This window comes from Cupressus sempervirens, chromosome 1 (genome assembly GCF_028749045.1).
Source record: "Cupressus sempervirens isolate cs-2001-9-10 chromosome 1, ASM2874904v1, whole genome shotgun sequence".
NCBI lineage: Eukaryota > Viridiplantae > Streptophyta > Pinopsida > Cupressales > Cupressaceae > Cupressus > Cupressus sempervirens.
Window position 1 is genome coordinate 58339604 of NC_143118.1, and position 556412 is coordinate 58896015.

General features: G+C 36.8%; 2 protein-coding genes and 1 long non-coding RNA gene across 4 annotated transcripts; 2 read left to right on the top strand and 1 right to left on the bottom strand.

Moving 5' to 3' along the window:
* Positions 1 to 192205: 192205 nt before the first annotated feature.
* Positions 192206 to 450897, bottom strand: LOC149576143 (Protein kinase superfamily protein). Of its 2 annotated transcripts, XM_089816459.1 has the most exons (13): positions 450599 to 450897; positions 450274 to 450423; positions 446185 to 446361; positions 409639 to 409782; positions 359003 to 359108; positions 358510 to 358658; positions 358165 to 358290; positions 357292 to 357435; positions 325597 to 325684; positions 274434 to 274807; positions 248439 to 248765; positions 194285 to 194515; positions 192206 to 192816 (listed from the first exon to the last, which is right to left on the bottom strand). In XM_089816459.1, the coding sequence occupies exons 1-13, from the start codon at positions 450848 to 450850 to the stop codon at positions 192676 to 192678; spliced, it is 2409 nt and encodes an 802-aa protein (XP_089672585.1). In that variant the 5' UTR covers positions 450851 to 450897; the 3' UTR covers positions 192206 to 192675. The 2 variants fall into 2 exon arrangements, with proteins under 2 accessions (XP_089672585.1, XP_089672592.1); XM_089816466.1 differs by lacking the exon at positions 357292 to 357435.
* Positions 381055 to 381342, top strand: LOC149576144 (uncharacterized). Its single transcript, XR_016356457.1, has 2 exons — positions 381055 to 381118; positions 381202 to 381342. It is a non-coding gene; the product is annotated as an uncharacterized LOC149576144 (long non-coding RNA).
* LOC149576145 (uncharacterized) lies at positions 381847 to 382628 on the top strand. Its single transcript, XM_089814781.1, has 4 exons — positions 381847 to 381987; positions 382124 to 382190; positions 382266 to 382340; positions 382436 to 382628. Exons 1-4 carry the CDS (start codon positions 381847 to 381849, stop codon positions 382579 to 382581), a joined length of 429 nt encoding a protein of 142 aa, XP_089670907.1. The 3' UTR covers positions 382582 to 382628.
* Positions 450898 to 556412: the final 105515 nt, after the last annotated feature.

A 556412-nucleotide genomic window follows, 5' to 3' on the forward strand; every position in this document is an offset into this window, starting at 1 on the left:
ATGCATAGTGCCATAATAGACCATCAGCAATTCAATATTAACAACCATAGAGAATGCATGGAAGGAACTAGACAAATTAGTTAAGCTTAAATGAGACTTGGAGATACATATTTTCATTCTAGAAAATGTATGGGTAGACCAAAAAGAGACTCATTCTATTACAGTCAAATAAAATAATAAGCCTTAAATAAAATAATAACACCTTGGAATTTATAGGTTAGCATAAACCAACTCCAAAATCTTCTCCATTAATGAAATGTTAGTCATGAATTATGAAATCCTTAGCTCATGTTAGAAACCTATAATATATATATATATATATATATATATATATATATATATATATATAAAGAACTATAAGTCAATCCCTCTTTAATTCAAAAGACTTGGTGGATCCTAGTGCACGTACCTTGGATAGTCTAGGATCAAATCATAATAAATTATTTTTTTTAAAAAAAACATATATATATATATATATATATATATATATATATATATATATAAAAGTTCCCTAAAAGGGGCAACCACGCACTAGATGGGAGGTGGGGTGGTGAAAAATTAAATGTGATTGTACTCATTTGGAGGCTTATACACTCCACCTCCTAACTTGGCACTTCACCCACCAATGGAAATCACAACACTGCCATAGGATAGGACCCACTTGCCTCCACACCACCCAACTACCATCAGCCTTCATTTGAATGAAGTGGGATAGTGGGCAGGCAGGAGGGTAGGCACTTAGGATATAGGGAGGCATGTTGTACTTGGGGGATGGGTAGTTGGCACCTAGGAAAGGGAGACAAGGCTTAAGAAATAGTAGTTAGAAAAGTTAGGAAATTTAAGGGGGCTTGGGTATACAGTTAGTTAAGGAGTATGTTTTGTTTTTATTTATTTATTTAAATAGGAGTTAATTAAAATAATACGTTTAGGGAGTATTTCTTTTAATATATATATTGAGGAATTTAAGTAGTCATCTAGGCTTGGAAGTATGCATTTACTAGTATTAACTTTATAGTTTAAATTATGTTTACAGGATTAAATCAAATTCCTATCACTATGTAAATCCAACATAAGGAATCTATGGGGGGGAATGTTTTTGTCAATTTGGAATTATGGATATTTATTAGATAAGTAATTGACTATGTGATAATGGATAGACTTGGGTTAAGGGGTTATGTTGGCATTTAGGCAAGCATAAGTAAAGGTTGATTAGTATTATATTTTGTATAATTAAAGATGTTATGTTTTTGTATTTATTTAAATATAACTAAGCATGTCAAGTTTAGTATCATACAAATTATATTTCGAGTTCAATTGTTTCGATATATTTTGATCTTATAGAATGGGTAAACACAATTATACTATATATAGTCTATATTTTGATTATAGATAATTGGATAATCTAAAAGGGATAATAGATGTACCTTAATTTTAAGATAAATTAAATTATGAATATTTTGGTAGTAATATATATATATATATATATATATTTATATATATATATATATATATATATATATATATATATCATATTGAAAGGGATAGTATAGAGTATGGATGGTAGTTTTATTCAAAAAAAAAAACATTATTAATGATTATGGCAATCCTTAACTTAAATTTTTACTAACAATGTTAGTAGATAAAATAAAAGAAGTATAGTAAGTATGGTAGGCACAAGTGATTATTAAGTAATAATATTGAGAACAATTAAATAATGACCATAATAAACATATTAATAGCAATATATTATGTTATGATGAGATGTGTAAGAGCTAGTCTAGATAGGTAATTTATGCAATGAAGTTTTAAATTCATGTGAAACAAATTATGAGGACTTATAATCATACCACCTCATGGGAAACTTAGGATCCAGTTTCAAGTAAACAAACTCCATACCATTAACAACCTTCATCTCCTTCAAGTTCAAGGATTGAATAAATTCTTCCCTTCAGTTTCAAAAAAAATTAGTTGTGTTTGCCATGAAACAATATGGGCATGACATTATGGTATCAAAGCTTTTGGTTCAACACTGGGAGCATAACCCATTATGTATAACTTATGAAGTGAAACTTTGTGTAGGATGCCTATAGTCACCCACAATGGTTGTCAGAGGGCCAAGGTCCTAGAGAAAACCTTGTAGGCCAAGAAGGGGTAGGACAAGATGTGGGAGGACCCCCACTGGGACAGCCTCCAAATCTTGATCAAGTTTTGAATTCTATTAATAATCTAATTGGAGTAGTACATTAGAGGATACCACCTGTCATTCCATAGCCAAGACAACAAGATATAGAGGGGCATGGAGCCAATATCAGAGAAAGGAGTAGGAGTCCCCCACCTAACTTGTAGAGGATCAAGGGAAGCATCATTACATCAGGTCAAGCCACCCCCTTGCATTAGAGTGAGCACCAGTGAGAGCACCCCAATATATTAGGGATGAGATTAGTAACCTTCTATGACTCAAGCCACCCATATTCATCGGTAACACAGATGGCACAAATGTAGAGGCATGGCTACAAAGCTTATAAAGGTGCTTTGGATTGTGTACCCATTGGAGAAATCTAAAGACATGATTGGCCATATACCTACTATGAGATGTGCCTCCAATTGGTGGTAGTAGGAGGAGACTGTAGGGAGAGTCAACATAGAGACACTCACATGGGAGTCCTTTGTGGACTATTTTAGGGATAGATACTTCTCAGAACACTTTAGACAAAGGCAGGTTGAGGAGTTTCATGATCTTCAACAAAGGGGTCTCATAGTGGCCTAGTATGAGAGTAAGTTCTTAGAGTTACTCCCTTATGTGGAGTACATTAGAGATGAGAAGCTTCACATCCATTAGTTCATTAATGGTCTTAACATATCTCTCCAAGGACCAGTGTGGTTGGCTTTTTCTACCACTTTTAGAGAGGCAGTTGAGATGGCATTGGTTGCCAAAGACATTCATTCTAGACAAGAATCTCAGGATAGGTCCCATAACCAGAACCCCTCCTAGTAGCTAGCTTAGAAGAAACCCTCTTGGAAGGGTAATCAAAGTCATTCAGCAGGGCCCTCAAAGGGGCCACATACATAGTAGAGAGGGTAGTAGGATACTAGGTAGAGGCCATCATAGGGTTACCAGGGCTTGAAGCTCAAATAGTGGCAGTAACAAGGCCTAGATAGGATCAGAGGCCATAGAGCTAGTATACACAGCCAGCTAGGACTCAACATTCCTCTAGGGGAGGATTTAGTAGGTCTAGTAGGACCAGGGGTCCATAGTAGTCTAGGCCATAAGGAGTACAAATTTAGACCCATGGACCATGTTATGCTTGTGGTGGCATGGGTCATATTGTGAGAGAGTGTCTACAAGGTCCCATAGTAGGTAATTAGTGAGGAGCCACCTCAGAGCCTATAGTAAGTGATATAGGTAGGTCCCACAATGTGTTTGTAGTGTTTGATGACCACTAGGATGAGCATCGAGCTACAATGATTGAGGTTGTAGGTATGATTAGAGGTTTTGAGGTTACTATACTATTTGACTCTGGTGCTACAGACTCTTTTATTTCCCCACTTGTAGTGGAGCATTATAGGCTAGTGGTAGCTAGACAAGATGTTGACTGGGAGGTTGAGTTAGCTTTAGGGGCTAGGGCGTCAGTTGATTCCTTGATCCATGAGTGCCCAATTCAAATTGGAGATCTGACCACCACTTTAAACTTGCATATTAATCCATTGGGATCCTATGATGTAGTCCTTGGCATGGATTGGCTTAGCACCCATGGTGCCAAGGTGATTGCAAATGGAAGAGGATTGAGTATGTAGATGATCATGGTACACCTAGGGTGATTTTAGGAGTTTAGAGGCTAGTATCCTTTCATATGATTTCTGCCATGTAGCTTAAGCGGTGCATGCAGAAGGGATGCCGATTGTTTTCCATCACCATCAGTGATAGAGAGGAGGATGTAGGGGAGGAACCTTCCCTTAATGACTATCCAATATTATAGGAGTTTGTAGATGTGTTTCCATTAGAGCTTCCTAGTATGCCACCACCAAGGGTAGTAGATTTCCATATTGATCTCATACCAGGAGCTAAACCCATATCTAGAGCACCCTACAAGATGACTACCGATGAGCTCAATGAGCTTAAGATTTATCTAGACAATCTTTTGGAGAAGGTTCATATCCAACCTAGTGTATCGCCTTGGGGAGCACCAGTGATTTTTGTAAAGAAGGATGGATCACTCAAATTGTGCATTAATTACCGATAGCTGAATAAGGTGACTATCAGGAACTGATATCTATTACCCAAGATTGATGACTTATTTGATTAGTTATAGGGTGCCCAAGTATTCTCCAAAATATACTTGAAGTTAGGGTACCATCAGTTGTGCATCGTGGAAAGTGACATCCACAAGACTACATTTTGCACGAGATATGGTCACTATGAGTTCACAGTGGTACCTTTTGGTCTCACGAATGCCCTAGTTGTATTTATGAGCCTCATGAATGGGGTATTTTGCACCTTCCTAGATGATATGTTGGTCTATTCTCATGATGAGAAGGAACACAAAGAGAACCTATGACAGGTATTGCAGCAGTTGAGGGAGAATCAACTTTATGGTAGCTTGTCAAAGTGTGCCTTTTTCAAATGGGAAGTGCATTATTTGGGTCATGTAATATTGGGGGATGGGATCTCAGTGGACCCATCCAAGATCTGAGCCATCATGGATTGGCCATCACCTACCAACTTCACAGAAGTCATAAGTTTCATGGGATTAGTAGGATACTATAGGTAGTTTGTGGCAAGTTTCTCTAAGATAGCTCACCCTATTACCTCTCTTCAAAGAAAGGGAAAGAAGTTTGAGTGGATAGAAAAGTGTGAGGAGGCCTTCCAAAAGCTCAAGAGGGCACTCACTAGTCCACCCATTTTAGTAGTACTTGACCCCTCAAAGAATTTTGCAGTATGCACAGATGCTTCCTTGGATGGAATTGGGGCTTTTCTTATCTAAGAGGGTCAAGCCATAGCTTACAAGTCCAGGAAACTCAAGGGGCATGAGCTTAATTACCCTACTCATGATCTCTAGATTGTAGCAGTGGTCCCTACATTGGCATGATGGCACCATTTCCTTCTAGGGTGACAATTAGAACTTCATTCAGATCATCAAAGCTTGTAGTATATTTTCACACAGCCAAATCTTAATGCTATGCAAAGGAGATGGATGGAGTTTCTATGCAAGTATGATTTTGAGGTACATTACATTAAGGGTAAGGAGAATGTGGTGGTGGATACCTTGAGTAGATGATGTCATGAGCTCACTTCCATGGTTAATGGCACAGATTTGAGGGAGAGCATTATGCATTACCTACCAGAGGATGAATTCTATGCAAAATTTTGCTAGATAGTCCACTCTCAGAGACCTCTTGAGGGTAAATTTATTAACTATTCATTGGATTTTGAGGGATTACTATGACATTAGGGTCACATCTATGTACCCTCCATAGGTGACTTATAAGAGTTCATCATTTTGGAGGCTCACAGAGCACCCTATGTAGCACATCCAGATGTTAAGAAGCTTCATGTGGATTTGAGGTAGTTATTTCATTAGTTAGGAATGAAAATGCAGATTGCCAACATCATTGCAGAATGCCTAGAGTGTCAGAGAGTTAAGGTAGAACACAGTCATCTAGGTGGACTTTTGTAGCCACATGAGATACTCGAGTGGAAGTGGGACACTATCTCCATGGATTTCATTGTTGGTCTTTCAATTTTTTCTTGTCATCACAATGCCATCATGGTGATAGTTGACACTTTGACCAAATTTTCTCACTTTTCACCAATCTGTACCACTTTCATAGCACCCACAATGGCACAGGTATTCTTGTGATATATTGCTAGACTCCATGGCATTCCTCATAAGATAATATCTGATAGAGACTCCTTATTTACATCATCCTTTAGGAGGGAGTTGTAGACATCACTTGGTACCAAGCTCAACTTTAGCACTGCTTATCATCCTCCAACAGATAGGCAAACAGAGAGAAATAATGAGATCATAGAGGATATGTTACGAATGTATGTGATGGACCACCAATCCAAGTGGGAAGAGTACCTCTATCTTGTAGAATTTTCCTACAACAATGGCATCACACTTCTATAGGTATGCCACCCTATCAAGCCTTATATGGTAGGCCTTGTAGGAAACCCCTAAGTTTGGATGGGATAGAAGACATGGTATCTATAGGGCCACAGTTAGTCAAGGACATGGAGCAATAGGTAGTATTGATCAGACAATGCCTCAGAGATGCCCATGATAGACAAAAGAAATATGTAGATGCAAAGAGGGTGGATAGAGTATACATGGTTGGTGAGAAAGTATTTTTGAGGGTGCGACCACATAAGAGTCCAATCCATTTTAGAAAAGGCTCTATGTTAGCACCTCATTTTGTGGGTCCCTATGAGATTTTGGAGTAGATAGGACTAGTTACTTATCATTTAGCACTACCACCTAGCCTGTCATGCATTCATAATGTATTTCATGTATCTGTATTAAGAAAGTATGTATATGACAAGTCTCACATCATATATTGGGATGCTTTGTAGGTGGAGTTAGATTGAAAGATAGCATTGGAGCCCATTCACATTTTGGCTCGACAGACCCTCACACTTCAAGCTAGAGAACTGGACCAAGTTAAGGTCCAATGGGATTATTATGATGAGGTCATGGCTTAGTGGGAGGATGCAGCTTAGATGAAGGCACAATACCCATATCTTTTTGATGAACTCTAGGAGGAAGTTTATGCCTAGGGGGGAGGATGTGAGGCCTCGCCCCGACCCATTATAGGATGGATATTTTACTTACATTTTGATATTTGAGATCTTGATATTTTGAAATTTATTCAAGACTTAGATGGATAGTGGATTCACTTTATCTATGGATTTTGATAGTTCAATAGTGTTTTACATTGTTATATGCACTAAGAACCTATTATTGTGTAAGAAATGTTCAAACATATATGGATGTAGCTTTATGACATGATATTATTAGATATTGATGCAATGCAAAATGTTAATTTGATTCTCATGAATTCTAATCTATAGATAAATGTTAAATTGATTATGATGCTTTTATAACATGTAGATGAATGGTTAGGATATACAAATAGATGTTAATTTGATAATGATGACTTATGACATGCATATTTTGATATCTTAACATTTTGAATAGAATAATTGAAAAGATTAGGAAAGGAAATCTAATTCAAATTATGCTAATATGGATATTATTTTTATTATATACACTTATGTTGTATATGTTTATTTGACTCCTTGGACTACTAATGCTCGAGTTTGATGTGTAGCAAGAGGAACCATGGAAATTTAATGGGGAAACAAGGTATAGACACATGTTTAAATGACTCTGCCAAGGTGAATCTTTGTAAGATTCATAAACATCATTGTGATGTGCTTATTTTGTAAACATGAGATGTATGTGTGTAGTATGTATTTCATGTGTAGATTTTGAATGTATCATGTGTAATGTATAGTGTATCATGTGTAATGTATAGTGTATTTTGTGTGTGTCACTTGACACTTGTACTCGTTATGTGAAATGAAATGTTCTTTGATGATGGATCATGTGGCTACCTTAGTCCAAGTTAAATGCCTTAATTGAGAAATCTGATTATTGCCCTAAATTAGTAAAGAGAACAAGGTTATCAGCATGGAAAAATTTGAAAATTGAATTACCTAGCATTGGGAAGGCCATAAAGTAACTCTAGGGTGAATTTGTGACAAAAAAACACCCTACCCATGTTAATACTATAAGTTAGGAGGCTAATAATGACCTCTAGGGTGCTTGGATGACCTAGGAGACCCCAAAAAAATTGCATTCTTTATTCAATCCGAAAATGAGAAGGATATATAGAGGCATGGCTAAATTGGAAACTCACTTGGCCACTCTCTATATTTAGAGACAACTAGGGTTTGGAGGAAGAGGATAAGGAGATCTACTACAACTATCCATTACCATTTCTTGGAGTGAGGTTGGTACCTTGATCCATGGTGTTCATCATTTTGTATGTAGAATAGATGTGGTGTTCTTTATTTCGTGATGAATTTTTTGTGTATTGTAGATGTGGTTTGTGGAAAAGATCTTGTTTGAATGTTGCATGTGAAAATTTTTGTGTGAATCCTTCCTTGAATCTTGCTTTCTTTTCATGTTTTGTGTTTTGTGTAATGGGTGTGAAGCATCACTCACCCTTGGGATAGAAGAGATGCTTGGGTAAAGGGGTTAGTTGGGATCACACATGTAGTTAAGGAACTCTCCCATGTGTGGAGATGATTGTATATGTTCAATGGAATTTGTTCATCTTGCTTACTTGCATTTTGGGAGGTATAAGGAGGTGTGTGGAAGGGAAGATATTGTAAGCCCCAAAAGGGCATGCTGATAATGAGAATATGTGTATATTGTTGTTAGGAATAAGGTGTCTCAACCTTGTATAATTCCTATTCTTATTATTATTTTTGTAAAATGTATTTCTTGCAAATAATGTTGATGTGTCGGCATCTTGAATTGTGTATAAGGAGATCATAGCTAAAACGGTTATGACGGATTCTTATGACACATAAGAGCTATGTCAAGAAGATTCAATGATAGGTGAAGACATGTGGCAACTAATAATTTTGAGTACTATACACTCTACCCCAATAGTGGGGTTTTTTAGGGTTCCTATTTTCTTAAAAAATGGTAAAACTGTAATACGGTTACCTTTGGGAGTAGCCCTAAAGTGAAGCGCATGTTATAAGCATTTTTAGGGTTGTGAAGAGGAGGGATGCGAGAAAGTGTATTGTTGGTACTATAAGTTACTACTAGTGTCTTCTATTGTCACTGTTGAACTTGCATTGCAAGTGTATTGTAACCTTGTGTGGTTTAGTGGGGTTGTTTTACCGAAAGGTTTTTCCCCATTGAAAAATCTGTGTTATGTGTTTCTTTCTCTGTCTATTTTCTTTATGCTTGCTTGGTTGAAATATTGTTGTTTACATGATATTGAATCTATAAGTGTAAAAGATTTTAATAGGATTTGCACCATACTTCTCTTAAGAGATTAGTGTAGGAAGCTATTTCGGCACCTAAGTTTCCTTACAAGTGGTATCAGAGCCTGGTCAACTTTTGATCCTAGTTGTTGGGTAGGGTTTTTTGAGCTAATCTCAAGTTGAGTGGGAGTCTTATGCAGAGCTTCCTGAATCTTATTTGTAAATTGAGATGGTGAGTTCATTGTATGGAAAAATGGTGGAGAAATTTAATGGCACTAAATTTGAGTTGTGGAAACTCAAGATGGAAGACATGTGACCTATGGGAAGTGACTTCAAATGCTACAAGACCAGCAACTATAGCTCAAGTAGATTGGCATATCAAAGACCATAAAGCTAAGGGTCTCATAAGACTCTGTTTAACCAATGCAATCCTTCTAAATGTTCTAGATGAGAAAACCACATATAGTTTGTGGGAAAGACTTGACGACATGTATCAAGCCAAATCTTTGGTGAACAAGTTGTTCCTTAGGAAGAAGTTGTATTCTCTGCAAATGGAGGAAGGTGGATCCTTAAAAAATCATTTAAATGCATTTAATCTATTGGCTACACAGTTGACATCAGCTAGTGTCAAGTTAGAGGAGGAGGATCATTGCTACACACTTTTGTGTTCTTTACTAGATTCATGGGACCATCTTGTGATGGCTCTTGGAAGCATGTTAGTCACTTTCAAAATGGATGATGTGGTGTCTTCACTGCTATTAGAGGAGATGTGAAGAAAGGCTTCCATTTTAGAAAAAGAAGCCCTTTCTGTTCATGGGAGATCCACAGAAAGAGGGAAGAAAAATGACAATAAGTCTAACAATAAGGGTAGATCCAAATCCTGTGGGAAGTCAAAGACTTCCAATAAGTCCAAGGCAAAATTTTGGAACTATGATAAACCTAGGCACTTCTGTAAAGATTGCAAAGAGCCGAAGAAGAAGAAGAAAGGTTTAGATTTAGCTTTAGAAAGATCTCAAGAAGATGGTGATGCATTCATCGTAGCTTTGGCAGCCCATGCATCTGATGATGTGTGGTTGATTGACTTGGGTGTATCTTTTTACATGACCTCTCATCATAATTGGTTCTCTAAATATGAAGAGTTCAATGGTGGAAAGGTGTATTTGGGTGATGATTCTCACCTAAAGATAGTTGGACGTGGAAGGGTCACTATCAAATTTCTTGATGGATGAGTAAAGGGAATCAATGGAGTTATGCACATTCCAGGTTTGGCATGAAACCTATTATCTATAAGTATGCTAAATGATGTAGGTGTGCAAGTTGTTTTTTTGAAAGAAGGATGCAAGATGATGAGAGGATCGATAGTGCTTGCAAGGGGTACTAGGAGAGGTACCTTATTTCAGCTAGATGCATGTATTCATCTATGTAATAGTTCTTCATTCTCACCATCTGAATGAGTAGTGAAGAATACTGTGTTTATTGGTTCCAATGGCAATGCAAACACTTTGGAAGGTAAGCTTCAAGTAGAAAAGACAATGTTGTGGTATTTGAGATTTGGTCACATTGGTGAAAAGGGTCTTAGAACCGTAAAAAATAAAAATCTTGTTGAGGGGTTAAATGATTGCAATCTTGAGTTCAACTTCTGTGAACACTGTGTCTATGGTAAACAAAATTGTGTTCAGTTTTACTCTAGTTCTCACAAATCTTCTGATGTTTTGGATCTTATTCATTCTGATGTATTTGGTACTGTAAAAGTTCCTTCAATCTCCAACTCTGTATTTTTTATATCTTTCATAGATGATTACAGTAGAAGGACATGGATTTATTTCCTTAAAAGTAACACACAAGTCTTTAGTTGATTCAAGGAATTAAAAGACCTTGTAGAGAATCAGACTACTAAGAAGATTAAGTGTGTGAGAACTGATAATGGTGGTGAGTTTTTCTTAGTAGAGTTTGAACAACTTTTTAAAGAACAAGGTATCAAGAGGCATAAGAAAACTCCTTATACCCTAGCAAAAAATGGAGTTGCAGAGAGAATGAACAAGACACTAATGGAGAAGGCTAGGAGAATGCTTAGTGGAGTTGGTTTAGAACAAAGGTTTTGGGCCAAAGCTAAGGCCACTGCTTGCTATCTAGTTAATAGATCTCCTACATCAGCCCTTGTTGGTAAGACACCCATGGAGGTATGGTCTATTAAGAAGCTTTCAATTAGACATCTTTGTGTTTTTGGTTCTGAAGCTTATGCACATGTTCCAAAGGAGAAAAGATCTAAGTTGGAAAACAAAGTTGTTAAATGTATTTTCATCGGATACAGTACTGGTGTGAAAGGATACAAGCTTTGGGATGCTATGACTAGTAAGGTGTTGTATAGTAGAAATATTATTTTTAGAGAGCTAACATCTTCTCCTATTGTGCTACAACCAAATGAAAAAGAAAAAGAAAAATATATTGTTTAGTTGCCTCCTACCCTTGAGAAGACTAAACAGAGAGACCATTTTGGGTCTAATGATGAGGAGAGCTCTAGTAGCTCTAATAGTTCAAAAGAAGAGGAAGAACTACCTCAACCATAGCCCTTGAGGAGACCCATGAGAGAAAGAAAGCAACTAGAAAGGTTTGGTTATTCTATGTTAGATTCCAATTGTGCTTTTGCTTTGATTACTAACACTAATGAGCCTAGATCTGTGAAAGAGGCTTTGGGCATGGAAGATGTAGGTTCCTGGATTGAGGCTATGGATGATGAGATGGCTTCATTAGAGAAAAATAAAACATGGGACCTTGTACCTTTTCCTAAAGGGAGAAAATTTGTTGGCTGTAAATCGGTGTTCAAGAAGAAATTCTATGCAGATGGCAATGTTGAAAGGTACAAAGCTAGATTGGTTGCAAAGGGGTATTCACAGGTAGAGGGAATAGATTATGGTGAAATATTCTCTCCTATTGTAAAGTTTACATCCATTAGATTTCTGTTATCTCTTGCTGCATCATATGATTTAGAGATAGAACAGATGGATGTGAAGACAACTTTCCTTCATGGTGATTTGGAGGAAGAGATTTATATGTCACAGCCTGAGAACTACATTGTTAAAGGTAAAGAATCCTTAGTTTGTAGATTGAAGAAATCTCTATATGGTTTGAAGCAATCTCCTAGGATGTGGTACCTTAAGTTTGATGCCTTTGTTTTGTCAATTGGATTTGTAAGATCAAAATCAGATCATTGTGTTTATTTTAGAGTTGAAAATGATCGCCTTCTTATTGTTGCATTATATGTTGATGATATGTTGCTGTTTGGAAAGGGTAAGGGTATGATTTCTGATTTTAAATCTTAGTTGTCAGCATAGTTTGAGATGAAAGATCTTGGGGTAGCTAGGTACATCTTGGGTATGGAAATTAGTAGAGGCAGGTCTAACAGAAAACTTTGGTTGAGTCAAAGTAAGTATGTGAAGTTTGTGTTGGATAGGTTCAGCATGGCAGTTGTAGACCACTATGTGTTCCTATTCCTATGGGAACAAAGTTATCTGTAGATGTTGTTGTTTGGAAAGGGTAAGGGTATGATTTCTGATTTTAAATCTCATTTTTCAACATAGTTTGAGATGAAAGATCTTGGGGTAGCTAGCTACATCTTGGGTATGGAAATTAGTAGAGACAGGTCTAACAGAAAACTTTGGTTGAGTCAAAGTAAGTATGTGAAGTTTGTGTTGGATAGGTTCAGCATGGCAGATTGTAGACCACTATGTGTTCCTATTCCTATGGGAACAAAGTTATCTGTAGCTGATTGTCCAAAATCTCCTAATGAGATGGAGGACATGAGTAGAGTACCTTATGCTAGTGCAGTTGGTAGTCTTATGTATGCTATGGTCTTTACTAGACCAGACATTTCCCAAGTAGTGGGAGTCCTGAGTCAATTTATGGCTAATCTTGGACGGGTGCATTGGGATGCAATTAAGCGAGTATTCAAATATTTGAGGGGTACATCAGATTACTCCCTATGTTATCATGGTAACTCTTCTATGTTAGAATTTGAAAAGATTAATAACCCTAAAAACTAGTACAAAGTGTAAATATCTAAACTATGAATGCAAATGATACAAAATCAAAATAGCATCATAGAGTTAGTCTCCAAGAGAGTAATGCAAATGCTGGAAGAAAAATAGCATTAAGAGGATGCAAAAACAAGAGATGCAAATACAAGCTAGGTAGCATGCTTATATAGGCTAGGAAGAGGGAGGAGGTGGCAACACCAACCAATGAGGAGCAACCATCTATTGGACTAAAGATAGCAAAGTATCTTCCTAAGATAGCTAATGGATGCTCACATGTAGGAAGGTGACACCTCATAACCATTCACCTAATAAGACATGCTTTATTTAACCTAAGCGAGATTATTAAAAGTGTAGGAAAAACCTATCAAAATAGGAAAAATAAAAAACTACACTAACACCCCCCCATAAGAAAAGCTTAGGTGGATGTAGAAATGGGTCCCGGAAAGTCAAGCCTGATGAGGTACCCATGTACATAAAATTCCCCCAAAAGAGAGAGAAAAGAGACTCCCCAAAGAAAATTAGGACTCCAAGTGAGAGGAAGAGCCCCCCCCCAAAATATGAAGCATCTCGCACCTCCAGCAAAGCTTGCAAATTTTGTCCGGTTGATCCACTTACATCGAACAAGTTTTCTTCCCTTAGGAAAAGGGACAAGATCCCAAGTGTGGTTCCTCATCAAGGAACTATACTCTTCTTGCATAGCTGTATCCCACTCAGAAATACCAGAAGTCTCATGAAAGGACTGTGGACTTGAGGCAGTAGCAATGAAGATATGTAGAGCATTCTATTTTTGTTAACGAGTCTGCTTGGTGTCTGATGGATCTCCAACCCAATCACCTGCAAACTGCAAGGTCTGTCTAGCCCAAAATGGACCAAAAGATGGAGAATCTAGAGGAGAATCATCAACCTATGAATGATGACTAGGAGAGGAAGGAGGTGAGTCCTCTGAATCACTCTCTGCATCAAAAGTGGACGTAGAAGACTGCTCAAGTGAATCTGACCCATTAGAAGATCTATCATGTATTCTAAGTGACTCCAATGTCAAAGTAGAAGGCAACCCTGTGACCATGCTCTGCTGGTTAAGTTGATGCAAGTAGTGAAAGTTAAGATGGCCAAATCGCTCATGCCATAATCTGCTCACATCATTAAAGTGAGTGAGCAAAATAGTCAAAGGAGGATTAGGAACAAAGTGAGAAAACATATAGAGTCGTGACTGATGATTTGCTCTCCCAACTGCAACTGTAGAATCATTGTGCAACTCACGTATCTCCACTGAATCAGGAGTGAACTCAACCCACTTGCCTAAACCTGTGTGAGTGATCTGGTGCACCGATAGGAGATTAGTTGACAATGAGGGTACATAAGGAACATCATGGAATGTGCCATCCCCCACATCAACAGACCCTCTCCCACACACCTCAACAAGAGTGTTATCACCAATCAAAATAGAAGGCATAGTACATGGCTCGAAGGATGCAAGTTCTAACTTAGATGAAGTCATGAGGGTTTGTAATGCATTGAAATCAAGACCACAAAGTATTTCTTTCTAGTGGTAGTTGTAAATGCACTAAAATAAAGTGCCAAATCATATTTTTTTGGGGGGTTCTTTGATTGAGTAAAGAGGGGGAGGCATTGTCGTGGCTGGGTTCTCTTCTTTCTAGCATTTCTTCTCTACATTTCTTCATCATAGATCAAAAAAATATGCCCATCCTAACTCCATACAATTACTTTGAGTGGAAATCATGCCTGACAATTCACTTAAGGAAAGCTGGATTAAATTGGATAACTATGGGACTTGAAACTGAACCTGCTAAAGATGAAGATAAGCCTAAGTGGTTTAACAAATGTGATGAGGCATTTGGAACATTGTGTTTGTCTATTTCTCCTGACTTTCTATTTCACATTGAGTCTTTGGATACACTAAATGAAGTATGGACAAAGATAGAAACACTATTTGGCACACAAGATTCAATGAGGGGTCATATGTTGGAAAATGAATTAATTAGTTTGAGTCCAAGCAATTTCAACACAATCCAAGATTTCTTCACCAAATTGAAATCACTAAGGCCGCAGTTAAAACAATGTGGAATTGAAAAGAAAGATGAACAACTGATTCTCAGTATTCTCTCTAAGCTAAGTTCAAAATATTCTGTGTTTGTCTCTACCTTCTATGCTACTAAGGGTGCACTTGGTACTCAATTCACCATGCCATCTCTAGATGATTTTGTTGTCAATCTCACTCAAGAACAGGACAAGCTAATCCAGATGGGCATTCTTAAGTTCTATAAGTCACATGCCTTGGCTGCCAACCAAGGCACAAAAGAACAACAAGGACAAAGTAGTAACAACAATAGTAAGGACAAGAAACAAAAAAATAGCAAGGAGAAGAAGGATCAAATGCTGGTTTCTTCAAAAGAAAATATTGATAAACCATCTTCCAAGGGTGATAAGCCTAAGAAAGAAAAGGTCAAATGTGCCTATTGTAAAAGACCTGGTCATGATGAACATAAATGTTTGCAGAAACAACTTGATCACTTAACATACATTCTTGAGAAGAATAATATCAGTGTTCCTGAGTCTATCAAACAAAGTTCTAATGAAGGGTCTAACAAAGAAAAAGAAAATAGCAAGGGGAAAGGAAAGGGAAAGGCCCTTTTTGTAGTTGCTTCCTCACCATCCACTTGGGTTCTTGATTCAGGTGCTTCACACCACATGGCTTCATCTAAGGAAGAACTTGCATCCTTGGAGCCGTGTACTATGCCTTCTATTTTGATGGGTGATAACACTCTTGTTGAGGTGTGTGGGAGGGGGTCTATTGATGTGGGGGATGGCACATTCCATGATGTTCCTTATGTACCCTCATTGTCAACTAATCTCCTATCGGTACACTAGATCACTCACACAAGTTTAAGCAAGCGGGTTGAGTTCACTTCTGATTCAGTGGAGATACCATGTTAGAATCTGATAAGATTAATAACCCAGAAAACTAGTGCAAAGAGTAAATATCTAAACTATGAATGCAAATGATACAAAATCAAAATAACATCATAGAGTTAGTCTCCAAGACAGTAATGCAAATGCTAGAAGCAAAATAGCATTAAGAGGATGCAAAAACAAGAGATACAAATACAAGCCAAGTAGCATGCTTATATAGGCTAGGAAGAGGGAGGAGGTGGCAACACCAACCAATGAGGAGCAACCATCTATCAGACTAAAGATAGCAAAGTATCTTCCTAAGATAGCTAATGGATGCTCACATGTAGGAAGGTGACACCTCACAACCATTCACCTAATAAGACATGCTTTATTAACCTAAGCAAGATTATTAAAAGTGTAGGAAAAACCTAGCAAAATAAAAAAACTACACTAACACCCCCCCATAAGTGAAGCTTAGGTGGATGCTAACCTAGCAAAGCTATGAAAGCAAGAAAATGGGTCCCAGCAATAAGGCCTGATCAGGTACCCAATACAAGAAAAAGAACTAGATGAAGGAAACTAAGCCTCCAATCTAGGAAATGTCCCAAAGAGAGGAACAAAAAAGAGCATGAAGCATCTCTGAAGCATGAAGCTGCAAACTCTATCAAAATTTTGATCTGTAGAACCTTCGTGGAAATAGAAGGCACGAACCATCAACCAAAGAAGCATAGAACAACAAGTGAACCCCCCATAATGCTGAACAAGGAGAGGGGTGACAGGAACACCAAAATTCAATGCCAAAAACATCTGCAAGAAGAATAATCAGGAATGCCAATAGTGCAATAGAAGTACAAGCACAAGATAAAGGGCGGTGTCACCGACACAAATCATGGGCTAATGTCATGGAAGAAAAATTCACTTGACAAAGGTGGATGAGCACAAAATGGCAAAACATCATGACCCCCCATGACACTTTATAACTGAGTGCGAGTATAAACAAACACAAGGTGTACAAGATCCCAGATATGCAAAAGCAAGCACTTTATCTCAGTGTGTTCATAGAAAAAGGAATGCAACAGAATAGAAGCATACAATGCTTAGAAGTTAGAAAGAAGAGTGAGCTAAAAGAATAGAAGAAGAGATTCCAGGACCTGTAGAATCCAAGTAATCCGCCAGACTGCGAAAGTGCAAAACTTGAAGGAGAAAGAACCTGGAGCAGAATCTGGATAAAAGACCTCTGCAATTGAATAACCCATAGAACCATCTTTCCAACGATATCTGGCAAGCCCAGAAAAGAGTCTGAATGAGCGAGATATGGCTCCCAAAAGGCAAAATAGAACATCTAGCTTTGACTACCAAAATAGGCAACCAGACTATAGTAAAAATCAAAAAAACCTATACCATCATCTCCATCTCAGAACCAGCTTTTCGACGCATTTTTTGGATCAAAAAAATACGTCTGTATGCTCAAGTTACGGAAGAAAAACTGATAGGGCCTCCTCATGAAGAGCATATGCTAAAAGTGAAACTTGAGCAAAATAATCAAGGAAAAAAATAGCACCACTGCGATCTACTTGAAAAATCATGCACTTTCAAAAAAAGAATCACCTCGATACGAGGTCGTATGAGAAAGTTATGATCCTTCGAAGTTTCTAAAACGAGAACTGTGCACAGTCACGACTGAGAATCTGCAATTTCTAAAGAATTCATGCATGAAAATCAAAAAACAACTCCACTAGTGGATAGAGCACAAAAAAATAGCCAAGTTCATAACAAGAATCATCAAAATTGGAGTCCGTATGAGCAAGAACGAGACATTTGAAAACTACATTCAAATCTGCGATTGCCAATGGAGAGGGGTATGGTTGTAGCTTTGCATGCTTGATTCTACAAAATATACAGCTTTCATGCAAAATCTAAAAGATACCCAGATGGTTTTTTGGAACTGCGAACAAAACCCAGAAAGCCTTTTCCTTGTTGATGTACAAAAGATGTTGCTAGTGTAAATCAAACGCCTTTAACAGTAAAAAATGGCTCCAAAAATCAAGAAACGACCCCAAAAACTAAAATATGACATGCAAATGCTGGATCAGCTTCCTAAGTCCATCAATGGCATGCTGGAACCTACAAAATTGATTGAAAACTCCTAATATGCAAGTTGGTTGTTAGATTTGAGATTGAAACCCCAGAGAAAAACTATTTTTGTCAAAACTTTTCTGATTCTCAGGATCATCCAAAGATGCAAGAGAAGAGCATACTTCATTTTTCAAAAAACTACAATAAATTTTATTTCCCCGCCCCCCCCCCCCCCCCCCCCCCGAATCTCTCAAATAAGGAAAATAAATCCTACTCTTGCACATAGAAAAGCTCTAATACCATGTTAGAATCTGAAAAGATTAATAACCCAGAAAACTAGTGCAAAGAGCAAATATCTAAACTATGAATGCAAATGATACAAAATTAAAATAGCATCATAGAGTTAGTCTCCAAGAGAGTAATGCAAATGCTGGAAGCAAAATAGCATTAAGAGCATGCAAAAACAAGAGATGCAAATACAAGCCAGGTAGCATGCTTATATAGGCTAGGAAGAGGGAGTAGGTGGCAACACCAACCAATGAGGAGCAACCATCTATTGGACTAAAGATAGCAAAGTATCTTCCCAAGATAGCTAATGGATGCTCACATGTAGGAAGGTGACACCTCACAACCATTCACCTAATAAGACATGCTTTATTTAACCTAAGCGAGATTATTAAAAGTGTAGGAAAAACCTATCAAAATAGGAAAAATAAAAAACTACACTAAAATTCTATATTTCGGCATTCAGTTTGTATTCATGGGTTTGTGGATTTAGATTGGGTAGGTGATATTGACCGCAGGAGATCCACCAATGCTTATGTGTTCACTATGTTTGGTGGTATCATCAGTTGGATGAGCAAGCAACAACTTGTGGTTGCTTTGTCTACTATAGAAGCTGAGAATGTGGCTATTACTCATGCTTGTAAGGAGGCCATTTGGCTTAAGATATTATGTTCTAATGTTGGTGTTGATGCAGAATAGATTACTATTTGGTGTGATAGTCAAAGCGCTATTTGTCTTGCAAAGAATCCAACTTTCCATGCCAGAACGAAGCACATTGATGTGCAGTTTCACTTTGTGAGAGATGTGGTGGAAGATGGAAAGGTAAATTTGGAGAAGGTATATACTATGAAGAATGTTGTAGATGCATTAACGAAACCAGTGGGCACTAAGAAGTTCAGATGGTGTTTGGAGTCTATGGGCCTTTTGGCCTATAGTGGTTAGTTCCTATTATGTTTCTATTGCTCTTACAAGGTGTTCAACAAGTGGGAGAATATTAGGAATAAGGTGTTTCGACCTTATATAATTCCTATTCTTTTTTTTTTTTTTGTAAAATGTATTTCTTGCAAATAATGTGGATGTGTCAGCATCTTGAATTGTGTATAAGGAGATCATAGCTAAAACAATTATGATGGATTCCTATGACACATAAGAGCTATGTTAGGAAGATTCAATGACAAGTGAAGACATGTGGCAATTGATAATTTTGAGTGCTAAACACTCTACCCCAATAGTGGGGTTTTTTAGGGTTCTTATTTTCTCAAAGAATGGTAAAACCCTAATACGGATACCTTTGGGAGTAGCCCTAAAGTGAAGTGCATGTTATAAGCATTTTAAGGGTTGCGAAGACGAGGGATGTGAGAAAGTGTATTGTTGGTACTGCGAGTTGCTATTGGCGTCTTCTGTTGTCACTGTTGAAATTGCATTGCAAGTGTATTGTAACCTTGTGTTGAAGATAATACATTGTGCAGGTTCTGGAGGGGTGGGGTTGTTTTACCAAAAGGTTTTTCCCTATTGGAAAATCTTTTTGTTATTTTTTTCTTTCTTTGTCTATTTTCTTTATGCTTGCTTGGCTGAAATATTGTTGTTTACATGATATTGAATCTGTAAGTGTAAAAGATTTTAATCGGATTTGTACCATACTTCTCTTAAGAGATTAGTACAAGAAGTTGTTTTTGCACCTGAGTTTCCTTACAATTGTGAATCATAGCTTTGGAAATCCTCCTCATGGTGAGAGCCCACCTTCACCCTGTACTTGATTCAATTGTTGAATCTTTGTGCAAAGCCTTGGGATGGGATGAGTTGTAATGTATTGTGTTAAAAATTTTCATATTGTTGTGAATATGCATGGCATGTGAATGTATAGTATGCAACCATTTATGCCTTATTTCCCTAACCTTGGTGGGTGGCCTCCTTGAGGCCTAGGTTGGGAGGTGAGCCTCCATGGTTCCCCAATTCTTTTTGTATTTTTATTTTGCAAGTTTTCATTTGATGAGCTTGGAAGCTTGAAGTTCATATAGTCCATTCTTGCATAGGAGAAGAGACTCTTTATTATTATATTGGAAATGGAGTAATCAACTCTACTTGTTATGTGAAGTAGTTTGTATTGTAGGATATTTGTTATTGTTCTCATGCATATGTCCATATAGAGAGAGATTTGCAAATCTATGTATCAAATGGTCCTTCCTTTGTGTATAGCTTAATATGGTCATTCCACCACCCTTGTTCATGCTTGATATTATGTTGAAAGTAAATTTTTAAGGAACATGAAGGAGAGGTTTTGTAGTGTTGATGTTGTATTATCTATACTTAAATTTGGAATGTGTTGAAGGAAAGAATTTTTTGTCATGATATACCATTGAGAATGATTTGGACATTATCTCCTTGATATCTTTATCTCCTCAATTACATGAGATCAATTAAGTTGCTTGATGTTTAGTGTTGAAATCAAATTAGTTGTAAGATATGAATTTGATAATAATGAATTTGTAGATAGCTTAAATTATGGAATTGGATGGCATTAAAGTATTTTGAATATTTGATGCAATGTAATTTTAGTTTTTAAAGTTTTCATGAGTTTCATCTTGCAATTAGATTTTGTTATCAATTTGATAGTTGCTTCATACTAAATTGTTTATAAGAATAGAAAATGTTAATGCATAGTGCAATAATAGACCATCACCAATTCAATATTAACAACCATAGAGAATGCATGGAAGGAACTAGACAAATTAGTTAAGCTTAAATGAGACCTATGGATGCATATTTTCATTCTGGAAAATGTATGGGCAAACCAAAAAGAGACTCATTCTATTACAGTCAAATAAAATAATAAGCCTTGAATAAAATAATAACACCTTGGAATTTATAGGTTAGCATAAACCAACTCCAAAATCTTCTCCATTAATGAAATGTTAGTCATGAATGATGAAATCCTTAGCTCATGTTAGAAACCTATATATATATATATAAAGAACTATAAGTGAATCCCTCTTTAATTCAAAAGACTTGGAGGACCCTAGTGCGCATACCTTGGACAATCTAGGATCAAATCATAATAAATTATTATTTATATATATAGACATATATATATTTACATATATACATATATATATATATTTATATACATATATATATATATATATATATACATATATATATACATATATACATACATACATATATATATACATATATACATATATATATACATATATACATACATACATATACATATATACATATATATATATATACATATATGTATATATATATGTATATATATATATATGTATATATGTATATATATAGATATAGATATAGATATATATATATATGTATATATATATGTATATATATATAGATATAGATATATATATATTTATATATGTATATATATATATAGATATAGATATAGATATATATATATATATGTATATATATATATATAGATATGTATGTATATATATATGTATGTGTGTGTGTGTGTGTGTATAAGTTCCCTAAAAGGGGTGACCATGCACTAGATTGGAGGTGGGGCGATGAAAAATTAAATGTAATTATACTCATTTGGAGGCTTATACACTCCACCTCCTAACTTGGCACTTCACCCACCAATGGAAATCACAGCGCTGCCATAGGATAGGCCCCACTTGCCTCCATGCCACCCAACTACCATCAGCCTTCACATGAATGAAGTGGGAGACTGGGTGAGTAGGAGGGTAGGTGATTGAGATATGGAGAGGTGTGTTGTACTTGGTGGATGGGTAGTTGGCACCTAGGAAAGGGAGACAAGGCTTAGGAAATAGTAGTTAGAAAAGTTAGGAAATTTAAGGGGGCTTGGGTATATGGTTAGCTAAGGAGTATGTTTTTTATTTATTTATTTATTTTTTTTTTTAAATAGGAGTTGATTAAAATAATACGTTTAGGGAGTATTTCTTGTAATATATATATTGAGGAATTTAAGTAGTCATCTAGGCTTGAAAGTATGCATTTACTAGTATTAACTTTATAGTTTAAATTATTTTTAGGGAATTAAATCAAATTCTTATCACTATGTAAATCCAACATAAGGAATCTATGGGGGGGATGTTTTTTTTTCAAATTGGAATTATGGATATTTATTAGATAAGTAATTAACTATGTGATAATGGATAGACTTAGGTTAAGGGGTTAAGTTGGTATTAAGACAAGCATAAGTAAGGTTGATTAGTACTATATTTTACATAATTCAAGATGTTATGTTTTTATATTTATTTAAAAATAACTAAGCATGTCAAGTTTAGTATCATAAAAACTATATTTTGAGTTCAGTTGTTTTGATATATTTTGATCTTACGGAATGGGTAAACACAACTATACTATATATATTCTATATTTTGATTATAGATAATTGGATAATCTAAAAGGGGTAATAGATGTACCTTAATTTTAAGATAAATTAAACTATGAATATTTTGGTACTAATATATATATATATATATATATATATATATATATATATATATATATATATATATATATATATATATATATATATATATATATATATATATATATATATCATATCATATTGAAAGGGATAGTATAGAGTGTTAGTAAAAATTTAAGTTAAGGATTGCCATAATTGTTAATAATGTTTTTTTTTTTTAATAAAACTATCATCCATAATGTTAGTAAATAAAATAAAAGAATTATAGTAAGTATGGTAGGCACAAGTGATTATTAAGTAATAATATTGAGAACAATTAAATAATGACCAAAATAAACATATTAATAGCAATATTTTATGTTATGATGAGATGTGCAGGAGCCGGTCTAGGTAGGTAATTTATGCAATGAAGCTTTAATTTCATGTGAAACAAATTATCAGGACTTATAATCATACCACCTCATGGGAAACTTAGGATCCAATTCTGAGTAAGAAAACTCAATGCCATTAGCAACCTTCATCTCCTTCAAGTTCAAGGATTGATTAAGTTCTTCCCTTTAGTTTAAAAAAAAATTAGTTGTGTTTTCCATGAAATAGTATGGGCATGACAGTTGGCCTCATTATTTTAAACACTATCAAACACGCTTAGAAAGATAATTGACTCAAAACTAAAATGAACTTTATCCTAAGTGGCTATTATTGGAGAGCTTATAGAATCACTATTCTATTTATGCCACCACATCACAGGACTTGACTATAAACATCAAAATTTTAAAATACACTAAAACATGACATCAACTTCCTTCATAGTTTTTGCACTTCCTATAGCATCATCTTTGGTATGTCTTCATGTCACACAATTCTAAAGTATTGTTTCATCCTTGTTTGTTCACATAGCATAATTTTTTAAATTTCCTCCTACAACAAGATGGATGTGAAGAAGTAGAAGAAGATCAAGGGAAAGAGTGTACAAGTTGAGGACTTGGAGGATATGTTTCTAAAGAACCAATTTGGGATTTATGTGTTGAATCCCAAAAGATATTCTTCTAACTATTAAGAACATCTTTCAAACCTGGGGTATCTAATGTAGGAGCATTCTTAGTTGGCTAGCAATCCTACATGCTGGTGTGGTTTGACCTTTGAGTTGGAGGACTCAGACAGTGAAGGGGTGGTACTAGTTCGATATTGATTTGTTCATTGTTGTTGTGTTAGGAAAGATACTTGGTTAATGAAGTCATTCAACTATGCTTGAGGCACTCGACATATATTATAAGTTTGGTTTAACTAGGAGCTTGACAGTAGTGCTCCCATTTTTCTCAGTCACTAAAGGGACTTGGTCTATAAAGGAGGAACTTGATGTATATTATGGCTCAATTTGCATTGTGACTCAGCAATTGTGTTTCCTAAGTTGGCTCGATTGATGATGGAGCTTAGTTATGCTTGGTGGAATGATGATGTTTGGTGGTGGTTTATGACACTTAGTTTGGTCTTGGTATTGGGCCCAAGTTGTCTATGATCCAATTTTTGGCATTTAATTTGGGTTGTGGGTAGCTAATGAGTGTTGTAGCCAACTTGTAGCTTATGTAAAAATTGAATGTAAGGATTTATTTTAATTTCTAATGGGCTAGGTTGACTTGCAGCTTAGTTGGGTATAAAGTGTTTTATGGAGTCTTAAATCATATTGATTATCATCCAACTTGGAGAAGAGGATGTGGTAGAAGAATTTTTTTGAGAAGGGCTAGTAGATGAGGCTTTGAAATAAGGAGATTGCTTGATGGGATTGCAAGTGCAAGTTGAGATCTTCCTTGGAGGTCTCTACCAGAGTGTGAATCTAGACTAGCTAGTGTTGGGATTGTGATTTTGAGTTGGATCTTGAGGGACATTGTAGAACTATTTTTGTAAATTCTATTATATTTGGCCCTAACCCAGAAGGCCTTACAATCAAGAACATTAAACATGTAAATAATTATTTTATAAATAAAGAGTTGCATTTGGTATCAGATTGTATATCTTAGTGGTGTGTTTCTACTATATGGTTATTTGCAGGGATCCATATTACCTCCAATAGGGGTACCCTCAAATTCTCTCTACATCACACATAATAATGTATTTTGTAACCTTTTATAGGGTTGGCTCCTAATAGAGCTCACTTTAGAAGAGTGAAAATTTGGTGACATGTTACTAGTGGGTTTTCCCAAATTGGGTTTCCATATTAAATCCTAGTGCTAATCTTGTGTGGATGTTATTTAATGTGTTTTCCTATTAATGTTTTATATTCTACAAATTTGTTACTATTAGGAAAATAGACAAGAATTTTATGTTACTAATTATTTACTATAGAGACTAAGATATTATAAATTTAGATATGAAGTTTTTGAAATATTTAAAAGTTCAATTGGTACATCTGGACCTAGATAAATGATTCAACACCCCCCCCCCGTCAATTATTCTAAATCATTCTAACAAAAAAATTAGGGCTAGAAAATTTACCCTCTTCTCCATCTATTATAAACTAAACCTTGATTGTTAGAAATAGATAATACTAAGGGGGGAGGGGGGGTTAATCAGTATTCTACAAACTTTTTCCCACAACTAAATATTGTTAATTAGTTTATAACTTTCATATGAAAGTAAACCAATAATGTTGAATAGTAAATATAACCATACTCATAGAGAATTCATAACACCATTATTTGTTAACTAAGGAAACCCTGACCAAGGAAAAACCCTGGTGGGGATGATACCCACTAGATTACTCACTAAACAATAGGATTTAATTAAGGATATTGACCCTATAGGAGTCTATGAAGTACATATAGTGTCTTGAGTTCTTGTTAGAGGACTAGGCCTTGTTAGAAGCTTCAACCCTATTAGGATTTTCCACAACTATGTTAGGAGTTAATAGATCAATTACAATGTGTATAAGAAGAGCCCACTACCCTAACATGAAATTATGTAATTAAGTTCCTTCATAGAATAGATATACATACAATACTTGCTTGTTTTTGTAACTCACACTTGTACTGATCTTTACATTAGATTTCACATCACATAAGCCTTGCAAATGGTTCTCACAATAGTTTATATGTCACATCTAACATGCAAATTCCATAGTATCTGTGCATCACATCTATTCATTGTGCAACACACTTACACTCTATTTGTGCAACATAAAATCTTTACTTATACCTTACGCATTCAAAAATTGTTGGTGTAACATAACTTAGTAATTATTTTGAAATCAAAATAATTCCTAAATCCATACAGCTCTACTTTCTACTATGCTCTATTATGTACTATTAAATACTAGTACAATTAAACTTAGTGTAGCTCATGTTGCACTGAATGTACATACATGTACACTAGTAGACATCATCATGATAATGTTAAAATCTTTTTTCAACTATTTATTAAGATAATTTTTTGCACATCATTCGCACTATTAAGGTCTGTACAACGTACTCCTATAAATTGTCTAATACTTAGACAACTTTTCATCTCTAAATGCATAAATGAAATGTTGAGTATATATTTCCACAAATGAAAATCATCAATACATCTAACTAACTATATTTCCAACAATCTCCCTCTTTGGTATTGATGGCCACATTTGGGAAAACTGGCTAAGTCACAAAATGATGTCATACAAAACAAAAGAAAATAAAATAACTACACACAAATTTCCTTTAAAACATAATAATTTTATTCATGTTTTGATGGATCATTACATTCCTTGTCACTCCATTAGATTGATACATACATAAGCTCCCCCTTATAGATATATTTACATTCATACAATTTTCTCTACATAATACTCCCCCTTTGACATCAATAGAAAAGGTGTCAAAAACTGTATCACAAAAACTTGTTTTCTATTGTTAATTAGCTCATCATTCTAGATATGAAATCTATAAAATCAATCTTCAGCCTATCAAAGTCCTTCTTCCAATTTCCTTTGACCATATCTAATATACTGATGAGAGCACAAAGTGCATAGGATTCCACTTCAACTGCACTCAAGTCAGTATAGGAAAATTTATCATAGGAATTCTTTGTTGAAAGAAATTCCTCCAATTTCCTTTACATAAATTATGACCTTAGGTGCTAGATATTCTCTAAGAATAGAGATTATTCTTGTTACCTTCTCATTGTCAAATTCAATGCTTCCAATAGCACTATGGATCTTCTCAATCTTATTCTTAAAATGTTCAATTCGGATCTCAATTTTTTACAATCTTGTAGTAAGTGATTGAAGCTCACTCATATGCCCTTTGATCTCTGCATAAAAATTAGATAAAAAAATTATAGGATATTACATACTATCCATTAACCTCTTACCTTCAATGATACAGTGTCTCAAGTCCTTGATGTTTCCATTAAGTTTCTTCAATCATTGCACACATTGGTGCATACTGTGTTGAATAGTGTTGTGTAATAATTGATATATGCTTGCACTATTGCTATTTCAGCTAAGGTTGTGAATTTCCCATCAAAGGTCTTCACCAACTCTTTTGCCTTATCTTGCAAGTATGGATTAGCTACAATTATAGAAACTATCTTTTGCATACACTGCAAGACTTCAGAAAAAGTCTTCTCCAAAGACTTTACAGATTTGTTTTTCTCAAAAAAAATTCTAAAAGTACCCAATAGCTCTTTCTAGTCTTCTTTAATAGATGGAATAGGTAGTGTTGTTGATGTTCCAGTTGCTGATACTACTAAAGATATAGTAGTCTTTCTCACATGTTCCTGTGCACTCTTCTTTTCCTCAACCTCTTTCTTCTTCTTCTCTTCTTCCTCTCACTTTTTCTTTTCCTCTTCTTCTTTCTGCTTCTTCTCCCATTCTTATTTCCTCTTCTTTTCCTATTCTAATTTTATTTTATTTTCTTAATCTTCATTCCTTTTCTTTTCTTCAAGTTCCTTTCTCTTCTCATCTTATTCTTCTTCCTTCTTCTTCTTCTCTTCCTGTTCATCATTAGAATTGGTATAGGTGGCGATATTGCCAATAATATTTTCCCCATATGCTACAAATGTATTATTCTTTGTGTCCATAGTTATGTGCATACTATCCACTTACATGGATTTAGTACCAATAAAAATGTGAGATGGAGATAGTGCTTGTTGTGTCCCTTTTGCCTCTTCCTCTTCATTGGAAGGTGTGTCTTATTGTATATACACTAGATTGTCAGCCTTTTCTTGCACACTATCCTTAGGTATTGAGTAAATATATTTGATTATAGTCTCCTCTATTTCTTGCCTAACTTCCTCATAATTGCCTCCCATTAGAAGAATTTATCTTCTTTTGTTCCTCGGCAAGGGCTCAATACCCTTCAAATTTGTCTCAAATTCTTCTTTTTATCTAACAACACATAACTTGTTTATGGATGTGATCCTCATATTCAGATCTTCTTCTACTACCCTTCTTTTCCTATTAATCAACCTATTATTCTAAATGCTATCAAATTTTTTATTCCTAAAAATCATATTTCTAATTAAGGCATTCTCTAATTTCCTCCTATCCATACTAGTATACATGCTATAAAATTTATTCAACTAAACAAAATTGTCATCATTTATAATATGCTTGTTTATATTCTCTACCTTTGGTTTCCATGAATTCTTGCCTATGATTGTCTTGGCTTCCTATGCATATTTCTCAATAGGTTTATCTTCATCATCTTCTGAGATCTTAGAACTACTCACTTACATGTTTTTTCTTCTTTTTTTGGGCCTGATTGCTTTGCTTTACTCTTTTCTTATCTTGAGGTATAGATTCTTGCTTAACCTTAACCAGTCTCCCTGACTTCTTCTATGTAATAGGTACTTACACCTCTGACTACCTCATTGATTTCTCATAGATTTCTCTTACAGGTTTCACTTGAGAAACTACTACATATGTTGTAATGGGAGCTTGTGCACATGGTGGTGCCACTATTACTCCTTCTAAAGGTCCTACCATTTCAATAGGTGTTGCTGCCAACACTTCTATCTGTCCACTGGCCTTCATCTATAGTACAATTTCCTTAATATCATTGAATTCCTATCTGGTCATGCCAGATTCCTTAATTATGGAATCTATCTCCTTCTCTACTTTCTTTTTACTCTCCTTGTTATGGAGCACAAACTTTACAATTCTTGACCTTTCATCATATGTCCCTCATCTAGGAAATCTAATGTCCTACTCAGACTTGAGTATGATCTATGCATACCCTTCAATAATTTATGCACTCATCTCATAGCCCATAGGCTCAATGAACTTCACTCTAAGTATCACTACTTATGTGTTATCATTTTCCACCATGAAGCACAAATCATCCTTATACTTCTCTACCATAGAGGGAGGTATCCTATACCTCAATTTTATCTCAGATTGAAAATGCTTCATCGTTCTATCAATATCAATGTCTTTGACATTCTCAAGTTTTGATATGTAGCTTTGATTTACAATCTTCATTGCACACTCATTGCTACCCTAATTAATTACTCCAAGAAACTTATTAGTAACATAAAAGAATAAATGAGTCAATGAGGACTAATCAAATCTAAATACTATGCTCTTATTTTTCTTATCTTCATAATATTATCCAAAAGTTACACTGTGAAAAAATCACACAAATTAACTTTTCTCCTTCCAACAACCTTCGCATATGTTGTATGAATCAATCTAGCTAGTATAGAGTTTACACTTGATCCATGGTTCAACTTGTACACTAATATTTTAATCAACAACTTGACTACTTTATCCTAAATAGGATCAACCCTCATATTTCTTCTGTTGAACTTGGTTTTTAGGTTTGTCTCCAGTAATTTCCTAATGCTTTTCTCATTAACAAGATTACAACCATCATTTATGAATCCTCTGACCTTGTGGATTAGGTCATTCTCAATGACAATCTATGCATCACCTATCTAGAACATATCATCACAAACTCTTCTTAGTATAATTTGGGTCCACTCATGATTGTCAAATTCTATGTAGAACATATACTTCACCAAATTCAAATCTTCAAGGTGCACATACTCAAACTTTAGGGATAAGTCATTATTACACATAACTCCTAAGTCCTTGTGAATCTCCTCATCACCTATACTCTTGATTTTTCAATGTATATAATTCCTTATATCCTCTACATGTAACACATTTTCCAAAACCTACAAAAATGTGCCTACAGGATCATCTAGTAAAGAAATAAATGGGTGTTTCTTGAACTCATACCATGGTCTATCATTAACATCATGTACTATTTGACTAGCCATTCGTCAATAACTATAAATACTTCAAGAAATTGATTTTAATACACTGTAAAATACATCAAATTCATGAATTTAGAGCTTTTACAACTTTTGACTTCACAAAATTTCTTCGCACTTCAATTGTTGTCAAATCACTCTTCAATTTGCTCAAGACACTTCACATTAACAAATGGTACATCAAATAGTTTTGTGATCATTAAATCATTTCAAATTGCACTATGCAATAAATGTGTATCTACCACAAACTCACAATATTGTCTCTGTTTACCAATGACCTTGATCTTACACTTCCAACTTATTGTGATCACATCAAGACTTGTGTACTGAAATATATCTTTCTCTTTATGTATTCTACCTTTTATTAATTGCACAATCTCTAACTCACTCTCTAACATCAGTTTTGACCACTGATGTTTTATTACTTAGTATAATAGCATAATTCAAACAGTTTGATTCACAAACAATCTGTGACTTCAACTTTCCATTAGGTGCATCAAAGAATTTCTCTTCCAATACTATATGTGAACTCTCTAGATTACAAGCCTTCACAAATGCTTCTTTGAATTCCTCAACATGTTCCTTGAATGCTTCTTTATCACTATTGTTGCCTTCATTTTCATTCCTTCTATCATTCTTATTGTTCCTTCTATGATTAGGGTTCTTTATAAAATTCCCTTTGTCCACTCTACAAAATCTTGTTGTGTGTCTAAAGGCATTTCATAACTGACATATAGGTGCATTTCTCCTCCAATTGTTCCCATTCTAACTCTCAAGCTCTCTATAATTCATTGAAATATGTCCAAGATTGTTACATTATAACAAAGAAACTACTTCCTCTCACCATTAGGTTTCTCTCCATCATTAGATCTACTCTATGATATACTTCTTCCATTATCTATAGGGTTATTATTTCTAAACATTATACTATTCTTATTATCATCAACAAACTTAGGTTTCTTACATTCTACTATCTTATGTCTATAACCATGACAATTACAACAATAGAAATTAGTAATGGGTTTAAATGACTTGTATAGTCTCTCTTCATATGTCCAACTTCATTTCCTATGAAACATCTACCTTTGAATTCATATCTTACCTCTTTGGATGAATCATCTTTCTTAGGTTCTTCAACTTAATCTATTGTTCTAATTTCATCAAATTTCTTTGTCAATTCAATTTTCTCAACTTCATTAGACCACTTGAATGTTTCTTTAGGGATTTCTGCTAAAGAATTTTTTTCTATCCTAATCTCATCTTTCTTTTCCAACTTCTCTCCAAAACTATATCCAAAGAATGTCTTGTCATAAGAAGGTCTTTGATGAAATATTTGTTCATCAATTTTCTCAGAACTTGTGTAAAGTTTCTCTAACCATTGTTTTGCTTTTTTCAATTCTCCTTTTATGATGATGTTTTACTTTTCCAACTCTACATGCTTTATATTTATAGAATCTAATTTAGATGTCACTTTACTTAACTAGGATTTGAGGTCTACATTCTTAATTTTAGATTAAGTTCATTCTTATTTCCACCAATCTTAAGACTCAACTTAAGCTCAAAAATTTTCAACTCATGTTTCAAGATCTCATTCTCTTTCTTGATATTTTATGTATCATCATTAACACTGGTATGTGCAAATGACTCCTTTCTAGATTTTAGATCATCAATATCATCTTTCAATTTGCTAATGTAAACTTTTACATCTTTGTATCTATCTTTCAATTTGCCTCTCTCTTTAGTAAGAAGGTCAATCTGTTCAAGAGCTTCTTCAAGATTCTTCTTCAACTATTCCATATTCAGTAGGATCGATCTTAAGATGTTAAGCCACTTCAAAGTAACTAATCTCTGATACCAATTGTTAGAAATAAATAACATTGAGAGGGGGGTGAATCATTATTCTGCAAACTTTTTCCCACAACTGAATATTGTTAATTAATTTATAAATTGCATATGAAAGTAAACCAACAATTTTGAATAGTACATATACCCATACACATAGAGAAATCACAACACCATTGTTTGTTAACTAGGGAAACCTTGTCCAAGGGAAAACTCCAGTGGGAATGATACCCACTAGATGATTCACTAAACAATAGGATCTGGTTAAGGGTATTGACCTTGTTAGGAGTCTATGAAGTACATATAGTGTCTTGAGTCCTTGTTAGAAGCCTCAACCTAGTTAGAAGTTGCTACAACCTTGTTAGGAGTTGGTAGATCAACTATAATGTATGCAAGAAGAGCCCATAACAGATATACATACAATACCTATTTTCTGCTATAACTCACACTTAAATTGATATTTACATTAGATGTTGCATTGTATAAGCCTTTAAAATGGTTCTCACAATAGTTCACATGTCACATCTAATCATGTAACTTCTACAGTATCTATGCATCACATCTATTGACTATGCAACACACTTACACTCTATTTGTGTGACATAAGCTCTTTACTTATATCTTGTGCATTCACAAATTGTTGCTCAGTCAACTTCCATGTCTTCACATGCTTGAAATAATATAAAATAATATCCATATAGTCAGCTTAACATGAATTAGTAATTATTTTGAAATAAAAATATTTTCTAAAGTCATATAGCTTTGTTTTCTACTATTTTGTGTTCTACATTGTTAAATACCAACATAACTAAACTTACTATAATTTGTGTCATACTAACTATACACACATGTGCATTGGTACACATCATCATGACAATGTTACTTTATTTCTTTAACTATGCAATAAGTTAATTGTCTATGCATCATTCATACTATTAAGGTTTGTACACTGTACTACTACAAACTATCTAATACTTAGACAAATTTATGTCTCTGAATGCATAAATGAAATGCTAAGTATATGTTTCCATAAATGACAACCATCAATACATCTAACTAACTATATTACCAACATTGATGTGATGCCTTCCTTTTGATAGGAGTTTGAATTTGTTTCACCATTATGGATTTATTTTATGTCATATTTCCATAGCCTACCCAACTATATATGGCATGCATCCTTTGGAAAAACATCACATAAGATCTTATTCTTATATCCTCCTATAGTAAAATCCACACAAGCTTGTTAATTCACAAGGACATGTGCCCCTTATTAAGCCAAGTAACATTGTATGGGTTAGTATATGGAATTATTTACAATTGTAACTTTCTCACTGCCTCCTCTGAGATTATGTTGTAAGTATAACCTAAGTCTATGACAACCTTACATATATTTTCCATGACCTTGTATTTGATACTGAATAAGGCTCTTCTATGTGTTGGCTCTTCTTTCATAGGTTCCTTTATCAAAATTCTTCTAATCATGACATTTTCTCCAACCTCTAAGTCTAGGTTCACCTCAACTAACTTCACACTTGTAGTGTCCTCATGAACATAATTTACTCTCTTATCCCCTCCTTGGAATGATGAATATTTCTTAGGGAATCAACAAGTTGGGTGTCCAAGTTAGTTAGAAATATAGCATTTTGTGGTGGAAAAGTGGGGTCCTCTCCCTAATCCTCCAGACCTATGTCCTCTGTGACTACTAGATCCCTTCCTCTATTGTAGCCTCCTCTTGATTTGGCCATCTTTACCTTATGTGCCTCACTAACACCTTGACATTGAAAGTGGTTTTTTAGACCCTCTATCCATTCCATTCCGAGGTCTGGTTCCATATTTCCACTAAAGAGTGGTATACCTTCTAATGTTTTCCCTCCTAAATCTTTTATTTCCTTAAGGAAGGGCTCTTCTTGCATATAAGATCTAAACTAGGTACATTATCTTCTACTAGCACCTCTTTATATCTTTCTTTTCCCTCTTTTTAAGTGATTGTAATTGTCACTCACTTGATTTTTTTGTCCACTTCACCAAGTTTAATTTCTAGGTCACTGAGCTTCTTCTTCATGAGTATATTCTCCTCTTCTTGTTCTTCTACCCCCTTAGATAACTTTTCATTAGTGACTATGGTAGATTCACCCACTAAGGCTCTCCAATGAGATACTCTTAGCTCTATTTTAGGCCACTCCTATGACCTCTTAGGGATTTTTCTAATCACAAACTCTTCCTTCTTAGGGGTTATTCAATTTACTTCCATCCAACTCTCCTATATGTCCACCATCAATTCAAAGTGAAATCACTTCTAACTATCTCACAAAGGTAAGCTCCATCACCAACTTCCTATCCCTTTCATATTAACCTTATAGGAGCTTGGAGATTTTAAACTAACCAATTCAATCATCAAACACCTCATCTTATTATCTATTTTCATTATTTTCCTACCAATGCCAATATTCCTTATTTTTAGGTCTTCTAATCCTATAAGGTCTCAATTAGGCCTCCTAATTAGGTTTTTGAGCTTTAGTTTGAAAAAGTGAAAATCAAGTCCCTAATAAAATCACCATTCCTACTACCCATTTTGGATTTCTTTATGAATTTTGAGGTTTTAGGATTCAACCCCTCCACAAAGTGCCCAAACCATAACTATGTTGATTTGCAAGTGAAACAAACTAGTCACTAAAATTTCATAGGGTAAACCATTCAAATGGATTTATCAAATCTTCAACTCTTGACCAATGCTCTATGTCGACCTCCTCCACATCTCCATGTCATTGGATTAAACCATCCAATATGTTCTTGCAAGTTGTAATCTTGCAATCCTCTTTGCTCCTAAATAATCTATGGAAGAGCTTGCCTAGGGAAAGAGCATAAAAATATAAAATTATATTTTCTAACCTCCAATAAAAATAAAACTATTGTACATTGACCCTACTATTGTACCTAAAATGATCGTGGAAATCCCATGGTGAGGTTTCAATGTAAGGACATTTTATTAGAGCAAACCTTGTTCAGTCCAATAAACTAAATTTAGGAATTTGAATTTTTCTTAGCATAAAAAAACTACACAAGATTCAACACCAAATAACTTAAAGAAATAAAATGGGGTAATCTAACTATATACAAGGAAATACTTGAATTTCTCAAGTTACATCCAGACTGTGATATGCTTGATAGAAAATAGTTGCCACTAGAATATTTTTCAACTTAAAAATACCAGCTGAAATATACAAAATTCCATGGAAGGGCTGAAATATTTCCCCCCCATAATGTCTCTATAGTTGGTTTGGACACAAAACTCTTTTTATGCGAAACACATTTTCTTGCAAAATGTTGTCATGCAACATTGCAAAGTTGCAAATGTTTGTCATTTTTACAACTTTTCATTTCCTCATACAACATCATTACCTATGCATGTATAATTATGGTAAATAACACCCTAAACATTTCTACCACCTGTACAAAATATTTTTTGCACTTTTGTGCCATTTTTTTCCCTTATACCCAAATTTGTCTTATAAGGAAACTTTTGGCCATTACATTGACAAAATTTTCCCAACTTTGGAAATGAAATAAAAACACTTTCAAACCTTCATAAACTCAGCTATTGGACTCTTGGATAGACCTTATTATCCAATTTAACCTTTTAGGAACTCACAACCAAAAATTTAGGGTCCACCACATAGAATCCCTAGTTGCTCCTACACCATTAAGCTAGTACCATTCAAACAACAAATAATTAGAACATAGAAAAGGAAAAAATATATGAGGTAGTAATGACATACATATATATATTGAGGAATCTATAAAAAGACAAAAAAAACACCTAAATAGGTTACAAGGAATCATCTCAAGGAACATATAATTGGCAATATAAACAAAGGATTATTAACAAGAAACAAGGTAAGAGAAGAGATATGTTTGATATCAAAGGTTGAACTAAAGGATATATATGAAGCATGTAAATATGAATACTAGATAACAACTACAATAGAAGAACTTGATCAAATAGAGAAGAATAAAACATGGGAATTAGTCCTTAGACTTGAAAATTAAGAATGTTATTGGTACTAAATGGGTTTTTAGGAACACGATGAATGAGCAAGGTGAAGTAGTAACAAAAACCAAAAAAAATGTATGAAAAGGTTTCTTACAACAAGGAATTGATATTGAAGAAATATTTTCTTGTGTTGCAAGATTTGAAGCGATAAAAATATTCCTATCATATGCATCTGACAAAATTTTTAAGGTGTATCAAATGGATGTTAAGTCAGCAATTTTGAATGCCAATCTTGAGGAGAAAGTATACATTGAAAAACTTGATGATTTTCCACTTGTAGAAGAAAAATACATGGTTTATAGGTTGAACAAGGCATTGTATAGAATAAAACAAGCACCAAGAGCATGGTATGTATTCTCTTTCTATTCATCATTTATTTATTTTATTATCAAATTTTGTAATGTGGTTTTGTAATTTATAAGTTCTGTAATTTTGTTTATATTTTTTTAATATAGATGCATCAAGAAATCCAATAAAATGAGGGAGATAAGAAAGATCACCTCCTACACAATCAAACCCTCCACCTATCATGACACAACAACAAAACACTCCACCCATTGTGACACAACCACAAAACCCTCCACCCATAGTGACACAACCAAAAAGTTGTCCACTCAATTTTCCCATTCAATAACCACCACCACCTATAAACCCTCTGTGCATATAATTACATCATTTAACTACTAAACAAGAGGACCTCATAAATTTCCTCTCATAAAATAGTGCTAAAATTATCCAAATGGTCAATAAGTTGTGGTCATCTACACTTTCTCACCACTTAACCATAGCAAATACACTTGAAAAAATGACCCAAAATGCAAATTAGGTGTCTAGGGAGGTTATGAAATGGGGCACATAGAGGGATAGGTGTCATGCATTTTATGCTGATGGGTTATTATATCAAAAACTGAAAGATAAATACATAAAAAAAGGTACTATATGTTCTCTTTTTACCGATCCTATATCTAATAACTCCATATTACACACAACCAAAACTTTTCCTATTCATTGGTGTACTCATGCTAGTATGAGATTATATTTTTGGGATAAGTGGTATATGGTATTTTACCTACCACCATGTAATAATTATGAGGTGCCTCTATATATTTTGAGAAATTTATATTGTGAGTTCATCCTTGGCAAGAAGCCAAATTACTTTGACATCCATCAGTTCCAAGGTAGAGGGAGAGATTCTATGTAGGATAGACCTGGGGCTCATAGGGTGATATCAAAAAATGAGAGGAGATGTACAACATGAAAAACCATACCTCATGTTGTGCTTCCATAAATTGTAAAGGAGTCTAATGATTTATAGACTCTTCATGTGGTTGCATCACTAATAGATGTTATTATTAAGCATGGATCATAGTTAGGTGGAATTCCTTCACCTATGGCACCCTAACCATCATCAAATGCACCTTAAGGGTCATCACAGCGTGTGATAGCTCCATCATCATCACTTGTGGCACCAAGGTCATCACAATATGTGGCAACTCTATCATCATCACCTATGGCACCTTGGTCATCACAGCCTATGATAGCTCCATCACCATCACCATCACCTACACCACTAGTGTCATCTTCACTTGTGTTACTAGCACCAGTAGTGTCATCTCTACATGTGTCACCTACACCACTAGTGTCATCCTCACTTGTACCACCTGTATCATCATCACATGCATCATTGTAGTCTTTAGGGTCCATGAGAGAGAGAGAGAGAGAGAGAGAGAGAGAGAGAGAGAGAGAGAGAGAGAGAGAGAGAGAGAGAGAGATTAGGGGATATGACAAAAAAGAGTTAGAGATAAGGGGATGGGAGAAAGAGAGGGAGGGGATATCTGAGAGAGAGGGGGGTAGGATAGGAAAGAGAGAGAGAGAGAGAGAGATCTAAATTATGGGAGGTTAGGGGATATGATAGAAAGAATGAGAGAGAGATGGAGACAATGGGATATGATAGAAAGAGTGAGAGAGAGTAATGGAGAGAATGAGTGAGAGAGAAGGGGATAAGAGAAAGAGAGAGAGTGGATGTGTGTGTGTGTGTGTGTGTGTGTGTGTGTGTGTGTGTGTGTGTGTGTGTGTGTGTGTGTGTGTGAGAGAGAGAGAGAGAGAGAGATCTCAATTATGGGAGGTTAGGGGATATGATAGAAAGAATGAGTGAGAGAGATGGAGACAATGGGATATGATAGAAAGAGTGAGAGAGAGTAATGGAGAGAATGAGTGAGAGAGAAGGGGATAAGAGAAAGAGAGAGAGTGGATGAGAGAGAGAGAGAGAGAGAGAGAAAGAGAGAGAGAGAGAGAGAGAGAGAGAGAGAGAATGGTGAGAGATAGTAGTGGATATGATACAAAGAGTGAGAGAGGGAAGAGAATAGGAGAAAGAGAGATGAGGTCAGGATAAAGATCAAAAATGAGAGAGAGAGAGAGAGAGAGGATGAGATGGAGACAAGGATTGGGGGATATGATAGACACTTATTTAGTATAATACATAACTTGATCTCTCTCTCTCCCCCCCTCTCAATCTAACCTTGTGAATTAGTAATACAAAACCCGATCGAGTTTTGAATGCACTTTTTATTTTTTATAACCCAATCAGGTTATTTGAATCCACAAAACCCAATCGAATTATGGATTGGTAATAGCCTAGGAAAATGAACCAAAGGCTTTAGAGATTGTTTTCCCTCCATTTTTTCCTTTAGATAGTTTTTCATCTTCTAATATGAATTATCATCTTTGTCTTCATCAAGTACGCTAATGGTGAAGTGGGTATCTCTAAAATCACCACCATAATCTTACATGTCTTCTTAGCTTTCTAACCATATAATTTTTTTCTTTTTTTGAACAAAATTAACATTGTAAACTTTAATTACTTTTACCAATACCTTGACATTCCTCACAAACATATGTCTACCATTTTTTAAATAAATTTTTATATACTTAACCAAATTCAAAATAAATTACATATTACTATTCTACACTTGATTATATACATTTTTTTTATTAAAAAGTTTCTATTTTCAATTATTTTGATGCAAGTTATACTCGGCACATGAATAGGTATAAAACTATTAGGACATAGTCTATTCAATAATTCATAACAAAAATAATACTTATCATAAAATTACAAAAAATTAAACAACTTCTAGATATGACTCTTAACTATCATTCTACCAAAGGGATATGCAAAATACTAAATATAGATGTGTCTTTTGTGTTGCACATGAAAACAACTATGCTATGTTTTCTATAAAAAAATAGGAACTCTTTGTTGTATGTGCAAGGTTTGACCCACCTAATCTAATCCATTTTGTAAAACTATTGTAGTTTAGAAAGTAGATTTAGAGTACTACAATTTATATGTTTTATGCTTGTCATTTTTAGTGGATGACTCTCAAATGTCTCATTCAAGTTTAGGTTTACCTGATTTCAGAAAAAAGGTGTCCACTTATACCCCCCTTTTGTACACCATCTTGGTGCACTCACCCACATATTGATAATAGGTGGACTACACTATGTAACTCTTATAAGGACAGAAATAGAAAATATAGTTAGAATTATTGCAAGATTTCTAGCAGACCCTAAAGAGACACATTTAGCTATAGTAAAAAGGATATTAAAATACTTGAAAGGAATATCAAATTTTGGGTAATTGTATGGCAAATTAAATCATTTTTCTTTATGTACATACAATGATGCTAATTGAGTAGGTGATTTTGATGATAGGAAGAGAACAAGTGGTGGTGCATTCTTTATGGGGGGGAGATTTGATTCTTGGTTAAGCAAGAAAAAATATTGCATTTCACAATCTACAATGGAAGAAGAATATCTGGCAGCTACAAACTATTGTAATGAGATCATATAGATGAAGAAAATGCTAAAGGATATAGGTATTGAGTTTTTAGAGCCTTTTATTATTCATTGTGATAACACAAGTACAATAATAATGTCAAATAATTTAATTTTACACTCAAAGACAAATTACATTGTTGTTAAGTATCATTTTATGAGAGAAAAGGAAATGGAGATTAGATTAGATTATGTCAATAAAAAGGAACAAATAGAAGATATCTTTACTAAACCATCAAATAAGGATACATTTTAGTACCTTAGAGGTAAGCTTGGGATAATTTCCACACCTATTTCAAAGTAATTTATGCAAAACTCTATTACTTCAATGAAATTGGAGAATTATTTATACATTTGTACTAGATGCTTGATGTTACTCCTACAGGGGAGTGGACACTTTAGGAAAATTTAATTCAACAAATCTTGTGAATTTTTTGGTGTAAGAGTTTTTTTCTTTTGCACTAAGTATCATTTTTAGATTAGTTAGATCCAATACAGGTACATTAATGAGAGCACTTCAAATTCTCTATTTGGTATAGTGACACCTTTATCATTGATGTAAGAGATGGGGGAGTAATAGATAAAAAACCTAAGGGGGAGATATCCAATGGAAATATTCAAGAAAGAATGAGAGTGTTGAAAGAAAATTACAAAAAGAAAATTTAATTTAGATGAGAGATTGTATATGCTGAAGATATGTTGTTTAACATTCATAGCTTTTAATCATATATTTCTGTCAATTTCGAAGGGGGGTATTGTTAGGATTATAGAGGTGGTTGGAACTTGGACAAGTTAGGTATGTATTTTATTGATGAAATGTATCTCATTGATGTCAACATATGTATGTACATATTCATGACAGATAGGGATTATGTATATTGCAAGGTTTGGTTTGGTCAATGAAGTTGGAACTCAACAGGTTAAGCTATGAAAGATTATGATCATGTTTAAGAATGTGTTCAGATACTACATCTATGTTAATTTATGGTTTGATTCAACATTTCATAATTTAAAATTCATTTTGTGAAGACTGGTATTAGCCAACGTGTAGGAAAATAGGTTGTAGATATTTGGCTATATCTTATTGTTGAAAAGATATTGTTTGAAGTGTGGAACCTATCATAGAAAAATCATTATTTTTTCAATGATGTCAAACCTACTACTTTCTAGTGAGATAACTGCTTTTTTTTCTGAATGCTATAATTTATTTGATTGATGAAGAGGATTTGAAAAGATAGGATAACAAGAGAACCTAGAGAAATGTTGAGTTATTTGGTGTATAAAAGGGGCACTAATACTAAGTAATATATTGATGATATTATGTATTGTTGATCTACTTAAGGTAAATGGTTTCTTAAGCTAATTCTAGGAGAAGAGTTTTCATAAAAAGTGTTTGCCAAGTCTAGTCAAGAAAATAATATAAGTAGAGTAAACTTAGTTTAGGCCAAGTAGAATTCCGTATGTTTCGAGTGTCAAAAAAATATAGTAAGTGTTGAGCATCAGGTAAATAATAGTAGTGACCAAACAAGAAAGACTTAGCTGATGTCAAGAAATCCATTGTTGGCCGAGCATTAGAAGATTGTTATTGTCAAGTGAACAATGTGGATGCTAAGTGATAGTAAAAAGAGTTTAATCAAAGGTTTGACAAATCTGAGATAACAAAGTTGATTTCTTGAATTGTGTGAAGCATGTGAAAGATTTCTATGATGACCTAGTGACATAGAATTCAAGATAAACCATTTTAAGGAAAATTCAAAGAGGATTGAAGAAGTTTTTAGAAGGGACTAAAATTAAAAGTGGGTAGATTCATTGAATCTTCCCTAACCCTAGAATGGAAAATTGTAGTTAAGTAGAAAAATATCTAAATTCTCTATTTATAGAGATAGAACACTAGAAGCAATAGTTGTCATGTGTGAGAACCTAAACAAGACAAGAAGTCTAGGGTGTTACTTCATATGGCGGCCAAATAAAAGAGTCTGCAATTGGCATACAAAGCAAGAAGGCTTAAGAGGATGAATGTTTGAAGGGTGAACATGTCATCAGAGATGAAGAGTATGAATGCCTAGTAGAATGGAGGACTAAACCAAAGATATGTAATTTTTAAGTGAGTTGTGTTTATTATCAAATCAAATTCTACTATTACTTTTTTAAAATTGTATTAGTCTAGATAAATCCTTTGGATTAAGGTTGACCTAATAGTCATTTGTAAATCCTTTAACTGGGTGACATTCTAATGGAATGTTCTAAAGTCCTCTAACAAGGCTCACACCTAATAAGATGATTGAAATCCTTTAACTAGGTCACATTTAATAGTGTATATTGTAATCTTTAACAAGTTTGGCCTTTAGCATGGCATCACTTTATAAGAATAAAAATTGGTAGCATGTTACTGGTAGTTTTTCCCAAATTGGGTTTCTACATAAAATCCTTTGTGTCAAATTGTTAAATGATTTTGTGGTATTTCATACTTACATTTATGCAAAGTTATTTTGACCTAGGATACTGACCTACTAAGTTTAGGTATTGGATGTTCTAATGGATGCATGCATGATATGAATTTGTTAAGTATTGAAAAGTTTTATTTGTACATTTGGACCTTGGATAATTGATTCACCCCTCTTAGTTATTCTAAACATTCCAAAAATTGGTATCAAAGCTATTGGTGCTTGTAAGGAAATAGTTTGAAGGTACTAAAAGATAAAAGATCAAGATGTACAAAAAGGAGGCACCCAAACTGAACAAGGAAAACTTTTCTGTATGTAAAAATTTGATGAAGCTACATATAGGAGGACTTGGAGATTATGCACAATCTACCATTAACACTAAGCATGTTCATCCTACTGGAGCACCTACTATTGATGATCTAAAAATGAAGAAAGAACACAATCAAGTAATGTTGGAGCTTTTATCTTTCCTAAGCTACTCAGAGTTTGATGACATCAAAGGACATAATTCTACTAAGAAGATGTGGGATGATGTAGAGATGATCTATGGATGAGACAAGAATGTTCTGAGAGCCAAATCTAAAAGACTAAGATGAAAGTTTGATGACATGAGAATGCAAGAAGGTGAGATTATAGTCCAATATTGTACAAGAATAAAAGATGTTGTGAATGCTACCAGAGGAGAAAATGGTGTTATTGAAGAAGAGACTGTGATCAAAAAATTATTGAGAAACCTACTATCTATCTATGCTATTAGAGTTTCTACCTTACAAGAACTAAGATGTGTTCCTAGTAGCAATCTAACCCTTGAAGGACTAATAGGTATACTTTTTTAAAACTTTCTAATTTTGATAATTTCAAAACTAAAAATGTTGAATCTGCTTTCAAAGCTAAATTGACATTGAAAGAACCTAAAGATAAGAAGAAGAAAAAGGTCAAACATGTTTCTAGTGATAGTGACATAGATGAAGATGATGTAGAAGATTTTGAAGCATTGTTTGCAAGGAGATTTCATAGATGCAAACGGAAATACAAAGGTAAGCTGCCTATCATTTTTTTCAATTGTAATGAGGTTGGTTATATTGCTACAAGTTGTCTAGAGAAGAAGAAAAATAGAAGTGAAGATAAATACAGAGGTAAAAGAGATGAGAACAACAAAGACTATAAAGACAAAGGAAAGAAGGCTTGCTACATTCTAAAGAGGAATCAAAAGATGGATCCGATGACCATGATGATGAAGTTGTGTGTGTTTGTATGAAAGATTATTCTAATGAAGATGAGGCAACTACATTAATATATTAAGTGAACAAAAGTGATAGATGGATGATTGGTAGTGGATGTTCACATCACATGACTAGAGACAAAAGTAAATTTATAACCCTTGAGTATTATAATGGAAATAGTGTTAGATTTGGATATGATGCACCCTGTATGATAAAAGGTATAGAATTAATAAAAATGACAAAAAAGATCATTTGTGACAATGCTTATTATGTAGAAGGACTCAACTATAACTTGTTGAGTGTGTCACAATTAAATAGTTCAAGTTGTAAATTTGAATTTGATAACAAGAAATAAAAGACCTATGACATCGATAGAAAGCTAATTGGAAATGGAGATTTGACTAGAGGTAATCTATTTTATCTTGACATGAATGGTGCTACTTGTTGTGGAATTTGATTATGTGTGGATATGGCACAAGAGGTTATATCATGTTAACTTTGATAACTTAGTCAGTATTAGTAACATGAAAAGAGTAAGAGATTTTCCAAAACTGAAGAAACCTGATAATGTGATTTGCAAACAATATTAGTTAGGATAGATGAAAAAATATAGTTTTAAAAGTAAGACACACTCCTCAAAAGAAATTCTAGAATTAGATCATACTAATTTATGTAGACCAATTGATGTGCAAAGATACAAAGGTGAAAAGTACATTATCCTATTTGTTGATGATTATTCTAGGATGATGAAAGTTATATTTTTGAAACAAAAATCTTATGCTTTTCAAATGTTTTTGATTAGATAAATAGGTTTTATAGGGATCCTGAAATCCAATAGTTAAAACATATAAGGCTGATAATAAGCGTGAAGGCCCAGCCAAAAGAGTATAAGTTCAGAGGCTGATAATAAGCATAAAGCCCAACCAAAAAGCAGAGTTCTGAGAAAAGACCAGGACTATGCTTTTCAAAGTTTAAGTGGTATTTGGCAAGAATTGAAAAGGAGAGTGGTAAAAGCTTGAAATATTTGAGATTTGATAGAGGTGGAGAATTTACATCAAATGAGTTTGAGATATTTTGTAATAACAAATGAATTAAAAGAAAAATGTTTGCACCTAAGGCCCCTTCACAAAATGGGATTGTTGAAAGGAGGAATAGATCTATAATGGACTATGCTATAATAGTGATGATGAAGAAGAATGTTGCTTTGAAATGTTGGAGAGAAGCTATAAGAACTAGTGTATATACTTTGAACAGAGTACAAGTCAAGAAAGTTACAAATTCCACACCTTTTGAACTATGGTATGGATACCCACCAAATGTAAAATATCATAAGGTATTTGGGAGAAAGTGTTATGTTCTTAAGGATAATAGAAATGGTAAATTTGATGCTAAAAGTGAAAAAGGTATATTCCTAGGCTATTCCACAAGAAGTAAAGGTTATAAGTGTTTAAATACTAACACTAACAAAGTTGTGGAAAATGCAAATGTAAAATTTGATGGACATATAGAGGTACATGAAGTTGAACCTAAGAAGGAACCTAAAGAGTACAAAACCTTCATGTATTACTATGAATACATGAGTGTTGATGAAGTTATCAACCAAGTTGTAAATCAAAAACAACAAGTATCAGTGATTGTCGAGTCACATACAATGAATTTAGAGTTGCATTTAGGAACCAAGTTGCATTTAGGAGCCAAGTTGTAGTCAAAAGTTAAGGTACATTCTGATATTGAGATCGGTGTACATGAAAAGAATTCTTAAGTTACCTAATAGAGAAGTGAATAGTGACTCTAAAGTTGATAGACAAATTGTAGAAAGAAGAGCCAAACCAGGATTGTCAAAGTATATCAAAAGGCATCACCTTGCTACAAAAATTATTGGAGATAAAGAAGAAAAAACAATGACAAGGAATAAGTTTTAAAATGATATATGTTTGTTAAGCATGCATGAACCTAAGTCATTGAAGGATGCATTAGAGAATGAAGATTGGAGTAAAGCCATGAAAAAAGAGATTAATTTGATTGAGAAGAACAAAACATGGACTCTATTGCCCAAACTAGAGAACAAGAATGTGATTGGAACCAAGCAAGTGTATAGAAACAAATTGGATGAGAATGGTGAAGTCACGAGGAATAAGGCGAGATTAGTCTGCAAGGGATATGCACAAGAAGAGGGAATTGAATATGGAGAGACATTTACCCTATTTGCAAGATTGGAAGGAATAAGAACTCTACTTGCTTTCTTTGCATAAGAAGGTTTCAAAGTTTATCAAATGAATATGAAGTCATCATTTCTAAATGGTCTACTAGAAGGATTTGTTAATCCAAACAAAAGGAACATGGTATGTAGATTTAAAAAAGTTTTATATAGTTTAAAGCAAGCTCCAAAAGCATGGTATTGGCAACTATCTTGTGAAGATTGGTTTTGACAAGATTGATGATAACAATAATTTGTACTTGAAGATAGGAGGTAAAGGGATTTTATTAGCTGAAATATTTGTTGATGATATCATACTTGGAGGACAAAATGAATTATGTAAGACATTTGCAAATGAATTGAAGAAAGAGTTTGAGATGTCTATGTTTGTAGAGATAAAGTTATTTGTTGGTTTGCAAGTCTGTCATATGAAATATGGTATTTACATCACTCAGTCCAAGTATGTGAAAGAAATATTGAAAACTTTTGGTATGGAGGATTTAAAGCCTATTAGTACTCCAATGGTGATAGGAAACAAGCTATCCAAAGATGATGATTATGTTGAAGTAGACCAAATGTTGTATAGGTATATGATTGAAAAATTGCAATATGTAGTTCATAGTAGGCCTGATATTGCATTAGTTGTTGGAATTGTTGCAAGATTTTTACAAATCCTAAGGAGAATCATTTGATGGTAGTTAAAAGGATCATAAGATATTTGAAAGGAATAGAAGACTATGGTCTATACTATAAGAAGAATGATAAGTTTGAATTAAGAGCCTATGAAAATGTTGATTGGGATGGAAACATTGATGAAAGAGAGAACAAGTGGTGGAGCATTTTTCTTAGGAAAGAGGTTGGTCACCTGGACTAGTAGGAAACAAAATTTTATATCATAATCTATTTCTAAAACTAAATATGTGGCTATTGTAGTGAATTACACAAATGTAGTATTGATCAAACAACTACTCAAAGGAATGAAGGAAGAAATTACTGAACTTGTGGTACTTTATTGTGACAATACAAGTTCAATAAATATATAAAAGAACCTTGTAATGCACAGAAAGAAAAAGAACATTACAATCAAGTATCATTACTTGATAGAGTTGGTTCAACAAAAAGAAGTGAGAATAGAATATGTGAATACAAAAGAACAAATAGCTTATATATTCACAAAATCTTTACATAAGGATGCACATGAATATCTTAGAGGTAAAATAGGGGTGATACCCCTATCCAAAGCTAGTTAAGAAGCAAGAGTAGTGCCTTGCATCAACTAAGTTGAATGTCATATTTTAAAATTTGATGTAGTGGATCTTACTTTAGGAGCTACCTAAAGTAATGAAGGAGTTGAATTAGAAGATTTATAGTCACATGTAAGGTAACAAAAAGGGAACCTGAATTGATTATATCTACATAAATAGATGACAAGTATTTTCCATTGTTGTCAAAGAGAGAGATATGAGAAAGAGGGAGATAGTAGAGAAAGTTCAAATAGGGAGATATAGGGTTAAGGGAGATATCAAAGAGATTAGATTAGAGAAGAAAAAAGAAACAGGCACATATATTGATAGAGGGAGAAATTTTAATACAATGTTTTTTTTTTTTTTTTGGTATTGTTGTTGGTATTGGTTTTCCATCAATGACAAAGAGGGAGATTATTGAAAAGAGATTATTTGAAGTGTGGAACCTATCATAGAATAATTATTATTTTTTCAATGATGTCAAACCTAATACTTGTTGGTGAGAAAATTGCTTTTTGATCTAAATGCTATCATTTGTTTCATTGGTGAAGAGGATTTGAAAGGAGGGGATAACAAGAGAACCTAGAGAAAGGTTTGAGTTATTTGGTGTATAAAAGAAGAACTAAGACCAAGTAAGACATTGATGATATTATGTGTTGTTGATCTACTTAAGCTAAGCCTAGAAGAAGAATTTTAATAAAAAGTGTCTTCCAAGCCTAGCCGAGCAATAATGTAAGCCAAGAAAACTTAGTTCAGGTTGAGCATAATTCAACATGTGTTGAGCATTAGAAAAATATAGTAAGTGTCAAGCATCAAGTAAATAATAGTAGTGACCAAGCATGTAAGATTTAGTTGATGTTGAGAAACCTAGTATTGGTTGAGCATTATAAGACTATTATTGTCAAGTGAATATTGTGAATTTTGAGTGATATTAAAAAGAGTTTAATTAAAGATTTGATGAATCTAAGTTGATAAAGTTGATTTCTTGAATTGTGTGAAGCATGTGGAATATTTCTATGATGAGATGGTGACACAAAATTCAAGATAAACCATTTTGAGGAGAATTCAAAGAGGATTGAATAAGAAATTTCTAGAAGGGACTAAAATAAAAAGTGGGTAGATTCATTGAATCTTAACTAACCCTAGAATGGATGATTGTGGTTAGCAGCAAAAGATTTAAATTCTCTATTTATAGAGATAGAAGGTCAGAAGCAATAGTTTTCATGTGCAAGAACCCAAGGAAGATAAGAAGTCTAGGGTGTTGCTTCATATGGTGGCTATAGACACCTAAATCTGATTACATCAATAAGTAATCATATTTAGTCATCTCCTAGGACATTATTGATTAAATATTTACTATTTAATTAATTAATCATCATCCCCTAGTTAATTAATTAATTTAATTAACTATAGTCTAATTGATAAAATCAAATGATCACCCAAAATCAATTTATCAATTAAATCCCTCTTCCCCTATTAAATTGAATAAATCATTAAATCTATTCAATTTAATTCCATACTCCCCATTTTATTAAATAAAACATTTAATAAAATATCTAAAATCCAAAAGTCTTCCTAAACCTTATCCTAACCCCTAATCCAACCCATTCACCCATACTAAACTCACTTAGCCACCTAACTAACCCATCCCATCAAAGCCAAATCACTCACCACCTAACCCCCCTTCTAAGCTAATCCTAAACCTCTTCTAATCATGTGCACAATCATAAACATGGGTTAAGACTTGCTAACCCAAGCTAAAGTCAACAAATATCTTCCCCTCACCCTCCAACATAAATGACCCTCAAATATCTCTTACACTCCTCTTAGTGGCTCTTGCACTCCTCTTAATGGCTCTTACACTTTAATTCATGAGTCTTGCATACTCAACCACCCTCATCAAGCCTTTGACCAATGCTTATCCTATCCTCTCACACTCATCCTCCTTGTGACAAGCGTCACCTCCCCATTGATGCTAAACTAGCACAATCCTTGTGCTCCCTTTTGAGTGCATCCTGACCTTCCCTCACCATCTTGTCATCCTTGCATCTTGGCTCTCCATTCCTCCAACCCTTGGCCTATAAATTGAACCTTCATCCTTCACTAAAATCATCCATCCTCCATGCAAAGTTATAATGCTATTTTGAGAGCTCATAAACTACCAAAATACCATTATAATGTTGGAATCACTCCATGACTCCATTGTTAAAATCTTGCCTCATTCACTCCATCCATCCATCTAAGCTTGAGCATAACTTGTGAGAATACATACTTTAAATCAAGGACAAATATATTGCATCATGATGTTATACCATTAGGATCCTACCATTCTTGGTTTGCTTCCTTTTGTGGTGATAACAATCAGTCCTATCTTAAGTGTTTGCTTATTTAGTATTGTTGATGCTTTCTTTAATAGCTAGTATTAAATTTGCACTACTAAACTAGGGTGATACATTTTGGCATGCTCGGTGGGACCACACATTTGGGTCAATCTAATCAATTTTTAGGTTTTTTGTGTTAACTAACCAAATTAACCTTGTTTGCTTGTGTGTTTTTGTGATAAGTTTGTTGATCTTGTTGCAAGTATGTAGGTCATCCTTTGGAAATCATGCTCTCAATGATCTAACTATTTTTCATTTTTGAGCACCTAAAAATTAGCTTGTTTATCAATCTCACGACCCTAATAATGTGATCTCACAACTACAAGAATGCGGCCACTAGTAGGCGAGAATGTGAAACTGTGACTGCGAGTTCGCAATTCATCACCAAACAGTTTCTACTACGTATCCTAAAATTTGCTCTACATCCCCGTCAAACTTTTCTTCACTAGAATGCTAGAACCGTCGATGGGATCGCTAACATTTATTGCGGGAATGTTACCTTCAACTACTCAAATATTTTAACTCATTCCTATAGTTGACCTCTCAAACCCGTCGATGAATTCCCCTACGGGAATGCTAATAAATTTGCCTGTGGAATTTCTTTCTAGCGGGATCACACTGTGATTTTTAACTTGTGGCCTCATTTCCTACATTTTTTCACCAATCCTGTGTCACGTTCCTGTGACTTTTTCTCATGTTCCTGCACCTGCGGGATTGCTACTTAAACCCACAAATTTTCTATGCTAATTGCTTGGTTCAAATTTTTGACAGTTTTTCATGCAGGTTTTTATTCTGACTTGTTTTCTAAAGATTTTATCATCATATCTTTAAGCTCATAATCATAATCATATCTTTAATTTCATAATAAAAAATATATGGACCATTCTGAGTTGATTTACACATATCAAAAATAACAAAAAAAGTTAATTTTTTTTTACCATAGTTAACCTTTCATTTTGGAAGATTTTGGGTGAATAATCAAATTGTTTTTTTGTAGCATTGCAGGTTGGAGCATCTTATAAACCTAATAATGTTATTTGTAGGTCTTTTCTTAGAATGAACTTGCATGTTTAAACACATATTTCATTGAATGAATTTTGCTCAAATCACTCTCGAAAGCCATGGACTAAAATCAAGCTTTTATTGGAATGCATGATTAAAACAACAAATACAATCTTGAATGCCAAGGATCAAATAATCATTCCAATACCTCACACTTCAAATTTGGGCATAAAATACTTAAACACAATCTTTAATGCCTAACAATCAATGAACATCACATGGTTTTGACACACTTCAATGACGCTCGTATTTCTTGTGTTGATGAACTCTCGATTTCCATTATGTTGACGACGTTGTCAAGTTGGAATGAACATTGTATGTTATAAACACGAGTGTCTTCAATCATAGCTTACAAAATATAAATCATCAATTGGAATGAAAAAGTGTCTTTTAAACCCAAGGTCACTTATGTGGTCTTATTTTACACTTTTTTAGGAGGCCTACTTGGGGATTTCATCACCCCTGGGGATGACCTCAACTCTAGCATTCTGGCAGAGTATAAATATTGGGAGGTGAATCAAAAGACACCTTTCTTGGAAGCATAATCTTGTCACTCTTGGCTAAGCCCCAAAGAACTTTATACCTTTGGGAAGTGAAGGTGGAGATTTGGGTTACCGTCTCCTCCTGGCTAAGTGGCATTATTTTCTTTCATCTATAGATTTGGGCCTCATGTACCTTGCATATATCGAGGACACCCCTTTCTAATCTTGTATATCCTAGAAAACATATTATAGGGCTATTGGTGTTTTTGATGTGCTTGAGTGTTCACAATCCTCCCCATGTTTCAGAAAAAATCAAATCATTTTGCTAAAGAGATCACTTGTCTATCCTTTGAAATGGTTGTTAGCAAGTCCATTTGCAACAACCCAACCATTGGTCAATCATTCAACCCAAATGAAGGGCATACTTAGCGTAGCCACTGCCTCATCCAAGATTCATCCAAGCTTCCAAGCCTTCCTCTAGTATCATCATTCCTGAGGTCTTCCATAGGATCTTCCTTTTTCTCTCCATGTCTTAACTATGCAGCATCCCATCCCTACCCAATTCATCATCCAAATCCAAATCTAAGCTTACCAACTTATCCTAATCTGCATTTTTGTATTCATCCTAAATCCCCAAAATGTCATGTCACAATCCTATTGCGATGAGTTTGGTCATCCCACCTTTTCTCCCACCTCATCCTATTCCAATGATGATGATGATCTTGTCAACTATGACAGGTATATTGAAAGCCTTAGAGATATTACTCCCAACATCCCCCAAAATCCAAACATTCCTCCCAACTACACCATCCCTCCTCCAAACATATCCACTAGTACTCCCTCCCCTACCTTTGATAAGGAAAATCCATTATTATCCTCATCCTTACCTCCTCCTTATATTGTGCCCACATATTCCTCTTATACATCAGCCATATCTCCATCTTCCTCTACCTTCATCTCCCAACCTCCACCATTCTAGAACAATTCTAGTAGCTACATCCCTAGTCCAAATCCACCATCCCAATATCCTTTAAACCCCTTTCCAAATCCTCCAATCAATCCTAGTCATACAACACATCACCTCAATCCCCTTACTCCTCCTAGTCCAACACACCCATCTCCAAGGAATTTTACAAGGAAACCCAAAGCAACTCCCTCTCCCACCCCCATCACTCCTCTTACATCATCCTATCACTACCATCCCTATTGCATCCACTATACTTATCAAACCCCTTCCATCTCCTACCTCCCATCCATCAAATCCCTCTAAATCCCATCCACATTTCCTTCTCCTAGCATTACCCAAATCCCATATAATGAACCTCATGAGTCCCTCCCCCATCAGCTCATCCCCATTGAAGAAACTCCTACCCATCCATTTACCTCACCTAAAAAAACCATCCATACTTCTCCTATCATACCATCCACTCCCACCCATTCCTATCAAAATCTTATCCAAAAGCATGTTGAAATATCCCTCGACTCAATAGAAGATCTCACCATCCCACTTATTCCCCTACATGATCCACTTTTATCATCCCCTCCATATCTGAATCTAGCCATCACACCTACCCCATCTCAAGATCCATTTCCATCAACCCATCCAACTCAAGATCCTATCCTTCCATCCCCTCTGCTTCATGCTCATACAAATCCCATAATCCATGATGATAGATCAATAGAAGAAGAACTAACTATCATATTTGAACTCACCTCTTATGTTCCAAATAATGAATATCACATTGAAACAATAAAAAAAAAGTGTATCTCTAGATGTTGGTATCCCTTCTATCCTTGCATGGTCCGTAGTCCTTCCATCTTCACCCCAAAGTTCCCATCCATCTTCTTCTACATCTATTTTGGGCCCTTATCCTACTCCTTATCTCCAACCCTCCATTTTGGGTCCATATATCCCTTATCTAAATCCCACACCCTTTCCATCCATTTTGGGTCCTTATATACCTAATATGAATCCTTTATCTCCTCCATCTATCTTGGGACATACACCTTCCCCATTTCCATCTATTTTTGGCCCATATCCTTCATTCCCTCCATCCATTTTGGGAAATTGTATTCCTCCATATCATGTGTTCCAATCTATCCTTCCATCCCCTCAAATCCACCAGCTAGATCATCAAAGGCACTCATCCTTGAATCCCTTCCAACCTTCAAACTATATCACTCCAATACTCCCTCCATATCCCCTATGTAGTTGTTCCCATACCATGGCTAATAAAAGAATATTGGATGCCAAAATCAAAAAGCATAAATCCAAAAATCCAAGTCTCGACATGTCCCTTCTAAAAAATATGTTCTAGAAGAGATGCATTTGATCCAAATCAAAGAAAAAGTCAAGAGGCCACAAAGGCCCAAACTGCAAAAATCCAAAATCATGTGGATACCCAAGATGCTCATAAAAACAATGCATCTCCAAGAAAAATCTCAATTGGCATCCATTCATGCTACTCCAAAAGCCTCATCCATTCATCCTTTATCCAAATACCCATATATACATCCTTCATCCCCCCAACCCTCTCTTAGTCCATATGCTTCTTATCCTAAATATCTAATCCTCCATCTTCCAACTTTACTTTTAGTCCTTATCTTTCTCTTCCTCCATTTTCTCCTCAACCTCGCTCAATACCACCTTTCCCACTACTTTATCACCTCTTAAGGTGTGCCAATTATGATCTTTCCATTTTCCTCATCCATTTACCCACAAGCCTTATGTCTTTGCATCCATTATTTGCCAAACTCTCACCCACCATTCCACTTGTTCAATCCAATCCTTTTCCATCCATCCTACCAACATCTATGAGTAAAAATGCATCAAAAAAAGTCAAAAAAGTCAAAAATTAAAAAATTAAAAAAAAAATCATCCAATGGTGAAAACTTGGCAATTCAAGCACCTTGGACAAGTACCATGGTCAAAACTTGGCAAACAAGCATCATGCATAATCCCTCCATCCAAATGCTCTATACACTTGGGGGCACATTCCATCACCCATCATATCCATCTCATCCCACCATACCAACCATATCCTATCCATTTCACCCACCATCCTCCTTTGGATCTTGATAGAAATAAAGTACACCAATAAATCCATGCTTTTGGTCATCCCTTTGACATCCATTTCCCATCAAAATTTGTATCAACCTATCCTTTATCTACCCATTCTTTCATCCATCCAATCCCTCCACTGGCCTCATCCACCCATCCTCCTTATCCTCTACCTCATTACCCTTTCACATCCTAGCTTTCATCTATCTCCCTCATCCTCTTGTTGACCAATATTCAATCCTACCACATCCCTCATAAAAAAATCCTCTTGAATAGCATATTATAACTGGGGGCACTCTATTCCTTGGAGACCATGTCATGTCCATCTTTCCATCAATCCTTATCCTTTTGCATTCCTCTACCCAAATCCCTCATCTACTATTCCCTTTTTCATCTATCCTTGCATCTCCCAGCATTACCTCCATCTTTCCATCACTTGGTACATCCCTTGTCATTGGTATCTAGCCCTCAACTATCCCTCATCTTGAGTTTCCATTCGCTATCCTCTTATCCTAAGCTTTTCATCCACTCTCTTCTCATCTCGAGCCTTCTTACTCCCACTATCTTAAGCTTTTCACAAACCATCTTCTCCTCTTGAGCTTTTCATCCCCTTTATCTTCTTATCCCACACTTTTCCTCTATCTCCCCATCTTGAGCTTTTTATCCACTATCTTCTCATCCCAAACCTTTCATCCACTATCTTCTCATCTTTATCTTTCTCACCACTATCCTACCATGATGAGCTTTTGTATTGTACTCCCCTATAAATCCTTTGATCTGTCAACTATCTATTCCTTGCACACTAGTCCTTATATTGGTCTCATTGTATACCTCTCATCTCTTCACGTCAGTTCCTACTTGATCACAAATTGCAGTTCTCTTGGTTAGGTGCTTTAGTGAATCCTTGTTTGAGATCCCTTATCATCAAAATGTTGTCCTCAAGAGTTCTACTTGCCTAGCTCATCCTAGTCCTCGATATTACTGATAGATCCTTGCAAGATGCATCCTTCCTCTCATTTGATCTTGGTCCATCAATATTCAGTCCTACCAATCTCTTTGACAAAGGTTAACTTTTTTATGGATTTACATTTTCTTTTGATTTATTTTCTTTTCAAGATTTCCAACTTAGTTCTTAAAGTATCTCTTCCAAGTGATTTGGGTTGTTCCCTCCTCACAGTCACCATGATCTTTTATATCATGGTGTGCCATGAATGGGGCAAATCAAGTGCACAGTCTTGGTCAAGTCTTTCATCTTTTATTTTTTCTGCTTGTGGGTTACCCAGTATCATTTCCACTCTAATTCTTCCAAGATTCATGTGTGATGCTAGGGAAATTCTTGTGTGTCTGTTTCACATTAGTCCTATGTAATATTGGTACAAAGGCCTTGATGTTCTTGGTAACCTTGGCATATACCCAATATTCCTATATCAAAATAAATGCTCAACTAACATGGTGGTGCTCCCTTTGGACTACCCCCATGCTCAAGATTTACTAGATTACTTCACACATCCCATCCTATCAAAGCCTCATATCCTATCCAAACAACCCATCCTATTAGTGCATCCCATCCTTATCCAAGAATCCCACCCTATCCAAGAATCATATCCTATCCAAGCGTCCCATCCAATGAATCTTGCCATCATGATCCAACCAATCTCTCAATCCCATCATATCCAATCTTGCATCAACCATAATCATAGCTCTTGCATCAAATCATTATCATAGCTCCTACATCAATCATAATCATAGCTCTTGCATCAAATCATAATCATATCTCCTACATCAATCATAATCATAGCTCTGGCATCAATCATAATCATTTTCATCCCCAATCCTCATCCTAGAATCATAGTCTCCCCAATCTTACCATCTTTTGAATCACTTCCTTGGGTTTGATTTCAATAGCCAATCACCCTCCCCCACTCTCCCTTAACCCCTATCCTTAACCATTTCTTGTCCTTGTGCACTAGGTTTTCCTTTGGATCATTCTCCCATAGTGAGTGTATGAGCTTCCTTCAACCCTTCTCTTGGCTGCTCTTTGTCCTCTCGCTCGCCCTTGATTCTTGTACTTTTCAAGAAGCTGTTGGACCTCACCTTCTCTCCCTGCCACCTTCTTGAGGGGGCATCATGCAGTCCATTCTCTCCTCTTCTACTCAAAACTGGGGCAACTATGTTTCTTTAAAAAGTCTTCTTCGTGTCGTTTATGTTTGAACTTCTTTGAAATAGTGTTGTTTCAACACTATGTCAAAGAGGGGAAAAATGTAGACACCTAAATCTGATTACATCAATAAGTAATCATATTTAGTCATCTCCTAGGACATTATTGATTAAATATTTACTATTTAATTAATTAATCATCATCCCCTAGTTAATTAATTAATTTAATTAACTATAGTCCAATTGATAAAATCAAATGATCACCCAAAATCAATTTATCAATTAAATCCCTCTTCCCCTATTAAATTGAATAAATCATTAAATCTATTCAATTTAATTCCATACTCCCCATTTTATTAAATAAAAAATTTAATAAAATATCTAAAATCCAAAAGCTTCCTAAACCTTATCCTAACCCCTAATCCAACCCATTCACCCATACTAAACTCACATAGCCACCTAACTAACCCATCTCATCAAAGCCAAATCACTCACCACCTAACCCCCCTTCTAAGCTAATCCTAAACCTCTTCTAATCATGTGCACAATCATAAACATGGGTTAAGACTTGCTAACCCAAGCTAAAGTCAACAAATATCTTCCCCTCACCCTCCAACATAAATGACCCTCAAATATCTCTTACACTCCTCTTAATGGCTCTTGCACTCCTCTTAATGGCTCTTACACCTTCATTCATGAGTCTTGCATACTCAAACACCCTCATCAAGCCTTTGACTAACCCTTATCCTATACTCTCACACTCATCCTCCTTGTGACAAGTGTCATCTCCCCATTGGTGCTAAACTAGCACAATCCATGTGCTCCCTTTTGAGTGCATCCTGACCCTCCCTCACCATCTTGCCATCCTTGCATCTTGGCCCTCAATTCCTCCAACCTTTGGCCTATAAATTGAACCTCCCTCTTTCACTAAAATCATCCATCCTCCATGCAAAGTTATAATGCTATTTTGAGAGCTTATAAATTACCAAAATACCATTATAATGTTGGAATCACTCCATAACTCCATTGTTGAAACCTTGCCTCATTCACTCCATCCATCCATCTAAGCTTGAGCATAACTTGTGATCATACATACCTTAAATCATGGAAAAATCCATTGCATCATGATGGTATACCATTAAGAGCCTACCATTCTTGGTTTGCTTCCTTTTGTGGTGATAACAATTAGTCCTATCTTAAGTGTTTGCTTAATTAGTATTGTTGATGCTTTCCTTAATAGCTAGTATTCAATTTGCACTACTAAACTAGGGTGATACAGTGGCCAAATAGAAGAGTATGCAATTGTCATGCAAAGCAAAAAGGCATGAATGCTTGAAGGATGAAAAAGTTGTCAAAGATGAAGAGTATGAATGCTTAGCATAATGAAGGACTAAACCAGAGATGTATAATATGCAAGTGAGTTGTGTGTATTATTAGATCAAGTCCTACTATTACTTTCTAACAATTTCATGAATCTAGATAAATCCTTTGGATTAAGGTTGACCTAATAGTCATTTGTAAATCCTTTAACCGAATGACATTCTAATGGAATGTTCTAAATTACTCTAATAAGGCTCACTCCTAATAGGGTGATTGAAATCCTTTAACTAGGTCACATTTAACAATGTGTACTATAACCATTAACAAAGAATCACTTTAGAAGAGTAAAAATTAGTAGCATGTTACTAGTGGTTTTTTCCAAATTGGGTTTTTGCATAAAATCCTTGTGTCAAATTGTGCGAATGAGTTTGTGGCATTTCATCCTTACATTTCTTTAAAGTTATTTTGACCTAGGATAGTCACTTACTAAGTTAAGGTATTGGATGTTCTAATGGATGCTTACATGATATGGTTTTATGGATATGAATTTGTTAAGTACTAAAAAGTTTTTTTTTTACATTTGGACCTTGTATAATTGATTCACCCCTTCTCAATTATTCTAAACATTCCAACACTTATGAGCTAGATGGAGTTAAGGTCAACGATCTTATCTCATGGTTAAAGACATATACATGATGATATATTCATGTTATCACATCTTGAAGATTATTTTGGGAAGGTCCTTGAAGTGTAATGTGTGATATGTTCATTAGTAATCGAGATTGTATTACTAATTTTTTTAGTAGAGTACATAGGAATATTATTTTCTTGGATAGAAGATACCATCATTATGTATCTTACATATGTGATCAATTAATGTGAACTTAAAGGTAGAATCATCAGAGCAGAACATAGAAGAGATAGAGTCAATTGATGGTATGGAACTTCAAAGGTTATTAGAAATTGAGTTGAATTTTTTCTCAGTTCATTCTTTGGATTTTTTTGTCCTGAAGATCTGATGTATATTATTGAAGAAATTGGATAGTGGGTCAATTTGTCTTCCTTAAAGCTCCAAATAGGACTAGAATCTTCTAATAAGGGCTCAAAGTATCCTAACATGGCTAATGTACTAATTGTATTGAAAATAATCCTAACAGGGTGAAATCCTTTCATGATGAACTTTTATAATAGTACATCATCTTGTGCATACCATCCCCACCAAAGTTTTCCCTTTGATCAAGGGTTTCCCTAGTTAAAAAATTAGTGTGTCACTGTGTAAATTTTATCTTGTAGTATTACTCACTATTTTGGTTATTAAAGTTTGATTTAGTAAGGTGAATTTAAGTTGTAACTGGCACACAATTGACTCGCCCCCCTCCCCCTACCTCACTTGTGTTGGTGTATTTTATTTTCTAACAGTATCTCTAAGCATGCTTTTGGAACATGCATGAAGATACATAGAATATCTTGCTAGTAGTTATCTTATACAAAAGAGTAGAAATATTTTTGTTCTAAGGGGTTCAATAATATAGAAAATAAGATTATTTTTTCAAAAAGGATACCTTTTTTTAATACTACCTTGTAAATATATCTACTCATAATTTATTTTCATGAATATTTATATCATATGGGATGTCAATAATTCTTTATAGAGCCTTTTGATTTTGAATTGATTATGAATATAATGAAATTGTATGTTGTTTGACTAGAAGTTAGCTTTAATAGACTTGTAATTTTGTTTATGAGAATTTCTTAATTTGGATCATATTAATACATTTCTAGTTAAGGATAGTTAAATAAATGGATTTGTAACTTGTCTATTATGGTATTGAAGGAAAATATATGAACATGAGTATTAAAGCATGTATGTATTATCTTGGTGGAATATACATATGCATCTATGAGATGATATGAATGTTATAATACATGTCATGGATATTATTATCTCATTCTCATTTTGATGATTAAAGGACTGTCGAACATTATTCCTTGTTGTGAGATGGTCCTTATATTATAATCTATGTGGTTGAGTTTGGTTTATTGCAAAAGAAATTCAATTTGTCCAATGAAATTTTCTAGTGCATCATTTTAATTTAGTTTTAACTAAAGTTATATTTCTACTTTCCAAGTCCCCTATTCATAAATAGTTGATTTCTCAAGCCTAGAGGTTGTTTAATGGTAGCAATTTGGTCCCAAACTATTTGAACTTCCCATAAGATATAGCTTTCTAGGTTACAAAATTTAGAATGAACCATTCTTATATGCTATGTTTCTCATTGTCTTTCTAAATTTTGAATTTTCATTTTCTCATAGGGGTCTTCTTATAACTTCCTTTTTAAATTTGGTTCCAAAAAGTTATGTATGAATAGGAAGAAGATGAAGAAGAAAGCCCAAGGAAGATTGTCCTCTTTTAAAGAACTACCACTTAGATTAAATATTTAATGTATTTTGATGAATTTTATTCCCCTTACCCAAACACACAATACATGGTAGATAAATTTAAAAAATTTCAAGAACAAAAGTACTTGCTTCTTACTATCTCCAATAAAATGATATTACAACTAGTGTTGTCTCTTGTAACCCTCATTTTCTTCATTATATTGGGAAGTTTAATCATCTTAGAATATTTTGGAAAATGCAGTCCCCCTTTTCATTCATCATTTTTATATTGTGTTTTCCCTATATTAAGATATACCAAGAACATGTCAGAAATGGGTTTTGCCACTATTGGAGTATTTCAATCACCTTTTATTGGTTTTCCTAAAGTAGCACAAAATTTGGAGGCAATATCTTTTAATTTGATTGTTGTGGTTTTAATTATCATATATGATAAAAAAAGATCTTGATTCATTCTTTTAAGCTCAATCTAGTCATTTTGGCTTGATTTGTAACTTCTAAGGCCCTTGAAAATACATTTGAAGTTTTTGTTGAAGAAAATTTCCTAATTTTTTTAATAAATCTTGAATTCTATAAGATATTGTGATACTTCCTTCAACATCAACTCCATTTCACTATTTGGAATTTCTTTGAGATTTTTTGTGCAAAACAAATGACTTGCTAAAAATATTACCCCTACATAAAATAACATTATTAAAAGCTCAAACATATGTTTTTGGGTTGATATAAGATTTCTCTTACACCCTAGTTGTTGTTGCATCAATTATTTGTCAAACTCTTTTAAAGTAGGCATTTTATTTTCATTACAATTGTCCTTGATGTGTTTATTTCTTCTTATATTCAATAAACTATGCCTCCTATCATATAGTGATTATCATATTTTACTTAATATCTTCACCATTAACTCCATTTTACTATTTATAATTTCTTCAAAAAAGTTTGTGCCAAAAAATGACTTACTCAAAATAGTATCCCTACATAAAATAATATTATTAAAAGATAAAAAATATATTTTTGGGTTGATACAAGATTTCTCTTCCATCAATTTCTTGTCAACTCTTTTTTAGTGACTAAGTATTTTTGTCTTCTTGTTACAATTATCTTTGATGTGTTTATTTCTTATTAGATTCAATAAATAATGTCTCCTATCATTTAGTGACTATCATATTTTACCTAATATCTACACACCTTGATATTGTCATGAGCTTTTCCTTGTATCTCTACCATAGGACCTTGAAATATTATGTTAATTATAACCTTAAAAGAAGATTTTTTTCATCTCTTACCATACACTATGGTATTGCTCATTATTCACTAGCCTCCAAACTATCATTTACCCCTTTCAAGACAAAAACATTTTTAGTGTATACATTTTGTCCATACTAAAATAATAGTACTAATGCAATAGATTAAATCTATCTTTAGGCCCAAGGGCCACTATAAGTTTTCTCTACTTATAATCATAATCTTACATAGATCATGCCAAAAGTATATTTTTCATGAAAGGTATATATTTTATTGTATCTTCCATGTCATTTAGTGATCTTGATATAACACAAACCATTTCATTTCTATGCACAAACCTAATATGGTCATTTCTTACTGCCCTCAAATCCTTGTAGAAAAAATCTAAGGGAAACCGCATCAAAGAAAGTGGGAAAAAAATAACCTTTGAATCTGATTAGGCTCCACATTAAAATAATCTTTGACTTAGAGACTGATAAGAGTTCACAAAAATAACCTTTCACTTGGAGAGTGATCATAGCACTAGTAAAAATTGTAAGGAAACTTGGCAACAAAGAATATAACCGTTTCCACATAACCCATAATAGATCTGAAATAAATACGGAATTAAAATCCACATGCAAGAGAATATAAAACATACCCACAAAAACGTGACACAAGATATAGCTTGGGAAACCTTCATTCAGGGAAAAAACCCAGCTTCCAAAAGCATCCATCACCATGTATTATTCAGAAAAAAATACCATTGCAATACAACCATGGAAGCCTTCATGGCCATAGCCACAACCAAGAAAACTATGTGAACAAGCATGAATCCACACATCCCATGTCATGCTTTCAACCTTCACAAATGCTCCCTTGTGAATAATACATGGTGATGGATGCTTTTGGAGGCTGGGTTTTTCCCTCAATGAGGGTTCCCCAGGGTATATCTTGTGTCACAATTTTGTGGATATGTTGTCTATTCTCTTGCATGTGGATTTTAATTCCGTATTTATTTTAGATCTATTATGGGTTATGTGGAAACGGTTATATTCTTTGTTGCTAAGTTTTTTTACAAGTGGTATCAAAGCTATGATTTTATTATTGTTTGTAACCCTAGATTGAATCCATGGGAATGCATGAGAGGATAAAAGAAAGGGCAAGATATATGAATGATTTATTGCAGATCTAACCATCTTCACACACCATGAAGATAACCAGGTGCACCATGCAAATGTCAAAGATGCTTCTACAGCAACAGGATCTAAGACAAACCTCCAACATCTGCAAACACACAATAAATATATCAATGCCAACAACTCCCACTCAAGTATGGTACCAAGTCACCGATGCCATCTTAAAATATATCTCCTACATGAAGATCCAAACCAAATCAAGAACTAATCCTGCACTGTCACCCCATCACTATCACAAGCTCCCACTAAACCATGTATCCAAGCTATCTATGACATCATGATAAAAAAATCCATCCTCAAACCATGAGAATCAACCAAGGCATCAAACCATCAAAGAACTCAAAGTGCACATCATGAGCTCCTAAAAAAAAACCAAATAACCATGATCCTCAACCAAGAAGATATACCACCATAACTGAATTGGAAATCCAAGCTAATGAACATCAAGGATGTACTTGTATAACAATCATGTCATGCCAAAATCCATGGCACCATGATCACATCCATCAATCGAGCATCTGGCTCTCAATATGTCCAACTTGTCAGCATAAAATAGTCAACCACAATCCTCCACCATGACTGTACCTAGTAACAACATCTCATCCCTTCTACATGAAGATAAAATCATAAAATCATGTGACTTAGGGAATAGAAAACCTAAATCCAAGCCACCAATCTAAATATGCATCAATAATAAAAGATCAATAGGCAAAGACAACCCATAACCAAGCCATAAATGAAACCTATAAGTATCGACTGCTTACAACACTGCACAACTTGAAGATCAAACAAGTTATCATACATATCCAAATCAAACACTAATAACCATATCATCATGAGACCAATCTAAAATATGAACTAAGTATACAATGACATCAAATCTTAATTCTCCAATGCCATAAAATCATAATGTTACCATAGTCAAAATATATCTATAAACTATTCAGATCAATATATCACCAAATAAATCATGCCAAACCTACACCAAATCTAAACCAATGTGTAGATCTCTCCAAGAGCTTTCTGTTGACTACTTGAAGTCCAAAATTTGACTCTATATGCCCAAGTTATGCCCTAATTCATGATCAAAATAAATAATATCTTCTTTTAGGGCTCTTAAAACCTAACAAAATATCAAAATCATAGAACCAAACCTATACCATGTTGTAGTGCTCTAAATTAGCTTTCCAATGCCTATAAGAACTCTAAAATTTGATATTCTTGGAGAAAGTTATGGCCGTTTTACTAAGATAGTCTTTTTACCATTTTCACTACATTTTTCATTTTTCATTTTTTTTTGTGACAAAAATTCTGACAGGATTAAATTTGACGGCCATCATGGGCTGAAATCAAAAAACTCTTTCCTTTCCTCTGAACATGGCCAAACTAGGGCATATTATATATCAAAATTTATGGAAACATCAACTCGGATCTAATGGTGAGGTCTATTTTTACCCAGGAGGTCATTTTTGAAAGCTACCCCCCAAAACCCTCATTTAAATGAAACATTCGAAAAAATCCTTTTGTCTAAAAAATTTCACATGCCTAAATCTTTTAACATCCCATCATAACAACAAATCCAAAACCCTTAGATCTGTAATAAATCATTCATATATCTTGCCCTTTCTTTTATCCTCTCATGCATTCTCATGGATTCAATCTAGGGTTACAAACAATAATAAAACCATAGCTCTAATGCCACTTGTAAGAAAACTTGGCAACAAAGAATATAACCATTTCCACATAACCCATAATAGATCTAAAATAAATACGGAATTAAAATCCACATGCAAGAGAATAGACAACATACCCACAAAATTGTGACACAAGATATACCCTGGGAAACCCTCATTGAGGGAAAAACCTAGCCTCCAAAAGCATCCATCACCATGTATTATTTAGCAAAAAATACCATTGCAATACAACCATGGAAGCCTTCATGGCCATAGCCACAACTGAGCAAACTATGTGAACAAGCATGAATCCACACATCCCATGCCATGCTTCTAACCTTCACAAATGCTCCCTTGGCTAACCTATCAAGCCTTGTCCCACTCAACTCTTGTCTTTCTCACTCTTACTCTACAACAACTACCCTTGTGGTTGCTTATATAGTAGCAAGTCCCACAAAAACCACTAAGTGGTATTACATAAACCATGTGCTAAAACCATGTGCTACCTAACCCACTGACCCCACATTTAATATTGAGCATTTAATTCTTTTCCCCAATATTAAATAATTACATAAAATATTATCACAATGTTACAATACAACTCATCAAGAATATTCCATGAGAATATTTACATGTTGCACATCCATCTAGGCACAACATTACATAATAAAATAAAATAATAAAATAAAACAATATCATACAATGTGTGCAACACCCATTATCTCAACAAAAATATAGCTCCAACAGGAATGTAAAACCATTATGGACTCTGCTATTCTATTTTTTTGTTTTTAGTCTAGAGACCAATCAAAGCTAAGGATGAGTTCAAAATTTCCCTTACAACTTCCTTTTTAAACATACATGATGGATTCTCATATGTATGTATGTATATATGTATGTATGTATGTATATGTATCTTTTCTATCTTTAACTATTCATTATTAAAAATGGATCAAATAAAATGGTACCACAATTGTATGTGTTTGATCTTTGAATGTAAAGCACAATTCTTTGCAAGATGAATGAAAATTTAGCTTTCTCTAAATAGATTTTTTTTTCTCTGAGTGTTCCAACTCTTCTATGAAAAATTGAAGGTGTATGATCTCCTTGGTTTACTCTATAGAAAAAATATATTCTACCTCTATAGTGGATAAATCATTCACCTCATATAATCGAGGAATCCAACTCACTCTTGTCCCACCAATACTCAATACACATTCTATAGTGATCGACTTGGTATCTAGACCCACTACCAAATATAAATCAACATAGATTTGTAAATCAGTAGTAGAGCCCCCAAAATGTAAATATTTAATTAATGTACCTCTCAAGTGTCTAAGAATCCATTTGACTACATTCCAATGCTCAATTCTAGGATGACTCATATACCTATTGAAAACTCCCACAACATGTATAAAATGACCTAGTGCATACCTTGGAATACATTAAACTACCTACTAATGAAGCATAAGGTACCTTGAATGTTTTATCCTTCTCTTTCAATTTCATTGGACACATCTCCTTATTCAATTTTTAAAAACTTATAGTTCATCTCCTATAAGTCATCCTGATGGATGCAATCTTTTATGTTCTTTCTTTCTAAGAGATCTTGTTGGGAACCGTGAGTGGTCTACACCCTTGGGGTGATTTTATTATGATGTATTAGATGGTTTTACATAGGTTTGTTCTAGTAGGGACCTATATTTTTATGGTATCACAATGTTGCTCTATGAGTACCCTTAAGATGTGAACAATGGTTGCATTGTGTATTATTTGATCTGCTACAACTAGCTTGGCTCCTGCAATAATATTTAATAATGTGTTTGACCATGTCAACTTACATGCTTATGGTGACATTTATATTGTTGAGCAATTTTTATTAGTTCCATTATTAAATTCTTAAAATAATTAGAAAATAAGTTACCCATAATGGATTTATGGATTATGGTGCTATGAATAATTATGTTGTCTCCTTCAATAAATTATGCAAATGAAATTAGTTAGATGCTTTAATTATATGATTTGCATGCTTCTTGTTTTGGTCATTATATATTGTGCATCTACACTTGATTGTGTGTATTTATTGTGCAAAACTTATATCTCCAACAATGGAAAATAGAGTTAGTGATTTCAACCTTTTAGGCTAAGCCAATATCATCCAAGTATGGGCAATGTATCTTTATATTGATTACTTTAACCCTTCAATAATTGGTAATCTAGATTCATAATGCTTTATGTGATAAGACTAGTGAGTGTGTCTATGCATTTACAATTCCATAGTTTTTGTAGAAATTATTTAAATTAAATGTTGATTTATAGTTGGAGGGATTTTAATTGTTTTAATTTTTTTAATTTTTTTTATCAACCATTTTTTATAGTTGGGTTCCAATTATTTGGAATTGTCTAGTTTAATTTGAGAAAGGGATAGTTAGTTATATTCTAATTTATAAGTCACTTTTATAAAAGTTCTTATTTTAGGAAAAATTGAGTTTCTATTCTCACTTCTCACTTAGTTATCTCATGGCTTTGGAGGAAATTCCTCAAAACCCTCTAGTGAGAATTTGGTATTTTGTTCATTGCAGAAGTTTGGCTTAGTAGATCTTCATGAGATCAGTCTTGTTGGAGTCACATTAGGATTTTTTCACTATGCCTATGGTTTCATCTAATTCGAAAACCTCATTATTTTATAGTGGTGTTTCTCATTTTCCCTTTTGGCTATAAGGTAGGGCTTTCTAGCTTATTTAGTTTGGCTTCATTTGAGTTATTATTTTCAATAACTAAATGTTAGGGAGTGGAGAACTAGTGTCCCCTTTCATTTTTATGTAATTTCATCACCCAACTAGATGGGTGTGAGCTTCTTCTATTTTCAGCATGTGGGTTTGTAAGTATCCTTCTTGTTATGTTGCTAGATTTTTGTATTGTCTAGATCCAAAATTTTAATTGAAAAGTGTGATGTTGGTTGGATTTAGTCCAATGGATTTTATTTTTGTAGATTTATTTGATGTTTTATTTTTGGGTGTTTTTGGTATCATCTCATTTTGTGTGCCACCTAGTTTTCACTTATTTCTCTATTTAGCTTAATTAGAGGTTTGATTTTGTATCCCTTGTCTTAATGATCAGGATCATGGAATCAAAATGGTTAAGTAAATTACAAGGTGTTTTATTTCTCATTCTGAAGGTGTATTTTTATATTGGATTTTTAGACTTATGACTTTTGTCAAATTTTTCAAATTTTAATTCTAAGTCTATTTTGTAAATTTTATTGGACCTTGGTCTTGTGACCACATTATCATGTGGAGTATTCAATTTTGTTTTTATCTAATAAGTTTGAATTTTGGGCATTTTCTTGTGCCTCATTTTGCATGTCATCCATAGTTTATTAGGATTTTGGCAGTATTTAGTTTTATTTTGTAAATGAATTGTATTATATGTTTCCTTTCATGTTATTTTGTTATTTCATGGATATTGGGATTCATGTTGAATCAATACTCTTATATTAAGCATGATTGAGTGAGTTTGTGATACTTGAGGATTTGTTTTCTTATTAGGATTCATGATCAATCCATACTTTTGGTATGATTTTTGGTTGATTCAATTTATTATACTTGTATCTTTTTTAGTATTCTCACATCCAACCCTTGCATTGCCTTTATATGATCACATTCATGAAGTTAGTTGTGCCCACACATGAGCATGTACGCATGTGTATGATGGGATCTTGTGAGACCCAGACTCCCAGATATAGGTTGTTTGAGATATTGTTCATTTGGTGGTTGGTTTGAAAATTCACATTGCCTATGGGAACTCATCATTTGATGAGTATGGGAATGTAGGATAGGTAGTGGAGTAGCATCTATCATGTACCCCAGCTTGGAAGTGGCTAACAAGGTAATGTGAAGAGGTTTTGATAAGGGATAACCAAATTAACTAATGGGTAAATAAACTTAACTATAAGATAAGTAAATACTTCTATGGTTATCAAGTATCTTGATGGAGTCAATACAAGGATGTGGTGTTTGTATGGCTACTATTCATCTATAAAAGTTAGTGCAAGGGCATGATGTAATGACCTCCCAGGGGAATTATTTATGCACCATCTATAGATGGGGCTTCTCAATGCCTAGAAATTCACACTCCACTTGAGTACCTATATAGTTATCTTATAGAGTGTCTAACTTAGACTTGTTGTATTACATTGTCTCGTGATCTTGGTTTTAGTCCCTTTTTCTTCTTGTTGTGAGTGTTAGCATTGGATGAATGCCTTATGTGATTTTTTTTGGCCATTATCTCCATAAACATGATGTAAGGACTAGGTTTGGGGGCACCACATGGTTCGGAGGTATAGTTACCTATACCACTATTGGGGACCAATGTACAAAGATGGTCTACTTCTAGGCTAGGGCTAGAGCTTAATGTTTACTTGGATTCTTTGGCTTTCTAGTGTATGTTTCCTTGTGATTTATGTTGTAGTTTTAATCCATTTGATATGATGTTTTAGGTGATTCTTATTATGTTAATTTATGCATTCCTTTATCATGATGTTGTATTTCATTACTTAGTTGATTTTCCTTACCATTCCTATGGATTAGCAATGTTATTGATAGATTAGCACTTTAGAGTTTTCAAGTTTTATGTGATAGATTATTGGTTGTATATAACTCATAAGGTTATACCAAATATTTGGTTAGCTAAATGAGATATCTTGCTCAAGGTTATGGCTAGGATCCTTGAGGTCTCATCATGCTATTAAGGCTAGGAGAAAAATAGCAGGATTAATTTAATTTGGTTGTATCTTATGCTTGTATTTTTTCCTTCATTGCAAGGTTTCTTATGTACTTATTTAATCAATATGATTAGAGTTATTGATTTGTATTGCTGCTCTTTAGTGAGCACTCATCAAATTAGGTAGTTTGGGTACTTCCCAATGTGGAAGTTCAAACCCTTTTTACCATCTTAGTTAGTCTTTTCATCTTTCTAATTAAACCTATGTGACTTTTGGAAACCATAGGACAAAAATGGTAAAGTATCATCTCTAGTTAGGAGAAATGTCATATGATATTGGTAAAGTATCATACCACTATTATGAGATGTATCATTTGGCTTAAGGAGAAATATTGTATTACATTTATCAATAAATCTTAATGACCATACAATAGATACTTCCACACTTGTTTTGTGAATTTGGGTTGGGGTTTTGGATACCCTTTAGAGGTCTCTTTCTCCTTGTATCTTGACATTTCAACTACCAATTGTGTATATTGGTCTCAAAATGGTTTTGATAATTGAGTGTCAACACACTTAACCAAATTCTTAAGTTGATGTTGAGTATAATGCAGAAGCTGAGCTACAATGTGTGCTGAGCCAAAAATTCAATAGGTGTTGAGTGAACTTCAGGTGCTAAGTGAAGTTCAAGTGATGAGTGATAAGTGATGTTAAGTCACTACAAGTGCCAAGAAAAGTATAGATACTGAGTGAGCTAGAATTATTATAGGAGCTGAGTGAGACAGAATTCCTATATGTGTTGAGCATCAACAACTAGTAAGTGTCGAGTAACACAGAATTAACATATGAGTTTGTATCTTCACAAACTCAGATGTAAACCATTTTTTAGCCGACTTAGGATGAATCTCAAAGGATCTTGAAGATAAGATCAAATCTTTTACATTACCTATGTAATTAGCATGCAACCAATGAGAAAAATGGAGAGGGCATGTAACCAATAGGAAAAATAAAAGAATTGAGTGGGAAATGAAGAGTGAAAATTGATCATAGATTCATACCTAACCCTATGTCTTTGAAGCCTTTAAAAGAAGGATGAAACCCCATTGTGTGTGTATGCATGAGGAAGAGTGTATGGGTAAACTATATGTTACTCGACACTTGATAATACTAATGCTCAGCACTTAGTGTAATTCTGTCTTGCTTAGCACTTGAACTTGCTTGACATCAACTATATGCTTGGCACTTCAATTACTTGGCACCTGAGTGACTTGGCACCTGAGTGACTTGGCACTCATTGCAACTCGGCATCTATAGGCAATTCTTGATTTATAGTTTTCCATGGTCACTGTAGATCTTAGGGTTTACGATCAGGTTCAACATGATTCATTGTATTTGTCCATCTTCTTGATCTTCCTCTAGAAATTTGTTTGGAATTCATCTATTAGGTCTTTACCTAATCCTCAGCTTGAATTTAATGATCCAACTCCTTAATCTTATGTTCAACATGGTTTAAATCTCCCAAGAAATTAACTGAGTTGGCTAGATCTCATAGTTTCCTCAAATTCATTCTCAATAGTGTTACTTGACAATATCAAAATTTTGACACTCAATCATTATTGAATTACTTGGTCATTGTAAATCTCTTGGCTTAGCATCAACAATCTTGCTTGGTCAATACTAACACTCAGTCAATACTAGATTTTCTTGGTACTAATTGTGGCTCAATTTAAACTAGTATTACTTGGCATTTCTTAGCCTTTTATTCTATTGCTTGGCTTGGCTTGACATAAACAATCACTTTGTCTCATCAAAGTCTAACTAATAAAATGTCCATTGTATCTTCCTTTTCATAACTCAAAATTTCCTCTAGATACTATTGTTATGAGAAATTCTCAAATATATCCTCTTCAACAATCAAAAAGATGCCATTTAGATTAGGTAGCTATATGTCTTTTCAATAGATTTGACATTTGTTGTTCTTAGATGGTTTTGACATTTGAGTGTCAATACACTTAACCACTTCCTACATTGAAGCTAAGTACACTATGTATGCTGAGCCACAGTGTGTGTTGAGTCAAATTTTCAATAGGTGTCAAGTGACTTTAGGTGTCGAGTAGTATATAAGTGCCGAGTGATATATAATTTTCGATTCATAGTTAATGCCGAGCAAGATAGAGTGTAATAGGTGTTGAACAAGCTAGGATAGTATATGTGTCGAGCACCAGTAGTCTAGTATGTGCTGAGTAACACAAAATCAACATATGAGTTTGTGCCCTCACAAATTCAGATGTAAACTATTTTTGGAGCTGACATAGAAGGATTTTGAAGGAGAAAAAGGATAAGAATGAATCTTTTCCATTTCCTATTCAATCAACATGCAGCCAATCAGAAAAATGGAGAAGGCATGCAACCAATGAGAAAAATGCAAGGAATGAGTAGGAACTTAAGATTCAATATGGATCGTAGATCCATACCTAACCCTAAGTCTTCACAATCTTTAAAAGGAGGTTGAAAGCCCTATTACAAAGAAGAAGTGAGCAGTGTATGGGTAAATTATAGCAAAATTCAGTGTGAAGGAAGCAAGACTTAGAGGAATAGAGCAACAATTATATATCCAGTTGATCAGAACAACACAAGGGACACAACTAGATATTAGATCTCAAAGGATCAAGATCAAAAGGAGCAGATCTAGTGCCTAAAATCAACAATTGAAGATTGTAAGCAATTAGGTCAAAGATTCCTAATACTTTCTAGCCATTGTATTAGATAAGTGAAAATCCTATGTTGATAGGTTGGGTTAACAGCTACATTGTAGATCCTTTGAAGAGGTGACTAAATCCTTTAATAAGGTAACACTTCATGTAAAGTGTTAGTAAATCCTCTAACCAAGTCACTATTGACATAATGTAAAGTGTTTGACCATCATAAGTGGTCAAACTTTTATTGCTACAGTAATTTTTGTGGGTATCATCCTCACCCCAATTTTACTTGCTTATTCTTGAAGGGTTTTTGGATTACCAAATCTAGTGTTATGTGTTATTGCATGTGTTTACTTTATGTTCATTTATATGTTTACATGCATGCAGTTTACTTTTTAGTTATTTGATTGAAAGGATTAGAAAAGGTTAAAAGTGTGATACTTCTAATTCACCTCCCCTCTCAAAAGTACTCTTCCCATTTTGAACATTCCAACAATTGGTATCAAAGCATAGGTTCTCGCAAGGAGAAGCATAATAGCTTAGAGAAAATATCTAAAGATGGAAGTCTTCAAACTTGGGAAGATCATAAACAATTAGGTGATTGATGTGTACCTTGCTCTACACAAATTGGAAGAAGTCGGAGAAGAATTGAGAAAATCCTTAAAAAGAAGGAAGGATATAGCCATAGCTGAAAATGACATACACTACAAGGAGATTGATACCACACAAGTGTTCTCAAATGGAGATTCCAAGGAATTTGATGTAGCAATAGCAGAATTGATGGAGAAAAATAGAGCACAAGCTAAAGAAATTAGATTACTAAAGCTTGAACAAGAATCACAAGCTATAATGCTTTGTGAAGTGACTGAACAAAAGAAGAGAGCCATTGAAGACAAGGCCATGATAGAAGAAGACAAGATAAATCTTACCAATAGATTGGAAGAGAAGACAATTGAGTTTGAAAGGATCTCAAACACATAGCTGGACACCTTGAGTCAAATGATGAATGCTCATCATGAACTATACATGAAAGACATTGAGACTTCCACCTTGAAAATACAAAATGAGAAACTATAGAATGAATTAAAAAGAGAGAAAGAGATAGCAGAAAGCTTCAACAAACCCAATGAGGATATCAAGTCCTTTGAGCAACTATTGAAATCACCAAGGGCTAGTAATGATACTTCAGGACTTGGCTACACCAACATTGAACAAGGAGAATCATCCAAGACTACAGAAGAAAGGAGTAACAAAGGTAAGAATACTAAACCTACTTGTCATTTCTATGGTAAAAAGGGACATACCTCATGTGTGCTGAAGCAAGAATAGTCATCAACATGATAAGCCTACAAATGCAAGCTTTTTTCACAAGTGCAAAAATTAAGGACATCAAGCACATGAATGTAGAACCAAAACCATGAGAACACCAAGATTTGAAGGTCACTGCTACAACTGCAAAAAATATGGACATAGAGCATTTGAATGCATATCAAAGCCTATGTGGACACCTAATTAGCCTACAAGAGGAAACAACCATGGTCATCACTACAATTGGGATTAAAGGAAACATTTTAAAGGGAGTTACAATAGATGGTTAAATCAAACTACATGTTTTAATTGCTTGAAAACTAGTCATATCAGTAGGAATTTCCCAACAAAGTCAAAATTACCCAACATAGAAGTCAACAAAGGAAAAGAGAAGGTTGATGTTGAAAAAATAAGAGGGCAAATGAACAAGACTTGGAAGAAGAAAGATGAGTGTAGCACATCAAATGGAGAAATCACTTCACCCAAGAGGTCAAGTGATCACACTTCATCCAACTAAGCAAAAGAAAGGTGTATGGTACTGATATAAAAAATTATATCATACATCAGTCCCAAAGAACAAAGGCATACTAGAGGGAAGAAATCAACATGAGAAAAGATGTCAAGTCAAAACTTTGAAGAAGTTGTCGAGTTACCCTTAGATGTTGAGTAAATCTCCAATGGATGTCGAGTTTCTAATAGCGATTGAGTTGATGGTTGAAGCCGAGTGAAGTGGAGAATTAGTGGAAGTTGTGTAAAAAAAATACAATAAGAGTCAAGTCATGATGAAACCTTCAAGTGCCAAGTTGACAGTTGTATGCACTAAGCATTTAATGCTAGGTTTTGATAGGTATAAGGCTAAATTTTGTTCATTTTCATGCCATTTGAGCATAGAGAAAAGTCAAGAAGAGAGAAGAAGTGATCAAACAACAACCAAACAACCATTTGCATGGATTCCAACAACAATTCAACACAAACTCATCGATTTAAAGGTATTTATCAAGTGCTAAGCTATGTAGAAGTTAAAGTTTTAATATGTTTAAACCCTAGTTTGGCATAATGGCTTCTAGCTCAAGAAATCCCAAAGGAAAAGAGATTCATGAGATTCAATTAGTTAGCAACAAGGTCAAGCAGCCCAAATTTAGGACAATCCCTGAAGTTGGCTATAGAAATGACCCAACTGGTGCATTATCCATTATTCCACCTAAAGTAGTCATGGTGCAAGATGTGAGAAAATGTTACAACTGCAAAATTGGTGTCGTAGGTGATTTTGAAATATTCCAAGCTTATGACAAACTATGTGAGAACAAGATTTTGAAAAATGAATTCGAGATGGTTGAGAAAAAGGGTTTGACCAATGCCCTAGTCTACCCTATAGGATTCAAAACTGAATGGATATGGATTTTTTTGAGTAGAATTCATGATGGTTGTCTATGGCTAGAGACAGGACCTATTAAGATTAAAAAGAGGATAGTTTATAGGGTTACGAGATTCCCAACCCTAGATTGGCCAAAGACCTTAAGAAGTGATAGAAAGGAGGTCATTGAGAAAAATATAAGAGCCAAATGGAACAACAGGGGAATGACCATTGATACAATAACTGATCCTCTTCTAGATTTTGCTGTGAGAATAATATCTCACAAATTCTATCAATCTAGTAGATTAAACAGTGTGCCATGTTTAGTAGTTGATGTAGCCTACAAATTGGTGAAGAAAGATCACACATATGATCTGTTAGAACTTATGTTGCAGAAAATTAATAAAAACCTAGGGGCAATAAGGAGATCAAAAGGTGCACAATGAAAATTTGGCTCAATTCTTATGTGTATATTCTTTTATGTTATGGAAGAATTTCCTTCTATAGGAAAGGTAAATTGGAACCCCAACAAAATTGCTATCACACAAATCAATAAGTTCATTGATCAAGTGGGTGACAATTTTGAGGCACAAATGACAAGTTATTTTGAAGACTTTAAGAAATTCACGAAGCAGAGAATGAGAATACCAATTTCATTGGTAGAGAAACATGTCAATGACACATGCTTCTTGGTTGACATTGATTATACCTATATTCAAGCAAAAATACCAAGAGTAAGATGGCTAAGGCTATTGGGATATGAGCTTGACATAGATGAAGCCTTAGTAGCAATCACAACATTGTTTGCAGAAGAAATAGATAAGGAAACTCCTCACTTTGGAACATATGATGTTGTTAAGTCCAAAGTTGAAATCAAATTGAAGACAACCTGTGTTATCAAGAAGAAAGACAAAATAGTTAAAAAGATAAAGAAGCAATTTGGAGCAAGCATTGAAGGTGAAATAGGTGAAGAAGAAGAAGAAGTAGAAGGAGATAGTGAAGAAGAAGAAGAACAAGTGCAAGGTCTAGTAGAGATGACATAAGACTTAGGAGAATACAAGGAGGAAGGTGTTGAGGGAAAAGAAGCTGAGGAAGTACCTACACCTATCAAGAAAAAGAAGAGAAAGGAAAAACCTTAGCCTACAACTCAGCCCAAGCCTAAGAAGGTCACTAAGCCAACTCAAGCTAAGCTAGCTCCAGTAACAAGGGCTACTACAACAACATCCACTCAAAAGGCTAAAGAGACATCAAAAGAGAAGAAGAAAGCCACTGAACAACTTGTTGAATAGCCAAAGAAGAGAAGGAAGTATGTAGCACATCCAGATACTGATGATGAGGAGAGAATAGAGTCGGAGGACCTTAGCCAATTCAGAGTGGTAAGCAATCCTCCCAAATCTATAATTGAAAAACTTTGTGAAAATATTAAAAATGCAAATTTAAATAATTTAAAGACTCTTGATTTCAATAAGCTTAGTAGGGAAGAGAAAAACAAAGTAGAAGAATCTATGTATGCCATGATGACAAATTTTTTTTAAAAACCTCTAGAACTTCACAATACCATGCCTAAGGAACTGTATGCGATAATTGAGAATAAATGGCATTATTGTCTAAAAATGGAAAAATAAATTAGAGAATCTACCTTGGCTCAAGTAAAGCCTGACATGATAAAGGGTCAAATAAAAAAGGAAAATAAGAAACATGGTGGCAAATTTGTACCTAAGTATAGTGCCTTTAGCATCGTGCAAAACAAGATAGAGGATGTAGTAAATAAATCGACACAATTGTGGAAAATAATTTACAAGATAACTGATGACAAGGTAGAGGAAACAAATCAGGCAGAAACCAGTGCCAAGGAGAAGGTAGAGGAAAAGAAAGTAGAAGAGAAGAAAGGAGAAGTAGAGGCAAAGGAAATAGAGAAGAAGGAAGAAGAAAAGAAAGAGGATGAAAAGAAAGGTGAGGAAGAAAGAGGAGAGGAAGAGAATAAGGAGAAAGAAGAAGAGGAATCAGCTAAGGGAGAAGAAATGGCAACAACTAAACAACATCAAGAAGAGGAACAGAGTGTGCAAGACACATAAATGCCACCTCCTAGCCCTCCTCATACAACCATCACACCTGCAGACATAGTAATAATTAAGGATGTTCTTGATAAGTGAGCTCAGAACATCAATCCCCTTATAGAGGATCTCTCCAAGATCCTTCACAAATCTACTTTATAGGCATAATTATGCACAAGCCTTGTATTGGTGAGTGTAGATGAACTACAAAGAGCAGTAGTAGAACCACAAAGAGAAAAGGTGAAGCCAAAGGAACCACCTTTCACATATACAACTACTTGCACTAAGATTTTGATGCTTCCACCACCACCTCCACCAAGAGCAACAAGTGATACTATTCAGATGTCGAATATAGTAGAAGGGAAATCAGATGAGAAGGAGGATACCTCAAAAGAAAAGGAGTAGGCCACCATACAAACATTGGTAGAACTACCAAAGACTAGCACTCCTACAAAGACCATTTAGAAACCGAGCACTGAAGCCATTCCTTTGCAATTTTCAACTCCAAGCTTGAGCTCAACCAGAGTGGCTAGTGTACTTCACTATGAAAACCCTGAATTAGATGAAGATATTATTATACCCTCCTATGATTCCAAGATCATCACAATGGCACAAATGACTGAAATGCAAACTACATTAGACAAAAGAATGAGGCAAGAAATACTAAGGAAAGAGTTCAAACACAAACAAGCACTACATGAGATTAAGGACATCTTTATGGATGCCTTCAGCTTGCAGTCACTAGATGAAGCAAATCCCATAATAGAGCAACTATCTAATATAGTTGACTAGGTGACCAATGAAGACCAAGATACTAATGTTAAACTCATGGAATGGTCAGAAATAAAATTTCAAGGAAAAGTGAATGAAAAGATATCAAGTGGAATATCACTTGAATAGGTAAAGTTGGCCAAGAAAATAGACAAGGTCAAAGTTGTACTTGAGAACATTTTTTCAATGTACAAGAAGCTATGTGATTTTTCTAATTTCACACAAGAAACAACTTAGAGAATAATGATCTTGGAAAGAAATTTGAAAATTTATAGCATGCAACTGCCAAAGGATCCAACTCAAAATGAGAAGCATTTTGCAAAAATGCTTCACAATCAAAGGGAGTTAGTTGTACTAATAGCAGAGGAAGCCAATATAAAGGATAAATTGATTAAAATCCAATCCTCCACCACTCCACATTTAGAAGTCCTCCACAAGGAGCTAGTGTATGCTGAAACAGTTTTAAAGAAAGATCCAAATCTTTCTACACTTGATGGACTTGTACACCTTGCTATAGAGACTGCCATCCAACATAAGTCACTTGACATTGCTTTGGAGGATTAGGATGTAGCTCTAAAAACAATAATGGAGGTAAATAGTAATTTTTTGGCTAAGTATGGTATTTCTCTTTAGAACCCTTTGACATAAGTGTCAAAAAGGGGGAGATAATAAGATAAGGGGGAGAAATAATAGTAAGGAAGATATATCAAAGGGGAAGAATGATATAGTAAATTTTGTTTACATTCATTCATTCATTCTGATATAGTCAAAAGGGGGAGATACAAAATTTTGCCAATCATATGGAAGATAGTTCTATTCCATATAAGATCTGATACAAAATGTAGAAATTCCATAGCTTTGATAGATCAGATACAGAAACATAGGTACAGAATACAGGTACAGGGTAGAAGACAAGGAGTATCAGGCACAAATTAGCTTAGGCAAGAATGTCAAGGCACAAATCAACTCAGGGGGAGTTATAAGGTATTTTGAACAATTTTTGCACAAATTTTGAAAATTTGTGGATAAGGTACTCATAAGGAAAAATTAGAAATGATTAGTTAAGAGGTTTTGACACTCATGTCAAAGGGGGAGATTGTTGTTCTTAGATGGTTTTGACACTTGAGTGTCAATACACTTAACCACTTTCTACATTGAAGTTGAGTACACTATGTATGTCGAACCACAGTGTGTGCCAAGTCAAATTTTCAATAGGTGCTGAGTGACTTCAAGTGCCAAGCAATATATAAGTACTGAGTGATATATAGGTTCTGAGTCACAGTTCATGCCGAGAAATCTAGGATCTTACATATGTCAAGTAAGATAGAGTGTAATAGGTGTTGAGCAAGCCAAGATAGTATATGTGTCGAGCATCAATAGTCCAATATGTGCTAAGTAACATAGAATCAACATATGAGTTTGTGCCCTCACAAACTCAGATGTAAACCATTTTTGGAGCTAACATAAAAGGATTTTGAAGGAGAAAAAGGATAAGGACAAATATTTTACATTTCCTTTGTAATCAGTATGCAGCCAATCTAAAAAATGGATAAGGCATGCAACCAATGAGGAAAATGCAAGAAATGAGTGAGAACTTAAGATTCAATATGGATCATAGATCCATACCTAACCCTAAGTCTTCACAATATTTAAAAGGAGGTTGAAAGCCCTATTACAAAGAAGAAGCAGTGTATTGGTAAACTATAGCGAAATTCAGTGTGAAGGAAGCAAGACTTAGGGGAATAGGGTAGCAACTATATATCTAGTTGATCAGAACAGCACAAGGGACATGGCCAAATATCAGATCTTAGAGGATCAAGATCAAAAGGAGCAGATCTAGTGCCTAATATCAGCAATTGAAGATTGTAAGCAATCAGGTCAAAGATTCCTAATACTTTCTAGCTATTGTATTAGATAAGTAAAAATCCTATGTTGATAGGTTAGCTTAACAACTACATTTTAGATCCTTTGAAGAGGTGACTAAATTCTTTAATAGGGTAACACTTCATATAAAGTGTTTGTAAATCCTCTAACCAAGTCACTATTGACATAGTGTAAAGCCTTTAACAAGATAGGCCTTTCATAGGGTAGACCATCAGAAGTGGTCAAACTTTTATTGTTGTAGTAATTTTTGTGGGTATCATCCCCACCCCAGTTTTACCTACTTATTCCTAGAGGGTTTCTGGGTTACCAAATCTGGTGTTATGTGTTATTGCATGTATTTACTTTATGTTCATTTATATGTTTACATGCATGCAATTTACTTTTTAGTTATTTGATTGAAAGGATTAGAAAAGGTTAGAAGTGTGATACTTCCAATTTACCCCCCCTCTCAGAAGTAATCTTCCCATTTTGAACATTCCAACAACATCAATGACAAAACAATAATTGTTCCAATTGTATGTTTCAAATAGCTAGGACAATTAAATCTTTTTCATTGGCATGCTTCCACCAAGTAGGAATATATTTACACAATAGGAGAGAATAATCAATTGTCAAGTGACCAATAGAGAAGCATCAATGATATCAAAATGATAGGCATTCATAATCTTCTACTTGATTCCATGACCTATCCACTACCATGAAAACCTCATCTTGAGGGAGATGTGAGAGGTATCAATGTCAAATAAAATGCATGCAAAGATAGAGGGATCCATAACTAGCATCTTATCCACCTTTAGGGAATGACATGTAGAATTTCCAATAGTCTCAAAGCAATACTTCTCCCAAAAATGAAAGGAAAATTTTCAGAGATAAACCCAAACTTGATGCACACTTAGTGGTATAGTAAGAGGGTTAAAGGGGACCATCCAAGGTTTGGGTGAGAGATTGTGTGTTCTCTAAAACAACAACTTACTTGTATCAAATCTCTCTCCTAAAGAAGTAAACAAAGAAATAAAAAAAACCCTTTTTGTAAGGAAAATATCCATGTTACCAAGGGAAATGGGTTACTATGAATCCGTCACAAATCAATGATGATATAGAAGAGAATGCTATAAACTTGTAGACATATAAACCAACCTATATTGTTGGTAGATATCCACATTTTCAACCACATCTTAGCTATACACCACCATAAGGAATGTATTCATATAGGAAAGAGGCCAAAATTTCTTCTTTGAAGGAATAAAAAAAATAGATTTTGCAATATATGGTCTTCAATTTGTCCCACATTTTCTTTTCATTGTCACAATATTTTAAGTCATCAAACTCAAAACAACTTAGGGATGAGGCAATCTTCAATATTGTTGGATTGTGTTCTTGCTCCTACTTCAATTGTTTAGCTATTAGAGGAGTAGTTGTTACCTTCACATACTCATTGTCCAAAAAGTTGATAGTGGCATCGCTAATAATAGATATTTGCAACCTCCACAAGGTTTGGCATGCATGAAATTTCTCCTTGTTCAACTTAGGTACACATCTCTTTTGAGTCATGATATTTGGCTTTAAGTACCTTCAAAATTTTCTCTATAAACATTGTGCTATGATACCAATTATTAGAAATGTTTAGAATATCTAAGAGGGGAGAGGTGGTGGGAGGGGGGGGGGGGAGAGGTTTGAATCAATTACTCAAGGTCCTTAAGTGCTATTTGAATAATTAAACATAAACACTCATTTTTCTTCTTATGTTGTTGTTACTTGGTCTCTACTACAAAAATACTATCTTAAACATAACATGAGTTGCTTAGTGGAAACATTATCAAATGTAAAGCATATAAAGCATTCAACACAGATTTGACACTAGCATTTTATGTTGAAACCTAATTTGGAAAAAACTAGCAACAACATGTCATCACTTTTTCACTCCTTTGAAGTGAGCTCTATTAGGAGCCAACCCTGTTAAAGGTTTACAATACACACTATTAAATGTGACTTGGTTAGAGGATTTGATCACCCTATTAGAAGTGACCTTGTTAGAGGAATTTGATCATTCCATTTAGACTTTCACCTTGTGAAATGATTTACATAGATTGTTAAGTCTTTCAAATGACTGTTAGGTCAACCTCTATTAAAAGGATTTCAATACAAATTTTTTATAATGATTAGAAAGAAAATAGTAGTGTTTTAATCTATATGATTACAACTCACTTTGCAAGTTTAGATATATGTTCATTTCATGTGCTGACATACTGATAAGATCACCACTATCATCTATGTTCTTGATTTGCTTTGCAACCCTTCAAGAAATCGGTCTTCCCCCTTCAATAATACTTAAGCCTTCTTGCCCAAATTTCATTTATCAATATCAACAACATTTGCATAAGTAATCTCCTTTACCTTCACATTCACTCTCACATTTGTGCGTCTTTGATCAACCTTCTTCTATATGTGTCTCTTACTTACACTTGCACCCACATTCTTACATTTGTTTAGCTCTATACCTCTTTAAATAGGTAATTCTTGTTTTACCATTTTCCATGATCATCGTAGATCTTAGGGTTTATGATTAGATTTAGCACGATTCATTGTATCTATCCATCTTCTTGATCTTCCTCTAGAAACTTCTCCAGAATATGTCTATTAGGTCTTTACCTAATCCTAACCTTGAATTTAATGATCCAACTCATCAATCTTATCTTCAACATGGTTTACATCTCCCAAGAAATCAACCAAGTCAACTAGATCTCATGATTTACTCAATTTCATTCTCAACAATGTTACTTGGTCATCATTGAATTACTCGATCATTGTAAATATTTTGGCTCAACATCAACAATCTTGCTTGGTCAATACTAACTCTCAATCAATACTAGGTTTTCTTTGCACTAACTGTGGCTTGATTGACACTAGCATCACTCGACATTCCTTAGCCTTTTATTCTATTTCTTGACTTGGTTTGACATAAACAATCACTTTGTCTCATCAAAGTCTTACTAATCAAATGTCAATTATAGCTTCCTTCTCATAACTCAACCTTTCCTCTAGTTTTTATTGTTATGAGAAATTTCTCATCTATATGATTACAACTCACTTTTCAAGTTCAGATATATGTTCATTTCATGTGCTGACATACTGATAAGATCGCCACTATCATCTCTATTCTTGATTTGCTTGGAAACCCTTCAATTAATTAGTCTCCCCCCTTCAAAAATACTTAAGCCTTCTTGCTTATATTTCATTTATCAATATCAACAACATTTGCATAAGTAATCTCCTTTACCTTCACATTCACTCTCACATTTGTCCGTCTTTGATCAACCTTCTTCTATATGTGTCTCTTACTTACAGTTGCACCCACATTCTTACATTTGTTCAGCTCTATACCTCTTTAAATAGGTAATTCTTGCTTTACCATTTTCCATGATCACCGTAGATCTTAGGGTTTACGATTAGGTTTAGCATGATTCATTGTATCTATCCATCTTCTTGATCTTCCTAAAGAAAATTCTCTAGAATATGTCTATTAGGTCTTTACCTAATCCTCACCTTGAATTTAATGATCCAACTCATCAATCTTATCTTCAACATGGTTATGTCTCCCAAGAAATCAACTGAGTCAGCTAGATCTCATGATTTACTCAATTTCATTCTCAACAGTGTTACTTGGTCATCATTGAATTACTCGATCATTGTAAACCTTCTAGCTCAATATTAACAATCTTGCTCTATCAATACTAACACTCAATCAATTCTAGGTTTTCTTGGCACTAACTGTGGCTCGATTGACATTGGCATCACTCAACATTCCTTAGCCTTTTATTCTATTTCTCAACTTGTTTTGACATAAACAATCACTTTTCCTCATCAATGTCTTACTAATCAAATGTCCATTATAGCTTCCTTCTCATAACTCAACCTTTCCTCTAGTTTTTATTTTTATGAAAAATTTCTCAAATTATCTTCATCAATCAAATAGATATGATATTTAGATTAGGTAGAAATATGTCTTATCAATAGAGTTGACATCAATGATAAAACAATAATTGTTCTAATTTTAAGTTTCCAACTATCTCCCTCTTTGACATTGATTACAACATCTCTACATCTCAAAATTATCAATAGATTAGTAAACTTTTTTACCATACAATAAAAAAGATTTCACTCACATGAGTGATCAATATCCCTAGTTTCATTCTGATGCTCTTTGCTGAATTTTTCCCTCTGAAACAATAGATCTCATTCTCTAATTTTTGTATATCTCCCTTTTTTTTATATGTTTCCATCTTTGGTGTATCTCCCTCTTTGTATAATTCTTCTTTTGTATATTCTTTGGCTATATCTCCCCCTTGTTTTTACTATATATCTCCCTCTTTGACAACAATGCCAAGACACTTAGCTTTCATAGCTTCAATCTCTTAACACATCTGATTTATGTAGATTTTGCATGTCTAGTTGATTTCTGTCATTTGTCTATGACTGATCTGTTATGTTGCACTGAACTATCTACCTTAGGCATTTCCCAAAGTAGATTTGTATTGCATCAATATGTAAGATATTTTGATTAGTACATTTTAATGCAATGCATCTTTCCTCCTTAAGTATCTTTTGTTAGGGGAAGCAACCCTAATTTAGCTCTAAGATATTCATGAGAATCTTTAGATAATTCTTTTGTGAATATATTAACAATATGTTCCTTGGTGTTCACATATTGTAGCTTCATTTCCTTATCTTGAACTAGTTCCCTCAAGTAGTGATAATTTATAGAAATATGCTTTGTCTTAGTGTGCATCAATGGATTCTTTGAAATGTTAATAGCACTTGTGTTATCATAATTGATAACTATTGGATCTGTAATTTCTTCTTTCACACCTTTTAGTAATTTCTTGATCCACATAATGTTTGAAAAATTCACTGTAGCTTCCACATACTCAGCTTCAATTGTTAATTAGGAAATACAATTTTGTTTCTTGCTTGTCCATGACACCAATCTCTTTCATAGAAAGAATGCAACTCCACTAGTGCTTTTTCTGTCATCAATATTTCCTACCCAATCTAAGTCAGTGAACACCTTTAGTTCAAATTTATTACTTCTTTTGTAATACAATCCATAGTCTTATGTATGTTTTAGATATCTCATTATCCTTTTCACAACCATCATGTGGTTTTCTTTAGAATTTGCTAAAAATCTAGCAACTATCCCAACTACTAATGCAATATTTGGTCTGATATGAACAACATACTGTAATTTTCCAATCATTGATCTGTATAAGGTTTGGTTCACTTCAACAGAATCATCATTCTTAGATAGCTTGTCCTATTGACATAGGTGTACTCAATAGCCTTAAATATTTCATACCAAAAGTATTTAGCATCTCCTTGATGTATTTGGATTGTGTGACAAAAGTACCAAACTTTCCAAACTTTATTTGACATACTTGTAATCCAACAAAGAATTTGATTTCACCAAACATAGAAATTACAAATTCCTTCTTCATTTCTTCAACAAATGATTTGCATAATGCTTCTCATCCTCCAAATATAATATCATCAATAAAGAATTTAGATAATAGTACTTCATTGTTCTTACATTCTTCAAATATAGATTATTGTTATCATTTATCCTTTCAAAATCAATCTCCACTAAATAATTATGCAAAATTTCATACCATGCTCTTGGGGCTTGTTTCAATCCATAGAGAGATTTATTCAATTTACCATGTTCTTCTTGTCTAGATCTATAAATCCTTTAGACTATTCAATGTATACTTCTTCCTCCAATATACCATTTAAAAATGCATATTTGACATCCATCTGATATACCTTGAAGTTCTTGTTGTAGACACCTAAATTTGATTACATTACTAGGTAATCTTATTTAGTTATCTCCTAGGACATTACTAATTAAAATTTTTATTATTTAATTAATTAATTGTCATCCCTTAGTTAGTTAATTTATTTAATTAACTATAGCCCAATTGATAAAATCAAATGATAACCCAACATTAATTTATCAATTAAATTCCTATTCCTCTATTAAATTAAATAAATCCTCAAATATATTTGATTTAATCTCACATCCCCCTCTTTATTAAATAAATCATTTAATAAATTATCCAAGCCCCTAAAACATCCCTAAACCCTACCTTTACCCCTAATCCAACTCATTCACCCATACTAGCCTCACTTAGCCACCTAACTAACCCATCCCATCAAAACTAAGCCACTTGCTCCCTAATTCCCTTCCTAAGCTAAGTCTAGTCGCTCTCCTAAACATGTGCAAAACTTTAAGCAAGGGTAAAGACTTGCTAACCCAAGCCAAAGTCAACAAGTCTCCCTTATCCTCTTTCATCCCTATCCAAGAGCATTAATGACTATTACATGCCATTAATTCCTCTTACATCCCTCTTTATATCTCTTACATCCCTCTTACACACTCATCCTCCCTCATTACTCCCTTTGACCGACCCTTATCCCATCCCCTCACACTCATACTCCTTGTGACAAGTATTACTCCCCTATTGGCTTTAAACAAGGACAATCCATGTGCTTCCCTTTGAAATCATCTTAGCCCTCCCTCACCATTCTTTTATCCTTGCATCCTGACCCTCCATTTCTCTACCCCTTAGCCTATAAGTAAAGCCCTTTCCTTTCATAATCCATAATCCATTTTTATGAAACCTTATAATGCTCCACTAACTACTCCATCATATCCATTTTACACCATCATAATGTTGAAATCCATCCATATCTCCATTGTTGAAACCCTCATCCATGTACACACTTGGTAAAAACCTCCCACCCTTTAGAAGCTTGAGTACAACATGAGCATACATCCATATCCATCAGGGACATAGCTTCATCATCATAGGTTATGCCCAAGGAGCTTACCATTCTTGGTTTTTCTTTCTTTTGGTGATAACCTCATCCTATCATAAGTGTTTACTTATTTGGTTATTGTGAATTCTTTTGTTAGTATTAGTATTCCTTTTACACTAAATAGATTAGGTGATACATTTTGGCATACCCAATGGGACCTCACATTTGGCTCACCATAATCATGCTCTTTCATTTATTTTGTTAAAATAATCCACCAAATGGTTTGTGTTTACTTGTGAAGATAGGTGGTGTTTTAACATTTATGTAGGCACCAAGGTCTCTTATTAGGAATCACACTCCCAACCGTGAAAGAAAATTCCAATTTAAGCAACATTTCAGGAACCTTTTTTTGCAATCTCATAGCCCCAAAATAGAAAACCCACGACCCCAAGATAGAAACCTAAACCCGTGGGAACACATCTCTGGGAAGGAAAGAACACTTTTTGCTCCAAACCCCATCACCATGTGCAATTAAAAACACCCCCTCAATCATGCCGACCAATCCTTCTGTAGGAATGTGAGTTTTTACTAGTGGGATCACTATAAAACCTATGTGAATGCTTGACCAAAATATCCAAGCCCAAAAAAAAAGTTTTATCCTTTTGCCCTCAATCCCATAGATAAACTTCCTAGTGGGAACATGTTCCATAAACCTGCGGGATCACTGTTTTGTGGGATCGCTCTATTACATTCTTATTATGGCCCATTTTTATGTGGTTTCACCAGTTCCCTACACCACGATTCCATGCTATTTGAGTGCATTTGCAGGATCACTATTTTACCTGTGGATTTCTTTTGACTTGCAGGATCGTTGTTTCAAAAAATAAGAAAAAGAGTATAAATCAAATTTTGAATTTTGGTGGTTATGTAGGATAGGTGTTTTTCTAAGAATTTTTATACCTATAAAAAAGAAAAATAAAATTTAATTTTTTTCCCCATAGTCAAGCTTCCATTTTGGAAATTTTTTGGTGACTAATCAAATTACTTTTTTGTAGATTGGAGCATCTTGAACACCTAACCATTTTTTTTGCAAGTTTTTCTTAGAATGAACTTGAATGTCTAAACAAATTTTTATTGAATGAGTGTTGCTAAATTCAATTTTGAATGCCATGGACTAAAATGAAGTTTGAATTGGAATGCATGATTAAAAGAGCAAACAAAATCTTGAATGCCAAGGATCAAATAATCATTGATATACCTCACACTTCAACTTTGGGGTTTAAAAAGAAATCACTCATTCTTGAATGCCTATATGAGTTGACTCATTTCTTATCAAATTTATCATGTTGATGACCCTCAAATTTATTATGTTGATGAACTCTTTCTCTTTATCATGTTGATGACAATGCCAAGTTGGAAAGAACATTGTATGTCATAAACACGAGTGTCTTCAATCAAAGATTACAAAATCTAAAGCATCAATTGGAATGAACAAGTGTCTTTTAAACATAAGATCACTTATGTGGTCTTTTTTACATTTTTTAGGAGGCCTAATTTGGGATTTCATCACCCCTTGGGATGACCTCAACTCTAGCATTCTGGTGGAGTATAAATATTAGGAGGTGAATCGAAAGACACCTCTCTTGGAAGCATAATCTTGTCACTCTTGGCAAAGAACTTCATACCTTTGGGAAGTGAAGGTGGAGATTTGGGCTACTGTCTCCTCCCAACTGTGTGACATTATTTTCTTTCATCTACAGAATTAGGCCTCACATGCCTTGCATATATCGAGGACATCTCTATCTAAGCTTGTATATCCTAGCAAAAACCTTATAGGGATATCGGTGTGTTTGATGTACTTGAGTGTTCAAAATCCTCCCTATGTTTGAAAAAATGATCAAATCTTTTTCCTAAAGAGATCACTTGTCTATCCTTTTAAATGCTTGTTAGCAAGTCTATTCACAACAACCCAACCATTGGTCAATCATTCAACCCAAATGAAATACATACTTAGCATAGTCACTGCCTCATCCAAGATTCATCCAAGCTTCCTAAGGTCTTTCATAAAGTTTTCCTTTTCTCTCCATGTCTTAATTAATAACATTCCATCCCTACCCAACTCATTCCCAAAACATAATGGTACAATCATATTATGATGAGTTTGGTCATCCCACCTTTTTTTCCACTCCATCCTATTCCAATGATGATGAAAATCTCATCAATTATGATGGGTAAATTTAAAGCCTTAGAGATATTTCTCCCGACATCCTCCAAAATCAAAAAATTCCTCCAAACTAATTCATCATTCCTCCATGCATACCTACTAGTACTCCTTACCATGCCTTTGAAAAGGGAAATCCATTATTATCTGCATCCTTACCTCCTTCCTATATTGTGCCCACATATTCATCTTATACATCAATCATATCTCCATCTTCCTCCACCTTCCTATCCTAGTCTTCACCATCCTAGAACAATTCTAATAGCTACATCCCTAGTCCAAACCAATCCTATTTATACAATGCATCACCCTAATCCTCTTACCCCTCCCAATCCTACACACGCATCTCCAAGGATATTTTTCAAGGAATCCCAAAGAAAATCCATCTACCACACCCATCACTCCTCTTACATCATCTTATCACTATCATCCCTATTTCATCCACCCCACTTATCAAACCCCTTCCATCTCTTACTTCCCATCCATTGAATCCCTCCACATCCCATCTACATCTTGTCCTCCTAGCATTACCCAAATCCCATATAATTAACCTAATGCATCCCTTCCCCCATCAACTCATCTCCAATGGAGAATCTCCCACCCATATATCTACCTCATTTAATAAGACCATTCATACTTCTCCTATCATACCATCCACTCACATCCATTCTTGTCAAGATCTTGTCCAAAAGCATGTTGAAATATCCCATGACACAAAAGAAGATCCCACCATCCCACTTATTCCCCTACATGATCCACTTTTACCATTCACTCCATCCAAAGACCAATCACCATCCCCTCCATATCCAAATCCTACCATCATATCTACTGTATCTCAAGATCCATTTCCATTAACCCATCCAAATCAAGATCCTATCCTGCCATCCCCTCTGCTTCATGATCATACATACCCTATAATCCATGATGATAGATCCATAGAAGAATAACTAACTATCATATCTGAAGCTTCAACTCCTTCAACTAGTAATGGAATCACATTTTGTGTTCCAAATAATGAATATCATATTGAAGAAAGAAGTAAAAGTATATCTCTAGATGTTGGTGTCCCTCCTACCCCTTCATGGTCCCAAGTCCTTCCATCTTCACCCCAAAGTTCCCATCCATATTATTCTACATTTATTTTGGGCCCTTATCCTACTACTTCTTTTCAACCCTCCATTTTGGGTTCATATATCCCTTATCTAAGTTCCCCACCCTTTCCATCCATTTTGGGTCCTTATATACCTAATATGAATCCTTAATCCCCTCCATCTATTTTGGGACCTACTCCTTCCTCGTTCCCATCTATTTTAGACCCATATCCTTCATTCCCTCCATCCATTTTGGGCAATTATATGTATCCTATTCCAATCCATTATTCCATCCCATCAAATTTACAAGCTAGATCATCAAAGGCACTCATCCTTGAATCCCTTCCAACCTTCAACCCCTATCACTTCATCCATAATCCCTCCATATCCCCCATGCTCTTTTTCCCATACCATGGCTAATAAAAGCATATTGGATGCCAAAATAAAAAAGCATAAATCCAAAAATCCACAACAATCCTAGTATTGACATGTCCCTTCTAAAATACATGTTCGCAAAGAGAAGCATTTGATCCAAATCAAAGAAAAAGTCAAGAGGCCACAAAGGCCCAAGATGAAAAAGTAAAAAATCATGTGCATACCCAGGATGCTCATAAAAGAATTTCATCTCAAAGAAAAATCACAATTTTCATCCATTCCTACTACTCAAAAAGCCTCATCAGTTCATACTTTATCCAAATCCCCATATATACATCCTTCACCCCCCTAATCCACCTTTGGTCCCTCTACTTCTTATCCTAAAATTCTAATCCTCCACCTTCTAGCTTTACTTTTAGTCTTATATTTCTCTTCCTCCATTTTCTCCTTAACCTCATTCAAAAAGATCTTTCCTGGTACTTCATCACCTTTCAGGGTGTGTGCCAATGATGATCTTTCCATTTTCCTCATCCAATTTCTCACAAACCTTATGTCTTCCCATCCATTACTTGCCAACTCCCGCCCATCATTCTGCTTATATAATCCAATCCTTTTCACTCCCTCCCTTCCTACCAAAATCTATGAGTAAAAATTCATTGCAAAAGTTTTAAAAATTTTTTTTAAAAAATAAATAAATAAATAAAAATAAAAAATAAGATAAAATAATCATCCACTAGTGAAAACTTGGCAATTCAAGTACCTTGGAAAAGTACCATGATAAAACTTGGCAAACAAGCGTCATGCATAATCCCTCCATCCAAATGCTCTATACACTTGGGGGCACATTCCCCCACCCACCATACCCATCTCCTCCACCACACCAATCACCTCCTATCCATTTCACCCACCATCCTCCTTTAGATCTTAATACAAATAAAGTCCATCACTAGATATATGCTTTTGATCATCCTTTTTGACATCCATTTCCCATCACAATTTCTATCCACATGTCCTTTATCTACCCATTCTTTCATCCATATAATCCCTCCATGAGCCTCATCCACCCATCATGAGTTACCATCTACCTCATTCACCTTTTGCATCCTAGCTTCCATCTATCTCCCTTATCCTTTCGTTGACCAATCTTCCATCCTATCACATCCCTCATAACACCCCCTCTTGAATAACATATGATAATTGGGGGAACTATATTCCTTAGAGATCCTATCATGTCTATCTTTCCACCCCCACATTCTAGCCCTATTTTCATCTACTCATACCCCAAAACCATTCATCTCTCAATCCCTAGCTTTTTTTTCACATTCCTCTATCCAACCTTCTACCCATTGTATCCTTTTCCTCTATCCTTGTGCTTCAAACCATCTCTCCATCTTTCCATGGCCTACTACATCCCTTGTCATTGATATCTAGCTCTAGGCTACCCCCATATACCCTAATGTCATCCATTCATATCCTAATGCTCCTAATAATTCACCATCCACTACACCATCCCATTGCATATCTTTCAACTCATCAAATCACATTCTTAATATTCTACCCTACCTTGTCGCAAGCCTTGGTCACACCCGATCATCATCATTGGGCTACATCATCCCACTATCTCATGTTACTAAGCTTTGTACCCCCACTATCTCCTCATCCTAAGCTTTCATCTGCTATCACCTCATCTTGATATTTTTATTCACTATCTTCCCATCTCAATATTTTCGCCCCTCTCCCTCTATCTCCTCATCCCAAAAATTTTATCTACTAGCTTCTTAGCTTTATCTTTCCTACCACTATCCTATGATGTTGAGATTTTTGTATAATCCCTTGTAAATACTTTAGTCTGTCAGCTACACATTCCTTGTGTGTCAGTCCTTCACTTGGTGCCATTGTATATCTATCATCTCTTCATGTTAGTTCATGCTTGATCACAATTGTAGTTCTCTTGGTTAGGTGCTCTAGCAAATCCTCATATGAGATCCCTTTCCGTCAATATTTTATCCTAAAAAGTTCTAATTTCCTAGCTCATCCTAGTCCTCAATATTATCGATAGATCCTTGTAGGATGCATCTTTCCTCATGTTTGATCTTGGTCCATCAATATCTAGTCCTACCAATCTCTTTGGCAAAAGGTTACTTTTTCATGGATTCAAATTTCCTTTTTAGGATTTCAGGTTTGGTTCTTAAAGTATCTCTTCCAAGTGATTTGGGTTGTTCCCTCCTTAAAGTTGCCACAATCTTTTATATCATGGTGTGTTGAAAATGAGGCAATTCAAGAGAAAGGTTTTGATCAGGTCTTTCATCTCTTCTTTTCTACTTGTGAGTCAGTCAGATATGACCCTTGCATATTAAAAACATGTGATCACTTGTGGTTACATAGTGCACCTATGAAATATTGTTTGCTTGTGGGTTACTTAGTATCATTTCTACTCGGATTCCTCTGGAAATCATGTGTGATGTTGGGGCAATCCTTGCATGTTTTTTTTTGTGTTAGTCCTAGGTAATATTGGTACAAAGGCCTTGATGTTCTCCATAAGCTTGGCATATCCCCAATATTCCTATATCAAAATAAGTGCTCAATTATATGGTGGTTCTTCCCTTTGGAACATCCCCATGCTCAAGCTTCAATGGATTAATTCAACACATCCCATCCTATCCAAGCATCCCATCCTATCAAAGCATCCCATCCTATCCAAGCATCCCATCCAATCCATCCTCCAATCATGATCCAATAGTATTATCCATATCATAATCATCACTCCTACATCAATCATAATCTTAGTCATCACCAACCATAATCCTAGAATCATAATCTCCCCAACCCTACCATCTTCCCAATCACTTCCTTGGGTTCAATTTAAATAGCCAATCACCCATCCCCTACCCCTCTAATTAGTGTTCTTAACCATTGGTAATCCTTGTGCACAAGGTTATCCTTTGTATCATTCTCCCCTAGTGAGAGTATGAGCTTCCTTAAACCCCCTCTCTTAGCCACTCTCAGTCCTCCTGCTCACCTTAGATTCTTGTACTTTTCAAGAAGTTATCAAGTCTCACCTTCTCTCCCTACCACCTTCTTGAGGTGGCATCATGCAATCCATTCTATCCTATTCTATTCAAAATTTGGGCAACCATGCTACTTCAAAAAATCTTCTTCGCGTTGTTTATATTTGAACTTATTTGAAATAATGTTCTTGCAACACAATGTTAAAGAGGGACAAAATGTAGACACCTAAATATGATTACATCTCTAGATAATCTTATTTAGTTATCTCCTAGGAAATTACTAACTAAATATTAATTAATTAATTAATTAATTAATTGTGATCCCCTAGTTAGTTTATTTATTTAATTAACTATAGCCCAATTGATAAAATCAAATGATAACCCAAAATCAATTTATCAATTAAATCCTTATTTCTCTATTAAATTAAAGAAATCCTCAAATCTATTTAATTTAATCCCGCATCCCTCTGTTTATTAAAATTAAATCATTTAATAAATTATCCAAACCCTTAAAATATCCCTATACCCTACCTTTACCCCTAATCCAACCCATTCACCCTTACTAGCCTCACTTAGCCACCTAACTAACCCATCTCATTAAAACTAAGCCACTTGCTCCCTAACCCCCTTCCTAAGCTAAGTCTAATCCCCCTCTAAACATGTGCACAACTTTAAACAAGGGTTAAGACTTTCTAACCCAAGCCAAAGTCAACAAGTCTCCCTTATCCTCTTCCATCCCTATCCAAGAGCATTAATGGCTCTTACATGCCATTAATTCCTGTCACATCCCTCTTTACATATCTTACATCCCTCTTACACACTCATCCTCCCTCATTACTCCCTTTGATCAACCCTTATCCCATCCCCTCACACTAATCCTCCTTGTGACAAGTGTCACTCTCTTATTCACTTTAAACAAGGACAATCCATGTGCTACCCTTTGAAAGCATCTTAGCCCTCCCTCATCATTCTTCCATCTTTGAATCCTGACCCTCCATTTCTCTACCTCTTAGCCTATAAGTAAAGCCCTTTCCTCTAATAATCCATAATCCACTTTTATGAAACCTTATAATGCTCCACTAACTACTCCATCATAGCCATTTTACACCATCATAATGTTGAAATCCATCCATATCTCCATTGTTGAAACCCTCATCCATGTATAGACTTGGTAAAAACCTCCCATGCTTTGGAAGCATAAGCACAATGTGAGCATACATCTACTATCTGTTAGGGACATAGCTTTGTCATCATAGGTTATGCCCAAGGAGCTTACCATTCTTGGTTTTGCTCCCTTTTGGTGATAACCTCATTCTATCATATGTGTTTACTTATTTGGCTATTGTGAATGCTTTTGTTTGTATTAGTATTCCTTTTAAACTAACTAGATTAGGTGATACACTTGTAGGTTGAATATGCAAGAAGAGTTCTAACTCCTTTGAATCATACTATCAATATGTATTTGGTAAACCAAGAACAAAATCCATGTTGACATCCTCCTATAGCTTGTTTGGTATAGGTAATGGCTAATGCAACCTAGTATTTTGCTTCATATCTTTTTCCATCTGACATACTCTCCAACTCTACACAAACTTCTTCACATACTTGTCACAAAACTTTGCACCCTTCTCTAAAGTTTTTACCTAAAGACAACCTTGTGAAAAATAGAAACAACCTCCATGTTGTGGGACTTGAGCTATGAGGTTGAGCCTCTAGAGAAGGCTGGCTTCCTTTTTCTATTAGGATGCACCTAACTATGCTTGAAGAGGAAAAGGAAGAAGGAATACATGAAAGAAAGTCTACCTAATCTAACCTAAGGGGGGCATGCACCAAAATAGAGTGTTTGAGCTTATCTCTACCCATAAATGCATAGTTAATGAATTATAATATCAAATAATACATATTCAAACCTTGCTTAATCTAAAAACCACATGTAGATCAAACAACACAAGAATGTTATAGGAAGAAGTTTCAGTCAATATTATTCAAATGCCAAAATAGATACAATCACATAGTTTTACAATATAGACAAGAAAATTAACCAGAGGTAAAGAAGTCTTTCATAGTGTGTTAATGGATGAAAGAGACACATCAGAGAATTACAATGGCTAAGAGGCATAAGAAATTATAGTAGTATGCATGTGAAAAAATACTAATGAATCAAAGAAAGATCAACCCTTAAACAGATTACAAAATGTTCTTTTATAGCTCAAGCATAACTTAGAGATTGCTTCATAGTTCATTCAAGCATTTAAGATTGCAAGAGGGTGATTGTATACGATTGAGATGATACATCTAATCTGGTACATCTTCAGAGGCAAGGAAATCATCTAAGCCCTGATTAGAGGAAACCTTGAAGATGAAAGAAATAGTGCCATTAATTTCTCTAATGGGTAGATGGATAAATAGGCAGTGATGAAGTGTCCCTTGCATTGTTATTAGCCCTACATTCATTCAGGAGTGGTTGAGATCGATCATGGAGATTAGATCGCACATTAAAAACCTACCTTTTTTCATCTTTGGCTCAAAAAGTCACTAGGAATCAACAGTAAACAAAGTAATTAAACTAGAATGTATCATGTGGAGCAATAGTTTTATTTCCTTTTTCTACCCTATGAAGTCTTCCTGCTTTGACCATCTTATACAATTGCAACTTCACCACCTTTACTTTCAACTAACATTAAATGCCTATGATTGTGTGAATAAACTATTGTCACCACTTCATGGCTTTCCCTTGACATCTCTCACTAACTATCATGACTACAAAAACTAGGATCCTTAATTGCACTCACACCATCACTGGCTAAACTCAAGGTTACTTTTAACTTGAGGTGACTGCATGATACAAAGGAACTATGCCTTTGAAACTCTAACCTAGGTCAATAAAAAAATTCATGTGATCAAGTGATGAAGGCAAGGCATATACCTAGCACACCTGGCAACTAAACATCCATCGCAGCATTATCTGATAATTCTTTTTAACCTTGGTGGCCATATTGAAATAGTTCTCATATGACATGCATTGGATCATTGTATGTCTGCACCCTTAACTCATGGCTCCAATACTAACCCCTTTGAATGAGAAACCATAAGGAAATTGTCTCATTGTTGCGTTAGATATGATTCAAGCCTAACCATCAGTGTACCTGTGAACAAAAGAATTTTCTACTTCACCATCCGAATGTTGGTTAACAATTAACCTGTCATGACTGTGTGACCAAGGGGTGATCACATGGTCAAAACATAAAGCTTGGGGCATGAAATGAAAGTAAGGGTCATGAGACTTAAGATAAAAATATATGGCCAAAGTTAAATCATTTCATGAAAACCTTTCAAATATCTAAAATTTGAAATCTTAGGTGACCATTGAGTGGCTTATCATTGAAATTTAATTATTTGGCAGAGGGGTGGGGGGAAAATTTTTGGCTAACATTTCTATTGACTTAGAGGGGATGAAATACTACTTGGCATATGATCAATGCCCACTAAAAATGCATTGGGCTATGGAGTCTTTGAACTCTAAGAACATATCCATTTCATCACCTTTGTTGCATTCTGAGCCATAAAACATGCCCTTCTACCTCTACAACTCTGCAAAACTTTTCAAAACTTTTGCTCCAAATGAAAAACAACATGTGCACCCTGCACTTCTTGGAAAATAGGAAAGGATAGAAAAAATTCTATTCTAACTATTTACATGGAATAACAATCATTAGAAATATGGCTTAAATTATATTCCATTGACTAGAATAGGCAAGATCTCACCATTAGGCATGCCTAATTGGAAAGTATTGGCCCACTTGCAATTAATTATCACATAGAGATTGCTTCATAATACATGAAACTTTGAATGTCTCCTTGATTTTTCTCTATCTACATCCCATTTCAACACAAGATCACCATCTTTGAAATCCTTGACCTTAGCCTTCTTTTTAAAGGACCTTTTCATCTGCTGTTGATGTGTTTCCAAGGTCTGCATTTCTTGATTTCTCCTCTCTTCCAACTTCATCAACTCTTCTATCCTTACTTTCATAGAATTATCTTCAGCTAACTCAAGTTTATGAGCCAATTCAAGAGAAGGAAATTCCAATAAAATAGGAAGCTTGGCTTCTCTTTCACATACCAACATGAAAGAAGAATTTTCTATGGCTCTCTTAGGTATTATTCTATCAGCCCAAAGGGTTGTTCTCAACTTCTTTGATTATCCTCAATAGCTCTCTTCATTATCCTAATTAGATTCTTATTAGATGATTCAACTAATCTATTACCTTGAGGATAGTAGTTGCAAGATGTGCTAAGGTATATACTATGATCAATTGCCCAAGAGAAAATATGTGTTCCTACAAAAGACTTAACATTATTTGAAATGATAGTGGAAGGAGTGCCAAACCTCATGATGATTCCATCTAAGAACTCAAAAATTGAATTATCAATAGCATCCTTCAATGCAATTTCCTCTATCCACCTAGTAAAATAATTTGTAGTAGCTAGAATCTATTTGTGACTAGAGCTGGAAGGTGGATTGATAGGGCCAATAAAATCTAATCCCAATTGAGTAAAAGGCCAACCCACTTGAATAAGGTGGAGAGGAAGAGCTAAAAGTCTCTATTTACTTGAAAAGAAGGCACATTTTTCAAATTTCCTTACATACCTATGGTAGTCATGGAAAAAGGATGGCCAATAATAACCTTCCCTCATAATCTTCATAGCAGTGGTTCTTGCTAAAAAGTGGCCACCATCAGGACCATCATGTAATTATTTAATCATTCTTTTAGCTTTTTCTAAATCTATACAACTTAACAAAGTTTCATTGAAGTTCCTCCTAAAAAGAATACTATCAACTATGGCATAGGGAATTGACTGCAATTTGAACTATCTTCTTTTAGCTTTGTCTAATCCTTGAGGGTATCCATTTCCTGATATGAATTTCATCATGTCATCTATCCAACTCCTTGGATTATCATGTCTTACTTCTTGTTGTTTTTTCAATACCAAGGCAACTTTTTCATCCAATTCTTGAGATGAGATCATTTGCTTGCAAATCCTTTCCCTCTTACCAACTTAGTGATTTGGATGTCCACATCATATTCCATCACCTTAGTAATCCACCCTACTCTCTTCTCATTGATGTCTCTACTCAAGAGGAAATCCTTGAAACTTGCATGAGGTACCATCAAATAGATCTTATTATGGGATAGAAGATGATCAAACTTCTTCAGAGATCTTATGACTACAAGAGCTTGCATCTCCACACAACTATAGTTATCTTCATATGCTTTAAGCCCTCTACTAAAGAAGGCAATGGGTTGTTCCTTTCTCTTATAATTTAGTTGAGTCAAAGCAATAGAGATTACTTGAATCACCTCCAAAGGTATAAAGGATGAAGTCTTTCTCAAAATTTGGATTGACGAGAGTAGGGGTTGAGGCTATGGCTACTTTGATCTCTTCAAAACTTTCTTTCCCTTCCTTGGTCCATAAAAATACCATGTTCTTTTTCAACATAGTTGTAAGAGGTTTTACCGTGGTAGCTAAGTTAGGAACAAATCTCCTCACAAAACTTATTTTACCAAGAAAACTTTGTAGCCCTTTCTTGTGGCTAGGGAGGGAGAGAGCAAGAATGACCTTAGTTCTTTTAGGATCAATAGTTAGACCATCCCTAGATACAATGTGTCCTAATATATTTCCTTTGTTAGTGGCAAAGACACACTTACTTAGGTTCAAGGATACTCCATATTATCTACATTTGATAAACACCTTTCTTAGATGGCTAAAATGATCCATCACATTCTTTGAGTATACTATAATGTCACCAAGAAAGACCAATACAATTTTTCTATCATATTATTAAAGGCCATATCCATTGGGTTTTGGAAAGTGGCACCTACACTTGTTAGCCAAAATGGCATCTTACAATAAGCATAGGTGCCCCATTTTGTGGTAAATGCAGTCTTGTATCTATCAACTTCCTTGACCACCACTTGATTGTAACATAAAAATCCATCTAGGAATGAGAACCTTTCCAAACCATTGACCCTAGATAGAATTTGTTCCATGGAAGGGGATGATGATCCTTAAGGGAGGCTTGTTTAAGGTCCATAAAGTCTACATATAATCTAATTTCTCCCCTTTTCTTCCTAATAGGGACAAGATTAGCTACCCAAGAAGAGTGTTTTATTGGGAAGACAATATTGGCTTCAATCAACTTGGATAGTTCCTTCCTCATTAATGGTTCAATTCTAGGATTGATTGGCCTTTTCTTCTATCTTACTAGTTTGGCATTCTCTTTTAGGTCTATAGTGTTCTAAAATAGGCTTGGGTCAAAACCCTTTAGGTCATATATCCATGCAAACACGTCACTAAACTTTTTGACATATATGAATGAAATTTTCTTGTTCTACTTCAATACATACCTTTCCCATGTTAAAAGTCCTTCCATCAACAACCATGACTAGTATATGATCATCCTTACTTGCAATAGGGTTCATGACTTTATCTCTTGCTTGATCATCAGGACTGAAAGTACTTTCTAAGGTAATCAAACCCTTAGGAAACTTTTTGGAACTGAGATTAATGATCTAATCCCCATACTGATCTTGTAACCTTGATTTATTTCTATCTAAAAAGTTTGTCTCATTATGCAAGAAACTTATCATTTGTTCATTAGATTCAAAAACTTTCTAATTGTCATCATTATCAAGGATAGTAGGCCTAACCACTACTTTGATTTGCTTCTTTTCATCTTCAAGGTTCCTTGGTACATCATAAGATGCACCCACTGTTGAAAGTCTATCAATGTGTCTATTCTCCTTGCTAGGGATGCTTTTAATATTTAATGCATTGAAACCTTCAAGAAAATCCCATACTCTATGTTTATAAGACTTGAGTGGACTATTCTTGGTGACATTCTGATTCCTCACTTGATCAACAATCAACTCACTATCTCCATATACACTGGTAGAGGACCTTGAATCAATGCCTCATTCTCTACTATATTATTAGTACAACTAAATTAAAGCCTAAAGATGAAGTAATACCTTTCTAATGCAGGAGAAACCAACATCACACTAGCTCCTAATTCATTTTTATTTCTTGATCCATCAAAGTGCATTCCTATATCCCACTCATATCCTCCTTTTTATTCATAAGGTTAGGGACAAGAGTACCCTTTTCAAGTATTTAATAAGTAAATAGGCCTATTTCAAGGGTTTCTAATATAGGATCAAACTGATATGCATTATCCCACCCATCTAAGAGGAAATTAGGTACCTCTGCTAGGGAAGTAGTAGGCTCATTTGCTATGTCTCCTTCCTCTTCTTCATAAATGGCACAACTCATATTTATGGCATTAGGAGTATAGGGCTTAGTATGATGGAGAGCTAAGGGTTCTGCTCTAATTGAATCCTTTTAGTTCCATATCTCATTCTAAAAAAAATGTATGACTAATCAAAGGATATGTAGCCAACTATTTGGACAGTGAAACATTTCTCTTGAAAGATAGATAACAAAGTGTAGCTTAACTTCAACAACTGATATATCCTGAAGTATAATACAATTGGCATATGCATGTAGGGCCATTTTAACATTCCTAAGGATTCCTATAGTATTGAGAGTACTACCATCCAACTGCAATACATCATTAACAATGGGATCATATTTCATTCCTAGGACATCAATAATACACTTAGGCATCATTGAACTACTAGCCCTTGAATCAAATGTGCAATTGTGTACTAGCTTATCTCCTATAATCAGAGAAACATAAAATGGAGGTCTAACCTTTTTACTCATTTCTCCTTCCTTTGATGGTTGCACAAGGCTTGTGGTACTCTCCATGCTAGGTGCTTGATCTCTGGATTCAATACTCTCCAATTATTACTACAACAACTTCTTTTGCATTGGTATAGTAGAAACAACATCCCACATGGAAATATTCAGATTTGTCTTCTTCATCTAATATACCATGTTGAATGGTACATTATATGCCTTGGTAAAAGCCTTTGGAGTTGCATGTGTATGAGGTTGAGATGGAATACCTTGAGAATCATTCACATTTATTTTGCTATTCACATTATGCTTTTGTTGCTTAGGGACATTTGATTGATCATTCACTATTTTTACATGAGATGTTGCATTTGATTTTGAGGCATGATTAGTAGGGGGAGGGATAGTATCTTTAGTAGCACTTCTCTTGCTCCTAGTGTTGTGATCAATGGGAGCCTGATTCACATGACAATGTTCTTCTATTTGATGATCCATGAAAGAATAATCACCTTGTTGTTGCAAATGTGAGGCATTGTTGGGTTGGATTACATTATATGGTTTCCTTGCTATAGGTTCTTGAGTGGCCAAAGATAAATAGGATTTGACCTTTTGACACATACAATATCCATAGGATTAGTTACGAGAAGGACATAAATCTTGATCTTGGGAAAGATTATTCTAAGGGACTAAAGCCCTATTTAGGTTGGTATTCATAGTATGGGTGTTTTCGATAGGTCTATTCTAGTTGTAGGGGAAATGACTCTGGTTTGGAAATCTATTATGTATGGGACCTTGATACTGAAGTTTAAGAGGCTTATTGTTTTGAGCTTGTTGCCTCTTAATATTCACCAACTCATTACTCATTTTTTGCATCATTGTGCTATTGTCCTCCATCTTATTTTCTTGATCCTACAAATTCTTGTCCATATTCTACATTAATTCTTGTATCGTGGCCTCAATCTTATCAACTCCTTTAGGAGATGTGAAAGCTATTGGGACCACAAAAAGAGACTGGCTTGTAGAGGAAGTAGGAATAGGGGCTACAATAGGCTAATGATTGGGAATGTTAGCAAAGAAAGGCATTGGAGGCCTTGGAGCTAACTTTCCTCCTTATATCAATATATTTTATGCTCTTATGGCTATCTCAAAAGCATTTGGTAAAGTGTCTCCTCCCATAGATTACAATGTAGTAGCAATATCATTATTAAAGGCTATGACGTAATGCGCAAATGCATTACTAGGAGAAGGCTTTACTGTAATGGGTATTCTATCCCACATCTTCTGAAATCTATAATTAAAATATGTCATATATTCATGGGGTTCCCTTTTGATAGTTGTTAGCTGCTCTAAAAGTGATAGGCGATCGCTTTTGTCCTCAAAATTCTTAGAAATCCCTACTCCTAAGCCATCCCAATCGGTAATAGAGTTATGAGGCAACCCTCTATACCATTGTAATGCATTTCCTTTTAAATATGAGGATAAGATTAAAATATGGCATATATTCATGGGGTTCCCTTTTGATAGTTGGTAGCTACTCTAAAAGTGATAGGTGATCACTTTTGTCCTCAAAATTCTTACAAAGCCCTACTCCTAAGCCATCCCAATCAGTAATAGAGTTATCAAGAAAGCCTCTGTACCATTGTAATGCTTTTCCTTTTAAAGATGAGGCTAAGAACCTAACTACTGCATCATCATTAGATATACCATGTATATTGCAAACATTTGAAACTTCTTGAACATGTTCTATAAGGGAGATGAAAGTTTCACTAGTAAAATTAGGTATACTCTTAAGAGCTGATATTGGTATGTCATGTCTTTGGGCTAGCAATAGGGGAATGCAACCATTAAAGGTAGAAAAAGCATGAGCTCTAGGTTGTGCCATATGGAACAATGACCTATTGATATGAGTTGATGGCAACCTAGGTTGAGATCTAATAGCAAGAGTGGTAAAGATGGATTTTGCAGGTGTATGTATTTCCTATGTACTCCTAACTAGTGATAGAGACAGTCTAGACTTTCTTCTTCTAGGGTTTGAAAGTGAAAGCTCAGTATGTTGGAAATTACCTCTAGAAGATGCCCTTGTGTGAGCTTTGGGCATGAATCACAACAACTTGGTCTTGGAAATCAAATGTATTTGAATCTTGGAGTTGCCAAGTACTTGAAGAATGAGTCTCTTGAAGGCTTAAACACTAAAGCCAGTACTATCTCTTTAGCCTGATCATGAAATTTTCTTCTTCTTGACACTAGTGAGATTGTATTCTTTTGATATGAATTGTCTCACCAGGCATGCCAAAATCTATTGTCACAAACACTTGCACCCTTGTCTAAAGTTTTGACCTAAAGACAATCTTGTGAAACATGGAAACAACCTCCAAGGATTGGGACTTGAACTATGAGGTTGAGTCCCTAGAGAAGGCTAACTTTCTTTTACTATCAGGATGCACGTAACTATTCTTGGAGAGGAAAAGGGAGAAGAAATACATGAAAAAATGTATAACTAATCTAACCTAAGGGGGAAATGCACCAAAATAGAGTGTTTGATCTTATCTCTACCCATAAATACATAGTTAACTAGCTATAATATCAAAGAATATAGATATATAACTTGCTTAATTTAACAACCACATGTAGATTAGACAACAAAAGAATGCTATAGGAAGAAACTTCACTCAATATAATTCAAATGCCAAAATAGATACAACCATATAGTTGTAGAATATAGACAAAAATATTAACCAGAGGTAAAGAAGTCTTGCATAATGTGTTAATGGCTAAGAGAGACACATCAACAAATTACAATGGCTTAGAGGCATAAGAAATTATAGTAGTATGCATGGGAAACAATACTAAAGAATCAAAGAAAGATCAACCCTTAACCAGATTACAAAATGTGCTTTTATAGCTCAAGCATAACTTAGAGATTTCTTCATAGTTCATTCAAGCATTTAAGACTACCAGAGGGTGATTAGATATGATCTAGATGATAGATTTGATCTAATACACCTTTAAAGGCAAGGAAATCATCAAAGCCTTGATCGAAAGAAAACTTGAAGATGACAAAAATGACACCATTAATTTCTTTGACATAGAGATGGATAACTAGGTGGTGATGGAGTGTCCCTTGCATCATTATTATCCTTGCATTCATTTAGGATTGGTTGAGATCGATCATAGAGATTGGATCAAATAGAAAAACCCTACCTTCTTTCATCTTTGGCCTGAGAAATCATCCAAAATCAATAGTGAACTAAGTCGTTCAACTAGAATAGGTCACATGGACCAATGCATGCGATTGTGTGAACAAACTATTATTTTTTCTTCGTAGCTTGTCCTTGATATCTCTCATTAACTACCATAACCCTGCAAAATTTGGGATCCTTATCTACACTTGCACCATCACTAGCTAAACTCAAGATTACTTTTAACTTGGGGTGGCTACGAGATACAAAGGAATCATACCTTTATAACGCTAGCCTAGGTCAATCAAATAACTCATGCAATTGAGTGATGAAGGCAAGGCACCTAGCCCACCTAACAACTCAACATCATTTGATAATTCTTGTTAACCCTGGTGGCCATACTAAAATAGGTCCCATATGACACATATTGGTCTGTTGCACGTCCGCACCCTTAACTTATGGCTCCAATACTAACCCTTGTGACCAAGCGATCATAAGGAAATCACCTCATTACTACCTTAACCATGATTTGAGCCTAACCATCAGCAAACCTATGAATAAAATAATTTGTTACTTTTCCATCGAAATGCTAGTTAACACTTAACCTACCATGACTGTGTGACCAAGGGGTGATTGCATGATCATAACTTAAAGCTTGGGGCATGATATGAAAATAAGGGCTATAGGACTTAGGATACAAGGATATGGCCAAAGTTAAATCATTTCATGAAAACCTTTCAAATATTTGAAATTTGAAACCCTACGTGACCGTTGAGTGGCTTATCATTTAAATTTGATTTTTTGGTGGGGGGTAGAATTTTGGATAATAGAGCCCTCCAAAGAAAAATGCAAGCATTGGAAGAAAAAATGCATAGAGGTATAAATATTCTTGTAAGAGATGAAAGTGAGGATGAGGATGAAGTAGAAGAAAATTTCAAAGTAGAGTTAGTTCTAAACCCAGAGGAAGAGAGGCTTTTTAGGGCCATCTCCAAGATTGGAAAAAAGACCTAACTTTGATGTTCAACATTTTTGAGAAATCTTAACCCATAGTATCTGATTGATTGGATCAATGAATTGGAAGAGTACTTAAAGTATGAAGATATTGAGGATCCCGATAGGGTCAAGTTTGTGATGACAAAATTGAAGGGGCATGCAAAGATTTGGTGGTAGGAGGTTCAATTGGAATGAAATAAAAAGGGAAAGGACAAAATCACTAGATGGGATTGGATGATAGCTAGAATAAAGTGACAATTCATTCCTGTGGATTATGAGCTTGATTTTTTGAAGAAAATACAAGGATTGAAGCATGCAAGAAAATCTATCGAAGAGTTCCACCAAGCTCTCATTAGAATTGGCCATGTAGAATTTAGTAAGGAGAAAGTGACCCATTATCTTAATAGGTTAAGGCCAAGTATTTAGGATGAGTTAAGTCTAGTTTGAATGAATAATATTGAGGAGGCATACTAGTTTTTCCTAAGAGTTGAGGAGAAACTGAGCAAAAAGATTGACAACAAGATAGTGGAAGAGGTCATGATGGAAGATCTAGTAGATGATCTTATGGAGGCCGTAATGATGATTAGAAGAACAAGGATGAGGTGAGAAGTAGTAGTAAAAACTAGAGGAGAAATAATTTCAATCATTTCCATGATCAAAATAATAAAGATCAAAGAAGCAGAGGTGGAGGACAAGGATCTAGAAGAGGAGGCTTCCATGGGAAATGTTTTCATTATGGAGAAGAAGGGAATATAGCATTTGAATATTCCTATCGCCAAGGAAGGAAATATCAAAGAAAAAAAGGCTAGGCTAGAGTTGCACATGTTGATGAAGATGCTAGATCATCACATTCTAAAGATGTTGAAAGAGAAGTCCTAGTTAATAGAAGATTCCTATTGAGTGGTGAAAATGAACCTAATCAAAGAAGGAGTTTGTTTTAGACAAGGTGTAGATGTGAAGATATGTTTTTTCATGTGATCATTGATGGTGGAAGCACTGACAGTCTAGTTTTAGAAATGATAGTCACCAAGTTGAAGCTAAAGAGATAGAAACACCCACATCCATACCATATTTCTTGGGTACAAGATGACCACAAGGTCATGGTCAATGAGTAGTGCTCAATAAAGTTCAAGATTGGAAGCTACCAAGATGAGGGACTATGTGATATCATACCTATGGAAATATGTCATATTTTTGGGTACACCATGGTAGTTTGATAGGCATGTTGTACATGATGGGTGAGAAAATAGCTATACTCTGACTAAGGATGGAGTAAAGCACAAGTTGAATCCATTGGAGGAGAAAGAAGAAAAGGTATGTAGTACTGTCAGAATATGTTTTGTTGATGGAAAGGAGTTTCTCAAAGGTATGAAGCATGAGCATATGTGTTTCTCTATAATTCCAAAAGATAGTAAAGAAGGAGTAGAGGAGGTGCTTGAAAAAGTTGTAGATATGTTGGGAGAGTTTTTTGATATTGTATCAAATAGTGTACCTGATGGGTTGCCCCTAATGAAGAAGATTAGTCACCAAATAGATTTGGTTCTAGGAGCCAATTTGCCAAACAAGGTAGCATACAGAATTATACCAGCAGAAAGCAAAGAGTTGAACATACATGTTCATGAGTTCTTGTAGAATGAGTTTATTTGAGAGAGTCTGAGTCCATGTGTTGTACTAGCCATATTAGAACCAAATAAGAATGGAGAATGTAGGATGTGCATAGATTCTTGTGCTATCAACAAGATCACAATCAAGTACAAATTTTCTTTGCCAAGGATGGATGATATTATGGACTATTTGAGTGGAGCTGAGTATTTCACAAAGATAGATCTAAAGAGTGGATACCATCAGATATGTATTAGAGAAGGTGATGAATGGAAGACTACTTTCAAGACAAAAGAAGGACTATATGAGTGGTTAGTCATGCCTTTTTGGCTAACCAATGCACTAAGCACTTTCATATGGCTCATGAATGAGATACTGGAGGAGTTTTTGGGTAATTTTGTCATTTTTTACCTAGATGATATATTGATATTTAGCAAGACATTGGAGGAGGATTTGATTCATATTTGAAAGTTGTTTGATAAGTTGAGGGAACAAAATTTGTTGATAAACCTGAAGAAGTGCAGTTTTGTAAAGGAGTTGGTGTATTTGTAATTTGAAGTCTCATCAGAAGGTCTAAAAATGGACCCAAAGAAATTAAAGGCTATCCTTGAATGGCCAACTTCAAGGAGTGCAACAAAGGTGAGATCTTTTCATAGATTGGCTAGTTTTTACAAAAATTTCTTAAGAGGTTTTAGCAGTATTTGTGGACCCCTGACTGAAACAATGAGAGGGGATAGGAAAGTATTTAAGTGGATTGTAGGAGTAGATAATAGTTTTAATCTATTGAAATAAAAAATTATTGAGCAACCTATTTTAGCACTTCTTGATCTTAACAAGGTGTTTCAAGTAGAGTGTGATGCTAGTGGTACTACAATAAGAGCTATTTTGAGCCAAGAAGGTAGACCTGTTGCTTATTTTAGTGAGAAGTTGAATGATACAAAAAAGAAAATATTCTATTTATGATAAAAAAAATTATGTTATAGTTAAAGAATTGAAGAAGTGGAGACACTATCTTCTTCCTAAGGAGTCTGTATTGTATACTAATCATCAAGCTTTACAAGATTTCAATAGTCAAGGAAAATTGAACCAAAGACATTTGAAGTGGGTTGAGTTTTTGTAGAGTTATATTTTTTTTAAAGCATAAGAGTGGGAAGCCTAAAGGAGTTGTAGATGCTCTTAGTAGAAGACAAATTTGGCCAATAGAAATGTAGGTAGAGGTGGTTGGGTTTAACGAACTCAGTACTTTGTATCCAATTGATCCTGATTTGAGTAAAGCATGGAAGGCTTGTAAAAAACCTATTACACTTGATAGGACTAAGTGGTTGGATTTCATGATCTAGGATGGTATGTTGTTCAAAGGAATCTAATTATGCATTCTCAAAAGTTCTATGAGAGAGAATATTATCAAGAAGAAGCATAGTGGAGGATTGGCTAGATATTTTGGTTGCTAAGAATTATTATTGGCCACAATTGTCACAAGATGTTAAGAATTTTGTACAAAGTTGTACAATATGTTAGATGGAAAAAGGAGTGAAGTAGAATATAGGATTGTATCAGCCATTACCTATACTAGAGAAGACGTGGGAGGATGTCAGCATGGATTTTGTCCTTGGATTACTAAAGATGTAGTGTGGACATGATTCTATTTTTGTGGTGGTTGAATTTTTTTCAAAGATGACACATTTTATTCCTTTCAAGAAGACTAGTGATGTTGTTCATGTAGAAGAGTTATTTTTAAGAGAAGTGAGACTACATGGTCTGCCAAATAGTTTAGTTTTAGATTGAGATACCAAATTTGTTGGGTATTTTTGGCATACATTGTGGAAGAAGTTGAAGACAAATTTGAAGTTTATTTCATCACATCATCCACAGACTGATGGAGAAACATAAGTGGTGAATAGGAGTTTGGGAAATTTATTGAGATGTTTGGTTGGAGATAAGCCAAAAGGATGGGATATGATTTTACTATAGGAGAAATTTGCATATGATAATTTTATCAATAGGAGTACTGGTAAATCACCATTCCAGATTGTATATGGAAGTAATCCTAGAAATGGTTTTGAATTGAGGTAGTTGGATAAAGGAGAGATAAGTAGTGTTGAAGCAAAAGAATTTGCTAAACATTTGAAGAACATCCATGAGGAGGTGAGGAAACACACCATAAAGATGAATACATAGTACAAGGATAAGGAAGATGTGAAAATGAGGTATAAAGAATTTTAGATTGGAGTTGAAGTCATGGTTTATTTGAGAAAGGATCATTTTTCAGTGGGTACATATAATAAGTTGAAGATGAAGAAGTTTGGAGCCTGCAAGATAGTGACAAGGCATGATTATAAAAATGCTTATGAAGTGGAGTTGCTTGCTGAATTCAATATTTCACTAGTATTTAACATTTTATATTTGATAGAGTATTATGAAGGAGGTTATGGATATAAAGTTGCAGAAGCACAGTGGAATATTCCAGTAGCTAGTTCAGGTACAAAGGAGATTGAGGAGATACTGGATATTCATGTTGGCAAAAGTAAAAGGGACAAAACTTATGAAGAATACCTAGTCAAATGGAAAGGGAGGCCAATAGAGGATTCATCATGACTAGAAAGGGAGGAGGTTAACTATCTTGGGCATCTTAGATGTAAGAGTAATCTTGCATCACCTAAAAATATTTTCTTTTTAGTCTTTTCTATTTAAATAAGCACTAGTAGATAGGGTGGTTACTATTTCTAGGAGCTTACTATTTTTAGTAAGTTTGTCACACAATCTCAAAATGTTCTCATTTTCTACATGACAGTTCATTTTAGAATTATAAGCCTACAGTAAAAATTTCATTTCTCCAACTTAAGTATCGGTGAAGTTATTGTGGATTTTTGGTGGAAATATTTGTAGACAAATCTCTAGGTTCACTGTTGGAGGCCTTAAAGTTCTTGGAAGAGGTTTGAAAATTTGACAAAAGGATGCTTGCACCATTTTAAGCCTATAGATTAGGAGTTGGTGTTTCTAAAAAGTGGTTATAATAGCTAATCAGAGCAGCACAGTTTAAGAGTTATGGCCTTTCAAAGTTGGGATACCCAAAATTTCTAAAATAATTGTTAAAGATGTATTTGGATGACTCTATATGTATTGTTAGGGTCCGTTGGCCCTAGGTATTAAGTTTCAATGTCTAGAATCTTCTTGGGTGGCATAAAATTGCCTATTTAAGAAAGGCCTAAACATTGTCTAGAACAACTCAAGGTGATAGTTCACAGCTTAGTCTTATTCACAACTTAGTCTTGTAGATTATAGTCCACTTAAATTTTTTCTTATAGTCCACTAAAATAAGAAACAAGTCATTGTAGTACCACTAGCACCATTTTCTACTTGAAACACCTTGCTAAAATTTGGAAATGCTAAAATAGGTTTCATTGTAACTTTCTATTTCAATAGATTAAAACTCTTATCTACTCTTATAGTACACTTAAATTCTTTCCTATCCCCTCTCATTGTTTCAGTCAAAGCCCCATAGATAACATGCCAAATAAAAGCATAAACCACACCTTTTCCAAGAACCCTGTGAATCCTCAAGATGCAACCATCTCCATACACCATGAAGAAAAATATCTCCACATACCATGAAGAACCATCTCCACACACCATGAAGATAACCAAGAACTCCATGAGTCCTCAAGATCTAACCATCTTCACACACCATGAAGATAACAAGTGCACCATGCAAATGTCAAAGATGCTTCTGCAGCAACAGGATCTAAGAAAAACCTCCAACATCTACAAACACTCAATAAATATATCAATGCCAAAAAAATCCCACTCAACCATGGTACCAAGTCACCTATGGCATCATAAAATCCATCCTCTCCAAACCAAGAAGATATAAACCAAACCAGGAACTAATCCTGCACTGTCACCCCATCACTGTCACAAACTCTCACTAAACTACGTATCCAAGCTATCCATGACATATGATGAAAAAATCCATCCTCTAATCATGAGAATCAACCAAGACATCAAACCATAAAAGAACTCAAAGTGCACATCATGATCTCCTCAAAAGAAACCAAAAAACCATGATCCTCAAACCAAGAAGATATACCACCATAACTGAAAAAAAAATCCAAGCTAATGAACATCAAGGATGTACCTATATATCCAATCATGTCATGTCAAAATCCATGACACCATGATCACATCCATGAACCGAGCATCTATCTCTCAAAGTGTCCAACCTGTCAGCATAAAATAGTCAACCACAATCTTCCACCATGACTGTACCTGGTAACAACATCTCATCCCTTCTACATGAAGATAAAATCATAAAATCATGTGACTTAAGGCATAGACAACCCAAATCCAAGCCACCAATCTGAATATGCATCAATAATGAAAGATCAATGGGCAAAGACAACCCATAACCAAGCCTAACTTGTAAGTATAGACCGCTTACAACACTGCAAAACTTGTAGATCCAACAAGTCATCATACATATTCAAACCAAACACTGATAACCATATCATCATGAGACCAATCTAAAATATGAACTGAGTATACAATGACATCAAATCTTAAATCTTCGAATGCCATAAACTCATAATGTTACCATAGTTAAAATATACCTATAAATTGTTCAGATAAATATATCACCAAATAAATCATGCCAAACCTACACCAAATCTGAACCAATGTGTAGAGCTGTCCAAGAGCTTTCTGTTGACTACTCGAAGTCCAAAATTTGACTCTGTATGCCCAAGTTATTCCCTAATTCGTGCTCAAAATAAACAACATCTGACTTTAGGGCTCTTAAAACTTGACAAAATTTCAAAATCATAGAACCAAACCTACACCATGTTGTAGTGTTCTAAATTATCTTTCCAACGCTTGTAAGAACTCTGAAATCCGATATTCTAAGAGAAAGTTATGGCCGTTTTACTAAGATAGTCTTTTTACCAGTTTCACTGCGATTTTTCATTTTTCATTTTTTCAGTGATGAAAATTCCAACGGGATTAAATTTGATGGCCATCATGGGCTGAAACTGAAAAACTCTTTCATTTCCTTTGAACATGGCCAAACTAGGGCATATTATATATCAAAATTTATGGAAATGTCAACCCGAATCCAATGGTGAGGTTTGTTTTTACCCAAGAGGTCATTTTTGCATGCTACCCCCCAAAACCCTCATTTTAAATGAAACATCCAAAAAATCTTTTTTTTGTCCAACAATTTCACATGCCCAAATCTTTTAACATCCCATCATAATAGCAAATCCAAAACCCTCAGATCTGCAATAAATCATTCATATATCTTGCCCTTTCTTTTATCCTCTCATGCATTCCCATGGATTCAATCTAGGGTTACAATAATAAAACCATAGCTCTGATACCACTTGTAAGGAAACTTGGAAACAAAGAATATAACCATTTCTACATAACCCATAATAGATCTGAAATAAATACAAAATTAAAATCCACATGCAAGAGAATAGACGACATACCCACAAAAATTGTGACACAAGATATACCCTGGGAAACCCTCATTGAGGGAAAAACCTAGCCTCTAAAAGCATCCATCATCATGTATTATTCAGCAAAAATACCATTGCAATACAACCATGGAAGCCTTCATGGCCATAGCCACAACTGAGCAAACTATGTGAACAAGCATGAATCCACACATCCCATGCCATGCTTCCAACCTTCACAAATGCTCCCTTGGCTAACCTGTCAAGCCTTGTCCCACTCGACTCTTTCCTTTTGTCTTCTCCTTGTCACTTTACAACAACTACCCTTGTGGTTGCTTATATAGTAGCAAGTCCCACAAAACCACTAAGTGGTATTACATAAACCATGTGCTAAAACCATGTGCTACCTAACCCACTGACCCCACATTTAATATTGGGCATTTAATTCTTTTTTTTTTCAATATTAAATAATTACATGAAATATTTTCATAATGTTACAATACAACTCATCAAGAATATTCTATGGAAATCTTTACATGTTGCACGTCCATCTAGGCACAACATTACATAATAAAATAAAATAATAAAATAACAATATTATGCAATGTGTGCAACACCCATTATCTCAACACACTCTTCAAATATATCTTTGTGAAATGTACAACTCTACTCAAATAGTCCATAATATCATCCATGCTTGTCATGTTGGAAATATTCAAGACTATGTTAGGTTATTGAGAGGGGAGGGGTGAATTAGTAACCTCAAAAACTTTATCAAATTTAGATTTTAATTGCAATAATAAAATAACCATTCAATTCATTAAATTAGATCTAACTGTATGCATGAGAAACTAAAAATGTAAACATTCATGGCACATGAACACTATAATTTGGTGACCCATAAACCTTCCAAATAGAAAGTAAAACTAGGGTGCCCATGATACCCAAAAAACTTCAATATTGTAGCACAAAGTTGGCCTATTAAGGTTTACAATGATCACTTCTAATGATCTGTCCTATTAGGAGAAATTAGGACTACTAGGTCCAACTTGTTAGAGGTTTTACAAACATACAATGAAGTATGCACTCAGTAAAGAGATTTTACAAAATACTATTAAGTCTACTTTATTAGAGAATTTGGACTGCTTCACCAATTAGAATTAAACAATAGATCTTTGACTTACAATTGATTTGATGATAGAGATTCTTTGAAGTACTGATCACATTTATGTGATAGATATGACTCTACTGCTCCTTTGTTGATATGGCCTTACAATACACTTTGCTACTGATTCACATTCACATGCTTCTTACATATTCTTCAATCTCACTTATTTTTCATACATGCATACATACATTCATAAATTTGAATATGATACAATGCATTACATATATATATCAATCCAATTTACAAAATTACAAAGTTGGCCAATGTACAAGTTAACACCAATATTACAAAGTTGGCTCAAATAAAGACACTCGAGTTCTAAAGACTGACTTGGTGAAGTTCTGATACATGGTATCCACTGTCATTACTCAGCTCCATCATGCATTTGGTAGAAGTAGAAGCTTAGTCCATACTAATCATATCAAAGTAGTCTCAAACTTGGTCTACACTGGTGACTTGGTAGATATTGTGTAACTTGGTAGAAACTAAATTACTCATTTACCATGACTGCACTTGGTAAACACTAATTATCACATAGCTTGGTTAATAATAACTTCACTTCACATGAACTACTAGCTCAATTTGAACTGTGAAGCTTGGTAACCACTAAACTACTTAGGTTGAACTGTTGGACTTCACACTACTTGATTCTACTTAGTTTGAACTATTGCACTTCACACTAGCTAAATTCACTTGATAACCACTGGGATGCTCGATAGGAACTATGAAGCTCGGTGACTACTAAATTACATGGCAAACACTATAGACTATTCAATGAGCTTGGTAGTCATACATAATCTAAATAAATGTTGTCACTAATAACAAATCTGACTTAATATCAACAATCTCCCCCTTTAGTATTAGTGACAAAAACACTTATCAACAAAAATGTATATACATTATAGTGTGATACTGGCTTGGTATGGTATACCATTTTTGAGAATTTTTTCAAAATCTGTCTTTATAAATATATATAGTATAATGTATCTACATGATTTTATATTTTCCTTTCTTTGCATGATTCTCCCCCATACAATATACATACTAAGTGTCTCTGCCCATATATACATACTGTTTCTCATATATATACATATTGTTTCTCCTCCTTTTTGACAATAATGCCAAAGATTTATTCAAAACTTATTTACATAAAGACACCAATATAAGAAAGAAACTCAAAATGTACCTTAAGTATGAGTGCTAAAGTCTTATCCCAATTTTTTTGCAAAACTTTGCATGTATGTAGAGCAATTTGGACTTCTATAGAGAGTTTTATCATGTGATCTGCAATTGAGAAGTTGTTGTTATGAATCAATGTTTTTGAGTAAACAATGTGCTTCTACATTGTATCCATGATGGAAGGATCATATTTTGAATATCTATCAATGAAGATCATATCCTTGCTTCTTCTCTCAACAACTCTACCTACACCTTCTTCCAATTGTTTTAGTTTTTCTTGGAAGGTGGGAGGAGGCTTGCTAAACACAACTTCACTACCTTTCTTCCTAGATCTCCTGGTAAACACTACACTGGGTGGCTTGGGTGGCTTGGTGATGATCACCTTTCCTTTTGATAACATTTCACCATTAATGCTTGGTACAAAAGTACATTTGATGACATCATTATACATGACAAGTTGTCATCCACTATTTGTTCAGATCGCTCAGTGAATGCTTCATAACTTGATAACCAAACATGTGTGACTAGATACTCCCGACCTTACTCGGTAGAGAAAGTAACTTGGTGATAACTGATACTAATCTTCTATGATCCCTTTGCATCTTGAATACTGATTTTCTTTTTAGATCTTAGCTCACTCTTATTCTTTCATTGATTTGTCTTTTTGAATTTAGATCATTTCTTAATCTTTCATCGATTTGTCTTTGGCTCATGATTTCTTCATTTGCATTAAAAATTTGATCTATAAGATTTGCATGCTGAAGGGATTGGTTCTAGATCTCATTGTTTCTTCCATCCATTTCTTCTTTCATTTGTTCCTTTGTTCCAAAATTTCACATAGCCTTACTGGCTAAATTTCTTATTCTCTTTTGAGCTTTCTTATTTCTTCTTGCAGGGAACCATTCTTCTCTAAGAGTTCTTTGATTGCATAATTTGCTTCATCTATAATACTTGAAGGGAAAAGGTCTTCAATCTTTTCTTCAATGTACTAATGATCATTCATTTTATTTTCAAGTTCCTTCCTTCTTTTCAGGGATTTGGAAAGTTGCTCCTTAGCTTTCTTGAGTTGTACAATGGCCATTTCTAGATCTAGATTTTCATTTTCAACTACCTTATCAAGTCTGATACCAATTGTTGGAAATTTTCAAGACTATGCTAGGTTACTAAGAGGGAGGGGTGAATCAATAACCTTAATAATTTTATCAAATTCAAATCCTAATTGCAATAATCAAATAACCATTTAATTCATTAAATTAGATCTAACTATATGCATGATAAACTGAAAACATAAACATTCATGGCACATGAACACAATAATTTGGTGACCTAGAAACCTTCCAAATAGAATGTAAAATTGGGATGGGGATGATACCACAAAACTTTAATACTACAGCATAAAGTTGGCCTATTAAGGCTTATAATGATCACTTCTGATGATCTACCATGTTAGGAGCAATTAGGACTACTCGGTCCACCTTGTTAGAGGTTTTACAAACATACAATGAAGTATACACTTGGTAAAGAGATTTGACAAAAGACTGTTAAGTCTACCTTGTTAGAGGATTTGGACTGGTTCACCTATTAGAATGAAATAGTAGATCTCTAACTTACAATTGATTTGTTGATAGATATTCTTTGAAGTATTGATCACCTTTATGTGATAGATATGACTCTACTGCTCCTTTGCTGATATGGCCTTACAATACACTTTTTTGCTGATTCACATTCACATGCTTCTTACATATTCTTCACTATCTCTTATTTTCCATACATGCATATGTACATCCATACATTTGGATGTGATACAATACATTACATATATATATATATATATATATATATATATATATATATATATATATATATATATATATATATATATATATATATATATATATATATATATATATCAATCCAATTTACAAAATTACAAAGTCGACCAAAATACAAGTTAACACCAATATTACAAAGTTGACTCAAATGAACACACTTGGGTTCTGAAGACTGACTTGGTGAAGCTATGATACATGGTGTCCACTGTCATTACTCAACATCATCATCCATTCGATAGATGTAGAAGCTTGATCCATACTAATTATCTCAGAGTAGTCTTAAACTCATTCTGCATTGGTGACTCAGTAGATATTGTGTAACTTGGTCGAAACTAAATTACTCATTTACCATGACTGAACTTGGTAAACACTAACTTCACTTCATATGAACTACTAGCTCGGTTTGAACTGTGAAGCTTGGTAAACACTAAACTGCTCGGGTTGAATAGTTGGACTTCGCACTACCTGATTCTACTCAATTTGAACATTGCACTTCACACTAATTGAATTCACTTGGTAACCACTAGGATGCTCAATAGGAACTGTGAAGCTTGGTGGCTATTGAATTACATGGTAAACACTATAGATTGTTCAATGAGCTCAGTAGCTATACAAAATCTGAATAAGTGTTATCACTAATAAAAAATTTGACTTAATGTCAACATGTCAATGGAAATCTATACTTGATTGATATCTTGTTGATATCTCATGAATCTATGGACATCCTCTATTATCCATTCTTCTTTGGTGCTAATATTATCAGTACAACATATTGACTCAGAATCACTCGAATCAACCCCTTCTTTAGTCATCAAAAGAAGATTGTAGAACTTGAGTGTTAACCAAAATCACTTAGTTAATGAAGAAAATATTCGACATAACTAGTGTTAATTGAGCTCACTTAGTTACTAAAGGAATTTTTTGAATATGAAGTGTTAACCAAGCATGGTCGGCTAATGAAGGATTTTCTTGTTTTGGCATATTGAGTTCAATTGATTTAGTTTGTTGGTTCTACCTAAAAAAGGAGATGATTATTAAGTATTCTAAGTTGTATTCAAGCCAACTTGATAATGTGTAAGATATAAATATAAGGTCAAGTTGAGGATTGAATGAGAAGTGGAACATAATAGAAGATTTGATGATGCTTAAAGGAAGTGAATTAGAAGGATAAGTAAAGTATCCTTGTTGAGATAAAAAGATACATTTGATTAGGAAGGATCAAGTATACAAGCCAAAATTGAGATCTATAGTTAGTAATTCAATTACATCAAAAATTAGCTTGTCTCATTATTACTCTTTAACCATTGTAGTAGTGATCTAAATCTCTTAATAGAGCTAGCTTAACAACTATTTGTAAATCTTTTAACAAGGTGGCATTTCTATTTGAAGTTTCAAGAGACCTCTAACAAGGCCACTCCTAATAGGGTGATTAAATCTACTAATAGGGTCACACCTAATAGTGTGTTTTGTAACCTTTAATAGGGTTGTCATCTAACAAGGCTCACTTTAGAAGAGTGAAAATTAGTAACTAGTTGCAATTGGTGGTTTTTCCCAAATTGAATTTCCACATTAAATCTTTGTGTCACTTGTGTTCATGCTATTTATTTGATATGTTTTCAACTAAGTTAAATAAGGCTAATCATAGAAAACATCTTATTATTTGCATTTTTTTAGTTATTTCTATTATATTCAGTTATTACTGAGTTATAGTATTTGCTAGAGTAAACCAAGTGCATATGTGTTTGTCGAGTTACAGTAGAATATAGTTTAATTAGAGTTTTGATTTGTATTGATATCTAAGTGATATAGGATTTATTTTTGTAGTAACTGATTCACCCCTCTCCTCTTAGTTGCTCCTCTTATATTTTCAACAATTGGTATCAGAGCTTTTGGTGCTTGTAGAAAATGTTTCAAGGACCTAAGATAAAGATTAGGATGTCTTATAGAAGGGAGATCCCAAAGTTGAACAAAGATAACTTCAAGGCATGGTAAGAACTCATGAGGCTACACTTGGCAACCATTGGAGATTTAGGGATAAAGAATCTAGACACCAAATAAAAAGATCCTACTAGAACTATGATTGTTGAAGAAATTACATAGAAGAAGAGTCATAATATCATGATGATTGATATTGCTTCATCTCTCAACTATGTCAAATTTGATGAGGTGAAAGATTGTGGTACTACTTATGAAATGTGTTTCAAGATAAAAGCCATCTATAGAGGAGACAACAATGTACAAAGAGCCAAAGTTGAAAGTCTTAAAGGATGTTTTGATCAAATGAAAATGAGATAAGATGAAAACATTGCAAAATATGTTGAAAGAATCAAAGCCAATTTCAATGCTATCAAAGCCTTTGGAGGAAAAATTGAAGATGTCAAAGTGGTAAGCAAGGTACTTAGAACCCTTCTTCCTATCTATGCAATTAGAGTGTCTACTATTCAAGAGATGAGATGTGATCCAAATAACAATATAACTTTGGATGTTCTAGTTGGAAGTTTGACAACATTTGAACTAGATAACTATGATAATTATGTTCTTAGTTTTATCAATCTTGAGTTTGCATTTGAAGCCAAGGTGTCACTCAAGAAGAAAGCTAAAAGGTCTAAAAGAAAAAAAATATGAAAGTGAGGATGAAGACAATTTTGACATTGATCTTGAAGCCATTGAAGCATTACTTGCAAGAAGGTATCTGAAAGGTGAAGGAAAGTATAAAGGTAAGATTCCTCTAATCTGTTTCTCTTATGAAGAAGTTGGACACATTGCTGCAAGGTGCCCAAATATAGAAGACAAAGATGAAAAGAAACAAAAAAAGTATAAAGGAAATAAGGATCTTAAAAACTTCAAGGACTACAAGGACAAAGGCAAGAAATCTTGTTTTATGGCTAAAGATTTAGATAGTAATGAAGATGATGAAATGGTTTATATCTTTGTAAAAGATGAATTTGATGATGAAGGAGATAAAGTGGCACTTATCTCTCATGTTAACAAAAATGATACATGGATTATTGGTAGTGGTTGCTCACATCATATGAATAGTGAAAAAAATAAAATTTGAACACATGAAACATTATGATGGTGGTAGTGTGAGATTTGGAAACAATGAACCTTGTTATATAAAGGAAAAAGGTTGCATCTCACTAACCAATGAACTTATATGTGATAATGCTCATTGTGTTGAAGGACCAAAGAATAATCTAATGAGTGTGGAAAATTTGAATAACATTGGATTCAAGGTAGAATTCATTAATGGGAAGACCAAACTGCTGGATGGAAAAGGTAATTTGGTTGAGTCTAGAAAATAAACAAAAGGTAACCTATTCTACCTAGATCTTAGTGAAAGTTCATGTTTTATTTCTCAAGTAGAAGAAAGTTGGTTATGGCATAAAAGATTGTGTCATGTGAACTTTGATAATATGGTGAAGATAAGAAAAAAAATAAGAGTAAGAGGTATTCCTAGTCTGAGGAAACTTGATATGGCAAAATTTTTCAAATTGGTAAGATGGGAAAGACAAGTTTCAAAAGCAAAGACTATCATTCAAAAGAAGTCTTGGAGCTAGTACACACAAACTTATGTGGACCTATTAAAATAGAGAGTTACAATGGAGATAATTATTTTATTTGATTCATTGATGATTATTCTGGAATGATGACTACAATGTATCTAAAATAAAAATCTGAAGCTTTTCAAAAGTTCAAGTGGTATCATGCAAGAATAGTGAAAGAAACTAGAAAGAAGCTGAAATGTTTGAGATCAGATAGAGGAGGCGAATTCATTTTCAATGAGTTCAATAAATTTTTCATTGAAAAAGGAATTAAGAGACAAGCATCAACCCCTGATACACCTCATCATAATGGTATAGCTAAAAGAAGGAACATATCTATCATGAATTGTTCAAGAACCTTAATGATATAAAAGAGTGTTGCAATCAAATACTAGAAGGAAGAAATCAGTACTATAGTGCATACCTTGATCATAGTACAATTTTAAAAAGACCCAAATCAAACTACTTATGCAATATGGTATGGCTAAAAACCTAATGTAAGTTACTTGAAAGTATTTGGTAGCAAATGTTATATCTTGAAGGAATCTAGGAAAGGTAAATTTAATGCCAAAAGTGATTAAGGCACATTCCTAGTATACTCTTATAGAAGCAAAGCATACAAGTGTTTGAATCTAACTATTCATAAGATCATAGAAAGTGCACATGTGTGAATTGATGAATTTGTAGAAAAGAGTGAAGAAGAAAGAAGCAAAGAACCTAAGAATTACAAAAAGTTTATTTACTATGAACCTAAAACATTGCCAAATCTACTTGAAAGTTAGGAGTCTTCACCTCCCAAGTCCCCAAAATATCCAAAAGCTATCAAGTTATAACTAGTGTAACCTAAGTCATAGTTTGAAGGACCCAAGTCATGGTCAGTAGCTATCAAGCTAGTTCTTGAACAAACTGAGTTAGATGGACCCGAGTCATAGACAGTGGGACCTGAGCTTTCTTTAGAAGATCATGAAGAGGTTAATGTGACATGTTCTAAATCCAAAGTACTTGTGTTGGCAAGATATATTAGAAGGCACCATGCACCTAATCAGATCATTGGAGACAAGTCAAATGAAACAATGAGAAGAAATAAAATGAAAGGTACATGTTTGCTTGCTAAATTTGAACCTAGAAATGTTAAAGATGATTTGGATAATGAAAGTTGGATTGAAGCTATGAATGAAGAAATAAGACATATAGAGAAGAATAAGACTTGGACTTTTGTTCCTAGACCTAAGGATAAAATTGTAATTGATACAAAGTGGGCATTTAGAAATAAGATAAATGAAGATGGAAAAGTTTCAAGAAACAAAGCAAGGTTAGTTTGTAAAGGTTATTTTCAAGAATAAGGTATTGATTATGGTGAAAATTTTGCTCCTGTTGCAAGATTAGAAGGTATTAGAACTTTACTAGCATATACAACACACAGAGGATTTAAAATTTATCAAATGGATGTAAAATTTGCATACTTGAATGAAATTCTTGATGAAGAAGTCTACATAGAACAACTTGAAGGTTTTGTAGATCTTAGAAAAAGAGATATGTTTTACAAATTACACAAAGCATTGTATGGTCTCAAGCAAGCTCCTAGAGATTGGTATGAAAGACTTATAACTACTTGATAAAGATTGATTTTCAAAGAAGAAATGATAAAAATAGTTTGTATATCAAGGAAGGATTAGACAAGAAGATTGTGTTGGTAGAAATCTTTGTGGATGCCACTTTATTTGAAAGAAATGATGACTTATGCAAGATATTTTCAGAAGAGATGAGTAAAGAATTTTAGATGTCCATGTTTGGAGAGATAAAATTCTTTGTTGTATTGTAGATCCAGTAGAAGAAAGATGGTATCTACATTACTCAATCCAAATATATCAAGGAGATACTAATTTTTTGTGAAATGGAAGATTCAAGACCAGTTGGAACAACTATGTCAATAGGACATAAGTTTTTCAACATGATGATTCCAGAGAGGTAGATCAAACCATATACATATTAATTATTGAAAAATTCTAGTCTGTAGTGCACACAAGGCCTAATATTGCATTAGTAGTTGGTATGGTGGCAAGATTCTTAGAAAATATAAAAGAAAATCACATGATGTCAGTAAAAAGAAACATGAGATATATCTAAAAGGTACTAATGACTATGGGTTATGATAAAAAAATGGAGGCAATTGGGATTTGAAAGCATTCATAGATGCTGATTGGGCAAGAAGTGTTGATGATAGAAAGAGCACAAGTGTTGGAGCATTCTTTCTTGGTAAAAGACTAGTATCTTGGACAAGCAAGAAGTAGAATTGTGTTTCTTAGTCCACAACAAAAGTAGAATATGTGACAGCAATAGTTAATTATTCCAATGTTATTTGGCTCAAGCAACTATTGGTATGTAGGAGGATAGAGATCAAGGATTCAATGGTTATCTTTTGTGATAACACCAATGCAATTAATATATCCAAGAATCCAATGATGCATACCAAAATCAAGCACATTGCTATAAAATATCATTTTTTGAGATAATTAGTAGAAGATAAAGAGGTAATATTGGAATATGTGAATACTAAAGAGAAAATTGCAGGTATATTTACTAAGCCATTACCTAAGTATGCATTTTTGTATCTACGAGGTAGGTTAGGGGTCATTCCCCTATCTGAAGCTCACTAAATACAGTTTAGTGATGCATCAACTAGAGCATGTTGAAGGTCAGATAGTTAATGTAGTGTTGAAAAGAAAAATTGCAAATGAATCAGTAAATGAGGTACATTGATATTTATTGAATATTTTCTTTGGCATGAGATGTCAAAGAGGGAGAAGTTTTCTATCATACTTCATAGAAATTCTATTACTTTAGAGATGTCAAAGAAGGAGAACTTGGTCTAATATCAAAGAGGAAGTTTTCTATCAGAAGAAGATGTTGAAGAAAATTTTTTGCTGAAAAAGGGAGAAACTAAAGGCAGAGGCAGTTCACACTAATAGAGGGAGTTCTCATGGATGAGAATCAGAATGAAACTAAGGATATGTTTCTTACTTTATTCTTACTCTACAAATTCCATTGTATAACATGTTGTGTTGCCATAAATGCCAAAGAGGGAGATAATTGAAAAAAATTATTAATTGCACGTATTATTTTTGATGTTATACAAAATGTCATAGAATTTCTAGTCAGTGTATGTTGAGCTCACTCGAGTAGTGGATAGAATTTCCTATGTCTATCAAGCATTCCAAAGTTTTCCTAGTTCAGAAGATAGTGTCTACCAAGTTCACTTGGTTCTCAAAGGAAGTTTGTAGAAGTTGAGTGTTAACCAAGTTCATTGGGTTAATGAAGAAAATATTGGATGGAACCAGTGTTAATTAAGCTCACTTAGTTACCAAAGGAACTTTGTGAATATGCAGTGTTAACTGAGTTTACTTGGTTAACACATGAAAATCATTTCTAAGTTAGTATCTACCAAGAATGGTTGGCTAATGAAGGATTTTCTTGTTTTTGGCATATTGAGTTTAATTGATTTAGTCTTTTAGTTCTAGCTGACTAAGGAGATGAATATTAAGTATTCTAAGTTGTATTCAAGCCAACTTGACAATGTGTAAAATATAAATATAAGGTCACATCGAGGATTGAATGAGAAGTGGAACATAATAGAAGATTTGATGATGCTTAGAGGAAACAAATTAGAAGGATAAACAGAATATCCTTGTTGAGTAGAAAAGATACATTCAATCAGGAAAGATCAAGTGTATAAGCTAGAATTGAGATTTGTAATCAGCAATCTAGTTGCATCAAAAATTAGGTCATCTCATTGTTATTCTCTAACCATTATAGACGTGATCTAAATCTCTTAATAGAGTTGGCTTAAAAGCTATTTGTAAATTTTTTAACAAGGTGGCATTTCTATTTGAAGTGTCAAAAGACCTCTAACAAGGCCATTCCCAATAGGTGATTAAATCCTTTAAAGGGTCACACCTAATACTATGTTTTGTAACCTTTAATAGGGTTGGCTCCTAATAGGGCTCACTTTAGAAGAGTGAAAATTAGTAACTAGTTATAATTTGTGGTTTTTTCCAAATTGAGTTTCCACATTAAATCTTGGTGTTACTAATGTTAATGATATTTATTTTATGTATTTGTAAATAAGTTAAATAAGGCTAATAATAGAAAACATCTTATGATTTTCATTTTCTAAGTTACTACTATTATATTTAGTTATTATCGAGTTATAGTATTTTCTAGAGTAAACTGAGTGCATGTGTGATTGTCGAATTACAACAGAATATAGTTTAATAAGAGTTTTGATTTATATTGACATATAAGGGATCTAGGATTTATTTTTGTAGTAACTAATTCACCCCTCCCCTCTTAATTAGTCCTCTTATATTTACAACATCTGAAACAACTCATGAACTTGTCTATTCAACTCTTCACTTTCTACTAGTGTCATTCTGTGCACTGCCTTTTTTGGAAAACTAGCTCTTGGAATCAGCTCCACCTTTTGACTAATCTTCCTTAGTGTGAGTAATCCATTAGCTACATTATTTGATAGAATATTAGGAAACCCTCTCAAAAAATTTGCAACTTCTAAAAGTACCTCCTCTACTTCTTTACCATCTTTTGGGATTACAAAAAAACACATATGTTCATGCTTCATACCTTTGAGAAACTCCATTCCATCAAGAAAATATTTTTTGGCAGCACTACATACCTTTTCTTCTTTCTCCTTCAATCGATTCAACTTATGTTTCACTTCATCCTTTGTCAAAGTGTAGGTATTTGGTTGCCCATCATGTATAACATGCCTATCAAATTGTTAGTACCTATCCAACAACATATAACATATGTCCATTGGTATGATATCACAAAGAACCTCATCTTGGTAGCTTCCAATCTTGAATTTCACTAGGTACTACTCATTAACTATGACCTTGTGGTCATCCTGCACCCAAACAATATGGTATGGATGTAGGTGTTTTTGTCTCTTGAGATTTAACTTTGTGACCATATTATCTTACATGAGATTTCCAATGCTTCCTCCATCAATTATCACATTACAATAGTTATCCTCATATTTCCTCCTTGTTTGAAATAAAATTTTCCTTTGATTAGGTTCATTCTAACCACTAAGAAAGATTGTCTTATTAACTAAGACTTCTTATCTTTTAGCATCTTCATCAACATGTGTAACTCTGGTCTAGTATTCTATTCTTCAATTTGTCCTTCCATGGCTATAGGAACATTCAAATACTCTATACCCATCTTATGGAAGAAGGCCATGAAACATGTCCAAAATTTCATATAGGTAAGCATGATCACCTTGCTTTTCTCCCTACTTTGCCAATATATATTTTCTCAATCTTGGGTTTGTCTTCATCAAATCTAAGCTCATTACAGTCACTCACATAACTAGCATATTTTTTCTATGATCCCATGCCGTCATGTACATGTTGTGGATAATGTTGAGCTGGTTCTCTACTTTAAAAGAAAAACTTGGCTATGTGAATAGTTTTGGTTCTTGGCCTACTGGATTTTCTTGCACTGGCAATCTCATTCTCACACCTACAACTTGAAGAAATTATTGGAGAATTGTACTCTAAAATCTTACTTGCAAAATTAATTTGCAACGAGACCTTAATAAAATCATAGCATTTAATGACCCATTAACTTTAGAATCCCATCAAAAATATTCCACACATGTTGGATTGTGGATGTACATTATTTATGTCTTTTCCAATTAAAATTTGAATAATTTTCTTTCCAAGATATCCTAACAACAATTATTTTTTCTTTTCACATGTTTATTTGGCTACCTCCTTCAAAATTGTGATGGTTATTAATGAATTTGAATTCTTTTCAACATTTTGGAGCATGCCTTAGATATCTCCTATGATTTAACAAATTTTTTCCATTTCTCTTAACACCTTAATCATGCTCTTTAATTATGTTGTCACAAAAACTTGCACCCTTGTCCAAATTTTTTACCTAAGGACAACCTTGTAAAACATGGAAATAAACTCCAAGTTGTGGGACTTGAACTATGAGGTTGAGTCTCTAGAGAAGGTTGTCTTCCTCTACTATTAGGATACACTTAAACTACTCTTGAAGAGAAAAGGGAGAAGGAATACATGAAAGTAACTACCTAATCTATTCTAAGGAGGTGATGCACCAAAATAAGGTGTTTAGACCAATGTCTACCCATACAAGCATAGTAAAATTATCATGACAATCCAAAGATATAAAAATTTAGACTTACTTTAATCTATTAGCTACATATAGATTATACAACTAAATGAGTGACACAAGGAAAAAAGGATTCACTTCCAATCATTCATAGGCCAAAAGAGATACAAAATTGTAGACTATAGATATCCATAGTATATTGAAGAGAGGTATAAAAAGCTTGCACAATACATTGGTGGTTGAAGGAGATAAGATAGGATGTCATATAATTTAGAGGCAAAGAGGGAATTTATAGTAGCATGCCAAGGCAATACTAGAGAAACAGAGGAGATCCAACCCTAAGAAAGAGTACAACATCTACTTTTATATTTTAAGCATAACATAGATAGCTTCCACCCTAAGATAAAATTCAACCACTACAACCAAATCTATAGAAAATAATCACTGCAAGAATGGAAAAGATCTAATCACATTGCAAATACATACATGAGAAGATCACTTCCTCACCAAACAATGCTCTGAGAGGTCAGGAACGATAGTCATTAACTTCTAACTGAATGGATGGATTAATAGGCAGTGATGGATCTCTTTGCAATTATCAGGCCTAGGGAATGATGAAAGTGGTTACAAGAGATTTAAAATATTAGATTCATCATCAAGGAGTTACTTCTATTTGTCATCAATTTTCCAAATCTACTATGTTACTTGGTCAACTAGAGTCAACCATCAAGCCTTTCTATGTGACCAAACCTCTCTTACCATTCTACCACTTAGTCAACATTCAACTTTATATCTTATGTTTGACCACCCATGATCCCAGCTTCACCACCACCTTTCTTCAATAACAATTCTTGCTTGTGAAACCATGACCCATTAGTTATTGTTTCTTCACAACCCACCTCTAACATTTTCCATTAACTGTCGTGACCCTACAAAGACTAAGATCCTAACCACATCCACATTGTCACCACCTTGACCCAAGGTTCAACTTCTAACCTTGTGACCAAGCAAAAAAAGAGAAAATGCTTAGTCATAATGCTAACCTTAGCTTCTTGTTAACCTTTTGTGACTACGCACTAGCCATTAGATTTGAAAGATCTAACAGTGCAAAATGTATCCTTAAAACATTGAGGACTTTCCCTTTTTGTATTATTTATGACTTAAACCATAATATGTTAATATAACATTGAAATTAGGCCAAAACAATACAATCATGCCTCCACCATATTCTTGACCTTGGTTAAGCCAACTAATGCTGCAATGATGTGAACACAAAGCAATCACACCTTTTCCATCTTAACCTTGGTTAGCACTTAACCAACTATGACTGTGCAAATCACATAGTCACAACTTGAAATTTTCTAAGGCATGATATGATATAAATAATATAGCCAATGTTAAATTATTTCATAAAAAACCCTAGGTGACTATTGAATGAATTATTATTTGAATTTGATTTTATGGTAGAAGGGCATTTTTGGTTTAAAAAAGCCTCAAAAATCACTAAATTGTGGTCTCCTTACAACATCTCTTGCATGTTCCAAAAATTCTTTATTTCTTAAGCTCTATCATGTTCTCCCTTAGAAGTCATGACTTTGCATCACCCTTAAGAAACCTCTTTTGAAAAAGTGAAAACAACATTTTTGGAGCATGTCCTACCTACTCTTTGTGATTTGGTAAAATTTTTCCATTTTGCACCACCCTTTACACTGTGCTTTGAAAAATTCTAGTTTTCATTATTTTTCTAACCCCTCACACTTTTCTTTTCAGAGAAGGAAAAATCAAATTCTATGAATCTTTGGGGTCAAATTTAGGATAAATTTGAGGGTTCCATTAGGTCACATAAGAAACCAATGGTACTAAGACACATCGATTTCAATTGCATTATAGTGGTTGACATACCACATCAGATAATATGGTAAACCAATGAAAAATGTGGCTCTATTTTCCAAGGCATCCACATTCATGAAGCACAAAAAAGTCAATAACAACTCAAATCAATGAGAAAAAAACCACAATGCGGTCTAGTATGCTTGGATGAGGTTCTCACAAAGGGGTCCAATCCATCCCTAAAAGGTATATAGAAACAAAAGGTTCACTTCCTTCTCCTCACATTACTTAAGTCACATCTACTGGATAAAAAAGTTCATCGCAAGAAGGTGCTCGATCAATAAGATATAATGAGCTTACAAGGAGACACTTGCACTCATAAAACATAATAACAACAATCATATGGGAAGCATATACATAGAGATCCCAATTTTTGAATATGGGCTCTAATACATAGAGATCCCAATTTTTGAATATGGGCTCTAATACTAGAGATCCTTGTAAAAAATGATGAACATAGACTAACATTTTTGTTTTTGTTAAATTTAATCATAAACACAAGCATAACATAATCATAAGATCACAAGGATCAAAACACAAGACTAAATACCAAATCACCAATGATACCCAAACATCTATCACTTACAAATGCATTCATTTCCATCTACATAAATTAATTATAGAAGGATCATTCCCTTGATCATACTAGCATTATATTTGATGTTCATTTTAAATCCCAAATACAAAGTTCCTACATGATTAATCCATACAATTTCATTTACCAATGACAATGACATTATGATGACTCTTTTCTAACATTTAAGCATTACACTATTGGAATTTACAAGTGGGAAGATTTACTTCTGAGGGTGGGGGGGTGGGGGGGAGTGTGAATCATAAGTAACTAAATTTAACCTCTATAACTTTTTAGCTAAAACCATTCACATACATCTAATTCATCTAATAAACATGAAAGTAAAGACATGCATGAAAATAGATAACACAAGAATTTGGTAACTCAAAAACCCTCCAAAATGAGAAGGTAAAATTGGGGTGGGGATGACACCCACAAAGTATCACTATAGAAATATGTAATTATTTAAGGTTATAAATTTTGACCACTTCCAATGGTCTTCCTTGTGAAAGGCCTGTCCTATTAAAGACTTTACACTCTGTTAAAGGATTTAGCACCTTGTCTAAAGGCTTACAGCATGGCTATTAAAACAATATATCATCATAGGATTTTCATTTCTAATACAATTGCTATATAGTATTAGAAAGTCTTGAATTAATGACTTGCAATACTTAATTGGTGATTCCAGATCCTTATTCTATTTTTTTAAATCCTTGCTTGATCTAATGTCTCTTCTCAAAATTTTGATACTCTATTCTTGATCAACTAAATTTTGCAATGTTGCTCGACTCTTTCTAAGTGTTTAAACACCCCCATGAACTTTTCTATAGTTTTCCCATACACTCTTCCTCATGCATACACACACAATAAGGTTTCATCCTCCTTTTAAAGGCTTTAAAGAATTAGGGTTAGGTATGAATCTACGATCAATGTTCACTCTTTATTTCCCACTCAATTCTTTTATTTTTCCTATTGGTTGCATGCCTTCTCCATTTTTTTCATTGGCTACATGCTGTTTACATAGGTAATGTAAAATATTTACTCTTATCTTCAAGATCCTTCAAGATTCATCCTAAGTCAGCTCAAAAATGGTCTACATCTGAGTTTGTGAAGATACAAATTCATATATTGATTTTGTGTTACTCGACAATTAATAGTTGTTGATGCTTGACACATATAGGAATTCTATCTCACTCAGCTCCTATAGTAATTCTAGCTCACTTGACATCTATACTTTTCTTGGCACTTGTAGTGACTCGACATCACTTATCACTCGATACTTGAACTTCACTTGGCACCTAAAGTTCACTCAACACCTATTGAATTTTTGGCTTGGCACCTACTGTAGCTTAGTGAAATGTCCCTTTACTGATTTTATATGATATTTCAAACCTCTAATCATATCTTTAAAATCAAACAACCAATATTTCAAAGATCCGCCAATTTCTCAATAAAACCCAAATCGGGTATGTCCGAAATAGTGCCAAAAAACTTCACAAATTATTAATAAATCTAAAAATGGACTTTTTTTACAAAAATTTCAGCAGCATAACAGCCTAAAAAATGACATTTCCAGATCTGTATATCCTTTACACAACAGCTCACAAATGTAGGACAAAAACTATGCTCATCGGGCTCCAGAAATTAACACAAAAATGCTCGAAAACACCACAAAAATACTAATAATCTATCTCAGAAGTTTAATCACATCCCAATACATATATTCAACTCTATTTTAACATCTTAAAGTCTAAAATATAGCAGCAACCCAAACTGATATGAAATACTCAACTAAAAACACCAAACTCTTACAAAAAACACACCCGAAAACTCACAAATCTGCACTGTTCAGCACAAAGGAAAACTCTGTATGAGAATGCACATGGAATGAATTCAAACTCCCATCCTTAGCCTTCCTAGATACCTACAAAATCCTATTCTTGGGTCTCCTTCTCCATAGGTTTGGCAGCCTCTGAAGAACAACAAAGAAATGAGCAAAAATCAAGTTCCGGAATGAGCCCAAAATGCCTCCAAACCCCCTAAAAGAGGGAATAACCCTAACTCAAGTCCAAGAGAGGTTAATGAAACATATTTTAATAATAATTTTCATTTATTAGTCCAATAGTTTCCAAATATTAACCCCCTTTTTTTGAAACTTCACCTTCTTGGGCCTGCCTGCCTTGACAAAAATTATTATTTTTAATTATTTGAAAAGGGACATGACAACTCCTCCCCTCCCAAATATTGCTTGTCCTCAAGAAATGGCTGAAAAATAAACCAATCAATCCACCTAGATCCCAAATGTAGTCATGAGCTATACAACTATCAATTAACACAGGCTCCTGCAATATCCTTTGCAATATAACCAAGAGGAATCCATAACCAAACTGACAATTATAGCTCAACCAAACTCCAAAATCACCACTACCATAGTCAGAAACCCATGAGACACAAACTCTTAGAACATCAAAACCCAAGTAAAGTGGACAAATAAAACTGCCAACATAGTAAATACCATCAATGCATCCCACTAGCCTATATGGAATGTACAATCCAACTCTGCAACAATGGTGAATGCTCCCGAATGAAATTGTACCAAGTATGGAGAATCCACACATTGTACAAATCCTGCAGTCAACACAACTTTGCAAATCATCGGCCATTGTCTCATAACCATAATTCCCATGCACTACTGATGGTGAAAAGATATTACAAGATAAATAGCAAGAAATAGAACCCAAACCAAATTTTCCATGAACAAGTGATACAGCCCACTATGACTAACCACCAGCTAAGTTAGGAGATGTCATATCCAAAGGATTAGAATCAAAAATAACTGTTGAAGCATCACTCCCAAACTCCTACTCTAAGTCATGTATTATCAAGCTGTCAACTACAGAACATATCACCATGTCATGCCCATCACAACTCTCATCCCAAGGCATCAAACCATCCCGCAAGCACTATGAACCAAAGTACATCTCTGTATCATTGTCTCATCAACATGGTCATCAAAGGTAAATTGATGAGCATACCTCACAGTGTAATACTGATAGAATGAACCAATCTTAGTCAGTGGCTCAGACTGCAATCCAAATGTAACTAACTGCAATCAATCACTAACCAAGTTGGAACTGACTACTACCTCTGAAGACATCACCAAGGGAGTACTATTTCTAGTAGGAACCATGCCAACTGTCTTCTCACCAACATCACACATGATCTTTGATACAACATCTCTAATCTTTGAGCCATCAGTACTAGAGGTCACCACCATGTCAGGCATACCACAATAATCTGCTGCAACACCCAACTCAATTGAAGTTGACTCTAGTGGGGACGAACCCAATATGCTAATGTTAGTATCAAGGATGGATGCATCCCCATCTCCATTGTCTTTGACAATCTCAACCATGGACATCCTTAGATCACTAGACACCAATAGCTTGTGACTGTACAAAATCTGGTAAAGACTGTAGTTTCTCTAACTCCATGGTCACCTTAGCCAAATGAAACTGACTCCTTGAAAGCCAACTGTATACTCTAAAGAATCTCAAAAGTCACCTCAAGCTGCTGAGTAAGCTCACTCACCTCATCTTCCTTGGCCAATAATGCATCGTATGTTGTACTCCCCCACTCCATAAGATAATCTCTGTAGGTTACCAACTGCATATAATCCTGTCTCAGAATCTGGATAGCCTCCCATAAAGAGTTGATCTCTGTCAAGAAAAGATAACTACCTTCCTACTCATCACTAGTAGGAGAACCCCATCCATAAACTGCTAACAACTAACAAGCAACATCAAAATGCTGGCAAGTGATAGCAATGTCTCAGTCACTAACTCTCAACTGATTAGACACATGATGGCACTAGCTTGACTATCTCCTACAAACCTCCTCTGATGCACTGTATAAAAGAGTATCCTCAAAGTTACTAGTCTTTAGAGTATTACCATCCATATCCTATGAATCAACTCTAAAGCTCATATCAACATAAAAAGAATCAAAAATTGTAGCACTTCTGTCCAACTCCTCTGTACCCAAGGAAACTAAGTCTTCAAAACTGCCCACTGCATCCTCCTGGATGTCATCAATGCTAATATGATCCTGGGACTCATGTAATGCCCCGCCAAGGGATCCAAAGAATTAACCTAGAATTTCACTAAGTTTGGTAACATTTTTTTTTTTTTAAATAACATGAAAGTAAATACCACATATAACTTGTACATAATAATGGAAGCAATAGCAATGTCCATCTAAAAGTAAACATAACATACATAACCGATTTCATTCTTTAAGAATCCCTTAATGTTGAGTTACATCTAAATTAACTAACATACATGAATCCATCTAGTACAACATCCGCATGAAATAATAATGATAAGTCCAATGTTCATACATTACATTTCCAAATGCTCAATCATCCACTATACATGTCACAGGGTATGAAGGCTTAAAAGAATATATATATGTGAAATAAGGTACATCATCCTATTCTAATCCATGATACATCAAAGACAATCACATGACACACATGATACATCATCATAAAATACATATATAAGATCAAACATAATTAACTAAGTGCATGGTTCCTCCCAACCATTAATAGCATCATTAGACCATCGTGGGCCCTAGCCATCCCTCCGTTCTTAACATCCCAAATCACCAAAGAGATCATCAGTATTAACATAGTAGGAATGTCACTCCTAACATATACAACATCATATGTAGAAAGTAATCTAACATGCAAATATAAGCATAAGATAACATCATCTAACATATGCTAATCATCAATGAAAGGATACATATCCACCATCACGAAGGATACATCAGCCACGATGTCTTAATGAATCTCAAATGATAAGAGTGGAAAATACACTACCACCTGACCACGTGGTACTTAAGTGGTCCACTCCCACCGTTCTGAGGAGATAATCTCAAGTCCCAAACAGGCTATCCATAACACATAGCACAAATCTCTATAGTCCAGGAATCCTAAAAGTATACTAACTCAAAGGTTCCAATCACGAATCTGACATCTACTTCCCAGAGGCACACAATGACATGTAGGAACATACTATTCAAGCGGGAAAGTGTCATCACATTTATCACGTACAAGTTACCCTGGTAGTTAGCTAAACTCCAAGGGTCCATACTGATCTCATGCGGCCACTAGTATCCTCTCATACTGACAAGGCATACTATGGAATGCAAGGTCGCAACCATGCATTCTCACTACTCCCATCCTAGCCTATACAAGCACTCAAGGCATGGGCGAGAACCAAAACTCTTATCTTTTTAGGTTCATTCAGTTAGTATTAGGTGTGAATGTTATCACTTATTAATCCAACTTACAATGAGTTACCATGGCAGCCTCTTAGGGCCCCGGCCCCCATTGCAAGCCACTTCCCATCACTACATGCAGATATCCTACCCTAATTCTTATGGAATCATAAATCTCAAAATCACAAAAATAATCCATAATAAAATCATCAAATATGCATAAAAGCATCAAATCTCCATGAGAAAACATCCAAAGAAAATCATGACCACAACAACTCTCTATTGGCAACTGAAGCATCACTGATAATCAAAAGTATCCAATGGTTCTCAATAACCAAAATATATCTCAAACACACTTATCGAAGACTCCAAAAATGGTTGAGTCAAACATGTCACAACATGACAACATCAAGAATAAATCCACATTTCAGTCACATCATGGCGACTAGAAAATAACCAAGGATAACTGATTGATGACCAAAAATAATGGTTAAGTCAAGTGTCTCATAAATAAGAATCTCAACTATAACAATCAGTATTTACAACTAATACACAGAGCATTCCATCACATAACCATGGTTGGGTTATAAAGATCGAGATTAAAACATCATCATGGCAACACAATCACATAACCCCCAAGCCTCTGGTAGACGTCCTATACTGGTCAACACTAGTCAACCCAAAACCCAAAACAATAGCATAAAGAATACACAATGTAAACACATGTTTTGGTTTTGCTAAGTTTTCAAATTAAAAGTCTCAGTTTACGTATTCCTAAATTAACATCAAGTGGAGAAATTTCACGTTTTATCTAAACCATGTATTCGTTTGATAGATAAAAGTTTCTCCATCAGACCCAATTTTCTAATTGATTTATATGACATTGTTTGAAAATTGACATTCTCAATGAATCAAAACTTCGATTATATATTCTAATAATTAATCTTAATTAAAAACTAAGTTTAATTAAATTAATATCTCTTCATAATTGACAAGCTTAATAGCAATATTTTAATCATTAAAAGAGTGATCCATTAATTGAGAACTTTATAATAATCATTTATAATTAATAATATATACATATATACTTATATACATATATATATATATACATATATATATATATATACATAAATATATATATATAAATATATATATATATATACATAAATATATATATATATATATAATAACATTTAATAATTAATAACATTGCAACTTATAAAAAAAATGAAATCAAAATTCATATCCAAATCGTATATGAAATAATCGTTGCAAATATAATTTAAAACCACATATAACACAATTTGATTTAAAATCGTGCGGCTATTAAAATGCCGCACTGCAGGTAATCTGCGATCGCAGGTACCCTGTGATCATGCAGGCCTGTGGTGGGTGGGGTACGAAGTACCCGCCCGCCCAACGTTTTATATATATATATATATATTTTTAACAATCGCTTACGTGATTTCCATACAGACTTTGAGATTTGGTTTTAACATTTTCACCCATGGTATGTTATCGGTTTTTTTTAACAAATATATATAAATATATACAAAATTAAAAATATCACAATATATGAACACACACACACACACACATATAATTGCATATATATATATATATACATATATATTTATGTATATATATGTATATATATATATATACATGTATATATATATATATATACATGTATATATATATATATGCATATATATACATGTATATATATACATGTATATATATATATATATATATATATATATAAGCAAATTGACAATTTATGATTACAATTTCAATTTTTCAGAATTCCTCCATAGATCTTTGATCTCCAAAATTTCCAACAATTAATCTAATGGGTTTGGCTATGAATCTCAACCCTAGCCCTATTTTCTCTTTTTTTTTAAATCCATGCATATAAAATTCTCAAATAAATTTAATTGCCCAAATTAAAAATGCATATAATAAAAATATGAAATTCCTTAGAAGACATATGGAAGACACGAAGAAGACAAGAATGCATGATGCGGAAATAGCATAAAAAAAATCACAAGAATCTACCCGAATTTTGATGATAATTCGCTCTTCCTCAAAAAACCTGCAGAGCAAGCTCCCTTCTTCAGAGTTCTTGAGTCCTCCAATGCTCCAATTGCTCTTCACCCTCTCTCTAAGCTTCTATGAATGCCTGAATATAAAGAGCTCTCAAGAAACCTATGGAATGCTTCTTGAAACCGCTGAAAGGTGTAACCAACTAAGCATGGGTCTTTTCCAACCTTTTTGATGAGTCATAGAGTTGTAGACACCATGTGCTTAATTGATGCACTAACCCCCGTGTTGTTGACACATGAGAAATAGAAAAGTGTGTTAATTCCCATGCAAGCTTATAACTCCAATTTACTTTTAAAAATAATTTCTATTTAAATTTTATAACTTTCATTTTAATTTTTATAACTTTTATTATTATTATTTTATTTATTACTTTATTATTATTTTATAATTATTATTAATTTTAATTTCTAGTTTTCTTTTATTTAATTCCTTTTCCCCAATAATTCACATTTAATTAATTACAATCAAAATATCAAAGATCATGATATTTTATTATTTTTTTCAAATAAATAATTTATTAATTAAATCTATTTATTAAGACTTAATTAATAGAAAATTCACCATAGACCTCCAAGATAAAATATGAAAACCCATCATAGAACAAATCATACAAAATAAATCTAAAGGGTTAAAAATCATGAAATATGTCATCCGACACATTCAGTGGGTATTCAACTTTGATACTTGTCCTAACTCACTAGGACAAATGGTTTTTAGGTTTGGGATTTGGACTTGAGAATTTATCTCCCTTCTCTTATCATTGAGATAGTATAATAGGGTATGCTCATCCTGGCAATTCAGGGAAGTCGATACTCGGTACTTGCAACCTACAGAAAAACCATGCATGTACATACAATATATAATGCTAAGCTAAACAGACAATGGCAAGAAGTGGTGCATTGTGTAGATCCTGACTAAGTAGGTGACTACAACTCCCTTCCTTAACCACATCAGAAATGCCATACAATAAGAAAACACACACACCATAAACATGCAAGTATGGAGTAAGTAACCATAATAAAACACATGAGATAATAAACCATCTAACTAATCATCATTAATAACTGAAAACAATGTAATGATCATCATACATGAAATGTAAATTCTAAATGATCTCATCATATATGAACTGAATCCCTATCATAATATCTGATATTGTCAAAACAACACCACTAAACCATCAACATAAAACTAGTCTACATAGTCTAATAATAATAGCAACAATAAGTCTAGAAAAGATGTGAACGAGGGTAGGCACTACAACTCATTTGTACACACTACCAAATATGAAAGATCATCAACACTTTCCAGCAAGTATGGTCGACTGGATATATGAACAAAGCCCGACACTGGCTTATAAAAACTAATACCAACATCTGATAAGCTCCTGGCACAACAAAAGACAACACTGTGCAATCTACTAATCAAATCCATGATAGTACCCAAACAATCACTGCTACCAAAAAGTGTTAAATATTTCCAGTCAACTGAATCCCAAATGCCAATATAACAATCTCGAGTCCATATACGTAAACTATAATCAGCTGGTAACTCAAGCAAACTCCTCACCTGAGTAATATGACCAATACCAACTAATTCCACATACCTGTCTGACATTGTCCCTATATCCTGCATGTGAATGCAAGATGAACTCACAACATTACCAATGACCACATATGATCTACCATTCACAGAAAGCTAAGTATCAGGAGTGCAAGATGAAACTAAACTCAATTCCATGCCATGCTTATCCCCATGTCTCTCCTAGTCTTGTAATGCCAATGGAGTATTCACCAAAGAAGCTCGAGTGTCCTCAAGCTCATGAGAAAGCCTATCAACTTCCTCCTCCTTCCTCCTCAAGGAATCTAAATAGTCTCCAACAAGGCTAAGAAGATGGTCATGATCTGATAAAAGATGTAAATAACTCAACTTCATCATTCTCATTCCTTCCCTAATCGCTTGTAAGTCAACACAAGAAGACTTTGCCTGAACTCCCTTATGTTTACCCTGTAATTGAATCATTCGAATGTGATCCTCTATCATATCCCACATCTTGTCATGATGAGATAATGAAGTCACAATACTATCTTTGTTCACCTTCAGCTAGTTGGACAAATCATGTGAAGTACTACCTGCCTCAACCTCATGTGACAAAGCATCTAACTGTGTCTGGTACTCTTTCTCAACAAAGTCATGAATGCTTAATGTCTGATCATATCTACTAGGTATCTCACCATCATGCACAACAAAATCCTCATAATCATCATCTAAACCCACTACCTCCTATGGCAGAGTAGAATCTGAGACCTCTACCTGGCTATAAACTAGTTTCTCAAACTCCTCATGCAGGTTCTTGGTAATTGTGTCATCTGCCCTGTGAGGAAATTTTCCAAATAGAAATCTAGTCAACTTATCCACCTTAGATGGGTCAGACAACATGTTATTCATCATATGGTGGTGCTCAACCAACTATTCAGACATGCAATGGCTTATTTTCCTAATTTTATCTCGAATGTCTAAATAACCATCCTTCTTACTATTCTGACTCTAGATATCAATTGTCCAAGATCGTGTCCTCTGAGACTCTATACTATACCTGTCCATTCTAGATAAAGTAGAGTGTAACCCCAATAGGTTATAACTAAAAACTAACATGCAAATTATTAGAAGTAGCATGCAACCATAAATTTTGACATGCAAGATTTGGGTAGTTGTCAAAACTGACATGCAAACTTCTACAAACCCTCAGGCTGGCAAGATCATAGCTTTGATACCAATAAAATTTCCCTTTATTGATTGTATATGATATTTCAAACCTCTAATCAGATCTTTAAAATCAAACAACCAATATTTCAAAGATCCACCAATTTCTCAATAAAACCCAAATTGGGTATGTCCGAAATAGTGCCAAAAAACTTCACAACTTCACAAATTATTAATAAATCTGAAAATGGACTTTTTTTATAGAAATTTTAGCAGAATAATAGCCTACAAAATGACATTTCTAGATCTATATAGCCTTTACACAACAGCTCACAAATGTAGGACAAAAACTATGCTCATCGGGCTCCCGAAATTAACAAAAAAAATGCTTGAAAACACCACAAAAACACTAATAATCTATCTCAAAAGTTTAATCACATCCCAATACATATATTCAGCTCTATTTTAACATCTTAAATTTTTAAATACAACATCAACCCAAACTGATATGAAATACTCAACTGAAAACACCAAACTCTTACAAAAAACACACCCGAAAACTCACAAATCTGCACTGTTCAGCACAAAGGAAAACTCTGTATGAGTATGCACATGGAATGGCTTCAAACTCCCATCCTTAGCCTTCTTGTAGACCTGAAAACTCCCATTCTTGGGTCTCCTTCTCCATAGGTTTGGCAGCCTTTGAAGAACAACAAAGAAATGAGCAAAAATCAAGTTCCGAAATGAGCCCAAAATGCCTCCAAACCCCTTAAAAGAGGGCATAACCCTAACTCACGTCCAAGAGAGGTTAATGAAACATATTTTAATAATAATTTTGATTTATTAGTCTAACGATTTCCAAAGATTAACCCCCTTTTTCTGAAACTTCACCTTCTTGGGCCTGCCCGCCTTGACAAAAATTATTATTTATAATTATTTGAAAAGGGACATAACACTTAGCTTCTGTATTATACTCGACATTAGCTTAAGAATTTGGTTAAGTGTGTTGACACTCAATTTTCAAAACCATTCTGAGTCCAACAATCTCCCCCTTTGAAATGACTGACAAAAACACTTAACTAATCATTATGAATCTAATCTCTATGAGTATACTATACACTCTATTCGGTCACATGTACAAAACTCCAAAAAACTTGTTCAAAATTTTGTAGAAGACTATATACCTCAAAATTTTTAACTCCCCCTGAGCTGATGTGCCAATTCTATAACCAAAATCTCTTATGCTAAATTTTTCTCATACTAATGTGTCTGATACTCTTTGCCTTCTCATTCTTTTGCCTCTGTATTTGTGTACCCTATTTCTACTTTGTTTGTACTCATTATTTGCTCCCCCTTTCACATCTTCTTATAGTTTATCCTTTTGGTTTCTCCTCAAAAATTCAAAATTTATATCTCCCCCTTTGGGTATGTCTCCCTTTATTTAAACATCCATTCTTATTATCTCCTATGGGTATATCTCCCCCAAAATGTTATACCTCCCCCAAAATACTATATCTCCCTCTTTTTTGACACTCATGTCAAAGGGTCCTAAGAATGAATGGAATATTTAGCCAAAAATGTTTTATTTACCTCCATTATCATCTTTAGAAAAGCATCCCTATTGTCTAAGGCAATTTCTAGTGATTTGTGCTAGATGGTTGTCTCTGCTACAAGATGTACTAGGCCTTCTAAAGTAGAAATATTTGGGTCTTTCTTGAAAACATTTTCTGCATAGGCCTATTCCTTATGTAGGACTTCTAGATGTGGAGTAATAGAAGATTGAATCTGTATTAATTTGGCCTTAATATTGGCCTCTTCTACTATCAGTATGGATAACTCCTTCTGGGTGTGAAGTGTTGTTGCAAAGTTCTTCTCACTTTGAGTTGGATCTTTATGTAACTGTGTGCTAAATATCTTAAGATTTCATTCGAAGCTTAGTGTTATTTGGCTGGTTTCTTGTGTGAAATATGATGAATCACACAACTTGGAGTACAATGAGATATCATTCTCAAGTACTATTTTCAATTTTTCAATTTTCTTAGCCAATTCCACTTGTGAAAGTGCTATCTCACTAGATGTCTTCTCATTGACTTTTGTTTGAAACTTCTTTTCAAACCACTCTGATAATTTGACATTTGTATCAATGTCTTTGTTTTGTACCTAGTCCACTATGTTGGACAATTACTCCATGATGGGTTTGGTTTCATTTGGTACTAGCAAGATGAATGCATCAAGGAATATGTCTTTGATTTCCACTAATGCTTTCTTTTGTCTATACTCATTTTTTAGTATCTCCTGCTTCTTCCTTCTCTCTAGTGCCTCTTGCACTTTATTTATCTGCACTAGGTTCATTGTCTTAGAGTCATAACTTGGTATGGCTATTTCCTCATCAAGTTTAGGGTCTCCATAGTGAAGTACCCTTGTTACCTTGGTGGAGCTTAAGCCTAGTGCTGAAATTTGCAATGGTACTATGTCAGTGCTCGACTATTTGGTAGGAGTCCTCATAGTAGGAAAGTTCACTAGTGTTTGTATTGCCTCTTGCTCTCTTTCCTTAGGGGTTTTCTCCTCTTCCTTTTTTTCTTCTCTACTACCTTGATCAATGATAATGATTTGAGGAGGTTCACCTTGGTTTTGTGTTATAGGAATATCTTGTCCTATTTGTTCCTTTGCTAGCTCCTTGGTAGTTGTTGTTGCTTTGACTGTAGAATAAACCTTAGTAGTTGTATTCTATGATTCTTGCTCTTTTGGTTGATCTACTATAGCTATGGAAGGTTGTGAAGGTGGTTCTTGTGTGTTCACCTTCTCCCTAGTGATTTCTGCTATAACCTTTTACAACTCTTCCATACTCACCAAAATAGGATTTGTACATAGTTGTGATTGCAATGTGGTTTGGTGAAGGATATATTTGAGATCCTCTATAGTTAATGGATTGATAGTCTGACATGAGGTGTTAGGAACATCCTTGACAATTACTATTTCTATAAGTGTTGTATGTGGAGGACTTGTTGTTGGCAATTGGGTGTCTTGGATACTTTGTTCTGGCTACTGCTCTTTGGCTGTTGCCTCTTCTCCATTGTTTCCTCTTCCTTTTATTTCTCTCCTTCCTCCTCTTTTTCATTCTCCTCTTCTTCCTCATCATTTCTCCCCTCAAATGGGTCTTCCTACCCTATTTTCAACCCATAAATTAATTTCCACATTTGTGTGAAATTTTGCACAACATCTTCAATTTGATTTTGCAAAATTTGGAAGGCTCTATATTTGGGTGCAAATTTTCTCCCATGTTTCTTGTTAGCCTTAGTTATTTGACCTTTAGTAAGGTCTAGCATCACATGAGCCAATGTAGACTCCCTTATTTCCTTTTCCATTTTAAGGTAGTAATGCCATTTATTTTCTACAATAGAGCTTAGCTCCTTAGGCATTGTATTGTCTAGTTCAAGTGGGGTAGTCTTGAACTTAGCCATCATAGTGTAGATGGATTATTCCACTATGCTTTGTTGTTCTCTTGAAAAATTATTAAAATAAATGGTCTTTAAACTAGTTAAATTTGCATTATCTCTAATGTTATTACCAACATTTTTCAATTTAGACTTGGTAGAATGTCATACCAATCTAAATTGATCATTATTAGACTCTGTCTTTTCTTCATCTGACTCTAGAGGTGCAACATATTTTCTTCTCTTCTTTTGCTCTACAGGCTCACCTTGCTCTATGGCTTTTTCTTTCCCCTATCCTTTTTCCACTTGGGCTGTAGCCCTGGTATCTGCCCTTGTAGTTGGCTTGGTTGGGCTTGGCTTTGTTGCTTTCTTCTTCCCCTTGGGCTATACAATTGGTTGTTTTTGTTCTTTTATCTTCTTTGGTTCTAGCTTTGGTGCTTCTTGCTCAATACCTTCCTCTTCTTTAGCATCCTCCCTCATACCTTGGGTTAATGCAAGTATTTCCTATCCTTGTTCTTCTTCATCATCTTTTGCTTCTTCACCTTCTTCTTCTTCTAACATGCCTTCACCAAATTTGGCCTTAAGTTTATTCAAAATTTTGTCCTTCTTCTTTAGTGTGGAGGTAGTCTTCAACTCCATATCCACCTTTGACTTGACGACATCATAGGTTCCAAAATGTGGTGCATTTTTGTCCACTTCTTTAGCTAGTAGTGTAGTTATAGCTATTGATGCCTCATCTATGTTTATTTCATAGCCAAGAGGTCTTAACCATCTTACTCTTGGTGTAGCTACTTATATGTATGTATAATTAATATCTACAAGAAAACATACATCATTTACATTCTTTTCTACCAATGAAAATAGAATTCTTAGCCTTTGCTTCATGGTCTTCTTGAAGTATTCAAAATAGCTAGTCATTAGGGTCTCAAAATTAGCTCTCATTTGTTCAATGTATTCATTAACTTGAGCTATGATAGACCTATTTTTTTCTAGTCAACTTTACCAAAAGAAGGAAACTCATTCTATACATAAAAGAAAATGCAAATCAAAATAGCACCAAACTTGCATTGGGCTCCCTTGGTTCTCCTTATAGCTGCTAAATTCTCATCAATTTGTTGCAGTTGTAGTTTTGTAAGATCATAAGTATGATCCCTTTTCACCATTTTTTAACCCACATCTACTGCAATACAAGGCACACTATTAAGATCTTGAATGGTTTCTATTGTCATCCCTCTCTTATTCCACTTAGCACTAGTATTATTTTTAATTGCTTCCTTGGCATCACTCCTAAGGTTCTTTGGCCGATCTAGGGTTGGATACCCTATCACTCTATGTACAATTATATTTGTGATTTTTACTAGGCCATCCTCCAACCATAAGCTCCCATCATATATTCTACTAAGCACTGTAGGGCCCATTTGTCATTGCACCAAAAGCCATGACTGTTAGTGAACATGGAACACCACATAATTAACCACCTATGGTCAGGGGAATGCATCACATCACCCAAAAATCTCCCCCTTGACATGCATACCAGGTGCTTATGTGGGTCGGGAAGGCACTGGGGAGATTTGAACCCATGACCAGGCCAAAATTAGGCTCTGATACTGATTGTAGGCCCCATTTGTCATTACACCAAAAGCCATGACTGTTAGTGAACATGGAACACCACATAATTAACCACCTATGGGTAGGGGAGCATGTCGCATCACCCAACAAGCACTAGCCTGATCCATTCAATCTTGAAAACTGTAGGGAATTCTAGGGTAAACATCAAACCCTTCTTTTCAACAATCTAATACTCTTCTTTCAACACTCCATTTTCACACAATCTCTCATAGGCTTCCCTAATTTCCATGTCACCTATGGCTCCAATTTTATAGTTGTAGCATCTCATAACATCCTAAAATATGACTACCTTAGGGGGTATGATAGATAGGGCTCCAGCTAGGTCATTTTTGTATGCTACCTCTGGTATTGGCTAGAAATTTGGTTGTTTTACTTCATTTGATACTAGTTGTACCTCAAATGACTCTTTCCTTTGTGTTTTCCTAGAGCTTGAAGCCATTTGTGCTAGCTAGGGTTTGAACACAAAGAAAATGTGAAATTGCGTAACTTGGCACAAATGTAAATACCTTGAATTTGATGAAATTGTGCTGAATTACCATTGAAATCTACTTAAACATTGGATTCTCTACTTTGTAGTAATTCTTCACTCTTTTTTGTATTTTCTCTTCATTTGTGATGAAGAAAAATGATTCAAAATGTGATAATATAACCTATTTTCATTGCATTTAATGCTTAGTGCATTTACAGCTATCCACTCAGCTTCTTAAGAATTTTTGCATTACTCAGCTTCCATTGCTTTTCATGTTTAGTGTGGAGCCTGATCAGTCCCCAAGTGGGAGATTGTTAGATTATGGTGACTAATCAAGAAAATACTATACATACTTCATAAATAGTGGCTGACATGGTAGCTGACATATTATGGCTGACATATGGCCGACATGTTGTAACCCTAAAATGAAAAAAATACTTGTATAAAAGGGTTTAGGGTTAGGTATTTTATTATGTTGTGATGCAAAATTGGTTCTTGCGGTGGTATTGAGCTGTAAGGGATTATGGATTGTAATCAGGTTGTAATTACTAGATTGTAATAAGATCAAACTTGTTGTTTTGGTGGACGTAGCCTAGGGATTGGGTGAACCATGTTAAATCTTGGTGCCTTGTGTTCATTTCTGTGTGATCTATTATTTTTTGTTATTGGTTATATTTGCATGTAGTTTTTATTTTTGTCTATGGTTTATCCTAAAAAGTGGTATTAGAGTGAGGTTGTCTTTCAGTTATTCTCTGTAGGAAAGTCTCACAGTTAAGTGGGAGTCTCACAGTTGAGTGGGAGCGATGGCAGATGAGGGTTGATAGGTTTAATGGGAAGAACTTCCAGTTATGGAAGATGCAAATGGAAGACTATCTATATCAGAAGGATTTATGGAAGCCATTGGAAGGCAAAGCCAAGAATCAGGGAACTATGTTAGAGGCTAAATGGGATCTTTTGGATAGGAAGGCACTCAGAAGAATTCGATTATGCTTGGCACCACTGGTGGCATTTAATATTACAAAAGTAAAGATGATAGAAGATTTGATGAAAACCCTAGCGACACTGTATGAAAAGCCCTCTGCTTCAAACAAGGTATTTCTCATGAAGTGTTTATTTAATATGAAAATGGCAGAAGGTGGATTTTTTGTAGATCATTTAAATGAGTTTAATACTATTACTAGTCAGTCATCTTCTGTGGGTATCAATTTTGATGAAGAAATTAGGGCTCTCTTGATTTTGTGTTCTTTGCCTAAAAGTTGGAATGGCTTGGTAATGGCGGTGAGTAATTCTGTTCCTGGATCTAGTACCCTAAAATATGATGATATGATCGGTGTTGTTTTGAGTGAGGAAACTCGTAGGAAATCCTTAGGTGGATCTACATCAAGAAGTGCTTTGAATGCACAAAGCAGGGGTAGAATGACTGAAAGAGGAAGTAACTCTAGAAATCATGGGAAATCAAGAGGAAAGTCAAAGGGGAGGAGGTCTCAATCAAGAGGACCAAATGATTGCTAGTATTGTGGGAAACCAAGGAACAAAAAGAAAGATTGCTGGAATCAAAAGAAAAATGAAGGAGATAAATCAAATGGAGACAAGGAGGCAAATGTGGTAAGTAACAAATCCGAAGAGGATGCTTTGCTTCTGTCTTTAGAGAGTGTTGATGATTCATGGGTTTTAGATTCTGGTGCTTCATTTCATGCTACACCTCATAGAGGTTATTTCATTGATTATGTCCAAGGGGATTTTGGGCTTGTTTATTTGGGGAATAATGAACCCTGTCAGATTGTTGGAAAGGGAAAAATTAAGATTAAGTTGCAGAATAGGAATCATTGGCTACTACATGAGGTAAAACATGTTCCAAGGCTGAGTAGAAATTTAATTTTAGCTGGGCAACTCGGTGATGAGGGTTGTGTAGTTACTTTTAATGATAAAAATTGGAAGGTTTCAAAAGGTTCCCTTGTAGTAGAAAAAGGTGTGGAAGTAGGCACCTTATATCTTTGTACAGGTCATATTGTTCCTACTACTTTGATTGTTTCAAAGAAAAGTGAATGTTCAGGAACAATTGCTGCAGTTGAGCAGGGAGAACAAATAGATATTATAGGTTCTAATACAATGTTGTGGCACAACAGACTTGGGCACATGAGTGAGAAAGGTATGAAAGTACTTCATTCAAAGAAAGTTTTACCAGGTCTGAAATGTGTTAATATGGATTTCTGTGAAAGTTGTGTGTATGAAAAACAAAAGAGAGTGAGTTTTGTAAAGACTGGAAAGGAAAACAAAAAGGAGAAATTAGAGCTTGTGCATATAGATGTATGGGGACCAGCTCAGGTATCTTCCCTTGGTGGCTCTCATTATTATGTTACATTTATTGATGACACAACTAGAAAAGTATTGGTTTATTTCCTTAGACAAAAATCTAATGTATTTCAAATTTTTAAGAAATGGAAATGCTTGGTTGAAAATGAGACTGGTAAGAAATTAAAATGTCTCATATTTGATAATGGTGGTGAGTATTGCAGTCATGAATTTGAATATTATTGCTCCACTAATGGTATTCATAGATATAAAACTATTCCAAGGACTCCACAAGAAAATGGAGTGGCTAAATGCATGAATAGGACTATAATGGAGCATGCAAGGAGCATGAGGTTGCATGCTGGGTTGCCCTTACACATGTGGGCAGAGGCTATCAATACTATAGTATATTTGATTAATAGAGGTCCCTTTACTCCTTTGGGTTGTGGTATTCCAGAGGAAGCATGGACTGGTAAGAAGGTGAGTTATTCTTTTCTCAAGACCTTCGGTTGTGAAGCTTTTACTCATATAGACTCTAAAAATAGAACCAAGCTAGAAGCTAAATCAAAAAAATGTGTCTTTGTTGGATATGGCATTAATGAATTTGGTTATAGGCTTTGGGATTTTGAAAATCTCAAAATTGTTAGAAGTCGGGATGTCATATTCAATGAGAAAGTGTTGTACAAAGATTTGTTGCAGCAACATGAGAAGAAAGAAGATGATTATGTAGTGTTGGATAATACTCCAAAAGCTTATGTTCCATCCATTCCTCATGATGTGCAACAACTGCAACAATAAATACCACACACACTAGTGAATGTTCGACGGTCAACAAGGCAAATTAGACCTCCACAAAGGTTTTCTCCCTCTTTCTATTCTATTTTACTTATTGATGTTAGTGAACTTGAAAGTTATGATGAAGCTATGCAGGCGGATACTAAGATTCAGTGGGAGTCTGCAATGAAAGATGAAATGGACTCTTTGCTACAGAATAAGACATGGGATCTATGCAAGTTGCCTACAGGTAAAAAGGCTTTACAAAATAAGTGGGTTTATAGGTTGAAAGAAGAGGAAGGAGGTAAGAAAAGATTTAAGGTCAGGTTAGTTGTAAAAGGATTTGCATAAAAAAAGGGAATTGATTTTGATGAGATATTTTCTCCTGTTGTTAAAATGCCTTCTATCCGTATTGTTTTAAGTCTTGTGGCTACTAAAGATTTGTATTTAGAGAAGTTGGATGTTAAAACAACCTTTCTTCATTGTGATTTGGATGAAGAAATATATATGGCCCAGCCATGGGGATTTGAGGTCAAAGGTAAGGAGAACTTAGTGTGCAAATTGAAGAAAAGTTTATATGGCTTGAAGCAAGCAACTCGGCAATGGTATCTAAAATTTGACAGTTTTATGCATGAGCATGGATATAACAGGTGTCATTTAGATTATTGTGTTTATTTTAAGAGGTTGGATGATGATAGCTACATTATTTTATGTTTATATGTGGATGATATGCTTGTAGCTGGGTCTAACATGGATCATATTAAGGGGCTAAAATGCCAGTTAGCACATGCATTTGCTATGAAGGATTTGGGGGCAGCAAAAAAAATCCTTGGTATGAAGATTTGTAGAGATAGGAAGAATAGAACATTGATGCTATCTCAAGCTGATTATGTTGAGAAGGTGTTGCAATGTTTCTCTATGGAGAATGCTAAAACTGTCAACACACATTTACCTAGTCATTTTAAATTGACTAAGAAGATGTATCCCAAGACACAGGAAGAGGAAGATAAGATGTCCAAGGTACCCTATGCTTCACCTGTAGGAAGCTTGATGTATACTATGGTATGCACTAGGCCAGAGATTGCACATGCAGTGGGAGTTGTTAGTAGGTATATGAGTCATCCAGGATTTGAGCATTGGAATGCTATTAAGTGGATTCTTCGATATTTGAGAGGAACATCCAATAAGTGTTTACACTTTAGGGGCTCTACTACTAATTTACAGGGCTATGTTCACTCAGATTTGCCTAGGGATATTGATACCAGGTGGAGTACTACATGTTATGTCTTTACTGTTGGTGGGGTAGCCGTGAGCTAGGTTTCTAGGTTACAGAAGATTAATGCTCTATCCACTACAGAGGCAGAGTATGTTGCTTCTATAGAGGCAGCCAAGGAGATGATATGGCTTTAGTTCTTCTTGGAATAATTGGGACATCCTTAGAAGGATAATTATTTGTTCACTGATAGTCAGAGTGACATTCATCTTGCAAAGAATTTAGCTCTGCATTTTAAGACCAAACACATACAGTTGTGATACCATTTCATTCGGTCAGTTTTGGAGGATGGACAGTTAAAGTTGGAGAAGATACATACCAATGACAATCCAAAAGATATTTTGACAAAGGTTGTAACAAGAAAGAAGCTGAACTCCTCTTTAGCTTCGGTTGGTCTTTTAGACTAAACAGGAATAAAAGAACAGTAGAGTCCAGGGTGGTTTGATCCAGTGGGAGCCCCATGTGGTAGTGGTATTGGTACAGGATCAGTCTCCAAGTGGGAGATTGTTGTTTAGTGTGGAGCCTGATCAATCCCCAAGTGGGAGATTGTTAGATTATGGTGATTGATCAAGAAAGTACTGTACATACTGTACATACTGGTCGACATGGAAGCTGACATATTATGGCCGACATATGGCCGACATGTTGTAACCCTAAAATGAATAAAATACTTGTATAAAAGGGTTCAGGGTTAAGTATTTTATTATGTTGTGATGCAAAATTGGTTCTTGCGACAGTATTGAGCTATAAGGGATTACAGATTGTAATCAGGTTGTAATCACTATATTGTAATAAGATTGGACTTGCTATTTTGGTGGACGTAGCCTAGGGATTGGGTGAACCACATTAAATCTTGGTGCCTTGTGTTCATTTCTATGTGATCTATTATTTTTTGTTATTGGTTATATTTGCATATAGTTTTTATTTCTATCCATGGTTTATCCTAACATTTCATCACTCGACATCCACAGGAGTATCCTTCACTCGACTTCAACTAAATTTTCCTCTTCACTTAGCTTTCACTACCAACTCGACTGCTACTAATCATTCAGCTTCTACTATTTTTGATAATCAACTCAGCATGCACTAGGATTTTACTCGGCATTTGAGGGCAACTTGGCAACACTTACCAAATCTTGAAATTTTCACTTCACATCTCCAATCATGTTGATCTCTTCTTCTTAGTACTTGCTTGTTTTAGGAACTGATGTATGATAAAGCTTTGTAAATTAGTCCCACATGCCTTCTTGTGCTTAGTTTGATGAAGTGTGACCACTTGACCTTTTAGGTGAAGTGATCCCTTCATTTGATGTGCTACTTCCATCTTTTTTCTTCCATGTATTAATCATTTCTCCTTTGATGTTTTCAACATCCACCTTCTCTTTACCTTTGATGTTCTTTGACTTGGCATGTCCTAAAGATGACTTTTTGCTCCCTAATATTGATATAATCATGGACATGATAGCTAGCTATGAGATGTACTCACTTATGAATGGTTTTTTTGGATACAATCAGATAAAAAATTGCACTAGAAGACTAGGAGAAAATGGCTTTCACATGTGCATGGGGAACCTTTTGTTGGAATGTGATGCCATTTCGCTTGAAGAATGTGGGTGCTACATATTAGTGGGTTGTTACTACAATTTTCCATGACATGATGCATAGAACCATGGAGGACTATGTTGACGATACCTTGGTCAAAAGTGCTAAATGTAGTACTCATCTACAAGATTTGGGTCCCATCCTAGATCGTATGGAAAAGTTCAGTCTTTAGCTCAATCCTAAGAAATGCGCGTTTGGTGTCACATTAGGAAAGTTGCTAGGATACATTTTTTCTGCAAAAGGAATTGAAGTAGATCTAGAGAAAGTACAAGCAATAATGGACATGCCACCACCTCAGAACATCAGTCAGATGAGAGGACTATAGGGAATGCTTCAATCTATTCACAGGTTTATTTCACAATTGGCAAATAGATCACAATCCTTCACAAAGACCTTACATAATGGTGTGAAATTCAATTGGAGCTAGGATTGTGAGAAAAGGTTAACACAAATTAAACAATATCTTATCAATCTGCCAATCCTGATGCCTCCTATTCATGGGAAGCCTTTGCTTTTATACATTTCAGCCACCGAAACATCTTTGGGCATCCTATTGGCTCAGGAAGATAACGACAAAAAAGAAAGAGCTATTTACTACTTGAACCAAACATTGGTTTCTTATGAGAAGAACTACAACATTATTGAGAAAGCTTTCTTGGCAGTTGTCTTTGCTTCCCAAAAGTTGAGACACTACATGCTTGCCCACACTACACGGCTTGTGGCTGAAATAGATCCATTAAAGTACTTGCTCAGTAAGGAAGCTCTTATAGGAAGATTAGCTAAATGAGTTATGATACTTAGTGAGTTTGACATCCAATATGTTGAATGCAAGGCTATCAAGGGATAGGCAATTGCAGATCAACTGGCTGATGCACCCATACAGAGTCTTCTACCAATGAACATTGATTTCCTAGATGATTTGATTCTGACACTCATGCACCACACATGGGTTATGTTCTTCGATGGGTCCTTCACACAAAAAGGATCAAGTGCTGGATTACTCTTCATTACACCATAGAGATTCTCATTGCCCAAAGCATACAAGATTTTTTTTCCTTGTACAAACAACATTGTTGAATACAAGGATTTGATCAATAGCATGAAAATTGCAACTGAATGGAGAGTGGATTAGCTAGATATCTTTGGTGACTCTTAGCTTGTTATCAACCAGGTTAATGATGTGTACCAAACAAGGATGAGAAACTAATTCCTTAAAAGCTCATGGTTGATGACTTAAAGAAGTATTTTGCACACATCACTTTTCAGAAAGTTCCTCGAGTAGATAATAAAGTGGCTAATGCCATGGCCACTCTGGCCTCTCTGGTACAAATGCCTAAAAATGATCTCCAACATGAGTTCTTGGTGGAAGCATTACACTACCTAGCCTATGATACCCCTGATTCTAAGATGATCTATTCCATTATAGGACAAGAATCATCTTGCTACCATCACATCTATTCCTACCTTCATAATGAAACCATTCTGGAAGGTCTGACCTGGAATGAAAAATGTTACCTAATTTTTAATGCTTCACATTATGTCATTATTGATGACGATCTGTATAGGAGAGGTCTTGATGGAACACTCCTTAGGTGTTTAGAACTCAAAGAGTCCAAATGTGCACTAATTGACATTCATGAGGGAATTTGCAGATCTCATTCTAATGGCTTAACACTAGCTCACAAACTCCTTCGTACTGGTTACTACTGGCCCAAAATGGAACAAGATGCTATCAAGTATGCTAGGTCTTGCAAGCAGTGTTAACTACATGGGAATTTGATTCACACTCTAGCCAGAGAGTTGATTCATTCTACTACAACATGGCCATTTCAACAATGGGCCTTTGACTTGGTGGGATAGATCCACCCAACCTCCTCTAATGGACATAAGTTCATTATCACAACTACAAATTATTTCACAAAGTGGGTAGAGGCAGTACCTCTCACAGTTGTTGATGGAAAAACTGTAGTACTTTTCATCACAAATTATATTTGCAGATATGGTGTACCATCCTCAATCATTACTAACAATGGAGGACAATTCAAGAACAAAGACCTCAAGGAACTATGTAAGAAATTCAAGATCACACAACATTGGTCTTCCATTTATTACCCCCAGGGTAATGGCCAAGCTGAGGCATCCAATAAGGCAATCCTCAAAATTCTTCATCACACAGTTAGTAAGTCAGGGAGAGACTGGCATCTTCAGATCAACCCAGCCCTGTGGGCATATAGGACAAGTTTTAGAACTCCAATGGACATGACTCCATTTTCTTTGGTGTATGGAGCAGATGTTGTGCTTCTAATAGAGGTCAAGATTCTTACCTTGAGGATCTCTATGAAGGGCCTTATCACTGATGATGACTATAGGATAGCTTTGCTTCAAGAGCTTGTGTTACTAGATGAACGATGACAAGTGGCATGTGATCATCTGTGAGGATGTCAACAAAGAATGGCCAGAAGCTACAATCAAAGGGTCAAGCCACGTGACTTCCAGTTGGGTGATCTCATCTTGAGAGAGAACCCCAAGAATCAACAACAGTGAGTACAAAAGGGAAAGTTTGAACCAAACTGGCTCGGTCCCTACATCATTACTATAGTATATGATCTGGTGCCTATTAGCTTTCCACAACCGAGGGAGAAGTTCTCAAAGAACCTATCAACACTCTCCAGATGAAGCAGTTTTACAGTTGATCTAATATCAGCAAGCTCTTTGTACATATCTATGCATCCTGAAAAAATCTAAAAATCAGAAAAAAAAATCTAGAAAAAAATTGTTGCTTTGGTGAAAACCTAGAATAGGCACCTTGGTAATACCAAAAAAAGGTGAAAAATCAAAAGAATGCAAAAAAAAAATCAAAAAAAGAAAAATACAAAAAAAAATTGAAAAAATAAGAAAAGTGTCATTTGTGAAAACCTGGAAACAAGCATCATGGTAGCAAAAAAAGAAATTTCTACCAAGAAGGTGAAAACCTGGTAAATAGGTGCCTCTTGTTCCCAACGCTCCATCTTGCAGTGCATCTTTTGGCTAATTTATACAGCTGCTTTCATGCTTCTACTTTCCTACTTTGGTTTCTTGCTTTTTGCTCATGTATCCATGGATTGAGTCTTGTTATAGCTCAAGGGAATTCCCCCTTAGTGCCACTCTTTTTGAGATTCTCCTCATAGAATCTCCTTTGTGACAGTCACCAGTGGTCCTCACTGCATCTGCCTACTGTCGCTAGTGTCACTCTTTCTGAGATTCTCCTCATAGAATCTCCTTTGTGACAGTCACCAGTTGTTACAACTGTGTTTGCCTACTATCACTAGTGTCACTCCTTTTGAGATTCTCCTTATAGAATCTCCTTCGTGACAGTCACCAATGATCCTCACTGCATCTACCTGCTATTGCCAGTGTCACTCTTTTCAAGATTCTCCTCATAGAATCTCTTTTGCAATAGTCACTAGTTGTTTCAACTACGTCTGCCTATTGTCGCTAGTGTCACTCCTTTTGAGATTCTCCTTGTAGGATCTCCTTCGCGACAATCACCAATGGTCCTCACTGCATTTGCCTACTATCGCTAGTGTCACTATTTTTGATATTCTCCTTATAGAATCTCTTTTTCAATAGTTATCAATTGTTTTGGCTGTGTCTACCTACTGTTTCTTGGGTCACGTCTCCAAATTCCTTTATGGAAGATTCTCCTTTAACCTCGATCACCAATTGTTTCAACTACATTTGCCTACTATCACTAGTGTCACTCCTTTTGAGATTCTCCTTATATAATCTCCTTCGTGAAAGTCACCAATAATCCTCACTGCATCTGCCTACTATTGCTAGTGTCACTCTTTTCAAGATTCTCCTCATAGAATCTCTTTCGCAACAATCACTAGTTGTTTTAGTTGTGTCTTCCTACTATTTCTTGGTTCATGTTTCTAGATTCCTTTATGGAAGATCTCTCTTATGTCAGTCACCAGTCATCCTAGCTATGTCTATCTACTATTGCTCAATCCTTCTTAGGTTCTTTATCATGAAGATCCCTCTTTGACCTCAGTCACTAGTCATTTTGACTATGTCTGCCTATAGTTGTCACCCTACTGAAGAGATTTTTTTCAAACATGTTTTTGACACTGACACTTGACATCAATCCCAAAATATTGAACTGAAAAATGATATACTTGTTTGGATATACTGAGCATTTGCTTTGTTTTCTTTGTTTTTTTTCTTTCATCATGTCTCCTTGAGCAACTCGATGATGTCATTTCTGACTAGAGAAGTGATGACTGGGGGCATGATCTTTTCTTTTCTTTTTGTCTATGGTTTAGTTCCAACAAGTTGATACATTCCTATAAAAGGGGTGTCCACTATAAGAGCCTCCATCTCATATTGGATGGCTAGGTGTACCTCAACTCCTTTTGTAGGAATATGTCAATAACATTGATTCTTCTCCTTCTTTGTTGGAGTGAACTCTTCATGCTATAGTAAATACTGATACTTGTCCTGCTAAGTGAATGTATGGATCACTACGAGTATATCTAGCACACTTCTATCTTAGGTTACTAATGCAAGGGTCATTGTGGATAGAATAAAATACTGAATACTTAGCATAAGATAGATCTCCCGTGTGTTTGGTGTGTCTGTCATGCAAGCAACATTCTGGTCATCCTAGCATTTATGCTCTGATGCTTATGTTAACTTGCTACATTAAAAGGGACAAATGTTTTGGTCATTCTGGCTTCTTGTACCTTGAATGCTTACATTTAATCTCGACAAACCTATAACATATGTTCTATTCATATTCCCATGATTGTAATGTCAGTGGGAATTGTACAACATAAGAGCTTTGTTCTATATCCAGTGATGATAAATTGTTGAGGCTTGGTAAATAGACCTAGGGTTGCATTTAACATAAGTCTTGCATTACATGCTTCACTTGCATAAGCACACAATTCAGTTGTGATTCTATTTCTCCCCTACTTGATGAAAGATTGGGGGCATCTTCAAACATATCAAGATTCTCCACGATTTCACAAATGATCAATTAATCACCCTTGGCTATTTTGACTATTCTAAATCTATTTTTGGGATCAAATTCGAAATTTGACACACTTAAGTGGCTCAAAAATGCATTTTAAATTTTTTTGTGCAATCCAAATTTTTTTGATACTTTTTGATTCTTGGAATCTTTTCAACTCAAACTTGGTCTTTTGGACCTCGAAATCACTTCAGATCAACTTCCAAATTTCTTTTGATCATTCTGATCTCTTCATCTTTCTTTAGATCATTCTGATCTCTTTATATTTCTTCAAATCATTCTGATCTCTTTATATTTCTTTTGATCATTTTGATATCTTCATATTTCTTCAAATCATTTTGATCTCTTCATATTTCTTCAGATCATTCTAATCTCTCTTTATATTTCTTTTGATCATTCTGATCTCTTCGTATTTCTTCATATCATTCTGATCTCTTCATATTTCTTCAGATCATTCTGATCTCTCTTTATATTTCTTCAGATCATTCTAATATCTTCATATTTCTTTAGACCATTCTAATCTCTTCATATTTCTTGAGATCATTCTGATCTCTCTTTATATTTCTTCTAATCAATCTGATCTCTTTATATTTCTTCTGATAATTCTGATCTCTTCATATTTCTTTTGATTGTTATGATCTCTTCATATTTTATTTTGATCATTCTAATCCTTTCTACACTCTACTACATCTTGGATTTCTTTTGTATCTCTTTATATACTACTTTACATCATATTTCTGGTGTGTCATCTTTCGATTTCGCTCTCTCGGGGGTAGGATGATTACATCATTGAATACTTATTGCTCAGGGCATCTTGTTCCTATCTTATGTCCTTGTCACTTGGGGCATTTCATCACTCAAGACATCTTGCTCCCTTCTATCTGGCATCTTTTCCATCTATCTTATCTTTTCATCAAATTGATCAACCTTATAACAACTCTTCTTAGAGTTTGATGGATAGGTATTGGGATAGTCTAAACCCTGAATCCTGAGGATCAAGCCTTGTTTTGGGGATGATTCTATGACTCATGATTGGACCTTGTTATCTTTTATCAATCTCAGGTATCTAGGTGTTCTATCTAGATCCTTGAAGGTTAAGCTTCGTTCTGGAGATAATCTTCTAAATGCTTATCAATCTCAGGTATCTAGGTGTTCTATCTAGATCCTTGAAGGTTAAGCTCCATTATGGAGATAATCTTCTAAATTCTATCAATCTCAGGTATCTAGGTGTTCTATTTGGATCCTTAAAGGTCAAACTTCATTCTGAAGAAATTTTAAAATGCTTATCAATTTTAGGTATCTAGGTATTCTGCTTGGATTCCTTGGGATTAAGCTCTGTTCTAGAGATAGTCCTTAAAAGCTTATCAATTGGTCTTCGTATCATCAACTTTGAAACCAATCTCATCTTTGCATCATGCTTTCTAATTTTCTTTGAATTGAACATATTGTTCCCACATTCATTCAAAGAGGGCCAAAATGTAATACTCCAAAATTGGCTTATTGCCACGATCACCAATTCTGGTCTATTTTTGATCGATTCTAAAGTCCTATGTCACTAGGAAATTCTTATTTTGCTACTCACTACTTGACTTAATTGTCAAATGCAGAAAACCTAAATCTGCATTCATCATACTCTTTATTTAATTCCTAAAGTATTGATTCATATTAGTCACATTAAACCTATTGATTACAATTTAATTTAATTTAAAGTATTTACACTTTAATTAAATTAAATTATCTCCTAAGGATAATTTATTATGGAATTAAATTTATTTAATTTAATAAATATGCCTATTTTAATTAATTAAACAAAATTAGTTAATTAAATGGAGAAGCTACTTCTAATTAATTAAGCAAAATTATTTAATTAAATGGGAAGCCATTCCTAATTAATTAAATGAAGTTATTTAATTAAATAAGAAAAGTGTCTCTAATTAATTAAATAGAATTATTTAATTAATAAGAAAATATATTTATGAGAGCATATCTCATTTTATTAAATTAAATATCTCTCCAAAATCTCTCTTCAGTTCAAAAAAGGGAAATTCCTAGTTCACTACTAATCAAATTGGAAATGACTCAGATCACTTACTCTGACACTAAAGTCTATCTGAGTTGACTGACTCTTACACTTAGATTTGAGCCAATTAACTCCCTTGGACTTGGGAATCTTCCTTTATGACTAAACTTCATCTTCAATCCTGAACATTGAGTGAAATCGATCTCAACCGTTGGAGGTTTTCAGGTAAGTCTATTTAAGAGACCCTCATTTCTTCATTTTCAGAGGATGAATTAGAATTTGCATCGAATTTCTGCCAAATTGCATACTCATTTAAGCTTATTACATTCCCATAGATTTTCATTGTTAGCTTAATTCTCATCTAGATCTAATATGCATACATCTGTAGCATAGTTTGTTTTATATGTTCTTAGACTAGTTTGCATATCTCATTTTAGATTAATATGCATATTCACATAAAATAGTTGCATCTCATTTTCAAATCCTTCGTTCTTAGAGGGTTTGGTTGCTCACACCTTGATTTTGAAGATATTAATGGGCAAAATCCCTTTAGATAGAAGGAAACAGGTCGACTTGTTGGATGATTTTCGAATGGACAATCCAATGTTCATTTCGGGATGAATCCTCATATAAAGACTATGTTGAAGTGTGTGTGTGAAGTGTAAGGCCACATTCTACATATGCAATATGACCACTCTTCAAGCAACTAAAACATGTGGTTTGACTCAACCATCTATTGTAGTTTCCTCTGAAATGTGTTCTTATGCATTTTTTAGGAATGTGTCCATATTTCTAACAGTAATGATAGCTATACTTGGTGTTGTAGTCCCAATTGTAAAGATGTCCATGGTCATTTCCCCTTGTTGGCTGATTAGGTGTCCACATAGGCTTTGATGTGCACTCAAAAGCTTTATGTTCATACTTCTTGCAATTGTGGTAGTGACCTTCAGATCTTGGTGTTTTGATAGTCCTCTTGCAGTTATGTGCTTGATGTCCTTACTTGTTGCACTTATGACAGCGACTCACGTTCTTAGGTTTTTCATGCTAATGGGCATTCTTGCTCCTACATACATTAGAGGTATGTCTCTTTTAACCATAGAAATGACAAGTAGGTTTAGTGTTCTTACCTTTGTTACTCCTTTCTTTTGTAGTCTTAGATGATTCTCCTTGTTCAGTACTAGTGTATCCTAATCCTAAGGTATCATTGCTAGCCCTTGGTGATTTTAGTAGCTACTCAAAGTAATCAATTCCCTCATCAGGTTTGTTGAAGCTCTCTACAATTTCTTTCTCTCTTTTTAAGTCATTTTGTAGTTGTTCATTTTGCACCTTCAATGTAGAGATCTCAATATCCTTGACATTCAGTTCATGATGTGCATACATCATCTAACTTAGGGTGTCTAGCTACATGTTTGAAATTCTTGCAAGTTCAATTGACTTATCTTATAGTCTGTTGGCAAGATTTCTCTTGTCTTCTTCTAGCATAGCCTTATCTTCAATGGCTCTTTTCTTCTATTCAATCACATCACAAAGCATCATGGCTTGTGATTCTTGTTAAAGCTTGAGTGTTTTGATTTCTTCTGCTTGAGCTCTATTCTTCTCCATTAGGTCTACTATTGCTACATCAAAATCTTTGAAATATCCATTTGCAAACAATTTTGAGGTGTTAATCTCCTTGTATTGTGTATCATTCTTAGTTATGGCAATGTCTCTTCTTCTCTTTAAGAATTTTCTTAGGTCCTCCTTGGCTTCTTCCAAAGTGTGTAGAGCAAGTTGTATATCAATTGCTTGATTTTATATGATCTTCCCAAGTATGTAGACTTTCATTTCTAGATCTTTTCTCCAAGATGTAAGGCTCCTCCTTGTGAGAACATAGCTCTGATCCCAATTGTTGGAACTTACAAGTGGGAAGATTTACTTTTGAGAGAGGGGAGGGGGGGGGGGGGGGTGGGGTGAATTAGAAGTAACTAAATTTAACCTCTAATTTTTTTTAGCTGAAACCATTCACATGCATCTAATTCATCTAATAAACATAAAAGTAAAGACATGCATGGAAATAGATAACACAAGAATTTGGTAACCCAAAAACCCTCCAAAATGAGAAGGTAAAACTGGGGTGGGGATGACACCCACAAAGTATCACTGCAGTAATATGTAACTATTTAAGGTTATAAACTTTGACCACTTCCAATGGTCTGCCTTGTGAAAGGCCTATCTTGTTAAAGACTTTACATCCTATTAAAAGTGACTTGGTTAAAGGATTTACAAACACTCACTTAGAATGTTACCCTATTAAAGGATTTAGCACCTTGTCTAAAGGCTTACAACATGGCTATTAAACCAATATATCATCATAGGATTTTAATTCCTAATACAATTACTAGAGAGTATTAGAAACTCTTGACCTGATAACTTGCAAACCTTAATTGCTAATTCCATATCCTTATTCTACCTTGTCTATTTTGATCCTTGCTTGATCTGATATGTCTCTTATCAAAATTTTGATACTCTATTCTTGATCAACGAAATTCTGCAATGTTGTTCTGCTCTTTCTAAGTCTTTAAACACCCCTCTGAACGTGAATAGATAGCTTGATCCCTACGTCTACCAACTCACCATACACATGGACAAAGACCCCTCCATTTAGACCACTATACCTCCTACCACATGGACACATAGTCAGCTAGGAAAGCCACCTCAACTGCCATGTGGCCACCCTGTACATGCCAGTAGCCTGCAAACGCATACCTACCTAGTCACCCTATTGTATAGTAACACATTTACGTCTACTAGCACATCTGTCAACTCATACTCCCATCCATGTAGAAATACATGTATTGCCTAGTCATAAATGACCATATGGTACAAACCTCCATGTGTCATTTCTATACAATCTGTACGGTCCAGTCAGCCTGCCATGTCAGCAAGCGGGGCTAATTTTTTGCTAACATCATCATTTCATGTGATTAAATTTGATAGCTGTCTGATTGTCATTCCTAGGCATTTTAAAACTACTATGATGGTCATTTGACCATCAAATTTAAGTTCATATTTTTTTTCCTAGACCCCTCTCCAGATGTAGTTTTGATTTGACAGTTTGACTTTGTGAGGCCATAACTTAGTCATTAAGACTCCAAATCAGGTGCAATTTTTTTGATTTTGGATTTTCTTTTTCACTATCATTTCTCCTTTTCCTTCTTTCTAAATTTCTCCCCTGTCATGGCTCATCGACATTCATTATCATTTCTTCTTTTATTTCTTTTCTTTCTTTAAAAGTTTCCTCCCCATCATCGTACATCATATTCTTTTGACTATATTTTTATGTTTCCTCTTCTTTTATAGAGGGCTTTAATAGTGTCAACAAAATACTGTAACTTTTCCTATGCCTATAACACACGTTCATATTGGTGGCTTTGCCTTAATTTTGTGGCTGTTATAAAATTTATAATGTTCTATAGGCAATTCTTGATTTATAGTTTTCCATGGTACAAAGCTAAACAAATGTAAGAATGTGGTTGTGAGTGTATGTAAGAGATGCATATAGAAGAAGGTTGATCAAAGACATGGAAGTGTGAGATTGAATGTGAAGATAAAGGATATTGCTTATGTACATGTTGTTAATATTGATAAGTGAAATTTGAGCAAGAAGGATAAAGTTTTGTTGAAGGGGGAAGGTTGGTTTCTTGAAGGATTTCTAAACAAATCAAGAATAGAGATGAAAGTGGAGATCTTATCAGTGAGTCAGCTCATGAACCAAACAGATATGTAAACTTGAAAAGTGAGTTGTAATCATATAGATCAAAACCCTACTATTTTCTTTCTAGTTTTTATTGAAATCCTTTTAACAGAGGTTGACCTAACAGTCATTTGAAAGACTTAATAGTCTGTGTAAATCCTTTCACAAGGTGACATTCTAAATGGAATGATCAAAGTCCTTTGACAAGGCCACTCCTAACAGGGTGACAAATCCTCTAACTAGTTCACATTTAATAGTGTGTATTGTAAACCTTTTAATAAGGTTGGCTCCTAACGGAGCTCACTTTGAAAGAGTGAAAAAGTGGTGATATTTTGCTAGTGGTTTTTCCCAAATTGGGTTTCCACATAAAATCCTATTGTCAAATATGTGTTGAATGCTTTATATGTTTTACATTTGATAATGTTTTCATTAAGCAAAGAATGTTATGTTTAAGATAGTATTTTTGCAGTAGAGATTAAGCAACAACAAGATTAGAAAAATAATCAGTGTTTATGTTTAATTATTCAAATGGTACTTAAGGACCTTGGGTAACTGATTCAAATCTTTTTGTGCAAACTAAGTCTCATCAGTTCCTTCTCTTGTTTGTGTGACCCCCTTTATTCATGCAAACCATTCTCTTTTGACTACTACTATTGCTCCAATATTTATGTGATGATGTACAACTTTATCAACACTCTACCCCTGGTGCTAACAGTGCTTGGTGGGGATCTTGATGATAGTGTCACTTAGAAAATCATTCGATGGTGTAGGAAAAGTCATTATTCAACTTCTCATTCTTCTCCCCATGTTGTGGGTGATTTTTATACTCACCTTTGAGGTGGACTCTACTAGTGTCTTATTTATGTTTTAAATTGATAACATGTTTATTATTAGTGTATTTTTTACCTCTTTTGACACCATTTATTACAAGTTAGGGTTGATGTTGCACCAAAAGATTGACTCGTCAATGTTTGATACAACCTTATAGAACACAGAAGATGGTTAAGCCATTGAGAAAATTCTAAAGGGGAATGTTGAAAGTTAATCCAACAATTTCCCCTTAGTGCTATCTAAAGAGATTTAAATATGCAGCCAAGCTTCAATACCACTTGTTACACGATAGTCTTATCATTTTACCAAAAGATCAACTTCTCAATGCCTGATATAACCACTAGACTTATAAAACATAGGAGGTAGTTAAGTTGTGTCACAAATTCTAAAGGGGAATTTTGATGGTTAGTCCAACACCTTTGGGTTGTGGTTGTGGTTGTATAAGGATTAGTACTCTTATTGTGTTCCTGATTTTAATCAAAATATAGAGAAAAATGGTGCATGATCTTTTTCTCATTATGTTGACAACATGGTTTTATTTTAAGGTAACGCAAGGCTTGAACAAGAGAGAGGAACAAGCTCTCCTCTTTTATGTATATCAACATATGTAAATAGGGAATGATTATCTATAAGGTTTTTCAATAGCTTCCACACATTGCTACCTCACTATAGATGTCTGTGCAATCTAAAATTCATTATCAAAGCTCTTTGAGGCTTTGAAAATAGAAAATAATAATGATTGTATCCATCACTACCATTCCTCTTTATCAAATTGGAGACAGGCATGAATTTAATAAATCCTTATTGTTATTAATATAAACTTGGGGAAAGAGAGACAAATTTATAGGAAACTATAGAATGCTCACTATTTGTTAGAACTCATACCTTTATTAATTCAATTTCCCTCTTCACATTCAACATGGACTCTTTCTAAAGGTAAAATAATGTAACTTGAAAACATGAAATATGACAAAATACATCATTAAAAATAATCAAATTCTAACCTCAACTTCTTCAAACATTTTTTTCCAATCCTATCACTTGACCATTTATCATGTTGATCACTAAGAGTAGCTATGTTGTTGAAAAATAAGACATAATATTTTTTATAAAGTGATTTATAGGAAATGATAGTTTATTATTTTAATTTATGTTTATTAAAAATAAATATAGGTTTTGAACGGACCTAAAACCCTCAAAGAATTGTTTCTTAAGGGATAGGAAAAGTCAACCAGCGACCAACTATCAATCAACCAACAAACATTGAAATTTGAAAGGCAAGACATGAAAACTATTGTAAACCTTTGGAATCTCTACAACCTCAATATCATATTGAAGAATGTGATCATGCAGGTTACCACCTCCTTAATATCTATTTTTATTGTTATCGTAGAATGGATGTGAGTATATATTTACTTTGTCCCTTCTTGGCCCCTACTTTCCAAAAGAAACAACTTGTTTACCAATAACTTTGTACATGTTTTTTATGAAGTATTTTTTTTGTTTATTAGCATAATTTTTTGGCAAAATGGATAAGACCAAATATATATTTATTAATAAAAATCTAGTTCAAGAGCTCCTTAGGGAAAGAACTAGTAAGAAAACTCTAAATCCTTTCTCAAATACAAGTTTGAAATATCAGGTGCATAAATATTTCCAAATGTACTTTGTGTTGAGCTGGAGATTCCATGATTGGCATTAACTAAGTGAAGCCTGAAGCTCGCAAATTATAGAATGAGATGGAGCACTACCATCCATGTTCATGCAAGAGAAAATTGAATTATATGTTCCCAAGCCATTTCTTCTCTAGAGACGCTAACTCCATGACCCTTGGGTATTGTTGACATAACTCAATTGGATTGAGGGAGAAAACTTATTCTCCATCACACCCCAAATTTGCAAGTAGATCAGTGAGTTTATTCCCTTCCCATAAGGTATGTGACGTTGTACAATTATCAAAAAAATCCATAAGCTTCCATATATGAGCCATAATGTATGATATCCGCCAATATAGCAAAGTCTTATTGAGGAAAACATTGAGTATGATCATTGAGTCAGCCTCAATGTACACATTCGTATACCCACCCTTCTTAGTTAGGACTAACCCAGGAAATAATGTCTGGGCCTCTACTACATTATTAGTTCTGGGAGGAATGGGGCTCGCCTTTATGCCTTTGAATTTTCCTTCATGATCCCTAATGCATACACCAATCTCGTATTTTCCCATGTTTCCACATGAGGATCCATCAAAATTCATTTTATAGAATCCATGAGCAGGGGGGTCATTTAACTAAGATTTTTTCTATAGGTTGTCTGCTCTTAGGATGAGGAATTCCTCTCACTGGGATAGTGATGACTTTCCATTCTCTCATCACTTTTACATCCCAAATTGAGAAGAAACGATTACATCTGCTATTTACTAGATTTGTATTCACTGACTTCGCAATATTGACCTCAAGATGCTCTAACATGTGAGTAAGAGATGAAGTTTCTTGTCTGAAAATTGTTTTATTTCTCTCCCACCAAATTGCCCAAATCACAGTTGTGGGGATACATTTCCAAAGACAATGAAACAATGATTCAAAAAATAGAACTGGCCACGATTGAAAAAAATCCCATACATAATTAGGAAGAGGCATAGGGTAATTTAGTTTGGAGAGAACAAAATGCCAATAATCTAGGGAAAAAGGACACCTCATGAGTAGATGATCAACTATGTCAAATTCATCGTGGCATAGCACACATTTAAAGGGTTGTGCAATATGAAGCATAGTCAATCATTCACTTGTTAGAATCTAATTTCTTAAAGGTAACCAATAAAAAAAACCTACTTTCAATAATATTGTGCTATTCCAGTAGAGGGAAAATGCTCTGCAAATTGGTTTCCTATAGACTCTACTCAGAAGAACGGAGTAACCATTCTTAATAGTGTACTTACTGCTTCTTGTTGGTGCCCATATGAGTGTATCCTCCCTATTAGAAAACAAAACTTCCAGTTCTAAAATAATTTTCTGCAGACACTACATTTGTGCTTCATTTATGGGAAGCTCAAATTGATTTTTCAATATAACTCTTCTTGTGAAGATTTCAATTGCACCAACATAGTTAATTAGCTTGTTTCCCCAAATGTCTATAGAAATATTCATTATGTCCTTAAATATTGGTGTGAGAGCCAATGGCGGTTTTCCATTCCATGAGTCTACCCAAAATAATACTTTAAATCCATTGTGGACTTCCCAAGTAATATAGTCTAAAACTAAATCACGAGATGATATCATAAAATTCCATATTGTAGAACCTTTAGGAGGGTTAAGGGTTGTAAAAATATGTGTAGGATCACCATTGTTCAAATATTTTTGCTGTATTATTTGACACCACTTACTATTTGGCTTTGTATACATTTGCCACACTAAATTACCCCCAAATGCTTTATTCCTTTTACTCAAATCATGGAGCCTTGGTCCCCCGGTAACCTTGGATCTTGCACTATATTGTAAGGATATAAGAGGTATCTTTTTCTCCTCTAAAAGGTTACCTTTCCAAAGAAATTCTCTTATCAATTTCTCAATTTGGTGTATCACCATGGTTGGTGCTTTAAGTATGGGCAACTAATAATTGGGAATAGCTGATAAAATTGTTTTGATCAATAAAAATTTAAGACTTATTTTCCCCCACAAAAAAAAAGGATGCCCAAATATGTTGACGGTAACCAGCCCACTGAAAACCCAAGATATCTACAATTTCGCTAGCAAGAGATACATTTGTGTGAATAAAGTAAATGTTTTATGTTTGAGCATTTACCTTTTGACCTGACATTGAGGTGTACATATCTAACATTGTTTTGACTTGTCTCACTTCTTGAATAGTGGCCTTTCCAAACAACAAGGTGTCATCAACAAATAATGAGTGTGTCACAAAAATACCAGTCCATTCAATTTGAGATCCATGCTACAATGCCCTCTCTTTTTGAAAATTTATTAATCTACTAAGAGCCTCAACCATGATAATAAAAAGAATCAGTGAAAGAGGGCCCCCTTGTCTAATCCGACCTTGTGATGAAGGGAAAAAGTCAGTTGAAACCCCATTAAAAATGACTAAAACCCAAGGCCCTGATATACACGCCTTCACCCATTTACACCACATTTTAGAGAAGCAAAATGTTTCCAAAACTTTATGTAAAAAGTCCCAAATTACTCAATCATATGCCTTCGACATAGCCAACTTTATGAAAAAATGTGTTGACTAGCTACAATGGATATAATGTAGAACCTCACGTGCAACTAACACACTTTCCATTGCTTCTCTCCCACACACAAAGCCCCCATGTTCTAATGAGATGATATTGGGAATGAGATGCTACAATATTAAGTATATAGCCTTTGTAAATATTTTGTAAATTGTATTGCAATGGGAGATTGGATGAAAATCAGAAAAAGTTTTAGGATCCTTGACCTTAGGGATAAATGCTATATTGGTTGTACTAAAGTTCCTCAACATAGGTTTACCTTTCCTGGCTTCTTCAGCTACTAACAATAAATCCCATGAAAGCACATCCCAACATTTTTGGAAGAAAAGAGTTGTAAACCCATTAGGGCTTGGGGCCTTATCAAGAGGGAAAGATAAACAACATGTTTTAGCTCATCTATTGTGAATGGAGCTGATAGCTTTTCATTATCTTGATCAGAGATTAAGTGTGGAATATTATCTAGACGTTCATTAATCTGAGATTGGTCTGGAATAGAAGGTGATGGGAAGTTCAATAGTGCTTTAAAAATTCTAACACCCTCATACTGAATTCCAATCAAATCTAAGATGAGATTACCTGATTCAAATTCATGATTAGAAAAAGTAGAGTTGGTTTCTTGCTTTTTTTTGGAAAAAGCATGAAAGAACTTTGTATCCTTGAGCCATCCTTGAGCCATAATTCCTGAGACTTTTGCCTCCAATACACCTTCTCCCTTTTACAAAGCTCTTCCCATTCATTTTTTAACTCTTTCTAAAACATAAAAGAGTCATTGTCTAATCCATGTTGAATAATACATGCATTGATCTCTTGTAGATTAGTTTTGACCTTATCTTTCTCATGAAATATGTTCTTAAATACTCTTTCATTCTAGACCTTAAATTGAGACTTCACATACTTGAGCTTATTGTAGTGCCTCTCCCATTTGACATCTGTAAGTCATTATGATGGATGCAACCTTGTTGATCTTTTGTTGTGATGGATCATGATTGTGACCATGAGTGGTCTACACCGTTGAGGTGTTTTGGATTTATGTTTCTATATCAGTTGCTTTGATTATTCTTTTGTCTGATCTATGAGATTTTGATTGATGGTTCACTAAGGTTTGTGCTGGTGGTTACTAGGATCGATGTGGTATCATGAGGTTGTTCCATGATTACCCTAAGATGTGTGCAGAGATTGCACTGTGTACTTTTACCATGCTACACTGGACTAGGTTCCTATAGCAGTGGTTAGTCATGTTTATGACTGTGTTTGCTTATGTGTTTTAAGTGTCTTTTTGTTGATTCTTGTGGCCCGGCTATAAAATTTGTTTCAATTTTATGAGCCATGGTTAATATTTAAAACTTGCCTAGTTTTAAGCCTTAAATTGGCCATTCTATCTTTGAATTTTGTGAGTCTTTAAGCCTCCATGTCTCGTGCTCGTTAGCAGCTCCACACAACACTTGAAATCGTTGAAATCTAACTTTTGAGCCTCAAGTTACAAAAGGTTAATGATCGCCACCCAAAATGTGTTTTTCCTAACCTCCCAATAGGTTAATGATAACGTTCAAAAATACATTTTTCTTAACCTCACAAAAGGTTAATGTTAACACCCAAAAACACGTTTTTCCTAACCATTAACCTCTCAACAGTTAATGATAACATCCAAAAACATGTTTTTCCTAACCATTAACCTCTCAAAGGTTAATGATAACATCCAAAAACATGTTTTTCTTAACCTCTCTAAGACAATCATTAACCTTCTTTGTTTAGCTGATTAAGGTTAAGAACTGGAAGTAAGATCATCTAAAAGACAAGTGCGGATATTGCACCTGGTTGATCTTAAGGTGGAGGAAATGGAAAATGATAGCCAGAAAACAGTTGTGTTCACAAATAATTTTGAAATACTTGGAGATTTTGGTGTTGAGAGTGAAAATTTTCAATCTGTTTACCAACACCTATCAAGCATGATAACATCCAACCGTGATGCTCAATCTGTCCCATGATCAGCTAAACTCTTCTGCTTTCTCCAAGTGATGTGTTCTGTGTAGGGCATGGATGGAAAATTTAGCCTCTTTGGTATTTACACGCACTTCTATCTTCTTAAATGAGAAAGGACTCATCACCTCCAGTCATGACGATTTTATGAAGTCTTGGAAAGATTTTATGCTTCGAAAATAGATTTTGGCTCGATTCTGTCAGGCCGCTACAGTTGAATGGTCGCCCTCATTGTTCCTGAAAACGGCCTTCCCTGCCCTGAATGGTAGCCCCCATATTTTGTTGTTGATAATAGAGGTAAGCAAATAAATGCAAAAGTTGGTAGAGTACACCTAAAAGCGACTGATCTATGGCACGTTTATATAAACAATGAAGGACCATTTCTGATTGCTGAAAAACCACTTGAAAGGGGAAGCCTATCCACTAATAGGTGATGACAGTCTTTGCTTCTCAAGGTCATCGTTAACATAGATTATCCTATAAATGCATCCTGCCCAGGTTCAGTAGCAAATATAGTTTTTCAAAGCTTCAAGTTATTTCTACATTTTGGGTGGTAAAAATGGGCATGACGAATAGACTCCATGTTGTAATGTTGGCCTTTCCTGCCGTGGGCCACGTTAACCCCATGATACAGTTTTTGAAAGTTTTATCTACCAGTGGCTTGTACATCACTTTTATTATTATTGAATATATGCATGAGAAAATGTTGAAATCTAGATCAATGCACTCCATGAGTGACATCACATTCGAAAGTATTCCAGATGGGCTGCCTCCTGAGCACAAGTGAACCAGCCAAACGAACAAGCTTTATGAATCCATTGCCACTAATTGCCCCCTCCATTTTGAAAAAGTGGTTGATAAGTTGAAGAGAAAGGAAGATGTCCCTCCTTTGAGTTGCATTATTTATAATGGCCTCAATAAAGAAGGTAAGTTTGGTGAGATAGAATTTTTGGAGAAGATGGTGTCAACAGGTTTTGGTCATTTCTTTTCTACCTTTCATTTATTGATAACTAGTTTGTGTAAAGATGGCAAAGCTGAAGCAGATTATGAGGTGCTTGACACAATGGCAGAGAAATCTTTGACTCCTCGGCTAGTGCAAATTTGCACGATGAGAAAGGGTGTAGACATCCATCAAACTAGACTTTTAGCAGATGTTGCAGTCACAAGTGACGTGGTAGACATGTATACAAAATGCAGAAGCCAACACATAGCACGTGAACTGCTTGACAAAATGCTCTGAGAAAGTAAGAGCATAGTGGAAATAAAAATGTGTCTTCTTCACAACAAGATGCCATTATTGGGCTTCTAGGTATAGGAAATTGATTGGAGCGATGTATAACACGACATCATCTCAAAAAAAGGAACGATCTACACAAATCTGTGATAGCAAGAGGTCTTAACTTACTTAAAACCAACTAAGAAGCTGGTTACAACTGTCACTCCAGCAGAAGATGTTCAAATTATAAACTAGCACCGGTTGTTCCATATTTCTCATCAAGAGGACCTATGGGACTCACTGAAAATATTCTCAAGTCAGACATAAGTGTGCCAGAAGTGAACATACTTTCTTCTTGGACTCCAATGAATTCTTCATCAGATGATGTTCCCATGGGAATGAAGCCACCCTCTTTCAACATAATCTCAGGAACATCCATAACATGTCCTCATGTGGGAAGAGCTGCTGCACTTTTTAAAACAGTTTATCCCTCTTGGAGTCCATGAGTTATTAGATCAACACTCATCACAATAGCTACTAAAATGAACAATGCTACCAGTACAATCAGAGACGATATAAATGCAGTTGGGCACTCCATTTGATTTTGGTGGTGGAGAGATAGATCAAAATGGATCTCTTGATCTGGGTCTTGTGTGTGAAACATCTAATCAAGATTACTTCGACTTCTTATGCAACTATGGACTGAATGCCCATGACATAAAAACAATTTGTTGAGAATGACTACTTCTGTGGTACTTCATAGCCAAACTTGGGATGGAAAATGTGTTCATTCGGACTATGAATCAATGATGATCATCCTAGATGCTTACAGAGCTTTTCGGGATAGATCAATTGTGTTTGGATATATAGAGTTAGTAGTTAGAAGATCAATGATTGAATATGTATACATTCTTAGGAATTCTAGCTAAAAGTTTTGCTTTTGAATGTCTTCCTTGTATAGGTTAATTTTCTTGAGGTTAATTAACCTTTCAAAATTATGTATTTTGGAGGTGGTTATTAACCACGAAGAGGTAGTTATTAACCTCTATGTCTATATAAGGACATCTTTTAGCATTGTAAAGGGGACTTTTTGGGTTTTAAAAATAAGGGAACACTATGCTGAAATTTTGATCTAGGGATAAATTTTGGAAAGTATGTACACTTTTTATCTCTGAATTGAAAAATCTCTATTGTTTTTCTTGGTGCAAGGAAATGAAATGAGATCTACTTTGGGTTTCTTATTTTAAAATCCAAATTGTTATACATTGTAGTAGACATTCTCATGGTGCTATGCGAGTGTTTACGGATGATAATGAATGTGCTTAATAATACAGGTTGGTTTCAAGCGTAGTTCTTGAGCACTTCTGTTATCAATCCTGTTTACCAAAGAAGGTCGTGAGGGCGTGTGGTGTTTTTATCTTGGATGACTTTCTCTTGAACTTTGAAGTTTTAAATCTTTATTTGAAAATCCTTTAAAAAGTACATAATACGAGGGAGTTGCCCCTCTAAACGCAGAGGAAGGTCACATACCAAGGGCCTATCCAACTGTTGTGAACGGTTTGCCACACACTCTATTGGGCAATTCTTCTGTGACAAATCTATTTACCAACAATTCTGTAATCAATCATTATTAAATACTTAAGTAATTAAATGGATTGTTCATGTTGAATTATTTGGTTATGTGTTGTGGACATTTACCTTGTTATATTTCTGATTAGAGAGATATTTGTTACTCATGTGATGCTTTACATTTGAGACGACTTGAGGGTCAGATGTTATACCTTGATTTTAGTATCATAGATATTAGACTACTATGATGTTCAGTTGATCATATTGCATGATGATGCCATTTTGTGATGACAGCATGTTTTATGATGATATCTGGTTATCTGGTTTTTGGACATACCTCTGATTTTGTTATGTGATGGATTTAATGCTATGGTTATTTACTTCATTCCTGTGTTGTTATGCTTTATGCGAACGTGAGTGATGTAAATAGATTATTTTAATATAATTAAATAAATGTTTAAATTAGGTGATTTAATGCATTTATTGCTTTGGCTATGTTATTATATGCAATTGCACTTGATCATATTGTTTAGTGTGCACGATTTATATCCCTGGCAGTGGCACATGGAGTTAGTGATTCAGCCCTTCATATTTTACCAATGTTGTCCTTATATGGTCGACGTATCCTTAATTAAATGTTTAATTTAAAGCTTTCAATGATTATTAAATTCGAACTCATTTGCATTATGTAATTAGACCAGTTAGCGTGTCTATGCATTTAGAGGTTCGCATTGTCGCGAAAGTTATTAAGGAGATTTCAGTGTTTTTGGGTTTTTGGGCTTTTTAATTGTTTTATTTTAATTTCTGGCAGCTTTGCCATATATGAATTCCTATTTATAGGAATAGCCTATTTTCGTTTGGGTCGATTCAGGGTTTAACTAGGTTGGCTGGTTATTTGCCCTAATCAATTATTCACTCGAAAAGTGAATAAGTATCCAAAAAGGAATTTAATTCTTCACTTCTCACTTTTGAATTAGAAAGTTGGAGAGTAAAACCTAAAATCCTCTTCATGAGGATTTATTGTTTTGTTCGTTGTGGGAGCTATGGGTGTGGGATAGTCACGAGGTTGAGCTGATTGGATCCAACTCAAGGAAACCTTGGATTGCCGTGATTTTCAGCCACTTCTGTGGGCATTTTATTTTCTGGTTCAGATTCTCGTTTTGCCTTTTTGGCTATGAGGTAGGGCCTTCCCATTTTATCGTTTATGCTCCGTTTCTGCTTCTCTTTTTGGTAGCCGTTTGTTTGGAGATTGAGAACTAGTGTTACCCTCCGTTTCTGTATGCTAGTTCTACTCGATTGGGCGGGTACGAACATTTTTTTATTTTTCGAAATGAGGGTTTGAAGTTTTGCACCATTATGCTAGCCGTTTTTGCATACGGTGTCTAATTCCTTTTATTTTTGGATTTTTGGGGTTTTTGAACCCAAAGGCCAAATGGGTTTTAATTTTGAAGTTTTCCAAATTTTGGGATTTTTTTACCCTCGTTTTGCATGTTGCCCTGTTTTCTGGAGTTTTCTCGGCACAATGTGGGTCGTGGACTTGGATGATCTATTTGGTTATCAGTCAAACCACTTCTGCACTTTTATGTTGCATTGGGATGCATATTGCATCCATACTCCCGACATTGTGTTTGGTTGAGTGATTTTATACCTGTGTTATTGTTTCTTTTAGACCTTTGTTGTTGTTTCATGAGCGCTAGGATTCGTGTAGAATCCATACTCTCGGATTGAGGTAGGTTGAGTGAGTTCATGATGTTTGGTCTTGTTGCATCATTGGGATTCGTGTAGAATCCATACTCTCGGATTGAGGCCGATTGAGTGATTTTATGATGTATGGTTTTGTTGGCTTTGGGATTCGTGTAGAATCCATCCTTTGTGTTGCTTTCGGTTGGGTGTTCTCTTTACATTGTGTTCTCATCCTGTCCTTGTGTATTGATCTTCGTGATGGTGGTGCGCCACACACGAGTACGTGCGAATACATTTGTCGGGTGACTTGCGAGGCCCGATCTTCCATGGTACTTCTGGAAGTTATGATCATTGGGGTTGGGATGGGAGTATGCATGCCCACGGGCACTTGTCGTAGGATGAGCATGGGTAGGGTAGGGTAGCATATGGAGGGGGCTTCTATCTCGCAGCCCGACAATCATGGCGTCATGGGTTGGCAGAGGAAGCTTTATATAAGTGATAATTAAATAAAATGTGTGAATGATAATAAAATTTAAGATAATAAAAAGGTTTAGGGTGCTAGAGCCTTTCCGTTGAGGGATGTTGAATCTGCACAAGTCTTAGCTTGGGCTTTTTGATGCCAAGTGACTCTCCATAATGTTAGTCTCTACTTAGTAGCCTTTTAAGTGTCTGACCAGGACCTGTACTCCTTGCATTGTCTTAGGTTCTTGGTTGCAACCATCATACTGTCTGGCGTGAGTGTTAGCCATGGATGTTGTTTTTCTGTGGTTATGGTTGGATCTTTATCTCCATCAGCACGGCGAGTGTGGACCTATGGGTTCCACGTGGTTGGGAGGCATAGCTACCTACACCACTGCTAGAGACCGATGTACAGAGATGATCTTTTGTCCTAGTGCGACTATTGCTGGATGTTTTCACTTGGTACTTCGGGTTTCAGAGTATGCTTTCTTGTGATTTATGCTTTCATTGGAATGCTTGGATATCATGTTTAGATGATGTTAGTTTATTTGACGCATTCCCATATTATGATGTTTAGCATATGATTAGATGATGTGAATTGTTGTATTAGCATATTTGTTGCTTATTGTTATTTAGCATGTAATAGGTGATGTTATCTACTTGTAGGATTATCTGATGCTTTACTACTAGCATGTTAGATTTCCTTATGCTTATATTGTAGCATGTTTTAGTAGTGACGTCCCTATTACGATAATACCGACGATCTGGTCGATGGCTTGGGATGTTACGCGCAAGGGATGGCTAGGACCCACGATGGTCTTATGATGCTATTGACGGTTGGGAGGAATCACACACTTATTTGGTTGTTTAGTTTCTTCTAGTATTTCTATTTACTGCGATGTTTATTTCAATATGTTCCTTATTGTTATGGTTTAGATGGATAGATGTTCCTCTTTCCTTTCTATTATTGCTCTCGAGTGTTCATTCCTCGATTTGTGTGGATCCGGTACTCCTCAGTGTGGAGGTTTCCTTGTTTTTAAGCTTTTCGGTTGTGTTTTATTGTCGTGCTAATTTGTTTTCTCGCGTGGAAAGGTAGTTCCTCGCACGAGAATGTATTTTCTCGCACGAGAATGTATTTTCTCGCACGAGAGAATACACTTCTTCACGCAAGAATGTAAATCCTCGTGCGGTGCCAGGGAATCCTCGCGCGAGAGTGAAAGCCCTCGCGCGATGCTCAGTAGGCCTCGCGCGAAGTGCGCACAGCAGTGAAAGATCTCGCGTGAAACTCGAGACCAGTTTTCTTTCTTGCGTGAGAAACAGGGGCTATCTAGGCTTGTCAGGTGGAAGTTCGAAAGTTGGTTTTGGACGCCCTTTTGAGTTTTACACCTTCCTAGTTTAAAATAGATTTCCTAGGGGTTTAAAATATATTGTTTAAGTTGCTTATACTTAAGATATGTTTTAATATATGCGATGAATCTTTTGAGATAGGTTTCAGACCTCTCGGAGAAAAGATAAAAATTCTAAGAAATTACAGGGCTTCAGAAATCCAGCCTTAGCCAATTTTCAAGGCTTCAGGATTTCAGACTTAGCTAGATTTCAGGTTTCTGCATTCTACCCCGACTTGGTGTTCTGTTGATGAGTGGTCATTTCTTGAGCCCTCATCTTGTGCGTTGTCTTTGTTGGCTTTGTTTGTGTGTGTCAGTTTGGTAGTGGCATTTGGAGATTTGTTGGTTGTCGGGATTGTGGTGAAGTCTTCCATTGCGATCTTTGTGATCCCTGTATGATGTTTCCTTGTGCATTCATACTTGTTAAAAAAAAAATCTTGGTTTGTATTTCATCCTTGTTTCCAAGGATCTCTAGGCGGGGCATTACACTTACTAAAGAACTAAAACATTTTGGTTCCCTCTAATCTTGGTGCACTAACCCACCATTGATGAAGAAGGGGTTAAAAATGTGGATGACAAAACCCCATTCGTTCAAATATGAAAGATCGACAACCTTAAAGCAGGAGTCAATGTAATAACAAGAGCTACAAAGAAGTGGTCCAAGTTTGCAAAAGTTAAAATCTCTGACTCAATGTTGACACGTTGAGTTTTTAATGACAAAGATATTAGAAACCGATCAAGCCTCTCTACAATTTGAAGGAAACTCATTCTTTTGTTGGTCCAAGTAAAGGTTCCAGATTTTGGAATAACATCCCATAATGCATTATCATCTACAAATGCTGAAAAATCTTGAGTTGATCTAATTGGAGGGAAAATACCACCTCATCTTTCTATGATATTGAGAATGGCATTAAAATCTCCACCAAGTATGAAATTCAGATCTTGTTGATTTTGGATAATTTGTGTTAAAATATCCCATAATTTCTTCTTATCAAGCATTTGTATTGGGCCATGTACATTAATGAGATAAAAGGACATCTGAAAGCTCTGAATTTTCAATATTTGCCAATTAGCATCTTTCCCCAAGAATTGTGATTGTATTGATTTGAGATTCCAAAGCACCCCCAATCCTCTTGAAGCACCTTGACCTTGCATATGGATAGATTTCCAATTACTCCACTTACCCATTGTTTTTCCATAAGCATCTTGTGACAATTTGGTCTCCTACAATAAAATGATATCCACTTTAGAGGAATCAAGTTGTTTCTTGATCATGTGTCTCTTGTCAGAGGCATCAATACCTCTGACATTCCAAGATATGATCTTTGTGGTTGACAAGGAGAACCTCTTGTTCTCCTTGTTGTTCTTTTCACTGATGAGAACTTCTCATCAAGTGTTGTTTGAATTCCTTCTTCCACTTCTTCCCTAAGTTTGGAAAAAATTAGTTGGTCTTCTTATAGATTTAGAGGTCTTCTTCCCTTTAACTACTTCCAAGGGAGCCTTTGCTAATGATAGCAACTTAGTATAGTAAAAAATGTCCTTACTATCACTCATGACCGTCACTGGTACATCAACTAATCTCATATGTGTTGTGTCTGAATCTACCTCCTTGGCCAATAGATGTTGCAAATCTTGAACCTCCTGGGGATTTCCATACTAAATGGGAGTATTTGCATGATTTGATTCCACTAGAGAGGCATGAGGATCTAGCTCATTGTCTTAACAAGTAGGAAAAATAATCACCTCTCCCTCAAGATTCAAATGTGAACTCATATCAAGCCCTTCTAATTCATCCATCAATGGATGGACCACATCCTCTAAAGTAACACCCTCCTCATCAACAATTTCACAAATCATGTTGGTTGCTAATTCAAACAACATTTCATCTGCCATACTATTTAGTTGCGCCTCTATAGGTTTTGCTAATTTATAGTTGGGTTGCACTCTCAAAAATTTAGCAAGAGACCTATGTAACATAACCTCATGAACTAGTGTATCCATACACTTAAGATCCTTGTGGCTTTTTTGCCGTGCACAAGGCTAGGCAAGTAGCCATAGATTTTTTTTCCTTTGCTCCCCCAAACATTAGAACTCCCGAAACTTTTGAATATGAGAAATAACCTACATATCATCTCCTGCACCATTGACAGAAAATTTTCTCCTTGATACAAATTTACATGGCCATCCCTATTTATTAAACTATCAATGTGTGTCTCATTTTGGAATAGTGAATCCTCATTTTGAGAAACCATTGAGGCTCCCATTTGTTGCCTCCATGGAGAGCATTTGGATGGATCGGTTGATAGGTCTTTACAAACCTGAATCTCACCTTGAATGATACATTGGCATTGTGAGTTAAAGTGACCAAGTACACATACACTTCTGTGAACAATTTCATCCTCCTGAACAATGATGCTCTACTCCCAAGAGCCTAATCTGGAGTGTATCGTAATTTGTTTTGGTAGTTGTTTTGTCTTTCTGACAATGAGACAAACTCTTACCTCATGACTTAGGTTTTCATATATTGTAAAATCATGCCTCACAAATATGCCCAATTTGTTGGCCAATCTTTCTATTATTTCAGGGTCTTGATATTGCAAAGGTATTAATGGGAATGAAATCCACAGAGGCTGAAATGGAAAAAATTTAGGTCTAGGCTTGAAGTTTGGGATCCAAGGTAAAGTTACAAGGCTCAAGTCCTTGCAGAACCACCCCTTAAATTTATGCACTTCATCTCTAAATTTTTTGGACTCAAATAACAAAATGAAGGTATTATGTTTAGAGTCTATGCAAAACCTCTCTTTGAAACCCTTCCAATATGTATTTGCCCAATCCAAATCTTTTGTAACTTTCAAGGAATTGTTAGAAAATTTACTATTAATGTTATCTGTCTGAGTCATTCTAAATGCGGTAAGATTATATGTTCCAATAAATGTATTTGCCCTCCTTAACACACATGACCGTTCTTAGCTTGTTTATCTTTACGCGTGTCTTGATCTTTGCAAGAAACATTTTCTTTCTAGGTTGTCGATCTTAGGGCCCATTTGGCGAGAAGAATACAAGTGGAATAGGCATATGTAAATTCCTAAAATTTTGAATTCCTCATTTGGATGCACCAAAAAAGAATTGGAATACGAAGTAAAATAAGAATACGCATTCTAATTTTGGCCCAAAAATGAAATTTTGCAATTCTACCAAAATAGGTGTTATTGGAATACGTATTCCTATTCCACTTTTATTTATTTTTAAAAACATAAATTTTGGGGTCCGTGAATTTCCATCAAATATTAGCTGAACCAAATAGAGAAAGGAATATGCAGCCCCATTTTCTATTCCAGAATACGTATTCCTATTCCCCTATTCCTATTCCGACAGCCAAACGGACCCTTAAGACTTTATTCCCATCGTCTTTTGGGAGAGAAGTATCAACTAGCTGCATTTTATGAAATTCGTTGCGTTCCCTATCCACGCATGATGGTTTCTTATCAAAGTAACCACTTCCTACATTGTCTCCTGCGTGCATCTTCCTACCTCCATTACCAGGATCAGGAACATTTTTTTGAACAGGGGTGCTCGGTGGAGTACCATAACATATATCTCAAACAACATTTTTTGTGCGAGTCCTTTTATGTTGGAAATGTATTCCCCGACTGCCCTTACGCCTGTAAAAGCCCTGCCTGGCCGTGGTAGGAATGTGCCCCCTATTTTGTCCCATTCGCTTTTCATGTGGAGCCATATACTGTGTATTCATCCTCCTCATCCGCTTTTGAAGGGTATTGTCTGTTAAAACCTTTTTGTCTTTCCCTCCTGGTGCAGTTTGAAAATTATTACTGGTGAAGACCCTTTTGCCCTTCCCTCCTAAAGTAGATTGATCATATTTGTAACATTTCCAGAGTTTACATCCTTCCTAGCCCTAGACGATTGCCCTATCTCATATGGTCTTAAACCTTGACCCGGGGCAGATGGGTAAAAGTCAACTCCCTCCAATCGATTATTAAGGCCAGCTTTGAGACCCATCCCCGACTTGCCTTGTTGCCGATCAATTTCCTGCTCCGCTGGTCTATCTTGATGCGACCATTGCAAAAGAAATATAGGGTTTAAAAATAATGGTTTTGTCGGTTGCATTATTGCCTTTCCTGAAAAAATCTTATGAAAATCTCTCAGGTCCCATCCCTTGTGCATCATTCTTCTTGTCTTAGAGTCCCTGTTCTTCTCTGCAAGCCTATAGCACTGGAAATCTCCATATCAATTCAGTGTGCTTTATTATTAGACTTATTTTGTGAATTATTTTATAAATTTAGAATGTTTAAAATACCATCCACTACTATTTGCAAATTTGTGGCAATGTAAGATACAAATTTCACAATATGATTAATTGTAACAATGAGAACCTTAGTGGTAGTATTTAATTAATGTAAAGTTCAAATTTAATCATGATAATTTTGAATGTTATAAATATTATTATAGATCTAAATATTGTTGTAAAGTTGTCTAAGATTATCATTTGTTTGAGCAACTATGAAGTAACAAACTTTTTTGTAGGATAAATGTGTACTTGTCACCAGCAAAATTGTATTTAGTTTAGGATATGCTATCTAAAATGGATGACTATTATCATGGGATGTACTTTGAGTATATAGATTATAGGACTTTATAATGAACAACAAAAAAGTACCAGATGCATATTACTCATCATGTAATTGCTATGTATGTTAATTCCCATTTATATTGAAGAATAATAAAACATATATACAAAACAAAAATTTAGATGGGTGGTCAAATTGAAGAAGTTAATAAATAAGATTATGGACATATGAACTTATATCGACTCCTGGATGGCACCTTAATGATGTTTATGTAAGTTTACTAATGAAATATATTGATCTAATCATTTTATCAACTAAAATATTTCTACAAGTTCTACATTTCAATTTACATCAACTTACAACTTTCAGAAGAGGATTGAAACTAAAGTGGAATTAATGTCATGTCAATTTTAATACATAGAAAGGAATGAATACAATGATAATCAATACAATTTTTCTATTAACATGTGTTTTATGAGTTGTAAAGTAGGCGATACTAGCATCAATTACTATACAGGTAATATTATGTGATTTTTCTCTTCAAAACTTTTTTAAAAAATCATAAATGACACTTTAAATCAAAGAGAGAGAAACAAATATTCTTATGACATTTTAGCTAAGACGTGGATTAATTAAAAAAACATAAAATTGTATTTTATTAAAGGATTTTAAATAACCAAAGTGTATAGGTGTAATATCACCCGTAATAATTTAAGACATTTGTCTTAGAAATACATGAAGTTTGCTCATTAAGTAATTGAAGACAAACACTACGAATCATAGTTATGTGATATTACTACATAACAAATAAATAAATGTATTCAAAATCAATAACTATATCATTTGTCAAGTGTTTTAAGAGTTGTGATGGAGGTGCTACTAAGGGCATCAAATAGTTTAAAAGGAGAGAAATAGTGTGCCTTTCAAAACAAAGAAATTTAATATAATGGACACTATTTATCAACTAGACACAAAGCAACAGAGAAATAAACGGAAAATTATAATAACTTAACAATGTCAAGAGCAAAGACACTTGCTTTATATTATCTTCAGTTAAATGACATTGCAATATTTAAAAAGGAACATGTTATAGTCAAATGGACACTTTTATTACAATCATCTGCAAAATAGAGCCACAGTCTATATTTCTAGAACTCGGTCTTAAAATTCTCCCTCATTCCTCTAAAAGCAACACATTTAAACACCTTAAAATATTTTTAAAATGTGAAATCTTCCCATATTGGCACTCAACAATTCAATCTCCCACCTCAAGTTTTTTTTTTTCCCTTTTGTATCAGAACTTAAATCTTAAAAGCACAACTTATGAAAGCCATAACTTATGAGCAATTGACCCAACTATCTATTATAACCTAATTTAGGATACCTCTCAAAGTACACTGTAGCTAGGGTGTGACATGTTATCCCTGACAAATTCTAACCCCTTTTGGGGTCTCTAGGTCTTCAAATTTGAGCTCAATTTTTTTGTGCCACTTCGCCAAAATAGAAATTCCAATATCTTTAAAACCAAATGTGACCTTGTCATGAAACTTTACAAGAAAGTTAATATATCCAAAAGATATCCCCACAGAAGTAATTGAAACAATTTATGTTTAAATGAAAATTTATTGAAAATAGTAATCCTACCCAATATTATTTATTGAAAAATTAAACAATGTTTTATTTGGTGATGCAAAATCGCTACCTCTTAGATGACCCCACATTATAATATTTGATGAAATAGTTAAAAAGGAAAAAAAAAAGTTACTATATAATCAATGCTTCTTTTTTTTAAAGTTATATATTTTAAATCATTGAAGACAAACCATCATGAATGAGTGCAATGGCTTGAAAAAAAAACAAGGTATCTATTACTTTGAAATATATAGAGATCATATGAAGAAGAAAATAGATTGGTCGATAGACATTGGAAAAAGAGCATACAAAGTGCCCTAACTCAAAAGTATAAAATGCCTGAAATTGCCCTAATTTATACATTGAAAAGTTTCTTTAGTATGCACATTTTACATGTATTCTTAAATAAATTGTTTTTGAAATAAAAAGCAACCAAAAACAAGGGGGTCGGCCCTTACAACCAAAATGTTGGTAACCAACACATCACCAATAGAGAACAACAGAGAACACTATTGTAGTAAAAACATACTAAAGTTTAACTCAACCACAATAATACGATGCAAGTAACTAACCAGCATGCTACTAAGAACAGAAGTAACTAAACTATAGTAAAAGTCTATAATGTTTTTTATACTACTTAAGTTCATCAAATAAACTGTTGGCACAACCAGGCCAACCTAATTATGAGCAACAACTGGAAACTAGCAAAACAAGTAACAACATATTAACAAAAAACAACTTGGATCCAAGGATCCTCTAAAACTAACAAACTTAATTCTTAGTTTTTTCTTTTCCCTTCCCCGCCAGCAGCACCCGAGCCTAGTCATCAACAAGGAATTTAAAAAGGAGCTTATGATCCTCCATGTCCATTCATGTATCTTCTTTCTCTTATGCCAGCAGTTGGAGGGTGGTGGCAGCAGCGTGGGTGACCTTTAGCGCAAATTTAGAGAAGGTGACAGACCCTTCTTCTAAAGTTTCAACCCTTTTGTCCAATTTGGCATACTCCTCCAATTGCTCCTTAGTGACCTCCTTATTTTCCATTCCTACCTTTTTACATCATCTTCAGCTTTTTCCACCTGGTTATTATCTTGCAAAACTTTGGGTTAGTAAAAACCTTAGATTTTTCCTTGACCAGGGAGGAAATGGCAATGGGGGAGGTGTCCACTTTACTACTATCTTCACAAAAAGTAATGGGTTGTAGGGTGAAGTTGGCCAAAACATGGGTAGTCTCCGTGGTAACAGCATTTCCAGCCAACACCTAAGTATTTTCAGCAGACATCTGGGCATTATCAATAGAATTGTCTGCAAAGTTAACAATTTTTTCAACTTCCTCCTTCCCTTTCTCTCTTTTGGAATCAGAGTTATCCTCCTCCTCCCTCTCTTCTTCATTATTTTTTGAGCTCCCCTCTTTCACCTCCACCTTGAATTTGTTAGATTTTTGCTTGCACCTTGACTAGGATTGGGCAATTCTTCTTGATCTTCTCCTACCCTTTCCACATGCCTCCTCCTTCGATTCCTCCTCTTCCACCTCCATTGGTTTTTCCATTTTAATCTTTTTACTACCCTTTTGTTCCACAGCCACATCAGGTTTCTTCTTTTTCTTATTTTCATGGCTAGGGGAGGGTCGCAGGATGTGAATTTTGGTACTAGTACTGGTACTCGGGGTTAAATTCTACCAATAGGGCTGGTTATTAATTACCACCACCGTAGGAGGGCAAAGGGCAAAGTGGAATTGGTAAAGGTGAAAAATCAGGCTGTGGTGGATAATGGTGAAGTTAAGTCACTTATTCCTCTTCTCCCTAACATCACTAACCATACCCTCAAGAGAGTGTAGTAGAAAAAATGAGATAGAAATGAAATCTCTAATTCTAAAATGATTCAATAAGGGAAAATGATAGTAGTAGTAAACACCGAACCTGCCCTCCAGCGTAAGGTATTTCATGAGAACCAAGCAAACATTGTCCCATGGGGCTGGCAGCTTATCCCTCTTAAAACCTCCTTTGTAGCGCATTGGTTCCTCACCCTCTACAAAAAAGCTGCTCATACTGGCCTCGTTAGCAATTTTAGTGACCTTTCTCCATTTTTTCCCTTTCATTGAAAGACCAATAGCCAATGCGATAACTTCCTCATTCACTTGAAAAGTGGTTATGTTAATGGTCACCTTGCGGTTGTTCCACCCATTGACGAACTAGAGGGCAGAATTCTCATCATACCCCGCCATCGCCTGCATGTAAGGCAAAAGACACCCCTCCTTTAGCAAGAACTAGGTAGCCATCATGTCTTTGAAGTTCTGAATTTTTGTGGGCTCCAGCCTATTCAAATCCCCACCCATATCTTCCTTGCCAATTTCCAGTTCCTCCACCTCAGTGATGCGCATCTGAACCTCCTTGTTTGCGATAACACTATCAATAATATCAACCCTGAGATTTTTAACAATTAGCAAAAAGGTTTTACAAACCTGTGCTCTATAAGCTCCAAAATCCCAAGTAAATTCATTATGTGAATCGTGCTTGTTTAACATCATAATTTTAACACCTCAAAAATCTCTGACAATCTGCATAATGATATGATTCGTACTTTCAAAGGGGAAGTAATTGGAATTTCACAGCACTTCAACTCCCCAAGGAAAGGATTGCCAAATTTGGCCCCAACCTTAAAATTTATAACCATAATTAAATGATACTCCCCCATCTTTCCTTGCGTATCAAGGACTTAATATCCTTGTTTAGATTTTCCATGTTTCTCCAGCACATGACTGCCATTAATTTAAACCCCATGGCAGTCACCGCATCGGCCACCTTATTTCCTTCCTTGTAGATGTGCTACAGGTGGACACTTTCCATCCCTTCTAACATATACCTAATATCCATAATGATACTTTGAATATTCCACCCTGGTTGGGATGTTCCATTAACCAAATCAATAATTAATTTTGAGTCCCTCTGTATGGTTATTTCCTTAAGGTGCATTTCACTAATCATCTGAAGACCCCAAAGCAAAGCCATTGCCTCAACCAAATTATTACTTCCACTTCCCACCTTCCCATCGTAAACTAACAACAGCTCTCCATTCCCATCTCGCAACACTTCGCCGCTCCTATACCTCCTCTAGCAGCACCATCGAAATTTAGTTTGAATTGAGTAAGGGTAGGTGGTTTCCATCTCGTTTGTTGCCTCTAACATTTTTGAGTTATCGAAGGTAAAAATCCTCCTAAATACCCCATTTTCTAGCAATTTGACCTTCTTGCCTACCTAGTTCTTCCTTTGGTATCTTACATTTGGAAACCCTAATATTTTCCTTTAGTAATTTCTCCATTATTCCAAAAACCACCTCCACCGATTTTTCCTCCTCCCGAAATATTCTGTTATTTCTTTCTTTCCATATATGCCAACAAATATATGGTGAAACAATTTTTCACAAAAAGACCAATTTTGGGTGGTAGAAGGGAGGACAACAATTCTCCACAAATTGACATAAGTTGTCTTTCATAACCCAATTCAGACCAAATCTCTCCCACACCATCGCCCATAACGTTAAGGCATACTAGCATTCAAGGAACAGGGGAGAGATACTCTCCTCCTTATCCTTGCAAAGATAGCATCAGTTTGTTATATAAAAGCCCCTTCTTTTCAAATTGTCTATAGTTAAAATTTTGCCATGCTGAACCGTCCACCAGAAGAAATTAATTTTAGGGAGAAGGTTATTAATCCAAACATTACTCCATGATGGTGGATAGAGGTCCTTGCTAAAGAGGTGCCCATAGGCCGATTTGATTGTAAAGTTACCACTCAAAGTTAAGTCCCAAACTCTAAAATCCTCTTGGATCCGAATTGGGGGTATTTGTGCTCTTATCGGCTCTTCCAACTCCTTGAGAAGCTAAATATCCTCCTGGGAGTAAGTATCTTTATATAATTTCTTCCACTTCCTCCCCTGGTTGATATAGTCCTCCACCTTTCTTCCCATGTCTTCCTTAAGTAACTCCATTAGTCTTATAAATTTGCTGAGGACTAGTGGTTTCCCTCCCATCCAATTGTCTTCCCAGAATCTGATGCCATGACCATTCCCCACTATCCACCTTGTTTCTTCCCTCAATAAGCCTCTGCTCTTAACAATATTCATCCATATTTTAGAGACTCCTGGAAGATCATTATTGAAAAGATTCCAATTGAAAAGAGAATTTGACAGGTATTTAGCTTTCATAATATTACCCTAATCAGTATTATCTTCTCCCAATCTCCAGCCAATGTTCGTAAGGAGGGCCTTATTAAGGTCACGAAGTCTTCTTACTCCCAACCTTCATTTCTCCTTTGGCTTGCACAACTCTTCCCAGTTGACCAGGCTCAATTTATTTTTCTCTTTTGTTCTTGACCAGAGGAAATTCCTTTGTATTCTCTCAATCCTATTAGCCATATTTTGGTTGATTTTGAAAAGGGACAGGAAGTAAATAGGAATGCCTTGGAGAGCTACTGAGAGCAATTGTAATTTGCCAACGTTGCTTAAAATTTTCCCTTTCCATCTTGTAAGTTTCTTCTAAATTCTTTCCACTATAGTATTCCAAAATTCTTTAGTCACCTCTTTAGTGGTTAGCGGTAGGCCAAGATAGGTATCTGGGAGGTTAGCAGACTGACAACCCAAAATGTTCCTTATCCTCCTTTGTAATGAGGCATCAATATTAAAGAAATAAATCTTACTCTTGTGGTAATTAACTTGTTGACTTGGACTTTCTTCATAATTGCGAAGAATAGTCTTCCAAGCTTCAGCCTCCATAATCGAAGATTCTCCAAAAAGGAATGTGTCATCTACAAATTGCTACAGAACTTCAGTATCAGCAGTGGTCACAGGCTTAACCCCTTTGACACAACCAGTATTAACTAGTTTAGAGAAAGACCTCCCTAAGACCTTAGCAACCATAATGAAAAGGTAGGGAGAAAGAGGGTCACCCTGTCTTAAACTTTTCTCCACTCTAAAATTACCCCAGGGGGAACCATTTAGAAGAACAGAGTACTAAACCAAGCCAATCATTATCTTAATCAGATTTATAACCTTGTCATTGAACCCCACTCTTTCAAGTACCTCATAGAGAAAATCCCACTTAACCTTATCATAAGCCTTAGATATATCCAATTTGAAAGCCATTCCAGATCTCTCTCCTTTTTCCATTGAATGAATGATCTCATGTGTGGTTATCACTACATCCAAGATTTGTTTCTCTTGGAGTGTATTATAATAAAAATTGTATTATAAAATGTTTATTAATACAAGGATTAATAATTTCTTGGAAATGTTGTGTTTTTTAAATGATTGAAAACAACCATTGTGAATGGGTGTGATAGTTTGAAACCATTAAGATATCTGTAACTTAGAAATAGACAAAGATTGAGGAATAAATTAGATAGACAAATAAGACATTGAAGAAAGAGCATACAGAGTATGTTGACTCGATGTATAAGGTATACCAAAAATTCCTCCATTTAAAATTTTGTATTGAATAGTTGATTTGTTATACAAATTTTAAATGAACACTTACATAAAATGTTTCTCCCTGAAGCCAGGGCCAAGTGTACTAGTTTAAACTAAATAAATGTTGAATCTATTGGTTATTGAAAGATATTTAAAATTATATGAACCTTTGTAATGTTCCCAAATAGAAATAAATGTATTTAATTATTTTTGTGTAACGGGCAAACTTCAATTTAACTCGAACCCAAATTTAATTTTGTCATAGTAGTTTGTGTTGCCATTGGCTTATCTTTATACACCCTCAGAAAGCTTTTCTCGATGGGTATTTAAGCACAGCTCGTAATAGTCAATAGGTATGCTTTTGGATTTTATTTCTCTGTACTGTGGATTCTTGCTAGAGTTCAGGATTGTTCGTCATTTCGGAAGTGAAAGATCTTCCCTATTTGGCTTGCACGGTTTCAGTGGGATTCAACCCTCACCCTATTCCGTCAGTGTTCAACTTGGTTGGTATCTAGCAAAAATCAGAGTGCTCTCATTATTTACAAGTACTTATCAACCTGTGAATGTTCTTTCATTCTGGTACGGCATTGTTTGGTGTTTACATTGTCTTTTGTCATTAATTAATAGTATCAGTTAATGGTTCATGGTGTACAACTCTGTTCCCATTCTCCACCTGCAATTCATACTTTTATATTGCCTTCCCGTACAAAATTCAGTTATCTGCCCTCACCGTACGGCTCCAATCTTCTCCCATCCACATCATTGTACGGTTTCTAATCTCCATTGTATGGTTTACTACCGTATGGCCTTTAGAACAGCCGTATGGCCTTCTAGCATCTTTGTATGGAAAACATCATCATCGTACAACTTGGACAATCCTCCTTCATCGTACAGACTGCTCCTCCATCCGTACAACTTATTACGTATGGCCTATCTCAGACTTCGTACGACATCCTTCATTGTACTACCTCCCATAACCCGTACGACCTCCTAAACATAGAACAATCTTCATTTTGGCCACCATACGGCCTCTGCATCCCATTCTTGCCACCGTACGACACCTCCAAAATTCCAATTCCTCATCCGTACGGATCTCTGGCAAGAGTATATTCGGATCCATTTTGGAACTAAGCAGACTGTAAGTCACTCCTTTGCTAGCCGGAACATTACAGTGGTATTAGAGCTCTCCAATCCTGCCAGCCTGTGGACGATGAATGAGAGTTTATAGCTGGAAGAGGACACATTTTGTTGATCGAATGGCTGACGAACGTGAACCGACCAGTGCCAAACTTGTGGCACTTCTGAGGGAACTTTTCCGAAATCAGGCACAGATCACGGATATGCAGTGACTCATGGAGGAAACTCTCAAGAAGTTGGCGGACAACAAAATATTTGGAGAACAAAATGGTCACAAAGCAGACTCAGTATTGGGTAAACCACTCCCTCAGCCAACACACTCTTGACCTTCCATGCCGACTTTCCCAACACGAATGGAAGCACACCATGGGGAGAGACTTCCAACCTTCGAGGAAATAAGGGAGGATTGGCAAAATGCAAATTTTGAAGAAGACATCTCCTACAAGGATTACGCAGATCTAAGAATGAGATACGCAGGAGGTGGAAACAGAGGATTTTTTAACGATGACCTAAGGAGAAAATTGAGTAAGGTGAACCTGTCTCCATTTGACGGTTCAGGCTCCATTTCAGCGTAGGCATGGGTAATGAAAGTCGACACCTACTTCCAACTAAATCCTATGCCCGAAGAAGAAGAGATCAAATTTGCCGCATTACACTTTGAGGGCGTTGCGCACGAATGGTGGCACCACGACACTATCACTCTTGGGCATGATCAAATAAAGACTTATGTTGAGTTCATGGAGAGACTAATTGAACGATTTGATGGAAAAGACACTGAGCTCAATTTTAAAGATCTGGCACAGCTGAGGCAAACGAGATCAGTAGATTAGTTCATTGCGGAGTTTCAGACACTTTCTGTGTTGGTGACAGACATCTCTGAACGAAGGCAGGTCGTTCTCTTTATGGATGGACTAGCAGAACTACTGAAAGGTTGGGTGAAAGGATTCAACCCATCAACTTTGACGGAAGCAATCAGTAAGGCATGAAGCATGGTATCATCGTCAGCATCATCCTCATCCTCTCGGATTCATTCACATCTGAAACCACCGACATTCCCGAGGGACAAACCTCCGCCCAAGAAGCCATCACTGGATGAAGCATCCCGACAAGAACACTGAAGAAAGAAGTTATGTTTTAATTGCAAGTGGCCTTGGGAACCTGGCCATCGATGTCTCAGGAAAGGGAAAATTCATTACATCGAAGTGATGTTCGATGAAGGAGATGAGCAAGATTGAGAGGAAATGCCAGTTGAAGACATCCAACCTAGCGGTAACATTGACATGGCCAACTTCAACCATACGGAAGGATTGCCGCTTTAATAAAACATGGAGGATCCATTGCCTTGGCTGGCAATCCGAGGTGCACAGCTTTCCATGTGCGAGGTACCCTTCAGCGACAAAGGGTCACAGTGATGCTGGATAGCAGAGCTACATTGAATTTCATAAATTCATCTTCAGTACAACGAAGAAATCTTTTGACGGAAGCACACGTGGGCTTTCAGGTCAAAGTTGCCGAATGGACTTTCCTGCCCTGCACACACCTAGTTCCTCAGCTGAGCATCACGATGGCAAATCACACAGTGACAAAGGACTTTTTCATAGTGGATCTAGCCGACATGGAGGTCATCCTCGGCATACAATGGATGGAGACGCTTGATGAATACACTTAGAGTTTCAAGCGAATGGACCTCACTTTCGTGGCTGACGGGAAGGTCGTCCTCCGAGGGATGGCAAATCAAGGACCAAAGGAAGTGTCTACGCATCGGATGGAGGCAATCCTATGGCATGATGATGTTGCGTGGGCTACACAATGTTTCATCTCGACGTAACCTATTAAGGGGCACCAAACACCTCCACAAGATAAAGAGCTTCAGGATGTTTTAAGTAAGCATGAAAGGGTTTTCATGGATATTCCTCTTGGCATACTGCCACATCGAGGATTTGAACATATAATAGAGTTGGAACTAGGAGCGAAACCTGTTATAACCACACCGTACCGCCACTTGAAGAAGTTCAAAGATGAAATCGAACAGACAATCCAAGAGTTACTTGATAAGGGATGGATCCGTCCCAGTTCTAGCCCGTTCGCATCATCAGTGGTGTTGGTCAAGAAGGACAAATGTTGCGTATGTGTGTGGACTATCGTGCACTGAACAAGAGGACAATAAAGAACAGGTACCCCATTCCGAGGATAGATGAGCTGTTGGATGAACTATATGGTGCGATCTATTTCTCAAAAATAGATCTCTATTCCGAATACCATCAGATCCGAATGAGGGAAGAGGATGTGGAGAAAACGGCCTTTCGTTGCCATTACGAATACTATGAGTTCTTGGACATGCCGTTCGGTCTGACCAAAGCACCTGCTACATTCCAATCATGCATGAACTGCATCTTTAACAAGCAGTTGCATAAGTATTTGTTGGTGTTCTTTGATGATCTTCTCATTTATAGCAGGACGTGGGAGGAGAACCTGAAACATTTGAACGAGGTTCTAAGTATCATGGAAGAACAGTCCCTGTTCACCAAACAATCCAAATGTGAGTTCGAAATGACGGAGATATTGTACTTGGGGCATGTTGTCAGTCAATATGGGGTTCAAGTGCATCAGGAGAAGATCCAGGCTATCCTCGATTGGCCTCCCCCGAAATCACTCACAGATCTGCGAGGGTTCTTTGGATTGTGCAGCTACTACAAGAGATTTGTCAAGGGTTTTTCTCAGCTCAGCGCGCCTTTAACAGATCTAATGAAGAAAGGGGCTTTCCAGTGGAATGAAGAAGCGCAACTCACATTTGATAGGTTAAAGAAGCCATGAGCACTTGTCCGGTGTTGGCATTGCCCGACTTCACCAGACCATTCATTTTAGAATGCGACGCGTCAGAGGAAGGCATTGGAGTAGTTTTGATGCAGGACAGACACCCTATCACCTATGAGAGCAGGAAGCTTACACCAGCCGAGTGCCTGTATTCCATCTATGATAAGGAAATGTTGGCCATTGTTCACGCACTAACCAAGTTTCGACAGTACCCTGGTTGGTGCCAAGTTTGTTGTCCGTACGGATCACAACAGTCTGAAATATTTCTTGGAGCAGCAGGATCTGAACGAACGGCAACAAAAATGGGTAAGCAAGGTTCAATCTTTTGATTTTGATATTGAATATGTAAAGGGGAAAAAAAATGTTGTTGCAAATGCCTTGTCCCGAAGACCCACCATCTGCTCACTAGAGCAGATCTCAGCCGATTGGAAGGCACAATTGTTGGTGGAATATTCCAAGAATACTTCCGACTGAGAGATAATGGATGGTCACATCCACGATGATCATTATAAGGTGGTGAATGATATCATTTATTATAAGGATCGGATCTACCTAGTGACTGAATCAAAGTTGAAGAAAAAGATCCTGAAGCACGTGCACGACTTCCCTCTGGTTGGTCATCCCGGCTTCCTAAAAACTTATAGAAGTATGCGGGAGAGGTTCTCATGGAAGGGATTGAAAAGGGATGTATTGCAGCATGTCAAAGCATGTACTGTTTGCCAACAGAACAAATTCAAACACACTCTTCCTGTTGGACTGCTACAGCCTCTGTCGATTCAAGAACATAAGTGGGAAAGTATATCAATGGATTTCATAATAGGTCTTCCCAAGGTGAATGGAAGGGATTGCATCTTCGTGGTAGTTGACCAATTGACAAAGTACGCTCACTTCTTTGCCATCCCTTCAGACCTTCAAGCTGCACAGATTGCCGATCTGTTTTTCAGATAAGTCTTCTGCCTACACGGGTTACCCCGAAACATTGTCAGCAACCAGGATAGATACTTCATCAGTATCTTCTGGACAGAACTGTTTCAGATGGCAGGAACTGAACTATCACCAAGCACAAGTTACCACCCACAGACAGATGGCCAAACTAAAATTGTGAACAAATGGCTCGAAGGTTATCAACGAAACTACGTCTCGGCACAACAACACGTGTGGGTGAAATGGATCCACCTCGGAGAATATTGCTACAATACCACTTATCACATGTCAATTGGAATGACGTCGTTCAAGGCTCTATACGGGCACGAACCACTCTCCTTCCTCGATACGTGTTGAGTGACATTTGCGCTCCAAAGGCGAAGGATTGGCTTCAGGAAGGACAGGACATTCTGAAGAGTTTGAAAGAAAACCTGCAGCAGGTAGAAAACCGACAAAAGGTATATGCCGACAAACATCGATTAGAGAGGAGTTTTGAAGTGGGGGATTTCGTCTATCTCCGACTACAACCTTACTGACAGTCCTCACTGAAGGGAACAGAGAAGGAGAAACTAAAGCCCCGATTTTATGGTCCCTACCACGTGATCCGTCGCATTGGTGAGGTAGTGTACGAATTGGAGCTTCCCAAAGGTAGTTGCATTCATAATGTCTTCCACGTTTCTTGTCTGAAGAAGGCTATTGGGCAAAACATCTCTGTCACTACAGATCGTCCACCACTCAATGAGGAGGGGAAACTCATCTTGGAACCTGCTGAGATTCTCAAAGTACGCGAAAAAGTCTTGCGTAACCGAACGGTGAGAGAATACCTGGTACGTTGGCGACATCTATCGCTGGACGATGCAACATGGGAAGGTGAACACATCCTTCAGCATCCGGCATTGCATTTGCTTGAGGACAAGCAAATTTCGGGACGGGAGGACTGTAATATTCCCGAACAGAAATAAATGTATTTTATTATTTTTGTGTAACGGGCCGACTATTTAATTTAACTCGAACCCAAATTTAATTTTGTCATAGTAGTTTGTGTCGCCGTTGGCTAATCTTTGTACACCCTCATAAAGCTTTTCCTGATGGGTATTTAAGCACGGCTCGTAATAGTTGATAGGTATGCTTTTGAATTTTATTTCTCTGTACTACGGATTCCTGCTGGAGTTCGGTATTGTTCGTTATTTCGAAAGTGAAAGATCTTCCCTATTTGGCTTGCACGGTTTCGGTGGGATTCAACCCTCACCCTATTCCGTCGGTGTTCAACTTGGTTGGTATCTGGGAAAAATCAAAGTGCTCTCATTATTTACAAGTACTTATCAACCTGTGAATGTTCTTTCATTCTAGTACGGCATTGTTTGGTGTTTACATTGTCTTTTGTCATTAATTAATAATATCAGTTAATGGTTCATGGTGTACGGCTCTGTTCCCATCCTCCACCTGCAATTCATACTATCACATTGCCTTCCCATACAAAATTCAGTTATCTGCCCTCACCATACGGCTCCAATCTTCTCCAATCCACATCATTGTACGGTTTCTAATCTCCATTGTACGGCTTACTACCGTACAGCCTTTAGAACAGCCGTACGGCCTTCTAGCATCTCCGTACGGAAAACAACATCATCGTATGGCTTGGACAGTCCTTCACAGTACGGACTGCTCCTCCATCCCTACAGCTCATTACATATGGCCTGTCTCAGACTTCGTATGGCATCCTTCATTGTACTACCTCCCATAACCCGTACGACCTTCTAAACATAGAACGATCTTCATTTTGGCCACCGTATGGCCTCTGCATCCCATTCTTGCCACCATACGACACCTCCAAAATTCCAATTCCTCATCCGTACGGATCTCTGGCAAGAGTATATTCGGATTCATTTTGGAACTAAGCAGACTGTAAGTCACTCCTTTGCTAGCCGGAACATTACAACCTTTAAAAGATTTGTGATTGAATTCTATAAATCTGATTCGTTATAATACTATTTGCTACATGTATTTCTCTGCATTTCTTCAAAATTTCAAATATAACCCACTGAACATTAGATTAACACTGTAAATTAAATACTTCCCTTCATTTAATTTGCTGAAAAATTCCATTGCACTCTCTCAGTAATCAATTTCATTTCTTTTTCTTTTTCTTGTCCATAGTATTTCATTAACGATAATCATGCAGCCCGAAAAGATTTTTTGGAATGATAAAACATATAGACAATGTTTTTTGCCAGAATGTCACTAGAGATAATATATAGACATTTAGGCGTTGCATTGTATTGGTCAAACAAAACACACATCAGGCGTTGCATACCAGTTGGAACATTTGGATTCACACAACCGAATAATGTTTTTTTTACATAGTGAGGCTAAACTCTCTTAGTACTTCAAATGGAATGGCACTTTACCTAAGTAAGATGTACAGTTTATGAGATATCTGTACTCGGAAAAAAGTTTGAAAGAAGACAACATGCATCATTTATTTCATGAAGATAAATTCAACCAGACTGCTGATCAAGATCCATAGCAGAAAATCCAACATCAAAAGAAGTATAAAGATATTTTTGTAATACATTTTCTTCGTCCCTTAGACTGTTCCATCTGATGGATGTCATTAAGCCCATTCATTCATTCAATGAAGCAATGCTGTATAGTTAACAAATTTATTGTCGGCAAAGAGATAATGCTTGCTTGAGATTCAAGGTTTGAATTTGTTCAAAAATGTTCCGCAAGCTGAAGCAGAAGCAAGAAAATGGAAAATTGTGACTGTACACTTGATGGTGGGAACTGCATGGCAGGCTTCTAATACAAATATAGGACAATCAATGCAAAAACTCTACACATCTAAATTACAAGCTTTCTTTTAGCATGTTAATTATCAACTTATACTTTCTTCAATGCCGATGGGACATGACAGTAAATTTCTTACATTGCAGAGCAATGAGATGAACAAATTATATAATACATAGAAGTTAAAAATATTTTACATTAATGTTACACAAAAGCTTCACGTAAGATGCGAGCCAGTACACGAGAAGAAAGACGGTTCATTATCTCAGGAACTACACGTGTTGCAACACCAGGCATTAACGGAAGCCAATCACGCAAGACATCTAAACTTTCCAGACCCCGACCCTGCAAATATATGCAGCAATGCATGAAAAGTCTAATACATAAACCAGATGTATGTTTTTATAAACATTGATCATAGCAAGCAGTCAGATTCTAAATGAGCATCGAAGAAAGCAGAAATATAAAGTTTTGATTTTAACAGAATTAAAAATTTGGAAAAGCGAAGAGAATTATTGAAAAGTAAAAACATATTAATCCATACAAGAAGGAAACGCCAGCAGATTCTCAAGCTATGCCAAAAAGAATCAGTTGAATAACATAACAAATATGTCTAAAGCTTCCAGGAAGAAAAACTGAGAAAGGGCTTAGTGGCATTGCATGTTTCCTCCTAAAACTTGAAGGAGAAGTTCCATATAGCGCAATATCTATATCAGTAGAGGGAAATAAGAAAACTTTTTTTTCATTGCAATGCCAGCAAGGACATTGGGGCCAAGTAAGCAAATATTTTGGTTGATGCTGCTCTATGCAGTTTATTTATGGAGGGGATGCTTAGTAGTAGTTTATGTGTACTGGCCTTGGAACCAGACGCTTTTGTTAAGTAACTCTTTCCTTCTGAACTCTTGAGAAAGTTGAACTCATTATCACTTTGAACGAGGAGATGAAATGAAAGGCACAAGGCTTGATTGGCATTGGCTAGCTGTTCCATAGGCTAGTTTTGGTCTCATAGATGTTAAATATTATTCTATTATATATTCATTCAACTAAACTATGCACCGGATCTAAAGGCCCCAGTTCTAGGCCAAATGACAGAAACCATGAACAGTGATGTTTGTGGTTAAGAAACATTTTCAGAAATTAACAGAGTACTTTTGGCGATGTGATCCTTACCAACATTATCAAGGGCTTTAGAGCCATCATATGTAAATTTTCCATATCCGGCCACAAAGGTGACGCTCATACCACAAATGTACAAACTAAATCGGTCAACAGGTATCTCACAAGGGAATAAGCTTCTTTGGAGGATAGTGCTAGATATGTTCAAACAGATCTACTTTTGGACCATGTGCTATGTATGTCTTCATACTAAGCTTGGACAGTAATGTATGTGTATTGAGCTACTGTCAGCGCACATCAAACAGACAAGAGAAATGATGGAGAAAACTGATAGTGTATGTCTTGCACAAAGCGAATGGAGCTTTTAGAAATGAGGTAACAAAAAAAAATTGCGGGTTTCACAGGCCAACATTTAAGCCAACCTGCATGAGCCTCTTGAATTGTTTATGGACAAGTTTAAGATTCTAAGCGATTAGTGCATAGAAGGTAGCTATTGTTTTCCAATGTTTCCACATGGCTTTTGAAGAAATTTATGTGCAAAATGATGTCAGACAATCTATAGAAATCACATTGAAACAGAGGCATATCTCTTGAATCCCAAATTTCTGACCTTTTGCTTTTGCAAAATCTTACTCTAATTCAATGCATGAAGAAAGTTTTGAATAATGATCTCTTGATGACACGTTTGCTTGCTTACCTGATTGAAAGAATTTGAAAACGATGATCCAGCAGTGAGGAACTCCGCAATTCTTCTAACATTGTTCAAAACAATTCTATCCTCCTCCGTAACTGTAGGTAGTAAAGCAGCAGGCCTAAAGGATCCAAGAAGAGGAACTGTTCCAAATACTGGAATGAATCTCTCAATTCCTAAAATTGTAGTCAAATTGACTAGCTGCTCACGAGAGATGGCATCAATACCTTTAACTATCTGCACAAGATTTTAAAGCAAATATATCTATTGGGTGAATTTGAAGAGGAAAATGATATAAGAAATGGTGACCACAATTGTATTTAAATTCATCTAGGATATTATCCATACCTTCACACACACAAAACACTGAATGCACAAGATTCTTTTTGCTTCTAGGACAAGTTCCAATATAATCAGAGCACAACATAAATAAACTAAATAGTCTATAAGCCTTTAAAAATCCTGGTCATCTTATAAACCATTCCCAAGTTCAATTGTTTTAGGAAGAATGATATGCTCTAGGTTTCAATCCAGCCATTTTGCAATCTTCTATTTCACCTATAAAGTAATTAGTTAGATGCAAGATATGTAACTGTAACTATTTAGGTTGCTAGTAACTCCTATAAGTTCAAAATTCAAATAGATCAATTCTTTCATCTCGGAAATTTTCCTGCCATAGTTTATTAAGTCCTAGTTACCATCCCTTAGCAATTCGCATGGCCAGCTTTTCATGCAATCTGGTCATGTGTAATAATAACTACCTTTTGGAGCAGCTTTATTGAGAAAAAATATCCTGCTTCAGGAACCACTCAATCTTGTATTCTGCGAACCACATCATCAACCCATTTTCACCCACCAATGGCCCAGGGAGATTATACTAGAGTGATGGTGCTAAACTATCTTTCAAGTTTCTTGTTGAAGTATATCAAGAATATAAAAATATTCGAAGAGTCATTTGCCAACTTCTTTATATGAAAACATAGCCGATTTCACTTTGTTCTTTTGTTCATTTTACAGGCTCTTCAATCAATTCAGTCTGATATTTGCTTAGCTGTCGGAAAGAAAGCAATGCCAAAAGTTTAGTTGGATGGTACTTTCCATTGTAAGTCTTCAAACAGACTATACAAGGCTTGATTATACTGGAAATTACCCTGAGATGCTCAATATTGATCCATAAACATGCAAAGAAATTCAGGTTATACTCAGACAGTGAATGATAACTTTTTGTAACATTAATATCCTCTTACATATAAGCTATGAAAGTCATTAAAAATAGGCATGGGATTGGAAAGTGTTTATACATACTATAACTGCAAATATGCATGAAAAAACTTTAAATAGAGAGATATTTGAAATAGAGTAAAAGATGGATTTCTTAAAAGGGTTCTATTGTGAAGTTTTCACACCATCGCCCCATTGTAAATGGGGACCCCTTTTTTTCGCTGAGTAGGAATATAGTGGTCTAGGATGGTCTTCGTTGGTAGCAATTTTCAAGCCTCCAAGTCTTAGAGATGAGCTTGGGCAACTTTGGCATGCTGGGGTAGTCAAGTCAATCAGGGATATGAGCAAGAGCTGGGCTAAGCTAATCAAGGATATGGAGTGGAAATCAAGAGATTTATGATGAAATGAGTTCAATCCTTGGAAAAACCTTTTTTCCAAATTTAATTTGATCTTATAAAGTCAAGAAAAGTTCTGGGAGATATCACTAACAGAGATGTGCTGATTCCAGAAATTTGGTTAGGTCTGGATTTGTTTAGAAACTCCCAAATTCTAAAATTTTCATTATATCTCCAATGAACCTGCACCCACTGTCAAACATCCTGGCAGTATTTATATAACATAACACTTAAAAAGTGTAAGAAAGGTTATACTTAAATGTTATATTACATATTAAAAAAACCATCCTTCAAGCTGAAAAGATTGAAGTGAGCAAGTTGGGACTTTCAACATGCAAAATTGGGTTGCAAATCCCAAGATCTTCCACCCGAGAAAAATCCCAAATTCTAAATATTTCTACCATGTCTCCTTATGATTCAATGAGGTGAAAATAAAAAATGAACTCCCTTATGACAGTTTTCAAGAAATTTGATTAAAATTTACAAATACAGGTGATGCATGAACTCCAATCCTAGGGTGGAATTTTTCAAAACAAGGGATTTCCAATTGCAACCTTTTTACAAAACCTCTGCCCAAACATGATGACCACTCAATGTGAAAACATCAATTGAAGTAGGTGAAAAAATAAAAAATGCTAAAGTGAAAATAAATCTTATTCAAAAGATTTAAGGCAGCAATCTCACGATAAGGTAGCAATTTTCTTGATTGAGGGGGGATTTTGAGAGGACTTTGGAGGATAAATCTCTGATTTTTAAATCTTGCAAATGAGAAATCGATTCTGGCTAAAATACAAACAAAATCAGAACTTAAGGGCACGCGAAAAGGAGAAATCTGGGAAGAAATGTTTTTAAAAAAATCAGACCTTTGAAATGTAATGTCCCCAATATCAATACCTTGGAATTGAAGGACAAGTACTTAAATTCATTTGAATCCCAATATTTGATGTAGGTATGAACTCGTGTAATTGATAACCTTAAGACATATATATATATTTGTCTGTGTGTGTGTGTTAAATGATCAAAATCACTCCCACTTTGATTGTTGTCTCTGATATCATCCCTTAAATCATGTGATGTGAAATATGCATTGATTTTCTATGGTGATATAGTAATTGTTTCAAATATGGGTGTTTGTAATGTCCCCTCTCCTCATCTAAGGAGTTTAGAACTAATTTTCTTTAAATTTAATTATAAGAAACTTACTTCCATTTATTTCTTACACTCAATTAGATTGGTCTTAGGTTTAGAATGATAGTACTGTTAGAGTAATTATCTGTTTAAACTTATTAATTAGATCACTTTGATTTAATTAATTAAGTTGTCTATTACTCTAGTTTACTTAAGCTATCTCTTAGGTGCATATAATTAATATTTTATATTAATTATTATGCGCAACATAGCTTTTTTTCCTTTTTAGGGTTTCGTTCACCTTTAAGGTTGAACTCTTGTAATTATTGTTTTACATCTCAAAATACATTTTTCTCTCACTCCGCCGAGATTTCCAAGCTTCACATTTTCCTCTTTGGTTTCCTTCCAACAAGAAGTTATTTTTCATGCAGGTGTTCTTTGCGAACTACGAAGTTGGTTTTCTCAACTTCTACATGGTATCAAAGCTACCTTGTTGTTGTCTGGTCTGGAAATTACGAAGCCATGATTTGAAGACGAAAAACCCAACTTTTCGTGGTTGTTTTTCTTCGATCTGGAGGAGGCGCTTTTTTTTGGTGCACTTTGAGCAAAAACGGATGCTACCATTGCGCTTAAAAGGCCTAGTACAGTCAAAATCCATATAAAATTTGCATTTTTTGGCCACAGTGACCCCTAGGATAAAAAATTTTCCCTACCTTAGGCCGTACGGCACACAAATCGAAAAAAAAACAAAACAAAACGCATAAAATCTTTTATTCTCCGGCTTGTAGGCCCTTACCAGCACTGAAAAAGCTTTTTCCAGCGTCATCCTAGCACTAGCAATCGATGTTTGAACTCAGGCATCGACTTTCCTTTTTTTTTCAATCATCGCTCACCTACAGCCATTGCGCCGCCACAGCTCCGCTCTGCCGGCTCCCCAGTGCTTCGCCAACGAACCACCACGAGCTCCCCCTCCGCTCTACCACCCCCATGGCCCGGTCACCTCCGGCACCCCCACCCACATGGCTCTTCCAGCACCTGCCACATGGCACTGGTGCCATGTTAGCACCTGCCACATGTCAAGTGCCACGTCACTTTTTTTGGAGCTCTTTTTTTTGCTATGATGGCCTCCAAGCCATCAAATTTTTTGCAATAAAATACTCACATCAACATGACGTCAGCACTCCTGCATGCCCTTCAAGTCCTTTTTTGACCTACTATTGGTTTTTTGGCCTTAACTTGAACATATGGAGGTCTTTTTTCTATCCGAAAAAAGCGTCGAAAAGCTGGTTTCGAGACAACGACAGTGGTGCAAGATTTTTTTGGTTTTGATGCAGTTTGGTTGCCTATTTTGGCAATCAAATCCGGATGTTCAGTTTTTCACTCTGGAGGGCATATCTTGAGCGCCCCATCTCCATTTTTCGAAAATGTTATATTTTTGGAAAGTTGGTTCTGTCCACTTTTCAGAAATGTTGTAATTTCTTACAGATTCTACTCTGTGCTTTTTCTATCATGTTTTTTGTTGTATTGCACTATGGTGGATATCTTGGGTGTTTCAAGTCCAGGAATCGTTTTCATGGCATGGGATCTCTTCTTTTGGGTTGTACTATCTGTCGTATCAGCTCTTTGCCCTCTCTGATCATTGGTGATATCATTTGTATGCATTCTGGCAAACGCACTGAGATAAAGTGCCATATTGCATCTGTATTTTCGTTTTAGTTGTTTGCCTTGTTTTGCCTTTTGATTCGAATAGTGACATCTAAGGACTCCTACAGATTATTGTATTCTTGGGATTCATTATGTCTTGTGCCCTATTATACATGCACTACTTTGATAAAGTGCCATGGGGGGGTTGATATTTGCCTTTGTTTGCTATCTTCCTTTGTCCAATGAATGTCCCTTTCGTGACATTAGCCTCATGACGTGTCTGAGATTGATCACCTCATTACACACTTATGTACTCTTTTGTGCATCTTGATCGTGGTTCCTTGACATGCAGTTCTTTTGGCCCACTTTTTCAGTTGCCTGTCACCTCACACATGTTTGCATTAGGGGGGGTTCCTATTGTTTCTCATGGTTCCTTGGTTCAATTGATCAGCTCTTCAGGCTTTGGTGTTTCATTTCAGAGGAGGTTCTACAGATCAGCAGTTTCTTTTTGACAAAGTTTGCGGCTTCTTCATGCTTCAATGGTTTTCTCCATGATCACTCTTTGTTCCTATTTTTTGCAACATTCCTCTAGTTGGAGGCTTCTACAGTTCTTCACTAGGTTTTCTTCCATCTCTTCTCGGAGTAGGGTTTTTCCCATTGGGTTTTCTCTATTTCTCCAGTTTACAGAGATTTCCTTGTTTTGGGTCCCTGATCAGGCCTTGTTGCTGGGACCCATTTTCCTACTTTCGTAGCTATGCTAGGTTAGCTTACCTCTTGAACTTCACTTAAGGGGGGGTGTTAGAGTAATTATCTGTTTACACTTATTAGTTAGATCGCTTTGATTTAATTAATTAAGTTATCTATTTCTCTAGTTTACTTAAGCTGTCTCTTAGGTGCATATAATTAATATTTTATATTAATTATAATGTGCAATCTAGCTTTTTTTTCCTTTTTAGGGTTTCGTTCACCTTTAAAGTTGAACTCTTGTAATTATTGTTTTACATCTTGGAATACATTTTTCTCTCACTTCGCTGAGATTTCCAAGCTTCACTTTTTCCTCTTTGGTTTCCTTCTAGCAGCAGGTTATTTTGCATGCAGGTGTTCTTAGCGAAATGTGAAGTTGGTTTTCTCAACTTCTACAAGTATTCCCCAATGGATAAGGTGTTAATGCAAAGGAAGATTTTTCTTCCTATCTGATGGATATATGTCAGCTATGTGGAATAAAATATAGATTGATGTTCCCTGGATAGAATGAGGGAGATCTATGCTATTAAAATGATGTCCAAAATCCACTTTTGATATCGATGGTTTAGTGGCATAACCCAATTAATGTCATGGATAGGAATTGCTTGATACGAAGACTGTATATAGAAGTTTCTAAGGTTCCGATTGAGTAGAATAAATGGTATATATCATGTGTTGATCAATAACATTTGTTGACGCCATAAGATATCAGATTTCTTATTAATGTGCAGGCTTAGTTAGCTATTTCTCTGCTGGAATATGTTTCCAGTTTCTATAATGGTGTTTCCAAATTAATACTATTTTGAATGGGATGGCTTGTGTTATCAATCTCCCTTTCAAATTCTATTGACCTTGAAGTCAATCTGATTATCAAAAATCATTTTCTTATACTCCATTTACTATTCAATGTCTTTCTTTTCCTTTTACTGACTGCATGTATTTCCTATAATGCACATGTTGACGGTATATGCAGGTATTTGTAGTATTGGATATCAATGAAATGATAGATGCCCAATATTAGGATCCCAGATATTTCTTATGTATTTCTTCGATGCTTAAATCTCCCTCTCACAAACCAAACATGAATATGAAGAAAACAAATTCCGGAATGGTTTCTCATTGTCCAGGCTTTAGAGAGTTTGTCGCCCTATGCTATTGGTAGATTATGTAGATTCAATTACTATTATCTTTCAACACCAAGTACCAAGACTCAAGCAGCACTATTGAACATGAGGCTTGGTTCTATAGTAGTCAACAACATGGTGCAAACCCTATATGTAAGAAACTTGCGCATTGGTGAAAATTTATCCCGTTATGCGTATATAGCTATTACCTTGGCTGAGTAGGTATAATCTTCTAGCTGACTGGGTAAATATGTTTGTTATATTCACCAGTTTTCTGCCCATTAATAGTGATTGGTAAAATGATGGTCTGCCTGACGCAATGGTTGATTCTTGTATCTGCCAATCTCCTAATGGTATGTTGATCAAATATTAGTATGGTTGACTGTTTGGATTGCTAACTGTATATTCCTTAATCCTATTTACTCCTGTTATTAGCTGTAAACTCCTTCCATCTAAATCCTCCTTTTTGGATATAGAGTTTTGTTGTCCTCAATTTTGACATCACAAAATTGAGGCAACCCTATGGAATTTTCTCATGGATTCGTAGGTGCATCCTCTTTGTCTTAACGCGTTGATAAGACATCATGAATATGATTCATTATCCCCGAATTGTTCTTTGTGCAATCTTATTTATATGTTCTTATGAAAGTTTTCCATTGAGATTATCCCCAATTGTTTGTTGGTTAGAGTTCCCTTTCTTTAACCACAAACACTCGATTTTTGGTTAACTTTCTCGTCTTTTTTTTGTTTTTCTTTGCATTGTAAATAATTTTTGTTCTTGTTTTTGCCTTGGAATTTCGCTCGATTCAAGCTAAATTAAGTCCAAATCAAAGTTGTCTATCTCAAGTTATAAGGAAAAAGTGGGGTTTTTTAGGTTAACTGCATATTTTTATTAAAAACCTCATAAAAGTGGATTTTTTATTGGCAATTGCATGATATAAAGTTATATTTAATATTTAAAGTGGATTTTGTGGTCCATTTTAAAATTTCAGCTCATTTTGAGTTGATTTAACCATAGTTTTTTTATGTTTTATGAAAATATAGTTATATATTAAATATAATTGCATGAGACAACTTAAGTGCATAAAGTGGGGTTTTTATTACATATTGCATATATCCACATGCAAATGACCATAGTTTGCAATCCCGGACTTGGAGAGTACTCCGCAAGCCCAAAACTTTTAACTAGGCAAAAACCTGGAGAATACTCGACAAAAACTCAGCAACATAAAAAGAAATAAATATTAAAATCTGTTAAAGAAGAATATTTTATTTGTAAAAAATCAATTACAAAATGTATTAAATTAGAAATTGACATCTTGAAAGAGAAAATGCATGATTTTGTAACAAAAACAACTTGTGAATTACACATTCTAACCAGTGTTTTGCCTATGAGGACATTTTTGGCCCTAGATTTTTGTGTCTATAAAAATGTGAGAGTGAAACTTGAGAGTACTCGCCTAACAAAAAAAAGGGAGAGTACTCGGCAACTCGGGGAGTACTCGAAGAGTTTGCAAACTACACAAATGACTATGTGAAAGCCCACTTCTAATAAATTACAAGTCCTAGCATTAATTTAAATGGACTTTTTATATGCTATAACATGTTTTAATGTGTTAAAGTGGGTTTTTAATATATATTTACATAATTTAAACTTATTTAATTAATGTAAGCGGAAATATCTAATTAATGGGCAAATGACTATGTGAAAACCCACTTCCAATAAATTATAAGTCCCAGCATCAATTTAAATAGACTTTTTATATGCAATAACATGATTTAATGTATTAAGTGGGTTTTTAATATGTATTTACATATTTTAAACTGATTTAATTAATGTAGGTGAAAAAATCTAACTCATTTACATATGTTGTTGCATGTATATGTTTATTTTAATTATATTAATGCATTTAAATGGGGTTTTTCTAACCTACCACATATATATCTTTTAAAATTACTACTTAATGGACTTTTTAATTTAAGATACATGTTTTAATAACATGTGAATGCACTAGGTGGCAATTTTGGACCCAATTGCATGTGTATGTAATATTTAAAAACCCATTTCACTTAACCTAAGCCAAAGTGGCATGTTTTTGCCCAACTACACGCATTTTCATGTTTTAAAACTCCACCAAGGCAAAGTGGCGATTTTTTTCCCAATTGCATGTCTTTCAAAAACATGTAAATGGTCTCCAAAAGTGTCTTTTGCACTAAGTTATTCACTAAAAGCTCATGGTGGCAATTTTCCAAGCAATTGCATGAGTTGTAAAATGTGTATTTGCTTTCCAAAAGTGTGTTTAAGTGACTTTTAAAACCTTATAAGGAAAAATGGTGATTTTGGAGCACATTGCATACATTATAATATATGCACTTGCATAAAGAAATTTCGTTTTGAACTTTCAGCCTGCATTTGGATGGTTTCTGGGCACATTTTTTATAATCAAATGCAACCCAAAACTGCGTTTTTACTTCACAATATGAGACTTTTTGATCAAACACCCAAAAATGGTGATTTTTAGCCAAAATTCACATGTTTTTGAATCTCAAAACTTCACTTTTTAAGGCATTTTTATCCAAAAACGGATTTTGCAGCCTTCAAATGCTCGTATCTTGAGCATTTCTTGGTCGTTTTTGACAATCAAAGGGTTTTTTTTACCTAAAATCAGCCAGAGAACACATTGATCTACTCAAAAATGGAGTTTGTTGAGTGTGTTCTTCATTTCTGAAACCATCTAGGGCAAGTTTTTGCTCAAAAACGCCCTAGTTTTGAACAATTTGCACCAAACCAGCAAGTGATTGGATCAAGGTAAGTTTGAAAGCATTTCCTATCCTTTCTAGCTTGCATTCAAGTCTTCTAAATCACTTGATATACTTTGGATGCCATTTTCCAAATTCTTTGCATGTTGCATATTGCTTGGTCCAAACGGTTGCTAAAATGATGCAATTTTTTGCTCTAACTTCCTACACTTGGCAAGCTGCAAATTTCGACTCATCTCTAACAAGGATCGAGTCAAGATTCGAAGTCTATTTAACACTTCATCTTGCAATCTTTTTAAATCCAAGAGATCTCTTTGATTGCATTTTCAAATTTTTCACAAATGCTTAAAACGAAAACTTCTCTTTCTTCTTAAGAAACAAGTTTGATTCCTTGTTATTTTTCCTTAGGGTTTTGTTGTATATATTTGTTGTGTTGTATATGCAAGTCTCATCATTTCCGTTTCCAGATTTGCATTTTTTTTATAAATGTTTCATCTTCTTCTTATGTCTTCTTCGAGTTGCATATGCAAGGTCCCATTTACTTGCATATGCAGTCGGGGATAAAATCCAGTTGTAATATGGAAGTAAGTCCCTCTTTTCCCCTCATGTGAATGCAAGCATAAATCCCACCAATATGCATTCCATGAACCTCCATATGGCTTCGCTATGGATGAAGAAGAATTTCCCACATGCTTGCCACATACATAGTATGAATTACACCTATTAAAGTATGCTATGTTTCCATTTCATTACACTTCACTTCTCATTCACACATCTTAAAGCTCGCTGTCCGCATATGCAATCCACTCCAAAAAACCCGTTTTTGGTTTTTCTACTCATTTTTAAGCCATTATGAGCTTTAACCCATTTGCTGTCCACAATCATCCCAAACACTTTCCCTATTCATACTTTGCCCAAATCCATGTTTTTACACATCAAAAGCGAGAAATGAACCCATCTATGCTTGAAGGAACATACAATGGCTTTTTTGGAAACTTAATAACAACAATAGGCATAACCCCAAACATGCAAAGAAGAAAGAGAAACACGAAGCAAGAGTGATCACATGATGGAGCCTACAAGGAGGAGAAAGAGTAATTACAAGTATAAAGTGTTTTCAAATTGGTCAATGAACACTCAACGAAACAATCAAGGATGTATATTCATATTCCAGTTCGAGATGCTTCCACCAAACATGAGCACAACAATCATAGAATGGTTAGCAGACATATTGTAGCAGCATAAAGACCAATAAAGCTTGATGTAATAGAATTTGTCTTGTAAGACACTTAGAATATTATTTGTAATTGACACATTTCATGTGATGGAAGAACAAGATATAATTGCAAGTGACAGTATCACGTGCAAATTCGTAACATGTAGTCAAGTTGCAGTGCATTAAGCATGCAACTTTGAATAAAGTCAAAGTAGTTAGTTAGAGATAAGTCATGGCGGTTGAGGTTCCACTTTTTCCTCCACCTTTCTCTCTCCTATTTTCTTGTATAAAGGAGGGAGCTCATTGTAAATAATCATCCTTTGGCAAGGAAAGAAAATTCTACCAATTTATATGTACACTCTAAGACTTTACGCTTGGATGTAAAACTAAATTGCTAACAATAAAAGAGGCAACTTGCTTTCAAACATTGTGTTGATTCAAGGTTTTATTTGACGACATTTTCTAAATATTGATTGTGAGTTTTGGAGCTTTGATCAAGATGGATTTGAATGTAAAAGTGCAAACTTTGAGCTGCCTATTGCATTTAGAGACAATTTGAACTTTTGAAGACTTTGTACTGCAGTAGGACAAATTGAAACAGATAGTAGTGGCCGTAATCACTTAGTTTTCAAGACTTTGGACTTCAATTGTAAGTGTTATTATTGAATTTGAGGGTATCTAGTAAGAGACTTTGTGTCTTACTGGTTATTCTGCTTGAATATTCATTTGACACAAGTGCAGGAGACTTTGGTTTCCTCTTTTTGCTTCACAAAAAATAAAAAGTAAACTGCTGCCCTGGTGTTGTTCTTATGTCAATTCCAGGGTCACTGATATTATCATAGCAATAAGGCACTTTTTGTGAAGTTGGAAAGTTATAGTTGTATGCAAATCATTCTTGAAAAAAGAGGAATTGATCAAGAGAACCATCCTTTTTGTAATTTCAGTTAAGTTCTTATTGAAGCCACCTACAGTTAGCAGGGAGTCTCCCTTACTGCTGAGAGGAGAGCAATCTCATGAAATGTTGCCTAAAGTCACAATTTTGTAAGTTGTAGTTAGTGATGTACAAAAATTTTAACCAACAAGTTTATACACTGAATGTATTTCTATGTTTGTCTCTATATTTCACTAAACTTCTATATATTCCCACTATCCTTTGTATCAACATATAATGGATTGTTGTCGTCCTTTCTTTTTTTGTGTTGATTGTTAATGATTTCCGTTAAAATACTCCCGGGTTCAAATATAACTAATATTTAATTGTACGTTGGTTGTCTCTGCAAAATTATTGATTAAAAGATTTTGTGTTTTTTATTTATTAAACAATTAAATGATTTTGTGTTGACGCGCATATATTCTTAAAAGATCTATAAATATCTTCCTTGGTCGTATGTAGCTGCCATTTTAATGTAAAATGTCAGAATGAATATAATGAACAAGAGTTATTAATTGTTTTTGCAGGAATGATGATTTGATAATTTGAGATATGGGGTTTCATCATACTTTGATTGTCATCGATTATTGATAAAAGATTGAGATGTTCTTTGGTAGTAATATGCAGATATATGAGAGATGTAGAGTTATTAAAATGATGCTTCTTTTATTTCTTCATATCCCTCACTTGAATCGTCATGCCCTTTGGCACAGAATAGAACGTCCCTCTATAATCATCATATTATTGGTATTGTAATAATCATCATGCCATTTGTTGTTGGTTCTTTGGAGTTTTGCAAGTGTATCAATTAACATTTGGCATTTATATATATCCCTTGCGTGCAAAGTGTTTGACAAAATTTTCAACTTAGCAATCAGGAAATAAAAATCAGAATTGCACGGGATATTACAATGGTATCAGAGCTTGTTTGCAAAGTGTTTGACTAAATGTCAAACAACTCAACTAGAGAAGAAATTGGTGTTTGACGAAGTTCTAACCGGTTGGGGTTATTACACACTAGGGCCTAGGTTCCCCTTCATTGCTCCATCGGAATTGATTTTGATCCAACCCGACTCTAGGGGCTTCCATTTAGTATCCTTGCGAAGTACAACTGAAATCTTACTAGTGACAACCTTGTGTAAAGTAGGAGCCACCAGCCCTGGAAATGATTTCAGCAAATCCTCATCAGTGTTTTGTGTATATGTTCTTTTTGAGATTCATGTTTCTAGCCGAATTATTAACCAATTCATTAATCGGCACCTCTATTTTCTTGATCAAAGTATCTCTATCCATAGCTTTCTCTTTAAATATACGTCTATTGTGTTCCTTCCACATCTCCCCAATTATAACAGAAGGAATGATCTACTAAATGCACCCAAAAACCTCTTTCCTCTTTCTTTTTGGCCATATGATAAACGAATATAGGAGCTTTAATGGAAAAGGGCATTGCAGATTTACAAACCCCTTTCCTCTTTCTTCTTGGCCATATGATAAACAAGTCTAGGAGCTTTAATGGAAAAGGGCATTGCAGATTTAGCTTGGCTGTAAAATATTTCCAACAATATGTAGCATAAGAGAATAGGAGGGTATGAGCAGCATTCTCCTCATTGCATTTGCATAGAGGCCACCTACCTGGGCTAGGCACTCCCAATTTAATCAATTTGTCATGGGTGAGAATCCTATTGTGGATAGCCAGCCGAGCAAAATCTCTCGCTTTGGGGAGACAAGCTTTTCCCCAAAGAAGCTCAATGGACCATTCTTTATTGTTTAAAATTGCCTCTTTCACCTTGTAACCTAGCTTGACCTTATACTCTCCATCGGTAGAGGCACTCCATAGTCCATATGATTTGATCTTAAACTTCTAGAGAGAGAATATTCTCTTTTGTAGAATCTTTGTGAGGATATCTTTCTACTCCTAGGGGGCATTAATCTCTTAAATGATTTCCATTCCCATCTGGCATAATCTCCAATTCGAATTTTCTTCCTAAAATTAGCAACCTTGTGTCCCCAAACTCCTATGGTTCCCAATCTAATATCTTCCAGTCCTCGAATGTTTTTGAAAGTTGGAAGACCCTCCCAAGAATCCTCCCAGAAGGATGCCTATTTGTTGTTCTTGATCTTCCAAGTGAGGTACTTAGTGATGATATCCCTGTTGTCCAGTAAGAGATTCCAGATGGCAAAACCCCTTGGGGGGTCTTGTGTGGTAAGAATTCTCATGGTATCATTTGAATCCAAATATTTTCTTAAAATTTGCACCCACTTGAATCCCCCCTTATACATACTCCACGCTAATTTAGCTCCCATGACAAAGTTCATGAGATTGAGTTGTCTTACACCCACACTGCCAACATCTTTTGGTTTGCTGACTTTATCCCAGGCAAGAAGAGAATCCTTATGTCATTTGATCCATCCACATAAAGTGCGGATGATGCCATTGAGGGTGTCTCTACAGCAAAAGGAAGCTTTATACAAGACATGGAATAACACTTGAAATTGACTTAATCATAAGAATTTTGCCAATAGATGAAAACCATTTGCCCTTCCAAAAATCCATCTTTTTGGTGCAGCTATGCACCAGCAAATAGGGGTGTCTTGAATAATTTCCCTCGAAAGCAGCAATTCTAAGGCCTACAGTTCGTGTCATATCTCTCTGCAAACTTGGTTAGACATTAAGGAAGAATACCTCTGATTTTCTCCAATTGATACTCTAGCTTGAAGCTAGACTATAATCATCTAATAGTCATCTAATATTTTGCACTTCCCTTCTACAAGCTTTGCCGAACAAAATTGTGTCATCAGCAAATTGTTGATACATCACTGGATTCATATTGGGGGTAATTTATTGACCTATCCAGGCACCTTCTTGTTGAGCCTTTTTTATACTTCTACCCAGTGCTTCAGCCATTATTAAGAAGAGGAAGGGATAAAAGACTTCCCTGTCAAATGCCTCAAGATAAGTTGAAAAACCTTAAGCAGCACCATTGATCAGTGTTGAAAATTTAGGAGACATGATGCAGTTACTAACCCAATTGATCCACTTATTATCAAATCCAAACCTCCTTAACACATCCAACAAGAACTGTCTCTCAGCCAAATCATAAGCTTTCAAGAGATCTAATGTAATAACCCCAATAGGTTATAACTTCTTCAAACACCAAAAATCTTTATATTTCAGTTGTTTGACATTTCGTCAAACACTTTGCAAGCAAGCTCTGATACCACTATAATAACCCTCCTCAAATTTGCTCTCAAAAATGCTGATTGAAGGCTCAAAGAATTTTGTCAAACAATTCACATGCAAGGGACATATGACTGATATAGTATTTCAGCTTGCTTTAAATGACTCTTTCTTTAATTTGCATCAATGAGAATCTTGTGCTAGAAGACTCAGAATGGACTACACAATGACCTAACATGAATGTGCAACTTATTCTGACAATTTTCAATGTATATATATGATCTAAGCATGAGAAATGAACATCTACAGCCAACTGGAATTTTTACAAACAGTTGGTATGCAAACTAACTAGTTGGTAAATAATGATATTAAATTTCTTAAATGACACCAGCAACTATTATCTTCTTAATTGCAATGAAAAATACAATGCTCATGAAATATGGCCAAGACATTGGCATTTACATGGATTTACAAAATGATAATGCTGGTATAATGCACACTTACAGCTGAAAGCTTATAACACCCTAAAAAGCAATACTAACAGAAGAAACCTGGTTGTAGATGGCTGTAATAATTTCCTTCAATGCTGCCCCTTCTGCTTTGCTTTTTTCGAACTGCTTTTTCGGTTCTGCTTTTTCGGACTGCTTTTTTTGTACCCGCTTTTTCAGCCTACTTTTTCGGTTCCGCTTTTTCCGTTTTTCTTTTTCGAACTGCTTTTTCAGATCTGCTTTTTGAGCTGCTTTTACGGACTGCTTTTTCAGCCTGCTTTTTCGGTTTCGCTTCTTCGGACTGCTTTTTCGTATCTGCTTTTTCAGATTGCTACCATGTTGAATCTCAAGACCATATCTTTCAATGGCGTCAAGATTTCCAACTTGAAGGGATTTCGTCCTTCAAACTCTTGAGACATAATCTCCACAAAATTTCTCAATTTCTTTGATATCTCCAACCCTGAATAAATGAGAGCTATCCTCTTTCTTTTAATCCCTTCCTCACTTGCTCCACGCTTCCGTCTTGCCAATGTGGGATAATACATGAGTTTTAATATTACTTCTTTTTTCCTTTTACAAAGTCCATGTATGTACTCAAAAGGGGAACTCTTGATTTTTTTATAAAGTGACTTTATAAAATATTTTATAATTCAAGTCACTTTATTAAATTAATTAAATATAAAGTTACCTTTTAATATTTATTTATTTGATAACTTTATAAATAATTAACTTAATACCACTTATTTATTTAATTAAAATAATTAATTAGTCATCCTCATAAAATATTCATTATTTTGGACAACCTAATTAATTAAATTAATTAAATCAATTTGCCTCCAAAATGGGGACATGACATCTAATTTTATAATCATATTGGGATCCCTTTTCTTCCTAGCAGAATGAATGGCTTCATGAGTGATTATAATACCTTCGACTATTCATCTGCCAAGAGAGAACCCCTCTGCTCTTCTGAGATAACTTTATTGATGATCTTCTCAAGTCTATTGGCAATAATCTTCAAAATAATCTTGTAAACAATGTTACACAAAGCTATAGGTCTGTAATCAAGAATTAATGCCAGATAGGTGTGATTAAGTGTTCCCGAGATAGTAGTTTTCTTCCTAGATTCTTCAATGACCCTCTAAAGATCCTCCCCAATGCTATCCCAAAAAGCCTAATAGAAGTTGACTGTGAATCTGTCTAGAGCCTTATCTAGACCCATTTCATACTACTTTTCAGAGTTCTTCTGATATTATTTCCTCATGAGGTCAGCATTGTCACCATTGTTAATAATTTGTGGTATTCCATCTAAAAATCTATCTCTAAAGGCCATATCCACCATGGAATTCTGATTCAAAATGTCATGAAGCACCTAACTACTTCCCCATTGATCTCTTTTGTTGATTGGGCAACTAAACAAACCACACTAATTTATGTTATCCTCTTCATGCATTTATTAGCAAGTGCAGTTTTGTGGAAATATTTGGTGTTTTTGTCCCCTTCTCTTACCCAAATTTCCTTCGGTTTTTTCCTATAGAAACATTTTTCTATGGCTAGAAGTTTTGTGAGTTCCTCTTTCAAAGTTTTTTCTTTCTCATAGTCAAGTGCATTCATTCCATGTGTAATGATTGATTCATTCAATATTTGTAGCTCCTCTTCCGCCCAGGCCTTTTCTACAAATATGTTCTTAAAATAATTTTTATTCCAATCCTTCAACTTAGTTTTGATGTACCTTCTTTTTTTATGGAAGCAAAATAATTTGGAATGATTCCTAAATATATTTCATTCCACCATGTTTTAATAAGATCAAAAAATGAGGGGTCCCCAAGCCACATGCTTTCAAACTTGAAAGCAGCACCTTCTTTTCTATCATCCTGCATTAAATTCAATCCAACAAGGAAGTGGTATGATCGAGAAAGGGAAAATATTAGCCCTACACATCAGCTATGTCATCACATTCACAATAAAGAAAGAACCTATCCAATCTTTCGACAATGTTGGTCAAAACCTTCCTTTTGTTGGTCCAACTGAATATCCCATTTGTAGTTGGAATATCTCTGAGGTTATTATCATCAGCAAAAGCCCAAAAGTCCCAACGTACTATAGAAAGGCAATTGAGACCCCCTTACCTCTCAAAATTATTGAAGGTCTCATTAGAGTCACCTCCAACTATAAATTGGTCATGAGTCTATAATCTAACACCTCACATCTATCAACCAGTGTATTCCAAAGAAGGCCTATACCCCCTGAGGTGCCATTTTTTTCCACAAAGAAACCATTGCACTATTTCCAAGATCTAAGCCATAAATTGATTGTCCAACTTACTCCACTTGGTCTCCTGCAATAAAATAATGTCACTTTTACCCTAATCTATTTGACGCTTAATTAAGCGACATTTGCTAGGGGCATTGATGCCCCTAGAATTCCAGGTCATTATCCTCATTGCTCCTCGGGAAGAGGCATCTCCTTCCCATTTTTGAGTTTGCATTGCACCTTGGAACTTCCAAAAATAGCCAGCTTTGCTTTATTGGATTTAGGTCCTCTTTGACTCAATTTGGAGTTTTTTGATCTTAGAGTCAGTTTGCTCAATACTTAATTCAGCCAAGACACTAGCTTGGACTTCTACCAAGCTATCTTGCGATTCTGACTCCCAAGCAACATTCTCAAATAGTTTAGACTTGTCATATCTCACATCACAAATATGAGTAGCGATGAGGACCTTAGACTCAAGATAAGAAGGCTGGAGGGTGAGGGACTATTGCAATGGTCTGTATAACCCCATCAGTACTTTTGCACACATTTTCTATTAACAAGTCAACTTCATGTCTACCCTATTCTTCCTTATTCCTTACCACAATTAAGTCTACACTCTCTTTCTCCTATGTGGTCTCCTGTGTCACCAAATTTCAGGGAATCTTAATTAATTTGGGCATCTTCAGTAGTCTCAATAGAAAGGGCATTCACCAATTGGGTTACCATTACACCTACATTAATCTTGTTTGGTAAGGGCATCAGAGCAGAATTTCCACTAAGTTCTTCCATAGTAAGGGCAAGCTTCTCCCCATTAGCCTCAATCACCTTCATGGACAAAGAGCTATGCATGTCAAGGGCAACCTCATCCTCGAATCTGATTTATGTAACCTTACTTTGCACATAGCCATTTGCTCTATTGGTGGCAATCACTTTATTGCAATGAAAACCCTTGTGTCTTAGATTTGAAAACCCTATTGTCTGAGAGAGATCCTTACCCAATAAAGCATCTCCTTGAATGGATGTTTTTCCAACTTAAACTGTAGGTGCCTTGCCCATATCAACTTTTTGGTATGGATGATTAGAGGGGAATGGACTAAACTTACTGCACCAGTTATTGCTTCGATCAGCTCTTGGGAATTTTGCTTTCCTAAACCATCCATTCCAACCTTTTATGAATCTTGAGTTTATTAGAAGCTCGGGCTGCCTTGAGTGCCTGTCTCTCCCCATCCATTCTGGATAGAAATCACGATGATGTGTGTAGGTGTTAGGGATGTGATGCGCCATCCAAGAAGGCCCCCAACAATTTGCTACAATTGAGTTCCTCATTTTTCTATGAAGGGGTGCCCATTCACCTTCCTAACCCAGTTCTGCAGTTCAAGCACATCGATTAAGTGCTCAATACTCCACGGATTTTAAAACTGTTTGATCATTCTGGGGGATTTGTCTTCCCATTTCCCCTTTCCAAAGACTCATTGATAGGTGTGAGAAACCTCATGGCTGGACACAAAGTCGTTTTACTACTTTGCATCTTCAACCTCCCCCTAACGCTTGCCTTCCAAATCCTTTTCCCTACGGATCTCCTCGCCTGATACTTGACACCCCTTGCTGCTCTCTGGCGCTATTTTTTCCACAATAGTTTGAATATTTTGCTCTCATGTTGCATCTTTATTATTATTGTTATTGTTTATTATTTATTATTATTTCATAACTTTGTTATTTTATTAATATTATTATTCTTCTTTTATAACATATATAATATTATATTATGTTAATATTAAATTCTGTTATGATATTTTATTATTATATTCATATTATAATAATAAATCTATTATTATTATTTATTTTATTTAATCAATGTAATCAAAATTATAATTATACATTATTTTTTTTCTTATTATCATTAAATTGCTTCCTAGTAAGGGGACATTACAATGTTTAACCTTGCCACAATAATCGGATGCTTTGTCTAATATTTGTTGCTCTCACTTGTAATCAAGGGTGTTGTTTTACATATGGTGCTATGCACTTGCAACTAGTTTAGCCAAATAGAAAGTTGCTCAATGAGTATATCTCATGGCTAATAATTTCCCAAATCAATGTTGCAGTTTGTTGCCCAAAGTCTTAGCCCAATAAGAAATGGTTTTTAATCACCTATGACCATTCGATCCCACTCCATAGTAGATAGGAATGATTGTCTGAATCATAGTTCAAAATATCTCAAATATGTTTGTGATAATTCTACTTATTGTGATATTTTTTGCCTCCACAAAAGTAAAGTCAACTTATCTCAAATAAGTTATTGTAGCGAAGTTACAAAATGTCACAGAGAACTTGGTAAAATATCAGCGATATTTCTCAATTTTATCACAATAAATAAAAAACTTATTTCCCGCAAACCTGTTAATGGTAGGGATGGCCCAAAAAAATAGATTTGAAGAGGAGAGGAAGGGCAATAGGAGAAAGAAACTTCCATCACCATTGGAAAAATAGATTTTTAAGTTCTTGATATTTTCCCGAGAAGTTTTCAACTTATCTCCAATATTTCCCAATATCTTAATTTGTCCTTGGTGATAAGTGTTTACCGTATGGGTAAATAGATTAATGCACACAGACAATAGACCAGAACATAGAACAACAGTACTCCTTTTATTATTCGCATATATCAAAGGGATTACATAATGCTTCTACTGATGATTTACAATGATCTCCGATAGGGTATATATACTTCTCGCCGAACCTTCCTGAAGGGGTCCGTCGGCTACATGACAATGCTAATCTACCCGTTGGCTACACAATGTTTACCGATGACATCAACTCATCAGCTACACAATATCTACCGACGATATCATCCCCACAAAAGAATATCTCCTGGCGACGATATCTACCGACGATATCTCCTGGCGACTTCAAAACTAACAAAAATAGGAGACCACAAAATACAATATAGAAAGAATATACACTAGAGAGGAGGTTGTGATCCTGAAGAGTGTTGTTGTTGGCACAGTTCATACAATTGATCTGTCTGGATGTGCAAATCCTTCTAAGTCCGTGTATTAACCTCTACGGCTTCCTTTAGAAGAAGCGTTGCGTCCATAGGCTAGGCCTTGGCTAACTGCATTTCCTGCTCAGCCGCTTCCTTATCCTGCAAAAGTGTTGCACGCTTAGCTGCCCACCCTGCTCGTTGGCTAGCCAAGTCTACATTTGTCTTTTCTCTAGCCTCCCTCTTTGTTGTCAGAGATCTCTCAATTGTGACCTTGTCTGCTACCCTGTCCGCCTCCGCACGCCTGTGAGCATAATAGACTTCTTTGTACAATCCCACTATCTCGTGTGCCAGCTTCTCCATTGGAGTGGTGCACGGCCCCAACTCAAGCTCGATGGCCCAATCCGCTAACATCACAAGTGTCTCAACTACTAGCCATCCCCTGTCCTCAAAGCACGAGCGGAACCACTGAGGACAAACCCCCCAGATATAAGCTCGAACCAAATGCAACTCTTTCCGATGAGTCAAAGCCTACAATGCAATGGTGTGTCCCTTCTTTAGTGCAACTCGCATGGATCTAAGGTAGTCCCTGCATCTGTCCTCATCTAACCCATAATCCTCCTTCGCCACATCGTCCATGGTCCATTCCCCATCACTACTCGTCTTTGCCACTCCTGCGGAAACCATATCCACATCTGGTGTCACCTCCTCCTTCTTGGGTGCATCCTCTAACTGTGGAACTGCCACCTCCTATGGCTTCGATACAGCGACTGGTCCTAGGGAGACCCCTCCATGCCTCGGGGACTGAATGGACAAACCAACCTCTGCAGGAATGAGTCGGAACTGCTGCCACAGAAATGCGTTCGCTCTATCCATCACCTCCATCTTCTCAAGTTGCTCTATCTGTGTTGGCTCGGTGCTCTCCTCTTGCTGTGCTAGCTGTACTAACTGTACTAGCTACGCCTCCGCCAACAAGGAAACGCTGGCAATTGTACCAACTCTGGGGCTGGCTCTGTTGGTGCAACGAGGTCTAGCAAACAATCTTGGGAAGGCATGCCCTCGGTCGTGGCCATAGGAGAAACAACATCCACCACGACCATCGAAAAAGCAACATCTGTAGTGGCTGCCAGTGCAACATCTAGCATCCATGGGACACCATCTGCCACTGCCTGTGGGACAACATCTTCCATTGCCGGTGGTGGAGTCATAACAACCAGTGCATGATGCTAGCCAAACGGAGGAAAGTGTGAAGTGGTGGTGGACAAGTGCGCCGAAGTTGGCAACTACGGCAGGTTGAAGAATGTGGACTCGCTAACTACTGGGTCGCTGCCAACTTCCGCAAAAGTACTCTCTTCCTCGGACTTAGCCCTGTTACTCTTTGAAGTGTCCTCCCATCCACTGTCTGTGTCTCCATATGCCTCTAATCCTTGGAACACCTTCTTGTGCCCCATTGTTGTTCCACCCGTGTCCAAATGTCTCCAATAGAATATTGGAGGTTCTCCTGGCACCAACTTTCCCCTCGAAGGAACCTCAAAATCATCAAGTGGTATCTGATTAATGGCTGCCTCCAGAAACAGGCCAATGGCATGGTGTGGCATAAAGAACGTCCGATGCTGAAGTGTCATGAACTCCACCCTGTTCACGAAGACTGTAGCCCAATCGTACATTGTGCCATTCATGAATACAATTTGTGGCAAAGCTAAATCCAACGCTCGACTTTGTAATGTCCCCATTTTAGCAATTGACCAAGTGTGTGTGCATTAGCCTTGTTCTACATGGTCCCGAGGGCTAACAAAGGGTTTAATGGGATTCTGGAGTGTTTTGGCCTAGTCATTTCCAGTTTGGGCCAAAACGAAGTTGATTTACTCATTCAGGCATACTTACTATTTTTAGTAAGTCGGCAGGACACAGTGAAGGTCAATTTTGGTGATTGGATTTGATACTCCTCGGTGAGAGCTTTCCGATGAGCTATCACTCGCATTATTAGAAGTCTGATTGCTAATACATTTTAATGCCTGAAGTTTTATTAAAGTAACGTCTAATTTAATTGTAAAATATTAAAGTGTTACTTTAATATTTATTTTATAGGGATGTGTACCCAAGAGAGACATAAGGGGTATTTTAATATATGTTTTATATATTACACATCTTTTATCCCACATTGCCCATATGAGTTGAGCGAACCCTTGGAAATAGAATAAAAGGAAGCATTTGTGGCTTCATTAAACAGGCTGAATATGAGAAGAAATTGGTGTGTGAGTTGCAGCTCCGTTCTTGGCATTTGAGGACGTTTATCCTCTCTTGTAACATTCTAGACGTCATTCCCTTGGGGTTTGGCCTTTGGAATTCTTTGTTATCGGCTTCATTATCAGGCAGTTTAGTTGCATTTCCAGCTACAGGCAGATTTGGTATTTTGCTCATATCTTCTTCACTATTTGTCCGACGCTTATGCCGCTTTGAGGGAATGATATTACGAAAGTAATGGACTGATTGAAGGACAAAGTACTGTAGCAGCACTATTCATGCGGCACTCTAGCAGCAAGTTCGAAAGCATGGGCTGGAGTATTATGTCAATAATGCTGAAGTAATTAGTGAGTTGATAAATCTGCCATGTATTTGGTTTTATGAATTCTGAAAATAACATTTTATTGGCAACAGTTCATTTCCACTTTGCATATTATTGTAGTTTCTTTCTTGTTTATGTTGTATGATACCAATTCCATGCACAAAACACAACAAACAAATAAACGTTTGATTTTCGGAATTATAAGGGGTTTAAAACATTAAATGTAGAAATAAGAGGTTGAATGCAAACTGTTTGACATAATTCCTTTCAGCAATTTGGTTTAGTTTTTTGGGACATTCAGGGGTGCCCATTACAGTGGTATCAGAGCTATAAGTCCTGCCATCTGTGGAGGTCTTATGGGGAATTTGGAACAGCCGGATAGAGGGAAAAGTGTTTGACGAAATGTCAAAACACTAAAATCAGAAATAAATAAATAAAAACACAGGCTAAGCATTTATGTTTGAGCATGCAACAGGGGCCTTATAATTTCCGTGATACCAGAGCAAGACAAAATAGGATTTCAGACTTGCAAAGCAAAAAGTCTAGTACATCCGTGCACGTGGACATTGAATCCAACCATACAGACACAAAGGAAATATTCTTTGATCAGGACAACAATATGGGTGATCGAGATGATAGGAATACAGGATTAGGCGGAGGCGGGAATGTCGGTCCAGATTAGGGGGAGGTAATGCTCAGACAGTTACTGGATACATTAGAGCAGGGGCAGCGTATGCAGCAGGAGCAGAATAGGCGAACAGACATGATGTTGCAGCACATGGCTAGACAGATGGGTGTCAATATTAATCCAGGTGATGCCAACAACAGAAACAATAACAATGAGGGAAACAATAACAATGGGGGAAACAATAACCATGGAGGCCAAGGCAACAACAATGGTCTTGAGAATAACATTAATGGTAATAATGGACACGGCAACAATGAGAATGAGGCCGATAACTTTAGACGTGTTGCACGCCCAGTGCGGACTGCGAGCTCGAGACCTCTTCTACCCACTTTCCCACCCAGAGATCTGGTTCAACTAGTAAACGAACCACAGATTACCGAGTTTCAGGATCAGTTCAGGAGGGACTAGGAGGCTAGTGGAAGTTCAGGAGGGACTAGGAGGCTAGTGGACCGGAGTTTCAGGCGGATATTTCCCTCAGAGATTATATGGACTTGAGGATGAGACACATGCCTAGAGCAAGAGGGAGGAATCAAAACTTTGACCTGAAAAAGAAAGTTGGAAAACTTTCTTTACCTTATTATGATGCTTCAAGGAAGATGACTGCACGAGCTTGGGTGCAGAAGGTAGATACATACTTGCAGCTAAATCCTATGCCTGAGGAGGAGGCTATCAAGTATGCGGCTATGCACTTGGATGGCGTTGCACATGAATGGTGGCATCATGGCATGGTGACTTTGTTTGGGGTATAATCAAATTACATCCTATGAGGAATTCACCGAAACATTGATTGAGAGATTTGACACTAGGGATCCCGAGTTACATTTCAAGGAGCTAGCACAATTAAAACAGTCAAGTTCTGTGGATGCTTACATTGTCGAGTTTCAGCGCTTGTCTATACTTGTTACTGATATCTCTCCTAGGAGATTGGTGGTGTTATTTTGTGATGGTCTTGCTAATCCATTACGAGGTTGGGTGAAGGGACATGATCCACTCACCTTAGCTGAAGCAACTAAAAAGGCACGAGATTTAGCCCCTTCGATATACAAAGGAAAAAACCATTCAATAGATTCTTCCTACCGCAAGGACAAAGACAAAAAACCGTTTCAGAAAGAGTATAGCAAACCCAAAGAAGGATCAAAAGGACTAGACCATGAAACCTTGAATGAACTTCGAAAGAAGAAGCTGTGCTTCCATTGTAGAGAGCCTTGGGACTTATCTCATAAATGTTCTCTCAAGGCTAAGGCAAATCAAATGGAGTATTTTTCAGCAGAAGAGTCAGAGTCAGAGGGGGAGGATCAGCACTCCGATTCAGATGAGGGTAACACTATAGAGGAGAGCAGCATTCCTAAGGATGATAGATCGTTGGCACGCTTGACAGGGGCCCAAAAGGCAATCACATTTAAGGTCAGGGGTCCTATCCAAGGGCAGAAAGTGATATCTCTTACTGACACTGGGGCTACACATAACTTCATAGATGCACAGTTGGTAGCCAGGCGAGGGTTACAGACAGAGGAGCATGATGAGTTTAGAGTCATGGTGGCTAACGGTGATAAATTATTATGCACTCAAAAGATATCTAATCTTCGCATCAGGTTTGGAGATGGCTACGAGTTGGAGGATGAGTTCTATGTTGTGGACATGGGAGATTATAATGTCATCCTCGGCATGACATGGATGGCTTCACTAGTTGAGTTCACACTCAACCTAGCGAAATTGGAGAAGAGATTCCAGCATGAGGGTAGAACTATGGTACTTAGAGGACTTTCAGATGGAGGTTGCAGAGTGGTGTCCTTGAGGAGAATGCAGAGACTTTTTCGTCATGATGACATAGAGTGGGCGGCAGAGTGCTACATTATGCCAAATTTACCAGAGCCAAAGAAAAGAGTCATCCACCAAATATCCAGAAGATACTTGATATACACACTAAAGTATTTAGCGATATTCCTCATGGGGTTCCTCCTGAGAGAGGGATGGAACATGTTATTGAGCTCGAGGAGGGAGCCAAACTAGTTATGATTACTCCCTATCGTCATCCTAAGAAACACAAGGATGAGATAGAGAAGGCGATTAAGGATTTGTTGGAGATGGGGCATATCAGGCCCAGTAAGAGCCCCTTTCCTTCAATAGTAGTATTGGTAAAGAAGAAGGATGGGATGATGCGCATGTGCATCGATTACAGGGCACTGAATAAGAAAACAATTAAAAACAGGTATCCCATTCCTAAGATTGATGAGCTGATTGATGAGTTGCATGGGGCATGCTTCTTCACCAAAATTGATTTGCGATCCGGGTACCATCAGATCAAGATGAGAGCAAAGGACATTGAGAAAACAGCCTTCCGATGTCACTATGGCCACTTTGAGTTCATGGTTATGCCATTTGGTCTAACCAATGCACCCGCTACATTTCAGAGTTGTATGAACCAGGTATTCAAGAAGCAGCTGAGGAGATTTGTCTTGATTTTCTTTGATGACATCTTGGTCTTCAGTAAGACCTGGGAGGAGCACTTACATCATCTGGAGGTGTTATCTATTCTGGAGAGAGAGTCATTGTATGCCAAGGAATCTAAATATCTCACCAGGAAAGGACCCTTCATGTGGACAGGGGCAGCACAGAGGTGTTTTGAGCATTTCAAGCAGGTAATGTCTTCATGTCCAGTTCTAGCTCTACCGGATTTCACGAAGCCTTTTGAGCTTCATTGTGATGCATCAGGTGATGAGATTGGAGCAGTATTGATGCAGGAGAAGCATCCCATTGCATTTGAGAGTAGGAAGCTCCGAGGAGTTGAGAAGAGTTATTCTGTCTATGATCGGGAGATGTTGGCCATAATGCATGCATTGGCCAAATTTCGATCATATTTGGTAGGTGGACGTTTTGTGATCAAGACTGATCACAACAGTATTAAATACTTCATGAGCCAGCGTGATCTTAATGACCGGCAACAAAAATGGGTGACTAAATTGCAGGCTTATGACTTCGACATAGAATTTGTCAAAGGTAAGAAAAATGTGGTGGCTGATGCCTTATCTCGGAGACCTCACTTATGTGCTCTGGCAGAGATTTCAGGAGATTGGAGAGATCGGATTATAGCAGAGTATGTCGGAGATGCTTGGGCTTCTGGATTGATTTCAGGTACCATACAAGATGATCGCTATGAGGTGATAGATGGATTGATCAGAGTTCAGGACAAGGTTTATTTGATTCCGTCATCACATTTGAGAGAGGCGATACTAAAGGCATTTCATGATGCACCCACAGCTGGACATCCGGGGGTCTTCAAGACCTACAGGCAGATCCGAGAGCAGTTTTCATGGAAAGGGCTCAAGGATGATGTTCAGAGGTATGTCAGGGAGTGTGTGGTTTGTCAACAGAATAAGGGAGAGCACACATTTCTTGCAGGTTTATTACAGCCCTTGCCCATTCCTGATAGGAAATGGGAAAGTATTTCGATGGACTTCATCACTGGTTTACCACGAGTGCAGGGAAGGGATTGCGTCTATGTGGTGGTGGACCGCTTGACGAAGTTTGCTCACTTCTTTGCTATTCCGTCCACTTACACAGCAGCACAAGTAGCAGATCTTTTCTTTAGAGAGATATTCAGGTTACATGGGCTACCCAGATTCATTGTCAGCGACCGGGATAGTAAGTTTATGAGTGTTTTTTTGGCAAGAGTTGTTTAGGTTGTGTGGTACAGATCTTACACCTAGCACTCGTTATCATCCGCAAATAGATGGGCAAACAAAGATTGTGAATAAATGGGTGGAAGGATATTTGAGGAACTATGTAACTGCACAACAAAAGGCTTGGATCAGATGGTTGCATATGGGAGAGTATTGTTATAACACCACTTATCACATGTCCATCAAGATGACTCCTTTCATGGCACTCTATGGTTATGAAGCACCTAGCTTCATGGATTTAGTTTTGGGGGACAGTAGAGTGCCCAAAGCCAAAAACTTATTGCAGGATAGTCAGGGCATCCTGAAAGTGCTCAAAGAGAATATACAATAGGCCCAAAATCAATAGAAATTGTATGTTGATCATCACCGAATAGAGCGTAGCTTCGAGGTAGGGGATATGGTTTACTTGAGGCTACAACCATATAGACAATCATCGCTCAATAAGAGCGGAGCTGAAAAGTTGAAACCTAGATTTTATGGTCCCTACAGGGTGATTTGCAAAGTGGGCAAAGTCGCCTATGAGCTTGAGCTTCCAGAGGGCAATCGAGTGCACAATGTGTTTCATGTGTCTGGGCTTAAGAAAGCCATTGGTCAGAGTGTAGTGCCTCCTGCAGATTTACCCCCTTTGGATGAGGAGGGGAAGCTTGTGTTAGTACCCGAGGCTATTCTAGACACCAGAGAGAGGAAGCTTAGAAATAGGACAGTGAAGGAGTATTTGGTCAGATGGAAACACCTGCCGGAGGAAGATTCTACATGGGACAGTGAGCAGGTTATTCAGCAGGCTGGACTGAGATTGCTTGAGGACAAGCAATTTCAAGGGGCGCGGACTATAATGTCCCCATTTTAGCAGTTGACCAAGTGTGTGCGTTAGCCTTGTTTTACATGGTCCCGAGGGCTAACGAAGGGTTTAATGGGATCCTGGAGTGTTTTGGCCTAGTCATTTCCAGTTTGGGCCAAAACGAAGTTGATTTACTCATTCAGGCATACTTACTATTTTAAGTAAGTCGGCAGGACACAGTGCAGGTCAATTTTGGTGATTGGATTTGATACTCCTTGGTGAGAGCTTTCCGATGAGCTATCACTCGCATTATTCGAAGTCTGATTGCTAATACATTTTAATGCCTAAAGTTTTATTAAAATAACGTCTAATTTAATTGTAAAATATTAAAATGTTACTTTAATATTTATTTTATGGGGATGTGTACCCAAGGGAGACATAAGGGGTATTTTAATATATGTTTTATATATTACACATCTTTTATCCCACATTGCCCATATGAGTTGAGCGGACCCTTGGAAATAGAATAAAAGGAAGCATTTGTGGCTTCATTAGACAGGTTGAATATGAGAAGAAATTGGTGTGTGAATTGCAGCTCCGTTCTTGGCATTTGAGGACATTTATCCTCTCTTGTAACATTCTAGACGTCATTCCCTTGGGGTTTGGCCTTTGGAATTCTTTGTTATCGGCTTCATTATTAGGCAGTTTAGTTGCATTTTCAGCTACAGGCAGATTTGGTATTTTGCTCATATCTTCTTCACTACTTGTCCGACGCTTATGCCGCTTTGAGGGAATGATATTATGAAAGTAGTGGACTGATTGAAGGACAAAGTACTGTAGCAGCACTATTCATGCGGCACTCTAGCAGCAAGTTCAAAAGCATGGGCTAGAGTATTATGTCAATAATGTTGAAGTAATTAGTGAGTTGATAAATCTGCCATGTATTTGGTTTTATGAATTCTGAAAATAACATTTTATTGGCAACAGTTCATTTCCACTTTGCATATTATTGTAGTTTCTTTCTTGTTTATGTTGTATGATACCAATTCCATGCACAAAACACAACAAACAAATAAACGTTTGATTTCAGGAGTTATAAGGGGTTTAAAACATTAAATGGAGAAATAAGAGGTTGAATGCAAACTGTTTGACATAATTCCTTTCCGCAATTTGGTTTAGTTTTTTGGGACATTCAGGGGTGCCCATTACAGACTTGCCCTTGTCAACTTACTTTTGATGACATCCATGATGCATCTCCAATGGCCCTCCCAAATAAAATCTTGCCGAAACCCTCTACATTTGGCACCCTTGACCACTGATTCCATTTCTTCAGGCGTAAGATCGCAGCCTACTAACTTCACCCAATATTCTTTTCGTTCTTGTGACAACTTGTGGTTCTTGATTTCCACCTTCCAACCTCCTTGACCAGGGATGCCAAAAACCCTAGTAAAATCCTTTGGTTTAAAAGAAACCGTCATTCGGTGCTTGTTGTACAAAAATGTGCTAGTTCTACTATGCCTATTATATGCTTCTATCATGGTTTGCAAAACCGATTCAAATAATCAAATGGAGAAAACTAGAAGCTGGATGGCCCAATGCACTTGTGCTCATACCAAAATCTATTTAATTACCTCTGTGTCAGGAGTTTCTTGCCACCATTTCCGATACTCGCTACCATTGAGTCCCTCAAACTGAACCATAAGGTGTGTGAGTTCAGCCCTTACTTTTTGCTTCTTACTGGTGGATGCTGATGGCCCTACAACTCGAATTCCAGAAGCCAAGACTCTGGCATTCTTCTCCATATTTGTCTTCAGTTGGTTCTTCCACTGCTTCCGTTTCCCTGCAGATTCCATAATAATGGCTTCTTGCTTGACTTTTATAACGTAGGGTTCCTCCTCTTTCTAACAATTCCTCTTAGCTGTCCGGAACTTTCCCGAAAATATCCTTTCCTTAATACTTCTTTTTCTCCCATGGCGCAGGAAAAAGAGTCCTCACGAAGCCTAGTCTTCTATTCCACGAAGATTAAAACATGACGAGTTTCAATCATACCAAGCACATCCCATGGAGAGAAACAAAGGCTGCTGAAGTGGAGAACGTAAGCCGTGGGTTGCTAGGTGCTTTCTCGACAGTGTCGACTTCCTCAAGAATCGTGGCTTCAATCCCCTGCTCTGGAAGCGAAGGGAGGGCAAAGAAAGGAACCGCACTTACTCCCTTCATCGCAAAGCACAAGAGGCAGCACAAGTTGAACACCAAGAAAATGTTAATGATTCTCTTCAATTAGAGCCGCGGGTTTCTAGAAGCGTTTGGCAAAATCGACATGTTGCTACAAGTCCAATCTTCAATACATTCTCCTAGAGAATTTGCTCAAATAATAGCAGTGCAAGCTCTACATCACCGTCACAATTCTAGCCTACCCTTCCTACAAGTCATTGCTAAACCAGCCACGAATTGTCTCAACCTGTGGAGGAGGAGCTTAAAAGATGAAGCTGTGGAAGAAAAAGATGAAGCCGCGGGCGAAAAAAGTGAAGCCGCAAACAAAAAAGATGAAGCCGTGGACTTAAGAGGCAACTCGCGGGAGACAGAACTACCCACGGGACAACCCGCAAAACACACTGCTCGTGGGGCAGGTGTCCGCAGGCATGCTCCTTTTTTTTCTCTTCTTTTTTCTTTTTTTTTCCATTTTTTTGGCTAAATAAAAAATCAATTCTCTCTCCGAGTTTCACCATTCTCTGACGACAAGGGGATCACTCTGGCATGGTACATCTTTAGCTTCGAACCATTGACTGCCTCTGGTATTTCTTGTCCATCTAAAGTCCACAACTTTATTGCTCCATTATCACCTACCTCCCAGATCTGGTATGGCCTGACCGATTTGACTTTAAACTTGCTTGGCTTGATTTCATTTCATCCGTCATACTTCAACACCAACTGTCCCGGTTGAAACCTATTCAATTCCAGGTGTTTATTATGCCATGCTTTGCGCTTGTTCTGTGTCACCTTCGTGGCCCATTGTGCCAATAGCCACTTCTCCTCAAGCTTGTTCAGATTATGCAACCTTTCCCTCAAGCTTGCCATGTCGCCCAACTTATTTTCCAGTGCGATCCTCAAGCTCGATATCATGAACTCTACTGGTACCACTGCTTCCTACCCAAACATCAACTGGGACGGTGTGTGTCCCATTGTCACCTTGTACATCATGCGGTATGCCCAAAGAGTAGAGGGCAATTTTTCTTCCCAGTCTTCTCCTTCGACTGCACATGACTTGTAGATGATTGCTACCAAGATCTTGTTCATAGCCTCAGCCTATCTGTTTGCTCTTGGGTAGTACGGGTTCAATAATAATGATAGATCTTAAATTCAGTAGTGAGCAGTCGGAGAACATGGTTAACAAAGTGTCCTCCTGTATCACTTGTCAACTACAATGGAATCCTATACCTGGTAATAATTTGCTCATAAATAAATCTTCTTGTGCTTACTGCCAAGTTGTCCGGTAGTGCACGCGCCTCTACCCACTTGGTCAGATACTCCGTCGCTACGACAATGTATCGACACCTAGTTTTGCTCACCTTGAGAGGTCCGATGAAGTCCAATCCCCATCTTTCAAAGAGTTCCTACGCGTGTGAGGGGTTAAGCAACATGAAGTCTCCTTTTAGCGATTTTCCAGCCCTTTAGCAAGTGTCACAACTGACGACCCATTCGCACGCGTCATTGTACATTGTTAGCCACCACAGTCCTACCAGTAGTATCTTCCTTGCCATGGTGTCGGGTCCCATATGTCCTCCTGCTGGTCCCTCATGCACTTCCTTCAATACTTTTGGTATTTCCTCCTCCAACACACTGTCTCAGGATGTGATCTAGCCCCATTTTGTACAGTAATCCATTAATCAACTAAAATGTATAGCTCCTTAATACCAATTTCCGTCTTTCATTCTCTGGCATCTCCCTCGGTGGTTGTGCCGTGGACAGGTACTCCCCAATACTCGTGTACCATTTTGGCAGTATTACAATTTGAAATAACTATGCATCAAGAAAATCATCATTCATGCCATCGTCTACTGGTTCACCTGTTTTAATTCGCGATAGATGGTCTGCGTTGACATGTTTCTTCCCAGGCCATACAATGATTTTGAAGGTGAATTCCTGTAGCAAAAGTAGCCACCAGCTGATTCTCCCTCAGATGACAAGTTTATTTACCAGGTACAATAGAGCCTGATGGTCTACATAGAATACGAACAGTGTCGCCAACAAGTAATGTCGAAACTTTTGCACTGCGTAGACCATTCCTAATGCCTCCTGTTCAGTTGTACTGTAATTTTTCTCTACCTTAGACAGTAGTCGATTGGCAAAATATACCGGTGATCTAACTCATGGCAGTTGCTCCAATTGCATAGTTGGATGCATCCACGTGAACATGAAATTCCTTGTTCCAATCTGAGTATGCCAATATAGGTGTTGTGGCCAACCGTACCTTCAACCCTTCAAATGACTCATCCTATTCTTTGTCCCATTTGAACGATTCCCTTTTGCATGTTAACCTGTCCAGTGGGTATGATACTTTGGCAAAAATTTTGATGAATCTTCTATAATAGCCTGTGTGTCCGAGGAATGACTTTACCTCCGTTACATTTGTGGATGGCTAGATTTCCATTATGACTTTGACTTTGTGTAGATCTGTTTTCAATCCTTCCTTACAAACTATATGTTCGAGTAATCTTCCCTACGGGATAATGAATCTGCATTTCTTTGGATTCAAGGCGAGATGCGCCCTTCGACATCTTTCCATGCATTCGCCCAACGCCGCCAAACGTTTGTCCTCGGTGCTGAATACAGACCAATCATCCAAGAACGCCTTGAAGTTTTTGACAGACATCTTGTCAAATATGTGCAGTATGATCCGCTGAAATGTAGCCAGCGCATTGCACAAGCCGAATGGCATCCGGTTGTATGTGTACACCCCATCTTCTACCACAAATGTTGTTTTTAGCTTATCCTCTTCTGCTATACAAATTTGATTATACCTCAAGAACCCGCCCATAAATGAATAGATCTTATGTCCAACTACCTCCTCCAATATACTATCTATGAATGGTATCGGGAAGGGGTCCTTGATTATTACTGCATTGAGGCATTTGAAATCGACACATCTTGATTTGGGTGGTATCCTTCTTTAGGGATGACTATGCACACCAATTCACTGGCTTGAACCTTAAAAATAATACTCGCCTTTAGCATCCTGTTAATTTCTTCTATAACCCGCACGGCGTGGTTCTTATTCATCCTATAAGGTCACTTCCGTACAGGTACTACACCTTCAACCAGCAGAATGCGGTGAACACACAGTTCCGGCGAAACTCTCTTCAAATCCTTATATGTCCATGCGAATACATCTTTGTATTCCAAAAATATTTTAAGTGTCGCTACTTTTAGTACTAGATCCCAGTTATCCCCCACCTGTATGTTTTTTGGTTCTACCTCATCTCCCAAATTCATGGCTTGTACCGTGGCTTCCTCATATTTTATCTGCTTCCCTTCACCGAATTCATGTGCAGGTGTTTCATCCAACAGTGCGTCTCCCTCTTTTATTTCCCTGAATTCTTCTAGAATTTCGTCTCCGTTATGTCCTTCCTCTATTGTTAGTATGTTGCAGCTCTGGAATAGCTCATAGTCCTCCATTTGCCGGTGGAAAAGGCCACTCACCGAGTCCAATTAATCCTCCTTCCAACCATAGGACTCCTTCCTAATCTGGTTTCAATCACTACTTCCCTTCATCCTCTTCTTCGAAATCTGAAGACAGAGCTTCTTTGCCCACCATTTGTGTGTGTAAATCAATGATGAATTTCCATCTTTTACTTTCCAGTGATAGCGTATTCTTCTTCCAATCATGTTTAACTTTTTCTTGTATGAGCCATCCTTGGCCCAAAATGGCGTCATATCCTCTCCTTCTCAGTGGGATGACGATGAAGTCAAATAGGAATGGCTATGTTCCAATTGTCACTAGTTGTGCCGTCAAGATGCCGAGAGGTTTAATGCCGTGTTAGTCTACTATTAGCAACTCGAATGTAGGTAGCCACAACGTCGGCTGTCCCAACCCCTTCCAAGTATCCTCCGGTAACATATTCACGCCGGACCCTTTGTCCACAATTGTGTCTGTCACAACCGTTCCCAAAATTCCCATCTCGACGACCGCCGGATGTCGTCCAGATGTAAGGGCTAGCAGAATTGGGTCCTCTATACTTGCTCTACTTTCTTTCTCCTTTTCTTGTTCTCTTGGTAATTTAGCATTTGGAGCGATGTTTGTGAATGCCGATCAGAGCTGAGGCACTGTGAGTAGCAGATCATTTATTTTGACGAGTACCTCAATTTGCAGTATCTGTCATACGATGTTCTGTTCCGCGCAGTTCTTGGTTGAGGTACCTATAGTGTCCCTCAAATGTGCTTTGTCCACTTGTGTCGCTTTCTCAATTTTCATCTGCGTTCCTCCAGTCTCTTCTTTTCTTCCATCAGGTCAGGGTACACTCTTGTTTGCTTCTGTGTGATTGCCAAAACCTCCTATTCGTCCGGCTCGATGGTGATCATATTCACTTCTGACTTTGGGCACTTGGCATCCTCATGATCTCCAGGACCGCACCATCTGCATAACAACTTCGGTGCATTTTCCGTTGTACAGTCTCCAACAAAGTGGCCCCATAAATTGCATGCGCGGCATTGTAACATTGGGCGGTCGTTCGCATCGTACTGAATTTTGCTACAACCCCCATTATTGTTGTTGGTGTTGGTATTGTTATTTTGCCCTCTTCTATTATTTCTGTACCCTCCCGCCATGGCACCCTCATTGCTAGTGTTTCTGCTCCCCCCTACCGCGGAAGCCTCCTGTGTGAGAAGTACTTGCTGAGGTCCTCTTGTTTTCATGTTGAAGGGACATTCTTTTAAGGAATGTCCCATAATTTGGCAGATCTCACAAAACTGGCTCTTCGGACAAGATCCTTTCGTGTGTCCTGTCTTACATTCTGTGCACCACAGCTCGTTTGCCTTTGTCTCTTTCTGCATATTCTTGAACTCTTTCATCATTCTGATCATGTCCTTCTAAAGAGCTTGGAACTTCTTGCTACCTTTTTCTTCATCACTGCTATCCTCTTCGAAAGACGCATCATCTAAGTCGGATGAGCTACTTTTCTTCTTCTTTTTTGTTTTTTGTTCACTCTCTAAGTCCATCGCCTGATTGTTTACTTCTGTGTATGATGATGGCGGCACAATTTTCATTTTTTTCCTCAACTCCGGCCATAGTCCTTCAATAAACCATCTCTTCTTCAGCCCATCTGCTAGCTTACTTTCCATTTTATTTATTAATTCTTTTAGCTTTCTGGCATATACACGAACGGTTTCATTTTTCCCTAGTTTGGTGGTGTAGATTTCTCCTACAATTTTATTATCATCGCATAGCAATTGAAACTCAGTGATAAATTCCTTTTTAATGTTTGCCCATGTACTTAATTTTTGGTGATCCGCGTTGACAAACCAATCAATTGCTACACCCCTTAGTGTTGCTAGAAATTGTCGCACCCATTCATTTGTGTCAATTACACCATTCGCCCTCCAAATTATTTCTCATGTCTTACAGTGTCTGATTGGATCGACTGTTCCATCACCATCAAACTTTGGCAACTTCTCCTTTGGTCTTACCATTATTACTTGATTGTGTATGGGCACTGTTCGGCACTGCAACACCGACGCTATTTTGCACTCCCACACCGGCGCTTTGCACTCCCACATTGACGCTTTGTACTCCCACACCGACGCTTTCTCCAACAATTGTCTTATTTCCAACAGCTGCATTCTTTGGTGAAGAAGGGTATTCGTTAAGCGAAGTTGTTCGTTCCGGAGGTGTATCGTGGACGAAGAGTTCACTCCACGCACGTGCTCCCTCGGCACTCCAAGCTGTGCAAGTTAATTCCCTTTCATCTAGATTCTCTTCCCTCGGCGAATACAAGTTCAAAAATTCTTCCCTTGCTTCTTCCACCAATTCCACCCGCTGTCGAGTCTCCAACAATTCCTTAGTGCTTCGGTATCCATTGGCAATTTTCTAAAACCTCTGTCTGCGTTCAGGTTGTTGTGCCAAAATTAAATTTTCTTGTGTGGTGCGTGTTCCATCTTTTCCCTTTAGCTTATTTCTATTCTTGTTAAGCTGATTTGGCATTAATCTTCATTCCTCTACCTTCATTCTAGGTCCATTAGGCAATGGTGCCAAATGTTTACCATATGGGTAAATAGATTAATGCACACAGACAATAGACCATAACATTAAACAACAATACTCTTTTTATTATTCGCATATACCAAAGGGATTACATAATGCTTCTCCTGATGATTTACAATGATCTTCGATAGGGTATATATATTTCTCGCCAAACCTTCCCAAAGGGGTCCGTCAACTGCATGACAATGCTAATCTACCCGTCGGCTACACAATGTTTACCGACGACATCAACCCGTCGGCTACACAATATCTACCAACAACAATAAGTTGTTGATAATGATATTTTGAACTATGATCTAAATGATAAGAAATATCTTCGTATAATGAGAATATAAGTCAGAGGTCCTTTCATTCTCCTGTATTGTATAACAATGAGTCATTGTTATCCTAAGTTTGAATATGATACAAGCCGCACAAGGTTGCTAGTGTTGATTGTTTTCTTTTAGATCATCCAAGTCATAATCTGATTGTGATCAATCATTCCTGCATAATAGCAATTGTAGACCCCATCTATAGTGTTTGGCATCCAAGTAAAGTAATTCCAAACTTTGAGCAATTATACCATCTAATACAAAGATGACTTTTAATTCTTACATATGCGTTTGTAGGCAACCTTATTATTCCTTGTCCCTTGATGATGAAAGATATATTTGCCTTTTTCTGATCCCCTACATACTTTCTTTAAGTAGAGACTATCGATTATGTCATACAATTTGAGCCATGCCAGAATTTTTGGACAGTGTACAGTCATCAATAGTGTTTCGTTCACTTTCTTCCTTTTCACCAATTCATTCACACCTATTAATAACTTATGCATGTAAAACTGATGTAACATATAAATCTGATCAATCACATGCATGAAAGTAAAACACAACACAATATTTGTTACCCAGAAACCCTCCAAGTTGAAGGTAAAACTAGGGTGGGGATGACACTCACAAATCTTCACTACTGTAGTAATCAAGTTAACCAATTAAGGTTACAATGTTTGACCATAATATATGATCTACTCTATGAAGAGTCTGCCCTATTAAAGGCTTAAGAGACTACTAAGTCTACCTTTGTTAGAGGATTTAACACTTACAATAAAGTAAGGACTTTGTTAGGAGATTTACAAAGGTCTGTTAAGACCACTCTATTAAGATATTTACCCTGATTCAAGTTGGTTAAAACTGATTTAGTACCTGACTCTCGGTTTTCTCTACAAGCTGATTTCGAGTCTTCTCCTTGCTAACTGATCCTCTCCTCTAATCTGATATGCTTGTCTTTCCCTTCCACTTCACTGCAATGACTAGGTCACTTGCTCTGTTAGATGATAACAGAACCCTTCACTGACTTCTGATATGTTCTAAATCCTTCTCTTGCATAACACTTCTAGTTCGCATGCATACACCTCTCTTTCCTTGCTCTTACTTCGCATGCTTCTGATCTAGGTTAAGATCATCACTATTAAAGAATCTAGTAAAGAGTTTTCTAGATGATTCCACAATAGCCTCTTCACCTTGATCATTGAATACACAACATAGGGATCTGTGATCCACATCATATAAATGTTCTGTAACAACCTCAACAAAATTTAAATATTCCTTCCAAGTCGGCCTAATAATCATTTTTCCTCAAACTCTGTTCCATTCCTGGCTTTTATATTAACTCTACATTGCTCGGTCTTTATTGTTTCCTGATGCTCAACATTGTTGTTGCTCGGTCTATATTACCATTCTGATGCTCGGCATGTGTTGTGCTTGGCACACACTATATATATAAGTCGGTACTTGTATACTTGAAATTTGCTCGGTCATTGATGAGCTCAGTTCATATAGAAAATACTCTGTGACCAAAAACTTACTCGGCTCCTATGGAGCTCGGTATATACTCGCTTATGTACATGACTCGGCCTATATAGAGAAGCTCGGTAGCAGTGATAACCGTCTAACTCTGCCTTGTAAATGACTAAGTCGTTGACACTAATAGACAACAATGGTTAGACATACCAACAATCTCCCCCTTTGACATTAGCGGAAAAAACACTGGCATATTCTCATCATTACAATACAATATGATAAAGAGCTCTCCCCCTATGTCTTATGACTTATGCCTTTGAATGAATAATGCAAAAATGAATAACAAATCCATTTGACCTTTATTTGACTTCTCGTTCACATCACATTCTCTTGATCAACTATGTTTCCCCCTTGTCAATTCTATTTCCCCCTTGTTGGTTCTATTTCCCCCTTTTTTCAACACTATATGGCACTTGTTTCAGGGTTGAATTGGTGGAAATAATCCATATTTTTCAATGAATTCCTTGTGAACTCTAGTAATCATGGTCAATGCATGATCCCATGTGGTTCTTGCTGCCTCCAAAATTTGATTTTGCAACTAAATTCTGGCAGCCAAATCAACTAAACTATTAGCCACTGAAAGATTATGATCTTCTATGATAAGATCCTGGGTTGTTTTCAGTTCTCTCTGCATGACCTCCAAATGAGGTATCATCATCACCTGAATAGAGATCAATTTGGATCTAATGTCACTGTCAACTACCTAAATCTCAGCCAATGTAACTTGAGCATTTAGTAGATTATTGTAATGATCAATACTTGATCTTGCTGACTCAGAAATAATGTTGCTAGATCTCTTCATCTCAGCTTGAATTGTATTTATTTGTGCTTGAATGTTATTAGTGAATCTTGGCACATCTAACAAAATTGTGTACAAATGTTACACTTTTTGAATTAATTCAATCGTAAGTTGTACTTTCTCCTGTAATTGTACTTTCTCATCCTCCTTTTCATCTTTTTCTTAAACTCATCAAAGGAAGCATTCATTAGATTTTCAAAATTTTCTCCTAATTGAGTAATATACTCCTTTACCTATCTTGTCATTGGTTTGTCTTGCTCCCATACAACATCACCAATACTAGGAAAATACTTCTGGATGTAAAAGACAATACAAATAATGAGGGATCCAAACTTACACATTGAATTCTTCGCTTTTCTTATTGATAACAGATTTTCTACAAGTTGTAACCTTTGTAGCTCGACAAGATCATACTCATGATCTTTCATCACAATCTTACACGCTTGATCCATAGCCATACAAGGCACACTATTCAATCTGCTCGATTGATATAATTTGTGAGCAATGACTCTAATTGAAAATTCAATTAGTGGATCAGAAATGTTTGTAATGGACAGACCTTGTCCATTCCACTCGGCTCTTGTGAACTTAAGTTTAGAATTTTGCATACCATGTTTGCTTCTACAAATATTTGTAGTATGACCAAGTTTTCCACAATGATATCATGTTGGTGTATCCTTCGCATTCCTCAGTTCTCCATTCTTGGATGATTCTCCTTTTTCAGTGCATGAATGTCCTGACCCATTAGAACAGCTTGATGACTTCATAAGTTCTTCAAAGTACTTCATTGCTTCCTTTGGTTTGTTGAATCTCTCTATGGATTGTTTCTCATTTTTCAGTTCATTCTTCAGTATCTCCTTCTGTGATTTGAGATTTGCAATTTCAACATCCTTGTGATTCAATTCTTGAGTTGAAAGCATTAGTTGATTCATCATGTCCAGTTCAGTGTTTGCAAGCTTTTGCACATTTGATATCCTTTCTTCAAGTCTGGTAGTCATTACCCTTTTGTCTTCTTCAGCCATAATCCTATCTTCTTCAGTTTTCTTCTTTTGTTTAATCACTTCACATAGTCTTATTGATTGAATTTCATGTTCTCTTTTTAGTCCTCTTATTTCTTTATTCAAGAATTTGTTCTTGTCAAGTAGGTCAGCAGACGCTTTGTCATTTGGATTGATTGGTTCAAACAACCCTTTAGTCTCAACTTCTTCATAGGAAAACTATTTTATCTAAATTGCAATTTCCTTTCTCTGTTCGGATTGTATATTGATGAGCTAAAGGATTTCCTTGTGAACTCCTCGCAACTAGGTAATGGATGCTATTTACATCAGGTTTTGATCTCCATTCTCCTTTTTGTAGATGATGTTATTCTCTTGGCCTCCTCTCCTGACAATTTATAGAGACTTCTTGATGGCTTGGCTTCTTTTTGTGATCAACATCAGCTCGTGGTCAATCTGGCTAAGACTCGGATTATGATCTTTAACTGGTTAAAGACCTCTCATCTTCATTTCTTTTTTCAGGGACAAGAGGTTGAGATCACTTTTTCTTATATGTATCTCGGGATTAAGTTTTCAAGACCCTGCTTCAATTTGAGACAGACTATTCAATCCAAGATTAGCAAGGGCATGGGTTCTCTGGCCCGACTCGAAAGACAGTGCTTCAAACATCATTTTCAGGACATTTCATCTAAACTGTCCCTCTTGGACTCCTTGGTTAGACCGACTGTTCTTTATGGCTCGGTGGTTTGGGGACCTTCTCTTCTTGTTGCTGATTGGGCCTCTATTGAGCGCATTTAGATGTTGCTTTTGCAGCGTATTATTAGATGCCACACACTCACCCCCCACATCATTGTCTTAGCTGAGTTTGGAGCTCATCCTTTCAAACTTGCAATTATTTTTTACTTGATCTAGTATCTCCATCAGCTTCGTGGATTTATGGATTTAGATGTTGACTGACATAGATATCCTTATTTGGCATATTGTTCTTTTGTTGAGATTATGAGATCTGGCACTGGCACTAGATCTCGATACTGGTACGCCCAGGCCACCTCTCTATTAGGTTTGATCGGGATTGAGCTTGATCGTCTTCCTCCATACCAGTTTTCTCTTGATGCTCTGACTCACCTCCTCCCCTCACGTCAAGAGTTGAACGAGTATGTAAGACAAGATATCTATAGACAGTACATTGTCACTACATTGAGTAATCCTCCTAGTGGATTACGTCCTAAGATGGCCCTCTATGCAGAGCAATCCTGGTTATCTTTATTGGTGTTGGTGTCACGCCTTGCGTTTCTCTTTAGGCTCCTTTAGAGTTGGTTCTCACCGTCTTCGAGTCCAAATTGACCACCATATCAATTGAGATGATCAAATTTGTAGGTTGTGTACTTTGGTGGAGGTTGAGACCAAGACCCACTTCATATTTCACTATCCTCTATACTATGAGATCGGAGGGAGATTTTACTGTTTATTCAGAGACTTCTTCTCTTTCAACATTCTTTAACTATGTTGATCAGCGATGTCTTGCACTTCATTTATGAGAGGCTACCCAGCGTTGTGAACAGTCCCTACAGTCAGTCACACCTCAGGGCCATACCTCCGACCAGCTCATCACAACCTTTTCCTCCCCTTTGTCTCCTTTACGGGGCGTGAAAAGACCATCCAATATCACTCCCTCCAGATCCGTCAAACATTGTACCAATATCTTCAAGCAACGACACTCCTCTAGTGCTTCTCGACGATGATCTACGACTCTGAATCATCCTCGATTATATCCTTTGTGATTGATTTCTTTGTACCAAGGATCCTTAGTCCTTACCTTGGTTTTCTTGGTTTTCGTCTTGTTTTGTTCTTCCTAGTCACCGTTTGGTGCTCCTGCTTTGGTCGACTCTTTTGTTTGTATGCTCAGTCCCATAAACCCTTTGTGGTTTTCTGTTGGACATTAATATTATTATCTTTATCTCCTTTTTAGGGAATCCTTCAAATCTTGTCTTGCCTTCTCAAGTTTTTTGTAGTGAGTTGGATGCCAATCACTTGATTGTCAATATCCTTATCTAGTTTGAATACCTCCATCTCCAAGATCTAATCTCCAAGTCATTAAGCTTCTCTCAAACAACCAATGCTTTGATACCAATTGTTGATTGATGGAGGAATAAACAAAATATACTAGCTACTCAAGGGGGGGGGGGGGGGGGGCAGGTGAATCAGAATCTATAACACTTTCTTCCTTTTCACAAATACATTCACACCTATCAATAACTTGTGCATATAAAACTATTGTAACATATAAATCTGATCAATCACATGCATGAAAGTAAAACACATAACACAATATTTGTTACCCAACAACCCTCCAAGGTGAAGGTAAAACTGGGGTGGGGATGACACCCACAAATCTTCACTATTGCAGTAATAAAGTTAACCAGTTAAGGTTACAATGTTTGACCATAAAATATGATCTACCCTGTGGGAAGTCTGCCCTGTTAAATGCTCAAGAGGCTGCTAGGTCTTACCTTGTTAGAGGATTTAATACTTACAATAAAGTAAGGACTCTGTTAGGAGATTTACAAAGGTCAGTTAAGACTACTCTGTTAAAAGATTTACCCTAATTCACATTAGTTAAAATTGATTCAATAACTGACTCTTGGTTTGCTCTGCAAGCTGATTGCGAGTCTTCTCCTTGCTAACTGATCCTCTGCTCTGATCTAATATGCTTGTCTTTCCCTTTCACTTCACTACCATGACTACGTCACTTGCTTTGTTAGATGATAACAGAACCCTTCACTGACTTCTGATATGTTCCCAATCCTTCTCTTGCATAACACTTCTAGTTCACATGCATACACCTCTCTTTCCTTGCTCTTATTTCACATGCTTATGATCTAGGTTAAGATCATCGCTATCTGAAGAATTTCGTAAAGAGTTTTCTAGATGATTCCACAATTGCCTCTTCATTCTGATCGTCGAACACACAACATAGGGATATGTGATCCATATCATGTAGTTGTTCTGTAACAACCTCAACAAAATTTAAATATTCCTTCCAAGTCAGCCTGATAATCATTTTGCCTCAAACTCTGTTCCATTCTTGACTTTTATGTAAACTCTGCATTGCTCGGTCTTTACTATTTCCTTAAGCTCAACATTGACCCTTCTGATGCTTGGCATGTGTTGTGCTCGGCACACACCATATAAGTCGGTACTTGTATACTTGAGATTTTCTCGGTCACTGATGAACTCGGCTCATGTAGAAAATACTATGGAGCTCAGTACATACTCGCTTATGTACACAACTTGGCCTATATAGAGTAGTTCAGTTGCAGTGATGACCGTCTGACTCTGCCTTGTAAATGACTAAGTGATTGACACTAATAGACAATAATGGTTAGAGATACCAACAAAGGAGGTAATGAGATGGTCTAGAAATTGTGTCAACCGATACAAAAGTTATAGTGTGATCAAAAGGTCGCATGACCTCTAAGAGATAGAGGGCCAGATATTATTGATCGGTGTATCTGGAAAAAGATAGGGATTTGTACTCTATAAACAAATTGTAGAGCCTCCCTTTGATGTCATAGTAGATACGGTAGTGGATCACAAAATGGGTCTTCGTCTCCACCTCACCCAAAGGGAAAAGGAGGCAAATCCTAACCTCCTTGCCAATCTAGTGGTCGGTCTAAATACTTAACACATGAGAGCCCACTCTAAAGGACCCTAGAGAGATGTGGAGGGCATGAGTGCAACGACAGGTAAGGTACTAAGGGTGCACAATAACCCCAATTTGGATATCCATGTACTGCTCAGCATAGAAGGCCATCCTGAAGCAAACCCCCCACAAAGGGTTGCTCCATGTGATAATATATTTTTTTATAGATGTCGAGTCTGAAATGCATCTTCAGTTCCTACTAAGAAGGAGATGAGCGGGAACATCCAGTTAGAATTGAAGAAAGGGAGGCAGTCCATTGCAATCCCAATCTAACCGAGAAGAGCGGTGACCTAGGCAAACCAACAATGAACCATGCTAGCAAGATCAAAAACTGTCATACTCTTAGAAGACCAATAGGCTAGGTAGGAATATTTGTGTCGGCCCTCAACAAAATTCGCAAAGCTCTGAAGCCGATGAAGAAACCAAATCAGATCAAAGATGATCCAACGCCTTAGAGAATGAGCCCTGAACTCGACCAGGATGATATTGTGGGGAGTGGATTGGTAACACCTAATAATCTGTCACAGAAGGAGAGTTCGAACTCTCTCAACTGAAGCCCAATCAGACTCCAAAAGAGAAGGCCCCCACACAATCAAACTGTAGAGAACAGTTGGCTTGACCAAGGAGTCCAAGAGAGACATCTTGATTGTAGTGTCTTGGAAGTGATGTTTGAAGCATTGTCTCTCGAGCATAGCTAGGGAACCAAGGCCCTTGTTGACCGGGGGTTGTATGGTAGGTTTCGTGCTAAAACTTGGACCAGAGAACTTAACCCCTAAGTAGGTATAAGAGGACATGATGTCGATCTCCTCGCCCCGAAAGTAGAAGTTTCATTTGTGTACGGGAAGTTTCTTTTGCAAATAATGTTGTCATTATTGAACTATTAAATCATGTGTTTCATGATGAGTCTCTTGGAGCAAGATGTTTTCCATGATTTAAGCATATCAACAAGGCATGCTCCTATGATAGAGGGAGAAGCTAAAGGATCTATATCAATTAACATTTAATGATATTGAATCAGAGGGAGTAGACCATAACGAGATGGTTTCTCCAGTATTTAGTTGAGGTACAATATCACTTAAGAACAAAAGACTAATATTCTCCCCAAGCCTCTTCCTAGAGAGAAGGTTGTGTACTTTTGGGATAAGCTTGGTACGTTGGAGATTGAAGCCTAAGCTGAAAAGGAATTTCAGCATCGGTGATCTATTATTTGTAGCCTTACATATTTTTTCCTTTGAGAAAGAAGGTTGAGGTGAAAGCCATTGTTTCCACCTTTGGGATGAGCTATGGTGGATCAACCCTTTGATATGTTTCATCGTGGATCGTACTCATGATTTCATTGGTTCAATGATTAATGGACCTCTGTGAATATTATTGAGAGGTGACGATCTTTCAATGATGTACACTTGTTATTATGGTTACTATTGTAAGGTGACCACTTTTCAATAGTTTAACCTTTGTATCATGATGGATATTATGTGACTTAATATCCGTGGGCATGTCATGATGGTTCATATCTCTTGAGTGATATTAACTGAGTGGTGAGTAACCACAATGACTTATATTAGTGAGATATTTCATGGTGGACATTATGTAATGTAATATCTGTGGATATGCCATGAGCAGATATTCTTTTGGTAAATATCGTGTGACTTGATGCTAGTGCACATACTGAAAAGAATATTGTGAGTATAGTGAATATCATGTGACTGTATATTTGTGGACATGCCATTATTCCTAATGTCATCATGAGGTGACATCATTTATAGTGAATATCATTAGACTTGATATCCATGGACATGCCATAACTCCTGATATCACATTGAGGTGATATCCCTCCCACATGATATATGGATCTATTGTGTTTAAATGAGGATAGTAATCATCCTCCCTAGTTAAGAGGAAGTGTTAATGAATTGTACCTTTGATCAGATTATTCCTACCAATGAAATCAAATACATAAGAGGCCTATCGTCCTTAAGCATTTGATCTTTATCCTTCTTCTATATTCTGATCTAATTATTGGTTATCTTAAGGCATGATTAATAAATAGTAAGATAATATATATATATATTGTACATGCATAATATTAAATGTACATATATACATGATTGAAATTAAACTTGAAATAACTATTATTAATCATGATGTTAATTGACAACCAACACACAAGAATTAACATTAGTTTATGACTGGTAGAAAAACATGTCCCTAGAGGCATGTCTCCAATCATTTATATATATTCAATCCAATATGACTTGGGAGTGTCGTCGGTAGAAATTGTGTATCAGCCGACAAGACCCTTCGGAAAAGTTTTTGTATCAGCCGACGGGTACCTTCGGGAACGTTCTTGTTATGTAGCTGACGGGAAAATAGTTTGTAGCGAACATAATGGATCTGGCCGACAGATACCTTTGGGAAGGTTCCTCGAAAAGTATCTATAACCCTTTCGGGAAGCATTGTAAAGATGATACCAGAACCTAATGTATTGTTTGGCATATGAGAATAATAATAAGAGTTCCGCTGTTCGTGCTCAGGTTCATTAATTCTTAATTAACCTATGCGGTAAACATATGACGCCGTTGCCTGATGGACCTGGTACGCAGGCAAGCGGATATGAATTAAATGCCGAATCAATTGAACAAAGATAAGAGTAAGCTGAAGGAAAAAGATGACATACACGTTGCATAGGAAAATTTAATTCTGGCTCAGCAAATAGAGCGCCGAAGGAGATTCCAGAAGATTGCCGACAAAAATAGGAGTGCGGAAGGATTGTTGAAGGAGACTCGACAACGGCTTGATTTGGTGGAAGAAGCGAGGGAGGAGTTTCTGAACCTGCATACGCTAGGGGAAGAGAATCCTGACGGAAGGAGATCGACTCGCACGGCTCGAAGTGCCGAAGGAGCACAAGCGTGGAGTGACCTCTTCGTCCAAGATATACTTCTGGAACGAACAGCTTCGGTTGATGAACCCTCTTCACCAAACAACACGGAAGTCGAAAACAGCGCGGGTGTTGAAAATAACACAAGTGTTGCAAACAACGCGAGTGTTCCAAACAGTGCGGGTGTTGAAAATAGCACGGAAACCGAAAACAGCGCGGAAGCCAAAAACAAAGTGGGTGTGCAAAACAGCGCAGGTGTGCAGAACAGCGCGGGTGTTCAAAACAGCGCGAGAGCTCTAAACAGCGCGAGTGCTCAAAACAGCGCGGGAGTGCAAAACAGCGCAGGTACACAACAAAACCCTCAACATACAGTGATAATGGCAGGTCCGAAGGAAAAGTTGCCTAAATTTGATGGTGATGAAGTAGCTGATCCCATTTGACATTATAAAACATGTGAAACGATCTGGAGAGCAAATGGCATAACAGATACGAACGAATGGGTCCGACAGTTTCCAGCCACCCTACGGGGTGTTGCGATTGATTGGTTTACTAACACAGATCCGCAGAAGTTAAACAGCTGGGATAACATTAAGGAGTTCATCGCAGAATTTCAACTTCTGCGTGACGATAATGAAATTGTAGCGGAGATATTCAATACCAAGCAAAAGAAGAATGAAACAGTACGGGTCTTCACCAAGAGGTTGAAGGACTTAATCAATAAAATGGAGAATAAGCCGACAGATGGGCTCTAGAAAAGATGGTTCATTGAAGGCCTTCACCTGAAGCTGCGGAAAATGATGAAGATCGTGCCACCATCGACATATTGAAGCATACAATCAGGCATTGAACCTCAAAAGTGAACAGAAGACAAAGAAGAAGAAGACCAGCTCATCCGATTCAGATGACGATGAGCTTTTAGGAGAAGATAGCAGCGAAGATGAAGGCAGCAGCAAGAAAGTCCGTTCTCTTCAGAAGGACATGCTTCGGATGATGAAAGAGTTCAAAAACATGAACAAGGAGACTAAGGGCAATGACCTATGGTGTACAGAGTGCAAGAAAGAAGGCCATACGAAGGGATCTTGCAAAAAAGATCAATTTTGTGAGATTTTCCAAATTCTAGGACAATAAGTAAAGGAATGTCCTTTCAACCTGAAATCAAGAACACCACAGCAAGTGTTCCTCACGCAGGAGGCATCCCTGCCAGGAGGGAACGGGAACACCAGTACGGAAGGTGCCACATCGAGCGGATATAGAAACAACCGGCACGGTCAAAACAACAACAATAGCAGCAACAACAATAATGGCGAAAGGAGTCGAATTCAATATGATGCCAATGGTCGGCCAATTGTTCAATGCCGCGCATGCAATTTGTGGGGTCACTTCGCCCGAGAGTGTACAATGGCGAACACACCGAAGTTGTTATGCAGATGGTGTGGACCTGATGATCATGAAGATGCTAGGTGTCTGAAGTCAGGAGTAAACTTGATCATTGTTGGGACAGACGAAGAAGAGGTTCTGGCCATCATGCGGCAGCAAGCGAAAGTGTACCCCGACCCGGCGAAAGAAAAGAAGAGACTGGAGGAAGCACGGGCAGAGATCCAGAGAGCAACGCACATAGGAACGGCACACCTGAAGGACACGCCGAGTACCTCCACACGGAATTGCACAGAATAGAACATTGTACAACAAATATTGCAAGCCGAGATACCCATCAAGATAAGTGATTTGTTGCTCACTATGCCTCAGCTCCAATTAGCACTCACAAACATTGTTCCCGTTGCTGAAGTACCAAGAGAACATGGAAGGAAGCAGGAAAGTGGATCAAGTACAGTGGACAAAAAGGAGAAGGAAAGTGGCACAAGTGTAGAAGATCCGATGCTGTTAGCTCTTTCATCCGGACGCTATTCGACGGTTGTTGAAATGGGCATTCTCGAGACTGTGCTAACGGACACGATCATGGACGGAGGGTTTGGTGTCAATGTGCTGCCAGAGGATACTTGGAAAAAGTTGGGACAGCCAACATTGTGGCCACCTACCTTCCAATTGTTAACAGCAGATCAACATAGAATCAAGCCATTGGGAATACTCACAGCGCAACCAGTGATGATTGGAACACAACCGTTCCTTTTGGACTTTGTCGTGATCCCACTGAAGCGGAGAGGATATGATGCCATTCTGGGCCAGGGGTGGTTGATACAAGCCAAAGCAAAACACGATTGGAAGAAAAATACTTTATCACTTGAAAGCAAAGGGCGCAAGTATGTCATCGATCTACACACTCAGATGGTTGGAGAAGAAGCTCTATCGTCGGATTCTGAAGGAGAAGATGATGAGAGGAGGAAGAGTATGGAACCTGATGAGGAGGGAGTCCTACGATTGGAAGGAGATGACGATCTGGATTCAGTAAATGGTCTTTACCACTGGCAGATAGAGGATTGCGAGCTCTTTCCAAGTTGTAATATGCTAAGGATCGACAAAGGTAAGAAAGAAGAAGGAAATGAATGTCCAAAGGAACATAGAGAAGCTGAAAGAGAAAATGAATGTCCGAAGGAACACAGAGAAGCCGAAGGAGGAAATGAATGTCCAAAGGAACACAGAGAAGCCGATGGAGGAAATGAATGTCTGAAGCAACATGGAGAAGCCGAAGGAGAAAATGAATGTCCGAAGGAACACAGAGAAGCCGATGGAGAAAATGAATGTCTAAAGGAACATGGAGAAGCCGAAGGAGGAAATGAATGTTCGAAGCAATACAGAGAAGCCGAAGAAAGAAACGCAAGTATGACTGAAGCTGAAGGACAGAACATACAATACGAACCCAAAAGAAGGAAAGATTCTACTGTACGACTGCGCAAGAAGAAAGTATTACGTCGAACCACAGATATAGCAGAAAGGTAGCGGCAGCAAGGAAGGTACATGATACGGTCTGCACAGGCAACAAAGAGAAAGAGTTCAATAAAAGTTGTAGCAGTACAAAATGAATGTGTTATAGACGGACAGAAGGGGCAACTGACGGAGTCCATAGTAGTGAACTTCAGGAAGAAACTAGGCGATATGGAGATGACACAGAACAGGCGTAGCAGGTTTCAACTCGGACAGTGGAATGAGATCAAACCAAGCAAGTTCAAAGTTAAGTGGGTCGAACCGTATCAGATCCGGGAAGTAGGGGACAATGGAGCAATAGAATTATGGACTTTGGATGGACAGGAAGTGCCTCAGGCAGTGAATGGCTCGAAGCTGAAGGTATACCATGGCCGAAAGACTTCTGCATCAGAGAATGGCCTTCGGGCGACCCCTTCGTCGTTGCAGACTAACGATGCCGATGGGCGAAGGGAAAATTAACTTTGCTATTGAAAAAGCTAACAAAAAAAGGAAAAAAAAAACAAACAAAAAAAAAAAAAGTGTGAGAAGTCACCGTACGGATGTCTCAGGTAACAATACGGATTTTCTAATGAAGATGCAATTTACGGATTTTAAAAGGCTACCGTATGGTGTTTAGCAGGTAGGCTATGTACAGGTTTTATGCAGTCGCCGTACGGCTTTTGAGTCCCTGTCAGCGTACGGACTTTTCAAATGCAATGTAGCTGTATGGATTTCCCAGATGCAGTCAAATAGGCACCGTACAGATTTGGAATTTCTTTGCAAGGCTGTGCACGGATCTTGGAGGTTGAGTTACCGTACGGCTTTGTTAAAAAGTTTTCCGTACGGATTTTCCCATATATATGTTATTTGCGGTACGGAATTCGAGTCTCAGTGCGGATTTTTTAAACAACCATCGTACGGATTTTCCAACATAGTCACCGTACGGATTTTCTGAAGCAGTCAATGTACAGATTTTTAGTATAATATGGTGTACGGGTTTTGCATAAATGATAAATATGGCGTACGGATTTGGCGTACGACTTCTACTTGTTATTGCATTCAGACTTTGGAGGACATTACAGGATATTGCATAAAGAGTCAATACGGTGGCAGGATGTATGATGAAGCTGTAGCACAAAAGAGTGATAGGAGGTTTTCTAAAAAATAAAAAAATAAAAAGAAAAAAAAGTCTACAAATCAAGAATGCTCAGAATGAGTAACAAATGATGCCACAGGGTAGAGGAAGAACCAACGATTACTAGAAAGAGTGTAGAATCAGTAGAAAATAACAGAAATGGTGTGTTCCGTGCAGTTTTGTGTGGGTTTCAGAGTGCTCATTTGGTCTTGGCGGCCCGCCCTGTACTGCGATAGGAAGCGCACCCGGGGCACTGCCCCAGGACCCCGCGGGGGCGCTGCCCCTCGACCCCGCCGGGAGTGTTGCCCCCTGGACCCCCAGTCATTGCGGATATCAGTCGTGGGAGTCTAACCAGTGGAGAAGACTTGGAGCTGCTGCAGGCATGGAGTGTCTGTCTACCAGAGGCACTGAGAGTAGGTGTTGGCCGTGAGGCTGTCTTGGTGGATGCGTAGAGAGCTCGGGAGGAGCTGATCATCCAGTTGGAGGCAGTGCAACGAAACTTGGCTCAAGGTACCGAGGAGTTGGAAGCAGAGAAGCAGTACAAGTGGCTATCAAGGTCAGCTTGAGGAGTCAGTATTGTGTTAGCAAAGGCTATAGATGCAACGGGATGAATTTGAAAGTGATATGGCAGATCAATATTGTTGTATTAGTTGTTTGAGTTTTGTTCTGTAGTCGTCAAGAGACAACTTTTCTTTTTGAGGGGGATGATGTCGTCAGTAGAAATTGTGTATCAGCCGACGGGTCCTTTCGGAAAGGAAATTGTGTATCAGCCGACAGGTCCCTTCGGAAAGGTTCTTGTTATGTAGGCGACGGGTCCCTTCAGAAATGAAATTGTGTATCAGCCGACGAGTCCCTTCGGAAAGGTTTTTGTTATGTAGCGACATGTTGTATGTGGCCGACGGACTCTTTCGGGAAAGTTCTTCGGAAAGTATTTATAACCCCTTCAGGAAGCATTGTATTCAGGAGATCTTATGAATGAAACATAATGTAATGTTCTGCATATGCGAATAATAATAAGAAGAGTTCTGCTGTTCTTTTTGGGGGGGATGATGTCGTCAGTAGAAATTGTGTATCAGCCGACAGGACCCTTTGGAAAAGTTTTTGTATCAGCCAACGAGTACCTTCGGGAAAGTTCTTGTTATGTAGCCGACGGAAAAATAGTTTTTAACGGACATAATGGATCTGGCCGACAGATACCTTCGGGAAGGTTTCTCGGAAAGTATTTATAACCCCTTCGGGAAGCATTATAAAGATGATACCAGAACCTAATGTATTGTTTGGGATATGCGAATAATAATAAGAGTTCTGCTGTTCGTGCTCGGGTTCATTATCTGTGTGCAATTCTTAATTAACCTATGCGGTAAACAGGGAGGTCTAGAAATCAATAAGTGCCAAACAAGTCTCAGCAACATATTATATAAAAAAATTTAAAATTACTATCACCTCCTAATCTGATCAGAATTTAACAGTAGTCTCTACTTGGCTGCATTGTTCTGCAGAAACATTGGAGACTGCAGAAGAAAAGCAGGGGGAGATGATAATAAATATAACAGCGTCATTCAAAATATTCACTTGCAAAGAACTTCAAGCATAACCTTGAAAGCAGAGGATTCAGTTCTGTGTCCACATGCTCTCAACCAGACAACACACTTTTGGCAATTAAAAGACTAGAGGGTTCCACACAAGCAAAAAATCAATTGCATATCAAAAATACAACATATCAATTTGGTTAGACTCTGGGAATTCTGTATGTAATGGTCTTTGAGGTCACTTCTGTATGCCTACATGCGCAGCATCTTAAATTCCATCCTCTTCTGTAATCAGAAGCCCAGAAGATGTTGGACTGGAAGACCCATTTTGAGATTGCTCTGGGCAGTAGATGACCTGAAATTTATCTCCATGAGGAATGTAAAGACCACACACATTTATTAAAAGAAAATTCACAGAGATTTTCTGATGGTGAAAAAAATGCCTTTTTTGCATGTTTTCACTCATGGCATGGCCATGTCCACCTGGGTACATCACATATGTATTTGGGTGATCCAGTACCAATATGGAATTTAGGGTTTGTTACTGAATGCTAAAACTGGAAGCTGATGATATGCAAACTATTTTCCGAGGGCTCGACCTCGTTTATATACATATATGGAGACTGAAAATCATCTATGAAATATAAGGCTACCAGTTAGTATGACTGATCTGATGGATAAGACCAATTATATATTGCATCTCCTCCGCTATAGTTATCTTCACAGCTGGTTTTTTTTGGTTGAAAATTTGCGAAATTCTACAACGACAAAGCAACTGTAATATTCAGACTTGTAATAGCCATGTAAAAACATTTACTCATAGTTTGCGAACTCTCCAAGTACTCCTCGAGATTCCAAGTACTCTCTATTTTTTGTGCTAGGCGAATACTCACAAATTTAACTCTTGCATTTTTATAGACACATAAAACCATGGGTAAAAATATCGATGCAGGTAAAGCTCTGGTAATACAATTTTAAATTGAATTTTACAAAACCAAAATGTTTCTATATGAGATTATTTGTTATAATTCTTTCCCAAGTTGCCAAGTTTTTGTTGAGTTCTCATTGAGTTTTCTCCGAGTTTCTGCTGAGTTGAAAACTTTGGGCTTGCCGAGTACTCTTCAAGTCCGAGTCTGCAAGCTATGCATTTAGGATAATAGGTCTGCTTTCCAAGGCAATTTACTCTTTTCTACCCTTGACTGGACTATGTAACTACTTTCTATATTATGTTTCATTTACACTGTTCAGAATATTTATGTGTTTATTCAACTTGTATTGTAATTGTTGTGATTAAATATACCTCATTAAGATATTAGATGACCCCATTAAGTGTTAAATTTGTAGCATCTGTCGGATATGTAATATCAGATTGTTTCTCAGAAAGATTCACATACATGTGTGTGTGTGTATATATACATATATACGTATATATATACACAAATATATTTTTGTATTTTAAAATCTCTTAGTTGACTGTAAAAATGATTCGATCTGGTTGAATCTCCATTATAATGCAGCGATCCTACTGTGATAACATCGCAGTCTATATGAATCCAGGTGATGATTCTGTTCTCACAATTCTCCATTATCGTGAGTCATCATATTGTCACTGTCTCATATTGCAGATTAAGTGTAAATGAAATAGCAAGTGTCGATTATGATCGGGCTCCTCAAATGCATTATCACCGGGTGTAATTAGCAATGGTGAAACATAACTAATGATGATCACATGTTGTGTCTTGTGTAGAGACATGACCCTATGGGTCCAAAGGGCACATAGGGTCACATCTCTACACAAGACACAACCGTCTATATTCATATATAATTAGAATGTCATGATCGCTTGGAATCGCATTCAACAACTCATGTTATTACCTTCGATCTGATATATCTGTATTCACCTGCTACAAAGAATAGCAATCAGTTTTAGTTACTTGAAGTTTCAGAACAATACTATTTGGTTGAAAACTCAGAATAAAAGCCAACTTTGAGATAAGGAAAACATATACATATATATCTCTACATTTGATAATAAAAGAACATTTCATTGCTCTACCACAGATCCAAGTTCCTTTAACATTAAGGAGTGGGTTCTCAGATATTGGACGATGGACACCAGTTGAATGAAAAAACAACTCAGCATAAAAATCAATTATTAGTAAGATATGTATGAATATATGTATAATAAAGGTAAAACTAAAATTTGGCAACTTCAGAACACAAACAAAAGCCTTGAAAATAATAGTGGCAAGTTCCATCAAATCATATGAGTCAAAGCATCATCTATGTATGAAGATATTGGAACTAACATTAGCATAATATCTTATAGAATGGAGTCAACATAATGACAAAATGAGAATTGAATTGCAAATCAAGGTGCAGAGGGTTCCTACCTCATCTAATATGAACTCCCGGAAAAAATCACCTTGCTCTGATAGAAGAAATGCTAAAGCAGCTCTTGACTGAATTTTTTCTTGGCCCTGAACTGTTGCATCTTGCAATGGACTTTGTAAAGAGAGTGCTGAGTTAACTTGGAGTATACCAAGATTCGCCATATTACCTATGATTTCGTCTCCTCCTCCACTTCTGGCTGCTATGGTAAAAGTTTCAAAAGCCTCCATTACATCAATGAATCTCTCTGCATCAAATATACCGGATTTTCCATATATTGTGTACCGTAAAGAATTTCTTAGCCTGGGAGAGTTGTCTGTCAAAAGTCTCTGAAATTGACTCAAAAGGTTCAATTATGTTAGAACTTTACCTACAAATTTAAATAATAAAGAAAACATTAAAAACAACCAAATAAAGCCCAAAACAGAAATTAGATACACATTCTCTTATCTTTTAGAACTCCCTTGAAGAAACATTCTTTTAAACAGGGATGGTAGCCTCATAATGAAAACAATGTAAGTAGCCTACTACCCCTATGTATCTCCACAGCAATACCATCCATCAGTCATCAAATAAGTTACCTCAAACGATAAAAAATCTATGCAAAAAAGTTGATTTTCAAAAATATCAATTAATTCCAGTAGTTTTGTAATAGAGTTAACTTCTTCGAACTGGGAAATTTCCCTCTAAACATGTAGCAAGAAGATACAGATTACCATTCAACTCATCAACTTACTAACATTGGCCTACTAGAAGATTTTGTAGCAAACCTAGGAAGGTGTTTGACTCTTTTATAATCATTGCAATTTATGTGACTCATTGTCATAATGAAATCAGTAGAGGTGCTGCACTCAAGAGAATCATGCATGTTAAAATAAAAGAATGATATTAGTGGCAGTTTGAATTTTGTGACATCTCTCATTAAGGTGACCTTCTTGCCAGGGTTGCAATTTCTTTGCTCCTACTCAAAATCTGAAACAATCGAAAGCTTAAGCTTTTATACCCTCTTCACTTCAGGATCTCGTATCTTCTCAAAATCTCTCCAAAACACACCAAAAATTAAAAACACAAAAAAACTATCAAAACAACTTAAATTTCTTAAAATCTGTTGAAAATGATTAAATTTATTTCAGTTTAGAACTATGAATGTGCTTTAATTTTTAGAATATGATAATTACTAATCTCAGATTCTATTTTGCAGGATTTAATCGGAATTTTATCTTTGTAAATAGTGTATGCAAATGACAATTCAATATTGATAAATACTGAATATTATTTAGTAACTCTGAATCTGATATTCGCAGTCACCAAACTCCAAAGGGCAGAGCATATATTAAATTCGATGTATTTCCTTCAAATCGGATCTTTATATTAATATATAGAGTGTGAGGAGACATACACATGAGCGGCCCGTTCATGGGTATGTCTCATGAAGAGGTGCATCTTAATGCCTGATCTGTAATCGGGTTTCAACCCTTAACAACTGCAAATGATTTCCTTAAACGAGATTGAAAGTGATCTTGCTCAAACATATTAAATGTCAGATCTTGTTCTAATAGCCGATCATGATGCTCGACTGGGATTGGATATGAAAAATCAATTAACTATATCCTGCAATTTAATAGTCTCTAACTGTATGTCTGTATGAATATCAGAATATACAGAGGTTGACATACATACACACATACATATACATCATGAAATCAATCATCATTTCAATATCTGACTGAAGCTACCACTTCTTTGACAAAAACTAAAATTGTGTTTTGATGAGTATCATATTGCAGGAGATTTCTTCAACAATGCTGGTCACATGGCTTTCAGATTTCAGGGAGGATTGCTTAAATTTATTTTTTTTAACTTTTTTGTTTCTGTAAAAATTGCCGTAAAGGAATTGCCATCAAACGTAAGAATCTAGTTGTAGCTTCACATGATTTTCAAATATTATTACCATCTTGCAATTATTATAATTATTAATACAGTTTTAGTTCACTTGGCAGTGTCACATGTTTAAGGATTCATTTCCTTTACTTCGTAAATTGCTTTTGTAATTGCTGAGATCTGGTAATTTAATGAGTTGTCCACCACATTTTCAATCAAATATGGATTAAGGATTTTGAGTAGTTTCCATAATGATCAACTTAGTAGCATTTCAACATAGAACTTAAAACTGAACTTCAATGTTTCTATATGGATATCAAAGCATCTAATTATGTTGGAAAGCATGGGGCAGTCGAATAATTTTTGGTTTTTTCTAAATATAAATATACAAAAAATGCTTATGTATCTTTTGGCTCCTTAGCATATTGTTTAAGACACTTGATATAAAATTAAGTTTCTGTATCACCATCATGAAATGACACCGGAAAAGTAATAAGTTTCTGCTTGTCTAAAGGACTGTACATGTTATATGAGTTCTGGTCAGAGTTCCATGACTCTCTACAAGTCCTGCACGTAGTTTTGAGTCGCCGAATCGCGCAGACCTTACCAAGTTTTTATGACTCAGTCCGGGTCATGCAATATGTGTGTGTGTGTGTAACCACGGGGGTGCAGTAACCAAGGGGAATGTTACGGTTTGCCATAACATCAGCCAGTAAGAAGTAGTTTGAGGAGAAACGACAGAGGCTGAATTGGATCGAGGAAACACAAGAAAATTTCATAAACCTATCTCGCACCCTGCGGATAGAAAAAACCTAAGAGACCCAAAGGGAAGAGGGAGAACAAGCAAGAGAAGTCGAGGACACCAAGACAGCAAAAGTGTTGGAGGGACACTGCACGCTGGTCAGGGCAACCTGCTGAGACCCAACCCTACTACTTTGGGAGCACAACAAACTAGTTCTAGTTCACAACAAACCAAAGGAAAGATGTCTCTGAAATAGAAACTGCCAAAGCTCGCTAGCGACAGGAAGGAGGATCATGTAAGACACTGTCATACATGTGAAACTATATGGATGGCAAATGGATTTTCAGATAAAGACGTGTGGGTCCAACAATTCCGAGTGACCCTTCGAGGAGTTGTGGAGGATTGGTACTCCGATATGGACAAGGCAAAGATAAGTTCATGGGATGATCTAAGGAATTCCAAGCAAAATTCAAATTGCTTTGAGATGACAATGAGGTAGTCGCAGAAATATACAGCTCAAAGCAAGGGAAGAAAGAGACCATAAGAGCCAATAGTCAAAGGCTTGAGGAATTGCTCGAGAGGATGACAACTCAACCGGCTAACAAACTAAAGGAAAGATGGTTCGTTGAAGGATTACATGCTTCCCTTAGGAAGAAGATGAAAATAGTGCCACCTACATCATACACAAACGTGTACGTTAGGGCCATGAATCTCGAAAGCAAAGATAAGATATCAAAGAAGAAGAAGAAGAAAAATAAGTCCACATCCGAAAGTGACAAATCATCGAACAAGAGCAGCAATGAGGACGAATCTAATAAGAAGGTGCAAGCCCTCCAAAAAGACATGGAAAGGATGCTAGAGTTTAAAACAATGAAGGGGAGCACAAGCCAAAGTGATGAAAGCGAGATGTAGTGCAAGGAGAGCGACCACACAAAGGCGTCATGCCCAAAGAAAGCATTTTACGACATCTACCAAGGGATGGATCATTCCACTAAGAAATGCCCATACAACATGAAGACGAGAAGCGGAGTTTAAAACGATGAAGGGGAGCACAAGCCGAAGTGATGAAAGTGAGATGTGGTGCACAAAGTGCAAGGAGAGCAGCCACACAAAGGGGTCATGTCCAAAGAAAGCATTTTACATCTACTAAGTGATGGGTCATTCCACTTAGAAACGCCCATAAAATATGAAGACGAGAAGCCAATAGGTGCTTTTACCCTTAGAATAACTGTCCACCTAAGGGGTAGCCAACCCTAACCAACAAATGAATAATAATGCATCATCTAACGGGTTCAAAATGACCAACGTGGAGTAAGAGGAGGTAATGATAATAGGAGCCAAATAGAGTACGATTCAAACTGCCAGGTAATGATTCAATGTCAAGCGTGCAGCTAGTGGGGCCACTTTGCTCAAGACTGCACAAAGAGCGATACACCACAAAAGTTGTGTCGATGGTGCAGCCCCGTAAACCATGAAGATGCTAAATGCCTGCAGCTTGGCATCAATTTAATCAACATCAAAGAAGAGAAGGTACATGTCGTTACCCAAAACAAGGTGAAACAAGCAATGTACCTTGATCCCTATACAGAGAAGCAGAGGGTCCAGGAGGGAAATGAAGAAATAGAAAAGGCCATGAAAGTAAGGAAGGATACAAATGTGGTAGCAAGTCCTTTGGGCGGACAGAGGCCGACAACAACATACTACAGCAGATGTTACCAATGGAGGTGCTAGTTAAAATACAAGACCTCCATACTATGCCTCAACTGAAGACGATACAATTGAATACCTATACCGCACAACTGAGCAACAGTTCTCAAACGAGCACCAGACATTAGACATGTCCTAGGAGGGTCGGCAATGGACCCCATGTTACTGGTGGTAAACAATACTTAACACCTGGACGTTGTCGAGATGGGCATTCTAGGAACAATTCTCACAAATACCATAGCCGATGGTGGGTCAGGGGTATATGTCCTTCCAGAGGAGACATGGAAGAAGCTCGAGAAGCCTGCCCTATAGCCCCCCATCTTGAACTTACTGGATGTAGACCAGCAGAGAATAAAACCCCTTGGGACACTGATGGCTCAACAAGACACCATCAGATTACAATCATTTGTGCTCGACTTCGTTTCGTTGTGATCCCATTGAAAAAAAAGGGGTATGATGCCATTCTCAATAGGGGATAGGTAGTGAAAGCAAGGGTAAACCATAATTGGAAGAAGAATACCCTCTCTATAGAAAGTGGCAGAAGGAAGTTTATCATCAACCTCCATACACAGATGGACAGTGAGGAGATCGCCTCGTCTTTAGAGTCTGAGTTTGATGGAGAGCGGGGTGGAATGGATAAAGGGAGAAATCAAATGGAACCTAACAAGAAAGGCATAGTAGAACTAGGGCAGTGTTTGGAAGATGATGTAAGTTCCATGAACAACATCTTCCATTGGCAGATGAAAGACTACGAGCTCTTTCATAGTTATGTGTTGGGGGTGGAAAAAATCAAACAAGGGTCGGAGAAGGATGTATTCTCGCCAAAGTATGGGGAATACAAACAAGAGGCCCACGTGAATGAAAGCCCAGCTCACAAATTTGTCACCGACTAACCAATCAAGTATGTGTAATGTTCTTGTCCCTTACGATTTTCCTAAGAACAAACTTCTTCCAACTATAGCTAGCATAATCACCAAAAGAGGTTGTGGCAGAGGCCATAAGGACTATTAGGTAGCAGTACGGAGAGTTAGCAGAGGAGATGGGGGTCGTACGATGCAATGGGATGTCTGTACGGTGTTATGAAGTTAGTCGTACGAGTGCAAAGGTGGTCGTATGGTGTTTAGGGAGGACTGTATGGTGAACATAAATGGTCATACAGTGGTCAAGGGGAGATGGAGAGGTGGCGTACGGGGTGATGACCAAGTAGGCCATACAGTAGGTCGTACGTGAGCGAATGGAGGAAGCAAGGGAGGTACAAAGGTGTGATGGAAGATGTGTTGAAGAATGAAGGCTGTACAGGTAAATGAGGGAGCCGTAGGGGATGTTTAGGTGTTTGAGCCACAACAATGAATGCAAATTCGTTCACACAAAAATACAAGTAGATCAGATACAATAAAACTTGAATATGAATAATCCTTCAATATATGTCGAAAGATGGTGCTCCGATTTGCCAGATCCAAGCGAAGTGTTACAGACGACGAAATAGGGTGGGGGTTAAATCCCACTGAAATTGGAGAAACCAAATAGGGAAGGTCTTTCACTTCCGAATTCATAGTGCAGAGAAAATAATCCAAATTGCATACCTAAAGACTACCTACAAGCCGTGCTTAAATACCCGTCAGGAAAACTTTTTGAGGGTGTATAAAGACAGTCGACAACAACACAAACTACAAAAACAAAGTAAAAATGGGTCCGAGATATATTAAATCAATCAGCCCATTAACAATAGTTTGATAAATGATTTATTTTATAACGGAAACATTACAATCCTCCCGTCCCAAATTTTGCTTGTCCTCAAGCAATTGCAATATCGGATGCTAAAGAATGTGCTCGCCCTCCCAAGTCGCGTTGTCCAACGGCAAGTGTTTGCAATGCACCAAATATTCCTTCACCATACGGTTCCGCAGAGTCTTTGCACTAACTTCAATGATCTCGGCTGGTTCCAGAATGAGCTTTCCTTCTTCATTGAGCAGCGAAAGACTTGTGGCTACCGTGATGTTCTTCCCCACAGCCTCCTTCAGGCATGAAACATGAAAGACGTTATAAATACGGCTTCCCTCCAAAAGTTTCAGCTCGTAAGCAACTTCACCAATGCTACGAACTACACAATAAGGGCCATAAAATCGTGGCTTCAATATTTCTTTTCCCTTTTCCTTCAATGAGGATTGTCGATATGGCTGGAGCCTGAGATAAACTAAGTCCCCTACTTTGAAATTTCTCTCCATTTGGTGTTTGTCGGCATACATCTTTTGTTGATTCTATACCAGTTGTAAATTTTCCTTTAGGTATTGTAGGATGTCCTATCCCTCTCGAAGCCAGTCCCTCGCCCTTGGTGCGCGACTGTCTCCCAACACAGTATCGATGACGGAGAGGGGCTCGTACCCGCAGAGAGCTTTGAATGGTGTCATTCTGATGGACATGTGGTGTGTGTTATTGTAACAATATTCCCCTATGTGTATCCATTTGACCCATGGCCATTGTTGTGCCAAAACGTAGTTCCGAAGGTAACCTTCGAGCCACTTGTTCACAATCTTCGTTTGTTCGTCTGTCTGAGGGTGGTAACTAGTACTCAGTGACAATTTTATCCCTACCAACCGAAACAATTATGTCCAGAAAACACTGATGAATCGCCCATCCTAATCACTGACAATGTTTCAAGGTAACCCATGCAAACGAAAGACTTCTCTAAAAAATAGGTCGGCGACTTGTGCAACCTAAAAAAATGAGGGGATGGAAAAGAAATGTGCGTACTTTGTCAATCTGTCAACCACCACAAAGATACAATCTTTTCCATTCACCTTGGGAAGTCCAGTTATTAAATCCATCGAGATACTTTCCCACTTATGTTCTGGAACTGGCAGAGGTTGCAGTAACCCAGTAGGTAGAGTATGTTCGGATTTTTTCTGCTAGCAGACCACACAGATATTGCAATACATCTCCTTTAAGTCCTTATCATGAAAACCTCTCCCTGAGACTTCTGTAAGTTTTGAGGAAGCCCGGGTGTCCTGCCAAGGATGATTCATGTACCTCCTTCAAGATTTTCTGCTTCAATTTGGATTCTCGCACTAAAAATATCCAACTCTTATAGTAAATGATATCATCCACCACTTCGTGCCGATCATCCTGGGTGTTTCCATCCAATAGCTCACATAAAAATGTGTTTTTTGGAATATTCTACCAACAAATGTGCCTTCCAGTCAGCTGAAATCTGGTTTAGTGAGCAGATGGCAGGTTCCTTAGACAAGGCATCTACAACCATATTGTTCTTTCCTTTCACATATTCAATGTCAAAATCAAAAGCTTGAACCTTGCTTACCCATTTTTGTTGCCTCTCGTTCAAATCCCATTGCTCTAGAAAATATCTCAAACTATTGTCATCCGTATGAACGATATGCTTGGCACCCACCAGATACTGCCGAAACTTGGTTAGTGCATATATGATGGCAAACATTTCTTTGTCGTAGATGGAATATAAGCGTTCTGTTTGCGTAAGCTTCCTGCTCTCATAAGCTATGGGATGTCTATCTTGCATCAGTACTGCACCAATTCCTTCTGCGGATGCGTCGCACTCCAAAATGAGCGGTCCAATGAAATCAGGTAATGCAAGTACGGGACAAGTACTCATTGCCTCTTTTAGCTTATCAAAAGTGAGTTGTTCCTTTTCACTCCACATGGAAGACCCCTTCCTTGTCAGATCCGTTAAGGGTGCACTGAGCTAAGAGAATCTCTTCACGAACCTCCAATAATAACTGCACAGTCCAAAAAAGCTTCGCAAATCCGTGAGTGATTTTGGGGGAGGCCAATCAAGGATAGCCTGAATCTTCTCCTGTTGAACTTGAACTCCACATTTACTAACAACATGCCCAAAGTACAATATTTCTGTCATAACGAATTCACACTTGAATTGCTTGGTAAACAAAGACTACTCCTTTATGATTCTTAGGGCTTCATCCAGATGCTTCAGGTGCTCCTCCCATGTCCTGCTATAAATAAGATCATCAAAAAATACCAATATGTACTTACGCAATTGTTTGTTGAAGATGTGATTCATGCATGATTGGAATGTAGCAGGTGCATTTGTAAATCCGAACGGCATGACCAAGAACTCATAATGCTCATAGTGATAACGAAAGACCGTCTTTTCCACGTCTTCCTCCCTCATGCGGATCTAATGGTATCCGGAATAGAGATCTATTTTTGGAAAGTAGACTGTGCCATGCAATTCATCCAGCAACTCATCTATTCTTGGAATGGGGTATCTATTTTTTATTGATTTTTTTGTTCAACGCACGGTAGTCCACACACATGCGCATCATCCCATCCTTTTTGACCAATACCACTGATGACGCGAAAGGGCTAGAACTGGGACGGATCCATCCTTTCTCTAGCAGTTCTTAAATCATCTATTCAATCTCATCTTTGAATTTCTTGGGATGGCGGTACAATGTCGTTATGACCGGCTTGGCTCCTGCTTCTAACTTGATAGTGTGTTCAAACCCTCAATAACATGGTATGCCAGGAGGAACTTCTATAAAAACTTTATCATGTTTACTCAAAATATTCTGGAGATCATTATCCTGGGGAGGTGTCTGTTGCCCTGTTATAGGTTCTACCGAGACAAAACAATGTGCAGCCCACACAACGTCATTACGCCGAAGAATTGCCTCCATCTGATGCACAGAAACTTCCTTCGAACCTTCAATTTCCATTCTACAGAGAACAACCTTCTTTCCATCAACAACAAAAGTGAAATTCATATGTTTGAAGCTCTGAGTTTATTCATCAAGTGTCTCCATCCATTGTATGCCCAAAATAACCTCCATGTCATCAAGGTCCACAATGAAGAAATCCTCGGTCATTTTGTGATTCGCCATTGCGATACTTAGCTAAGGAACAAGGTGTGTGTAGGGTAGAAGAGTCCCTCTGGCAACCTTGACATGAAATCCTATGTGCATCTCTGTAGGTAGACATCTTTGCTTCACCAGAGATGAGTTTATGAAGTTTAGAGTGGCTCCACTATCGAGCATCACCATACCCCTTTGTCCTTGAAGGGTTCCCCGTACACGAAATACTGTGCACCTCGGGCTACCGACTAGAGCAATAGTTCCTCCACACTGTACCAATGTTGCAATTCTTTCTGTGCAGTTCAAACTAACCATGTTGGTGTTGTCGAGATGTTGGTTGTATTCGGCAAGTATCTCGTCCTATTTGTCCTCATCATCGGACACAACCTCAATGTAGTGGATCTTTACTTTTCTGAGGCATCAGTGTCGAGGCTCCCATGGTCCTTTGCTATTGAAACATAGTTTCTTCCTTTGGAGCTCCTATCTAGTAGCTTTGTCCAACGACGACTTCTTGGGCGGAGGTTTATTATCTGTCTCTCGGAAACACCGACGGTTTGGAATGTAACTTCGCGAAGATGATGTTGATGATGATGCCATACTCTGTGCCTTCTTAATGGCCTCTGACAGGGTAGTAGGATTGAACCCCTTTACCCAACCTTTCAGTGATTCTGTCAGTCCGTCCATGAAGAGCATTATCTGTCTTCTTTCAGAAATGTCCATGACCAAAACAGAGAGTTTCTGAAATTCCGCAATGTATTGGCCGACCGATCCAATTTGTCTCCGCTGTGTCAAATCTTTCAAATTGAGTTCCGGATCTTTACCATCAAATCGCTCTATCAATCTCTCAATGAATTTCGCATAAGTATTTATTTTATCATAACCCAATGTAATGGTGTCGTGATGCCACCATTCATGTGCAACTCCCTCCAAGTGTAACACCGCAAATTTAATTGCTTCTTTTGGCATGGGATTAAGCTGGAAGTAAGTATCGGCCTTCATTACCCACACTTGTGCAAATATGGATCCCAAACCATCAAATGGAGACAAATTTATTTTATTCAACTTCCTTCTGAAATCATCATTAAAATATCCTTTGTTTCCGCCCCCCAAATATCTCATTCTCAATACTACATAATCTTTGTAGAATATATCTTCCTCAAAATTCGCATTTTTCTAATCTTCCCTCAGTTGCTCTTGCATTTCTTCAAAGGTTGGTTGTTTCCCTCCGTGTTGTGGAAAAGATGGCATGGAAGATCGAGAGCGTGCTGGATGAGGGTTTGCTTTACCCGATACCAAATCTACACCGTGTCCATTTTGTTCACCAGATATTTTGTTGTCTGCCAACTTCTTGAGAGTTTCTTCCATGAGTAGTTGAGTATCATTGATCTATGTCTGATTCTTCACAAGCTCCCTCAATAGTGCCACAAGTTTGGCAGCTGTGATGTAATGTCCCCTTTCAGGACATTCAATAATTTCTTCCTGAGTTCTGTAAATTTCATAATATTTCCTATGATATATTCCTCAATGTTTGAAAATATATTTATATCCAGTATTTCAAAGGGTTGTGACTTTTTATTAATATTAATTATATATGATTATATATATTATATCTCAATAGTGCCACAAGTTCGGTAGTTGTGGTGTAATGTCCCCTTTCAGGACATTCGATAATTTCTTCTTGAGTTCTATAAATTTCATAATATTTCCTATGATATATTCCTCAATGTTTGAAAATATATTTATATCCAATATTTCAAAGGGTCATGACTTTTTATTAATATTAATTATATATGATTGTATATTATATATGAATCATTTTAATTATTTATAATTATTTAGTATAGATATAATTGTCATATACTATAGTACATAAAATAGTTGACATATGTGTATATATTAATTATTTATAGTATGACAATTAAATATCTAAGTATATACATAGATAATAATGTTCATATATATATATATAATTAATATTTATAATTACATAATATATAACAATTTATATTTGTAATTTAGTATAATTATAATCTAAATTATCGATTATTAATATTATACTCTTTATGTATAATACTTATTATTAGTTAATTTATATACTGAAATGGGGATATCACATGTGGGTTCCGATTCGGCAACCATTCTATCAACGAAATGTGTTCTTCTCTTCCGACTATAAACTCTCATTCACTATCCACAGGTTGGTAGGATCGAAGCTCTGATACCACTGTAATGTTTCTGTCCCCTATGATTTTCTTGAGAACAAACTTCTTCCGACTATAGCTAGCAAAATCACCAAAAGGGGTTGTGGCAGAAGCGGTATAGACTGCTAGGTAGCAGTACGGACAGTTAGCAAAGGAGATGGGGTTGTATGGTGCAATGGGATGTCTGTGGTTGGCCGTACGGCATTTAGGGAGGATCGTACAGTGAACAAAAATGGTCATACGGTAGTCAAGGGGATATGGAGAGGTGGCATACAGGGTGATGGCCAAGTAGGCCATACAATAAGCCGTATGATGAGCGGATGGAAGAAGCAAGGGAGGTACAGGGGTGTGGTGGAAGATGTGTGGAAGAATGAAGGTCATATAGGGAAATGAGGGAGTCATACGGGGATGTCTGGATGCCACACGGTTAGGTGTTTGAGCCACAACAATGAATGCAAATTCATTCATACAAAAATACAAGTAGATTAGATACAATAATAGAAACTTGAATACAAATAATCCTTCAATATATGCCGAAAGATGGTGTTTCAATTTGCCAGATCCAAGCGAAGTGTTACAAGCGACAGAATAGGGTGAGGGTTAAATCCCACCGAAACCAGATAAACCAAATAGGGAAGGTCTTTCACTTCCGAAATGGCGAACAACAGAGAACTCCAACAAGAATTCACAGTGCAGAGAAAATAATCCAAATTGCATACCTAAAGACTACCTACAAGCCGTGCTTAAATACCCATCAGGAAAACTTTCTGAGGGTGTACAAAGATAGCCAACGGTGACACAAACTACGAAAACAAAATAAAATGGGACAGAGACATATTAAATCAATCAGCCCATTAACAATAATTTGATAAATGATCTATTTTATAATGGGAACATTAAAGTATGAAGAACTGTCCCTACAAATTACCAACCTCGGGGATGAGGAAAACCCGCACAACATACGGAAACTAGGATCCAGTGCTGAAAAACATCAACATTCAAAAATATTCACAAAATATAAAGACATGTTTGCTTGGACTTGCAAGGAGCTTAGGGGTGTAGCATCAGAGTTGTGTGTGCACCGCATTCCTTAGGTACCTGGAGCAATACTTGTACCAAACTAGCCGTACAGAATGAACAAAACTATGTAGTCAAGGTAGATGAAGAAATCCAACACATGCTGGAGGAACGGATCATCTTTAAAGTAAAGACAAGTGAATAGGTATCACCAATAGTAATATCACTAAAGGAGACTAATCAAATCAAAATTTGTGTTGACTTCAAAAGCCTTAACGATATCACTATAAAGGATCCCTTCCCTATTCCATTCACTATCACAATACTAGAGGAAATTGTCGAACATGAGATGTATTCATTTATGGACAAATTCTCTGGATATAACCAAATCTCGATTGCAGAAGAAGACAAGTTGAAAACCACATTCATGGGGGAGGATGGGGTGCATGCATATAACTGAATGCACTTTGGTCTATGCAACACACCCGCAACAGTTTACAGAATAATTCTTCACATTTTTTAGAAAATGTCGACAGGGAACCTCTGGGCATTTCTTAATAATTGGTCTATCTTCAATAGGGAGGACACCCACTTGGCGGCACTACGAGAATGTATGGAAAGATGTCAACGGGCACAATTAGCTCTCAACCCGAAGAAGTGCAAATTCATGGTCTCGTAGGGCAAGCTTTTCGGGCACATTGTGTAAGATGGGATTAAAGGTTTATCCTAAAAAGGTTTGTGTGATAATCGAGATGGAGGCCCCGACTAATGTGATCAGAGTAAAATCCTTCTTGGGGTACAATGGCTATTATAGGCATTTTATAAAGAATTTTGCCCATATATTCTACCCCCTCAACAGGCTGACACAGAAAGGGGAACACTATACTTGGGGTACGGAGCAAGAGAATCCTTTGCCGAATTAAAGACCAAACTGTTGGTAGCACCAATACTGGCGAATCCCAACTAGGATAAGGGATTCCACGTACATGTGAATGCTTCTAACTCTGTAATCAATGCAACTCTGGTGCAAATGGGTTATCACAGCTTGGACTATCCTATCTATTTTGCCAGCAAGCTCTTGTCAAGAGCAGAGAACAACTATAACACGATGTTGTGGGAGGCCCTTGGAATGGTCTACGTTGTGCAAAAGTTCACACTCAATCTTTTGGCAACATCGTTCACATTTTACGTGGACCACTAGGTACTGATGTACCTAGTCAATACACCTATCATACAAGGGAGGGTGAGCAAATGGTTGCTACTACTTCAAGAATTCACCTTCACCATTGTTGTGCAACCTGGTAAGAGCCATGTCATAGCAAACCAACTCTCTCGAATTGAGTCCGGAGAGCCACCCAAGGGAGTTAATGATAACTTTCCAGATGTAGACCTATTTCATATTGTTGTTCTTCTAGAATGGTACAAAACCATTAGAGAATATCTGTCAACCTCTCAGTTTCCAAGATAGATGTCATCAGGCGAGCAACGAAAGCTTGTACTAAGAAGCTGGACAATTGAGATGATCAATGAACTTCTATATAAATGGGGCTAGACCAAGTATTGAGAAGGTGTGTGGAGGAAGAAGTGCAAAGTGTTCTCAAGGAAGCCCATGAAGACCTAATTGGAGGGCATATGGGACCAGACACAACAACACAAAAAGTTCTCCTAGCAGAGCTATAATGGCCCACTCTATAATGCCGCAAGGAAGTGGGTGGTGAGTTGTGATACTTGTCAGTGAGCAAGAAAATCTTTAAACATATATTTTATGCCACCTAATCCTTCACAAGCACAAGAGTTGTTCGAGCATTGGGGTTTAGAATTCGTGGGACCCTGAAGGCAAGCAAGTCTTGAAGATGTCGGTATATTGTGGTAGCAACGGAGTACCTAACAAAGTGGGTGGGCGCATGGGCAATGTCGGATAACTCCGCCATAAGTATGACTAATTTCATTTATGAGCAAATCCTAAGATAGTACAGTATTCTCAACCAGCTGACCAGTGATAGGGGAGGTCACTTTATCAACCATGTTATTCGGCTACTGACAACAAAATTCAAAAAATTTCATTGCTTGTCAAGTTTATATTACCCATGAGCAAATGGCCAAGCAAAGGCAACAAACAAGATCCTGGTGTCAATGATATACAAATCATGTTGGGTAGAGCAAGCAGACTAGGAAGAAAAGTTGCCCTTCATCCTATAGGCTTACAGAACAACCTATAAGATTACTACAAGACACAGCACCTTCCAACTAATTTATGACTAGGAGGCTTTTATACCAATCGAGTTCATGGTCCCGAGTCTTAGGATCACCATCAACAACAGTCTGGGAAACATGGAAAGCCTTAGGGAGAGACTATATAACCTCAACAAACTGGATGAACAATGGCTTACAGCCCAATGAGCAACAAAGGTGGCACAAATTTGTCGTAAAACATGGCATGATAAAGTGAACAAGGTTCTAACGTGCATAGTTACTGCTCAAGTACAATGGGCACAATGAGATTAAACCTGGCAAGTTGAAAGTGAAATGGCTAGGACCGTACAAGGTATGTGAAGTTGGTAATAATGGGGCAATTAAGCTATGGAGTCTCAATGGAAAGGAGGTAGCTCACAACCAATGGTTCAAAACTGAAGATTTATCATGAATGAAATGAGGGTCCCATTAGGTGAAATCATGTAGATTTAGGACCAAAAAAAAATTAAAAATTGAAAAGAAAAATTGGAAAAAGAAATTTAAACAAAGGAGCCAGTCATGCATCGGATATCTCCTTCCCGCAAATATCACTGATGAACAACTTAATGGGCGGTCGAGTGTATGATTGGGCAGAATTATTAGCTAAACGCATACATGAGTTCATGACTTTACACAGAACTAGTGTAATACAAGGATGCGTCCCCCCACCAAAACCAGGCCGCACCCGAGACAGGGGGACATCGTCTCGATGTCTCAAGCAGCACCACCTCTGCCAAAGACGGCAAGATGTCTCTGTGTCCCCTATGGATGCGAGGGGACACGAGTGGGGACACCAGGATGTCTCTTGTGGCAACAAGATGGGGGACATTAAAATATAAACAAATAAGGCATTATTTTAATAATTTTTTGGTTCTATTTTTGTTATAATGGGATGTGGGGCCCATTCCTTCCTCCTTTGTTCAAAAGAAATCTATTCTTTATTGTTATTCACATTTGCATTTCTATATTTGAAGACTGATATATATTATAAATTTAAAATTATATAATTTGACAATTTCATTTGCTGATGTTCGATGTTTATTTTTTGTCATTAGATCATGAATCATGATGTTCCAATTCAAAACTTCAATGCAATGTTCAATGTTTAAGTTTTTTACATCTTTATATCTTATATTGTATAATTGTAGTACATATTTTCATAACTAGCATGTTAAGTACCATATGTATAGTATATACACCCCTGCTCCCCCCGCCACTCTCTGTCCCCTGCCACTGTCCCCCTACCATCCCCAAATCAAGGCCCCTCTGTCCCCCCGTCTTAGAAACTTGTCCCCTCGTCCCGTCGTCCTCCTGTCTCACAAGGCAATGTAACTATGCACAAAACCTTCTATATGTCGCACTACATGATCGGGCTACTTCTGGACATTTTAATTACACAGATTCCTTGGGACATTCTATTGAGGGAGGCCAAACCGGGACCCTTGGCATCAAGCGAGCCCCCCATCATCCAACATATGCCAAGGATAGGTAATAGAGGACAGCATGTTGAGTTGCTAAAAAAGATTAACAAACTTTCCCTACCTCCATATGATGGAAACGGCAAGATGACAATGACGGATTGGGTTCAAAAGTTAGATATGTATTTTCAGCTGAATCCTATGTCGAAAGAGGATGCCATTAAATTTGCAGCCTTACACTTAGAGGGTCTTGCAAACAAATGATGGAACTATGACATGATTACAATGGGGCATATTCAAATTAGTTCATACATTGATTTTACGGAAACATTAATTAAGAGATTTGATAACAAGGACACTGAGCTGCACTTTAAAGAAATAGCACTGTTGAAACAGTGGTCTAGTGTTGACAATTGCATAGCTGAATTTCACAGACTTGCAGCACTAGTTACTGATATAGCACCAAATAGACTCCTAATGATCCTTATGGATGGCCTTTCGGGACCATTGAGAGGATGGATTAAGGGACTTAGTCGAACCACACTGCAGCAGGCCTATGAGAAGGCTAGGGACAAGGAACCATCTACATCAAAGGACAGCTTTTATTCTAGAGGTTTCACTTCAAACAAAGACAAAGATAAGAAGCCTTCCCACAAAGTACAACCTCCAAATGCTAAAACTAAAAAGTTTGACAGCGAACAGCTTAATGAAAATAGGAGGAAAAAGTTATGTTTTCATTGTAGGGAGACATAGGATTTGTCACACGAATGCCCTCTCCAAGCTAAGGCAGCCAACACTGAATATTTCTCAACGAAAGAATCATCATCCAAGAGACACGACAGCAATTCAGAAGGTGGGAACAGCAAGGGATGTGAGTCTACAGATGAAGAGTTGGTTGGGCAAAGAGTTAGAGCATGCTTGTCAGGTGATGAACAAGCTATTACCATTCATGTGAGGAGTACCATTCAAGGGCAGCGAGTGATTACCTTAGTGGATATGGGTGCTACATATAATTTTATATCCGAGACACTTGTTGACAGATTGGAACTCCAAACAAATGTGCATACAGGTTTCATGTCATGTCCCCTTCTCCGCACTAGTGTTATGGCGCCAGGTTAATCTATCTCCACATCTGGATAGATTAATAGCATCACCAATCAGGATGCTTACAAGTCACACCAAAAATTTTATTTTAAGTACATCAGTTATTATATTAAATGTGCTTGGATAAAGTTATTTTATGATTATTAAGTCATTTATTTTATAAAGTGACTTAAGTGACCACAGGACGAAATTGTTGTTTTATCCCACATCTCTTATTCCAACGTCTTCCCCTCACTTCGAGGTTATAAATAAGAGAGCTTGCCTTGGGATTTGCACACAAGATTTTATGAACTCAAATATACTAAAAGTTCTGGTTGATTTGATGTGACTAGCTAAGTCTGAGGACAAAATCCCTTGAGTTGTTTGAGGAAATTGGACGTCACCCCAATCCTTCCTCTTGGGAAATAAATAACACCAGGCAGAAATCGGCAAGGAGAGATAGGAATCCAGCTTAAGTAAGTATAGTCAAGTTGCATGCTAGACTGAGAATTTAATATCTTTATTTGTATTCCAGGCGTCTGAATATATATCTTACCAGTTAAGAGAAGTAGCATTGGGTTTAAGGACGAAATATTCTGAGTGGAGATTCACATAATTTTGGTCCTCCTAAGTACAGATTACTACATTTCAGAGTCATAGTGGCTAGTGGACATCAGCTCCTCAGCTCTTCGATAGTGAAGGATATACCTCTTTGTATGGGAGATTATGATATGATTGGCAGATTTTATGTGGTCCCCATGAGTGATTATGACTGCATTTTGGGCATGACTTGGATGATGACACTACATGAATTCACTTTCAACCTGGATAGGATGGATTTGAAGTTTGAGCATCAAAATAGGAAAGTGTTGATTAGAGCTCTCACGGATAACAGGCTTGAGGTATCTTTGAGACGCATGGAGAGGCTGATCCAACATGATCAGGTACAATGGGCAACAAGAATTCTGTTGATGCCAAAGGAGGGTATGCAGCAAAAGCAAGAGTACCCACCGCAGATTCAGGACCTATTAACCAAACACTCTAAAGTGTTTGGTGATATACCAGCAAGGAGACCACTAGACAGGGGTATGGAGCATTTTATTGAGCTAGAGGAGGGAGCCAAATTGGTTATTATTACACCTTAGAGGCATCCGAAGAGGTACAAGGATTAGATAGAGAAAGCGATCAAGGAGCATCTCGAGATGGGTCACATTAGGCCTAGTTAGCGTCCCTTTGCTTCACTGGTGGTATTAGTTAAGAAGAAGGATGGGACATTTTGGATGTGCATTGACCACAAGGAGCTTAATAAGCACACAATTAAGAACCAGTACCCCATACCCAGGATCGATGAGTTGATAGATGACCTGCATGGAGCATGCTACTTCTTGAAGATTGATTTGAGATCCGGCTACCATCAAATTAAAGTCCGAAATGAAGATGTAGAGAAGCTACTTTCAGGTGTCATTATGGACACTTCAAGTTCTTGGTCGTGCCTTTTGGGTTGACTAATACACCAGCAACCTTTCAATCATGCATGAACAAGAGATTCAGGGATCAATTGAGGAGACTTGTATTGATCTTCTTTGATGATATACTCATTTATAGTAGGACATGGGAAGAGTACTTGCAGCACTTAGACATTGTATTGAGCATCTAAGAGAGAGCGTCATTATATGCCAAAATGTCAAAGTGTGAATTTAGTATGATAAAGTTACTATATCTTGGACACATCATCAATGCAAAGGGGGTCCGAGTTGGTCCAAAGAAGATTCATACTTTTATGGACTAGCCTCCACCCAAGAACCTTTCACACCTCCGAGGGTTGATGGGATTGTATGGATTTTACAGATGCTTTATGAAGGATTATTTACAAGAGGCAGCCCCTCTTACCGACTTGACTCGGAAGGATGCGTTTGAGTGGAGAGATAGGTCTCAGTAGTGCTTTGACAGGTTCAAGCAATTGATAGCTCTTGCCCAATGTTGGTCACTCCAAATTTTACCAAACCCTTCGATTTACACTATGATGCTTCAGGAGAGGGGGTTGGAGCAATGTTAATGCAGGATAGGCATTGGATAGCATACGAGAGTAGGAAGTTGAGATGTGTTGAGCAGAGCTACAATATTTTATGACAAAGAAATGTTAGCCGTCATGTATGCCTTGGCCTAATTTAGACAATACTTGGTGGGCAGGAAGTTCATGGTCAAGATAGATCATAACAGTTTGAAACATTTCCTTAGGCAACAGGAGTTGAATGATCGAAAATAGAAGTGGGTCAGCAAACTACAGGCATATGATTTGAACATAGTGTTTGTAAAGGGGAAGAAAAAAATAGTTACTGATGCACTATCCCACAGACCACATTTGTGCGCCATAGGAGCATTAATCGATGATTGGAGAGAGTTGATTATGATAGAAAATGCTAAAGATGACTAGGCTACAAGCATTATAGATGGTACTACCCAGGACAAGAGATACACAATGATAAATGATCTGATCATGTATAAAAACAAAATATAGTTACTACTCGGATCCTCGATTAAGCATAAGATTCTTAGAGCTTTTCATGACTCAGCCATGATAGGACACCAGGGTTATTTCAAGACTTACACACAGGTGAGAGAGAAGTTCTCTTGGAAGGGGCTCATGAGGGTTGTACTACAACACGTGAGGGAGTGTGCAGTTTGCCAACAGAATAAGCACGAACACTCCTATCCTGGTGGATTATTGCAGCCCTTACCTGTTCCTGAGCGAAAGAGGGACAACATATGAATGGATTTCATTACAAGCTTACCCAGGGTGGAGGGTAGAGATTGCATTTACATAGTGGTGGATCGATTAACCAAGTTTGCACACTTTATGGCTATTTCATCCACACACACAATAGTTCAGGTGGCTGACATATTTTTCAAGGAGATTTTCAGATTACATGGTTTACTACAAACCATTGTTAGAGATCAGGACAGCAAGTTCATATGCTTGTTTTGGCAGGAGTTCTTCAGATTATGTGGCATTGAACTCACCCCGAGCACTAGTTATCATCCTCAAACTGATGACCAAACAGAGATAGTGAATAAGTGGCTCGAGGGCTACTTATGTAATTATGTTACGGGGCAGCAAAAGGGATGTGTGAGATGGTTACACCTTAGTGAATATTGTTATAATACAACGCACCACGTCTATTCAAATGACACCTTTTATGGCCCTCTATGGTTATGATGCGCCAAACTTCCTAGATCTACTATTCAGTGACAACCGGTCACCCAAATCAAAGGAGTGGTCATAGGAGACCTGGGATATCATGAAATCTTTGAAGGACAATATATTTAAGGCCCAAAACCAACAAAAATAGTATGCAGACCAGCACAGGGTGGAGCATTCGTTCGAAGTGGGCGACATGGTGTACCTCATGTTACAGCCCTATAGGCAGTCCTCTCCTAAAAGGAGTGGCAGATAGAAGTTGAAGCCACACTACTATGACCCATTTAAGGTGGTTAGACAAGTTGGGGAGGTGGCTTACAAGTTAGAACTACCTCAGGATAGGAAAGTACACAATATTTTCCATGTGTCATGCCTGCAAAAGGCCCTTGGGCAGAACGTGACTCCTTCAACAGAGTTACCTCCTCTAGATGACGGGAAATTGGTATTGGTTCCCGAAGCTATTATAGATACCAAGGAGCAAGTACTCTATAAGAGAATTATCAGCGAATATTTGGTGTGATGGAAGAACCTACCCAGCAAAGATGCAACGTAGGAAAATGAGACAATATTGCAACATCCAAGGCTGAAACTGCTTGAGGACAAGTGAATTCAGAGGGGGCGAACTATAATGTCCCCATCCGCATGACACACCAGCACGGGAATGTTAGCCTTCAAATGTCATCCTAGAAGGTTGACGAGTTAAAACAACGAATAGAAAAAATGGATAGGAGTGGTAGTAGGTAGGTGGAATAAGACAAACAAGTGTTTTATCTTGTGTGTATGTGTTGTGTCACCGAGCCATGTGGAGATATAATACACGTTGGAACAAGCAGCCGAACAAATGGCATACTACACACTGTCAATTACAATCAAGAAGAATTTGGAATTCAAACCGGCTCAGCAACGGAAGAAGGAACGATTTTTATTGGATGTGGGTGAGAATGGGGGATGATGCAAAGGTTTTGGAAAAAAGTGGGGGTGAATAGATAGAGAATTGGAAGTAAGCAAACTACAGACATTGTAAGAGGGTGTGTGGGACAACAACCCTGCATACTAGCAACCTTGACGCCATGTTTGGAGGGTCTTGAGGTTACATGCGAACAACTTCAGAAGTTACGAATAATAGGGTGAGCAATAGTTGTCATTGGGTTGCTCCACCATAACAAGAAATGATATTGACCTTACAGACTTGATTGGGAGCATACGTGAAAACCAATGGGCTGAGTGGAGGTGTGAAAAAGTGGATTGCTTTGATTCGACATCCCTGGACAAGAGAGAATTGACATTGTTGGTACTCACAATAAGGAAGGCTACAGGTGTCTGGTAATTAGTCTAAACATGAACTTACGCTAGGGCCAAGAGAGTTAGTTGTGCCAAGTAGCAAATTGCTTGTTGTTTGCATTTAGTTTGTAATACCAATCTGTAGAAATTGGAGAACTGTTTTAACAAGCAAATTAAGTTCATAGTGTTAATATTATTGTGCAAGTTCGATTCCCTATTCCTACCAGTTATGTTGCATATGTGAAAGTAACTGTTGTGTATTACAAACATTACAGCAATAATAACTAAATTCAAGGGAATCCTTTGAGTTTACACACATTCCTCCAAGCAACAAGAGAGAAAAATAACTCTCAAATAATTGTCTGAGTGTCCAAGACAACAAACTAAAACACAACAGGTCTGGGCCAATCTATTACAATAGTATTATTAGGAAGAGGTATATACTATGTATAAGGGAGGTGATTATCATTATAAGAAACATGTATGAAGTAGGCAACAACTTACAACACAGTAGTAAGTTGTGAGCCTCTCATCTGGGGGGTCTTGGGTTTGAGTCGACTCAAGTTTAATAAATAATAATAATTAATCTCAACTTCGGCCCATTACCCATAAAAAAAACGCATGAAGTATGATATTGTATTTACGATCTCTTGGAGATATAGCATGGAGTGGCTTCTTCCATAAGAAGTATACCGTGGCATACATTAGACATTTGGGGATATTGGCCCACATAAATTTCTTCTATGATGTAAGATCTATTTTCTGCAATATACTATTTCTATTATAATATATTATATGTGAAGATCTTACCATCGTTATATGTTAATGTGTGAAGAGATCCTCCATGCAACCATTGGGAAACACCTACCAATAATTCCTTCAATTGGTTGCCATTTGAGATCTGATCTATGCCTTTTTAAGGTACTTCAAATTGGTATAACAGAATAAAGTTCCCTTCATGGGTAACCAAGCTTCTAATAATAGTTGACCAATAAAATCTTGTACACAAGTTAGGAACACATCCCCATCATGATACCGATAATTTTCGATGACCTCATTTATAAATAATATAGCCTTATCCATATTCATTACTCACATATCCATATTTAATGACATCCATCTTCCCAAACTGCTACTTGTACCCCAATTACCAGATAACTCTGGTTACTATTAACCAAATCATACAACTATAAAAGTTCTGGAATTTTTTCTTTTCAATTAATCTGGGATCAAGTTGAGTAACTAACACATAAATTGGAAAATTAAAAGAAATAAGATGAGAGGAACTCAAGTAATACTTCAAGACTGTGAAGAGTCTACAATGCCAAACTGTTTTGTTTATGAAGATTCGCACCCTTTGAAGACTATGAAGAGACTTCACCATCAACACATGAAAGGCCAATTGCGTATGTGGATGTTGGGCATTGAAGAGTTTATTTTGAACTGTTATTTGGTAAACAGAGTCGTATCCTTGCGTGTGTGCATGGGCATTGAAGAGACTTTTCTTACGTGGCTTTTGGTAAGCCAAAAGTCTTATGTTTGCATTACTGATGGTCATTGAAGAGCCACCAACATTGTACTTGTTGTGTACATGGCTATTGAGTAAAATATTAGTATATAGCATCAATGTTTTTGGATTTGGACAGTCTTCCTGTAGCATCTGCCTTTTGGTTCTCAACTATATGTGTTCCTTGGCATTTAGCAATTGTGGTTGTTATATTGAGACATCATATATAGTGTTGTTTGGACATTCTGTGTCTACAATGAATGATTCTTAGAGTCTATCATGCATGATTATCAGTAAATATGTAGCTATCGTGCATAGTGCCGAGTCTAGTGTGAGTTTTCTGGTAAGTGATAATTGTGTGATCAGTATTGAGTGAATTCATACATTCTTCTGTGTGCTAAAAATATTGCCATTATATTGTGAGTCAGTATTATTGTAAAGGGAAAGATAGTGTGTCATGTACCCTCTTTAGTCTGACTAGCAGAGTTATGTGAGTTAAGCTATCATGGGGGTCTCCTAGGTTAGTAGTTGTGGATAAAGACTCATACAAGATATTCAATGACTGGGTTTGACTTTACAAGGAATTGGGAGCCAATTGGGTGTAGTTCCTTGATTTTAGGGGGTATCCCTACATTTTAGGAGGATGTGGCAATTTCCAGATGTGAAGCTCCACCGGACCATTCCATGGTTTCAGTTTCAGGATGACAGGATGTGTTCCCTAGTTTCTAGGAGCATCCCTAGATCATAGGGAAGGGTCTGCCAATTGACCTATCTTGTCCGGTATCTGTCACAGACAGGTGACATGGTTAGTTTCACGTTTATTTGGTTGGTTTGGGCTTTCAAAGGCAAAATGGGCAATAGTTTAATATATTTAAATATTTCCTAATTTAGCATTTAAATAATTTATAGTAAGGCTATTTATATAGCTACTTTGAAGTAATAAGGGGAATATGGCTTCGTTTGGTCAGATGTGCCCTTGTGTTATAGCTCGTTGGAAAGGTCTTGCATTATTATAAACTATTTTCACTATCCGCGGGCCTTTTGGCACATTTGAGCTATGACATTTTGATAAAGTAATGTTTTCCCTATAGCCTGGACGGCTTTATTTGGGAAAATGTTATTTTATTATAAAGTGCAAAGTGTAATTCTCATTTAGGGTTCGATTTGCACTTGGGAGGAGTTATACGGAGATGAAGACCTAATTGTGAAGTATCTTTTGACATTTGAAGCTTGTGAAATTGGAAATTGCTCTAGTGGAGCAATTCAGAGACTTGGGACGAGAACCCTAAGTTTGGAGTGTTCGGACGCAAACCTCAACAAGTATTTGGTGATTCGGAATTGGAGTTGGAAGGTACTATTCTCTATGGTAAGGATCGACATTCTTCATAGCACCATTTATCGGAAGGAAACTTCACATTCAGCTAGGCAGCCAGCCTATTCCAGCTTGGACGTTTCTTCCAGAGGCAGCTCGGGCTTGTATTGTGGGCGCCATTCCTTATTAGCAACCACGTTTTGCAGTTTGGAGATCATACAGGGGTTAGTGGAAGCAGGCTCTCTATCTCTAGTGATTGGAAAACCCTCTACAGCTGACGTTAGGTTCATTGTAGATAGCAGCAAATTCATTTGATATATTTATTTCTTTGACTGCAAAAATCTGAATATTGTGCCTGGTATGATTTGAATCATTTCCAGATTATTGTTTTCAATATATGAATGCTACTCATCATTATTAGTTCAAAGTTATTTGTTATTTGTTACTTGCATATATCTTCAAAAACACCTAAAAACTTGAAAACGAGAAAAAACCAAAAAGAAATCAGAATTCTATAAAGTCTATTCAGAGGTACAAAATTTTGGTCAAAGGCTCGAATTTTGAAACAAACATCAATTTCCAAGGTCACCAAGATTGGGGATCTTTCATAGTGTAGCATTCATAAAGGGGTGCGCAATCTAAGGATTCTGACCATTGTATCCAGACATCATTAATTAGTAAATAAAGTGATATTTCTTGGTGTGGCTGGCTTTTTCCCTCAAGGAGATTTTTCCAAGGGGATCTCTAATGTTCTTGTCTTTTAATTTATATGCTCTTTGTTTTATGCTATTATGGTTGAAAATTTAACACCCATCATGATACCAAATATTTTTGGTGACCACATTTACAAATAATATAGCCTTATCCATATTCGTTACTCACATATACTGATTTCATGACATCCATGTTCCCAAACTGATACCTGTACCCCCACATCACTAGGTAACTCTGGTTACAAGCAACCAAATCATATAATAAAATTAAATTTACTATACAATTTTAGGAGGTTTTTTTTTTTTTTTCTCCGATTAAACTGGGATCAAATTGAATAATTAACACGTCAATCAGAAAATTAAAAGAAATAAGATGACATCAGCTCCACAGTAATAGCTTTTTCTTTTCTGTTGTACCTTTAGTTTGGACTTGGCTGCATAAATTTTGAACAATGTTACACTTATCAATTATTTTCTTCTAGATTTGATTGTGTGTCACTTTTTTGCATCAACATTTTGGGTTGCACTCCATGATCCAATTTACATTTCTACATCTCTTGGCACTCTTACATCCTAATGATAGATCACAGAGTGTGATCTGAAATGTTGATGGAAAAGAGAGACACAATCAAATCCAGAAGCAACTAATTGATAAACAAATGGATTGTCAAATTCTGGTAGCATTAATGTTACATTTTCTTTGTGGATACAAACAATCATATTTACCCATAAATCATGCCAACTACAATACATACCAAAACCATGGATGTCCATAAATCACGTTACAAATGAAGCATTGAAGTTTTAAACTACACTTGAGCGCATAATTAGTTGACAATTTGAATTCCAAAAATAGTTACCTGGGCAATATAAGGATAGGCCTCATCCACGATTGCAAAATCAGGATTGCCAACAAGTGCTATACCTTCCAGCACACCAATTGCTCGAATTATTAAAGCAAAATAAGGTGGTATTCTGAAAGGATAATCAAATGTTATTTGTGCCAAATCTGCTGCCAGCTCTTGAAAATTAATGTTCTTTGCCCCTCCTCCTTCAAGTGCTTGATCAAAAACCTTGGCTAAGACAGGCATAATAGGACTTAAATTTACTCCTTCGGGAATGAAATCCAGCTTGACAAAGTCCTTAACAATAGCTTCATAATCCCGATGAATGAGGTGTGAGATTGCTTCAATCATACCATACTTCTGATCATCTGTAATCTTTGTCATAAGGCCTGCAGAAAATGAAAGATGCATTATGTACCCTATTTCAATATCCTGAATCCCTATTTTTGAAGCATCGAGACAAGATCTAGATTCCTGCAGAATCTAAAATGATATGGCAAAATGACAATGGGGTTTCTTGAGACCGTCACAACTTCAAGAAAAACACAATTTGTGATTCTTTATTGCATCATCACTTTAATGGTTTTGATTCTAATTTTCCTAAACATATTGAAACGGAGAAAAACAGCCTGAAATCAATAAACAAATATAAACTTAACATTGAATCCTAGAACCAAACTTAACTAGTAAGGTAGTATGGCTAATGTTTGAAAGGTTGGTTTTGTGAATAAAAAACATAATATGTCCAAAAATCCTTCTAGTTGCTATGGATTCATGATGCTCACTACAATCTTGCATGCTAATTATGTTAATTTTAAAAAATTCCATATATGTTTCTTCCAATTAGATATTTATCCCAAAAGGAAAACAATTAGCATTTCTCCAAACAAAAGGATTAAAGATAATAAAAACCTTCAAAAAGAACCTCTCCAAAATGCAAGGCCACTAGAGCACTTAATTATTACAACTACAATGAGTTAGTATATACAAATAGAGTACTATTTGTTACACTAAATCTCACTTGGATACTTCCCCACACAACACAATATAAGAATACAAGAAAATCAAAACTGTCATGCTAGTGCTCGAATGTAAACTATACAACATTAGTAATCAAAACCCATTTGGTCTATAGTGAACAAAATCAAGCCTAGAGACCATTAATTTTAATTCTTCAACCTACTTATCTCCATCTAGCCTGTAATATATATTTTTTAAGATGTTTATAGAGTAATTTGGACTAATATTTTTCAATTTGTCAACCATATTTTAAAAAGCTTCATCAAGTTGGATCACTCAATAGTATTGAATAAATCAGCAAAATAAATTGACTTGTCCTCAACTCTAGCTAAACTACCTGCTATGTGTTGTCTTAAAATCTAAGTTGTCGGATCGGATTCAGACTTGAAATTCGTTCAAAAAAAATTCTGTTGGCTTTGGAATCGTTTTGGTTCTGGTGGAGCCCAAATTTTTGGCAAAATTTAAGGTCTCCATTTAAACAGTAATGCTGGAGATTTAATGAGGCCTCGTCATTTATTCATGTTAATATGCTGGAGAATTTTTCAAATAATCTATGATCATGTAGAAGCTCACCAACAGATACCAAACAAGTTTCAAATTGACAAAAACTCAGAATCAGCAAGTCTTTTATGCAGATGTGGTTGGATGTGGAAGCCCGGATTGAAATATTCTGAAAAGTGAAGTAGTTATATTTAAAGAATGAAGCCAAATATTGTATTTATAGAAGCAGTTTCAAATTTTCAAGGAGTGTAGATTAGGTGATGATAAATCATAAAACTTTTATATATAGCAGCCTCATGCTCATGAATAAAAGTATATTCAAAACACTGATATATGTTTGACAGTCATCAGATAAATAGAGCTCGTGACAGGTTTTATGAGGTGCAGAAATGTTAAAGCTATACAGAATATATACATAGCCCTGATGCTAGACGTATAGCAGAGCAACTAAACAGAATATTAAATGAATTGCTGTAAGGGTTTCGAATTTACAAGTGAGAATCCTTTGCATCACACGGAGTTCAGATATGTGCTCACTCAATTGGCAAATCATGCATGTCTCAACCAAAAATTTGAGCAAATCCAGTGAGGCAATGTAAGTTGACATTAAGATTGGTGCTCATCAGAAAAAGGTCCACATCTGGAACCCACAGAAGAAGAGATATGGCAACCAAATTCTGAGCAATCACCGATAGCATGTCCAGTCATTGGGAGTTTTGAATGCAGAAGTAATCAATGGATGCATACAGTTTGTATGGTTCAAGTGGCACTTATAAAATCAGATACACTCAGCAAGTGTTAAGTAACTGGAGGTCATCCGCTAAATTTTTGTATTCGATGCAGGCATCCAAACAGTGTCATCTTGATAAGATTTCAAGCTTTACAAAGTTCCTAAGCAGACAATTTCATATTGTTATCCAGTGTCACGGAGATCGAATGACGTCTTCCTTGGTTTTTGCCGCAGGTTTGTATACACTGGTCATTGAGACGGAAACATTGGAACGATGCAGGAGATACCTAGACAATATTTTTGTAGCACCAGAAACGAATAGTTATGAAAAGTCCAAATGTTTGCCTTTTTGAAATAATATATAGCTTGATGTTCATCTCTAAATATGTTATATTAACAATTTTTTTGGGATTATCAAGTAGGTTTAAGGTTTAGGTGCCGGAGTCGTTGTGTTCTTTCACTTGCATCTTTTCATAGTCTACAAATGTATGGTCAATTCATTCTTGAAAAACAATCAATATTAGTCTGTTAGAAGTTGTAATCTTTCCTTGGTGTATTTATAAACCAAGGTTAGACCTCCTTTATTTATTATTATAATATATTAGGATATAAGCCAAGGTATCCTAATATATTTCTTTTTTGTCCCTTTTCCACTACATCTTATTTTGTCATCTAGTGGAATATGTGAGGACAAATATATATTGTAATTTCTAATTTTAGATTATTCCTCCTTAAGAGGAATCTCACACTTGGCCTCACACACATATGAATGGTGGCATTCATAGACATGGGAGTTACATTCCAACTCCTCTCTCTCATCTCTATTTAAGAGATGACCCTCCTCTCTCATTCAACAACAATGAGGTTTCTTCCTCTTCTCAAATATTGTATGAGCCATTGCTCTCTTGCTCTCTCTCTCTTCCTTCTTAGGCTTTCATGCCTCATTCATAATGTCACAAGGGGTTTTCTTTGCTGTCCCCTTTCCAAATATCTTGTCTCATGGTGTTGGAGCTTGAAGCTTTCTCTCTCCTATTTTATGGTAATATCTTTTCATGCATTTACTCACTTAGATTCTTTCCTGGTATTGTTTACTTACAGATTTCTTTTTCCATTTCTAAGATGGTATCAGAGCAGTTTAATCTTTGTTTTGAGTGTTTGCATGAAGGTACGATTCGAAGGAGACTCTTGAGAGAGATTTCACTAATTTCTTCTTTAATCTTCTTAAGATGGAAGAAATTGAATTTTTTTTTTTTTTTTTTTGAGTTTGGCTGGTTTACCGCCAAACCCGATTAACTTCTGTTTGCTCTAATTTGTGCAGGTTACTTCTTATTTTTTTAATCTAACCCCCTTTGGCAGGCTTGCCGCCAAAAGGTTTTCCTATCTTTTTCAAATTCATATCTTAGTCTACTCATATTTTAAAATATTTTTAATCCATTTCATTTCTTGAATTTAATTTTTTTATATATCTATACCTCACTTGAAAATCTGTTGCAAATAAGAGCTATTTCATTGTCTTTAACCAAAGATATCCTCTATGATATCTTGCATGAAATAAGAGAAATTTGTCATAGAGGATATCAAAAAGACTATGCTTTTTCGTCTTTTCATGTCTGCACGTTTTAAGTTTCTAATTTTGTCTCTTGCATGTTTAGAATATTCTCTGTGCAATTATTATTCTCTGTCTTTTTTAAAAAAATAGATCATTGCTCATCTTTTCTTGTCTTTAATTGCAAGATTCTTTTCCTTTTTTAAGCTCGTGACAAAAGCATCATTTACTTTTATTATTGCCTCTTGTCAACCTATTTTTGGCATGAAATCATTCATTGTCAGACAAGTGCCATATTCTGTTTTAAATCTCTCTTACTCATTACAAGCTTTTATTCAAACTTTTTTTAGAAAAGTTTTTTAACTTTTTTTAGTATATTCTTATCTGCCAGATCTGACCTTTATCATTAATTACTAAGTTTTTTTTAATTATATCTTTCTTAATGTTTTATTTCAAAAAAAATTCTTTTTGAATCACTTCCAATCTTGAAGGCATAGTATGAGAAAAATGGGGAGATCTTTTCTTGCCCCATGACTTTATGTTCTTATTACTTTGAGGTTATATTTTGAACCAAGGTAAATATTGTGACTTTCCAAAATATTAAGTATGGAAAGGTGATTATTTTCTTTAACCAATCTATTTTCGTATATTTATTTGAGTATATATGGGTGCACACATATATACCAAGATGAATATACAGGCTATTATAATTTTCATACTCATGTTTACCCTCAATGGAGTTTTATACCTGATATCTATATTTAGTTGATCTTCCTTAAATCATTTTACTTAATTGGATTATGAGTAATCTTACACATTTGCCTTCATTCTGATATTTTGATGTGCCCATAGCTGCACTTTTATGCTTTTATAGCATTGATCTATGCCCATGATGGCACTTTATGGTTTTATACCATTGATATACATGATTTATATGATATTTGTTTTGAGTTGCATAGGGAGCTTAATATTTTTTTCAAGGTTAACTATGTAGGTCCCCTCAGTATAACTGATACATAGTTTCCTTATCTGGCCCATGGAGTATCCCTCCATCCTATACTGGTATGCACTCATTTTTTATGGAGTTTCCCTCCATGTTGTTCCATTTTGTTCCTCAATGAAGAGGATACTATTATTGGAGTTTTCTCTCCAAATTCAGATGATTTGATCAATTTGAAGGCAATATGTTGTTATATCCTCATAATCCATTCTTTTGATTATCTTAACAAATCATGATAATTCTAATTTGATCAGCATGTCTCTCCTTTATGTTATTTTCATATATTAATGTGATAATGATCTGCATACTTTATTGCTTAGATCATGAGTCATGCATGTTATGGAGGGACGCCCCCATTAGCTTGCAGTGGGATGATTCATTAAGTGGACTGTCTATATCCACGTGATTGATGCAAGATTGATGCAAGTATCATTAGTTGGCCTTGTCTGTGGTCATTTGTGCATTAGTATAATATACTTTTCATGAGAGCATTGATCAAGCTTTTTACTCAATTTGTCCTTGTTGGCAATTTTTTGAGCATATACTTTATCTTGATATCAGGTTATCTCCATTGTTTTGTGGTAACATGTTTTACTCATTGTTTCTCTATGAGAGTTTTATTATCCTTATTCAAAAAGATTTCGAATTTGCATATATGATGGCATTCTACTTGTGGATATTTGTCTTGTTGTTTTTTGTTTTTCAGGTGATCCATCAAGGAACCTTCTCAATTTTTCAAATATGAAGATCTGTCTATGCTTCCACTTGATCACATTCAAAGGACTCATGTACTTCTCTTGGATCTACAAATGTACCATATGGCTTGAAGACAATCAAATTACTTCATATTGAAGATTAAGTTGCAGATTTTTGTAAAAATTATGGGTTTAATACCCTTTGATGTAATTACCCCAAGTAAAGATTAAAGGGGGGTGTTAGAAGTTGTAATCTTTCCTTGGTGTATTTATAAACCAAGGTTAGACCTCCTTTATTTATTATTATAATATATTAGGATATAAGCCAAGGTATCCTAATATATTTCCTTTTTTGTCCCTTTTCCACTACATCTTATTTTGTCATCTAGTGGAATATGTGAGGACAAATATATATTGTAATTTCTAATTTTAGATTATTCCTCCTTAAGAGGAATCTCACACTTGGCCTCACACACATATGAATGGTGGCATTCATAGACATGGGAGTTACATTCCAACTCCTCTCTCTCATCTCTATTTAAGAGATGACCCTCCTCTCTCATTCAACAACAATGAGGTTTCTTCCTCTTCTCAAATATTGTATGAGCCATTGCTCTCTTGCTCTCTCTCTCTTCCTTCTTAGGCTTTTCATGCCTCATTCATAATGTCACAAGGGGTTTTCTTTGCTTTCCCCTTTCCAAATATCTTGCCTCATGGTGTTGGAGCTTGAAGCTTTCTCTCTCCTATTTTATGGTAATATCTTTTCATGCATTTACTCACTTAGATTCTTTCCTGGTATTGTTTATTTACAGATTTCTTTTTCCCTTTCTAACATAGTCATATTCATTTTTTTAATTTTTTTAATTTTTACATATACTATATGCACTTGATATATTTTATTTTCTCAATGGTAAATAAATGAAGTTTTGAACTAAGCCTGTGGATTCTAGATTGCCGAGCAAGTTTATTTGTGATTCCGGAATTGAAGCGCCATAGATAGATCATCTGTAAGGAGTGTCTTTATTGCAATTTTATTTCTGGCATAATTATTTATTTTAAATTTTGGAGTTTTAAATGATTATTAAGTTGTGTCCTTTGTAAATGTTTTTTATTAATTTCTATAAATATTTTAATATTCGGATAAGTGGACTAGGTCATTATTGCATTTTAAATTTGATAAACATAAATATTGTGAAATATTTAATTATTTTCGTATTTATGTCTAGTTTGTCTCTGCGAGAGTTAAAGTGCATCCTAGACTAGTTTAAAATTCCATTCATATACTTGATCCGTCGCATCTGAATTATTAAAATTGTTTATAGTTTAAAATATATTGAACTTTATAAAGTTGTACGTTTCAACTAATAATATTGACTCTGATTGCCCATTTAAATAAGCATTGGTCTTTTACTCTTGATTCATAATCCATATGCTAGCAACTATTTCATTTCTTTCCTTTGAGGAATTAATATATTCATTTGTCGCATTCATTCTTTATTTAAAAAATTATCACATTTATACAATCATTTACATTTATTATTCTTAATTCATAATTTGCAATCTTAAAGCTTTCTATAATTCTTGTCGTTTTGAAAAGCTTTTGCTGCATTCACATTCTAATTTATCTGCTATAAGTGTCTTAGATCTAAGTGTTTTGTCCGAAATTAGGTATACCTGCCTTGGTTTTGCAAAGTCAAAAGCGTAGGGGATTTGGATCGCATCGATCAGTCCCGTCAAGTTGGCCTTAACCGGTTGGATATCCCAACATCGAGCAGGCAACGCTCGTAGGATTCCAATCTACGATCTTGGGAACCAACAAGTTCATCCATACAAGAATATATGTTTTTTTTAAACACACACACATATGTGTGTGTAGCAACAAATAAGTTCATACACCACTATGTTAAGATTTAAGCAACATAGCAAAATACACCACTCTAAATGCACAAATGTCATATAACAACCCTTTGGGACTTTTTAGTGGTCACTTTAGGGTTGGAGGGTCAAATAGATCTAATTTGGCAAGAAAAACTTTTTGAAAAAGTCAACAAAAGTTGTTTTTCAACCAAATTCTGCAAAATTTTGTCCAGGCTCCTCCACTAGAAACCAAAGTCGCCCACAATTCCTCTAAATTCTGCCCCAAATCCTCTATGACAATTCCCAGCACTCTTTGTGGCAGACTTTTGAGCAAACCAAACCAAGAATTCCCAGGTCTAGGAATGTATCTGGTAATGCAGCTTAAACTGTATCCTTGTAAACTTGCATGCTCTCCTCGCCCTCACTTTTAGTGGTCCCGATTTTGTGCTCCCTCTGTTGTCTGCTCTCCTAGCCCTCAATTTAGTGGTCCTGATTTTGTGCTCCTGTTGTTGTCTACCTCATTGTTGTAACCCTCCAGTCCCATAGACCTTTTGGTGGTCTTTTGTTGGACATTAATATCATTATCTTATCTTATCTTATCGCATCCCATGCTACTATTTCTTACACTACATCTCCCATGGATACTTTCACACAACACAAAAAAAGAATACATGACAATCAAACAATCAAGCTAGCACTTGCATGTAACCTACACAACATTAGTAATCAAAATCCATTTGGTGTATAATGAACAAAATCAAGTCTAAAGACAAGTCTCCCTTCATGTTCATTCGAAGTCATCATTGTTTTAATTCTCTAATCTACTCGTCTCCATCTAGCCTATAATATATTTTTTTTAAGATTTTTTTAAAAAGTAAATTGGACCAATATTTTTCAATTTGTTGACCATATTTTCAAAAGCTTCATCAAGTTGGATCACTCAACAGCATTAGCTAAATAAGTGAAATAAATTGACTTGATCTCAACTCAAGCTAAACTACTTACACAAGTAGAGTCTTAAAATGTATCCTCATGCATTTGTATGCTCTCCTAGCCCCTCATTTTAGAGCTCATTTTATGCCCCCTGATTTGACTGATCTTGCTCATCACAAGGCATAAATTTGTGTGCATAATGTTCTTCTGGCTCCTGCAACCTCTAATCCAGCCCTCCAGAACTAGACTACAATGCCTAGTGCCCTAGTGCCAATGGACTATGGCACTAAGCACCAATGTCACCCCAAAAAGGACCCCATTTTTAATATGTTAACTGTCAGATTTTGGTGAGCAGGAAAACATTATGCATGTCAGTCTGCTTCAGGTTTTTCACATGTTTCCTTAAGATTAAGTATAAAAGGAGGCCTCGCCATCATTTGATCATCATGCAATTGGTAATTCATCTTCTCTTGAGTAAGAGCTTCAATCATCTCTAAGGCAGAAAAGAAGGACATTCAAGGATTTGAGGAGTTTAATATTGAGAGTGGCATCCACAATCAAGTTCTTATGTTTCCTCCTCGAGTGAGCTCCCTTCCTAGCATCAAGTCACAAGTACATTTCATGAAGGCTTCAAAGCAAAGGAAAATTCATTGGAAAAGATATATCATTGCGATTCAACATTCTTTGCTTCAGATTTGAGGCTATTTTGGACATTATTGTTGTAGGGAAGGTTGATTTCTCAATCAAGCCCCTGCACAACATCAAACACCATTTTTTTTCCCTCTTGTGAGAAAGCTGGCAAATCCAAGGATAAAGTGTTGCAGATCAGGAGAAGGTCAACTAAGATAAGAAGATTCAGTTTCTAAAACAGGGAATAGGATGCTTCCAACTTTCACACATAGTCCACAGTTCATGAACTAGTTCGGCACTTTTTGAGATTTTTTAGAGGATTTACAAAGTGACATTCTTATTCAGAATCCACAGGCAATATTATTTTGGGTCTACAAGGGTGATGACACTTAGCAACTTGGTCCTACCATTTGAACCTGAATTTCAGTGACAAAATCCTCTCTAAATCTTCTTTCCAGATCTGTGTTGCATATTTCTTTATCAGACCTGTAGCTCTCTGTTTGTGCTGGTTGTTAACTCAATTTCATGTCTTTACCTAGTCTTGTTGCACAAACTAAATTCATATCAATAAGCAATAAACGGGAGTGTGTCATTCTAAAACCACTTTCACACAGGGTGTATCAGAGCTGAATCTACTATGATAGATCTCTTTGTCACAGTCACACGATTATTTGTTCAATGATTACAACTTTGTTCACTGGATCACTTTCCTGTATACAAATGTACTTGTCTGATTACATAGTAACATGAGTGAGCCTAATAAACTGTGGATGTATCTGTAGATTTGGCTACACTAGACATTCATTCTAATGTGGCTCCCTTCTGAAACTCCAAGTGCATGTATCAACCTCTTGTCTTCCAAGTTTACTTCGGACAAATGTGTCAGACTCCCTCTTGTTATAGAAAGACACTCATAATTCTGATCATAGAAGATATCTTGCTCCAATAGCCTCACTCTATCTATCATGAACATCAACTGACTAATGAGTCCTAGATCAAAACCTTTTTGGAGCTACTGTCATAAGATTGAGTCCTGCTCAGTATTTGGTATCATGCCTCATGTACCATTTTTCTTTTCCTGCAAGAACCCAAAGACAAAGGAAAAGATCAAGGCAAACAGCTCTTATATTACGTATAGAAACACAAATAAGAGACTAAGTTAGTAGATAAATGTAATACTCAAGGATAATAGATACTAATCTGCATATCAACATCCTTGATACAAATTGGTCTAATGAAGGTTCAAATGCATCAATCAGAAAATGCCTCCATATAAGCATTTGTCAATCAATGGGAATGGAACATTAGTTATTATTCCCCCCACAATGTGAAATTCCCACTTATTCCATTTTATAGAGTTTTCAGTCACTATCAAGTCCGATGAGAGACAATCATGCATGAATGATATCAACCTCTAACTTTGTTAGTCATCAACCTCTGTTGGTATTGAAGATGTTTACCAAGATGTAGAACTTGGAAACCAAGTGAGGAGCCTTCCACATGTTCAATTTGCTGAAGACTTTTGAAAGTTCTATTCATAAGTGATTCAATGCAACTTTTCTCATCTTTGAATGTACACTAGATGATAATTGGTAATGATCTCCAAAAAGAATCAATTATTGTACACAGGGTCGAAGAGCAGCCAACACTTGAGGTTCAAGGCCAGAAAATCAATTTCCGAACTAATCATTTTAAGAATACTAAGATGCATTGTTGTGCCAGCTGGCATCATCCCAACAATGCTTGCCTCTTGAAGCACTTGTAGCTGCTAACGTTGATTATCTCACAAATTTCATTGTTCACCTTCATTAAGTCAGCAAGTCTTTCAAACATGTCATAATGACTCACCAAACCACAAGACATGTATCGTGTATAGCAACAGTCCCAAAGATTTCTCTATCTCAGTATTTTCAGTTGTATTCCTGCTTTCCCTTTTCATTTGTATCTGCAATGGATTCCTTCGAAACAAACTCCAATAATAATAATAATAATATTATATATGTATAACATAAAATAAAAATAATAAAAATATATATTATTATATATTATTAGGTGTTCTAGCATGAAGGAAAATACACCCAAGCATATTTCTGAGTTTGTTAAGGACCGTTTTCCTTTGCATCCATGCTCTTGCATTTTCCCTTGCGGTGAACTCCCTTTCCAAAGTGCCCAAAGTGCTTGCAAATATACCATTTCCTTTGAAATATCCTAGTCGGATGTGTAGTGGACTCAACAATGAAGCACTTGTTTTCAAACATTCTTCCAAACCCAAGCTCAAACTGTGTTTTAAAAATTGTACCTGACTTCATCACTGGGCATGTCCTAAACATTCTAGATTCATGTTTGAATGCAAACCATTAGATCATAAACACTTTCCTTGAGCATAACAAGGAAACTCTTACAATACCATTCCTTGTATACAAGGGCTATCAATACCGTGAGGGGCCTTGAGTATTCTACACTTATAATGTATATGTATCATTAGTAGACAATTGTAATGTCCCCATTTTTGGCCAATCTGTGCAGTTGATTGAGTTAGCTCATCATAGCGACCCTCATGAGCTGACAGGGTGTTTTGGGGGTCTCAGTTGATTACTTACTATTTTTAGTAAGTCTATTATGGGCAGTTGCTATTTTTAGCAGTGCAGTGGATGGCTTGGCAATTGGTCATCACCTGCGGTTGATCAAGTTAATAATTACATGAGCTCTTATTTATTTAATCATTGAATTGCATTATTATAATAATACTTATATTATTATAAATAATGACTTAAAGAGATATTTCTAAAAAGCAAGTTGGAAAGTTTCTAGTGTTGAGTTCTTTTGGGAAACTTTCACGTTTTCTGAAGTGAAATTTTATGGAAACTTTTGCCAACAAAAAGCTTATAAATGAGGGTTCCTTTCATTGATAAAAAGCACGCTTGATTATATATTTGATTTTGTGCTTTTGTGGCTTTTTCCTGGGTTCTTAACTATATGCCCTTGTTGATGTATAAGGGTGGAAATTCTTTGTGCAATTTAGCTGCTGAGGTATAAGCTAAGTTTGCCCAACTTCTCTACTATTCATCACTATGTCTGAGAAGTGTTTTTGTAATGTCCCCATCTTTTCAGCATCTCAGTGGAGTTCTTAGCCTTTACGTTCTCTGAAGGCTAAGTAGAGAAATAAGGAGAAATTGATTAAATTAATTTCCTATAAAGTCATTAAATAAATTAGAATTAAAAGGTGACTTTATATTTAATTAATTTAATTTTCTATAAGCACAACTAATTATTGTATTGGAAAGGGGGAAGCTTCTAGAATGTGCATTTTCTAGAAGTACAACTAATTATTGCCTTGGAAAGGGGGAACCTTCTAGAAAGTGCAATTAAATAGAATTTTATTTCCCTCTAGAAGGGTGAAGGAAAAGAATAAATAGGGAGGGCAGCCTCATTGTTGAGCATCGAATGTGTTGCCATCTACTCTTTCAGATAGCTTGTGGGGCCAAGGGTTTTTGCAGGTGTTATACTGATCATTGGGAATGAACACTCCCATTGATTTGCATAACTGACGTGGTGAAATATCTTTCGAAGGGTTGCGATTGTTGGAGAAGACAAATCAGTCTTTTCATTTTGCCAAATTTGTGGCCTAGGGCCAGCTTTGTGGAGTAAGGAAAAAGTTGGAATTTGCTACAGTGATTTGCTATAGGAAAATTTATGTTTTTGGAGCAATTTTAGGGTTTTATCTACTACATTTTGTAGTGTTTGAGAGTAGATATTTAGGGCATTGGTAGGGTTTGTAAATCTATTGTAATCTGCTTTATATCAGAGTTTTATATTAGAATTTGTTGCCCTAATATCTTATTGATGTAGATGCATATTTTCCTATTTGTAATCAGTTTTATTCAAAAACAATTGCATCTTCATTGTTAGTTATTTGGTGTGTTCTTTGGAAGCATATTTATTAAAGTTTGGCATTTAGAAAGCAATCAGAATTTACATATGCAATATATCTCTTGCTTGCAAAGTGTTTGACAAAATGTCAAACAACTGAATTATAAAAGAATTTGGTGTTTGACGAAGTTATAACCGGTTGGGGTTATTACAATTTTCATTCCACTACTGAAATATAGTGGATTTGATATTTGTTAGATTCTCCTATTGTGTTCACTATGGCTAAGGAGACAAACATCCTGGAGGTTAATTAATTGTTGTTGTTTGGTAATTAAGGAGGGATTGAGTTGGTTATTGTGATAGTTGGAAGTGTCATTCTAGAAATACATGTGGTATTGGGGGGTTAATTTGGACATTACTGAGGTATTGTAGGTGAATGGTGACATTGAAATATGGCTAGCAAGTGGCCAAGTAAATCTTCTGCAATCACGTGGGTAACTTGTGAAGTGACACTAACATCAAACATCTTTTATAATTTTGCTATTGTTGTAATTGGGATCTGAATTCACCTTTCAGATATTGGACGTGAAGTCTGGTTGCATTTGAAATTGGAGGTGGCAGCCGCCAAATATTGAAGCCACGTGAATGCATTCTAGATGTCCTTGCTAATTGGAGGCAATTGCAAACATATTCAGCAAACACGTTCTTGCAAAATATTGTAATTTGATAATAGGTTTGCTCATAAAAACTAGTCTTTCCATTTCAATAAATTTAAATAATTCTGGAGTTGTTTTTATGTTCATTGTGGCAATATGCAATCTGAAGAATTCAAAGAGATATAGTTTAAATAAAATAAAACAGTGGGATTAGTTCGTTGGCTGTCTAAGATTTACAGAGGAAAAACCAAGGGTTTTTACAATGATCCTCATTGTAAAAATAAAAATAAAAATAAATCCCATGCCATGAGTGCATTTTAGACTCCCTATGGGCCTTGGATACTTCAATGATCCTCAAAATAAATTTCTTACCATGCTCAAACTTCACTGATTTATTGGCATTTGTACCTTGACTTAGAGACTTTTCAGCATAACTTATTTTATTAAGCCCAATGAGTGCCCAAAATAAGCTGTGTGGCAAGTTTTTTTTTGTCTTTTATGAAACTAATTTGAATTAAGAATGGTTTATCGCATGAGAGGGCGAGTATTTCAAGCGCATTGCTACAATTCCCTAACTTCACTAGGATTCCGACATAGTGGCAATCGCTGCAAGAGATAGCGCTCACCAAGCTGGTGGTTTAACGTGGGCTATTGAGGGAGGACGAAGAGATGGAAGGATATCTTGAGCGTCATCAGATATTCCTAGAAATATGTTGCCTCCTTCATTTGATGTCAACCAGTTGACACGACTTGTTGCCAAAAAAAAAGAAGTTTGTCCCAAGAAGACATGGTTACTCTTTTAGGGGTGCATTCTATTGGAGTTTCTCATTGTTCATCATTATCCGATCGCACCTTTTTAAATGGTCATGTTCGGGTATTGCTTTCCCAAAATAAGGATAACACTGACCTGTAATAGCCATTCAATTCAATCGCTGGTCATTCCTATTGTATCTGGACAATCTTATTGGTTGTTCAGTCCTACTCTATCTGCTCCATATAACTCCATATTTGTATATTAATGCTGCTTATATAGATGTTACTGCTTACACACAATCTATATATGAATGATCAGAATTTAGAAGTCACTGTAGATATTTAGTTTCACTTCATTTTCCTCTGCCAGCTTTGACGGTAGTATCTCATACCCTTTACCTGTAAGAATTAATATTAATCTTCTACCAATGGGAAATTTCTGATAATGAAGGTCAGAACTGAATTGGTGTCTTCTCTGTAATTGCATTGTTTATGTGTTTCAATTCTGATTAAATAATTTCCACGGACCTCAGATATATCAATAAACTCTTGTAATGTCCCAAAATATCATATTCGATTTCTTCCATTAATCCATGTTTTTTCTCTATTCTTCTGTTCAATCATTGTTGTGATCCTACTCCTGGGTGTTAAAGACGGATCACAAAGACTGGAGGACTATATTCGAAGGATCATTTAATATTAATCATAATAGTCTTTGTCCTTGACACTCGACAACTTCAAATATTATATGAGACTGCAATTTTTCTCATTTTGAAAACTTTGCAGGCTGGTACCAAACCTGCTCGGATACCATGTTAAATATGATTAAGTTTCTTTCAGATTTAATATATGTATGTCTTTACTATTTTCAGAATATGCTTCCTACAATCTCTGTACTTTCTTGCAGATTATAATCAGAATATTTGAACTTAATAAATATAAAGGAGATGCCAAATGAATATTGAGAAATACTGATCATGAATTCACAAGTCTGAAATTTTCCTTAATGGTATTCGATCTACAAGAGCGGAGCATTTATTAATTCCGATGCTCTTCTTAGCCGATCAGTTTGAGTATATATATTTAATGGAGAGTCATGTCCATGAGTGACGTGTCTCCACAAAGTGGAGTCATGTCCATGCATGTCCACTCATGACATGCCTCTTCATTTACAACTATTTGTTTACCAAACAAAACCCGATCACTAATCAGGATTAACATTAGTTTACACATAATCAATGTATATATGTCATATCACCGATTTGAAATGAAGAATAATCAGACTTCGATCTGAGTACTTTTAGTCAGACATTTGATCATTGCTCAATCAGAATATGAAGAACAAAATGATAATCTTCAAAGATAGAATCTACAAGTGCAGATCAATAATATAGTTGGATTCATGAGATGTTACTATCTGATACAAATGATAATCTATCTCAATATGATCAATATTATTCCACATAATATAACATATAACTATATGTATATATATCATGCCATTGAAAATCATTAATCTGACCGAAGCTATTATCTTCAACACTCAGTTTCTTCTCTCGGACCTCAAGAGTTTTGACAGGTTCCAATACTAGTTTCCATTCTTTGTTGAGAGATGGCAGTTCAGCTAATACAGTGATATTTTATCCCACGACTTTCTTTACGTAGGATACGTGGAAGACATTGTGGACGTGGCTTCCATTAGGCAACCCCAGTCGTAGACAACTTTGCATATTCATCAGGCTACACAGGACAGACCATAAAAATGCAACCTCAGCTTTTCTTTGCCTCCTGCCTTCAAGGATGACTGTCTATGCAGTTGGAGTCAGAGATACACCAGATCACCAACCTCAAACATCTCTCAATTTAATGCATATCAATATATCTCTTTTACTAATTCTGTGCCCATTGGAGATTTTCCTTCAAGAACCTCAAAATGTCTTGTCCTTTTGGTAGCCAATCCTTGGCCCTTCCACACGGTTGTCACCCAAAACCATGTCCACAAATGAGGGGTGTTCATATTCTCAAATTGCTTTGAAGGGTGTCATCATAATCGGCATGTGGTCATTAGGAATAGATAGATAGAAAATAACAATTACATGTAAATATATCCAATATCACAAAGGAATAAAGCACACTTATGAGAATAGAAGACACAAATATTTTAATGCGGTTCACCCAATCTCTAGGCTACGTCCACCAAACAGCAAGTCCAATATTACTATCCAGTGACTTCAACCTTATTACAATCTACAATCCCTTGCAACTCAATACTGCTGCAAAAAGCTATTGAATCATCATGCATCATAAAATCGCTAACTCTAAACTATTTTATACAAGACTTGTGTCACTTACAAAATTAGGGCCAGAATATGTTTTCCAATAGGAAATTAACTCCCAACACCTTTTATTATCATAAAGCTATTTTTGGCCCAACAAGGCGCTGCCCCTCGACACCACCGTATATCACAATAGGGAGCTCGTCTCAAGCTCTACCCCAGGACCCCATAAGGGGTGCTACCCACAAACCCCCGTAGAAAAATCTGGGGGGAAACTGTGCCGAATAAAGTGGGGAAAAAAGTAACCTGTGAGTCTAATTAGGCTCCACATTACCACAATGGTAAGTGGTGTTGTAGCAGTACTCCCCTAGATGCAGCCATTTGACCCATACCCTTTGTTGAGTTGAAACATAGTTCTGGAGGTACCCTTCCAACCACTTGTTCACAATTTCTATTTGCTCATCTATCTAGGGTGATAGCTAGTACTTGGTGACAACTCCATCACCACCAACCGAAAAAAGCTTTATTCAGAAGATGTTGAGAAAACAACTATCCCTGCCACTCACCATGTTTTGTCACAACCCATGCAAGGAAAAAACCTCCTTGAAAAATAAGTCTACCACTTGAGCAGCCTGGAACTTAGTGGGGATGTCGAAGAAATGTGTGTACTTCTTCAGCCTATCAACTACCACAATAATGCAATTTTTGTCATTTACCTTCGGAAGTGTAGTGATGAAATCCATGGAAATGCTATCCCACTTTTGTTCAAGTATTGGCAATGGTTGTAACAAGCCTGTTAGTAGTGTGCATTCGGATTTGTTTTGTTGACACACCACACATCCCCATATGTATTGCAAATCATCATTCTTTAGTCCTTTCCATGAGAACCTCTCCCTTATCTATATGTAGGTTTTGAGGAATCCCAGGTGTCCAACCAACAGCGAGGTGTGCATTTCCTTCAAGATATTTTGTTTCATTGAGGATTCAGGTACCAAGTACATCCTGTCCTTGTAGTAGATTATGTCATCAACTACCTTGTATCAGTTATCCTAAATGTCGCACTCCATTAGCTTATATGCAAGTGCTTTTGGATTATTCCACCACCAAGTATGCCTTCCAATCAGCGAGAATTGGGGATAATGAATAGATGGTTGGTTTTCCAAACAAAGCATCTTCCACAACATTATTCTTCCCTTTCACATATTCAATATCAAAGTCAAAGACTTATATCTTACCTACCCATTTCTGTTTTCTCTCATTCAAATCCCTCTGTTCCAAAAAGTATCTCAAACTACTGTAATCAATACGAACAACAAATTTGGCATCCACCACATATTGTCAAAACTTGGTTTGGATCTGCACGATGGCTAGCATTTCTTTATCATAGATGGAGTATAACCATTTGCCCTGAGTGAGCTTCTGACTCTCGAAATCTATCAAGTGTCCATCCCATGTTAATATGACGCCAATGCCTTCCCAAAGGCATCACACTCCAAGATGAAGAGTTGAGTAAAATTTGGTAATGCATGAATCAAACAAGTACTCATTGCCTCCTCCAATTTATTGAAGATGTGTTGCGCCCATTCACTCCGTTAAAAAGAACCGTTCTTTGTCAACTTCATCAAAGGTTCGTTGAGCTGAGAGGAACCTTTTACAAACCTGCTATAATAAATGCACAGTCCAAAGAATCCTTACAACTCTTAATTGTTTTTGGTGGTGGCCAACCAAGAATAGCCTAGATCTTTTTTTGGTGAACCTACAATTTGTATCTACTAACAACATGTCCCAGGTATAATATTTTTGTCATCACAAACTCACACTTGGACCATTTGGCGAACAATGATTGTGCCTCCATAATTCTGAGGACTTCATCCAAATGCCTCAAATGCTCTCCCAATTGTTTATTATAAATAAGAATGTCATCATGCAATTGTTTGTTGCAAATGCAATTCATGCAGGACTAGAATATAGTTGGCACATTCGTTAACCCTAAAGACATGACCAGAAATTCATAATGTATGTAGTGGCACTGAAACGTCATCTTTTCCACATTTTGTTCTCGCATGCGGATTTGATGATATCTGGAACAAAGATCTATTTTAGAAAAATAGACTATGTCATGCAACTCATCGAACAATTCATCAATCCTAGGAATAAGGTATCTATTCTTGATTGTCTTCTTGTTCAATGCCTGGTAATCCACACACATACGTAATGTCCCATCCTCCTTTTTCACTAGGACCACTGATGATGCAAAGGGGCTAGAAGTGCGTTGGATCCATCCCTTGTCAAGCAATTCCTGAATTGTCTTTTCAATCTTATCTTTAAACTTCTTGGGATGGCGGTCCAATGTGGTGATGACCGGCTTGGTGCCAACTTCTAATTAGATGGTATGCTCAAAACCACAATGGGGAGATATACTAGGTCGACTATCCACAAAAACCCTATCATGTTTATCCAAAATGACCTAAAATTCATTATCTTAATAGTACGATCGTTGTCCTTTTATAGGTTCTGTCGAAACAAAGCAATGTGTTGCCTATACAACATCATTGTAAGAATTTTCCTTAGGGCAAAATCACACCAACATCAAGAAGCTCAAGCACTAGCACAATATAGACCAATAAAGTATGATTAGAATAACAATATGAAATTGAATTGATGTACATACACACTAGAAGAGCATGTATATAAAGGCCTCTAAACTGACTAGGAGTTAGCGAAATGATAAGCCTCACAACTAAGCACATGTCCACTAAAAGTGGATTATCCTCCATTGAGCACAGAAGTTAGTGCGATGATGAGAGGATAATCTTACATAGGTGTGTCACGTAAAAAGATGTAAACACCATGTGTTTAATTAGAGTACAAACAACTATGTTGTCTACATGACAACTCAGATACATATGTAAACTCCTGTGTTGTCGACACCATGTGCTAAATTAAAGTTGCTAACTCCTATGTTGTCAACAAGACAACTCATATGAGTATGCATACTTCAAGGTGTCTAACTAGTAAATAATAAAATAATGTATTAACCTAAGTAAACGTAAGTGTAATAATAAATATTTATTTACACTAACACCCCCCCTTAAGTGCAACTTAGGGGAATGCACTTAAACTCATGAAAGCAATAATAAAAATGCATGATGAGTCCCGGCTACTAGGCTATGTTAGGTACCCCTGTACAAATGCAATGCAATCTCTTTGAAAACGGAGAAAGAGGAAAAACCTCATGGGAAAAACCCTCCCCCAAAAAGAGAGATGAAAAAACAAGATGCATGGATGGATGGAGTAATTAAGACCCCCTCATTACACCATACATCAAGTATATACAATAGAGAAGTATGAGAAAGACAAAACCCTCGAAGAGGAAAAAGTGCCCCCCCCCCATAAGAGAGAAGGGCAATGTTTGTCATGTAGTCATCCCCTGAGTCTGGAACCAGAAGACAAGGTGTACCCAACCGTACTGAATTGCATGGACCTATCACTGTAGCAATGTATGCATGTGAAATGTGTTGATGCTGTGACCTTGTCTTGCTTCTATCAATAGGATCCCACATATCTGAACCTGTTGAATCACTATCACTATTGTCACTATCAGTTTCCACAATGTATGAAGTATGGAGAGGATTAGAGGATAAGCTAGGTGAACTTTCCTCCAAGTGAACATTCCTCTCTATTAATATCTCATGAGTCTCAAGATCCATAAGTCTATATGCCTTAACACTTTCGTCATATCCAATGAAAGTACAAGGCCTTGGTGGTGGTGCCTTCCATTCCCTTGAAGATATGTGTGCCCATGCTGGACAACCAAAAACTCTGAAGTGTTTCGCAATTGGTTTTCTTCCGCACCATGCCTCAAAAGGAGTCATTCCATCTAAGACATGTTGATGCGAGTTTTGTGTCACTACATAACATATTAGTAATTGGATGCTTGATACAGAATATCAAATACACAATTCCTCTCTTGAAAAGTTATCTCTCATGGGACATGAGTATAACTCCAATGTTCCTTACACCGTTGGATACTCGCTCAGTTTTATCAATGTGATTTGCTGGTAATCACGTAGGCGGCCTTACGTTTTCTTGTTTGAGAAAAATTTGGATCTTGGTGAGAAAATGGAGATGGTGGTTCGGTGTGAATGCTAGATGATGTTGATGGCGCGATGATGGCAATGTAGGGTGAATGGCGATGGAAGGTGAGAATGCCGATGTTTTGGTTTACTTCTCTAACTAACCTCTTCTAAGCATGAAATTTGGCTACTCAACTACTCCTACTCCTAAGAATGGAAGGTTAGCAGATGGACGGGGATCGAATCTAATGAAGGCTAACCAGCGGCCCTACCTCCATAGATGCAACGCTTCAAAGGAAAGTAAACTAGATCACCACACAAAGCCTCCCAACCAGCCGCTAGGATGCTAGTGGCCTAGTGTTGACCCCTATCAAACATCTACCAAAGCTACCATGCAACTATCCATTTTATTTTACTCTTACTCTAACAACTTGAAATGAAATTGCTTCAACTTGAAAAGAAAATTTAACTATGTGGAAGTAGAAAACATGCAATAACACCCAATGTTCTTAGTCAACATGCAATGAAAAAGAGAGCACTTTGGTATTATTTTCGCAACAATTTCTCCAACCCCCCCCCCTTTACAAATGAGAGCCAATGGCCTTATATAGAGGTCCAAAATACAATGGACGGTAGAGATCAAAACAAGATCGACGATCCAGATTGGATCCAAAAACCCTAATTAGGGTTGCCACCCCATCGGCCAATGAGAAGATGCCACCTCGTCAATGGACCAATGAAAAAAGTGCAAAAGTGGCAACCAATGAGAAGGCACCAAAATGGTGGCCAATCAGAAACAAACACTTGCCCTATTCTAGAAGAAAGAGAAAGTTGCCACTTGGGCTTACATAAGATGATCTTCTAATATAATTCTTCCTTTTTCTTTTGTTCTTTTAGCTAAGGCAATGAACTTAGCTAGCCTTTCGTTAACTTCTTCCATAGGAGGACAAGGTGTGTGCTTCGCTCGGAGTTCTGTTGACTTTGCCACGCTGTTTGCTGCTTGTAGTATCCTTTCGTGATCCTTCTCATATTCCTTATCATCTGTATTTCTTCCCAAATTATGTTCTACTATTTCGTACTCCTGGGCTGCAATCTCATCCGCTGCCTTATTGACTGTTGGTATAGCAATCTGAACCCTTCGGTGACCATCACTGTCGCTTCTGATTACCCTTGCCACCGTATTTGCCATCTGTTTTTGGTTCTCGCTATCATCTTTTTCTATTAGTCCTTGGATATCATCAACTGCGTGAGCCATTACCACCTCGCCTCTCGGCATAAGCATTTGCCTTAACCATAGTGGTGCAGTGCATCTCCCCAAATCCGGATTCGGTTCGACCAACAAAGCATCACCAACGGCCTTAGACGCCTGACTTATCTCAATATCAATCGGCCCATCTTCTTCTCTACTAGTTTCTGCCATATTTCCTTGCTGGTTCTCCGAGAGAGGGGAGTACTCCGTACTTTCACTGTAGCCACTTGATTCCGAATCAGAGCTCACCTCCACTACGGCCCCTTTATCACTCGAATTGAACTCTTGGCTTCTAGCCTTAGTTATACTCTCCCTTGACGGCGCTGCCCGCTGTCTCTTGGCTGGAGGTTCCGAACGTTTTTGGCTTTTCTCTACCTCCAAAGCCCTCTTCTTGCTATTTCTAACTGTCTCCGATTGCCGGCCACTTCCTTCACCCTTCTGTCCGATTGATTCTACTAGACCTTCCTTCGGTTTCATCATCTCATAAGTAAGGAGAACCTTTTGTCTTTGTAGCTTTCTCAACTTGGCATTATACCACGACTCGGTATGCAAATCTACTGTCCTTGTGACTGCCTCCAAGGAAGGATCCTGATGATCGTCCCAATCCACTGGATTCAACTCTGTTCCAACTATTGTCTCATAGTCTTCTCTCAACACACTACGATCATCCTCCAATTGATCGGGAATATCAAGGCCTCTCCATCTGATATCTCTCATCATGTTCACCGACAATCTCGAGAAAGCTAGCTTTCTCACGTGAAAATCATCCTTTGCATTGGTCCAAAAGTCCTCTATAGTGGGAACATGCTTAAATTCGCTTCCATGAGATGCCTTGATAAGACCAACAGGGTCGAATCCTTGCCTTGCTCTGTACCATCCTAGATGATACCACTCCAATTCCTTTTCCGCAGCCTCAAAGGTGGCCCGATTTGGGCAACTATCATTGCCAATTATAATTGAGAAGGAAACGCCTGTTTTCCCCTCATTCCTCATTACTCTATCATAGTGCTCAAGCTGCCTAGCCAATTCCATCAAAACTACCTTGTCGGGCGGGTATCTTGGAAGCCTCTTGGGACAAACTGTACTTCCTGCCACTCTAATGTATGTGAATTGCGGGAATTGGATGAACCAACTCCCAAACTTCTTAATCCTTGCTTCTGCTTCCGATGAAAGTCTCTTAGCAGGCGCCCCTTGTAATACCCTTACTGTCTTCATGGCGAATGCATCGCAAAACATCTTGTAATCCTTGTTATTGTGCAAATGAAGCTGCGGATAGCATTCATGCACCAAATGTTGCCCCGGCCCATTACCAATCTCTCCTAAGGCCCTAAGTCCCGGACTCTCATACAATCTAGCAATTAAGTAAAACAGATAGGATCCCATGTAGAATTGCCTTTGGTTTTGAACTGTTCTAAGTTGCAACTCTAAATTTTCACTTATGATCCAAGCCCAATCAAATTTTCCTTTTCCCTTTTCAATTTCATCAATGAAGAAGTACATCCAGTTTTCGAATTGCATAGCTTGAGCTAGGCCCATGATCTGGCTGAGAAGAACAATGAGATCGCCATATTCCGGCTTGAAATCTGCCACTGTAAGCCTTGTTGATTTGTTAACTCCTTTCCTTCCTTCGTGTATCCAATTCCGCTTTAGATGTGAGAAGTAGGCCTCTTGGTTACCTTGAAATGATTTGGCCGCCTGATCCACCATTACAACTGTCATGCCCTTGCTCTGGGGAATATTAAATGTCTCTTCAATAGCTTGTTCGCCAATGTTGGCCAACACTCTCTTCCCTTCGCCAAAAATGATGGATTTACTGTCTAGATCAAATCTGGATGCACACTCCATAATCAATTCCGGACAAGGCAAAGTAGGAGGAAAAGCTGCTACATGTACAATTCCGCTCTTGTATATCCTCTTTGCCAAGGGGGATTGTCCTTCCTTTAGTCTGTCCCTCGTCCGTATCATGTCCACTGTAGCGATATTAGTATCGGTTATTTTCTTCATTTTCGAGAAGAAGGAAGTTTTGGGCGTCATATCCTCTTTGTCTTTCTTAGCGTTTGCCCGCTTGGGATTCTTACTTGCACTATCATCCTCCATGCTCGTCGCCCTATTACGGGATGGTAGAGTGGTGGACCAAAAGGCAAGAAGAACCAAGTAGTGCAATTCTTAGAAAAGAGCGAAAGAATGGATGTCAGCTTAAGCACTCCTTGCAACTCTAGATGATGACTTTCACCTTAACTAATAACCTTACAGCAACTTTTCGGAACCCGAGATATGACATCAAAGAATTACAAATCCCTTTGCAAATTAGAAAACAAAGCCTCTAAGCTTATCCAACACTTGCCTTCTATGCAAAAATCAAACTTTCATATGTATCTCTTCTCCCAACAAAATTGCCCAAATCTGATATAAAAATTGCAGCCCCTCTAGAAAATCAGAATTTTGCCTTCCACAAATTTCGGCCCCCACAAAATTCGGCTAAGCATGAAAAAAAAATCTGCCCTTCCACAAAATTCGCCCAAGCAAAGAAGGAGCAAAATCTGTAAAATCTGCCACCTAGGGCACAAATCGCAGCCCACAAAGTGGAGCAAAAATCCCCAAAAACGCAAAAAATCTGGCCCTTAGACAAATCGCCCAACAATGGCAATGGAGAAATTGCCCAAAAATCGCCAAAAAACTGCCTTCCACCAATTTCGCCCAAGTCTGGAAATCTGCCCTTGCTTCAAATTCGCCCAAGTCTGGAAATCTGCCCTTGCTTCAAATTCGCCCAAGCATGAGGAGCAAATGAATTGATGAAAATGAAATGGGAGGGGACTCCCTTTATAGCAGCTTTCACCTTCCTCCCAAGCTGGCCGACTTGGTCCTATAGAGGACAAAAAAAACCAAAATTAAAGCTAAGTTAGTGGCCCACTTTAAATACTTTGCCAAAATTTTAATTTTCTAAAATGAAAACTGCACTTTTAATTTGCTAATTAACCACAAATTGCAAAACGAAATTGAATGGTGCCTTGGGGATGCTAAAAATTTCTATTTAATGAGGGTTTGCTAATTAATACATCCTTGAAGTTGAATTTTGGCTAACCAAAAGCCATTTCTTAATATTAATTTACCAATTTCATTAAATACCAAAAGCTTTCAAGGCAAATTTAATCTATTAAAGCCAATTTTTGCAATTTTCCTCTAAATCGATTTTGCTAAATAATTAAAATTTTATGACAAAAAATAAAATTGCCTCTAGAGTAAAAATCGATTTTGCAATTTAACTTCATCTTACAAAATTAAATTCTATTTCACCAAAAAAAATAAGATTTTCCAAGAACCTAAGTCTAACGAAAAATTTCCTTATTTGAAAATCATTCAAATTTACAATTAAATCCAAATTTTCAAAAGAAATCGTCTAAGTACAAAATTCACAATCTTATCCTGCCAAGTTGAAATCAATTTTGAACTTATTCGGCCTAAGGATAGAACTGATAGCTCTGGAAAATCAAGTTGAAACCGGGTGAAAAATACATCTAACCTTCTCCACTGGCCCTAAAGGCGATTAAAAAGGGGGTCCCCAAGATTTTGGGGCGATGTGTGAAAACCTCACAACAAGACATTATGAGGAGACCTTTTTAAAATGTGATTGGCACTACTTATAGCTTCGACTTCAAGTGATGGATCAAGAGACTTAGCTTGAATCATGCAACTTGCCATTGACTTAAGAGTTCTAATCCTCATTCCTGCAACACTTGTCTTTTGTGGACTAAATGCTACTGGATTCTGAAGATCAATACCTCAAGTTCACAAAAGTCTCTAAGTCTTGAGTTCACATATCTACTTTCATTGTCCATACGAAGAACCTTGATAGCTTTTCTTGATTGCTTCTCAACATGACTCTTTAAGGCTAGAAACTTATCAAACATTTCATTCTTGTGATTAAGAAAGTAGACCCATGTGTAGCATGAAAAGTCATCAATGAAAGTGAGGACATAGCTACCCTTGCTAACTAATGTCATTGAAAAAAGGCCTGCTAGAACCGTGTGGACCAACTCAAGAACAACTGATGCTCTACAAGACTTCCCTTTGTCATAATTTTCTTCTAGATGCATATCCATTGAACAAGTTGAACATTCACCTATAGAAAATTTGATTGTAGGTAGACCTTTGACCATATTTTTTGCGCTAAGTTGATGAAGATAACAAAAAAGATGTCCATTCACTCATTGCCATAATTTACTTTGTGATTGAGATTGTGTCAACAAGGCATGTGAAGGAGACTTAGGCACAAAGTGGGAGAAAGAATAAATCCTTGTGTCATGATTGACTTTACCCATTGCAACTAAGAAATCATTCTTAAGATTTCACACCATTACTAAATCGGGAAGGAACTCAACTTTATTGCCACCTCCATAGTGAGTGATTTGGTAAATTGAAAGGAGATTAGTGCTAAGGTTAGGAACATAGAGAACGTATTTGACTCTCCATTTTCCATCTCAACTTGTCCTTTCCTTTCAACTTCCACTTGTGTATCATTCCCTACAAAGATGTGAGGTACCTAAGACTGCTTCAATGAAGAAACGTGCCTTTTTGAAGAACCCATATGATATGAAGCACCTGAGTCAAGAATCCATTCCTCTAAAGAACTAGAACTTGCCATAAATGCTTGCCCTTTTCCCTTTGAAGTGGATGGATTTGAATCCTTGGAAGCATTTGGCACATTGATTTTGTTCTTCCTAAGTAAGTTTTCCAAATCATCTATTCTCTTAGTCTGCAATGATGCTCATCATGATTTGGTTTCTTGCAATATGCACAAAATAGTTTATCCTCCTTGTTGTTGTTTCCCTTCTTGTTGGAAGAATAATTGCCTTGTTGTGAGGAGGAAGATTGTTGTGTCTCTGATTGTGATTTTGGCTTCCACTGCTTTTTCTTGTTGTTGGTAAAATCTTTTCCACCTTGATTTGTTTGGTTCTCACTACTAGCCACCAATGTTGTAGACTTGGATGACTTGAGAATTCCCATATCTATCAACTTGGATTGTTTCAACATCAACATTTTTGCAAATGCATCAAATGAGGGTTTAGTGAAGGAACTTCCCATGGTCAACCTATGAGTATTGTAACTCGAAACAAAAGATGCATACTCAGAAGGTAGCCTCTTCAAGATGTGATGAATCAATCTATCATCCTTCATGGGATTACCACAATCCTTAAGTAGTGCTCTCAATTGATTGGCTTTCTTGACATAGTCCTGAATTGTGTCAAAATTCTTAGGATCCAACAGAAGTAGATCATCCTCAATCTGGAATCCCTTTTCCTCATCTACCTTACCATACAACCCTTCAAGTTTCTCCCAAGCACCCTTGGCATCCTTAAAGCTGGAAATGTGGAAGAAGAGATCTCTATGAACACAACTCCTAATAATTCCTAAAGCCTGGTTGTCTTTAACTTGCCAATCAACTTGTGCATCAGCATCAGTGGGTTTTACAATTGTACCATCAACATATAGATTTAAACCTTTTTCCATTACTCTACTACATACAATATCTTTCCATGTAGTATAATTGTGTGAAGTTAAAAGTGGAATTTTAGGCGAACCCATGATGCAAAAAAAATTTAAAAGCACAAGAGAGAAAGAGAGACACAAAAACACAAGACACACCCCCTATTCACTCAATCAAAGAACCCCCACAAAAGTGATGCTTTTGGCACTTTATATGTAGTGCATGTACAATAGGCCACTTGTCAAAATGGTCAAAAGTGGGCTTCTGATTTTTCTGTTTACAACTTCCTTTTGGAGTTTAGATCTAGTACTTAACAATGTAGCTCAAATATACAACAATTTTGAAGTTTTGTCAAAGCAATACAATGTAAAAAAGGACCTATTTCTGAAAGTGGTATTTCTGTCCACACAAGCCTATAATTTGATTGCAGATCTGGAAAGTAGACAAAAAATTATTCAATTTAAAAAAAAATGGAACCTGAAAATGTGTCCAGATGAGCCCGAACTAAGCCTTTGAAGTTGCAAAAATCGGAATTTGCAATTTGTAGAGAAATTCAAGAATAGAGATATTAAACATCCTGCACCAATATATAAATCACGAAATTCTACCCAAAAACAAAAAAAATTGCTTGGAAAAAAGAGTCCATATGAGGGAGATATCGCTGTTTGAAAATCACCTCTGCAATTATTTTTCCTATATCGCCACCGTCGCACCTCCAAAAATCAATTAACTCTAGAATTCATCTCAAATGTTCGATTTTGATCAAACAAAAGCCAATTTGAGGGTTTTTTGACCTTTTGAATATGATGCCAATGTCTGATTTGCACCAGCAACCTCCAATCTTGTCCTGCAAAAAAATCTCTCCTACTAGCCTAAAAGGCTAATTTTTTTCGCAGAATTTCAAAAATAAAATGCGAATCCAAAAAGAAAAAATACAAAGATGCAAAAAAATTTAGATCTGAAAAATTAATTGCACAGATCTAAAGAGATCATACCAATTTCGAAAATCAAGCCTTCGAGTTCTGGTTTGCAAAAAAATTTTGCCTCAGATTTGACTATGGCCTAGGGTAGGCAAATTTATAGTCAAAATTCACTGAATCAACGCTCTGGATGCAATGGTGAGGTCAGCTTTGACTCTAGATGCTCCCAATGACTGCAAATTCACCGAATCTGAATCATCGTCCTCCGAGAGGTGAAGCAAAAATGGTCTCCAATGGCTATGTGAAGAGAAGCTCCCTCAGCTCTGATACTAGGTAAGAATTTGCCTTAGGGAAAAATCACACTAAGATCAAGAAGCTCAAGCACTAGCACAATATGGACCAATAAAGTATGATTAAAATAACAATATGAAATTGAATTGATGTACATACACACTAGAAGAGCCTGTATATAAAGGCGTCTAGACTGACTAGGAGTTAGCGAAATGATAAGCCTCACAACTAAACACATGTCCACTAAAAGTGGATTATCCTCCATTGAGCACCAAAGTTAGTGCGATGATGAGAGGATAAGCTTACAAAGGAGTGTCATGTAAAAAGATGTTGTAGACATCATGTGCTTAATTAGAGTACAAACAACTGTGTTGTCTACATGACAACTCAGATAAATATGCAAACTCCTATGTTCTAGACACCATGTGCTAAATTAGAGTTGTTAACTCCTGTGTTGTCAACAAGACAACTCATATGATTATGCATACTCCAAGTAAACTTAACCTAAGTAAACTAATAAAATAATGCATTAACCTAACTAATAAAATATGAGTATGTGTCTAACTAATAAATAATAAAATAATGCATTAACCTAAGTAAACTTAAGTATGTTGGAAAATGGTATCCATCCGTTGGGCTGAAGCCTCCTTTGAACCCTCATTTGCCAACCCTCTTCCTGTAAACTGTAAATACTCTGCTAATTCTATGCTTTTGATCAGACTTGTAAACAATCCTTTGTTGGTGAATAATGTGCTTCTTAAACTCTGATGTATGGAGGAATATATTCCTAGAGGAGATACAGAAACAGAGGAGATATTCTGTGATCAGGACAATAATATGGGTGATCGAGATGACAGGAATACAGGATTAGGCGGAGGCAGAAATGCTGGTCCAGATCAGGGGGAGGTACTGTTCAGACAGTTATTGGGTACATTAGAGAAGGGGCAACGTATGCAACAGGAGTAGAATAGGCAAATGGATATGATGTTGCAGCTTATGGCTAGACAAATGGGCATCAACATTGATGATTTGTATGCTGCTCCAGAGCAGAAGGTAGTTGATTCCTTAGGTGGGATCGAGACACGTATAGAGCCAGCCAGTTATGATGTTGGTGATGTGGGTATTTCGACAGAGTCTATAGAGACATGCGTGCAAAGTCAGGAGACCACATATGAAGCCTTGTCAGGGGATGATGATGTAGCAATAGTGGAATTAGGAGAATGCAAGGGAACTGTCATATCAACAACCACTTCTATGTCAGTTGAACCATCCAATGAGGAGTTTGGTAATAAGCATTCGGTTGTAGATGTGTGCTCTGATGATAGTACACTTGTTATTGCTAATGAGGTGAGCAATATAGTGACAGAGTCATATTATACTATCGATCAACAAAGTGTTAATGTTCACTCTTGGGATAATATTATGTTCAACATGGATGCAACATTGTCTTATGACAATCTGATGTTTGAGGCTGATGTTGATCATTCACCTGAGTGGAGTTGGGCTCAGTTTTCACTATCTACAAAGATTCAGTTTTGTGTTGCAGCAGTTGGGAGGAAGAGGTTTCATAGATCTTCTATAGAGCCACCTTCTAGTGACATCCAGACTTATACTTCATCAGCACAAGTTTTGGGAGCTAACTTGCAGGACATGTGGTTGGTCCTAATGATGTTCATTTGTAATTTGTTTAATGTCTATATGGATATCACACATTACTTCAATTGGGATCCAGGTGGAGGTTGGAGTTCATTATGTTACTTAATTGCTTGAGGACAAGCAATTTCAAGGAGGGCGGATTTGTAATGATCCCATCTTTTAGCAGTTGACCAAGTGTGTGTGCGTTAGCCTTGTTCTACATGGTCCCGAGGGCTAACGAAGGGTTTAATGGGATCCTGGAGTGTTTTGGCCTAGTCATTTCCGATTTGGGCCAAAACGAAGTTGATTTACTCAGTTTCAGACATACTTACTATTTTTAGTAAGTCGGCAGGACACAGTACAGGTCAATTTTGGTGATTGGAATTCGATACTCCTCGGTGAGAGCTTTCCGATGAGCTATCACTCGCATTATTCGGAGTCCGATTGCTAATACATTTTAATGCCTGAAGTTTTATTAAAGTAATGTCTAGTTAATTGTAAAATATTAAAGTTGATAAGTAGGAGATGATTTCCACAGCTAGTCAAATTGTGATGTGAATATCAGGATTTAACTGTGTGATTTTGAGTCAAACTCGATGACCCATGTTTCATGAGTAGTGATTCAACATGAATCCATCTCTCATGAGAATAAATGGAACACTTAGCACTCATTGGATCTAGGTGATGCTCACAGGGGTGAAGCACCGGGACTTCCCGGGAGGTCACCCATCCCAGTACTACTCCAGCCTGAGCGCGCTTAACTACGGAGTTTCCTCCACAGTTAAACCCAAAGCTTGCAACCCCATTTGCAAAACCTTCACCAAGTGTTGTGCCTTATGAACCATTCATTAGAAAGCCCCTTAAGCTCATCAATTGATAAGTAGGAGATGATTTCCTCAGCTAGTCAAATTGTGATGTGAATATCAGGATTTAACTGTGTGATTTTGAGTCAAACTCGATGACCCATGTTTCATGAGTAGTGATTCAACATGAATCCATCTCTCATGAGAATAAATGGAACACTTAGCACTCATTGGATCTAGGTGATGCTCACAGGGGTGAAGCACCGGGGCTTCCCGGGAGGTCACCCATCCCAGTACTACTCCAGCCTGAGCGCGCTTAACTACGGAGTTTCCTCCACAGTTAAACCCAAAGCTTGCAACCCCATTTGCAAAACCTTCACCAAGTGTTGTGCCTTATGAACCATTCATTAGAAAGCCCCTTAAGCTCATCAATTGATAAGTAGGAGATGATTTCCACAGCTAGTCAAATTGTGATGTGAATATCAGGATTTAACTGTGTGATTTTGAGTCAAACTCGATGACCCATGTTTCATGAGTAGTGATTCAACATGAATCCATCTCTCATGAGAATAAATGGAACACTTAGCACTCATTGGATCTAGGTGATGCTCACAGGGGTGAAGCACCGAGACTTCCCGAGAGGTCACCCATCCCAGTACTACTCCAGCCTGAGCGCGCTTAACTACGGAGTTTCCTCCACAATTTGACTAGCTGTGGAAATCATCTCCTACTTATCAATTGATGAGCTTAAGGGGCTTTCTAATGAATGGTTCATAAGGCACAACACTTGGTGAAGGTTTTGCAAATGGGGTTGCAAGCTTTGGGTTTAACTGTGGAGGAAACTCCGTAGTTAAGCGCGCTCAGGCTGGAGTAGTACTGGGATGGGTGACCTCCCGGGAAGTCCCGGTGCTTCACCCCTGTGAGCATCACCTAGATCCAATGAGTGCTAAGTGTTCCATTTATTCTCATGAGAGATGGATTCATGTTGAATCACTACTCATGAAACATGGGTCATCGAGTTTGACTCAAAATCACACAGTTAAATCCTGATATTCACATCACAATTTGACTAGCTGTGGAAATCATCTCCTACTTATCAATTGATGAGCTTAAGGGGCTTTCTAATGAATGGTTCATAAGGCACAACACTTGGTGAAGGTTTTGCAAATGGGGTTGCAAGCTTTGGGTTTAACTGTGGAGGAAACTCTGTAGTTAAGCGCGCTCAGGCTGGAGTAGTACTGGGATGGGTGACCTCCCGGGAAGTCCCGGTGCTTCACCCCTGTGAGCATCACCTAGATCCAATGAGTGCTAAGTGTTCCATTTATTCTCATGAGAGATGGATTCATGTTGAATCACTACTCATGAAACATGGGTCATCGAGTTTGACTCAAAATCACACAGTTAAATCCTGATATTCACATCACAAATATTAAAGTGTTACTTTAATATTTATTTTATGGTAGTGTGTACCTAAGGGAAACATAAGGGGTATTTTAATATATGTTTTATATAGTACACATCTTTTATCCCACATTGCCCATATGAGTTGAGCGGACCCTTGGAAATAGAATAAAAGGAAGCATTTGTGGCTTCATTAGGCAGGTTGAATATGAGAAGAAATTGGTGTGCGAGTTGCAGCTTTGTTCTTGGCATTTGAGGACGTCTATCCTCTCTTGTAACATTCTAGACGTCATTCCCTTGGGGTTTGGCCTTTGGAATTCTTTCTTATTGGCTTCATTATCAGGCAGTTTAGTTGCATTTTCGGCTACAGGCAGATTTGATATTTTGCTCATATCTTCTTCACTACTTGTCCGACGCTTATGCCGCTTGGAGGGAATGGTATTATGAAGGTAGTGGACTGATTGGAGGACAAAGTATTGTAGCAGCAAGTTCGTAAGCATGGGCTGGAGTATTATGACAATATTGCTGAAGTAATTAGTGAGTTGATAAATCTGCCATGTATTTGGTTTTATGAATTCTGAAAATAACATTTTATTAGCAGCAGTTCATTTCCACTTTGCTTATTGTTGTAGTTTCTTTCTTGTTTATGTTGTATGATACCAATTCCATGCACGAAACACAACAAACAAATAAACGTTTGATTTTCAGAGTTATAAGGGGTTTTAAGAAGTTGAATGCAAACTGTTTGACAAAATCTCTTTCAGCAAATTGGTTTAGTTTTTTGGGACATCCAGGGGTGCCCATTACATCAACCTTTTTCCTGATCTGAATAGTTGTATCTTTGCAATATATTCACTGGATATTGTTTCTTAAGAGAGCAGACTGAAATGTTATTGTGTGTTCTCCAAACTACAACAATAACCTCCCTAAATATCATCACTAAAGGGCGTGTCCCTCAAAGGGACATGTCCCTTCCTAAGTCAGCTATTATAACCTCTCTAGAAATCGGCGATCTGCAGGATAAATCATATTTAATTATTAACACAATGTGTTAGATTAGTAATGAATATTAAACAACTCCTTAAGAAGTCGCTAGCTCACAAGAGGAGTATATAACTTAATGCCATACATATAATATTTTAAGGTGAAAAGATCAAGTGTGGTCTGCACATTCAGACCTGTAGATTATCTAGTTACATACTTTACACTCCCTCTTAACTTGATAATCATACAGAGAGATTATATCTAGCAACATCAATAAAGATGAATAAGCAAGAATTAATACTCTATATCTGTCTGAATCTTCTTAGTATGTGGTATCATAAAACACATGATACAATGTCATATTACTAAACCTGTGATATGACAAATCCCTGTCACTAATGATAAGATGCAAGATAAATCTGAAGAGTAATTTAATTTCTTCATTTATCCAAGTTGTGACTCATAGGTACTGGTATTTCTATATCACAACATGATCCTGAGTTTAAGATCTACTAGAAAACAAGATAAACCCAAAGAATACTAAAATTTTTCCTTTATCCAAATTGTGACTCATAGACATAGCAATGTCTATATCACAATATGATCTTGAACTCATCTAGATCTTACAGTAGAACTCTACTATTTAGCACATTATCTAAGAGATCGTCATCTCTCATAATGTCATTTATACAAGTGTTCATTATCTTAGAAATCGTCACCTCTTAAATAATGAATACAGAATGGTGGAGCCTATGACAATCAATAGCCTGACAAATAAAATTATTTTATTAATAATTTGAAGAATACAAATGGATTACAATTCAACCATACCAAGTCTTCTCCTGAAGTGGTCTATCTTTACTCTAGATATATTCTCTGATCTGCAATGCAAACGTATTCTAATTTTACAAAATTCCTATCTACCATATCTCTTACATAATGGTAAGGAATTTCAACATGCTTCAACTTATCATGAAAAATTGGATTCGTTGAAAGTTTGATGGAACTCTGATTATCACAATAAATAATCGTAGGATTCATGGCTTGCCCAAATAATCCCACAAGTAACTTCCTTATCCAGACTGCTTCTCGAGCGGCCATTGTGGCTACAACGTATTCGGCTTCTATGGAGCTTTGAGCTACTAAAGACTATTTTCTGCATATCCAAGATATCATTGCTGATCCTAAACTAAAATAGCATCCTGAAATACTTTTCCTGTCTTTAACACTTCCACCACAATCTAAATCAGTGAATCTATGTAAGTCTAAGCCAACCTTCTTGTATTCGAGTCCAAAATTAAGAGTGCCTTGTAAGTATCTCATAATGTGTTTAACTGCAAGTAGGTGAATCTCCTTTGGCTCACACATAAACTGGCTTAAGGCATTAACAACATAGCAAATATCAGGCCTTGTATTTACTAAGTACATAAGGGACCCAATCCTTTATCTGTAGAGAGTAGAATCTATGGAAGGTGATTCTGCAGCTGCTTCTTTAAGTTTATATAGATTAGTCTCCATTGGAGAAGACATAGATTTGCAATTCCACATTCTGAATCTCTTCAAAATGTCTGATGTATACTTTCCTTAATCAAGTATGATACAGTTAGAATTTTATCGTACTTCTAACTCTAGGAAGTAATCAAAGGAGTTCCAAGTCCTTCATCTCGAATTCTTTAATTAGATCTTTCTTGCATTGATCTATAAGATGATCATCACCTGTTATTAATAAATCATCAACATATAATATCAGAATTACCATATCATCTTTATCTCTTTTATAATATAAATTTGGATCAGCTTCATTCTTAGAGAATCCTAAGCCAGTGAGATACTTATCAGTTCTTTCATACCAAGCCCTTGGAGCTTGTTTAAGCCCATAGAGAGCTTTCTTGAGCCTGCAAACAAAAATGTTAGGATCATGAGTTTCAAATCCTTCAGGTTGCTCCAAATATACTTCTTCTGTAATCTTTCCATTTAGGAATGTTGTTTTTACACCCATCTAATGTACTTTCCATCCCTTTGATGCGGCAATTCCTAAGACTGCTCTTACGGAGGTATATCTGGTAACAAGAGCAAAAGTTTCTTCATAATAAATCCATTCTTTCTGAGAGAATCCTCTGGCTACAAACCTAGCTTTATACTTCTCAATGCTACCGTCAGCAGCATGCTTTATTTTAAATATCCACTTGGAAGAAACAACAGATTTTCCTTTAGGTCTTGGAACAATTTCCCAAACATCATTTTTCATAGCAGATTGGTATTCTTTTGTCATAGCTTCTCTCCAAGCTGTATGTTTAATAGCATGAGAAGGATTGGTTGGTTTTGTTTTGGATAAATCACTCATGTTTGTTGTATAACTAGAGAATCTTTTAAGTCTTTTGCTTTCTATGACTGTTCCGGAAGGTGCAACAAAGTCTTGAACTGCCTCGACTATTTTAATGGCCCAAAGTGGTCTTTTCTTTGAATTTTGAGTTTCTTCAAGATTCAGATTTTGAATTTCATCTTCAATTTCTTCTAAGTTCTCCCTCTGGGACCCAGATTCACTATTTCTTTCAAAACAAGATAAAAGAGAAGGTTGTTCAGAACTTAGGGCTCTTTTGAATGCAAGATCTTCAAAAATCACATCCCTACTAAGTTCAATACTTTTCTGTCCAGTTATGAAAATCCTATATGCCTTAGATGTTTCGCTATACCCTACAAAAATACTTTTCTCCCAGAGGGTTCCAACTTGGTTCTTCTTTCTTTTGGAACATGGATATATACAAAGCATCCAAAAATCCTCAAATGACTTATATTGGGTTTAACCTTAGTAAATACATCTTCGGGAGTTTTATCTTTAAGGTAAGAGTGAAGGCTTCTGTTTTGAATATAGACAGCAGTACAAGAGGCTTCTGCCCAAAGATAATATTCTAGATTTTGATCAAAAATCATAACTCTAGCAACTTCTATAATTGTTCTATTCTTTCTTCCTGCTACCCCATTTTGTTTTGGATTATAAGGAATGATGTACTCCCTCGTAGTTCCTAATTCTTTACAAAACCTTTTAAACAAGTCTGAAGTATATTCCCCTCTGTTATCAGTTCTAAGAGTTTTAATTTTATGTCCTGAAAAGTTTTCAATTAATGTTTTGAATTCTTTAAATCTCTTTAGGATTTCTTCTGATTCTTTGCATTTTAAGAAGTAAATCCATGTTTTCCTTGAAAAGTCTTCTATGAACAAAATATAATACTAGAATCCTCCAAGAGAAGGAACAGCATATGCTTGAGTGGTCTTTATTTAGTTTAGGTAACCCAATAACCATCTTCTTCATAGTTGATAAGGTTTTGAAATTTAAATGCCCTAATCTTTTGTGCCATATTTCATTTATGTCTACAGCTTCATGCATTAAGGCTTGAATACGTCAACTAGATTTTGTATTCAATTCATACAAATATCCTTTTCTCTGACCAATCAACTTTGCTTTCTTAATTGAGTTCTCTGCCCAAGTTATTATTTTGTCGTCCACGAATGCAACATTATGCCCATCTTCTAGTGTTGTAATTGAGATTAGATTTCTTTTAATTCCTGGTACATATAGTACACCTTTGAGAAGAAGAGAATTCCCAGATTTTAGTTTCAAGGTGCAATTTCCAATTCCTTCGACAAGATGTGTTGAATTATCGCCAATGTTGACTTCACCATTAACCTTTTTTGATAAAGACTCTAGTTCTTCTTTGTATCCCGTTATGTGTCTAGAAGATCCACTATCAATTACCCATGGTTTACTTGAAATTTCATTTGATAGTGATGAGTACAATACACAATTCTCAGGATCATAGGTATCTTCTTCTCTAGTAACATTTGTACAGTTTGCTTGTTATTTAGAATTTTCAGGACAATTAGATTTGTAGTGTCCAAACTTTTCACATTTGAAACACTTTATTTTGGATAAATCTTTCTTGGGTTTTCCATTCTTTTGATTTCCCTTTTTCTTCTCGAAATGCTTCTTCTTGCCCTTATAGCAATTTGTTTTAAGAACATGAAGTTCTTCATCTCCTGTTTCCAATCTCTCCTTTCTTTAGTTTTTTGGATTCTTCTTGAAGACAATCGTTCTCAAGTCTATTGAAGTCAGGAAGATTATCTTTGGCACTTATTCCTTGTGCAAAAGTCTCCAATCTCTCCTTCCTTTAGTTTTTTGGATTTTTCTTGAAGACGATCGTTCTCAAGTCTATTGAAGTCAGGAAGATTATCTTTGGCACTTATTCCTTGTGCAAAAGTCTCTCATGAATCTGGTAATCCATCTATAGCCATTAGTGTTAATTCTATGTCACTAATAATGGTTCCCATACTTGATAGTTCATCTCTAATGCCGGCAACCCTTAAGAAGTAAGAATTCATTGATTCTCCTTTCTTTATCTGAACGTGATTTAGTTGTCTTTCAGTACGAGAACCCTAGTTGCATTGTTGACCTCATATGCATTTCGTAATGCTTTCATCATATCAAATGCAGTTTGATGTTTTGTAAGCATGGGTACGATATCATTTTTTACTCCATCTAATATGATTTGAATGACTTTTCTATTTCCTCTGCTCCAGATAGATTTATGAGGTTAAATTGGAGATTGTTTGGATGCTCCATCAACAAATTGTTTTACATCATTCTCTTCAAGAATCATCATGAATCTGAATTTGCAGGCATCAAAGTGTGCTTTCCCATCAAACCTATCCTCGGGTCTGATTGTGTATGCCATTGAAGATAGGAGATAGTTGCTAGATATATATGAAGTCTGATTACTAAATTTTGCAGAGCTTAGGTTCAACTACCAGAGCTTTGATACCATGAAATATTATGCTAATTTTGTGCTTTTGATTAGACTTGTAAGCAATCCTTTGTTGGTGAATAATGAACTTCTTAACTCTGATGTATGGAGGAATGATCAACCTTTTTTTTCTGATCTGAAATAGTTGTATCTCTATAATATATTCGTTGGATATTGTTGCTTAAGAGAGCAGACTGAAATGTAATTGTGTGTTCTCCAAACTACAACAATAACCTCCCTAAATATCATCACTAAAGGGCATGTCCCTCAAAGGGACATGTCCCTTCCTAAGTCGGCAATTATAACCTCTCTAGAAATCAGCGATCTGCAAGATAAATCATATTTAATTACTAACACACACAATGTGTTAGATTAGTAATGAATATTAAACAACTCCTTAAGAAGTTGCCGACTCACAAGAGTATATAGCTTAATGCCATACATATAATATTTTAAGGTGAGAAGATCAAGTGTGGTCTGCACATTCAAACCTGTAGATTATCTAGTTACATACTTAACAAAAACTTTGTGAACTCATCTAGAGTGTCCATCCACTGGATGCCCAGAATAGCCTCCATGTCATCTAGATCCACTATAAAGAAGTCCTCTAACACCATGTGGTTGTCCAAGGTAATACTCAATTGGTGAACTAGATGTGTGCATGATATGAGTGTTCCTTTGGCCACCTTGGCTTGGAAACCGGCATGTTTCTCTGTGGGTAAACCCGTTAGCTTTACAAGTGAAGAGTTTCTGAAATTAAGTGTGACTCTGTTGTCCAACATCTATGACCCTCTGTCCTTGGAGGGTTCCTCGTACCCTGAAAACCATGCACTTCAGGCTACCGATAAGAGCGATGGTGCCCCCACGTCATACCAGTGTGGCGATCCTCTATGTACGGTTTAAGCTAACCTTTTTGGGAACCTCCTATCAGTCATCTCCTCCAAGTATTGAATCCTCCTATTCTTTCTCATCGTCTGACATGACCTCAATGTAGTGTATTTTTCCTTTCCCTAAGCATTTGTACCCAGGTTCCCATGGCTCCTTACAATTGAAGCATAATTGTTTCCTCCTGAGTTCCTGTCTAGTAGCTTCATCCAATGTAGGCGTCTTCGGCAGGATTTTGTTGTCTTTTTCCTTTGGAGCCTTACTTCGAAGCCTTCTTGATAGCCTCCTAGAGGATGACAGGATTGGAACCCTTTACCCATCCCTTCAAGGTCTCTGTTAAACCATCCATGAACAAGACGACCCGCAGTCTCTTTGAGATGTTCGTAACCAATACGAAGTCTTTGAAACTCAGTGATGTAATTGTCAATGGATCACGGTTTGCCTCAGTTACACAAATTCTTAAAAGTTGAGTTATGGATCTTTGTCATCAAACCCATCTATAAGTCTTTATGTAACTCGGCATAAGTATTTTTTAGTCATGTCCAAGCGTAACCATACCAAGATGCCACCATTTGTGCACCACTCCCAGGTGGAGTTCAACGAATTTAATTGTTTCCTCTTCTGGCATTGGATTGAATTGGAAGTATGTCTCTTCTTTCATTACCCATGCTTGTGTAGAGATTGATCTAGATCCATATATCCATCGAAAGATAACATGTTAACCTTTCTTAATTTCCCTTCAAGGTCATGATAAAATAACCACGATTACTACCACCTTAGTACCTCATCCTTAATCCAGCATAATCTTTGTAACATATATCATCTTCCATATAAGCATTCCTCCAATCTTTTCGTAACTGTTCTTGCATTTCTTCAAAAGTTGGTTCCCATCCTTAAAGGGGTGCTTCTGTTCGTGGAAGGAAAGCTGACATAGAGGGTTGAGACCATGCGGAATGAGAACTTGACTTCCCTGTAACCATTCCTCTCTATGTCCATTATGTTCTCCAGATATTTTGCCTTTAGCCAACTTTCGCAGCATTTACTCCATGAACCATTGAGTGTCATTGATCTGTGTTTGATTCTTGGTGAGCATTCTCAACAATGACATGACTTCAACAGTGGGATCTTGGGACTCTCCCATTTTACCAACTAAACGGTACCTTCTTCATTTTTTAGTATAAACTTTCATTCACTATCCACAAGTTGGCAGAATCACTAGCTTTGATACCACTGTAATGTTCCCTCCCAGAATTTCATAGTTTTGTGTCCTGCAATTTACACAAACAGGTTGTTTGAAATGGCTTAACCTTATGTACAAGTTGTGTGCCTGAATTGGATGTCTATACGGCATGGATTCGGCATGAAAGTGTCTATATGGTATGGCCTATGTACAGATGGGGGAAAGAGGCAGTTGTACGGAAGTGAAATGTAGCCATACAGTGAAGGTGTGTCAGTAGCATATGTGTGATGGACGAGAATGTCATACGGTGGTGGAAGAGAAGGTCGTATGGTGATGGAAGAGAAGGTCGTACGGTAATGGAACTATACGGTGATGACGTGGGGCTATGCAGTGGTGTTAGATTAAAGGGTCATATGGTGATGTCTATAGGTGGAGGGCAAAGTAGTATGGCAGTGGAAAGAAAGTGCAATGCACGGAGGATTGAGCCAAAACCAAGGTTGTCGTACGGTGCGTTAGATAGCCACACAAATCAAATGCCAAATGTATGGATCAAGTTGGTAAGTGTTCACCAAGCATATGCCTCCTTAGTTAACTTCCTCTAACAAGTAATTGTATTGATTAAATATCAAATGTCATAATACACACTTATATATTGCTAAGTATACACAAAGAAGATAGGTAAATTGTTGTTGTGATTGAAATTATAGTTGCAAATAATGATGGTGCTCGAACTTGCTAGATCTGAGAAAAGTAGTCCACAGCAAAATAGGGTAGGTCTAAAATCCTACCAAAACTGCAGTAGCCAAGTAGGAAAGGTCTTTCACTTTGGGAATGGCGAAGAAGCAAGTCTCCCGATGGAATTCATAGCACAATAAAGAAAAACAAGTCGCATACCTAAACAAACTAACCGGGCAGACATATATACCCCGTCGAGGGAGAAGCTAAGTGTCGATACATGACACAAAAAACACCTACGAAATAAAAATATAAATGGGCCTAAGATATACTATAAATCAATTGGTCCCATATACGAAGTTTTAACATTTATTTTATTTTATGACAAGAACATTACAATAGACTTGTATTTTTTGTTTTGATATTCGATACGAGCATTTAATGTCATGGATTTCATATTCCATGAGTTATGTATACAATTGAAAATATTTATATATCTATGTGGGTCATTTCTTGAAGCTACAATTTGTGTTTATACTTATGTGATTGATGTAAACTTGTGTATGTAATCAAGTTAGCTTCTTTTTAATGATGTTATTGTGTTTGCAAGGTTTCTCTAATAAACAATGCTATCAAACAAGTTTTAAATTTTTTTGAAACTCTAAATTTCTTGGGTTTTTTTCACTTTCTTGAGTTTTGTCGAGTCCCAAGTCAAATCACCCTTACCAAGTTCACACGAGACCAAAGATCAAATTCTTATGATGAATTCTCAAATACTGAGGATAGTGAGGACTTGCACTCAGAGGATATGGAATTTACTACCACAAAGAGTAAGGACAAGGGTTCTACATCCAAAAAACCCATGAAAAAGGTAAAGATGGAGGGCAAGAAGCACAAGAATTCTAACGTGGTTATTTCTTCTAATGAAGACTATGATGAGAGGAATGACGATCTAAAACTGATTGAGGCCCAATAGCCCAAGGAAAAAACAGAGTCGTCCCTCCCCTATTATGAAAAGTAAAAAGAAGAAAAAGGCCCCTTCTCATTCAGCTCGTGAAGTTAGGAAGACTAGTGCAAAAGAGGACCCTTTGTTGCCTTCTCAGGAGTCGGCCTTGAATTCTCCCAATTTCTCTCCTGAGAGGATGACCCCCCATCAAAGTAGGAAAGAGGTTGACTTGAGCCAAGTGAAGCTGGTTGTTTCCAAACCAAAGGTGAATGTTGTTGTCAAGGGTGAGGAGATTGGTGATGAAACACTCATTGTAATGTTCCTGTTATAAAATAAATCATCAATCAAACTATTGTTAATGGGTCAATTGATTTAATATATCTCGGACCCATTTTTCTTTTGTTTCTATAGTTTGTGTCACTGTCGGCTATCTTTGTACACCCTCAGAAAGTTTCCTAATGGGTATTTAAGCACGGCTTGTAAGTAGTCATAAGGTATGTAATTTGGATTATTTCTTTGTACTGGGAATTCTTGTTGGATTTCTCTGTCATTCACCTTTTTGGAAGTGAAAGACCTTCCCTATTTGGTTTTGTCCGATTTCGGTGAGATTCAACCCTCACGCTATTCCATCGCCTGTAACACTTCGCTCAGATCTAACAAGTCGGAGCATCATCATATTGCGAATATTTATTGTGTTTAGTTTGATCTACTCTCTTGTTTTGTGTATTTCCATTTATTGTTTATCTGCATTAAATTTTGCTATTTGTTCACACTATCTTTTGGTCTGCAATAACTCTTCGTGCATCACCCTACAAATTTCGTCCATCCATTTCCATTCAAGCCTCCCATTCTGGCAACACACTTCACACCATCCTATTCAGCACTCCTATACTATACGGCCTTCCCAAGACCACCGTACAGCCACCTAGGTTGACTGTACAGCCTCCTACCACTCCCCACGGCTGTCTATCCTCTGTACGACAGATCCAACGTACGGCCCCTCCAAATATCTCCATCATACAGCCCCTTCTTTCCACCCACCTCCATATAGCTCCCCTCCAATCACAGTTGTACAGCCATCACATCTTCCGTACGGATTCTTCCGTACCACTCCTGCCAACTTTCCACCATACAACCTACTTAGTACACCTTCCGCCACTGTGTGAATCCCACTCTGTGACCTACAAATGACACTTTGCTCCAGTCGGATTGTACGGCTATCACATTATTAGGATGGAACATTACACTCATGCAGTTAATGTTTACCGTACAGGGTAAAGATACTTAACGCATGTAGTATAGCACAATACAACACAAAACAGATACTTTATTCATATATGCAATATGCACTCAATGCTTACAATCCGAATACAATGATTACAACGATGATCCAAAATTCATTCCGGACGGTGTACATATACCTTCCCGAAGGGATGACTCAACCGTCACGCACTCGTTCGGATACTATTCTACCTGTCGGCTACAATATAGATTTTACCAACAATATCATCCCCCCCAAAAGAAATGTCGTCTCCAGACGCCAATTACAAATTATCCGAGACAGATATACTAACTATGACTAACTATAACAAGATAGATCTTTTTCCATCACCACTTTCACAATTGTCCTATGCTTGCACCAAACTGTTCTCCAAAAACACGTTGCATCTGTAGCCTCTGCTAACACAATACTATCACCTTAGCCAATCTGACCTTGATAGCCACCAGTGCTGCATTCTCTGCTTCAACTCCTGGGTACGTTGAGCCAAATGTTGCTCTACTACCTCCAACTAGATGATCAGCTCCTTCCGAGCTCTCTATGCATCCACCAAGACAACCTCACATCCAACACCTACTCCAAGTGCCTCAAAGCGTATCACCCCTCTTGAAAGGCTTGCTCTAATGCTCTCTCTACCTCTGGCACACAGACACTCTATGCTTGCAGCAGCTCCAGGTCTCATCAACTGGTCATGCTTCCCATGACTGATAACTGCAGTGACTGGGGTTCTAGTTTTCATTTGTATGCTGCCAAGACCAAATTAGCACTCTCAAATCTATACAAAACTCCATGAAACACACCTTTTTTGTGATTTTCTTCCAATCCCACACTATTTCTGCCAATCGCTTATGTTTTCTTCATTACCTGTTTATGTCTGTCCCTTCGGTGCCATACGTTACTCATTTTGAACTGTTTTGATTTGTCGTCATTTTTTTTCTTTTTTTTTTAGAACCTCTTGCTTCCTGAAGAGTACAGTTCCTTATTCCTCTTGAATGCTCTGGTACAACCTCCAAAGGGTAGCTTTATTACTGTACCTCTGTCAGTGTGGCTTCTCTGATCCCTTTCATTAAATCACAACTTAACTCTGTACAATATTGTTTTGAAATCCCTCTCCTGCCTTGGCGTTCGTATGGCTCCTGTTCCCCTGTCAAGTACGGTCCTCACTTCCTATGGCTCCTATTGGCTGATATGGTTCGCCCTTTCACCAACTATACTTACTTGTCCGTACGGTTGTACTTTCACATCTTACTACCTCTATGCCTCCAGGCCTAGGAAGTCGTACAATTTCCAGTTTCCTCTTTATGAAGGCCGTACAAACTTCACTTGTTATCACTATCCGTACGGACTTCACCTATTATCAGTGTCGTACGTATTAGTCGTACAGTTACGGCTTTATCTTTTGGCAACTGCACTTTTGTCGTATGCTTTAAGCTTGTTTTTGTTGTTCGTACGGTCTCTAGCATTCAAAATGCCGAATGGTATTCATCTATATATGGTGCCACTTCTCTGTTCGTACGAGTATTGATGCTTTCCCAATGCCGTACTTCCTGCCTTTTATAAGTGCTTTGATGGGCCGTACAATGTTCTAAATGAGTTGTACAGCATTCTCCAAAGTCATCGTGCGGTGCTAATTTCCCTCCTTGGCCGTACATTGTATGGTATTTCCTCAATCTGTACGGTGTATTTTTAACAATTTTTTGTCTATAATTTCCCACCGTACAGTGTTATCTCTTGTCCACATTCTCAGCTGGTCCTACAATACCTCTTCACAATCTTAATTGTTCATACAATGAACTTATATACCTTCTATGCTTCAAAAGTTCTGAAGACTGTACACTCTGAGTCCATATTTCCTCATTATGCATATTAATATTTATCTCTTTTCTTCAGCTTGCTTCTAAAAAATTTAATATTTTATTTTACACTTTATTTTACATACATACACCAATATTTATTATTTTTAGACTGTCTCTCATTTGCTTGTCCACGGAGGTGCATTATTTCTTTCATGATAGACTTCCAACTTCAACTCATTCACTACATCGATTACTTCCTTCCCATCGAGCGTCCATAATTTTATTGCTCTATTATCGCCCACTTAGCGGATTTTATATGACCCAACCCACTTTATTTTAAATTTTCCTGGTCTGATCTCACTGCACCCATTATACTTCAGCACTAGTCCCAATTGAAATTTGTTCAACTTTAAGTGCTTGTCATGCCATGCCTTATGCCTATTTTGTATAACCTTCGTGGCCCATTGTGCCTGCAATCGTTGCTTATCAAGTTTATGTATATTATACCATCCCTCCCTCAGACTTTCCATATCTCAAAACTTGTTTTTGATCGCAATCCTTGAACTTGATACCATGAATTTCGTCAGCTGGCACTCCTTGCCGTCAATAACTGTATTCTTGATTCTAGAACCTTCACGTCGTACAACTGCAATTTTTATTAAGCCCTTCCTCTTTGTTTCCTGTGCACACCGTACGATGTGTTTTCCTTGTTGCTGGCACCTTTCTACTAAATCTGTGGTGCGATGTAACCTTTTCTTTCCGCACATTCCGTTCACCATGTACAGTATGGTGGAATCTTTCATTTTGTTGGGTTCGTACGGTATGTTCTTCTCTTCAGCTTCAACCGTAACCACCTTTCCTTCTACCGCTTCTCTGTATTCCTTCGGACATTCATTTTCCTTTCCTTTCTCACCTTCGTCAACCCTTAACATATTATAGCTTAGAAAGAGCTCGTAATCCTCCATCTGCCAGTGGAATAGGCCGCTCACCGAATCCAGATCGTCATCCTTCAATCCAACTTCCAACTGTAGGACTCCTTCCTCATCCAGTTCCATTTGCTTCTTACCTTTGTCCTCTCCTTCTGAATCGAACGATTTGGCTTCTTCTCCCACCAATTGTGTGTGTAGGTCAATTATGAATCTTCTGCCTCCACATTCCATGGATAGGGTGTTTCATTTCCAATCATGTTTTACTTTCGCTTGTACCAACCAACCCCGTCCAAGGATAGGGTCCTGCCCTCTTCTTTTGAATGGAATGACCACAAAATCTAATAAAAATGGTTGCGTCCCAATCATTACCGGCTGCGCCATCAAAGTTCCCAACAGTTTTATCCCATGCTAATCTGCCAAGAGTAACTGGAAAGTAGGTGGCCACAGTGTGGGTTGTCCTAGCTTTTTCCAAATATCTTCCGATAGCATGTTCGTACCTGATCCTCCGTCTACAATTGTATCTGTCAGTACAGTGCCTAGAATGCCCATCTCAACTACTGTCGGATGCCTTCCTGTCATAAGTGCCAGTAGCATCGAGTCTGCTGCCGTTGTTCCATTACTATCCCTTCCTGTTTCCTTCGTCACTCTCGGGGGTAGTGTCATATTCATAATAGCCGTTCGCAACTGTGGCATCGTGAGGTCATTTAATTTAATAGGAATTTCTGTTTGAATTATCTACCTCATCATGTTTTGTTCTGCTAAGATCCTTTTCAAAGTTTCCGCACTGTCTTTTACTTGTGATTTCCCTATTTTCATCTGCCTTTCCAGCTCTGTTCGTGCTTTTTGTAACCTCTCCTTCTCTTCTTTTGCATCAGGGTATTTTGCTTTCTTCACCTGCTCCCGTGTGACTGTCAGTACCTTTTCATCACATGTTTCAATGCTTAATAGATTTACCCCTTGCTTTGGGCATTTTGAATCTTCATGGTCCCCCAAACCACACCATCTGCATAGTAGTTGTGGCATCTCCTTCATAAAAGTGGCCCCAGAGATTTTATGCATGGCACTGAATCATCGGCCACCCACTCGTGTTGTACTGTATTCTACTCTGGCCTCCATTGTTACTATTGATGTTATTGCCACCCCTTCCACATCTATTATTGTTGCGATATCCTCCCAAAGTTGCATCGTTGCTTGTGTTATTTCCGATGGACACTTCCTGTGTTAGTGACACCTATTGGTGTCCTTTTGATTTCATGTTAAACGAGCACTCCTTTAGGGAATGTCCCGCAACCTGGCAGATGTCACAAAACTATTTCTTCAAGCATGAGCCCTTTGTATGGTCAATTTTCTTTGCACCACAGTTCTCCCTTCACTGTGTCTGGATTCTTTTACAAATTCTTAAATTGTTTCATCGTGCGGAGCATATCTTTCTGTAATGCTCGAACCTTCTTGTCTGATTCCTCGTCACTACTGCTACTTTCAGAGGACGAATCGTCTAAATCCGATGATTTATGCTTTTTCTTCTTACTTGTCTTCTATTTGCTTTCCAGATCCATCGCACGATTATACGCATCGGCATATGACGTGGGTGGTACAATCTTCATCTTTTTTTCAGAGCTAACCGTAGCCCCTCCACAATCCATCGTTTCTTCAACACATCTGCCGGTTGACTTTCCATCTTCCCAACCAGCTCTTTCAGCCATTTGGCATAGGCTTGGATTGTTTCATTCTTTCCTTGCTTGGTGCTATATATCTCCGCTACTATTTCATTGTCCCGTAGCAATCGAAACTCTGCTATGAACTCTTTTCTAACGTCCACCCATGTAGTTAGTTTCTGAGAGTCGTCCGAAAACCAATCAATTGCCACAACCTGTAGGCTTGTTGGGAACTGTCTAACCCAATCATCCTCGTCTGTCACGCCATTTTTTATCCATATAGTTTCGCACGTCTTGCAATGTCTGAAGGGATCTGCCATACCATCACCATTAAACTTCGGTAATTTATCTTTGGGACCTGCCATCGCTAATTTCTTTTTATTCTTAGGTGCTTGCCTACCTGTGCTATTCTAAGCGCCCGCACTGTTTTGAGCAACCGCGCTATTCTGCACAACACCTGCATTTTTCTGCACACCCGCGCTATTCTATACAACCGTGTTGCTTCGGACAACCGTCCTACTTCCAACAACTGCGTTACTTTGTAAGAAAAGATCTTCCTCAAGCGAAGTTGTTCAATTATCTTACTGTATCCTTTCATCGGGTATATTGGGAACGAAGAGTTCACTCCATACTTGTGCTCCCTCGGCACTTCGAGCCGTGCGAGTTGCTTCCCTTCCATTTGGTTGCTCTACCCTCGGCGTATACAGGTTAATGAACTCCTCGCTTGTTTCTTCCACCAAATTCAATCGCTGTCAAGTCTCCTCCAGCAATTCCTCGGTACTCCTCGGCCTACTAGGTGAGTGCACTCCCTCTGTCTGTGCTCCTTCACCCCCTCAGTGTTTGTCGGCAATCTACTGAAGCTTCAGTCTACGCTCTACCTGCTGTGCTAAAATTAAAACTTCTTCTGTTGTACGTATTTCATCCTTCTCTTTTACCTTGTTCCTATCCTTGTTAAGCAAATTCGACATTAATCTTCATAACATTCCTTCATTCTAGGTTCGTCTGGCAACGGCGCCAAATGTTTACCGTACAGGGTAAAGATACTTAACGCATGTAGTATAGCAAGATACAACACAGATTAGATACTTTATTCATATATGCAATATGCACTCAATGCTTACAATCCGAATACAATGATTACAACGATGATCCAAAATCCATTCTGGGCAATGTACATATACCTTCCTAAAGGGGTGAATCAACCATCACGCGCCCGTTCGGATACTATTCTACCCGTCGGCTACAATATAGATTTTACCAACAACAGTTAATTGATCCCTCTATGTTGATTTTGAGTGGTTCTTGCAGAGAGCCCAAGTTGGATATCCTTCTTACTGCTAGAAATAGTATGTTGGACCAATAAATGTCCATGAAAGTTTTTTTCCATGAACTTAAGGAGATGAATATTAGGATGTGTGTTAATAACCAGGAGGAGACTTTAAAAAATAGGGATGTTGGGGCTGGCATGGGGTCGATGGCTAAGCAAAAGAAGGACAATAATGATTATGTGATTGATTTGGCTGCTTTTTATAAGCTGGAGGTTACAATTATGGGTTTGAACAGCAGGGTTTCTAGTATGGAGAAGGCTTTTAAAGGAATCGTTGATCAGAGCTACAAGATTCTTAAAGCTTCCAATGACCACATCAAAATTCTCATTAGTAAACCGGAGGGATCTATTGATAATAGGGCCATTATCCAGATTATGACAGACAAGGAGGCTCTTTCTAATAGCCAAGTGGGGTCTAGCAACAGAACCAAGGCTAATACCAAAAAGAAAGCTTCTCCTGCTACCATGGAGGTCAAAGAATATTAGGAGATGAATATTAGGATGCGTGTTAATAACCAGGAGGAGACTTTAAAAAATAGGGATGTTGGGGCTGGCATGGGGTCGATGGCTAAGTAAAAGAAGGACAATAATGATTATGTGCTTGATTTGGCTGCTTTTTATAAGCTGGAGGTTACAATTATGGGTTTGAACAGCAGGGTTTCTAGTATGGATAAGGCTTTTAAAGGAATCGTTGATCAGAGCTACAAGATTCTTAAAGCTTCCAATGACCACATCAAAATTCTCATTAGTAAGCCGGAGGGATCTATTGATAATAGGGCCATTATCCAGATTATGAAAGACAAGGAGGCTCTTTCTAATAGCCAAGTGGGGTCTAGCAAAAGAACCAAGGCTAATACCAAAAAGAAAGCTTCTCCTGCTACCACGGAGGTCAAAGAAATTAAGAAAGTGGCAGAGAAGATGGACAAATTGGAGCTTGAGGTTGTCGAGCTTCTGAAGTGTCTTTGTTAGCTGTGTGTTGCTGAGCTTTCCTTCTCTTTTGGCTCCAGGGTTGGCTGTCTTTTTTTGGCTTTGGTTGTTCTAGGTTGCTGTCTTTTGTGGCTGGCTTTTTGTTCTTCTGCTAGCCTTTTTCTGTGTCTGCCCTGTTCTACTGGTTGGGCTGTAATGTCTAACATCTTTAGTTTATTTTTGTACCCTTCAAAACCTGTTTTTATGTAATAAAAAACTATGAGAATTGTGCTATATAAATATATTGATTCACTCTAACTTGATTATTCTTAGACCATACGATCGATATCTTAAATGATATATGATATTCAAGTATTATTTGATGCAATGAATATCTTAGATGGTCTGCAATATGTATTCTTATTGATTTGATAAGATGGAGTATCTTTTCTGTCTCTGATATAACTATGAGAATTGTGCAACAGCAATGCAGTACTCCAAACTGTAATTGTGAAGGCTGTGTTCGCTTGATACTATGGAATTAAGCCTACTGTTTCTGATTATTCCTTGGAAGTATGCAATGTTTATGGTGTTGTTCCTGATAGCTAGCTTCACTTGTAATTACTTAACCTCCCTTGGGCATCAAGAAGAGCAAGCTTGCTTTATTCATGCTAGATACAGTCATCCTTTGATGATCAAACTAATTAATCTTTCTTCCAAATCAATAATAATTGATGGATGATTATGATTATCGTTTGACCGTTACCCCTTATCTCCATTATCTTCTCTTTTGTATGATGGGGTCAATACATCATTACTAGGAAAAGTGTTGCAATAATAATCATCTCAGGATGATGAATATTATAGATATTCTAAAGTTGTACGTCAGTGGAGTAAAATCCAGAATGGTTTAAACTAGGATAACATTCATGGATGGGAAAGAATCTCAGAAAGGAAAAGAAACATAAACTACTAGAGTATAGTGAAACTCTTTAAAGAGATCATTATGGGGACTCAGCAATAATGTTATATATATGACCAGGCATTTCAAAGAGTTTCCCTTGAAGGGAAACTAACTTTTACAAGTTTGTAACATCAGACATCTCCCTCACCATTGCTAAATAGTACGAACATCTATACACCACCAACCCTGAATGCTAATGATTCTTTTTAGCAAGAAAAACATTTACCTTACTAAGATATATATTTACCTTACTAAGAAAACATTTACTTTTCAATTCACCGGCTAGAAATACTCATAAAACAGGATCAGATCTATGACAATTTAAATCAACAAAAATGAACAGCAAGAAAGCAATTCACAAATAACTAAACAAGACAGAAAAAAAAATTGATCATCATTTATGATTTCAGCAACCCATGGCAGACATAAGAAAAAACTTCTTCATTTCTGGAAATCCCTAATTACCATTCTTGTCTGTTTTGAACAATTTATTAACTAGACTTGAGAATAAAAGATAAGTAAATACCAAAGTCAAGAATGGCTAATTTTCCATCTGGAGTCCGAATCATATTTCCAGGATGTGGATCAGCATGAAAAAGCCCAGTATCAAGCAGCTGTATCAATTAACAATCACAAGTTACAATCTATGGATTGTATGCTCCATAGAAGTTAAACTCAACATAAACAAGAGAATGGCTGTAACACTTTGAACAAAATAGTGAAGAAAAACAATTGCAAGAGAGAATAACCGACGACAATTTAGAGATATTCTATCAAAAATATTCTTCAGGGTTTGATGCTAAAGATGAACAGGGTATTATACCAAATGTTATCATAATACCTAGAAGCTTGAGGGATGCTATCAAATTTCCTACAATATATTTGTCAGAGAGTTTCTAGAATCTTCCTCACTTTTAGAATTCTCCGATTGTCAGATTGTCATATTTTTGTTCTTATCTTGAAAAAATGAATGCAACTCGCTCCATCGCTTTCCCTTTTTTCGTAAATTTTTCAAACCTGTTCTCTACCAAAAGCTAACAGAACATTCTGTACAGCATGCTTGCTGTGTATTTTGTCAGAATTTAGTGTTTTGATTTACCTCTTGCACCAGATGAAACAATATGCTAGCCCCCAAGCATCCAATTAAATAAACTATGCAATACATTTTGTTGGGGTTGTCATCACTTCTTGCCATAATGTCCCCTTCCTAAGCACATCCACATGGTGAAATATCAGCCAAATCAGCAGGTTCCCATAGGTCAATAAGTTAGGGCTAAGGGACTTGTGATGATAGTTTGATCCAGCAGTTGGCAGTGATAGGTATTCTAATGAGCTCATCTGATTGACACATGCATAACACCCTTTTCTGAAGCAGTTTTGGTTAGTTTTCTCAATCACGACAGCAGCTTTCCACAATCCATGACAGTGTAAATGGTATGATTCTAGAATCAGATTGTGTACAGTTTTTTTGCATCAACACAGTTTTCACATTAATGATAGCAGATTTTTGCAATCCATGCCAGTGTAAATGGTATGTTTCTGGAATCAGATTGTGTACAGCTTTTTTGCATCAACAAAGTTTTCTTGTACTCACTTTTATAGTCAGTCAGCCCAGCAGCCAACTAAGCCGATTGTCAATGTTGCGATTTTTAGTTTTGTTGGTGGATGCAGAAATCTTGATATTTGATTAGTACAGTGCTTGTAATATTACTAGTGATGAGTCATAAAGTTAAATTAATGATTTAACTTTATAGCAATTTTGATTATTTAATTGAGTATATGAGTGCCCCAAATGATAAAGTGCAAATATTCAATAAAAAGGGGGCTTAATTGGGATGAATGCAACTTACAGGGAGACAGAAGGATTTAAAATTAAATTTAAAAAGACTCCTTGGTTAACGGCATGGCTAATTTAAAATGAAGCTTGGGAGCTCATGTTTCCCTTGTTTTGTGTTGTAAATTTTTGTAATGTCCGCATTTTTAGGAGGTCTCTACAAAAGTTAGGTCAGCTCATCATTGTGGCCCTCATAAGTTGGCAGTGAGATTTGAGGGTGTCGGTTGTGGACTTGCTATTTTTAGTAAATCTATTTTGGACAATTGCCATATTTGGCAATGCAGTTGGTGGCACTGGCAATTGGTTATCATCTGCATTTGATGGAATTATTTACTAATGGGTTCATTTTTATTAATTAATTACTGATGCTTTATTATTATACTGGTAGTTTAAGTTATTTAAAGCCCCGCCCAATTTTATGGGCCTGCAAACACTATACTCTATACATAACATGCCTCTGCACTAGCATGCAAGGTGGGTGGGAACCGCTAGGAGGAGGTCTAGACTAGTCTCGAGTGTATACGTCCTAGAAAATGGTAGGGTTCATGACCACTTCCCCCACTACAATTCTATGGGCTCTATTGGTAGGGATAGCCCTAGCCCCTACTAATTCTAAGGGCAACAAAGAATTGTGAAACCACTCTTCAAATCCTCCATATCTAGGATTAAGAGGTACGAGGTCGTGTTTGCAATATCACGTATATAGTCGTGATGCCACCTGAGTAACATTGGTTGGGTCATGACTGTTCATTTTAAAAGCCCTACAATCCATAGTGGGAGATCCGAGATGAACCTATCTTTAACCAAAGTTTGGAATGGAAGCTAACCCCAAACTAGAATTTCCGATACCATCCATTATAAAGTTGTGTTGCTAAGATGAAGCTTCTTAAGTGAAAAGTTTGAAGAAGTTGGGTGCCATATTGTGTTATAAATATGAAGCCCATTTGGAAAGAAAAACATCCAATTGTCTATTTGTTGTTTATTGTGTATTGTGAGGGTTTATGAGTTTGTTGATTTTATTTCCCTTGCTAAGATATAAGGGTTTTGATATGAGGTTTCTGAATATTGAGTTGCAAATTCCAATTCACTACTAAAGTAAAGTGGAATTGGAAATTGCATTATTGAGAACTGTTGCCATCTTTCATTGACTATGATTATTGTGGTTGGAAGGCATCAATTGATTGTTGGAGTTGAGGATATTTGTGTCTATAATTGAGGATTTCATACTGGTCTAATTGACATAGCTTCACCGTTGGAGTTTCTCGATCACAAGTCACCCTTGTTCTCTGCATTTTTCCTAGGCGCCTCTTGATGAGAGCTAAGTACAACCTATTTGATTCCATATTTTAATCCATTTTATGCACTTACCTGCTTACTTCCTTATTCCATTTCCATTATATTCCATCCCATTTTATTGTTTTACGTTGGATATGGCTTAATATTTATAAGTAGTATTTAATATTGTTTTGGGATTAAAATACGGAAAATACATTAATTGAATTCTTTTACTAATCTTTACTATTGCAGCATGTTGATTTGTCATTGTGGATCTTCCTACCATTTAACAAACTTCCTGTCGCCTATCAGTCCGGACTGCAACTTCCTGTTGCCTGCCAGTTGAGACTGTAACTTCCTGTCGCATTTGGACGTGAACTATTATTCTTCCAAAATAAAATGTCTACTACTGCAATCTCATTTGAGAATATATGCTGGTTGGACACGTATTACAATCTATATGGAGTTTAAACTGCTTAATATCTACCTTTGTTTCCATCACACGATGACCTCCAGCCATGCAAGGGAAACAATAGCAAACAACCAAGGCAAAATTTTGTTGCATTTACTCACATAGGAAACTTTATTAGTATTTAGTTTCCTATATTTATGTGCAGTTATAAATGTAATTCATGTGGCAATGTTTTGTTATATCTGCTTGGTCGTAAGCCTGCCACATAGATATATCGTACATATTTTGTTTAGTGTTTCTTTTATAGCAATGGTATATATATATGGTCAAATATAATAGCAGACGGAGGCATGTTTTGAATACACAGATTCTTGTAGAAGGGATTATTGTACATAGACTGTGATTATTATTCTGAAATATAAGTTCCATATTTGCATGATTACAAAGGTGTAAGACTATTATTTTTCTTCACCAAGTAGCTGAGGAGGAAGGGCCCACTTTGAAGTTACTTGATGATTATTTTCTGAGTTATGTTTGGAGTGCATTTAAATTAGTTTTCATTTGTATTTTAATTATCTTAGCATTACATAGTATGGATTTAATCATAGTATATTAGTTTATGTGTTTAATATTTGTATTTGATTGTATAATAACATTTCATATGAATTAGATTACGAAGAGTTGTAGTTATTTTATCATAGAATATTTTTGTTATACTTCAATAAGTTTCTGCTGCTAGAAGTGACAGTTCCTATCACAGAAGCATTTCGATTTGGTGTGAGTTTGTTTTTGTGTATTATCGATGCATTCATAAGTCCTCATCTCACAACTACCATCCCTTGATAGCATCTTGCTCAGACGCCTTTCACAAGCTTACGCTCTCGGATTGACACATATAGACCAAGCTGAATTTCATCATTTAAAGTATTAAATATTTCTTATTATTTGCCCCAGTGTTAGCCTATCATTTTGGCGCCGTTGCCTAGGAAAGGTGTCAAAGGCATGTTAGTTTGATGATTTGAGTTAGGAATAATGCGTTAGGATGAAAGCTTTTGCAATTGCTAGCCTTGCTTAAGTAATTAATCTTAATTTGCGTTGGTTAAATCATATAGATGCATTTCTTTAGAGTTTTGTTTTGGAGTTTGCAAGTAGGCTTAAAAATTAGATTCATAGTTGCTTTAGAAACTAGATTTAATTTTATATTATCATTAGTTGTTGTGAGCTATTGGTAAAGAAAAGACACTTTTGAAGAAAAATATTTAAAATAATACATTCTCAAGGTTGTTCAAGTACATCAATTTTGTGTTGCCCCTTGACCCCATTGGTGGCTGCCGTCACCAAACCCCCACTTTCAAATTTAAAAAAAAATAAAGAAATTGGCAGGGAAATCATGCTAACCAAAGGTGAGATTGTAATACCCTCTCTACCTAATGAATGCATTTTAAAAGATATTGATCTTCCATCACCACAGGTATGCACAAATGGTATCTTTATGTTTGACCAAGAAAATATCATTGACGAATTCATAGGACAATGTGATTTTGATGATGAAAATCTTTGTTGTTCTAATTGCTACAGGAAAGATGACCAATGTATATGCCTGAACAGTCATGAGAACATGGTGAATGAGGTGCAATCTATTTCTGATCCTTACCATAATAAGGGAGGAAGTGACCACATATTCCTTATAATGGATGAACAATCTCAAGAACCAACTCAAGAAGATCATGGTACGCATTATGTTGGTAACATGTATTGTCACTCTATTTCATTACAAAGCCAGCATGTTTCTTCAAAACACATTTCTTTACATAATATGCATGATGAATGGAATCAAGAATACTCACAACAACCCATATATCCCTCTTATATTCTACCATATCCATCCTTACCACCTTCATTTCACCCATCCTTCTTATTTCCATCTACATTATCTCCTTCACACTTCTTACCATATTCATTATCCCATTCACACTGCACTCCACCAAAGGCAGCTATATTGCCTCATACAACACTTCATAATACAGTGGTTGGAAATATATATAATATCAAGCTTTCAAGGATCCCTATACAATCTAATGATTTGCTTGAAATTGATAAATCAACATTGGAATGCATTGATGTATATAAGGGATGTGATTTTGGTTTACTTAAATTAGAAGAACAATATTAATTATTGAATTATAATCAACTTTGTTCTTCTTTTCCACTTAGTGAGTTCCAAATACCCATAAATGAGCCCATACTTCAAATTTCACCAATTTTAATTATTGGACTCATAAGTTTGTGTGTTAATATTAATCATTCACTAAGTAATATTGAACCATATACATTCCATATTTCACAAACATGGTACCATATCCTCCACGATCTATATTCTACTACTTTTGTACTTATACATATTGATATTTGGAGGCCTACAGTTAAAATGAGCATTCCTCACATACTTGTTGATTTGGGATCAATAATTGATTAAGCAGGGATTCTATGCATTAATGACCAAAATGTTAAAACTAGATAATTGTTATTCCTCATTGTTAAATGACCAAATAAACTATGGATGATTTGTTTAAACAAGGATCAAGGTATTAATATCCATATATTCTTCATTCTTGGTCTTGTATCTTACGATGATCATTCATTGATAAAAAGTACTAAATCCATTTCTTGATTTCTTGGATAATTCAAATTCCCTATGCTTTTATGACCTAGAGTTAATTTGGGAGTACATCCATTGAATTATTGAACTATTTTATTTATCTATCATTCAAAAAGGCTCACAAAATTCTAATGATGTGTTACTCCCTCATGGGTTTCCTAATTTCTTTGGTTATCCTAACGATTTCATGATCTTGTAGCATGAAGTTAACTTGGGGGGGAATCCCTCCAATCTTGTGGTTCTTAGATGATTTCCAATCAAGATTCAATGATTGTTTTGTTGGTCTTTTTAGCAAACTTCACCATGTGACATCTCAACAATTCGAGGTATGTATTCTTATGTTGATTGACATTGGTATAATCATTGTAATCACATTTTTTTTTTTTATCAAGTATTTATTTATATTAATGAATCTACCTACCATTTGTATAAATGCATTACTCACTTAATGGTAGGGTTATTAATTGGATAAAATTTCTTTACTATACTTGATATGCTTGGTTTCAAGAATATGGTTACAGATCTATTGTTCTGGTGAGGTACAAAACCAATTAACGATGCTTCTCTACACAAGCATTGCAAAACACACTATGTTAGCTTTGTTAACATTGTGTGGGCTTGTTAGCTATCTGGTGCATGTCTATTGTGCTTCACTATTCAAGATCACATGGAATTTTGGCATAGGGTGTTCATTACCTTGAAATGAGATTCCCTTTCTTTGGTGATTTCTCACATGGAGGAAAATTTGCAACTTGGTCTATGAGATTCATGATCATTTTTTAGCTATACATCAAGAAAAACTCTGAAGATATTGCAAATCATCACATGCCTTCCTTGAGTTGTGTCTCCTCCTCTTTGAAGTTCTATGGACACATTGAAGACTATCATTGGTATTTCACTCTATGACCTTGTCCTTGGTAACAAAGGTGTGTTTACGGATCGATCTCATTCTTTACAAGGATTGGATATGTAGCACAACTTCATGCTAGGTGATCCAGTTTTTTCATTATCAGAGCACTATGTCAGAAGAGTATCATCATCCTTGTGAGTGTTTATTTCATCCAAGTATCCCAGTACGTTCACATGGTTCTCAAATTCAGAGGCATGAGATATGTAGATCAAAGTTGATAGTGCAATGTTTCAGTCTTCCCAACTTTTTGGAGATTATTCCTGGACATCATTTCAAGTTCCTTATGCAATCAAGCTTCAACAGTACCTTCTCTGAGGTCATGAAAAAATAGAACTTTGAATGGTATCATTTTTCATCATCCATGTCAAGATTTCATTTCTTTGGTCATTCTATGCAATTATTAAAATTTTGAAAAAAGAAAAAGAAGAAGAAGAAAGCAATAAAGATCCAACAATGAAAACCTTCTGGCGTTGTTGGCCAGTTAATATTTGAAAACTGATTTCCAGCGGATGTTAGCTGCAAAATAAATTCTTAGTGGTGAAAACTATTTTTACAACACCATTAAGCGGTGAGTGATTGAAAACTGGCTTGCTAGCAGTCACTTGTCGTTATCAAAATTTGAAAAAAAAAAATGAAAAATGAAAAATGCAACAATTGGTGTTCTTGGTTTCTCTGCTAATCATTCTTTTCAGGAACACTCATTGGCTTCAATGGTTCTTTTGCACCTCCTGTCGCTCTATTCCTCTTGCAGCTCCGTGTGGTCCTCAAATCTTTGATAACCCCTCGTATGTGTTGCATGCTTAGTTGAGGTGTTTCACTGGAATTTTCTACCTACTATATGATCTCCAGTTTTTAAATTGATGATGGTGGTCCCTTAGTTTTCCCTCTTTGTCCTAGTTTTATGGTTCCTTCCAGTGGTCTTCTCTTCGATGCTTTCCATCAGATGGTGGTCTTCTATGGTGTTGCAGTTTCGGATGCCTCTCTTTGTTCATTATTGATGATTCATCCATTTTGGTGGTCCTGGTTGATAAGGTGCTCTATGTTCCAACTTTGGTCTCTCTCCACATGTTGGTAAATCAATCAATTTTGTTTTTCCTTATTTTATCTCTTAACTTTATTTATATTGCTTATTATGTTAATCGCTGTGCAATGCCCCTCCCTATCCTCTCCTTGTTTCCCGTGGATGGTCAACCTTTAAGTTGGGGGGAGGCATGTCATCCTATTATCTTCCATCCATCACCCTTAATAATTCCATCATACTATCCATTCTAGCCTTTGTTTTGTCTCTCTATCTCTCCTATTTCACCCATTTTGAACCATGATGCTATTAAAAATGAAAAGCAAAAAAAAAATGAAAAGAAAAGAAGAAAGAAAAGAGAAAAGAGAAATAACTTATGAACAGTTGAAAGAGATATCCCTATTAAAGAATAAAACAATAACAAATCTTGTCATGTGAAGCAAAGAAAGGGATTTGTGTTTATATATAAGTCATCATGGTTCGACGTGGAGACAAACCCAAAATCCATAAACCTAAGAGGCTTCCAGTCAAAACTAAAGACCTCATGATCATAATTATTGCACGAGGACGTGCAATATGTTAAGTTGGGGGGAATGATGAGGAGCCGAGTACAACCTATTTGATGCCATATTTTAATCCATTTTATGCACTTACCTACTCACTTCCTTATTCCATTTCCATTATGTTCCATCCCATTTTATTGTTTTACGTTGCATATGGCTTAATATTTATAAGCAGTATTTAATATTGTTTTGGGATTAAAATATGGAAAATACATTAATTGACTTCTTTTACTAATCTTTACTATTGCAGCTTGTTGATTTGTCGTTGTGGATCTTCCTACCATTTAACAAACTTCCTGTCGCTTGCCAGTTGGGACTGTAACTTCCTGCCGCATTTGGATGTGAACGATTATTCTTCCAGAATAAAATGTCTACTGCTGCACTCTCATTTGAGAATATATGCTAGTTGGACACATGTATTACAATCTATATGGAGTTTAAACTGCTTAATATCTACCTTTGTTTCCATCACACAATGACCTCCAGCCATGCAAGGGAAACAATAGTAAACAACCAAGGCAAAATTTTGTTGCATATACTCACGTGGGAAACTTTATTAGTATTTAGTTTCCTATATTTATGTGCAGTTATAAATGTAATTCATGTGGCATTGTTTTGTTATATCTGCTTGATCGTAAGCCAGCCACATAGATATCTCGTACATATTATGTTTAGTGTTTGTTTTATAGCAATGGTATATATATATTGTCAAATATCATAGCAAAGGGAGGCATGTTTTGAATACACAGATTTCTGTAGAAGGGATTATTGTACACAGACTATTATTATTATTCTGAAATATAAGTTCCATATATGCATGATTACAAAGGTGTAATACTATTATTTTTCTTCACCAAGTAGCTAAGGAGGAAGGGCCCACTCTGAAGTTACCCAGTGATTATTTTTTGTGAGTTATGTTTGGAGTGCATTTAAATTAATTTTCATTTGTATGTTAATTATCTTAGCATTACATAGTATGGATTTAATCATAGTATATTAGTTTATGTGTTTGATATCTGTATTGGATTGCATAATAACATTTCATACGAATTAGATTACGAAGAGTTGTAGTTATTTTATCATAGAATATTTCTGAATTACTTCCATAAGTTTCTGCCGCTGGAAGTGACAGTTCCTGTCACAGAAGCATTTCAATTTGGTGTGAGTTTGTTTTTGTGTGTTATAGATGCATTCATAAATCCTCATCTCACAACTGCCATCCCTTGATAGCATATTACTTAGATGCCTTTCGCAAGCTTACACTCTCAGATTGACACATATAGACCAAGCTAAATTTCATCATTTAAAGTATTAAATATTTCTCATTATCTGCCCCAATGTTGGCCTATCACCTCTAACCTATTTTTTTCAATATCATCGTGGCTGCTATTGGAAGACATTCTCCTTGCAAGTGACACGTGGATTTTTGCCTAAATTGAATACCCACATCCCAGCTCTAGGCATGATTTTCACTAGGGTTTGAAGCACTTGGAAATTCAGATCGCCCTTCTTGTGAACGCCTATTGTACGATTTTATCTTGCATATTAGAATGACATTATTGGCGTGAGTTTTTACTATTGTGGGCATTACCTTCTCAAATTGGGCTTTGGAAAATAATGTTGCTCTTGGTGCTTTAAGGGTCTGTTGTAGCTCACACCGGATTGACATTTGTAGAGCATAATAAAACAATAATTTAATTAGAGATAGTTAGTAGTCGGTTTGGGTAGTTAGGTAGCAAGGGGATGTGTCGATTGGTCTCCCTAAGAACTTAAATAAGAACATTTGAGCATGAATTATGGATTTGTTGGTTTTGGTAATAAATAAAAGAGTTTCATTTCCAATATCACAATTGGTAGCATTGGTTCCACTAGAACAGATGGCCTAGACCATAGTGGTGGATCTTCAAAAACATAAGTAGGCTCCCCATACTGCGAGGCTCAACATGCCTAAGGGAATAGAGGTAGCTCAGCCAATTGCATTGGTAGTAACATCTGCAGAGAAGAAAGGGGTACACAGAAAGCCCAGCAGCAGTGGGAAACAATTGGAAGGGGCTGAAATAGAGAAAAAGGTAATAAAAGTCGAGGACATAATGATAGATGAGGTTGACAGATGATTCGAAAAGTTCGAGATGAGTGCAAAAGATTTACCCCCACCTTCACCTACCCTATTGGAGGTAGAAGAAGTGGACAAGATAGAAGAAAACATGATGGAAGCTCAGAGCGAGCACATGGAACTGATTGGGACAGGTACTAAGATACCTTCATTGGAGGAAAAGGCTGAAAAGTTGCTCAAGGGCTTACAAGAGATAGAACAAACCACAAGGGAAATCATAAAGGAAACCAAGAGGCAGGATATGGATAAAATTGTCAAGGCAGGGAAGTCCCTTGTGAAATTCATGAGAGAAGAATGTAATGAAGACAAGAGCATACTCATGCAAAGTGGAAAAAGGCAAGAAGAGGCAACGGAGATATAGAAGGTGGGAAGTGTCATAGCCACATTCATGGAGCAACCACCTCTCATGCAATTACTTGTTCAAGTGGAGGAGGTGTTTAGGGGAACATTTTTGGAACTTCAGCAAACAAAGGAAAGGACAAGAAAGATGGAAGAAGAGTGGATATTGGAGAAAGAAGTCTAGGCATAAAAGTTGGCTTCAGTTGATAGGATAGGTTAGAAGCCCTGCGACTATTACAAGGAGTCTGAGCGAAGAAGCTAGCAGCAGAACGGGATCTATGGCTCCTGCGGCAACGCACATCCAATTCAGGGACATCTTCCCACCCTACATCTTAAAGGGTAGTTTCTTTTTGCTTGATTGTTGGGTAGCCGTCTAGAAGATGACTTCTTCTTCTTCTTCTTCTTATTCTTTTTCGGGGGGGTGTAATGTAGAGCATAATAAAACAATAATGTAATTACAGATAGTTATTAGTGGGTTTTGGTAGTTAGGTAGCGAGGGGATGTGTCAGTTGATCTCCCTAACCAACTGAGCACTTATTTAGGAACATTTTAGCAGGAATGATGGACTTGTTGGTTTTGGTAATAAATAAATAAATACTAATTCTCTCACATACAATTGGTATGGTTGTCATTAGTAGTAATTGTATATGTTGATACTGGTAATACTAAATTCATGTTCTAGCATACTATACTATAACAATTCTATAGCATTTTAGTTTGAAAGAAATTGATCTAAGCATTCTTTGTTATCTATTGTTCTAGAAATGCTCATTGGAAATCAAGGTCCTTATAAAATATTGTAGTTTTCTCTTTATTAATGTAGCAATAGTTCTGAAACAATAAACTACAAGCAAGAGTATTGAACTAATTTATATATTGCATCTTTCAATCAAATATTTCAAAATCATGGTATTCTCAATTGTAAATTTACAAATCTTAAATTGCAAGTTCAAACATATTGCATAGATGGCATGAGTTATATGTTGCATTTGTGAATTCCATTGTAGCATTGCAATTCATGCTTAGTTGTACGAAACCAAGAAAGATTATCACATTCATCAACATAAATAGAAGAGTCAAAGTTTGCTTGCAAGTGTTTGACGAAATATCAAACAACTTAATTGTGAAGGAATTTGGTGTTTTAACCAACTAGGGTTATTATAGTGGTATTAGAGTGGTTTCCTGTCGTAATGTGGGGTAGGGAATTTATTATTATTTTAAATCTGTTGTTTTGATTGGAGTAATCAATACTCTTGCATTTTCCATATATGGACAGACACCAAAGAACTAGTAGTTATGGGAGCCGATGAAGTAGTGAGAAAAATAGAGAAAAAAATAAATGCTTTGAGGAAGAGTATGGAAAGACTTAAGCTACATCACAAAAGGTTGGAGGCAAGATTGTCAGATCTGGTGAGAGTGCATAGGGCAGCGAGAGACATATTTTTCATTTTTAGCAGATCGGCACTAAAGATGCAAGGTAGAAGGCTTGAGTTTCCCCCGACAAGCATTCATGATGTGGATGAGCCTATGTTCATTTTGGCAGCCACTAGTCCAATACGTAGTCATGATGATGGAGTTTCTACACAAGGACATGTGGATGTGTTGGTGTCATTAGTGGGGATTGCACTGAGCTTCAGCAGGTTGAGGATTCTAGAGTTGTTGCAAATAGTGCAAAGGCTATTGAGGCAGTTGTTAACACTGAACATTCATACTCTTTTAAAGAGGGGATTGTTATTGGAGATTGTGCAGAGCGTGTGAACACTGATGACTATGATAATTGTTGCAATGATGATTCAATAAAAGAGGCAATGGCTTCCTCAGATGGGACTGATGCATGTATGGAGTGACCCAGTTGTGATGTTAGTGATCTAGGTGTTACGATAAAGTAAGTAGAGGTTGTTTAGGCTCTAGCATTTTTCATTCACTGCGTGACACCAAGTCGTCTATGCTGGGTCAAGTGAAAACAGTGGATTAGAATGAACACCCTTGACGATGCATTTGAGGATGCTATGAGTTGTTGTGGGTCTGATATTCCTTGCCAGATGTAATGTTCCTATGTTCAATGTCCACTATGATTGCATTGTTGGCAGGGCCGTATGGACAACTAGAAGGTGGTACAAACTTGAGAAGAGGTGTGTGCAATTGACAAAGGAACGGTCTGTATGTGTGGTGGAGCAGAAGACGTCCGTATAGTAGTATGGGCAGCCCATATGGTGCTTAGTAGTGGTTGTACAGTGGGAAGGTGGGTAGTACGGTCAGTATTGGAAGCCGTACAAATGGTATAGGGACGTGTGAAACAATAAGTCCGTATGATGGCTTGAGGAGTCGTATAATGGTCATACCAGGGAAGGTCGTACGGTGTGCCTGAAGGAGAAATGCCTGAGTGATGGACAGATGAGTGGATGGTGTGAAGGGCGTTACCTAAATGGAAGGCCATACAGTGTATGGAGGGGATTGGAGATGGCTGGTCGAAATTCATAAGTGATGCACAGAGAGTTCTTTTGCAGACTAACAGATAGTGTGAACAAGTAGCAAGATTTAATGCAGATAAACAACAAATGGAAATACACAGGACAAAAGAGTAGATCAAACCAACACAATGAATATTCGCAATATGATGGTGCTCTGATTTGCCAAATCCGAGCAAAGTATTACAGGCATCGGAATAGGGTGAGCGTTGTCTCCCACCGAAACCGAAATAGCCAAGTAGGTAACATCTTTCACTTATGAAATGGCGAACAACAGAGAACTCCAACAAGAATTAGCTAGTATAGAGAAAATAATTCAAATTGCATACCTAAAGAATACCTACAAGCTGTGCTTAAATACCCGTTGGGGAAAACTTTTCAAGAGTGTACAAAGATAGCCGACGGCGACACAAACTACAGAAACAAAATAAAAATGGGTTCAAGATACATTAAATTAATTGGCCCGTTACAATAGTTTGACAAATGATTTATTTTATAACGGGAACATTACAGTCCTCCTGTCCCAAATTTTGCTTGTCCTCAAGCAAACGCAATGCCGGGTGCTGGAGAATGTGCTTGCCCTCCCACATCATGTCGTCCAATGGCAAGTGTTTCCAATGCACCAGATATCCCCTCACTATGCAGTTACGTAGTCTTCTCACGTACTTCGATGATCTCAATTGGTTACAATATGAGCTTTCCTTTTTCATTGAGTGGTGGAAGGTTTGTGGCTATCATGACGTTTTACCCTGCAGCCTTCTTCAGGCATGAAACATGGAAGACATTATGAATACAGCTTCCCTCCGGAAGTTCCAACTCGTACACGACTTCACCAACACGGCGAACTACACGATAGGGGCCATAAAGTCATGGCTTCAATTTTCCTTTTCCCTTTTTGTTCAATGAGGATTGTCGATATGGCTGGAGCCAGAGATAGACCAAATCCCTTACTTTGAAACTCCTCTCCATTCTGTGTCTGTCGACGTATATCTTCTGTTGATTTTTTGCCCGCTATAGGTTTTCCTTCAAGCATCTCAGTATGACTTGTCCCTCCTGAAGCCAGTCCCTCGCACTTGGTGCATGGCTATCACCCAAAATTGTGTTGCTGAAGGAGAGGGGTTCATACTCGTATAGAGCTTTGAATGGTGCCATTCCGATGGACATGTGGTACTTGGTATTGTAGCAATATTCCCCTAGATGTATCCATTTGACCCATGCTCGTTGTTGTGCCGAAAAGTACTTCCGAAGGTAACCTTCGAGCCATTTGTTCACAATCTTTGTTTGTCTGTCTGTTTGCAGGTAGTAACTAATAATTGGTGATAGTTTTGTCCCTGCCATCCGAAACAGTTATGTCCAGAAGATACTGATGAATCGCCCATCCTGATCACTGACAATGTTTCGAGGTAACTCGTGCAGACGAAAGACTTCCTAAAAAACAGATTGGCAACTTGTACAACCTAAAGATCTGAGGGGATGGTGAAGAAATGTGTGTACTTTGTCAATCTGTCAACCACCACAAAAATACAATCCTTTCCGTTCACCTTGGGAAGCCTTGTTATGAAATCCATCGATATACTTTCCCACATGTTCTAGAATTGGCTAAGGTTGCAGTAACCCAACTGGCAGAGTATCTTCGAAATTGTTCTACTAGAAGACCGCACACTCTCTTACATACTGCAACACGTCCCCTTTTAGTCCTTTCCATGAAAACCTCTCCCAGAGACTTCTGTAAGTTTTGTGGAAACTCGAGTGTCCTGCCAAGGGTGAGTCATGTACTTCCTTCAAGATTTTCTGCTTCAATTTGGATTCCGGCCTTAAATATTTATGATTCTTATAGTAGATGACGTCATCCACCACTCTGTACCTATCATCTTGGATGTTGCCATCCATTAGCTCATAGGAAAATGTGCTTCTAGAGTATTCTACCAACAGATGTGTCTTCCAATCAACTGAAATCTGGTTTAGTGAGCAGATGGCAGGTTTCCTGGACAAGGCATCTGCAACCACATTGTTCTTCCCTTTCACATATTCAATGTCAAAATCAAAAGCCTGAACCTTGCTTGCCCATTTTTGTTGCCTCTCATTCAAGTCTTGTTGCTCTAGAAAATATTTCAAACTATTGTGATCCGTACAGACGACAAACTTGGCACCTACCAGAGGTTGCCGGAACTAGGTAAGTGCATTTACAATGGCCACATCTCTTTGTCATAGATGGAATATAAACGTTTTGTCTACGTAAGCTTCTTGCTCTCATAAGCTATGGGGTGTCTATCATGCATTAGTATCGCGCAAATGCCTTCTCCAGACGCGTGGCACTACAAAATGAACCATTGAGAAAAATCAAGTAATGCAAGTATGGGACAAGTGCTCATTGCCTCTTTCAGCTTATCAAAAGTGAGTTGTGCCTTTTCATTCCATTGGAAAGATCCCTTCCTTGTCAAATCCGTTAAGGTGCGCTGAGCTGAGAGAATCCTTTAACGAACCTTCGGTAATAACTGCATAATCTGAAAAATCCTCGCAAATTTGTGAGTGATTTTGGGGGAGGCCAATCAAGGATAACCTAAATCTTCTCCTGATGAACTTGAACTCTGTATTTACTGACAACATGCCCCAGGTACAATATTTCTGTCATACCGAATTCACACTTGGATTGCTTGGCGAACAAAGACTGCTCCTCCATGATCCTCAGGACTTCATCCAGATGCTTCAAGTGCTCCTCCCATGTCCTACTATTAATAAGATGATCAAAAAATGCCAATAAGTACTTATGCAATTGTTTGTTGAAGATGTGATTCATGCATGATTGAAATGTAGCTGGTGCATTTGTCAATTTGAACGGCATGACCAGAAACTCATAATGCTCGTACTGCCAATGAAAGGTCGTCTTTTCTACGTCCTCCTCCCTCATGTAGATCTGATGGTATCTGAAATGAAGATCTATTTTCGAAAAGTAGACTACACCATGTAATTCATCCAGCAACTCATCTATCCTTGGAATGGGATATCTATTTTTTATTTTTTTTTGTTCAACACACGGTAGTCCACACACATGCGCATCATCCCATCCTTTTTGACCAATACCATAGATAACAGGAAAGAGCTAGAACTAGGACAGATCCATCCTTTCTCTAGTAGCTCTTGAATCGTCTTTTCGATCTCATCTTTCAATTTCTTGGGATTTCTTGGGATGGCGGTACGATGTGGTTATGACTGGCTTGGCTCCCACTTCTGACTCAATAGTATGTTCAACCCCTCGATGAGGCGATATGCCAGGAGGAATGTCAATGAAAACTCTATCATATTTACTCAATATATCTTGGAGATCATCGTCCTGTGGAGGGGTTTGTTGCACTTTTATAGGTTCCGTCAAGACAAAACAATGTGCAGCCCACACAATGTCATCACGTTGAAAAATTGCCTCCATCCAATGTGCAAAAACTTCCTTCGGACCCTCATTTTCCATTCCGCAAAGAATGACCTCCTTTCCATCGACAACAAAAGTGAAATCCATCTGTTTGAAGCTCCGAGTATATTCATCAAGTGTCTCCACCCACTGTATGCCCAAAATAACCACTATGAAGAAATCCTCGATCACTATGCGATTTGCCATTGTGATACTTAGCTAAGGAGCAAGGTGTGTGCAGGGCAGAAGAGTGTCTTCGACAACCTTAACCTAAAATCCTACATGTCTCTGTGGGTAGACTTCTTCGCTTCACGAAAGATGAGTTTATGAAATTCAAAGTAGCTCTGCCATCTAACATCACCATAACCCTTTGTCCTTGAAGGGTACCTTGTACACGAAAAACTGTGCATCTTGGGCTACCAGCTAGGGTAATACTTCCTCCGCGCCGTACCAAAGTTGCAATTCTTTCCATACGGTTCAAACTAACCATGTTGGTGTCATCGTAATGTTGGTTGTCTTCGGCAAGCGCTACTTCTTGTTCATCTTCATCATCAGACACGACCTCAATGTAGTGTAATTCTCCTTTTTCGAGGCATTTGTGGCCAGGTTCCCACGGTCCCTTGTAGTTGAAACATAATTTCTTCCTTCGAAATTCTTGTCTGGTAGCTTCGTCCAATGACGGCTTCCTGGGCGGAGGTTTATTATCTTTGTCCCTTGGAAACGCTGACGGTTTGGGGTGTGAGTAACGAGAGGATGATGTCGAAGATGATACCATGCTCCGTGCCTTCTTAATAGCCTACGACAAAGTGGCAGGATTAAAACCTTTGACCCAACCTTTCAGTGGTTCTTTCAGTCCGTCCATGAAGAGCACTATCCATCTTCTTTCATAAATGTTTGTGACCAAAACTAAGAGTTTCTAAAATTCCACAATGTACTAGTCGACCGATCCAGTTTGTCTCAACTGTGCCAAATCTTTGAAATTGAGTTCCGGATCTTTACCATCAAATCACTTTATCACTCTCTCAGTGAATTTCCGTGTTAAGTAGTTATTTGATCATGCCCCAGTGTGATGGTCTCATGATGCCACCATTCATGCGCAACTCCCTCCAAGTGCAGCGCCGCAAATTTGATTACTTCTTCTGGCATAGGATTCAACTGGAAGTATCGGCCTTCATTACCCACGCTTGCGCAAATATGGATCCGAATCGATCAAATGGAGATAGGTTTACTTTACTCAACTTTCTTCTAAAATCATCGTTAAATTACCCTCGGTTTCCACCTCCCGAATATCTCATTCTCCGATCCGCATAATCTTTGTAGGATATATCCTCCTCAAAATTCGCATTCTTCTCGTCTTCTCTCAGTTGTTCTTGCATCTCTTCAAAGGTTGGTTGTTTCGGTCCATGTGGTGCCTAAAAAGATAGCATGGAAGGTTGAGAGCGTGCTGGATGAGTTCACCCGACACCGAGTCTGCGCTGTGACCATCATGTTCTCGGGATATTTTATTGTCTACCAACTTCTTGAGTGTCTCTTCCATGAGCCGCTCAGTATCGGTGATTTGTACCTAATTCTTTGCAAGCTCTCTCAGTAGTGCCACGAATTCGGCAGCTGTTGGTTCTGGTTCGGCAGCCATTCTATCAACAGAATGGGTTCTTTATCTCTTCTGGCTATAAACTCTCATTCACTATTTCACAGGCTAGCAGAATCAAAGTGCTTTGATACCACTGTAATGTTCCCATGTTCAATGTCCACTATGATTGCGTTGTTGGAGGGGTCGTACGAACAATTGGAAGGTCATACGGACTTGAGAAGAGGTGTGTGCAGTTGATGAACGAAGAGATGTATGTTTTGTATGCACGGTGGAGCAAAAGACGTCCGTACGGTAGGATGGGCAGCTCGTATGGTGCTTAGCAGTGGTCGTACAGTGGGCAAGTGGGCCATACGGTCAGTATGGGAAGTCGTACGAATGGTATAGCGAGGTGTGAAACAATAGGTCCGTACAGTGGCTTGAGGAGAGTCATACAATGGTCGTAGTAGGGAAGGCCATACGGTGTGCCTGAAGGAGAAATGCCTAAGTGATGGATGAATGAGTGGATGGTGTGAAGGGCATTGCTTGAATGGGAGGTCGTACAATGTATGGAGGGGATTGGAGATGGATGGTCGAAATTCGTGGGTGATGTACAGAGAGTTTTTTTTGCAAACTATCAAATAGTGTGAACAAATAGCAAGATTTAATGCAGATAAACAACAAATGGAAATACATAGGACAAAAGAGTAGATCAAACCAACACAATGAATATTCGCAATATAATGGTGCTTTAATTTGCCAAATTCGAGCGAAGTATTATAAGCATCGAAATAGGTGAGCATTGAATCCCACCGAAACTAAAAGAGCCAAGTAAGGAAAATCTTTCACTTCCAAAATGGCGAACAACAAAGAACTCCATCAGGAATTCGTAGTACAGAGAAAATAATCCAAATTGCATACCTAAAGACTACCTATAAGCCATACTTAAATACCTGTCAGGGAAAACTTTCCGAGGGTGTACAAAAATAGCTGACGGTGACACAAACTACGGAAACAAAATAAAAATGAGTCTAAGATACATTAAATCAATTGGCTCATTACAATAGTTTGATAAATGATTTATTTTATAACGGGAACATTACACCAGATGTTAGGTGATGACTCCGAGAGGATTTTGGATGGGTCCCAGGATCAATGTTTACAGGGACTTACTATTGAGGGGAAAGTTGAGAATCAAAGTAACGAGAATTGGAATCGGATAGAATCAGCAAGGTCGAATTGAATCATGAATCGGCCATGAATCAGAATCGAATCGGCCACAAATCGGCAAGTTTAAAAAACTCTTGAGATTTAGAGATTTTAACAATTTAAAACTTATTTCATGCACCCTTTATTGAATATAACTTAAATGCACTATAACATCATCAAATAGAAGGTAACATACATAAACAAGAAACATAAATGATAAATCCATCACATAAGTTACTCATAAAATGTAAATTGTAGCTGAAGTAAATAGAAATCATAGGATCATAATGAGTCAAATCATAGAATGTATGTAAAATGAAGATCCATAAGACATCAAATCATAAATGTATGTAAGATGAAGATCCATGAGACGTATGTCTATCAGTATCTGTAAATAAAATGAAAAAACAAGGCTCTAGCTCAAGCCTCATCATCATCCTCAAGGTCAACTGCAACCTCGGCCTTAGCCTCTAAGTACTGCCTTCTACAAAGGCATGTAAGGTAGGTCCTAGAGGACTACTGAGCCATAGCCCCTGCGTGTAAGATGGGCTCACGAAACATTAAACATTAAAAAAAGATGTGTTTTGTTTAAATTTGACTTGACTTTTTATCAAGTCGTGCAGGACGGTTTTTCGCAATTCATGCAGGCGATTTTGATGTTTTGGATGAATTGCTGAATCGGCGATTCATGGAGATGAAATCGTTGATCTGGTTCAACAATTCAAAAAAAATCAAGAAGCCTGAATCGAATTGCCAAGCTAGCGATTCACACAATTTCTAGGCGATTCTCGTTACTATGGTTGAGACACACGAGTGTTGAGATTATGTGTGTTGTACACGTTGCATAATATTGTTTATATTGTATTATTTTATTTTATTATGTAATGTTGCACCTAGGAACACCTAGATGGATGTGCAACATGTAGATATTCCAATGGAATATTCTTGATGAATTGTAATGATAATATTTGATGTAATTATTTAGTATTTGGGGAACAATAATTAAATGCCCAACTTTAAATGTGGGTTAAAGGGGGTTCGGTAGCGCATAGTTTATGTAATACCACTTGATGGTTTTGTGGGAGCTTGCAACTATAAAAGCAACCACAAGGGTAGTTGTAGAAGTAGGACAAAGCGAGACAAGTTAGCCAAGGTAGCATTTGTGGAGTTTGAAAGCATGGCATGGGATATGAAGATTCAAGCTTGTTCACATGGATTGCTTGGTTGTGGCTATGGCTTTGAAGACTTCCATAGTTGTATTTCAATGGTGTTTTGTTGAATAATACATGGTGATGGATGCTTTTGGAGGGTGTGTTTTTCTCTCAATGAGGTTTTTCCAGGGTATATCTTGTCTCACGTTTTGTAGGTATGTTGTCTAATGCCTTGCATGTGGATTCTAAGTGCTTATTTGTTTCAGATCTATTATGAGTTATGTGAAATCAGTAATATGTTTAGTTGCAAGTTTCCTTACAAGTGGTATTAGAGCAATGGTTTTGTTATTCTAACCCTAGATTGATTCCATGGGAATGCATGCAAGAATGAAAGAAAGGGCAAGATATACGGATTTTGTAGGTTGTTTATTGCAAATCTGAGGGTTTGGGTTTGTTGTTATGATGGGTTGTTAGCAGATTTTGGGCATGTGAAATTATTAGTCAAAAGAGTTTTTTGGATATTTCATTTGAGGATTTTAAGGGGGAGTTTGTAGAGATGACCTCCTGGGCAAAAATAGATTTTACCATTCAATTCAGGTTGGTCTTCTCATAAATTTTGATATATAATTTGCTCTAGTTTGGCAATGTTGAGAGAACAAGCAAAAGTTTTTTTTAGTTTCAGGCCATGACAACCATCAAATTTAATCCTATCAGAATTTTGTTCACAAAAAAAATTGTTTTGAAAGTGGTTTATAAGCAAATAAGTTTTCTTAAAACGACCATAACTTTCACTTAGGATGTCGGATTTTGGACTTCTTACAATCGTTGGAGAGATAATGCAGAGCACATACCAATTGGGTACAGGTCCGGTACTATGATTTTGACATTTTGTTAAGTTTTATGAGCCCAAAAGTGAGATGTTATTTTTAGCACAAATTTGGGCATAACTTGGGCATACGGAGTCGAATTTTGGTCTTCGAATAGTCAATGGAAAACTCTTAGAGAGTTGTACACATTGGTTCAGATTTGCTACAAGTTTGGCATGGTTTATTCGCTGATATGTTGATTTGAACAGTTTATAATTTATATTGACTTTGGTGATATGTTGATTCGAACAGTTTATAATTTGTATTGACTAAGGCAATATTGTGAGTTTATGACATGGTACATTTTGGAGAATAGGAATCTAATGTCATTGTATACTCAAGATGTATATTAGATAGGTATCATGATGATATGGTTATCAGTCTTTGATTTGGATATATATGATGACTTGTTGGGTCTACAAGTTGTGCAATTGTGTAAGCAGTCTATACTTATAGGATGCATTTATGACTTGGATATGGGTTGTCTTTACCCATTGATCTTTCATTATTGATGCATATTCAGATTGGTGACTTAAATTTAGGATGTTTATGCCCTTAATCACATGATTTATTGATTTGACTTCATGTAGAGGGGATGAGATGTTACCAAATAAAGTCATGATGGAGGATTGTGGTTGACTATTTTTATGCTGACAGGTTGGACACTTTGAGAGTTAGATGTTCAGTTCATGGATGTAATCATGGTGCCATGAATATTGCCATGACATGATTGGATATACAAGTACTTACAAGTACTTCATTGATGTTCATTAGTTTGGATTCCTAGTTTCGCTATGGCAATCTATCTTATTGGTTGAGGATCATGGTTATTTGGTTACTTTGGAAGAGCTTATGATGTGCACTTTGAGTTTTTTGATTGTTTAATGCCTTGGTTGATTCTCATGGTTAAAGGATTGTTTTTTCATCATGATGTCATCGATAGCTTTGGATACACAGTTCAATGGGAGCTTATGACAGTGATGGGGTGGAGGTATAGGATTGATTCCTGATTTGGTTTGTATCTTCTTGGTTTGGAGATCTTGGTTTTACTTGGTACTGACACTTTGGTTGTGTGTGTAGACCTGGAGGATCTTCATGTCATGTCATGTGTAACTTGGTACCACAGTTGAGTGAGAGTTGTTGGCACTGATATATTTATTGAGTGTTTGTAAATGTTGGAAGATGTCTTAGATCCCATTGTTGCAAAAGTGTCTTTGGCATTTGCATGGTGCACTTGTTAGTACTAGTCAACTTCATGGTGTGTGGATGTGGTTGTATCTTGAGAGCTTATGGGGTTCTTAGTAGAGGTGTGATTTATGCTTTCATTTGACATGTTATTGTTGGTGTTAGGATGGTTTCATTACTCTGTCATGGTATACTCTTGATATTCATTAAGAGTTTTGACATGTTATGATGTGTTCATATGGAGCATGTTATCTCTTTGGTTGAGATGGTTCAGGTCCATACTATCATGTTTATGTTCCTGAGGCCATGGTTGGAGCTTTGACATTGATCTTAGTTTAGTTTCTTGGTATTGAGTGCATTGATCATTTGTTGGTTACTTCTTGATATTGCTATGTTGCATTTGGAGTTGGCATGGATTTACTGGTAACAGGTGCTCATGGATACTTAGAGATAATGGTGATGCTGATCTCTCTTGGATTAGAAATGTAATTGTTGGGACAGTTGATACTTTCAGTAAGAATTCCAAGGGGTATTCACCTTAATGGGCATGAGAGAAGATTGTTCTTAGATGATTCTTAGTTGAAGACTTTGATAGCTTGATAAACATTCTCATTCCCCACTCTTGGTCTACTCAACGGTTTACTACTTGAGAGGTATAGCCCATTGTTTCTCTCAGGTGCATTATGTGTATACTTATCTTTCATTGATATGGATCTTGAGCTATGGTGCATGAGTTAGTTTTGGAGGGTTCATTTATGATTTGAGAGATGGTTTAGCATTAGTTATCTCTTGGTGCATATGTTGTTGTGCTAGTTGAGTTTGGGAGATGGTTTTATTGGCCATATTCCTTAGTTTAGAAATGGTTAATGAGTTTGATCTTCTTATGAGAGACTTACATCCAAGATTAGTTATATGGTATGGCTTGGGTGTTGTTGTGGAGATCGCACTTGGTACAATTCACATCTAGAGGTTCGTGTAGCATATGATACAGGTTATGATTTGCATAGTTTCTCTTTGTTTTTCGTTATCTTCTTGGATGTTCGATTTCACTTACATTGGATTTGGAATTGGTTGGAGGTTGTGATCATTAGTTTGTGCTCATGTATGTCACGTGAGAGATGACATGATTATTCCTTTATCTCTTTTTTTTTGTTGGTTGTGGAGAACTTGGGAGAGTGTTGGAAACTTGTTATGAGAGTTGTTCTTGCAGGTTATTGGTTTATGTGTTGTCGATGTTCTTGATACTACATTTATTCACTTCTATGAGATGTTGGGAGTGGATTGGTTATAAATTTGGCATTATCTTTTTGCAGTGGGATCTTATTGGTGTATATGTGACAAGTATTGCTCTTGAGGCTTGTGATTGCAGGTTACAGATTAGATGTGTTGATGATGTGAGATTCACTTGGTATACCTTTGTAGGTATGGGCAATTGGATGTATCAGTACTTGTTGTGGGTGCTATTGCAGGTATGGATTTTGATAGCTATGAGAACATGTGTTTACCTTTGGATCAGGTATATGAGCTTGCCATTTCAATTGGTACATGATTTTATGATTCTTATATGATAGGTCGAGTGGCCGTCTTTTTGCATGGCTTCTATGCATATCTGGTGGTGGTGGCATAATAGGTGGGACCATTCATGTCTGAGATGCTAGATGCTTTGATTTTGTTGCAGGGACCTAGATGGAGCATATGGTGTACTTTGATCTATGATGGTGGATGTGCTCGGAGGGATTGCTCCCTTATTCATTTGTGGCTACGGATTGACCCTATGTGATGTATACAAGTGGGAGATTGTTGACATTATGTGTGTTGCACGCATTGCATAATATTGTTTATATTGCTTTGTTTAATTTTATCATGTAATGTTGCACCTAGGAGCACCTAGATGGACGTGCACTATGTAGAGATTCTCATGGAACATTTTTGATGAGTTGTAGTGTTGATATTTGATGTAATTATTTAATATTGGGGAAAATAATTAAATGCTCAATATTAAATGTGGGTCAATGCGAGTTTCGTAGCACATGGCTTATATAATACCACTCGGTGGTTTTGTAAGAGCTTGCTACTATAAAAGCAACCACAGGGGTAGTTATAGATGTAAGACAAGGAAAGACAAGTTGGCCAAGGTTGAAAGCATGGCATGGGATGTGTGGACTCACGCTTGTTCACATTGATTGCTTGGTTGTGGCTATGGCTCTAAAGGCTTTCATGATTGTATTTCAATGGTGTTTTACTAAATAATACATGGTGATGGATGCTTTTGGAGGCTAAGTTTTTCCCTCAATTAGGGTGTCCAAGGGTATATCTTGTGTTACATTTTGCAGGTATTTTGTCTATTCTCTAACACGTGGATTCTAAGTGCTTATTTGTTTCAAATCTATTATGGGTTATGTGGAAACAATAATATTTTTAGCTGCAAGCTTCCTTACAACAAGGAGTTTGAGTCTATGGGGGCTTCCACTTCTTCAGATGAGTTGATAGAGGTATTGAGAAGCCGTACCTCGGTTATTGATGTGTATGAGGACAAGAGTGCACATGATGTTAGTGATCATGAGGTGAGCAATTTAGATTCAGTCTCCTATCAAAATGCAGTTAGTGAGGGAGAGAGCTTGCATAGGAGTCGAGGGTTACATAGGCATCATGTAACACATTGGTTGAAGGTGAGTGATAGTGATACCCTTTCAGCTCTAGAGCATTATGATGCTATCCAATAAATGTTAGCCACATCTAGTTGGGGTGCTCCTATGCCAAATGAGCATGGTAATAGTTGTCTTTCCCTAGTCGCATCTGGTTGGGGTGCTCCTATTGCAATTTTGCTAACAATCTCATTAATGTCAAATAGCAATTTAAACTTGGCCTCAAATGCCTTCTTCGACACATCCCAAGAGGCTATGGATGAAGCATCCAATTTTGTGAATCAATCAATGGTTGTACCCTATAGTGTTGTTGGCAAAACTCTCATCCAATAGTCCATGTCCTCTTGATGGCTTGTAATCTAGGTAGTCTCATGCATCTTGCAATGCCTCAAAGGATCTACTAACCCATTCCAAATGAGCTTTGGCAATTTCTACCAATCCACATTCAGACTTGTCAGAGTCACCATCTTTTTGCATACTTGCTACCTTGTGTGTTGGACTTTGGTGGTTTATTCTAACCACTACGTTATGGTGCTTTCCTTACACTCTCATCCACACGTGTATCCTCTAAAAGTCCACATCCAACGTCCCCTACACCTTGGTTATAGCTCTAACTCGCTCTTACACTCCCTTTGTTCAAGGGTCTTTGATTCAAGTCCTCTTTTGGTTTTCCTTAGATGGATTGATTCTCGTAGTAATAGAATATGTTTTTCAATTCAAGATTTCCTTCTTTGTACTCTTGGTCTGTCATTGACAATACAAATGAGTTATCTACTTGATCCACAAGGTTGCTATATATTTCTTCCAAAAGTGGTAAGTTTTTGCAATATCCTCTACTAATTTCATGTATGATTTGTACCTTCCCAAATGGTTTCCTTTCCTCCCAACAACAACTTTGGCTCACATTTCAACTTTCACCTAATTCTTGAGAAGGGCTCCAACTTGGGAATTGTCCGACTAGATTTTCCTCAAATGTTTCTTGTAATCTTCTTCTTTGTTCTCTTTGTTCTACAATCCTTAAAAATTGTTTAATTACTTGGTCTTCACCACCTTGTGGCCTCCTCTCACCTTTATTGGGATCCAAGGGCATGAATCACACAAATCTAACCCAATTTGTTATAAGGCAACATGCCAAAATGTTTACTACTATATCTAATAAATTATATACACAAAACAATGAGAATGATTGCAACACAAACTAGGTACATGAGTAAAATATCTCTTTATTCACTCGTAAATTTATTATAGAGAAGATGACCAATGAAGGTCACTCAAGGGTTCAAGTTCAACAACTATACCATACTACCTTCCTAGATGATACACAACATATTTAAAGGACCTCACGGCTGCCAATTGGTAGTTACAATTACCCGAAAGTGACAACCAGCATAACATAGACAATTAACAGATTGTGGATAATTAATATATCGAACATGCTAGTAGGCATTATATGCTGACTAGGATGCCTTGTTTTACTTTGATAATGTAAAAACCCCTAACTGGCTTCCCACTTGAACATTGATGCACAGCTTATTGTCTTTCGGATAATAATACTTATCTAATTTTTTGGATGTTTTCTATGCAAATATAAAACGACAAATTCAAGAAATTTGAAATGATAACATTAAAATTAGACAATAACTCGACAAATTTCCTTAGCACTTTATTTTGGGAAATTATATGTTAGAATTACATAATATAAAATGGCACCTAAATTGCAAATTCAATTTATCAAACCATGACTCCAAATGCCTCATTATTCACTGCTCCTTATTTGCTTACGGGATTGCTGATTGCAGACTTTTGCAGACTTGTCATTCCTCCTAATATCCCTTTGCCATTGGCACCTTCATTGTGAACTGCTGGTAACCAAGCTAAATCACTTCCTACAGTTGTGACTTCATCCCCCACAACACTCCAATAGCAAGCGTCTCCATTATGCAGTCCACCTCCTTACCCACAGTTGCAATCTGGTCATTCATGTGGCCAACATCAAACGCAGGCCAGGTTATATGTCATGCTAGCTTCACATAGCAGCCACAACTCAGAACGCAGAGCTGAAGTAACGTGTGGGCTCTTTATCGATGTCGTCCCTCCACTTCCATAAATCTGCCACATCTACTAGCATTGTATAATTTGCATGCTGCAATATCAATTTGATTCACCAATATGCAATCTGCTGGCTCCACCAAGAAATTCGATATATTGCAGATTTTATTCTGCTTACCAATCTCCAGTAATAGCAAGAACAATAGGAGATTGTTGCAATTTGTTATACCACAGCAATGTATTGCAATACTTCTCAAAACAATCCTCAGAGAACTTCTCAGAACCCTCAGCCAGAAAATTATAAGAAATATATTTTCCAGACTATTCTCCTTAGCTACAGGAATATAGTGAGAGAATGTTAGCAAATTGTATACTGCAGCGCCATTGCCAAGAACTTCTCAAACGAGACCCTTATACTTCAGCAAGGGCTCACAAGTCAGAAACAGGAAAAAGCCACAAAGGCACAAAAAGCAAATATAAAATTCAAGCGTGCCTTTCCCAATGAAATAAGCTCTCATTTATAAGCTCTCATTGGAAGAAGTTTCCATAAAACTCCACTTTAGGAATCATGGAAGTTTCCCAAAAGAACTCAACACTAGAAACTTTCCAACTTGCTTTTTAGAAATATCACTTAAAGTCATTATGATAATAATATAAACATTATTATAATAATGCAACTCAAAAAATAACTAAATAAGAGCTCAAGCAAATATTAACCCGATCAATTGCAGGTGATGACCAACTGCCAGAGCCACCCACTGCATTGCCAAAAATAGCACCTGTCAAAAATAGACAAGTTCACAACTGGGACCCCCAAAACACCCTGTCAGTGCACGAGGGTCGCTATGATGAGATAACTCCATCAACTGCATAGACTCACCAAAATGGGGACATTACAGTCCTCCCTCCCCGAGATTGCTTGTCCTCAAGCAATCTAACATCATGTAAAAACCTCCACCGGGATCCCACAAGAAGCAAGTGATGTCCATGTCCTCACTAAACCAACTGAATGCCAATACCATCATCAGACCCAATAACATGACCTGCAATATAGCACCAAATACTTGTGTTGGTGACGTAAAAATCGGAACATCACTAACAAAAAAAACCTTAGGAGATCTCAACACACTCTCCTTCATTGTGGCTACCCAATCATTCTATTGACAATCTAGCTTAGGCTCAGACCAACTCTGCATTCGGTGCAAATCCTGAACATGTGAGTCAAATACCAAACTATAAATGCTCATCACAATATAAACTCTATCATCAGTATGATCAGCTCCATCGATATCCTCATGTTGTGATGACTCATCCTCAATCTCATCAGTGTAAACCCACATACCACGATTCGTTGCTCCATTCGGCCTTAACACACAAGTATGACCTTTAGAGAAAGGCTCCTTGCACCAATAGCACAATTGATGCCTCCTCAAATCCTCTCTACGAGTGTCATCAGATCTCTCCACTAACTTACCCTTGTCCTCTACAACTGGTGGGAGCTCATCATCGGCCGAAAGAGCAGAAGATTTCGAAGCAACCTTGCTTCGAGAAGAGGACTCCAAGTCTCGTGCCTTCCTCATCGCTACCTGGAGAGAAGATGGGTCGAAGGACTTTACCCATCCACAAAGTGGCTCAGTCAATCCCTCCATGAATAACATCACTCGTCCGCACTCTGAAATATCATAAACCATGACTGAAAGCCTTTGGAACTCACTGATGTAGCTCTCCAATCCACCAAACTGCTTCGGCTACGCCAACTCATAGAAGTACACCTTTGGATACTTCCTGTCAAATCTCTTGATCAAGCGATCCACGAACTCCTGGTAGGAAGTGATGTGATAATGTTGCAAAGAAACTAACCCATGTGGTACCACCAGTCATGTGCAGCTCCATCTAGATGCAACACTCCAAATTTGATAGCGTCCACTTCAAACATAGGACACAAAGCCAAATATGTATCGAGCTTATGAATCCACATTCGAGTTGTAACTCTCCCAGTGCCATCAAAGTGCTCCAACGTCATCTTACTGGCAACTTGTTGTAACTTAGTCTATCGAGGTCATTGTCTCTCAGGTGTCAACCTCGCTCTAGAATGCTCCCGTTTTTTAGTCAGGAACCTATCAAAATTCAAATGATCTTTAATAGCCTTTGATAAAGCATCCCACTCCTTATAGTGTGCCAGCACGTCATCAACAAAAGGAGCGGCCTCAAACTCAATACTGACCGCATACACCTCAGGTCTTAGAAACATGGGCCTCTGCAGCCTATCATGAAAGCCAGTATGTAAGTTAGCTCTGTCAGCTAATCCACCATGATCCTCAACTCAAATCCGATCTACATCTCTGTACCTATCACCATCTCGAGTTCTATCCTCGACTCGAGATCTATGAGAACCAACAGAAACATCCCGAGCTCTCTCCCTACTCCGTCCTCGAGGAAGTGCTATCTACTGCAAAGTATTAGACAACTGCTGCAGTAAACCTGTCATCTTTTGTTGTCCGGCTGCTAGGTTCCTAAATGTTTGCATAGCCTCTCTGTCAACATCAGCATCTTTAACTCTGGACCCACCTCAACTGCTTGGACTACCAACAGACCCAAACTGTATCTCAGGTTCTTCTCTAGGAGGAGAATTATGTCCTCTTCAGGTATAGTGCATAACCAACACAAACCTCCTATCATTACCCATGATAGAAATATCAAATCAAATACTGACTACACTTCAAACCAAGCACTGACCAAACTGAGCCCAATTCCTGCAAGTTGGCAAGAAACCGCTCTAATACCACTGTAAAAACCCCTAACTGACTTCCCACTTGAATATTGATGCACAACTTATTGTCTTTCCAATAATAATGGTTTTCTAATTTTTTGGATGTTTTCTATGCAAATATAAACCGACAAATTCAAGAGATTTGAAATGATAACATTAAAATTAGACAATAACTTGACAAATTTCCTTAGCACTTTATTTTGGGAAATCATATGTTAGAATTACATAACATAAAATGGCACCTAAACTACAAATTCAATTTATCAAACCGTGACTACAAATGCCTCATTATTCACTGCTCCTTATTTGCTTACGGGATTGCTGATTGCAGACTGTTGCAGACTTTTCATTCCTCCTAATATCCATTTGTCGTTGGCACCTTCATTGTGAACTGCTGGTAACCAAGTTAAATCACTTCCTGCAGTTGTGACTTCGTGCCCCACAACACTCCAACAGCAGGCATCTCCATTATGCAGTCCACGTCCTTAACCACAGCTGCAATCTAGTCATTCATGTGGCCAACATCAAACGCAGGCCAGGTTATATGTCATGCTAGCTTCACATAGCAGCTACAACACGAAACGCAGAGGTGAAGTGACGTGTGGGCTCTTTACTGATGTCATCCCTCCACTTCCAGAAATCTGCCACATCTACCAGCATTGGATAATTCGCATGCTGCAATATCAATTTGACTCACCAATATGCAATCTGCTGGCTCCACCAAGCAATTCAATATATTGCAGATTTTATTCTTCTTACCAATCGCCAGTCACAGCAAGAACAGTAGGAGATTCTTGCAATTCGTTATACCACAGCAACGTATTGCAATACTTCTCACAACAATCCTCAAAGAACTTCTCAAAACCATCAGCCGGAAAATTAATAAGAAATATAATTTCCAGACTATTCTCCTTAGCTACAGGTATAAAGTACGAGAATGTTGGCCAATTGTATACTACAACACAATTTCCAAGAACTTCTCAGATGAGACCCTTATACTTCAGCAAGGGTTCACAAGTCAGAAACAGGAAAAAGCCACAAAGGCACAAAAAGAAAATATAAGATTCAAGCATGCCTTTCCCAATGAAATGAGCTCTCATTTATAAGCTCTCGTTGGCAGAAGTTTCCATAAAACTCCACTTCAGAAATCGTGGAAGTTTCCCAAAAGAACTCAACACTAGAAACTTTCCAACTTGCTTTTTAGAAATATCACTTAAAGTCACTATTATAATTTATAATAATGCAACTCAAAAAATAACTAAATAAGAGCTCAAGCAAATATTAACCCGATCAATTGTAGGTGACAACCAACTGCCAGAGCCACCCACTGCACTGCCAAAAATAGACTTACTAAAAATAGTCGCTATGATGAGCTAACTCCATCAACTGCATAGACTCACCAAAACAGGGACATTACAGATAACTAGTTTGAACTTCAATATGCGTGATGTTGTTTGGGGAAAGGAAAGAGCTGCATAATAGATGTCCACGTTTAAGTAGCCCATGAAATCTACCATAATCTCATGAAGCGTAACATGCAAATATGGGGGGAATTGAGTAAATTTCACTTCTTCATGTATCACAACAAAGAATGGATGCTAACTAACTGTGTGCTATATTTCAGAGAATCGATTCATTCATCCATTTACCCTTCAAGTATATGGGATGGAAAAAGGAAAAGTAAGGATTAGAGCACTAAAACAATAACAGTTGATCTTAAATGAAAAAGAAAATTACCAAAACACATTAAAAATTTTGAATAATTGATGGATTAAGTATGCAAACCTGTTTGAGATAGCATATAACGCCAACATTTACCAGTTGGCCAACATCACCAGCTGTGCTTTGTGACAGTTTTTCCCCTTCAACCCATCCAGTAGTTATAACTTTCCTTGAGGTGTACTGGGAATATGTTTTGGGCACAACCACCTGCAATCTTGAAAATTATTTTGTTTTATTCCAAAAAAAGGAATTTTCCTGTTCAAGATAAAGTGAGATAGGAAGGCAAGAAAGATAGCAAGACAAGAATGATAGTGCTTGTTTTCTATTCAAAACCAAGGTTAAGTCTTTAAATTATACTCAGATTATATGTAAGGTGGCAATCCCTTTATAACAAAGCATGAAAATTTAGCTTAACTTGTGATTTGCATGAAATAAATAAAAACTCTAATACTGTTCCCCCGAATTATAAAATAGTTATCCCTAGATTCACATGTCATACTTGTGATCCTTTATCTGTTAGATTCATTGAAATTTGCCTTCATTTTAAAGTCACAAGCACAGTAAGGAAATATGAATGTTTAATTTTAAAATAATTGTTTAAGTGATCATAATTCATCCCTCGGGTTAATGGAGTCCTGCACCCTAAATTTATTTTGCACAAGACTCCGTAACACACACTGACACTCAAAGTTTTTACTTCATAAAATGATTATGCTTAACATGTCCATATTTTATAAATTAAATGGAGGTAAATTTAAAGCAAACAACAACATCTCTTTTCCTGTTAGCTCTCGTTAAATTATCAAAGAAAGCTTTTTATTTTCTTATCCCTCCCTTCCACATTCCAACGAAAAAGAAAGTCAACATAGTCCGCTATGCACAAACGAGGATCTCTACAAAGGAATTTACAGTAAAGCAATGGTCAATGACATACACCTGAGGAAGGTCTTTCTTCATCATTTCTGCAAACCGAATCCCATTGTCACCCTCATTTATATAGTCAAGCTCTTCAAAAAAACGGGCTGCCCATTCATCTACGAGTCCAACAACATCAATTGAAATCTGTAAAGAAGGTCAATGAAAAGTTAAGCAACCACTTAGTGCAGTACTAAATTTATCAAAATCAAAAGAGTCATTTTTGTTTCCCCTATTAACTTCCAAAAGTAAAGTCAAACAGATAAAAAGCATCAAATTTTAATGCAAGAGCACTCTATGCCTAAAATCATACTGAACCTTTTCCTGCCAAGTGCTTTAAAGCAGACAAAAGTTGAAGTCATTTACTTGTGGAAACTTGCGGAGAGCCAGGCCTAACTTGCGAATAATAAATAAATCAACAGTCACTGTTTCCAGAACAAAAGGTCGTTGTACTTTTACAGCAACCACGTCACCATTTTCCTTCAGTCGGCCTTTGTAGACCTGGCCCAATGATGCTGTATAGGAAACAGTTCCATTAGTAATGATCAGAAGAATCAGAATCCTGTATGAAGCAAGCAGAGTGAAATCTGTGTTACTTCCTCATGGACCAAAGCTATGAATACATAGAAAAACACCACAAAAAACTAAGGGAAATTAAATTCAAGAATCATGAGCCATTACTTATTGCCTATATGATGTATTGCCAGCATTCATATAGAATTAATAGTTGTCAGTGTAACACCACAAATAAACTAAGGCAGTTTAAATTCAAAAATCATGGGTCGTTATTAATTGCATATATGATGGTAATCAATTTTTGATAGTGTAAACTGTAGCCACGGTGTTAATCTGAAATTACCAGCAGCAATTGGAGATGGGGAGAGCTCAGAATATATTTCTGTCCAAGGCCGTCCTAGTTCTGCTTCTATCAGATTCATAGCCATATCATCAGGAAATGATGGTACCTTCAAATTTCCCCAAAAAACAATTGATCAACAAACAACTCAAAGCTATAAATCAGGATCATCAGAGGATGCAATTGATGAGTTCTTATGAACAATAAGCTCAAAACATCTATTCACTTCCATCCTTGTGATCTCAATGAAGTCCAAAAGAAGATCGTTGAGTCACCTAGACCATGTTAAATCCATGTATTACAACTTAGAAAGAACTATAGATTAATATGTAACTTTTGAAATCAAAAAAAAATTACAAATTGAGGATATGCTCACTGCAACTATTGTTTTGATAAAAATTAAATCTTCTGCTGTGATTCAGCTGAAAATCATATATACAGACTCACTGAAATGAACATCTTATAACGTAAAAATATCACAAGCACATGTCTGAGTAAAGCTAAAACTAAAACCCATAAACTCCTAGTAACCTAGCAGTTTATTTGTCTAATTGTCCTGTGTTTAATGTTTTAAAGGGTAATCATAACCACTTTACCTGTTCCCTAAAGGCTGTGATCTTCAGCAAACCACAAAGTAGCTAGTCATGTGTTCCATTTCTAAACCGTGGGTAGAAGTCAGGCCAGTAAAATTGTTTGTACTTGAAACTCTGATCACTTGGTTAGGGTTTCAACTGCTTTGAGTTTGGATCTATCCTTCTACTTATGTTTACATCATTTTAGAGTCCAATGTACCTTTAGTCCAGTTGACATGCTTAAGTCATTTATGAGCATACATTCAGTCTGTCTCCTTTTCTTCCTTCCTTTTTTATTCAAGGGGAACTAGCTAGGTATATTTTTCAATATGAAACTATACATATTTGAATTCCAAATTTTTTTAGAGAAGAGCCCAAGCTGAAACGAAAATAATGAAGCAAAGCCATAAAAGGCAACACTTTTCATTAAAACTGGGACTTTTCAAAATTCTGACTGTTATTTTTCACATGCAGACCTGGCATTAATTTCATGGAAAATAACAATCCAATGGCAAAACTGTTGTTTTTAGTTATTTAGGAAATGGATTCTCAATAAAGTTATACACTATATGAAATTTGAGATTGGCAAATATGTGGCACTAGATAGGTTTGCCAAAAATTGTTGAATATTTTTATAACAACCAGCATGAGGCATTTCATTAGTATGGTATATGGCAGAAAATAGATGTTCCTTAAATCCACGAGTGGATTTTTACGAAGCAATATGACATGCACTTAGTTACTCAGAATACAGAAAAGGAATCTCAGTAAACTGTGAAGCTTCAGGTCATAAAGAAGCAATGTGTAAAAACTGCTATGACGGGAAACAGTTTTATAATTTTACCCCTAAATATTAAGATAATCTATAGAACCTCTTCAAGGGTAACTAGACAAAAGCAAGTGTAGGGCAGAATCGAAATGGCATGTGCCAAGAGGGGAAATGAAATCAAATTTTGATGGAACCTCTACAAGCAATCACAGACTAACAAGAGTAGGTTAAGATCGGGGTTTAAAAGGTGGATTGCATGTAGGCAAGGTGAATGGCTAAGAATGCAAGTTGGGAACAATTGGATGTGTGTAGGATGAGAGTTTTTATGCTTTAAAATGTGAGTTCTTACCAAAATTGGGTTTTGGAGATGCAATTACATGTGGTAAATAACTCATCAATTTACTTTGTGTAAACATGTAATGTGATTACATATTTAGGAGTATGGACAAGGATGAATTTGGATGATGAATTGAACATGGAAGATGAAAGCATGAAGGATACTTGCACTCTTTTGTGGGAAGATCTCAAACTTTTCTCCAAAAAATAGCCCAAAAACAAGTAACAAAGTATATAAAAAACATGAAAAACAAAAAGAACATACCTCTTGCTTTGACTCAAACTTGATAAGTTCTCAAACTTCGCTTTGCATGCAATTACATTTTTGAAATGGGAGATCTTTTGCATTTGCAAGAAAATGAAAGTCTCAAACTCATTCAATAACTCGAAACAAAAAACTAGGGCTGCATTCAAACAAATGGATGATAAAGAGCCAAAGAATGCAATAAGTTAGCAAAATGATCAAGAAATGCAAGCAAAACTGGATTCTCACACTAACTTGGAGAGCAAAGAGCAAAATTAGGAAGAAGAAGAAGTTGAAATGAACTTGTTCTCTTCAAAATCGGGTTTTAGGAGTGTCCTTGCAAGTAAGAATCAAATGCCCTTGAAAGATTCAAACCTTGGCTTCTCGTGGTTTGGAGATGTAAATAACAATTTAAATGCCCTTCAAAGTGCAGCTTGCATTTCTCAAAGTGATTCTTGTGATTGAAAATGCCTTCCCAAGAGAAAATCGTGGTTTAGAACTTGCATTACATGTTCATGTAATGATGCAAAGGCTTAATGCAAATGACTTTCCTTTCAATTTCCTTAGCAAATCGGGGTTTGGAGACCCTGTTGCATTAAACATTTTGCTTCTATATATAGTGTTTTGCATTTAGAAGACACAAATCAGGTTTTAGAAGTCCAAACGCATGTTTTAATGTGCAACTCATATCTTTGCAATAAAATCAGGATTCGCAAGATGTAATGCATGAAACGTTTTTCCTCTCAAGCCAAAATCAGACTTTTTGGGTGAGATTACATGCAAAGGAAATAAGAATCTAATGCCTTTGAAAGATTCAAGCCTTCGCTTCAAATTGTGGTTTGGAGATGCAAATGACGTTTCAAATGTCCTTCAAAGTGCAGCTTGCATTTATCCAAGTGATTCTTGTGTTTGAAAATGCCTTCCCAAGAGCAAATCGTAGTTTAGAACTTGCATTACATGTGCATGTAATGATGCAAATGACTTTCCTTCCAATTTCCTTGGCAAATCAGGGTTTGGAAACCCTATTGCATGCAATGTTTTGCCTCTATATGTAGCATTTTGCCTTTAGAAGACCCAAATAAGGTTTTAGTAGTCCAAACGCATGTTTTAATGTGCAGCTCATATCTTGGCAAGCCAAAATCGGGCTTTGCAAGATGTTACACATGAAATGTTTTGCCTCTCAAGCCAAAATTGGATTATTTGGGTGAGATTACATGCAAAGGAAATACATGAACTTGCACACCTAGGTCTTATTTAACCAAAAAACGTGGTTGAAAAAGCCTTCTCAATGGAGGTTTTTGCTTTTAGACTCTAATTGGGCTTTAGAAAGTGCAATGCATACTTAAAATCTGCATTCCAAAACCAAGTCCAACCCTAAATCGGGTTTCACAATATGCATTACATGGGACTTTTTTTGCTTATAAGCCAAAATCGAGCTTTGACAAGTCAAATGCATATGTTAAATATGCAATGTTGTTTGCATGAAAGTCGCTTGATGACCAAAATCGGGTTTCTTGAGGTGTAATGCATGTGATGTTTTACCTTGGAGACAAGTCATGTGATTTGAAAGCCTTTTACATGCAATGCATATGCATGCACTAGATTAAAATTGGATTTCTAGAGGTGTAATTCATGTTTAAAATGGCAGCACATATGCTTCTAAGCCTTAATTGGGCTTTAGAAGATGCAATGCATGGGACATTTTCCCTTGAAAGCCAAAGTCAGGTTTTGTGAGAGCCATTAAATGTCTCTTGTTTTGAAAATAACATGTAATAGAGTTGCATCACTTTAGTTTTCTATTGGGCACATGTCCAATTGATATTCTTAAGAAAATATCACTTAAAAGGGTTAAATACATATTTATACTAAATATTTTACATATTATGTGTAAATATGTTCAAAAATTGATATTTCACTTAAATGTTTTAAATTAAAACATTAAAGTAAATCTCAACATCAAATTAGACTATAAAGTGATATAGTCACTTAAGTGATAAGTAACTTAAACACATAACATAAAGTCATTTAAAGTTATATTATTCAAAAAGTGCAACTCGACATTAGAATATAAGGCCAACATTTTAAACATGCAATTGAAGTTGCAAATCCCACTTTGCAGGCATTAAATACTTAATATATTTTGACTAACAACTAAGTTTATGTCCCAAGATATCTCGAATCAAAGGGAAAACCGAAAGCAAGGGATTGTAAGGAAACAAAAAGATAAAAACAATCAAAATGAACACTTAAAAAACATAAATAGGACTTTGAAGATCTCAAAAACCAAGTATAGGCTAACAAATTGAAAAAACGAAAAAGACTTGATGAGAACCTTCAGTAAAACATTTCATTATATGTATTGGTGACAATTGTTTGATTAATTTTTGCCGATAAAATAACGAGTTATGTTGGAAAAATGTGAAACTCAATTGGAAAAGTTTCGTACTGTTACCTCCATTTTTTTATGACAAAATGGAGGACAACTTTAAGCATTTTCTAAGATTAATAAAGACAATTTGGTGAGTTCTTTGATAATTGTGTTACATTGCATTATTTTTTGTTACTACCTATTCTCGTATGTATTAAACTTGTTACCCGAAGCGGTAAACATTTAGCATCATTACCTATAAAGGATCTGGGAGGATGGAGTACAATATATGTCGAAGGACACATAATGTGACAACCAATAAACAAAGGTAGTAGCCGAGCAAAGACGACACATTCTGAGAGTTATTTGAAGGGGAACGAGCATTGACATCTCTGCTTTCATCTCACTATTGCAACCATCAATAGAAACTCAAATGTGGAGAGAAGTTGCATAGGAACAAGTCCCTAAGAGCACAATGTGGTATTCTCTTGGAGTAAGTGCTACAATTGATCAGTTGATGAGCAAGCTCCCACATTTATTGGTACAAACATTCTTGGCCCAATAGAACTCCCAAGAGGAAATCAATCGAGAGAATAGACCTTAGCAGATTCTCTGAAGGGTTGAAGAAAACAAGCAAAAGAAGATATGAGAGAGAGAGAGAGAGAGAGAGAGAGAGAGAGAGAGAGAGAGAGAGAGACTAGAAGAAGACAAGGCAACCCTTTGGGGAGGAGTAATAAATGCCAAAACTTTTAAATAAAGATAAAAGGTGGAAGGAGCGTATAAACAAGGATGAGGCCATTCAAAGGGCACTAAGACTAGAGGAACAAGCTGAGCATCCAAGAAGATTGAGAAGACTTGTCAAGGGACGGTCGAAGGAAAGGTAGCCTGAAGGAAACCAAGTACGCACCACATTGAGTGAACAAGTCGGAGGCACAAGGTACAATATGGAAGAAAGGTACCACACTAATGGTGATGAAGTAAACCACAACAAACTACTAGAAGAAACTAGAAACCAATTGGGAAACCTCTCTCACATCAAGGGAGGGGGGAAGCAGGGCCCAAGGGAGAGGAGAAGAGGGGTTGAGGGCAAAGGTGTTGTTGTCAGCAAAAGTGTGTTATGCCATTGGATTAGCTAAGGTGTTAGTTAGTAACCAAAGGATGTTTTGTTATGACGCGACGGTCCAGTCGCACCCCTTTGGGATCTATATGTACATTCTCCATTGGAGAGAGGATTGATTCAGTATTGATCATTGCTATGTATCTTGTGTTCTGGCATACTACGTACTTGAAGCATTGAAGCATTAATGGACTATATATCTGGTTCCTGAAGCATTACATATTTCAGTGTTATATCTTTTATCTTGTCACGGTAGTATGCATTAACTCAGTCTACCCTAACCGGTAAATAGGAGCAAGGGATACTAGTGCAGCTACAAGTGCCAAAGGGACATAGGGTCACAATAGTCAAAGCAACTTATCCGGCTCTAACACATCTAGTTCGAGAACACACACAATATTGGCAATAACCAAAGTTGTCGTGATGCCTCAAATACAAAAGTTGACCAAATTTACACGTGACGGGAAGGAAGACCCCATGCAACACTGCAGAACATACCAAACCATTTGGTCCACCAATAAATGACGGATCAGGAAAAATGGGCCAAACAGTTTCCAAACACGTTGTGCGGAGTGGCAAGAGACTAGTACTCAGATGTTGACAAAACTAAAGTCATCACATGCATGAACTTGAAAAAGGAATTCCAAACCAATTTCCAACTTCTATGAGATGACAATAAAATTGTGGCAGAAATATATAGTACCAAGAAGGCCAAAAATGAGACCATCAGAGCATAAGGTCGACGACTGAAGGAACTGTTGGGTAATATGCATAGTCACCTAGCGGATAGCCTAAAGAAACGATGGTTCATAGAAGGGTTAAAACCATTCCTGAAAGAGAAGATGAAGATTGTTCCCCTGACATCGTACTATTGGCTAAAAATTTTGTAAGTCACAAAGACCACAACTTAAAAAATTGTGCCTTTAGGCAAATGATGTAGTGAGATAAATATCTCCTCCCAACAATAGCGGAGGCTCCCTTCTTAACATAAGTGGCTACAAAGAAACCTACTTGAGATTAACAAATGGGTGATTCTCTGAATCAACTCCTTTTCTTCACGAATGATTGTATGGTAAAAACAACTACTTGCAATTTATCAAAAGGTACGTACTGCTACAGTAATATTGGTGGCTCAATAGTTGACGTAAGAACAACTCCTAAGATAGTTGTTATAATTTGGTTGATTGACAATAAGAACCCAAGGTCTCTTACAATCAATCTATTTTGATGAGAAAAGTGAATTGATAACAAGGCACAAAGTCTCTTGCCAACTATCCAAGTAAAATAATATACTTGAAATTAAAGCACAAGTCTTTAGTTCCAAAGTATTTACAAGCACTATTAAACTATAACAATTTTGTTTTTGGAAGCTCAAAGTCTTCAAGAAATCAAATCGAACACTCAAATGGTTGACATAGAAGAACCCTTTTTCTTCATTTTTCGTTTTCGGCAGATCATGTTCAGACCCTCAAAGCTAGGAGGAAATTGTTTCCTCTCCCCAAAAAGATTTATCTGGACAAGGACCTCACTAAATCACAGGTGGTTGAACTAAAACATTCCTAGGAGCTTGTTGTTGCAGCAAGACACTAGAGCAGGTGGGTTGTTATTAGGAACCTAATGGCAGTGATTAGAGATTCTTTCCCTTCGGGTTGGGATACCCAACCAACACAAGATGCCAAATGAAGGTCGAAGGCATGGTTGGGCATGAAGGAACATGGAGTTGGTTCCTTGCATGTCAAATACTGGAATAGTAATGGATCTTTTTGGTCCGTGCCAACTTTGCTTCTCGATGTAGTTGGTTTGGCTAACTTGTTCCTTGTCATAGAGACACATGAAAGCCCTACATGACCACTCCCTGGGATTACTAGCTTACACTGGCTCTCTACTTGTAGGGAAGCGGTTTGGAGTTATGCAGGGGTGAGGGATGAGGGGGTGTAATGTCCCCATTTTGAAATAATAGTAAATAAAATAATTATAATATAAAGATAGATTATAAAGCAAAATATTGTAACAAATAATACTAATAGAGGAATAACATAACAAATAGATTATAATATATGTTATTTTTATATTGTCTCTAATATTTTTTTTATTTTTTTATTTTTTTAAAAGGGGTAAACGCTTTGACCTGGAGCTATGAACCAGTGAGGCCACAGACGGGGGACCTCATCCGCATTAGATTTGAACCTTGATGGCAAGGATAACAACTCAACAACTTAACCATCACAACATGCCACTATTGGCGATATTGTCTCTAATATAGATAGTAAAATAATAATAATATATATTGCTTTATCACATTTAAATAAATTTCTAAGTCAAATATTAACCATTGCAATAATCAAGACACTCTACATATATCATGAGAATAAATAATAAATGATAAAATAATAATTCTAAATACTTTACTTATTATTAAACTTAATATAAAGAAGAATATAAAATTAATATAGTTATATAAAAACTAAGTATAAATTATTTATGGTAAATATTATTAAAATATTAATATGAATCAGACATACCATATTAGTATACTTTCTCCTATATTAATCATATTATTAAATATAACTTTTGGAGAAGAGACGTAACTCTTGATACTACATAGTATTAAGGGAGTATTGCATCACATAAGCAAGGAAAGGAGTAAATATGGAACAGAGGAGTTAGCGTCTTCTGGAAAATAAGACTCAGCAATCAGAAGTAGAAATAACATGAATATGGCCCACAGTGAAAACCTACTTGCAATCACTTACGCTCAGAATCACAATAGATTTGGAGCAGATCTGGAGAAAACACAATCGAAGAGAAGATGTGTCTCCACCCTCCAATGCCGGATAGTCAATAAGACAGATCAGAGGATGTAAAGGCCATCGAAAGCAAGGAAATAACTATCAAACGAGCATCCATGAGCAAGAGAATAAGAATGGAAGGATGAATTCATAGATCTGTAAATAGGCACGGAGAGTTTACACAGAATATTTAGCAGAAGGAAATACTTCCGCAAGTCAAGTGTCAACGTCATGGGCAGTGACCAGTAAAATAATACAGGAGGAAACAAATCAGAACCCCGCTGGATATATACTAGTATTTCAGTCTCGTAATTATCAGATGTTGGGGATAGTATAAAAATTAATAGATATTTTGATGCTATATATGTATGAAATGATTACATTGGTTTCTTAGCGAGCCAAAAGATGGATGGAATAATATAAACTAATACCACATAAAGATAGCACACCAAACAAGGGGCGCATGCTCCAAAGTTCCTGCCTTCATGTTTTTATGGTTGACTGTAAGTAGCTTTTGCAATGATCTCTATCTTGTCAACGCCTTTGTGTTTTACTGATGAAAACTTATGGCTCAAGATTAGTTTTTTGTGTTTAGTGAAGAACTAATGGAAAATGTTGAAGTGTCTTTTAAAATTGAAACGTTCATAACATTTTTCTGTATATATACAACTAAGCTAGTGTTGATATTAAGGATGCCTATGGCCCATGGGATATAATGTTATACGAAGAGAGAGCTAAAAGAGAAAATGATATGTTATTATAAGGACAAGTAAAGGTAGAATAATAGAGAGAGTTGAAGAGAATTTGAAAATTATTAATAATTTTATTATTTTAAGAAATATATAAATAACAACAAAAATTATATTATATGAATGAACTACTCATTTCTACCAATTCAATTATAAGTTGAAATATTTAATTAAAAAAAAAATTGTTGATTACTTAAATCAAAGTACCAAAATATGTAGTAAGTTTGAGGGGTAGTATTAATGGTATAAAAAAAATGATCAAAATTGTAAAATAGTAGAAGATAATAAATGTGTTTAAAATAAGAAATATATTTAACTCTATATTTGATTAAAATATCTATATTTGAATAACATTTTACACATTACAAAAATAAACATCAATGTAAAACTACTAATAAATATATTTAAAATAAAAAATATAAAATATTGAACTCTATATTTGAACTCGGTAAGGAAAATAGATAGGAATAATTAATATTGATTAGACATATTTGTGAGGTGAAAGATAAAAATGATGTTTTTTTTTTAAGTTTATCCACTTGTCACAAATGTGGAAAAGATAAAGTTGGCATTGAATGCATTCATTAATAGAGGTGTTAGAAAAAATATTTGTATTTTTGTTGAAGAAAATTGAATTTTTTCATTGCCTTTTTCATCATGAGCCAATACAATTTGTTAAAAATTGTATTTTTCAATTCCAAAAAAACATGCAAATTAATATAGCTTTTGCAAACATTAGTATATCTTGAAATTTTTAGATTATGTAACTAATATGGAACCTCATGAGTCCATTAGTTTCCTGCCAAAGGCAAGAACTAATAATCTTTCATGACTGAGTATTGGAAGACACCTTCAAAAAGACAACGTTGAATGCAAGGATTGACAGGTAGAAATATTTATATTGTATTATAGGTGAATGTGAAATGATTGACTAAGGTACTCACATCTTAGTTCAGACGGAGGTTATGGCCATATTGGCATTAAAAACATTGTTCAATTATATTCTTCAGATTGAAGGGAATCACAAATCATAATATATATTTGGTGCGGAGGTTATGAAACAGTTTCACATCAGAATAAGTTCAAAGGAAAGGAAGTGAAAAGCACAATAGTAATTTACCTCTTATGATGACTCATATCAGCAAGTGAGGAGGATAGAAAAATATCGATAAGGAAGAAAAATATACCTTTCTTTAACATCTGAATACTCACTTGAGTAATAAAAGGGATCAACTGACATAGCAATATTATATTCACCAGGTATGAGAAAAGTACAATGATTATGAGAATAATATATACATCAGAAATCAAGATTCACTTATAGGAAATAAGCAGCAGTAAAAGAATTCTATCAGAAAATACAATCAAGCTTCTTATCAACCAAACCGATTTCACCCATCTGCATCTATTTTAAAACAATAAGAAGCGATCATATTAAGAAGACTACAAGAACAACATCTACAAATAAAATACTATATCATGACCTATTTATTGTGGACATTATTATAACAACATTCATACGACCTTGCATACATTTGTTGTGATTAAAGCTGTAATGGAAAAGTTATCTTACATAAGTTGGGTGTAAGTGGAAGTTCCTAATAGAGATAGTTTTAGAAATTCATGTGATTGTCCTAAACTGGGGACAAGGAACATTAAAGGAGGGTGTGGCTTGGTTGGTTAGTAGTCAACTCCAAAGCGCAGCTTTTGCAATTCACTCTAACAACTATGCTAAATATATGTGGGTCTGAGTGCATCAGGTAGCATTGCGTCTCAAGGATATCTTCATTTCTATTTGCTACTTCTCGGTGGCATCATCTCCCTATGCTATTCACAATAGACCTGACGGGGATCCTTTGCAGACTTGTATGACAGTATTACTAGGTCCTTTGCAATGGGGGACATCAATATCACAAGTGACTTCAATGTACGGACCAAGGACAAGCAAATCCCCTATGCAACTAGGTTTCGGATTCAATGTACATGGTCGGATCGGACCCAATCCCACTTGGTCTCCAAAGATCCTTTGATAATTTTGTGGACCCCCTCACAAGGTACGGGCGTCATTTCCTCCAGCCTTGCAAGTCCTCTGACTTGTGATATTGAACAACCTCCTGTGCCTCCCTAGTTCCAGATCCTTCATTTGTTGATCTCATTGTGAGGGTGCAAACATGGCTGAATACACACTCTACCGCTCTTTTGGCATTCCCTCTGTTAGCCGCTTTACCATCACCCACATCCCCATGTGGACCATGCCCTCCTCGGTCTCACTGTGTTGTCCTCCCTTGTTCATCCCACTTAGTATGAAGTATGACATTTTTATATTAAGACATTTAGTATGAAATTATTATTTTCCAACCTTGGCAATGGTTTTCTTATTATATCATGAGCGGCCATATTTCTATATTCTTTCACCCTTATATTTTTTCTGTGGCCATTTTACTAATATTGCCACATATGTTGCCAATGGCTTTTTGGTTGTAACTCTTTGCCACCTTTTATTTTCTTGCTCGTAATCGGGCATGCAACCGAGTAAAGAAAAGATTTTAATTTGAGCAATGGTTCATAATGAGAAGCATTTGAAACATCATAACAGAGACATTGCAATTTCATACTACCTGCATTTCAATTCTTATTATTTTCACAATCTCATTTTGCATGTGACTCTTTCATTCTACCTCACATCTACATTCAATTACTATTTCATTTGCCTTGATTATTGAACCGAGCATTATCATGGTATTATCAATTTAGTGTAAAATCTCTTGCACATATCTTACCATACCATGTCAAGCATTTTGTTGGAGGACACCAGTGCAGAAGTGTCATGAGATGCATTAGAGGTTGTATCAAATATTTCCTTGTTACACATTTACAACCTTGATTTTGCATCTACCAGCAATTACATAGAGTCCAATTGAGCTTTCAAGAAAGCGATATTACAGTCAAGTCATGCAATACTCCTACTTATTTATGTTCTTTGCAATTGATATAATAGACTTGTAAATCTTAGCTTGGAATTAATAAGGCAATGCTATCATAGAAAGAGCCTTGCTCTGAAATGAACTATTTATTTTTATTTTGTCTGAGATTGCAAATATGCTCAAGAATCGAGCAAACTATGACAACCTATAAAAACATCTCCTTTCAGAATTGTTGATTCACTTGGAGTAAGATCCAAACAGTGCAAGCTTATACAGGGGTATCTATTATATACCCTTTGAGATAAGAGATAGCACTCTTATGAAAAGTCGGGAATAAATTACAAGTCTCATGAATCTATTGATAAGCAATAAGCCCAGCTTAGGCAGAATGTAATTAGCTATGATTATACTGTGCTTAGACATTCACCCTAGAAATTCATCAAGGAAGACCAGCAAGGTGAAGGGTGTGTACTAATAACTACTGAAACGCAAATTATCCCTGCATGATAGAGAGAATGAACAATTTGTAACAAATATGCAAGTAATGATAGTGTTTTAAACTGATTCAGGTCATGGTAGTTGATTGTATAGGTCTTGTTGTCAAGTTGAGTGGTGGGTGATCGGGTACATAGTACCCACGCAAATCCCTGGCCAATATAGGTTAGTGGCATGCTTGCTGTTGTGATCACTAGAGGTCAGGGTTGCTAGCAATTGATAGATAGGTGAATGGAAGGTATCCGCAGTCTAGCTAATTGTATAGCCGACACTCTAACACCAGGATGCTCAATGGCTAGACAGTGGTGTCCTAAGCCTAATCCTAGGGTAGGGAGGGCCTTTCTCAGTAGAGATTGTGTGGGGATACTTACGGGTCCATGATTGGGAGGTTAAGCCCTTCGCAATGCTTTTCCTCTCTTCTGGATGCCAAAGCTTGCACAACACAAGGATAAGATCTGCATGCAAGATAACTACTTTTCGGGTATTTTACTTTTATATTTTCACATTCTAAATCTATGAATTGCTAAATGGTTATTATAGTTAAGTTGGTTTTTCTTAGTAGAGATTATGCGGGGATACTTAAGGGTCCATGGTTGGGAGGTTAAGCCCTTGGCAATGCTTCTCCTCTCTTCCAGATGCCAAAGCTTGCACAACACAAAGATAAGATCTACATGCAAGATAACTACTTTTCAGGTATTTTACTTTTATATTTCCGCATTCTAAATCTATGTATTGCTTAGATGGTTATTATAGTTAAATTAGTTTTTCTTTCATTGGATAAAGAATCGGTTATATCTATTGTTCCTATCAATTGAATATATAAATTGAGGATGAAACTGTATTTCATGTGTAAATGATATGATGGCCCTTATAACTGTCCTTCTTGTGTATCTGAGAAGAAATGTTATTTTGTTATTTAAATCAATTAAAATAAAAGTGGAAAATTTAGCATGTTACAACAGACCACATCATTATCCTCTAGGTGACTATCAAGGAAGCACGGCATCGTTCCTCAAAGGTTTATTGCTACTTTATGGATTTTCGTAAGGCGTTTGATTAAGTTCTCAAGATGACACTTTTTCAGAGGCTTCATGACATTGGGATTTTTTAGACTCATTTGACAACCATCATAAGACTGTATTGGACGCATTAGGACTCCCCCAAGGATTGTATGATTTTAGTCGAAGCACCATTGGGGTGAAGCAAGGTTGCCCTCTATCTCCCACTTTGTTTGGACTGTACATTGATGAGTAGAAGGCTTATCTTCAAGCGCACTCCCTTATGGGTGATGGTTGCTCCTTACATTGGAACTTGATCTATATCTTACTTTTTGCAGATGATGTGGTCCTCCTAGCCTCCTCCCCTAAGATACTTCTTGATGGCATCACCTTTTTCTACAACTCATGACAAGAGACAGTTACTTGGGTAAGACCAAGGTGATGGTCTTCAGCTATCTCAAGACCTCACACCTCCACTTCTTCTACTAGGCTGCAAAGACTAAGATCTCGTCTTCCTACACTTGTCTAGGAGGTTAAATTCTTTGGCTTGCGTTTTAGCACAAGACCAGTAATTTGATCTCTTATGAAAAGAGGGTACGGTTCCTTGGCCCTTGTTGAGAGGTAGTGTTTCAAGCATCACTTTCAAGACATGGCATCCAAGTTGACTCTTATGGACACTTTGATCAGACCGATTGTGCTCTATGGTTTTGTAGTTTCAGGACCCTCCTTGTTAAGGTCAAATTGGGCCTATGTTGAGTGGGTAAAGACCCCTTTCTCTTCGGTACATAATCTATTATTGGTAGCATATACACTAATACATCAAGGGTCAATTTGCGACGGCAAGAAAAGGTAATGTGGTTTTGGCTTTTTTTTTTCAATTTTAGCCCAATGTCGTCGCAATTGCGACGGTAGGCATCGCAATTGCGACGCCAGCGAGATATAAGAGAAAAAAAAAAAGCCAAAAACCCTCATTTGAATGAAATCGCGCGACACAGGGTTGAATGAAAGGAAAGGCGCATTGCAGGATAGCCTTTCGCATAACATTGGAAGTGAAGGTACATGGTCATACACAGGAAAGGAATTACCAAAATCTTCCAAGCAGGTTTTTTTAAATAAATATTTAGCTGTGCAAGAACCAGAGGAATCAAATTTGTGTTCAGAGGATGTTCCATTGGATAGGCATTGTGGCCATAGCTTTCTTGCAGAAAATCCGGAAAGTCTTGTAGATAGAAATAAAGAAGTAAAGCACCCCATGGTTCATAAGAAAAGCTCTCCTGCAAATGCAACAAAGTGACTTGCAAAAGAGATTATTGGAGTGGGAAGCCCTCGGACCCCTGATCGATTTTTTCCCACTCCCAGAGTAAAAACAGATTCTGTAAAGAAGGCACATCTTACTCAAGGCAGGCAATCTGTAAGTTCCAAAGTTTTAATATTATCAAAATAAAGGCATTTTGAAAGGCACTAACTCAAGACCACGTACATTATTATATTTTTGTATTTGAAATAGATATTTATATTAGCTAACACCTTACAGGAATCACTAATAACAAGATTTTGTCTGGTTCAACGACACAACTATGGACATTCTATCAAGTTATCTTCGAATCAGGGCTTATTCAGTTCTCCTGAAATCCTTAATATTACTACTAACTATAACCGTCTCCTACATATATGCTTAAATATTTCTAAACGTTTATTGATACCCACAAAAATAGAATTTAACACAACGAATAGACCAAGCAAAGAGTAAGAGAACGACTCATTCTCGGCAAAAACTGAAGAAAGTGATAGAAAACTGATTCACATTCATAGAAAGAGATATTTATTATAGACAACAAATCCTTTCAATAGGCATCAAATTGAATGTAAATCAAGTGAAAAGACAGCATCGTAATAGCATACTCTTCATCATCACCATAATCTCTCTTAACATTTTATCACTTTAAAAATAGCAAGTACCCTAAAAACCTGCTAAGTAAACAAGTACAACTCAGAGGTACTATGAAAAGAAGCGGCAAATGAAACATGAAAAGAAATATTCAAATTCAGAGAAAAGACACGGTGAACATGCTATCAGTATTACAATTCAAAATAATAATATGTACGATACAGGAAAACATCAATGCAAGAGAATGCACATAATTATATTCTACATCTAGGTTCTACATAATTATCTCTCGCTCACATGCATCATACTTGATTATTTTACTTTGGCATATATGGAGCATGGTTCAAACTTCAAACAACTTGGCAAACTGGTGATTACATGCAGAAAAACTCAGTAATAGAAAAAGAAGTGGTTCTGGCATTTTCCTTTAGAGCAGAATCAAACTCAGAAATAGTTGGTTACTTATTTGTACTGTGGCTGCAGTCTCAATCAGCTGAGGAATGAGAAGAGATCAAGTATTTCAAAGATGGTACCCAATACAAAGAGATAAGATCTCATAACATCATTAGATGTATTCCAATGGTGCCTTTGGAGACATGCACAATAGGATTTTACTTTCCATGAGGCAGGGCATTCAACATCATCATATTCGACTTTAGGAGTAGCAGCCCAAGAATTTCCCGCCCACACTTGTCAGTGCAACAAAATATATTAACTATTCGTTGGTAAACATCCTTCTATTTGATGAATTAAAAACAACTTTCTGTTATACATAACAATTTTTCTGCTATCCAAGATTTTACTTGATGTTGTTTCTAGAAGAGATTGTATATGTTTTTTGAATCACAATGTTTCAGATCTCACTCTATGACAATCATATGGGATCTAGTTATGATCCTCTATATTCATATTAGAGGCTTTGATGTTGAAATTGGCTTAGCAAATAATCATGACGATGACCATAGGGTCTCTTGATAATTTGTTTGGTGACTAATCTATTTATGTTAAAGCAGGATGTATCAGCATTGACTGTAGCAGAAAAACAAGTTACACAAATGAAAACTTGCATTGTTGCACTTACAGCTGACATTTGACACTTGGAGTTGATATGCATGTTTCTTTGAGGTGGGTGATAACAAAGAGCTCATCAATTTTCATTGTGTTATCTTCTGGCTACAAGTCTACACCATTCTTCACTGTTTTTTATTTATACCTAATACAATTTTATTTTTCAAAATGTTTATCACTGCCACAGTTTTTGACAGTTGGCTTCTTTCTATTAACGCCTATAAGGAGCCATTGGATATTGGAAGATAAAGGTTATAAATCTCAGGTAGTTTGTCTGCGAGATTTCTTTTGGATTTGGCTGTGTTACATGAAATGTTGAAGTAAGATGCACTGATTTCAACCCATTCTGATTGATTGATTTGTACACATATAACAACAATTTTAAGTGCTTGCAAGGTATATACTTATGAATAAATATTACATCCTGATTTAAATGTATGAAAACAATTTTCATTCCCTTTAAGCTTCATTCATCTCGAGGTGCAATTCACAAACTCAAGAATCGTGGCTTTTGTTCTTCAGGATACCTTTAGGGGAAGAGTATGTGAATGCCCCCTCGTGTCTGGAGTCCAGTTTAGAGGAGATGGCTATTTACACTGCTAAGGTTTGTTGAATCTAATTCTGAATAACATTGCTTGCTATTGTTGAATCTAATCTAATGTATATTTTAACTAGACTTGTAGCTTATATGTTTTCAAATTTTTGTTAGGCCTTGTAGTTTGTATAATTTGATTGCTGGAGAGCTTCTACAGCTAAGCAAGAAGGCCATTGCACGAGTTATAGCCGCGCGCTCGGGTATGAAAATTGTTTTTTTTTAATTCTAATGTATATTTTAACTAGACTTTTAGCTTATATGTTTTGAAATTGCTTTTAATGGCTTAATGTTGTAAGGTCTCTTGAAATAAGACCTTCAAGCGGTTGGTCAAAGTTTTACAAATAATCTTAGGAATAAAGTCAAAGAAAGTATTTTTAAAATATTAAAGTATTTAGCTAGGTCTAAGAAGATTTGTGTACTTTCGACAGTTTTGCTTAGTTTGTGAAAGTTGTAGACCAAAGTTTTCATAACCCGATTTTTGCTTCCTGCAAAGAACGATCATGTCAGATAATATAAGTGAAGAACAAAACAGGGAGACAATCGCTAGATTGTGGTCTAACTTGAAAAGAAAAGGTGATGGAAAATGTTATTGTCCTTGCAATATTTGTAAGGGCTTAATCTGTAGAAGATTGCTAATCAAAACAGTTAAGAGACATTGTAGAGAGAATGGTCACATTGAAGGGGGGCATGACTATCATCCACTGGTAAGTCGTTCATTATATCATTTTAACAATTTATATACATATGAAATCACTTGATGATGAGTTGATGATCATGGTTTATTTATGTTAATCAATTTTATATAGGTTGATCTTCCCAGGGAAGTACATGATATGAACCACAACAATCCGAAGAATATGGTTTTCGAAGTGGAGGAACATGGAGGTGCAAATATCCAAGGTGAAGATAATGATCCCATGGAAGATGACGATCATGCGCTAGAAAACACAATTGAAGAGGATGGTATAAATACATCGATCCATGACACATCTAGTCCAAGCGTATCTGATCATGATGATGATGATAGCCTCGATGTACCTCTACTTCAGAAGGCATACGAGCCCCTATACAAAGACTCCCAAACAACTCTTCTCTCTGCTGTATTGTTGTTGTTGAACTTGAAGGTTATGAATGGTTTATCCAACATAACAATGTCACGTATGTTAAGGTATGTCATATATGTCTTTATAGTTAACAAAGGGTGAATAATGTACCACTAATATTGTTTATATTAACAACTTATATTTTTTGTTGTAGATTGATAAGCGAGTTTCTGTTACCATCATCAAATATTCTACCTTGCTCATATCGAGAATTAACTGCTGTTATGAAAGATATTGGAATGGAGTATGAAGCAATACATGCTTGTCCCAATGATCATATTATATATTATAAAGAACATGAATTTGCAACACAATGCCCTGTATGTCATACGAGTAGATATCGAACAGATCGACTAACAAAAAAGGTGCCTCAAAAGGTTCTTCGTTACATCCCCATTATTCCACGGATGCGACAATTATTCAGGTGTAGTAGCTTGGCTCAATTTATGGATTATCATGCACGCGATAGAAGTCGAGATGACATTATTCGAATCCCTACGGATGGTTCGGCATTTATGCACATAGAGGAAAAGTGGAAACACTTCAAAGAAGAACCTCGTAATCTCAGGCTTTCATTGGCAGCGGACGGTGTCAATCCATTTGGAGAGATGAGATCTGTTTACTCGGTGTGGCCTGTTTTTGTTATCAACAATAACATTCCTCCGTGGATGTCAATAAAGAGGGAGCACATTATGTTGGCAATGATTGTTCCAAGTATCTTATCATTTGATAGTTATTAATTTACACGTACTTACAAATCTTGCAATAAAACGGTCACAATAACTATGTAATGTTACTGTTCATTCAAGTAGGTAAATATCAAGTAAAAGATATGAATGTATATATTGAGCCTCTTATCGACGAGTTGGTGGAGTTATGGAACGGTGTCACTATGTATGACGTGTCTAGACCAATACGACAAAGACAATTTCAATTCCATGCAATACTTGCATGGACAATACATGATGCCCCAAGGCTAACACATTTTTGTGGTATGTTATAGTGAATTCAAGTTGCGCACAATAATTCTAATTATAAAAATCAACATATTTAATAATCCAATTACATCATTATCTTGTAGGTCTTCAAACAAGGGGAAAATTTGCATGTCCAGTTTGTGGTCCAAAGATGAAATCTCGTCATTCAAAAAGTTTAGGAAAGCAGGTGTTTGATGAGTGTAGACACTTCCTCCACAGGAATCATAAGTATCGAAGTACGAAAAAACATCTTTTCAATGGGAAAGAAGAGACTACATCAAAGCCACGAAGAATGACACCTCGCCTATGGAAGTTGGAATATAATAGAATTAATCGTCGAGGTAATGTTGTTCCACCTAATGGTTTATGTTTGTAATTTATATATTTCTATTGTGATTTTTGTTGACTAATTGTGTAATTGATGATCGTGAAGGTCGTCAAGGCAATACTGACAACCTTCCAAAGGGACTAAAAAGCTATCCCAGACAATTTAGTAGGTTGCCCTACTACGAGCACTTACAAATTGTGCATTTGTTTGATACTATGCATATTGGAAAGAATATAACAGAGACATTGTGGAAAATATTGGATGGAAGGCGTGACAAAGAAAAAATTGTCAAAATTTGTAATGACATACATGAATCCAATCATGCATTGAAAAATTTCATTCACTCAAATAGCAACAGAGATCAAATTAATATAAGTGCCCTTCCATGATTATTAACGGAGCAGCAAAGTGATGCCATAAAAGAAGTCATACAAAAAATTTGATTTCCCACAGGATTTGCTGCGAACATAAACAATCTCATATCAAAAAAAAGTGAATTTAGGCCAGGGCTCAAAACGCATGATTGGCATACTTTCGTCAAGGTAAGTTATGTTCTTTTGTATTTACAATATATTCATAAACTACGTGAATTGTTCGTTATGTTATGTTAGAAAACAATGAAATGATTGGTTTATTATTACTGCAGTACATGCTTCCTCTATCTCTCCCAGAGCACTTCAACAATAACATCAAACAAGTGATATACGATCTTAGAAAATATATGAAATAAGCAGTAATATCTGTTCAATTTGTTGTATATATTTATTATATTCGTGATTTGTTTTTCTTGCTATGTAATCTATTGTATATTATTTTGTAAAGTCTCATATCTATATATTTTTTGTGATTTGAATCTCTTAATGTAGGTGGTTGTCATCTAAAGCAATCCATAAAGAAGATATAAACTATTGGAAGAGAAGAATTCCTCATTTACTATGTGAAATGCAAAAGTGTCTACCTCCAACTTTTTTCAATGCACAGGAACACTACCTCATACACCTAGTTGAAGAGATTGAATTGTGTGGACTTGTACACACTAGGTCAATGTGGATGGTTGAGAGGCATTTGAAATCTTTGAAGGCTTTGGTTCGACAAAGAGCACATCCTGAGGGTTCTATGGTAGAGGGATATATGGTATACCAGACTATGGTGTACATTACTGAATATCTTCCTAAGTTTGCATCAAATATCCATGTAGATCGCATTTGGGATCTCGAGCCTTTTAAAAAATTAGAAGGGAAGTACTTGATGGGGAAAGGTACATTGAAGAAAGTGAGAGGTAATAAATTATAAGATGTTATTGTAATAAATTATTTCTTAATATTCAAAGTAAATCGGTTGTAAGTTGTCTATTTTTTTTTTGTACAGGTGCTCGAGAGTGGGATACACTACATTTGTATATTGCAAACAATTCTACGTTTGGCAACCATAAAGCCTATGACTCAACAAATAAAAGATAGGGCATCTGAATTGTTGCACACCTCTGAGTCCTTAAAATTAAGTATTAATGAAATTTTTAATTATAACAAGAGTTCAATAATGGTTTTTATGTTATGCTCTTTTATGGCATTAATTAAAATATGGATGCGTTGTCTTTACAGAGTTTTTTGCTTGATTTCGAGCCCCGTTCCCATGATGAGGGTGCTGCAGGTGGTTCAGGTAGATCGCATGTTCCATTCCCCACTTCTGTTTTCCACTGAATATATATAGGAATGATCATAATCATTGACAATACATGCTCGAACAATCCTTTTTTTTAATGCTCTAACAATCTTGTCCATGCTAGTCCACGCGTTCTATATTTATGCATGCTCTAACAATTTTTTCTTCAACTTCACATCAATTGAATCCTACGATGATGCCACCTCCATCCAAGACAACCACAAATCTCTTTCCAACTGCTGAGTCAGCAACACGCAACTTACATGCATCAACTGTTGCACCATCTGCTGGTACACAAATCCCTCTTTTTCTCTCTTATGACAGCAACAAACAGTTTCTTTTTTACAACTTTATAACATCAATTATCATTTGTTCTTTTATACTTCGATCATGACAAAGACTTATGAAACTTATGAAACTTTTTGCAATAGGACCTGCAACATCATTTCCTGGATGTTCCTATGTTCCTAGTACGGGAACGGTGAAGGATGTCACATTGATCGTCAGCGACGATGAAGGCATTCCATTAAAAGTAGCCAAAGTTCCAGGTACTTTAAAGTTATTATTATTCTATAGTGATATAATAGTAATTTAGTTTTTGATCACTCTTCATCGACTAATGATCCCATGATTGTTTTGTAGGGAATGATCTTTTTTGGAGAAAACTTGGTGATGAGTGTTTGCGAATATTTGGGCCCACCATGCGTACCTAGTGGAACATCATATCCTAACTAAAATCCCAAACCACTATTTTGATTTCATATCATTGCTATAATAGTTTGCCTTTTCGTCCATTTCTTGAACTATATTAAAGGTAGCTTCACTTCATTTATGAGTCTAACATGTTTTTTTTTACTTAAAAGGTGGAATCACCAACGCAAACAATTGAAGGATGATCTTATAGAGAGCATGACCCAACTCTTTGGACCTCGTGCATTCGAGAGAAACAAGCTCCTTGAAAAAGCTGGTTTACGTTTGAAGTATATTAGGGACCAGTACAGAAAAAATTTACGGGATAACCCCAGGTACGAGCGTCTGCCCTATGTTCCTGAGGCTGAGTGGCAGGCTCTGATTTTTGGATGGAAAGTATAAAGCTGACAAGAAAAATAATATTACACCAGTGGAGAGTACAACAAGGTATGTGATACTGTTGAGAATCTAATTATGTACTAATTAACCTCCATATTTATACTATCTAACATATTTCAAACTTTTCATAGATTGCCTGACACATCAAAGGCAACAAAGGCAAGACTAGAAAAGCACGGGACACACAAGCTCGGCTCTGGTGGTTTTTCGAAACTTCAAGCAAGAGTTGTAAGTATTAGTAAATGAAAAATTGTATCAAATTTTTTATATAATGTGAAGGGAAATGCTAGGACTCTCTTATTTAGCTCATCAATTATAAATAGGTCAATAGAATATAATAACAGTAGTGGATTTTCATATTTAATATAAACAATTCAACAATTGAAGTCAAGACTCTGCAATCTAGATTAGTGAAAAAAACTTGTGATTCACTAATATGACATTATTTAAAATCTCACCCTTGACTGAATTTTCCTCCAATAGTTGAGAATAAAGGCAGTGATTGAAAGAATGAGGGAATGCAGCAGCACTTGCAGCCATTTTTATTTCCAAAGAGCTGAACTAACTCTTACCCAACTTAAGAATTTGGAGAAAATATGTTGGTACAAGCAAAGCATACAAACACACAACATTTATATAGTAGATTGCTCCATCAAAACTGCTCGATTTTTCTCCTATTATATTGTGATGGATATAGATGATTTGCTGTTGATATTTTAACTACCCTCCATTGGTTGATGAAACAATGCAAGTAAAATTCACCATACCACGCAAAAATGCAAGGCTCAGAGTTCAAGAGATGCCTCACAGAAGACGATAAGAGAATTGGCTTCCAACAAGGCTATAGAGCCGTGGCTGAACGGCTACGAGCTGAAATTAGTGTGGAAGGTTCTAATACTGATGCATCTGAGCCACAGGTAAATAAGCTAAATGAAATTTATTTCAAATTGAATACTTTACCAATTAGTCTATTTGATGTTAAGTTCCAATATAAAGTAAGTATATCTGTTTTAAGCAAGCAATGATAACAATGAGTAGGATGTTGGAATGTAGCCTGACAATCCTTCTACACAATCTGTGGATGTCGAAGGTTCGCATGATGTGCATCCCAGTGGTGGAGGTATACATTTGCTATTAAATTTTTTATATGTAATTGCAATTGGTGTTTGGATTAACGTAACATTTTGTATAGCAGCTGTAGAGGATCGAGGGGTCGATGTTCATGACCGTGTTGACGTTGAGTCCAGACAAAATGATGTGGTCAGATCAGGTAAAGAGACACAGTTATGTTATTTAAAATAATTAAATACTTGTAACAATTATAATAAATTATTTTTAATTTAACTCTTTTATTTGTTATTGCAGAGGACCCCCCTTTGCAACAGCATAGGAATTTGAGATCATCAAGAACAGAGAACAGAACAACTGATGAGGGGGGAATTGATGATGACACTGATGCTCCTCTTAGAGCTTACATAGAAAAAAGAAATAGAAAGAAAAAAAAGAAATGATTGTCACTACATACCTTAATTGATAATGACTGTATTTTATGTCTCAATGAATTTAATTATGTGCTAATGAATGTTCATGAATTATGTGTTAATGCAGAATATTGATGAATGTTGCATGTTAACGAATCTAATGTGTTAATGAATGTTATCATGTGATATTGATTGAATGTTATCATGTGATATTGATTGAATGTTACATTTTATTAATGGTTGAAAGAATGAATGAATGTTAGATGTTAACGGGGAATGTAGAGTGATGTTAGGGGGAGGGGGGTGGGGCCAAATGAGCTTCCACCTTCACGTGGTTGGCCCTGTTTAGTAGAGAATATTAAACTATTCTCGAAACAAAGTGAAGCTCAATAAGATACTTGTTATTACCTTTTTTTTTAAAAATTGTGTGCTTTAGCATTGATTTTTGAGCATGACATTAACCTTTAAAAAACTCCATGGTTAAGAACATTTGGGTTGGAGTGGTGCTTGGGTGGGTAACATCTCGAGAAAGCCCAACGCTTCACCTCCGTGAGCAAACCTAGATGCAATGAGTATTTAGTGTTCTATTCATTCTAATGAGAAAGAAGTTATTGTGAAACACTACTCATAAACATAGACCAATGAGTTTGACCGAAAACTACACAATTGAATCCTGATAGCAACATCACAACATTAAAAAAACTTATAACTTGTTGATGCACAAGAAAATTTTGTGTCAATAACAATAGTTTTTGGCTAGTTGAAAGTAATACTTATCAAAGTTGTTTGTACTTCCTCATGTAAGACATTTGATATTTACTTTATTGATACTAGAAGAAAATATAATGAACTCCTCCTTAGACCGTTGAAGATAATAATGCAACAAAACCAAATCTATAAAAATTAAGAAGAGTGTTGACATAAGAGAAAACAAGAGGAGAAAAGAAACATAAGATATATACTCAAATAACCACCCTACCCCAAAACACACGAATGTGTGTTAATTCTCCATATAGGTTGTGATACACTCATAAACTCCAACGCTTCATAAGAGATCACCACTCTTATATCAATTCATAGTACAACGTTTGAACTCCAATGGCTATGCAAGGACTTCACAAGTACAAGGGTTACACATATCAAGAAGGGTTAATGTCGTAGTATGTAGAATGAGAGACTAGCCATATTGATAGTTTGATAAGATGGTTTGGCTCTTCCTAATGGGTTTTACAAATACCACATAATCAAATCATCTTGGATTAGCCATATTATCCGTTATTGTTGTAGTATTATATTTTATATCACATACACTCTCTTTCACGAAAATATTTATGCATGCCCTTAATCTCCAATCGATGCATCCCATCTCTTGGTAACATTCCCTTAAGCCAATTTGTCCAACAATTTGGATATACTATCTGTACTCCCATATTATGTTGCGATTCTAGCGTGTGTTGTGCTCCATTGGTCTTCTTTTTTATTTCACACACTACGCACTCTCACTCATTCACACATATCCACACCTTATATTTTTCCAAGATAGAGCCTTTAAAATTTATATTTGAAATCTAAAATTATTTCCATCCCATTGATATTGATATGGGAACCCTAGAGTACTTGTATGAATGGATGTTTTTTTTCATTCCCAACTCCTTGTAAATGCAAAGATGTCAGCAGTTCAGTCAACAATATAATATTGCTTTATCAATCTTATGCAATCCCTTGCAAGCAGATTAGAAGCTCCCCAAAGGACAGTAATTGCTCCCCCTGCATATTCACTACTGCTATGTCAAGGTAACTTTAAGGATTTTATAAATGAGAATTTGTGTCAATGATTAGCAATTTTATCCATTGTGTTGGCACATCATAGCCACGGTCCTCTTAATTGAATGAGGTCTTATTTGTGGCATTTGTCCCACCACACAGCTCCTTTATTTGGTTCACCTAGCAGATGGGTCACCCAAAATAATTAACTTTTCAGTCTCAGTGCCTTATTAGTATCACATTTCATTATACTTCTACCTTTATGAGATATATAATTGTTGTTTTATTCATATAAGTCATTGGATATATAAAAGTCGATATGTCCTCCAGAAATTACGACTTGAGATGAGGAGCTAAGAACAAAATAAATCCAGAATATTTCATTATGTGCCATCCCAATATACAGTTTTGTGGCTGTTATTGTTTTAAGTATGAGGTCGATCATCTGGTACCAGCAATGCTTGAATATTGTCTTTGTCTTCACCAAAATAAAATTCTCCATCAACATAGACAAATTGCAATTATGATCTGTAATCGTAGAGTGCTCTAAGAGGCCCTATGCAGATCATTTCCACTGCATACTCCCACCGCATACTTTAGATCTTAATCTTTTCATTGCCTTTGCAGGTGACATGGTAAGTAGTTTTGGTAACAATACTTGCTTTGCATAGAAGACAGCTACTCACTGAAACTACTATGACATCTTCCTTCATCCTCATAGTTGTATAACACGTTATGTATATCATGATTCACTACGTACACAATGTTCTTCATTCCTTTCTATTGATACATATCAAGTTCTAACCCAGTAATCTTCCATCGTTGGTTCCTATTACAAAGTTGATGCCCCACAAGGTGAGTCAGAGATATAGTTATTCCAGTGGTTTAGAAGTTCTCCATCATTATTTCAGGCATGTGATTCTATTATTCCTGGGAAATGATCTGTTGTGATACTAGATCTCTGATTTGCTGTCTTGATCGCAACACTGCTCTGATACCATGTTAGTGAAATAGGATCAACTATTCTGTAACTTGTAATAGCACTTGTGGATCCTTTATGTGTGTTTCAAGTTACTATATGAATGAATATAACTGTGAAATAAAGAGACATGTCTCTTTAACATATTAACTTATATTAGTTATAGTTATAATACAAGTAATATACCCTCAATATATTATAATTGTTATATAACAATATATATAATAAGATATATATATATATCACTCTTAATATAAGTTAATTATTCCATACATAATATTTGTCATATATTATATTTTCTTTAAAAAATCAAGATATTTTCCCAAAAAAACGTTGATCAGGATTTTCCCAATTTTTTCCAGAATTTTGGCCCACATTTTGTCAATAATTTTTTTCCCCTTAGCATTAGCTAGTAAGGAGGAAAATCAAACTTGTTGACTTCTTGCCTCCAAATCTGACAAGAACTCCACAAGCTCTTCATCTAAAAACACAGTGATTCTTTTCAAACGCAAATACATCACTAGCAATTCATTTTGTTTGGCCCGTCACAATAAGCACAACATTTCTCCTTTCCATGTCACTGTTTGTGATTGCTATTACATCACCATTGCCTATATAAGCTGAGTAGAAATGGATCAATCGAGAGCACTTTATTATGAATTTAGCTTTCAAATTGCACAACACTGGTTCTTCTGAATTGTAAAAGATGGTAAACAAAACTTGTGAAGCCTAATGAGCATTTTGTGCCTCCTTGAGGTACTCAAATATATGAGCAAAATTACCACAAACTGTCAAAAAGCTATGCAAATCTTTCACACACAATTTTCATTTCAAAAATAGAAGTAACATCATTTTTGTAGCTTCCTATGTCATTTGTAGGCAAATCATCTTAGTGAATACTGTAAAAAACAAACAAAAACAAGTTTTTATACCCCTATGCAGAAATCGCAACTACTTAGGGTATAGTCCCATGAAGAGAGGGGAGCCACTTAAACTGTTAAGAAGTTCAAGAGACTCATAAATCAGCTGGTCCCATGGCTTTTATAGGGCAAATTGTACTAAAAACAAATTGGTTGAAATTTTTTGGGACATTAGCAGTCTCATAATTCTATGGCACCAATTAATGCTAAAATAATTAATTGAGAGTCTTTGTAATGGCTGATGTATTTGATGTGGAACAACTGAACCAAATTAGGAGTTAAAACAAAGCTAGACTTTTTCATTAAGAACTACAACCCCCTCATGGATCGTACATCATAGCAGCCAGCCTTACTGGCTCATCTGACAAGTGTTTCTTTGTTGCTTGGCATTTACCTTTTGTAGTTTTTGATTGATTTTGAGGGTTTGACTTAGAAGTTAAATACATTCTAGTTCTGAGCTAATGCAATGTATTTCTTTGCCCTTATGCATAATTTTGAAATACTGCATATCATAAATACATGTTTGATATTTTTTTGTGAAAACACACCCATCCTCCAAAAAAAAAATCATTGTAACACCATCATAACTTTCACACATGACAATTTTTTTCCCATTATCTACAAACATTTCAATGTAGTAAACATATAATTCTTGCACTATATCTTGCACACTTTTCTTGTAGAATATATAACTATTGCAGGTTACATAAAAAGACTTTATCAAGATAAATCTGGTTGAGATCCCGCAACCCTTCTAGAAAAATATTTGAAGTATAGTTCATTAAACCCATCTTTTTATTAGAGTTCACATTTGAAGAAGGGAGCATGATAGATTGGCCTGAAACAATCCTCGCACTAAGACCAAGCGCGGACCCTCGCCCTCTTGGCCCCAACTAGCAAGCACATAGGACATCAAGCAAGAGGCGGCCTACCTAGTGGAGTGTTGGTATCTACCCTCCCTATTCATGCCACATCTAAATTTATTTCACAGCATCCAATCACCATACAATTGGAATCAGGGAGCATGACAGGTTGGCCCAAAGCAATTCTCACACTAAGCCCAAAAGCGGAGACTCGTCCTCTTGGACCCAAGTGGCAGGAAAATTGGATTTCTAGCATGGGGTGCTCTACCTAGTGGAATGCTTCTATCTGCCTCCCTATTCGTGACTCCTTATCCATCCTCTTGTGTTTCTGATTACTCCAACAATCAACCATCATAGAGATTGAAATGACTCCAATAGTGTCCAAGCTAAGCACAAGCACGAATACTCACCCCCTTGCCACCTTTAACCAAAAAAAAAAAAAGACCCATGATGATAATGAAAATGAGTCAAATTTGTGATGTAATAATAATAATTGGACACATTTAAAGATGATCCAAGTTCCATAAGAAAAAAGTGTAAGCCCGGCCCATCCAATATAAAAGGCAGCCTGTAATCTAACCAAAAATGTAGGAAGCAAAAAATGAATAGGTCTCCTATTGCCTCTGTTGATGTTTTAGCCCAGAAATAGAGATAAACAGCAATAAAAAAGCATAAACAATTCACTGAACACTAAAAGCATTTTTATCCTAGGAAAACTCTTCGATAGGAAGGGGAAAACTCAGCCACACCAGCAAAAATATATTTTATTGATCATAAAATATTCATGTACAAAGCTCAATTTTACATATAATGATGTGTGTGTTCTGTTCTTCTGTTTAAGATAGTATGGTCCTGTAATTCATTAACTTCAATGTCTGATTCCTGTTACTATGATTTAATTTGACACTTGGTTATTGATATAGATTAAAGCAAGCTTGTATATATCTCTATTGGCACAACCCATGGAGCTTCATCCTCGTACCAGTGATTCTTTAGCAAGCTACACCTTATGAGAATTACAATGTTATAGTAAAAAGTATAAATTCTAGAAGCATGGGTAGCAAAAAGGCGAGAATATATATTTCATTTAGCCGCGTAATGGAGTTAGAAGATCGAGAGGATGTCGTTACCATCTCCAACACCAGCCGAGGGAGCAACAACAGGGCACCGGCAAACAATATGTGTACAACCAACCTCCACGATAAGAAGAGCAAATGGAATGGAAGTTTCTCGGCGCGCCATCCAATTGCTTGATATGACTCGTAGGCCCATTGATCTGACGCTTTGGGGCTCAGCAGCCGAGCAAGTGGGCAGTGAATTGCAACAAAGCTACTACTTGCAAGACACTACAGTTCTAGTGGTTAAGGGAGGCCGTGTTACTGAGTTCAATGGAAGAGTACTCAACACCACAGGTAATACACAACTGATGATCAATCTCCAAAATTCCAGAGACCGCGGAGTTAAAGTCATGGTTCGATGACAATGTTAAGGACAACGGTGAGCCATCGATTAGCTACACCCCACAACCTCTTGCAGTATTGAGAATGACAATTCATGACATACATGATCAAACTGTGCGTTCTACTTGTGCTATAAAGTGCATCATGAAAGCAACCATTATAGAGGTCAACACAGACAAGCTATCCTACCCGGCTTGCCCCAACCAAGTGGCAGGAAAGCAATGCAAGAAAAAGTTGTCTGAAAATGCAAATGAAGAATGGTACGGTAAAAAATGCGACAAGCAATTTACGGAATGCAATTATAGCTACATGGTCCACTTATAATTCCAAGACCACACTGGGGAGCTATGGGCAACCGCATTTGATGAAGGAGCAATACAACTGCTCGACATGACTGCGAACACATTGCTAGAGCTAGCAGCTGAAGATGATGCTTGTGGCGGCGACGGCAGTTGGCGTCGCCAACACAGTGGCCTCGCCATATTGCTAACCACGAACGTCGCAATTGCGACATCCACACGCGCATTGCGACAAAATAAGCGTCGCGTGCATAGCGCGTCGTCGCAATTGATGATTTTACGTCGCAATTGCAACACATTTGCAAACATTGCGACGGCCAGCAGTGTCGACAACACCGTCGCAAGTTTCCATGGACGTCGCAAGTGCGACACCCACGGAAGAACTGTAAAGGCTCCCGCCTCAGCGAACCCGTGGGCAGATGCCGACGCCACCCCCGTCGCAATGCATGGTGAAGACGTCGGAATTGCGACCGGAACCACATCCATTGCGACGGGAGCAATGATGGGATAGAATGTTGAGCTTGCGACGGATAGGCGTCCAAATTGCGACGTCCAAGAATAGACGTAATTTGCGACTAAAAAACAACGACGTCTACTGCCGTCGCAATGGCAACACATTTGCGTCGCAATTCCGACACTTGGCTGTCGCAAATCGATGCCAAATGTATTAGTGATAGTTCGCAAAGTATTGTCCTAGCTTAGTTTGAGACCCATCCTTTGAGGCTTAGCACCATCTTCAATTGGGTCCAGTTCCTACATCGCCTTCAATGCATCACGGACTCCTCCAAGGGGCGTCACAAATACTCCTACCTTGCCTACTACTCCTCAAAGGATATTACACGCTCGGACCCCATGGGGCGGGCTCATTGTTGGTTCACTCAGGTTTTGGCTCTTCTGGCATCTGTCAGGATTAACATCAATCGCCTTCCTCCTTTCCAGTACTCTTTAGATGCTCACGCTCATCTTTTATTGCCTCGACAAGAATTGAACATCCACATCATAATGGATATCTGTAGATTATACACCCTTGCTACTTGGATTAACCCCGAGAGGGATTGAGCCCGAGAATGGCTTTCTATGTTGAGCACTATTTGGATATTCAAGATGGGATCATTTTTTGTCCCTCTTATTTATTCCACTAATGGTCATATGTGCGCTATATCTTTCTTGGCTCTTTCAGAGTGGGTTCGCATAGGCTCCACCTTCAATCTGACCATCATTTACTAAGAGATGACAAGATTGCCAAATTTGTGACATGGGGTGGCTGAGACAGAGACTCACTTCATTTTTTGTTGTCGCATCTACTATGAGATCAAACGGAGGTCCTACAACGTGTTTAGGGAGACTCAATCTCTCCTCTCCTTTCTCAGATATACAGACTGGAAGTACCTTTCTCTCCATCTTCAAGATACCTTGAGGCTCCAAACCACACTTTATAGCAGTGTTTCCCAACAAGACCGCACTTTGATCAGCTCATCACCTCATTCTTCATGACAATCTTCCCTGCACAGGGCGCCAAGCGGCCTCGTGATCCCCCTTCTGAGCCCCTCAAAGTAGTGCATCCTCGCAGATCCTCCATGCTGCTATAGCCTTCCTCCCCTTCTTCCAGAGGTTTTTGGCGATGCCTTAGAGTCTCTTCCTACCCTGGGCCCTACCCTTTTGTCCTAGATTTCTTCCTAGTTGCTTGAAGCAACTAGTCGAGTGGTTCAGTTTCTTTTTAGTTTGCAAGCTCTTTCTTTTATTATGTTTTCTATCCCCAAACATCGTTTGGTGTTCCTGTTGTAGGCTTTATCTTGGTCGGGTTTTTGCAATTTCTTGGAACCTCTTGTTGATCTTTTGTTGGACATTAACAAATATATCTCATCCTATCCATCGTATTTATGCCCTTTCTCATCATGATATATCTGGTATCATCGGCACTTGGAAAAAAGAATCTACTTTGCAACTACTTTATCTAACTTGAGCTCAAGGGTTTCCTTCAACTCATTATTTGCTTGTTGCCACACGGATTCTTCATATTTAATGTTCATAATTTTGCATCAATGACCTGTTGAAGAAATTCAATATCATCATAGACTTTCCTCATGCCCTAGAAATATATGGCTCCTTTGATCATGATATCTTTCACCCAATCCTCAAGATCTTACCATGTAATTTGTATTTTTTTAAACCTTACTAACAATTTCCTTTCCAACAACTGAATTTGGGTCAAAGCCAACACTTTCCTAACTTATCACTTAAGGGAATGGATCAATGAAGACTTCAAACAATCAGTCAGAACCTTCACCACTTTTTCTAATTCATCTTTATCTTGTTCATCTATTGTTGTCTTTTCTCCGAACTTTGAAGTTGTTACCTGCAAGTTATGCACATCTCCATCTCTCCTAGATGGTTTCAAACTAATCTTTGTAATGTTGAAGCCTCTTGGCATAGCTTGGCTTGGATCTTTTTGTGTAGAGGGGCCACTTATATATACAAGCCCATAGTGTTGTCCTCTTTAGCCTAGGTGTGGTCTTTAATTTCTTGGCCTTTGAGGTCCTCCATAAAATTGTTTAACAACCCTATCAGAAAGACTTACTTGAACCATTTTCCTTTTCTTTGAGAGACGTTACTACTTTTATCATTGATTTTGAGCTAAGGGAAACGAAGTGCAAAGCTTTCTTAAGGGGAAGAGTTCTAGAAGTTTCATTATCAAGAGAAGATGGAGTAGGACTGGAGGGTCCAAAGAAGCATGAGGAGACTCGCCTGCATGGGACTTAGATGTGGTATCATCTACAACTTCTTCTGCATCCACTTCCTCCTCTTTTTCTTTACCCTTTGGAGGGGCATCTTCACAAGTTCTTTCAAAAGTCCTCTTTTTTAAAGGTTCTTCATCATCACCACCTCCACTAGATGAAGCCATCTATTGAGTAGCTAGGATAGATGTGTTTGAAGCCAAGGGGTTTTGAGACTAACCCTTGTCACCATGTCCTACAGTGTCTTGTGATCCTTGTGGTTTACATTTGATGTCTCTATCATTTTCTTTTCCAATTGCTCACAAGATCTTTTCAATACAACAATAATTTTGATCTTAATGCTTTTGGCTTTTTTTAATGCTCTAATCCACTAGCACTATTGGTTGAAACTATACATAGTTGATGAATATTAGTTCCATAAAATTATATCTGTCATCATCCACACCCAGAATATCCTAGGCACCTGAAATATCCCAATTTAGTTCAAAAGTTCCTATTTGCCTTAGAATCACTCTCATCCAGCTTCTTCTCACTTCATATTCATCGGCACAATATGCCCAATCATCCTCTAGATAATGAATATGATGGAAGTTTGGACCTAATTGCAAATTATTCTTTACAAATCCTTTGTTGTCAAATTGAAATCTCATCTCCTAACAATATACCAAAACTATACGTGGTTGGTGAATATAGGATCCACCAAATTAGATTCATCATCATCAACATCTGAAGTATTCCAATTTAGTTTGAAAGATATTATTTGCCTCTAGAAGTTGAATATGATGGAAGTTTGGACCTAATTGCAAATTAATTTACAAATCCTTATTGTGAAATTGATATCTCATCTCATAACACTTCACCATATCTCTCTCAAACATGGATTTACAAGAAAAGTAGCCAAGACCAATGGACAACTATATGCCTACCTTCTTTCTCTCCCAGCATCTCTTGTTTACTTCTGCACTTGTTTGTATACTTCTATGAGGATAAATCTATCCTCAGCAATTCTGGGCAATTTGTATGGAAGTCCATCAAATCCTCCCTTCCTGAGGTAAGTAAACCCCTAATATTGGATGAAATGGCTGCCATTGGTGTTTACCAATTGGATTGCTTCAGAAGATATTCTTAGACCCATATATCCTCGTCTCCTGTACTAATTTCATAGTGAATGTGCCATTCACTCTCCTATCTCTTTTAAGAATTTGTCTCTTATAAATGCATAAAAAAGTAGGAAGACATATAGAAGAATTTGTTCAATAGAAAACTGGTTATCACTTAATGGAATCATTCCCTAAAAAAAATGCCTGGTTCAAGTATTGTTCACCATCAATGATCACCCCGATTAAGTAAACCCATTCTTCAAAATCATGGATAGTCTAATCACTTTTCACTGTTTCAGCCTATGCAAGAGAACTATTGTGTTTGAGATTTTATTTGCAAAATGGAATCTATGGAGGCTTCTCCTTCTGGCATATGAAAGCATGAGCTGGTGTTTTCTCTGTTTCTAGTTATGAGCAAATTATTATCATTTGCCCTTATCTCTCTTGTCTCCGGGTCATAGTGATTAGTGCATTCCATGACCAAGTCTGTGTAATGTACAGCTAAGAGGAAATCAGCTGCTTGTAATAGCCCACTCTCTATCCTCTGTGTCACAAGAGATCTGTCCTCTCTCTTAATTCTCTCCCAAAAAGTCATTAAATTCATATGCTCCAACCTTATGTTAACAATTTAAGGCATAGAACTAGATAGTCCGGACAAATGCATATAACCCAGATACTTTTTCATGGTAGGGAATTACTGAGAGCGGAGGAAGATCCGCATTTGAGAAACAATTTCAACAAAGTTACAGTATGAAAAACATATTCTCTCCCATGGAAATGATTTAAAAGTTCCCTTTTAATTTGTTCACTGCTATAGCCTATATAGTGGGCTGAGAGAGATGAGGATACACCGTGCCTTGGATAAATTGCAGTTCTTATACGTCAAATCCTCCTCTGTGAGTTCCTACAATCTTACCCTTTTATTCTTTGTGAAATCCTCCTTGAATACTTGTCAATATAAATTACTTTTGATGTTATTAATTTTTTCAAGTGCCACCACATCTAGTACCTCAATGCATTAGACAGCATTAACAGAGAGCAATAATAGCAGCATACATGACTTCTACATTTGAGGAATATTCTGCCCATACCTTTTAGAAAAGAGGGCCTGACAAAGCAAGGCGGCTTTTTTATAAGATTCAAAAACCTTGTTGGCTCCAAGAGGGGTGTTGAATCTCTTTTCCTTTCCGAAGACAAATATTGCAAGTCTCTATGGGTTTCCTTCCTAAGAAGATGAGCACTTTCTAAATTGTGCTCTAATTCTACTCCCAACATGTTTATGAAAACCTTATCAGGTTCCAACAATGGTTTCGAAACCATGTCTAAAGACCAACAACAATGATAAAAGGCCCTTTAACATTTTGAATAATGCCCTTTTTAAGTTTTGAAAATCTTGTTGGAGACCAACAAGATTAGGAGGACCTCGTCGGTTCCTGACATAGTTTTGGAAACACTGTCACGATTTGACACAGAAGGGAAAAGATTTTAAATTTTCCTAGAGCAAGGTTTTGTCAGGGCACAAGACAGTTCTAAAAACCTCATTGGAAACCACCGGGTTGTGAGAACCTCATTGGGTCCCGATTATGGTTGTGAAATCGATAAAAGAAGCTGAGGTAAAGGTTCAAACATTAAAATTTCTAGCGTAAAAAGGATTGGTGGGAGTTAAGAGACTTTTCAGAACACAGTTGGGGGCTTACAAATTTTTAGAGACCTTAGGAATCTCCACTTTAACAAGATAATTACCTAAATGAAAGGGATCAAGAAAACCAAGGCAACAAGATGAAAAGGCTATGGAGAATGAGAAAATATATGATATTGGAATTGCTAGTTCCAATTGAAGGGTTGATGTGGCTGAGGAAAAAAAAGATGTTCAAAGGTGAGCCAATGTATCTGTCTAGTTAGCAGAGGCCTCAAACCTCCAAAGTCATAATGGTATCGTCAATATTACAGTTGCATGAGGAGGTTCATGAAGTTTGGTCGATAACAAAATTATGGAAGAATTCTGAAAGATTTGCAAATGGTTATGTGACACGTAATGATCGCCTTCCATAATGGCACATCAGAGCTGAAAAGCAGATACACAATGCCACATCTTCAAAATGGGTTACTGGCATAGGTAGTGAAGAGAATGGAGATGACAAAAGGCCCAATATTCATTGTACCAGTTGGGCCTGTTCCTTTGGTGCCTATGATGGAGGTAAGTTTTAGAAAATGGGATCTCTAACCATGTCTTAGAAAGATGGAAGACATCTCCTATAGGTAGATGCAATTCCCATGGGCATGTATAATTTTTCATGTTTACGGGCCACGGCAATTGTACAATATCTTGTTCTGTAGTGGTTTGTGGTGCTTCTTCCCAAGTTTGCTTTACAGTTTTTCGCATTGGGCTTGGTACTCCTTGGTCTGTTGGGGTGTCCAAGAAAATAGAATTTGTTTTTATTTGATGTTTTCCAATGTTGCTTTAGTATGGTTTGTAATGCCTCTAGTATACAGCGTCTATGTTGTCATTGTTGTATAAGCTAATTTATGGTTTTTTAAACTCTAGGTGGGTTTAGGTCGCATATGTAATGTTTTGTTCTAGAGTTTCCTTATGAAGTCCCGTAGTGTGCTTTATGTAGTCTTGTCGTGTGCTTCAGGTAGTCTGGTTGTATGCTCCAAGTAGTATCCCTCAGTGCTTCGGGTGGCCAATGCTTCAAGTCAGTGCTTCAGGTAGTTCTCCTTTAATGCTTCGGGTGGCTAGTGCTTCAAGTAGTTCTCCATTAGTGCTTCGGGTAGCCAATGCTTCAGGTCAGTGCTTCGAGTCAATCCCTCAAGTCAATGCTTCAAGTCAGTGCTTCAAGTGGCAAGTGCTTCAGGTAGTACGGTATTATCTTGATGGTCGTAGGTAGTGTATGGCCGTACGGTGCAGGCCTAAGGGTGGTACGGTGTTCTCTTGAAGGTCATAAAGTAGTGTAAGTGATCATATAGTGCATGCTTGAAGGTTGTACGGTTCTCCCTTGGAGGCCGTATGGTAGTGTGGTGGCCGTACGGTGGAATGTCATTATGGCTGTATGGGATGGAGGTGCAATAGTTGTCCAGTGTGGGGAGAAGACAAGCTGTATGATATGATAGTAGTAGTACAGTTACGAAGTTGTCCAAGTCGTACAGTTGCAATATGAAAGATGCACTTCATGGTGTGGGGGATGGATGGTGTATGGATAGAGGAGGAATGCTAAGTTATGCAACCATAAATTTATAGATCCAAATTCATCAATAAACCAAACAAGAATGGACATTGAACACGAATATCCTTCAATTAATATTTGCAATAAGATGGTACTCTGATTTGCCAGATCCGAGCGAAGTATTACATGCAACGGAAAAGGGTGAGGGTTGAATCTCACCAAAACCGAATAAGCCAAGTAGGGAAGATCTTTCAATTCCGAAATGGCGAACAATAGAGAATCCCAACGAGAATTTGCAGTACAAAATAAATAATCAGAATGCATACCTACAACTACCTACAAGCCGTGCTTAGATACCCGTCGGGGAAAACCTTTCCGAGGGTGTACAAAGATAGCCGACAACAAAACTTACCAACGGAAACTAGAATAAAAATAGGTCCGAGATATATTAAATCAATTGGAACCACAAATACAAATAATAACTTGGGCCCATATTAATTAATTAACTAATTAAAGGTCATTTTATTATATTATTTAAATTTTGGGACTAGTTAATTAATTAATTTAATTTAATTATTACATTCAAATTTGGGGACATGACACCATATAGATAACCTCGATGTTATTATTAAGAAAGATGTCTTAGAGAAAAGTTCAAAGTTATATCACACCGAAGATTCCATCTCATCTGCTTATATTGAATAATTAAGATCTTAAGCAGTTAATTTGCAATATTTCCTACAGTATCCAAATTTCGAACCCTCTTGAAATTGGGAATGAACTGCTTCTTTAGTAAACTCAAGATGAGTTATTGTCTCTATCAAAGTACCTGATTTTAGTCCGGCCTTTATTAGAGCTTCTGCAGTAGACATGTCGCCCCCTCTCTATCTAGATGAAGTTATGTGCAACCATAGAATTTAAAAGGTGAAATTATAGTACCTAATTTTAAGCAACCTTTATCAAAACTCCTACAGCAGACATCATCTCTATGTTCAATCCTAGATGAAATTATGTACAAAACCTTCTAATTTAAAAGGCACCAGAGGATGAAGAAAACTAGGCATGAAAATAGAAGAGTCAGAGATTGCTATGCGACTAGACCATACTATAGGCAAAAATCAAACACTCAATAGACTGCATAGTCATTTAAAGCTCTAATTGGCCAAGGAAATAGATGAACAATACATGGAGATTGCATTGAGGTAAGTTAAAAACGCTTTTCAAATTCTAGAACATAAATGAATTCAGTTTGATTCTATGTGACACAAAAAGGTGATATTTGATAATAATAATAATATACTGTACACTTGCTTCTCAATCATAGGAAACATGCAAACTTGAAATGTCTTTTACAATATCCATAAACATAATTGTTGATGTTTGGTAGCTTCTGTCGGATAAACCTATATATATATATATATATATATATATATATATATATATATATATATATATATATATATATATATATATGTTTATTTTAATGTGAGAAATTAATATAATATATATAACAATGATTAAATTTTTATTATATTAATTTTCTAACTATTGAAAAGACATAAGACATGTCTCTTCATGGCTTGTTCTCAATTTAAATAAGTGGTTGCTGCCATTTGGAAAACACATACCAAACATAATGGCAATGCTTAGTACATTTGCAGCGATCCCGGAAAATCAACATGGTATCAGAGCCATGCTGCAAAGTGTACAGTATAATCTGGTGAGCCTAAATACTATAGGTCTTATTTTTCAATTTCGGAGCAAATACTATCTTTTGTGGCAAAATTGCAACTGTGAGCGCGCCTTGGAGTACGAGTCTTCTTTCATCCCCGTGGCACATTGGAGCCCAACATCACAGACATGGACAAGATTGGATTGTGCGGTCATTGTGTGACAATATCGATCTAAGAAAATGCACAGTTGGGAGCAAGCTCGATGGTCCATCTATGTGAACAAAACATGTAAACACCAAAAAGGGCATAGAATCTTATAAAAGCAATCTGCAAGAAATATGGGAATGCAGATAGAAAATAAGACCAAACCGCATGATGTTATAATCACCGATGGTGGACCTCGGGTCAATAATCAGGGTTCAATACAGGGGCCTACATATCAACTTATCAAGTTTTCAATTACACCAAAGCAGTAGTAGTAACTTTTTTTAGATGTTTGCAACCAAATTGGAAGAGATGGTTAGATGTTTTAGATAACAAAATGATAAGTCAATGAGACCTTGTGATGTCCTAAAGACGGGCATTTGTTTGGTTGCAATTTTGCAGTGATCAATTTGACAAAACTCTTATGTGTTTGTTGTTTACCGTACTAGGGTAAAGAAATTAATGCATACAGACAATAGATAAGAACAACAGTACTCCTTTTATTATTCACATATGCCAAAGACATTACATTATGCTTCTAAGGATGATTACAATGATCCCGGAAGGTGTATAAATACTTTTCGAAGAACCTTCCCAAAGGAGTCTGTCGGCCACATACAACATATCGGCTACATAACAAGAACCTTCCCGAAGGGGCATATATTGACGACATACATCCTGACACACACCCTGTCAACTACACAATATTTACAGACGACATCATTCCCCCCAAAACTTCTGCTCACTTTCCAGGTTCATTGCTCAATTTTATGCTTCGGTGTATGACGATGGTGGCACAATCTTCATCTTCTTCCGCAACTTCGGGTGCAGGCCTTCAATGAACCATCTTTTTTACAGTTCGTACGTCGGCTTATTTTCCATTTTGTTTATCAAATCTTTTAATTTCCTCGTGTAGACTTGAACCGTTCCATTTTTTCCCTGTTTTGTATTGTATATCTCCGCTACAATTTCGTTGTCATCGTGTAACAGTTGAAATTCTGTAATGAACTCCTTTTTGATGTTGTCCCAATTGTTTAACTTCTAGGGATCTATATCAGCGAACCAATCAATTGCAACACCCCGTAGGGTGGCCGGAAACTACCTAACCCATTCGTTTGTATCTGTTATTCCATTTGCCCTCCAAATCATTTTGCATGTTTTACAATGTCGGATTGGATCGGCTGCTCCATCACCATCAAATTTCGGCAACTTTTCTTTTGGTCCTGCCATTATTACTGGATGTGTAGGGGAGTTGTTTGGTACTACAACACCGACGTTCTGTATTCCGGCACCAACACTTTAAATTTTGTATGACTAACATGCTTTTATCTTTTATTTATTTTGTCATTTGTAATTATTTCGGATAAACTCCCAAACAAATTTATTTTTTGATTCATAAACTTATAAAACCCATCTTATAATGCTAGATTGAATTTTGATGTGTTATCATCTCAGATATATATAAATGTATGAAAGTTTAAATTAGCTGAATCTATTGGGATAAGTGGTATTGTAATGGATAGTTTTAAGATTCATTTGAAGAATATAAAGGGGCATGAGTGATGCAAGTCATTAAACAAAACAACAACAACAATGGCAACAATAATGGCAATAGGAGTCGAATTCAATACGATGCGAACGGCCGACCCATAGTTCAATGTCAAGCATGTAATTTATGGGGCCACTTTGCTCGTGATTGTACAACGGCAAACACCGAAATTATTATGCAGATGGTGTGGACCCAGCGATCATGAAGATGCCAAATGCGCGAAGTCGGGAGTAAATTTGATCACCATCAGGACAGACGAAGAGGAGGTTTTGGCCATCACACGAAAGGAGGCGAAAGTGTACCCCGACCGGACAGAAGAAAAGAAGAGACTGGAGGAAGCGCGGGCAAAAATCCAAAAAGCAACGCAGGTAGAGAAAGCTCACCTGAAGGACACTACTGGTACCTCCACAAGGAACTGCGCAGAACAGAACATCGTACGACAAATATTACAAACTGAGGTACCAGTCAAAATAAACGATCTGTTGCTCACAATGCCTCAACTCTGTACAACACTCACGAACATTGCTCCAACTACTAAGTTACCAGCAGAACAAGGGAGAAAGAAGGTGGCGCAAGTGCAGAAGATCCGATGCTACTAGTCCTCTCATCCGGACAGCATCTGGCAGTTGTCAAAATGGGAATTCTCGGGAATGTTTTGATAGACACGATTGTGGACGAAGGGTCCGATGTCAATATGTTACCGGAGGATACCTGGAAGAGGTTAGGGCAGCCGACATTATGGCCTCCTACATTCCAATTATTAACAGCGGACCACCATGAGATCAAAACGTTGGGAGTCCTCACGGCACAACCAGTGACGATTGGAACACAATCGTTCTTGCTTGACTTCGTCGTGATCTCGCTGAAGAGGAAAGGATACAATGCCATTCTGGGCTGGGGGTGGCTCATTCAAGCCAAAGTTAAACACGACTGGAAGAAAAACACTCTATCACTTGAAAGCAAAGGGCAAAAATACATCATTGATTTACACACCCAAATGGTTGGGGAAGAAGCTCTGTTATCAGATTCCGAAGAAGAGGATGAAGGGAGGCAACATATAGAACCAAATCAAAAGGGAGTCCTACGGAAATACATCATTGATTTACACACCCAAATGGTTGGAAGGAGGATTAATGGACGACGACTTGGACTCGGTGAGCGGTCCCTTCCACTGGCAGATGGAGGACGAGTTGTTTCAGAGCTGCAATGTACTAACAATTGAGGAAGGGCACAGTGGAGATGAATTTCCAAGAGAATTCACCGAGATAAAGGAAGGGGATGTGCCGCTGGATGTAACACCCGCCCATACATTCAGTGAGGGAGAGCCCATCAAATACAACGAAGCCACACTACAAACAATGAACTTTTTGAAAGGTGGGGATTGGATTTCATCGGACCTCTAAAAGTGAGCAAGACTAGAAGGTGTTGATACAATCTTGTCGCAACGGAGTACCTGACCAAGTGTGTGGAGGCACACACACTACCAGATAACTCAGCGGTAAGCACAACAAGATTTATCTATGAGCAAATCATTACTAGGTATTGTTGTAAGGTTCTCACACCATTAGTCCCCCTGGCAATTTTTTTGATTTGATTAAGCGATAAGACACCTTCAGGCCAGATGGGAGAGGCTTAGCTTATTTTCACCCGGTTCCAACTTGATTTTCTAGAATGACCAATTTCATCCTTAGGCTGGAGAAAATTTTCAAAACAACATTTGACAGGATAAAATTGTAAAATTTGTACTTAGACGATTCCTTTTGAAAATTTGGATATAATTGTGTAAATTTGGATCATTTTCAAAAAATGAAATTTTGTTAGATTTGAATTTTTTGGAAAATCTTGAAATTTTTTTTGGTGAAAAAATTAATTTTGTTATAATGAAAGCAAATTGCAAAATCGATTTTAGACTCTAGAGAAATAATTTTATGTGTTAAAAAACTAAAGTTGCTTGGCAAAATCGATTTGAATTGAATTGCAAAACTTTTTTAAATGGATTAAATTTGCCTTTAATGAAATTGGTAACTTAATATTGAAAAATAGCTTTTGGCTAGCCAAAATCCAATTTTAATGACATTAATTACTAAATCTTCATTAAATAGAAATATTTAACACCTCCAAGGCATTATTTATTTCCTTTTGGCAACTTTGGTCCAATTGGCAATTTAAAAAGTTAATTTTCATCATGGCAAAGTTAATTTTGGTTAAGCATTAATTGTTGGACCAGATTTGGAATTAATTATTGTTTTTTCTTCTCTCCTAGGTCCAAGTCGGCCAGCTAGGGAAAGTTTGTGGAATTGGCTATAAGAGGAAGCCCCTTCCTCTTCATTCCTCACTTCTCATCTTCTCCTCCTTGCTTTTGGGCGATTTTTATTTGAGGGCAGATTTCTCCATTTTTGGGCGAATTTCTTCTTGGAGCAGCTCTTTGGTAGGGCGATTTTCTTTGCAAGTGCAGATTTTTCTCCATTTTTGGCGATTTTGTCTTGAGGAAGATTTCTCTTCCATTGGCGATTTCTTCATTGGGCAGATTTGGCCCTTCCTTGCTTGGCAATTTTTATTGGAGGGCAGATTTTTCATGGTGTTGGCGATTTTGTGCAAATTCTGATTTTTGCAAGGGGCTGCGATTTTTGTCCTAGGTTGGGCAACTTTATTTGGAGGTGAATTACATGGTAAAATTCTGATTTGGAAGGGATTTGAAGTTCTTGAGGTCTGATCCTAAATTCCGAAAAGTCGCTGTCCAGTTATTGGTTAAGGTGAATTTTAATCATTTAGAGTTGAAAGGGGTTCTTAAGCTGACATCCTTCTTTTGTTCTAGTCTAAGGATTGCTTCCCTTGGTTCTACTTGCCTTCTGGTCCACCACTCTACCATCCCATAATAGGGCGACAAGTATGGAGGATGTTAGTGCAAGTAAGAATTCCAAGCGGACAAACACTAAGAAAGACAAAGAGGATATGATGCCCAAAACACCTTTCTTCTCGAAAATGAAGCGAATAAACGACACCAATATCGGTACAGTGGACATCATACGAGTGAAGGACAGACTGAAGGAAGGACAATTCCCCTTGGCAAAGAACATACATAATGAGATTGCACGGTACAGCCCAAGCGTCGACACTTCCATTTCGACCATGATGAGCGATGTTGGGATGGCACCTGATTTTGAGAATATCAGAGAGGAAGATATCAATGAGACAGATTTTGGATCGAGGTTGGATGAGTTAGGAAAGGTTGCTATCAAGAAAAAGCATTTGGGCACCTTTCCCTCTCTCAATGCTTTTATTGGATTTGCGAAAGAATATGAGAAGGATCATGAAAAGATACTACAAGCAGCAAGCAGCGTGGTGAAGTCAGTGGAACTCAGGGTGAAGCACACACCTTGTCCTCCTATGAAAGAAGTTAACGAAAGGCTAGCTAAGTTCATTCTCTTAGCTAAGAAAATGCAAGAAAATGAAAGATTTATATTAGAAGATCATTTGATGTAAGCCCAAGTAGTGATTTCTCTTTCTTTTAGAATAGGACAAGTGTCTATTTCTGATTGGCCACCTTTTTGGTGCCTTCTCATTGGTTGCCACTTCTAGACTTTTTTCATTGGTCCATTGACGAGGTGGGGACTTCTCATTGGCCGATGGGGTAGTAACCCTAATTTAGGTTTTGAGGATCCAATCTGGATCATTCATCTTGTTTTGATCTCCACCATCCGTTGTATTTTTGGCCCCTATATAAGGCCATTTGCTCTCATTTGTAAAGGGAGTTATGTTGGAGAATTGTTGCCAAAATACTGTCGAAATTGTTCTCTATTCATTGTTGTGACTTGCATGGTGCATATACATGATCATTTTGGTGTATTGCATGTTTCTCCTCATCTCTCAAATTAAAGTAGGACTTTATTTCATATTGCTAGAGTAGGAGTAGATGGCTAACTGTATGGTGATGTTGCTAAATGTTTGATAGGGATCAATACTAGGCCACTAGCATCCTAGCGGCTTGTTGGGAAGCCTTGGGTGGTAAACTAGTTCATTTTCCTTTGAATCATTGCATCTATGGAGGTGGGGCCACTGGTTAGCCTTCATTTGATTTGATCCCCATCCATTTGCTAACCTTTCCATTCATAGGAGTAGGAGTAGAATAGCGAGTAGTTGGGTAGTTGAATTTCATTCTAAGAAAGTTAGGAAGGTAGAAGTCGTAAGAACCATTCACCCTCCACCACCATCACTTTCCCATCATCACCATCTAGCATTCACACTGAATCGCCATCATCTCCATCATCCCACCAAAGGTCCAAGTTATCTTTGAATGAACAGCATAAGGCCGCCTACGTGATTACCAGCGAATCACATCGATTAAACTGAGTGTGTATCGACAAGTGTAAGAAACATTGGAGTTATTCTCATGTCCCATGAGCAATAACTTTTCAAGAGAGGAATTGTATGTTTGATACTCCGTATCGGATATTCAATTACTAATATGTTATGTAAGTGATACAAAACTCGCATCAACAAGTACGGAATTCCATTGCAGTTAACAAGTGATAGAGGTGGACACTTTGTGAACCATGTTATTCGACTACTAACCACTGAATTCAAGATTTATCATTCATTATCAAGCCCATACTACCTGAGAGCAAACAGACAGGCCGAGGCTACAAAAAAAATCCTAGTATCAATTATCTACAAGTCTTGTGCAACCGAAGGTGAAGACTGGAAGGAAAAATTACCCTCTGCCCTTTGGGCTTACCCCACAGCGTACAAGGTGACAACGGGGCACACACCGTTCCAATTAATGTTTAGACAGGAGGCAGTGGTACCAACGGAATTCATGATACCGAGCCTAAGAATAGCACTGGAAAATAAGTTAGTCGACATAGAAAGCTTAAGGGAGCGGCTGCATAATTTAAACAAGCTCAAGGAGAAGCAATCATTGACGCAGTGGGCCACGGAAGTGACACAGAACAGGCGCAAAGCATGGCACGATAAGCACTTGAAATTGAACAAGTTTCAACCCGAGCAGTGGGTATTGAAGTACGACAGCCAGAATGAGATCAAACCAGGCAAGTTTAAAGTTAAGTGGGTCAGACCATATCAAATTTGGGAAGTAGGCGACAATGGAGCAATCAAGTTATGGACGTTGGATGGACAGGAAGTTTCGAAAACAGTGAACAGGTGTAAGTTAAAAATCTATCACGCGCCAACTAAGTCAGGGAATATCAAGGAGCAGTAGAAGAAGAACACACAAAAGAGAGAGAGAGATAGAAAGAAGTACCGTACAACACCTACACTGTACAATGGTCATATATGCCTGCACCGTACGGTTGTATACCGTACGGCTTGAAGATGGACTAAATATCCACCGTACGGCATGAAGGGTGTGTGTTCCAAAAAATATAATCAGTACGGCCTTTTGCAGGAGAAGAAGCATAAGGAATATAAAGTCCTCCAATTGTCTAAGGCAATGTACAACGCTCACATAGTTCCTGGAGGCGTAGGTTTTGGAGGCATTCATACTTCCTGGAGGTATTTCTAAAGCCCTCCGTACGGCAGATAGCAAACAGGTTAAACTCACCATATGGCTTGAGTGCATCGTCGTACAGCTTGATACCATATGGCCTATGATTAACGGCATAGCATCAACTGTACGGCATTTTATAGCAAGAGAATGCATTCCTTTGACTACATATGGTTACAACTTCTGTTTCAGGTAAATATGTATCAATGAAGGTATCATGTACGATATATCATTGTAGGTAGGCGAGAGCATTTCACCGTATGCAGTTAAATGAGAGCTATTAAGAGCCTCCACCATACGGATAGTATGAGCTATTGAAGGAGTTGTGGAAGAGGATTTGATAAATCGTTGAAGGATGGCGAGGTTTCTGGGCACGGCAGTATGCGGGATGCTCTTTCCTCCAACCAGAATAACAATTAGGTGCTACAATTCAGCCCTCGTTTTACATAAACAGGCTACCTATACCAAGCACGAGCTAAGGGCGATTGGGTGATAATCTCACTGTAATAGGTGTGTAGGCAAAGGGTTTCAAAGAAAGAAAGTAAAGACAAAGGCATCAAGGCAAGTGAAGAATTTGGAGAAGTGATGCCTTCAAGCATCCTTTCATCCTTCAGGAGATGTGGTGCCCGTACGGACAAGAGGCTATACCAAGCAAGGGCAAGCCATTCGCACAGTGTTTCCTGGTGAAGAAGCAGGGAAGTCGTATGGCCGTACGACATAGAGGAGCAAGAATGAGGGGCTACCTCCACTGTATGCCATGAGATGATGCCATTGTACGGCGTTTTTTATGTCACCGTATGATGCTTTCTAATGTCATCATACGGCGTTTTTATGTCATTGTACGACATTCCTTGTAATGCCACCATACGGCAACATCAGGTATGGCATCCAAACCATTGTCATCGTACACAAGATAAAGAAGTCTCAAGGTACTAAAGGAGTTGCGAACTTATGAAGGGGTTCATCAATCATTCAGTCCACTCTATGAGCTGCTGATACAATAAGCATAAGGAAGGAGTCGAGAGGCCGTATGGAAGCAGGAAGACGGTATGGCTATGGCAAAAGCAGTCCATGGTGTAGTTGTACATTGGCAGCGCAAAAGAAGTGACAGGAGGTTTTCTTTATAAAAAAAAAAGGTCGAAAAATAAAAAATGTTCAAAATGCATAACGGATGATGCCAAAGGGAAGGGAAAACATCAACGATTGCCAGAAAGAGAGTGGGATCAGAAGAAAATCACAAAAATAGTGTGTTCCACGCAGTTTTGTGTGGGTTTCGAAGTGCTAATTTGGTGTTAGCGACGGGGGCGTTGCCCCTCAACCCCACCCTGTATCGTGACAGGGAGCGCACCTGGGGTGCTGCTCCAGGACCTCGCGGGAGCGATGCCCCCTAGAACCCCAATTAGTGCGATTATCAGTCGTGGGAAGTGTGACCAATTGATAAGACCTGGAGTTGCTGCAGGCATAGTGTGCCAGAGATGGAGAGACCATAGAGCAAGCCCTTCAAGAGAGGTGATACGCTTGGAGTAGGTGTTGGACATGAGGTTGTCTTGGTGGATGCATAGAGAGCTCGGAAGGAGCTAATCATCCAGTTGAAGGCAGTATAGTGACACTTAGCTCAGGGTACCCAGGAGTTGGAAGCAGAGAAAGCAGCACGGGTGGCTATCAAGGTTAGCTTGGCTAGGGAGATAGTATTGTGCTAGCAGAGGCTACAGATGCAACGTGGGTTGGAGACCAGTTTGGTGTAGGCACGAGACGAATGTGAAAGTGATGAGGCAGATCTATCTTGTTGTAGTCAGTCAGTTAATGTATTTCGTTTGTTAATTTGTCTCAGATATTTTGTAATTGTTTTGAGTTTTGTTGTGTTGTCATCCGAAGACGACTTTTCTTTTTGGAGGGGGGATGATGTCATCGGTAAATATTTGTAGCCGACAGGGTGTGTGTCAGGATGTATCCCGTCGGTATATACTCCTTTAGGAAGGTTCTTGTTATGTAGCCGACATGTATGTAGCCGACGGACCCCTTCGAGAAGGTTCTTCGGAAAGTATTTATACACCCTTTGGGATCATTGTAATCATCATCATAAGCATAATGTAATGTCTTTGGTATATGCAAATAATACAAGTTCTGCTACTCTTATCTATTGCCTGTATGCGTTGATTCTTTTACCCTAGTACAGTAAACATTTGCAGTATGGCTTACATAGACAACTGTAATAGTTTTTCTATAAAAAATGTCTTGAATCATGTTCCATGTTATTGAATATTGGAGAGCACTCGGGCCTTGATTGTGTAACATAGACCTTGACTGTTGAACATCTTCAAACTTAAATTGGACTATTGGTTCAATCTCTTTCTATTGGGACAACACAAAGAAAGATAGTATTAGCAATAAAATGTTCAGCTTCAACACCAAACAATATGAGATTGGAGCATAGTTATATATTCAAAACCAACTAAGAACAATTTTAGTCCATTCATCATTTTTATGGCTTGACATCCTCTATTAAATGGAAATGTCTGACTTCCTCTGTTATTCATGCCACTTGGGGGTGATTAGACCCTGTTTGATTTATTGGTTCACTGGTTTTGGTTCTAATTCTATCATACTTCTGACTATGCTGATCAGCCGTCACTCCCGCTGCCTATTACGGTTGTCTAGTACGATGGTTCTTTCTCCGTTACACCAATGGTTGATCCACACAAGTCTTTCACTTAGGCCGACTATGTTAACTTGTTCCTTATGTCATATTGACTCTATTGACTGTGTTGATTTACTAGTCACACTGTGTACTTCCAAATGATTGAGTCATTGTCTTTTATATACTTGGATGTTGGCAGCTTTAATGAATCTGACCCGCTGACTGTACTGATTATATCCAACTGTCTATTGTCCATTTGTCTGGAGATTAAAAATGGTAGATAGGAGATGCATGCAAACAAAATGTTTTAGAGGAAGAATGGCAAGTATTTGATGGAATTACAATGATTGCATATATGTGTATAATTGATAAATTTCTCCATAGAAATGTGGTCTTAAAGAAGGCACGACATCTCGTTTTGCAAATTGACACTCAAGTTCTCAATGAATACAAAGGTCATAATTCAAGGTTGATTTGAGTGATAGAAATTGATATAGATGCTCAACAAATAGTAATAGACATATTTTGCTACTATTGATAGTCTCAATGGATGTTTGGACCTTTATTTGGAAAGGACAAAACTAGAGCTTAGAAGAAGACTAATACTTAAATAAGAAAGAAGTAGATCGCAAGGATGTTAATGAGCATCTTGAGATACGTATTTATTGTTCTTGAATATTACATTTAGCTACTCAATGTAGTCATTTTCTTATTTGTATTTGTATACATACCTTAAAGAGTTTTTTGCCTTGATTTTTTTTTTTAAATGTTATTGTAGAAAAAGGGAGATTGATTTCAGAATTAGAGGGAGTTTGACACTTCTTCAAAGCTAAAGGAGCTCAGAAGATTGATGCTTAGAGAGAGTCTAACACAGTCGTTTGAAGGAGCAGATAGAGAATATGATTCAGTCAACCTTTCATGATCTCGGTCATATTGATTCAGAGGGAGTAAACCATCTTGAGATGGACTCTCCAGTGATCAACTGTAGCAGTCAAGAGGACTGTGCTTCATGAATATACCTCATGACTACGTGATTTTAATGGGCCTACCCCCTATGTACATCATGAGGAAGAGACGACTTCCAAATGATGTCACTTGTATTTGCAGAAGTTATTGAAAGGTAACGATCTTATAATAACTTGATTTTCTATTATGATGGCTATCTTACGATGTTTATGCAGATCATGATAGATTATGCTTTGCATGGTGGATGTTTATAGGGTAAGCATTATGAGAATGTGTGTGCACATACCTTATAAACATTTTTTGAATACATGATGAATGTTATGCAACTTGATGTTCTAGAGACCATTACTCATAGTACTTGGTGAATATCTTGCATCTTGACATTCTTAAGACCATTAATCAAAGAGTATTTGGTGAATCATATCATACATTGATATTCTGTAGACCAATACTCAAATGTGAATTCAAAAATGGTGAGTATCATATGTTGATATTCTGCAAACAATTACTTACAGTATTCGGTGAATATCATATATTTTAAAAGCCAATACTCATAATATCAAATGTGATATCAAAATGATAGATATCTTCTTATCAAAGTTATCCTTAATCTTGCTGACTTGATATTATTTTGAGGTAATACGTGTGTTTATCCTCCTTAGCTAAGAGGGAGTGTTGATGTTTGGTAGCTTCTATCGGATAAACATATATATAAATTATATATAAGATATAATTTATATATACAAGTTTATTTTTATGTGAGAGAAATTAATTTTATATATATATAACAATGATTAAATTTTTATTATATTAATTATTTAACTCATGAATAGACATGCCCCATGAATGGGACATGTCTCTTCATCACTTGTTCTCAATTTAAATAAGAGCTTGCTACCATTTGGAAAACACATACCAAATATAATGGCAATACTTAGTACATTTGCAGTGATCTCGGAAAATCAACAATAACTACTGGACAATAGCAACCAATAACTTGCTTGACAAAATGATTCCTCTATTATTTTCAAGAATTTAAATTACAATTTTATAGTGTTACAATCTGCAATCATGGATTCAAAACAGATAAATAAACTTCGTAACTGCATCTATTTAGAATGCCCCAAATGTCAATTAAGACAACTTCTTCACTATCCAATCAAATTGAGCAATCCTCTAGAATTAATAAAATAAGTAACTGTTGAATATAACAAGAAAACAAATTTTCAATTCAATTATCATGTCCAAACTATGAACCCATAAAGCATACCTTGTCACAAAGTTTTTGTAGCTCTGTCATCGCGGCTGGAGAAAGTATATCAGGACGAATGCTCAATGCTTGTCCAAGTTTTATGTAAGCTGGTCCTAAGGAAGTCACTATTTCCCGAAGTTCAATAGCTCTGGCAACTTCATTCTGTAATATAAGAGAAATTCATATTAAGGAGGTAATCACAGCCAACAACAAATTTGTGTTATGTGATCATTTATGAAACATCAAAAGCAACATTATCAGCTGTTTTCACAAGTTACTTTTGTTAATAGTTTTTTATAGAAACATACATTTGGCTTTCAAACAAGAAGAGAGATGAACTTACATTATCACGGATCACCTACTCAGCTAATTCATTTAGTAAATTTGGAGCTTTTCCAGATTAGTTAAGAAGCCTTTAAATTTCTTGAAACTGGGCTCAAGTTGGATAATTTCTCCCCATTCACTATATTTTTGGAATTTGTTCTTTTTTTTATTTGATCTATTAAACTTTCTACAGGGAAGCATGTCAGTCTGTTCATAATCATAAGCCTATTCCCAAAGAGTAAATACTTTGATTGAATCCTGATGTCAGAAATTCTATTTGGCACATACCGTACTAAGCAGAGAAGTTAAGACATTAGACCAAAAAAATAGAGGTAAATTAAATGAAAAAACAATCAAATGAAAACTCTAAGCTTATAGTTCAATTGCAGAAATTGTCTCTTATTACAGTTTTGTTGGCAAATTGGTTCAAGTGGATGAAAATAGAAGCACTGTAGGGCATCAGCAATCCTCAGATGAACAGCAGGGTAACTAAGTGAGCATTCGGTGAGATTCAAAACTGAACTTGTTAAGTTGAAGAAAGACCAAAAGAAGAGTCAAGACTTGAAAATAAAATAAACAAAAATTTGTTTCTTGGCACTTGCGATCCACCTTGCACAAAATGCTACAATGTAATAGGGTTACATAAGAGATATATCTATCATTTTAAAGAATCTTACTTCTTTGCAATTCATGATAAATAAATTACCCAAGAAGCATGAAATAAAAATTCGATTTATAAAGCAAATGATGAAGTTGATCTCCAAAGCTTCTTTACAACAGTATATTTACATTCCACGTCTGAAAGGACCCTTATGAAGAAAATAATATTGTTTGAAATGTCATCCTAATTGTATGTCAAGTTTGATGTATGCGGAAATGATAATTTTAGAATTAAGAACAAGTTAATTGTATGAATATATATGATCACATTGTGATGACCCTTATGTATATCCTCTAAATTTCCTAAAAATCTTCCATATTTTCAGAGACTGATGACCCTTATGTATATCCTCTAAATTTCCTAAAAATCTTCCATATTTTCAGAGACTGCATTTTAAATTCTTCTATAGTTACCATGCATGAAGAGATGTGACTCCATTAAAGTCTCTATGTTAATTTTAATTTTATTATTATATTATGATTTACTAATAGTTAAAAGTTCTTAAAACTATTACATTTGTTTAAAGAATTAATTTATATTATATCATTTGCACTATAAAATATTTTTCCTTTATTTTGAATATTTTAAGATTATCCTAATAATAATTAGTATATCACAAAGAATATTTGATGTACTATTATTATATATAATATATATTATATTAATGTATAATGCTACGATATATTGATATATATATATTATTGCTATATTATTATATCATACTATGTATTATGTTTATTTACTACCATATCAATAGTCAATAGTAATATATTTAATAACATGTATTAAGATTATTTAATATCATCTATTTATCTTTGTCCCAGGAAGAGAACATTATAATTAGGGTTTTCAGTAGGGGCCATGACAGTCCTCCCCTCTTGAATTTGTTTGTGCTCAAGCAATCCATAGCTCGGATTCATTCTCTTTCCTACATCTCTATTAAACATTTTCCAAGGTATGTGTGTTAATATATGATAGTCTATGAATACAAGAAGCATATATAGAATAGACACATTAATGCATGAGGACGCAATGAAAACACAAAGTAGACACACAAATACACGAAGACAGGAAGCAAACACATTAATGCATGAAGACATGATGTAGACACTGCGTATACATGATATAAACTCTATCTGATTACTTTTCACAATTTGAAATGAGAAAAGGTTAGAGAAACGTTTTACCAACTTTCACCGTAAATGTTGTTAATGTTGTAGCTTCATTTGGATTGAATTGATCTAGAGTCAATCTCTAATGGTTATTAGTTAAACATTATTGCATTTGATAAATCATAATTTATGTGTGTGTGTGTGTGTGTGTGTGTGTGTGTGTGTGTGTGTGTGTGTGTGTGTTGTTGTTAACATAGATTAACATTGATTATTAACATAGAGGCATGTCTCTTCTACTCCTATATATATATATATATATATATATATATATATATATATATATATATATATATATATATATATATATATATATATATATGCATTTGGATCAACACTTGGAATACACAAAAAAAAAAATGGTAGTATTATTACATTTGCAGAAAACGATCCTATAAAACTTAACAAATGTCGCATTCCTCTCTCCTATCTGGAAATCAAAGTTCTTGAATTTGGGTCTTTTAGCAACTTTCCTTCAGCTAGTACTCCAATAGGGTGTTTAATTCCCTAGTGGATGGTAGATTTATTATTGCTCGAGTTTGGACACGGTCAACTTGGGGCTCCCTCAGATCTTTATCCATATCGGGATTCTCTTGCCCCAACCCAACCGATTTATTGTTCCCCATGTGCACACTTCCTACACACTAGGTACATGTTTAATTTTGTTGTAGATGGTAGATTTACTGCTCCTCGAGTTTGGAAATGGTCAGCTTGGGGCTCCCTCAATTCTTTATCCATATTGGGATTATCTTGACCCAACGCGACCAATTTACTCCTCCCCCTATGCACACTCATCATGAATTTAAACACAACAAAATTCTAGGTAATGTCACCTTTTGAAACCTTAAATATTTTTCTTTATAGTTCCAAAATTTGAATTTAAGGTTGCAACTTATAACCTTTCTTTCCATTTTTTTTCTATTGGATTTACTTGGGATCTTCCTTTAATTTGATCCTAAAAAATACCAATAATTTGATCTAAATATTAAAATCTTAGTACATTTAAACAAAAAAAAAGATTCTCGTAAATTTTGTTTTCAAATTATTATTAAAAAAAAAAATTAGAAGATAAACTTATCTTGGTTGAAGTCTACAATTCGATGCTTTCAATTTTAGGTATCATTTTCCTTGTTTCCCAAAATGATCATTCCCCACAATTCATAAGTTTGGGAAATCTTCTTTAAAACTTCTCTTTATTCGCTAAGATTCATAATAATTAATACTCATGTATGCTAAGTAGTTTGATTTGGCCAAATTTTATGTTCCAATGATATATTTGATAAGATAAATGAGAGAAAAATGTCTCTTCCATGAATGGTAAGTTTTTCTTATTTATTCTTATGATTCTTCTTTCTTATTCTTTCCTCTTTATCAGTTTATTTACCCTGTAAATTTTTATGTTCCTATATATCTTATCTTCATTGCATATAATAATTTATCTTTTCAATCTTGTTATGCCGCATGCTTCCTTGAGTGGATTAATTCTTCATACCTTTTCCTTCCTTTGAATATCACCATTTCTTAATATCCTCCTTGGTTCATAGCGTTGAGATCTGATTGCCTATATATGTCTTATAAGCATGTAAATGATTCACATTGTCCCTAATCACTTATACAATTCAAGAAATCAGGCTTCTTGAACCCGATCACAAGCCTATGAATGAATAGTGCCTGAAAACCCTAAACCCGATCACAAGCCTACGAATGAATAATGCCTGAAAACCCTAAAAGCTCCCTTAGACTCAGCAAACTTCACATAGAATAGGTGGAAAATGGCATGGCATAGATGGAATTATATCCCCGATAAAACTTGGGCTTGCTTTCTTCTCTCCACGGAATAAAATTGGTGCTCTAATTTACTACCAAAACAACTAAAATGAAGGGGCTCTTGAAAGTTTTAAATTGCTAATTCCACAAAGAGAATTATATTCCATTAGATTTAACCACCATGACCACTCTAAAATTGTCTTTGGCAACACAAAGTGTCAAACCGATGAGCCTCTGCATTGCTTTCTCTTCACCTTTGCTTGTTCCCTTTCCGATTTCAATTCCAATTCAATTGATGTTTTATTTGATGATGGCAGAAGCACCTCAACTCTTTCCCCGATATTATTAGACACAATTAGATTTGACACTATAACATACTAAAAATCGGAAATCTAATCAACCAATTAAATAAGGGGGAAAATATCGCAATCTTAACCAAATGAAAGAGATAAAGTTATATCAGTTATTCTATTCTTTCACATGGAGGGAAAATACAAATTAACTATAAATTACATTTCCAATTAACAATAAACTAACAACCATTTCAACTACTAGATTCCCTTGACATTCAATTAATAACTACCATTCCACTTGCATTTCATAAACTAAACTATTTAAGTACATGATAGCAATATACTTATCAAATGAAATACAAGAATCGTAAAATAGACACTAGAGGATAAGCGGATGATGTCCTTGTGTAGTGCAAGCCTTGGCATTTGGAAGAGAGGAGAAACATTGTCATGGGCTTACCCTCCCAATCACAGATGTTAAATATCTACACACATTCTCCATTGAGAAAGGCCCTCCCTACCCTAGGAGTTGGTTTGGGACACCCCCGTCCAGCCATTGAGCATCCTAGTGTTAGAGTGTCGACTAGTCAGCAGAAGAGGTTGTGGACACTTTCCAATTAACCTATCTTACAATTGCTAGCGCTCTGACCTCTGGTGATCATAGCGACAATCATGCCATCAAACTATCTTGGCTAAGGATTTCAGATGAGCAACTTAGATGCCCGATCACCCATTGCTCGACTTGATAACAAGAATTTATACAAAGGATTTTCATGAGCTAACTTGGTTATTGATTTTGAATGTTATTCTTGATTATATTTTCCTTTCAATGCAGGATTATTCCCACTCTCTCCCTTCATCTCAACCATGTCGATCATCATGGATGATTACTAGGGAGTTTTCATACATGATATCTAGTTCATAGAGTACTTATACATTTGTCATCATTCATGCCAGTTCTAGCCTATGGCATCATAAGTGAGTTAAGCCTTCATTTTGATTATTATTTTATCATATGGAGCAACATCCCATCTCAAAGATATATTGACCATATCTATGTATGGGTTAGCATTCCTTGACCGAAAACATGTCTTTCAAATTCAAAATATTATCACACGTAAAGCCATTCGGCAATCACATACTTCCTTACATAAAACCTGTTTTTCTTTGATAGAAGAACACTCTAAATAACTTCTAAATCTGAATTTTCAAGGAAAAAAATATAGAGGCCTGCTCTAAGAGGCAAGCGGCAAGTTCAGATTTCATGCAGTAAGCATGATGAACAGTATACAAAATGATGCATGACCTGATTCAATAGACGTGATTTGACAAGTATGAATGTAGCTAGAGTTAGGTAGATGCCACCTACCTATGCTATCAAGCTTCAATTCCGTCCAAAAAAGAATACTGGAATATCTCAAAAACTTGGCATAATCGGAGACAGTCGCTGAATATATTCACATCTTCTTGGGAATGAGCAAGAAAAAAAATGAACAAAGAAGAATTTGTGTGGTAACAAAAATGTATGAAGAACCGCCCGAGAGGGTGAGAGCAAATATGAATAAAGTGCATCCATTGAGAGCAGCAAGATAAGCAATGGTCACATGCATGCATGCTCAGTTACGCAAAAAAATGTGGTGGCAAAAATAAAACGTTCACACAGCCTTCCACTTTCATAAGAATCAAATATCTCAACAACTTTACCGATAAATTAACTTCATGTGAATTAATTACTTTCAAAAAATTTACTAAACAACTAACTTCAATGAATTTCCAACAACTAGAAGATCATGTTTTTTAAATGTAGCAAAATTTGGGATGTAACATTGCTCCCCCTTATGTTTCATCATCCTTGATGAACTTTGCAACATAATAAAATACTAAACTAAAAACATAGATCCAAAAATATATAATTCAAGGTTCTTTCGTAGCTCAAGTTCTCGGAAAAAGTCAATGGGCCCTTGGTCTACTAGTGAAGTTGAATGGCTCACAAAGAGTCCATCAGGGATGAGGTTGGGATCGTGCCTCGGGTGATTTTGACAATGTGGATGCCCCTCAGTCCTTGGCACTAAGCCGAAGAGGTTTTAGGCACAAGTGGGCCCATATCAAGTCTCTAAAAAGTCTATGTGGTGGCCTTTGTTGTGGTTGGTAGCTCGCAGGCTTCATGCCTCGCAGGTTTGAAACCTCCATCAAAAAAAGAAAAAGTTCTCAGAAAAAGATGAGGAAACTTCTGGAACATTTCTTCCCAATTGGCATTTTCCTCAAAATATTGGTCCCACTAAACCTTGCATTGAGTTATGTCTCGATTCCGCCAGCGAAGCTTATGCACCTTGAGTATTTTGAGTGGTTCTATTTCCACCACCCCTCGGTCTCGCACCTACAAGAGATTCCAATCAATGACATGCTCATTATGGGTTATATATTTCTTAAGGTATGATACGTAAAACACATTATGCATTCTGGCAAGGGTTGGAGGTAGAACAATTATGTAGGCTACCAGGTTTATGACCTCGAACACTTCAAATGGTCCCACATATCTTGGGGCTAGTTTTGAGTTCTTGCCAAACTTGATAGTGCTTTTTTGCGCCTTAACCTTTAGGAGGACCTTTTCTCCTACTAAGAACTCTCTAGGGATCCTCTTTGCATCTGCATAACTCTTTGTTCGGACGCTTGCCTCCTTTAGCCACTAACGGATATAAATTACCTGTTCCTCCATCTCTAGAGAAGCATCTCAAGCCCAACAATGATTCGGTCATCAATCCCATTCCAACTTACAGGGGTTCTACACTTACACCTGTATACAGCCTCGAAGGGCACCATTTTAATTGTAATTTGGTAAGAATTGTTATATGCAAATTGCACTAATGGAATATATGTTTCCCACTAGTTCTACCATCCATACAATATACCCTTAGGAGGTCCTCTAGTACTTGGTTCACCCTTTTTGTCTGACCATCGGTCTCAAGGTGATAAGCAAAGCTGATGTTCAATTTGGTTCCCAAGGCCAAGAATAAGGTTTGCCAAAATCTGGATGTTATGTTGGCATCTCTATCGGATATAATCTTCTTTAGAATTCTGTGGAGTCTAAAAACTTCTCTTACAAACTTGTGAGCAATCTCTGATGCTCCATCTTTTAGGTTACCTGGTATAAAATGAACCACCTTGATCAACCTATCCACAACCACTAGGATGGCATTATGTCAATTCCGGGTCATGGGTAACCCTAGAATAAAATCCATGGTAATTATCTACAATTTCCATTCTTGAACCTTATTTGGATGTAGTAACCCAGGTGGATAACAGTGCTCTGCCTTGACCCTTTGACATCCGAGGCATCTTGCCACATATTTTGTGATTTCTTTCTTAATCCCTTTCCAAAAGTACAAAGGTTTTACATCTGCCAACATTTTGGTCACCCCAAGGTGTCCGAAATAAAGAGCCATATGAATTTCTCCCAAGATCATCCTTTAAATTTTTGGATTCCTTGGTATATACATCTTGTTGGTTCCCAAAACCACAGATTGGAAATCCAAGAGCTTGTCAATTCTCCAACAGGATTCCACAATCAATTTTGGCCAACGAACGAGAATATGTCTTGATTCCCCTGCACTTCAAGCTTCGCTACACCTAAGCGGGTGGACCTTCACTTCGAACCTAATCACCTAATCTGAAGTTTTTCTATAGCGAATTTATGCTTTTGCGAGTTCTCCAGTTGCCAATGTCCTCGAACTCGATCAAAATAAAATTGAATGTTGAGTGCTTAAAATGGTTGAATGTTGAATGAATGTTTTGCATAATATTTGTCAATAATGGATTTGATGCTTATAAGATGTAGATTTTTCGACTTTAAATATAAATCCAATAATACTTCAATGATTCAATGGACCAGTGTTTGTGCTTATTCGGGCAACAGAGTCAACTACAATGAAGATTTTCACATACAACTTTATAAAGTTCTATGCATTTATACTATCAGCAATATAGAAGTTAACATGCGACAGATCAAATATATATTCAATCTTAAATTAGTCTAGATTGAACTTTAACTCCTATGGTGGGGAGACAAACTAGACATAGATACGGAAACAATTCGATATTTCACTATATCTATGATGATCACATTTAAGATGCTAAATGACCGTGTCCACTAATCTGACATTTAAATTGCTTACGGAATTTAAAGATGATTATGAAGGACGAATCAGCTACAGTTTAAATCTCCATGCCTTTTAAATAAACAAAATGACATTTTATTTATTACTGAAATATAATATTTGAATTTATATTACAAAGTCATATTTTAAGCTCCTTATTCCTCCATACAAATATATATATGAATATTTCTTCTTCTTATAAATACTTCTTTGTCGAATATGTCTTGTTGTTCAAATATTTTGCTTTACTCCTTACTTATATTTTACATTTCATGATGAGAGTTACATCTCTTGCCCATAGAAACGTCAATTCATCTCCTTTTATTTAACCATCCAATCATTCTTCTTTTTAATCTTAATACTATAAATATTAGTATTGCCGACTCTTTAGCAAATTATTAATCTTTCAAAGTAATTGATGTATGTGGTGAACCTTTCTTTCGCAAATACTAAAGAGCTGCCTTTTTATAATTGAATTATATCTTTCATGGGGATTTCGATTTCCTTATTTCATTGTCATATATGAACAAAACCTTTGACGGCTTATCTTGCCACTCCTCAATCGCTGTTATTTTCATTCCTTTACAGCATGGTTCAATCAGCTACATGATTTGTCATATCCACAAGTGTGTAGCAATGGTTGTCACAATTTCTTGGTCAACCCAATAACATTTGGATGGGAATTGTAACAATCTCCATTGCTTCTCCACCTCTGATTTATCAGTGATATGAATCCAAACACAACTGAATTGTTAATATTGATTTTTATGAACTACGGCTTGATATCTCCAACATATGAAAGCGGCAGATAATTGAATCACCAAGAGTGTTTTCTGAAAATCTGTCTTTCCTTATTTGCTTGCATATCGATACTTTATTTTATTTATTATATTAGTGAATGATAAAAATAGTAAATGATAAAAACAACATTGTCCTTTACAGAGAATATCGGCGGCACATTCTAATGGCAAACTCGTGTTAGTCTTAGGTTAATCCCTATCATACTCGCTGCTCTTTGTTTGTATTTCTGAACTTTAAGATCTTCGGTTGATACCATATTTTGTTTTTTAAACATATTGTTCAATATTGGACTTGCGCCTTTTCACTTGATATGCCAATATTCCATGTTCTCTATTCCAAACGACTCCCGCAATCTCTGTTGTACTGGTTCCTTCAGATCATTGGCCTGAAGCATAAGTGCACTGATTCCTCTTATCGTTGACTATGACCCTATCACTAAATATATTTTCATCCACATCATACGCTATCCATTATTTTCATCAAGCCATTAACTGAGTATAATATGTAGTCTCTATATATGTTTTGCGTTAGATTTTGTCTTTAATCTCTACATTCAATGTATTGTTCACAATATGGTATACTATGACATCATTTGTTTCATACTATGTCCTGGTGTGAATCTCATACACTTTAGTTTGCTCAGACAATATATTTATTTCTTATGTATTTCAACATATGTATCATAAATGTACAAAGCCATATCTACTAGGCCTGAACTTTTCATAGTTTGCTTGACGTTAATGATTAAGTTCAACAATCTTTTGAATGTCTTTGACCATATTTCATCAAGTTTCCAACAATATTTCACCAATGGAGACCCTAAATTTTGCAAAAAGAATAGGGCGCTATCACATCCTATCCTTGTATCTCAAGAGTCCATCCTCCTCTAAGTGGTATCCTTCATCTCTGGGATCTTGAGGATCCCTCTGAAGTGCTTGACTAATCTCGTTATAGAAGTTGTCACTAGGTAGGCACTATAGTACTTGCTTCTTGAGCCCAATATTTATTGCTACCATAGCTAATACATGCCTTCGTCGACTCAGAGCATCTACTACCTTATTTTCTTTACCCTTGATATAACTGATCTCGAAGTCATAATCTGCTAGAAACTTTAACCATCTTCTTTGTCGAGCATTGAGGTTAGGCTAGGTAAATATGTATTTCAGCCCATGATGATTTGACCAAAGTTCGAACGGCTTCCCAGTCAGATAGTGCCTCCACATTTGTAGAGCGTGAACAATTAGCACTAATTCTAAGTCATGCAGTGCATACATTTGTTCGCAATTTTTCAATATCTTGGATTCATAGGCAATAACTAGGTCTTCTTGCATTAATACACCTCCTAACATTTCCCCTAATGCATCCCTTATAACTACAAACTGACCCTCTAGATCAGGTACTCTGAGTATGGGAGTGGTAGTTAACTTTTCCTTCAAGTAAATCAAAGGTTGCCTGGCATTTTTTAGTCTAAATAAACTTCTTCTCTTTCCTCTAAAGTGAGGTGATGGGATATGCAATTCTGGAGGTCTCTAACAAGCTTCTTGCAAAATCTAGCTAAGCCCATAAAGCTCCTAACTTCTGACATGTTTTTAGGCACTGGCCAATCTCTGATTGCCTTAATCTTGGCGGGATCTACAACTAATCCTTGAGCTGATATAATATAACCCAAAAACTGAATTTCCTTTTGGTTAAAAAAACATTTGGATAGTTTTCCATACACCTTATGTTCTCGTAGCCTTTGAAGGACTATCTCTAGATGCCTCTAGTGTTCCTCCTCATTTCATGAGTAGATGAGAATATCATCAATAAAAACTAACACAAATTTGTCCAAACAATACTAGAATATATTATTCATGAGGTTCATGAAGGTTGTCGAAGCGTTGGTTAGCCCATAAGGTAATGCTATGAACTCATAGTGACCATAACGAGTTCTAAAAGCAGTTTTGTGAATATCCTCCTCCTTGATTTGAAGCTAATGATAGCCCAATCTTAAGTCAATCTTGGAAAACACTGTCGCTCCCCTCATCTGATCTAATAGATTGTCAATCCTAAGAAGTGGATACCTATTTTTGATGTTGACCTTATTGAGCATCCTATAATCTATGCACAGTCTCATAATTCCATCCTTCTTGACAAATAGTATTGGGGCTCCCCAAGGTGAAACACTAGTTCGAATGAGTTTCTTATCCAATAGGTCTTGCAACTACACTAGTAATTCCATCAATTCAGTAGTGGTGATTCGATAGGGCGCTCTTGATATGGGTTCTACCCCGGGCACCAAATCTATAGTGAAATCAAATACTTTGGATGGTAGTTTGAGGACTTCTTTTGGAAATACGTCTGGAAAGATTTTAAGGTATGGATACTTTTCTTCAAAGGATTCCTTCATTTTTTCTCTGATTTCCCTGTCTTCAAAGATATAGTCATCTTGATAAATGGTTTCTATGGGTTTCCTCAAGTCTTCTATCTTTACAGCAAAGATTTCACACCCTTTCCTTCTACATCCTTTAAGCTGCATGGCTAAGATTTGGTGAGGTTTCACCTCATGCATAATCCCTTGAATGCTTATAAAGTCTCCCTAGTCATCCAAACACTCCATTGTCTTGGCAAGACAATCTACTTTAGCCTTGTGCTCACTGAGCCAATTCATTTCCATGATGATATCATAAGACCCTAAAGGTGCTACATACAAATTTACCTTAGTAGAGAAGTTCGGGAAATCTACCTAGGCCTCAAACAGACATTGCACTACCCTAGCCATTGTCTTGTTTGCATACTCAAGAGTCTAAGGTTTTTCCATAAATCCAGTTCGGAAATCTACTCAACAATTTTGGGGAAATAATACATTTTGTTGCTCCTCTATCAATCAATATAGAGATGGGATTATCATAAATCTTACTTGGAGTTTCTATAGGGCCCAATTGATGTTCAGCTTGTCGATTGTCCAACGCTGCATGGATCCTCTGCTGATAAACAGCCTGCTAAGGAGGTAGTGGGTGTTGTGACTACTGGTTGGTGTTGAACTTGTTGGGACATTGATTGTTGCAGTGGTCCCCGCCACATGTAAAACATCCTTTGGGTGGCCCCTTCTTTTCATTCCCTTTATTGCTGCCATTGTTACTAGGGTTACCTTTAACCTCGTTTCCATTGTTTCCCTTGAATTCTAGTTTGGGCTTGAAGATCTTAAACTCCTTTTATGAGTTCCTGAATCTGAATTATCAGAGTTCCAACTAGTCTTCCTCTTATTATCTTGGATGGAGTCATCCCTTTTGATTTTGCGTTCTTGTCGAATGGGTCTCTCAAGAGCTTCATCCATAGTTCGTGGAGCAAGAACATTTATGGCTTCCCTAATTCTATTATTTAAGCCCATAATAAACTTCGTAACTTTCAAATTTTTGTTTTGCTCATAAGGAGGAACATATTTTGATAAACGAGTGAACTTCTCGCAATACTTATGCACTATCGAATCTCCCTGCTTGGGATTCTGGAAATCTAACAGTTTCTAGTCATAGAGGGTTTGGGGAAGCCATTGGTTTTTGAAAAATGAAGACAAACCTATCCCATGTGATCTCAGTGGTCTTAATGTTGAGCTCTATTTTGGTGTTTCTCCACCAAGTAGTTGCTTCTCCGGAGAGATGGTATGTTCCCCATACTACTTTAGATGTTTTAGAAAAGCTCCTAATTTTAAAGTATTGCTCCATCTCAATTCACCATGCCTTGGCATCCTCTCCAAACTCGAAGAATAAGAACCTAGGACGTTTGCTCTTCTTAATATCGGTGGATAGATCACTAATTATTTCCTGTCTCTTTTTTTTTTCATAGGGTGTTAGTAAGCTTGTTTTTCTTTTTCGCTATGGCCAGAGTACTCAAGTTTTGTCCTTGGAGGAAGCAAGGAGTGAGTCTCCTCCTAACCTCACCCAATTTGAGCTGTCATTTCATTCATTCTCTTTTCCATATTTTCTAGTTTTCTTTGTGTATCTTGCAAACTCTGGATCAACATATCTGAGGAGTTTTGGGGATTGGCCCCACTGGTTACCCCGTTCTCTATAGTGTTTCCATTGCTGGCCACATTTTTAAGGTTGAGTTTTCCTAAGTTATAGAATTGTTTCTTTAATCAATATCATACTCGCATTTGTTTACTAGTATATGATTGCTTAAAGAGACTAAATACAACACAAAAGAAAAAAATTCATTTCATTGTTTTAACTAAATTTGATTGTTGCAACTGCAACTCCATTATTTGAAAAAAATTCCTCTTCTTAGGACACATCAAAATGAATAACTTAACAATAAATTGGACACCCTGCTCCTAGGTATTATGTCCATTTTCATCTCTGGGCTTGTCTTGCCCCTTCCATGGTGTATGATAAATCATAAGAGGGTTAGTTTTCCTGGCATTCCATGCCTCAATAAGTTTGATTCTCATTATCGCCTTCCAGGTTAGAGTCCACCTGACTCTCTCTTGATTCATCGCAACGCTTGCACTAAAGTCTTATTATCCTTGGGTATGGAACAGTAGGAATAGTCATGTTTTGGTATGTTCTTAGAAAATATGGGATGTCAAGGTTTCTTGCAAGGTGTCATACAAGTATACATCCTGTTTAACATTCAATTTTCAGTTTCAGTTTTTCTGATTTGTCTAAAACATGCGATGAGCCCAACGTTAGAGTTGAACCTGGTGCTCTGATATCATATGTAACATACTAAAACTCTGAAATCTAATTCACCGATTAAATAAAGGAAAAAAATATCACGGTATTAACCGAATGAAAGAGATACAGTTATATCAGTTATTCTATTCTTTCACATGGAGGGGAAATACAAATTAAATATAAATTACATTTCCAATTAACTAGAAACTATCAACCATTTCAACTACTAGATTCAGTTTACATTCACTTAATAACTACCGTTCCACTTGCATTTCATAAACTAAAATATTTAAGTACATGATAGCAATATACGCATTAAATGAAATATGAGAATCATGAATTAGATACAAGAGGATAAGCAGATGATGTCCCTGCATTGTGCAAGCCTTGGCATCGGGAAGAGAGGAGAAGCATTGCCATGGGCTTAACCTCCCAACTGCAGACCTTAAGTATCCCCACACAATCTTCATTGAGAAAGGCCCTCCCTACCTTGGGAGTTGGCTTGGGACACCCCTGTCCAGTCGCTGAGCATCCTAGTGTTAGAGTGTCAACTAGTCAGTTGACGAAGTTGTGGACAGGGAAAGGCATCATAAAACATCTTATAATCTTTGGTGTTGTGCAAATGAAGCTGTGGATAGCACTCATGCACCAAACATTGCCTTGGCCCATTGCCAATCAATCCTAAGGCCTTAAGTCGAGGATTTTCATATAGTCTCGCAATCAGATAGAAAAGATAGGATCCCATGTAGAATTGTTTTTGAATTTGTAGCGTCCTTAGTTGCAACTCTAAATTTTCACTTATAATTCTAGCTCAATCAAAATTTCTCTTTCCCTTTTCAATTTCATCAATAAAGTAGTACATCGAGTTCTCGAATTGCATACCTTGAGCCATGCCCATGATTCGGCTGAAAAGCACAATTAGATCGCTGTACTCTAGTTTGAAATCTGACTTGGTGAGCTTTGACGACTTGGTGACAGTATCAAACTGGGATGCACATGCCATTACCAATTCCGAACAAGGCAAGGTAGGAGGGAAAGCCGCCATGTGTACAATTTCGCTCTTGTAGATCTTCTTCGCCATGGGGGATTGTGCTTCTTTCAATCTATCCTTCAACTGTACCATATTCATCGTGTCGATATTGGTATTGCTTATTCGCCTCACTTTCGAGAAGAAGGTGGTCTTAGGCATTATGTCTTCCTTGTTTTTTTTGGTATTCATTCCCTTTGGGTTCTTGCTTACACTAGCATCTACAATCCTAAACACTTATTTCTGCCCCTTTGTTCTAAATGATATGGACTACACTTATCAATCTCTAACCTTCTTTCTATCGATGGAATCTTCGCGATGGGGGATTGTCCTTCCTTCAATCGATCCTTCAACTATACCATGTTCACCGTGCCGATATTGGTATCACTTATTCGCCTCACTTTCGAGAAGGTGGTCTTAAGCATCATGTCTTTTTTGGTATTCGTTCCCTTTGGGTTCTTGCTTGCACTAACATCTACCATCCTAAATACTTATTTTTGCCCCTTCATTCTAAATGATATGGATTACACTTATCAATCTCCAACTTTCTTTCTATCGATGGAATCTAGCTTATTCCTACCTCTTCGTTACCTTAGGATGGACTCCACTTATAAATTTCAAAACTCCAATCCTAGGGTGGTTTAGCTTATTTCTGCCTCTCCAAATGTCCTATCATGAAATATACACTTATATCTCCCAACTTTAGCCTATAAATGGAAATGATGAAGTGGTGGATGATGACTGCAAGAAGAAAATAAAGAAAACAAACCAAACAAGAACAAGGAATAGAATCCGCCTTTAAAACCAATCTTCACCTCTAAACATAAATGAGAATTTTATCTTAAATCTACCTTTGCCAACAATAGGGCCCTCTTCATGTTCGGATCTGATCTCTGAAAATGCAATCCCGCTTCAAAATGTGATGCCCTAGCAAAAATTAGAATTCACGAACCTTGCTAAAATCTGCTCATGCCACTGAATTTTGACCACCTTGCCAAAATTGCCCAAAATGAAAGAAATCGCTGCCCTAGGGCAGAAAAATCTGCTCTAAATCAGAATTTCAGTTCTCCAAATTCGCCCAAAATTGCCAAAATTTAGACCTTGAATTGCCTCGCCAATTCACCAAATAAAATCGCCAAAGATGGAAGAAGAAAATCGCAGCCCTTGAAGGAAAAATTAGACTTCAAAATTTGTTGCCAATCTCACAAAAATAAGGCCCCTTGCAAATTCTACCTAGGGCAGAAATCACCCAAGCAAGGAGGAGAAAAAATGCTGCCAAGAAATGTAAAATCCTTTTACTTGAGTTTACTAAGAACTACCCTCTTTACTTGGGAATCCAGAACAAAGGCTTGCGCTTTAATCCATTAAGTGCGGGAAACAAGCATTACCTTGCTTTCCCGTAAACTTACCTTTGCCTTCGATTTTCTTTGGTTAGGGGGCGCAATGCGTGGACTACTCCTTCCATGCCTTGAGTACTTTACCTATTCCTTTTCCGCACAAGTTTGTTTCTCTTGATTTCTTAACTTAGCTCGAAGAAGCCATAAAAAGAATTTCCCATCTTGAGCACGTGATCATTTTATTTCCTTTGTATCGGGCTCACTTTGCCACTGACTTGATCAAAACCATCTTTCTAGCATCTCCAGAAAGGAAACCTTGAATGTTTTCATTAGACGGAAAAGCACCATTGAGACCTTCACTTTCCGAAGAGAGAAGCACTTAGAAACATTTTCCTTTGTATGACCACTTTTCCTTATATATACTCGATATGAATTGCTGGCTATGGATTCATCATTTAGTAATGCATATCAAGGGCCCGGATTAACTTCTTTATAACACCATGCCTGGGTCCCACTAAACACATGGAATCTTTTGAATGGAACACAAATTGTCTTGCTTTATACCCATAGCTTATTCATTAAATCACAACCTTTGATCTGAGATAGCATCAACGATTAAGATATGATCTTAATCTTTGGAAACACGCTAAAATGTGTTCGCTCCCAAAGGTTGAGTAACTGAAAACATGAAGTTTCGTTTCTTTGCACAAAACTAAACTCTAACTTCAGATCTTCGATCTGAGAATTTCTTAGCATCATATTTTGCTTCTCTTAGTTCTTTATACATCGGCGAATGCCATTGTTGCTTGTTCTTTGGGGCCTTACTTAATGAAGTTTGCCAAAGACGGAAAATAAGCAAAAATGGATAGAATCCGGAGAAAACACTTGCTTGTGATGGGACACGAACTGCAGAACCAAAGAAAGACTTTCTTCTCATTGGGAAAACGCTCAACCAACCCTCACAATCCTAGATCACCTAAGACTTCAATGCAGTGGAACAACAAGAATCCCGCATGGAGGTATAAGGGGGAAGTGGAGCAGGGAAAGCCCGGAAAGAACGCAAAAGGGAAACCTTAGGATGTTTGATGAGAAGAGAGCCACCTAGGGGCTATCTAGACAAGAACTTTAACATAATTGCATTCAAAACTTCTCAAGCTAGAAGCTTAAAAGCGATAGACTGAAAGTCTAGCAACCGATTGATGCCAAATCAATTAAACAAAGATATGAATAAAAAGCAACAGACGGATGCCTTAGACACCACACATGATGCTTTCATTTTTGCCAAGCAAGTAGAACATTGACGAAGGTTTGGGCAACTCGCAAAAGGATAGTCAACCGACGGGTTAACTGAAGGAGACCACGGAGGTGGTACCGAAGGTAACCGCGGGGGTGTTACAGGAGAGGCAACAACGGAAGGAGAAGACTACTATTTGCCAGAACCCAGGAGAGTAAGAAGTAGGGAGGAGTCACTTGTGGAAGCAAGGCAAAGGCTAAATTTGATTGAAAAAATACAAGAACAGTTTCTCAACCTGTCCATCACGCCATGGGCGGAGGAAACGAGTAGAAGGGAAGAAGGAACCGGCACGGCTAAAGGTTTCGAGGTGGCACAAGCGCACGGCAACCAAGATACCCTGTTCAATCCTTACCAGGACGCTCATTTCGACTTTGGTATACCGAACATGGGAAGACAGTTTGGTAGTAGAAATTTGGGATTCGTCCCTATTACGCCCCTGAACAATACAGGCAACGTGGGCAGCTAGACACAAACCTCACCAAGGGTACAACAACCATTGATGATGGCCACAAATAAGCAAAATTGCCCAAATTCACGAGCCAGGTGAACAAGGATCCTGTCTGGCATTGTCGGACCTGCAAAAGCATATGGACGACCAATGGAATCACCAACAAGGACAAGTGGATCAAACAGTTCCCTGCCACATTGAGAGGAGCCATTGATTGGTACTCCGATGTAGACAAAACCGCATGACAACATAGGCAGATGTAAAGAAATAATTTCAAACAGAGTTCAAATTATTGAGAGATGATAATGAGATCCTTTCTAAAATCTATAGCACGAAGCAAGCAAAGAGTGAATCTATTAGGACCTATGGGCGACGACTGAAGGAGTTAATCAGAAAGATGGCATCTGCCCCAGCTGATGAACTGAAGAAGCAGTGGTTCGTCAAAGGACAAAAGGCCTCCATCCAGAAGAAGATGAAGATCGTACCTCCAACATCATATGAGAATGTGTATAACCATGCAATGGACCAAGAAAGCAAATGCAAAACCTCCAAGAAGAGTAAGTCCTCAGATGATGACTCCTCCGACGAAAGCAGCGATGAGGATGCCATCAAGAAAGTCCATGCTTTACAAAAAGATCTCCAGAGAATGATAAGGGACTTAAGACATCGAAGGGAGGACCAAGTAAAACCGAGAAGGACAAGGTATGGTGTACGGATTACAAGGGAGTCGAGCACACAAAGGGTTTGTCTCTGAAGAAATCCTTCTGCGACATCTACCAAATTGCAGGACATTCCACGAAAGAATGCCCCCATAATATAAGGGCCAGGAATCAACAAGTGTTGTTCCACATCTAGAATGAGTGGTCAACAAAACAATAACAATACTACATCATCCAACATCTATAGAAATAACTGATAGGGTAGCAGAGGAAACAATAATAACAACCATCCTAGGATCCAGTATGATGCGAAGGGGAGGTCGATGATTCAATGTAGGAACTGCAACAGGTGGGGACACTTTGCCCGTGACTGCCAAAAGGAGGAGATTCCACAGAAGTTGTGTAGGTGGTGCAGACCGGGAGACCATGAGGAGGCCACCTGTCTTAAGCCTGGCTGCAACCTCTGTGATGTGGACAAAGGAGACATGGAGGACATTCTGGCGATTACAAGGGCACAAGCGAAAAAAGCCACCTACTCTGCCCCTCGTACAGAAAAGCAAAGACTACTCGAGGCAAAGGCCGAGATTGAGAAAGAATTACATGCTCGAAAGGACCCAAGAGATACCCCCGGCACTTCCACTCCCATAGCAGAACAAAACATTTTAAGTCAAATACTGCAGTTAGAACTACCCATGAAGGTCAAGGATCTCATGGAAACAATGCCACATTTAAAAGCAGCTTCGTTCAGTAGCCCAATGGCTCCAACAAGTACAATGGAACGAACAGAGGATCCTACCGGCTCCGCAACAGACTTGATGACATAGGCTATAAATAGTGGACAAAATCCTACAATAGTGGAGATGGGTATCCTAGGCACCATCCTCACCAATACAATTATGAATGGTGGGTCAAGGGTGAACGTTCTACCTGAGGACACTTGGAAGAGTCTAGGAAAGCCGAAGTTGTGGCCGTCGACCTCCAACTTACTAGGCGTTGATCAATATGGCATCAAAGCCCTGAGAACCTTGATGGCGCAACAGGTAACCATCGATACACAACCATTCATTTTGGACTTCATGGTGATTCCCCTCAAGTGGAAAGGATATGACACCATCCTAGGAAGAGGGTGGTTGGTGACCGTCGAGGCAAAGCATAACTAGAAAAAGAATACCCTATCATTCAAGAAGGGGGAAGAAAATTTATAATGGATCCCAAAACCTAGATGGTTGGCAAAGAAATAGCATCCTCATCAGATTCCATGGATGGCGTATTCCATTGGCAAATGAATGACTATGAACTATTCCCTCCGTCCTGTAATGTGCTTAAAATCAAAGATCCCAATGAATTCCCTCAGGAATACAAAAAGTACAAGGAAGGTGAAGCATAGGTCGAGGACAGTCCTGCCCACCAATTCCCTAAGGATGAGCGAATCCAATACAAGGAGGCAAAGCTAAAGGAAATAAACCTCAGAGATGAGGAGAACCCAAAGGCCATCCTAATGGGGGATGACTAGGACCCGAGTGTTAAAAACGACAACATTCAAAATCTTTATGAAGTATAAGGACATCACCGCCTCGATGTATAAGGACCTGAAGGGTGTACCTTCGGAGCTATGCATATGCCAAATTGCCCTAGTTCCAAAAGCCCAACCTGTACGGAAAAGGCCCTACAGGATGAATAAGAACTATGTCGCAAGAGTAGAAGCCGAGATTAAACGAATGTTGGACATGGGTATTATCTTTTTGGTGGACACGAGTGAATAGGTCTCACCCATCATGATCTCCCTGAAGAAGGAAGGAAACCAGATCCGCATTTGTGTGGATTTTCGATGTCTTAACAGAGTAACCATTAACGACCCATTTCCCATTTCATTCACAAATAACATATTGGAGGAGGTAGTTGGCCATGAAATTTACTCATTCATGGATGGGTTATCCGGATACAACCAGATATCCACTGCAGAGGAAGACAAACAGAAAACCACCTTGGTAGTTGAAGACAGTGTATACGCTTATAATCGAATGACCTTCGGCCTTTGCAATGCACCAAGGACCTTCCAATGGATTATCCTAAACATCTTTGATAAGATGTTGACAGGGAATTTCAAAGCATTTTTGGACGAGTGGTTTATATTTAGTAGTTAGGACAAGCACATTGCAGCCTTGGGGGAGTGCATGGAAAGGTGTCAACAAGCTCGTCTAGCATTTAACCCCAAGTGTCAGTTTATGATGCCACAAGGGACGCTGCTCGGGCACATGGAGTGCAAGGAAGGATTAAAAACAGATCTTGATAAGGTACAGGTGATAATGGAAATGGAGGCTCCTACAAATGTAACTAGCATCAAATCTTTCCTCGACTGCATCAGATATTACCGACAGTTTATCAAAAACTTTGCAAAGATTTCATAGCCGATGGATAGGCTCACGAGGAAGGGGAACCGTACTCTTGGAAAGGAGAACAAGAGGAAACCTTCAGGGATTTGAAAACAAGGTTGTTAGCAATCGCTATTCTTGCATTTCCAAAATTAGGACAAGGAATATCATGTACATGTCGACGCATCCAATTATGCCATTGGAGCCACCTTGGCTCAAGAAGGGGCACATGGACTCGACCACCCAATATACTTTGCAAGTAGGTTGCTCTCGAATGCCGAGAAGAACTATAGTACCATGGAACAAGAGGCCCTTCGAATGGTTTATTCGGTCCAGATGTTCAAACACGATTTACTAGCAGTGCCATTCACCTTCTATGTGGACCACCAGGCCCTTGTGTACCTGGTTAACAGACCAATTATTCAAGGGAGGGTGAGACGATGGTTGCTCTTACTCCAGGAGTTCACATTCAAGATTGTTGTGCGGCCAGGCCATAGCCATGTTAGTGTAGACCAATTGTCACAGATCAAGTCTGGTGAACCATCAATTGGGGTAAATGACGACTTTCTAGACTCCCATCTGTTTCATATTGTTGTACTTCCTAAATGGTATACAAGTATAGATGAGTACCTAGCCACAGCTAAGTTCCCTTTGGACATGCCTCCAGGCGAGCGAAGGAAGTTGGTCCTCAGGAGCAGGACCTTCCAGCTAATTAATGGAGTGTTGTATAAAATGGGCCTAGACCAAGTCCTAAGGCGATGTGTAATGGAGGAGGAAGTACCGAGTGTGCTTCAAGAAGCGAACAAAGGAACTGCAGAAGAACACATGGGACCAAATATGATAGCAAGAAAAGTGCTCATAGCAAGCCTATGGTGGCTAGCTTTGTACAATGATGCTAGAGAATGGGTGGTCAGATGTGATGCATGCCAACGGCAGGGAAACCCTTCAAATGGATTTTATGCCTCTCAAACCTTCTCACGCTCAGGAGTTATTTGAAAAATGGGGACTCAACTTCGTAGGACCTTTAAAGCCTAGTCGTGCTTGACAATGTTGATAGATTGTAGTCGCTGCAAAATATTTAACGAAATGGGTTGAAGCACGCGAGCTGACGGATAACTAGCACTAAGTACTACGAAGTTCATTTATGGACAGATCATAACAAGATATGGCATCCCAATTCAATTAACAAGCGACAAAGGTGGACATTTCGTAAATCATTTCATTAAGCTATTGACTATAGAACTTTAAAAAATTTATACATTGTCAAGCCCATAATATCCTTGGGCGAACTGTTAGGCAAAGGCGACTAATGAAATCATAGTGGGCGTCATCTATAAGTCTTGTGGGGTTGAAGGTGAAGACTAGGAAGAGAGATTACCTTTGGTGTTGTGGGCCTACCGGAGTTCTTACAAGGTGACCACAAGATAGACACCCTTTTAATTGATGTATGGACAGGAGGCAGTGGTTCCTGCAAAATTCATGGTTCCCAGCCTATGGATAGCCATTGATAACAAGCTTGGCGACATGGATAGTCTGAGGGAGAGACTTTATAACTTGAATAAGCTAGACGAGAAAAGAGTCATCGCGCAATCGGCCACGAATGTGGCACAACAACGGAGGAAAGCGTGGCACGACAAGCACCTCCGTCGAATGCAATTTAGACTTGGGCAGTTAGTGTTGAAATTTAATGGGCGAAATGAAATAAAGCATGGGAAATTTAAAAGAAAAATGGCTAGGTCCATAAAAAGGCAGATAAGTGGCAGCCAATTGATCAGTAAAGTTGTGGACACTTGATGGCAGAAAAATTTTAGACACTGTCAACGGATCATAGCTGAAGGTCTACTACCAGAGGTAAGGAAGCCACCACCCGGAAGGGTAAAGTAGTAGGAAAAAAAAATTAAAAAGTAATCAAAGTCGACTGAACGGTGGCCTTCACCGAACAATGGAGTCACCGAACGATAGTTGTCACTGTCGGTGAAGTCACCGAACAGTGCCTTCTACTGTTGAGGAAGTTGCCAAATGGTGACTTTCACTAAACAGTGATCCACCCGATGATGAAGTCATCGAACGGTGATCCACCCATCGTTGTTTTAAAAGGGAAAACAAAAGAAAAAAATTAAAACAAGCACAAAGTCTGCGGTCAAGGAAGAAATAGCAGCCGTGAGAAGCACGGAAGGAAACATCAGTGTTAGAAGAGGGCTGAGTTGTGTAGTTTGGAAGCAGACTCCATTCCATGGACTTGAAATCATTTGATTTGACAACATAGCAGCCATCATATCTATTCTATCTAGCCGCGAGATCTTGACCAGACGTTGCAACAAATCTTTGAGCGTCAAAGAAACGAGAGACCAAATCCTATGCATATGAGAAAAATTGAGTAATAGTGTACGGAGTTGCTGGAAAGATCCACCGTACGGTGTCTAGGTCTCCACCAAAGGACATCCAAATTCCTTACAGCAAGAATTTTGGCAACAAGTAATTGCAAGGAAGCCCCAACTATTTATTAGATGAACAAAATGACAAGTCTGTTAGACAACGATAAATCCGTTATGAATGACGCAAGGAAAAGGAAGTGGAAGGTGCACTTGGATGAAAATCTGAGAAAAGAAAAGAAAGTCAAGGTTTTTCCCTTTGGAGTTTAGGTAGCAAGAAAAATGGAGGGATCATCAAAAAGCAAGAAAAAGATGAAGGGTAAAGTTGCACAGAAGGAGCGAGTCACATTAAAGACATTTGACGGCCTTAACGGCTTAGAATGTAGGAAATGGTCGCAAGAGACTCCAACCACGGATGAGGTGAAGAAGTTGCTGCTTAAAGCAGGAGCACATTGGGCCATTCAAATACCCTTATTTCCTATTAAGAATTTCAAGCCTATACTGCAGACAATGGCGAAGACATTTGACAAAGTTAGGAGGAGCACATTTCAGTGTCGGAAACATGTAGTGACGGTATCATTTATTGCAGCTGACTTCTGTTGTGAGGTTTTCACACCATCGCCCCAAAAACTTTGGGGATGCCCTTTTTCTAGATTGCCTTGGCAAAATTTCTTGAAGTTGTCCAAAAGTTGCCAATATTAGAAAATTTTGCTTCTTGGACACCTTCGGGTCAAGAGGGAGGAGGTAAAATTTATTTTTCACCCGGTTTTAAGCTTGATTTTCCAAAACGACTAATTTTATCTTTAGGACAAACAAATTTCAAAAACAACATTTTTTTTTATGGTTAAGACGAATATTTGGTAGGATGAAATTGCAAATTTTTGGACTTAGGCAGATTTTGGAAATTGGATGTAATTGTATAGACTTGAACATTTTCAAATGAAAATTTTAGATTTAATTGTTTTGGAAAATCTTGAATTTTTGGTGAAGAGGGAAATTTAGTGATAGTGAAATAAAAATTGGAAAATCGATTTTGGATGCTAGAAAATGATTTATTTTGGGTTAAAAATTAAAATTGCTTTGCAAAATTGGAAGTGGACTTAATTGCAAAATTTGCATTAAATTGGTTGAAATATTGCCTAGAAGATTTTTAAATGTCAAAAGAAACTGGTAAATTAAAATTGAAAATCGATTCTGGCTTGCTAGAGTTGATTTTAATGATATTTTAATTGCTAAAATGCTTTTAAATGATAATGTTGGCATCTCCTAGGCTTTCCTAATTTAATTTTGCAATTTTTTGTCCTAACCGGCAATTAAATGTGCAAATTTCACTATAGGCAAATTAATTTAATGTTGCATTTAAATCTGGGCCATTAATTGAGGGGATTTCGAAATTTTAAAAGGAAGTGAAATTGAAATTAAAATCATATTTTTGGGCTAAGTGTTTGTAATTTGGAAATTTAATTTGGCCCCCTTTGTGTGTTATATTCAATGTATTTTAAGGCCTAAGAGGTGTGAAATCCAAGGTAAATTATTGGGTCCACAATGGGGAAAGTTTAAAGCTATATTAGAGGCCTACATGACTTTTTTTTTAATTTTCAATTTTAGGGCTTATGGTAATTTCGGATTTGGCTAATTTAATCCCCCTTATCTAATTTGATTTCCCTCCAATGCAAGTAGGCCTTATTCAAAGAGGGAAAGTGGTATAAGAGGGCTCCTCCCTCTCCCATTTTCTCATTCCATCACAAGCCTTCTCTTGCTTGGTGATTTTTTGGAGCAGCTTTCTTCTCTAGCTTGGCGACTTTTTTTCTTGGAGGATAATTTCAGACTTAGCGATTTCTATTGGAGCAGATTTCTTGTGGCTTGGCACCATTTTTTTCTTCCAACTAGGGCTGCGTATTTCTAGCCTAGGCAATTTTGAGGCAAATTCAAATTTTTCTTCTTGGGCGAATTTTGTGGAGGCCTGATTACGAACTGAGTAGAGGATTGATTTTCTTTTTTTTTTGCAAAGGGCCTGCGATTTTATATCAGATCTGTTCATGGGCAGCGAGCTAGGGTTTTGAGGCATGTGTTAGCATCCATTTTTGGCGATAGAGAGGACAATTTTGGCACTTCTTCTTCAGCACTCCATTTTGGCGATTTTTGGGCAAGCATCTCGGGTTTTAGCGCCTCCATTGTGGACTGTTCTGGGCAGCATTTGTTTCATTTCCAGAGCTGATCCTTTGGTGTCAATTCCAATCTTCATAAGGCACCAAAATCCATCACATTTGAGCACCTTCATTTTGGGCAATTTGCATGTGCATGTTAGGGTTTTATTGGCGGCAACTTCTAGGGCATTTTGGACAAAAGTTTGATAGTGTTTTGGAGGTCTGATTTATATCATTTATGACAAATTTGAGGGCCTGATTTGACAAGTTTTATTGCAGCACTTCATGCCCTAGCTGGGTCATAACCAAACCCTAGCAATTTTCATTGACATCTTCTACTATTGGCAACTTTTTTGAAGGATATTGAAGGCAGATTTGAGGACATTGTTTTGTGCCCTAGATCAAGTATTTCAATGACAATTTCCAGAATTTGATCAAGTCTGAATTGGACAACATAAGGGCAGATTTTCGCACATTTTGGTGACCTAGACAAGGAGTTTTAATAAGCATTTTCAGTACTTGCATAAGGTGGACAGAATTCCAAGGTCTTATTTCACTTGCCATTATTAAGATAATATCTTATACTTTCTATAATAGTCAACTACTTGTCTGTAGTCCGTCTTTCAGTCTAGATAGGAATGTTTCCTATCCTGTCTCTTTTTTCTTCAGTCCAAATAGGAATGTTTCCTATCCTATCTCAAGTTTTGTTTCTAATTCCGTCTTCAGTCTACGTTGTTTCTTTTAGAAACAACGTCCTTGTAATTCTTTATAAGGAACACATTTGTTCCTCTGTTAATGAATGAATCATCCGGAAATCCGTTAATCTACCAACTCTTCTTGAATCTTGTAACATGGTATCAAAGCTATTACTTAAATTTTTTCGAAAAAATTTATAATTTCTTCGTGAAATTATTTGTTTAAATCTTTTCAAAATTATTTCTGTTGAATTTCTCTAAAACCCGCTTAGGGTTTTCGGCCTAGGGAAATTCCCGAACTCAGGTCTGCCTATGTTTGTTCAGCACACTCTAGCCCCATTCGTCCATGCACATCGATCCTTGAAGAAAAATCTGCCATTTTTTATCAAGAAATCTGAAGTTTTTTCAAGCTTTTTTCAGCTAGGGCCTTTTTTTCCGAAACCCTAATTTTTGGGGTCGAAAAAATATTTTGTTTGCAGATTCTTGGTGGGTTTTTTGAGAGCTCAACTGGGTTGTCGTCTGTTTGTTTTGGGTGCCTCGATTTTTGTGCCTCGATTTTCAAGCCAGCGGATCCAGAAAACGACAGCAGATTCTTTCTAGGTTTTTCGAGCTCTCTTCTGGGTCATTCTCTAATTCTTTTGGGTCTTTCGTATTTTTGCCTCGAAGAACGTGCCTTCACAGATTTTCACAGTTTTTCATTGAAAAATGTGTCATGGCATCTCTGACAAATATTCTGCTCGAACATAATACCAAATTCAATGGTCGCAATTATGGAACCTGGAAGCAGCGCATCATCGCAATCTTTGAATATCGAAACATTGATCAACTTGTTCTGGGTGTTAGGCAGCGTCTGACTTCTCCGGGTCCTGATCAAGATGAAGTTGCATTTTTCACCTTCTGAATTTGTTTCTATTTTTTCTTGGGTTTGTTGATTTTCTCCTCAAAAATCATTTCAAGTTGTCTGTAATACGCAAGGTTGCGTGAGATTCTGGGTTTGTTGATTTTCTCCTCAAAAATCATTTCAAATTGTCTGCAATACGCAAGGTTGCGTGAGATTCTGGGTTTGTTGATTTTCTCCTCAAAAATCATTTCAAGTTGTCTGTAATACGCAAGGTTGTGTGAGATTTTGGGTTTGTTGATTTTCTCCTCAAAAATCATTTCAAGTTGTCTGTAATACGCAAGGTTGCGTGAGATTCTGGGTTTGTTGATTTTCTCCTCAAAAATCATTTCAAGTTGTCTGTAATACGCAAGGTTGCGTGAGATTCTGGGTTTGTTGATTTTCTCCTCAAAATTCATTTCAAGTTGTCTGTAATACGCAAGGTTGCGTGAGATTCTGGGTTTGTTGATTTTCTCCTCAAAAATCATTTCAAGTTGTCTGTAATATGCAAGGTTGTGTGAGATTCTGGGTTTTACCGTTTTTTCCACAAAAACGAAGTTTTGTAATTGCAACTTATTTTGAGTCATAGCACTCTTCTGACAAAGCTTCTTGGTTTCAACATTCTGTAGATCCAGGGAGGGTCTCAGTTATCACAGAATGTTCCGACATCCGTACGTTGACCATTAAGGGAGGGTATTAAGATAATATCTTATACTTTCTATAATAGTCAACTACTTGTCTGTAGTCCGTCTTTCAGTCTAGATAGGAATGTTTCCTATCCCGTCTCTTTTTTCTTCAGTCCAGATAGGAATGTTTCCTATCCTATCTCAAGTTTTGTTTCAAATTCCGTCTTCAGTCTACGTTGTTTCTTTTAGAAACAACGTCCTTGTAATTCTTTATAAGGAACACATTTGTTCCTCTGTTAATGAATGAATCATCCGGAAATCCGTTAATCTGCCAACTCTTCTTGAATCTTGTAACAGCCATGACTTCACATTCTCGCTTGGAGGACTAAATTTTCACATGCATGGGCAATTCTGAGAGCACTAAATTCTGATTTTTCCAACTAGGGCCTCAAGATTTGCAAGGGATTTGAAATTCTTAAGTCTGATCCTAAATTCCAAAAGAAGACCCAGCGATTGGTAAAGGTAACTTCAAATCATTTAGAGTTGAAAGGGGTCCTTAAGCTGATTTTTCTCTTTCGTTCTTGTCTAGATATTATTTCCCTTGGTTCTTCTTGCATTCATCATCCACCACTTCATCATTCCATCATAGGTTGAAGTTTGGAGATTGATAACTGTAGAATCTATGATAGGACATTCGAAGAGGCAGAAATAAGCTAGACCACCCTAGGTATTGGAAAGGGAGATATAAGTATAGTCCATCCTAAGGCAAAGGCGAGGCAGAAATAAGTGATAGTCCCACCCCTAGGAAGAAGATTGGAAATTGATAAGTGTAGTGATAGGGCATTTGGCGAGGCAAAAATAAGTGTAGAATCCATTGATAGAAAGAAGGTTGGAGATCGATAAAAGTAGTCCATATCACTTAGAATGAAGGGGCAGAAATAAGTGCTTAGGATGGTAGATATTAGCGCAAGCAAGAACCCTAAGGGAACAAATACTAAGAAAGACAAAGAGGATATGATGCCCAAAACAACTTTCTTCTCGAAAATGAGGCAAATAACCGATACCAATGGCGGTACAATAAATATGCTACAAGTAAAGGACAGACTAGAGGAAGGACAATTCCCCATGGCAAAGATCTACAAAGGCAGGATTGGCTACACGAAGGCAAGAAAGGAGTCACCAGGTCATCAAGGCTCACCATGGCAGACTTCAAATTAGAGCATGGAGCTCTCATTCCGCTTCTCAGCCAGATCATGAGCCTAGCTCAAGGTATGCAATTTGAAAACTGGATGTACTTCTTTATTGATGAAATTGAAAAGGGAAAAGAAGATTTGATTGGGCTAGGATCATAAGCAAGAACCTAGAATTGCAACTTAGGACCCTACAAAATCAAAAGCAATTATACATGGGGTCCTACCTCTTTTATTTGATTTAGAGGCAGTGAAAATTGAAAAGTGAATCTCAAGGAAGAGTGAATTTCAAAGAGAGCAAATTTGGAGGAAGTGATTTGAAAATATTTGGGGCTAGAGGCCAAAGAAGTTAATTCAAGTGGACAAGACGAGAACATCAATGAGGCAGAATTTGGGTCAAGACTGGATGAGTTGGGGAAGGTTGCCATCAAGAAGAAACATTTGGGCACCCTTGCCTCCCTTAATGCCTTTATCGGATATGCAAAAAAATATGAGAAGGATCATGAGAAGACACTGCAAGCAGCAAGCAACATGATGAATTCATTTGAGCTCAAGATGAAGCACACGCTTTGCCCTCCCATGAAGTAAGTCAACGACAAGCTAGCCAAGTTCATTGCTTCAGCTAAAAAGATGAAAGAAAGGGGTAGAACTATATTATAAGATCATTCGATGTAAGCCCAAGTGGCAATTTCTCTTTCTTCTAGTGTGGGACAAGTGTCTAATTCTGATTGGCTACCATTTTGGTGCCTTCTCATTGGTTGCCACTTTTCTTTTTTTTTCATTGGTCCATTGACGAGGTGGCATCTTCTCATTGGCTGATGGGGTGGCAACCCTAATTAAGGTTTCTAGGATCCAATCTGGATCGTTGATTTTGCTTTTGATCTCTACTATTGGTTGTAATTTTGGCCTCTATATAATGCCATTTTACTCTCATTTGTGAGGGAGTTATGTCGGAGAATTGTTGCCAAAATACTATCGAAATTGTTCTCTATTCATTGTTGTGACTTGCATGGTGGATATACATGATCACTTTGGTGTATTGCATGGTTCTTCTCATCTCTCAAATTAAAGTAGGATTTCATTCTATGTTGTTAGAGTAGAAGTAGATAGATAGTTGCATGGTAACATTAGTAGATGTTTGATAAGGATCTATAACTAGGCCACTAGCATCTTAGTGGCTTGTTGGGAAGCCTTGTTGGTAAACTAGTTCTTTTCCTTTCAATCACTGCATCTATGGAGGTGGAGCCGCTGGTAAACTTTCATTAGATTCGATCCCCATCCATTTGCTAACCTTTCCATTCATAGGAGTAAGAGTAGAATAGCAAGTAGTTGAGTAGTCGAAGTTTAGAAAAGTAAGTTAGGGAAGTATAAGTATCAGAGCACACTTATTCTCCATCATCGCCACCATCAACATCATCCGGCATTCATACCAAATCACCATCACCATCATCTCAAAGTCCAAGTTATCTTCGAACGAATAATGTAAGCCCACCAACGTGATTACCAGCAAATCACATCAATAACTGAGTTAGCATCTACAGGTTTAAGGAACATTGGAGTTATGCTTATGTCTTCATGAGTATTAACTTTTCAAGAGAGGAATTGTGTGTTTGATACTCCGTATCAAGTATTCAATTGCTAATATGTTATGTAGTGGTACAAAAACTCACATCAACAACTTCACTCGACTTTTTGCCATTCCTAGCCAAAACGGACAAAAGGTGGAGGTAAAGAAGACCAAGATGACAACCGAGAAGGAGTTTTCAATATGGAAGATATCCTACAGCCTCACCCCAGCTAAGTTGAATTCTATCATGAAGGCAATGAAAAGAAAAGGCATTAAGAAGGAATTTGTGGCCGAAGTTTCGTGGCGTTGCATATTAGACATCGTGAAGAGCAGGCTTATAGGGGTAAATAGGGCATCCGACATTGCTCTACCCCAGATTGTACACATGAATGGGCTGATGAACGGGGTGGTGTATGATTGGGCAACCATACTATCAGACAAAATGTATGAATTCATGACCCTGCAACACTACACCTTCTACATGCCGCACTACCCCATTGGCTTGTTCCTCGAGCCCATAATGCAACAAATTGCCTTAGACAAGTTGGAATTAATCCCATAGGGCAAGTTGGCAAAAGGCGAGCCCCCAATCTTCTATTAGTGATACTTGGACACAAGAGGGGCGATCGTAAGCCAAAAGCGGCGAAGGCAGGTTGTTGAATCCGTCTGAAAGGAGGCTAAGGATGTCAATAATGGTAGGGAAGATACCTCAAAGCCTTCTAGTAGCAACTCGGAGGTAGAGAAGAGTGATTCAGCCGAGGAGGTGGCTGTAGTACGAGTTGCACCACCTTCCACACATTTGACTCCGACGCAATGAGGGGTGGCTACACCTCCAAGAGCACCTGAGACCAAAGCCGTACCAATGGCTACACCTCCTAGAGAACCTAAGATCGAGGTCGTACCAGTAGCTACACCTCCAGGAGCACTTGAGGACACGAAGGTAGAGGTTGGGCCTTCGATTGTACTTGAGGTAGTAGAGATAGTGGCCAAGTCTGAGGTGGTCGAGGACAAGGATGTGGGTGCAGAGCAGCTGCAACCGCCCCAAGATATTGCACCAGGATAGGCTCGGATGGATGTTGTTGGAGCTAACACCATAGTTACTGTGGACAACACTCTTCTCAAGGATCTAGCACCCCCAGCCTGCCCCTCTAAGCAGACTATGAGTTTCTGGCTACAAAAGAAGTTTGTATTGACACTCACGGAACCAACGGGGGTAGCAATCCTATCTCCTCGACGAAAGGAACCTCAAGAGACAAGGGGTGTAGAGGTCTAAGTGATGAAGGACACACAGGTTGCCAATCTATAGGGTGAAGACACTACAAGGGGCATAGGAGGAGGGCAATGCAGGAGAGTTGGGTGTGACTGATGCTGACGAGTGTTGGACACAATTGATTGATTGTGTATTGTCTTTGATGTTACACAAATGTCATATCATCATCAGTTAGTGTATGTCGAGCTCACTCAGGCAGTGAAGACAATTTTTTGTGTCTACCAAGTGTTCCTGTGGTTGCCTAGTTCAGAAGGCAGTGTCTATCGAGTTCACTCGAGCATCAAAGGAAAGTCTGCAGATGATGAGTGTTAACCGAGCTCACTCAGTTAATGAAGAAAATTTGGATGGAACCAGTGTTAACTGAGCTCACTCGGTTGGCAAAGGATCTTTGCAAGTATGCAATGTTAACCAAGCTTTTGTTGGTTAACACAGAAAATTGTTTCTGAGTTAGTGTCTACCGAGTTGGGTCAACTAAAGAAGGATTTTCTTGTTTTAGCATATTAAGCTTAATTGATTTATTTATTGGTTCTAGCCGACAGAGGTAATGAATATTAATTATTCTAACTTGTATATGAGCCAACTTGACAATATGAAAGATATAAGGTCAAGTTGAGAATTTGAAAGTGTGTGAAGGTGTTATGAATGATATGATATGATATGATAGATTTTAATGACGTCCACAAGACTAAAGTAGTCTATGGGACCCATGCAATCACCCTCCCGAGTCAGGAGCGGAACTAGTCAGTTGCAAAGTTTTGGTTAACTTGTCTCTCCTTCTCTGAAGTTTGATAATCAAATCCGCTGTTCTCTTCACTTGATCTTCCTCGAATAAATAGTTGAAGTCCTTGTTCTGCAGTATTTTTGTATAACCAGACCTGATGTCATTGTAAGTCAGGCACTCCTTGACAAAGTGTTGCTCTGTCTCAACTGTTCCCATATTACAGAATAAACATGTTCTGTCTGCCCACTCTTCCTTTGGAACTTGCCATCTACCAATTTCACATCACAGCTGATGTGAACTAGTTCTAAGTTGTGCCATCAACATTTTTGCTTTCCAGTTAATAGGTGCTCTTATATAGGCCTTTTCATCATGACTAAAAGTGGGATTAAATTCTTTAATGTAATAAGATTTTTTCCGCCCTATGTGTCTTGTCCACAGAATATAGCGAAATTTTTCATTGACAAACTTCTTTATTTCTTTAATGTTATCCGGACAAGTTTGGATGTTGATATCCCATTTTCGCATCCATTTGTCATTTTGCTTCATCCATGTGCTTTTCCGCCTCACAAGTTTTTCCTCTATGACCAACTTGGGCCAACGATCTGTTTCCAGACCTTGGGTTTTCTTTAAATAGCTTAGCATTCGGACCAATGCGACGGCTTCTAATGGAAAGGAACCCACCTCCGCCAAAAGGATCTCATACGGAACTGTGGTCTTGACTTTAAGATTGCATGTGATGAAGTGTTTTTGAATTCTTTCTACTTGAATGTATTGAAGATTTAATGATGAAGAGAGGAAGCAAATTCGAAGGATAAGCAGAATATCCTTGTGGAACAGAAAAGCTATATTCGATCAGGAAGGATCAAGTACAAGCCAGAACAGAGATCTATAATCAGCAAATCAGTTGCATTCAAATCAGATCATCTCATTGTTACTCTCTAACCATTGTAGCAGTGATCTAAATCTCTTAACAGAATTGGCTTAACAGCTATTTGTATATCCTCTAACAAGATCGCAATTCTATTGAATTGTCTTAAGACCTCTAACAAGGCCACTCCTAACAGGGTAATTAAATCCTTTAATAGGGTCACACCTAATAGTGTGTTTTGTAACCTTTAACACCGTTGGCTTCTAATAGGGCTCACTTCAAAAGAGTGAAAACAGTAACTAGTTGCAATTGGTGGTTTTTCCCAAATTGGGTTTCCACGTTAAATCCTGGTGTCAAATGTGTTCATGCTATTTTCTTTTATGTGTTTGCAACTAAGTTAAAGTAAGGGTAATCACAGATAAAATTTAAAGATTTGCATAATCAGTATTTACCAAGTTACTGCATTTTGTTTGTTTACCGAGCATCAGCAGTAATCAGTTTTCAAAATTTATTTTGTACTGACATCTACGGGATCTAGGATTTATTTTTGTAGTAACTAATTCACCCCTCCGCTCTGTTGTTGGTGAATTCTATATTGTAGCCAACGGGTAGAATTGTATCCGAACGGGCGCGTGACAGTTGAGTCACCCCTTCGGGAAGGTATATGTACACCATCCGGAATGAACTTTGGATCATCATAAACATCATCTAAAGAATTGTAATCGTCATCATTGGAGTTATTGTAATAAGCATATTGCGTTTATGAATAAAGTATCTGTTTTGCGTTATATCTCACTATACTACATGTGTTAAGTATCCTTTTACCCTGTATGGTAAACATTTGGCACCATTGCCATTATCCTTTTACCCTGTATCAATTATCAGTCCTGTGAAGTGTGACCAGTTGATGAGATCTGGAGCTGCTGCAGGCATGGAGTGTTTGGATGCCAGAGGTGGAGAGAGCACTGGAGCAAGCCTTTCAAGAAGGGTGCTACGCTTTGAGGCACTTGGAGTAGGCGTTGGACGTGAGGCTGTCTTGGTGGATGTAGAGAGCTCAGAGGAGCTGATCATCCAGTTGGAGGCAATAGAGTGACACTTGGCTCAGTGCACCTAGGTGTTGGAAGCAGAGAAGGCGGCACGGGTGGCTATCAAGGTCCGCTTAGCTAAGGAGCCAGTATTGTGTTAGCAGAGCCTACAGATGCAACGTGTTTTTGGAGACCAATTGGTGCAGGCACGGGAGGAATGTGAATGTGATGTGAAGGAAAAAGATCTATCCTGTTATAGTTAGTCACAGTTAATGTATTCCATTTTGTTAATCTGTCTCGGTAATTTTGTAATTGTCGTCCGGAGACAAATTTACTTTTTGGAGGGGATGATGTTGTCAATAAATTCTATATTTTAGCCGATGGGTAGAATTGTATCCGAACAGGAGCGTGACGGTTGAGTCACCCCTTTGGGAAGGTATATGTACACCGTCCAGAATGGACTTTGGATCATCATAAACATCATCAGAAGAATTGTAATCGTCATCATTGGAGTTATTGTAATGAGCATATTGCGTTTATGATTAAAGTACCTGTTTTGCGTTATATCTTGCTATACTACATGCATTAAGTATCCTTTTACCCTGTACGGTAAACACCCTCTCAGCTACTCCTTATATTTCCAACAATTGGTATCCTGGTAAGGGATGAGGTACACTCAGCAGAGGCAGGGGTACAGCAGAAGAACACAAGGTAGAGGCGTCCTTGACCGAGTTGGTTGTACGAGGATGACACATGGTAGCCATAGCAGAGGCTCGAGCAGTGAGGGGAGTGACAACAGAGTTACAACGCCTTCTAACTTTTGTACAGCAGGAATGCCCAGTCGCCTTTATAGAGTGTTTTGAGAAGGGATCGTGGCCAGCGGAGGAGCACCATAAATGATGAAGGCATGGACTATTCCTAAGCCAGCGACCAATAATAAGGTACAAGGCCTCATTCGCCAGAAAGAAAAGGCTTTTTGGAACGGATACTATGTGTTACGACACTCTGAGTATGTCTCGATTGATAGAGAGATTGCGTTGGTGATTTCAAAGACAACTAGGGAGGAGTTGGCCACCAAGTTGGCAAGAATGGAGCGCAACTTGCCTCAAAGGATATAGGAGATAGAGGCCAAGAAGGCATCCTGACTACCCTTGGAGGAAAAATTGGCAAAAGAGATAGAGCCATTTGGCCAAAGGTTAGCAGCGGTGACCTCCAAGAGACAAAGTGAGGAGGCCAGTTTAAGCCAAGCCTAGAAGGAGGTCAAGGAGAAGGAGAAGGAACTCCAAGAGGCTGCAGTCATGGTTAAGTCTGCACTCGAGCTTCATTTAGTCACAAAGCAAAAGTTGGAGGCAAGGACGACACAAGTGTACGAGCTGCGTGCACAATTAGGATCTTCCTTGGTACAGCCGGCATCCTGCTTTGTCCAATTGACCTCTTCTACAGTGGGTCACCCAGGGATGCTTCCTATGCCCCCTACTTCTTCTACTTATTTTTGTTTTATTGTTGTAGTTATCATTCCCCAAGTATGTTGTCTTCCGAAGATGACTTTCTTTTTTGGGGGGATGATGTTGTCAGGAAAACAGGTAGTTAGACGGTTGGTCCGTCCGAGGAAGTTATATGAATGCGACAATTCACCTCGCATCTACTCGGGCATTATATGAATGCACTTCTCTCTTCGAATGGGACACACTTGTATGTAGCAATGAATTGATGAATACAATATTGTTATGTTATCTTTTTATCCATTGTTGAGTACTTTATTTACGTGTGCAATTAATCTCTGTTAACCCAGTAGGGAAAACGATAATAAGGATTATTTCAGATTGGTTAACATCGTAATTACTCTAGTTCATCTATGCAAAAGCTTTATCGATCATCCTGTAACCTAAAACTATTGGATATTTATAATCTCACATTCAAGTTCTGACTTCTCTTATAAAAAAATTGAAGCATACAATTATAACACCTTTTAACTATCTTTGTCTATGTAATGATTGACAGTGATTTTTTTCGTATATACATATTCTGCAAACAATCTTGATAGTGAAAATAATTGCAGCGGAAAGGGCATATTTGCAAAAATAGATTGTGGACTCTGGAGGACAAACAGTTAAGAATGTAAGACTAAATTTATCTTTAAAGTACCTATATTCTAGTACTTCCACCACTAGCATGTATAAACAGAATTCTAGGGAACTAGAGACAGTTCAAAAGTAAAAACTGTCAAAACTCATTTACAGTTAGGTACCTCTTTGAGTTTATTGGTCACTATATCCCATGCCAAATGAGAAAGAAATCCACCAGCAACTGAAAGTAGCTGAGCCATGCGTGTGAATACTGCCCGAGGACGCTTCCCCCAATAAGAAGATATAGTATCGGGACTATAAACCAAAGGCAATGTTTCCTCATCTCCAGGGACTGAAACCTGTGAGCCCACACTCAATTTACTATGAAAATGCTCAAATTTATCATTATATAAGCAAAACATTTACCAAATGAAATTCTGAAAAAACAGCATTATTATTCTCTTGGTCAAAATGGCTCAAAATGATAAACAAAGACTAGAAAAAGATATGTCCTGCCTAGAATAAAAGAGTTAATTATAACTTGCCATGAAATATTAAACTGATTGAAGTATTATCCCAATAAATTATGGTCCAGAACTAATAAGAGAACATTTCCCCATACCTATAGCAAAACTTAAACCTGAACAGATATGTAAACCCTCTTCAAAAATTTGTTTTATCCTCACTATCATGAGCGAATTTTGTACTGTTTGGTAATGCAGATACTTTTCTTTTTTTTTTGATCGGTAATATGTGTCTATTTTATTAATTCAGAAACACTTAATTACATAGCCTTTGACATCAAGCCACTTCAAATAGCAGATTAAGCATTCCACCCCAAAACCCACTGGAATCAACCAGACTTCCAGACATCATCCCACAAAAAAAAACTCACAGACCACCAATGCTGTGACAACCGATAGAAAGAGCAGACAACAAACCAACCAATAATAGCCCATACTAACAAAAATTGGGCAAGCCAATGAACCAGAGTCAACAGACAAACTTCAACGGTAATGCAGATACTATTATAAAACAAAAGTTTGGCAGAATAAATTACAGACAAATTGACATTCAAGGCTTACTTAAGCTGAATTCAATTACTGGATTTTATTTTGAGCTCCAACTTCCAAAGTTGATTCTTCAAAGTTTCAAGTTCAATTCAAAATATATTTTTCCAAGTCCTACTTTACAAAAATGCCGACACTAAGACAAGATCCTAGTAGGATTCTAATGCATTTGTCACAACATTTTAATATTATATCTTGTTAATTTGGTAAGGTTAGTCATCTGCAATTTCCTGGTTCCTAAAAAGTATAGATTATTAAATATTGAAATTTAATCTGATTGTCACAACATTCTAGTACAGTGGCTTATCCCAGTACAACTCCCATGATATTGTCAAGCCCATTCTGGTGGCTTGAGAAAGTGTCAATTTTTGTTCCATAGTCAACTTCACTCATGGGCCAACCTTGTCATCTATAATTCACCTACATCAAAGGGGTCTTCAACAATGTCATTCAGGAAGAGTTTCTGGTTGATTGGACCACTATTGTGGTTATCCCTCTCTTTAAAAGTGGAGACACAAACAACCCAATTATCGAAAAATTATGGTGAATCCTCTCTTCGGCGAACTTTTCAGGAGCATGGTGGAACGTATAATTAGCAATTGAGCAGAAGGTGAAGGAAAAAGACCAAGAGGGCAAGCGAGTTTTAGGCCCAGACATTCTACCATGATCATTGCATCACTCTTCAACAACTGATAATGAAGATATGGGACAATCAGGAGTGAGAAGGTTATTGTTGTTTTGTGGACTTCGAGAAAGCCTTTGACACAGTCCCTAGAGACAAGTTGTGGAGTAGAATGGAAGAATTAGGCATTCGAGATGTGTATAGAACAGCAGTGCATAGGTTATAGGAAAGAGTTAGAGCCAAAATCAGAACTAAAGAGGGAATGTGTGAATGTTTTGTCTCCCACTTTGCTTGGCTAATACATTGATAAACTAGCATCCTAGTTAGACAAGGTACATGATAAAGGGGTTCATTTGGCAACGTATGTGGTGAAGCTTCTTCTGTATGCACACGATCTTATTCTGATTTCTAAAATTTCCTAGGGTTAAGAGATCATTTAGGGGCTCTGGAGCACTTTTCTCAGAAAGTGGGGATGCAAGTGTACATTACCAAGACGAAAAATTATGTGTTTTTCTTTGAAGAGAAAAGAAAAGCACAATTCCTTTCTTTTTGAAGGCAGTCCATTAGAAATTGCGAAAGAATACAAATACTTGGGGATTGACTTCCATTATAGACTCAGTTGGAAAATTTGTAGAGTGAAAAGCATTCAAGAAAGGTGAAAAGCATTATGCTTCTTCAAAATAGATGCAGAAACAATGAGCTCTAGGACTGTAAAACCAAGAAAACCTTATTTAGTTTGTTGGCCACGCCAGTTGTCCTTTATGGCTGCGAAGTTTGCAGTGTGGTTAGAGACAAGTAGAGAGGATTCAAAAACACTTATCACTAGCAATCTTGAAGTCACAACTTCAGTTTAGCAGAAGCAAGTAGCTTCCCATTGGAAGCGGAAGCATTAACTTGGTTAATAAGTTATTTGAAGAAACTTGAAAACATGGACAAACAAAGATGGCCCAAAATTGCAATGAAAGGGGACTTGGTCTGCAAGAAGAAAACATGGTGAGGCAAAGCAAAAAGTGGTTGAATAAGTGGAACATACAGGAATGTCCTAATACTAATGTGGAAATGAGAAATATTTCGGATTGTCATGTGGACTAATAACATGGGTAGGAAAAAGGCTCATTACATCAAAATGTTCAACCCAACCTACGAACGTGATGATAAGGCTCATCTAGGGGCAGCTATAAAGGGAAAGCTAGACTGTTAGGATGAGTTCTTATCATCTCAGATGTGAGATGAGAAGATGGAAAGGCCCAAAGAAGAGTAGCAAGATAGGATTTGTAGGTTTTGTGAGACGAGTGCGATGAGATTGAATCACACTTTGTCATAGAGTGCACAACATATGTTAACATCTGGGATCAATACAAAATCAGTTCGAGAGTGGACAGCATGCACAACTTATTCAGTGAGGATAAGATCAACCAAACCGCTAGTTTGATCGTCGAAATTCATAGCAAAAGGTTTGACTTGGAAAAGAAGTTGGAGTTAGGTTAAGATTGTGATACCGTAGTACCTTAGACTGTTTAGTCTCGTGGACGTCATTAAAATCCTTCGATTCAATTCATTTGATGTACACGAGTTTTATTCTAATTTGACTTGGGATCAAGTTAGAAATTCTTGAAGGCAAAAGTTAACCAAAAAAGTACAAGAAATCGCATAATTCCATTGCATAGTTCATAATTTTGAGAAGTTCATTTTGCAAAAATTGCTTTAGTTTAATTTGCCTGACACAATAGAACTTAAACGCACCCCTAAGCTTAGCGGTAACATATCATATGAACCATGCAAATTTATCAGATCCGTTATTAACTTATGATTGGCGATAACCTAAAAATGTATTTTTAATAAAATTGTCATGATTTGTGCATGAGAAGAAACTAAAATGCAATATAATTGAAAGTGATAACAATTTATGCTTGGAAGAGGCCCAACCATGATATTTAATGCTTTTAATTAATGCTCAACAAAATATTGCTGATGTGATTTAGGTAAACTTGTTACTGATTAAACCTCAAATACAATTTAATCAGAATTATTGATAGTTTATGCTTAATAAAAGACTAGTCACGCAATCTTACAAAAATTGTTGTTGATGTATGCTTACAGAAACCTAACACTCTTCGGTTGAATAAAAAGAAATGATAACTTAGACTTGACAGTAACCTGACACTGTAATTTAGACAATGTCAGCGATAACATGTGCTTGAGAGAAACTCAATGCAAAGCCACTTCAAATCTAAACGTGATCAGTCTGCAGATGCGGTAAAAGTTCATTTGAATTTTAACTGTTATCAAGATTATTTGATCAGAACCTCTGAAATCACTTGAAAGATTTCAATAGTTAACTAATTTATTTTTTTAATATAAATCCATACGAAAAGATCAAATCCTAGCTATCCTATCAGGCAACTAGACGAAAAAAAACTAGAATACTCTCACTCAAGATGAGGTTTTGCATTTTCCAGTGTAGAGCAAGACACTGGATAATGCGAAGTATAATCAGTTTGTGGATATGTTAAGGCATCTCCTCCTATAATTCCAAGCCAAAAGTACATACAAATAACAAAGAAATATAGCAAACCTACCTCTACGAGACGAAGCTGGACATCATCAGCCGCAAACAGCGAATCGGAGAGGTTCTGTCCACGTAAGCCTCTCATTAGCGACGCCAGCTGCTCATCTTCTTCCATTTGTGCTCTGAGTTTCTTGAACTCGTCCGACATGTCTCCCACTCTCTGCACAATGTCGGCAAGGAAAATTAACAAGTTATAAATAAAGAAAGAAAAATATTATGCAGTCAGAAGCTTCTTATGATCAAGGATTGAACAGAAACACAGACGCTTCACAGTTAAGATGAACAAACCAAAAAGAAGAAAATATCTTAATTCAAGCTTCAAAATCTTGTATCACCGTGGATGGACTTAGCCCGGGGGTCCGTGACTTCGTAATGCCGGAGGCGGATTCAACGTCGGGACGTCGAGGCTCCGTTGCAATGGCGCGGACATAATTCCTACGAGAACGCCGCCGTGGCTTCAATGTGGTTGACGGTAAACTGTGAAAACCTTCAGACGGCCCGCGGAAGCTCAGTGAATTGCCAACTTTAGCGAAAAATGAGGGTCTGCGGCAATCGAACCTGTGAAACGGGGATTTAATTGTGTCCATTTCAGTTCCACGAGGGCGCCGGTTCGATTCTCTCTATGTCCGAGCGCAAAATTTATGTGTCCCGCTTAATCTTATATGGGTGTAGGCTAAATTTTTGTTTGCATGCGTGGACAGGAGACGGTGAGGGAAAGTAGAGCCTCATGTCTAAAGTAGGAGGGAAAGCAGCCACGTTGCCTATACCTCAATCAAGCTCACTAGTGGTTAAGGGACTGAACCCCAAAAAAACGCAGTTTTTGCCCTTTTTTTATCAACGGTCAGGGTATGGTATATTTTTGTATTTTTAGATGAGTATAAAAAATAAAAAGTTTATAAGAGAAATCTGTCCACATTTTTTAAAAAACATAATAAATAGGTGTTGGTTAATCAAAAAAAAATTATTGTGTTTTCGTTTTGAAATTTAGTGTGCAATTGGTAGGAGGATAGTCCGTTCTAATAAAAATCGATAAATCATATGGCATATGCAACTTTACACAAGATTGTATCTTTGTACATAATAATGCATATTCAATTCTACGCAAGAATATTTGTGTGCAATATTTAAATATTATTTAAGATAATATAAATTTTAATGAACAATTGATTTCAATTATAATCCAAGCATAAAAAGAGTAAAATGATTAAGACTCCACTTGAATCATAATTCAAGTATTAAAAGAGTGAAGAAATTAATAAGTCCAATATAACATCATGTTAGTTCCACAAGCGAATGTAAAAATAAATACAAATTTCATGGAATGGACTAAGAACATATGTGAGAATTCAAAATATTTAAGAGAGTAAAGAGATTGACAAGACCAATATCAAATAAAGTCAATTTAAATCAAATCAAGTCAATTGTAAAAAGGGCATGTAAAAATAATTATAGACTCCACGGAGGTGAATAAGCTAGAAAGGACATGTAAAAGAAATTATAGACTCCATGGAGGTGAATAAGACCTAATTAATAATTCTCGGGAAAAAAAAAAAAATCATTAGGAAGAGAACTGAAAATAAATTAGATTGCAAATTGAAGTTTTAAAAAGGAGTCATTATTATTTTATTTTATTTTTTAGGTGTTAATATTAGGTAATTTAATTTGATTTCAATTATGTCATTCTTTTAATATGTATTTATTAAATAAATTTTGAAATGAACTTCGTGTTAATTATCTATGTATTTGATTTAATTATCTATGTATGTATTTTTCTGTCTTTTCCATCTACTTATTTCACATTGAAGATGGTGCATGTTAGTTTTCAACTAGACAAAGAGAAGCACTACTTTTTATGGGATCTATCCTCTAAATAATCCTTTTATTGATAATCCAATGTCAAATTAAATTCAATATTTCTTCTCTCTTGCATCTTTTCCCACATAGTCTTGTATTGCATAGCAACAATAAATGTCTTTATTTATTTGTCATTATTATGGACACACACGCACGCATACATCCATATATTTGTGTATATATAATAAAATTTCATATAATTTCTCCTAATGTAAGTAGATATACTTTATGCAATTTTGTACTGTCTTTTAATAGTAGAAAGTGTCGTAAGTCAATAGGAAATAGTTGATGGGAGAGTTGTAGTAGTTAGATTCTTGTGCAAATGAAAGTATAGAGTTACATGATGGTTTGGTTTCAAATTTTCTTGCCTTCAAGTAATTTTGCCTAATCTCAATCACAAGGTTTATGTGATCTATGGTTTATATCAGTTTTCAATTCATATTCCAAAAAGAATCACTTGTAAATTTATAGCCAAGGAATTGAACTCTGGTTTATTTTAGTTGTCATATATCGTCACTTCTAAGCCACATGAGCAAATCATATTGTAGATAGCATGTATTTATCTATAATTTTCATATGTTTTTCTTTAAGTCATCAATATGTATAAACCACTTAGTTATATTAATTCACTATTGGGTTATATGTATTGATGTTTCATAGTATTGGTTCAATAAAATAACCAAAATTTGTTGGTTTGTTTGTTGGATTTTTAGGAAAGGTAGCATGTTGAGAGGTAAAAATTTAACCTTCAAACAAAATTTGCAATGCCTTTGTTCTTTTCACAACTCGATAAGCATATATCGTCAACCACAATACTCGAAAGTAAAAATAACTTTTTTTATGCTAACTTGCAAGAATCATGAAAACATAAACCATAAAATCATGACACATAACACAAGTATTTGGTCACGCAAAAAACCTTGGTTAGAGGGAAAACTATGGTGGGGATGTACCCACAAATCCATCACCACTACAGTAAGAGTGTGTCGTGTTAAGATTACAATATTGTGTCACTTATGGTGACTTACTCTACTAGGAGTATTACAAAAGGATTTGTAAGGATCTACCTTGTGAAAGGATTTTACAACACTATACAAAGTGTGTACTTGGTTAAAATATTTTCAATTAGATTGTTAAGCCTACAATTCAGAGAAAATCAATATTCCAAAACACTCTTCCAAGATTTCACAAAATGTTGTGGGTAAATAGGCCTAATTTTGCCACGTTAATGAAAAAAGTATTAAAAACCAGATTTATCTCACAAAAATAACAACTGCACTAGTTGGGACATCCAAAAAAGTCCAAATCCCAAGTTTTAGCCTCTAGCTTACTGTTACATGTAAGTTACAAGTGTTTTTATGGTTGTATTCCTTGAAAATAAAGGAAATAACCCATCTAGGGCCTATTGGCATAAACTAGAATCAAATGATACACCAAAATAAATTAAAGAATCCTTATAAATACCCTATAAACTACTTAAATCCAAAAGGCCAATGATTTTTGCTGGTGGAATGAGGAAAAAAGCATACTTCTTTTAAGAACTCTTGATTTACAAGCAATTTTAGACCTCTTGTCAAATATTTTATCATTTCTCACAAATACTGGTATCTCAAGACTTCAAACATGATTAATTTGAAAGATATTTCAACCCCCTAAACATTCATAAAGGTTTCACACCCTTATCCATTCATACACACACATGCCAAAGTTGGAAACAACAAACAAATGTGAAAAATAATACCCAAAATTTCAACCATTGTTCAATAAATTTCAGTTTTCTCCCACATATGAAAGAGTTAGAACCTCCAACTGGATTCTTTAGAAAGATAATTTGAATATCTTTCCAACCATACAGGTTTTAGACCTTAACCAAGCTACACACACAGGTGGGAACCAGATAGCAACAAATTTTCTATATCCAAACTTGTCCAAAAACTTTTTTTTTTTTGTTCATACATTTTCCTTATGATATAATTAGACCAAAATAGCATAGATACATGTGAGTCTTGGATTTTTGAGCTCTTGTGTATTAAAAAGACTCTTAGACTTCTAAAATTGCTAGAATGTCCTAGTTGTAAAAAGTGCAACTTTGTAATATACAAGCAATATTAAACTATCATGCATTTCTATTTGTGTGACCCCTATAAAACACTTAGATTCATATCCTAATATTGAACTAAATGAACTAATTTCATGCTCATAGGCCACCTTAGCAATTTGTTCATGATGACTTATAAAGATGCCAAAAATACCAATGCCTTACAAAATAAGCCTTTATTACAATAATGATGAAAACAAGTGACTCACTAACATATTCTACTATGCATGGACATGACATAATCTATCGCATATGCATGATGTTCTATGTACATATGGAAATGAGCTCTTGTAGAGTGGTACCCTTCTTCTTTATGTCTTCCTCTCACATCCACATAAAATCTACATTGGAATAACCTCTAATTTTTACCAAGTATGATTTGTACTCCTTTCCTCTTATAATCTTCTTCACAACTTTGGTGTTAAGTATCTTCTCTAGCTTTGGTGCCTCCTTCAATTGTAGATCTTTGTTGTCTTCTACATCAGCAATTTGCCTCGTGTCAACTCCTTCATTGACTACTTTGAATGGTGTGAGGTCTGCTATGTTTAAGATGGGAGAGATTCCAATCTCAGGTGACAATTGAATCTCATAAGCATTGGTTCCAAACTTCTTCACTATATGGCCAGGACCTAGTTTTATCAATGTGAGCTTAGTATGTTTACCTTTTGGTAGCCTCTCCTTCTTGATTTTAGCCCACACTAAGTGTCCAACTTCAAATTCCAAGTGTCTTCTTTTTTGATCTACATGTTTCTTATACTTTTTAGAAGTCTGTCGGAGTTGTGCTTTGACTTAATCATGGATCTCTTTGATGGTTGTAGCAAACTCCTCTCCTTGTGCACTAACTTGTTCTTGTGAACTCATGTCTCCCAACTCTAAGATCCCTCTAGGATGAATCCCATACACCACTTGAAATGGTGACTTTCCTGTACTCCTATTGATGGAGTCATTGTATAAAAATTTATCTTGGGGTATGATTGCATCCCACTTTTCTCCATGTTGCCTTGTGAGTGATCTCAACAAATTTCCCAATGTTCTATTAACTACCTCTTTTGGCCCCTCTATTTGAGGGTGATAGGATGATGAGAAGGATAAATTGGTTCCAAGTTTCCTCCACAAAGTCCTCCAAAAGTGTCCAACAAACTTCACATCCCTATCTAAAACTATGCTAAGAGGTAGCACATTAATCCTTATGAATTCTTTGAAAAAAATGCTATATGGGAAGCATCATTGGTTGATTTGCATGGTAAGAAGTGAGCCATCTTGATAAACCTATCCACTATAACAAACACACTAGCATGCCCTCTTGGTGTTCTTGGTAGCCCCATTACAAAATCCATTGTTATGATTTCCCATGGCCTAGATGGTATTGACAAAGATTGATAGAGCCCTATATTTGTAGTCCTCCCTTTGGCTCTTTCACAAATCATACATTTCTCCACAAATTTTCTAAAATTAGTCTAAAGTTTAGACTAATAATACCTCCTAACAAATTCTAACGTTTTACCCAAACCAAAGTGTCCACCTATTGTTCCACTATGCTTCTCTTTTATAATATGTGAACTCATAGTACACCTAGGTACACATAGTTTCCCTCCTTTGAAAAGAAGTACGTCTTATTTCAAAAAATTTAAAAAAAAACTCAACATAATATCTATCATCAAACTCCATATATACCTTGTAGATTTCACCAAAATCCAAATCTGTTACATACATATCCTTTAGTGCTTCAATTCCCACACTTTCTAGTTCAATTTGGAAGATTGTTGTGCTCCTTCTACAAAGTGCATCAACTACCTTGTTGGCTATCCCCTTCTTGTGCTTGATGGTCAAGGTATAGGCATGCAAATGCTCCACCCATCTCATATGCCTATGACTTAGTGTATCTTGACTATTCAAGAAACTAAGTGCTTGGTTGTCTACATACACCACAAATTTCTTTGGTAAAAAGTAGTGTCTCCATTTCTTGATGGCTTGAACTAAAGAATACATCTCCATATCATATGAAGAGTATTTGTCCTTGGATTCATTCAATTTTTCACTTCAGAAAGACACTGGTCTACCTTCTTGACTAAGAACAACCCCTTAGCAACCTTGCTAGCATCACATTCCACTTGGAAAACTTTCTTAAAATCAGGTAAAGAAAGAATTGGTTGCTCACTATCCTTTTTCTTAAGCAATTCAAAAGCTTCATTAGCTTATTAAATCTACACAAACTTACACTTCTTTCCACCTTTAATAGTTTCTAACATAAGAGCACATATATTGTAATGTCCCCATTTTAGCAGTTGACCAAGTGTGTGTGCGTTGGCCTTGTTCTACATGGTCCCGAGGGCTAACAAAGAGTTTAATGGGATCTTGGAGTGTTTTGGCCTAGTGATTTCCACTTTGGGCCAAAACGAAGTTGATTTACTCAGTTTTAGGCATACTTACTATTTTTAGTAAGTCGGCAGGACACAGTGCAGGTCAATTTTGGTGATTGGATTCGATACTCCTCGGTGAGAGCTTTTCAATGAGCTATCACTCGCATTATTCGGAGTCTGATTGCTAATACGTTTTAATGCCTGAAGTTTTATTAAAGTAACATCTAATTTAATTGTAAAATATTAAAGTGTTACTTTAATATTTATTTTATGGTGATGTGTACCCAAGGGAGACATAAGGGGTATTTTAATATATGTTTTATATATTACACATCTTTTATCCCACATTTCCCATATGAGTTGAGCGGACCCTTGGAAATAGAATAAAAGGAAGCATTTGTGGCTTCGTTAGACAGGTTGAATATGAGAAGAAATTGGTGTGTGAGTTGTAGCTCCGTTCTTGGCATTTGAGGACGTCTATCCTCTCTTGTAACATTCTAGACGTCATTCCCTTGGGGTTTGGCCTTTGGAATTCTTTGTTATTGGCTTCATTATTAGGCAATTTAGTTGCATTTCCAGCTACAGGCAGATTTGGTATTTTGCTCATATCTTCTTCACTACTTTTTCGACGCTTATGCCGCTTTGAGGGAATGATATTACGAAGGTAGTGGACTAATTGAAGGATAAAGAACTATAGCAGCAAGTTCGAAAGCATGGGTTGGAGTATTATGTCAATACTGCTGAAGTAATTAGTGAGTTGATAAATCTGCCATGTATTTGGTTTTATGAATTCTGAAAATAACATTTTATTAGCAGCAGTTCATTTCCACTTTGCATATTATTGTAGTTTCTTTCTTGTTTATGTTGTATGATACCAATTCCATGCACAAAACACAACAAACAAATAAACATTTGATTTCCGGAGTTATAAGGGGTTTATTACATTAAACAGAGAAATAAGAGGTTGAATGCAAACTGTTTGACAAAATTCCTTTCAGCAAATTGGTTTAGTTTTTTGGGACATCCAGGGGTGCCCATTACAGTGGTATTAGAGCTTACTTGCAAAGTGTTTGACGAAATGTCAAACAACTGAAGTATAAAGATTTTTGGTGTTTGAAGAAGTTATAACCTGTTGGGGTTATTACATATATGACTGAAATTTCTTATGAATTTCCTATAAAATGTAGCAAGACCATGAAAACTTTTAACATCTCCAACTATTTTAGGAGGTGGCCAAGAGAGTATAGCACTTACCTTGTCTTTATCCATCTTCATGTTTCCTTAGGAGATTACAAAACCAAGATAGGTGAGGTCCTCTTGCATGAATATACACTTTTCCAAGTTTATCACCAACTTCTCCTCATGAAGTCTTCTCAAAACCATGTCAATGTGTTTGAGGTGTTCTTCCTTTGTCTTGCTGAAAATTAATATTTCATTCAATATACTATGATGAGCTTACCATTGAAGTCTATAAAAACTTCATTTATAAGTCTCGTGAAGGTTCTAGGAGCATTACATAATCCAAATGACATTACCTTCCACTCATACAATCCATCATTGGTTTTTAATTCTTTCTTCCACTCATCTCCAGCTCTTATCCTTATTTGATGGTACCCACTCTTCAAGCCAATCTTAGAGAAATGCTTTGCACCTCCCAAGCAATCAAAAAAATTTTCAATTCTTGGCATTGGGAACTTGTACCCAATTGTAATCTTATTAATGGCCCTTGAATCAGTGCACAACCTCCATGTTCTTTCCTTCTTGGGTGCCAAAATAGAAGGTACAATGCAGTGACTTAAACTTTTTGCAATTAAACTAGAATCTAGCAACTCCTTCACTTGTTTGGCAATCTCCTCATTTTGTTGAGGTGTCATATTGTATGCAACCTTATATGGTAAAGTAGCTCCAAAAATGAAATCAATGCAATGACTAAGTTCTCTAATTGGTGGTAAATACTTTGGCATATCTTCTAAAATTAGACCTTCATACTTATCCAAAAGTTCTTTCACTTCACTAGGCATTGCCTTCTTTGTTTCAGCCTTCTCCTTGTCATCTTTAGTTGATCCCTGTATTTTTGGTTTAGGTATCAAAAGAAAACAAGGCTTAGGTTCATCCTTCATGTCTTGTAAGAACTCATTCTTATCAACCATCATGATTTTGGCTCTACTCTCTTTGTTCTCTTCCACTTCTTCAAGATCAACAAATGGAAATAATCTAATCACCTTTCCATCCTTCTTGATGGTGTATACATTAAGCTTTCCATCGTATTTTGTGCGCAAGTCATATTGCCAAGGCCTACCAAACAATAGGTGGCATGCATCCATGTCAACTATATCAAACAAAATTTTGTCCTATACTTTCCAATCTAAAAACCAACCCATTCTTGCTCATTTACAAGATTTTGTTGACCCTTTGTTAGCCATGAAACCTTATAGGGAAAAGGATGAGGTACTCTCCTAAGTTTTAACTTATGAACCATCTCAAGAGAAACTAAATTTTTAGTAGATCCCAAGTCAATAATGGCTTTGCATACCTTACCTCCTAATTTGCAAGCAGTCCTAAAGACAATCTTCCTTTGTGGTGGCTCCATGGTAGTAGGTACCTTCAAAAGTGTTATTTGTTTTCATGCATTTTGTCAACATAAAATGTAGGTAACAATATGAAACTTTTCAACTTAGTTTCACAGTTCTCTAAGTTTAGTTCATTATTTAATTGGTTAGTATTGATCAACCAATCAATTCTAATTTATATAATGAATCCTTTTACTAAAGGTTTTCGTCAAGTCTTCTTAGTTTTTCTATTTGTTGAGACTATGCTTAATTTTTGAAGCCTTCAACACCATTTTTCTTGTTTTTGAGTGTGTGTTTTTTGGTTTTTGGTCTTTTGGTTTTACTCAAGTCATTGCTTTCAATTTTCCCTTCAATTCGATCTATCTTAGGGCTTAATCAGAGTTGGCAAACAAAAGATATGACCATTTTAGTGTCCAAAAAGTGGACTCTCCAGGCGCAAGTACACAAATAAAAATATGATGTTATATTTTAAAGTTGACATTCACTTTTTGAAAAATATAACTTAAAATCACTTTATGTTATGTTTTTAAGTTACTTTATCATTTTAATTTGTCACTTAAGTGACTATATTAACTATATAATTTGATTTAATGTTTGTGTTTTAATTCAAAACATCTTAGTAAATATTACTTTTTGAATTATATTTGCACACTATATATTAATATATATAGTGTAAATATTATTTATGTCCCATTTAAGTAATATTTATTCTAAAAAAATTTAACATGTGCTTAATTCATCACTTAAGTTGTGCATAGCATGTCTTTAAACCCATTTACATGAAAATATGTGATTGCCTCTAAAGACCACAATTTTGAGATAAAAGACAATTATAAAAACACATAAAACATGTAAATACATGTGTTTTAAAATGTGCAAAGTCTCTTCAAGAGTGAGACTTGCATATTCAAGTGTTTTTAAAACATGCAATGACCCCTAAAGATTGTGATTTTGCACTAAAGGCATTTTTAAAACACTTATACATGTAAATGCATGCATTTTAAAATATGAAATCACCCTCCTAGAGTGAGCAATGCATATTTGTGTTTTTATAATATATAATGAGGTTTGGAGAGTGTGTTCTTACACTACTTGCATTATTTTACAAATTTAAAATACGCAAATGCACTCCAAGAGTGCAATTTGCACTTCCAACCAATGGATTTTAAATGTGAAGTCTTGGAGAATTTGATTTTGCATCAAACTCATGTAATCACCCTCCAAAACCTTGTTTTTGTACTCCAAAGCCAAAAATGTCTAAACACATGGCATGTATTACTTTTTTTAAAATATGTAATGTGGTCTTGAGAGTGCAATTTGCACTTCCAACCATCATATGAATACATTTTAAACATGTAAATGCATCCATAGACTCCGATTTGGCATTTCAAAACATGCATATGCATTTGGAGATCATGATTTTGCATCTTGAACCCAAGAATGACTCAAATACATGCATTTTTAGGTCACATTTTTTTTTCTAAAAAATCCAGAAAATTAGGTCTTTCATTCACTTATTTGCATTTTGGAGCCACATTTTTAAATTTGGATACATTTAATAACATTTAGGGAAGATGTTTTTGCATTCCCAAGCCAACAATGACCAATATATATGCATTTTTTGGCCATGCTTTTGCAAAATTGACCCAAATGTTTCACAGATTTTTGTTAAAAAAACTCAAAAATGGCATTTCTAGCCCATATGTTTGGATCAATAGGGATCATTTTTGAGTTTTAATGCGTGCTATTGCCTTTGGAGATCATGTTTTTGCCATTCTCATGCCAAATCCAACCATTGAGTGCTCATTACTTGCAAGTGTGGAAGAAGTCAAATATTTATTTGTAAATTCAGAGTTGGAGGAGAATTGGTCTTCAAGTCTATAATTTTTGCTATTTTGGCTCTTTAATCTCCAAATAAGTGGATAAATTCAACCTTGCTCGTCAATTCATTCTTATCTTGCTATTTCCATGCACATTTTAGCTTGAAGTTATACACTTGTCCACATATGTGCCATGAGAAGTGCATTTTGCTTTCAAATATGATGAAAAATCTCATTTTCAAATTTTTGGATTTTCCCCAAACTCCAATTTTGAATTTGCACTTGAAAACAACTTTCTGGTTGAAATGTTAGAGTTTAAGACCAAAGGTATGAGTTTTCTTTATGCTTGTTTTTTTTTTAAAAAAAAAAAAAAAAAACTTTCTTTCTCCTTTTTCTTCTTTTGGAAGAAATTGCAATTCTTTCCCAAGAATTTGAGCATATTTGACGTCACTTCACCTTCCACCTCTTCATGCAAGTGCATCGTTTCATTCCACCTCCATTATTACATGCCATAGCACATTTCATCTCACTCTCCACATGAGATTACAGATAATCTCACCCTCCATCCACATTTACATGCAATCTCATCATTTGTTCCCATTTACACACATTTCCATCTTCCAAACCTAAATGCATATTCAATTTAAATGTAATTCACTTTACATGTAATGACATCCAAAGAACCCATTTTTGACTTATGGTCACACTTTTACAGTCAAAAGTTATCATTTGCATGCATTTCCACATGCCTACCCTTCATTCCTCAAGGCATCTTTATAAGAACTTGTCCTTTTCCCATACACATTTACATGTTGTCCATCTTCCTAAGTCCCATTTTAGCCCTCTACATGTACTTTCCATATCACATCCAATTTATTGCATATGCTCCATGAGTATCTAATCAATACTCCACATATAATGTTCCTTAGAGATCCATCTTGCCAATATTCTCATGGAGTCAGAACCCATATCTTCCAATGATGGATTCAATTCCATTGAAACTTTCATGTTGCAGCAAGTCAAGATATGCCAGAATTTCTATAAAGAATGAAGACATCTAGTAAAGACGACGTGCTTTGAATAAAAAAACTAGTAATTCATTTAGTCTCCATTTTCCCAATGATTGTTTGAGAACCTAAGTTTGTGTGGGAATGCGACAAGCACTTTGCTTCAAAAAAATAAATTAAAAAGTTTTGGTGGAAAGTTGTTCTAAGTTTACATCCAGACATCATTGAGAAGGTCTTCAAAGTGTCAGTGACTGCATAATGTGTCAATCTACAAAGGAGGATTCATGACAACTCAAACAAGAAAAAGCTTGACCACATCAAGTTTTCAGATGACAAAAAATAGTTCATCAAAGAGAGTCAGAGGCTATCAAAAGATGCAACACCATGGTTATAAAGGTGAATGCAATGGCACATAATACAAGAACTCCCAATCCGATGATCATCCGAGATAACATCACCAAGTACAAGACCCTTCAAAACAATCCCTAGGATTGTTTCATTTCTCTTTTGTATTTCTTCTTCTTCTTCTTTCATGTTTTTAATTGAAGAGGATGTATTACATGAAAATTTGTAATTGCATGTAATACAATTTACATGTGTAATGACATGTAATCCAATAATATCTCTTGTTAGTTAGACTGGGTCAAAGTTGGTTGAGTTGCTCCCACTTTTTCCTCCTTTTTCTCAATTCCTTTGGCTATATAAAGGAGTGCCCCCTCATTATAAAAATCATCTTTTATTGTACGCAAGAAAGATCTACCAAACTTGTGCAAGCATAACTTTGATTATGTAGTACCAATTTGGGAGAAAAGTGAATAAAAGAAGCAATTGGATTCGAAGCTTTGACTAGAAGAAATTGTGATAGAGAAAATTAGAAGCTTCAACTGGAAGAAATTGTGATAGAGAAAATTAGAAGCTTTGGCTGAAATTTGTGCCTATCATCTTTGATTCATGTTATTATTGTGTGTTCAATAATAGAGCATAGTGAGTTAAGAAGCAATCAGAGCCAATGATTTTATCGAGAGTGATTGTGGTGATACATAGAATAGAAGTTTTGACTGTAGCTTGTATTGTCATCTCAAATTCATGAAAGATAGTTAAAGTTTCCCTACTTTTGGAAGTCTTTACGTCCCAATGGTGGAGGTTTTTCTTATAGAATAGAATAGAAATCTTCTACTGCTAGAAGTCTTTGTGCCCCAATGGTAGTGATTTTTCTTATAAATTAAATAAACATGACTTAGAGCCAAACTAATACACTTTTAATCATCCTTTGAGTTGGTGTTGGTTTATCAGTATCACTATTCCTAGCTACAAGATAAAATTGTAGTTAGATACTTCATCTTTCCCATTACTCGCTTCGCGAGTGAGTCCATTCTTTCCTAAAAGTTAAGAGGAAAGAATATTGGCAACACTCCTTACAAAATCTCTCAACTTATTTCTTACCTTGAGTTGATAGAAGGAACGGTGAGAAGGGGGAGCCTTCCCTTTAATGTAGGAGAGACTTGGTCTCATAGGATGTGGTTGGTCTACCTATTTTGTGACTAGATTTTCACAAAACTGTTGGTTGCAAAATATCCACCCAACATTCTTCTCATCGTCGAAATTTCTCCTCTTTCAAGAACACTATCTAATTCAGCTATCTCCTTCTCTTGGTATTCATCATCTTCTACCAAATGTGTTCTTCTTTCACTTTGTGAACTTGTACTAACTCTATTTGGGCACCTAGATGCATAATGTCTCTCCTTGTTGCTATTGAAACAAGTTATTAGGTCTACCCTTATACCACCAAATCTTCCTCTTGAATTGCCTCTTCTACCTATGAAATTACCTCTGCAATTTCTTTCACTTTGACTAGTGTCTTTCTTGATCTCCTTATGCTCTTCATGGTTTTGTCCTCTTCCTTGGAAGTTTCCTCTTCCCCTTTGGCTTCTTCCTCTTCCCATGTTATTTTTCTCTTATCTTTTCTTCAATTTGGCTCCCACCTTCAATACTAATTGATAACATTTATGAATTGTACTAGGACACAACAAATTAAGTTCTTGTTGAATGTTCAACCTCAATCCATTGAGGTATCTAGAAACTTTCACACTTTCACTTTCACTTTGTTTTTCCCTTACACTTAATTTTTGAAATTCTTTAGTATATGCTATAATATCTAGCTCCTTTTTCTTTTGTTAGAATTTGCCTTAGGGAAAAATAACACCAAGATCAAGAAGCTCAAGCACTGGCACAATATGGACCAATAATGGATGATCATAATAACAATAATGAGAATATCATATGTGTACATACACACTATAAGTTCCTATATATAAAGGCATCTAGAATGACTAGGAGTTAGCAAAGTGATAAGTCTCACAACTAAACATATGTCCACCAAGAGTGGATTATCCTCCATTGAGCACAAAAGTTAGTGCGATGATGAGAGGATAAGCTTATATAGGTGTATCTCGTAAAGAGATGTTGTAGAAACCATGTGCTTAATTAGAGTGCAAACAACTATGTTGTCAACATGACAACTCAGATGATTATGCAAACTCCTGTGTTGTCAACAAGACAACTCATCTAACTATGCATACTCCTAGGTGTCTATATGATAAATAATAAAATAATGCATTTAACCTAAGTAAACTTAAATAAAGTTTAATAATAATTATTTATTTACACTAACACTTCTCCTTAAGTGCAACTTAGGGGAATGCACTTAAGTTCACAAAAGCTATAATGAAAATGCATGATGGGTCCTGACTACTAGATAATGTTAGGTACCCATGTACAAATGCAATGCTCTACAATGCAATGCAATCTCTATGAAAATGAAGAAAGAGGGAAAACCTCATGGGAAAAACCTTCCCGCAAAAAGAGAGATAAGTACAATAAATAAGATGAGAGAGAAAAAGACCTTATGAAGGAAAAGATCCCTCCCATAAGAAAGAAGAGAGAAGTCAAGGAACTCCCCTTTCTTAAATATCCCACACCCCCAAGAGATCTCGCAAATGAATATACTTGACCTCAGTGAAGGGTTTGGTGAAGATATCTACAACTTGCTTTGCTATAGGACAATATTGCAATGCAATGACTTGCTCATGTATAAGCTCTCTGATGTAGTGCATATGAACCTCAATATGTTTGGTCCTCTGATGCTAAATTGGATGTTTTGAGATCTCAATAGGACTTTGATTATCACAATGAATGACTATAGGTTTAGATATGTCAAATCCAAACTCCTTCAAATATGTTGTAATCAAATAGCTTTTATAACCGTAGTGATAGCTCCTCTACTCAGCCTCAGTTGAAGAAAGAGCAATAGTATTTTGTTTCTTAATCTGCCAACAAATGGGGCCAGAACCAAGGTGAAACATGTAACTTGAAGTAGAATTGCAAGAATCAAGATCCCTTGCATAATCTAAGTCTATATAACCAACCAACTGAAGTCTAGTACCTACTACATAGTGTATCACATGTGTATGTGTATCCTGTATGTAGTGCAAGATGCATTTGGTGGCCTTCCAATGAAGCTCATGTGGCTCTTGCATGAAGTGCGAAACCATGCCAATTGTAAAAGCTATGTCAAGGCATGCATGTGTCAAGTAGATGAGACTCCCAACCAATTGTATATAAAATGTAGCATCAACAAGTGGAGTGGAACACTTTGCCTCTAACTTAACACTTGGAAGAAAGGGAATAGGAGCAGGCTTGCAGTCACTCATGCAAAAATGAGAAAGTAAATCAAGAACATACTTGGGTTGAGAAAGTGTGATCTCAATACTAAGAAAATAATGAAGTAAACCCAAGTCTATCATAGCAAATATGTCCTGCAAAGAATTCTTGACACTAGTAATGATGGATGAAGTACTTCCTATAATGATTAAATCATCTACATAAAGCATGAGTATTAAGTGTGAGTCATTACTCTGAAGAATGTAGACATTCGAATCTAAATGACACCTGGTGAGTCCTACTGAGAGTAGGAAGGAATCCATCTTGGCATACCAAGCCCAAAGAGCCTGCTTAAGGCCATAGTTAGACTTCTTCAACTTGCAAACCAAAGTAGTATCTTGAACGAAACCCTATGGCTGCTCCATATAAATCTCTTCAAGAAGATCACCATTCAAGAATGCACTCTTCACATCCATCTGATGAACAACCCAACCATTGCTAGTGTCAAATGAATGGAGTTCATCTTAGCTACCGGTGCAAAAGTCTCAATATAGTCAATACCAAGAACCTGTGAGAAACCTTTGGCAACAAGTCTAGCCTTATATTTATCCACACTTCCATCCACTGCAAACTTGGTTCGATAGATACACTTACACCGAACCAACTTTCTTCCCTTAGGAAGAGGAACTAAGTCCCAAGTGTTGTTTTTCATCAAAGAGTTATATTCTTCCTCCATGGCCTTGTCTCATTTAGGTACACTCGATGCTTCCTTAAATGACTATGGATTAGAAGCAATGGCAATATAAGCATGTGGAAATGATTTGTGTTGTGACCTTGTCCTCCTAGTATCTGAAGGATTTCCCACCAATAAACTTGTTGAATCAAGTATTTTTTGTGCCCAACAAGATCTAGTGGAAGAAGAAGGAATATCCTCAACTATTTGTGGACCTTGTGAAGGTGGTGTCTTGCGAGTCAGAGTTGAAAGTATATCATCTTCCAAGTCACTATCATCACTGTCATCACTTTCCATGAACGAAGAAGAAGGAGTTGAAGGAGCCAAACTAGGAAAAGTCTCTTCAAAGTGAACACTCCTCTCAAAGAAGATTTCATGTTTCTCTGGATCCATGAATTTGTATGCCTTAATGTGCTCAGGAAATCCAACAAATATACAAGGTTTGCGTTGATGTTCCAATGCCTTCAATTTTTGTGGAGGTATCCTTGCCCATGCTGGACAACCAAAAAATTTAAAGTGTTTTACACTTGGTTTTCTACCACACCAAGCCTCAAAAGGTGTAATTCCATCTAAGGCCTTATGGGGACTTCTGTTTTGGATGTAATTGGCACAACATATGGCTTCTGCAAAAAAAATTTGATCTACAGACTTATGTTGTAGCATAGAAGTGGTCATCTCCTTAAGGGTTCTATTCTTCTATTCAACAACATTATTTTTTTGTAGAGTGTATGCAATTGAATGTTGAAGATCAATACCCTCATGAGTACAAAATTCTATAAGCCTTGAGTTCACATATTCCCTTCCATATCAATTCGTAGAATCTTGATGGCTTTCCTTGATTGCTTCTTAACTTGAGCTTTGAAGGTGATAAACTTATCAAACACTTCACTCTTATGAACAAGAAAGAAGACCCAAGTGTAGTGAGAAAAGTCATCAATGAAGGTGAGAACATAGCGAGTCTTTCCAAATGATGGTACTAGAAATGGGCCATCTACATCACTATGAACCAATTCAAGAACAACAATAGCTCGCCAAGACTTCCCCTTGTCAAAATTCTCTTCAGGATGCTTGCCTACCTCACAACCTGAACATACACCCTTTGAATACTTGACTTGAGGTAGACCAATTACCATATCCTTGTTGCTAAGTTGTTGAAGGTAGCGGCAATTAAGATGTCCAAACCTCTCATGCCATAGTTTACTTTGTGAATTTGAGTGGCTCAACAAGGTAAGGGAAGTGGACTTAGGCACAAAATGTGAAAAAGAATAAAGTCTTGTCTCATGATTAGCCTTTCCAATTGTCATCATAGAATCATCCTTTAGATTTTTCACCACAATGGAATCAGGAAGAAACTCCACTTTGTTCCACATCCATGGTGATTTATTTGGTAGATTGAAAGAAGGTTGGTGCTAAGGTTGGAAACATGAAGAACATCCTCGAAGATTCCATTGTCCAACTCAACATTCCCTATTCCTTCAACTTCCACTTATGTGTCATTTCCCACATAGATGTAAGGTACATTTGATGGTTTCAAAGAGGAAAATTGCTCCCTTGAAGCACCCATATGATGTGTAGCTCTTGAATCAAAAACTCATTCGTTAGAATTGTTTCTACTTGCTACCAAAGCTTTTCCCTTACCTTTTGAAGTGGTTGAAGATCCCTTATCCTTGTAGGCATTTGGTACATCAATTAAATTATGTTTCCTCATTAAGTTTAGCAACTCATCAATCTGCTTATCCTTACACTCATGTTCATCATGACCATTCTTCTTACAATAGGCACAAGTTTTCTTCTCCCTTTTGTTGAAGTTGGTTCACTTCTCATTGTTTTAGGAAAAAGACTTACCTTGTTGTGAATAATATTGTTGTGTAGAGAAAGATTGTTGCATAGAGGAAGATTGTTGTGTGTCATCTTGTGGCTCAGCCATCCACTGCTTTTGATTCTTGCTGGAATTTTTACCACCTGGATTCCCTTGATTAGCTACCAAGGCTTTGGTCTTGGAAGACTAAAGAATTCCCATACTCACTAACTTTTCCTATTCTAAGACTAGCATTCCTTAAAATGACTCGAACGAAGGCTTAGTAAAGGCACTACCCATTGTTAACTTGTGAGTGTTATAATTGGAAACAAAAGCTACATATTCAAGAGGAAGATGAATCATCACATGTTTGATCAACTTGCCATCCTTGATGGGTTCACCACAGTCCTTAAGTTGTGCCCTATACATGTCTACTTGGGTAAGATAATCTTTGATGGTGTCAAAATTCCTAGGATCCAATTTGAGAAGATTGTCCTCAATGGTGTAGGCCATATCTTCATCTACTATTCTATACAATGCTTCAAGTTTATCCCAGACTTCTATTAGATTGTTTATGTTCCTAATGTAAGTTTTCACGGGATCTGAGATATTCTTTAACCAAGTTCCTAGGGCCATTTCTTATTTTGATGCCCAGTCTTCTTTACAAGACTCATTAGCATCATCATCAAGTTTCTTTGCTACACTAGTTACATAACACAGTAAACCTTTTTCAACTAATGGTTCCTTTATCTTTTCTTTCCATGTAGCATAATTATGGGGTATTAACTTAGAGAAAGAACTCATAATGCAAAAGAAAGAGCACAATATCAAGGAGACACAAGAACACAAGACACACACCCCCCTCACTCAATCAATGAAACCCCCCAAATGAATTCTTTAGGCATTTTATATGTAGTGTGTTTACAATAGGCCACTTGTCAAACTGGAAAAAAGTGGACTTCTGATTTTTATGTTTACAACCTCCTCTTAGAGTTCAAATCTAGTACTTAGCAATGTAGCTCAGATATACAATAAATTTGAAGTTTAGTCAAAGCAATACAATGCAAAAAAGGACCTATTTCTTAAAGTGGTATTTCTATCCACACAAACCTATAATCTAATTGCAAATCTGGAAAGTAGATGAAAAATTATGCACTTTAAAAAAAAATGGAACTTGAATATGTGTCTAAATGAGCCCAAACTAAGCCTTTAAAGTTGCAAAAAATGAGATTTGTGATTTGTAAAAAAATTCAAGAATAGAGATCTCAAAAATCTTGCACCAATGTGTAGATCATGAAATTCTACCCCAAAATAAAAAAAAATTGCTCAGAAAAAGGAGCCCATATGAGGTAGATATCGTTGTTCGAAAATCACCTTTGCAATTATTTTTCTTGAATCACCACCGTCGCACCTCCAAAAATAAACCGACTCTAGATTTCACCTCAGATGTTTGATTTTGATGAAACAAAAGTTGATTTGGGGGTTTTTGACCTTCTAAATATGATGCCAATATTTGATTTGCACCAGCAGGCTCCAATCTTGTCCTGCAAAAAAATCTCTCCTACTGGCCTAAAAGGCCAATTTTTTTTTGCAGAATTTTAGAAATAAAATGCAAATTCAAAAAGCAAACATGTAGATTTGAATAAAACAAGTGTGAAGAAGCCAACAAAAATGCAGATATGAAAATTAATTGCATAGATCTGAAGAGATCATACCAATTCTACAAATTGAGCCTTCGTGTTTCAGTTTGCAAAAAAAATTTGCCTTAGATTTGACTATGGTTTGGGGTAGGCAAAATTATAGTCAAAATTTACTAAATTGATGCTTTGGATGGAATGGTGAGGTCTACTTTGGCTCTAGATTCTCCCAATAACTATAGATACTCTAAATCTGAATCGTGGCCCTCCAAGAGGTGAAGCAAAAATGGTCTCCAATGGCTATGAAATGAAGCACCCTCAACTATGATACCATGTAAGAATTTTTCTTAGGGGAAAATAATACCAAGATCAATAAGGTCAAGCACTAGCACAATATGGACCAATAATGGATGATCAGAATAACAATAATGAGACTATCATATGTGTACATACACACTAGAAGTGCCTGTATATAAAGGCATCTAGAATGACTAGGAATTATTAAAGTGATAAGCCTCACAACTAAGCACATGTCCACCAAGAGTGGATTATCCTCCACTGAGCATAGAAGTTAGTGCGATGATGAGAGGATAAGCTTACATAGGTGTATCTCGTAAAGAGATGTTGTAGACACCATGTGCTTAATTAGAGTACAAACAACTGTGTTGTCTACATGACAACTCAGATGATTATGCAAACTCCTATATCTTCAACAAGACAACTCATTTAAATATATATACTCCTAGGTGTCTATATGATAAATAATAAAATAATGTATTTAACCTAAGTAAACTTAAGTAAAGTATAAGAATACTTAATTATTTACACTAACAACTTTGAACTTTGTCTCCTCCTATGTAATTGGATTTCATAATCCTTAGGTAGGTAATTTTCTCTTACCTTTTCACTCATCCTTCCCTATGAATTTATCATGTTCTTACCTTCTTTGACCCTTTCTCCTTGGATAAAATTTGACCAAGTGAGGGTTTCTCCCTTCAAATTTGACTTGGCAATATTTACCATATCTTTCTCTGCTATATTTTTACATTCAAAGTAGTTTTTTAAGGATTCCATCCAATCCATAACAAAATCAGCATCCATATTGCCTAAAAATATGTGTAGGTCACCTTTGGCATCGCTCTTGACAACTCTTTCAAGGGCTTCTATGAAGTATCACTACTCTGTAGGCAAGTTAACCACCTCCTGCTCAGGGGATTTTTCTTCTTCCCCTTCTTCCTCCTACTCTAAGGAAACCTTTATTCTCTTCTCCAACTAGCCCTTCAACTTATCAAGTTTTTTTTAAAAAAATTAGACTGTAGGAATCGGGTGCAGCACGACCCCCCTTATAAACTGCAGTGCGCCGGATAAACTTTTTAACGTGACCAGTAGCACTAGTGCAACATGCCCATTAGTACAATGGGGACGGGGGGGGCGCTAGAACCTATGACCAACCCCCTGCAATAGGGAAGATTTAGCCAACCAAGCTAGGGCCCCCACCCTCCTTCAACTTATCAAGTTCATCCAATAACCATTTATTGGTTTTCTCTAATTCTTGCATCTTCTTTGCCAATTTAACATTGGTGACCATGTTTGATGTCTCACCTTCAGACTCTGATTCTGTCATAAAATCCAATTTTTTTAGGAGCTTTCCCCAAGCTCTAATACCAATAATGATGTAGAGAAAATCAATATTCCAAAACACTCTTCCAAGATTTCACAAAATCCAGTGGGTAAATAGGACTAGTTTTGCCAAATTAATGAAGAAAGAACTAAAAATAGATTTATTACACAAAAATAAAAATTTCACTAGCTAGGGCATCCCAAAAAAGTCCAAATCCCAAGTTTCAACCTCTAGCTTACTGTTTCATGTAAGTTACAAGTGTTTTTATGGTTGTATTCCTTGGAAATAAGGGAAATAACCCGCCTAGGGCCTATTGGCATAAATTAGAATCAAATGATACACCAAAATAAATTGTAGAATCCTTAAATATACCATCTAAGCTAATTAAACCCAAAATTCCATTGATTTTTTTGTTGGAAAGAGGAGAAGAGTAAATGTCTTTTAAGAACTCTAGTTGATTTACAAGTAATTTCAAACCTCATGTCAAGAATATTATCATTTCTCACACATACTAACATCTCAAGACTTAAAAACTAATTCACTTGAAATATATTTCAACCTCTAAACATTCATATAGGTTTCACACCCATTTCCTTTCATCATACATTTGCCAAAGTTGGAAACAAAAAAAGTGAAAAACAATACCCAAAATTTCAACCACTGTTCAATAAATTTTAGTTTTCTCCCATATACGAAAGAGTTAAAATGTTGGATTCTTTGGAAATATAATTTGAATATATTTCCAACCATATAAGTTTCAAATCTTAACCAGTTTGCACACAAATATGGGAACCACACAATGACAAACTTTCAATAAAAAATCAAAATTTTTTCTTTGTTTCGATATCAAAACTTGTCCAAAGGCCTTTTCTTTATTGTTCATACATTTTCCTTATGATATAATTCAACCAAAACAACATATATACATGTTGATCTTGGCTTGTTGATCTCTTGTGTATTTAAAAGACTCTTAGACTTCTAAAACAACTAGGATTTGCTAGTTGTAAAAATGTAGCTTTGTAATATGCAAGCAATATTACACTACCATGCATTTCTATTTGTGTGACCCCTATAAAACACCTAGATGATCCTAATATTGAGACAAATGAACTAATTTTATGCTGATAGGCCAATTTAGAAATTTGGTCATGATGGCTTATAAAGATGCCAAAACCAATGCTTTACAAAATAGGTCTATGTTACAATAATAATGAAAACAAGTGACTCACTAACATATCGTACTATGCATGGACATGACATTATCTATCTAATATTCATGATGTTCTGTGTGCATATGGAAATGAAAATATTAAACAACTTCCTCATGTAGGTGTTCCTGCACCAGTCTACCTTCTGAAAGGATTTGAATCTTCTGCAATGGTTAGTTAGTAGTAGTAAATTGATTTATATATATGTTGGAAACTACAATCATAATAATGGTTATGTTTTCATTGATGTCAAACCTTATTGGTGAGATAGTTACTACCTAAGTAGAGTGCCAAATCAAGATGATTGATGAAGAGGATTTCAAAAGAAGAAATAACAAGAAGACATAGTGGAAAGGTTGAGTTATGTAGAATTATAATGGGCACTTAATCAGTTGGACTTTGACAAGATAATATGTTGTTTAATCATTACACTAAGTGGAGAAGTTAGTTGAGTTGAAGCCCAACATAGATGATCAACGAAGGACCAAAAGCATAGGCTAAACCAAGATACAGAGTAGAAGATTAAGGAACTTATAGTTGAGGTTGAGTTGTGTTGGTGTCGACCGAGTGAATAGTAGAAGCCAAGAAAATATAGTGTCGATCGAGCACCAATAAAGACTGCATATTAGAATAGTTAGACCGAGCAAAGACAATATAAGTTGAGCAAGAAAGTTAGTGATGATCGATTTATTTAGTGATGATTGAGGTCAAGGAACATAGTTTTGGTCGAGTATCAACATGTTGGCACTCAAAATTGCATTCTTGTTTTGAGTGTCCATTCCAAATTTTGAGTTATTTTGAGCCCTATAAATGATTTTCATGCATATGTAATCAACCGTCATTTCAAGGCCTAGGTGGTGTTTCAGTTGTTTAACACCCTTCATTTGGCATATGCATTTTTTTTGTATTGTTAAACTGACATTCTAAACCATTTGGCAAAGTCTCGTTTTGAGCTAGTGTCATTTTTCACAATTCTACCCAAGTGTCAAATAGTGATCAAAGGCCCAGTTTGCCTTTGAATATCTTTTACCCAGAAATGTTTCATGACTAGCCACTTTGAGAATATTTAGTATGCATATCAAATAACCTATGTTCCAAGTTTCAAGTCATTTTGACATGTTTTGTCTAGGTTTTGAATGTCTCAAAGTTAGTTAGTTGCCTCTGTTGTAAATCTACATATTGTTCATAATTCCGGGTAGCCCTATTTGACAAGTTATAACCTTTGACTAGTTGACCCAAATAAGAAAATTCTTTCTGCATTATATTCTAGAGATCAGATATTTGCTACGCTCTGGATTTGAGGTCATGATGAATCTTTTTTATCAGTTTTCAAATGCGATTCCGAATGCAAATTATAAGTTTTTACTAGTGTCATGAAATGCAGATTGATTGGGAGCCTTGTTCAGGATGTTATATCTTTGAATTTGTGAATTCCTAGACCAAATGGATTTTATGTAATTCAAACCATTCACAACAGATTTTATGTAATTCAAACCATTCACAACAGATCTAGTGTTGAAAACTTCTTGAAATTGCAAAAATAAGTGACAAGTTAGTTAGAGCTAATAATGAAATTGACAAATTTGTGCAACAAGTAATGACCAACTTTACACTCCCATAAATTATTTAATGATTTTGATTTATAAAATGTGTTCATGCTAAGACAAGATTAATATTTCTTCATTTCTTCAACCTAAAGACTATTGCCTTAATCCATTCTCAAAACAAAGTCATATCAGTTGTCTTATGGATCTATTTAATTGACTTGCAATTAAATGTATCAATCATAAATCTTCAAATCCTACACTTATCAAATCCCTTTCATACCCTAGATGATCCTATCATTCCGTGGAAACATTTACTTAATCCTATTAATTAAAAGAAACTTTGAAATGATATACAACTCATTAAATTGCACTTGAATAAAGTGAAACTTGTTCATTCATTCTCAAAATCACAAAAGCATGAAATAAGAGACATAATTATGAGATACAGATACATTGCAAAGATTACTTGTATTATTTTTCTTGAAAGTAGTAGATAGTTTTGATATGAAGTTTAATAGATATATAAGACTAAACTAGACTTTCATTTATTTCCAAACTTTTATAAAAACAAGCTAAATACATGAAAAACTTAGCACAAAACTTAGGACCAACTCAGAATGATACAAATTACAAGATTAGAATTTAGACTCTTTTTCCAAGCCTTCAAAATCCTTTTATAGCAGAAAGATTGCAACAAGCTTTAGACTGGAAAGGGTATATACATGTCAAAGTATCACTTGTAACAATATTGTTTTATAAAAGACAAAACAATTACACGAGAAGAGATTGGAGGTAGCCAAAAAATGAACAATTGTCATTGTATGTGTTTAGGATCAAATTCATTGTTTGTAGAGTGAGACTAACCACAATAGGTAAACCTCAAAGATAAGGTACCTCATTGAAGTAGTTGTCCTTTCTCTATTTTTTGGTGCAACTTCTTCCAACCTATTCAATCACAACCTCCATATGGTAATGCCTTGATATCAGCCACAACCTCCCAAATAGTAATGTCAGTGTCCATATCAAGCCAAGGGGCTTCTCTAACAATATTCAATTCACTTAGACATTTATTCCATTTTGCATCTATTATGGCTTTGACTTATGCAACTATTTATTCATGTTTGTTGCAATTTTATACATAATATCAATCATATCATAGATTATTGCCATGTTAGTCTCACTGTTATAGTATACAACAAACCTCTCATGTTTTAAAATATTATCAAAGAAGGTAGACCACTCTTTCCATTCTCTTAGGTTGCCTTCATCATCAATAATTTTTGGAATAAAACTAGGTGTACCTTCAACAATGACCTTCCTTTTACTTTTTTATCATTTGCATTTTTCCCAAAAAGAAACCATCTAATTCCTTGACCTTATTTGTCAACTTCCTAGTTGGGATGATAACTTATTTTGTTAGCTCCTTTTGTGTCAACATTAGGACAAACTTATCAAAGAATTACGTACAAGGACCACACTTAGTAAACAAAGGAGAAAGTAAAGACAAAGCTTCTGAGCACTGGTATTCAACACCTTATAGTGAGATGTAACTTCTATGGATGTTTTGGGAGATTTGTTTCAAGACACTTATCTTATATGCAAGCATATTCTCCATTGTCCTTATTTCTATTTTCTTATCTACTTCCACTTCTTCCACATCCACATCCATTTTTTGATTTGTCACTAAACCGATGTCTTCCATTGTTGGTCTCAGATTGGTTTTGACATTTGAGTGACAATACACTTAACCAAATTCTCAAGATGATGTCGAGTATAATATAGAAGCTGAGCTATAGTGTATGCCAAGCCAAAGAATTCAATAGGTGCCGAGTGAACTTCAGGTGCCAAGCAAAGTTTAAGTGCCAAGAAAAGTATAGATGCTAAGTCACTATAGATACTGAGTGAAAAATAATTGCTATAGGAGCCGAGTGAGCCAGTTTTCCTATATGTGTTGAGCATCAAGAACTAGTATGTGTTGAGTAACATAGAATCAACATATGAGTTTGTGCCTTCACAAACTCAAATGTAAACCATTTTTGGAGTTGACATAGGATGAATCTTGAAGGATCTTGAAGATAAGATCGAATCTTTTGCATTACCTATGCAATCAACATGCAACCAATAAGAAAAATGGAGAAGGCATGCAACCAATAGGAAAAGTGCAAGAAATGAGTGAGAAATGATGATTTAATATTGATCATAGATTCATACCTAATCCTAAGTCTTCAAAATCTTCAAAAGGAGGACGAAGCCCCATTATGCGAGAGAGAGAGAGAGAGAGAGAGAGAGAGAGAGAGAGAGAGAGAGAGAGAGAGAATATGTGAAAAGAAGTGCATGGGTGAAATATAGCAAATTACAAAAGGGTGATTAAAGAATTAGTGAAGAATAGAGTAGCATAGAAAAATCTAGTTGTTGAAGAACATAGTATTAGAATCTCGAAGAGTGATATATCAGATCAAGCAAGGATCAAATCAGTCATAGTAGAACAGGGATCTGTAATCAGCAATTGAGGATTGCAAGTAATCAGGTCAAGACTTTCTAATACTCTCTAGCAATTGTATTAGATATGAAAATCTTATGGACTTAGGTTGGCCTAGCAGCCATTTTTAAATCCTTTAATAGGGTGGCATTTCAAGTGAATGTACTAAAGTCCTTTAGCCATGCCTACTTTTAGCAGGATAGTGAAATCCTTTAACTAGGCCACTTTTAACAGAGTGTAAAGTCTTCAATAGGATAGACCTTTCATAGGGCAGACCATTGGAAGTGGTCAAATATTGTAACCTTGAACAGTTGGAAATTGCTACAGTAATATTTTGTGGGTGTCAACCCCACCCTAGTTTTACCTTCTCATTTTGGAGGGTTTCTAGGTTACCAAATTTGTGTGTTATCAACTTTCATGCATGCTTTTATGTTTATTAGATGAATTAGATGCATGTAAATGGTTTTAGTTAAAAGGATTTGAAAAGGTTAAAGTTAGTTACTTCTGATTCACCAACCACCCCCCCCCCTCCCCTCCCCAACCCCCCCCTAGAAGTAAATCTTTCCACTTGTTAATTCCAACAATTGGTATTAGAGCCAAGTTCTCACAAGGAGGAGCCTTACATCTTGGAGAAAAGATCTAGAAATGGAAGTCTACAAACTTGGGAAGATTATAGAGAATTAGGCAATTGACATACAACTTTCTTTACATGCTTTGGAAGAAACTAGAGGAGAATTGAGAAAATCCTCAAAGAAAAGAAGAGAGATTGCCATAGTTGAGAATGACATAGTACAAGGAGATTGACACCTCAAATCTATTTTCAAATGGAGATTCCAAAGAATTTGATGTAGCAATAGTAGACCCGATGGAGAAAAATAGAGCTCAAGAAAAAGAAATCAGAATACTCAAGCTTGAACAAGAATCACAAGCCATGATGCTTTGTGAGGTGACTGAACAAAAGAAAAGAGCCATTGAAGACAAGACTATGCTAGAAGAAGATAAGAGAAACCTTGCTAACAGACTCGAAGAAAATTCAATTGAACTTGCAAAAATTTCAAACATGTAGATAGACACCCTAAGTTAGATGATGAATGCTCATCATAAATTAAATGTCAAGGATATTGAGATCTCTACACTAAAGATGCAAAATGAACAACTACAAAATGACTTAAAAAGAGAGAAGGAGATTGTAGAAAGCTTCAACAAACCTAATGAGGCCATCAAGTATTTTGAGCAACTACTGAAATCACCAAGGGCTAGCAATGACACTTCAAGACTTGGTTACACCAACACTGAACAAGGAGAGTCTACTACCATTGCAAGAAGTATGGACATAGAGCTTTTGAGTGCAGATCAAAACCTACGTGGACACCAAATTAGTCAGCAAGAGGAATCAACCATGGACATCAGTACAATTGGGACTACAACACCAGATATAGCTGTCATTAATGTTAGGAATATAGACACATTCTTGAAAATTGCATAGAGACACATTTCAGAGGAAACTACAGCAGATGGCTAAGTCAAACCACATGTTTCAGTTGCTTAAAGACTAGTCATATCAGTAGGAATTTCCCAACAAGGTCAAAGGCACCCAACTCAAAGAATGATAAAGGTAAAGAGAAGGTAGATGTTGAATACATCAAAGGAGAAATGAACAAGACATGGAAGAAGAAAGATGGGAATAGCACATCAAATGAAGGGATCACTTCACCTAACTGGTCAAGTGGTCACACTTCATCAAACTAGGCAAGGAAAAGGCATGAGGGACTGATTTACTAAGTTTTACCATATATCAATTCCTAGACAATCAACAACTGAAAGGAAGAGATTAGCATGAACAAAGATGCAAAGTTAAAATTTCAAGAGTTTGCAAGTGTTGTTGAGTTGCCCTTAGATGCTGAGTAAAGAGGGAAATTTAGTTGAAGTCGAGTATGTTATACTCTTGTGGAAGCTAAGTGATGAAAAGACAATGGAAGTCAAGTAATGCAAAAATCCTTCACAAGTCGAGTGGATAGTTGTAAATGCACTAAGCATTAAATGAGATGAAAATAGGTATATTATTGCATTTTCATTCATTTTTTCTTCATTGCGAATGAAGAGCAAAGACAAGAAAGAGCACAAATCAAGTCCAAAGTAGAGAATCTAGTGTATAACAAGATTTCAACAACATTCCAACATGATTTCATCGATCTTAAGGTATTTATGTTTGTGCCAAGCTATGTAGTTTCATGTTTTCTTTGTGAACAAACCCTAGAATTGCAAAAATGGCTTCTAGCTCTAAGAAAACATAGGAGAAGGAACCTTTTGAAGTCTATCTAGTCTCAAAAGAGGTTAGACAACCCAATTTTCATCCAATACTTGAAGTTGCATATAAGAACGATCTAGTTGGAGCACTATCCATCATACCCCCTAAGGTTGTAATGGTTCAAGATGTAAGGAAATGCGACAATTGCAAGATTGAAGCTATAGGTGGCATGGAGATGAGGGAGGCATATGAGAAATTATGTGAAAATGGAATGTTATAATAAGAATATAAAATTGTTGAAAACAAGGGTTTAATGCATGCCCTAGAATTCCCTACAGTGTTCAAGAAAATATGGATTAGGCTAGTGTTGAGCATAATGCATGATGCTAGCTTATGGTTGGAGGATGGACCTATAAAAATCACAAAGAGAATTTTACATAGTGTGACAGGGTACCCAACCCTAGATCAACTGAAGACCCTTAGGAGTGACTCTAAGGAGGCAATTGAGAAAAATAATGGTGCTAAATGGAATAAGAGAGGGATGACAATTGACACTATCCAAGACCCTCTAGTTGACTTTGTTGTTAGGGTAATTACACACAAATTCTATTTGTCTATTAGACTCAATAGTGTGTCGTGCATTGTAGTGGATGTAGGATACAAATTGGTAAACAAGGATCATACTATAGAACCAGAATCAGTGTGCAAAGAACATTAACAAATAAAGTAAACATTCACAAACCAAAAACTAAATTCACATATATGCTTAGACAAAGAAAGCAAACAAGAAGTGCAAACCTCACAAGAGAAAACAATCCATGCTTTCTTGATTCTGTAGATGTGTCCTTTTGCTGTGGATGTATGCTCAAGATGCTCAAAAGTTGCTTCAATGGAGATGGGTAATGGCAAATTGGTAGCTTTGTGAGCTCTCAATTTGGCATTATAAGGGTAATATTGATGGCTTTGGTTCTCAAAATAGCATGGTAACTTTAGCTCAAAGATTGTTGATGAAATGGCTTGGGATGGGATTCAATTTATAGGCTAAGGGGTAGAGGGATGGAGGGCTTAGATGCAAGGATGGATGAAGGCTTAAGGAGGGCTAAGATGCACTCAAAGGGGAGCACATGGATTGTGCTTGTTTAGCACCAATGGGAAGGTGACACTTGTCACAAGGAGGATGAGTGTGAGATGGATGATAGAATGATAAAGCTGATGCAACAGGATTTCAAAGAGTCAGATTGGCGGAAGATGGGTTTCGGAGATCCCTAGGACTAGGATTGTGGATCTCGAAAGATGAGGCTTGGTGGATTGATTTGATTGGTGGATCCCTAAGACTAGGATTGTGGATCCCTAAAGCTAAGCGTGAGGAGTGATTCAAAGAGATACTGATGCATAAGCTGGGGTAGGAGCGACAGATGTAGGATATGGATGGGGGATAATGGAGATGAAGGGAATCCATTGAAGCTTTTTGAGTGGGGGGATACTTCAAAGAGAAGTACCACCATGTAGTTGAGCACTAGATTTGCTATAAGACTGTTGGTTAATTGCCAGGGTTACCAAGAACATCAAGGCCTTTTTACCAACCATCCAGAGGACTGACGAACTGACTCAAAACAAACACACAAGGATTGCCCCAGTATCACTCATGAATCCCAGAGGAAGCAGCGTGGAAACGACACTAGGTAACCCACAAGCAAAAAAAGAAAACAAGCAAAAGACCTGATCAAGACCTTACGCTCTAATTGCCCCATTCGCAGCATACCATGATATGGAAGATCATGGCAACTTTGAGGAGGGAACAAGGAGATTGCTTGGAAAAGATATTTCAAGACCCAAAAGGGAAGATCCCAAATCAAAAGAAAGTGAAAATCCAAAAGAGAACTGTTTGTCAACGAGATGGGTAGGACGAGGTACTAACGGACCAAGATTAGACATGAGGAAAGCTATATCCTGCAAGGACCTATCGAAGAGCACCTAAGCTGATGGATCGGGATGAGTGATGCGTCTGGCAAGCTGAACTAAGAAGGATAACACTTTGGTGACAGGAGATCTAGCTAAAGGATGCATTGGAATATCTAACCAAGGTGTGCGATGTGTGCAAGATGTTGACCAAGGATGAACTAACACGAAAGCCGGATAGATACAATGATACTAAGCTAAAGAGGATGTATAAGATGAGAGACCAAGATATGTTACAAATGTACAAGTTTGTTCATGTTTTGGTTTTTTTGTGAGATGGAAATTTTTGTGAAGGATGGGATGTCTATAATAGTTGATAGGTGGATAGGTAGATGGTTTGTGAAAAGCTTAAAGAAAATGGGATTCTGTGTGTGCATGTGATAGGATACAAGCTAGGATACAAGATCATTTACAAGATGGAATATGGTACAAGCTTTGGACAAGATTCAAATATATACAAGGTATGGTACAAGATTTACAAGGTATAATACAAGCTTTGGTACAAGATTTACAAGCTGTACAGGAGGTATTGACAAGCTCCATCAGATTTTGGATATTTGATTGGAACACCAAAGGAACAAGCAGGTGTTTTATGGGATGGTGGGTGGATGGATGAGGGATAGGATAGTGATAGATAATGGATTAGTCTTTAGCACACAAGGCGCCTGAATTACCAGGTTTTCACCAAGGTACCTATCCAAGGCGCTTGAATTGCCAAGTTTTCACCATTGGACGCTTATTTCTCTTTACTATTTTTTTCTTGTATTTTTTCAAAAGCTGGGTATACCAAGGATCTTCAAGCATAGAAATTCTTGAGATGAATGATGTTAGTGGGATCATTCAAGAGTTCTCCTTCTGGTGTAGATAATTGATAGGCTCCGGAGCCAAAGGAGGCAGTAACCACATAGGGACCAAGCCATGTAGGTTCAAACTTGCCTTTCTTTTCTCGATCTGCTTGGAATTTCATATTTTCTTTGAGGACCATGTCACCTGGCTGAAAGTGTCGTGGGAGCACCTTCTTGTTGAAATTCCTTTTGAGACGAGTTTGATAGACTGTGAGATGGTCATAGGCTTGTTGTCTCTTCTCGTCTAAGAGATCTAGCTGGGTGAGTCGAGCTACTCTGTATTCTTCATCTGAGATTTTCCCTCGCAAAGATATGCGTAGTGAGGGAAGTTCAACTTCTATAGGTAATACCGCTTCGGCACCATAGACTAGGGAGTATGGAGTTGTGCCCGTGGATGTATGGAAGGAAGTTCGATAGGCCCATAGAGCCGAATTATTTGAAGGTGCCAATCATGGCCGAAATCATTGACAACTTTCTTTAGGATTTTGAGGAGGGTTTTATTACTTGCCTCTGCCTGGCCGTTACCTTGTGGGAAATATGGGCTAGAAAAGCGGTGATGGATGCGGAGGGAAGTGCATAATTCTTCCATGTTGAGATTTTCAAAGTTACCTCCGTGGTCAGTGAAGATGGTGGATGGGATGCCGAAGCGGCAAACAATATGGTACAAGATGAACTTGGAAACTTGAACTCCTATAGCTGAGACTAGGGGGACTGCTTCCACCCACTTAGTGAAATAGTCTATAGTTGTTATTATCCATTTATGTCCATCAGATGAGAGAGGGGTGATAGTTCCAACTAGATCAAGGCCCCAACAAGCGAAAGGCCAAGGTGGTGCAATAGGCTGTAGATCCTGTGCTGGAGCGTGCACAAGATTTGCATGCTGCTGACATGCGAGACACTTTCTGACAAAGTCACAAGAGTCTTCTTCAATGGTAGGCCAATAGTAGCCTGCTCTAAGGATTTGTTGTGCTAGGACAATACCACTCGTGTGGGCACCGCAAAGTCCGGAATGTACTTCTTTTAATGCCATCACGGCTTCATTTTCATCTAAACATCGAGAGAGAGTATCGTGATAACCCCGACGATATAGGGTATTGGCTATGATAACATAGCGAGATGATTTTCGGATGAGGTTCTGGCGTTGGGTACGTGTGAGGTGAGGGGATATGATACCATCGTTAAGGTAAGCGTGAATTTCATGGTACCAAGGGGATTGGGGACCAACCAAGATACAAACACGGTTTGAATCCTCATTCGCATAGGCAGGTGTGAGGAGCTGCTCAACTAAAAACTCATACTGCGTAGCTTCTTGGGGAATTTCCAAGAGCGAGCCGATAGTGGCCATGGCATCTGCTGCCTTGTTCTGCATTCGAGGCACTTGTGTAAACTGAAGCTTTGTAAAATGCTGGGTCAGCTGATCAACTAGCTCTTTGTAGGGTAATAGCTTTTCATCTTTGGTTTGATATTCATTTAAGACTTGTTTGATGATGAGTTGGGAATCACCAAAGACTTGTAACTCAGTGATATTCCATTCTGCAGCTATCTTTAATCCTGCTACAAGAGCTTCATATTCTGCTATATTGTTGGTGCTAGGGAATTGTAGCTTGAAGGCTTTTGGAATGTCATCTCCTTGAGGTGTAACTAATAATATTCCTGCCCCTGATCCATGAGAGGTGTATGAGCCATCAAAATAAAGCTTCCATGGGGGTTGTTCTTCAATTAGGCAGATATGCTCATCTGGAAATTCTGTGACCAAAGGATATGCATCTACTAGAGGTGCATCAGCTAGGTGATCTGCTATAGCTTGCCCTTTGATTGCCTTTCTGTCCACATACTGGATGTCAAACTCACTTAGTAGCATAACCCATTTGGCCAAACGACCTGTAAGTGCTGTTCTGGAGAGCATATACTTGAGAGGGTCAATCTTGGAGACTAGTTGGATGGTATGACTTAGCATGTAGTGGCGAAGCTTTTGAGTTGAGAAAACAACTGCCAAACAAGCTTTTTCCATAGGAGTGTAATTGAGTTCATAACCAACTAGGGTTCTACTGATATAGTAGATGGCTCTCTCTTTGCTATAATCATCATGTTGTGCTAGAAGTGCCCCTAGAGCAGTAGGTGTTGCTGATATATACAAGATCAAGGGATGACGAGGAACTGGTGGAACCAAGATAGGGGGATTGGTGAGATACTGCTTGAGCTGATCGAAGCTGTGCTAACATAAAAGATCCCACTTGAAGTTCTCATTCTTCTTTAGCAAGTGTGAAAATGGTGTACACTTATTTGCAAGTTGGGAGATGAAGCGCCAGACAGATTGAAGTTTTCCCTGAAGAGAGCGAAGCTGTCGCAGTGTCTGGGGAGGAGGCATGTCTGAGATAGCCTTGACCTTTTTGGGGTCGATCTCTATACCCCGTTTAGAAACTATGAAGCCTAGAAGCTTGCCAGATGTGACCCCAAAGACACACTTCTTGGGATTTAGCATGAGATAATATTGGGCCAACCTATCAAAGACTTTTTCCAGGTCAGCAAGATGATCCATGAAGGTGTGAGATTTGACCAGGATATCGTCCACATAATCTTCCAAAATGCTATGGATAAGATCATGGAAAATGGCTGTCATAGCTCTTTGATAGGTAGCCCCAGCATTCTTTAGGCCAAAAGGCATCATGGTGTAGCAAAAGGTTCCCCAGGGGGTAGTGAATGCTGTCTTATGCTGATCCTCTTCTACAATCTTGATCTGATTATACCCAGAAAATCCATCCATAAGGGACAGGATTTCATCTCCAGTTGTAAGATCTACAATCATATCTATGTTGGGCAAGGGAAAATCATCCTTTGGACAAGCTTTGTTAAGATCTCTAAAATCAGTACAGATTCTAATGTCACCGGAAGGCTTAGTGACAGGGACCATGTTGGAGATCCATTCTGAGTAGTCGATAGGTCAGATAACCTTAGCAGCTAACATTCTTTCTAGTTCAGCTTTGACTAGTAATGCCACCTTGGGGTGCATTTTCCTAAGCTTTTGTCTGACGGGCTTGATCTTTGGATCGACTGCAAGATGATGAACTACAAGCTTTGGATCGAGTCCTGGCATGTCCTGATATGACCATGCAAATCGGCCAATGTTCTCTCGTAAAACCTCAAAGAGGAGGCTAGCTTGGTCTTGTGATAGGGATGCAGCAATGTGAACAATTCTAGGGATCTTTGAGGAACCAATGTTGACTTCTCTAGTATCCTCTATTAGAATAGAAGACACCTCTGGTCGATTATCTTGAGGAGGCAATACTAAATCCTCATGTTCTGCTTGTGGCTCTGGATTTTATTGCTGAGGGGTTCTCTTCGCTGCCTTAGCTAGTCCCAGATTTACCTTAGTTCCAGTTTTGGGTGTATCGAAACTAGGTTGGGGATTTTCTCCAAAATACCCCTTGGGATCTAGCTTGTAGATGTAGGCAGAATCTGGCTTTGTCTTCTTATGAGGAGTTTCAGCTCCCATGAATCTTAGAAGCGCTTCCTCTGATGCGAACTCATCAATATGTATGACACTTGGTTGGTCCCAATCTATGAGTTGTGGATGAGCAAGTGGTAGGTCAATGAGATGGATGGATAGTTCTTGGAGAACAGAGTCTCCTAGGAAGATTTGGTCTGGGATATCGTCGTAGGCTCTCTTTTCAACTTCCTCAGGAATGTCTTCGATTTCGACAAGGTCGCGGTGGACGTTCGAAAAAGCGTGACCATTCTCGTTGGTGCCCCCAGTTGTGGGTATGCCAAAGCCAAGACCTGGCTTTATTTCCCAATCAAGTGCTTCGATGGGACATTGCATGCCCCTTTCTTCTAGTCCTAGTCCACCTCCTTGATAGTTCCATTTTTCAGTGATGAGCTTATGTTGTTGGGGATACTTCTGGCTGAAGTGATCAAGGCGTGCTTGATTTCTTGGAGGTGCATCCTTATGTAGCCAATTGTTGATATCTGGAGTGAGCTCCTCATGAAGAGGGGTTTTTGAGGACACAAAGGTGGTTGGGCCAAACTGTTTGTATCGAGGAGGTGGAATCTCCTTAGCTTTGTGATATGTTGGTCGTCCATGGGTATGTGGATCAAGTGGGATTGCTCTGACAGCAAATGCATCTGATAGACTATATTCTCCACAACCTTTGTTGTTGATCTTTACAGTAGATAGGGTGGAGGCAAGGATGGTTTCTGCATCATTACAAGTGTGGGATGAGCTGGCGATGGCTGTACTGATGTCTATTCCAGGGCAATGGTTTGTATATGAAGCTTCAACTGCATTGCAATAAGCAAAGGGTTCTGGATCGGCATGGATGGTTACCTCAGTGCCCTGATGTGGAAATTTGATGCACTGATGGTAGGTGGATGGAACGACCTTCATAGCATGAATCCATGGGCGACTGAGGAGGATGTTAAATGGTAGGTTTAGATCAACAACATGGCAAACTGTCTCTTGAATGACTGGCCCAACCTTGATTGGTAGCAAAATAGTCCCTTCTGTGGTCCTTTCCAAGTTGTCATAAGCTTTGATGGTGATAACCTCACTGATCATATCTGCCTCAGTATACCCAACTTGTTTTATGAATTTTAGGGTGCAAATGTTCAAGGCTGATCCATTATCTATCATTACTCTTTTCACGGAAAAATTGGATACCATGATGGCTATGCGAAGCGGAAGGGTGTGATCTGGCTCAACCGCGGGTATGTCGGTGGGTTTGAAAGATAGGGCACATGAGGATGAAAGGTGTCCAACAAGATTACGAAAATCAGTAGCATTGATATCAGAAGGGACACAGGATTCTATGAGAGCACTGTCAAGGATGTCTTTGTACACAGGACTAGTGCGGAGAAGGTCTAAAATGGATATTTGGGCTGGCATGTTCCCAAGGTGTTCCAAGATATTGTACTGGCTTTTTGATGGAGCTGATGGTGTTGATGAAATTGGTGGGCCTGCGATGTTAAATTGCACTCTTCGAGTGGTGACCGCACACTTATTGTCTGGTCCTCGAATATTGATAACATTGACAGAAGGCTCTTTCTCAGATATATAACCTATAAGGCTACCATAGTCTATATAGGATGAAGTGTGGTCATTGTTCTTCCCATTCTGTTGGTTTGGCTGGCGGTTGTTGGTGTTGTTTTGGATAGGTGCTTTTCCAGGATTTTGGTTGTTGTGTGGAGGAAAAGCATTTTGATAAATCTGTAAGCCTGCATTGGGAGAGGTTTGGGCACCAACAGTGATTTCCTTCCGATCAATGAGGTCTTGCACATAGTCTTTCAGTTTCATGCATCTGAGGGTGGTGTGACCGTTTACCCTATGGAACTTGCAATACTCATTTTCCTTCTACCATGCAGCTTTGGATTGGCTTGGATCAATTTGCTGGGTAGGAGGAAATTTGATGAGGTTTTCCTTAGCCAATTTCTCAAAAATAACATCCAATGGCTCACCAAGGGGTGTATAGTTTCTAGGTGCAGGTTGGAATATGGGCTTTTTCCCTGCAGCTACATTGATGGCATTAGCTTGATTGTTAGACCCTTGAAAGTTGGGTCTTCTATTGTGGTTTTGATAGCTTTGGTTATTTCGTTGTTGGTAATTGATAGCTTGTTGGTTGTTTGTTTGATATGGTGGGTTAGACTGGTTTTGAGAAGGACCAACGATATTCACATGTCTGGTGTCAGTAACCCCATCTGTTGCAACATGCTTGTTTTTGTTCCAATACCTAGACTTGTCATTGGAATGTGATTGATTTTGGTTGGCCTCTTTGTAAATCTTTACCACACCATCTTTGATGAGTCCTTGCTCAAGGATCATTCCTTTCTCTTTGATATCCTTATAGGTCTGCAAACAGTTCATGGTCATGTGGTGAGCCAAGCTGGGATGTGCATTATCAATAAACATTTTCACCACATGCCGTTCTGGCAAGGTGCAGGATATGCGGGTGGTAAGGGTTTTCCATCTTTGTAAGTATTTGGCAAGGCTTTCTCCACCTTTTTGCTTGGTGTGGACAAGATCAACTATTGATAGCTCTGTTTCAAAAAGATGGGCATATTGGGCTACAAATGCCTCAGATAATTCAGCAAAGTTTTTAATTGTGCCATAGGGGATTCTATAAAACCATTCAAGAGCTGGTCCAGCCAAGCTTTTGGGAAAAAGGCGCAAGAGGAAGACATCATTGTATGCCACGTCCTGGCAATGCATGTAAAATTCTTTGATATGTGTGACAGGGTCTCCTTTTCCTTTGAATTTGTCAAATTTAGGTACCTCAAAGTGTTTGGGAAATGGTGTTGTGGTAATGGCTCTGTCAAATGGGTAAGGACACACATTCTCAAACTTGAATGTCTTTGGATCATTCCCTTCTTGGATGGCTTTTAAAACTGTCTTCATTTGCTCCCACTCTGAATTGATAGGTGATGGTTGGGGTGCCCCCAATGTAGGAGTGCCTTGAGGTAGGTATGTGCTGGTTGGGGCCACTGAATATGGATGGCTATGAGGGATTGTACATTGTTTGGGCAGCTGCATGGTGGATGATGGGTTGTTGAGGGGGAGGTGGCGCATATTGCTGCATGTGCTGCGAGGCTTGCTGTTGATATGGGATTTGAGGTTGGGATTGAGGAACATAAGCTGGCTGTGGGATAAATGGATTGCTTTGTGGAGGTAAGGTATAAGATGGTTGTGAGGCTTGGGGAAAGGATCAGAGGGTTTGTGGGGTTTGACCAATATATGTGGGTTGTGCCCCCATTTGGGATGGTATCTACAACTAATTGTTGGTTGGCTGGGGTGGTGGATTACCTCCTAGAAGTGGCATTGAAAAGTAGTTGGTAATTGGAGGTAATGGATTAGTTGGTGGTGGAGGTGGTGGGAATTGAAAGCTTGGGAATGGAACTGATGGGGTTTGATAGCTTTGTGGCTGGATTTGGAAGCTTGGTAGAGTGGTGGTGGGAGTTGGGGTCACTTGGGAGCTTGGTAGAAGATTGGCAGTAGCTTGTGGGTTTTGATAGCTTTGTGGAGTGAATGTAGTAGCTTGTGGATTTGTGGCTGGTGGTATTGAGCTCCCGAGACCTAATGGAAATGATGGGATTGTGTTTTGGGCTGTGGTGAACAAGCTAGGGGTGATGAAAGGTTGATTACTTGGCCCCATGGGTGGCATCCCTGTTGTATATTGCTGAGGTTGGCCAAAGATGCTAGCACTAATTTGGGAGATGGGTGGATTTGGAAGGCTAGGTGTGGGAGCAGCAGCAATAGTGAAGGGGGTGAATGGTGAGATGTTTTGGGTAAAGGGGGTTTGGAGTGGAGAGGTATGAACCAAGGATGGAGTGGTGGTGGCTGGGTTGGCTTGCGGCATGGAGATTTCAACTTGGGTGGATGATGGTATGTTTGGGTCTGTTGGGTCATATGGATTGGCTGGAGGCTCTTCTTTTGGAATATATTGAGGATAATTTGGATCATAAGAGCCTATGGGTGGTGGTAACTTCCCAAACAATGGGTGAGATGGATCTGATAATGGAGGGGGTCTTCCAAAGTCAAAGGTTCCTACATTGTCCCTTCGAAAATCAGCCATGATTGTCTCTTTGTTTTTGTCTATAATGGCGTTTACCAATACTGCATTTCCTGGTTGGTTCATGAAAGCTTCAATGTCAGTAGGTGATGGCATAGCTGGCTCTGGGCTGAAGGATGGCTGAGTGCTCAAGGGGGGTGAGGCTATTTGATCCAAATGATAGGGCTCCATTGTTTCTTTCTTCTTGGCTAAGCGAGTGACGGGTGGCATGAAAAATGCTCCTAGGGATGAGATGCAATAATGCTGATGGATGCAAAAGGGGGAAGGCTTTTCTATGCAAATGATTTCCTAGGTTGAGGCAAAGCTATATGACAAAACCTAAGGAGGATCGGGTTGGGGATTCTAACTTCAAAGATATGTTGTCAAAGCACAAAAGGTCTGCTTTCCTATGTGCAAGCTTGGTGGTGATTGTGTCAACTTAAGGATAGACTGATGATCCTTTAGGAAGAACACGAGATTGACCACTTGCGAATCCCAACCTTTAGCTCAAGGTGATGAGGGATAACAAGTGACAAAGCTAGATTACCTTAGACAAAGCTCTGTCAAAGGGATAACCTTGGTGAGATTGGTGGATTTGGAAGATTTTAGGAATGGCAAACTTTTAGCAAGGTGACAACAATTTTGAAAGCTTAGATGTGCAGATTTTCGATTACTAGCTAGATGGTATGATTCTAAATGAGATGGATGAGCTAATAATGCTTAAGGGGATAAGCTAAGATGGCTGGCTTTTCTACAAAGATGACTCTAGAGTGAAGCTTATCCAAGAAGATGTGGAGAAACAAGGGTGTCTAATCATAGAAATCATGCCTAGTTGGTAAGGCATAAGCAAGATTAACTCCTGGATGTTGGCTAAATTTGATGGTGCACTCTAACCAGGCCTCTTGAAGTGCTTCGTTGGTAGCTTTGTCCTCTACTTTGTGGAGTTTGGAAATTCGTGGGCTTGGTGTTATTTCTTTTCTCTTGGCTGAAAGTTCTTGGTATGCTAGAGATGGCTTGAGTTTGACCTTGTGAAACTTCTGTTTGGGTTTGGGTTGTTCCGACATAAATTCCTGAATTTGCTTGGCTTTGGGAAAAAACTCAATTGTTTTGCTTCAACTTGTTCAACTTCCAAAATAGGCAGTGACTACGCTAAGTGTGCCCTAAGCTAGGATTGACCAAGTTTGGCAAATATTCATTCAAAAAGTAAAATAAAAACAAGCAATATATAGGAACACCCAGATAGAAGTTTGTGGTTCTCAGAATGTGATACTTGCGCCAAGGAGTGTGTATGTTCTACAAATGTTTCGATCAGTCACTCCAAACACATTAACATCCTAGATGGTTTTTTGCAAGGCTGACAATTGGTTTAGCTAGGGAGTCCTCGATATACGCAAGGTACGTGAGGCCCAAATCCGTAGATGAGACCAAAAGGATGTCACACAGCCGAGAGGAGCGGTAACCCACTTCTCCTCTTTCACTTCTCAAGGGTATAAAGTTCCTTGAGGCTTAGCCCGAATGACAAAATCTTGATCCCAAGAGAGGTGTCTTTCAATTCACCTCCCGATTCTTATACTCCGCCAGAGCGCTGGAGTTGAGGTTGTCCAAGGGGTGATGAAATCCCCAAGCAGGCCTCCTAAAAAGAAACAAGGTTTTGGATCCTAATCTTATGCACCCAAGATGGCCTCAAAAGACGACAAGGGGAGAGAAGACTCGAATGACCTTGGGCTAAAAAACACGCTTGTTCTTTTACCAACTGACTCTTATGTGTGCTAATCTAGACTTTGCAAGCACTCATGTTTAAGAGACAATGTTCGATTCCAACTTGAAGTGCCAACAAAAGTAAATCGATCGAAGAATGCAAACAATAAGAAGAGTTAGGGTCAACAAAAGAAAACTCGCGCGCCCGGAGGCCCTCCACGTCAAGTATCAATTAATTTTCTTTAAGGCATTCAAGATTGAGTGTGAGTTTGTTTTAAGCCCAAAACAAAAGTGTGTGAGATTCGATTTCAAGTGCGCGTTCAGAGGCTCTCCACGTCAGTTTTTGTTCAATTTTAGTGCCCAAACTTGAAGTGTGATCGATTTAATCTAGAGTTTTGACCATTTAAGAATTTTGATAAAGTTAAAGCAAACGTTCAAAGACCAAGTGAGTGAGTTAGATTGTGGAACATTTAACACCTTTTTCAAGTAGACCCATCCCCATAAATGGCGCTGAGATTGCAACCAATGGTTAATATTTGATGGGTGATTAGAAAAGAGGTGAGTCCAAGGAACTACTCAAATTGATTTTTGTAAATTTGTATTTTAACTTAACAAAGTTTCTTAAATGTCCAAAAATCAAACTTTACCTAGATTGCATGTGAAAAAGAGATTTGTAATGGTTAATTGATCCTTGGCATTCAAGATTGGATTTTTTTGTTTTAAGCATGCATTCCAAAGAAAGTTGATTTTAATCCATGACATTCAAGAGTGTGTTTTTGAGCAACATTCATTCAATGAAAAATGTGTTTAACCATTCAAGTTCATTTTTTTTTTTTTAGCAACATGCATTCAAAGACAAATGGTTAAACATTCAAGTTCATTTTTTAGCAACATGAAAACCTGCAAGAAACATGGTTAGTGGTTCCATATGTGCTCCAACCTACAATAAGACAAAAAAAAAGCAATTTAGTTAGTTAGCCAAAATCTTCAAAAATGAGAGCTTAACTATGGGAAATTTTTTTAAAACTTTTTTTGTTGTTTTTTTCTACGCGTAAAAATGCTTAAAATGGTCTAAATCCTATGGAACCACTAAAAGTCAAATTTTGATTTATACTCTTTTTTTTTTTTAGCTACAAAGTGCAGAAATAATAAAGCAGAAATGGAACATAAGCAAGCAGAGAAGACAGTCTATCAAAATACGAAGAGGACAAAACAGATTTGCAGCACAGAACACAGGTGGCAAGCAGAGACGTCGATTTGCGCAGATGCGGATTTTCGCAGACGACGATTTTCACAGACGCAGATTTTTGCAGATGTCGATTTTCGCAGATGCGGATTTTCGCAAACGTCAATTTTCGCAGACACGGATTTTCGCAGATGTCGATTTGCGCAGATGTGGATTTTCGCAAATGTCGATTTGCGCAGACGCGGATTTTCGCAGACGTCAATTTTCGCAGACAGAACAGGTTGCAGACACCAAAACTGCGCCAAAAAAGCTGAAAAATGCGAATTTTTTTTTTTACATGGTATTTCTTCTTCCTAAGTGCATTCTTTAACACGCAAAAATAAGAAAAACACCCTCACAACACACTCAAACAACAACAAACATTAGATGGTTAGAAAAATGACATATAGATGAAAATAGACGATTAAATGACCCATAGTGGGGTCCCACCGGGCGTGCCAAAATGTAGAACCAGAATCAGTGTGCAAAGAACATTAACAAATAAAGTAAACATTCACAAACCAAAAACTAAATTCACATATATGCTTAGACAAAGAAAGCAAACAAGAAGTGCAAACCTCACAAGAGAAAACAATCCATGCTTTCTTGATTCTGTAGATGTGTCCTTTTGCTGTGGATGTATGCTCAAGATGCTCAAAAGTTGCTTCAATTGAGATGGGTAATGGCAAATTGGTAGCTTTGTGAGCTCTCAATTTGGCATTATAAGGGTAATATTGATGGCTTTGGTTCTCAAAATAGCATGGTAACTTTAGCTCAAAGATTGTTGATGAAATGGATTGGGATGGGATTCAATTTATAGGCTAAGGGGTAGAGGGATGGAGGGCTTAGATGCAAGGATGGATGAAGGCTTAAGGAGGGCTAAGATGCACTCAAAGGGGAGCACATGGATTGTGCTTGTTTAGCACCAATGGGAAGGTGACACTTGTCACAAGGAGGATGAGTGTGAGAGGGTAGGGTAAAGGGTTGGTTAAAGGCATGATGAGTGGGGTTGAGTATGTAAGAGGGATGTAAGAGGAATGAGTGTGGAAGAGGGAAGAGTGTGGAAGATGGGTGTAAGAGTCATGAGTGGGCTTGTAAGAGTCTTTATGTTTTGTAAGAGCACTCATGACTTAGTGGTTGGGTTTTTTTGAGGGGAGACTTTGGTTTGGATTAGGAAAGTCTTAAACTTGTTTAAGGAATGTGACAACATTAGGGGGTGGATTAGGCTTGGGTTTAGGATTAGATTAGGGATGTTAGAGATGTGCAAGTGGATGGAATTAATGAGGGTGGGTGAGTTAGTGGCTAAGCTTGGTTAGTATGGGTGGATGGGGTGGATTAGGCTAAATGGAGGATTAGAGATAGGTTAGGGGTTTTTGAATTTGAGGATTTCATTTATCAAATAGATTTATTTAATAAATGGGGATTTTTGGAATTAGATAGAAGAATAGGATTTAATTGATAAATAATAGATTATTTGATTTATCAATTAGGACTATAGATGATTAATTAAATTAATCAACTAGGGGATGGCAAAGGATTAATTAAATAGGAATTTAATTAATGATGGCTTTAGAGATAACTAAATAGGATTACTAAAGCGATGTAATCAAATTTAGGTGTCTACACATACATATGATCTTGCAAAACTGTAACTGCAATAGATTAATGAAAATGTGGCAACAATCAAGAGAACCAAGGGAGCCTAGTGCAAATTTGGTGCCATTTTGATATGTATTTTCTTCTATGTTTAGAACAAGTTTCCTTCTTTTGGTAAAGTAGCATGGAAAACAAATAGGTCTATTATAGCTCAAGTCAATGAATATATTGAGTAGATGGGAGCTAATTTTGAAACCCTAATAACTAGTTATTTTGAAGACTTTAAGAAGGCAATGAAGCAAAGGTTAAGGATTCCAGTGTCATTGGTGGAGAAATATTTAAATAATGTATGTTGTCTTGTAGATATTGATTATACATACATTCAAGCTACCATACCAAGAGTGAGATGGTTAAGACCTCTTGGGTATGAAATAAACATAGATGAAGCATTAGAAGCAATAACTGCATTATTGGCAAAAGAAATAGACAAGGATACACCACATTTTGGGACTTATGATGTGGTGAGATCAAAAGTGGATATGGACTTGAAGACTACCTCCACTTTGAAAAAGAAATACAAGCTAGTCAAGAAGCTAAAAGCTAAATTTAGGGAAGGCACTGCAGAAGAAGTAGAGGAAGAAGGTGAAGATGCCGAGGGTGATGAAGAAGAACAAGATCAGGGGCCACTTTCCTTAATGCAAGGAATCAGAGAAGATGCAGATAAGGAGGAATGTGCTGAGCAAGAAGCACCAAAGGCTTAGCCAAAGAAGAGAAAAGCTCAAAAATAGCCAGCAACACAGCCCAAAGTGATGGGGACACAACCCAACAACCAGAATAGACACAATAGAAAGGGGGAATTACATTAACTAAGAAAATAAGCTAGTACAAACAGTGCAGAGAAAATAAACTCAAAACATGCCCTGCGGGCTTACAATAGCATAGATCTGGAGAATATTTCTCCTTTTAGCACCTCCTCTCAAGCTCCAACCCGAACTGCCTTTTACAATGCCATAAACCTCCTTAAATAGACCCCGGAGGGTTAAGGACTAGGAGTACATTCTAGAAAGTGCTAGTGGGCATCCACCGACAAAATAGAAGGTTCCGGAAGCTGCGTTAGAAGTCGGTGCAATTCTAGAAGAATCCAGAAACGGTAGCCGAACTTCCGGGAGGCATAACTTTTGAACCGTAACTCCGATTGACGAACCGTTTACATTTTCGGAAAGCTCTCGAAGCGCTCTATAGCCTTATGGACGAGCTTTGCTCGTCCCCCATTTTTCGACCCTTTTTGAGGCCATTTAATGCCCCAAACTTGACTCTGAAGCATTCTTAGGGGGTCTCCAAAACCCGAAAAATTGCAATAACTTTCAAACCGTGGGGCCTTTTGACCTGATTCTTTTTCTGGAATGCTCTAAATCTTGATTACATTCATCTGGCCAAGTCACACCTTCTAGGTCACCAAAATGATGGTCAAATTGCATGCTCCTATTTTTTTGGGATTTTTAAATGAACTGATAGTTGAAGTATGAGAGTTGGAACCTTTATTTGAGCCAAATGGGTATCCAAAAATGCAAAGACATAAAATAGAAACTAAGTCTAAGTACATTTTTTTTTGGGTGACACAGGATTGCCCTTATACCTCTGGATGCTCCTGCATCAGACACCCAGGGTAGATTGAAAAGTGACCCTGTCACTTTATTGATGGTAGAGGAAATCCCAAATGGGAAACCTCAGCTGCTGAAATCCAAGTTGAGTCTTCGATCGGTCATCCTTTCCATTTGACCAAATACTCATCATACTGCCTGTTTCTGGTACTCCTACCCACACGATGATCTAGAATGTCTTCTATCTCCTCCTTCTTAGAAGCAGGAATTGGACATGGCTCTAAAACCAGCTCCTCATCAGCACCATCATCATGATACTCTGTCAAATCTGCAATGTTGAAAATGGGAGAAATGTGAATACCATCTGGCAGCTCCACCTCATATGCATTTCCTGAGTTATGTTTCTTCAAAATTTTGCAGGGGCCAAATTTCTTCATTTTCAACTTGTTGTAAGTACCAACTGGAAATCTTTCTTTTCGTAAGTGTACCATGACAAGATCCCCTACTTGGAATTCCTTATGTCTTCTCCTTGCATCAGCCCTAGCTTTATACTCTTGATTCATCTTGATAATGTGTGCTTGAACCTCCTCATGTAGACGCTTGATGTGTTCAGCAAATTCCTCAGCTTCAGCACTTGTTCTCTCCCCTTGTTCTATCTTTCTCAATTCTGGTGCAGTCCTTGGGCTATTTCCATATACAATTTGAAATGGTGATTTTCCAGTACTCCTATTTACAGAGTTATTATAAGCAAACTCTGCCTGTGGTAGAATCAAATCCCATCCCTTAGGCTTATCTCCAACTAAACATCTCAGCAAATTGCCCAGACTTCTATTTACCACTTCTGTTTGGCCATCAGTCTGTGGGTGATGCGTGGAACTGAATTTCAAGTCTGTTCTCAACTTCTTCCACAATGTCCTCCAGAAATATCCCACAAATTTAGTATCTCGGTCAGAAACTATACTCCTTGGAAGACCATGTAGTCTTACCACCTCTTTGAAAAACAAGTCTGCAATATGGACAGCATCATGAGTTTTATGGCATGGAATGAAATGTGCCATTTTGGAGAACCTATCAACCACCACAAATATTGAGTCATTACCCCTTGGTGTCCTTGGCAATCCAAGAACAAAATCCATACTTATGTCCTCCCATGGCCTTGATGGAACAGGCAATGGTTGATATAGGCCGGTATTTTGACTAAACCCCTTGGCAACTTGACAAACCTGGCAACTCTGTACAAACTTCTTCACATCCTGTGTAATTTGAGGCCAAAAATAATGTTCTCTAAGAATGGCAATGGTCTTATCCCGACCAAAATGTCCTGCCATCCCTCCACTGTGTTTCTCCTTAATCAGATTTTCCCTCATGGAACTCCTTGGAATGCACAATTGACTTCCTTTGAACAACATGCCATCCTGAATCAAATAGTCTAACCACTTGGTTCTATCTACAGCAACAGGTTCTTTACAAGCTTTCCATGCTTCAGCAAAATCAGGATCCTCAGGGTACAAATTCTTGAGTTCATCAAACCCAACTACTTCAACCTGCATTGTTGTAAGCAACAACTGTCTCCTACTTAATGCATCTGCAACCTTGTTAGATTTTCCACTTCTATGCTTTAACACAAATGTATAACTCTGCAAGAATTCTACCCACTTCATATGCCTCTGATTCAATTTACCTTGGCTATTTAGGTACTGTAATGCCTGATGATCAGTATACAAAACAAATTCCTTTGGCAACAAATAATGCCTCCATTTCTTTAAGGCCTGAACTATTGCATAGAACTCTTGATCATAAACAGAATACTTCTTCTTTGCATCATTCAATTTTTCACTAAAATATGCAATAGGCTTACCTTCTTGGCTTAATACAGCCCCAATAGCGCTACCACTAGCATCACAGTCCACCTGGAATGCTTTTCTGAAATCTGGAAGTGCCAACACAGGCTGTTCAGTCACCTTCTTCTTCAGCAATTCAAAACTTCTCGCAGCTGCTGCAGTCCATTTGAACTCTTTTCTATCCCCTCTTATTGTATCAGTTAGGGGTGCACATATGCCACTGAAATTCTTAATAAACTTCCTGTAAAAACTAACTAGACCATGAAATGATCTTACCTCAGTAGCAGACCTTGGAGTAGGCCATTCCAAGATGGCTTTTACCTTTTCTGGATCCATTTTGAGACCTTCAGGTGATATAACAAATCCCAAATAGACTAACTCCCTTTTTGCAAAGACACACTTCTTTAGATTAATTAACAGTTTCTCTTCTCTTAGCCTTTCAAAGACACTACGAATATGCAGTAAATGTTCTTCCAAAGTCTTGCTGAAAATTAAAATATCATCCAAATAGACAATAACAAATTTTCCCAAGAACTTCTTAAGTACCTCATTCATGAGCCGCATGAAGGTGCTTGGGGCATTCGTCAATCCAAAAGGCATGACTAACCACTCATAAAGACCCTCCTTGGTCTTGAAGGCTGTTTTCCACTCATCTCCTTCACGAATCCGTATTTGATGATAGCCACTCTTCAGATCTATCTTTGTGAAGTACTGAGCTCCACTCAAGCAGTCCATAAGATCATCCATCCTTGGTAAAGGAAACCGGTACTTGATGGTTATCCTATTTATAGCTCGAGAATCTGTACACATCCGCCACTCTCCATCCTTCTTTGGTGCAAGTACTGCAGGTACTGCACATGGACTCAGGCTCTCTCGAATCAAGCCCTTCCTCAACAGCTCCTGAACCTGTCTATTTAGCTCCTCTGTTTCAGTAGGAGTCATCCTGTGAGCAGCCTTGTTAGGCAAACTAGCTCCTGGAATCAGATCTATCTGATGACTGATTTGCCTTACTGGTGGCAATCCATCTGGAACATTATCAGAGATAATATCTCCAAATTCCCCTAGTAAATCTGAAACTTCAAATGGTATTTCACTACTACCTTCTTTATCTTTCCTAGGAATCAAAGCATAGCACATACGCTGATGTTTCATGCCATCTAAAAACTTCCTTCCATCAACAAGACAAATCCTAGCACTGCTACATACCTTTTCACCTTCCTTTTTCATGGGCTTCAATTTGTGGCGAACTCCATCCTTTGTCAGAGAGTATGTGTTTGCATGTCCATCATGTATTGCATGTCTATCAAACTGCCATGGTCTACCCAACAAGAGATGGCAAACATCCATCGAAATAACATCACAAAGAACTTCATCATGGTAACTTCCAATTTTGAATTTTACTAAACATTGTTCACTTACCAGGACCTTATGATCATCTTTTACCCAAGAAATCCGATAGGGCTGGGGATGTTTCTCCCTCTTGAGCTTCAGCTTAGAGACCATCTCTTCGGATACCAAGTTATCAGTGCTACCACCATCAATGATCACATCACAACATTTATCCTCACACTTGCATCTGGTACGGAACAAGCTCCTCCGTTGTCCTGGTTCATTTTCACCACTTAGTAGGACTCTTTCATTTACCAAGGTCTCTCCTCTTTCTGCATCCTCTGAATGTGATGATTGTGCATCCTCGTCCACATGAGCAACCCTAGCTTGGCCCTCAGCTCTCCTATCTGTCCTTCCTTGTCGTTGAGGGCATTCAAAGGCACGATGACCTTCTTCATTGCAATGGAAACAGGTACCACGAAAGCCTCCTCTTCCTTGTCCACGTCCTCTACCTCTTCCTCTTTGATTTCCAAAATCTTGATCACGGGGGCGATTGAAACCCTCATTCCTCTGGTTCCTACTAGTACCCTCATCTTCATTTTTCTTTTGAGTTTCATTGCGGCCTCCAGATGATCTACCGCTTCCCCTTCCTCCTTGACCGCGCCCTCTTTGTCTTCCTTCAAACCTTTTACTCAGCTTCTCTTCAACTCGTAGGGCAAACTGGTATGCTTCTTCAACGCTGGTCATTCTTACCAGACTTAGTTCCTCCTGGATGCTAGGTCGTAACCCACTAATATAACGAGCAACCTTCTCCTTATTTGCTTCTGCATGCCCCGCTCTAATCAGGAGTCGGTAAAACTCCTCTGTATATTCTTGGACTGATCTTCCTGCTTGCTTTAACCCATGCATCTTCTTAAACAGATCAAGCTCATAGTCCACAGGAATGAACTGCTTCTTCAATTTGTCCACCATGCGATCCCATCTTGTGATCTTCTCCTTTCCTCTTCTAAGTCTTTCCAGTTGAACCTCTTGCCACCAAATTTTGGCATGGCCTTTTAGTTTGGCCTTTGCAAACTTAACCCTATCTGGGTCCCTTATATCCTCATACTCAAAGTATTCATCCAGTTCATTGATCCAATCGATCAACTCATCTGGTTTCAAATTTCCCGAAAATATACCCACTTCAATTGTAGGTCTTTTCCCAAACCTAGAAATGGCCCTAAAAAGCCTTTCCTCTACAGGATTCAGAACTTCCCCGTCAACTTCCATTACTTCCTCTTCATTGTCATCCTCACTATTGTCATCTGCGGCAATATTTGCTCCTCTACGGAGCTCCTCTTGCAATGCTTGTACCTGTCTCTGGAGGGCTCTAACCTCCTCAGGATCAATAGCTCTGGCCCTTCCACCACGCTCTCTTCGTGGAGGCATCTTCTAACTCAAACCCACAACCACACAGTCCTGGTGCAAACTGCCTCACAGTCGGCGCTCTGTCTACACACTCAGGAAAACCCGCTCTGATACCACTTGATGGGGACACAACCCAACAACCAGAATAGACACAATAGAAAGGGGGAATTACATTAACTAAGAAAATAAGCTAGTACAAACAGTGCAGAGAAAATAAACTCAAAACATGCCCTGCGGGCTTACAATAGCATAGATCTGGAGAATATTTCTCCTTTTAGCACCTCCTCTCAAGCTCCAACCCAAACTGCCTTTTACAATGCCATAAACCTCCTTAAATAGACCCCGGAGGGTTAAGGACTAGGAGTACATTCTAGAAAGTGCTAGTGGGCATCCACCGACAAAATAGAAGGTTCCGGAAGCTGCGTTAGAAGTCGGTGCAATTCTAGAAGAATCCAGAAACGGTAGCCGAACTTTCGGGAGGCATAACTTTTGAACCGTAACTCCGATTGACGAACCGTTTACATTTTCGGAAAGCTCTCGAAGCGCTCTATAGCCCTATGGACGAGCTTCGCTCGTCCCCCATTTTTCGACCCTTTTTGAGGCCATTTAATGCCCCAAACTTGACTCTGAAGCATTCTTAGGGGGTCTCCAAAACCCGAAAAATTGCAATAACTTTCAAACCGTGGGGCCTTTTGACCTGATTCTTTTTCTGGAATGCTCTAAATCTTGATTACATTCATCTGGCCAAGTCACACCTTCTAGGTCACCAAAATGATGGTCAAATTGCATGCTCCTATTTTTTCGGGATTTTTAAATGAACTGATAGTTGAAGTATGAGAGTTGGAACCTTTATTTGAGCCAAATGGGTATCCAAAAATGCAAAGACATAAAATAGAAACTAAGTCTAAGTACATTTTTTTTTGGGTGACACAGGATTGCCCTTATACCTCTGGATGCTCCTGCATCACAAAGGAAAAAAGAAAGCTACAAAGAGAAGGCCAGCTAAGCCAACTACAAGGGTTGACACTAGGACTACAACTCAAGGGGCAAAAGAGTAGGAAAAATAGAAGGCAACAAAACAAGGAGGACCTATAGAGCAGAAGAAACAAAGAAGATATGTTGGACCTCCTAAATCAGATGAAGAAAGAACAGAGTCTGATGAAGAACAATTCAGATTGGTAAGCCATTCTACCACATCTAAATTGGAAGGTATTTACAATAATATTAGAGATTATGTAGATTTAACTAGTCTAAAGACCATAGATTTCAATAAGTTTTCAAAAGAACAACAAAACATAGTGGAAGAATCCATCTACACTATGATGGCTAAGTGCAAGACCACTCCACTTGAACTAGATAACTCAATGCCTAAGGAGTTAAGCTCATTAGTTGAGAATAAATGGCATTATTGTCTCAAAATGGAGAAAGAAATAAGGGAGTCAACATTCACTCATGTAATGCTAGACCTTACTAAAGGTCAAATAACAAAAACTAACAAGAAGCATGGGAGCAAATTTGCACCCAAATATAGAGCCTTCAATATTTTTGAAAATTAAATTGAAGATGTTGTCCAAAAGTCCACACAAATGTGGAAATTAATCTATGGATTGACAACTATAAAAGAAGGATAGGAAGAGCCATTTAAGGGTAGAAATGATGAATAAGAAGAAGAGAATGAGAAAGAAGAAGAAAGAAAGAAAGAGAAATATGAAGGAGAGAAAGAGGGAGATAAGGTAGAAGAAAAAGAGACAATGGAGAAGACAGAGGCAATAGTTGAAGAGCAACAGATTGAACAGAGTGACCAAGACACCTAATTTCCACCACCAAGTCCTTCACATACAACACCTATAGAATAATTAATTACCAAGGAATTTCCTGACACCATAGGTCAGAACCTCAATCCACTCACTGTAGAGGATCTCAAAAAGATCCTTCATCAATCTATGTTGCAAGCACAACTTTGTACAGATCTAGTTCTGGTGAGTGTTGTAGCAAAGATAACAAGGGAGAGGAAAGCACACAAGAATAGTCTACACAACCTCCCACAACTATATCAGATCAATCCAAAGAGTAAGAAGAAAAAGACAAAATTGCTAAGGTTGATGATACAACTACAACAAATGCCGAGGAGCCAACAAAGGAACAAACATGACAAGATATTCCTACAACACAAACCCAAGGTGCACCTCCTCAAATTATCATTATTGATCAAGGTAGTAGAGAAGAGGAGAAAGAAGAAGAGAAAAACCCGAAGGAGTAAAGGCAATACAAACATTGGTAAACTTGCCTACCTTGGGGACTCCTAATAAGAAGCCGGGCACTATTGCAGTACCATTGTAGATTTTAGCACCAGGCTCGAGCTCCACTAAGGTTACAAGGGTACTTCACTATGGAGACCCTACACTTGATGAAAAAATAGTCATACCGAGTTATGACTCAAAAATTATGAACCTACAAAAGATAAATGAAGTGCAAGAGGCACTGGAGAGGAGGAAGAGACAAGAAATACTTAGAAATGAGTTTAGGCAGAAGCAAGCACTGGTGGAAATCAAGGACATATTTCTTGATGCTTTCAACTTGAAAGTACCTAATGAAACAAAGCCTATCATGGAGCAGTTGTCCAACATTGTGGACAAGGTACAGAATGAGGACCTAGAAACTAATTTTAAACTATTAGAATGGTTAGAAAAGAAGTTTCAGATGAAAGTGAATGAGAAAATATCAAGTGAAATAGCACTTTCTCAAGTTGAATTGGCAAAGAAGATTGAAAAAGTGAAGAAAGTACTTGATAATGTATTCTCATTGTAAACCAAGTTGTGTGATTCATCATATTTTACATAGGAAACTAGCCAAAGGATACTGAGCTTGGAATGAAATCTAAAGATTTCTAGCATGCAGCTGCCCAAAGATCTAGCTTAGAGTGAGAAGCATTTTGTAGCTACGCTTCACACACAAAAAGAATTAGTTGTGTTGACAGTAGAAGAGGCCAATATTAAGGCCAAATTGATGCAAATTCAATCTTCCCTTACCCCACATCTAGAAGTACTATATAAGGAACATGCCTATGCAAAAAATGTTCTAAAGAAGGATCCTAATCTTTCTACTCTAGAAGGCCTTGTACATCTTGCATCAAAGATAGCCATCCAACACAAGTCATTGGAGATTGCTTTAGATAATTGGGATGCTTCTCTCAAGATGATTATGGAGGTAAATAAAACATTTTTGGCAAAGTATTCTACTCATCCTTAGGACCCTTTGACATAAGTGTCAAAAAGGGGGAGATATAGTGTGTAAATAGAAAGGGGGAGAATATATTCATGGGGAATATAATTCATTATTGTATCTAATAAAAAGGGGGAGATATAGTGGAGAGATGTGAATAAGAATGGTTACATAATACATTCTTTGATGGAAGTAATAAAGAATATCCAAATGGGGAGATATTCAAATTCACATTTTAATGGAAGTAATAAAGCCAAAAGGCATAACTACAAGAAGATGTGACAAGAAACATATACAGAGTATAGGAAGCAAATATAGGGTACACAGATACAAATAAAGATAGATAAGGCAAAAAGTATAAGATATATCAACATGAGACACATTCAACACAAGAAAATTTTGGTTACAAGAATGGAAATGACACATTAGCTCAAGGGGAGTTACAAGATTTTGAGGTATACAAAATTTTGAATAAATTTTTGAAGTTATGTCGAACAGAATGTGTAGCATACTCATAGAGATCAGATTCATAATGTTCAAGTTAAGTGTTTTGGCTACTCATTTCAAAGGGGGAGATTGTTGGTCTCAGATTAGTTTTGACATTTGAGTGACAATATGCTTAACCAAATTCTCAAGATGATGTCGAGTATAATACAAAAGCTGAGCTATAGTGTATGCCAAGCAAGAGAATTCAATAGGTGCCAAGTGAACTTCAAGTGCCGAGCAATCTTTAGGTGCTAAGCAAAGTTTAAGTGCCAAGCAAAGTATAGATGCTGAGTCACTATAGATGTCGAGTGAAACAAAATTGCTATAGGAGCCGAGTGAGCCAATTTTCTTATATGTGTCGAGCATGAACAACTTTTATGTACTGAATAACACAGAATCAACATATGAGTTTGTGCCTTTACAAAATCAAATGTAAACCATTTTTGGAGCCGACATAGGATGAATCTCGAAGGATCTTGAATATAAGATTGAATCTTTTGCATTACCCATGCAATCATCATACAACCAATAAGAAAAATGGAGAAGGCATGCAACCAATAGGAAATGTGCAAGAAATGAGTGGGAAATGAAGATTTAATATTGATCGTAGATTCATACCTAATCCTAAGTCTTTGAAATCTTTAAAAGGAGGACAAAGCCCCATTATGCAAGAGAGAGATAGAGGATATGCCAAAAGAAGTGTTTGAATGTTCAAAAATGGGAAGAGTACTTCTAAGGAGGGGGGGGGGGGGGTGAATCAGAAGTACCACACTTTTAAACCTTTCTCAATCTTTTAAACATTTAATTGAAAAGTAAATTGCATGCATGTAAACATATAAATGAACATAAAGTAAACACATGCAATAACACACAACACCAGATTTAGTAACCTAGAAACCCTCAAGGAATAAGAAGGTAAAATTAGGGTGGGGATGATACTCACAAAAATCACTGCAACAATAAATATTTGACCACTTCTGATGGTCTACCTTATGAAAGGCCTACCCTATTAGAGGCTTTACACTATATCAATAGTGACCTGGTTAGAGGATTTACAAACACTTTACATGAAGTGTCACCCTATTAAATGATTTACAATAGGCTATTAAACCCACCTAATACATAGGATTTTCAATCGCCTTCTCCAAAGGTTCTCCTACCTAGCTGTTAAGCTAACCTATCAATATAGGGTTTTCAACATCTAATACAATGTCAAGAAAGTATTAGATCAATAAACTTGATAGTATGCGATCTCTAATTTCTAGATTCAAGCACTTGATCTACTCTCTCTAATCTTGATCCTCAAAAATTTGATATTTAATTGTGTTCCTTGTCCCTTGTGTTGTTCTGATCAACTGGATATGAAATTGCTGCTCTGTTCCTCTAAGTCTTTTACACTTTCTCACTGAATTTTGCTATATTCTCCCCATACAATATTCTTATCCACATCCCTAATGGAGTTTTCAACCTCCTTTTAAAGATTGTGAAGACTTAAGGTTAGGTATGGATCTACGATCCATATTGAATCTCAAATTCCCACTCATTCCTTGTATTTTTCTCATTGGTTGCATGCCTTCTCCATTTTTCTAATTGGTTGCATGTTGATTGCATAGGGAATGTAAAAGATTCATTCTTATCCTTTTTCTCCTTCAAAATCCTCTTATGTCGGCTCCAAAAATGGTTTACATATGAGTTTGTGAAGGCACAAACTCATATGTTGATTTTGTGTTACTTGGCATATACTGGACTACTGGTGCTCAGCACACACACTATCCTAGATTGCTCGACACCTATTACACTCTGTCTTGCTTGGCACATATATGATTCTAGCTCAATTGGAATATGAAGGTTTCTGACTTACTTGGCATCAACTGTGACTTGACACCTATATGTCATTTGACACTTATATACTGTTCAACACCTGAAGTCACTCGACACTTGTTGAAATTCTAACTCAGCACACACTGTGGCTCGACATACATAGTATACTCAGCTTCAATGTAGAGAGTGGTTAAGTGTATTGACACTCAAATGTCAAAACCATCTAAGACCAACAATATCCCCCTTTGACATTGTTGGGATTAAAGATAGAGTAACTGAGAGGGGGGTGAATCAGTTACTAAAAAAATTTAATCCACAGATCCCTTAGATGTCTTAAAGATCTAGTTACTACTGATACTCGATAAACAAATGTTGTAACTTGGAAAATTAAACTATTATTTATCTTCAAGCATTCATGCATGTAACTTAAAACAAAAGAACACAAGAGACACCAGATTTAACATGGAAATCCAATATGGGAAAAACCACCAAGTAACTAGTCACCAATTTTTCACTCTTCTGAAGTAAGCCCTATTAGGAGCCAATCCTATTAAAGGTTACAATACACACTATTAGGTGTGACCCTGTTAGAGGATTTAATCACCCTATTAGGAGTGGCCTTGTTGGAGGTATTTTAGAACAATTCAACTGAAGTGTCACCTTGTTAGAGGATTTACAAAATGGTTGTTAAACCATCTCTGTTAAGAGATTTTAAATCACTGCTACAATGGTTAGAAAGCAACAATGAATTGACCTAAACAAGATGGAATTGAATTTTCTGGCTACAGGTCATTGTTTAGCATCATTAGATCCTCCTTGATCAAATATAGCTTTGCTACTCCTCAGTGATCTCTAATCATCCTTCAAATTCGCTTCCACAATAATAAGTCCTCATATCACATTAATTCCATACACACTTCCACTTCACACTTAGAATTCACAACTTGACCTCTTAATTATACCATTCAGACTGTCAAGTCGGCCCATTTACATGTTACATTTACCAATAAACCATATATCAGTTGGCTACAAATATTACTCTAAACAAATAAATGTTATTTCATAAAACAATGAAATCCTTTACTGGCTGACCCTGCTCGGAAAATATTGCTTCCAAATTTTTTGGTTAACTTAGGAAATTTCTTTAAAATCCTTTGGCTGTCGAGTTTACTCAGTAAGAACTATTTCTGCCACATTTCCTTTGATGACCAAGTGACTTCGGTAAGAACTGTTTCTGCCACATTTCCTTTGATGATCGAGTGAGCTCAGTAAGAACTATTTCTGCCACATTTCCTTTGATGATCGAGTGAGCTCGGTAAGAACTATTTCCTCAGTAGATACTGCAAGTTTTCTTTACTAACCTCCTGGGCTCAGTAGATTTTGTCCTTTGCTTTGCTGACCTTCTGAGCTCGGTAGACACTATCATTTGCCTTGCTGACCTTTTAAGCTCGATAGACTCTATCCTTTGCCTTGCTAACTTTTTGAGCTCAGTAGACTCTATCCTTTGCCTTGCTGACCTTTTGAGCTCAGTAGACACTATCCTTTGCCTTGCTGACCTTCTGAGCTTGGTAGACTCTATCTGATGACTGATATGACATTTGTGTGATATCAAAGACAACACACAATTGAACAATTGTATCCAATAGACATGAGTTTCAAAAACACTTAACTAATCATTGTTAATCTATCCTTATGAGTACCTTATCGAAAAATTTTAAAAATTTGTTCAAAATACCTTAACTCCCCATTTAACTAATTGTGCCTTGTCATTCTTGTAACCAAAATTATGTGTTGAATATGCTTGATACTCTTTGTCTTTTGTCCTGTACCTATATTCTATACCTAATTTATTAGAGCTTATGGAATTTCTGCATTTGTCTCTGTATCTGCTTTATCAGAGTTGTTTTCCGTATGATTGCCAAAATTTCAAAAAAAAAAATTATCTCCCCCTCTTGGCTATCAAAATTTATAGTTATAGGTATTCTCCCCTTATTTATATCTTCCAAAAAAAAAATATCTTCCTTATATCTCCCCTAAAAGATATATCTCCCCCTTTATTATTTCTCCCCCTTTTTTGACACTAATGTCAAAGGGTTCTAAGGAGTAATACCATACTTAGCCAAAAAAGTACTATTTACCTCCATTATTGTTTTTAGAGTTGCATCCCAATTCTCCAAAGCTATGTCAAGTGACTTGTGTTGGATGGTAGTCTCTGCAGCAAGGTGTACAAGTCCATCAAGTGTAGAAAGATTTGGATCTTACTTTAAAATTGTTTCAACATAAACTTGTTCCTTGTGGAGGACTTCTAAATGAGGGGTTATGGAGGACAGGATTTGCATCAATTTAGCCTTAATATTGGCCTACTCTATTGTAAGTACAACTAACTCCCTTTGAGTGTGAAGCAATTGTGCAAAATGCTTCTCACTCTGAGCTGGATCCCTAGGTAATTACATGCTAGAGATTTACAAGTTTCTTTCCAAGCTCATTATTCTTTGATTTGTTTCTTGTGTGAAATTGGGAAAATCACATAGCTTCCTATACAATGAAAAAATGTTTTCAAGGACAATTTTGACCTTATCTATTTTCTTGGCCAACTCAACTTGTTCAATTGCTATGCCATTTGATATCTTTTCTTTCACTTTTCCTTGAAATTTTCTCTCTGACCATTCCATGAGTTTAATGTTGGTGTCTTGGTCTTCATTTGTCAATTGGTCAACTATGTCTAATAGTTGCTCAATTATTGGCTTTGCTTCATCTAGTGACTACAAGCTGAAGGCATCCAAAAATATGTCCTTTATATCATGAAGTGCTTGCTTGTGTTTGAACTCCTTTCTCAGTATTTCTTGCCTCATCCTTCTATCCAATGCATTTTGTATTTTAGTCATTTGTGCTATTGTGATAGTCTTGGAATCATAGGAGGGTATCACAATCTCTTCATCTAATTCAAGGTCTCCATAGTGAAGTACCATGGCCACTCTTTTTGAACTCAAGTTTGGTGTTAAAAATTGCAAGGGGATTACTTCAATGCTCAGCTTCTGAATGGTTTTAGTAGGGGTGCCAATCTTTGGTAGTTCTACCAATGTTTGAATTGTGGCCTGATCCTTTTCTTTTGCTATGTCTTCCTTCTCATCTGACTTCCTTTCCTTTGCACTTGACATTTGATCAGTACCACTTGTTGCACTTGGTGGAGGTGGTGGTGGAAGCATCAGAACTTTAGTCCTAGTAATTGTGTATGTGAAAGGTGTATCCTTTGGTTTCACCTTTTCCTTTTGTGGTGCTACTACTGCTCTTTGTAGTTCATCTATAGGCACTAATATAGGGCTTATGCATAACTATGCCTGTAAAGTAGATTGGTGAAGGATCTTGGAGAGATCTTCTGCAGGAAGGGGATTGATGTTCTGAGCAGAGCTGTCAGGAACATCCTTAATGATTATTATCTCTGCAGGTGTAGTAGTTACATGAGGTGGACTGGGAGGTGGCATATGTGTCTTGCACCCTCTATTCTTCTTCTTCTTGTTGGTCAGTTGTTGCCATAATTTCTTCTCCCTTGGCTGGTTCCTCTTCTTCTTTCTTCTTATTCTCTTCCTCTTCTTTCTTTTCCTCATCTTTCTTTTCTTCTTCTTTCTTCTTTGTTTCCTTAGCTTCTTCCTCTCCTTTTTTATCTTCTACTTTATTTTCCTCCTCTTTCTTTTGGGCACTAGTTTTTACCTCATTGGTTTCCTCTACTTTATCATCAGTAATTTTATACATTGTTTTCCACAATTGTGTGGATTTATTTACAACATCCTCAATCTTGTTTTGAAGGATGCAAAAGGCTTTGTACTTGGGTGCAAACTTGCCGCTATGTTTCTTGTTTGCTTTAGTTATTTGAGCCTTTGTCATGTTAGGCTTCACTTGAGCTAGGGTAGATTCTCTAATCTCCCTCTCTATCCTTAGACAATAATGTCACTTATTCTCAACTATTTCATACATTTCCTTTTGCATGGTATTGTCAAGTTCAAGAGGTGTGTTCTTAAATTCTACCATCATGGCATACACAGATTCCTCTACTTTATTGTGCTCTTCCCTACTGAGCGTATTGAAATTAAGAGACTTTAAATCATTTAAATCTATATTTTTAATCTTATTACAAAGTTTATCAATTGTAGATTTTGGAGGATGGCTTACCACTTTAAATTGGTTGATTTCCTCTGACTCTGTCCTCTCTTCATCATCTATATTTGGCTGAGCCACATACCTTCTTCTTTTCTTGGGCTCTTCACCAGGGTATGTAGTGGCTTTCTTCTTCTCTTTTGATGCCTCTTTAGCTTTTTGAGTAGATGCCCTTGTACTGGCCCTTGTTGTTGGAGCTAATTTGGTTTGAGTTGGTTTTGCTACCTTTTTAGGCTTGGGCTAAGCTGTAGGCTAAGTTTTTTCCTTTCTTTTCTTTTGCTCAATAGGTGTAGGTGCTTCCTCAGCTTCTTCTCCCTCACACCTTCATCCTTGTCTTCCCCTAAGCCTTGTGTTAGCTCTACTAGGCCTTGCCCTTGCTCTTCTTCTTCTTCACTATCTCCTTTTGCTTGTTCTTGTTCTTCTTCACATGTTTCTCCTTCAATGTTTTCTCCAAATGTCTTCTTTATCTTCTTCACCATTTTATCTTTCTTCTTGATGATAAAAGTTGTTTTCAATTCAATCTCAACTTTGGACTTGACAACATCATATGTCCCAAAGTGAGGAGCATTCTTGTCTATCTCTTCCACTAGATATATTGTGATTGTTGCAGAGGCTTCATCTACATCAAGCTCATATCCTAATGGCCTTAGCCATCTTACTCTTGGTATTGTTTCTTAGATGTAGGTATAGTCAATGTCAACTAAGAAGCATATGTCATTGACATGTTTCTCTACTAGTGAAATTGGTATTCTCATTCTTTGCTTCATAGACTTCTTAAAGTCTTCAAAATAGCTTGTCATCTATGCCTCAAAATTGTCTCCCATTTGATCAATGAATATTTGGGTGACTGCAGACTTGTTTGAATTCTAGTTTACATTCCCAATTGAAGGGAATTCTTCCATCACATAAAAGAATATGTAGAATAATACTAATCCAAACTTACATTGAGCTCCCTTGGATCTTCTTATAGCTCCCAAACTTTCATTAATTTTCTGAAGCATTAGCTCTACCATATCATAGGTATGATCTTTCCTCAGCAATTTGTATGCTAAATCAATAGCTATGCAAGGTACACTATTTAGTTTGTTGGATTGGCAAAATTTGTGTGAAATTATTCTCATAGCAAAGTCAAGTAGGGGTTCAATCACAATGTCAATGGTCATTCCCCTATTGTTCCATTTTGCTCTAGTATTCTTCTTAATGACTTCCTTTTTGTCACTTCTCAAGGTCTTTGGGTGATCTAGGGTTGGGAGTCCTATAACCCTATGAACTATCCTCTTTGTAATATTGATAGGTCTTGTCTCTGGCCATAGATTTTCATCATGAATTTGACTCAAAACAATCTAAATCCATTATATCTTAAACATCGTAGGGAAAACTAGGGTTTTGGTTAGACCCTTCTTCTCAACAATTTGGAACTCATCCTTCAATATCCCATTGTCACATAGCTTATCATAGGCATGGAAGATTTCTAGATCACCTATGGCACCAATTTTGTAGTTGTAGCACTTTCTTACATCTTGAACCATGAAAACCTTAGGTGGGATAATGGATAATGCATTGGCTGGGTCATTTTTATAGGAAACTTCAGGTATTGGCCTGAATTCAGGTTGCTTGACCTCATTGCTAACTAGTTGAATCTCATGACTCTCTTTTGCCTTGGGGTTTCTTGAGCTAGAAGCCATTTTATTGAACTAGGGTTTTAGATGTATTAAAAACTATAACTCTATGTAGCTTGGCACTTGATAAATACCTTTAAATCAATGAATTTGTGCTGAACTATTGTTGGAATCAATGCAAATGGTTATTAGGTTGTTGCTTGATCACTTCTTCACTCTTCTCGTCTTTGCTCTGCATTTGAATGGTGTGAAAATGAACAAAATTCAACCTTATACTTGTCAAAGACCTAGCATTAAATGCTTTGTGCATGCAACTATAAACTCAACACTTGAAGGTTCCATCATGACTTGGTTCCCATTGTATTTCATTGCTCGGCTCCCACTAGACTTTTACTTCACTCAGCTTCAACTATCAGCTTGGTCACTATTAGAAACTTAGCATTCATTGGGGCTTTACTTGTCATCTAAGCATAACTCAGTAGCTTCTTCAAAGTTTTATTTGGTATCTTTTTCTCATGTTGATTTCTTCTTTGTAGTACTCCTTTGTTCTTTGGGACTGATGTATGACATCACTTTGTATATCAGTCCCATACATCTATTGTTGCTTAGTTGGAGGAGGTGTGATCACTTGACCTTTTGGGTGAAGTGATCCCTCCATTAGATGTGTTGCACTCATCTTTCTTCTTCCAAGTCTTGTTCATTTGTCCTCTTATTTTTTCAACATCAACCTTCTCTTTTCCTTTGTTGACTTTTGTCTTGGGTGCTTTTGAATTTGTTGGGCAATTCCTGCTAATATGAGCAGTTTTCAAGCAACTAAAACATGTAGTTTGGCTTAGCCATCTGCTGTAACTTCCTCTAAAATGTGTCCTTATGCAATTTTCAGGTATGTTTCCATACTCCTGACAATAGTGACAGCAATACCTAGTATTGTAATCCCAACTATAGTGATGACCATGGTTATTTCCTCTTGCAGGTTGATTAGGTGTCCACATAGGCTTTGATCTGCATTCAAATGCTTTATGTCCATATTTTTTGCAATTGTAGTAGTGACCTTCAAATCTTGGTGTCCTCATGGTCTTGGTTCTACATTCATTTCCTTGATGTTCTTGCTTTTTGCACTTGTGAAAAATGCTTACATTTGTGGGTTTATCATGTTGATGACTGTTCTTGCTCCTACACACATTAGAGGTATGTCTCTTTTTACCACAAAAATGACAAGTAGGTTTAGTGTTCTTGCCTTTGTTGTTCCTTTCTTCTGTAGTCTTGGATGATTCTCCTTGTTCAATGCCAGTGTAGCCAAGTCTTGAAGTGTCATTATTTGCCCTTGGTGATTTTAGTAGTTGCTCAAAATACTTGATAGCCTCATTGGGTTTGTTGTAGCTTTCTGCTATCTTCTTTTCTCGTTTCAATTCATTCTACAATTGTTCATTCTACATCTTCAGAGTAGAAATATCAATGTCCTTCATTTTTATCTCATGATGAGCATTCATCATCTGACTTAAGGTGTCTAGCTGCATGTTTGAGATCTTTTCAAACTCAATTGTTATCTCCTCTAGTCTATTGGTAAGATTTCTCTTATCATCTTCTATCATGGCTTTATCTTCAATGGCTCTCTTCTTTTGTTCAATCACTTCACAAAGCATTATGGCTTGTGATTCTTGTTCAAGCTTGAGTAATCTAATTTCTTCAGCTTGTGCTCTATTTTTCTCCATTAGTTCTACTATTGCTGCATCAAATTCCTTGGAATCTCCATTAGAAAATACTTGTGTGGTATCAATCTCCTTGTAGTGTATGTCATTTTCAGCTATGGATATCTCCTTCCTTCTTTTTAATGACTTTATCAATTCTTCTCTGGCTTCTTCCACTTTGTGTAGAGCTAGGTGCAATCAATCACCTGATTATCTATGATCTTCCCAAGTTTTAAGACTTCCATCTTCAGACCTTTTCTCTAAGTTTTTAGGCTTCTCCTTGTGAGAACCTTCTCTCTAATACCAATTGTTTGAATGTTCAAAAATGGGAAGTGTACTTCTAAGAGCGGGGGTGAATCAGAAGTAATACACTTTTTAACCTTTTTCAATCCTTTAAACATATAACTAAAAAGTAAACTGCATGCATGTAAACATATAAATGAACATAAAGTAAACACATGCAATAAAACACAACACCAAATTTGGTAACCCAAAAACCCTCCAAGAATAATAAGGTAAAACTGGGGTGGGGATGATACCCACAAAAATCACTACAGCAATAAATGTTTGACCACTTTTGATGGTCTGCCCTGTAAAAGGCCTGCCCTATTAGAGGCTTTACACTGTATCAATAGTAACCTAGTTAGAGGATTTACAAACACTTTATATGAAGTGTCATCCTATTAAAGGATTTACAATAGGTTGTTAAACCCACCTAATACATAGGATTTTCAATCACCTTCTCCAAAGGTTCTCCTACCTAGCTGTTAAGCTAACCTATTAATATAGAATTTTCAACATCTAATAAAATGTCAAGAAAGTATTAGATCAATAATCCTGATAGTATGCAATCTCTAATTGCTAGATTCAGGCACTTGATCTACTCTCTCTGATCTTGATCCTCTGAGATCTAATATCTAATCATATTCCTTGTCCCTTGTACTGTTCTGATCAACTGGATATGAAATTACTACTCTATTCCTCTAAGTCTTTTACACTTTCTCACTGAATTTCACTATAGTCTCCCCATACACTATTCTCATCCACATCCCTAATGGATTTTTCAACCTTCTTTTAAATATTGTGAAGACTTAAGGTTAGGTATGGATCTACGATCCATATTGAATCTCAAATTCTCGCTCATTCCTTGTATTTTTCTCATTGGTTGCATGTCTTCTCCATTTTTGTGATTAGCTGCATGTTGAACGCATAGGGAATATAAAATATTTGTTCTTATCATTTTTCTCCTTCGAAATCCTCTGATGTCGGCTCCAAAAATGGTTTACATCTGAGTTTGTGAAGGCACAAACTCATATGTTGGTTCTGTGTTACTCGACACATACTGGACTACTAGTGCTCGGCACACACACTATGCTAGATTGCTTTGCACCTATTACACTTTGTCTTTCTTGGTACATATATGATTCTGGCTCACTCGACATATGAAGCTTTCTAACTTTCACAACACCAACTATGACTCGACACCTATATGTCACTAGGCACTTATATACTGCTCAACACCTGAAGTCACTCGACACCTATTGAAATTTTGACTCGGCACACATTGTAGCTCAGCATACATAGTATACTTGGCTTCAATGTAGAGAGTGGTTAAGTGTGTTGACACTCAAATGTCAAAACCATCTAAGACCAACAAGAAGTGCATGGGTGAAATATAGTGAATTGCAGAAGCGTGATTAAAGATTTAGTGAGAATAGAGTAGCATAGCAAAATCCAATTGTTGAAGAATAGAGTATCAGAACCTCAAAGAGTGATATATCAAATCAAGCAAGGATCAAATTAGTCAAAGTAGAATAGGGATCTGTAATCAGCAATTGAGGATTGCAAGTAATCAAGTCAAGACTTTCTAATACTCTCTAGCAATTGTATTAGACATGAAAATCCTATGGACTTAGGTTGGCCTAGCAGCTATTTTTAAATCCTTTAATAGGGTGGCATTCCAAGTGAATGTACTAAATTCCTTTAACTAGGCCTCTTTTAGCAAGAGTAGTGAAATCTTTTAACCAGGTCACTTTTAAAAGAGTGTAAAGTCTTTAATAGGGTAGGCCTATCACAAGGAAAACCATTGGAAGTGGTCAAACATTGTAACCTTGAATAGTTACACATTATTGCAATAATATTTTGTGGGTTTCATCCCCACCCCAGTTTTACCTTCTCATTCTGGAGGGTTTCTGGGTTACCAAATTTGTGTGTTATCAGCATTCATTCATGCTTTTATGTTTATGAGATGAATTAGATGCATGTAAATGGTTTCAGTTAAAAGGATGAAAAGGTTAAAATTAGTTACTTCTGATTCACACCCTCCCCTGCCCCTCAGAAGTAGATCTTCCCACTTCTTAATTCCAACATTCCAAAATAGTTTCTGTTTGGGTTTCTTTGTCACTTACCCTTGTAACATGTCTAGTAACAATTTTCAATGTTTTGACCTCATTTTCCAAAGTGGCATTCATTTGTTCTAATACATAGGTTTTCTTTCTTTCTTCCTCATAATTCTTCCTAGTTTCAATGTATTTACCATAAGCTTGATACAAAAAAATGATCCTCCAATAAATCTATTTTGTTCTTTCCCCTGAGTGACATTGTATTCATCATATTGAATATCTGATCACCAAATGTAGTACTGACATTCCAGAAAATTATATTTCCCTATGGAGAATCTTTGACCTCCATAAATGTTGTCTTATTTTATTCTAGAGAAAAACTACATATTTCTATTGTTTGGGCATCAATATTAAAATTAACCCCCTTTAGTTCTCTGATTATGTTAACGTCCTAAAAAGTGATAGACCTTTCATATCTTCTTATTTTGTCAAGTAGAAAAGATGAAATCATCATCCTGCATAAATTCTTGGTCTTGTATGATTCTTTCATCAATAATCTTAGCCTCAAGTTGAATTTTGTTAGGGATTCTTTCAGTCTCAATGGCTTGTCTTATTTGTTAGTATAAATAATTAAATATTATTACACTTTACTTAAGTTTACCTAAGTTAATGTATTGTTTTATTATTTATTAGTTAGACACCTAGGAGTATGTGTACTCATATGAGTTGTCTTGTTGACAACAAAGGAGTTAGCAACTCTATTTTAGCACATGGTGTCTACAACACAGGAGTTTGCATATTTATCTGAGTTGCCATGTAGACAACACAATTTTTTGCTCTCTAATTAAGCACATGGTGTCTACACCATCTTTTTATGTAACACACATATGTAGGCTTATCCTCTCATCATCACACTAACTTCTGTGCTCAATGGATGATAATCCACTCTTGGTGGACATGTGCTTAGTTGTGAGACTTATGACTTTGTTGACTCCTAGTCATTCTAGAGGTCCTTATATAAAGGCACTCCTAGTGTGTATGTACATCAATTCATTTTCATATTTTTATTTTGATCATACTTTATTGGTCCATATTGTGCTAGTGCTTGAGCTTCCTGATCTTGGGTGATTTTTCCCTAAGACAAATTTTTACATGGTATCAGAGCTGAGGGAGCTTCTCTTCACATAGCCATTGGAGACCATTTTTGCCTCACCTCTCGAAGGACCTCAATTCAAATTTGGAGTATCGTAGTCACTAGGAACATCTAGAGCCAAAGTAAACCTCACCATTATGTCTGGAGTGTCAATTCGATGAATTTTGACTATAAATTTACCTACCCTAGGCCATAGTTAACTCTGAGGCAAAAATTTTATGCAAATCGAAACCCGAAGGCCCAATTTACAAAATTGATATGATCTCCTTAGATCTGTGCAATCAATTTTTTAGATCTGAATATTTTTGCATCTTTGCATTTTTTCTTTTTGAATTTGCATTTTATTTCTAAAATTCTAAAAAAAAATTGGCCTTTTAGGCTAGTAGGAGAGAATTTTTTGCAGGACAAGGTTGGAGCTTGTTGGTGCAAATCAGATATTGGTATCATATTCATAATGTCAAAAAACCCCCAAATTGACTTCTGTTTAGAGTCAACTGATTTTCAGAGGTGAGAGGGCGATGATTTAGGAAAAATAATTGCAAAGGTGATTTTCAAATAGCGACATCTCCCTCATACGAACTCCTTTTTCCGAGAATTTTTTTTTTTTGTTTTGGGGTAGAATTTTGTGATCTATACATTGGTGCAAGATGTTTGAGATCTTTGCTCCTGAATTTTTCTACAAATTGAAAATCTTAATTTTTCAAACTTCAAAAGCTTAGTTTGGGCTCATCTGGACACATTTAGGTTCCTTTTTTGAAAGTGCTTAATTTTTCGTCTACTTTCCAGATCTGCAATCAGATTATAGACTTGTATGGATAGATATACCACTTTTAGAATTAGATCCTTTTTTGCATTGTATTGCTTTGATAAAACTTTAAAATTATTATACATTTGAGCTACATTGATGAGTACTAGATTTGAACTCCTAGAGGAGGTTGTAAACAACAAAATTAGAAGCGCAGTTTTGTCCATTTTGACAAGTGACCTATTGTAAATGCACTACATATAAAGTACCAAAAGCATCACTTCTGGGGGGGGGGGTTCTTTGATTGAGTGAATGGGGGGGGGGTGTCTTGTATTTTTTGTGTCTCTCTTTCTCTCTTGTTCTCTTTTAATTCTTTGCATCACAGATTCACCTAAAACTCCACTTTTAACTTCACACAATTATACTACATGGAAATATATTATTTGGAGTAGACTAATAGAAAAAAGTTTAAATCTATATGTTGATAGTACAATTGTAAAACCCACTAATGCTAATGCACAAGTTGATTGACAAGTTAAAGACAACCAGGGTCTAGGAATTAGTAGGAGTTGTGTTCATAGAGATCTATTCTTCCACATTTCCAGCTTTAAGAATGCCAAGGGTGCTTGGAAAAAACTTGAAGGTTTGTATGGTAAGGTGGATGAGGGAAAGGAATTCCAAATTGAGGATGATCTACTTCTATTGGATCCTAAGAATTTTGACACTACTTAAGGATATAGGTAATCTCATGATGGATGATAGATTGATTCATCACATCTTGAAGAGGCTACCTTCAGAGTATGCATCTTTTGTTTTGAGTTACAACACTCATAGGTTGACCATGGGAAGTGCCTTCACTAAGCCTACATTTGATGCATTTGCAAAAATGTTGATGTTGGAACAATCCAAGTTGATAGATATGAGAATTCTTAAGTCATCCAAGTCTATAGCATTGGTGGCTAGTAATGAGAACCAACCAAATCATGGTGGAAAAAGTTTTACCAATAGCAAGAAAAAGAAATGGAAGGAAAAATGACAATCAAAGACACAACAATCTCCCTCTTCACAACAAGGCAATTCTTTTTCCAACAAGAAGGGAAATAAAAATAAGAAGGATGAAGTATTTTGTGCATATTTCAAGAAACCAAATCATAATGAGCATCATTGCAAGAGTAAGAGAATAGATGAGTTGGAAAACTTACTTAGGAAGAACAAAATCAATGTGCCAAATTCTTCCAAGGATTCAAATCCAACCACTTCAAAGGGAAAAGGGCAAGCATTTATGGCAAGTTCAAGTTCTTCAGGGGAATGGATTCTTGACTCGGGTGCCTCATATCATATAGGTTCTTCAAAAGGACACTTTTCTTCATTGGAATAATCTAAGGTACCTCACATCTTTGTAGGGAATGATACAAAAATGGAACTTGAAGGGAAAGGACAAGTTGAGATGGAAAATGGAGAGTTTAAAGACATTCTCTACGTTCTTAACCTTAGCACTAATCTCCTTTCAATTTACCAAATCACTCACTATGTAGGTGGCAATAAAGTTGAGTTCCTTAATGATTCAGTAATCATGGTGTGAAATCTTAAGGATAATTCATTAGTTGCAGTGGGTAAAGTTATTTGTGATACATGACTTTATTCTTTCTCCCACTTTGTGACTAAGTCTCCTTCAGATGCCTTGTTGGCACATTCTTAGTCACAAAGTAAATTATGACATGAGTAGTATGGAAATCTTGCCTTCTGCTATCTTCATCAACTTATCTCAAAAAATATGGTCAAAGGTCTACTAACAATCAACTTTTCTACAGGTGAATGTTCAACTTGTTCAATGGATATGCATCTAGAAGATAAGTTTGACAAAGGGAAGTCTTGCAGAGCATCAGCTATTCTTGAGTTAGTTTACATAGTTCTAGTAGGTCCCTTTTGTAGTGACATCAGTTAGCAAGGGTCGCTATGTCCTCACTTTCATTGATGACTTTTCATGCTACACATGGGTTTACTTTCTTAGTCACAAGGATGAAGTCTTTGATAAGTTCCCAGCCTTCAAGAGTCATGGGGAGAAGCAATCAAGGAAAGCCATCAAGGTTCTTCATACGGACAATGAAAGTAGATATATGAACTCAAGACTTAGAGACTTTTGTGAACTTGAGGGTATTGATCTTCAGAATCAAGTAGCATTTAGTCTAGAAAAGACAGGTGTTGTAGCAATGAGGATTAGAACTCTTAAGTAAGTAGTGCCAATCATATCCTTAATAGGTCTCCTCATAATGTCTTAGATGGAATGACTCCTTTTGAGGCATGGTGCGAAAGAAAACCAGTTGTGAAACACCTTAGAGTTTTTGGTTGTCTAGCATGGGCACACATATCTTCAAGGGAATGCAAGGCACCACCACCAAGGCCTTGTACTTTCATTGGGTATGACAAAATGTTAAGGCATATAGACTTATGGGTCTTAAGAATCATAAGACATTCATAGAGAGGAATGTTCACTTTGAAGAAAGTTCATCTAGCTTATCGTCTAATCCTCTCCATACTTCATACATTGTGGAAATTGATAGTGACAATAGTGATAGTGATTCAACAAGTTCACTTGTGGGGGATCCTATTGATAGATGCAGGACGAGGTCACAACATAAAAAAATTCTATATGAATACATTGCTATAGTGATAGGTCCATGTAAATAAATATAGTTGGGTACACCTTGTCTTCCAATTCCAATATCAAGGAATGACTACTAAATAGATATTTCAAGTTTAATTGTGGATTCCTACATAACAAATTTGGGAGACATTATTAATGATATACATCTTCTCTTCGAGGAAGAAGATCGTTCTTCAGTTGCTACAAGAGAATACTCTGACCCTCTTGTCCATTCTCTACATGATTAGTCTTCCAAGGTTGATATGATTATGGATCCTTATGTATAATATTTATAGGAGGTCCCTTTATCATTCAAGGAGATAGTTGGTTTTTGGGATATGTTCTACATCCATTCTTGCTAGATTCAAACTTGTTCTCTTCAACAGTGTTGGAAGGGGTGACCATCAGTATCAACACGGGGATAGTTGAGCAATTTTAAGAGACACCATTTATCTTGAGGATTCTTTCTAAAAATTTGGGAAGCATCTCATATGTGCCTATGACATTGTTTCTTCCTTCTCATACTTCCCTATTGTATATACATGATGTATGGTGTAATGGGGGTCTTAATTACTCCATCCATCCATGCATCTTGTTTTTTCATCTCTCTTTTTGGAGGAGGGTTTTTTCCATGAAGTTTTCCCTCTTTCTTCATTTTCAAAGAGATTGCATTGCATTTGTACATTGGTACCTAACATGGCCTAGTAGCTGGGACCCATCATGCATTTTCATTATAGCTTTTGTGAGCTTAAGTACATTTGCCTAAGTTGCACTTAAGAGGGGGGGGGGGGGGTGTTAGTGTAAATAATTAATTATTATTACACTTTACAAGTTCACTAAGGTTAATGCATTATTTTATTATTTATTAGTTAGACATCCAAAAGTATGCGTACTCATATGAGTTGTCTTGTTGACAACAAAGGAGTTAGCAACTCTATTTTAGCACATGGTGTCTACAACACAAGACTTTGCATATTTACCTAAGTTTTCATGTAGACAACATAGTTGTTCACACTCTAATTAAGCACATGGTATCTACAACATCTTTTTACGTGACACACCTATGTAGGCTTATTCTCTCATCATTGCACTAACTTCTGTGCTCAATGGAGGATAATCCACTCTTGGTGTACATGTGTTTAGTTGTGAGACTTATCATTTTTTTGTCTCCTAGTCATTCTAGATGACTTTATATACAGGCACTCCTAGTGTATATGTACATCAATTCATTTTCATATTGTTATTCTGATCATACTTTATTGGTCCATATTGTGCTAGTGCTTGAGCTTCTTGATCTTCGATGATTTTTCCCTAATGAAAATTCTTATTTTATTAAAAATTTGTGTTTTAGATCATCAAAGTATTGGCTCCCCCTTGGCATAATTTAAAGGGTCTTTCCCCTAAATTTGTTTGGTATCTCAATCAATTTTTGTTTGTTTTTTCCACTCTTGGCTGATGATGAGATTTCTAGCTACTCCTCTTCTTCATAAACCTAAAGAACAATATCTTTCTTGGGAGAGTTAGGCTTCAATTTGTTTCTCACTTCCAGGGGTACTTGAGACACTGTCTCTTGATAATTCTAGATACATTTATCATATTTGTCCAAATATTTTTCTTCATGATAGAAACCTTTGAAAGAAAGGTCAATTCTCTTCATTTCCTCTTCAATGGCCATTATTTCTTTACATTTCAAGGTTCTGTCTCTACAAACTTCTATCTCGAAACAACCAATGATCACATCCTCCTCCTAGACCTGTTTGCTCAAGGGAAAATTGAATCTTCTCATCTATCTCAAAGCTATTCTGACAACATCACAGGGATCATACATTCTAGCAAGTGCATTAGGCAATTTAAATTCCATCATGTATGTATCAAGCTCTTCTACCACATCTTTACCTGTGTTGAAATCTCCTACCTTGAGATTTCTATAGACAAAGGTTACCTTTCGGATAGTTGGTCCCAAATACTTCTTATTAATCAAAATTAATTGCCAAAAAAATTCAATGGTTCCTAATCTTTCAGGGATGTACTTGGGTAGAAGATGGGGTGGCTGTGGGCACTCATAAACCCTTATTATGGAATAATTTTCAAATAGAAAAATACTTCCCTAATCATGCCCCAATTTCCTATAATCATCATAGCATCTAGATGGCTTAATCAATTTTCTTACAACCCTTGGGACCCTTTCAGTAACATCACCTAACATGTTTAAAATGGCAAATATAAATTCATTATAAAAAACAAGAGAATTTGCATGAGGATAGAATCTTTTCCATACCCTTCTCCAACATTGCACAGGTAGATTCTCTCCCATCTCCTTTGTTCCTTCGATAAAATTAGGGTTTATGTATCCCACATTCTTATATAGAGTGGTATGCATTAACAATGAATAGTGATGAAACTTGAAATTTCCCATTTCTCCCTGTTGTGCAGAAATAATTTCATTATGGATGACATTGATTATATGAGTAACAAAGTCATACCCTACATTGGTATTGAAATCCTGTATAATTAAAGTTGTGATTTATAAAGAAAAGAGAGCATTCATAGTCCCATCTAGCCTTGTCACTTTATCCAAATCAAAGATAGTATACTAAAAATATCTTATGAAGTACTCAAGGGACATGAAGTCTCCTATTTTTTTGGAATATCACCCTTCTCCTTCTTGGACATTGGGATGTGTTTCCTCATAACTCTTCGAGTGAGACAACTCTTTTGGCTCTTGAAAGTTTCTTCAAGTTTTCCAGTTTAATGATATGAGTCATGGGTCCTCCTAGGTCCAAAACTTCTATGAAAATTTCTCTACCCAATGTACACAAGATACTCCTATCTTTCTTATGGAATACATGGTTTACTGGATTGTATGCTTTAATCAAAGCTTTTATTAGGTCAACATCCACAAAAACCTCTGGCACAATCAACTTACCCAAATTTATATTCCATGGATTTAAAATAGGGGGCTTACATACTCTATTGTTATAGAAAAACCAAAATAGTTCTTACCCATTTATTTTTGGTACTATCACATCCCTGCAAAAGCTATACGGATCGTTGATAATGTGTGAATTTGTAGATTGATCATTAGATAAACCTAGCAAAAAATACACCCACTCATCTACAAATGGACTTGGAGCCTTTTATTTTTCCTATAGAACACTAAGGGAAGCCTCTTTAACATTTACCTACACAATCTGTTTTCCCTCCTCCGCCATTTCTTTGTTGAAACAATTGATTAATTGTGTACTGTCTTTGATGTTACACAAAATGTCATATCATTTCCTATCAGCGTATGCTGAGCTCACTTGGGCATTGAAGATAGTTTTTTGTGTCTATCGAGTGTTCTAGAGTTTTCCAAGTTCAAAAGATAGTTCCTACTAAGTTCACTCAGGTGCCAAAGGAAAGTTTGTGGAAGATTTGTGTTAACCAAGCTCACTCAGTTAATGAAGAAAATGTTTGATGGAACTAGTGTCAATCGAGTTCAATTGGTTGCCAAAGGAACTTTGAGAGTATGCCGTATTAATCAAGTTCACTTGGTTAACACAACAAAATCAAATCTGAGTTAACATCTATTGAGCAGGGTCAGCTAATGAAGGATTTTCTTGTTTTGGCATATTGAGTTTAATTGATTTGTTTGTTGGTTCTAGCCAATTAAGAAGATGAATATTAATTATTCTAAATTGTATTCTAGATGACTTGACTATAGGAAATATATAAGTATAAGGTCAAGTTGAGATTTAGAAAGTGTGTGAGTGTGTGGAAGATTTGATGATGCTAAGAGGAAGTGAATCAAAAGGATAAGCATAACATCCTTATAGAGCTAAAAAGATACATTCAACCAAGAAGGATTAAGTATACAAGCCTGAATTGAGATTTGTAATCAACAAATTAGTTACATCAAAAATCAATTCATTTCATTGTTACTCTCTAACCATTGTAGCAATGATCTAAATCTCTTAATAGAGTTGGCTTAACAACTATTTCTAAATCCTCTAACAAAGTGGCATTTCTGTTGAAGTGTCTAAAGACCTCTAACAAGACCACTCCTAATAGGGTGATTAAATCCTCTAATAGGGTCACACCTAATAGTGTTTTTTCTAACATTTAACAGGGTTGGCTCCTAACAGGGTTCACTTCAGAAGAGTGAAAATCAGTAAATAGTTGCAATTGGTGATTTTTCCCAAATTGGGTTTCCATGTTAAATCTTGGTGTCAAATGTGTTCATGCTATTTTCTTTTATGTGTTTGCAACTAAGTTAAATTAATGGTAATCGTAGAAAACATCTTAAGTTTTTCATGTAAAGTATTTGTTGAGCATTTTTAGTGTTTACTGAGTTCCAACATTTTCTATGTGTTTGCCGAGCTCCAACAGAGTTCAATTTTCAAAGTTTAGTTTTGTACTAACATGTGGGTAAGTACACCAAGTTGTGGTGCCAAAAACATGACACGTAAAATTTTTTTTTTGAATTTTCCAAAGTGTGTGTGTGCTATATTTGGAAAACTCAAAAAATTTATATATGGGCAACCAAACCCATGACCCATTTTATTGTTTTTTGTTTTTACATTGTTTCTCCTCAACAATGCACATGGAGATTGGAAACATTGAAGAACTTTGTCAGTTGCATCCTCAAAATGACTCCTCATCATCAAAGATCAAGATTGAGATCACGTAGTATGTTTTCTACTCTTATTTTTGAATTCTTTTATATGTTTTTGCATTGTTTTGTAAGTTTTTACATTGTTTTGTAGGTTTTTTCAGTTTTGTTTTAAATTTATTTAATTATTTAGATTGCAATTGGTTTCTTATCAAGAAATGTGAATAATGAATTACCAAATCCCCAGCTAGATCAACAAAATCAAAATGAAAACCCTCCATAAGATGAAAATCAAAACCCCCCACAAGAAGAGCAAGAAATTCTACAACCTCCACCGATTGGAAGACCTCCTCCTGGCACCCAAGATAATTTAATGAATGAAATAGAAAGAGCAAAAAATAAATTAGAAGCACTCATTGGTAGGTTGAAAGCTTGTGGACAAACCAATCTAATGAGAGCACAATTGGCATCCTCCCTTGAGTCCATTATGACCCATGTAGCTTATGTTAGTGATCAGTTGGATATTTGGCATGTTAAGAGGGATGAACAAAGAAGATATTATGCAAAAAATTTATCATATGAAGATGTAAAAAAAAATGAAATAACAAAAGGTAGCATTTGTGCATTGTTTAGAAAGCCTGGAGAAAAGACACTATTAAAAATACAATTAAAAGGTTCCCCATCCATTGGTGCATACATGATGGTATTAGAAATAACTTTTGGGATAGATGATGGATGGTCTTTGATGCCCCTCCCTACAATAATCACAAGGTTCCAATGTATTTCTTAAAGAAATTGTATTGTGAATTTGTCTTTGGGGAGATCCCCAATTATTTTGATATATTAGAATCTCAGGGTAGAGGTGGGGGGTCATCATTTTAGAGGTCGAGGGCATGTCATGACCCTAATGTGGTTATGGAACCTATTGTCAAGCCACAGGGTGAGCATGTAATTATTCTTTTAGTTCTGAAGGAACATGTAGAGACCAACACTCTAGGGACTATCAATGCTTTGATGCAAACCCTCATTCATTGCGCCAGACTATTAGTTGAGGAGGAGCCTTCTGTAAATCACGGTCACATGTGCACATCATATAGATCCTTATGCACATTTGGCAGTCATGCTAGAGATAGTATGTGTAAGAATTTTCCTTAGGGAAAAATTCATTCAAGAACTAAGAACTCAAACACAAGCACAACTATAGACCAGAAAGGAGTATGATCAGAATAACAATGTATTAAATTCAATATGCCTTAAAGTACACTAGGAGTGCCTGTATATAAAGGCCTTTGAAATGCATCTAGAATGCCTAAGAATCAAGTACATAATAATTCATACAACTAGGCCCATGTCCACCAGATATGGATTATCCTCAATTATGCACAAGAGTAAGTGCAATGATGAGAGGATAAGCCTACAAGGGTGTAACACACAAATCAATATTGTAGACAACATGTGCTAAAAATGGAGTGCAAATAATTGTGTTGTCTACATGACAACTCAATGAATGATGCAAACTCTAGTGTTGTAGACACCATGTGCTGAATTAGAGTTGCATACTTTTGTGTTGTTAATATGACAACTCTAAAAGGTACAAAAACTCCTAAGTATCTCACAAAATAAATAATAAAATAATGCATTAACCTAATCAAAATTAAGTAAGTGTAAATAGTGAATATGTATTTACACCAACAGTATGGATGATGGGCTAGTCATTGATGAGTTCCTAAATGACACATTTGGCATTGACACATAGGTAAATTACAATTATAATAGACTAATTTGATCACATTTCATATATATAGTGAATGACTAATTAATTAGCATGTATTGACATTGTTCAAAATTCAGGGTAAGAGTGTTGTTGGCCCTAGTACAGATTCTTTGACCACATTTTTTGTCCTGTCAACAAGTTGAGAGGTATGTATCGATTTAATCATTTAAATTAATACATATATTTATTAACTAATCATATGAAGGATTGAAATTTTCTTTTTATCTATGTGCATCAATTCTCTATTGGATCGTCGACATTCACAAGGGACTCTGAGCCTAGGCATGATACGAGCTTCGTAGAGGGACATTTGTTTCATGTTAATTTAATTCATTTGATCATTTTTGTTTCATGTTTCATGTTTCATGTTTAATGTTATATATAAATTGTATTATATGACATACAACTGTTGACATATGAGACTCCTCATCTTCGCTAGTCCATCGATCGTGGAGTTGCTACAGCGATGGCTAGTTCAGAGCCATTGACTAAGGTATCAGAGAATTTTCTTGGTTTTAGTTGTTGTTCATAATAGTTAGTATCAAAATTTCTAATGTTATTTATAAGTGATTATATTGATTGAATTGTTGTAGGGCCTTATTACACCTAATCGTCCATGAGCCTTTGAGGTGGATGTACAGAGTGACTATTTGATGGTGGTAAGAAAATAATTAATTTTATGTATACATATATTTGATTTCAATGTATAATAATTATTGATTCATATCTACTTTGTTTGTATCAACTTGAGTTAGAGAAGAGCCTAAACAAGAGGACAAGAAAGCATGTGAGGAAGACCCCATCATCCCCATTATCTCCCTCCACACAATAATCCAAGACCTCTAGGGATTCATTTCATTTCCCTCGTGGGAAGGGGAAGATATAGTTGATAGACACACATGTATAGGCATTAGTGGACATATATGTTAGATTTTGTGTCAATGAACATATTCGATATAGATTTGATGTATATATGAAATTTTATATTTGATGCATGACATTATTTTTTAATATATGATATGTTTTTTCATGTATGACATTATTGGTTATCATAATATATTATATATTTGTTCATGTATGATAAGTTATCATAATATATTATATGTTCGTTCATGTATGACACTATTAGTTATCATAATATATTATATGTTTGTTCATGTATGACATTATTGGTTATCACAATATATATATCTTTTTTTTCTTGTTTACATTTTAATTACATTTCATGTATTTCATTTTAATGTAAATTGCATCCAAAATGATGCAGAGTGCTCACACCAAAAGCTAGTGGATTCCCAGAAAGAACACTTTTAAGGCAAACTACCTTTCCCACCTTCCTAAGTGTCTTAAAAGACTCTTTCCAACTTGGTTACACCATTGAAAAAACTTCTACTCAACTTCAAAAAACTACTTGATCACTTTCCCTATTCAAGACTTGGGAACCAATAAGGGAAAAATGAGCAAATTTGAGAAATGGATCATAAGCAACTTCTTGCTTCAAACTAACATCTTTGAGACTTCAAGGAACACCTAATAACTATCTCAAAAACTTCAGTTTGTCATCTATTCCATCATTCCAAGAGATTCTTCAACATCCTATGAGTGAAAACAATCTTCCAACATCCTATGACTATATTTTTTTTGCAACATGTAATTTGTTGATTTTCAGACAACTCTTCACAAAGGGAAGTGATTATGTTTCAAACCCTTGAAATGGATATTAAGATAACCAAGAAGATCCTTAACATCTTATACTAACTCCATTCAGTGATAACATGCAGCTAAAGTGGTGTTTCATTCTGACAAAGTATGAGTTTTCTGTTCCAAATAGGAAGTAATGATATTTCACAATAGCTCAATGATCCTATATACAAGTTTAACATCAGTAGTGATTCCTTGCCATATAAAAAAAACTTAATAATCACCAACACCTTATGCCTCCTCTAAATTCATAGAGAGTGTTTTCATCATTTGACATCCATTCCAACTGATTACTAGTTGGTTTGATTGGTTACAAGGTTAATTTCAAGGTTTTCCAAAAAATTGCTAAGATTGCCAAAAAGTTGTCAGCAACTTTTATTGCAAAATGCAATATTTGCACTAACTCTTCCTAGAACTTAACCAAGTGATTTTTGGTAACAAATAGGACCTATATAAGGTGTAATTACTCTCAAAACACTTATTGATTCAACTTATTAAAAAAAATGACAAAAAAGGAAAGATCGATCATTAGGACTAAGGCAACTTGGGTTTATAGGTGACCTCAAGTTCCTTGACCTTATAGACAAGGATTACCTTATTACCAGAAAAAAATAACATGTTCAAAATGAGGTGTATGATCACCCCTTTACCTTCTATTATGAGTCTCCATCATTAGATGAGATGACATATTCAGTTGCCACAATCAAAGATCGTTGCCCTATGACATTTAGTGACTCTTAGGGATGATTCGATCAAGCATGCCTGCGAATGTTCAAGCACTCAATAGGAAGGGAGGAACTTGGGACTAGGGTTTACCTGATCACCTAAAGCTAAAAAAATGGACAATTTGATCCCATAATGAACGGTGAGGGAGATTCAACAATTGACAACTTTGTACTGGCCAATGCTACAAGTTTTAGCATCACCCGAGATGGGGTCACAAAATCAAAATGGAATAAGCTCTCCAAAAAGAGAGAGACTTTATTGTAGGTCTCAACAACATAGTTTTATAGCACCTAGAATCACGTCCATACCTCGTACGATCTCTAAGATATGCCTCATCAAAGATCATTGCCCTATGACATTTAGTGACTCTTAGGGACGATTCAGTTCGGTGTGCTCGAGAATGTTTGAGTGCTCAAAAAGATGGGAGGAGTTTGTGGCTAGTGTTTACCTAGCCACTCAGAGCTAAAAAAATATAAAGTTTGATCCCATGACAAAAGGTGAGAGAGATTTGGCAGTTGGAAACTTTGTATTGGCCAACACTACAAGTTTTAGCATCGCCCAAGATGGGGGTGCAAAATTGAAATAGAATAAGATCTCCAAAAAGTGAGAGAGGTTATTATAAGTCTCCACAATATGGTCCTATAGCATCTATAATTGCATCCATACCTTGTATGAGCTCTGAGATATGCCCCATCAAAGATCGTTGCCCTATGGCATTTAGTGACTCTTAGGGACATTTCAGTTTGGCATGCCCGAGAATGTTCGAGCACTCAACAAGATAGGACAAAATTTGGGCTGGGGTTTATCGAGCCACCTAAAGCTAATGGAATAGACAGTTTAATCTCATGATAAATGGCAAGGGAGAATCGACAGTTGGCAATTTTGAACTAGCCAACACTACAAGTTTCAGCATCACTCGAGATGGGGTCGCAAAATCAAAATGAAATAAGATCTCCAAAAATAGAAAGAGGTTATTGTAGGTCTTCAAAACATAGCCCTGTAGCACCTAGGATAACATCCATACTTCATACGAGATTTGAGATATGCCCCCTCAAAGATCACTGCCCTATGGCATTTAGTGACTCTTAAGGATGTTTTGGTTTGGCATGCTCGGCAATGTTTGATCACTCAATAGGATGAGAAAAGCTTTGGGCTAGGGTTTACCCTACTAACCAGAGCTAATGAAATAGATAGTTTGATCCCAAGATGAATGGTGAGGGAGATTCAACAGTTGGCAACTTTGTACTAACCAACACTACAAGTTTTAGCATCACCCGAGATGGGGTCACAAAATCAAAATAGAATAAGATCTCCAAAAAGAGAGAGAGGTTATTGTAGGTCTTCATAACATGGTCCTATAACACCTAGAATCACATCCATACCTCACACGAGCTCTAAGATATGCCTCGTCAAAGATCGCTGCCCTATGGCATTTAGTGACTCTTAGGGACATTTTGGTTCAGCATACCCGAGAATGATCGAGTGCTAAATGGGATGGGATGAGATTTGGACTAGGAATTACCTAGCCACCTAGAGCTAATAAAATAGATAGTTTGATCCCACTATGAATGGTGAGGGTGAATCAGCAGTTGGTAACTTTGTACTGGCCAACACTACAAGTTTCAGCATCACCTGAGATGGGGTCGCAAAATTAAAATGGAATAAGATATCCAAAAAGAGAGAGGTTATTGTAGGTCTCCATAACATAGTCTTAGAGCACCTAGAATCACATCCATACCTAATACGAGCTCTGAGATATGTCTTATCAAAGATTGCTACCCTATGGCATTTAATGACTCTTAGGGACATTTCAATCGATGTGCCTAAAAATGTTTGAGTGCTCAATAAGATGGGGTGAGCTTTGGGCTGGGGTTTACCTAGCCACCTGGAGCTAACATAATAGATAGTTCAATCACATAATGAATGGTGAGGGAGATTCAATAGTTGGCAACTTTGTACTGGCCAACACTATAAGTTTCAGCATCACCTGAGATAGGATCACAAAATCAAAATGGAATAAGATCTCCAAAAAGTGAGAGAGGTTATTGTAGGTCTTTGCAACACAATCCTATAGCACCTAGAATCACATCCATACCTCACTTGAGCTTCGAGATATGCCCTGTCAAAGATCATTGCCCTATGGTATTTAGTGACTCGTAGGAACGATTCGGTTTAGTGTGCCCAAGAATGTTTGAGCACTCAATGGTATGGGAGGATCTTGGGGCTAGGGTTTACTTGACCATCTAGAGCTAACAGAATAGACAACTCGATCCCACAATAAACAGTGAGGGAGATTCAATAGTTAGCAACTTTGTACAGGCCAACACTACAAGTTTCAGCATCACCCAAGATGGGGTCGCAAAATCAAAATAGAATAAGATCTCCGAAAAAAGAGAGAGGTTATTGCAGGTCTTCATAACACAATCCTATAGCACTTAGAATTGCACCCATACCTGGCACAAGCTTTGAGATATGTCCCATCAAAAAAATTTGTCCTATGGCACTTAGTGACTCTTAGGGACGATTCGGTTCGACATACAAGAGAATTTTTGAGCACTCAATGGGATGGGATAAGCTTGGGGCTAGGGTTTACCTAGCCACCTAAAACTAACATAATAGATAGTTTGATCCCATAATGAACGGTGAGTGAGATTTGGTAGTTGGCAAATTTGTACTGGCCAACACTTCAAGTTTTAGTATCACCTAAGATGGGGTTGTAAAATCATAATGGAATAAGATCTCCAAAAAGTGAGAGAGGTTATTGTAGATCTCTACAACATGGTCCTACAACACCTAGAATCACATCTATACCTTACATGAGCTTCGAGATATGCCCCATCAAAGATCGCCGCCCTATGGCACTTAGTGACTCTTAGGGACAATTTAGTTTGGCATGCCAGAGAATGTTTGAGCACTCAACAAGATGGGACAAGCTTGGGGCTAAGGTTTACCTAGCCACTTAGAGCTAAGGGAATAGATAGTTCAATCCCACAAGGAATGATGAGGGAGATTTGGCAATTGGCAACTTTGTACTGGCCAACACTACAAGTTTCAAATAAGATCTCCAAAAATTGAGAGAGGTTATTATAGGTCTCCACAACACGGTCTTATAGCACCTAGTATCACATGTATACCTCACACGAGCTCTGAGATATGCCCTATCAAAGATCGCTGCCCTATGGCATTTAGTGACTCTTAGGGACATTTCGGTTCGGCATTCCTGAGAACATTTGAGCACTCAACAAGATAGGATGAGCTTGAGGCTAGGGTTCACCTGGCCACCCAAAGATAATGGAATAGACAGTTCGATCCCATGATGAACGGTGAGAGAGATATGAGCAAGATATATATGACTAGGCCACTTTGTGCAAGATATGAGCAAAAGTTGCTAATTAAGAAAAATTGGGTCTTTTTGAGTTTTTGGTCAAGAGAGCCTAGAATTAGGTGTTTTAAGTTGTTTTTTAATAGTTTGAAATCTTTTCCAAGTCCTAGAAGTGAAATCTAGTGAACTTTGCAAAAGTTGCACTTTTTGTGCAAAATTGCAAAAGTTGTAAAAGTTGCTTAAAAATGCAAATCTGACTGGAAACCTTCTAACCATCAAAAATATGTTTCCCATGCTCATATACCCAAGCATGGATAGTTACAAATTCCCAAACTTCCATTTGCAACTTTTTTGTGAAAATTGCAAAAGTTGCTCAAGCAACTTTTTGAGCAACATTGCAACTTTTGAGCAATTTTTGCTCTTTACATATTTAGGTCAAGTGGGTCCATCTAGGACTATTCTAGGACCCTAGTTAAGATTCCTAGGACCTATTAGGTAACCAAATACCTTAGTTTTATCAAGAATATTAAAAGATAATGAATAAGCAACTGGCTACCAACTACAGATATTTCAAAGACATTGAAAACAATATATATTATTCTTTCAAGAAAAATGAGATATTGATTCTGAAAATAAGATTGAAATGATTCCCATTAGTGCCATGGCCAAGAACTACCTTTTTAATACAGTGACCAATAGTTGGCCTGACTCCCCATGCCTTCTCATTCCTATAGAGGAAAGCTTAATATATAGAGGAATATATATAGAGGAATTGTAGCTACATCTATTAAATATACAATGGAAGATATGGAAAACCTGCTTAATAAAGAGATTAATCTAAGAGAAAATGATATTTCAAAAGAAAATGGTTATCTTAGTGCCATCTAGGGTATGCCAATTATTTAGGATGAAGAGACAAAACCTACAGCTATTGGGAAAGAGTGCACATGTACACAAACACACATTTTTTAAATAGAGAAGTAAAAAGTGCTATAGAATTATCCACAGAGCAATGTGAATTGAAGCCTCAAATTGGCTACTCTCTCTCTCTCAGGCTACTCTCTCTCACTCTCTCTCCTCTCCCATCCCCTACTCTCTCTCTCTCTCCTCTCTAATCCCCTACTCTCTCTCTCTCGCTCTCCCTCTCCCACTCTCCCACCGCCTACTCTCTCTCACTATCTCTCTCTCTCCCATCATCTACTCTCTCTTGCTCTCCCTCTCCCACCACCTACTCTCTCTCTCCCCCATCCCCTACTCTCTCTCTCTCATTCTCCCACCCCCTACTCTCTCTCAATCTCTCTCTCCCATCCCCTACTCTCTCTCTCTAAGGCTACTCTCTCTCTCCTCTCCCATCCCCTACTCTCTCTCTCTCTCACATAGACACACACTCCCATCCCCTCTCTCTCTCTCACTCTCACTCTCCCACTCTGTCTCCCACCTCCTACTCTATCTTTCATTGTCTGGACCTCTCCCATCCCCTACTCTCTCTTTCATTTTCTAGGCCTCTCCCATCCCCTAATTTCTCTCTCTTGGGTGACTCTCTCTCTCGCTCTCTGTCCTCTCCCATCCCCTACTCTCTCTCTTGCTCTCCCTCTCCCACTCCCTCTTCCACTACCTACTTTCTCTCACTCTCTCTCCCATCCCCTACTCTCTCTCTCACTCTCCCTCTCCCACCACCTACTCTCTCTCTCAATTTGTCTCCCATCCTCTACTCTCTCTCATTCTCCCACCCCCACTCTCTCTCTCAATCTCTCTCTCTCCCATCCCCTAATCTCTCTCTCTTAGGCTACTCTCTCTTGCTCTCTCTCCTCTCCCATCCCCTACTCTCTCTCACTCTCTCTCCTCTTCCATCCCCTACTCTCTCTCTCTCCTCTCCCATCCCCTCCTCTCTCTCTATCTATCTCCCTCTCCCACTGCCTACTCTTTCTCTTACTCTCTCACTCTCCCTCTCCCACTACCTACTCTCTCTCTCACTCTCTCTCCCATCCCCTACTCTCTCTCTCACTCTCACTCTCTCCATCTCTACTCTGTCTCCCATCCCATACTCTCTATCTACCACCCCCTACTCTCTCTCTTACACACACTCCCATCCTCCTCTCTCTCTCTCACTCTCCCTCTCCCACTCCCTCTCCCACTGCCTACTCTCTCTCAAACTCTCACTCCCATCTCCTACTCTCTCTCTTGCTCTCCCTCTCCCACTCCCTCTCTTACTGCCTACTCTCTCTCACTCTCTCTCTCCCATCCCCTACTCTCTCTCTCACTCTCTCAATCCCACTCTCTCCCTCTCTACTCTCTCTCTCCCATCCCCTACTCTCACTCTCTCTCTCCTGTCCCCTACTCTCTCTCACTCTCTCAATCCCACTCTCTCCCTCTCTACTCTCTCTCTCCCATCCCCTACTCTCACTCTCTCTCTCCCATCTCATACTCTCTCTCTTCCATCCCCTACTCTCTCTCTCTTACACACACTTACATCCCCCCTTCTCTCTCTCCCACGACCTACTCTCTCTCCCATCCCCTACTCTCTCTCTGTCACACACTCCCATCCCCTTCTCTCTCTCTATCTCTCTCTCCCTCTCTCCCTCTCCCATTTCCTACTCTCTCTCACACTCTATCCCCTATACTCTCTCCTCTACCATCTCCTACTCTCTCTCTCTCTCACTCTCCCTCTCCCACTGCCTACTCTTTCTCATTGTCTAGACCTCTCCCATCCCCTAATCTCTCTCTCTCTCTTTCAGGCTACTCTCTCTCACTCTCTCTCCCCTCTCCCATCCCCTACTCTCCCTCTCACTCTCTCTCCTCTCCCATCCCCTACTCTCTCTCTCACACTTTCTCTTCTCTCCCATCCCCTACTCTATCTATCTCCCTCTCCCATCACCTACTCTCTCTCTCACTCTCTCTCCTATCCCCTACTCTCTCTCTCTCTCTCTCTCTCTCTCTCTCTCTCTCTCTCTCTCTCCCTCTCCCACTCCCTCTCCCACCACCTACTCTCTCTTACTCTCTCTCTTCCATCCCCTACTCTCTCTCATTCTCCCTCTCCCACTCCCTCTCTCACTACCTACTCTCTCTCCCTTTCTCTCCCTCTCCCACTCCCTCTCCCACTACCTACTCTCTCTCACTCTCTCTCACTCTCACTCTCTCCCTCTCTACTCTCTCTCCCATCCCCTACTCTCACTCTCTCTCCCATCCTATACTCTCTTTTCCACCCCCTACTCTCTTATACTCTCTCCCATCCCTACTCTCTCTCTTACACACACTCCCATCCCCCTCTCTCTCCCCCTCTCCTACTACCTACTCTCTCTCTCTCATACCCTACTCTCTCTCTCACACGCACTTCCATCCCCCACTCCCTTTCTCTCTCTCACTCTCATTCTCCCACTCCCTCTCCCACTGCCTACTCTCTCTCACACTCTCTCCCATCTCCTACTCTCACTCTCTCTCTCCCATCCCCTAGTCTCTTTTCCACCCCTACTCTCTCTCTCTCTCTCACTCACTTCCTCTCTCTCCCATCCCCTACTCTCTTTCTTGCTCTCTCTCTCTCTCTCTCTCTCTCTTTCTCACTCACACACACACACACACAAACACACACACACATCTCTCTCTCTCACACAAACTCCCATCCCCACTCTCTTCTCTCTCTCTCTCTCTCTCTCGCTCTCCCACTCGCTCTCCCACCCCTACTCTCTCCCCCATCCCCTACTCTCTCTCTTGCCCCTTACTTCCTCTCTCACTCTCACTCTCTCTCATCCCCTCTCTCTCTCACTCTCCCTCTCCCATTGCCTTCTCTCTCACACATCCCCTACTTTCTCTCTCTCTCTCCCATCCCCTACTCTCTCTATCTCTTTCTCTCCCATCCCCTCTCTCTCTTGCTCTCGCTCTCCCACTCCCTCTCCCACTGGCTACTCTCTCTCTCTCACTCTCTCTCCAATCCCCTTCTCTCTCTCTCCCACCCCCTACTCTCTCTCTCTCTCACTCTCTCTCCCTCTCTACTCTCTCTTTGCCATCCCCTACTCTCACTCTCTATCTCCCATCCCCTACTCTCTCTCTCTCTCCCATCCCCTACTCTCTCTCTACCACCCCCTACTCTCTCTCACACGCTCTCTCTCTCTCCCATCCCTAACTCTCTCTCACACACACTCCCATCCCTCTCTCTCTGTCTCCCTACTCTCTCTCTCTATCCCTCTCTCCCTATCCCACCTTCTCCAATCCCCTACTCTCTCTCTATTTCTCCCTCCCTCCCTCTCTCCTTATCCCACCTCCTACTCTCTTCCCATATTCTAATCTCTCTCATTCTCTACCCTCTCTATTGAAATTTAGGTATTAATAGTGCGTGCACACTAAAGCATGTATGCGCTATTAAGACCCAAATTTAAAAAAGATTTTAATAGCGCATGCATGCTATAGCACACATGTGCTATAGTGCACACACGCTATTCAAAGATTTGCATTCTACCAAGCCTAAGGCTTAGTTTTGCCTTGGGGATCCAACCTAAAGGTTTGGAGTCTCTAAACTATTTTGAGACATGTTTTTCTGCAAACATAGAAAAAATGATTGATTTTTCTTGTGTGCTCTCCTTCACATTTCCTCGTGGTTGAGAATCAACAAAATTAGGTTACATGACATTGTAGGTCTCTGTGTTAGCTATATAACTATATAATTTATTTTTTATTTGAACTATTTCAAGCCTTTCAACTATAATTTCTTTTGAATGTATATCCATTTTTTTGTCAAAAACCAACATGTACTAATTGGGCTGTAGGTTTTAGCTCTTTCATCAAATTTTACAATGACTTAGTTTTTTAGAAACTAGACTCCATTCTACACACTTTTTAAAAAAGAAGTTTTGATTTTAGATTAGTTTTCAATCATTTCTAGGGGGAGCACATAGATATTTCACATTTTTGGGATGTGTCCAATTAAAAAATTCATTAAAAACATACACATTATCAAATTACCCAAAAAATATGGGATAAACTACATAGTGTTAGGTGATTTTTTACTATAGTGATTAAAGAATTTAAAAAAAAAAAGTTAAAATTTTAGGGGGGCCACACTTTGTAGTGTGTTATGTTTTTTTCTGAATAAACAATACCACTTTCTATGGCCCCCTTTTTTGAGGACCTAAAACTAAACCATTTTGAAAAAAAATTAGTAGTTTAGAAACTAGATTAAAAGGACTACTACTTTTGTTTTTATCATATCTTAAAATTTTGAGCATAACTTTCTTAAAATTCTTGTTGAAGTTCAAAAATTGCTGATTTCAAAAAAAAGGTGTCCACTTATACCCCCCTTTTGGCACCACAACATGGTGCACTTATCCATCTAAGGGATCTGAGATTTATTTTAGTGGTAATTGGTTCACCCCTCCCCTCTTAGTTACTCCTCTTATATTTCCAACAATTTGTATTAGAGCTTTTGGTGCTTGTAGAGAAGGTTGCAAGGAACTAAGCTAAAGATCAGGATGTCTCATAGAAGAGATATTCCCAGGTTGAACCAGGACAACTTTGTATCATGGCAAGGAATTATGAGATTACATTTGGCAACTATCAGTGATTCAGGTTGTAAGTATCTTGATGTTGAATACAAGACTCCCACTAGAACATTATTAGTTGAAGATATTGCTAAAAAGAAAAATCATAACATCATGATGATTGATATTGCATCTCCTCTTAGTTATGTTGAATTTGATGAAGTAAAGATTGCACTACAACTCATGCGATGTGGATCAAACTGAAGGATATTTATGGAGGAGATGACAATGTAAGAAGAGGTAAAGTAGAAAGTCATAGACGTCAATTTGATTAGATGAAAATGAGAGAAGATGAAAACATTGCAAAATATATGAAAAGAATCAAAGCAAGTGTGAGTGCAATCAAAGCATTTGGAGGAGACATTGATGAAAAAATAGTTGTAAGAAAAGTACTCAGAACCCTTCTTCCTATCTATGTAGTTAGAGTATCTACTATTCAAGAGATGAGATGTGATCCAAATAGCAAAATATCTTTAGATGCTCTAGTTAGAAGATTGACAATTTTTGAGTTGGGTAACTATGATAATTATGTTCCTAGTTCCAAAGGTATTGAGTCTACATTTGAAGCTAAGAGTAAGAAATCAAAGGCCAATCTATTAGGATGTGAAGAAGAAAAAGACAAAATTTCTAACAATGATCTTGAATTTGTTGAATTCCTACTTGCAAGGAAATATTCCAAAGGCAGTGGAAAGTACAACGGTAAAATCCCTCTAATTTGTTTTTCTTGTGAAGAAGTTGGTCACATTGCTGCAAAATGCCCAAATAGAGAAAATAAGGATGAGAAGAAAAATAATAAGTACAAAGGAAAGAAGGAATTCAAAAATTGCTAGGACTACAAGGATAAAGGTAAGAAATCTTGTTTTATGGCTAAAGATTTTGATAACAGTGAAGATGAAATCTTATATATTGTTGTAAATGATGAATCTAATGATGAAGTAGATAAGATGACACTTATCTCTCATGTTAGCAAAAATATACATAGATTATTGATAGTGGCTACTCACATCATATGATTGGAGACAAAACAAAGTTTGAGCACATGGAATATTATGATGGTGTTAAAGTGAGATTTGGAAACAATGAAACTTGTTGCATAAAAGGAAAAGGATGTATTTCTTTGACTAAAGAATTTATATGTGATAATTCTTATTAGGTTGAAGGACTAAAGCACAATCTACTAAGTGTGGCACAGTTGAATAACATTGGATTCAAGGTATACTTTATGGATGGAAAGGCCAAACTGCTAGATAGAAAAGAAAATCTGTCTAGATTTGGCAAACAAACAAAAGGTAACCTATTCTATCTTGATCTTAGTGAAAGTTCATGTTTTATTGCTCAAGTAGAAGAAAGCTAGTTATGGAAAAAAATATTATGTCATGTAAATGCAGAAGAGTAAGAGATATTCCTAGTTTGAGGAAACCTAATATGGGTCTATGCAAAAATTGTCAAATTAGTAAGATGGGAAAGACTAGTTTCAAAAGCAAGAATTGTCATTCAGAAGAAGTCTTAGAGCTTGTGCATACAGACTTATGTGGACCTATTGGAGTAGAGAGTTACAATAGAGATTATTTTTTCATTCTTTTTGTTGATGATTATTCTAGAATGATGATTGTAATGTATTTAAGAGAAAAATTAGAAGCTTTTCAAAAATTTAAATGGTATCTAGCAAGAGTAGAAAAAGAAATTGGAAAAGAGTTGAAATGTTTGAGATTAGATAGAGGTGGTAAATTCATCTCCAATGAATTCAATGAATTATACATTGAAAAAGAAATTAGAAGACAAGTATCAACCCTTGGTACACCTCAGTAGAATGACATAGCTGAAAGAAGGAACAGATCCATCATGGATTGTGCGAGAACACTAATGATAGAAAAGAATGTTGCAATCAAATACTGGAAGGAAGTAATCATCACTATAGTTCATACCTTGAATAGAGTACAACTCAAGAAAGACTCAAATCAAAATTCGTACGAACTATGGTATGGCTACAAACCTAATGTAAGTTACTTGAAAGTATTTGGTAGCAAATGTTATATCATGAAAGAATCTAGGAAAGGTAAATTTGATGTGAAAGGTGATGAAGGCATATTCCTAGGATACTCATGTAGAAGTAAAGCATACAAGTGTTTGAATTTGTCCACTCATTAAATCATAGAAACTACACATGTGAGAATTGATGAGTTTGCAAAAAAGAGTGAAGAAGAAATCAACAAAGAGGCAGAGAATTATAGAAGATTTGTTTACTATGAAATTGATACCCTGCCAAACCTATCTAAAAGAGAGGAGGCTTCACCTCCCAAGTCCCCAAAATTATCAATAGTTATTGAGTTGCAAATAATGCAACCCGAGTCACAGTCTAAAGGACTCGAGTCATAGTCAGAGGCTACCAAGCTACTTCAATAGCAAACCAAGTCTGATGGACCCGAGTCACAAACAATAGGACCTGAACTTGATACTAAAGTGTCCTTAATGAAATTAGTGAAATTCATTCCAAATCCAAAGAACCTATGTTAGCAAGATATGTCAGAAGGCATCATGCACCTAATCAGATCATTGGAGACAAATCAGATGGAACAATGACAAGTAACAAATTGAAAGGTACATGTTTACTTACTGAATTTGAACCTATAAATGTTAAAGATGCATTGGATAATGAAAGTTGGACTGAAGAAATGAATGAATAAATAGAGTAGATAGAGAAGAACAAAACTTGGAATCTTATTCCTAGACCCAAGAATAAAAATGTAATTGGCACAAAGTGGGTATTCAGAAACAAGCTAAATGAAGATTGAGAAGTTTCCAAAAACAAAGCAAGGTTGGTATGTAAAGGCTATTCTCAAGAAGGAGGTATTGATTATGGTAAAACTTTTGCTTCTATTGTAGGATTAGAAGGTGTTAGAACTTTACTAGCATATGCAACTCACAGAGGATTTAAATTTATCAAATGGATGTAAATTTTGCATTCTTGATGAGGAAGTCTACATTAAACAACCAGAAGGTTTTGTAGATCTTAGAAAAAAGGACATGGTCTACAAATTACACAAGGCATTATAAGGTCTCAAGCAAGCTCCCAAAGCTTGGTATGAAAGATTTCATAACTACTTGGTACATATTGGTTTTCAAAGAACAAATGATAATAGTAGCCTGTGCATCAAAGAAGGACCAGCCAAGAATATTGTGTTGGTAGAAATAATTGTTGATGATACTTCATTCACAAGAAATGATGACTTGTGCAAGGCATTTTCAAAAGAAATGAGTAAAGAATTTGAGATGTGTATGTTTTGTGAGATAAAATTTTTTGTTGGCTTATAGATTTAGTAGAAGAAATATGGTATCTACATTACTCAATCTAAACATATCAAGGAGATACTAAAGAAATTTGAAATGGAAGACTCAAGAGTAGTTAGAACCCCTATGTTTACTAGACATAATCTTTCCAAGAATGATGATTCCAAAGAGGTAGATTAGACCACATACAAATCAATGATTGCAAAGTTGCATTATGTAGTGTATACAAGGCCTAATATTGCATTAGTAGTTGGTATGGTGGCAAGATTCTCAACAAATCTCAAAGAAAATCACATGATGACAATCAAAAAAATCATGAGATGTCTAAGAGGTACTAAAGAATATGGTTTATGGTAAAAAATAAGAGGCAATTTGGATTTAAAAGTATTCACAGATGCTAATTAGGCAGGAAGTATTGATGACACAAAAAGCACTAGTGGTGGAGCATTCTTTCTTGGTAAAAGACTAGATTCTTTGACAAGCAAGAAACAAAATTGTATCTCTCAGCCCACAGCAGAGGCAAAATATGTGGTAGCAACATTTAATTATTCTAATATTGTTTGGTTCAAACAAATTTTCGTAGGTATGAAGATAGAGATCAAGGATCCAGTAGTCATATACTGTGATAACGCTAGTGCAATCAATATATCATAATCTAGTGATGCATACCAAAACAAAACACATTGCTATAAAATATCATTTCCTAAGAGAACTGGTACAAGATAAAGAATTCGGATTGGAATATGTAAATACAAAAGAACAAATTGCAAACATATTCACCAAGCCATTACCTAAGGATGCATTTCTATATCTAAGAGGTAAGCTAGGGGTCATTCCCTATATGAAGCTCACTAAATGAAGTTTAGTGATGCATCAACAGAGCATGTTGAAGATCAATTGGTTGCTATAGTATTGACAAAGGCATATTGCAAATGAATCAATACTTGAGGTACATTGATATTAACTAACTATTGTGTTTGGCATGAGATGTCAAAGAGGGAGAAGTTTGTTGTAATATCTCATAGAAATTTTGTGAGAAGTTTGTTGTCATAGAATTTTTTTAAAGAGAAGAGATGTCAAAGAGGAAGATTGAACTTGATCTAATATGAAAAGAAGAGTTTTTCTATCAGAAGAAGTTGTAGGAGACAAAAGTTTTCTGATAGATGGAGAAACTGAAGACAGAAAGAGTTCACATTGATAGAGGGAGTTATCATGGATGAGAATAAGAATGAAACTAAGGATATGTTTCTTACTTTTTTCTTGCTCCAAAAATTTATTGTATTATGAAATGTGTTGTCATCAATGCCAAAGAGGGAGATTGTTAAAATAATTGATTAATTATGTATTGTCTTTGATGTTCCAAAAAATGTCATATCATTACTTGTTAGTGTATGTCGAGCTCACTTGGGCAGTGAAGACAATTTTCTATGTCTGTTGAGCATTCCAAAGTTTTCCAAGTTTAGAAGACAATTTCTACTGAGTTCACTCAGGCACCAAAGGAGAGTTTGCAGAAGATGAGTGTTAAACAAGCTCACTCGGTTAATGAAGGAAATATTGGATGAAACTAGTGTCAACCAAGTTCACTCAATTACCAAAGGAACTTTTCAAGTATGCAATATTAACTGAGTTCACTTGGTTAACTCAAGAAAATAATTTTTGAGTTAGTGTCTACCAAGCAGGGTCAGCTAACAAAGGATTTTCTTATTTTGGCATATTGAGTTTAATTGATTTTTTTGTTGGTTCTAGTCGACTAAGTAGATGAATATTAATTATTCTAATTTTTATTCTAGCTAACTTGACTATAGGAAAGATATAAGCATAAGTTCAAGTTGATATTTAGAAAGTATGTGAGTGTGTGGAAGATTTGATGATGCTAAGAGGAAGCAAATCAAAAGGATAAGCAAGATATCCTTGTGGAGCTAAAAAGATACATTCATCAAGAAGGATCAAGTATACAAGCCAAAATTGAGATCTATAATCAGCAAATCAGTTGCATTAGAAATCAATTCATGTCATTTTTACTCACTAACCATTGTCGCAGTGATCTAAATCTCTTAACAAAGTTGGCATAACAGTGTAAATCTTCTAACAAGGTGACATTTCTATTGAAGTTTCTAAAGGCCTCTAACAAGGCCATTCTTAATAGGGTGATTAAATCTTCTAATAGGGTCACACCCAATAGTGTTTTTTGTAACCTTTAATAGGGTTGGCTCCTAATAGGGCTCACTTTAGAAGAGTGAAAATCAATAACTAGTTGCAATTGGTGGTTTTTCCCAAATTAGGTTTCCACGTTAAATCTTGGTGTCAAATGTGTTCATGATATTTTCTTTTATGTGTTTGCAACTAAGTTAAAGTGATGGTAATCACAAATAACATCTTAAGTTTTTCATGTTAAGTATTTGCCAAGCATTTTCAGTGTTTACCAAGTTACAACATTTTATGTGTTTTTTGAGCTTTAGTAGAGTTCAATTTTTAGAGTTTTGTTTTGTATTGAAATCTAAGGGATCTGGGATTTATTTTAGTGGTAACTAATTCACCCCTCCCCTCTCAGTTACTCCTCTTATATTTCAATATTCTTCACAATTCAAAATTTTCAAACAATTCTCTATAGCTTATCTCTGTGCACAACTCTCTTATAAACAATAACACTTTGTGAAAACTGGTGATAAGAACTCTATTACATCATCCTTTTAATGGTGTCTGAGAGTTGAAAGTGGCATTAATGATGTTTAAAGAAAAAATGCATGAAATCTTTCAAATTTCCCAAAAACCAGTGCATTCATACCTTATGACATTCATACTATCAGTCCAACACTCAAAATTATCTTTTTCATTAAGTACTCATGTTTTTAGAAGTTATGATGTGGTGATGACTAGTTTCCTTTATTATCTTTGTTTCTCACCAATTGTTTTACATTAATATTTTAACCCTACAAAGTTGCAAAAAACAACTAGGCTTTGTATCACAACTCTTTCCTTGACATCTTCACAACATTTGAAGAAATAGCAAAAACTATTGCATCCCCTTCATCATTGCTTTGAGACCCTTTATGTACCTTATGCCCTTAGACGTGAGATCAAGCATACACTACAAATTTGTCATCATTTAACCTCATTGCTAGATCTCAACTATTTGATTAAACTACATTATTAATGGTGTGAATTCACAAATGTAGTTAATCTCTTCTTCTCCACTTAACAATAACTCTAGAGATTCTAGCATGTAAGGGAACATTATGATTCATTATCTAGTTAATCATTGCTTCTCTATTCTATTTATTATGCCTTCAAAGCACCCAAAGAAGTGGAAAACATGACTATATAACCTATTTCTCTACTTTGCAACTACTATCTTGGACCATGTTCATAACCATGTGAAGTTGTGAACAAGGTCAATCTCAACATCTCCACTTAATATTAGCACTTAGAATCTTAGGTCAAGAAGGGGCATCATAGCTTTCTTTTTCATTGATTTTTGCTTCTCCACTTTGAGACATGTTGCGTCATAGTCTATTGCTTTTTCTATACTATGCCATGTGACATGTTTATGATTTACCATACCCTTCAAGATCTGGCATCTCAAACTTTTTCACAATGTTGCTAGCCAAGCTGAATCCTCACAACTAACCACAAAGATTCTGAAAAAATTGTGTTGCACCTTCACTGGCCAAACTAAGACTTTATTTCTAAAGATGCATTTGATTTATAAGATTTTATAATGATTTATAAGATTTTATAATATCCTTAGTTTCATTTTGATTCTCCATCCATCAATGAGAACTCCCTCTGAGATTCTCCCTCTGCCATCTTATCTTTAGACTCCATTAGATCAAGTTCTCCCTCTTACAGATTATTACCTCTAATTTTTCACTAATTACATCAATCTCTCTCTTAATGAATATATGGCATGATTCTCTCCCTCTTTGACATCAAATTCCAAAGACTTGACATAGTGATTTTATAATGTACCTGATATACTAATTCATATGTAATGAACTTTGACTTCTTTGCATCAACTTGATAGATCATCAAAGTAGTTTGGTTGATGCATTGATAATCTATACTCTAAGGAGCATCAAATAGGGGAATGACCCCTAGCTTTCCTCTTAGATACAAAAATGAATCTTTAGGTAATGGTTTGGTAAATATGTTACCACCCTGTTCCTTTATGTTAACATATTCTAATCTAACCTCCTTATCTTGAACTAATTCTCTTAGAAAATGTTACTTGATTGCAATGTAATTTGTCTTGGTGTACATCACTATTTTCTTAGATATATTTATTGCATTCTTGTTATCACAATAGATAACCACTGGATCCTTGATTTCTTCCTTTATTCTTGATAATAATTGCTTGAACCACATTATGTTGGAGCAATTAACTACTGTAGCAACATATTTTGCTTCTACTATAGGCTAAGAGATGCAATTATGTTTTTTTCTTGTTCAAGATACTAACCTCTTTCCAAGAAAGAATGCTCCTTCATTGGTGCTCTTCCTATCATCAATGCTTCCAATCAAATCAACATTAGTAAAGGATTTCAACTCAAATTTTCCTCATTTCTTGTACCATAGACCATAGTCTTGAGTTCCTTTGAGATATCTCATAATTCTTTTGATTGCTATCATATGATTTTTTCTAGGATTTGCAAAGAATCTTGCAACTATACCAACTGCTAATGCAATATCAGGTCTTCTATGAACAACATACTGAAGTTTCCCAATAATATATCTATAGGTAGTCTAATATACCTCTTTTGAATCACCATTCTTTGATATCTTATGTCCAATAGACATAGGTGTTCCAACTAGTTTGGAATCTTCCATTCCAAAGGTCTTCAATATCTCCTCTATTTACAACTCAACTTCTTCTATTTGAGACTCGATTCCCACAGTCCATGAATTGGGTTCCTCTATCTGAGACTTCATTCCCTCAGTCTGTGACTCAGGTTCCTCTATTTAGGACTAAGTTCAAACTATATCCAACTTAGGTTGCACTGGCTGCAACTCAATTTGCAATATCTGTGACTTAGGTTGAATTGATTGCAACTCAGGTTCCTTTGTCTAAGATAGAAAACATGTAGTTTCATTGAAGTCTAGGTAAAAAAAATTACCTTATATCTAATTTCCAATTCCAACTAGGTTTCCTTTACCATCTAGAAGCTTGGCCTTCCCATTCATGAATTCTACCTTGTATCTAATATTGTTCAGTTGTGCCACACTTAGAAGATTGTGTCTCAGTCCTTCAACCTAGTAGGAATTATCACATTTGATTCCATCATTAAATGCAATGAAACCTTTTCCCTTCACATAACATGGTTCATTTTTTCAAAATTTAACACTTCCACCATCATAGTGCTCCAAGTGTTCAAACTTAGTTTTATCACTAGTCATGTGACGAGATCACCCACTATCTATTATACATGTGTCATTCTTACTAACAAGAGACATAAGTGTCTTTTCATTATCCTTATCATCTAATTCATCTTTAATAGCAATATATACCATTTCATATTCATCATCACTATCAGAATATTTAGCGATATTTAAAGATTTATTACCTTTGTCTTTGTAGTCTTTGTAGCTCTTGAAATCTTTCTTGCCTTTGAATTTGTTGGATTTTTTGTCATCTTTACTTTCCTTTTTTGGAAACCTTGCATGTGACCAATTTCTTCAAAAGAAAAACAAATAAATGGAATTTTTCCTTTATATATACCTTTTCCTTTCTATTAGAACCTCTTTGGTTACCTCTTCCTCTATCATGACCTCATCTGGGAGTGTTTTCAGTGGTTTTCTCAGTGAGCTTGGTCTCACCTTGGTTTCTCTGCTCATTACCTCTACCTTGATATCCTCCTCTTTGTCCCCTCTAATTTCTCCCCTTGCCTCTATCCTTGAAGTTAGAATCCCCCTTCTTTCTAGTATTTTTTTCCACCTTTAGGGCTAGTTAATGGCACCTTTGAATAATAGTAGGTGTCCACAATCTTAGCTCCACTTAGATATTCCACTTTAAAGCACCCAAATACCTAGCCACTTTTATTGGCTCCTCTTCTTGCTTCTTAGACCTGAGACATAACCTCTGAAACTCCTATGTATAAGAGGCCACATCCAAGTCTCTGTATTTCACTCCTTGTCTCCTCTTGTGAAGTTGAATTTCAAAATGCTTTGGTAGGAAATTCTCCTTCAGTTTGGTTACCATGGCATTCTAGTTGGCTATAGGGTTCTTGCCCATCCTAATCCTTTCATCTTGGACATATTTCCACCATGTCAATTTTGATCTCGTGAGTCTTGACTTGGCTACTTTGATCTTTTGTACCTTTGACACCCCTTCACATTCAAAGTGATTCTCCACCCATCTAACCAATCCATCATAGCATCAATCTCCATCTTCCCACTAAATAGTGGCACACCATTCAAGGCCTTCCCTCCTAGGGATTTAATGGCCTTCAAGAAAGGCTCTTCATTCAAGACAGGGTTTGGCTCAGGGACATCAACAACTGCATCCAACTTTATCTTCACATCTTCCAAGGCTTCTTCAAAGAATCTATTCTTCTCCATTTTCTCATCAACCTATTTTTTTATCTCTAAAATTTTCACCATATTTGACTCACCCACAAAATTTCCAGTAGCTACAGACATGCACTTCCTTCCAAAATTCTTAACTTGCTCTGATACCACTCTAATGTAACAACTAGTCTTGCTCCTATCCTAGCTTCTTCTAGGGTCTCCTTAGGTTTTTCTCTTGACCTAATAGGGTAGCTAGTTACCATACTCCTCTTAGGATCCTATCTATGAGGTCCTAGTCCTTTCAACTAGTGCACATCAATCAGGTAGAACAATAATTCTTCCACTACTTCCTAAGCTTGTTAACCCTTCTTATTTTCTTGACAACTCCAAAATCATGCCTCCTTTTGATAAAAAAGCACTCCAAGAATAGGAATAGGTAATTTTGGAGGTCTTTTTAATCCCTTCCAAGATACAAATCCATTTTTGATATTGTAACCCTAATCAAGTTCACAAAAACACAACATTTGCTCCTAAAACTACCAAACAGGGCTACAAGCAATTAGCCCTCCTAATGATGAAAAATTGGAATAACTTGGAAAATTTATTAGCAAGGGGGTAACCTAATAATTTATTCATACACCCTTTTTAGAGAACTAAAGGATTTTTTAGGTCTTAGCCTCCCAAGACATTTGTATAGTATGACCTACAATAGTGCCTAAAAATTAGGGTTTGCATAGAACTAGAACTAGTCTGACAAGAATTGAGTGTTACCCTCCATAGAACCTTAAAAAACTCCTTCCCTTGAATTTTTGGCTTAAAAACACATCCCTCTATCATATTCCAAGCTTTTATTGAAGCATTCCAACCATTGAATCCCTCCTAACACCTTTGCATTCATCTATGATCCCTAGCCATGCATCTCTGGCTCGCCTAGGGCATCACCACAAAAACACTTCCCTTGCTTCCCAAAGCCCCTCATTAATTGTAAAATATTTAAAAGGACTCATATTCCTAATCCCAAAGACTTGTGCAAGTTCCATTGTGGGAACAGGAGCTATGACTCCATTTTGCTCAGTGGTCTAATTGAGAACAACAGGCAGACAAGAAACAAAAGAATTTTATTAACTAACAAAAATTTTACAAAAAATAAAATATTGATCTATAGAACCTTAAAAATAACTCCTCTAATACTTCTAATCACTAAAAACCCAAGTTCAATACATGAAAGTTCCAAAATGCTCATAAAACATAAAATTGTAACTAATTCCTTGTTGTTCAGTTCGTACACACCAAATTGCTAAAACTTCCAACCCTTTAAAAAGGTTGAGGATGACCTTAAATACACATCCAAGTTTAATCCTAACTATTTCAGATAGTTACCAATCCCCAACTACAAATTTTTTCGAATGCAATAAAAAGTTGTCAATGTTGTTAATGACAACATTGACAAATTTTTAACAACTTTTACATCTTTTGGAGTTTGACCCTCAAAATTGTTCCAAAGGTTACCAAAATTTACCAAAAGCATTAAATTAATTTAAAACATGTAAAAAGGACCTTAAAACACACATTTTTCCATTCTAGCCTCCAAAACACAAAAATTTCTTATTAGACCTAATCATTCAACTCTAGGAGCAACTAAGGCCTAATAAGGCTCTCCACACTTAACCTATCTCACCTTAGAACTAATTTATCCCTATTATTATCCTAGTGGTGTGGCTAACACCACTAAAAAATAAAATATACAAGGATCCCTAGTTCTAACATGAGTCCTACCTAGGTGCCCCTACACCATTATTGATCTAGAAGAAGTTAAGAAAATAGCTCACTAGTTGGGCGTAGACAAAGCCCTAGGTCCTAATGGTCTCCCCACAAAATTCTATCAAGAATTTTTTTACATCATTGGAATTGACCTATATAAGACCATTGAGGAATCCAAAAACAATATGATGATGTTAGGTACATTTTAACACACATTCTTTAATTATTTCCCAATAAGAAGTTCAAAATGTGGTAGATTTTAGGCCCTTTCAACTATGAAATATAATATACAAGATTATTATGAAGATCATAAGTAATTTCCTAAAAGATATATTGAATAAAATCATATATGATGAATAGATTGATTATCCATGAGGAGATTGATCATGGAAGGGATTATTATTACATGTGATTCCATTTTCTCTCTCATAGAGAACATGAAAATCAAACCTCCCCTTTATTGGCCTTGTGATTTTTTAAGGGTTATTTAAGTTTCAATGTGTGTATAATAATTTCCAATGGTCCTTGGAATCCAACTTGTCCCAATATGTTTGAAAAAGAGAAAAATTGCTCATAAGGTCGTAAAGTGTTAAAAAGTTGTAAAATGGGTAAAAGTTGCTAAGGATGATAAAATAAGGTGTTTGGATAGTATTTAGGTCCTAGGGATCATAAATAGGGTCCTAGAGTAGGCTTGGAGATACCCATTTGATCACAAAGTTGTAAAGAGCAAAAATTGCTCAAAAAGTGCAAAGTTGCTTGAGCAACTTTTTCAATTTTTGCAAAAAGTTGCAAATGGAAGTTTGGGTAGCTATAACTACCCATGCTCAGGTATTTGAGCAGAGGAATCATATTTTGGAAGGTTAGAATATTTTCCAGTCATATCCACACATGTGAGCAAAACTATATAGACTGTTCTATTATTTTTCATTATTTTTGCAGTACTTTCATGCCCTAGTACAACTGTGTACAAATTTGGATAGATGATATGAATTTTGGACTTTGTAGTGTAGTGTTTTATCTTTCTTTTTTTATATTCAATATTAGTCTATATTTGTAGAGTTAGAGAGTTGTGGAAGTTTTCTTGGTGACTAGTCTGTGATTCCCACTCACAGGGTTGTTGTCACATGAATGAATCTAACCTGATCATCGATGGTGGAAAATGTATGAAACCTTTTGGAATGATAGGTTGTATTTTTTAATTATGGTTTTTTTTCCCTTTTTCATTTTTCTAACTAGTTATGAAGCTATGGAGTGATGCCCTAAGCTGATTGTTGAGAGTGGGTGAGCTAGGATAGTGAGAAGAAGTTATTGCAGAGCACACCCATGATCTTCCATTGCCAACCTAATGGCATGGTTAGAAGACCTAGGATGTTACCTTGATGAATCAAGTTATTTTTGAGGTTTTAGTGAAGTTTGAAGAGTTCTATAGGACTTTTGGTGAAAACTAGTCCAGAGGCCTAAAAGATAGGCTAGAAACTGGGACTTGAGGGTGAACAGGGTTGTGGGTATTTTGAGACTATGTAAATTTGGATTATAGAAGTGCTAGGTGATAGATTTCATAATTTTAGAGTCTTCCATGGGGTTTTATGGAAGAAATAGGAGAAACTAATTAAAACAATGCTACTAGACCTAATGCAATTAGGCCCAATTAGCCCTATTTGAGGATAGTGACCTTTTGGTGTTTGTGGATGTGACCATAAGTGGTAGAAAAGTTCTAAAAGAGAATGGAAGGTATCTAAAACATTAGTAAGAACCAAGGAAGTGTGAGAATAAGATCCTAATCAAGGGTTTAGGGTTCTAAGGGAAGGAAGGGTTAGTAGGACTAGTGCCTTAATTAAGAAAGACTAAGTTCTACAACAATCTAGCTATACCTAGGAGGAAAGTTTGGATAAGGGTCTTGGAGGAAAAGGTTTGGTGAATAGAACTAGAAGCCAAGAACCATTCGATGGTTCAGGGATTAGAACCTTAACTAGAAATGGTTAGGTGTTAGAGCCCTAAACCCTCTACATCAATTATGTTTTTGTAGATAGGCACTTTTTATTGAAAGTTTTACAAAAAAATAGTTTGGGGGAATCAAATAGATCTCCAGTTGCATTTATACTCATAGACTCTTATTTATAGTCAATGGGCTAATACATGGATCCTTTGATTCAGCAAGAAGCATACAACCAAGAAATACATCGTCCTCTTTTTTGTCCTAATGATAGAGACATTGGGTAGAACAACACAATATTGTAGACTTGATGATCAGTGGTTGGGAATTAAGATTTTTCTTGGACTAGACACTACAACTTATCAATAATTTGTTTCAATGTTATTATTGTCCTTGAAAAAGACTTAAGAATGAAAATAAGAACCATTAAAGACATCCTAAATAACTACAACCAATCTTTAGGGTATTTATGAACTAGAGAAAATATGAGGTCTATTTCCTAAAATGTCCAATCCAATATACAAAGGGACAAAGAAATCATTTTCAATCTCAAAATTAAAAATGTACTAGGGATATTTCTATACATGTCCTTTTTGGTGAGCACAACAAAAAATGTTTCTAATAAAATATAATCAATAATTACAAAAGGAACATGATAGAACTTTAAAGAGATGAATGGATAACATTTATAGAGAGGTTGAAAATGATAAGGGTTGTACTAATTTTTGACACAAAATTATGTTCCCTTGCTTAAGGCATGATCCTCAAGTGACCTCGTGTAACATGGAAACAATCTCAAAAGTGTGGGACTTTTCAATTAGAGATTGAATCTCCAAATAAGGTTGACTTCCTTACTATCAAGGTGCACCTAACTACTTCTTGAGAGGAAAAGGGAGAAGGAAACACATGAAAATCAAACTACCTATTCTAATCTAGAGAGGGTGATACACTAAATAGTATTTTTGATATACTTCTTCTTGATAACTGGACTAAAATCCAATAGACTTCACAAGGCATACCCCTATCTATATTCTTTCAATCTTAACACCATACATAAGTCTATAAGATAGCATAATCATACAAGGAATAGAAAAAATTCACTTAACAAATTAGTTAATTGAAATGAATATATTCATATGGTATTACAATTGCCAAAATACATCCAGAAAAATGAGGTATAATCAGGCTACACAAATTCAACTGGCTAAGAATGGATATGATATCAATATTTTCTATTGAATAAAAGGTAAGAACATTTATAGAGAATATTTTCATAAGACCAAAAAAAGAGGTCCTTTGAACAACAACAAATCTTTCATTTATAGGGTGTAGGCATAACTCAGATACAACCTTGAGTTTAAACTCACACGACCATGAGATTAGATTACAAATGAGAGCAATAACTGAAAGTCAAAATAAAATTTGATCATGAAGTGCAATTACCCACAAGAAATGACATAAAGAGCAAGGGAAAGAGCGCACTCAGCCGCAAGAGATCAAATCAAAGAAATATCAATCATGATATGCATTTAAGAAGCATGGAGTGTGATGGCATTGAGGAAACCTAAAAATGGTTGTAGACGAATGAATCATTTTGCCTTAATCTTTCTAATTGTTGTATGGATTGAATTCACGATGTGCTAGATCAAAAATATCATCAAGTCAACTGAATTCAAATATTCAATTGGCCACATGGCCTCATGCCCTTGAAATACTTCACCAACTCACTCAACATTCTAATCAAACTATTGATCTGCACCCATGTCTATTTGCGGCATCACAACTTATTATCTTCTTTAACTATTTGGTCTTACAAAACTGTGACCTCCCCATTTATGCTTTATTGCTACTTCATAGCTCTTTATCATCTTATCCCTCTAATTGTTGTGACCTTGCCAAAATCATAGAATTGGCCTTCTCACAACCCTCTAACTGCGTGATGATGTGAAGCCATTACCCAATTATTTGCATTACCATTTGCATTGTTGCGACTTAAAACTTGACTATAGCTCAAGCACTTGCAATAGTGTGAAGACCACATAAATTTGACTATTTGATGCCCCTTGTAACTTCACAAGCATTCATCTTAATTTTAGATTAGACCTTGTGAGGTTGCAAAAACAACCCTTTACTGTTGATCACTCCATCGTGATTGCTCACTGTTCTTTTCAACTAACCATTGTGAAAGGATGACTATCCTTTTTACTAGATTCCTTTGCACCATCATGACTTAAGTTCTTAACTCAATAATAAACTTTGTGATGGTGAAAACAATGGATTGCATGGCTTTACAACCTTAACCCTAGTTTGCTCTGAGCTTCCTGCGACAGTGCAAACAATGTATTTCACATCCTCGCCACTTGAAATGTTAACCCATCTTCTAACCCTACAAATTGTAATGAAAGCATTCACTAATTCACCACCTTGAGTCTAGGTTGGCCTTGACCACTTGAAATGATGCAAAAGCACATAAATTTGAACTACTGTAGTTAGCTTTTGTGTTGTCACAACTTTAACCTTTTAAAGCCTAATCTTGCCTACAATCATATGACTGACTATTTTCACACCTTCACAACCTAAATTTGAATACTAGCCTTAATAGATATGAAGTTGTTATACATTGAACTTGACCATTTCATGCATTTTTAGCCCCTATGACAGTTAAGTCTTGAATTGGAGCAACAAAGAGAAAAGGATTAATTGCATCATTGCAACTTAAATTTTCTCATACGATGTGAAGAAATTAAAGGACTTAGGGATATAAAAGAATGATAAGTTTTTTTTGTATCCTTATTAAGCTTGCATGGAAATTAATGAATAAATCAATGAACGCAGACATGGCAACCCTAGATGTTCACAAGATTGGCAAAATTGGAATTTTAGGAAGGGATGGCTAAAATGGTTAACACTAACCACTATCCATTCTATTACATTTCATGTATGATGATGCCAAAATTAGTGGAAGATATCTTAGTTCAAATTATGAGCATAGTTTTAGAATGACTTAGAGGATAGTCAAAAAATACCTCAGTTGTAGTGGGATAACATAGTAAATTGTACAAATCCAAGGGGGAAGGTGTTGAAATATTATATAATGTTATGAATATTTCCATGAAACCTAAATTATTTTTGAGCATATTCTAGAATGGAGAGAAGATGGATCTAATTTCTAAGGGGAAAAACTTGGATTTAGATGCACCCATCAAGATTGAAAACATACTAGATCCACCAAAGGGATCAATAATTTGGAACTTCAATTTTTAATGTAAGAAGATCAATAGACAAAATATAACATGGGAAGTCAATAATAGATTGAACAATCAGTTCTAAGAGGACTCATGGGAAGGATTCTAGCTCTTTATTCTACCCTACATCTTAAAGTAGTCAAAGAAGAGACAATAAGGTATTTGGTGGGGAGGGGTAACTCCATGATTACATGTATATGGTAGAATTCAATGGTAAGTATAGATGGGAATGGAATTCGTTGTGTGGTGTTAATGCCCCAATTAAACAAAAGATGATGCTATCCAAAATGTTAGGAGAAAGATGTATCATTTCAACTAGATAAAGAGATGAAATCCATTGGTGTGTCTCAAAGGATAGAGAATTTAAAGTCAAAATAGAGTATAAAGTGGCTAAAGGAACTTCTTTGGAGAAAATATTTCTCCCTAGAGATTGGGATTCTCTTGGTTGGCCATTGAATATTATATTCATATATATGATATATTGAATAATATTGGAATAATTGGTCTAGGGAGATGTTCATTATGAAAAAATCAAGATGAAGATGCAAACACTTGCTATTATCATTCTTGTATTCATAGAATTGGTCGAAGTATTTATTATAGAAATTCAATATTTAGGTACCTATATTAAGAAATTTAAAGGACTACCTTTGTATGTGGCCCAAAAGGTCCTTAAAGAGTTTATTTAGACTTAAATTTATGGCAAGTCATCATTGATGGTTGTATGGGAAATCTTGAAAGAACAAAATTAAAGGTTTTTTTAAGGGAAAAGTGATGCCAAGGGATAAGTTAATATAAAATATAGAGGCATTTATTATAGAATTGGTAAATGTTGCCAGAAAAAACCAAATGGAAAACAATAAATTTACTATTTAGGATGATAAATGTTGGAAACTACAATTGAACCAACTATTATATTGTCATTGATGTCAAACCTTACTGGTAAGACATTTACTAATAGTGTTGAGTGTAATTTCTTATGATTGATGAAGAGGATTTGAAAAGAAGAGATAGCAAGGTAAGCTAGTCAAGTTGTTGAGGAAAGACAAGTATGTTGGAATTACAATGGGCACTTGATCAATTAGTCTTTGACAAGATAATGTGTTGTTTGATCATTGTATGAAGTCTAGATGAGATGAGAAAAAAACAAGTATGATCTAGTAAATTGTGGCCAATGAAGAGAAGTTAAAGCAAAAGATTAAGGAACTTAAGATAACTGAGAAAATTATATTAGCTGAGTGATAGTTATCACCGAGCAAGTTGAAGAAGGAAACTAAAATAGTGACTGAGCATAGTGAAGACCAAGTGAGTCAGTGTAAGCTGATAGAGACAAAATAGTAGAGACCAATCTACCTAGTGTTGACCAAGCTGAAGAACATAGTGTTGACCGAGTGTCAAAAAAAATAGTGTTCATTAATAGTTTGTCTTTCCTATATTTGGTTTATACCTTTACTCTTTATGTGCCCAATGTGGTTGAAAAACAATCTAAAATCAACAGATGGGTCATTGTATGGTTAATTCCACAATCCTCTGAATTTTATGGGTACAACTCCCCTCTACAAAGATTTGTAATTAATTTGATCCTACTTCTAAATTGGGGTATGCTCTTAACCTAAGAGCAAGAAAGGAAATTACTAAGTCACTCAAAGCCTCAAGAAACTTAAGCAGATTTATGAATATAATAGCCCACAACACCCACAATTATGATTACATGTAAATCACTTTTCAATTCTTGTACTCTAACTCCTAAGATTAAATCTATTCTATCTTCTATATGTTCAACTACACTAACTGATGCAAACTGTATCGGAGATAGAAATATAATCAATGACAAGACAACAATCAAATTTCCCAAGTTACTAAGCTAATAGAAACACTCAAATTACTTTTGAAACTTAACAACTTCTCATTGACCATATCCCAACTTCTTACACAAAAATGAAGTTGCAAATTAATCTAACTTATACAAGAATAGGGGAAATGAAAAATAGTTTAAAAAGATAGCAATGTTCATATTACCAATTGTTTGGTAGATAATAATGAATAGGTTATTATTACTTAACATATTCATCAACAATTGAATTCCATTTCCATGCACATCTAATCTAACATGAACAAAAAAATCTTAGTGCAAATGCAAAGTCTCACTCAGTAGTTACAACTACATGGGTTTGTTTACACCAAAATTTTCTTAATCTTTTAATCATCACTCAAAATTACATTTA

Bases quoted from the DNA above. Each gene is read 5' to 3' on its own strand.
- LOC149576145 (XM_089814781.1), top strand. From the start codon at position 381,847: ATGCAAGGCTCAGAGTTCAAGAGATGCCTCACAGAAGACGATAAGAGA. The intron at 381,988-382,123 runs GTAAATAAGCTA...GTTGGAATGTAG, and splicing joins CTGATGCATCTGAGCCACAG to CCTGACAATCCTTCTACACA. The intron at 382,341-382,435 runs GTAAAGAGACAC...TTGTTATTGCAG, and splicing joins AAATGATGTGGTCAGATCAG to AGGACCCCCCTTTGCAACAG.
- LOC149576143 (XM_089816459.1), bottom strand. From the start codon at position 450,850: ATGGACACAATTAAATCCCCGTTTCACAGGTTCGATTGCCGCAGACCC. The intron at 358,291-358,509 runs GTAAATGACTTC...CCTTCTTTACAG, and splicing joins CTCTCCGCAAGTTTCCACAA to ATTTCAATTGATGTTGTTGG. The intron at 325,685-357,291 runs GTTTGCATACTT...TAATTGATACAG, and splicing joins TTATATGCTATCTCAAACAG to CTGCTTGATACTGGGCTTTT.